General features: G+C 44.3%; 2 protein-coding genes across 3 annotated transcripts; both read left to right on the forward strand.

The window, feature by feature from the left end:
* The first annotated feature begins 177,246 nt into the window (after positions 1-177,246).
* SEMA6C (semaphorin 6C) lies at positions 177,247-466,836 on the forward strand. Of its 2 annotated transcripts, XM_073609595.1 has the most exons (20): positions 177,247-177,510; positions 259,341-259,391; positions 371,411-371,602; positions 373,163-373,277; positions 375,400-375,457; positions 375,939-375,995; positions 388,593-388,694; positions 391,870-391,960; positions 401,611-401,733; positions 403,675-403,763; positions 409,534-409,751; positions 412,782-412,913; positions 412,993-413,148; positions 418,478-418,651; positions 418,760-418,897; positions 425,475-425,552; positions 426,594-426,646; positions 443,590-443,640; positions 451,580-451,729; positions 462,562-466,836. In XM_073609595.1, exons 3-20 carry the CDS (start codon positions 371,494-371,496, stop codon positions 463,803-463,805), a joined length of 3,138 nt encoding a protein of 1,045 aa, XP_073465696.1. In that variant the 5' UTR covers positions 177,247-177,510; positions 259,341-259,391; positions 371,411-371,493; the 3' UTR covers positions 463,806-466,836. The 2 variants fall into 2 exon arrangements, with proteins under 2 accessions (XP_073465696.1, XP_073465697.1); XM_073609596.1 differs by lacking the exon at positions 451,580-451,729 and having other exon boundaries at positions 177,249-177,510.
* A 38,476-nt stretch (positions 466,837-505,312) lies between these two features.
* On the forward strand, positions 505,313-531,884 carry LOC141117026 (cortexin-3-like). The gene is made up of 2 exons (XM_073609598.1): positions 505,313-506,054; positions 530,600-531,884. The coding sequence occupies exon 2, from the start codon at positions 530,630-530,632 to the stop codon at positions 530,873-530,875; it is 246 nt and encodes an 81-aa protein (XP_073465699.1). The 5' UTR covers positions 505,313-506,054; positions 530,600-530,629; the 3' UTR covers positions 530,876-531,884.
* Positions 531,885-544,513: the final 12,629 nt, after the last annotated feature.

Consider the following 544,513-nt stretch of genomic DNA (forward strand, 5'->3'; position numbering starts at 1 on the left):
ATCATAGAGAAAATGGAAAGAGTATGGCATAAATGCAAACCTACCAAGACATGGCCGTCCACCTAAACTGACCGGCCGGGCAAGGAGAACATTCATCAGAGAAGAGCCAAGAGGTCCATGGTAACTCTGGAGGAGCTGCAGAGATCCACAGCTCAGGTGGGAGAATCTGTCCACAGGACAACTATTAGTCGTGTTCTCCACAAATCTGACCTTTATGGAAGAGTGACAAGAAGAAAGACATTGGTGAAAGAAAACCATAAGAAGTCCTGTTTGCAGTTTGTGAGAAGCCATGTGGAGGACACAGCAAACATGTGGAAGAAGGTGCTCTGGTCAGATGAGACCAAAATTGAACTTTTTGGCCTAAGAACAAAACGCTATGTGTGGTGGAAAACTAACACTGCACATCACCCTGAACACACCATCCCCACCGTGAAACATGGTGGTGGCAGCATCATGTGGTGGAGATGCTTTTCTTCAGCAGGGACAGGGAAGCTGGTCAGAGTTGATGGGAAGAAGGAAGGAGACAAATTCAGGGCAATCTTAGAAGAAAACCTGTTAGAGTCTGCAAAAGACTTGAGACTGGGGAGGAGGTTCACCTTCCAGCAGGACAACGACCCTAAACATACAGCCAGAGCTACAATGGAATGGTTTAGATCAAAGCATATTCATGTGTTAGAATGGCCCAGTCACAGTCCAGACCTAAATCACATTGAGAATCTGTGGCAAGACATGAAAATTGCTGTTCACAGACGCTCTCCATCCAATCTGACAGAGCTTGAGATATTCTACAAAGAAGAATGGGCAAAAATGTCCCTCTCTAGATGTGCAAAGCTGGTAGAGACATCCCCAAAAAGACTTGCAGCTGTAATTGCAGATAAAGGCGGTTCTACAAAGTATTGACTCCAGGGGGCGCCATACAAATGTACAGTCAGGTCCATAAATATTGGGACATCGACACAATTCTAATCTTTTTGGCTCTATACATCACCACAATGGATTTGAAATGAAACAAACAAGATGTGCTTTAACTGCAGACTTTCAGATTTCATTTGAGGGGATTTACATCCAAATCAGGTGAACGGTGTAGGAATTACAACAGTTTGTATATGTGCCTCCCACTTTTTAAGGGACCAAAAGTAATGGGACAGATTAACAATCATCCATCAAACTTTCACTTTTTAATACTTGGTTGCAAATCCTTTGCAGTCAATTACAGCCTGAAGTCTAGAACGCATAGACATCACCAGACGCTGGGTTTCATCCCTGGTGATGCTCTGCCAGGCCTCTACTGCAACCGTCTTCAGTTCCTGCTTGTTCTTGGGGCATTTTCCCTTCAATTTTGTCTTCAGCAAGTGAAATGCATGCTCAATCGGATTCAGGTCAGGTGATTGACTTGGCCATTGCATAACATTCCACTTCTTTCCCTTAAAAAACTCTTTGGTTGCTTTCGCACAATGCTTCATTGTCCATCTGCACAGTGAAGCGCTGTCCAATGAGTTCTGAAGCATTTTGCTGAATATGAGCAGATAATATTGCCCGAAACACTGAACACTGAACACAGAATTCATCCTGCTGCTTTTGTCAGCAGTCACATCATCAATAAATACAAGAGAACCAGTTCCATTGGCAGCCATACATGCCCACGCCATGACACTACCACCACCATGCTTCACTGATGAGGTGGTATGCTTTGGATCATGAGCAGTTCCTTTCCTTCTCCATACTCCTCTCTTCCCATCACTCTGGTACAAGTTGATCTTGGTCTCATCTGTCCATAGGATGTTGTTCCAGAACTGTGAAGGCTTTTTTAGATGTTGTTTGGCAAACTCTAATCTGGCCTTCCTGTTTTTGAGGCTCACCAATGGTTTACATCTTGTGGTGAACCCTCTGTATTCACTCTGGTGAAGTCTTCTCTTGATTGTTGACTTTGACACACATACACCTACCTCCTGGAGAGTGTTCTTGATCTGGCCAACTGTTGTGAAGGGTGTTTTCTTCACCAGGGAAAGAATTCTTCGGTCATCCACCATAGTTGTTTTCCCTGGTCTTCTGGTTCTTTTGTTGTTGCTGAGCTCTCCGGTGCGTTCTTTCTTTTTAAGGATGTTCCAAACAGTTGATTTGGCCACACCTAATGTTTTTGCTATCTCTCTGATGGGGTTGTTTTGTTTTTTCAGCCTAATGATGGCTTGCTTTACTAATAGTGACAGCTCTTTGGATCTCATATTGACAGTTGACAGCAACAGATTCCAAATGCAAATAGCACACTTGAAATGAACTCTGGACCTTTTATCTGCTGCTTGTAAATGGGATAATGAGGGAATAACACACACCTGGCCATGGAACAGCTGAGCAGCCAATTGTCCCATTACTTTTGGTCCCTTAAAAAGTGGGAGGCACATATACAAGCTGTTGTAATTCCTACACCGTTCACCTGATTTGGATGTAAATACCTCAAATTAAAGCTGGAAGTCTGCAGTTAAAGCACATCTTATTCATTTCATTTAAAATCCATTGTTGTGGTGTATAGAGACAAAAAGATTAGAATTGTGTCGATGTCCCAATATTTATGGACCTGACTGTACCCCACACTTTTCACATATTTATTTGTAAAAAATGTTGAAAACTATTGATCATTTTCCTTCCACTTCTCAATTATGTACCACTTTGTGATGGTCTATCACATAAAATACCAATAAAATACATTTACGTTTTTGGTTGTAACATGACAAAAGGTGGAAAATTTCGAAGGGGAAGAATAAAAATGTATTATATTGCAGCCTACCAGTCCTTAGATGTGTTGGCTGCATTAGTTTTCTTTTTAAAGCTTTTTTTTTTTACCTTTATTTGCACCTGTTGATCCTGCCAAAGATGCACTTCCTGTCCGAGGGTGACAACACTCACTTGCTGTAGTGCCTATATAGAGCAGCGTTGTCACCCTTGGGCAGGGCTTCTCTTTTAGAATGGCAGCTCACATAGAGGGCAGTGCTACCTCCCGTAAATGTTAACAATTTTTCCGCGTAGGCGCAAGGGTTGTACATTTGAATTTGTGAATTTTTTGATACCCAATTTTCGCGTCAATGCGGCTGTTTTAAGCAGTTTCTGGTGCTTTAAAAGAAAAAGTCTTAAAAGCTGCAGAAGAATTTGCCCAGGCGCGTTCGCCGTATAAAAGGGATCAGCCTCAATGACACGAAAATAGCCGGTTAATAAATTCGAGCGAGTGGGCGGGCACCGAGCGCGGATACATTTCAGGAATGTTTAATGAGAAATCTGTAGGCATCAGCCGTCACACGCGGCGTATGCGGAGACATGATTGTGTAATTAACATGTCACTGGCATGACAAGGGCTGCTGTCTTTGTACATGGAGCCGGGAGGGGGGGGGGCGAGGGATCTGCTTCTGTATGGGCGGAAAGTTTGCGTGATCGCCAACACGGTTTTATAGAGGTCTTTCCAAACTTGGTGAGATGTTCTAAAGTTTATGGAGAAGAGGAAGGTTTGGTGCCGTGCCCGCTACACCGGTGATCCATCATTAAGTTCCCCTTTACTACCTAACACTTTGTTTTTAGTAAATACATTTTTGAGGGTTAGAACGTTCCTTAGAATTAAAAAAAAAGGCAAGGTTATCTGACCTAGGAATAGTGCCCCATCCTTGGTATCAGTGGGAGGAATAGTGCCCCTATCATTGGTATCAGTGGGAGAAATAGTGCCCCATCATTGGTATCAATGGGAGGAATAGTGCACCATCATTGGTATCAGTGGGAGGAATAATGCCCCATCATTGGTATCAGTAGGAGGACAAGTGCCCCATCATTGGTGTCAGTGGGAGGAATAGTGCCCCATCTTTGGTATCAGTGGAAGGAATAGTGCCCCATCATTGGTGTCAGTGGGAGGAATAGTGCCCCATCATTGGTATCAGTGGAAGGAATAGTGCCCCATCATTGGTATCAGTGGGAGAAATAGTGCCCCATCATTGGTTTTAGTGGGAGGAATAGTGCCCCATCATTGGTATCAGTGGAAGGAATAGTGTCCCATCATTGGTATCAGTGGGAGGTATAGTGTCCAATCATTGGTGTCAGTGGGAGGAATAGTGCCCCATCATTGGTATCTGTGGGGGGAATAGTGCCCCATCATTGGTATCAGTGGAAGGAATAGTGCCCTATCATTGGTATCAGTGGGAGGAATAGTGCCCTATCATTGGTATCAGTGGGAGGAATAGTGTCCCATCATTGGTGTCAGTGGGAGGAATAGTGTCCCATCATTGGTATCAGTGGGAGGAATAGTGTCCCATCATTGTTATCAGTGGGAGGAATAGTGTCCCATCATTGGTATCAGTGGGAGGAATAGTGTCCCATCATTGGTATCAGTGGGAGGAATAGTGCCCCATCATTGTTATCAGTGGGAGGAATAGTGTCCCATCATTGGTATCAGTGGGAGGAATAGTGTCCCATCATTGGTATCAGTGGGAGGAATAGTGCCCCATCATTGGTATCAGTGGGAGGAATAGTGCTCCATCATTGGTGTTGTGCTCCAAGGGGTTGGCTATAGGCAACGACATCTGCTCTGTAGGATAGAGACTACTGGGTTAGAGCCTCTGTAAGGTTTTTTATTGTTGACTGTGACACCATTTAAAGATTTCCCCTCATTTGTGAAAAGTGTCACCACCTCAGGAAGTGAGGAAGAAATGGAAAGATGAGATAGAATCAGGCAGGGAATGGAGAAAAAAAGAAGGAAAGGAAAACAAATATTCATCCAGAATATAAATATAAAGGTGGTGATGTGTGGAGTGCGGTCCGTATTCTCCTCTCTCTATACAGAGTGCAGTCATTAGATTGAAGTGTTCCTCTCCACACATGGTGAGCGGTGTACAGAACTCCCACACACACACTACTCACTATGGTTTGTCTGTCTGTGGAAGACACTTATTCTAAAGAGGGAGGGGGGGTGCTGTACACCTATTATTATCTATTACAAGGGGGGACTAAATGACAGGAAGGGGTGCTCTATCACAGGGGGAAGGGGTGCTCTATCACAGGGGAAGGGTTTTTTATTACATGGGGAAGGGGTTCTCTATCACAGGGGTGAGGGGTGCTCTATCACTGGGAGAAGGGGTTCTCTGTCACAGGGGGAAGGGGTGCTCTATCACAGGGGGAAGGGGTGCTCTATCACAGGGGGAAGGGGTGCTCTATCACAGGGGGAAGGGGTGCTCTATCACAGGGAGAAGGGGTTCTCTGTCACAGGGGGAAGGGGTGCTCTATCACTGGGAGAAGGGGTTCTCTGTCACAGGGGGAAGGGGTGCTCTATCACAGGGGGAAGGGGTGCTCTATCACAGGGGGAAGGGGTGCTCTATCACAGGGGGAAGGGGTGCTCTATCACAGGGGAAGGGTTTTTTATTACATGGGGAAGGGGTTCTCTATCACAGGGGTGAGGGGTGCTCTATCACTGGGAGAAGGGGTTCTCTGTCACAGGGGGAAGGGGTGCTCTATCACAGGGGGAAGGGGTGCTCTATCACAGGGGGAAGGGGTGCTCTATCACAGGGGGAAGGGGTGCTCTATCACAGGGAGAAGGGGTTCTCTGTCACAGGGGGAAGGGGTGCTCTATCACTGGGAGAAGGGGTTCTCTGTCACAGGGGGAAGGGGTGCTCTATCACAGGGGGAAGGGGTGCTCTATCACAGGGGGAAGGGGTGCTCTATCACAGGGGGAAGGGGTGCTCTATCATAGGGGAAGGGGTTCTCTATCACAGGGGAAGGGGTTCTCTATCACAGGGGGAAGGGGTGCTCTATCATAGGGGAAGGGGTTCTCTATCACAGGGGAAGGGGTGCTCTATCACAGGGGGGAGGGGTGCTCTATCATAGGGGAAGGGGTTCTCTATCACAGTGGGAAGGGGTGCTCTATCATAGGGGAAGGGGTGCTCTATCACAGGGGGAAGGGGCGCTCTATCACAGGGGGAAGGGGTGCTCTATCATAGGGGAAGGGGTTCTCTATCACAGGGGAAGGGGTTCTCTATCACAGGGGGAAGGGGTGCTCTATCCCAGGGGGAAGGGGTGCTCTATCACAGGGGAAGGGGTGCTCTATCACAGGGGGAAGGGGCGCTCTATCACAGGGGGAAGGGGCGCTCTATCATAGGGGAAGGGGTTCTCTATCACAGGGGAAGGGGTGCTCTATCACAGGGGAAGGGGTGCTCTATCACAGGGGGAAGGGGTGCTCTATCACAGGGGAAGGGGTGCTCTATCAGAGGGGGAAGGGGTGCTCTATCACAGGGGGGAGGGGTGCTCTATCCCAGGGGGAAGGGGTGCTCTATCCCAGGGGGAAGGGGTGCTCTATCACAGGGGGAAGGGGTGCTCTATCATAGGGGAAGGGGTTCTCTATCACAGGGGAAGGGGTTCTCTATCACAGGGGGAAGGGGTGCTCTATCACAGGGGAAGGGGTGCTCTATCACAGGGGGGAGGGGTGCTCTATCACAGAGGGGAGGGGTGCTCTATCACAGGGGGGAGGGGTGCTCTATCACAGGGGGGAGGGGTGCTCTATCCCAGGGGGAAGGGGTGCTCTATCACAGGGGGAAGGGGTGCTCTATCACAGGGGAAGGGGTGCTCTATCACAGGGGGGAGGGGTGCTCTATCACAGGGGAAGGGGTGCTCTATCCCAGGGGGAAGGGGTGCTCTATCACAGGGGGAAGGGGTGCTCTATCATAGGGGAAGGGGTTCTCTATCACAGGGGAAGGGGTGCTCTATCACAGGGGGGAGGGGTGCTCTATCCCAGGGGGAAGGGGTGCTCTATCCCAGGGGGAAGGGGTGCTCTATCATAGGGGAAGGGGTTCTCTATCACAGTGGGAAGGGGTGCTCCAGCAGAGGGGGAGGGGTGCTCTATCCCAGGGGGGAGGGGTGCTCTATCACAGGGGAAGGGGTTCTCTATCACAGTGGGAAGGGGTTCTCTATCTCAGGGGGGAGGGGTGCTCTATCACAGGGGAAGGGGTTCTCTATCACAGTGGGAAGGGGTTCTCTATCACAGGGGGAAAAGGTGCTCTATCACAATGGGAAGGGGTGCTCTATTATAGGGGAAGGGGTTCTCTATCACAGGGTAAAGGTGTAATCTATCACATGGAGAAGGGGTGCTCTATCATGGGGGTGGGGTGGGGTGCTCCCACACAAAGAGGGGTGCTCCAGCACAGGGTAAGGGATTCTCTATCACATCTATCCTAGAGGGAGCGCTCTATCACAGACATGGGATACTCTATCTTGGGGTAAGGGGCGCACCAATACAAAGGGGTGACACACCCCACTAGACTTCACCTATAATATTAATCCTTTCCAAGGTTGCTTGTAAAGGTGATAAAATCTCTTGTGATTGGCTGATGGGGTAAACACCACCACGGCCCCCCTTCCCTATCGCCACTTCTAAAGATTCACATTAATCCAACTGATAAGAAAGTGATCTGTAAGGTGTGACTCCATAGAGGAGACCCAGACAAGAACCGGCACGATCGGATTGAGCAAACATAGGAGAGATCCGAGCGCCATCCACTGCGGCACGCATGCCACCTTCATGGAAAGTTCATCGGTCGTGCATAGACGTGTCCGGGGCTCGGAGGTGTGTACACACAATGCAACACACCTGTACATTCCACACCGGAGAGAAATGTACAGAGAGAAAGAACATTCTAAACAGCAGAAAAATCTAAAACTCACGGAAATTAGTGAAACGTCCATTGTAGTAAAATTAGAGTTTTATTTGGTACTTTTTTTTTTCACTTTGCCATTAAAATTGAGTCACATTTCAGCAAAGTAGAAAACATTAAACTGGATTTCTTAAATAAAAAATAATAATAAATAAACAAATAAATGTCTATATACACACAGTATCTCACCAAAGTGAGTACACCCCTAAGTGAAAATGTCCAAATTGGGCCCAAAGTTTCAATATTTTGTGTGGCCACCATTATTTTCAAGAACAGCCTTAACCCTCTTGGGCATGGAGCTCACCAGATCTTCACAGGTTGTCACTGGAGTCCTCTTCCCCTCCTCCATGATGACATCACAGAGCTGGTGGATGTTAGAGACCTTGTGCTCCTCCACCTTCCATTTGAGGATGTCCCACAGATGTTCAATAGGGTTTAGGTCTGGAGACATGCTTGGCCAGTCCATCACCTTTACCCTCAGCTTCTTTAGCAAGGCAGTGGTCATCTTGGAGGTGTGTTTGGGGTCATTATCATGTTGGAATACTGCCCTGTGGCCCAGTCTCCAAAGGGAGGAGATCATGCTCTGCTTCAGTATGTCACAGTACATGTTGGTATTCATGGTTCCCTCAATGAACTGTAGCTCTCCAGTGCCAGCAGCACTCATGCAGCCCCAGACCATGACACTCCCACCACCATGCTTGACTGTAGGCAAGATACACTTGTCTTTGTACTTCTCACCTGGTTGCCCCCACACACACTTGAACCAAAAAAGTTTATCTTGGTCTCATCAGACAACAGGACATGGTTCCAGTACTCCATGTCCTTAGTCTGCTTGTCTTCAGCAAACTGTTTGCGGTCTTTCATGTGCATCATCTTTAGAAGAGGCTTCCTTCTGGGATGACAGCCATGTAGACCAATTTGATGCAGTGTGCGGCGTATGGTCTGAGCACTGACAGGCTGACCCCCCACCCCTTCAACCTCTGCAGCAATGCTGGCAGCACTCATATGTCTATTTCCCAAAGACAACCTCTGGATATGACCCTGAGCACGTGCACTCAACTTCTTTGGTCGATCATGGTGAGGCCTGTTCTGAGTATAACCTATCCTGTTATACCGCTATATGGTCTTGGCCACCGTGCTGCAGCTCAGTTTCAGAGTCTTGGCAATCTTCTTATAGCCTAGGCCATCTTTATGTAGAGCAGCAATTCTTTTTTTCAGATCCTCAGAGAGTTCTTTGCCATGAGGTGCCATGTTGAACTTCCAGTGACCAGTATGAGAGAGTGAGAGCGATAACACAAAATTTCACACACCTGCTCCCCATTCACACCTGAGATCTTGTAACACTAACAAGTCACATGACACCGGGGAGGCAAAATGGCTAATTGGGCCCAATTTGGACATTTTCACTTAGGGGTGTACTCACTTTTGTTGCCAGCGGTTTAGACATTAATGGCTGTGTGTTGATTTATTTTGAGGGGACAGCAAATTTACACTGTTATACAAGCTGTACACTCACTACTTTACATTGTAGACAAGTGTCATTTCTTCAGTGTTGTCACATGAAAAGATAGAAGAAAATATTTACAAAAATGTGAGGGGTGTACTCACTTTTGTGAGATACTGTATCAGCAGATCAAAGTTCCCATACCCACGCACCCGTGGAATAAAGACTGCACATCCTAGTATAAAACCAAAATGACCACACATTAGTGGATTAAAGACCGCGCATCCTAGTATAAAAGCTGAAGACAACTAATCAGTGGATTAAAGACTGCACATCCCAGTAATAAAACATAAGACCATAAATCAGTGGACTAAAGACCACACAGCCTAGTAGAAAAAAACTAAAGACCACACACCAGTGGACTAAAGACTAAACACCTTAGTATAAAACAAAAAGACCACACATTAGTGGATTAAAGACAGCACACCCTGGATAAAACCTAAAGACCACACATCAGGGGATTAAAGACTGAACTTATAATATTGGTCTTTTTTTTAACTCCATTTGCACCAAAGAAATGTACATGCACTTTCATTGGGCAAATTACAATGGGAAAATTTTTAAATACACCCGTGAGAGAGGGAAAGGTAATTGTAGGAGCCAATTGGCTACTGAGAGAAGGAGTGAGCAGGGTGACACCTTTATTGTCCAATCAGATGGCTGGAGGATTGGGGTGGGGCAGTGACCAAGCTGTACAGCTTAACTGGAATAAATAAAAGGTCACTGGGTGCCATGTGGCTTGAGCACGAAGATTAACGGAAATGCAAACAGTAATTTTCTTTATCACAAAAGTTTTCAATTAATAACTAATGAATTTATATGGAAGTTTAAAGTGTTACTAAACCCAGGACCCTGCATTCACTATATCTGGTCTCCCCAGGACTCTGCATTCACTATATCTGGTCTGCCCAGTACCCTGCATTCACTATATCTGGTCTGCCCAGGACTCTTCGTTCACTATATCTGGTCTCCCCAGGACCCTGCATTCACCATATCTAGTCTCCCCAGGACTCTGAATTCACTATATCTGGTCTCCCCAGGAGCCTGCATTCACTATATCTGCTCTCCCCAAAGACCCTGCATTCACTATATCTGGTCTCCCCAGTACCCTGCATTCACTATATCTGGTCTCCCCAGGACTCTGCATTCACTATATCTGGTCTCCCCAGGAGCCTGCGCTCACTATATCTGGTCTCCCCAGGACTCTGCATTCACTATATCTGGTCTCCCCAGGACTCTGCATTCACTATATCTGGTCTCCCCTGTACCCTTCATTCACTATATCTGGTCTCCCCAGGGGCCTACATTCACTATATATGGTCTCCCCAGTTCCCTGCATTCACTATATCTGGTCTCCCCAGGACCCTGCATTCACTATATCTGGTCTCCCCAGTACCCTGCATTCACTATATCTGGTCTCCCCAGGACTCTGCCTTCACTATATCTGGTCTCCCCAGGACTCTGCCTTCACTATATCTGGTCTCCCCAGGACTCTGCATTCACTATATCTGGTCTCCCCAGGACTCTGCATTCACTATATCTGGTCTCCCCAGGACTCTGCATTCACTATATCTGGTCTCCCCAGGACCCTGCATTCACTATATCTAGTCTCCCCAGGAGCCTGCATTCACTACATCTGCTCTCCCCAGGACCCTGCATTCACTATATCTGGTCTCCCCAGTACCCTGCATTCACTATATCTGGTCTCCCCAGGACCCTGCATTCACTATATCTGGTCTCCCCAGGACTCTGCATTCACTATATCTGGTCTCCCCAGGAGCCTGCACTCACTATATCTGGTCTCCCCAGGACCCTGCATTCACTATATCTGGTCTCCCCAGGACTCTGAATTCACTATATCTGGTCTCCCCAAAGACCCTGCATTCACTATATCTGGTCTCCCCGGTACCCTGCAGGGACTATATCTGGTCTTCCCAGGACCCTGCATTCACTATATCTGGTCTCCCCAGGACTCTGCATTCACTATATCTGGTATCCCCCGGAGCCTGCGCTCACTATATCTGGTCTCCCCAGGACCCTGCATTCACTATATCTGGTCTCCCCAGTACCCTGCATTCACTATATCTGGTCTCCCCAGGAGCCTGCATTCACTATATCTGGTCTCCCCAGGGGCCTGCATTCACAATATCTGGTCTCCCCAGGACTCTACATTCACTATATCTGGTCTCCCCAGGACTCTGCATTCACTATATCTGGTCTCCCCTGCACCCTTCATTCACTATATCTGGTCTCCCCAGGGGCCTGCATTCACAATATCTGGTCTCCCCAGGACTCTACATTCACTATATCTGGTCTCCCCAGGACTCTGCATTCACTATATCTGGTCTCCCCTGTACCCTTCATTCACTATATCTGGTCTCCCCAGGGGCCTGCATTCACTATATCTGGTCTCCCCAGTACCCTGCATTCACTATATCTGGTCTCCCCAGGAGCCTGCATTCACTATATCTGGTCTCCCCAGTACCCTGCATTCACTATATCTGGTCTCCCCAGGAGCCTGCATTCACTATATCTGGTCTCCCCAGGGGCCTGCATTCACAATATCTGGTCTCCCCAGGACTCTACATTCACTATATCTGGTCTCCCCAGGACTCTGCATTCACTATATCTGGTCTCCCCTGTACCCTTCATTCACTATATCTGGTCTCCCCAGGGGCCTGCATTCACTATATCTGGTCTCCCCAGTACCCTGCATTCACTATATCTGGTCTCCCCAGGAGCCTGCATTCACTATATCTGGTCTCCCCTGTACCCTGCATTCACTATATCTGGTCTCCCCAGGAGCCTGCCTTCACTATATCTGGTCTCCCCAGGGGCCTGCATTCACTATAACTGGTCTCACCAGGACTCTGCATTCACTATATCTGGTCACCCCAGGACTCTGCATTCACTATATCTGGTCTCCCAGTACCCTGCATTCACTATATCTGGTCTCCCCAGGGGCCTGCATTCACTATATCTGGTCTCCCCAGTATCCTGCATTCACTATATCTGGTCTCCTCAGGAGCCTGCATTCACTATATCTGGTCTCCCCAAGACTCTGCATTCACTATAACTGGTCTCCCCAGGAGCCTGCATTCACTATATCTGGTCTCCCCAGGACCCTGCATTCACTATATCTGGTCTCCCCAGGACCCTGCATTCACTATATCTGGTCTCCCCAGTACCCTGCATTCACTATATCTGGTCTCCCCAAAAGCCTGCAGTCACTATATCTGGTCTCCCCAGTACCCTGCATTCACTATATCTGCTCTCCCCAGTACCCTGCATTCACTATATCTGGTCCCCCCAGGACCCTGCATTCACTATATCTGGTCTCCCCAGTACCCTGCATTCACTATATCTGGTCTCCCCAGGAGCCTGCATTCACTATATCTGGTCTCCCCAGGACTCTGCATTCACCATATCTGGTCTCCCCAGGACTCTGCATTCACCATATCTGGTCTCCCCAGGACTCTGCATTCACTATATCTGGTCTCCCCAGGACCCTGCATTCACTATACTTAGTCTCCCCAGGAGCCTGCATTCACTATATCTGCTCTCCCCAGGACCCTGCATTCACTATCTCTGGTCTCCCCACTACCCTGCAGTCACTATATCTGGTCTTCCCAGGACCCTGCATTCACTATATCTGGTCTCCCCAGGACTCTACATTCACTATATCTGGTCTCCCCAGGAGCCTGCGCTCACTATATCTGGTCTCCCCAGGACGCTGCATTCACTATATCTGGTCTCCCCAGGACTCTGCATTCACTATATCTGGTCTCCCCAGGACTCTGCATTCACTATATCTGGTCTCCCCAGGACTCTGCATTCACTATATCTGGTCTCCCCAGGACCCTGCATTCACTATATCTAATCTCCCCAGGAGCCTGCATTCACTACATCTGCTCTCCCCAGGACCCTGCATTCACTATATCTGGTCTCCCCAGGAGCCTGCATTCACTACATCTGCTCTCCCCAGGACCCTGCATTCACTATATCTGGTCTCCCCAGTACCCTGCAGTCACTATATCTGGTCTCCCCAGGACCCTGCATTCACTATATCTGGTCTCCCCAGGACTCTGCATTCAATATATCTGGTCTCCCCAGGAGCCTGCACTCACTATATCTGGTCTCCCCAGGACCCTGCATTCACTATATCTGGTCTCCCCAGGACTCTGAATTCACTATATCTGGTCTCCCCAAAGACACTGCATTCACTATATCTGGTCTCCCCGGTACCCTGCAGGGACTATATCTGGTCTTCCCAGGACCCTGCATTCACTATATCTGGTCTCCCCAGGACTCTGCATTCACTATATCTTGTATCCCCCGGAGCCTGCGCTCACTATATCTGGTCTCCCCAGGACCCTGCATTCACTATATCTGGTCTCCTCAGTACCCTGCATTCACTATATCTGGTCTCCCCAGGAGCCTGCATTCACTATATCTGGTCTCCCCAGGGGCCTGCATTCACAATATCTGTTCTCCCCAGGACTCTACATTCACTATATCTGGTCTCCCCAGGACTCTGCATTCACTATATCTGGTCTCCCCTGCACCCTTCATTCACTATATCTGGTCTCCCCAGGGGCCTGCATTCACAATATCTGGTCTCCCCAGGACTCTACATTCACTATATCTGGTCTTCCCAGGACTCTGCATTCACTATATCTGGTCTCCCCTGTACCCTTCATTCACTATATCTGGTCTCCCCAGGGGCCTTTCATTCACTATATCTGGTCTCCCCAGTACCCTGCATTCACTATATCTGGTCTCCCCAGGAGCCTGCATTCACTATATCTGGTCTCCCCAGTACCCTGCATTCACTATATCTGGTCTCCCCAGGAGCCTGCATTCACTATATCTGGTCTAACCAGGACTCTGCCTTCACTATATCTGGTCTCCCCAGGACCCTGCATTCACTATATCTGCTCTCCCCATGACCCTGCATTCACTATATCTGGTCTCCCCAGTACCCTGCAGTCACTATATCTGGTCTCCCCAGGACCCTGCATTCACTATATCTGGTCTCCCCAGGACTCTGCATTCACTATATCTGGTCTCCCCAGGAGCCTGCACTCACTATATCTGGTCTCCCCAGGACCCTGCATTCACTATATCTGGTCTCCCCAGGAGCCTGCATTCACTATATCTGGTCTCCCCAGGGGCCTGCATTCACTATAACTGGTCTCACCAGGACTCTGCATTCACTATATCTGGTCACCCCAGGACTCTGCATTCACTATATCTGGTCTCCCAGTACCCTGCATTCACTATATCTGGTCTCCCCAGGGGCCTGCATTCACTATATCTGGTCTCCCCAGTATCCTGCATTCACTATATCTGTTCTCCTCAGGAGCCTGCATTCACTATATCTGGTCTCCCCAGGACTCTGCATTCACTATAACTGGTCTCCCCAGGAGCCTGCATTCACTATATCTGGTCTCCCCAGGACCCTGCATTCACTATATCTGGTCTCCCCAGGACCCTGCATTCACTATATCTGGTCTCCCCAAAAGCCTGCAGTCACTATATCTGGTCTCCCCAGTACCCTGCATTCACTATATCTGCTCTCCCCAGGACTCTGCATTCACTATATGTGGTCTCCCCAGGAGTCTGCAATCACTATATCTGGTCTCCTCAGGGGCCTGCATTCACTATATCTGGTCTCCCCAGGACTCTGCATTCACTATATCTGGTCTCCCCTGTACCCTTCATTCACTATATCTGGTCTCCCCAGGGGCCTGCATTCACTATATCTGATCTCCCCAGTACCCTGCATTCACTATATCTGGTCCCCCCAGGACCCTGCATTCACTATATCTGGTCTCCCCAGTACCCTGCATTCACTATATCTGGTCTCCCCAGGAGCCTGCATTCACTATATCTGGTCTCCCCAGGACTCTGCATTCACCATATCTGGTCTCCCCAGGACTCTGCATTCACTATATCTGGTCTCCCCAGGACCCTGCATTCACTATATTTAGTTTCCCCAGGGCCTGCATTCACTATATCTGCTCTCCCCAGGACCCTGCATTCACTATCTCTGGTCTCCCCACTACCCTGCAGTCACTATATCTGGTCTCCCCAGGACCCTGCATTCACTATATCTGGTCTCCCCAGGACTCTGCATTCACTATATCTGGTCTCTCCAGGAGCCCGTATTCACTATTTCTGGTCTCCCCAGGGGCCTGCATTCACTATAACTGGTCTCCCCAGGACTCTGCATTCACTATATCTGGTCTCCCTACGACTCTGCATAACTATATCTGGTCTCCCAGTACCCTGCATTTACTATATCTGGTCTCCCCAGGGGCCTCCATTCACTATATCTTGTCTCCCCAGTATCCTGCATTCACTATATCTGGTCTCCTCAGGAGCCTGCATTTACTATATCTGGTCTCCCCAGGACCCTGCATTCACTATATCTGGTCTCCCCAGGACCCTGCATTCACTATATCTGGTCTCCCCAGTACCCTGCATTCACTATATCTGGTCTCCCCAGGAGCCTGCAGTCACTATATCTGGTCTCCCCAGTACCCTGCATTCACTATATCTGCTCTCCCCAGGACTCTGCATTCACTATATCTGGTCTCCCACAGTACACAGAACATGGAAATGCAATTATTTTCGTAGATATAAACTGCTAAATACCTTTTCTCATCAGCAGTATATAGCAGTCTTGTGACTTCTATCAGTGCCTGGTTAAAGCTTGTAAGAGAAGTTTTCATTCTCCCCTGATTCTCCTATCAGGTTGCAGGACCCCTGACCCTCTGTTTGGACAGTGCTGATTGGCCCTGTGCTGAACACATGCACTCTCCCAATAAAAAAATAATAATCTAGCAATACACACCAAACTGAGCATGTGCAGCGTGTCCCCCTACCCTCTGTAGTATCAGCAGATAGATTGGGGACAGTGAAAGAAGAAGAGGAGGATCAGAGAAGTCAGGATCAAACAGCCTATTTACACAAGTCAGAGGACTAACCCCTTAGGTTCCACAGTGAGTAGAACAAGTATGCTTTACGGCATATAAAGACTGATTTTACTGTTGTGGGTTTAGTAACACTTTAAGAAGAATAATGATGGGAAATGGCTGGAATTTCTGGAAGACCTAAAGAAAGACTCCGGAAATAAAATCCGGACAGGAATCAGAGAACTGTGACATTATCCAGAGAATGGAAAAATGAGAAACCGAATGTCATAACCAGATACTGAACAGCCAGCAACTGAATGAACATCTTCATGGAAGGAATTACTGAAAAAGATTCCATACATACAGAATAAGAACAGATACTGAGGATTACACCCGACATACAGGACAAGAGAAGTAGTACTGTGCAGAGTCCATACATACAGAATAAGAACAGATACTGAGACTTACACCCGACATACAGGACAAGAGAAGTAATACTGTGCAGAGTCCATACATACAGAATAAGAACAGATACTGAGAATTACACCCGACATACAGGACAAGAGAAGTAGTACTGTGCAGAGGGTGTGGCTGCTTGTGGAGCAGCTGAAGTCTGTGTGGTGCTGAGCTCCTCTGATGTCTGGTACAAGCCCAGGGTTGGGCTCCCCTGGGCGGGGATCTCTCTCAGGAGAGTCCCAGGCTTTCCGGCCTACACAAGGACTGTCAGGTGAAGCTGTGGTTGGTGGTGAAGCCGGAGGACAGAGTTCTGGGAATGGGAAGCAATCTGCAGAGACTGTAAGTAGACGTGGAAATGTTTGTATGAAAAGTACCCATAATACTGATAAGAGGAAGTCTGGAGATGTTATTCAGCAAAAGAGTTCTCAGTCCAGCCAGTCATTGCAGGACCAGCAAGCCCAGCACAGTGCAGCTCAGTCTGTTCAGAGACATGTTATTATCACTCAGCACAGTCCAAACACTGGAAGTGCAACTCAAAGAACCCCTCAGAGTGGGGCTCATTCAGTCCAACAACTTACTAATACCACCCAGTACAGTCCAAGTTCTGGAAGCGTGATCCAATCCAGCCAGCCATTGCAAGCCCAGCACAGTGCAGCTCAGTCTGCTCAGAGACATGTTATTGCTCAGCACAGTCCAGACTCTGGAAGTGCAACTCAATCCAGCCAGTCATTACAGTCAATGCAAACCCCGCAGAGTGGGGCTCATTCAGTCCAGCAACTTACTAATACCACCCAGTACAGTCCAAGTTCTGGAAGCGTGATCCAATCCAGTCAGCCATTACAACCACAGCAAGCTCAGCAGAGTGCAGCTCATAGAGCTCAGAGTGGAGCAGAGACATCGGTTTCTCCCAGTACTCCTCGCAAATACACCAGAACTTCCTTAGAACAGAAAACCATTAAAGAGAACTTACAACAGTGTGTAATGGTGGGCAGCGGCCAGGGACGTTCATCGCGCTCTAAGCTGCAGCAGAATAAAGAGGAGGGTGGTAATAATTTTCCACAATCTGCCCCAGTGAAACCATCTACACCCAGCAGAGACCCTCAGACCAGCACTGGTAATGGGAAGGTGGATCAGGATTTCAAGCGTCCTGCAGCCGCGAAGCAGAAAGTGTTAAAGTCTGAACCTGCGCTGCACCTGGCTGACAAGATTCCTTTCCTTGTAAAAAGAATGGAGTCCCTGAGAAAAACCAAGACTAGGATCCAGAAGCAGATTGAATGTGTTTATAGACTTAAAGCTGCCAACCCCAAGAAGGAATTTTTATATGACAGCAAACTGAACTCCCTGGGCATTGAACTGGCCGGCGTGTCAAAGGACATTGATACTGTTCTGGAAGAACTGGGACCAGTGGCGGAGGTGTACCACAATCGTGATCGATTTGAGGCGGGATTGAGTGGAAGGATTGAGTCTTCTACAGAGTCAGACTCTGGGGATTCGGTCCAACGCACGCAGCCACCACATGTGTCTCCTGAAGGGAAGACTGTGCAGCCTCTGGAGGACAGTGAGGTTGGAGTAGATCCTCCTGCTGGACTTCCAGCTCTGGAGGGTGGTGGGAACATCAGTATAACCCAGCAGACATTTACAGTACAGGAGACTCAGAGGAGTGACATGGTGGACTCCCAGCACATGGATTGTGAGAACAGTGCTGCTGCCACTAGTACTCCTGGTGGGAGCCATGCTGGGGGGACTGGTGTTCATGGTGGGAGCCATGCTGGGGGGAGCCATGCTGGGGGGACTGGTGTTCATGGTGGGAGCCATGCTGGGGGGACTGGTGTTCATGGTGGGAGCCATGCTGGGGGGAGCCATGCTGGGGGGACTGGTGTTCATGGGGGGAGTAACACTGGGGTAACTAGTAATGATGCTGCTAGTGATGATGTCACTAATATTGATGTGGTGAATAATCCTGATGTTATCCATGCTGGTATATCTGAATGGGGTCCTCAGCAGTCTGAGGGCTCTGAGAATGTAGCGATGGAGGAGTCAGTTCAGAATAACCCTCAGGATTTCCCCCCTTTGGTGGATCCACCACCTGCTCCACAAGGGAATGCTGGTCCATCTGGTCATGTCCCTCCTCGGAATGCCTGGAGCCGTGGGGCCCCTTCTTTTTCCACCAGTAACAGTTCTACTGGTCAGGCCTTTAAGAGAAGGAATGTGGTCAGATTGAAGCATAGGGGTTCCAGAGAGGAGCTCCCTGATAGGAGGTTTGTAGTAAGGGAGTTGCTGTGTCATCAGATGGGGTTTGCTCCTGCAGACATACTGGCAGTCATCAATCTCCCTGACAGACAAGGTTATGATGTCAGCTTTAAGCTCATGTCTGACTTAGACAGGTTCTGGGCCAGTTTCAGTGGTTTGCGGGACAAAGAGGGTTGGAGGAATTTCATCTTTATTCCCATCTCCAAACCTGACACAGCAAATGTTACCATCATGTTCTGGAATGAGTCTGTGCCCCCCCAGGATGTTGTCATCTGGCTTAGAAGACATTGTGAAATGGTTTCTGAGTTGACAAAAACTAAAGACAGTGATGGGATCTGGACGGGTGGTTGGAGGGTTCTTGTTAAGTTGAGGCAAAGTAACAATGTTACCCATCACCTACCAAACTCTTTTTTCATTGGGCGGGAGAGAGGAGTTTGCTTCTATGCAGGTCAGCCCAGGTTATGTTATAAATGTGGTAAATCTGGCCATGTGGCGAATGTTTGTACGATCCTGAAGTGTAATCTTTGTGGGGAGGTTGGCCACATCAGTTCTACCTGTGAGAAGGTTAAGTGCAATCTGTGTGGTGGGCTTGGCCATTTCCATAGGGATTGCCCGGAGGCCTTCCATAATAAGGATGGGGAATCTGCAGACAATGAATTGTTGGCTGCAGCAGAACAACTAGAGGAGGAAGCCTTAATGAATGGGGCTGTATTGACTAGGGAGGAGGTGGTCCCGGAGGTCCAGGAGACTACTCCTGGGCGGACGGACAGTGTTCAGCAGGCTGAGGAGCAGCCGGCCCCACACTCCTCTTCTGTTCCAGTTCCTGTTTCTGAGAAGATCACTGGTCAGAAAAGGAGGAATAGGAAGAAAGATAAATCTACCCGTAAACCCGAAAGTGACTGGACATTAGTGCAGAAGTCAGCTAAAAAAGTGAAAGGGGCACCAGAAGTGGGTATGGCACTTTCCACCAATAGGTATGAAGCCTTATCAGATTCGGATGCTGACTCCTATTCTCTGGGGGCCCAGGAACTGGAGCAGGAATTAAAAAGAGTGGAAAAGGAGTATGTGATTGGTTCAGAGGATGACCCGCCCACTAAAAGGCGTCCGCCCCCTGATCCTGGATCCGCAGAATCTGATATGGAAACTGGTAGTCAGCAGAGTGACTCCGATTCTGACTTATAATGGAATGTTGGAGAAGTATAGATTTATGGAAAGGAGTCTTATTGTCACATTTATTACTATTGATGCCCTTTAACTGCTAAGTTTTTGACCTAAACAACATGTCAGTAATTGTTGTATTTATGTTCTTTTCAGTCAGTTAGTTTGTTATTATGTATCTTGTTTGTTTTTTACAAATAAAAATCTCCATACATACAGAATAAGAACAGATACTGAGAATTACACCCAACATACAGAACAAGAGGAGTAGTACTGTGCAGAGGGTGTGGCTGCTTGTGGAGCAGCTGAAGTCTGTGTGGCGCTGAGCTCCTCTGATTAGTGTGACCACATTTCCAAACTGCCATTCAGGGACCCCCCCTGCACCCGCCCAAAAAAGATGGTTTTTGATACTTTTTTTGCCAATTTTTGGAAATGACAATGGTCCCAAAAATTGTCCGATGTGTCCGCCATAATGTTGCAGGCCTGATAAAAATTGCAGATTGCTGCCATTACTAGTAAAAAAATAAAAATAAATAATAAAAATGCTTTACAGGTGCTACAGCGCTAAAAATAGCGCCTGCATAGCACCTGTAAAGAGCCGCTCCTGTCTCTCCAGTGTGAAAGCTGGAGGGCTTTCACACTGGAGCGGTACAGTTGCAGGACGTTAAAAAAAACTCCTGCAAGCCGCATCTTTGGAGCGGTGAATACACCACTCCGAAACTGCTCCTGCCCATTGATCTGAATGGCCATTGATGCAGAACTGCTGGCAAAGCGCCGCTGCAGACGCGAGGCGGAGCGGCCCAAGCAACCAGTTTGGCACTTATCTCAGGGTGGCTGACAGCTGGCTGTCTCCTAATTTCATTCCGGGACACTGTATTGTCCCGGAATGAAGGTGCCCGGGACACAAATTTGGATTAAGGGACAATCCCGGGCAATCCGGGACACGTGGGCACCTTACCTCTGATGTCTGGTACAAGCCCAGGGTTGGGCTCCCCTGGGCAGGGATCTCTCTCAGGAGAGTCCCAGGCTTTCCGGCCTACACAAGGACTGGTGGGGAAGCTGTGGTTGGTGGTGAAGCGGGAGGACGGAGCTCTGGGAATGGGAAGACACTTGCAGAGACTGTAAGTAGATGTGGAAATGTTTGTATGAAAAGTACCGATAATACTGATAAGAGGAAGTCTGGAGATGTTATTCAGCAAAAGAGTTCTCAGTCCAGCCAGCCATTGCAGGCCCAGCAAGTCCAGCACAGTGCAGCTCAGTCTGTTCAGAGACATGTTATTATCACTCAGCACAGTCCAAACTCTGGAAGTGCAACTCAAAGAAGTGGGGCTCATTCAGTCCAGGAACTTACTAATACCACCCAGTACAGTCCAAGTTCTGGAAGCGTGATCCAAGGCAGTCAGCCATTACAACCACAGCAAGCTCAGCAGAGTGCAGCTCATAGAGCTCAGAGTGGAGCAGAGACATCGGTTTCTCCCAGTACTCCTCGCAAATACACCAGAACTTCCTTAGAACAGAAAACCATTAAAGAGAACTTACAACAGTGTGTAATGGTGGGCAGCGGCCAGAGACGTTCATCGCGCTCTAAGCTGCAGCAGAATAAAGAGGAGGGTGGTAATAATTTTCCACAATCCACCCCAGTGAAACCATCTACACCCAGCAGAGACCCTCAGACCAGCACTGGTAATGGGAAGGTGGATCAGGATTTCAAGCGTCCTGCAGCCGCGAAACAGAAAGTGTTAAAGTCTGAACCTGCGCTGCACCTGGCTGACAAGATTCCTTTCCTTGTAAAAAGAATGGCGTCCCTGAGAAAAGCCAAGACTAGGATCCAGAAGCAGATTGAATGTGTTTTATAGACTTAAAGCTGCCAACCCCAAGAAGGAAATTTTATATGACAGCAAACTGAACTCCCTGGGCATTGAACTGGCCGGTGTGTCAAAGGACATTGATACTGTTCTGGAAGAACTGGGACCAGTGGCAGAGGTGTACCACAATCGTGATCAATTTGAGGTGGGATTGAGTGGAAGGATTGAGTATTCTACAGAGTCAGACTCTGGGGATTCGGTCCAATGCACGCAGCTACCACATGTGTCTCCTGAAGGGAGGACTGTGCAGCCTCTGGAGGACAGTGAGGTTGGAGCAGATCCTTCTGCTGGACTTCCAGCTCTGGAGGGTGGTGGGAACATCAGTATAACCCAGCAGACATTCACAGTACAGGAGACTCAGAGGAGTGACATGGTGGACTCCCAGCACATGGATTGTGAGAACAGTGCTGCTGCCACTAGTACTCCAGGTGGGAGCCATGCTGGGGTGACTGGTGTTCCTGGTGGGAGCCATGCTGGGGTGACTGGTGTTCATGGTGGGAGTAACACTGGGGTAACTAGTAATGATGCTGCTAGTAATGATGATATGAGGTGCAGTGATGATGTCACTAATATTGATGTGGTGAATAATTCTGATGTTATCAATGCTGGTATATCTGAATGGGGTCATCAGCAGTCTGAGGGCTCTGAGAATGAAGCGATGGAGGAGTCAGTTCAGAATAACTCTCAGGACTTTCCCCCCTTTGGTGGATCCACCACCTGCTCCACAAGGGAATGCTGGTCCATCTGGTCATGTCCCTCCTCGGAATGCCTGGAGTCGTGGGGCCCCTTCTTTTTCCACCAGTAACAGTTATACTGGTCAGGCCTTTAAGAGGAGAAATGTGGTCAGATTGAAGCATAGGGGTTTCAGAGAGGAGCTCCCTGATAGGAGGTTTGTAGTAAGGGAGTTGCTGTGTCATCAGATGGGGTTTGCTCCTGCAGACATACTGGCAGTCATCAATCTCCCTGACAGACAAGGTTATGATGTCAGCTTTAAGCTCATGATTGACTTAGACAGGTTCTGGGCCAGCTTCAGTGGTTTGCGGGACAAAGAGGGTTGGAGGAATTTCATCTTTATTCCCATCTCCAAACCTGACACAGCAAATGTTACCATCATGTTCTGGAATGAGTCTGTGCCCCCCCAGGATGTTGTCATCTGGCTTAGAAGACATTGTGAAATGGTTTCTGAGTTGACAAAAACTAAAGACAGTGATGGGATCTGGACTGGTGGTTGGAGGGTTCTTGTTAAGTTGAGGCAAAGTAACAATGTTACCCATTACCTGCCAAACTCCTTTTTTCATTGGGCGGGAGAGAGGAGTTTGCTTCTATGCAGGTCAGCCCAGGTTATGTTATAAATGTGGTAAATCTGGCCATGTGGCGAATGTTTGTACGATCTTGAAGTGTAATCTTTGTGGGGAGGTTGGCCACATCAGTTCTACCTGTGAGAAGGTTAAGTGCAATCTATGTGGTGGGCCTGGCCATTTCCATAGGGATTGCCCGGAGGCCTTCCATAATAAGGATGGGGAATCTGCAGACAATGAATTGGTAGCTGCAGTAGAACAACTAGAGGAGAAAGCCTTAATGAATGGAGCTGTATTGACTAGGGAGGAGGTGGTCCCGGAGGTCCAGGAGACTACTCCCGGGCGGATGGACAGTGTTCGGCAGGCTGAGGAGCAGCCGGCCCCACACTCCTCTTCTGTTCCAGTTCCTGTCTCTGTGAAGATCACTGGTCAGAAGAGGAATAAAAAAAAAGATAAGTCTACCCGTAAACCCGAAAGTGACTGGACATTAGTGCAGAAGCCAGCTAAAAAAGTGAAAGGGGCACCAGAAGTGGGTACAGCAGTTTCCACCAATAGGTATGAAGCGTTATCAGATTCGGATGCTGACTCCTATTCTCTAGAGGCCCAGAAACTGGAGCAGGAACTAAAAAGAGTGGGAAAGGAGTATGTGATTGGCTCAGAGGATGACCCGCCCACTAAGAGGCGTCCACCCCCTGATCCTGGTTCCGCGGAATCTGATATGGAAACTGGTAGTCAGCAGAGTGACTCCAATTCTGACTTATAATGGAATGTTGGAGAAGTATAGATTTATGGAAAGGAGTCTTATTGTCACATGACATTTATTTTCCCTTTTAATGACCTTTAACTGCTAAGTGACCAAAACAACATGTCAGTAATTGTTGTATTTATGTTATTTTCAGTCAGTTAGTTTGTTATTATGTATCTTGTTTGTTTTTTTACAAATAAAAATCTCCATACATACAGAATAATGGGAATGTTGGAGATTCCTGGGCTCTTCCTATAGATGAGGGCACTGTGACTCTTCTCATGTAGTAATTGTCACATTTGCACTCATATTAAATATATCTGATAATATTTAGGTGATATGTCTCCTCGCCGTTGTGGATGACACGGGTGGTCAGTCTCACTAATTGCAGTTGTGAGATACTGTATACAGGAGGGATCATCAGAAATTCTATACATTGCAATCTACTCCCGGGGGAGGGGGTGACTTTCGCTGGGTCAGCCATCATGCATTATTTATGTAGGACGCACAGTGCTCCTCCATGGCAGCCATACACCTGTCCTCTTCATGTCCCCTTCATGGTGGCCTTGGTTTGCTTGCTTTGCAAACAGTAACAGTCCACCCAAAAGTAAAATCTTAATTCCCAACTTTGTTCTTTTTCCACTTTTGTTTATTTCAGCTTCTCCTATGACATTCTTAATTATATAATATTCCCAGCAGGGATGGTGGGAACCCCTCATAATGGGCACAGCGGATGTACAGACCCAGGAACTCAGCACAGGGATGGTGGGAACCTCTCATAATGGGCTCAGCAGGTGTACAGACCCGGGAACTCAGCACAGGGATGGTGGGAACTCCTCATAATGGGAACAGCAGGTTACAGACCTGGGAACTCAGCACAGGGATGGTGGGAACCCCTCATAATGGGCACAGCGGATGTACAGACCCAGGAACTCAGCACAGGGATGGTGGGAACCTCTCATAATGGGCTCAGCAGGTGTACAGACCTGGGAAAACAGTACAGGGATGGTGGGAACTCCTCATAATGGGCTCAGCAGGTGTACAGACCTGGGAACTCAGCACAGGGATGGTGGGAACCCCTCATAATGGGCACAGCAGATGTACAGACCCAGGAACTCAGCACAGGGATGGTGGGAACCCCTCATAATGGGCACAGCGGATGTACAGACCCAGGAACTCAGCACAGGGATGGTGGAAACCTCTGATAATGGGCACAGCAGGTGTACAGACCTGGGAAAACAGTACAGGGATGGTGGGAACTCCTCATAATGGGCACAGCAGATGTACAGACCTGGGAACTCAGCACAGGGATGGTGGGAACCTCTCATAATTGGCATTACTGCATCTCTGTGCTTCTCTATACAATGCAGCTGCAGGCAGATCATGGCTGGTGGCAAGGTGCTCTACATAACGTCCTGCAAAAAATCACCGCACCCGGCCTTAGTACTCTTCTCAAGAGCCCTCAGCCCTGACGCACGCAGTGGGAGGAGCTATGCAAATATCAAAAATGCCTTGATGGGCGGGTGTCATTCTGGAGAAGTGGGTGTTCCTAGGCAGCCTATATTTGAATAGGTATGTCCACATGTGATGCTGAGCCTCCATGATTGAAAGAACTGTAATCCAAAGAACGGTGGGACTAGGGACAGTCAGGCTGGGGATGAAAGAGCTAGATGATGCTGAACATCCTCCAGCCAGACTCAATGTGACTTGCTGCAGCTTCTAATGCACATTGTGAGAAGCTCACAGTGTGCAGTGAAATCTGAGTAAAGCCATTGCAGTCCAGGAGAGGAGCCGGTACAACTGTACAAGAATGGAGGGAAGGTTGGGGGGGGGGGGGTGTAAATCCCCAAAAACTTGAGCTGTTGTCAGAATAAGAATAGAGGGGTAATCTTCCACCACCTAATTGAGGCATCATGTGTTGTAGACGGGAGTTGTTTTCCTGCATTGTAAACTCACGACAAGTGCAAGTCAGCAAATTCCCATTGACTTCAATACAGCAGTGCCGGTGACAGGTTCTCTTTATCTTTGCAGTAGACAGTCATGTATTCTATACTGTACTTGTGCGATCTTCCGTTCCTCCCCTCCTTCCCAATCACTTTCTTTTTTTTTATCGCTGGCAAGATAATAAGGATGCCTGCATGTAATTTCTCCCGCTCGTTTGTGGATTTAGGGAGAAGTCCTATAAATAGAAAGTAATAAACATCTGCGCGCACACTCAGCGCCGCGCCGCGAGCGGGGCCGCCGGCTCCAGATTCTACCAAAATCCCATTTCGCATTGTGTTCCCTCGGTGTTTGTCAGTAACGTGCGCAGTGATGTTTGGATGGCTCTTGTGTTCCGTCTGCTCACGTCTCGTGTTATCGAAAGGGACCGCGGTGCTGGCGGTCTACGGCGCGTGCGCTCAATAGTGGGACAATGAACTGTGAGGACCGTCATGGGCGCAGGGATGAGAAGGTGGAAGCCCAAAGCACATCTGGTCAATCACTATTATTATTATTATACATTTCTAGAACCAACATATACTGCAGTACTGAACCATTCACCAGAAGAGCTTACACTCTAATGTCTTCCCACAGTCACACACTATTATTATACATTTCTATAGCTCTGACATATACTGCAGTGCTGTACAGAGAACACTGAGGAAGTCACATTAGTCTCTGTACCAGAAGAGCTTACACTCTAATGTCCCCACCATAGTCACACACTTTTATTATTATACATTTATATAGCTCTGACATATACCGCAGCGCTGTACAGAGAACTCTAATCCATTCGCCAGAGGAGCTTACACTCTAATGTCCCCACCACAGTCACATGCTATTAATATTATACGTTGATATAGCTCTGACATACAGTATATCGCAGTGCTGTACGGAGAACACCGCCCACCATATCAGTCTCTGCACCAGAGGAGCTTACACTCTAATGTCCCCCCACAGTCTATAATTATTATTATTATTATTATTATAATACATTTATATAGCTCTGACAAATACAATGCTGTAGAGAGAACACTGAGCAGCTCACCAGAAGAGCTTACACTCTAATGTCCTCCCTCCATCACAAGCACTCTTATTTTTATACATTTATATAGCACTAAGATATGCCACAGTGCTGTACACGGCGCCTCTTTGTAGGGTATTGGGGTTGGCGCTGTCCTGTGTAGGTGTCACCCACTGCGTTCTGTTCAATCCATTGTTTGCTGGTAAACAGCCGCCACTTCCCAGCCGGCCCCTCATCCAAGAAATCCTGACACCCCCCCCCCATCCTTCTCATCTCCCGGCCTGGAGAGAAGCTGAGCGAGCTGCACAGTGACACAGCTGTTCAATTACTGCAGCTCTCCCCACAATTCCCTTCAGTGTTTGCTCTCTGCAACAATATATGAATTTACTGCAAAGGGGGCCACATGTCACGCTGGAGAACGAGCCTGTCCGCATTAACCCGTCCTTTGCCAAATCCGCCGCCGATTACACACTAAAAAATGGAGACGTTAAAGCGCAACTCCAGTCAAACTTTTTTTTTTAAAGTTTTGGACAGATTAGGGAAGGGCTGGAACCGCCATTAGATTCTTTTTGGAGTTCCTCTAATTATTAGGGAGATATTCCTTCTCTTCCTGTGTGGTCGCCGAGACAGGAAGTGAAGAAAATTTCTCCAATGGGGGCTCAGATAGTAACAAAAAAATTGCTTAACCACTGGGCCACCCTGGTGTTAGTAATATCAGGCCAAGCTTTGCAGTCCTACCAGAAGCATGGTTTGAACCTACACAGATAGTCATCTTTTGGATCTTGAGTTCAACAAGATGGTAATAGAATGTTCCCCTAAACACTGGGTCATCCTGGTCACATAATACCAACCTTTCCAGTCTTACCAGGAGTATGGTTTGGACTCATAAAGATATTCATCCATTGGATCTTGAGTTGAAGAGTTAGCACCTCCATTGGGTTCTTTTTGGAGATCTGTAGCTATTAGTGTGGTCTCCAAGACAGGAAATGAAGAAAATCTTTCCAATGGAAGCACAGGTAGTAAAAAAAATGTCCCTAAAGTGGTTGTAAACCTTGTTACACCACATGTACCTACAGGTAAGCCTATAATAAGGCTTACCTGTAGGTACCGTAAATATCTCCTAAACCTGCACGGTTATAGGAGATATTTACCATAGACATCATTGGCACATGCAAACTGAAGAAACGGCTCACTTGTGCCATTTCTCCAACATGCATACTAGCTCATTATGCCTTTGTCTTACAGGGTTTTTTTCTTTTGGGTTTACAACCACTTTAAATACACCATACCAACTTTTCCAGTCCTACCAGGAGTTGGTTTTGAACCCAGGAAGATACTCATCCATTAGTTCTTGAGACGAAGAGATCCTCCATTGGGTTCCTATTTGAGTTTCTGTAACTATTAGGGAAATATTCCTTCCCTTCCTGTGTGGTCACTGAGACAGAAAGTGAAGAAAATATATTCAATAGGAGCAAAACCAGTAATAAATGATTGCCTTATCTACTGGACCAGCTTGATCACATCGTGCCTGTTGGAAGAACAACAGCAGATAGCTTTCTATACTGTGAACTATATACTGTATGCATTATACCTATCTATCCAACAGGTGGCACTGTAGTGTGTATCTATGGTATTGCAATCAGAGGAAGTGTTATCTTTCTCAGTGTATGTGTTCTCTAATATTCCTGCTTCCTGTTCATGTTTCTCATGCTGTGTATACATGCATTACAATCCTCCATGAAAGTAAAGCGTATTGCTGTATGCAAGAAGCTTCCAGTGCATTATTTCAATACTCTGACAATAGGTTATCGGCCAAGGCATTGGAGAGGATACCCTAGGCACCCAGCAGGCACCCAGTAGCACCCAGGCACAGGAAAAAGAACTCTGCAACACAGTGAGTACAGTGAGTACTGAATATAAGTTGCTGGAAGATGGCAAGTGGTTCTGATGTGAAGTTTGCAATAGCAAAGGTGAACAATGACAATTACCAGCTGTGGAAGTTTAAACTACAAATTCTTCTTAGCAAGGATGACTTGTGGCAAGTGCTGAATACAGACAGACCCACAAATGAAGAGACAGAGGCCTGGGACAAGAAGGATAGGCAGGCAAAAGCAACTATAAGCTTATTACTGGAAGATGACCAGCTTTTCCACATAAGAACAGAGAAATCGGCCAAAGGTATGTGGACTTCATTCCAGAAACTGCATAAGCATTCAAGTCTCAACGGTAAGCTGTTTCTGCTAAGAAAAAAGATGAGACTAGAAGAAGGCCAGCAAATGTGTGTCCAAGTAAAAGCATTGCTAGAAATCGTAGAACAGCTATGTGCCATCGGAGAGGACATCAAAAAGAACCATATTGTTGCCCTGTTCCTCTGCAGCCTTCCAGAGACATATACTGCTCTTATTAACGCTTTTGAAACCAGACCAGAGCAGGAGCTGATATAGGGTTGCCATCTCATTCCTTTAAACCCGAACACATAATAATTACACAGGTTCTGAGGATAATTTTAATGCAGATAAGGCACCAACTGAGTTAATTACCACCTTAATTGGCCACAGAACCTGTGTAATTAATATGTGTTTGGTTTTAAACCGATGAGGTGGCAACCCTAAGCTGACACTGGAATATGTCAAAGGCAAAAATGATTGATGAATATTACAGAAGGAAAGAAAATATGCACCGTGATGCCAAAGCTCTTAAGATGTACAAAGGCACAAAGCACAACAAAGAAAGTAGAGCCTGCTTTCGCTGTAAAAGGACCGGTCACTTAAAAAAGGACTGTTCTATCTAGAAAGCTGAGCAACTAAAGCTAGAGCTATTCACAAAAGAAAGAGTCAAAGCAGTCACAAAGGAAACTGCAGACACGTCATGAAGTGGCACCTTTAAAGTGACACAAAGCGACGAGCCACGTGGCTTGTGCATAGACTCAGGTGCGACAAGCCACATGACTAGAGATGAGACTTTCTTCAGAAACATTGATTACAGTGCAAAAGACAAAGTTTTCCTAGCAAACGGGAAAAGCATCACTGCAGAAGGTAAAGGGATTCCTGAACTGCATTACACCAAATGCGGCCCTTTGCCTGCCTTTATCCGGCCCTAGGGACACTAATCCTCCCACTGATATGAGACACTATTCTGCCAACTGACCCCAACAATGAAGCACAATATCTCCTACTGACACCAATAATGGGGCTCTATTCCTTCCAATGATAGGGCACTGCTCCTTCCCCAAAAACCAAATGGGGGATGTTTACTTCCACTGATGCCAGGAAAATTTCCGCTACCACTGGTCATAGTCCGATCCCCCAAAAGTCTGAAGGACAATAAATTGTCCCTTTGTTTAGAAAGTTTGGAGACCCCTGACCTATACAGACTCATCACCAGAAACCAGCAAGCCAATATAGTCTCTAATGATCTACACAACAAATGTATTCACTTATGGGGCACAGGCGGCTGGGACACAGAGGTCCAGAAGCTATACAGGACATCATAAAGAGAGGTTTATCAGAAGATTTGACAATAGGGCCTAGCAAAGTGCTCATGAAATGCAAGTGCTGTATTGAAGCAAAAGCCACACGTGCTCCTCTTCCACAGGCATCTCAAACACAGAGATGTATGCCGTCCAATGAAAACTTCCACGTCGCGTGGGAACAGATATCTACTGACTTTCATTGATTATTCCAGGTACACAACCACTTATCTGGTGAAACACAAGAATGAAACATCAGAGAAACTTCATGAGTTTGTTGCCATGTCTAGCAACAAATTCCAACACAAACCAGGAATAATACATACGGACAATGGAGGAAAATACATAAGCAAAGAAGTGGCATCATATCTGAAGAGACAAAGAATGGTACACCAACCACACCATACACTCCTGAACAAACCAGTGTAGCAGAAAGGAAAAGAGTTGTACTCTTTTATAGAAATGGTCAAATGCATGTTGTCGGATGTCAACCTACATCACAAGTACTGGGGAGAAGCAGTCATGACAGCAACCTACCTACAGAACAGACTACCCTCAAGAGCCATTAAAAGTACTGCATTCGAAATGTGGCATGGATCAAAGCCTAGCATAGGGCACATCAGAGTGTTTGGATGTAAAGCATATGCCTATATTCCTAGTGAAAAGCGATCCAAGTTGGAGAACAGAGCCATAGAGGATATTCTAGTAGGCTACAGTGAGCAAACTAAGGGTTACAGAATCCTACACCCAAAGACTGACAAAGTGACAATAAGCCATAGTGTTTATTTCAATGAGAGCCCATCACTGGAAACACCAATCCCTGAAAGCTGTGAAGTGCGTATGCCAAGCAAACCAGAAGAAAAGGTCGACCAAAGCAAACTTGAGAGGATTCAGAACAAGAGGTGGAAATCACAATGCCTAAACCACGTTCCCAACCAGATCCTGCTGAACTGCCTGAAGTCAGAAGATCCACTTGGACTATAAAGGGGATACCACCCCTCAAGCTATCATACACTGTCAAATCACCCAGTGTACTTGAACCAAAATCCTGGGAAGACATAGAAAAACTGCCAAAACCTGAAGCCAATAAATGGAGAAAGGCAGCAGAAGAACAATTAAAGTCACTTCAAGAAAATAAAACCTGGACACTCGCAGAGCTTCCTCCTAACCACAAAACTATAGGAAGTAAGTGGACTTTCAAAGTAAAGGCAGACACAGAAGGGAAAATCCACAAATACAAAGCCAGACTAGTTGCCAAGGGTTACCCCCAGAAATTCAGTGAAGACTATGATGAAACACTTGCTCCCGTTGTAAAACACTCCACCTTCAGACCGCTTCTTAGCGTAGCAACTGGGAAGGCCATGCAAGTTAAAACCCTAGATGTTAAAACTGCTTTCCTATATGGAGACATTAAGGAAGATATCTACATGGAGCAACCACCAGGGTTTTGAGCAAGAAGACAAGCTTGTGTGTAAACTTCAGAAGAGCATGTACGGTCTTAAACAATCTGCAAGGATGTGGAATGAGAAAGTGAACAAAGTGCTTACCATAGAGGGATTCTCAAGAGGTAAAGCAGACCCCTGCCTCTATTCCAGGAATCAAGCAGACAGATGGATATACAACCTTATCTATGTTGATGACATTATAACTTGTTTTGAACAAGAAGGGGATTACAATCAGTTCACAAGCTGAAAGAAAACTTTAAAATCAAAGAGCTAGGGAACATTAGCTACAATCCAGGAATCCAAATAGAGATAGAAGGAGATGGAAGTTATCAACCAATCTCAGAAAATCTCCGAAATCTTGGAACAATTCCATATGCAAGATGCAAAGGAAGTGAAAACTCCTATGGAACCAGGCTATCAAAAGAGCAATGAAGCCGAAAACTTGCTACGCAACAATGACAATCGGTAACCTGCTATATGTTGCCACTGTGACAAGACCAGACATAGCCGCAGCAAGTGGGCATACTATACAGGAAAGTTTCGGCTCCCTGTCAGCGTGACTGGAACGCAGTAAAAAAAAGTGATGCAGATAGCTCCCATAAATCATGTAATAAAAATAAATTTGGTCGACCTCTGCCAACATTACTGCGCCTCTTCATGTCTTTCTATGAGCTTTGTATGCACTTCCCAAACGTGAGTGTTCCATTGTTACTTTTTGAAACTCATGCAATTTTTAAACAATATCACACTATGTGGAATCTTTCTTTGATTTTTGGTTTCAACGTGAGAGCAAAGAATATCCTCTGGCTTTCCCTCCTTCCATTTTGAGCCTCATGTGCCTGTATGCTGTGGATTTGATGTTAACCAACACTATTCAAAGGACCTGCCCAGGAGTTCTTCAGGCACTATGGGGCTCAGGTAAGTATTAGGGGCAGTGTGATGGAGGTCAGGTAAGTATTGGAGGGGGGGGTGCGATGGGGCTCAGGTAAGTATTGGGGGGGGGGTGCGGTGGGGCTCAGGTAAGTATTAGGGGCAGTGTGATGGAGCTCAGGTAAGTATTGGAGGGGGGTGCGATGGGGCTCAGGTAAGTATTGGGGGGGGGGGTGCGGTGGGGCTCAGGTAAGTATTAGGGGCAGTGTGATGGCGCTCAGGTAAGTATTGGAGGGGGGGTGTGATGGGGCTCAGGTAAGTATTAGGGGGGCACGATGGAGCTAGGGTAAGTATTAGGGATGGCGCAATGGGGCTCAGGTAAGTATGGGGGTACATGATGGGTCTCAGGTAAGTATTGGGGGGGGAGAGCGGGATGGGGCTCAGGTAAGTATTGAGGGGAGCGATGAGGCTCAGGTAAATATAAGGGAGCGGGATGGGGCTCAGGTAAGTATTAGGGAGGGCGCGATGGGCCTCAGGTAAGTATTGGGGGGAGCGATGAGGCTCAGGTAAGTATTGGGGGTGGGCGATGGAGCTCAGGTAAGTATTAGGGGCACTGCAGCTCAGGTAAGTATTTGGAGGGTGCGATGGGGCTCAGGTAAGTATTGGGGGCAGTGTGATGGGGCTCAGGTAAGTATTAGGGAGGGAGCAATGGGGCTCAGGTAAGTATGGGGGGGGCACGATGGGGCTCAGGTAAGTATTGTGGGGGAGCGAAGGAGCTCAGGTAAGAATAAGGTAGGGGGCGATGGGGCTCAGGTAAGTATTGGGGGGAGCGGGATGGGGCTCAGGTAAGTTTTAGAGAGGGCACGATGGGGCTCAGGCAAGTATTGGGGGGGAGCGATGGGGCTCAGGTAAGTATTGAGGGCACGATGTGGCTCAGGTAAGTATTGGGGGGGAGCGATGGGGCTCAGGTAAGTATTAGGGGGTGCAATGGGGCTCAGGTAAGTATTGAGGGCACGATGTGGCTCAGGTAAGTATTGGGGGGGAGCGATGGGGCTCAGGTAAGTATTAGGGGGGAGCGATGGGGCTCAGGCAAGTATTAGGGAGGGAGCGGTGGGGCTCAGGTAAGTATTAGGGGGTGCAATGGGGCTCAGGTAAGTATTGGGGGGCGCGATGTGGCTCAGGTAAGTATTGGGGGGGGGAGCGATGGGGCTCAGGCAAGTATTGGGGGGGAGCGGTGGGGCTCAGGTAAGTATTAGGGGGTGTAATGGGGCTCAGGTAAGTATTAGGGGGTGCAATGGGACTCAGGTAAGTATTGGGGGGGAGAGATGGGGCTCAGGTAAGTATTAGGGGGCCACGATGGGGCTCAGGTAAGTATTAGGGAGGGCGCAATGGGGCTCAGGTAAGTATTAGGGGGGGCACGATGGGGCTCAGGTAAGTATTAGGGAGGGTGCGATGGGACTCAGGTAAGTATTAGGGAGGGAGCGATGTGGCTCAGGTAAGTATTATGCCCCCCCCACCCCAGTAGTGGAGTGGGGAGTATTGTACATATGCTGTGTATCACTCTTTTTTTTCTGCCCGAAGCCTTAAACTATACATCCTTTTATTCTAAACTGCATGCAGCTGTTCCATGCTTGCCGGCCATCATCAGTGCAGCACAAACACCATGGCTTCTATGGAGCAGAAAAGAGTTCTATAACATGAGGCTGTGTGTGAGCTGAAAATCAGGTTTGCTAGGCAAACAGTAAAGTGGCTCAGTGGGTAGCACATCTCTCCTGCAACACCAAGGTCCTTGGTTCAAATCCTCCATGGAGTTTGTAGGTTCTCTCTGTGCTAGCAAGGATATGCTGGTAGGTGAATTGGCCCTAGACTGTGCGTTTTGTTCTGAATTTGTTATTTGACAAATGCGTTAATTCGGAATTAACCAAATCAACAAAAACCCATTTAATGAACTTTTCCGAATATTCATAAATTGTAAAAAAAAATCGTAAATTCGAAAAAATTCGTGAATTCGAAAAAAATTGTAAATTAAAAAAAAAAAAACGTAAATTCGAAAAAAAATCGTAAATTCGAAAAAAATCATAAATTCAAAAAAAATACAGAAACTCGGAAATTCGAAAACCCAAAAATTCAAAAATCTGAAATAATGACTAATAATAACTTAACTATTACTAGCTATTAAATTATAGGTATTGGAATTTCCTTTCAAATTTTGCTGTTAGTGAACGTAACGAATACGAATTTATCCGAAGTTACGAATTATCCGAAATAGCGAATGCCTCATCTAAACGAATGGAACGGAACGAATTAATAATAATACATTACAATAATAATAATAAAAACGTTTTATTATGATATAACATTAATTTGTTCCGTTCCATTTGTTTAGATGCGGCATTCGTTATTTCGGATAATTCGTAACTTCGGATAAATTCGTATTTGTTACGTTCACTAACAGCAAAATTTGAAAGGAAATCCCAATACCTATCATTTAATAGTTAGTAATAGTTAAGTTATTATTAGTTAGGTATTATTTCAGATTTTCGAATTTTCGGGTTTTCAAATTTCTTTCGAATTTCTGATTTTTTTTTTCGTATTTCCAGATTTCAGATTTTTTTTCAAATTTAGGAATTGCGATCATAACGAATGACCCGAAAGACGGGAATAAAAAGACAAATGAAACGAAAACAAACAGTGCTCATTTCTAATTGGCCCTAGAATGTAAATATGGACCTTGGATTGTTAGCTCCTTGATAAATGCCTGTAATAAATAATCACTTGGGGCTCATTCACGCTAGGGGGTAGTAAAAGCAAGCGGTCGAGCTGTGATTTTACTGCCCATCTGCTCAGTATTGTACCCAAGTTGCGCCATTATCTCCAGTTTAAGGGACATGGCACATATTTTAGACAATTTTTGGTATCCATAGCGCCATCCTGTGGTGATACCTTGATCTTTGGCGGCAAAAATGATACAGCATGTCTCATTCGGCAGGCGGTACCGCCACCAACTGCAACCCATTTAAATGAATAGGTGCGGAGGGTCAGCATTTTTGAGAGTTAACGCAGGCGGTGAGGAAGTGACATATCGATCCACCGCGGATCGTTTTCCAGAGGGGGCGGCAGTAAAGCCATATGTATGATCGAGCCTTAAGAGCGGTTAATGACTGCTTCGTGGTAAGTAGGTAGTGCGGCTTAATTGTCCACAACTGGAGCACTTTGTCTGACCTTGCTGCTGATTGATCTCTGCTCTTAAAGGGATAATTCACCTTTGTGTTAAAATTTACTGTCCAAGAAGATGTCCCCGGTATTTAAATAAATTAAAAAAAAAAAAAAAAAAATTGGTCACTGAAGAGAAATGAACTTATTCTAAATGATACTCCTGTAGGCCTAGGGTGCCTTGGTAGGAGTTCGGCCAGAAAACGTTCGTTGAGAGAGATCCGCAGCGTCCTGCGCAGAATGTAGGACAGGAGAACTTGGATGCCCGCATCTTAGAAATGTTTTGCAGCCATTTACTCTTCCTCCCCATCACAGATCAACTTTCTTGTCTTCGGTGCTGAAGGACCTTGTCCCGATGCTGCTCATAGGAAGAAGAGAGGAGAGAATGACTGACAAACAAAGAAATGAAAAAGGGGGAAAAAACAAAACAGAAAGGACAAGAATAAGGAAAACGAAAAGAAACAAAACAAAAAAAAAAAGATAACAAAACACAAGAAAAAGAAACAAACAAAAAAAAAAGAAATGCACAAAAAGGAAAAAGAAAACAGAAAAGAAAAGAAACACACACAAAAAAAGAAGAGAACTGAAGGAAGAGAAAGAAAGGAAAGAGACAAAGAAAGAGAGAGAGAAGCAGAAAAACAAAGAAAGAAAGGAGAACAGAAGGAAGAGAAAGGAAAAAGAGAAAAAGGAAGGAAGGAAGGAAGGAAGGAAGGAGAGAAGAACGGAGGGCAGGGAAGTAAATAAGGGAGAGGGTAGAGGAGGTAATAAGGAAGAAGTAGAGAAAATAGGGAGATAAGAAAAGAAGAAAGACAGGAGGAAGATGAAGGAAAGGAGGGGTGGGGGAGGTAAAAAGGAAGGAATGAAGGGAAAGAAATAGGAAAATGAATGAAAGGAAGAATGGAAAGAAGGAAAAATGGAAGGGAAGAGAAGAGAAAAAAGAAAAGAAAATAGAAAAGAAAGACAAAAAAATGAGAAGAAAAATACAAAGAAAAAGAAGAGAGGAAAAGAAAAAGGAACAAAAAAAGAAAAATTTAAAATGTAAAAAAAAAGAAAAAAGGAAAGAACAAAAAAGAAAAAACAGGAGACGCAGATTTCCCCCCAGGGAGGAGACGCAGATTACCCCCCCCCCCCAGGGAGGAGATGCAGATTACCCCCCAGGGAGGAGACGCAGATTACCCCCCAGGGAGGAGACGCACATTACCCCCCAGGGAGGGGAGACAGATTACCCCCCCCAGGGAGGAGACGCAGATTACCCTCCAGGGAGGAGACGCAGTTTACCCCCCAGGGAGGAGACGCAGATTACCCCCCAGGGAGGAGACGCAGATTACCCCCCCAGGGAGGAGACGCAGATTACCCCCCAGAGAGGAGACGCAGATTACCCCCAGGGAGGAGACGCAGATTACCCTCCAGGGAGGAGACGCAGATTACCCCCCAGGGAGGAGACGCAGATTACCCCCCCAGGGAGGAGACGCAGATTACCCCCCAGGGAGGAGACGCAGATTACCCTCCAGGGAGGAGACGCAGATTACCCCCCAGGGAGGGGAGACAGATTACCCCCCCCGGGGAGGAGACGCAGATTACCCTCCAGGGAGGAGACGCAGTTTACCCCCCAGGGAGGAGACGCAGCTTACCCCCCAGGGAGGAGACGCAGCTTACCCCCCAGGGAGGAGACGCAGATTACCCCCCCAGGGAGGAGACGCAGATTACCCCCCAGGGAGGAGACGCAGATTACCCCCAGGGAGGAGACGCAGATTACCCTCCAGGGAGGAGACGCAGATTACCCTTCAGGGAGGAGACGCAGATTACCCCCCAGGGAGGAGACGCAGATTACCCCCCCCAGGGAGGAGATGCAGATTACCCCCCAGGGAGGAGACGCAGATTACCCCCCAGGGAGGAGACGCAGATTACCCCCCAGGGAGGAGACGCAGATAACCCCCCAGGGAGGAAACGCAGATTACCCTCCAGGGAGGAGACGCAGATTACCCCCCAGGGAGGGGAGACAGATTACCCCCCCAGGGAGGAGACGCAGATTACCCTCCAGGGAGGAGACGCAGATTACCCCCCAGGGAGGAGACGCTGATTACCCCCCAGGGAGGAGACGCAGATTACCCCCCCAGGGAGGAGACGCAGATTACCCCCCCAGGGAGGAGACGCAGCTTACCCCCAGGGAGGAGACGCAGATTACCCCCCAGGGAGGAGACGCAGATTACCCCCCCAGGGAGGAGACGCAGATTACCCCCCAGGGAGGAGACGCAGATTACCCCCATGGAGGAGACGCAGATTACCCTCCAGGGAGGAGACGCAGATTACCCTCCAGGGAGGAGACGCAGATTACCCTCCAGGGAGGAGACGCAGATTACCCTCCAGGGAGGAGACGCAGATTACCCCCCAGGGAGGAGATGCAGATTACCCCCCCCAGGGAGGAGACGCAGATTACCCCCCCCAGGGAGGAGATGCAGATTACCCCCCAGGGAGGAGACGCAGATTACCCCCCAGGGAGGAGGCGCAGATTACCTTCCAGGGAGGAGACGCAGATTACCCCCCAGGGAGGAGACGCAGATTACCCTCCAGGGAGGAGACGCAGATTACCCCCCAGGGAGGAGACGCAGATTACCCCCCAGGGAGGAGACGCAGATTACCCCCCCAGGGAGGAGACGCAGATTACCCCCCCAGGGAGGAGACGCAGATTACCCCCCCAGGGAGGAGACGCAGATTACCCCCCCAGGGAGGAGACGCAGATTACCCTCCAGGGAGGGGAGACAGATTATCCCCCCCAAGGAGGAGACGCAGATTACCCTCCAGGGAGGAGATGCAGATTACCCTCCAGGGAGGATATACAGATTACCCCCCAGGGAGGAGACGCAGATTACCCTCCAGGGAGGGGAGACAGATTACCCCCCCAAGGAGGAGACGCAGATTACCCTCCAGGGAGGAGATGCAGATTACACTCCAGGGAGGAGACGCAGATTACCCCCCAGGGAGGAGACGCAGATTACCCCCCAGGGAGGAGACGCAGATTACCCCCCCCAGGGAGGAGATGCAGATTACCCCCCAGGGAGGAGACGCAGATTACCCCCCAGGGAGGAGACGCAGATTACCCCCCAGGGAGGAGACGCAGATAACCCCCCAGGGAGGAAACGCAGATTACCCTCCAGGGAGGAGACGCAGATTACCCCCCAGGGAGGGGAGACAGATTACCCCCCCAGGGAGGAGACGCAGATTACCCTCCAGGGAGGAGACGCAGATTACCCCCCAGGGAGGAGACGCTGATTACCCCCCAGGGAGGAGACGCAGATTACCCCCCCAGGGAGGAGACGCAGATTACCCCCCCAGGGAGGAGACGCAGCTTACCCCCAGGGAGGAGACGCAGATTACCCCCCAGGGAGGAGACGCAGATTACCCCCCCAGGGAGGAGACGCAGATTACCCCCCAGGGAGGAGACGCAGATTACCCCCATGGAGGAGACGCAGATTACCCTCCAGGGAGGAGACGCAGATTACCCTCCAGGGAGGAGACGCAGATTACCCTCCAGGGAGGAGACGCAGATTACCCTCCAGGGAGGAGACGCAGATTACCCCCCAGGGAGGAGATGCAGATTACCCCCCCCAGGGAGGAGACGCAGATTACCCCCCCCAGGGAGGAGATGCAGATTACCCCCCAGGGAGGAGACGCAGATTACCCCCCAGGGAGGAGGCGCAGATTACCTTCCAGGGAGGAGACGCAGATTACCCCCCAGGGAGGAGACGCAGATTACCCTCCAGGGAGGAGACGCAGATTACCCCCCAGGGAGGAGACGCAGATTACCCCCCAGGGAGGAGACGCAGATTACCCCCCCAGGGAGGAGACGCAGATTACCCCCCCAGGGAGGAGACGCAGATTACCCCCCCAGGGAGGAGACGCAGATTACCCCCCCAGGGAGGAGACGCAGATTACCCTCCAGGGAGGGGAGACAGATTATCCCCCCCAAGGAGGAGACGCAGATTACCCTCCAGGGAGGAGATGCAGATTACCCTCCAGGGAGGATATACAGATTACCCCCCAGGGAGGAGACGCAGATTACCCTCCAGGGAGGGGAGACAGATTACCCCCCCAAGGAGGAGACGCAGATTACCCTCCAGGGAGGAGATGCAGATTACACTCCAGGGAGGAGACGCAGATTACCCCCCAGGGAGGAGACGCAGATTACCCCCCAGGGAGGGGAGACAGATTACCCCCATGGAGGAGACGCAGATTATCCCCCAGGGAGGGGAGACAGATTACCCCCCAGGGAGGATATACAGATTACCCCCCAGGGAGGAGACGCAGATTACCCCCCAGGGAGGAGACGCAGATTAACCCCCAAGTAACATAAATAAACATAATTAATGGAACACAGACAAGGACAAGACACAAGCCAACTCTCAGTCTGCCGCGGTATTGCGACGCACGTTGCGCAGTGATTTCGCAATCAAGTATTCTTCTGTGTCGCTTGAGAGCAAAAATGGTGAATGATGGAAGAAAAGACAGAAAATAAATACCCTGAACTTTTCATGTGAGGAGGAAGACGCAGGATGGCGAGCTGAAAGAAGCACCTATTTTACCTTCTCCGATAAACCACGTTATAAATCATCTCGCGGCTGGATTTCCATTTTGAGACTGGAAGGTGGAAAATGACACGTTATACAAATAGCAACTTTACAGGAAGAAGGATTAGGCCGGTCCTCGGAGCCCACACACAGATATAAATACATGCGTCCGCCATGTCTGTGCACACTTAGGTGTCTTATAAAGCGCGCGTATGCATGGACGCACCCACGTCCTAATTTCTGCATACTTAGAACTTTCCTTTAGATGCTACGTAACCATCAAATATAATTTATATCTGGAGAGCGGCAATGTCACTCCTGTATAATATATCTGATATCTGGAGAGCGGTGATATCACTCCTGTATAATATATCTTATATCTGTAGAGCGGTGATGTCACTCCTGTATAATATATCTGACATCTGGAGAGCGGTGATGTCACTCTTGTATAATATATCTTATATCTGGAGAGCGGTGATGTCACTCTTGTATAATATATCTTATATCTGGAGAGCGGTGATGTCACTCTTGTATAATATATCTTATATCTGGAGAGCGGTGATGTCACTCTTGTATAATATATCTTATATCTGGAGAGCGGTGATGTCACTCTTGTATAATATATCTTATATCTGGGGAATTGTGATGTCACTCCTGTAATATATACCCGATATTTGGGGTGGGATCTGCTGTCTAGGCTTTGAAGCACATCTACTTGCCGATCGGTGACGTCTGACAGTAACCATCGGGCGTGGTGGCTCAGAAGTTACATCTGGTAGTATTACTCGGGGGGATTATGGGACAGGAAGCCGGCTTTGTGTTTAGAAAACATCTTTCCCCATCCACAACCTTCATTATAGATATCTCCGGGTTCTAACGATCTTGCGCAATGTTCAAATATTTATCCGCGGATGTTATTAAAACCTCCTTTCCAAAAACCATCTCCTCGTTTACGTTCGGTGACCCTTTCAGCAAACAGTAAACAAACCGTCAAATCCTCCCGCCAGATTAGAACGCCGCCTCGCCTCCTCCCGCCGCCGTGCCGCGTCGCCATCCTTTGCTGATCATTATGCAGGAACTCGCAGCCGAGCGCGCACAGACGTGAGAAATTAAACTTACGGGCCCGCTTTTTTTTTTTTTTTATTTCCCGACGAACATAAATTCAATTCCGGAATAAGCTCCCCGAGATATAAGTGTAAGCAGTAAAAATCCTTTTTTTATTCCACGAGATTAGCGAGGAAATTATTTTCCGCCTGGCGTTATATAAATTGAATTAACTGTCGACCCACAAAGGGAGAGCGCTGGAAAGTATTTATTGGCTCGTAAGACTTCTCGGGTTTTGGCGAAAGTCGTAGAAAGTAATGTTTGTTTTTTTTTCGTGACATGGCGGCTGATTACAAGGCGGAGAGATGGCCGCTGTTTGATTAATAACTAGATACGAGTCGGGTGGTTTTTATATCAGAATCCTGTTTTTCAAATTATTGAAGGAAAAAATTGGCGCTGATAATCTGTGTTGATTTTGTGGCCAGTTACCCGTTTTTGGTTTTCCGAAAATTTTGTCAAAATTTGCTTCTAGTTAAGCCAAGTGGTACGGCACTTTTGTGAGTTGTGAGATCCTTGGTTGTGGCTTGTTGATCCTACTTTGACCATAAAGAAGTGTTAGGGTTATTGCTGAGGTTCAAGTCAAAGTTAGCATTAGGGATAGGGTTAGTGTTAGGAATAGAGTTAGCATTAGAAAAAGGGTTAATGATAAGAATAGGATTAGTATTAGGATAGGGTTAGTGTTAGAAATAGGGTTAGCATTAGGGTTACCATTAGGAATTTGGTTAGTGTTAGGAATAGGGTAGGCATTAGGGGTAGGGTTAGAGTTATCAATAGGGTTACCATTAGAGGTAGGATTATTGTTAGGGCTAGTGTTAGGAATAGGGTTAGCATTAGAAATAGGATTAGTGTTAGGAATAGGGTTAGCAATAGGGATAGGGTTAGTGTTAATAAAAAGGTTAGCATTAGGGATAGGATAACCATTAGGGATATGGTTAGTGTTAGGAATAGGGTTTACATTAGGGATAGGGTTAGTGTTAGGAATGGGGTTAGCATTAGAGAAAGGGTTAGTGTTAGGAATAAGGTTAGCATTAGGGATAGGGTTAGTGTTAGGAATAGGGTTAGTGTTAGTGATAGGGTTAGTGTTAGGAATAGGGTTAGCAATGGCATTAGGGATATGGTTAGTGTTCGGAATATGGTTAGTGTTAGGAATAGGGTTAGCATTAGGGATAGGGTTAGTGTTAGGAATAGGGTTAGCATTAGGGTTAGTGTTAGAAATGTGGTTAGCATTAGGGTAAGGGTTAGTGTTAGGAATAGGGTTAGCAATAGGGTTACCATTAGGAATTTGGTTAGTGTTAGGAATAGGGAAGGCATTAGGGGTAGGTTTAGAGTTAGCAATAGGGTTACCATTAGAGGTAGGGTTATTGTTAGGGTTAGTGTTAGGAATAGGGTTAGCATTGGGGATAGGGTTAGCGTTAGGGATAGGGTTAGCGTTAGGGATAGGGTTGACATTAGGGATAGGGTTAGTGTTAGGGATAGGGTTAGCATTAGGGATAGGGTTAGTTAGGACTAGGGTTAGCATTAGGGATAGGGTTAGTGTTAGGCATAGGGTGAGCATAGGAGATATGGTTAGTGTTAGGAATAAGGTTTACATTAGGGATAGGGTTAGTGTTGGGAATGGGGTTAGCATTAGAGAAAGGGTTAGTGTTAGGAATAAGGTTAGCATTAGGGATAGGGTTAGTGTTAGGAATAGAGTTAGTGATAGGGTTAGCGTTAAGAATAGGGTTAGCAATGACATTAGGGATAGGGTTAGTGTTAGGAATATGGTTAGTGTTAGGAATAGGGTTACCAATTTGGGATAGGGTTAGTGTTAGGAATAGAGTTAGCATTAGAGAAAGGGTTAGTGTTAAGAATAGGATTAGCATTAGGATAGGGTTAGTGTTAGAAATAGGGTTAGCATTAGGGTAAGGGTTAGTTTTAGGAATAGGGTTAGCAATAGGTTTACCATTAGGAATTTGGTTAGTGTTAGGAATAGGGTAGGCATTAGGGGTAGGGTTAGAGTTAGCAATAGGGTTACCATTAGAGGTAGGGTTATTGTTAGGGTTAGTGTTAGGAATAGGGTTAGCAATAGGGATAGGGTTAGTGTTAATAAAAAGGTTAGCATTAGGGATAGGGTTAGTGTTAGTGATAGGGTTAGCATTAGGGATAGGGCTAGTGTTAGGCGTAGGGCTAGTATTAGGGATAGGGCTAGTATTAGGGATAGGGTTAGTGTTAGGAATAGGGTTAGCATTAGGGATAGGGTTAGTATTAGGGATAGGGTTAGTGTTAGGCATAGGGTGAGTATAAGAGATATGGTTAGTGTTAGGAATAAGGTTTACATTAGGGATAGGGTTAGTGTTAGGAATGAGGTTAGCAATAGGGATAGGGTTAGTGTTAGGAATAGAGTTAGTGTTAGCGATAGGGTTAGTGTTAAGAATAGGGTTAGCAATGGCATTAGGAATAGGGTTAGTGTTAGGAATAGGGTTAGCAATTCGGGATAAGGTTAGTGTTAGCAATAGGGTTAGTGTTAAGAACAGGGTTAGCATTAGGGATAGTGTTAGGAATAGTTAGCATTAGGAACAGAGTTGTGTTAGGAATAGGGTTGGCATTAGGGATAGGGTCAGTGCTAGAAACAGGGTTCTCATTAGCCTCATCAAGGAGAAAAGTATGGCCTTTAAAAAATGTAAAGAGAATGGGTCACCATAGGCATTCCATCACTACAAAGAATGCAGTAAGAAATGTAAAATCGCAATCAGGGTGGCTAAAAAGGATTACGAGAGACACATAGTGGAAGAGAGTAAAAATAACCAAACTTTTTTTTTCGATATATTAACAGTAAAAAGACAAAATCGGAACACATAGCACACTTAAAAGATGAGGATGGGAAGATGGTTACAGATGACACAAAGAAGCCAACTGTACTAAATGCCTTCTTCTCCATAGTTTTTACGCTGGAAAAAGAAGGGTTTACTGACAACGACTGAGTTTTGAGATCCTTGGTTGACACAACACATGACATACCCACGTGGCTGGCAGAGGCCGGAGTCAATGAAAGACTTGATAAAGTTAACACAAATAAATCACCAGGACCGGCTTACACCCGAGTGTCCTTTAAAGAACTCAGTCAAGTTATAGCCAGGCCATTATTCCTGATCTTTATAGACAGCATAATGACACGATTAGTACCAGCTGATTGGAGAAAAGCCAGCGTGGTACCAAGATTCAAAAAAGGGCATATTCCTGGGAATTACAGGCCAGTCAGCCTAACATCAATAATGGGTAAATTATTGGAGGGGATAATTAGGGACTATATTCAAAGATTTACTGAGAAGAAGAATATCATTAGTGGTAATCAGCATGGGTTTATGAGAGGACGTTCCTGCCAGACCAATCTGCTAACATTCTACGAGGAAGTAAGCAGCCATCTAGATAGAAGGAGGCCTATGGGTTGCTCAGTTTCCTGCGCTCTGTTCGAGAAGATCAGTTCTTTTGTTAAATGGGTGGTCCAGGATGTATCGGGGTGAATTCCATCATCCATTATTTGGATGATTTCCTTTGCATGGGGTCGCCTTCTTCTAAGGTGTGTGTGATTCTCTTGTCCATGTTGCAGCACATTCCAGGAAGGTTCGGTATTCCATTGGCTTCGGACAAGACAGAGGGCCCGACTACCACGCTAAGTTTCTTAGGAATAGTCCTCGACTCGGACGCCTTGGAGTGTCCATTGCCGGAGGATAAATTGTTGGTACTCAAGACGGAGATCTGTGGGATATTGGGATTACGCAAGGTCCAGCTGCGGAAGCTGCAATCCCTGCTGGGTACGTTCAGAGAGCTTTACCAACGCGTGTCCGAAGTCATGTTTTGAAGCAAGTGTAAACTAGCCCTTAAGGCTATAAGGATGTGGAAGTCTCTCCCACAATTGGTGGTGGCTGCGGGGAGTATGGATATTTTTTTAAAAGACTCTTAGATGTACATTTTAAAGGACACAACATACAGGGATATGGGAAATCATCATAGACACTGATACATGTAGACCTACACAGGATGAACTGGATGGACTATTGTCTTTCTTACCGACTATGTAACTATGTAATTAGGGATAGGGTTAGTGTTAGAAATAGGATTAGCAATTTGGGATAGGGTTAGTTTTAAGAATAGGGTTAGCATTAGGGATAGGGATAGTGTTAGGAATAGTTAGCATTAGGAACAGACTTAGTGTTCGGAATACAGTTAGAATTAGGGATAAGGTTAGTGCTAGGATTAGGGTTAGAATTAAGGATAGGCTTAGTGTTAGGAATAGGGTTAGTGTTAGGGATAGGGTTAGTGTTAGGAGTAAGATTAGCATTAGGGATAGGTATAGCACTACCCCTAAAGGAGATGCTTGCTAGATTGGGTTCTCTTTTCTTCTGCCTCGACTTTAAGAACAACCTCAGCCCCATTGACACACCAGGTTGAGCAATTGGATACTGCACTGTTACTGGGAGCACAGAGTACAGATACCCTGCAACTAAGGTTCAAAATCAAAAAGCATAGTGCCACATTCTTGGTATCTTTGAGAGGAATGGTGATCCATCCTTTGTGTCAATAGGATCAGCAGTGCTCTATCAAGGTCATTGGATGAAAAGGCTTTTGATTATTGATGTCAATAGGATCCATGGTGCCCCATCATTGGTGTCATTGGAAGTAATACTGCTCCATCGTTGGTATCAGTGGGAGGAATATTGTCCTATCACTGATATCAGTCAGAAAAATATTGCCCCATCCTTGGTGTCAATAGGATAGATAGTCCTCCATCAATGTCATTATCATTGTGTTACGTTGGAGGTATAGTGCTTCCAGTTTAGTGCCTCATTGTTGGTGTCAATGGAAGGAGTAGTGCCTCGTTGTTGGTATCAATGAGAGGAACAGTATTTCATCCTTGGTGGCAATATGATCAATAGTGCTTTATCAATGTCATTGAAAGGAAAAGTTCTCCACCATTGGTATCAATAGGATCCATAGTGCCCTATTGTTGGTGTCACTGGACGGAATAACGCTCCATCGTTGGTGTCAGTAGAAGAAAAGGTGCCCAAGTTCTAGTCAAAGGCAAGCTAAGGGCCACATCCAGTATACGGACTGCAGTTTGGGGACCACCGTTCTAGAGGGTCTTTTGCCACTGGCATTGGTTATGCCAAGCCCATTGAGAGCCTGCATGCCTGCTGTTTACAATGTTGGCTATACACTTAGCATTTCGACTGTTAAATCTCAGTTTCAATTTTTCATTATAATGGAATAAGAATAGAATGAATAATCCACTATTTTTTATCGACCGGCAGAAAATGCAATCGCTTTCAAATTGCCGCTTTCGCCAGTTGATCAAATGTATTAATTGCCTTCACTTGCAATCACTTAGCAGTTAGAAGATGGTTTAAAGTGGTTGAGATTGCTTGAAAAGTGCTACTTCAATAAATACATCTGCTGCTTAACATAATGGAACGATGGATAGAACCACGCCATGCCAGTCTGGGCAAAGAGGGGAAGGTGAGTCAGAGATTGGCAATTCTATCACTGGTGAAAGAACCCTTCGTCCACATGGGCCACAAGTCATGGTCATGTGCGGTCACAGAGAAATGCAATCCATGTCCCTTCTTTGGCCAAGGGTTAACTTCAGTGGAACAGAACAGTTCTGGGTGGTGCAGTTAGAGAATCACATGGCACTAAAGACCCCCTACTCTAACCAAGGCTAAATACACTTGCATCATACCTGTGTATCGTTCCCCCAGTACCAGGACAGGGTCATCCAGCACCCAGGGTAAGGATGCAGAATTGCGCCCCCTTCCCCCATTATTATTAATGCCATAGAATAAGTGTACCACCCTGCGTCTATTTTTTGCCCCTTTGTGTCACTGCGCCCAGGGAAACTTCCCGTCCTAGACACCTCTTGTCCTTGTCAGGGCTGGGCTCAGCCCTTCCTTCTCTGAGCTGGCCACTCAGCTGTCGGCTAATTGCCAGTTCCTATCTCTCCACAGTTACTCAGCTGTTGATGATATCCTGCTCGTCAGTCCTGCCTACTTAAGTCGTCCAGTCCAGAGGAGCTCTGCCTTCGCCTTGGTCAACATCACAGAGACTATCTCCTGCGATCCTCTTCAAGTCTTGCTTTGCTAACATCCCTTCTGGCTCCAGATCCTGCTTGCTGTTCCACTACATTGATCCCTGACTTTCTGGCTTGGCTGACTATCCGTTCCGTTTACTGAACTTTGGCTATGTTTTGACTACGTTTGTTCGTTTTACTTTTATTATTAAACAAGTTTGATTTAACTGTACTTCTGTCTCGGCCTGATTTCATGGTTTCTGACAGTCCTGGACCTGCGTTCACCCCCTAAAAGTGCCCACTGATTTGGTCCCAAGGTTCTTTCCCCAATAGGTGCTCTAACAGCCTGACACACAGTCTCAGTCACTCCCCCGCCTCAAAGATCAGTCTAGGGGTATACTTTTTCTTGCTTTATTGAAAGGACTTTAACTTGGATGGGTGCAGGGTAACCGTGGAATACTCCAGCAATGTCAAGTAGTAACTTGAGGACACCCATCTTATTCTTAGGGCTCATTTACACTTGCTTTGACCTTGCCACACATTAAAGCACCTACAGCTTCAACATGCTTTTTTGATGTTTTTGATGCTTCTGTGATGCTTTTGTTTTAAGCTTTAATGAAGCTTGGCAAACGCCCTGTGTGTGTTAATTTTCAATTTGTTTTAAAGGGGCCCAATAGAACCTTGGCTTAGTAGTACCACCAATTAGTAAATCCTCAGCTCATTAGTACCCCTGTTTAGCAGATCCCCAGCTTATTAGTAGCCTCGTTCAGCAGATCCACTGCTCAGCAACACCCCTGATCCCCCATTTATTAGTACCCCCAGCTCTGCTGATCCCCGACTTAGTAACCCCCAGCTCTGCTGATTATCTAGTTTGCTGATCCTCCTCTCTCTCCAGTCCCCGCTCACTTCCTGCTATATTGCTCCCATGCTGCTCACCACGTGTGACATTGCTAGTTTACCTGCTCTGGTCCCCCAGCTCATTAGTATCCCTGTTCAGCAGATCCCCAGCTTATTAGTAGCCTCGTTACTCAGATCCCCTGATCAGTAACACCCCCAGCTCTGCCGATCCCCCACTCAGTAGTAACCCCCAGCTCTGCTGATCCTCTGGTTTGCCGATCCTCCTCTCTCTCCGGTCCCCGCTCACTTCCTGCTATATTGCTCCTATGCTGCTCACCATGTCTGACATTGCTTGTTTTCCCTTCTCAGGTCCCCCAGCTCTGCTCATCCTCTGCCATTCAGTCCTCTTTCTAGTCTCCCAACACCCGCTCACCTTCCGCTATAGCGTTCCCATGTTGCACACCGCGTGTGCCGTCTGTTAGTTGCTCCGCTCCAGTCTGGATCCTGCTCACCTTCTAGCAGTTCCACTCTGCACAACAGATGTGACGTCTGCACCAGACACTCCCAAAATATATACACATGAACCGGAAATGTCTGCTGTTGACATCTTTCTGGTTCGCTTGTTGGTTTACCAGTGCATCCTGGGATATCTCATACCTGGAATACCTCCAAAACAAAATGAAGCTAACATTGAATAATAGCCCCTCAAAAGCTGCAGATGCTGTTAACGAGCGTTGTCATAGACTTCTATGGAGGTGACGGCTGTTGAAGTCTTTCTGGTTCGCTAGTTGGTTTCCCAGTGCATCCTGGGATATCTCATACCTGGAATACCTCCAAAACAAAGTGAAGCTAACATTGAATAATAGCCCCTCAAAAGCTGCAGGTACTGTTAGCGAGCGTTGTCATAGACTTCTATGGAGGTGACGGCTGTTGACGTCTTTCTCGTTCACTTGTTCGTTTCCCAGTACATCCTGGGATATCTCATACCTGGAATACCTCCAAAACAAAGTGAAGCCAACATTGAATAAAAGCCCCTCAAAAGCTGCAGATACTGTTAGCGAGCGTTGTCATAGACTTCTATGGAGGTGACTGCTGTTGACGTCTTTCTGGTTCGCTTGTTGGTTTCCCAGTGCATCCTGGGATATCTCATACCTGGAATACCTCAAAAACAAAGTGAAGCTAACATTAAATAAATGCCCCTCAAAAGCTGCAGGTGCTGTTAGGTGCTGCTTTGTCATAGACTTCTATGGAGGCGTTGGAGTTTCTTTGAAGCACCAAGAAAGCGACATGGGGGATAATATTTGAAAGCCAACACATCGTGTGAACAGGACTGTAAGGTAACCATTTTATTTAGTGACAGGGGCTTTGATTGGCATTCAGAGCGCTTTAAAAAAGTGTGTCCAATGTCACGTTTTGAAGCGAATGTAAATGAGCCCCGAAGAATCTGAGCATAGTCTTTGAAACAGCAAATAATAGGCTGAGCTATACGGGGACGTCGTAAACAATGTCCACTTTCAGTATAGGATGACTTTGATGCCGGAGCACACAGTCACCGGGATCTCACACACCTGTCTGTACTCACTAATATCCTTGGATAATTGGATGCCTCCCTCCTTAATCTTCCAGACACTTCTCCTGACACTTCTCCAGACCAGATCCCCCCCAAAAAAAGAAGTCCCTCAGTCAGCTTCAGCAAAGCTCAAAAATAGCCCCCCCTACCCCCCCAGCTAGCATAGCTGGGACCTCGATGAGCAGTGAAAAGCACAGTTGGACCCCCCAAAAGGGCAATAGATCCCAGATAATAGCTGGGATCTCCTCCTCCTGGACAAGAACTAGACATGTGCAATTAGCTTTGTTACAATTCACAATTCGGACAAAATTTTTCATTATTCCGGGGTTCAGCTGTATTCAAATGACTGAATCACAAGAGTAACGGATTTTAACAAATCCGAAATAAATTATAACGAAAGAATTATCTGAATATGAATTTGAAAATTAATTCAAATTTGAAAATTAATTTGAAATTAAAACATATTGCAATAAATGACTGTTAATTTTCAATTTGTTTTAAAGGGGCCCAATAGAACCTTGGCTTAGTAGTACCACCAATTAGTAAATCCCCAGCTCATTAGTACCCCTGTTTAGCAGATCCCCAGCTTATTAGTAGCCTCGTTCAGCAGATCCACTGCTCAGCAACACCCCTGATCCCCCAATTATTAGTACCCCCAGCTCTGCTGATCCCCCACTTAGTAACCCCCAGCTCTGCTGATCCCCCACTCAGTTGTAACTCCCAGCTCTGCTGATTATCTAGTTTGCTGATCCTCCTCTCTCTCCAGTCCCCGCTCACTTCCTGCTATATTGCTCCCATGCTGCTCACCACGTGTGACATTGCAAGTTTACCTGCTCTGGTCCCCCAGCTCATTAGTATCCCTGTTCAGCAGATCCCCAGCTTATTAGTAGCCTCGTTACTCAGATCCCCTGATCAGTATCACCCCCAGCTCTGCCGATCCCCCACTCAGTAGTAACCCCCAGCTCTGCTGATCCTCTGGTTTGCCGATCCTCCTCTCTCTCCGGTCCCCGCTCACTTCCTGCTATATTGCTCCTATGCTGCTCACCATGTCTGACATTGCTTGTTTTCCCTTCTCAGGTCCCCCAGCTCTGCTCATCCTCTGCCATTCAGTCCTCTTTCTAGTCTCCCAACACCCGCTCACCTTCCGCCATAGCGTTCCCATGTTGCACACCGCATGTGCCGTCTGTTAGTTGCTCCGCTCCAGTCTGGATCCTGCTCACCTTCTAGCAGTTCCACTCTGCACAACAGATGTGACGTCTGCACCAGACACTCCCAAAATATATACACATGAACCGGAAACATATTGCAATAAATAAAGTAAGGTATAAATGTGAAATAAGATAATGATTCCTTGGCTGCTTTATAGAATAGAATAGAATAAAATAGAATAGAACAGAAAAAAAAATAGAATAGAAAATAAAAGAAGAGTATAAAATAGAATGTAAATAGAATAGAACTTAAAGCAGAGTTCCACCCAAAAATGGAACTTCCACTTTTCAGTTCCCCCCCCCCCGGTGTCACATTTGGCACCTTTCAGGGGGGAGGGGCGAGCAGATACCTGTATAATCCAGGTATTTGCTCCTACTTCCGGGCATGGATAGCCACAGTATCCGCGGATATCTACGCCATGTCCAGCGCCTCCTCCAATCCCCCCCCCCCGCTGTCTTCTGGGAGACACACAGTTCCCAGAAGGCAGCAGGGACCTGTGGGATCATGCAGCGTGACTTGTGCATGCGCAGTAGGGAACCAGGCCGTGAAGCCACAAGGCTTCACTTCCTGATTCCCTTACCAAAGATGGCGGCGCCTCCACCCGAGAGCTGAGGGACAGATCGGCTTCGGGGTGCCGACATCGCGGGCGCCCTGGACAGGTAAGTGTGTATATTTTAAAAGTCAGTGGCTGCAGTATTTGTAGCTGCTGACTTAAAAAAAAAATTTGTGGAACCCGCGTTTTAATAAAAAAGAATATAATAGAATAGAAAATAATAGATGAGGAAATAAAAGAATAGAATAGAAAATAAAAAAATAATAGAATAGACTAGAATAGAACAGAATAAAATAGAACGAATATAGTTGTCTTCCAAATCATTTAGAAAATAACGAATATACGAAACAAATATTGAAAATAAGAAATTAAGAAAACAAATCATTCTAACATAATGAATATGATGAAACAAAATTACAAAATTACCGTATTAACTTAACAAACAAATTCGAAACAAAAGAAAATTTTCTGACGTGTGCGTCTCTAACAAGGACCCCTCTGTTCCAGGCCCCAAACTATTTATGCTCCCTTCCAGCCACCATCTGGGCACCCTCCCCTAGGGATTGGCTGGGATTGCATAAATATTCACCTGCTGACTCACCCCAACCTACTACTTTCTAGAACCCCCCAGAAGGAAGGGGGAAGCAGTCAATTGTGCAATCAGTGAGAAATATTCATGAATAATCACAAGCAGCTCAACTGAGTAGAGCTAATAACTACATTTACCTAACCAAGAACATACCTAGGAGGGTGCTACACCTATAGTTTTTTTTTTTTTCCAGGTTCAGACCTGTTAAGCTATAACTACCCAAAGCACATGACATAACATTCAGGCACTGGGCTTTGTTTTCCCTTGTAGAAGATATATACAGAATCTGCAGTTCTTGGGGTAAGCGGCACATTATGGGTTTTCTCTCCTCCCACTGCGAGGATAACGATGGCAATAACAGAACAGCAAATCCAAAAGACCGTGTCGGCTTGTAATACCGTCCACAGTAGGCGATGGGAAAGGGTGGCAGATGAGGTCCAGTGTCCCTCTGTGTCCTTAATACATCTTTTATGTCCGTAGCACCTTCCTTCACCACAATGTAGGAAAAGAGAGGATGGTGCGGGGCAAAATGAAAGCTCCCACCGTGTCTATAATCCACATGAGGCCACTAAATAATGCGAGCAGATGATCTGCTGCTCCTACATCAGTCCGCGGCGTTATAGATCTCTTTAACCTTCTAGCTGCATCTCCAGCTGAGAATTTTTGTTTAACCTGCAGAAATCAAAGCCCCTGCTCTTCCCGCTATCCAATAATGTGTAAAAATTAAAGGGCATCACTGGTCTAGGACACTGGTGACAATTGGGCTTTTGCCAAGTCAGCCCATCAGACAAACAGCAACAACCGGGTTTCAAAAGACCAAATGAACGCACCCCTGTAGGGTTCGTGTACACTTGCTTCAAAATGTAGGATTGGAGACGCTTTTTTAAAGCACTCTCAATGCCAATCTAAGCTCCTCTCACTAAAAAAAAAGGGCCCCTTACAGTCCTGTTCACATGTTGTGTTTGCTTTGCTTTAAAAATGATACCCCATGTTGCTTTCTTGGTGCTTCAAAACATCTCCAAATTCTCCATAGAAGTCTATGATGACAATGCTCGCGTACAGCGCCTAAAACTTTTGAGGGGCTTTTATTCAGAGTTAGCTTTACTTTGTTTTGGAGGTATGAGATATCCCAGGATGCACTGGTAAACCAACAAGAAAGATGTCATCAGCAGTCACTTCCGGGTTCATGTGTATAAATTCTGGAAGTGTCTGGTGCAGACCTCACATCTGGTTTGCAGTGCGGAGCAGCAGCAAGGTGAGCGGGGTCCAGACCGGAGTGGAACAACTAGCAGATGGGATGACATATGTGTTGTGTAACATGGCAATGCTATAGCAATATTGAAGGTCTTGTGGTTCTGGTAGTGCACTCCTGTGCATTCTCACACCAAATTGGGTGCGTTGCGCAGGGTGCATGTCCAGGTCTTTGATACTTTTTTCACCATTTGTGACACTTTCATATTCACCATTGTTGTTTTTATTTTGTTGGGGTACATCTTAATTATATACAGTTGCTAGCGCAGTTCACTTGGTTATTTATCACTAAAGTACAGTACTTTTATTCTGCAGCTGCAACAAAATTCCTTTTTTCTTTTGAGATCACATATTATATATATTTGCGAGCGCTGTATTGTATGATTTTAATGCTATAGCAAAAAGTGAGAGAGGACTGGAGAGAGAGAGGACTGAGTGACAGGGAATTAGCACAGCTGGGGGACTGGAGCAGGAGAAACTAGGAGATGTCACACGTGGTTAGCAGCATGGAAGCGATATAATGGGAGGTGAGCAGGGACCAGAGAGAAAGGAGGATCTGCAAACCAAAGGATCAGCAGAGCTGGGGGTTACTACTGAGTGGGGGATCAGCAGAGCTGAAGGTTACTACTGAGTAGGGGATCAGCAGAGCTGGGGGGACCGGAGCAGGAGAAACTAGGAGATGTCACACGTGGTGACAAGCGTAGAAGCAATATAGTGGGAGGTGAGCAGGGAACAGAGAGAAAGGAGGATCTGCAAACCAGAAGATCAGCAGAGCTTGGGGTTACTCCTGAGTGGGGGATCAGCAGAGCTGGAGGTTACTACTGAATAGGGGATCAGCAGAGCTGGGGGACCGGAGCAGGAGAAACTAGGAGATGTCACACGTGATGACAAGCGTAGAAGCCATATAGTGGGAGGTGAGCAGGGACCAGAGAGAAAGGAGGATCCTCAAACCAGAGCATCAGCAGAGCTGGGGGTTACTACTGAGTGGGGGATTAGCAGAGCTGGGGGTTACTACTATGTGGGGGATTAGCAGAGCTGGGGGAAAAGAGCAGGAGAAGCTAGCAGATGTCACACGTGGTAAGCAGCGTAGAAGTGTTATAGTGGGAGGTGAATGGGGCCTGGAGAGAGAGGAGGATCAGTAAATAAAAGGATCAGCAGAGCTGGGGGTTACTACTGAGTGGGGGATCAGCAGAGCTGGAGGTTACTACTGAGTAGGGGATCAGCAGAGCTGGGGGACCGGAGCAGGAGAAACTAGGAGATGTCACACGTGGTGACAAGCGTAGAAGCGATATAGTGGGAGGTGAGCAGGGACCAGAGAGAAAGGAGGATCCTCAAACCAGAGCTTCAGCAGAGCTGGGGGTTACTACTGAGTGGGGGATTAGCAGAGCTGGGGGTTACTACTGAGTGGGGGATTAGCAGAGCTGGGGGTTACTACTACGTAGGGGATCAGCAGAGCTGGGGGACAGGAGCAGGAGAAACTAGCAGATGTCGTGAGCAGCGTAGAAGTGATATAGTGGGAGGTGAGTGGGGACCGGAGAGAGAGGAGGATCAGTAAACCAAAGGATCAGCAGAGCTGGGGGTTACTACTGAGTGGGGAATCAGCAGAGCTGGGGGTTACTACTGGGTGGAAGATCAGCAGAGCTTGGGGTTACTACTGGGTGGAAGATCAGCAGAACTGGGGGTTACTACTGGGTGGAAGATCAGCAGAGCTGGGGGTTATTAGTGAGCAGGGGATTAGCAGAGCTGGGGTTACTACTGAGTGGGGGATCTGCTGAACCAGAGTACTAATAAGCTGAGGATCTACTGAACAAAGATACTAATGATCTAGGGATCTACTGAGTGGGGGTACTACTGAGCCGGGGTTCTTCTGGGCCCCTTTAAAACAAATAGAAAATCAACACACACAGGGAACTTGCCAAGCTTTATTAAAGCTTCTGAAAAGCATCACTGAAGCATCAGAAACACATAAAAAAAAAACAATACTGAAGCAGGAGGTACAAGTTTAAATGAGCCCTAATATGTGTATTTAGTTATTTGCCTGGAGTTCAACTTATATTTTTCAAAGATAGGAAGTATGATGAGTAGGGCTCAAAGCAAGCAGATATGTCTTCTGGTTGGAAGGTGCCTAGGTTCCATTTCACACAAAGAAAAGCAATAAACTGATGCCTATTTGTGTGTGTGGGCCTGTTTATGGCCATTAAGCTAATTGCTGGTGTCAGTGTCCACTGATTTGTCCCTGGAGATGGACACAGATACATTAGATCAAATGACGCTGGCTCCATCGATTCGGTGTCTTGGATTGTGGGCCTCCGGAGAGCTGAGCAAATAGATGCGTCCATTTTGCATCAGTGGTCGATTCCATCACAGTTTCATTGTGAGATTTGGCAGCTTAAGCAGGGGAAAAAAAACTTACATTTCCTGGAGTCTAGTGACCTTTATATGACCAAAAAAAAGCAACTGCCGCGGCCAGCTACTTCCACCTCATTAACGACGTTCATGAAAGAATTGTGATGACACTTTTCCAACATAGGCAAAAAAAGGGAGGTGCTGGATAAAATGTGGAGTACATGCAGTGGCTTTTGGTTTGAGGTCAGTCATCGTAAATCGTGTATTTACATACCAAAGCATCGCTGTCTTTACATTTATAGAATAGATAGCAGCCATGATGATTTAACACAACAGTTTTTAATCCCCCTGGACAGAAGAACGAGGAACACTTGCTTGCTTGACTTTTGGCCGTGAGGTTGGTCATAGTTCATCGGTCCATACCAAAGCTTCTCTGTCTACACTTTCATAGAACAGATTGAAGCCATGGTTCATAGAATGCATAGCAACCATAATGATTTAACACAACAGTTTCATCCTCCTGGACTACCCTGCAGAATGAGGAACACTCTTTATCTAGGCTGTTGGCCTTGAGGTTGGTCATAGTTTATTGGTCAATACCAAAGCATAGCTTTTATAGAATAGATAGCAGCCATGGTGATTGAACACAAAAGTTTTACCCTCCTGGACAGCCCATAAGAAAGAGGAACACCCGATAAATTGGATATTGACCTTGGGGTTGGTCATACTTTGTTGATCAATGCCAAAGTATAGCTTTTTCCAATTTTTATAAATAGCAGCCATTATGGTAGAACACAACAGTTTTACACTCTTATGCCCTGTACACACGATCGGACTTTCCGACAACAAAACCGTGCATTTTTGTTCAAAGGATGTTGGCTCCAACTTGTCTTGCATACACACGGTCACACAAATGTTGGCCAACAATTACGAACGTAGTGACGTACAAGATGTACGTGATTTCTCCATTACGAACGCTAGTTTTACAAGACCGAGCGCATCAGGCTCATACTTGATTCCAAGCATGCGTGGACTTTTGTCCGACGGACTTGTGTACACACGATCCGACATTCCGACAACAAACATTTGTTGGCGGAAAATTTGAGAACCTGCTAGCCAACATTTGTTGGCGGAAAGTCCAACAACAAATGTCTGATGGAGCATATACACGGTCGGACTTTATGCCAACAAGCTCATATCCAACATTTGTTGTCGGAAAATCCGATCGTGTGTACGCGGCATTAGACTGTCCAGCAGAAAGCGAGACAGTCACAAGCTTGGCTTTTGAAATTGAGTTTGGTCATAGTTCATTTGTCCTTACCAAAGCATCGCTGTCTCCACTTTTATAGAATAGACAGCAGCCATGGAGATTTAACAAAACAGTTTTATCCTCCTAGACTGCCCATAAAAAAAGAGGAACTCCCACTAACTTGGATTTTGGCCTTGGGGTTGGTCATAGTTTATTGGACAATACCAAAGTATAGCTGTCTCCAATTTTATAAAGTAGATAGCAGCCATGATGCTAGAACACAACAGGATCATCCTCCTGGACTACCCAGCAGAAAGAGGAACACTCGCTAGCTTGGCTGTTGGCCTTGAAGTTGGTTGTCGTTTATTGGTCAATACCAAAGTATAGCTGTCTCCAATTTTATAAAGTAAATAGCAGCCATGATGGTATAACACAAACATTTTATCCTCCTGGACTGTCCAGCAGAAAAAGGGACACTGGCATGCTTGGCTTTTGAGGTTGGTCATAATTCATTAGTCCATACCAAAGTGTTGCTGTCTCCACCTTTACATTATAGAGATCTGCCAAGATTCTTTATCCTCCTGCAGGACAGTCAAGTAAATGCACATCACCAGCTTTTCTATAACATGAGACTATGAGAAGGACTGCAATAGTATCAGCCATGATGTTTCAATGCCATCAATCCTACATGGATAGTGATATAGCCATAGAGAATCAGTTCCATGCAACCAATGATAGAGGATTATGGAATCAAGATTCTCATTACTAGAAGTTTGGATCAGATGTATCTTCTAATAGAGACTGATCAGGATATTCTATAGAGTTCATTTTAGAAGGCTTGATTTTTTCGCCCAAGCCTTTGCTACCATATTCTTCCTATATTTACATTGCTATCAACAAAAAAGGATTATGGACTCTTCAGATAATTGTTTGGAGCTCTTTTTTTTATTATTGCATATGGACTTCTCAATACGAGTAGCTGAATTTCTGCTGGGGAGACTCCAGTTTTTGTGTGCTTTGGGTGGCTGAGGTCAAGCCATCAAGTTCTACCACCATCTTTTATTTCGCAAAACTTAGATCTATGTCCAGAACCTCGCATATGTTTTATTCTTGTCCACTCGTATGGATATCAGCCAAGATGGTTTAACAAAACAGTCAAGTCAATACACATCTCCAGCTCTGTGTTTCCTATAACAAGGGATCAGAAGAAGGATTGCAGCTGGTAAAGCCATGATATTTCAGCAACATTATTCTTCTTTAGACAGCAGTATAACCATCTAGTATCAGTTCCATGCTTCCAATAAAAGAGGATTATGGAACCAAGACTCTCATTACTAGATGTTTGAGTGGATACTTCTAATAATAGAGATTGTTCTGTAGAGTAAATTTAGGAAAAGCTTGCCATTTTGCCCCAAGCCTTGATGAAGGGGGATCTCTTGGCCCTAAAACATGTTTGCTTCCATTTTCTTTCTGATGTTACATTGCTTTCAACAATAAAGGACTATGCGCTCTTAGGATGATCTGTTGAAGCTGTTATTTTTTTCACATGGACATGTAGATTTCTCAGTTCAGGTCACCACCATCTGTGGAGGACAGCCGTGATGATACAGCACCATTATCCTTCCATAAATAACAGCATAAGCATTTATTATCAGTTCCATGCTTCCAATAAAAGAGGATTATGGAACCAAGATTTTCATTGCTAAATGTTTGAGATGGATGCTTCTCCTTATAGAGATTGTTGTATAGAGTTAATTTTAAATCTTGCCATTTTGCCCATGCCCTGATGATGGGAGATCTCTTGGACCACCCCTCGTTTGGAGTGGCCACCTTTTTGTGGGGGACATCCTGTTTCTATTTGAGAAACCAAAAGCAAGCCATCACGTTCTTCCCCCATCTTTTAGTTAACAAAAGTAAGATAGAGATTGTTCTATAAAACCCATTTAAGAAACCTTGCCATTTTGCCCAAGCCCCGATGATGGGGAATCTCTTGTCTCCCCAAACGTGTTGGCTACCATATTCTTCCTAATGTGGGAACAAGGGATCATGAGATGGATTGCAACTGTATCAGCCATGATGTTTGTAGACAACAACATAACCATCTAGTGTCAGTTCCATGCTCCCCGTGTAGCGCTGGTAGATTTTTAATCTACCGCTGATAGGTAAATCTTGTGGGTTACTTGTTAGAGGAAGTCAGATTTGCCTCTGTACCAGCTTGGCTGAGTTGCGTGTAGTTCCACACTGTGCCGGTGGGTGTCGTTGTCACCATGGGCTGGTGTTGGAAAGGCAACGTGTTGAAGCATATGAGTGCTCCTCTGTCCCAGAGACAACTCGGTGGAGGTGGTCCTCCGAGCTGCATTCTGGGAGAGGGTATTTATGGGACAGATGCCATGTTTAGGGGTTCGTTTTCAGCCACCTGCTGGCCCTCCTGGCCGACAGGTATGCGTTAAGAGTACTACCTTGTGGTCCTCCGTTCCGGAGGCCCACGTCGCTGCGGCGTGTGGGTGGGCCCAGAAGCCTGTCTGGGGGCCTACCACAGCAGCAGAGGAATGGTCCTGAGCTGTCTATCCTGAGTGAAGAAGCTGGACAACCGAGGAGATGCCAGGGGAGGACCCGTCATGGAAGGATCATGCAGAGTGCTCGTCTGGAGAGGGGCCTGGTGACTCGGTTGGAGGACGTATCCTGAAGTAATCTTACTGCATAGTACTGCCGGGTTGGCTTAAAGGTTCAGGTACTGTGTCTTACATTCATCGCAGACCAATACATCCTGTGGCAGAGGATCGTACGGGTTTTATTCCAAACAAGTCTGTGGCAGAGACTTTTGTTCATGCTGCGTACTGGCTGCTAGGCAAGTGAGAGAGGCCTATCCAGGCGGGCAAAGATTGAATCCCATAAGGGGAGTGCATTCAACTACAAGTGTTCAATTCCAGAGAATGTTCTGGAGAGTGCTGGGGAGGGATATTTGGGCTTCCCTGCAGCTTTCCTTCTGCCTCTTTCCTGCCACTTCCTTTATTACTTGTTCATTAAAGCATTGGAAAATATACTCAAGTGTTTGGTGCCTACATCGTCCAGAGGTAAACTCAACGGGACCCTAGACCCGGTGCCGGTGAAACAGAGGTATCGAGAGTGAAGGTAACAGCCCGCTTTAAACCAGCAGCTCCACCGAGAGTTAGTGCTACACCCGTAATAAAAAAGTTATGGGAAACCAAACCCTAATGCTATCACAAATTTTGGAAGCTTGGCAACTTTACAAAGAGAAGACCTTGATAACGGAGCCTGGTGAATGTCGACCTTGTTGGCCACCGTTGTGTGTTGAGGCTTCATTTTCAATCCTTCTCCAAGTATGACAGAGAAGCTCTGTGAGGAACAAGAAGGCCCAGGAGCCACTGTCTAATATATATCACATAGAAAGTGACAGGCAAGTAACCCCGGGGCGTCAGGGGCCATGGCGGGTTAGTAAAACCACAGCCTGGAGTCTACAGTCTGCTGGGTGCTGACATCTTTACAGCCACATATCCTGATTTATAGGACGATAATGAACATAACGGACGCTGCAACCATTAATAAGCTCCGAAGGTCTGGAGTTTGATCTGCAGAAACGTTCCTGTTGTAAATAAATAATTAGCATTCAGTGTGTCTAGGGGTTCAGATGAAAAGGAAAGCGCAAACAGTACAAATATTAACACTAAGCCTGCCGATGCAAAGTTCGAGACTCATCCACCTGGTTATTTAAAGTGGGCCTATCGTCAGATTTGTTTTTTCATGTTAAGAGCATAGAAGCAAAGTAATGTGTCAGTGTAATCCTTCCAGGTACTAATTATCTCTCATAGAGATCACATTACTCCCCCTTGTAGGTTGGTAGCAGTCTATTTTCTCCACTGCGGGTGGCGCTCATTCATAGGGCCAATGCAGATGGAAGAGGAATGCGAGAAGAGCCGCATTCCTCTATGATCTCCTCAGTCACATTGAGGCAGCATCCGCTTGGATGCTGGCGTCCTAAGTGATTTTGGCAGCCATCTTTGGTCAGGCAGAGTCTATTTAAGACCCTGGCTCCCAGATTTGGCACACATTTCGCATTTGAGTAGTGTAGGGACAGTGCTTAGCTTCAGGGAGAGGTTCCATACAAATAGGAAAAATGAAGGGACACGCCACCCTTCCCGGAAACCTCCCCATTTGGGAACAGAGCGGCCAGGCCACATTCCACCCCTCGAGACAGACGCTGTCGGCACAACTGGGACCTTATGCTAACTGCTCATCACTGTATATTCTGTGAGTCTTCCTGGTTGGGTTTCTTCCCACCAGGCATGTTGTGCATTACTGAACTTCAATTTCAATACAGTTCTGTTTTCTGCAACTGGACTCTGAGTTTTTCCCTTGCTGCACCTACCCACACCCTAACAATGCCTTCATCTGCTTTTCTCCTAAGGAGGGAGCCATGTTTGTTCAGGCATCATCAAGGGCCACCATCCACTTCCTGGATTGAAATGACACAATCGTACATATTCAGATGCCTATACTCTATACTTTATGTGGGCTCTATTTCTGCCTCAAAGCAAATTTAAAAAGCAAATGCATTAGTCACAAATAATAGGAAGAGGAAACATTGGGTCCCATGGATCAGGTACAGAGAAGCCTTAATGTTGTCCATGACATTCCTTGTTTATGACTCGGAGGAAGAGAACTGGATGGAGACTCGTAATTCTGTTACCTCCCAGGAATTTCTCAGCCTGACTACAAAAAGGCCCCATGCAAGATTGCAGCTCCATGTAGGAGGGTGTAAATATGTTTAAGTCATCTCCGCAATCTGCTCCAGAGTTTTTTGCCCAGGTTTTTTTTTTTTTTTTCTTGGAATTGAAAAAAATTGTATTTCTTGAAATCAATAATCGTGCCGGATTTCGGAACAAATATGAGACCTATCAATGGCCAATCTCAAAAGAGTTGCAGTAATCACGGGTTTGCGTGTAAGCCAAATCACATTGTGGCTTCTATATCTTTTGACTGAAACTGTTACTGGAGGGGGAGTGTTGGGATTAAAGGTAAGGGTACTGTTAGGGTTACATGGATGGTCAGTGTTAGGGGTATAGGAAGGGTTAGAGTTACTGGGAGGGTTAGTGTTAGGGTTATAGAGGGGGTTAATGTTAAGGTTACAGGGATGGTTAGTTTTAAGATTACAGGAAAGGTTAGTGTTAGGGTTACAGGAACGTTTTGTGTTAGGGTTATGGGGGGTTTAGGTTTACAGGAAGGGGTAGAGTTACTGGGAGGGTCATTGTTAGGGTTATGGAGAGGGTTAGCATTAGAGGTTACAGGGATGGTTAGGGTTACAGGGAGTGTTAGTGTTAGTGTTACAGGAAGGGTTAATGTTAGGGTTACACGGATGGTTAGTGTTAGGGGTATAGGAAGGGTTAGAGTTACTGGGAGGGTTAGTGTTAGGGTTATAGAGGGGGTTAGGGTTAAGGTTACAAGAATGGTTAGTTTTAAGGTTACAGGAAAGGTTAGTGTTAGGGTTACAGGGATGGTTAGTGTTAGGATTACAGGAAAGGTTTGTTTTAGGGTTATGGGGGGGTTAGTGTTAGGGTTACAGGAAGGGTTAGAGTTACTGGAAGGGTTAGTGTTACTGGAAGGGTTAGTGTTAGGGTTACAGAGAGGGTTAGTGTTAGAGGTTACAGGGATGGTTGGGGTTACAGGAAAGGTTATGTTAAGGTTACAAGTAGGAATAGCGTTAGGGTTACTGGGAGGGTTAGTGTTAGGGTCATGGGGGTGGTTGGTGTTAGAGTTAGAGGGAGGGTTAATTTTAGGGTTAGAGGGAAGGTTAGTGTTAGAGTTTCAGAGAGGGAGGGTTAGAGTTAGGATTACAGGGAGGTTTAGCATTAGGGTTACAGGAAGGATTAGTGTAGGGGTTACAGGAAAAGCTAGTGTTAGGGTTACAGGGAGGGTTAGTGTTGGGGTTACAGGTAGGGTTAGTGTTAGGGTTACAGGAAGGGTTAGTGTTAGGGTTACAGGGAGGGTTAGTGTTGGTGTTATAGGGAGGGTTAATGTTAGGGTTACAAGGAGGGTTAGTGTTGGGGTTACAGGATGGGTTAGTAATGGTTACATTGTGGGTTAGTGTTAGGGTTACAAGTAGGGTTAGTGGTAGGGTTACTGGAGGGGTTAGTGTTACAGGGAGGGTTACTGTTGGGTTTCCAGGTAGGGTTAGTGTTAGGGCTACAGAAAGGGTTAGTGTTGGGGTTACAGGTAGGATTAGTGTTGGGGTTACAGGAGGGGTTAGTGTTGGGTTTACAGAGAGTGTTAGAGTAACGGGTAGTGTTAATATTTAGGTTACATGGAAGGTTAGTGGGAAGCTTACAGGAGAGAGTTAGTGAGACAGGTCACAGGAAAGGTTAGTGTTAGATTTACAGGGAAGGTATTAGGTGTACATGTAGAGTTAATGTAAGGGTAACCTAAAGTTAGGGTATTGCTCTCTAGTCTGCACCTCAAACTTTCACCATTTTCCCAGGACTACAATCCAATGTATAGAAAAAAAAAATATTTGCAGTTTAATGAGGACAACAAACAAGAACAATAAGAACTGAAACCCAGGACACCACTGAGGCCCCAGGATGGAAGCCATTTTGTATGCCTGAGGAGTCTTCACCAGCCGGCTACATTTGGGACCCAGAAACACACGCATGAAAGCTTTCCTTTAAAAATAATCCTCCATCCTTCCCAATAACCTGAGCTCGGCACTTTCCTGCTTTGTGCTGCCATTATTATGTCGCCGTCCTCTCCAATCGTTACTCATTTAGTGATTCTGTTTACGGGTCACGTAAACTCTGAGAAGACAAGTGACACGAGCCGAATGTGGAATAAACCATGCGTCTCCCTCCTGCTCCCCTCCAGGCCTTTTTTGTCGCCATCCTTACAGATTTCCCCGTGACCCCCCTCCAGGATCACAACAATGTATAAATATATATGATTTTGTTTTTCACCGTGGCTGGTGCTAGGCCTCGTTGCCATGGAGATGACGTGAACTCTTTACTTCTTATTAAGTCCTTAGAAAAGGGAAAGAATTCTGTAATGCCAAACTTCCACCAGCGATGTTTGTGAAGATCCAATGATGGGGAAGGTGTTGCGTTTTTATAATGTGAACACCGGCCTTCGATATGTATAATTACATGAACGTGGCTCACATCAGTGAAAGGACCTTTGTTTCTTCCTGTAAAATTTTGATTTTCTACAACAGAGAAGAAAGAACTTATTTATATGTGTCTAGGTCCTTTATTCAAGGTTTAGCTTCAAGGAAGTCCTTCAAAGTCCCCGTTGTTATCCCTTTGTCCAGGTTGAAGTCATTACAGGTATTTTGAACTTTGTACAAAATAGATGCAAACATTGAACAATAGTATTTAATGATGTTCTATCTATGCTACGTCCTTGTTGAACATTAACTTGTTGGACATCACATTCCAAAACCATCATTGGTGTCAGTGAGAGGAATAGTGTCCCATCATTGGAATCAGTGGGACGAATAATGCCTCATAATTGGTAATAGTAGGAGGAATAGTACTCCATCATTGATATCAGTGGGAGGAATAATGCCTCATAATTGGTATTAGTTGGAAGAATAGTGACCCATCATTGGTATCAGTGGGGGGTAATATTACCCCATCATTGATATCAGTGGGGGGTAATATTACCCCATCATTGGTATCAGTGGGAGGAATAGTGCCCCGTCTGTGTCAGTGGGAGGAATAGTGCCCCATCATTGGTATTAGTGGGAGGAATAGTGTCCCATCATTGTTATCAGTGGGAGGAATAGTGTCCCATCAATGGTGTCAGTGGGAGGAATAGTGCCCCATCGTTGGTGTCAGTGGGAGGAATAGTACTCCATTACTGGTATTAGTGGGAGGAATAGTACCCCATCATTGGTATCAGTGGGAGGAATAGTGCCCCATCATTGGTATCAGTGGGAGGAATAGTGTCCTATCATTGGTATCAGAGGGAGGAATAGTGCCCCATCATTGGTATCAGTGGGAGGAATAGTGTCCTATCATTGGTATCAGAGGGAGGAATAGTGCCCCATCATTGGTATCAGTGGGAGGAATAGTGCCCCATCATTGGTATCAGTGGAAGCAATAGTACCCCATCATTGGTATCAGTGGGAGGAATAGTGCCCCATCATTGGTATCAGTGGGAGGAATAGTGCCCCATCATTGGTATCAGTGGAAGCAATAGTACCCCATCATTGGTATCAGTGGGAGGAATAGTGCCCCATCATTGGTATCAGTGGAAGGAATAGTGCCCCATCATTGGTATCAGTGGGAGGAATAGTACCCCATCATTGGTATCAGTGGGAGGAATAGTGCCCCATCATTGGTATCAGTGGAAGCAATAGTACCCCATCATTGGTATCAGTGGGAGGAATAGTGCCCCATCATTGTTATCAGTGGGAGGAATAGTGCCCCATGATTGGTATCAGTGGATAGAATAGTGCCCCATCATTGGTATCAGTGGGAGGAATAGTGCCCCATCATTGGTATCAAAGGGAGGAATAGTGCCCCATCATTGGTATCAGTGGAGGGAATAGTGCCTCATTATGGTATCAGTGGGAGGAATAGTGATTCAAGAGCCGGATAAAGACAAGCAAAGGGCCACCTTTGGCCCCCGGGCCGCAGTTTGGAGACCACTGCCATAGTGAATCAATATCCAGCATCTGATTATCTCGTTTTGCGCACATGTGGGAACAATATACGTAATAGTTTGTCTTGGAGTTACTGGTCCTTTAAATTCATATGAGTTGAGCGGAAACCGAGATGAAGAATTTGGCACTATGTTTACTACGTCTCCACAAAGATCAGCATGTCGGGTCCCGGATGGGGTATCGCCGTTTGGCGTGGGAAACAAATTTTCGGACAAAGCTTGGCCTAAGTTTTCTCAGCTGTAATGTCGTACTACCGTGCTGTTGTAGCCCGCCGGGGCCCAGCCTGGGGCCCATTTCATCATTACAGACAGATCGGTCTTGCACATGTTGCACGATGTTTAGAAAGTTGAAGGAGAAGGGTCAGAGGCACCGTTTCATCTCCAGATCGCTTCTGGGGTGGTTGGACTTGTGTGTGTGGAGAGAGCAGAGGCATCTGGGAAGGAAGAAGGGTTAAGAAAATGCATTAGAAAGGACATAAGAGGCAATCTGCGGCCAAGTTATGAGGCAACTTCCCATGTGTTTGTTTCATTACGCATCGCCTGCCAAGTCTACATCTGACAAAAAACAGATTTATCTTCAGTTCTAAGACGATGCGGCCGAGAGAGACCTGAGAGCAGTTTTCGGGGCCTGAATAAATGCCGAGACCTGTGGCTTCCATTAGACAGTCAGGGCTCTCTACACCAATATGGTACTTATGAGCCGGTGCCTGGGGCAACAGGGCATGGCGGGTAGCAGGACCAAGCCTCAGAATATACAAATTGTCACAACTCTTGGTTTCTCTCTCCTGTTCACATCTGAACACTTGAGGTTCACTTCAACAAGAGAACATTGAGAAGTAGGGCTAGAGGGGAGGGTGGAAGGAGTCACAAGACTCTTTACAGTTCAGGAAAAATGAAACCCTCCCTGTAACTCTAAAATTTACCCTTCCCGTAACCCAACACTAACCTTCCCTGCCACCTAACACTGGCCATCCCTGTAACCCTAACACTAACCATCCCTTCAGCCCCAACACTAACCCTCCATGTAACCCCAACACTAACCCTCCCTATAACCCTTACATTAATCCTACCTGTAACCCTAACCTTCCCTGTACCACTATCTATCCCTGTGACCTTAACACTTACCCTCCCTGTAACCCCAACACTAGCCCTCCCTGTAACCCTAACACTAACCATCCCTTCAGCCCCAACACTAACCATCCCTTCAGCCCCAACATTAACCCTCCCTATAACCCTTACATTAATCCTACCTGTAACCCTAACCTTCCCTGTACCACTATCTATCCCTGTGACCTTAACACTAACCCTCCCTGTAACCCCAACACTAGCCCTCCCTGTAACCCTAAAACTAACCTTCCCTGTAATCTGGAAAGGAGATTTACCCAAGCTCTACCACTATATTTAAAGTCCAAGAGCTGGAGACCAGTGCCCTGACTGGGGCGTTCAACTCCTACAAATGGAGGGAGTTCAGTTGCTATGAAGGAAGGCTGTGTAGCCGAAACATGTTTGCACCTACAGCATTGTTTCTTCATATATGTTGCCAATAAAGGATTCATTTTGAAAGAGCACTCCAAGCTGCCTAACCTTCACTGTAACCCTAACACTACCCTTCCATATAACCCTAATTATTACACTTATTATCCCTGTAAACCCAACACTAAACCTCCCTGTGACCTTAACACTAACTTTCCCTGTAACCCTAACACTAATCCTCCCTACTACCCCAATGCTTACCTTCCCTGTAATCATAACATTAACTCTCCCTGCAATCCCAACTCTAACCCTCCCTGTAACCCCAACACTAACCCTCCCTGTAACCCCAACACTAACCTTCCCTGTAACTCCAACACTAACCTTCCCTGTAACCTCAACACTAACTCTTCCTGTAACTCCAACACTAACCCTCCCTGTAACCCCAACACTAACCCTCCCTGTAACCCCAACTCTAACCCTCCCTGTAACCTCAACATTAATCCTCCCTGTAACCCTAACACTAACCCTCCCTGTAACCTCAACATTAATCCTCCCTGTAACCCTAACATTAATCCTCCCTACTACCCCAATGCTTACCTTCCCTGTAATCATAACATTAACTCTCCCTGCAATCCCAACTCTAACCCTCCCTGTAACCTCAACACTAACCCTCCCTGTAACCCCAACACTAACCTTCCCTGTAACTCCAACACTAACCTTCCCTGTAACTCCAACACTAACCTTCCCTGTAACCTCAACACTAACTCTCCCTGTAACTCCAACACTAACCCTCCCTGTAACCCCAACACTAACCCTCCCTGTAACCCCAACTCTAACCCTCCCTGTAACCTCAACATTAATCCTCCCTGTAACCCTAACACTAACCCTCCTTTTAACCCCAACACTAACCCTCCCTGTAACTCTAACATTAACTCTCCCTGCAATCCCAACTCTAACTCTCCCTGTAACTCCAACACTAATCTTCCCTGTAACCCCAACACTAACCCTAACACTAACCCTCCTTTTAACCCCAACACTAACCCCCCTGTAACCCTAACACTAATCCTTCCTGTAACCCCAACACTAACCATGCCTGTAACCCTAACACTAACCTTCCCTGTAACCACAAAACTAACCCTCCCTGTAACCCCAACACTACCCTTCCATATAACCCTAATTATTACACTTATTATCCCTGTAAACCCAACACTAAACCTCCCTGTGACCTTAACACTAACTTTCTCTGTAACCCTAACATTAAACTTCCCTGTAACCGTAACACTAATCCTCCCTACTACCCCGATGCTAACCTTCCCTGTAACCTCAACACTAACTCTCCCTGTAACTCCAAAACTAATCTTCCCTCTAACTCCAACACTAACCCTCCCTGTAACCCCAACACGAACCCTTACACTAACCCTCCTTTTAACCCCAACTCTAACCCTCCCTGTAACCCTAACATTAACTCTCCCTGCAATCCCAAATCTAACCCTCCCTGTAACCTCAACAGTAACTGTCCCTGTAACTCCAACACTAATCTTCCCTGTAACCCCAACACTAACCCTAACACTAACCCTCCTTTTAACCCCAACACTAACCCTCCCTGTAACCCTAACACTAACCCTTCCTGTAACCCCAACTCCAATCCTCCCTGTAACCCCATCACTAACCATGCCTGTAACCCTAACACTAACCTTCCCTGTAACCACAAAACTAACCCTCCCTGTAACCCCAACACTAACCCTTCCTATAACCCTAACACTAACCTTCCCTGTAACCCTAACACTAATCTTCCCTGTAAACTTAAAACCAACCCTCCCTGTAACCCTAACACTAACCCTCCCTGTGACCTTAACATTAGCCCTCCCTGTGACCCTAACACTCCCAGCAAAAACAACACTAACCCGCCCTGTAACCCTAACACTAACCCTCCTTGCGACCCTAACACTAATCTTCCCTGTAATTCTAACACTAAGGCCGCGTATGCATGAGTGGACTTTTCGGCAACAAAAGTTCGACGGCCATTCCGGACTTTGGTCAGACTTTTGAACGAACGGACTTGCCTACACAGGATCACACCAAGGTCCGACGGATTCGCACGTGATGACGTACACCGGACTAAAATAAGGAAGTTGATAGCCAGTAGCCAATAGCTGCCCTAGCGTGGGTTTTTGTCCGTGGGACTAGCATACAGGCAAACAGATTTTTCGACCGGACTCAAGGCCGTCCGAAAGATTTGAAGCATGTTTCAAATCTAAAGTCAGATTTTCGACTGGAAAAATCCGCTGGAGGTCCCATGAAGCCCACACACGATCGGACTGTCCGCCGGACTCGGTCCATCGGACCAGTCCGGTCAAAAACTCCGGTCGTATGTACGCTGCATAACCCTCCCTGTAACCCCAACACTAACCCTCTCTGTAACACTAACCCTCCCTGTAACTCTAAAATTAATCCTTCCTGTAACCCTAATCGTCCCTGTACCACTATCCATCCCTGTAACCTTAAAACTATCCTTCCCTGTAATCTGGAAAGAAGATTTACCCAAGCTCTGCCGCTATATTTAAAGTCCAGGAGCTGGAGACCAGAGCTCTGACTGGGGCGTTCAACTTTTACAAATGGGGGGAGTTCAGTTGCTACGAGGAAGGCTGTGTAGCCGAAACACGTTCGCACCTACAGAATTGTTTCTTCATATAGGTTGCCAACACTAACCCTCCCTGTAACTCCATTTCTAACTCTCCCTGTAACCTCAACACTAACCCTCCCTGTAACCTCAACACTAACCCTCCCTGTAACCCTAACACTAACCCTCCTTGTAACCTCAACACTAACCCTCCCTGTAACTCCAACTCTAACCCTCCCTGTAACCTCAACACTAACCCTCCCTGTAACTCCAACTCTAACCCTCCCTGTAACCTCAACACTAATCCTCCCTGTAACCTCAACACTAACCCTCCCTGTAACCCCAACTCTAACCCTCCCTGTAACCTCAACACTAACCCTTCCTGTAACCCTAACACTAACCCTCCCTGTAACCCTAACACTAACCCTCCCTGTAACCCCAACACTAACCCTCCCTGTAACCTCAACACTAACCCTCCCTGTAACTCCAACTCTAACCCTCCCTGTAACCTCGACACTAACCCTCCCTGTAACCCTAACACTAACCCTCCCTGTAACCTCAACACTAACCCTCCCTGTAACTCCAACTCTAACCCTCCCTGTAACTCCAACTCTAACCCTCCCTGTAACCTCAACACTAACCCTCCCTGTAACTCCAACTCTAACCCTCCCTGTAACCTCGACACTAACCCTCCCTGTAACCCCAACACTAACCCTCCCTGTAACTCCAACTCTAACCCTCCCTGTAACCCTAACACTAACCCTCCCTGTAACTCCAACTCTAACCCTCCCTGTAATCCCAACACTAACCCTCCCTGTAACCCCAACACTAACCCTCCCTGTAACCCCAACACTAACCCTCCCTGTAACTCCAACTCTAACCCTCCCTGTAACCCCAACACTAACCCTCCCTGTAACCTCAACACTAACCCTCCCTGTAACCCTAACACTAACCCTCCCTGTAACTCCAACTCTAACCCTCCCTGTAACCCTAACACTAACCCTCCCTGTAACTCCAACTCTAACCCTCCCTGTAACCTCAACACTAACCCCCCCCATGACCTTAACATTTACCCCTTAATACTGACTCTCCCTGCAACCCTCCCCTTTAACACTGACACCCAACCTACCAGCAACCCTCACATTAACCCTTTCTGTAACCCTCCTAGTAGCCCTCCTTGTAACCCCAACACTAACCCTCCCTAACACTAACCTTCCCTTAACCACCACACTGGCCATACATTATACAATTTCCTCATTCAATTTCCTTTAGATTTACCTTCCACTTTGTAGTAGAAGGGCCTTCCTGATTGGATACAAATAGAAAGTGTTTAGGTGTGACCTCCAGGGGCGTAACTAGAAATAGCAGGGCCCCATAGCAAAATGTTGTATGGGGCCCCCCTGCAAACAGCCCCCCCCCCCCCCCCCCAACAGCTGCCCTAGTGTCAATGCAGCTTGACCTGTGCCCAATACAGCGTGACCTGTGCCCAATACAGCCTGGTCTGCCTGTGCCCCATACAGCCCCACCTATGCAGAGGAAGAGGCAAGCCACCCGGATCAGCAGAGAGCGGGATTTCCCGCTGTAATAGCTTTCATTTGAATTTCCTGTCTTCCCGGGGCTCATCGTCACATAGCCCCACCTCATGGCCCGACGCCTTTGATGACGTCACATGTCCCGCATTGGATCGGCGTTCTGTCTATCAAAGGCACCGGGCCAAAAGGTGGGGCTATGTGACGTGAGCCCCGGGAACACTGGAAGTTCTAATGAAACCTCTTACATCGGGCAATTCAGCTCTCTGCTGATGCGGACAGCTCACCTCTTCCTTTCCTCTCTCTTCCCCTGGCTGGGAGACTGTGCTGGCAGTGCTCTCATCCTCACTGGGCCCCACTCGGCTGCGGGCCCCATATCGCCCGCATGGGTCACTATGGTGGTAGTTACGCCCCTGGTGACCTCATATTAGATGGTTTTGGTAGATCTAAAGGATAATTGTACAAGAAAATTGTATAATGTGTGGCCAGCCTAACTCTCCCTGTAACAAAGTTATCCTTTTACTTCCAACAACATTCCATGTAAACTCTGTAGACCACGTCCACCATGCCTGCCACCATTAGTGGTCCCTTAGTATGGCACCATGCCTGCCACCATCAGTGGTCCCTTAGTATGGCACAATGCCTGCCGCCATCAATGGTCCCTTAGTATGGCACCATGCCTGCCGCCATCAATGGTCCCTTAGTATGGCACCATGCCTGCCACCATCAGTGGTCCCTTAGTATGGCACAATGCCTGCCGCCATCAATGGTCCCTTAGTATGGCACCATGCCTGCCACCATCAGTGGTCCCTTAGTATGGCACCATGCCTGCCATCATCAGTGGTCCCTTAGTATGGCACAATGCCTGCCGCCATCAATGGTCCCTTAGTATGGCACCATGCCTGCCACCATCAGTGGTCCCTTAGTATGGCACCATGCCTGCCACCATCAGTGGTCCCTTAGTATGGCACCATGCCTGCCACCATCAGTGGTCCCTTAGTATGGCACAATGCCTGCCGCCATCAATGGTCCCTTAGTATGGCACCATGCCTGCCACCATCAGTGGTCCCTTAGTATGGCACCATGCCTGCCATCATCAGTGGTCCCTTAGTATGGCACCATGCCTGCCACCATCAGTGGTCCCTTAGAATGGTTCTCAACCTCAGTCCTCTGATAGGGTTGCCACCTCATCCCTTTAAAACCGAACACCTTCGAATTACACAGGTTCTGAGGCTAATTTAATGCAGATAAGGCACCAAGTGAGTTTAATTACCATCTTAATCAGCCACAGAACCCGTGTAATTAATACGTGTTCGGGTTTAAAGGGATGAGATGGCAACCCAAGTCCTCAAGTACCCCCAACAGGCCATGTTTGCAGGGTTTCCTTTATCTTGCACAGGTGCTTTAAATCCGAGTCAATGGCTTGGTATTTTGGACAACTGTTTTATCTAAGAGAAATTCCCAAAACATGGCCTGCTGAGGGTACTTGAGGACCAAGGTTGAGGACCTCTGCCTTAGATCACACATCTCGCTCATTCTCATGTTTGGTCAACAACCGGCCCCCTTCCTTGACCATGTCTGCATGCCTCATGTATAGACTTAATGACCGGATAACGAGCTGCAGTATCTAATTACACAGCCGCCGTGTGTCTATACATGCGAACTTTTGCAGCACTGCGACTACGACTCATCACGCCGCTTAAAATTCCATCCAGCTGGGGGAAATATTAAATGCCCACTTCAACTCAGATCTCTGATAGACCAAATCAGACATAACAAACCGGCAGCGCTGAAAGCCCCAATCAAAATCTCACATGGTGTCAGACATCTGGAAGCCCCGGCCTGCCGGCGGCACCACAACCAGACACAATATGTGCAGCGAGTGATTGATAAAAGGTCACTAAATCGCATTCGGATAAATGGAGACGTCCTTTGTCTACATGAGATACTGATAAGTGCCTTCAGCTCATGGACCGGCAACGACAGCAGATGCTAAAAACTACGCAGGACTATCAGCCAGAGCACACATAGAGCTGATTCTTCCATGAAAAACACAATTTGGATGTGACGTTCATACATTTGCTGTTCCATATTTGCATTTTACTGCGGTCAATATTCCTTCTGATTGACATGAGATCAATAGCTCCATAGAGCATCCTCTCCATTCACATGCAGAAACAGAAAGTTCAATCACTGTGTGGCATTACTAAATAAGAAATAGATCCTTGAAATAAAATTAAACATGTATCTGCTTCATATCTATAGATACTGATACGGGCCTGCAGGGCCATCCTAATAGCAGCGTGGGCTCCTGGGCAAAAGTAATGCTCTGGGGCCCCTACCAGCCCAATTTACCCATCTACTCTCACAGTACAAACTGTAGGGGGAATTAGGAGGGTACAGGGTCTGGGATGCTGCCCCGGCACACGGCCATCCTGGGACAGCTTAGTAAAAAGTGTGACTGTCCCGGAAAATCCGGGACAGTTGGCTAGTAATAGGTAATGCAAGATTATCATCTGGGACACTGCCCGGGACACGGCCATAGTAAAAAGCTTGACTGTCCCGGCAAATCCGGGACAGTTGGCAAGCAATTATCATGGGGGCCTCCATGCACCTGTGGCCCCTGGGCAAAGTAATGCAAAGTAATGCACAGTGCTGGGATCAGGAGGACACAGTACAGGTTCTGGGACGCTGCCAGGGACACAGCCATAGTAAAAAGCGTGACTCTCCCGGCAAATCCGGGACAGTTGGCAAGCAATTATCATGGGGGCCTCCATGCACCTGTGGCCCCTGGGCAAAGCAATGCACAGTGCTGGGATCAGGAGGACACAGTACAGGTTCTGGGACGCTGCCTGGGACATGGCCATAGTAAAAAGCGTGACTGTCCCGGCAAATCCAGGACAGTTAGCAAGCAATTATCATATAGGCCTCCATGCACCTGTGGCCCCTGGGCAAAGTAATGCAAAGTAATGCACAGTGCTGGGATCAGGAGGACACAGTACAGGTTCTGGGACGCTGCCCGGGACACGGCCATAGTAAAAAGCGTGACTGTCCCAGCAAATCCGGGACGGTTGGCAAGCAATTATCATGGAGGCCTCCATACACCTGGGGCCCCTGGGCAAACTAATGCACTAATGGTCCAATTTACCCACCTACTCTCACAGTACAAACTGTAGGGGGAGTCAGGAGGGCGCAGTACAGGTTCTGGGATGCTGCCTCAGGACACGACCATCCCGGGACAGCTTACTAAAAAGCGTGACTGTCCCGGCAAATCCGGGACAGTTGGCAAGTATGACGTAATGCAAGATTATCATGGGGCCTCCCTGCACCTGGGACCCCTGGGCAGTGCCCATGCATTAACCACTTGCCGACCACAATACGTATATAAATGTTGCAGTTTGGAAGTGGTTTACCGGGGTCATGGCTGATACTATCAGCCATAACCCCGGTATTTTTTTCTTCAGCCCGAAACGTGCATAGACTTACATATGCGTTCACTTTTGAGCGCGAGCTCATGAGCCACTGGAACACTTTCAGAAACGGACGTCGGACTGGACCCGACCAGAAGTGACATCATGACGTCGCTCTGGTCCTCCAAGACCATACAGGCGCACCCAAGAAATTACCTGTCAGTGCGGCCAGGTGGCCACAGAGGCGATAAAAGACTAGAACATCTTTGATCGCCTCTATGGCCTTGGAGGACCAGAGCAACGTCATGACGTGCGTAGACCTACATATGCGTTCGCTTTTGAGCGCGAGCTCATGAGCCAATGGAACACTTTCAGAAGCAGCGGGAGGGGACGTCGGACTGGACCGGACCAGAAGTGACATCATGACGTCGCTCTGGTCCTCCAAGGCCATACAGGCGCGCCTGAAAATTTGGCGCGAGTGCGGCTGGCTGGCCACAGAGACGATAAAAGACTAGAACATCTTTGATCGCCTCTATGGCCTTGGAGGACCAGAGCAATGTCATGACGTGCGTAGACCTACATATGCGTTCGCTTTTGAGCGCGAGCTCATGAGCCAATGGAACACTTCCAGAAGCAGCGAGAGGGGACGTTGGACTGGACCGGACCAGAAGTGACATCATGACGTCGCTCTGGTCCTCCAAGGCCATACAGGCGCGCCTGAAAATGCGGCGCGAGTGCGGCTGGCTGGCCACAGAGACGATAAAATACTAGAACATCTTTGATCGCCTCTATGGCCTTGGAGGACCAGAGCAACGTCATGACGTGTGCGCAATTTTAAAGCTTGACATCTTAGGTATCTATATACTCAGCAGAACATCAACTTTCATAGTGAACAGTCCCCTCAGGCCTGAGAGACTCGCTGGTAGTGGGAGGGTCTGCCTTTGCTGAAATCGCAAGACCAGTCTCAGAGTTAGGCTAGAGTTAGAAGTGCGGCTAAATCCGCTGCTCCTCTGAAAAGCGACCCCATGTTTAGATCGCTTTTTAGAGGCCATTGTCAGGCAGTGAGGAGCTGCTGTGATGCCTTCCCGCTGCCTATTTTTTTGCCTAACACACACTTTTCAATTGCGAGCACGGCATGCGGTTTTCACGGCGTTTGTGGCGCTTCCCCAAAATACTTTTAATGGTCTATTTAATGATAGATCGTTGTTGGGGTTTTCGTACATTTTATTGGCCATTGCTGTGCAAAGAGGGTGTGGTTGAAGGCGGGGCTTGTCAAAAATACATTAAAATCATCGTGAATTAAAAAATATTCGATCCTTGCTTGATATTCCTCCCCTCCCGTTCCTCATAAAAAGACAGTTTCATTTTATTAAAAAAAATATATATAGAGAGACTCTTCGGATTATATTGTATATTCCTATAAAAATCTTTTTTTATTCATTCGGATCCAGACATGCGGCACGCAGTTATTTTACTGATTAAACTGATTTTTCTCTCTGGGTTTCCTCGCAATTCAATTTACTCTTTCCTTATAAAACTACAGGTTCTCTCTATTTGCAGAGAATTTCTAATCACACCGAGTTGCTTGTCCTCACAGAGTACAAACTGTCCTCGGAGACTTCACCGGCCGCGGTGCCGAAGACATTTCAGACTTCTTTGTCCCACATCTGGAATCTCCGAGTTAAAGATGAACTCCACTAATAACAAGTGGTGGATGCTGGACTGGTGGACCTCCTGATGGTCCTTTCAACATCTCAGGGACTCTGTTGGTGAGTTCTCTGAGTTCCCGGGTCTGTATACCTGCTGTGCCCATTATGAGGGGGTTCCCATAATCCTTACACTGATTCCTCCCAATGACACCAATGATGGGGCACTATTCCTCCCACTGATACCAATGATGGGGCACTATTCCTACTACCGATACCAAAGATGGGACACTATACCTCCCACTGATACCAATGATGAGACACTATTCCTACTACCGATACCAATGATGGAACACTATTCCTCCCACTGATACCAATGATGGGGCACTATTCCTCCCACTGATACCAATGATGGGGCACTATTCCTCCCACTGATACCAATGATGGGGCACTATTCCTCCCACTGATACCAATGATGGGGCACTATTCCTCCCACTGATACCAATGATGGGGCACTATTCCTCCCACTGATACCAATGATGGGGCACTATTCCTCCCACTGATACCAATGATGAGACACTATTCCTCCCACTGATACCAATGATGGGACACTATTCCTCCCACTGATACCAATGATGTTGCACTATTCCTACTACCGATACCAATGATGGGACACTATTCCTCCCACTGATACCAATGATGTTGCACTATTCCTACTACCGATACCAATGATGGAACACTATTCCTCCCACTGATACCAAAGATGGGACACTATTCCTCCCACTGATACCAATGATGGGGCACTATTCCTCCCACTGATACCAAAGATGGGACACTATTCCTCCCACTGATACCAATGATAGGGCACTATTCCTTCTACCGATACCAAAGATGGGACACTATACCTCCCACTGATACCAATGATGAGACACTATTCCTACTACTGATACCAATGATGGGGCACTATTCCTCCCACTGATACCAAAGATGGGGCACTATTCCTCAGACTTACACCAATGATGGGGCACTATTCCTCCCACTGATACCAATGATGAGGCACTATTCCTACTACCAATACCAATGACGGGGCACCATTCCTCCCACTGATACCAATGATGGGGCACTATTCCTTCAACTGACACCAATGATGGGGCACTATTCCTCCCATTGATACCAATGATGAGGCACTATTCCTCCCACTGATACCAATGATGGGGCACTATTCCTACCACTGATACCAATGATGGGACACTAATCCTACCACTGATACCAATGATGGGGCACTATTTCTCCCACTGACACAAATGATTGGGGCACTATTCCTTCCACTGACACTAATGATGGGGCACTATTCCTCCCACTGATACCAATGATGGGACACTATTCCTCCCACTGACACCAATAATGGGGCATTATTCCTCCCACTGACACTAATGATGGGGCATGATTCCTCCCACTGACACTAATGATGGGGCACTATTCCTCCCACTGATACCAATGACGGGGCACTATTCCTCCCACTGATACCAATGATGGGGCACTATTCCTCCCACTGATACCAATGATGTTGCACTATTCCTACTACCGATACCAATGATGTGGCACTATTCCTACTACCGATACCAATGATGGGGCACTATTCCTACTACTGATACCAATTATGGGGCACTATTCCTCCCACTGATACCAATGATGGGGCACTATTCCTCAGACTTACACCAATGATGGGGCACTATTCCTTCCACTGATACCAATGATGAGGCACTATTCCTACTACCAATACCAATGACGGGGCACCATTCCTTCCACTGACACCAATGATGGGGCACTATTCCTCCCACTGATACCAATGATGAGGCACTATTCCTCCCACTGATACCAATGATGGGGCACTATTCCTACCACTGATACCAATGATGGGACACTAATCCTACCACTGATACCAATGATGGGGCACTATTTCTCCCACTGACACAAATGATTGGGGCACTATTCCTTCCACTGACACTAATGATGGGGCACTATTCCTCCCACTGATACCAATGATGGGACACTATTCCTCCCACTGACACCAATGATGGGGCATGATTCCTCCCACTGACACTAATGATGGGGCATGATTCCTCCCACTGACACTAATGATGGGGCACTATTCCTCCCACTGATACCAATGATGGGGCACTATTCCTCCCACTGATACCAATGATGGGGCACTATTCCTCCCACTGATACCAATGATGGGGCACTATTCCTCCCACTGACACCAATGATGGGGAATTATTGCTCCCGCTGATATCCATGATGTAATTAGCATATTAATGAGGGAATCAGGGAAGATAACATATAAGCAGATTAAACCTCAGCTCCTCTCCTGAAGAAGGGGCCCCGGCGGAGTACACGTGGAATATGTCAGCCGTGTTTATCTGTGTGCGCTGGGACTGGCTCACAGAGGTGACCGTTAGTGATTTTAGTCGCAGCCCCGGGAGCGTTTTGTAAATCACATTAACTTGCCGGCGTGTGACAATCACCTGGGGAGCGCTCCACCAATCTCTGGCTGGTGTCTTCCCGGCCCGCGACGAAAACAAGCGCTCTCGCTCCATTACCCGTGTACACATATTTGTCCGTCCTAATCTGAGAAAATCCCCCCATCTTCCAGTCATTATGGCCGCCGAGCACCGCGACACCTGTTTTAATTGGAGTGTTTTTCTAAAGCAAACCGCAACAGCTTCGAAAGGTAAATACGCCGCTTTAAGCAGAACTCCGACCCAACTGAAAATCAGGATTTGTTTTTTTTAGAAGAAGCTGTTCAACTAACACACACAACCCAAAAAACACATTAAAGTGGACCTGTCATCACATATTTTTTTTAATAATAAGTGCAGCATGCTCTGTAAGGTGTCGGTGTAACACTTGATGAGATTTATTACCTCCTCACAGAGATCGAAGTACTCCCTCTGGCAAAGGATAGAAAGACGGCACCATCTTTGTTCAGGCATCATCCAGGGTAACTGTCTACCACCTGGACTGGGATGCTGGCTCAGAGATGACACAACCATATAAGATAGCTTTTTAGGGTCTCATCAGAGCGATATGTTGTCTCCACGCCTCCGTTAATATCTAAAAGCCTGCACCAGTACCACAATGGTTGATGGCATGATTTGTTCCACTAGCTGCCTTATTTATTTATTCCTTCCACTGATACCAATGATGAGGCACTATTCCTCCCACTGACACCAACGATGGGGCACTATTCCTCCCACTGATACCAATGATGGGACACTATTCCTCCCACTGATACCAATGATGGGACACTATTCTTCCCACTGATACCAATGATGGAACACTATTCCTTCCACTGATACCAATGATGAGGCACTATTCCTCCCACTGATACCAATGATGAGACACTATTCCTCCCACTGATACCAATAATGGGACACTATTCCTCCCACTGATACCAATGATGGGGCACTATTCCTCCCACTGATACCAATGATGGGACACTATTCTTCCCACTGGTACCAATGATGGAACACTATTCCTTCCACTGATACCAATGATGAGGCACTATTCCTCCCACTGATACCAATGATGAGGCACTATTCCTCCCACTGATACCAATGATGGGACACTATTCTTCCCACTGGTACCAATGATGGAACACTATTCCTTCCACTGATACCAATGATGAGGCACTATTCCTTCCACTGATACCAATGATGAGGCACTATTCCTCCCACTGATACCAATGATGGGACACTATTCTTCCCACTGATACCAATGATGGAACACTATTCCTTCCACTGATACCAATGATGAGGCACTATTCCTCCCACTGATACCACCGATGGGGCACCATTCCTCCCACTGACACCAATGATGGGGCACTATTCCTCCCACTGATACCAATGATGAGGCACTATTCCTGCCACTGACACCAACGATGGGGCACCATTCCTCCCACTGACCCCAATGATGGGACACTATTCCTCCCACTGATACCAATAATGGGACACTATTCTTCCCACTGATACCAATAATGGGACACTATTCTTCCCACTGATACCAATAATGGGACACTATTCTTCCCACTGACACCAATGATGGGGCACTATCCCTCCCACTGATACCAATGATGGGACACTATTCCTCCCACTGATACCAATAATGGGACACTATTCTTCCCACTGATACCAATGATGGGGCACTATTCCTCCCACTGATACCAATGATGGGACACTATTCTTCCCACTGATACCAATGATGGGGCACTATTCCTCCCACTGATACCAATGATGGGACCCTATTCCTTCCACTGATACCAATGATGGGGCACTATTCCTCCCACTGATACCAATGATGGGGCACTATTCCTCCCACTGATACCAATGATGGGGCACTATTCCTCCCACTGACACCAATGATGTGGCACTATTCCTCCCACTGATACCAATGATGGGGCACTATTCTTCCCACTGACCCCAATGATGGGACACTATTCCTCCCACTGATACCAATGATGGGACACTATTCCTCCCACTGATACAATGATGGGGCACTATTCCTCCCACTGACCGCAATGATGGGACCCTATTCCTTCCACTGATACCAATGATGGGGCACTATTCCTCCCACTGATACCAATGATGGGGCACTATTCCTCCCACTGATACCAATGATGGGGCACTAGTCCCACTGATACCAATGATGGGACACTATTCCTTCCACTGATACCAATGATGGGACACTATTCCTCCCACTGATACCAATGATGGGGCACTATTCCTCCCACTGATACCAATGATGGGGCACTAGTCCCACTGATACCAATGATGGGACACTATTCCTCCCACTGATACTAATAATGGGGAACTATTCCTTCCACTGTTCATTCCCAATGATGGGACCCCAGCGCTGCAAGGCAATGTACTATGTCACCTCATGTTCTGTCCTAGTTGTATGTATTTTTTTCTGTTGTTGCATTGAACTGTATCCGGTTACTATTGTTCTGATTTATGCAGACATCTAGAGCCACTACAGCTTGTTTCGTTTTTTTTGATATGATATCTCCCTGTGTCTCCACCTCCTGTTTAGTGCTAGTTCTGTCCCAACGAAACCCTCCCGGCTTCTCCCCTGTCTCTCCTCAGTAAGCGTTAGTTCTTCGTAGAGACAGGGCTTCGGAAAGTCATCGTCTTCTTAAACTTCAAAAGACTAGAAAAAAAAACATCCTCTGTAAAAATGGCTTTTTATTCAGCTTCTGCGTCCCACTGAAGAGTTAAGCTGCCTGTGGATGATGCCAATTCAGCAAGCGGACCATAGATTGGGCCTACGGGGGGTATGTCAATGCATAAAGCGGCATATGATACAGAACATCCTCCAATGAGTGTGTTACTGTGAGGATCACCAGGTGAGAATAAAGGAAAACAAATTAATTAAAGAAAAAAAAAAACTAATGCAGCCACCACATCTAAGGACTGGAAAGCTGCAATATATGACATTTTTTCTTCTTGGGTTTAGGAGGTGTCTCGGAGGAGGTGTGTTCCAGGGAAGCGGGACATCAAACCAACATCTTCCTCTTTCCTCTGAGTCGTGTGTTTCCTCCGTTGGAGAGCGCTCAGGTTAGAGGTTACAGGAACCCGGCAATCCCTTAAGAATCGCCAAAGTGCTTCCTGAGACTGAGGACACCTCCCGCCTTCCATCGCCGTACAATCCTCCCCGCAGGCACCCCCCCGTGATGAGGGAAAATTATTTTCCTTAATCTCCCAAGTGCAGCTCAGCCTCTGCCCGTTTCCATGGCAGAGACTGGCGCAGGGAGCGAATTTCGTCTCTATTCCTCCAGGAAGACAGCAAGCCGCCTTAAAGCCACGCTCAGAACATCGCCAAAAGAACGACTGAAATTTTATCCTGATTTTTACATGCTTGGATCAAAAATGCTCCACTGTGTCTAGACTGTACTACCCTTAAAGGGCCAGTCCACCTAAAACCGCTATGCCGCGTACACGTGATCGGAATTTCCGAACAACAAACGTTCGATGGGAGCGTGTTGTCGGAAATTCGGGCCGTGCGTAGGCTCCATCGGACATTTGCTGTCGGAATTTCCCGACAGCAAATGTTTGAGAGCAGGGGCTTAAATTTTCCGACGACAAGAAATTCCGAGCGTGTGTACACAATTCCGACGCACAAAAGTTCCACGCACGCTCGGAATCAAGCAGAAGAGCCGCACCGGCTATTGAACTTAATTTTTCTCGGCTCGTCGTACGTGTTGCACGTCACCGCGTTCTTGCCGATCGGAATTTCCGACAAGATTTGTGTGACCGTGTGTGCAAGACAAGTTTGAGCCAACATCCGTCGGAAAAAAATCCAGGTTTTTGTTGTTGGAATGTCCGATCGTGTGTACGTGGCATTATAGTGAAAAAGAGAGCAATTGTTTGGGACTTTATATAAGGTCATGACCAATAGGAGTCATGTACCTCCATCCCTATCACCCTCCCCATATTTCTCCAAAACTGTTATATCACCAATTGGTAGATGCTGGAGAGGTAAACCTCCTGACAGTTTCTTTTATCACTTGGGGACTCTAAGGGACTATTAAGCACCATCCCTGTGCTGAGTTTCTTGGTCTGCACATGTTCTGTGCCCATTATGAGGGGTTCCCACCATCCCTGTGCTGAGTTCCCAGGTCTGTACACCTGCTGTGCCCATTATGAGGGGTTCCCACCATCCCCGTGCTGAGTTCCCAGGTCTGTACACCTGCTGTGCCCATTATGAGTGGTGCCCACCATCCCTGTGCTGAGTTCCTAGGTCTGTACACCTGCTGTGCCCATTATAAGGGGTTCCCACCATCCCTGTGCTGAGTTCCCGGGTCTGTACACCTGCTGTGCCCATTATGAGGGGTTCCCACCATCCCTGTGCTGAGTTCCCGGGTCTGTACACCTGCTGTGCCAATTATGAGGGGTTCCCACCATCCCTGTGCTGAGTTCCCTGGTCTGTACACCTGCTGCGAGCATCATGAGGGGTTCCCACCATCCCTGTGCTGAGTTCCCGGGTCTGTACACCTGCTGTGCCAATTATGAGGGGTTCCCACCATCCCTGTGCTGAGTTCCTGGGTCTGTACACCTGCTGCGAGCATCATGAGGGGTTCCCACCATCCCCGTGCTGAGTTCCCAGGTCTGTACACCTGCTGTGCCCATTATGAGTGGTGCCCACCATCCCTGTGCTGAGTTCCTAGGTCTGTACACCTGCTGTGCCCATTATAAGGGGTTCCCACCATCCCTTAATTGAGTTCTGGGGTCTGTACTCCTGCTGTGCCCATTATGAGGGGTTCCCACCATCCCTGTGCTGAGTTCTCAGGTCTATACACCTGCTGTGCCCATAATGAGGGGTTCCCACCATCCCTGTGCTGAGTTTCTGGGTCTGTACACCTGCTGTGCCCATTATAAGGGGTTCCCACCATTCCTGAATTGAGTTCTGGGCTCTGTACACCTGCTGTGCCCATTATGAGGGGTTCCCACCATCCCTGTGCTGAGTTTCTGGGTCTGTACACCTGCTGTGCCCATTATAAGGGGTTCCCACCATTCCTGAATTGAGTTCTGGGCTCTGTACACCTGCTGTGCCCATTATGAGGGGTTCCCACCATCCCTGTGGCGAATTCCCGGGTCTGTACACCTGCTGTGCCCATTATGAGAGGTTCCCACCATCCCTGTGCTGAGTTTCTGGGTCTGTACACCTGCTGTGCCCATTTTAAGGGGTTTCCACCATCCCTGCTGGGAATGTTATATAATTAAGAATGTCATAGGAGGAGCTGAAATAAAGGTGGAAAAGGAACAAAGTTGGGAATTAAGATTTCAATTTTGGGTGGACTGTTACTTTTACTGGTTGCAAAGTAAGCAAACCAAGGCCACCATGAAGAGGACATGAAGAGGACAGGTGTATGGCTGCCGTGGAGGAGCACTGTGCGTCCTACATAAATAATGCATGATGGCTGAGTTCCCAGGTCTGTACACCTTCTGTGCCCATTATAAGGGGTTCCCACCATCCCTGTGCTGAATTCCTGGGTCTGTACACCTGTTGTGCCCATTATAAGGGGTTCCCACCATCCCTGTGCTGAGTTCCCGGGTCTGTACACCTGCTGTGCCCATTATGAGGGGTTCCCACCATCCCTGTGCTGATTTCCCTGGTCTGTACACCTGCTGTGCCCATTATGAGGGGTTCCCACCATCCCTGTGCTGAGTTTCCGGGTCTGTACACCTGCTGTGCCCATTATGAGGGGTTCTCACCATCCCTGTGCTGAGTTCACACATTCCTGGCACACATTCCTATCAAGTCGCAGCATCTTCAAAAAAAAAAAGGTTCCTGCACTACTTTGATGCAACTTAGAGTCCCAAAAAAGGGTATGTCGCATGAAATTCACAAGCAAGTCGCACGACAATGGGGTTGCATTAGAGTGAATCGAGCCTTACAGCAGAGAAAAATCAGATTTCTTACCCTGCCAGACAGGACTGTCCCATGTGGCAGAGCTGTGTAAATCTCAAGACTGGATAGACAGAAGCACAAATCCTTTGGCAGATAAAACAGCTCCCTTATGCGTATTTCATCTGTGTATGTCATTGTTTGCCCGGAGCTCAGCTTTAATTGCATAGAACAAAGCTGGCATCTTTTTTTTTTTAGAAGAGTCAACGAACTGGAACGTACACAGAGGATAAGACAGAGGGGGGGACTGTATTTCATGTCATTATGTACGAAGCTGTAATTTTGTTTTTTTGTTTTTTTTAACTGTACAAATTCTAATTTAACTCAAATGAAATTCAACAGAATGTGTCACAGCAGTTTGAACAACTAACTAAAGGTATCAAGCTGATAAATGGAATTGGCGGACACAAACAAGACAAGTCGGTCAAATTTAAAATGAAAAATATATGGTGAGGAAAAGTATCAAACTAGGTTGCTTAGAAACCATAAGTATCACAGCCCCGCCCTCCTCCATTGTCCCCAAGAGTGTGAAACATGGAAATGTGAGATCCTTTGTTTGTTTAATCCATTCAAATTCCACTACCATTCCCGATGGTTGGGCCCGAGGTATCTTCCAAGGAGGAAGAGGCAAAAGGCATCTTCCAAGGATGAAGAAGTAAAAGGTATCTTCCAAGGAGGAAGCAGTAAAAGGTATCTTCCAGGGAGGAAGAGGTAAGAGGTATCTTCCAAGAAGGAAGCAGTAAGAGGTATCTTCGAAGGAGGTAGAGGTAAGAGGTATCTTCAAAGGAGGAAGAGGTGAGAAGTATCTTCCATGGAGGAAGAGGTAAAAGGTATCTTCCAAAGAGGAAGAGGTAAAAGGTATCTTCCAAGGAGGAAGAGGTAAGGTGTATCATCCAAGGAGGAAGAAGTAAGAGGTATCTTCTAAGGAGGAAGGGGTAAGGGGTATATTCCAAGGAGAAAGAGGTCAGAGGCATCCTCCAAGGAGGAAGAAGTAAGAGGTGTCTTCTAAGGAGGATTAGGTAATGGTATCTTCCATGGAGGAAGAGGTAAGAGCTATCTTCCAAGGAGGAAGAGGTAAGAGCTATCTTCCACAAAGGAAGCAGTAAGAGGAATCATCCAAGGAGGAAGAGGTAAGAGCTATCTTCCACAGAGGAAGCGGTAAGAGGAATCTTCCAAGGAAGAAGAGGTAAGCGGTATCTTCCAAGGAGGAAGGATTGTACTGAACATTATGACCTTGGTTAGCCATTGGTTGACTTTGGTGACCTTGGCTGCCTATTAATGAAGAAACAACAATACTGGCCAGGAATCCAAGTTTTCCAAACCAAGATTCAAGGGTTTCTTTTGAGGTCCCAGTAGAACAAAAAGTTCTATTCTATTTTCAAACAGATTAGGTAAGGGTAAGGGATAGAACCCATCTCATTTTTATTTGTTGGTGTATGAATAGGGAATAGTGCACCAATCCAAAAATGTTTGGCAGATCATTACTACGTTGTTGCATTAAAAAAAAGAGCAACACGTTTCAGGCATTTCAAGAGCTTCATCAGGGCTTGGGAATGCAGGAAAGGCTGAGGTCTGGATGAGTACCATTGGGCTATTTGTATGAAAATTTGTAGTGACTTTATTGAAAGTATTGAATTCATTGGTTGACTTTGGTCAACCAATGGCTGCCTATTCATGAAAAGACTGCCTATTCATGAACAGACAACAATACTGGCCAGGAATCTAAGTTTGCCAAACCAAGATTCAAAGGTTTCTTTTGAGGTCCCAGTAGAACAAAAAGTTCTATTCTAGTTTCGGACAGATTGGGTAAGGGATAGAACCCATCGCATTCTTATTTCTTGGTAGAAGGGAATAGAGCACTAATTCAAAAATATTTGGTAGATCATTGCTATGTTGTAGCATTTAAAAAAAAGAGCAATGCACTTCAGGCATTTCAAGAGCTTCATTAGGGTTTGGGAATGCAGGAAATGCTGAGATAGATGGCTGGATAAGTATTGTTGGGATATTTGTATGAAAAATTGTATTCTGTTGAAAATGTAGCTAGTTGGGAATTTATTGTGCTGTAGGAGTGCAGAACCATATGGAGATGCGTTATAATGCAATGGGGGTTTATGGTCCTAGAGGCTCCTCACCAGCAACTGTGGGGTCTTGCTGGACTCCCAGAGGAGTTTATTAAAATTTTGAATGGATGGGAATGCAACAAGCTGGTGTGGCGCTCTCATCCTTTCAAAACTTTAATAGTTGGGATTGGGAATTATGGAAAACTGATTTAGATCTTGGAGCATCTAAGACACATAGGAAGACTCAAGCTCCTAGACTTCACCTTTCACTAAAAATCTAATATGCAGGACTGTCCCTTTAAGTAAACAGGAAGTCATTGGAATTATCTTCAGTGAGGACACATGAAGAATACTTTTTTTTAAATTGTTAAACTTGGGAATGGGAAAAACCTCTGTCAGGCTCTTAATACCATGTATATCTTGATGTCCCGCATCCTTAATTTCTTGTCCCAGGCACAGCAATTAGGGTGAAATGTCCCCAAAGGGGTCACAGGCAAAATACACAGGTTTTGATCATGCTAAAAGCTAAATAAAAAAAAAAACATCCGGCGTGTTAACACTAATAGAACAGAAAAGATAGAGGAACAAAGACCAACTAACCCTACCCCAGAGGAGCAGAGGCATCTTAGCCACACCCTAGAGGAATGGTTTTGCCTTTATAAGATGAAAGGACATTTTTGGCAAGCCCCGGGCTGATTGTAAACTGATTTACTGGTTGCAAGTTGACAGAAGAGCATTTAAAACTTTTTTTTAATGGTATTATTTAATTGTGTTTTTGTACAATGTCTACTTTTGCAGATCAAAAGGCAATCCCTTTAAGAAACAACCCACCTCTGCGTCCGAGCTGGCTGCCTTGGCAGGTCCTAGCCGGTCTGCCGTCCTCAAATAAAGACATCTGACTTGCCCTATTTTCATTAAACTTGAAATTAGAAGGGAATCAAGCCAGGCAAATAGATTTTCAGTCTCCGCCCCCACAAGCTGTGCCTAAACTGCCTCTAAAGTGGCACATGTTGAGGAGGGGAAGGCCGACTCCCCCCTACAGGCCAGATCTCGACTATTGCCGATAATCTTGGATGAAGACATCTTGTGAGCTATTCATTAAGTGCCAAGTGGAGCTTTGAACGGAACGAGAGAAGATATTAGGATGCCGACAACATGCAAATGAAGCATTTGTTTGAGATATTTTTATTTTGGAGGCTGTCTCTTCGCTGTGCCCCTTATCTCCTTGTCATTCTCTCCTTCTCCTCCCATCTGTCTTCCCCTCTGTTGCTTGTTCGCTTGCCATTGAAAACGATCGTCGGCTTAACCCCTTAGCAGTACAAAATTATCCTTCTTGTCCTGTTGTGCCTGTTTTGCAAAGTTCTCTAATGGGAAATGAGACCTTTGTGAACCGTATAATGCACAACTTAGGAGCGGACTAGGTAATAGGCAATTAGGCAGATTGTATTAAAAGGAAGTTTTTGTCTTCACATGCAATTAGTTTATTAGCTTAAAAACACCCTCCTGTGACATTCAGTGAATGCACTGCTTGTATTTTTTGTTTGCTTCTACAAGAAACTTTATTGTATTGCAATCAGTCAACTAGAACTTAACTGAGCCAGACTGAAGTGAGATGGGCCAAAGTAGTGGACTACAGTAGCTGTGCAAACCAGGCCTTGGCTGAGCCAGTCTGGAGTGACGGTGCAAGGTGGGCCTAGAGCAATGGGTCAACTGTAAAAAAACAGGCCACATCTGAGCCAGGCAGGAGTGGCTATGTAAGGTTGGCCTTAAGAAGTGGACTAGTTGGACAAATCAGGTCTCAACTGAATCAGACTGAAGAGGTCATACATGGTTGGCTTAGCTTACTGGACTAGCCGTGCAAACCAGGCCTCAAATGATTCAGGTTGAAGAGGTCATGCACAGTTGGCCTACAGTACTGAACTAGCCATACAAACCAGGCCTCAATTGAGCCAGGCTGAAGAGTTCACATATGGTTGACCTAGAGCAGTGGAATAGCTATGCAAACCAGTTCTCATATGAGTCAGGCTGATGAGTTCATGCATAGTTGGCTTAACCAGGCCTCAAATTAACCAGGTTGAAGAGGTCATGATTGGCTGGCTTAGAGTACTGGACTAACCATACAAACTTGCCCTGTACTGAGCCATACTAGAGTGGCCATGAAAGGAGGGCCTAGACTATTGGGTTAGATGTACAAATCAAGCCTGTATATAGTCAGACTGCAGTGGCTATGCAAGTATGGCCTATAATATTGGGCTAGCTGTACAAATCAGGCCTGTAGTAGACCATGGTGATCTGTCTATATGAGAACAGTATAGAATGGTGATCTGGCTGCACAAATCCTGACCTGTATTGAGCCAGGCAAAAGTCGTCTTATGAAATGTGTCAACAGTACTGGACCAGGACCAACTTCTCAAATCTGGGCTGTACTGAGCCAGGCTGAGCCATGCAATATGGATCTAGAGTAATGGACTAGTTGTACAAGCCAGGCATGTACTGAGCCAGATCGAAGTAGTCATGTGAGGTGGGCCAAAGTAGAGGATTAGCTGTGCAACCCAGGCCTCAGGTAAGCTAGTCTGGAGTGACTATGCAATGTGGGCCTAGAGTAATGGTTCAGCTGTAAAAAACAGACCACAACTGAGCCAGACAGGAGTGGCTATGTAAGGTTGGTCCTAGAGTAGTGAACTAACTTGACAAATCTGATCTCAGGCTGAAGTCATACATGGTTGGCTTAGAGAACTGGACTAGCCATGCAAACCAGGCCTCAAATGAGCCAGACTGAAGAGGTCATGCATGTTTGGTCTAGAGTACTGAACTAGTCATACAAAGCAGGCCTCAACTAAGCCAGGCTGAAGAGATCATGCATGCATACCTCCCAACATTTCGAGATGGGAATGAGGGACACTTACTAGCAAATGTATGTAGTCATAGGACACGCCTGCTGCCACACCCCCTTAAAGGAGAAATAACCCCAAAAAAGGTTAATTAAATCCATAAGTGCTTTTGTACCACTACTATTCCTTTATATTGGCTTTTAAAATGTACAAATACAGCAATTTAGAATTTGGATGAAAGGTTTAGCACTGGGAAACACTTTTTGAAAGATAAAAAGTGCATTTTATATACAACTATATGGATCAGACCAAAATGAGGGACAAATGAGGAGGAATGAGGGACAGAGGGACATTGCTCCAAATCAGGGACAGTCCCACAAAATCAGGGACAGTTGGGGGGTATGTGCATGGTAAGCTTGGAGCACTGAACTAACCATACAAACTTGTCCTGTACTGAGCCATACTGGAGTGGCCTTGAATACTGGGTTAGCTGTACAAATCAAGTCTGTACAAAGTCAGGCTGCAGTTGCTATGCAAAATGGGCCTACAGTATTGGGATAGATGTATAAACTGGGCTTGTATTGAACCATATTGGAGCAGTCATGCAAGCAGGACCTAGATTACTGATCTAGATGTGCAAGTCAAGCCTGTACTGAGCCAGACTGCAGTGGCTATGTGAAGTCGGCCTATAATATTGGTCTAGCTGAACAAACCAGGCCTGTAGTAGACTACTGTGATGTGTCTATATGAGGATGGTATAGAATGGCGATCTAGCTGTACAAATCCTAACTTGTATTGAGCTAGGCAAAAGTGGTCATATGAAATTGGCTGACAGTTAGAGTTGCCACCTCATCCCTTTAAACCCAAACACATATTAATTACACAGGTTCTCTGGCTGATTAAGGTGATAAACTCACTTAGTGCCTTATCTGCATTAAATTAGCCTCAAACCAAATCTCTTCAAGGCTAAAAACGAGCTATATATACTTTTACTATCACCATATTTTAGGAATTTTGGATTACTTTCCAGTTTATTAAGATTTCCAGCTGGGCCTAAATATCACTGCCAAAATGATTCAACAGAAGAGTAGAGTGGCAGACCAATCTGTAGGCCATCCAAAGCCATTCGAAGAAAATAAACATCCCTTGTATCCTATCTGCCCTGCTTAGACCTCAGGCTATTAATCATCATTATCTTTTGGCATCTTCAGGAATGGTCCATCCTTCAGGTAGCTAAGGCCAGGGCGTTTCAGCCCCCATGCTTCCTCTTTATGAGTTAAGGAATTCTGCCGACTTCCTCCAAGGCCAAGATCTATGTTGACTTTAAACAATGTGTGTGGAGGAGAGAGGAAGGTTGAAGAGTCTGTCTCATCCCTCTCTTATCTGCACTTGTTTTCCAAAGTAGCTATCAGCCAAGGAAACCACTTTCTCTGTGACTTTCAACCCACAAAAAAAGAAACAAGAAGGCCTTGAGGTATTGTGTTCGAAAATGGTATTAACTTCAGGTGTTTGCCAAAATATCCCAAGAGACAGAAAAACGGTAAAATAACACACAAGGGGAAATGAAGGGAGCCTTTAATGTCACTTGAAAGTGTCATCTAAAACTTTCCTCTACCAATAGAACATAGGAGGCTACCACTGAGTACATAATTACAATTCCAGTCCCAAAGAAGAGTCTATACCGACCGGTGTTTTTCAATTTTATTCCCCAAGTACCTCCAACAGGCCATGTTTTAGGAATTTTCTTTAGATAATATGACTGTCATACATACCAAGCCATTATCACTGATTTATAGCACCTGTGCAAGGTGAAGGATATGACATATTGGGAGTCCATGAGGACTTAGGGTGGGAACCACTGGTTGCTACCAAATCATAAATAGATCCATTAGGTTTTAGTATCTTCTTTTCCCATATAAGTCCTTATCCCATTGCAAATTTCCCTTAGATACTATGGCTGTCATACATACCAAACCATAGACATTGATTTATTACACCTGTGCAATGTGAAGGGCATGACCTGTTGGGGGTCTGTGAGAGGACTTTGGTTGGGAACCAGTGGTTTCTACCAGATCATAAACTGATCCAATTGGTTATTGTGTCTTCCAGTCCTAAAGAAGAGTTTATACCAGTACTTAGTTACCCCCTACAGACCATGCTTTTTGCATTTCCCTTAGATAAGATAGCTTTCATACATACCAAGCCATCAACATTGATTTATAGCACCCGTGCAAGGTGATGGACATGACCTGTTGGGGGTCTGTGAGGACTTAGGTTAGGAACCACTGGTTGCTACCAAATCATAAATAGATCCATTTGGTTTTAGTGTCTTCTGGGTCCATTTAAGTCCTTATTCCATTAGGAATTCCCCTTAGATAATATAGCTGTCATACATACCAACCCATCGACAATGATTTATAGCACCTGTGCAAGGTGAAAGATATGACCTGTTGGAGGTCTGTGAGGACTTAGTTTGGGAACTTCTGGTTTCTACCAAATCATAAATAGATCCAATAGGTTTTAATGTCTTCCAGTCCTCAAGAAGAGTTTATACTAGTGCTTTCACAATCTCATTCCTTAAGTACCCCCAATAGGCCATGTTTTGGAAATTTCTCTTGGATCATTCAGTAAAGCTGCCATACATGCCAAACTATCGACATTGATTTATATCACCTGTGCAAGGTGAAGGACATGACTTGTTGGAGGATCTTGAGGACTTAGGTTAGGAACCACCACCAAGTAGATCCATTTGGTTATAGTGTCTTCTGAGTCCATTTTGGTCCTTATCCCATTCTAAGCACTGGTGAAGGGGGAGTTTTGTTGCCCCCTGAAATGCATTGCCTGTTATTGTTTGATTGAATTATGAATAAAAGGCATTTTTTGACTTTTTTTCTTTTTAGTTGGGCACCCACTTTTTTCTTTTCCTTGGGTCACTTTTGGGTACCTATCAAGGGAGGTATGTTTGTTTGAGAGCTGCCTTACCAGAGCCAGGGAGGTTACTTCCAAACTTTCTTAAATTTGACTGGTTGTGTCATGTACCGGTATGAAGAGCTTTATTGGTTAAAAAAATTAGGTTGCACTTACATTAAACGAATGTAATTAAGCATAAAAGAATAAGCCGGCCGGCTCAATGTAGCAGCTCGTTTTCCGGGACTTGAGGTAGAGGCTTTTCTTGAAATTCCACGAATATTCTTTAAAAGAGTTAAGCACTGAGGGTTATATTGGACATCACGTCACTTTATGAACTTTCCTCTCTTTTAAAGTGCCTATGAACACAGACTTATCAGTATTCAATAATCCTAATATTTTTTAATTTTAGGGCAATTTATTTTTGGTTTATTGTTTGTATTGTGTGTATCTCACATGAAAATTGCTGCTATTTATACTCACATTTATACAATCACTCATTGTGTGATTTTTATGATAGCGCTGTATTACCCAAATGTTTCTACTTTGAATTGTCTATCCATCTTAAAAGTTCTGAACTGCTTAAAAGTTCCTTTATTCTTTAGGCAAATTCACATCACTTTAGACTTTATTAGAAAATAAAAAGGAAATGTGACCTAGCAGGACTCTCGATTATAACACACATTCCCATAGGACAGCAAGTGAAAGGGAAAATATTATATTTGAAAACTTTCTTGATTTGTCTAAGAGGAAGATGTGGAAAGGTATTTTTTTTGCATTTGTTCCTGTTTGATATGCAAGATCTCCAGCACTTCTTCAGATGTTGACAGTCCCCTGTTGATCACACCCAGCTTTTTGCTGATCCCCGCCAGCCTTTCGATAGCCAGCATAAGGAACATGCCCAGCTCAGGGGATCAGGGGGACACATTCTATGCTAAACCACTGTCAGGGAGTTCAGTAATGACTTTCCTGGTGCCTTCATGGCAGCATACGTATACACATGGCTGGGGGGAGGAGCAACCAACCATGCGTATGCTGCCATGGATAGGCACCAGGAAAGGAAAATTATGAAAAGGTAAGTATTCAATCTTCCATCTTCCTTGTGCCTTCATGGCAGCATACGCATGGTTGGTTGTTCCACCCCCTGGCTATGCGTATGCTACCATGGATTGGCACCAGGAAAGGAAAATTACGGAAAGGTATTACATTTTTCATTTTTCTGGTGCCTTCATGGCAGCATATGCATGGTTGGTTGCTCCACCCCCGGCCGTGCGTATGCTGCCATGGATAGGCACCAGGAAAGGAAAATTACGGAATGGTAATCATTCAATTTTCTATTTTTCTGGTGCCTTCATGACAGCATATGCATGGTTGGTTGCTCCACCCTCCGGCTATACGTATGCTGCCATGGATAGGCACCAGGAAAGGAAAATTACGGAAAGGTAAGTATTCAATTTTCCATATTCCTGGTGCCTTCATGGCAGCATACGCATAGTTGGTTACTCCACCCCTGACCATGTGTATGTGTATGCTGCCATGGATAGGCACCAGGAAAGGAACATTACGGAAAGGTAAGCATTCCATTTTCCTGGTGCCTTCATGATAGCATACGCATGGTTGGTTGCTCCACCCCGGCCGTGCGTATGCGTATGCTGCCATGGATAAGCACCAGGAAAGGAAAATTACGGAAAGGTAAGTATTCAATTTTCCATTTTATCAGAGAGAAAAAATGAAACGTAATCTGGCAGGATTCCCCAGTACACATTCTCATAGGACAGCAGGGGAAAGGGAAAACGTTCTGTTGCTTGCTTGGTCTACCCATCTCCAAAGTTCTGAGCTGCTTAAAAGTTTCCCCGTATTCTTTCAGCAAATTGCCATCACTTTCGAAATTGTTTAATCCTTTCAGATATATTTATACAGCGGCGGATCGAATCCCATTATCTTTCACAGCTTGCGGTAGGATGTACCTTATCATGTACAAAAGACGGAGTCATGGTGTCTTCAGACCATCGTGTCACCATTAGTTCAAACAGTAGGAGTTGTCACGAAAAAAAAAAAACTCTGCTTCTCGTTTTAAGCGCTCGCTCTCTTCCCTAATTCGCTCTGCAAACAGACTCCAGTCTATTGTAGTTTTTAACGCAACTGTCATCCTCCCGTCCTTCCATAGGTAAAATTCCATTGTGCCGATTATAATTTTCGTGAAGAAATTAAAAAAAAAAAAATCGAATAACTTGCGTGCGTCAAGGGCATCTGTAGCCGCTATTATGACACACAGAAAGGCTGTTTTTTTGCCAAACGTGCTTCGGATGACAATGGATTGGCAAAGATGTGTGGCTTTGAGCAACGCTATCTTATTTAAACGATAATACAAAGACACAGCTGTAGCTTTCACAGACAAGATACAGGAGAAATATGATTCATGGAAAGCTATAGCGCACTTTGTGTGTCTTCAGTCATTATAATTACGTTTACCCAAAAGGAAATGAAAATGTGATTTTTTTTTTTTTTTACTTTTTTTTTTTCTTGGTTGCACGTCTTTCGCTACGTCCCCCTAGTGGCCATATGTATGCTGGACAGTGCAGTCAGCGCCTGCACTGAACCACTTACCAGAGATTGTAGCGGAAGAATATAAATATTTTCTCTTAAATGATTAATATAGAGACTTATTTGTATAGAGATTTACTTGCTTAGTCTGGGGAGAATTGAGGGTGAGATGTCCCCTGACGTCTGACAGTTCCTTCCCTGTCAGCTGCCTGATCTGCTGATGATAATGCAAGCTGTTTTTAAGGCAGGGCAAAAGGGGCAGCTGCCCTGGGCCCTGTCATTGCTGTGGGGCCCAAAGCAGCTGCCTCATACTTGCCAACTATCCTGGTTTAAATTCCCTCGTCCCTTGAAGTTTTAGTCCCGTGCTGTGTCCCAATATCTCAGTGTGAAGTGCTGCTACTAATGATGCCCAGCTCTGCCCTATTGTTGTGTACAGATGACTCACCTGCAGACCCTGTGTTTACATGTAAATTACCGGCATTCATATGCAAATAGCAGTGGCATTCATATGTAAATAGCGGTGGCATTCATATGTAAATAGCGGCGTCCGGCAGCATTGATATGTGTATCATGACCCCCTGAGGTCATATCCACAGTAATCTCTAGCAACCAATCAACAAGCAGAAATCATGTGCTGTAATCTCTATCAACTAATTAGTGAGCCTTAACGTGTGCTGTAACCTCTAGCAACCAGTCAGTGAGCGGTAATGATACACTGTAACCTCTGGCAACCAATCGCAATAGCTGCCTGATCTGATTCAGTAAACTGATTTTGAGTCCAGCCGCTATTTATTGTATGTCTCAGAGCATGTGGAGAGCGAAACTGCAATGGGGGGCCCCAAGAAAAGTTTTGCCCAGGGTGCAATCAATATGAAAGACGGCCCTGCATACAGCTACAATCATATATACAATGCATATATTTCTTCACTTAGGTCCCCCACCGGGGGTTACTACCTCCACCCCTCACTAGGGTTAGCCAACCACACTCACGGCCTAGGATCTGTCTGTGTCGGTTGTTATCGCTCCTGCAAGCGACCACGGAGATGAGACCCTGCGGTGTATTGGCGACTCTCGATGCCGCACTGCCGCTGCGCAGATGCAGATGTAAGTTGGATATACGATCTTGTATAATCCTTTCCATATATTTTTCCCCAATTATTCCCCTTGTTCCCTTATGTTTTTTACCCCTACCTCTCAATTAAAACAATTTTTTGAGACTATTTAGAATCTATGTTCTCTGTTTTTAGATATCTCCCATGGTTTATGCTCCCGATGAGCGGCTATAAGGCCGTGAAACGCGTCGAGCCATCCACTCTTACCATGGATCAACTTAAATTGCCTATGGTTCAACCTATGTGTTTAATTATCCATTATATGAATCATGTTAACCCCGCTTTTTTTCTTCCCCTCCTCTCTTTTACCTTGAGAGAAATCTAGAAAGATCATCTAGGCCATTTAGGCTTCTATTTTACCTTGGCTATGTCTATATAATGTATCTATTGCTTGTTCTATTTACAATACATGAATGTCTACTGGATTGCGGATTATTATGTAACTTATGTTGAAAATGATCAAATGTTTTTAGAGGTTATATGCCCATTATGTTTTATATGAGATTATACAATATAAATAAACATTGTTTCCCAGTCGCTTGACTTCCCTTTGTGCTGCTGTGTGCTTCATATAAAGTCCCACTACTTGCTCTCCTTTTTTTAATCAATGATAGGGATGGAGGCAGTTACCCCTTTGGTTCCTGTCTCATTTAAAGTCCCAAAACCCTTTTGGGACTTTAAATGAAGCCATGGCCTGGTAAGGTCATGTATTTCCATCCCTGTCGAAGTCAAAAATAAGGCGGTTCACCAATTTACTCTATTGCAACCACGTGCTTCATGTAAAGTCCCACTCTCTTGCTCTCCCCCTTATTTTTGCTTTACCTACATGCTGATAACACAAGCTGTCTCCCAGCTATTGAGTGTGATTAACAGCATCCAATAATTAGTTATTTTCTTTCCATCAGCAATTTTTTTGCCCCCTGTATGTCTATCTATGCAGGGGGCCCATTTCTGCAAATTCACCTTGAGCATTGGACAACCTTGTCCCGGCACTGTGAGTAACAAGGTCAATTACGCCATTAAGTACAACTCAACCTATTAAGTACACCCAAACCCATTAAGCACACCCAAACAACCCATTTAGTACACCCCAACCATTAAGTACACCCAAACCCATTAAGTACACCCAAACCCATTAGGTACACCCCAACCATTAGGTATACTCCAATCACTAGGTACACACAAACCATTAAGTACACCCAAACCCATTAAGTAAACCCCAAACATTAAGCACACCAAACAATTAATTATACCCCAACCATTAAGTACACCCAAACCCATTAAGTAAACCCCAAACATTAAGCACACCAAACAATTAATTATACCCCAACCATTAAGTACACCCAAACCCATTAAGTACACCCCAACAATTAAGTACACCCAAAACCATTAAGTACACCCCAACCATTAAGTACACCCAAACCCATTAAGTACACCCCAAAAATTAAGTACAATCCCACCCATTAAGTATACTCCAACCATGAAATATACCCCAACCCATTAAGTACAGCCCAACCATTAAGTACAACCCAACCCATTAAGTACATCCCTACTCAATATATACCCCAACCAACAACCCAACCCATTAGGTACACTCCAACCGTTAAGTACACCACAACCATTAAGTAAACCCAACCCATTAGGTACATCCCAACCATAAAGTACACCCAACTTATTATCCCCCCCCCCCCAAAAAAAAAAAAAAAAGTATAACCAAACCTTTAAGTATACCCCAAGCTTTAGGTACACCACAATCATTAAGTACACCCCAACCCTTCAAGTACACCCGAACCATTAAGTATACCCAAATCTATTAAGTACACCCCAACCATTAGGTACATCCCAACTTATAAGTTACACCCAAACCCATTAAGTACACCCCATAAATTAGGTATAACCCAACCCATTTAGTATACCACAATCAGTAAATACATCCCGACCCATTTAGTAAATTCCAAACATTAAGTACACTCCAAACCATTAAGTATAACCCAACCCAATAAGTATACCCCAACCAACAACCCAACCCATTAAGTAAGCCCAAGCCATTAGACACATCCCAACCGTAAAGTACACCCCAACGCATTAAGTACACCCCAAAAACTAAGTACAACCCAACCCTTAGGTATACCCCAACCATTAAGTACACCCCAATCATTAAGTACACCCCAATCTATTAAGTACACCCCGACCATTAGTTACACCCAACCCATAAGGTACACCCAACCCATTAAGTACACTCCAAACCATTAGGTACACCCCAACCAAATAAGCACGTCCAAACCATTAGGTACACACCATCAATTAAGTAAACCCCAACTGATTAAGTACACTTCAACCATTAAGTACATCCAAACCCATTAAATACACACCAACCATTGAGTACACCCCAACCCATTACGTACACCCCAACCATTAAGTACACCCGAACCGATTAAGTACACGCCAACCATAAAGTACATCCCAACCCATAAGGTACACTTCAACCATTACGTTCACCCCAACCCATTAAGTACACCCCAACAATGAACTACACCCCAGCCCATTAAGTACACCCCAATAAGAGCACGTCACTCGCCAGAGTGCATGTTTAGTGAAGGGTTTTTAGTACATTTAATCACCAATGGTGTGGGCTGGGAGCCCCTTTCCTGGTTCATTTAAATGCTCATCGAGGATCAACCTGCACTGCAATAGACCCTAAGCTCTAATTCAGTAGAGCGGATCTTTACGTTGTAGCTCAACGCTGGCTACTTTGCAGAAACGACATTTATGTGGACTTGCTAAAAATCAAATTCAAAGCTTAGCAGGGTCCTCCTTTAATTCTAACTCCAATTTTCATATGAACGCTAATCCATTTGCAACCGCACATCGCCATCTGTTTATTGTAAAGTCGCCACAAGCGTCTCATCTAACAACAAGTGGTTTTCAGCAGGAAGCGAGGGCATCTGTTTGGAAACAACTGTGCCCTCAACTGCAGCTAGCCGGGCGGCTGCCAGGCGGCAAACCTGTCAGGGGCTCTCAATGGAGACATGACAGCTGTCTATGGGGAGATTATCGCCTCTGGGATGGACAATGTGTCCTTCTCTTTATCTTAGAGCTGCTTCAATCCCATCTCCAAAATACACATATCTACTGCAGCAGAACCTGAAAATGAATCTAAATCCAGAACGTTAAACACATTTTAAAGTTCTGGTGCAGTACAAGGGTTCTAACCTATGGACAAGGCAGGGAAGGGTTAGAACCCCCTATCATGTCTTTATTTTTTAAGAATGATTAGAAATGAGGTGCTGGACGCACATCGTCAGCCTGTAGAAAAAGTCATCTTGATTAATTGGTGCTCACACAAAACAAGTTCACTGCATGCACTTCAGTCCTCCGATCATCTCCCATGCATGCACTTCAGACTTCAGATCAGCCCCAATGCATGCACTTTATACGTCAGATCGGCCCCAATGCATGCACTTCAGACCTCAGATCATTCCCAGAGCATGCACTTTATATGTCAGATCAGCCACAATACATGCACTTCATACCTCAGATCGGCCCTAATGCACGCACTTCAGACCTCAGATCGGCCCCAATGCATGCACTTCAGTCCTCCGATCATCCCCAGAGCATGCTCTTCAGACCTCAGATCAGCCCCAATGCATGCACTTTATACGTCAGATCGGCCCCAATGCATGCACTTCAGACCTCAGATCATTCCCAGAGCATGCACTTTATACGTCAGATCAGCCACAATACATGCACTTCATACCTCAGATCGGCCCTAATGCACGCACTTCAGACCTCAGATCGGCCCCAATGCATGCAATTCAGACCTCAGATCATCCCCAGAGCATGCACTTTATACGTCAGATCAGCCACAATACATGCACTTCATACCTCAGATCGGCCCTAATGCACGCACTTCAGACCTCAGATCGGCCCCAATGCATGCAATTCAGACCTCAGATCATCCCCAGAGCATGCACTTTATACGTCAGATCAGCCACAATACATGCACTTCATACCTCAGATCGGCCCCTAACGCATGCACTTCAGACCTCAGATCAGCCTCAATGCATGCACTCATACATCTGATCAGCCCTTATGCATGATATTGAGACCTGCAATCAGCCACAATGCATGCAATTCAGACCCATAGGTATGTGTCTAAAAACCGCTGGCAACAAAAGTGAGTACACCCCTAAGTGAAAATGTCCAAATTGGGCCCAATGAGCTATTTTCCCTCCCTGGTGTCATGTGACTCGTGACTCGGGTCTCAGGTGTGAATGGGGAGCAGGTGTGTTAAATTTGGTGTTATCACTCTCACTCTCTCATACTGGTGACTGGAAGTTCAACATGGCACCTCATGGCAAAGAACTCTCTGAGGATCTGAAAAAAAAAAAGAATTGCTGCTCTACCTAAAGATGGCCTAGGCCAGTGATGGCGAACCTTGGCACCCCAGATGTTTTGGAACTACATTTCCCATGACGCTCAACTACACTGCAGAGTGCATGAGCATCATGGGAAATGTAGCTCCAAAACATCTGGGGTGCCAAGGGTCGCCATCACTGGCCTAGGCTATAAGAAGATTGCCAAGACCCTGAAACTGAGCTGCAGCACGGTGACCAAGACCATACGGAGCTTGAGATATTTTTTTATAACCTAACCCTGCTTTAAACTTCTCCACAACATTATCCCTGACCTGTCTGGTGTGTTCCTTGGCCTTCATGATGCTGTTTGTTCACTAAGGTTTTCTAACAAACCTCTGAGGATTTCACAGAACAGCTGTGTTTATACTGAGATTAAATGACACACAGGTGGACTCTATTTACTAATTAGGTGACTTCTGAAGGCAATTGGTTCCACTAGATTGTAGTTAGGGGTATCAGAGTAAAGGGGGCTGAATACAAATGCACCCCCCACACTTTTCACATATTTATTTGTAAAAAATGTTGAAAACCATTTATCATTTTCCTTCCACTTCACAATTATGTACCACTTTGTGTTGGTCTATCTATCACATAAAATCCTAATAAAATACATTTATGTTTTTGGTATGAATACTTTTCAAGGCACTGTATATTCTATATATATATTAAAACCTGGATGTGTCAGTAGGACAATGGATGGTGTTAGTCAGTAGAGCAGAGAACTTTGGCAGTAGGTCAGAGGACGGTGTCAATAGAGAAGAGGACGGTGTCAGTCATTTTAACTTTTATTATTTAATTTTTTTATTATTTTTTTTTATTTTTTGGGAGAGGAGAGGAGGGGAAGCCAGAAGAGCTGTGGGGGAAAGGGGGCCCAGGGGAGCACACTTGGGGCTGGGCAGCAGAAAGCGGTGGGAGAGGAGAGGAAGGGAAGCCAGCAGAGCTGTGGGGAAAAAGGGAGACCAGGGGAGCGCACATGGGGCCGGGCAGCAGAAAGCCGTGGAAGAGGAGGGGAAGGGAAGCCAGCAGAGCTGTGGGAAAAAGGGAGACCAGGGGAGCACACATGGGGCTGGGCAGCAGAAAGCCGTGGGAGAGGAGGGGAAACCGGCAGAGCTGTTGGGGGAAAGGGGGACCAGGGGACCACACATGGGGCCAGGCAGCAGAAGTCCGGTGGCAGAGGAGAGGAGGGGAAGCCGGAAGAGCTGTGGGGGGACCAGGGGAGCACGCATGGGGCCAGGCAGCAGAAATCTGGTGGGAGAGGAGAGGAGGGGCAGCAGAAATCCGGTGAGAGAGGAGAGGAGGGGAAACCAGCAGAGCTGTGGGAAAAAGGGAGACTGGGGGAGCACACATGGGGCCAGGCAGCAGAAAGCTGTGGGAGAGGAGGGGAAACCGGCAGAGCTGTGGGGGAAAGGGGGACCAGGGGACCACACATGGGGCCAGGCAGCAGAAGTCCGGTGGCAGAGGAGAGGAGGGGAAGCCTGAAGAGCTGTGGGGGGACCAGGGGAGCACACATGGGGCCAGGCAGCAGAAATCCGGTGGGAGAGGAGAGGAGGGGAAGCCGGAAGAGCTGTGGGGGGACCACACATGGGGCCGGGCAGCAGAAATCCGGTGAGAGAGGAGAGGAGGGGAAACCAGCAGAGCTGTGGGGGGAAGGGGGACCAAGGAAGCACAGATGGGGCTGGGCAGCAGAAAGCCGGTAGGAGAGGAAGAGAAGCTGAAAAGAGCTGTGGGGGAAAGGGGGACCAAGGGAGAAAACATGGGGCCAGGCAGCAGAAAGCCGATGGGAGAGGAGGGAAACCAAAGGAGCGGAGCAGAAGCCTACTTTCAGCTGCTGTGGGGGAAAGGGGGACCAGGGGGGGGGGAAATGGGGCCAGGCAGCAGAAGGCCGTTGGGAGAGGGGAGGAGGGAAAGCCAGTAGAGCTGTGGAGGGAAGGGGGACCAGTGGAGCACACATGGGGCCAGGCAGCAGAAAGCCATTGGGAAAGGAGAGGAGGGGAAGCGAAGCCAGAAGAGCTGTGGGGGGAAGGGGGAGAAGGAGAGCACACATGGGGCCAGGCAGCAGAAAGCTGGTGGGAGAGGAGAGGACGGGAAGCCGAAAAGAGTTGTGGGGGAAAGGGGGACCAGGGGAGAAAACATGGGGTCAGGCAGCAGAAAGCCGACGGGAGAGGAGAGGAGGGAAAGCCAAAGGAGAGGAGCAGAAGCCTACTTTTAGCTGCTGTGGGGGAAAGGGGGACCAGGGGAGCACACATGGGGCCAGGCAGCAGAAAGCCGGTAGGAGAGGGGAGGAGGGAAAGCCAGTAGAGCTGTGGAGGGAAGGGGGACCAGTGGAGCACACATAGGGCCAGACAGCAGAAAGCCGTTGGGAAAGGAGAGGAGGGGATGCCAGAAGAGCTGTGGGGGGAAGGGGGACCAGGGGATAAAACATGGGGCCAGGCAGCAGAAAGCCGGTGGGACAGGAGAGGAGGGAAAGCCAAAGGAGAGGAGCAGAAGCCTACTTTCAGCTGCTATGAGGGAAAGGGGGACCAGGGGACCACACATGGGGCCAGGCAGCAGAAAGCTGGTGGGAGAGGGGAGGAGGGAAAGCCAGCAGAATGTGGAGGGAAGGGTACCAGTGGAGCACACATGGGGCCAGGCAGCATAAAGATGTTGGGAAAGGAGAGGAGGGGAAGCCAGAAGAGCTGCGGGGGGAGGGAGACCAGGGGAGTATACATGGGGCCAGGCGGCAGAAACAAGAGGAACAGGGACAGGAGGGGTGGTGGAGGCAGTATATATTGGTACCAATCCCCTGTATTTTCCTCCTGTGGCAGCTGAATGCTGCCAAGAAGGAGAGGAGCAGAGGCCTACTTTCAGCTGCCGCAGGAGGAAAATAGAGACCGATCCCCCAGATTAGGGTGTGCCTAGGCACTCCTGGCACACGCTGTGCACACGCCTATGTTCAGATCTCAGATCAGCCCCAGTGCATGCACTTCAGATGTCAACTCAACCCCAAGGGATGCTTCTTCCACGCAGCATGCCAACGTCCTCATCCACCGGGTAGTTGGGTGGTTCAGGCTTTGTAAGGCCTAGTAAGGTGTCATTGCACCCAATAGTAAAGTAAAGTATAGATGGATGGATAGTATAGATGGATGGATAGTATGGATAGATGGAAAGAATGGATAGATGGAAGTAAAGATGGATGAGCATGCACGTAACATAAAAAAATTCAGATGATAGGTCCACTTTACTTTTCCAATCCTGTTTCCCGCGGTTCGGCGCTTCTATTAGTTGTGGGAATTTCCCGGGCCATAAAGACATCATTGCTTTGCTGTAGAACATAACGGATCGCCCCTGAACCCCCGGCGTCACGAGCGTTTAAATTTCTTTTACGAGCTCGGTCCCCGCTGCCGTCTGGTTTACGTCACCGCGACACTTCTATAATTGGAACGGGGATGTCAGAGACAAAATGTCAAGCCATCTCTTTTTTTTCTCCCTTTCCTATAACGTGAAATACATTGCAGGCGCTGCGGCAGGGGACTCATTACAGTCAAGATAAACGCAGGCAGCGGCACATAAAACGTGAGGTACGGCCATTACGCCGTGTGTACACAAGGACTTAGGAGGCCTATACTGCGCCTCCGTAATAAACAAGTCGTATCGCCGAGATGGATTGGACCATTTGTCTCTCCGCCCGCCGCGTCTACACGTAAGGTGACCGTTCCTTTTCGAATTCCGGAGATCTCTAGTAAATAGTTATTCCGCCACAACCGCAGAAGGTTTATAAGGAATGGCGATGGAAAATGGTACAGAAAAAAAAAAAAAAAGATTTTTCGAGATGTACTACATGTTTTTTTGGATCCTCTGGGTAGTTTATCTTCAGTTCCTCCGCGCTGAAAATAAAACAGCGTTTTGGGAACCGCCCATTATTTTTGTGCCCAAACCCCTCCTACTTGTTTGAGGCTTGTGAATTTGAAATTTTCAAGAAAAATATTTCAAGAAAAAAAAAAAAATCCCACCGGAAAAAAAAATTCCAAGCAGCAGTTGATGCCACTCATGTATTTCCTTTCCCTTTCATTTCAGCAGCCAATGGCATCAATCCTACTGTAAGCCTAATTAGAAATTTCAGCTACTGTGCAATGGATGATAGTAATTTAAAATAGTGACGGAATATGAGTTCATGGTGTATTTCATTTCATATAGTATATCATGATACATGAAAATATTGATTCAATTACAATTGTAACAAAAATAGCTTCAGTGTAACAATCAGACTATAGCAACCTAAAAGTCAGCAAAGGCAGATAATACATTTCTATAAAAGATAGGTTGACTTTAGAAGGGGAACTAATGATTTTATTTTTAATTGTTTATTTTTTTATATTTACTTATTTGTTTTTATTATTTTATGAAATATTATTTATTTTATTGTTTTAAAAATTACATAAATAAAAGTACATAAATAAACATAATTTATTTAATTATTTGTTTTTATTATTTTATGAAATATTATTTATTTTATTGTTTTAAAAATTACATAAATAAAAATACATAAATAATAAACAACAAATAAATGTCATTTATTTACTTATTTGTTTTTATTATTTTATTAAATATTATTTATTTTATTGTTTTAAAAATTACATAAATAAAAATACATAAATAATAAACAACAAATAAATGTCATTTATTTACTTATTTGTTTTTATTATTTTATTAAATATTATTTATTTTATTGTTTTAAAAATTACATAAATAAAAATACAAAAATAAATAAACAACAAACAAACATAACATATAATATATTACCATATGATAAATATTATACAGTATTATATACTATTTTGCATTATATTTTGTTTATTTATTTTTATGTCATTTTTTATTGTTTATATTTGTTCATTTATTGATTATTTTTTTATTATTTTCAATGATTTTAAATCCACTTTATTTTACTTTTTAGAAGCTATTTTGTATCTGTTTTGTATCTTTCATACATTATATATGTTCTATTGCATTATTTGCTACATATAATCTTTGTATTACAAGTATACATTTATTACATGACAAAGGATTCCCAGGTCATTGGGAACTACCTAAAGAGACAGCACAGCAGTAGCTGACTCCTTTCTGGCTCTGTCTCAGATTTAAACCTTTGATTGGATCGGTACAGATAAGAAGGAACTGGGAAATGTGAAAGGGAGATTAAAGTGGAAGAAAAGGCTAACCAATTTGAGATTTCAATCAGAGACAGTGTGCCTGAAAGGAGTCAACTACTGCTGTGCTGTCTCCTTAGGTGGCGCCCCAGTGATCTGGGAATCAAAAAGTAAAATAAAATCAATTTTGAATCATTGAAGAAAAATCAAAACTAAACAATAAATGAACAGATATAAACAATAAATTAATAAATTATCTATCTATCTGTGGCACAAATGCGCATCCACTATTTCAAAATGACTAAATAAATATGTTTTCTTTATTTAGTAAACATGAAATATTGTATTTGTATTTTTATTACTTATTTGCTATACATAATGTTTGATTCACATTTGTTTGTTTTACATGGTTTTAAATTTATTTAATTTACCCTTTTAAAAGTTTTTTTAACTGTTCTTTATATATATATATGTGTAAAAGAACGTTTAAAAAAACTTTTAAAAAGGTAAATTAAATATATTTAAATTTAATTTACCTTTTTAAAAGTTTTGTAACTGTTCTTTATATAATACAAAATATATAATACAAAATACTAACAATAAGTTACAAAGCCATCCACAACTCTGCCCCCAGCTACATCACTAACCTAGTCTCAAAATACCAACCTAATTGCCCTCTCCGTTCCTCCAAAGACCTCCTGCTCTCTAGCTCCCTCATCACCTCCTCCCATATCCGCCTCCAGGACTTCTCCCGAGCCTTGCCTACCCTCTGGAACTCCCTACCCCAATCTGCCAGACTGTCTCCAAATTTATCCACTTTTAGGCGATCCCTGAAAACTTTCCTCTTCAGAGAAGCCTATCCTGCCTCCATCTAATAACTGCATTATTTTCTCCATTAGCTCATCCCCCACAGCCATTACCCTTTTGTATAACTTGACCCTCCCCCTAACGAGCAGGGCCCTCTGATTCCTCCTGTATTGAATTGTATTGTACTTGTACTGTCTGCCCTCATGTTGTAAAGCGCTGCGTAAACTGTCGGCGCTGTATAAATCCTGAATAATAATAATAATAATATATATACATATATATATATATATATATATATATATATATATATATATATATATATATATATATAAATTAAAACCATGTAAAACAAACAAATGTGAATCAAAGATTATGTATAGCAAATAAGTAATAAAAATACTAATACCAGGGGCGGACTGACAACTCATGGGGGCCCCGGGCAGTAGAAGATTATGGGGCCCCCGGGCAATAGAAGATTATGGGGCCCCCAGGCAATAGAAGATTATGGGCCCCCCCGGGCAATAGGGGAAGATTATGGGGCCCCCGGGCAATAGGGGAAGATTATGGGGCCCCCGGGCAATAGGAGAAGATTATGGGGCCCCCGGGCAATAGAAGATTATGGGGGCCCCAGGCAATAGGAGATTATGGGGGCCCCAGGCAATAGATTATGGGGCCACACAGTATACACACACACATACAGTATACACACACAGACACACAATATACACACACAGAATACACATACACACACTGAAAAGGTACTGGAGAGGCAGGGCAGCTATAATCTTGGGATTTAAAAAAAAAACACAGATTTTTAAATACTGTCCCTGGTTTTATTGAGGCTGGCAACCCTGATGGGGCCCCTTAGAGGCATGGGGCCCTCGAGCAATGCCCGAGTGCCCGAATGGTCAGTCCGTCCCTGACCAATACGATATTTCATGTTTACTGAATAAAAAAAACATATTTATTTAGTAATTTGGAAATAGTGGATGTGCCCAAGAGTATCTAAAGAGTCCCCTCTCTGCCCGGCCCCCTGGGGAAATGATGGGGTCAAGGCCCGGTACAGGAGGACCAGCTCCACCCCCCCATCAGCAGCCCAGGGTACAGAGCAAGACGGGGGGGTGGGAGGAGTTCTGTAGTCCAGCAGGTGGGGTTGACAATGCTACTTGGGATTTCAGTGCCGCAGAGGCAGGGTTGTCACCCCCCCCATAGGAAGTTAGGAATTTACTAGATTTTTGGCTCAACTGATTTTTTTTTTCTTGTCGCATTTTTCAAGGGATACCACCTGGGAAAATGTACGTGCATTCCAGAGACCTACTAAACATACAATACAAAATACGATTTTTAAGATTTGCGAGGCCAGCGTCCAATAAAACGCAACAGCTGCCTCTAAATAAAGCCGAATTCGTTCTCCCAGCCTACTTTCTATTTCTCGCCGGCGATCGCTCATCCGCCCAGATGTGCCAGAAATGAAAACTTCGGAATATTCGGCTTTTTAATTGTCACATTTATTAGGCGCGTCGCGTTTTGAAGTCTTGTTTGAGACGAAGTGCCTTTTCCCGGAGAACATCGCTCCTTTGATAAGTCGGCATTATCTTCCCTTTTCACCGCTACTTCTCCGCTAATAGGCATGTCACTTACTCATCCAATTAGAGCGTAACGACTGGATTGTTGGAGTGTGACAGCCTCGGGATCTTTATTAATAACCGCCAGCGTTTCCAAATTAATTTAGAGACTTAATAACAGTTTAGAGTACTTGAAATTAATTAAGGGTTTCAAATTAAAGAGGGGTTCCGATATTTTTTTCTCACCGTCTCCCCCGCGGACAGCTTGGCGTGGGAAAGCGTCTGAAAGAAGGGCCAATCGGAAACCAGCCATCTTCCCTGAGTGCAAGGTTTGTTATGAGAGGGAGGATCCGATTGGTCGAGTTTATAAACTTCTGTCTACTAACAAGGTTTTCAGATAGAGGATGGGAGAAGCAACACACACACACACAGCCAATAAAATACACGCTGATAGGAGGAGAGAGCAGAGTGACAGAGAGAGAGGAGCTCATCAGTCTGCTGCTTCTCCTTTCACTGTCCAATCACAGGCTGGGGGAGGGACAAGATCCAAAAGTTTTACTGAACTGAAGCAGAAAAAAAAAATCAGGTCCCCTCCCCTGCCAGACTGTGCTGTGTGTACATTTTTGTGCCTGGAGTTCAGCTTTAAACTTCCTCTAGACACAAAGAATGACCTTGTGTGGCCTTTCCTGTGACCTTGAGGGCCCATTAACAGTGATGTACTACACTATAACGTGTGCGTTTTCAGGTGTTGTAGTAAGGCAACCTATTCCTTTCATTCATGCCTGTCCTTCATTCATTCATTTATTCACTTTTTCATTTCCTTCCTTCTTTCATTTGCTTCATTCATTCGTGCTTTCATTTCCTTCAGTTATTCATCCCTTCCTTTATTCGTTAATTCTTTAATTTCCTTCATTCATTCCAGTCTTCCATTTCCTTAACTCATTTTATTTTATTTATTCTTTCATTTCCTTCATTCATTCCCTGATTCATTCATTCTTTTATTTCCTTAATTTATTCCTTTCTTCATTAATTCTTTAATTTCCTTCCTTCATTTCCATCCTTACTTCAGTTATTCATTCATTCGTTTCTTTTATTCTCTTACCTTCATTTCCTTCCTTCCTTCCTAAATTTCCCACCATTCATTCATTCTTTCATTTCCTTCATTCCTACATTTGTTCCTTCATTTATTTATTTATTTCCTTCCATTTTCCTTCCCTTCCTTCCTTCCTTTCAGTCATTTATTCATTTAATTTAATTTCCTTTATTCATTTTTCTATTGCCTTAATTAATTTCTTTATTCATTCATTCCCGTCCTTCCTTAATTTTATTTATTCATTAATTTTTTCCTTTCCTCCAATTATTCATTCACTTCATTCCTTCATTTTTTCATTTCCTTCCTTCCTTCCTTTCCGTTATTAATTCTTTAATTTCTAAGACTTTTGTTTATTCATCCTTTCATTTCATTCCATTCATTCTTTCATTTTCCACTTTAATTGTTTATTCTTTAATTTCCTTCATCCATTCCCTTATTCATTTGTTTTTTAATTACCTTCATTCATTCCTTTTTTGATTCTTTCATTTCCTTCCTCCCTTCCGTTATTCATTCTTTCATTCCTTTATTCTCCTTCCTTCCTTCCTTCATTCTTTAATTTCCATAATTAATTCATTAATTTTTCCGTCATTTTTTTAATTTCATTCCCTTCGTTCATTCTTTCATTTCCTACCTTTCCTACCGTTATGAATTCTTTAATTTCCTTATCTAATTTTTTTTTATTCATCCTTTCATTCAATTTATTCTTTATTTTTCCCTTTAATTATTCATTCTTTAATTTTCTTTTTTTATTCATTTCCTTATTAATTTTTTTATTTTATTTCCTTTCTTCCTTTAATGCTTCCTATCTTCCTTCCTTCCTTCCTTCCTTCCTTCCTTTCCTTCCATTATTAATTATTTAATTTCCTTAACACATTTTTTTTATTCATCCTTTAATTTAATTTATTCTTTAATTTTTCCCTTTAATCATTTATTCTTTCATTTTATTTTTTATTCATTCTTTTTTTATTTCCTTCCTTCCCTTCCTTCCGTTATTAATTCTTTAATTTCCTTAACTCTTTTTTTAATTCATTCTTTCATTTAATTTATTCTTTATTTTTTCCCTTTAATTATTTATTCTTTCATTTTATTTTTTATTCATTCCCTTATTTGTTTTTTTTTTTATCCTTCCTTCCTTTATTCTTTCCTATCTTCCTTCCTTCCTTTCCTTCTGTTATTATTTCTTTAATTTCCTTAACTCGTATTTTTATTCATCTTTTAATTTAATTTATTCTTTATTTTTTTCCTTTAATTATTCATTCTTTAACTTTTTATTTTTTTTAACTTTTTTATTTCTTCTTTAATTTTTTTTTAATTCATTCACGTATTCATTTTTTTTTTTTATTTCCTTCCTTCTTTACTTCCTTCATTCTTGCATTTACTTTGAAGTCTATGGTCCTGAAGTCGCATGAAAGTCTGACCAAAGTCGTACATGGGCTACTTTGAAGTCCCTGTCATTTTTTATTATTCATCCTTACATTTCATTTAATCTTTAATTTTTTCCTTTAATTATTTATTCTTTCATTTTATTTTTTATTCATTTCCTTACTCATTCTTTTTTTTCATTTCCTTCCCTTCCATTATTAATTCTTTAACTTCCTTAACTATTTCTTTTATTCATCCTTTCATTTAATTTATTCTTTAATTTTTCCATTTAATTATTCATTTGTTAATTTTTTATTTTTTATTCATTCTTTAATTAAATTTTTTATTCATTCCCTTATTCATTCTTTTTTTTATTTCCTTCCTTCATTCTTCCATTTCCTTCATTCAATAATTTTTTTTCTTTCCGTCAATTATTAATTTACATTGAAGTCTTTGGCCCTGAAGTCGCATGAAAGTCTGACCAAAGTCGTGCATGAGCTACTTTAAGTATGCATCTTTAAGTCGCATAGATATGAACGATACTCATTGGAAAACATGGGGTGCAACTTGTCATGCGACTTTGATGTCCGAATTGCACTGGTGTGAATGGAGCCATGACTCCATAATCGGCAGTATACCTTCCCAACGCTGTGGCCGTATCACAATCTCCGTCTCGTAAATCTGTTTCACCGCGGTAGACGGTATTTACAGGCGGCACTGACTAAGTCCTTCTGCTATTTTTTGGCCGTCCAAGTATTGTGTGAGCCTGGGAACGATGTGGGTGAGATGGGGGATTAGATATGGTCACCTCTCATCTGCCATTCCTTTCGGTTGAGGTCGGATTCACCGCGAGATCTTAAAGCGGAACTTTTGGCAGATAGAGAAATACCCGGATGAGATTCACAATCTGTATGTGAGGATACTTCTCTATAGGAGGAGGACTGGCAATTTGGTTCAACCGCTGCAGCCGGGACCCTGACCTCACTTTTTTGGCACTGCAGTTAGGCAACACAGCTTGGTCACCGACCCGCCCCCTTCCCTGCTAGCTGCTCATTGGTCAGTGCATCGATGAGTTCATCACTCTGCACTTGTTTTCTGCCACTAAGCTTCCAGTGTTAGGTTGGATATGCGGTAGAGGCTGGCTGGGTGAGAAGGGGCGAATGCCCATGAAAGCGCAACTAAAGGCAAGAATACATGCCTATGCTCCAATGGTTTGATGCCTGTGAGGTCATTCGCTGGTGGGAACATCCTATACCCGGCTTCTTGCCGGTCTTTGGCCATCTTTATTTGCTGGTGCGGGATGACGTCCCTCTTGTGCGGGACGACGTCACTCCTGTGTGGGATGACGTCGCTCCTGTGCGGGATGACATCACTCCTGTGTGGGATGACGTCGCTCCTGTGTGGGATGACGTCACTCCTGTGCAGAATGGCGTCTCTCTTGTGCAGAATGACATCTCTCCTGTGCGGGATGACGTCACTCCTGTGCGGGTTCACGTCTCTCCTGTGCGGGATGACGTCACTCATGTGCGGGATGAAGTCGCTCCTGTGCATGAACGGGGGGTCATTCACTGGTACTGAGCCGGAAAGGTAAATGAAGATGTGCATGCTCAGCTTCGGATACATTCTGCAGAGGGTTGCAAACAGGCAGGTACAGTAAGTTTATACATTTTTTTTTTGCATGTCTCTTCTGCAATAAAGAGCATAAGAGCTTGTTTATTTATTTTTTTAATTTTAGTTGCACTTTAAGGGCTGGTTCACATCAAAGCAGTCCTATGCGTTTTTAACTACTTCAATACCGGGCACTTTCACCCCCTTCCTGCCCAGGCCAATTTTCAGCTTCCAGAGTCATCATTTTTTTGTAACAGATTTATTTAATCACTGCTGGGTTTTTTATTTTTTCCTAAACACCGAAAATTTTGAAAAAAAAACAAACTTTTTTCTTAGTTTCTGTTATAAAATTTTGCAAATAAGTAATTTTTCTCCTTCACTGATGTGCACTGATGAGGGGACACTGATAGGCGGCACTGATGGGCACTGATAGGGGCAGCACTGATGGGCCCTAATATGGGGCAGCACTGATGGGCACTAATATGGGGCACTGATAAGGGGGCACTGATGGGCACTGATAGGCGGCATTGATGGGCACTGATAGGGGGCACTGATGGGCACTGATAGGCAGCACTGATGTGCATTGATAGGGGGCACTGATGGGCACTGATAGGTGGCACTGATGGGCACTGATGAGGCAGGACTGATGGGCACTAATATGGGGCACTGATGAGGCAGCACTGATGGGCACTGATAGGCGGCACTGATGGGCACTGATGGGCACTGATAAGACGGCACTGATGGGCACTGATAAGGTGGCACTGATAGGCAGCATTGATGGGCACTGATAGGGGGCACTGATATGCGGCACTAATGGGCACTGATAGGGGGCACTGATGGGCACTGATAGGTGGCACTGATGAGGCAGCAATAATGGGCACTAATAGGTGGCACTGATGGGCACTGATGAGGCAGCACCGATGGGCACTAATATGGGGCACTGATGAGCACTGATGAGGCAGCACTGATGGGCACTGATAGGGGACACTGATGGGCACTGATCAGGTGGCACTGATGAGGCAGCACTGATGGACAATGATAGGGGGTACTGATGGGCACTGATAGGCGGCACTGATGGGCACTGATGGGGGCACTGATGGGCACTGATAAGGGGCACTGATAGGTGACACTAATGGGCACCCCAGGGAGCACTCAAGGGGCGTGGTATTGGGGGGACGTCCATGGACTCCCTCCCGGAACAAATGAGCCATGCTTTATCCATCTTTCAGCTATGGCATGGTTAGGAAGTGGTTATTCTGCATCAAAAACGCATGGACAGTATTTACCATGGATTCCAATGGCCTTAGTTCACACCAGTACAGTGTGATCCAATGCAGTCAACAAAAGTAGAACATGCTGCATTTTTGTGTATGGAGCACATCTGATATATGGCAAAATGCATCAAAAACGCACAGGAATGCATGTATCCTGAATTGAGATAAATGAAAAAAGAGGGGGAAAAACACACCAGGAAGCACAAATTGAGATAAAGGAAAAAAAAAAACGCACCAAAATGCATCAAATATGCATAAAAAAATTCACCAGAACGCATTAAATGCATAAAAAATGCACATGCAGAAATTGTGGTGTGAAGTGGCTCTGGGTAGGCTTTTATTTCTCAGGAATCATTGCGGCTTCTGTATCTTGTGACCACTGTGATTGGCTCTCACAACAGTCACATGGGATCCTGATAAGAAGCTGCGACCCGGAGCCGTCAGTGACAGCTCGGTCTGCGCACTGGGCGCGCGCTGTCAACACACAACCTCTTGCCGCTGTAGACGACCTAGTGTGGCGGCTAGGTGTTACAGCATACAAGAGGTTAATAATAATAGTATTATCTTACCCTATGAACCGCATGTGAATTGCACTGCATTCCTGTCCAACCCACCTGCAATTTAGTTTGGTGCGATTCGAGCCCATTCAAAACGAATGGGCTCGAATCGCACCAAAGTCGTGCATGCACCAATTTTGGAAACGCACTGGATCACATGGTACTTTTGTGCCATGCAATCCGGGGTGCGGGCAAGCGCACCGCATTTGGGTTATCATTAAGTTTGCACCGACACCCACTGCAGATCGCAAGGGCAGTGCGTATTTGAGCGCGGTGCGGGAAATGCGCACCGATCAAGGGGTTTGTGAACCTAGGCTTTAATTCTTTTCTTCTTCTTGTTCTCAGATCTACAGTGCATGTATCTATCGCATATCGCATATCTTCGCCTTGATTGGCGTAACCTTCGTAACAAACGTATCGTGATTCACCATGATACATCGTATAAAAGGTCAGATGAGATCATTCTCTGCTATGAAAATGTCCCAGAATTCTCGGAGTGATCTCATTGTGTGTAATTCCGATTGTCAGGGTACTAAGCATCCAAGACGGAGAATCATCAAGCAACAGGTGGGGATCAGATCCTCCTCTCCCCCTCTGCGCCATCTTCCCCACCATCACTGCCTCCAAAGACAATAACCGTATTCTTATATCTTTTATGATAGCCCACTCACATGATCTTTAATTCGTTTCAGATAAAGAGGACCATTCCTTTTTTTTTTTTTTTTTTTTTTTGGTTCTATAGTTTCAAAATTTGAAGCGGAACCATGAGATTTCGGCACCAGGACCAGTCAGGTAGGTATCAAGTTTTCAGCATTCTTCTCTTGTTTTCTCGATCTTTTTTTGAAATCGGAAGCCATCAAAGTCAATTAACCCTCCTGGTGGTCCCACCATGAAGGTGCTTGTTTTTTTAAAATCTGGTGACAACCTGGCCCAGTTATGCGCCTGCATTGTCACCCCGTCACACACTCCCCTGGTGGAGATGACGAGTGACACATATTCCGCAATCATGGCCCACCAAACCACCATTGCCACTTTTAGGAAGATGGCCTAGAACAATGATGGGCGATGCTGCTGGAGGGACTCTGCGTAGATGGGAACACGGGGGCTGATGTTTTCTCCTCCGACAGGGAGAGAATATAAACCGGAAGTGAAAGAAGCGGCATCATCACCAGCGTTTGTATTTCTCTAGAAACAAAAGCCTCAGTTACTATTTTATTAACTTAAATGATTTAAATTAAAGTCACTTACTAGTAAGCCATAACTCAGAAAATTTGGGTAACATTTTGGCCTTTTTCTAATTCAATAAACTCAATTTCATAGGGAACCGTGCATTAAAAATAACGCTTTCCACCTGATCTGAGCCTAGTACAGTGGTCTCCAAACTGTGGCCCAGGGGCCGAATGTGGTCCTTTGCTTGCCTTTATCTGGCCCTTGGGGCACTGTTCCTCTCACTGATACCAATGGTGGGACACTATTCCTCTCACTTTCACCAGTGATGGGACACTATTCCTCCCACTGACACCAATGGTGGGACACTATTCCTCCCACTGACGTTAATGGTGAGGCATTATTCCTCCCACTGATACCAATGATGGGGCACTCTTCCTCCCACTGACACCAATGATGGGGCACTATTCCTCCCACTGATACCAATGACGGGGCACTATTCCTCCCACTGATGCTAATGGATGGGCATTATTCCTTTCACTGACACCAATGGTGGGGCACTATTCCTTTCACGGACACCAATGTTGGGGCACTATTTCGCCCATTGATACCAATGTTGGGGCACTATTCATCCCACTGACACCAATGGTGGGGCACTATTCATCCAACTGACACCAACAATGGGGCATTATTTCTCCCACTGACACCAATGATGGAGCAGTATTCTTTCCACTGATGTCAATCAAGGGGTACTAGTGCTACTACTGATACCAATGATGGGACACAATTCTTCCCACTGATACCAATGATGGGGCACTATCCTCCCACTGATACCAATGACGGGGCACTATTCCTCCCACTGACACCAATGGTGGGGCACTATTCCTCTCACTGACAACAATAGTGGGGCACTATCCTCCCACTGATACCAATGATGGGGCACTATTCCTCCCATTGACACCAATGATGGGGCACTATTCCGCCCATTGACACCAATGATGGGACACTATTCCTCCCACTTATATCAATAATGGGGCACTATTTCTCCCACTGACATAAAAGATGGGGCTCTATTCCTCCCACTGACACCAATGGTGGGGCACTATTCTTCTCACTGACACCAACAATAGGAAATTGTTTACACTCACTTATGCTGGGACATTTTCTTCTCCCATTGGCCATGGTCCGCCCCCCTAAAGTCTTAAGTACAGTAAACTGGGCCTTTGTTTTGAAAGTTTGGAGACCCCTGGTCTAGTGGAGGGTGTTGTTTGCAATGTATGTTTCTCTAAGAAATACAGTTTAATTAAAAAAAAAAAAGATTTGTCGGGGGTGGGGCCGCTTTCACTTTCAGTTTGAGTACTTGGGACGAGGATGGATCTGCTGTAGGCTTTAGCCTAGGCACCGGTGGTTGGCATCGAGGCTTGAAGCCTGCCTCAAGTTGTACCTTCTACTGCCGCATCAGGGAGAGAACACAACCGAATATGAGCACACATAGATATCCCTGAGAGGCTGCACTGATATAAGAACTTTATTAAAAACTGCAGATTTAATCGAATCATTAACATGTTAAAGATTAGATAACGTTTTTGTGATCAGGTTTGGAGCAACACTATATTAACAAAAGTATTGGGACGCCTGCCTTTACACGCACATGAACTTTAATGACATCCCAGTCTTAGTCCGTAGGGTTCAATATTGAGTTGGCCCACCCTTTGCAGCTATAACAGGTTCAACTCTTCTGGGAAGGCCGTCCACAAGGTTTAGGAGTGTGTCTATGGAAATGTTTGACTATTCTTCAAGAAGCCCATTTGTGAGGTCAGGCACTGATGATGGACGAGAAGGCCAGGCTTGCAGTGTCCGCTCTAATTCATACCGAAGGTGTTCTATCGGGTTAAGGTCAGGACTCTGGGCAGGCCAGTCAAGTTCCTCCACCCCAAACTCGCTCATCCATGTCTTTATGGACCTTGCTTTGTACACTGGTCCAAATCATTTGGTGGAGGGGGCGATTATGGTGTGGGGTTGTTTTTCAGGGGTTGGGCTTGGCCCCTTAGTTTCAGTGAAGGAACTCTTAAGGCGTCAGCATACCAAGACATTTTGGACAATTTCATGCTCCAAATTTTGTGGGAACAGTTTGGAAATGACCCCTTCCTGTTCCAACATGACTGCACACCAGTGCACAAAGCAAGGTTCATAAAGACATGAATGAGCGAGTTTGGGGTGAAGGAACTTGACTGGCCTGCACAGAGTCATGATCTCAACCTGCTGGAACACCTTTGGGATGAATTCGAGTGGAGACTGCGAGCCAGGCCTTCTCGTCCAACATCAGTGCCTGACCTCACAAATACGCTTCTGGAAGAATGGTCAAACATTCCCATAGACACACTCCTAAACCTTGTGGACAGCCTTCCCAGAAGAGTTGAAGCTGTTATAGCTGCAAAGGGTGGGCCAACTCAATATTGAACCCTACAGACTAAGACCGGGATACCATTAAAGTTCATGTGCGTGTAAAGGCAGGTGTCCTAATACTTTTGGTAATATAGTGTATGTTAAGCAAAGCTCAAGCCGTATCGGGGCTTAGGTGAACAATCAGATGTCACGGTTCACTTTCGAACCATAGCAGGAAAAAATGGAATGTGGGAGCCGAATGGTCACCATGACCAACAAGAACATTTAATGGAAAATACATGACACCACAATATCATCGCCGGGCAGATCATTTAGTCCTTGAAGAGTAGAACTCGCTGCCGATCAAGGACGCCAAAACTTTCCTAAAGGACAAAACAAAGAGTCGGCGTCTCCTTCACGCCCGTCTAGATGCTGACTTTCAGACAAACAAGGACTTCATACACCAAGAATGAAGACGAGCCACACAACTTTGAGGCTCCATTCACACTTGGCAATTTGAAATGGTGGACAGATTTGCGGTAATTCTGCCTGCAATTCCAAATCGCTGCAAAAAGTCCAATGCATGTTTGGGTGGCATTCATTCTTAATGGCACCCCAAACGCGGTGTGATTTTTCAGCAATTGTCGGGCAATGGAGTTGCGTGCAATTGCGGCAAAAACGCGCTTTTAAAAATTGCGTGAAGCTTATTGCCCAAAAATGAGCAGGAGCTTCTTGTAGGGCTCGCTCACGCTAGAATGCAGTGCGGGAAAGCCACGTTCCTGTGCGGCTTCCTGCACCCTATTCCAAACACACTGCCCTTGTGATCTGCTGCGGGGCTCAGTACGAAGTTAACGACACCCAAAATGCAGGTCGCAAATGCAGTGCTTTTGCCCACACCGGATCGCATGGTACAATAGTACCATGTGATGTGGTTGCTGTGCCTTTCAAAAAGTAGTGCATGCTGCACAGAACTGCATGTGAATCGCACAGGAACCACACATGTGCTAGAACCAATTCCCTTGCAATGCTTCCAGCAGGAGAGAACAGGAGGGAAGCCGGAATTCGCTGCGGAGGAAAGGGACACACCCGGGGGCCCGGACAGCAGATGGCAGGGGTGGATGTGCTAGAACCAATCCTTTTGCAATGCTTCCGGCAGGAGAGAAGAGGAGGGAAGCCAGAATTCGCTGTGGAGGAAAGGGACACACGGGGGGGGGGGCCCAGACAGCAGATGGCAGGGGTGCATGTGCTAGAACCAATTCCTTTGCAATGCTGTTGGCAGGAGGGAAGCCAGAATATGCTGCGGAGGAAAGGGGCACACCTGGGGGCCCGGACAGCAGATGGGAGGAGTGCATGTGCTAGAATCAATCCCCTTGCAATGCTGACGTCAGGAGAGGAGGGAAGCTGGCAGTGTTGCGGGGGATAGGGGCACACCTGGGGGCCCGGACAGCAGATGGAAGGGGTGCATGTGCCAGAACCAATCCCCTTGCAATGCTTCCGGTGAGTGGGCGTTCCTAGGCAGGCTGTATTTGCATAGGTAACGCCCTCATGTGATGCTGAGCTTCTGTGATTGAAAGAACTGAAATCCAATAAGTAAAAGGGGCAGGCCAGGGACAGTCAGGTTAGGAAGGAAAATTAAAGGGGCGAGCCAAGGACAGTCAGGCTAGGAAGGAAGGGGCGGACCAAGGACAGTCAGGTTAGAAAGAGGAGGGCCAGGGACAGTCAGGCTAAGATAGAAAATGAAAGGGGCGGGCCAGGGACAGTCAGGCTAGGAAGGAAGGGGCGGGCCAAAGACATTCAGGCTGGAAAGGGGTGGGCTAGGGCTAGTAAGGTTAGGAAGTAGCAGACCAGAGATATTCAGGTTAGGAAGGAAAATTAAAGGGGCGGGCCAGAGACAGTCAGGTTAGGAAGGAAAATTAAAGGGGCGGGCCAAGGACAGTCAGACTAGGAAGGAAGGGGCGGACCAAGGACAGTCAGGCTAGAAAGGGGTGGGCCAGAGACAGTCAGGTTAGGAAGGAAAATTAAAGGGGCGGGCCAGGGACAGTCAGGTTAGGATAGAAAATGAAGAGATACACCGACCCCACCACTACATCGTAGAGAGAAACACAGACCCCATCACTACATCATAGGAGAGGAAAAGACTGAGTAAATGCTTCCTCCTGCCTGAATCAGACTAATGATAACATTGCTTCTTAGGAAAAGCTACTTGACTGGAGCTTCAGGATGACATATAATGTATATATATATCATTACCATAATAATAAAAAAATGTATAATATATTTACATTGTATACAGATTTTATATATAGAGATATATATCTATATAGAGTCCAGGCAGCGTGATATTGTTGCCCCCGTGGGGCGGGTCTCTGACTGCCTGAGCTCAAAAGAAGTGGGTTGAATGATGTTGGCTGTCATTCAACCTTGAAGACTGAGGACATCTAGTGGAAGAAAAAGAGTACTGCATAGCACAGCTCCAGATTAAAGACAGGTGTTGCCGCAAAAGCTGCTTTTTTTTTTTTGCTTGACTTCCCCTTTAAGAGATTTTTTTTAATTGCCCTTTTAAACGGCAGCCACATCTCGGAGTTGTACAAAGCTCCCTCTTCGCCCGCTGACACCGGTATGTGAAAAGTGCGCCTTTTGAGACACAAGGGACAGAATCCTTACACCGGTACATGGAGGGATTACATTACCTGGCAACCTTTTGAGGAGAATCTAATTATTAGTTCCACATAATTTGGTTCCCAGAATTCTAATTAGATTTTTTTTTTTTTTTTTATTATTATCCGTTGGAAAAGAAGAAGACAGAATTAATTTGGGAGGCTAAGCGTACCGCCAGTACACCTTCCCTGCCCGCCGGGCGTCAGCCCCCCTCTGTCTTTCATCATTATGTCAGACGTGGTAGATGTACAGGTTTCTGATTTTAGCTTATATCAAGAAACGTCTACAAGATGAATTAATCTGTCCACCCAGCGAAGAAGACAGAGTACGCCACGGGAGAATGATAGCTGAACCCCGGCCTTCCCTTCAGTCTTGCACACTTTTACCGGCTCCTCTCCTGGACTGAAATGACTTCCTCTGATTTATCCGCACACTGTGAGCTTCTCCCCATGTGCATTAGAAGCTGCAGCAAGTCAGACAGAGCCAGCCTCATTTCCTGGCTGGAGGACATCCAGCATCATCTAGGCCTTCCTCTTCAGCCTGACTGGCCCACCCCTTTCATTTTCCTTCCTAGCCTGACTGTCCTTGGCCCGCCCCTTTCTAGCCTGACTGTCCCTGGCCGCCCTTTTCATTTGCCTTCCTAGTCTGACTGTCCCTGGCCCGCCCCTTTCTAGCCTGACTCTCCCTGGCCCGCCCCTTTCATTTTCCTTCCTACCCTGACTGTCCCTGGCCCGCCCCTTTCTAGCCTGACTGTCTCTGGCACGCCCCTTTAATTTTCCTTCCTAACCTGATTGTCCCTGGCCCACCCCTTACATTTTCTATCCTAGCCTGACTGTCCCTGGCCCGCCCTTTTCCAGCCTGAATGTCTTTGGCCCGCCCCTTCCTTCCTAGCCTGACTGTCCCTATACCCCAAAACTGGGATAGAAAAATATAACAAACCATGGAGGGGGGCACATAAGGTCAGATCTATAAGTCAGAAGGAATCCAAATGGATCCATACCCTACATACTCTTACACCTGAGGGCCTGAATGTCGAATTTGACCTGAATTGTTTTTTGAGTAATTATTCATTTTTAATTATCTCTATGTGTACTGTTGATTTCCTAGTTATCTGCATTGATATACTTTGATATCTCATTTCCGGTACGCATATTGCTAAACCGCCCTCTGCACTACTTGGTGATATTATATACAAATTTGATTGTGTATATATACCTTGGTTTCGCAATTTGATTAGTCTTTTTATTATTTACTATGCCATATACATTCTCTTTGCCACTTACTTTTTCTGGCCTTTTATTCATTATTAACGTCCGGATATTCAGGAGATTTTGTCTATATTTGACCTTAGAGTCATACATATATTTTTTATGTCTATTTTGATTTATTTTTTTATACAAATACAATTAGTATTCGGCCAGTACGATTATGTGGATGGTAGTCACCACCATATGGCCTCCAGACCCCTTTTGTCAGTCTTGTGTTTACAAGACGGGCTAGATATATTCCTTTGTCTGCTTTTTCAAACCAAGAAAATGGCCGCTATGTTATTGGGTACATGGTCTTCAAAAAAAAAAAAAAATGGCTGCCATCCAACTTCCTGTTACCGCATATAAATTATGATTGTTTGAGATCCAATCCGGTTCCCCTGATGAAGTCACGTGACCTAACGCGTAGGGAGTGGCCGGAAATACAGAGCGGACCGGAAGTAACGTAAGAGGCGTCTGGAACGCCGTTGTTGCACTATACATGCACTTTTTAAACTTTTTCGATGTAGGAATCCATTTGTTTTTTATAATTAATCTTTAGTTTTTTTAAACGTTTTACACTATGGGAGGCATTTATTTCATTCCCACATGACATACGGAACTTTGGGCGACCTGATAATCGGGAGTCTGGAAGTGGAAGCCCGCCACCATCATAGGATACCTATAAGGCTGGTTCAACATCACATAGAGGTGAGAGTTCTGTGAGCACTAAACAATTGTGTGAAGTCATGGGAATTTTGTTTGCAAGGAATTATAATTGGAAGGAATGTTTTACCGGCACTTGGAAGAATTTTTTAGACTTTACATTTTTTTGCACTAGATTTTTTTGCACTATTGTTTGTGACAGTTAGCACATCACTGTTGCGCTGATCACCTTATCATTATAATGGAGAGGAGAGGACGGAAGGAATGTGGAAGGAAGGAATGGTAAAGGAAGGATAACACGACGAATAAAGGAAGGAAGAAAGAAAGAGAAAAGGAACAAAGAAAGGAAGGGAGAAGAGAGGGGTGAATGGCAGGAATAGGGAAGGTAGGAAAAGGAGAGGAAGAAGGAATTAAAAACAAAAGGAAAGAAGGAGGAAAGGAAGAAATAGTGAGAAACAGAAAGGAAAGGAAAGAAAAAGGAAGGGTGAAGAGAGGGGTCAACAGCAGAAAAAAGGAAGGACGGATTGGAAGGAAGGGGAAATGAAAAAGAAAGGGATAGAAGAAATAAAAGAAAGCAAAGTAGGCAGAAAGAAAGAAATAGTGAGAGGCAGTAATATGGGAGGAAGAAACCGGGAAGGAAGGAAGAAGAGAGGAAGGAAGGAAGGAAGGAAGGAAGGAAGGAAGGAAGGAAGGAAGGAAGGAAGGAAGGAAGGAAGGAAGGAAGGGGTGAATAGCAAAAATATGGAAGGAATGAAAGAGGAAAGGAAAAAGAAAGGGATGGAAGAAATAAAAGAAAGGGAAGAAGGAAAAAAGAAAAGAATAGTGAGAGGCAGAAATATGCAAGGAATGAAGGCGGAAAGGAAGGAAGGAAGGAAGGAAGGAAGGAAGGAAGGAAGGAAGGAAAGAAGGGAGGAAGGAAGGAAGAAAGCAAAGAAGGGAGGAAGTAAGGAAGGAAGGAAAGGGAGGAGAAAGGGGTGAATAGCAAAAATATGGAAGGAATGAAGGCGAAAGGAAAAATAAAGGGATGGAAGAAATAAAAGAAAGGGAAGAAAGAAAGTAATAGTGAGAGGCAGAAATATGGAAGGAAGGAGGGAAGGAAGGAAGGAAGGAAGGAAGGAAGGAAGGAAGGAAGGAAGGAAGGAAGGAAGGAAGGAAGGAAGGAAGGAAGGAAGGAAGGAAGGAAGGAAGAAAAGAAAAGAAAGGGAGAAAAGAGGGGTGAACAGCAAGAATATGAAAGGAAGGAGAAATTAAAAATAAAAGGGAAGAAGGAAGAAATAAAACAAAGGGAAGAAGGAAGAAATGAGGGATTAGTGAGAGGCAAGAAGGAAGGAAGGAATGAAAGAGGGAAGGAAGGAATGATACACAACAGATTGCAGATTCATTCTTATTCTTGAAGCTCCCTCTCATCTCCCGGTCTGTTGCTCTCCTCATCTCTCTGGCAGGGAAGTTGATCTTTGTCGTTCTGCAATATAAAATGCTGCTCTGACAAGACAACAAATGTCACAGCTTGAAATGAAAGATGAAACTGCTTTGATCATCCTTATTATAAATGATGTTATAGCCAGAACCAATCGGGGCCCAGTCACCGTGCGGTCCTCTTCTGCTCCGCCTGTTCGGCGCTTTACATATTCATTTATCATGTTAGATTACCATGGTGAGTATCTAATGTTTAAACATTCTCAATGTGCAGATAATAACTTTATCTTCTGATGTCATGGACAGAGGATTGTCATCTCTGTTTATCTTTGTCCATCACTCAGCTTCCTTCAACACAAACTCTGACCACAGCAGCTTCTATCCACCTCTGTCCACTGCAACCTCCATCCACCGCAAAATGTATCCTCCTCTCTTCACTGTCTACAACCTCTGTCCTTCTCTCTTCATCACAACCTCTGTCTTCCTCTCTTCACCGCAACCTCTGTCCTCCTCTGTTCACTACAACCCCTGTCCTCCTCCCTTCAACACAACCTCTGTCTGCCTCTCTTCACCACAACATCCAAACTCTGTCCCCCACTTTACTTTACAAGCTCTTCCCACCATAATCATTGTCAGGCTGCATTAACTACATCCCCTGTCCATTTAAATCTCTATCCACCTCTGTCCATCACAACCTGCTTCTGCCAGACCTCTCTCAGCCTTTGTCCATCATACACCCTCTCCAGCTCTCTCTACTACAACTTCTGTTGCTCACAGCTTCTGTCAGCCATTTTCCATTATATTCTCTGTCCATCTCAAGCTCTGTCCACCTTCACCTAGCACAATTTCCACCCACCACAACCCATGCTTATCTCCATCTATATTCATCTCTGTCCACTGCAATCTCCACCCATCACAACCGTTGTTCATCTCAATCTTTGTCCACTTTTGTCCACCACAGTCTCTGACAACCACAACCCATGCCCTCCTTTCACCACTACACCACAACCTATGCCTATTCCAATCTCTATTCATCTTCATCTACTACAATTTTCATCTACAGCAACCTATCCCTATCTCAGTCTATATCCATCTCTGTCCACCACAATCTTTGTCCATCACAACCTTTGTCCATCTTGATCATTATTCACCTCTGTCCACCACAGTCTCTGTCCTCCTTTTACCACTATAATCTCTTTCCACCTCAGTGCATTAAACCCCCACTTTCCACACGATCTACCACAACCTATGCCAATCTCAATCTATATCTACCTTCATCTACTACAGTTTCCACCCCCCACCCCACACAACGTATGCCTATCTCAGTCTATATCCATCTCTGTCTACCACAAGCCATCACAATCTCTGTCAATCTCAATCTTTATCCACCTCTGTCAACCACAGTCGTTGTCAACCACATCCTATGTCCTCCTTTCACCACTATAATCTCTTTCCACCTCTGTCCATTACAACCACCTCTTTTAACATAGATCCACCACAACCTATGCCTATCCCAATCTATATATCCACCTTTATTCACTACAATTTCCATCCACCACAATCTATGCCTATCTCAGTCTATATCCATCTCTGTCCATCACAATCTCCATCCATCTCAATTATTATCCACCTTTGTCCACCACAGTCACATCCCATGTCCTTTTTTAACCTCTATAATCTCTTTCCATCTCAGTCCATTAAACCACCTCTCACCACACCAATTCACCACAACCTATGCTGTCCACCACAATCTCCATCTATCACAACCTTAGTCCATCTCCATCGTTATCCACCTCTGTTCACCACAGTCTCTGTTAACCACATCCTATGTCCTCCTTTCACTTTCACCACTTTCCACTTCTGTCCATTACAACCACTCCTTTCCACCACAACCTATGCCTATCTCAATCTATATCCATCTCTGTCCAACACAATCTCCATATTTCACAACCTTTGTCCATCTCCATCTTTATCCACCTCTATCCACCACAGTATCAGTCAACATGTTCTCCTTTTGCCACTATAATTTCTTTCCACCTCTGTATATTATAACCACCTCTTTCTACATTGATGCACCACAACCTATGCCTATCTCAATCTTTATCCACTTTCACTTTCATCTACTACACTGTCCATTCACCACAACCTATGCCTATGTCAGTCTATATCCATCTCTGTCCACCACAATATTAGTCCATCACAACCTCTGTTCATCTCAATCGTTATCCACCTTTGTCCACCACAGTCTCTGACAACCACATCCCATGTCCTCCTTTCACCGCTATAATCTCTTTCCACCACCTCTATTACAATCACCTCTTTCCACATCGATCCACCACAACCTATGCCTATCTCAATCTATATCTATCTTTGTCCACCACAATCTCTGTTCATGCCAACCTCTGTCCAGCTTGATCATTATCCACCTCTGTCCACCACAGTCTCTGTCAACCACATCATAGGTCTCATATGTCCTCTTTTCACCACCATAATCTCTTTCCACCTCTGTCCATTTCAACAGCCTCTTTCCACAGCCATCCACCACAAACTATGCCTATCTCAATCCATAGCCATCTCTGTCCACCACAATCTGCATCCATCACAACCTCTGTCCATCTCAATCTTTATACACTTCTGTCCACCACAGTCTCTGTCAACCACATCTTATGTCCTCCTTTCACAGCTATAATTTCTTTCCACCTCTGTCCATTATAACCACCTAAAAAATCAAGGATAATAGTGCGCCAACCAGAGGGCAAAGCAGCCAACACCACAATCAGACAAATTGCAAAAAAAGATATAAAAATAAGTGTGGCGCTAAAAGATGTACGTTATTGGGCAAAGCCAGACAGAATAGTATCTGAAAGGCGATATGCGCAACAAAATATATTAATGAGAATAGATCGTGTAGGAACTGTTAGTTGACACTAGCAGAAATAAATAAACAATCTAAGCCAAAAGGTATATAAGTGAGCCATATAGGTGGATCATATATATATCAACTATTAAGTGACACCTGAAGTGAAAAAGAGGCACAACACTGTATGTGAGTATATAGAGAAAGGAATAAAAAGAAATGCAAATCCCAACCTTAGGGAGAAGCAGTTCTATACATATGGACCTAAAATGATGTGAGGATTTAGAACGTCACAAAATTGTGTTACACATAAGTAAGAATAATCGTGTAGTGAAGAAATGGGCTGAAAATGAAATAGACATAAAAATAGTGACATAAAAATGTAAACTGCTAATGAGACTAAAAGTCCATCCAGAACTCATGAATTAATATAAATAATATCTCAAAGTCCACATAATGCAATTTGGAACGATCAACAGCCGCCGGAATTAGTGAAGGAGGACCATTAAATCCAAGATTGGCATCCACAAAATACGGTATCAAACATCTGTATGAAAGGGGTAGGTATAAATACCCTTACTAGAAATGGTGGACTCCCAGCCAACGACTTGGGAGTCGAAAAAGCTTGTAATGGAGCAGGGGGAGTAGCTCCTGGTTCCCAACAGCTGAAGATGATGGAGGAATGGCAACACTCACCGACTCTACCACCCCAATCTCACTGACCAGTAGCATCGGAGATATCAGTGGCGGGTGCTCATTGCAGATCCAGCTTCATGGACGGGATGTCAGTCCTCCTCTGCCGCCAGAGGTGGTAGAGTCGGTGAGTGTTGCCATTCCTCCATCATCTTCAGCTGTTGGGAACCAGGAGCTACTCCCCCTGCTCCATTACAAGCCTGTTCGACTCCCAAGTCGTTGGCTGGGAGTCCACCATTTCTGGTAAGGGTATTTATACCTACCCCTTTCATACAGATGTTTGATACCGTATTTTGTGGATGCCAATCTTGGATTTAATGGTCCTCCTTCACTAATTCCGGCGGCTGTTGATCGTTCCAAATTGCATTATGTGGACTTTGAGATATTATTTATATTAATTCATGAGTTCTGGATGGACTTTTAGTCTCATTAGCAGTTTACATTTTTATGTCACTATTTTTATGTCTATTTCATTTTCAGCCCATTTCTTCACTACACGATTATTCTTACTTATGTGTAACACAATTTTGTGACGTTCTAAATCCTCACATCATTTTAGGTCCATATGTATAGAACTGTTTCTCCCTAAGGTTGGGATTTGCATTTCTTTTTATTCCTTTCTCTATATACTCACATACAGTGTTGTGCCTCTTTTTCACTTCAGGTGTCACTTAATAGTTGATATATATATGATCCACCTATATGGCTCACTTATATACCTTTTGGCTTAGATTGTTTATTTATTTCTGCTAGTGTCAACTAACAGTTCCTACACGATCTATTCTCATTAATATATTTTGTTGCGCATATCGCCTTTCAGATACTATTCTGTCTGGCTTTGCCCAATAACGTACATCTTTTAGCGCCACACTTATTTTTACATTATAACCACCTCTTTCCACATTAATCCACCACAACCAGCCTTTGTCCAACAAAACCTTGGTTTTACATCTGTCCACCGCAACTTTTTTCTCCCTTTTACACATCTAAAGGTTTTTTTTCTGCTTAGTGGCAAAGGGGGAAAATACAATTTATCTATCGGTCTATCTGTTTATCTATCTCTCATCTATCTATAATTTGACTCCATTAACATTACCATTTGTTTTGTTGTTCCGTGAACTTCCTGCCTTACAGAAACCTGCAGAACATCCTAAAAACCTGGTCTGACAGTTTGCAGAGAAAACTGGCTCCCGGGCCTTATAAGGATGTTCCATGTCACAATATTTCTGGATGGATAACAGAACTTAGCCACAAAGACATCTCATTTCTTGGGGCCCGGGGCTGAAGAGACTAGAAAGAGATAGAGAAAGACGATAATGAGGGGGAGCAGAGCTTAGAGTTCCTGTGAATCCTCCATGAGACGGGGAGGTTATAATTAACACATGAACAGGATGATTATTGCAGAAATTTATCCACAGCACAGATGGTGGAAGAGAGAAAGAGAACACACAGAGAACGTGTCACACCAGAGTTGCTATATAAATTGCTTTATACCAGCAAAGACAACTTGTGGTTTGCAGACATTTTGTTAGGTGAACCAATAATGAAGACATTTACCTAATCAAACTCTCTGCACTGCTGGAGGACTTTTCTACTTTCTCTAAATAACTTTCCTCTCCTGACATACTCTGCTTTGCTGGAGGACTCTGCTCCTTCCTCTATAACTCTCCTCTCCTGAAATACTCTGCTCTGCTGGAGTACTCTGCTCCTTCCTCTATAACTCTCCTCTCCTGAAATACTCTGCACTGCTGGAGGACTCTGCTCCTTCCTCTAACTCTCCTCTCCTAAAATACTCTGCTCTGCTGGAGGACTCTGCTCCTTCCTCTAACTCTCCTCTCCTAAAATACTCTGCTCTGCTAGAGGACTCTGCTCCTTCCTCTATAACTCTCCTCTCCTGAAATACTCTGCTTTGCTGGAGGACTCTGCTCCTTCCTCTATAACTCTCCTTTCCTAAAATACTCTGCACTGCTGGAGGACTCTGCTCCTTCCTCTAACTCTCCTCTCCTAAAATACTCTGCACTGTTGGAGGACTCTGCTCCTTCCTCTAACTCTCCTCTCCTAAAATACTCTGCACTGCTGGAGGACTCTGCTCCTTCCTCTAACTCTCCTCTCCTAAAATACTCTGCTCTGCTAGAGGACTCTGCTCCTTCCTCTAACTCTATTCTCCTGAAATACTCTGCTCTGCTAGAGGACTCTATTCCTTCCTCTATAACTCTCCTCTCCTGAAATACTCTGCTTTGCTGGAGGACTCTGCTCCTTCCTCTATAACTCTCCTCTCCTGAAATACTCTGCACTGCTGGAGGACTCTGCTCCTTCCTCTAACTCTCCTCTCCTGAAATACTCTGCTTTGCTGGAGGACTCTGCTCCTTCCTCTATAACTCTCCTCTCCTGAAATACTCTGCACTGCTGGAGGACTCTGCTCCTTCCTCTAACTCTCCTCTCCTGAAATACTCTGCTCTGCTAGAGGACTCTACTCCTTCTTCTATAACTCTCCTCTCCTGAAATACTCTGCACTGCTGGAAGACTCCAGTAGATTTCTACTATTTATATTTACTTATATTTATATACATTTATATTTATATATTTGTAAATTTGTATTTATATATTTGGAACTGCTGGTCGGGGAAAGTTGAAAGAAGTTTTGTAAAGGGAAAAAGTAATAAAAAGCTGTAACATTTTAACATTCATCATGTAGTGGACAGGTGAGGTTGATGTGGCAGATAGCGGGTGAAGTATGGTCCTCCTTACAGAGGGAAACAACCTCTTTATTCTGCAGATAAAACAATGTCTCTTCACTGGAATGAGAGCAGAGTGTTATCTAGGATTCATATAGTATGAGGAAAGGAAGAAAGGAGGGACAAAGGACAGAAGAAAGGAAAAAAAAGTGAAGGGTGGAGGGTGGGAGAATGTAAAGCTGCATAAAAACTTCTTTGCATTGGATACTAAGGTGTCCCTCCACTCCAAAAACACAGAATTTGGTGGATGATGAAGAGCTAAATCCCCTTATAGGGGGAAAATACAGGGAGCCTTCCTAGAGAAAGAAAGAGTTAGAGCAAGAGAAAGAAAGAAAGAAAGAAAGAAAGAAAGAAAGAAAGAAAGAAAGAAAGAAAGAAAGAAAGAAAGAAAGAAAGAAAGAAAGAAAGGGGGGGGGGTGAGAAGAAGAAATACCGAATAAAGGAAAGAAGAAAATGAAAGGTAGAAAGAAAGAAAAAAAAGAAAGAAAAAGAATGAATAGTGAGTAGGAGAGATATTATATTGAATAGAGGAAGAAAGAAAATGAAAGAAAGAAAGAGAGAGAGAAAGAGAGAGAGAAAGAATGGGAGAGAGAGAGAGAGGGGGTAGAGAGAAAAAAATAAAGAGAGAAATAAAGAAACATTTATGCCCCGCACACACGATCGGAATTTCCATCAGAAAAACCTTGGATAGTTTTTCCGACAGAATTCCGCTCAAGCTTGCCTTGCATACACACGGTCACACAAAAGTTCTCTGAACTTTCAACCGTCAAGAACGCGGTGACGTACAACACTATGACGAGCCAAGAAAATGAAGTTCAATGCTTCCGAGCATGCGTCGAATTGTTTCCGAGCATGCGTAGGAATTTTGCACGTCGGAATTGCTACAGATGATCGGAATTGCCGATAGGAACTTTTTCCATCGGAAAAATAGAGAACCTGCTCTCAATCTTTTGCTGGCGGAAATGCCGCCAGCAAAAGTCCGATGGAGCACACACACGGTCGGAATTTCCGACCAAAAGCTCACATCGGACTTTTGCTGGCGGAACTTCCGATCCTGTGTACAGGGCATAAGAAGGAGAAATATTGAATAAAGCAAGAAAAAGAAAGAAATTGAATGGTTGAATAGAAAGAATAAATGCAAGGAAGGAAAAAGAATGAAATTAAAAGAAAGGAAGGAAGGAAGGAAAAATAAATACATTGAACGGTTGAATGGAGGGAAGGAAGGAAGGAAGGAAGGAAGGAAGGAAGGAAGGAGGGAAGGAAAAAGGAAGGAAGGAAGGGAGGAAGGAAGGAAAAGAATGAAAGAAAGAGTGAGAATGAGAAATATTGAATAAAGAAGGAAGGAAGGAAGGAAGGAAGGAAGGAAGGAAGGAAGGAAGGAAGGAAGGAAGGAAGGAAGGAAGGAGAATGAGAAATACTGAATAAAGAGGGAAGGAAGGAAGGAAGGAAGGAAGGAAGGAAGGAAGGAAGGAAGGAAGGAAGGAAGGAAGGAAGGAAGGAAGGAAGGAAGGAAGGAAGGAAGGAAGGAAGGAAGGAAGGAAGGGGAAAAGGCATATGGAATAGAAGAATGGAAGAAAAGGGAGGCACCGAAGGCAGGATGAGGGAGCGGAAAAGAGGGAGGAAGGAAAGAAAGAAGAAGAAGGATATAATAGAAGGAAGAAAGAAAAGTATGAAGGAAATTAGAAGAAAGCAGGGAAAGTGGGATTGTATAAGGTAAAGAAAGATGAAAGAAAAGGAAGGAGGGAAAGGGGGGAAAAAGAAAGAAAGAAAGAAAGAAAGAAAGAAAGAAAGAAAGAAAGAAAGAAAGAAAGAAAGAAAGAAAGAAAGAAAGAAAGAAAGAAAGAAAGAAAGAAAGAAAATGGATGAGAAAGAAGAAGGAAAACATTTATTATGAAAGGGGGGGAATTTGTAAGAAAAGGGGGAAGGAAAAAAGAGAGGAAAGGAGAGAAGGAAGGTGGCGAAAGGATAGAGTGATGAAAGGTCAGAGGGACAAAGGATATACAAAAGGAAGGAAGGAGGGTGAGAGAATGGAAAAGAAAAAGGAAGGAGGAGGATTGAAAGTAAGACCTCTATGAGGGGGGAAAAAAGAAGGACGTAGTGTAGGAGAGGCAGAGGGAAGGAGGGAAGGAAAGGGATAAAGGGAGAAAATGGAATTTTATGAAGGAAACAGATGAGAGAGAGGATATGAAGGGTAAAGAAGGAAGGAAGAAATGATGGAAAGTAGGAATGTATGAGTGGATAAAAAAAGAAAGGTGGAAAGGAAGGACAGCTGGAAGGTAGGAGAAAAGAAAAGGGAGAAATTGGGATCGTGTGAGGTAAAGAAAGTTGAAAGAAAAGGGAAGGGAAGAAAAGAGAGATGAGAAGGGAATTGAAGGGGAGGAGAGGGGAGGGAAGGGAAGGTAAAGGGAGGGGAGGGAAGGGAAGGGAAGGGGAATAGAAGGTAAAGGGAGGGAAAGGAAGAACAGAGAAGAGAAGGGGAATGGAAGGTAAAGGGATGGGAGGGAAGTGAAGGTAAAGGGAGGGGAAGGAAGAGAAGAGAAGGGAAGGGAAGGGAAGGGAAGGGAAGGGAAGGGAAGGGAAGAAAAGAGAAGAGAAGGGGAATGGAAGGTAAAGGGATGGGAGGGAAGGGAAGGTAAAGGGAGGGGAAGGAAGAGAAGAGAAGAGAAGAGAAGAGAAGAGAAGAGAAGAGAAGAGAAGAGAAGAGAAGGGAAGGGAAGAAAAGAGAAGGGGAATGGAGTGTAAAGGGATGGGAGGTAAGGGAAGGTAAAGGGAGGGGAAGGAAGAGAAGAGAAGAGAAGAGAAGAGAAGAGAAGAGAAGAGAAGAGAAGGGAAGGGAAGGGAAGGGGTGGGAAGGCATGGTAAGGGAAGGGAGGGAGGAAAGAAGAAAGAAAAAGATGAGAGAGAGGAAGGAATTAATTCTGAGAGGGTGAAAAATTGAAGAAATGAAAATTTCAAAAAATTTTAGGAAATAAGAAAGAAGGGAAATTAGCAGTTTATGAGGAACATTTGAATGAAGGAGAGAGATGAAGGGAGGAAGGGAGATATATATCTACTGTAAAGAGAGAAAATATTCCCCTCATGGATGCAGTCCCCAGCTGACCAATCCCTGGAAGAGGTTAATTCTGTTTGTCTAGAAATAGAAATTGTTAATGGGGCTTTTGGCCGTTTTATTCCCGCGGCGTTGCGGTAGCGGGACCTGCTGGGCGTCTCTGAACATCCACGGTACTCTAAGTAACTTGACTTAATCCTATTCTTCCGGAGCGTTCACTGCTACAAACAACATCTAAAAATACCTTCTGCTAAGACCTTCCCATCGCAGCGCCACTTACGTGAGCGCAATCCTAAAGACGCGGCGCTGAGGTGTCATTATAATGTCATTGTCATCTCAACACATTTCAGAGCCATGTCCATGAACTCTATGGACGCACAATAAGATCTGCAGTAATTTTCACTGTTTTATTATAATTCAGCAATGTGCCGCATTAAATGGCGCTGAAATAAAAAAAAAAAAAATGGCGGCACAGTACAATGGACGTCACAGGCGATGCTTGGCCCATTTGTGTTTTAATGGTAAATCTTCACATTTGTTTAAACTGTAGATTTGTGCAGTTTTTCCTTCTAAAGGATTTCTGTTTCTGTCCATCCAGTCCTTAGAAATTCCCAGTCCTGCAAGCTAGCATAGCCAGGTTGGGGACCTGGCTTTTCTCCTCTGCAGTTATGCAACACAGCCTGGTCACCTCCCGCTCCCAGCTTGTGATTGGACAGTGAAAGAGCAGCAACAGACTGATGAGCTTAGTAGCCTGCTTTCACGTTTCCAGTATATTTTCATGCAGCACACCTAATTGGCTGCTAATGCTGCCCAACCCTCTCCCAGTCTGAGATTTTACAGTGTCAAGAACTATGAATGGCTGACAAAAAGTTGAATTCAGAAACAGTTTTAGCTAAAAAAATATACATGTAATCAGTTCAATGGATGTACATTTTTTTTAAATCTCTCTGGGGTTCAGCTTTAATGAGCCTGTGACCAAGAACAAGCACGTGGCCAGTGAAGTCAACAAACCCAACCTGCATACTCGTGGGTTAATGACTCATTTAATTGATCCTAATCTCAAATTCTGATTTGCTTACTCACACAGGCAAGCACACTATTACCTGTAAAAAGCTGAACTAAGGCTTAGAAATCACTGATAGTCTCATATTTCAGGCAGAAGGAAATAAAGAACATGTCTGGACAGCACTAGGGATGAGCCCATCCGGCCCCTTGTAAGGCAAGAGCCAAGCATCCTATGTAGAAACAATATTTTTAATGGCAGTTTGCTGTTGTCATTGGTTACTAGTAAAGCGACAGATCCTTGCACCCACCACGTCCCTAGCAACAGCTGACATCACCGGGGAATCCCAACCCTGTAAGCCAAGGGGCAGGGATAGCAGTGACGGCACTGCCCAACTATGGCCACTGTTTGGGTGTCTTTATTTCTAGGTTATATATTTTTTTATGTACCTTACACTTATTCCCCTGACCCCCACAGCTACCAGCCAGGGTTGTGGGTAGAGGCCCTTGTCCACATCAACATGGGAAACTGTGCTTTGCCAGGGTGGTGAGCTTTGCTATATTGAATATCTGCAATGGCGTTCCATTGAGCCCTGCAAAGCAACACAAATACACTATATTGCCAAAAGTATTGGGACGCCTGCCTTTACACGCACATGAACTTTAATGGCATCCCAGTCTTAGTCCGTAGGGTTCAGTATTGAGTTGGCCCACCCTTTGCAGATTTAACAGCTTCAACTCTTCTGGGAAGCATGTCCACAACTTAGGTTTAGGAGTGTGTCTATGGGAATGTTTGACCATTCTTCCAGAAGCGCATTTGTGAGGTCAAGCTGATGTTGGATGAGAAGGCCTGGCTCACACTCTCCACTCTAATTCATCCCAATGGTGTTCTATCGGGTTGAGGTCAGAACTCTGCGCAGGCCAGTCAAGGCCAGACTGGGACAGTCATATTGGAACAGGAAGGGGCCATCCCCAAACTGTTCCCACAAAGTTGGGAACATGAAATTGTCCAAAATGTCTTGGTATGCTGACACCTTAAAGAGGTTGTAAACCTCTGGAAAAAAAAACAAAACAAACCCTGCCAGACAAAGGCATAATGAGCTAGTATGCATTGCATACTAGTTCATTACGAAATACTTACCTCAGAACGATGCCCTGAATCGGCGTTGGCACTCCGAGTACACGGCGTACATCTTTCACCGGAGTCACTTCCGGGTTCGTGGCTCTGGAACTGTGATTGGCCTGTGTTGCGATGACGTCACTCTGGCGCATGCGCGTGGGAGCCACCGGTCACAGCACGAGGCCTGAAGAAACAGCACCAGCGGCCCACTTCTTCAGTGCGCATACGCCAATGACGTCGGCAGCGGCGCATATACTGAATATCTCCTAAACTGTGCAAGTTTAGGAGATATTCAAGGTATCTACAGGTAAGCCTTGTTATAGGCTTACCTGTAGGTAAAAGTGGTGTAACAGAGTTTACAGCCACTTTAAGAGTTCCCTTCACTGGAACTAAGGGGCCAAGCCCAACCACTGAAAAGCAACACCACACATTATCCCTCCAACACCAAATGATTTGGACCAGTGCACAAATCAAGGCCCATAAAGACATGGATGAGCGAGTCTGGGGTGGAGGAACCTGACTGGCCTGCACAGACCACTGACCTCAACCCAATAGAAAACTTTCGAGATGAATTAAAGCAAAGACAGTGAGCCAGGCCTTCCTGACCATCAGTGTCTGACCTCACAAATGTGATTCTGGAAGAACGGTCAAACATTCCCATAGACACCCTCCTAAACCTTGAGGACAGCCTTCCCAGAAGAGTTGAAGCTGTTATAGCTGCAAAGGGTGGGCCAACTCAATATTGAACCCTACGGACTAAGCAGCGCCGTCTTTAATATTGATTGGGCCCTGGGAAAACATTTTCTTGGTCCCCCCTCTATTCTAAGACATACGCAAAATAGCAGGTGGACTCAAAATCAGTTTACTGCAGCAGATCACCAGAGGTTACAGCCTATCCTTACCGCTCACTGGCTGGTTGCTAGAGGTTACAACACATAATTTCTGCTTCCCGATTGGTTGCTAGAGGTTACTGTACATTATTAGAGCTCACTGATTGGTTGCTAGGGGTTACAGCACATCATTACCACTCACTGATTGGTTGCTAGAGATTACAGCAGATCACTACTGTTCACTGATTAGTTGCTACAGGTTAATGCACATTATTACCACTCACTGAGAAGTGGAGCAATCCCAAGTAATTGAGTAAGTAAAGTGGCACATTAATACACATACTGCAGACATGCTACAGGTGACAATCAGAGACTGCGGACATGTTACAGGTGACAATCAGAGACTGTGGACATGCTACAGGTGCCAACCAGAGATTGCGGACATGATTACGGGCTGCATAGGGCGGGCTCAGAGCGTCAGTGGAGCTCCTGGCCTCGCCCCCTCTCTTCTGGCTAGCTCGGGAAAACAGCCTCCTGTGTCCTCTGTGCGCTCTGCAAAGCGTCATCACGGGTAGCGCGGGCTCAATGCTTTGGGCCCCCCGCCAACAAAGATTGGGCCCAGGGCAGGTGCCCCATTTGCCCTGTGTTAAAGATGGCTCTGGGACTAAGACTGGGATGCCATTAAAGTTCATGTGCGTGTAAAGGCAGGCGTCACAATACTTTTGACAATATAGTCTATTTGTGTTGCTTTACAGGGCGCAAGATATTCAATATAGCAAAGCTCACCGCTCTGGCAAAGCACAGTTGCCCATGTTGATGTGGACAAGGGCCTCTACCCACAACCCTGGCCGGTAGCTGTGGGGGTCAGGGGAATAAGTGTAAGGTACATAAAAAAAATATAACCTAGAAATAAAGACACCCAAACAGTGGCCATAGTCGAGCATGTTGACAAGGGCCTCTAACCACAACCCTGGCCGGTAGCTGTGGGGGTCAGGGGAATTAGTGTAGGGTACATAAAAAAAAATATAACCTAGAAATAAAGACACCCAATACTTTTGACAATATAGTGTATGTGCATACTTCAGCCCTTAGAGTGGGTCTGAGCGATGAATTTTAGGGCAGTCGCCATCCTAACTGCTTGAGACGGCTTGAAAAAAGAAAAATGTAGTTGCCCTTTAAATGTTAAAAGACTTAAGAGTGATTTTTAGAACATGTCTCTGTATCTGCTGCAGGTTAATTCCAGAGGATGTAAAATGGTACGACTCCCCCCCACCCTCCCCTTTTATCTCCATCTTTTGTATTTCCAGCCAAACGACTACCTCACGTCGCCGGCTGGCTGCAGATCAAATGCAGGGCAGAAAATGTATGGGCGCATTTTCCTAATTGCATATTTGCATTCTCCGCAGACTGCGGACCCAAATGCGATTCCCTTTTTTTTTTTCTATGCGCTCCATATCGCTTTGTAAAATACGGCTGACTCGATGTGGCCTTGCCGGCATGATTCAACAATTCCCACCGACTCCGCTTTTCTTTAAAGCGCAAACCCCAGATAAACTCTATAGGTCAGCTTTATCCATAGCCAGGATCTTTATTGCACATCCTTATCTGCTTCTATACTATAGATATTAAAGAGGGCCGTCACCCAAAAAGCAAAGTGAATCTCATCCTCTTCCTCCCTCGGCCCTTAATTTATTTGCAGCTTTTTCTTCTTTTTTTTTCTTTTTTTACAAATACCCCCTCCAACTTTAGGCAAGGATGACGTGCAACCACACACTTGGCTGCCCATAGTCTCCTGGAACACGCCACATGCTCCTGGGGGCTGCAGGATCAGTCTCACCCTACTGCCGTGACTTGTACATGCGCGGTGGGGAGCCATCTGTGAGACATCAGGAAATTACAGCTGGCTCCCAATTCCAAGATGGCAGCGTTGCCAACGAAGCCTGTGAAAAAAATCAGCTGCAGGGAAGACAGCACTGGACCCCATGGGCTGGAAAGTGTCTGCTTCCTAAAAGTCAGCAGCTTAACGGAAAAATGTATCAGATACTTAATTTTCCTTTCCTGGCACCAATCTATGGCAGGGCCATCTTAACAGCATCATGGGCCCTTGGGCAAAGTAATGCACTGGGGCCCCTACAAGCCAGTCCCAATTTTCGCACCTACTCTCAAGAATTAAAGTATAATTCCTCACTGTGCCCAACATTGCAGCCTCACTGTGCCCCCATTGCAGCCTTACTGTGCCAACATCGCAGCCTCACTGTGCCAGCATTGCAGCATCACTGTGCCAGCATTGCAGCCTCACTGTGCCAGCATTGCAGCCTCACTGTGCCAACATTGCAGCCTCACAGTGCCCAACATTGCAGCCTCACTGTGCCAGCATTGCAGCCTCACTGTGCCAACATTGCAGCCTCACCGTGCCCAACATTGCAGCCTCACCGTGCCCAACATTGCAGCGTCACTGTCATTGCAGCCTCACCATGCCCAACATTGCAGCCTCACTGTGCCCAACATTGCAGCCTCACTGTGCCCAACATTGCAGCCTCACCATGCCCAACATTGCAGCCTCACTGTCATTGCAGCCTCACCATGCCCAACATTGGAGCCTCACTGTGCCCAACATTGCAGCCTTACTGTGCCCAACATTGCAGCCTCACTGTGCCCAACATTGCAGCCTCACTGTGCCCAACATCGCAGCCTCACTGTGCCCAACATTGCAGCCTCATTGTGCCCATCATCGCAGCCTCACTGTGCCAACATTGCAGCCTCGCCAGGGTGGAGGAAAAGAGAGGGCGGCCCGGCCGGATCATGACTGGAGGAAGAGGAGAGCCGGGGATCACAGAGCGCGAATAGCGCGCTGTTACAGCTTACATGAAATTGCCTCCGCTCTGCTCGCCGTCACACACAGCCCCGCCTCCTCCTAAACCCGCGTCTTTGATAGGCAGAACACATGCCAGCATTGGACCCGCATTCTGTCTATCACAGGCGCGGGGTTAGGAGGAGGCGGGGCTGTGTGTGATGGCAAGCAGAGCAGAGGCAATTTCAATAGCTTCACTCTAGATCCAACCAGCCCTGATGGGGCCCCATGTGCATATGGAGCCCCTGGGCTGTGCCCAGGTGTGCCTGCTCGGTAAGACGGCCCTGATCTATGGCAGCATACTAGCAGAAGTGAAGAAAATCATCCTAGTGGGGGTCACATAGAAATAACAGAAAATTGGATCAAAAACTTACCAAAATGTTCCTTTCCTGGCGCCAATCCATGACAGCATGCTACCAGAAGGAAGTGAAAAAAAAATTCTCTAGTGGGGGGCACAGAGAAATAACGGAAAATTGGATCAAACACTTACCATAATTTTCCTTTCCTGGTGCCAATCCATGCCAGCATACTACCGGAAGCAAGTGAAGAAAAATCGTTCTAGTGGGGTTACAGAGAAATAACGGAAAATTGTATCAAATACTTAAAGAAATTTTCCTGCCCTGGTGCCAATTCATGGCAGCATACTACTGGAAGGAAATGAAGAAAAAATCACCCTAGTGGGGGTCACATAGAAATAACAGAAAACTGGATCAAAAACTTACCAAAATGTTCCTTTTCTGGCGCCAACCAATCAGCTATCAGAAGGAAGTGAAAAAAAATTGCCCTAGTGGGGTCACAGAGAAATAACAGAAAATTGGATCAAACACTTACTGAGATTTTCCTTCCCTGGTGCCAATCCATGCCAACATACTACCGGAAGCAAGTGAAGAAAAATTGTCCTGGTGGGGTCACAGAGAAATAACCGAAAATGAGATCAAACACTTACTGAGATTTTCCTTCCCTGGTGCCAATCCATGCCAGCATACTACCGGAAGTGAAAAAAATTTGCTTTAGTGGGGTCACAGAGAAATAACGGAAAATTGGATAAAATGCTTACTGAAAATTTCCTTTCCTGGTGCCAATTCATGGCAGCATACTACCGGATGAAGAAATATCACCCTCGTGGGGTCACAGAGTAATAATGGAAAATTGGATCAAATACTTACCAAAATGTTCCTTTCCTGGCGCCAACCAATGGCAGCATGCTACAAGGAAGTGAAGAAAAATTGCCCTGGTGGGGTCACAGAGAAATAACAGAGAATTGGATCAAACACGTACCATAATTTTCCTTTTCTGGTGCCAATCCATGCCAGCATACTACTGGAAGCAAGTGAAGAAAAATTGCCCTGGTGGGGTCACAGAGAAATAACAGAAAATGGGATGAAACACTTACTGAGATTTTCCTTCCCTGGTGCCAATCCATGCCAGCATACTACCAGAAGCAAGTGAAGAAAAATCGCTCTAGTGGGATCACAGAGAAAAAAACGAAAATTGGATCAAATATTTACTGAAATTTTCCTTTTCTGGCACGAATCCATGGCACCATACTAGCGGAAGTGAAGAAAATCACCCTAGTGGGGGTCACGTAGAAATAGCGGAAAATTAGATCAAATACTTACCAAAATTTTCCTTTCCTGGTGCCAATTCATGGCAGCATACTACCGGAAGGAAATTAGGAAATATCACCCTCATGGGGTCACAGAGAAGTAATAGAAAATTGGATCAAAAGTTTACCAAAATTTTCCTTTCCTGGTGCCAATCAATGGCAGCATAGTATCGGAGGGAAGGGAAGCAAAGTTGCCCTAGTGGGGTAACAGAGAAATACTTGCAATTGAATCAAATACTTACCAACATTTTCCTTTCCTAGCACTAATCCGTGTCAGCATACTACTGTACCTGAAGCAAGTGAAGAAAAAATGCCCTAGTGGGGTCACAGAGAAATAAGGGAAAATTCAATTAAACACTTACCTAAATTTTCCTTTCCTAGTGCCAATCCAAGGCAGCATACTACCAGAATGAAGTGAAGGAAAATCGCCCTAGTGGGGTCACAGAGGATTAATGGAAGATTGAATCAAATATTTACCAAAATTTTCCTTTCCTGGTGCCAATCCAAGGCAGCATACTACCAGAAGACCAGAAGGAAATGAAGAAGTATCACCCTCGTGGGGTCATAGAGAAAGAATGGAAAATTGGATCAAATACTTACCAAAATGATCATTTCCTGTTGCCAATCAATGGCAGCATACTTGTGATAAAATACTGCCATGGATTGGCACCAGGAAAATGAAAAATTGGATCAAATACTTACTGTAGTTTTCCTTTGTTGACGTCAATCCATGGCAGCATACTGCTGGAAGGAAGTGAAGGAAAATTGCCCTAGTGGGGTCACAGAGAATTAACAGAAAATTGTATCAATTACTTACCTAAATTTTCTTATGTTGGCTCCACTCCATGGCAGATTACTGCCACGTGCTGCCAAAAAATCTTACCCACTATATCTAAAACTAAATTAAATAAAAATTGGCTGAAGTTTGACTTTAAAGGGGACCTGTCAACTCTTCAAAAACAAAAGAATGATTTGAAGGATTTATGGTGCTCCGAAACAGTTTTTCTTCCCTTCCCACTAAGCAGATTTTTCACTATTTTACATACATAAGATGGGCTTAGGCGCGCACGAGGCTTCTTATGTAAATATTCCATTCCCCTCAGTATCAGGCAAGCGTCTCCTCTCTGGATATTTCCCGCGTCCTCCGACTGCGAAAGATCTTTTCTCGCAGCGTCAGACAATCACCCGATGTCCTTGGAAGGTTCTTTGTGAAAGAAGAGACAATAGGAATCGCTCAGAATTCTTGGCAGTCTATAAAAAGCCCCGTTTTTTGCCTCTTGTTCCTTCTCCTGTGAAACCGCCGGCAAGGTATGAGCGATTCTCTATGAATAAACACGCATGGAAACCGAGATCCTTCACATCGCTCTGCCAATTGCTTTCTGAAACCGGTAATGATATTGACCAATAGAAAAACCTCCCTGTGGAGCAATTAACAAGTTTATTGCCTTATTAGTATGACCAAATGCAACCATATTCTTAAAGTGGGTCTACGCATTAGCATACTTGTACTGTATGTACAAGTGCGTAAGGCTTGACTGACGAAACGCGTTGGAACACTTGTTCTGTATTTGTCCATGTAGCCAATAAACTCCTTTATTCATGGATGATACCAAGCTGCTGGCTTGATCTTACTTGGATTTAAATGACTGTGTTATCTCTGAGCTGGAATCTCAAGCCAGAAAGTAGAAGGTGACCCTGGATGATGTTTGAAAAAGATGGTGTTGCCCTTCTGGAGAGAAGAGCAGATAAAGGCATTGTCAGGGGGAGTACTGTGATCTCTGTGAGAGGTAATAAATACTAGACACATTACTGAGCAGGCATGCACTTTCCATGAAAAAAATCTGATGACAGGTCCACTTTAAGCATTGATATTTATTGGGCTCCAACTTCGAACTTCGAAGATTCTAAAGTAAACACATTCCAATATTTACAACCCGGCCGCCATAAATTCACCCGGAGGCGGCGGCGGGATCTGAGTGTACAGGGCGTTAGGTCTCTAATTAATTGAATAATTTGCAGGCGGAGTGGAATTAGCGGTGTCCGCCTGACTTCACGTATTGCTGATCCGTTTTTTAGGGGAAAATAAACAACCTCATTTTCTATGATGCGTCCTCCCGGGGCGGCGTGAATCAAATATCATGCCGGGTGATGTCATTTCACAGAATTGGCCCCCCCGGCTAATGGAAGATGGTGATTGGATGATTTTTTATAGCTCGTAAATACTGATTTTCTTGTTGATTTCTCTCTTTTCCATTAGCCTTTAAAAAAATATAGGGCGTTGTGGGCAGCGAGTCCGACATACATCATTCTTGGCCGGGGAAGGGAAGTAGGCGTGGCTTAAGCTTTTCGCAACGTTTTATGGACCTGATAAGCGGAGAGTATGGGAACTCTACTGAAGGCTTCTTGTATGCAAAATGGACAACTTATGTTGGGAAAACGCTGGTGCCAATTGTATTTCAATCTGGTGCCGCCACAATCATCGCCGAAATTACAGAGACCGAATAATTGGGATGGAAATCAAGTGAACCACCTTCATACGACCCTAAAAAGGAGGGAGGAGCTTAAGACCCCTGACCTATTCAGATCTATGTGTTGAGGAAATACACAATCAAATGCATTATCACATTACATGTCACATGCACATACAAAGCAAAGTTCTCTGTGATTTAATTTATTTCAAATTGATACCAAAGATGGGACACTATTCCTCCACTGATACCAATGATGGGACACTATTCCTCCCACTGATTCCAAGGATGGGGCATTATTCCTCCCCAATGATGGGGCACTATTCCTTCCACTGACACAAATGATGGGGCATTATTCCTCCCACTGACACAAAAAATAGGGCACTATTCCTCCCACTGACACCAATGATGGGGCACTATTCCTCCCACTAATATCAATGATGGGGCACTATTCCTCCCACTGACACCAATGATGGGGCACTATTCCTTCCACTGATACCAATGATGGGGCACTATTCCTTATAGTAAGGTGTTTCCTGAAACAAATGGTCTGTTGAAAGGGTCTCTTTCAAGGGTTGAAAGGGGCTCTCTATTGAAGTGGTTAACAAACTGTGCCCCATATGAAAGATTTGCCTTTACTTCCTGTCCCAGAGACACAACAGGAAGTGAGAGTATATCTCTTCAAAGTGAGGGATCTATTTCTGTTATGGTGACAACTCACAATTTGGGAATTTCTGTCACTGTCCCATCCTATTGATGGGAGCCACCAGGGCAATTTTCTCCATCGGGGGACACAGACACCAGTAAAAACCTGACAGAGCTTCTAACCCTTCCACAAGCCTTTTTTGCATCCATCAACTGACGGGCTCCAGTAAAATGGCTGTTAGAAGACACATGCTTTGTGCAGTTTGAGTCTCACACAAGATGTAGATTTATTAGTCACCTGACTGACATGTTTTCTTCCCGTGACGTTGCACGTGCGCTCGATGAAAAACCAGTTCTACTCCTTTCCTAAAATTCCACTAGGGTTGTAAACATCCAAGGATGAGGTCAGGTCACAGAGTTTTGGGGTGGAGAAGCGTTGATTAACTTAGTATTAACCTTTAGTGTTCTCCATGAGGAACCTTATGTAGACACACTTTAGCACTTTTTTTAGACAAACCTACTAATTATTTTTTGTCACTTTTTGCTTAACTTGGAATGTGAAATATTCAAACTAGCAGGCTCTTGCTGAGATTGTGATTCTTTACTAAGTTCTCTGGTAAATAGTAATACAAACCAAAGGCAGAACCCAACATGAGTCCAGCTAATAAATATATACAGAATAAATAATCTGTTGGAGCTTTAGATGGATCTTTAGATTGTATCTTCACTTTGCTCTTCTTAAGTCTTCTGTTTTTACATCAGTAAGGTCTACATTCTACATCAGAAAATGGAAACTACAGTTGATTAACAAGATGATTATCTGGCACGGGTCAAGTTTATCTCTCAGAAAGCTGAACTGATAGTGACATGTTGGTAAGGTGACAGTTTTATGGGCTGAAATGAGAATTAAGCCTGTCCATTCACAGGGAACCAATTAAATTATAATGTGGAGGAACCTTCTACCTCTGGGATGTCACCGGTTCCTTGTGATTTGGTGGACTGTATGGTCAGTTCCAGTTTTTTGCTTTGAAATTCCCATGGATGATGGGTCAGCTCAAACAATGGCCACCTTCAATGGAGTAAAGCTGGCCTTAGTAAGTATAAGAACCACCTGTGCCTTCATGGACTTAACTAATCTTAAAGAACTTTTGTTTGAGGGTCATGTCAATGACTTGGGCTTCAAGATGTGGTGGTCCATGGGTGGTTTGAGGGATTTTAGGGATTTGGTGGACTGTATGGTCATTTCCAGCTATTTGCTGCCTAATTCCCATGGGTAGTGGGTTGGGCCTGGACTGGGACAAGAAATAGGCCCGGGCATTTTAGACTGAGCAGCCAACTGCTCAGTAGACATTCATGGGGGTGGCTTGTGACAGTCCTCCACACTGTAATGTGCAGGGACACTGTGATATAAAGGGGACTGGACTGTAAAGGGGCACTGCAATGATTACAGTTCCCCTTTACAGTGCAGTCCCCTTCATATTACAGTGTCCCAGTCCTATTGTGGCCATACAATGCTAGTACTGTCTGTCTTCTATTGTGCCCACACTGCCCAGTGACACTGACCTGCTCTCTCTCTGGTGGTGCTGGACAGCATGGCACTCTCTCTCTCTCTGGTGGCGCTGGACAGCGTGGCGCTCTCTTTCTGGTGGTGCGGTACAGCATGGCTGGCTCTTTTGGTGGTGTGGGTACAGCATGGCTCTCTCTCTCTCTGGTGGTGTGGGTACAGCGTGGCTCTCTCTCTGGTGGTGCGGGTACATTGTGGCTCTCTCTGGTGGTGCAGCACAGCGTTGCTCTCTCTCTGATGGTGTGGGTACAGTGTGGCACTCTTTCCGGAGGTGTGGGTACAGCGTGGCTCTCTCTGGTGGTGCATTACAGCGTGGCTCTCTCTCTGGTGGCCTGATCATCAAAATGCCATGGAGCGGGCGGCTCCAGCCCACCGGGCTAATGCCCAGTCTGCCCCGGGCCTGAAGTGGGTCAGCTCACACAATGGCCGCCTTCTATGGAGTAAAGCTGGCCTTAGTATAAAAATTACTTGTGCCTTCCTGGACTTGACTAATCTCATAGAACTTTTTTGATCGAGTACCATGTCAATGTCTCAGGCTTCAATATGTGGTGCTCCATTGGAGGTCTGAAGGGCTTGGTTGACTCCATGGTCACTTTCAGGTTTTTGTTTCTAAATTCTCATTGATGATCGGTCAACTCACACAATGGCCCCCTTCAATGGAGTAAAGCTTGCCTTAGTGAGTATAAAAATCAATTGTCTTGCTTTCATGGAATCTCAAACTATTTTTTGTTGGAGTACCGTGTCAATGTCTTAACTTGTCTTGTGGTGTTCCACAATGGGTCTGAAGGATTTGGTGGATTCTATGGTCATTTCCAGGTTTTTGCTTCGAAATTCTCATGGATAATGGGTCAGTTCATACAATGGCCGTCTTCTATGGAGTAAAGCTGGTCTTAGTATTATGCCCTGTACACACGGTCGGACTTTCTGCCAACATGCTCACATCCAACATTTGTTGTCGGAAAACCCGATCGTGTGTACGGGGCATAAGAGTCACTTGTGCCTTCCCTTCATGGACTTGACTAATCTTAAAGAACTTTTTGTTCGATTACCAGGTCAATGACTCTGGCTTCAAGATGTGGTGATCCACAGCAGGTCTGGGGGATTTGAGGGATTTGGTGGACTCTATGATCATTTCCAGGTTTTTGTTTCCAAATTCTCATGGTTGATGGGTCAGCTCACACAACAGCCACCTTCAATGGACTAAAGCTGGCCTTAGTAATGTTCTGGAAAGTTTATAGATAGGCAACTCCTGTCCTAATATTGATTAGTGGTTCCAAATTAATAATTACTGCAGTAGGGAACATGCACAAAAGACACACTCATTTCCAAATAAATGAAGTTTTTCATACACATGATTATGTAGGTATTACATTAATATTACAATTGTACTTTTATGGTAACAAAGTGCGTCCATAGGCAGGCTAAATTCTAATCAGGACTTGAAAGAATGCCACATGTAATTAAAAAATGATTAGTGCATGAGTGCAGTGCGGAATACATAGAAGACATGGGCAAAGCATACAAAATAGAATACAGTTTCCAACCCAGCATACCCTCAGTCATTGAAAAACAAGGAAGCGGGGTCACTAAGAGCTGTCAGAAGGAGGTAGCCTTCGTCGGGACCAGAGGTTTTTATTTTTGGGTCAGCGGTGGTGGCGGGTGTCGTGATTGACGATGGATCTACATTTTTTGATTTTTTTATAAAAGACCTGTTAAAAACTTGTGTTGTGTATTTATTTACTCTTTAAACTTTTTGGGTGAATGAGTAGGGGTACTGTGTACCCCTACTCATTCACACGGGGAGGGTGGGATCTGAGGCTTCCAGATTCTGATAAGCCTCCTGCCCGCAGCAACCAGGGTTGTGGGGAAGAGGTGCTTGTCCCCATCAACATGGGGACAAGGTGCTTTGGGGGAGAGCTCCACCCTGCCCCAAAGAACCTCCCCATGTTAAGGGCACGTGGCCTGGTATGGTTCAGGAGGGGGGGGCACTCGTTCGTTCCCTCCCTTTCCTGACCTGCCAGGATGCATGCTCGGATAAGGGTCTGGCATGGATTTTGGGGGTTTCCCTTAAAATCCCAAAGGGCCTGGTATGGATCGAATTGGGGGGGACCCTCATACTTTTTAATTGACGGCAATGGGTTTTTTTACATTCAGCTGTCAGGGGGGACCCCCCTGACAGCTCATGACTCATCCGTTGTTAAGGACGCAGCAGCCGGCTTCCCGGCCCAGTCCTTAACAACCAGCTATTCACTGGTTGTTAAGGATGCAAGATGTGGTGGTCCACGGGAGGTCTGAGAGGGGTATGGCCGCAATGGCTCATTAGAGACCCATAGAAAGGCTTGAGGTGTCCACCGGAAAAAAAAATGGGGTGGGGGGGGTGAAAGGTCCATTTTAGTGTAGTATGTGCCTTTTGGATCACACTGATGGGCTTTTTTTTTTTACCTCCTCCAACCTACCAAGAGCCATTGTCTTGATTTTGGTAGAACGATTGTTCTACTTCCAGATTACCTTTGAAAAGTGCATGTGCATAAGAATAGTTCCAGGTTTTTTTAGCTGGGAGTGAATTTAATGGTTGGAAAAGCCAACTTAGGTAGATGCTAATGACTTGACGGGCTCGGATCTTCTAAATCAGCCTTTCCCAACTCTTTTAAACATTGGGGAATTCTTGAAATAACTTACTGGTTCCAGGGAACCCATGAGCAGTTAGTTTTAAAATGACCCTGTGTCCAGCCTATGGGCTTCAAAGTAGTTTTATATTTTATACCAAACAGTAAATTAGCTTTAAAACAAGCTCTCACTGACCTCTACAGCTGTAGGTACTGTGGAGCAATTCATCCTCTAAATTCTCTCAGCAGCTGAAGTCATTCTCTCAGCAGCTCATCTCACCTTGCCTCCCCCTACCAGCAATGACTCAGCAGGTGAGCTGAGCTGCTGAGTCACTGCTGGGAAGGGGACAGAGGAGCTGAGCTGCTGAGTCACTGCTGGGAAGAGGACAGAGGGGCTGAGCTGCTGATTCACTGTTGGGAAGGGGACAGAGGTGCTGAGCTGCTGAGTCACTGCTGGGAAGGGGACAGAGGTGCTGAGCTGCTGAGTCACTGCTGGGAAGAGGACAGAGGAGCTGAGCTGCTGAGTCACTGCTGGGAAGAGGACAGAGGGGCTGAGCTGCTGATTCACTGTTGGGAAGGGGACAGAGGAGCTGAGCTGCTGAGTCACTGTTGGGAAGGGGACAGAGGACCCTAGCTGCTGAGTCACTGCTGGGAAGAGGACAGAGGGGCTGAGCTGCTGATTCACTGTTGGGAAGGGGACAGAGGAGCTGAGCTGCTGAGTCACTGCTGGGAAGAGGACAGAGGGGCTGAGCTGCTGAGTCACTGCTGGGAAGAAGACAGAGGGGCTGAGCTGCTGAGTCACTGTTGGGAAGGGGACAGAGGAGCTGAGCTGCTGAGTCACTGCTGGGAAGAGGACAGAGGGGCTGAGCTGCTGAGTCACTGCTGGGAAGAAGACAGAGGGGCTGAGCTGCTGAGTCACTGTTGGGAAGGGGACAGAGGAGCTGAGCTGCTGAGTCACTGTTGGAAAGGGGACAGAGGAGCTGAGCTGCTGAGTCACTGCTGGGAAGGGGACAGAGGAGCTGAGCTACTGCTGGGAAGAGGACAGAGGAGCTGAGCTGCTGAGTCACTGTTGGGAAGGGGACAGAGGAGCTGAGCTGCTGAGTCACTGTTGGGAAGGGGACAGAGGAGCTGAGCTGCTGAGTCACTGCTGGGAAGGGGACAGAGGTGCTGAGCTGCTGAGTCACTGTTGGGAAGGGGACAGAGGAGCCTAGCTGCTGAGGCACTTCTGGGAAGAGGACAGAGGAGCTGAGCTGCTGAGTCACTGTTGGGAAGGGGACAGAGGAGCTGAGCTGCTGAGTCACTGCTGGGAAGGGGACAGAGGTGCTGAGCTGCTGAGTCACTGCTGGGAAGAGGACAGAGGAGCTGAGCTGCTGAGTCACTGCTGGGAAGAGGACAGAGGGGCTGAGCTGCTGATTCACTGTTGGGAAGGGGACAGAGGGGCTGAGCTGCTGAGTCACTGTTGGGAAGGGGACAGAGGAGCTGAGCTGCTGAGTCACTGCTGGGAAGGGGACAGAGGAGCTGAGCTACTGCTGGGAAGAGGACAGAGGAGCTGAGCTGCTGAGTCACTGTTGGGAAGGGGACAGAGGAGCTGAGCTGCTGAGTCACTGCTGGGAAGGGGACAGAGGTGCTGAGCTGCTGAGTCACTGTTGGGAAGGGGACAGAGGACCCTAGCTGCTGAGGCACTTCTGGGAAGAGGACAGAGGAGCTGAGCTGCTGAGTCACTGTTGGGAAGGGGACAGAGGAGCTGAGCTGCTGAGTCACTGCTGGGAAGAGGACAGAGGAGCTGAGCTGCTGAGTCACTGTTGGGAAGGGGACAGAGGAGCTGAGCTGCTGAGTCACTGCTCGGAAGGGGACAGAGGTGCTGAGCTGCTGAGTCACTGCTCGGAAGGGGACAGAGGTGCTGAGCTGCTGAGTCACTGTTGGGAAGGGGACAGAGGAGCTGAGCTGCTGAGTCACTGCTGGGAAGGGGACAGAGGAGCTGAGCTACTGAGTGACTGCTGGGAGGGGTGCAGAGGAGCTGAGCTGCTGAGTGACTGCTGGGAGGGGTGCAGAGGAGCTGAGCTGCTGAGTCACTGTTGGGAAGGGGACAGAGGAGCTGAGCTGCTGAGTCACTGTTGGGAAGGGGACAGAGGAACCTAGCTGCTGAGGCACTTCTGGGAAGAGGACAGAGGAGCTGAGCTGCTGAGTCACTGTTGGGAAGGGGACAGAGGAGCTGAGCTGCTGAGTCACTGCTGGGAAGGGGACAGAGGTGCTGAGCTGCTGAGTCACTATTGGGAAGGGGACAGAGGAGCTGAGCTGCTGAGTCACTGCTCGGAAGGGGACAGAGGTGCTGAGCTGCTGAGTCACTGCTCGGAAGGGGACAGAGGTGCTGAGCTGCTGAGTCACTGCTGGGAAGGGGACAGAGGAGCTGAGCTGCTGAGTCACTGCTGGGAAGGGGACAGAGGAGCTGAGCTGCTGAGTGACTGCTGGGAAGGGGACAGAGGAGCTGAGCTGCTGAGTGACTGCTGGGAGGGGTGCAGAGGAGCTGAGCTGCTGAGTCGCTGCTTAGAGAGGGAAACAGTGGAGCTGAGCTGCTGAGTTACCTCTGAGAAGGCAAGGAATAGTGAACTGAGTTGTTGCGTTACTGCTGGGAAGCGAAGCAGGGGAGCTGAGTTGCTGAGTCACTGCTGGGAGGGAGAGCAGGGGGAGCTAGACTGCTGAATCACTGCGGAGAAGGGAAGCAGGTGGGGCTGAGCAGTGGAGTCACTGCTGGGAGGGTTTACGGAAGGAGCTGAGCTACTGAGTCACTGCTGAGAGGAGGAGCAGGTGGAGCTGAGCTGTTGAGTCACTGCTGTAAGGGGAAATAGAGGGAGCTGAGCCGGTGAGTCACTGCTAAAGGAGGGGGGAATGGTGAGCTGAGCTTCTGAGTTACTGCTGGAGGGGCAGCAGGGTGAGCTGAGCTGCCGAGTCACTACTGAGAGGGGGAACGGCACTGGTAAAGAAGTGTGAGATAGCAAAAAAAAAACATAATCAACTGTATGTCTGCAGCATTGGTCTGATGCTGTAGCTGTCCCCTGCCGGGTCTAACACTGAGAACTGAGCGACCACATGACCACTAATCACTCAGTTCTCAGTCTACCCTGAGCAGATAGCAGTGACTGTCGGTCACTGGCTCTCTGCTCTGCCCCTCCAGCACTCACTGGAGCGCCGGGGCAGTGAAGAGGGGCACAAGCGGCGGGCTCAGACTCTGAGAGGTCTGGCATCTGGGTGGATCCCGACATTAATTGTCGGGATCCGTGCAGAACCTGGACTGGCTGTGCCACATCAGTTTCAGCTGTCAGCTGATTTTGGGTCACAGGACAGCAGCAATAAATGCACTCCTGTGATCCAGAGAAGAAGTATGGTCATCTCTAGGAGGGGGAGCAGAGCTGCTGAGTCACTGCTGGGAGGGGGAACAGGGGGACCCGAGCTGCTAGAGATAGATATATAGATAGATAGATAGATAGATAGATAGATAGATAGATAGATAGATAGATAGATAGATAGATAGATAGATAGATAGATAGATAGATAGATAGATAGATAGATAGATAGATAGATAGATAGATAGATATTCTCTATGTCATTGGCTTGTGTTCCTATCACCGCAATGCCGATGGCGCAATATAAATCATTCTGACTAATAATATATAAAACGTTACTCATATCCCACAACATTATGTCACATCCGATCGCAGACCTGTCCGCCAGGCACCTCCACCTCCCCCCCTCCGGGGTACCATTTCCCCAAATTCTGATAAGTCGTGTCATAGGAGGAAGATCCGGTATCACGGTTGGGTAGATCAGGGTGTACAAAGCTGACGCCTGTTACGGGAAGCCGTTCTTGCCGTCCTGCGTTCTCGGCGGATGACATCACGCTATAATGAATTAAATTTTTGTGTAATTACAGGTGTGGAGTGCCTCATTAACCTGCCACCTCGGGGTGTCACCTGACAAGGTAAATTGTCAATTCCTACGCCCGGTTCTCCGACAATCCTGAGCGATGAGAGGGAAGTTGGAGGAGTAAGATGGCTGCAGGGCGGCAGTGGCGTCGGCCGAGGCGAACGCCTTCCGATGGCATTCCTGGAATGGACGGGAGCCATCTGGATGCAGGTCAAGTTGACGGGTTTAGCCAAGTTCTCAGCTCTGAGATTGGATTAGTGGCTGCGGATTAGAAGGCTCTGTACTGTGACTGACCTGGATAAAGGCGAGCGCCACACCGCCAGCCGCGCAGAACTTTCCCAGATGGGGGAAAAGACGCACACTTACCTGCTGGGAGGTATATAGACGCGTGTCGTCTACAGGGTTCAAATTACATCACATTTCTGTAGAATTTATAAACTGAAATATGCAAAAGAAGTAAAGCTGAACTGAACTCCGGGTAAACTGCTAAATACGAGTCCAGACACAAAGACGAGAGCTGCCAGAGGGGATGAGATTCTGTTCAGCCAGTCCTGAGATTTACACAGACAGCCGAGCTGGGCCGGTCACCTGACTTTTCTCTACTGCAGTTAGGCAATACAGTCTGGTCACCTCTCCCCCCAGCCTGTGATTGGACAGGGAAGGTGACTGATGAGATCAACCTTCTGCTCTTTCCTCCTGTCAGCATGTTTCCTGTCAGCAAATGTGTCCACATGACACATGATGGGCCCATTGTGTTGCCCCAATGCAGAATATGAAAAAACTATTTCTTTTTTTCTTTTTCTTTCTTTCTTTCTTTCTTTCTTTCTTTCTTTCTTTCTTTCTTTCTTTCTTTCTTTCTTTCTTTCTTTCTTTCTTTCTTTCTTTCTTTCTTTCTCCATTCTCAACCATTCAATTTCTTTTTCCATTCTTTTTTTCTTTCTTTATCCTCCTTCTCACAATTAGTTCCTTTCTTCCTCTCTCTCACCGCTTTCTTTTTTCATCCCTTCCCTACTTTCTTCCCTCTACCTTTTCTTACATTTTTCTTTTCTTCATACAATCCTACTTTCCCCCATCTTTCCTTCCTTCTTTTCTGCATTCCTTTCAATTCAACCATTCAATTTCTTTCTTTTTCCTTTTTTCTTTCTTTCTTTCATTCTTTTATCTTACCATTTTCTTCCTTCTTTCCTTTCTTCCTTCCTTCTGTCCATTCTTTCTTTCTATTCAACCATTACATTTCTTTCTTTCTTCCTATCCATTCAACCATTCAATTTCCTTCCTTCCTTTCAAGTCAACCATTCAATTTCTTTTTTTCTTTTCTTCCTTCTTTCTTTTGTCTGTCTTACCATTTTCTTCCTTCCTTCCTTTTCAACCATTCAATTTCTTTCTTTCTTTCTTTCTTTCTTTCTTTCTTTCTTTCTTTCTTTCTTTCTTTCTTTCTTTCTTTCTTTCTTTCTTTCTTTCTTTCTTTCTTTCTTTCTTTCTTTCTTTCTTTCTTTCTTTCTTTCTTTCTTTCTTTCTTTCTTTCTTTCTTTCTTTCTTTCCTTCCTTCCTTCCTTCCTTCCCTCCTTCCTTTTCAACCATTCAATTTCCTCCTTTCTTCCGCCATTTGTCCCTTCCTTACTTCCCTTCCTCCCTCCCTTCTTGTTTACTCCCTCTTTCTTCCTTACTCCTCACTCTCACAATTAGTTCTTTTTTCATCCCTTCCCTACTTTCTTCCCTCTTCCTAACCTTCTTTTCTTACATCTTTCTTTTCTTCATACAATCCTACTTCCTTCCTTCCTTCCTTCCTTCCTTCCTTCCTTCCTTCCTTCCTTCCTTCCTTCCTTCCGTTTTTTCTTTCTATTCAACCATTCGATTTCTTTCTTTCCATTCAACCATTCACTTTCCTTCCTTCCTTCCTTTTCAACCATTCAATTTCCTCCTTTCTTCCACCATTTGTCCCTTCCTCCCTCCCTTCTTGTTTACTTCCTCTTTCTTCCATATTCCTCACTCCCACGATTAGTTTTTTCATCCCATCCCTACTTTCTTCCCTCTTCCTAACTTCCTTTTCTTACATCTTTCTTTTCTTCATACAATCCTAATTCCCCCGTCTTTCCTTTTTTCCTTCTTTCCTTCCTCCCTTCCTTCCAATTCAACCATTCAATTTCTTTCTTTCTTTCTTTCTTTCTTTCTTTCTTTCTTTCTTTCTTTCTTTCTTTCTTTCTTTCTTTCTTTCTTTCTTTCTTTCTTTCTTTCTTTCTTTCTCTTTCTTTCTTTCTTTCTTTCCCTTCCTTCCTTCCTCTGTCCCTTAGGAATCCCTGTATTCTCCCTGTATAATATGATGTCACGTCTCCTGGCTTGCAGTCAGGTTACATCATGAAGAAGTGATATTTCATCAGAGTTGGGGGCGGCAGGCCGGGATGAATCCAGAGACGTCACTGGGGACGGATTAGCGGAAGTGATTGATAAGCTCGGACATGTTCGAATTAATGTAAAATGAATGGACTTTATGCCAAAACACATATCAGTGGAGGGGGTGATGGGTCTCCTCCAGACACCGCTCCGCGTCACAACCAATCACCATCCCCACGGCCAGAGAGCCGACAAATCCCATCCGAAATATCAAAGTCTACTAAATGAGGTTATCGATAACCTGGGAGAGGAGCTATCTGTACTGCCAGACAGAGCAATCAGTACATACAGGAAAAGAACAGATACCGAGAATTACACCCGGCATACAGGACAAGAGAAGTAGAACTGTGCAGAGTCCATACATACAGAATAAGAACAGATACCGAGAATTACACCCAGCATACAGGACAAGAGAAGTAGTACTGTGCAGAGTCCATACATACAGAATAAGAACAGATACCGAGAATTACACCCGCATACAGGACAAGAGAAGTAGTACTGTGCAGAGTCCATACATACAGAATAAGAACAGATACCGAGAATTACACCCGGCATACAGGACAAGAGAAGTAGTACTGTGCAGAGTCCATACATACAGAATAAGAACAGATACTGAGAATTACACCCGACATACAGGACAAGAGAAGTAGTACTGTGCAGAGCCCATAATACAGAATAAGAACAGATACTGAGAATTACACCCGACATACAGGACAAGAGAAGTAGTACTGTGCAGAGTCCATACATACAGAATAAGAACAGATACCGAGAATTACACCCGGCATACAGGACAAGAGAAGTAGTACTGTGCAGAGCCCATACATACAGAATAAGAACAGATACTGAGAATTACACCCGACATACAGGACAAGAGAAGTAGTACTGTGCAGAGCCCATAATACAGAATAAGAACAGATACCGAGAATTACACCCGACATACAGGACAAGAGAAGTAGTACTGTGCAGAGCCCATAATACAGAATAAGAACAGATACCGAGAATTACACCCGGCATACAGGACAAGAGAAGTAGTACTGTGCAGAGTCCATACATACAGAATAAGAACAGATGCTGAGAATTACACCCGGCATACAGGACAAGAGAAGTAGTACTGTGCAGAGTCCATACATACAGAATAAGAACAGATACCGAGAATTACACCCGGCATACAGGACAAGAGAAGTAGTACTGTGCAGAGTCCATACATACAGAATAAGAACAGATACTGAGAATACTGAGTCCATACATACAGATTAGAACAGGTACTCTTTATAAAAGTGAATTAATTTTAAATTGTCCCAATATAAAGACTCCTTCAGTCACCAGTTGGGCGGGACAATCATTCCTTATTGGCGGGTAATTCTCGCCGTCTACAAGGTGCCTTTTGTGGTGAACAATACCGGCGCTCCATAAAAGCTCTCGGTTCCTCTGTACCCGTCGGGCTGATACTCGGTCGGCTCTGTAGGAGAGACAATACGCTGTATCTGCGTTTCGGTAAAACCCTTTAACCGAATTTCAGTCCATTATCCGGCCGCCGCGCCGTAATTGTGTTAGCGCTTTCATCAACACACGAATGGAGAAGAGAAATAAATAAGAAATCATTATGTTACAGTCAGGAGAATTTGGCCCAATTTTCTCCCATTTTCCCGCAATAGACGTTAAGCGGTTGCAGCGTGACGCGCGTAATCGGCAGGAGAAAAAAATCAATGTATCGCTTAGGTGCTATAAATATAAACTTTCCAGATTTTTTTAAAGTAGAACTCCAGTTATTGAGGACATTGATAGAAGGTTCGCTGCCCCGGAGAGACAGAAGAAATATTCGGGGCTCATTCACATCAGAACCAGTTAGGTGCGTTTTTAAATGCATTGTGAATGCGTGTGCAAGAAAAATGAATGAATTTTAATGAGCCTAGTTTACACCATTGTAGTGTTTTTATGTGCGTTTAAAAAAAAAAAAAGTACAGCATGCCGCATTTTGCGGCACCAGAATGCACCTAAACGCGAGCAAACGAATGCGTGAAAATGCAACGTATAAAGCGCATGGATGTGCGCACACTGAAAACGTATAGCAAATGCATGTAAACGCACTGAAAACGCATGCAGAAACGCATGCAAAAACACACAGTCAATGCAGAGATTGTGGTATAAAGCTCCGTACACACTAGAACGACCTGTCATGCGGCTATGCACGCATAAAGTCACATGACAAGCCGCAGCCCATTGATTTCAATGCCAACCGTTCCAATCTATGCGACTTAAAGTAGCAGCGAACAGTGGCGGCTGGTGGAAAAAAAATTGGGGGCGACCCCCCCCCTAGCCGGTCTGTAGCACTTACCTCATCACCGGCGACTTCCCCCTGCTTGGTGGCATAGGCGGCGGCTTCCCGTTCTCCTGCTCTCCACGGCGACAGCTTCCGGTTCCTCCCTCCTCGGCGGCCAAACGGGAGTCTTCTCTTTTCGGCCAGTTGGAAAATGGGTCTCACACAACCGCTTCTGATTGGCCAGATTAAAGTACAAAGGGTTCCCCTAAATGGACTTTTAAGGCACTTAATTCGTATTGTATAATAAAAGTATATAGCAACGTATACAGAAATGTATAAAAGTACATACATTTTTATTTGTAGAAGTACATTAAAAAACATTTATAACAAGACATTGATTAATCTATACAGTGCATATAAAGCGCCATGAAAAAGTATGTAACAAAACCTTCTCACACCCAACGCGTTTCGGTATATATATATATAGTCCTTCTTCAGGGGTGTAGAGAATTAGGAGGGGTTCATATATGATTGGTTGATAGAGTGGTTTAACAATGTTTCCAGCATCATTTTGCTGGATTTGGGTCGTGCGGATGGTCTTTCCTAACTCTCCTCTAACAAAAGGATCCCCCTTTGCCTCAGTATATTCCTTGGGCCGTACCGCTGCTGTGGAGTGCAGGAGGGACCTCCCCCTCTCCTAAGGATACTAACACTTGTCCTCTTTTGCATATATCACTCTGATGCTCCATCGTTCACCCCAATACAGCCATCCTACCAACTCAAATATTTGGTGCTACTCTAATTGCAAGCTTTTATGTAAATCAACGAAACATTGTTAAACCACTCTATCAACCAATCGTATATGAACCCCCTCCTAATTCTCTGCACCCCTGAAGAAGGACTATATATATATACCGAAACGCGTTGGGTGTGAGGAGGTTTTGTTACATACTTTTTCATGGCGCTTTATATGAGCTGTATAGATTATTCAATGTCTTGTTATAAATGTTTTTTAATGTACTTCTACAAATAAAAATGTATGTACTTTTATACATTTCTGTATACGTTGCTATATACTTTTATTATACAATACGAATTGAGTGCCTTAAAAGTCTATTTAGGGGAACCCTTTGTACTTTTGTCTCGGTTACTGGATGTGGCACTCCCCCCAAACATAGGTTAGCCTTTCGCCCTTCCTTTATCTCTGATTGGCCAGATTGAGCATCAATGTTTCAACAGCGAATATTCATTCACTGTTGTAACACACCTGGGTGGCATGCTCTGCGACCCAAGCCCATCCTATTTCAAAGCCTATTAGAGCCTATGGCTCTAATCAGGTGCTTAAAAAAAACATCCCCAGCCGCTGTAATTCATGCGCCTGGTGACCCAAAAGGGGGCAGACGCATGAACAGGGGTTGCTAGGCATGAATCTATCCATTAACGATATAGGGGGTGGCCTTGAGAGAGGGGGCGCCCCTACTGGACGGGCCGCCACTGGCGGCGACTTTGAAGAGGTTCCTGTGCTACTTTGACGCCACCTTCTTGCAACATGAGTGCCAGTGAGTCGCATGAATGTCACTTTAAAGTGGCACTTCAAAGTTGCACTCAAAATTGCACGACTTTGGAGTCGCACCAGTGTGAGCGGAGCCCTAATGAGGCTCATGGCCAACTTTACACTGACTTCAAAAGCAGGCGTTCCATGTGTTTCTTCACAAGGGCCTTACAGCGCCCAGAGTTGTTCACGTGGCTGTGTTAGCGTTGCGTCACGTTACGCTACGTCCAAACCGACCCGACCCGATGCGTGTCGTCTTGCCATTGATCTCAATGTAAACGCTCCGCCAACGCACCACACGCACGTCACAAACGCCCCTATGGCGTTTACAGCGCATTTGAGGTGCATTTAGAAAGCCTTACTAGCCGAGATGATAATACAAAAGTCCATACAACCAACACAGAGCAATGCGTTTTTTAACATGATGCAAATGCACAGAAAATGCATCAAAAACACACAAAAACGCACCATTAACGCATCTTAATGCATTTGGTGCATCCGTGGGCACTCGAATTTCCTTGCAGGTTAAAATGAGCCCCTAGGTGCCTGTCCACATCTGCGCTTTTTTTTTTTGCGCGCGTTCACGGAACACATGAAAAACACACATCGCCCTTACAGTGGCATTCTTTGTTAATGGCACCCCAAATGTGGCCAGCAGGTGCACTTTTGCGCACATGTGGCAAAATGCGCAAATAAAACGCTTTGTAGAAAAACGCACAAAAAGGTGCTCCTGCTTCTTTGTCGCCTTTGTCGCATGTAGGGTAGCCCATTCACATAAATGCACAATTTACAAAAAATGTGCAATAAAATGCGTGCTTATTCACGCAATGCCTAATTGTGCATGCAGCCTTAAAGGGTTAAGCTCTAGTGAATTTGCCTAGGTTGAGATGATGTCATCCATCTGCTTCAAGCAAGAGGAAGAATTTCCTCAGTCTCCTCTCCCCCTAGTTGTCACAATGATAGCCAGCATCATTCAATTCCCTTCCTCTAAACCCAGGCAATCCCGGACCAGCCCCCAACCTGGGTTTGGACAGTGAAAGAAGAAGCAGCGCATTGATGATCTTTCTGTCGCTCTGCCCTCTCCTCCAATGAACATGCTTCTTGTCAGCACACGCAAACGATTGGCTCATTCAGGGGCGTTGCTGGGTCTACAAAAGATCTGGGGCTAGAGCCTATAGCAGCGTAGTAAAGAAAGTCATACGCGTGGGCGGGCATACACATGTATATACAGTAATATACGTGTGTGTGTGTATATCCCCAGGGAGCCCCCCCTTACATCTGGGTCCCCAGAGAGCCTCCTCCTTACATCAGAGTCCCCAGAGAGCCTCCCCTTGCATCAGGGTCCCCAGAGAGCCCCCCCTTACATCAGGGTCCCCAGAGAGCCCCCCCTTACATCAGGGTCCCCAGAGAGCCCTCCCTTACATCAGGGTCCACAGAGAGCCTCCTCCTTACATCAGAGTCCCCAGAGAGCCTCCCCTTGCATCAGGGTCCCCAGAGAGCTCCCCCCTTACATCAGGGTCCCCATAGTGCCCCCCTTACATCAGGGGCCCCAGAGAGCCCCCCCCCTTATATCAGGGTCCACAAAGAGCCTCCTCCTTACATCAGAGTCCCCAGAGAGCCTCCCGCTTGCATCAGGGTCCCCAGAGAGCCTCCCGCTTGCATCAGGGTCCCCAGAGAGCCTCCCCCTTAAAATCAGGGTCCCCAGAGAGCCTCCCCCTTAAAATCAGGGTCCCCAGAGAGCCTCCCCCTTGCATCAGGGTCCCCAGAGAGCCCCCCACTTACATCAGGGTCCCCAGAGAGCCTCCCCTCCCCTTTGGGGACCCCTGCAGAGACTTGGAGCTATGGGCCCCAGGTTAGGGGCTATAGCCCCAAAAGCCACTCCCTAGCGACGCCACTGAGCTCCTTGCACTTCTGCGTCCTCTCACACTCCAACCCTGCTGTACAGGAACCAGGTGCACTCCTATTTCAAGTCATTTAACAAGTAAAACAGGCGCAATGCAACAATAACTCCATAAAATGTTCCTTAATAGTCCAGAGGGGCAAGAATGGAAATATATATATGGAAATATATATATATATATAAGCAAGTCTGTCAGGGCTGCCACCGAAAAGACCAGAAGCAAGGTCCAAAAAAACTGAAAAGAAACAAGGAAAGGGGCGCCTCTGAATATGTATCAATATAACATTTATTACAAAAAACAATATCCACTCACATGAAAGACTGCAAATCTCCAGAGACGTGCATGAACTTAGATTTGCAGTCTTTCATGTGAGTGGATATTGTTTTTTGTAATAAATGTTATATTGATACATATTCAGAGGTGCCCCTTTTCTTGTTTCTCCTATTTCAAGTCATAATCACCGATTATATACACTAGGACCAGTTGGGGAAGCTACTGCCGTGGTCCATCATCAGTATCTACAGGACAGATGCAGGTAAGAATCTGCTGGCATTTCCTCAGCCTCCTTTCACAGCGATCCCTCGGACTGTACATTGTAACTATGTAGCAAGCCACAAGGAGAGAGGCTTCAACAAGGGGCTGATCTGCGTCAGATAGAGAGAAAAGAGAGAGAAAATCTGGTGAAGTCCCTGTGAGGGGGAGTCCTGTGATCCTTGTGAGAGGTAATAAGTTTTACACTGACTTAGCATGCTGCCTGAAGAGACGCCTCAATGAACTGTAGTATTGTAGAGCAAGTACAAGCAAAAATAATTTTTCCGGGAGGGGTTCTCTACAGTTAAAGTAGAAGCCATGCAATGCTTTACTTCATTGGGTAGCAACCCTGAAATCAATGGTGGAATTATGAAGATTAGATGCTATTTGCAGCTAATAATATCCAGAGTTACCTGGAATAATTTGATTTCTGGAATTGATCCAACTGCTGTGGTGGTGGGGATGTTGGGAAGGATTTTCTTCCCTCTAATGATGTGGAAATGGCCACCATTGCTCCGTTTACAATTTTTTTTTGTGTTTCCTTGAGATAAAAATTGCAACAGTAATGTGAGATTGAACCAGTTGGACGTGTTCCTTTTCTCAACCTTCATAACTATGTAAATATGTAAATGTGGCACTCATTAATATTCATGAGACAGCATTCTGCCCACATTTATGATCTAGACTGGAAGAGCTGCCAATAAACATGAGGTAGGTACCCAGCACTGCTGCTGATGACAAGAACATTCAGTATTTTACATCCGGAATAAGATTTATATGTTCAGGAGCTTTACTGTGTTTTTGTCTATTAGACACTTTGATAAAATTTTGAAGACCTGATGAGGGGGGCTCATCTGGCCCTGAAACGCGTTGGCTTTCTCTTCATGATTCACGTATATAATAAAAACATTTGGACCCTCAAGATGTTTGGCGCTTTTTTTTGGGTACGACAACATGTGGATTTCTCAAATTGGGTGGCCTCCGCTTTGTGGAGAGCTGCCAAACCCAAGCCATTTGATGACTATTGCCCATTTCTGATGGATTGAGTGCCAACCTCGTGTCTATAGGTCGGGGCTAATGGCCTCAGGCAGGGATACCCCTGGTTCTAATAAGTGGAGCAGGCGGTGTCTCTCTACTCCTCTCACCTCCTCTTCCTCCTCTCTCTACCTCAACACAGCCCCTCCTTTTTGTCAGGGCTCAGATTTGGGGCTCCCTGATGGATTGACCTTAGGAGCTTGTGATGGTCTTGGGCTGCTCAACTCTTGAAGGTACCTGGCACAATCCTGGTTCCTCAGACTGGAAATTTGTCGAGTACTTCAAGTGAAGAGTCAAAATGTGTTGGCTGGGGGATTCCTGATGGATATTCATTGGGACCTTGTGAGGGGCTTGGGCTGCTGAACTCCTAGACGTACCTAGCAAGGTGCTGGCTCCTCAGGCTGGAAGTTTGATGAATACCTCAGATGAAAAGTGAAGAGTCAACCAGCGTTGGCTGGGGGCTTCCCAAAAGATATTCTTTAGGACCTTGTGAAGGTCTTGGATTGATGAACTCATTGAGGTATCAAACAGGGTGCTGATTCCTCAGGCTGATGAGCACCACAAGTAAAGGGTAAAAGTCAACCAGCATTGGCTGGTCGCTTTCCAATGGATATTCTTTAGAACCTTATGAGAGTTTTGGGCTGCTGTTCAACTCCTGAAGGTACCTGACAGAATCCTAGTTCCTCAGGCTGGAAATTTAAGAAGTATCTCAAGTGAAAAAAAACAGCACTGGTTGGGGATATTCCCTAGAACCTTGTAAGGGTCTTGGGCTGCTCAACTCATTTTCAAATACATTTCTAAACGCATCACACAAACTTCCAGCCTGCAGAACCAGAACCCTACTGGGTACCTCCACGAATTCAGCAGCCCTGGACCCTCACAAGGTCCCACTCACTATTTATTGGGTAGCTCCCATGCAACACATTTTAACTCTTCACTTGAGCTACTCCTCATATTTACAGCCTGAGGAACCAGCTGCCTGTTGGGTACCTCCATGAGTTCAGCAGTCTAAGACCCCCACAAAGTTTTACTGAATTTTCATTGGGAAGCCCCCTGTCAATGCTGGTTGGCTCTTCACTCTTCACTTGAGGCACTCATCAAACTCAAGGTCCAAATGAATATCCTTCAGGAAGACTCCAGCCAACACATGTTGATGCTTTACTTGAGTTACTCCTCAAATTTCCAGCCTGAGGAACCAGGATTATGCCAGGTACCTTCAGCAGCCCAAGACCCTTACAAGATCCCATCTTCTATCCAGGAGTAGGCCCCTATTCTGAGCTGTGACAAAAAAACTGATCCTGAACTCCATCCAGGGGTGCCCAATTTTTTTTCCTTACAGGTGATAGTGTCCACAATTATCGATAGAATGGAATTTTTCTGATCAAAGGAATTAATTAGACTGGAATTTTGTGGTTAGAAAGGATTAGCCACATTCATCTTTCTGTAGAACTATATCTAAAATGATCAAGGGGTACTCATCAAAATTCCAGCTTGAGGAACCAGCATCCTGATGGGTATCTCCAGGGCTTCTGCAACCCAAGATCTTCACAAGGTCCCAATGGCTATAGATTGGGAAGCCCCCAGCCAACACTGATTGACTCCTCACTAGAGTTACTCTTTCCAGCACCCGACCAGGTACCTCCAGAGGTTGAGCAGACCCGAACCCTCAAAAGGTCCCAACATCTATCCATCAAGGATTCCTCAATCCCAAAGCCTGATTATTGACAGCAACAAATCATAGGCTGCCACACCCCCCACATTTTTTTACTTAGAGATGAGAATGTCCACAATTATGGATGATTTGGGAATCTTTTAATCAAGGGGATTGATCAGACTGAAATTTTCTGGTTAGAAAAGATTGGCCCACAATTGTCCTTCTGCAGAACTATATCTAAAATGATCGGGGAGCCCCCAGCCAACGCTGTATGACGTCACTCTTCACTAGAAGTACTCTTAAAACTTCCAGCTTGAGGAGCTAGCATCCTGAGGGGTACGTCCAGGGGTTCAGCAGCCCAAGATCTTCACAAGGTCCCAAAGAATTTCCATCAGGAACCCCCCACCCAACACATTTTGACACTTCACTTGAGGTACCCCTCAAATTTCCAACCTGAGGAACCAGAATTAATCAGGGTACCTTAGGGAGTTGAGCAGCCCAAGACCCTCACAAGATCCCAACGTCTATCCATCTGGAATCCCCAATTCCCTGAATTCCATCCAGGGCTGCCACACACCCCAATTTTTTTTCCTTATATGTGACGGTGTCCACAATTATGGATGACCTAGGAATATTCTGATCACAGGAATTGATCAGACTGAAATTTTGTCGTTAGAAAGGATTAGCCACAATCATCCTTCTATAGAACTACAGTATATTTAAAATGCCAATGGGCTTATTACACAATGTAACATATTGATATTGCCTAGCAATATCTTTTTTAACGGAGAAGAGGAGTGCAGAGGCTGTTCCGAGGATGAGGACAGATGGAGCCGGGGACAGTTTGATAGACAATGTCCCTCGGAAACAGATTCACCGGCAGCTGCTGCCGACAGACGTCAGCTGTCCCCGGCAGTTGTCGTGGGATACACAGGGCTGCTTTTGTGAGTGGTCGGCCGCGGAGGGGAACCGGTTACGTTGTTTTCCTTTCATTTCACTTATCAAGCCGACAGGAGGAAACCAGTCTCCCTGACACCGTGTGATGCCACCACTCCAGGGTTGTCACAAGAGAAGTGGTACTGTGCAGAGTCCATACATACAGAATAAGAACAGATACCGAGAATTACACCCAACATACAGGACAAGAGAAGTAGTACTGTGCAGAGTCCATACATACAGAATAAGAACAGATACTGAGAATTACACCCAACATACAGGACAAGAGAAGTAGTACTGTGCAGAGTCCATACATACAGAATAAGAACAGATACCGAGAATTACACCCAGCATACAGGACAAGAGAAGTAGTACTGTGCAGAGTCCATACATACAGAATGAGGAGAGATACTGAGAATTACACCCGACATACAGGACAAGAGAAGTAGTACTGTGCAGAGTCCATACATACAGAATAAGAACAGATACCGAGAATTACACCCGACATACAGGACAAGAGAAGTAGTACTGTGCAGAGTCCATACATACAGAATAAGAACAGATACCGAGAATTACACCCGACATACAGGACAAGAGAAGTAGTACTGCGCAGAGTCCATACATACAGAATAAGAACAGATACCGAGAATTACACCCAGCATACAGGACAAGAGAAGTAGTACTGTGCAGAGTCCATACATACAGAATAAGAACAGATACTGAGAATTACACCCGACATACAGGACAAGAGAAGTAGTACTGTGCAGAGTCCATACATACAGAATAAGAACAGATACCGAGAATTACACCCGACATACAGGACAAGAGAAGTAGTACTGTGCAGAGTCCATACATACAGAATAAGAACAGATACCGAGAATTACACCCGACATACAGGACAAGAGAAGTAGTACTGTGCAGAGTCCATACATACAGAATAAGAACAGATACTGAGAATTACACCCGACATACAGGACAAGAGAAGTAGTACTGCGCAGAGTCCATACATACAGAATAAGAACAGATACCGAGAATTACACCCGACATACAGGACAAGAGAAGTAGTACTGTGCAGAGTCCATACATACAGAATAAGAACAGATACCAAGAATTACACACAGCATACAGTCTAACATATTTCAGGAACTGGGAGCTGCGAAGGGGAGGAGTTTCTCTCACAGAAAGAGAACAGAAGAGGACGACCTAAGAAGTATTATGATGTTCATCTCTAGTCCAATGACCAGGCAGATGACACAGGAAGCTGTAGAGCTTCTAATAGTGAACACTGGTGCCATGACCAGAGTGGGCGGATAACAAGGGAGGGCAGAAATACCAGAACTGTGAAATTTTGGCAGGTAACACAGGTCAGCGTCAATCTGATCTTCTCTAAGTTTCGGTGACCCCCATTAGTGTAGGCCCCAGGCAGCTGCCTACATGGCCCGGAATCCTGATACATGAACGCCTATTGGTGAGAACTAAACCTTCACTCCTCCCCCCCCCCGGGGTTCCCTCTGCTGGAACGTAAATTGATCGTTGAATCCTGCCCGGCATCATGCAATGGTCATTACTGCGGACGTGGACTTTAGACGCGGGTTGCGCACCGCTCGGTTTCAATCGTTTTGATGGGATCGGGTTCTCTTTGAAGGCCACAGCTCTGCCGATGACGCAGCTCTTTATTCGTTTGCCTTTGTCATATTAATAGAGCGGGTCACATCTCCACCGAACAGACATGAAACGCTCGGCCTGTCGGGGGAGATGAAGGCTGATGGATAAGCCGGGCTGGTTAAAGGGGAACTCCGCTCAGGGGAAGGAGAACCATTCAAACCTTGATTGACCAAAAGCACAAAAAAATCAAGGTGTTGATGGATATGAGCTTCACCTGCGGGGCACTCGGGGGCTCCAAAGGCTGATGATTAACCCCTTCAATACCGGGCACTTACCCCCCACCTCCTGCTCTGTCACACTTTGAATGACAATTGCGCAGTCATGTGACACTGTACTCTGTACTCTTATGACATTTTTATTATTTTTTTACACAAGTAGAGCTTTCCTTTTGGTGATATTTAATCACCACCGGGGTTTTTTTTTTTGCCAAACAAATGAAAAAAGACCAAAAATGTTGAAAAATAAAAGTTTTCTTAGTTTCCATTATAAAACATTGCAAATAAATAATGTTTCTCCTTCACTGATGGAAAATGATAGGCAGCACTGATAGGAAATGATAGGCAGCACTGATTGGAAATGATAGGCAGCACTGATAGGAAATGATAGATAGCACTGATGATCACTGATAGGAAATGATAGACAGCACTGATGAGCACTGATGGGAAATGATTGGCAGCACTGATAGGAGATGATAGATAGCACTGATGATCACTGATAGGCAGCACTGATGATCACTGATAGGCAGCACTGATAGGAAATGATAGGCAGCACCGATGGACACTGATAGGTAGTACTGATGGATACTGATAAGCAGCACTGATAGGAAATGATAGCCAGCACTGATAGGAAATGATAGCCAGCACTGATAGGAAATGATAGGCAGCACTGATGGGAAATGATAGGCAGCACTGATGGATACTGATAGGCAGCACTGATAGGCACTGATAGGCAGCACTGATGGGAAATGATAGGCAGCACTGATAGGAGATGATAGATAGCACTGATGATCACTGATAGGCAGCACTGATGGGAAATGATTGGCAGCACTGATAGGAGATGATAGATAGCACTGATGATCACTGATAGGCAGCACTGATGGGAAATGATAGGCAGCACTGATAGGAAATGATAGACAGCACTGATGAGCACTGATTGGAAATGATAGGCAGCACTGATGGGCACTGATAGGCAGCACTGATAGGAAATGATAGGCAGCACTGATAGGAAATGATAGGCAGCACTGATAGGAAATGATAGGCAGCACCGATGGGCACTGATAGGCAGTACTGATGGACACTGATAAGCAGCACTGATGGACACTGATAGGCAGCACTGATGGACACTGATAGGCAGCACTGATAGGAAATGATAGCCAGCACTGATAGGAAATGATAGGCAGCACTGATGGACACTGATAGGCAGCACTGATGGGAAATGATAGGCAGCACTGATAGGAAATGATAGGCAGCACTGATGGGAAATGATAGGCAGCACTGATGGGCACTGATTGGAAATGATAGGCAGCACTGATGGGCACTGATAGGCAGCACTGATGATCACTGATAGGCAGCACCGATGGGCACTGATAGGCAGCACTGATGGACACTGATAGGTAGTACTGATGGATACTGATAAGCAGCACTGATGGACACTGATAGGCAGCACTGATAGGAAATGATAGCCAGCACTGATAGGAAATGATAGGCAGCACTGATAGGAAATGATAGCCAGCACTGATAGGAAATGATAGGCAGCACTGATAGGAAATGATAGGCAGCACTGATAGGAAATGATAGGCAGCACTGATGGGAAATGATAGGCAGCACTGATGGGAAATGATAGGCAGCACTGATGGGAAATGATAGGCAGCACTGATGGACACTGATAGACAGCACTGATGGGAAATGATTGGCAGCACTGATAGGAGATGATAGATAGCACTGATGATCACTGATAGGCAGCACTGATGGGAAATGATAGGCAGCACTGATAGGAAATGATAGACAGCACTGATGGACACTGATAGGCAGCACTGATAGGAAATGATAGGCAGCACTGATAGGAAATGATAGGCAGCACTGATGAGCACTGATTGGAAATGATAGGCAGCACTGATGGACACTGATAGGCAGCACTGATAGGAAATGATAGGCAGCACTGATAGGAAATGATAGGCAGCACCGATGGGCACTGATAGGCAGCACTGATGGACACTGATAGGTAGTACTGATAGGAAATGATAGCCAGCACTGATAGGAAATGATAGGCAGCACTGATAGGAAATGATAGGCAGCACTGATAGGAAATGATAGCCAGCACTGATAGGAAATGATAGGCAGCACTGATAGGAAATGATAGCCAGCACTGATAGGAAATGATAGGCAGCACTGATGGGAAATGATAGGCAGCACTGATGGGAAATGATAGGCAGCACTGATAGGAAATGATAGACAGCACTGATGAGCACTGATTGGAAATGATAGGCAGCACTGATGGACACTGATAGGCAGCACTGATAGGAAATGATAGGCAGCACCGATGGGCACTGATAGGCAGTACTGATGGACACTGATAGGCAGCACTGATGGACACTGATAAGCAGCACTGATGGACACTGATAGGCAGCACTGATGGACACTGATAGGCAGCACTGATGGACACTGATAAGCAGCACTGATGGACACTGATAGGCAGCACTGATGGACACTGATAGGCAGCACTGATGGACACTGATAAGCAGCACTGATGGACACTGATAGGCAGCACTGATGGACACTGATAGGCAGCACTGATGGGAAATGATAGGCAGCACTGATGGACACTGATAGGCAGCACTGATGGACACTGATAGGCAGCACTGATGGGCACTGATATGCGGCACTGATAATCAGGGCACTGATATCACTGTAAACGTCTCCTGTCAGAATTGCCAGTTACCGGCTCTCTCCTCTCATTGTGACAGCATGTGAAGAAAGGAAAGCCGATAACCAGCAAGTTTTTTGATTGGACACAGCTGATCGCGTTGTAACGTGTGATTGTCCCTTTACCGCGATCTGTGGTTGAGAAGAGGTTCATCTGTTTTTGTTTTGGTTCTTCCCCTCATCATAAAACCTTTCTATTTTCATTACATACCCCATTATAGACCCAGTGACATAATCACTGGGTCTCTGTGATTCTCTATGCAATGCAGGCAGATCGTGGCTGGTGGGAGGGGTGGCAGGGTGCTGTACATAGCGTCACAGAGAGCTCTCAGCCCCGATACAAGCAGTGGGAGGAGTTATGCAAATATAGAAAACGCCTTGATGGACAGGTGTCACTCTGGAGGAGTGGGCGTTCTTAGGCAGGCAGTATTTGCATGCATATGTGATGCTAAGCCTCCATGATCAAAAATGACTAAAATCCAATGAATGAAAGAGGAGGGCCGGGGACAGTTGGGCTGCGGAGGAAATGGGTGCTCAACCGGCGGCCCTCCAGCTGTTGCAGAACTACAAGTCCCATCATGCCTCTGCCTTTGGGAGTCTTGTTTGTATCTGTCAGCCTTACAATGCATCATGGGATTTGTAATTCTGCAACAGCTGGAGGGCCGCAGGTTGGGCGTCCTCCAGCCAGTCTATGTGACTTGCTGCAGCTTCTAATCAGTGGCGTCTGGTGCTCAAAATTTTTTTTTGGGGGGGGGGGGGCGCAAAAAAATTTGAAAAAAAATCAATTGCAGCCACTGTGCCCATCAAACGCAGCCACTGTGCCATCAATTGCAGCCACTGTGCCCATCAAATGCAGCAACTGTGCCCATCAAACGCTGCCACTGTGCCATTCAAACACTGCCACTGTGCCACCAATTGCAGCCACTGTGCCCATCAAATGCTGCCACTGTGCCATCAATTGCTGCCACTGTGCCATCTTTTGCAGCCACTGTGCCAAATGCTGCCACTGTGCCATATTTTGCAGCCACTGTGCCAAACACAGCTACTGTGCCCATCAAACACTGCCACTGTGCCCTCAAATGCAGCAACTGTGCTATCAAATGCTGCCACTGTGCCATCAATTGCTGCCACTGTGCCAAACGCTGCCACTGTGCCTTCAAACACTGCCAGTGTGCCCATCATATGCTGCCAGTGTGCCCATCAAATGCTGCCAGTGTGCCCTTGAATGCCCCCAGTGTGGCCCCCACCCGCTCGCCGTCTGCCTGGCACTTACCCTGTCTTGGTGGGGCAGCGGGTGATAACGACGAGCGGGGTCCTCCATGCGTCCCCTGCTGTCCTCATCTCCCATCCTCTCCTCCTGATAGGCCTCCAATAACGGCGCCTGTCGTTTCAGCCAATCAGGTGACGGGTAACAGACCCGATCACCTGTTTGGCGGAGAGGCGGTTTAGTGTTAGGAAAGCGGCGGCCTTAGATAGATTCCTGCAATGCATGAATCCATCCGTTGGTCATAGAGGGGGTGGCAGGAGAGAGGGGGCGGCGCCCGTACGCCCTCAATGCACGGGCCGCGACTGCTTCTAATGCACGCGGTGAGAAGCTCACAGTGTGCGGTGAAATCAGAGTAAGCCGTTTCAGTCCAGGAGAGGAGCCACTACAACGGAAAGGGAGGCTGGAGGTCAGAATTAATAAGGAAAATATGCCGCCATCGCTATCCTCCTCCTGAAAATAAGGGCGCAAAGTTGGGCTGGGTTGGGGTTCCCGGTGGTGACGACGGCGGATCAGTGCTGAATTCTGTGTATGGCGGTATGTAGTCTCTGCCAGGGGCTCTCAAGACAGGGTGACAACACAGGAGCACAATTGAGAGACGGTGACAGAGTGTTGTCACCCTATAACAGGAAGTGCCCGAGCAAGGACCTCCATGGCGGGATCGCCAGGGATTTTTTTTTTTTTTTAAATGAAAGCTGCAGATTTAAATTAAAATTGACTTTTAAAGGACATTTTAGTGAATTATGGTTTGAGGCATAAATGGCGCGGTGGCGGGCGGACCACACACACACAGCGAGCGACCACGGCGTCACCTGTTCCACTTACGCGTGTCGTCCTCTTCTCTTTGTTCCCGGGGAACGGTCTCCCTCCTCCCCCCCTCCCCTCTCCTCCCTTCTTTGTGACATGAAGACAGATGACACCAGCAGCTGTGACATGATCTCGTCAGCGCCTTCCAACTCCAATTAGCAGATACAAAGTGCCCGGCTCGTCGTGTGCCTCCCCGATCCGATCGTCTCACCTCCCCGGCAGCCAAGGAGTGGGGGGCGGCTTAACTCCCCTCGACTGACCCCGCCAGGCAGAGGACGGAGCCCGGAGGCCAAGGGTCAGGTTCAGGTGAGTCGGGAGGCGCCAAAGTGGGCATGGTGGCGAAACGTATAAAAATGATGCTCCGACTTACGACGGCCGCAAGCGCCAAATTTACATCTACATGTACACTTCGCGATTTGGAATCGGAGGCGCAAGAGCGGCGCAGTTCCAAATTGCATGGCAATCAGAGCACAACGCGTCGCATGTGTTTGGGTGCCATTATCCTTCAATGGCACCCTAAACGCCGTGCGATTCTGGCGCGACTGTAGTGCGACAGGATCACATGACAATCGCGGCACATCGCGCCTTTAGAAATCGCATGAAACTTCTTTTTGGCGACAAACGCTCATAAGGCAGCCCTTTCAATTCTCACGCAGCATCGCGGCTGGTGTTTTTTTTTTAGGGGGGGCAGCAAACAACCACCCCTCTGTTGTCTCACCCCATCTAGGTGGCGGGCTGCAGACAGCAGCTCCGGTGTCCTCTAGCATGGCGAGCAGCGGCTCCAGTGTGCTCCAGTGTGGCAGGTGGTGAGCACGGGCAATGGCTCCAGTGTCCTCCAGCGTGGTGGGCTGCAGGCAGCCGCTCTGATGTCCTTCAGAGTGGCAGGCAGTGGGCTGTGGCTCCAGCGTGGCGGGCTGCAGGCGGTGGCTCTGGTGTCCTCCAAAGCAGCAGACGGATGGGCTGCAGCCAGCAGCTCCAGTGTGCTCCAGTGTGGTGGGCGGCGGGCTGCGGGCAGTGGCTTCAGTGTGCTCCAGCGTGGCGGGGGGCGAGCGGCGGACTGCGGGCAGTGGCTCAGATGTCCTTCAGCGTGGCAGGCTGCAGCTCAAGTGTGCTCCAGCATGGCAGGCTGCAGGCAGTGGCTCCGGTGTCCTCCAGCATGGCAGGCGGCGGGCATTGGCTCCAGTGTGCTCAAGCATGGTGAGCGGCGGGCTGGGGGCATCAGCTTCAGTGTGCTCTAGCGTGGCGAATGGCGAGCGGCGGGCTGCGGGGAGTGTCTCTGATGTCCTTCAGTGTGGCAGGCAGCAGGCTGCGGCTCAAGTGTGCTCCAGCGTGGCGAGCTGCAGGCAGTGGCTCCGGTGTCCTCCAGCGTGGCGGGCGGCGGGCAGTGGCTCTGATGTCCTTCAGCGTAGCAGGCTGCGGCTCAAGTGTGCTCTAGCATGGCAGGCTGCAGGCAGTGGCTCCGGTGTCCTCCAGCGTGGCGGGCAGCAGCTCTGATGTCCTTCAGCGTGGCAGGCTGCAGCTCAAGTGTGCTCCAGCATGGCAGGCTGCAGGCAGTGGCTCCGGTGTCCTCCAGCATGGCAGGCGGCGGGCATTGGCTCCAGTGTGCTCAAGCGCTGTGAGCGTCGGGCTGCGGGCATCAGCTTCAGTGTGCTCTAGCGTGGTGAATGGCGAGCGGCGGGCTGCGGGGAGTGTCTCTCATGTCCTTCAGTGTGGCAGGCAGCAGGCTGCGGCTCAAGTGTGCTCAAGCGTGGCGAGCTGCAGGCATTGTCTCCGGTGTCCTCCAGCGTGGCAGGCGGCGGGCAGTGGCTCTGATGTCCTTCAGCGTGGCAGGCTGCGGCTCAAGTGTGCTCTAGCATGGCGGGCTGCAGGCAGTGGCTCCGGTGTCCTCCAGGTTGGGGGGCGGCGGGCAGCAGCTCTGATGTCCTTCAGCGTGGCAGGCTGTGGCTCAAGTGTGCTCTAGCATGGCGGGCTGTAGGCAGTGGCTCCGGGGTCCTCCAGCATGGCGGGCGGCAGGCAGCAGCTCTGATGTCCTTCAGCGTGGCAGGCGCGTGGCAGGCTGCGGCTCAAGTGTGCTCTAGCATGGCGGGCTGTAGGCAGTGGCTCCAGGGTCCTCCAGCATGGCGGGTGGCGGGCAGCAGCTCTGATGTCCTTCAGCGTGGCAGGCTGCGGCTCAAGTGTGCTCTAGGTGTCCTCCAGCGTGGCAGGCAGCGGGCTGCGGCTCCAGTGTGCTCCAGCGTGGTGGGCTGCAGGCAGTGGCTTTGGTGTCCTCCAGCGTGGCAGGTGGGCGGACTGCGGGGAGTGGCTCCAGTGTGCTCCAACGTGGCGAGCGGCGGGCTGCAAGCAGTGGCTCCAGTGTCCTATCTTCCAGCGGCTTCCTCCATGGCTTCCGCCTCTCTCCTCCTAGGCGCTAGGCGTCCAATAGGATCACCCGACGTTTTGGCCAATCGGGAAACTGATCTCACAACCTTCTTGATTGGCAGGGAGAAGATTTAGTGTGAAAATAGCGAAAATTCATTCACTATTCTCACACAGCCGGGTGGGAGCTCTGCGCCCCAAGCCCACCCTTTTTTGAAGCCTATAAAAGCTTTTGGCTCTAATCACGTGCTTCAAAAAAACAACCCCCCTGCATTGGAAGCCATAGTCCGGAGCCCTGTATGAGGATCAGGGGGCCAGACGCATGGACAGGGGGGCGGCGCCCGTGCGCCCCCAATGGACGGGCTGCCACTGGCGGGAACACTCACTCGTGTGAACAGGCCCTAAGCGTTCCCGGAACCCGTGAAAAATGCGCAACAGGCTTGCCGGGCCACTTATTTTTAATGGCGCCCTAAGCATGTCCAGCAGACGCGCTTTTTCACAAATATCGAAACGTGTGATGAATGCACCAACGTGTGCAGTAAAGAACCGCGAAGTCAACGCCCAAAAAAGCTAGATGAGCTACTTTGGCGCAGTTGTTCTGCGTGGGGAAGCCTATTGAAATGAATGGACTGCCATACGCGTGTAGAGCAAAAAAAAAATGCGCACAGAATAAGTGCGCAAAAAACGTGCATTCGTGAGACGTGTGCTGCGTCCTTGTTGACGACACCCCAAACGTTTGCAAGTGTATGCGCAGTTTTGCGAGCATCGAAACACGCCGTACCCCCAATGATTTCCAATGGGTACCATTCAGATCTGTGCGACTTCAAGTCACAGCGACCTCAAAGTAGACCCTGCACTACTTTGGTTCCGACTTTGATGCGACTTGAGGTCCATAGACCTCAGTATTACACAGGCATCGCCTCAAGTCGAAGTCGCATCAAAAGTCGCGCGGCTTTCAGGACATAGAGGTATGAAAGGGGCCTTAATAACTGTGTGAAAACGCACAAAAAACGTCATGAGCTACTTTGATGCGTTCTTTCCACGTAGGGCAGCTCATTGAAACGAATGGACTGCACTCTGCGTGTCACACGAAAGCGCGCACAAAAAAAAGAAAAAAGAAAAAAAATTGTGTTTGCGAAACGCGTAAAAAAACCTTTAAGTAAACATGAAATATGAACAAAGCATATCCCTCTATAGTGTGTACTTGTCTCAATCCAGAGCACTGAGTGACATTTCTGTCTGCTGCCTCATTCCTCTGTTATCAGTCACTTCCGACACGTTTTCCTGACACCAAGAGAAAAATGGTGGCAGTGGGAGTGAGCTCCAGCACACAGCCTGTGATTGACAGCCTCAGCTCTGTGTACTGTGTGATAGGGGGGTGTGTCCCTTTCCCTCCAATCAGCTCTCACTGAGCTCTGTAGAGTGTAACTTCATCTCCCAGCCCCCCTGCTTTCTGAAAGCTCAGACAAGCTGTATAAATTCTGCACTTTGGAAACGAAGTCCTGATGCGTTCCAGATGCTTTTCTGCATGCCATTTTTTTTATGCGTTTTTGGTGCGTTTTTGATGCAATCCAGTGCATTCCCCCCTCCCCTTGCCAGTTCACACCTTATGCAGTTCCGTGCGCTTTTTTTCTGCACAAAGTGCATGCACAGTGTTTTCCATGTATTCCAATGGCTCCAGTTCACACAATGCAGTCCGTTTCCGGTCAGTTTCTGCACATGTAAGGACATGTGCGTTCCAGTGCGTTTTTGGTGCGTTTTCCAGCGTTCCAGAACAGTGCAGGAAAAATGCAGCATATTCTACTATAAAACGCATCACAAACGCACCAAAACGCATGAAAACCCCCGAAAACGCATCAAAAACACACCAATGCGCATCAAACCGGCGCCCAAAAACACACATGCAGAAAAGCATCTGGAACGCATCTGGACTGCGTTTCTTTGATGTGAACCAGCCCTAAATAAGGACATGCGTGTTCCAGTGCGTTTCGATGCGTTTCCAGTGCGTGTTTTATGTGTTTTAGTACAGTCCAGTGTTTTATGTGTTTTAGTACAGTCCAGTGCAGGAAAAATGCAGCGTGCTTTTTTTTTTCTGGAATTGGAACGCCCTGGTGTGAACTATGCCATTGAAAACCATATAACCTACTTTCAATGCGTTTTTGATGCAGAAAAAAAAAAACGCACTGGACTACATGTGGTGTGAACTGGCCATAAGGACATGTTTTGTTCCAGTGCGTTTTTTATGCGTTTTACAGCGTTCCAGTACAGTCCAGTGCAGGAAAAATGCAGCATGTTTTTTTTCTGGAACTGGAACACACTGGAACTGAAAGCCCTGGTGTGATCTATGCCATTGAAAACCATATAACCTACTTTCCATGTGTTTTTGATGCAGAAAAAAAAAAAACGCACTGGACTGCATTTGGTGTGAACTGGCCATAAGGACATGTGTGTTTCAGTGCGTTTTTTATGCGTTTTACGCAGTTTGGACTGCATCTGGTGTGAACTGGCCCTTAAGGTTAAAAAAAGAGGGGGGGGAAATGCACTGGGCTGCATCAAAAACGCATCAAAAACGCATTAAAAATGCACCAAGACGCGTCAAAACCACGCCAAAAATGCACATGTGGAAAAGCATCTGGAACGCATCTGGACTGCGTTTCTATGATGTGAACTGGCCCTAAATAAGGACATGCATGTTCCAGTGCGTTTCGGTGCGTTTCCAGTGCGTGTTTGATATGTTTTACATCGTTCTAGTACAGTTCAGTGCAGGAAAAATGTAGCGTGTTCTACTTTTTTTTCTGGAACTGGAAAGCCCTGGAACTGCAAGCACTGATGTGAACTATGCCATTGATACCATATAACCTAATTTCCATGCGTTTTTGATGCAGAAAAAAAAAAACGCACTGGACTGCATTTGGTGTGAACTGGCCCTTAAGGTTAAAAAAAAAGAGGGGGAAAAATGCACTGACTGCATCAAAACGCACCAACAACACATCAAAAACGCATCAAAACCGCACCCAAAAACGCACATGCAGAACAAGCATCTGGAACGCATCCGGATTGCGTTTCTATGGTGTGAACTGGCCCTAAATAAAGGCATGCGTGTTCCGGTGCGTTTCCAGTGCGTGTTTGATGTGTTTTACAGCGTTCCAGTACAGTCCAGTGCAGGAAAAATGCAGCATCCTTTTTTTTCTGGAAATGGAACGCACTGGTGTGAACTATGCCATTGAAAACCATCTAACCTATTTTCCATGCGTTTTTGATGCAGAAAAAAAATGCACTGGACTGCATTTGGTGTGAACTGGCCCGTAAGGTTAAAAAAAAAAGAGGGGGAAAAATGCACTGGACTGCCTCAAAAACGCACCAAAACACATCCAAAACGCATCAAAACCGCGCCCAAAAATGCACATGCAGAAAAGCACCTGGAAGGCATCTGGACTGCGCTTCTATGATGTGAACTGGCCCTAAATAAGGACAAATGCGCGTTCCAGTGCGTTTCGGTGCGTTTCTAGTGCGTGTTTGATGTGATTTTTTACCGCCTTCCAGTACAGTCCAGTGTAGGAAAAACGCAGCATGCTTTTTTTTTTTTTTTTTTTTTTCTGGAATCGGAAAGCCCCGGTGTGAACTACGCCATTGAAAACCCATATAAACCTACTTTCCAATGCGTGTTTTTGACGCGGTTCTGTCAGAAGTGATGAGAAGTGAGGGCTGAACCCTAATCTGATTTCAGGGATGTCCTAATCCCGGATTATCAAGCACCTGATGTCTCCATAAAGAGAACCTGTCACCTGCCCAACGCTACCAACCGGGGGTTGGGGGAAAGGAGTTCCCAGAAAAGAGGGAGCAACACAAGAGAAGTCTTAATAATATAAAATTCCGATGGGGCATTTTTACATAGTTACATAGTAGGTGAGGTCGAAAAAAAGACACAAGTCCATCAAGTCCAACATTTGTTTCTTTTTTTGTATGTTTGGTTTCTACGACGCTTCAAGGAGACCTCCTCTTTTTCGTCGCGGTCCCTATTCGCAGGAGTCCCTCTTTAACCCTTCCGTCTCCAGCGGCCATGGAGCAGAGGGATCTTGGAGCTGATGGATTAGACAGCAGAATTGCGTTGACAGCTCTGGAGGCTGCTGAGATCCAGGCAGGAGAAGAAGGAGGAGCGGGATGGGAGGGGTGGAGGTTGGGTTGTCATTGGTGCTGTGGATTCAGGGAGTGATCCTGGGCTGTCTCTCTGCCTTTACGAGCTCCTGGCATGCAGTAGTTTGTTTTTCCCTGCTTCCAGTTAAGAGACAGAGAGCTTGGTCTGCACACTGTACTACCACTACGGAATTACTCAACTCCAAGGAGCCCAGGAATCTGGGGCAAAGGGCCACCCCCCCAACACTCCCCCCCCCCCCCTTTTTTTTTTGTCCCCTTCGAAACCCCCTTCGTCGGATGAGGAAACTAACCCAACTCATCAGCGCCTTGGAAAAAAAAAATAAGAACAAGGTAAGCTCCATTTCTCTGTTTTTTTTTACCCATCGTGCTGTTTTTGGATTTTGTATGGTGAGAGAAAGCGGCAACTTAGATTGCCAGCTCTATGGTTCAGTGCCGAGGTCTGAGTTTTGTTCTGCCGGACTGGTCTGGCATTGTTTGGAGAAGTTTTTGTGCTGAGCAACAAAGGATAAGAGGCGGCGGGGGGTTTGTTGTTGGCCGAGTATTCATAAAGTCCACTGCGGGTTTACGGACCCCCCGCCGCCTTTCCATTGTGCACCGTCAGCTGTCAGTGACAAGTCTCCGGCTGTGGCGGCGGCAAACCCTGGTAGTGTCATGTTTGTTTGGGACTGCAAGGTAGCTCGTGGAAACGACCGGCTTGGCCCCCCTACGCTACTTGTCATTGACGCTAGAGAATATCTGACCCTTTCAATTCTGGAATTGAAGACTGAGCATCTTGGTGGGGTTGGGTACCTTTTGGCGATACTTGTCATTGACTCTAGAGAATATCAAATCTTTCAATTCTGGAATCGAAACCTGGGCACCTTGGCAGTATTGGCCACTTTGGCGCTACTTGTGATTGACCACAGAGAATATCCCATCTTTCAATTCTGGTATCGAATCCCGGGCACCTTGGTGGGTTGGGCACCTTGGCTTTACTTGTCATTAACTCTAGTGAATTTCTGACCCTTTCAATTCTGGAATTGAAACCTGGGCACCTTGGTGGCGTTGGGCTCCTTGGTGCTACTTGTCATTGACTCTAGAGAATATCTCACCTTTCAATTCTGGAATCAAAACCTGGGCACCTTGGTGGCGTTGGGCTCTTTGGTGCTACTTGTTATTGACCCTAGAGCATACCCGACCCTTTCAATTCAGGTGAGGTTGGGCAGCTGGGCTTTAGTTGTCATTGACTTTAGAGATCATGCAACCCTTCAATTCTGGAATCAAAGTCTGGGCACCTTGGTGGGGTTTAACACCTTGGTGCTACTTGTCATTGACCCTAGAGAATATCTGACCATTTCAATTCCGGAATCAAAGCCTGGGCAGCTTGGTGGGGTTGGCATCTTGGCTTTAGTTGTCATTGACTCTAGCGATCAGTCAACCTTTCAATTCTGGGGTCAAAGCCTGGGCACCTTGGCTTTACTTGTCATTGACTTTAGAGAATATCCAACCTTTCAATTCTGGAATCGAAAACCTGGGCACCTTGGATTTAGTTCTCATTGACTCTTGAGATCATCCAACCTTTTGATTCTGGAATCGAAGCCTGGGAACCTTAGTGAGGTTGGACACCTTGGCGTTACTTGGCCGTAGAGAATATCTGACCCTTTACATTTCCAGAATTGAAGCCTGGGTTACTTTGGAGGGGTTGGCTAGTGACTGATGCTAGAAAATACCCAACCTTTCTACTGTGGAATCACAGCCTGGGCACTGGTTGGCCAACGAGCTCTCCAAAAAAAAAAACATACCAGTTATCACTGCCAGCTAGAGTCGGGATTTAAGCAGTTAAAAAAATTCTAAGCATTACTGTACACATTCCCTTTTGCTAAGTCACCGGAGTTATGGACTACTCAGTTATAATTATGTGTTTATTATTCTTTTTTTTGTTGATGTTGTTTTTGCTTTCTAGGTTAACATATTTTTTTTTTATTATTGTTCTTTGCTTTGTGTTGTCTTGCCCCCTCAGTTATTATTTTTGATTGGTGCTCTTTTGCTTTCTCAGTTAATATTTTTTTTTTTTATTATTATTTTTCTTTGCTTTGTGCCGTCATTGCCTCTCGGTTATTGTTTTTGATTTTTTTTTTTCTTGCTTGCTCAGTTCTTATATTTATTGTTCCTCTTCGGTTTGTGTTGTCTTGCCTGCTCAGTTATTTTTTTATCATTTTTTTTTTTTTTTTTGTTATTGCCTGCTCAGTTATTTTTATCATTTAAAAAAAAATTTTCTTTTGGTTTGCCTTACCCCCGAATCTGCTTAATCGGAGTTATCACTGAGGCAGATTAACCTCTTCCCTACCTTGGCTATAGATAGATTGTTTCTATAAAAATCCCTGGAGATGTGTTGCAAACGGCCAGCGCCGCTTGGCGGTTTGTGTATACGTACCGTGCACGGGGTTTATGATATAGATGATTGTGTGTCGATGCCGAGCCAACGTCGAGCTGCTTATCTGCCACTTTGCACCGAGTAATAACTTACACGGCACAAAGCAGAGTCTCGCAGACTGAGCAACGTCTGTTTTTTTTTTTTGCGCAGGACAAAGAGATCAATTTTTATCATATTAAGGTTGCTTGTTCCTCTGCTTAGCAGTATAAAGGCTCGCCTATGTCTGTGCTTTTCTTCTCTTAGCTCGGTATATTCCCAGTTATTTGCTTGCTGGAGCTGAGTACGGTTTGCACCCAATGTTGGCCATACATAGAAGCATTTAAAGGGACAACTCGGACAGGCCCCAAATTTTGGCAGAGGCACCGTTTGCGTCTGTCATAGCCGGGCAGATGCTTTGAGGATCACGGTGACTGATGGGCTGATGGATTTCTGATGTCATAAGTGTATTCGCGGTTATTCTGGTGATGCGGTGATTGCCAAGACATCGGCATGACACAATAAAAATAATAAAATAATAAAAGTATTCAATACATTAAATAGAACTTAAAGGGTCTTCGAGTGGTCAACCAACACATTGACTCCTTTGCATCCATGACACGTGGCCCTAGTTGGCCGGTCTCTGGGGTAGTCCCAAATTTTTTTAGTTCTCTGGAAATGTTTTTGAATGATCCTTGATTTTCCTACCTGTCCAAATGTCTCTTCCTCTGCTGGCGTTTTTTTATGAAAATATTGGTCGGAATGGTGTCAAAGTGGCGCCATAGGTTGGCACATGAAGCCAAACAGCAAATTTTGAGCAACATAAAATTGACGTAAATTTTTGGTGATTTGCAGTGTTGGATCGTGAAAGCAGATAGATGGGTCAAGCCAGCTCACTGCCAATGGTTTCCGATTGTTTTGAGATTGCTTGTGCCCATCGCCGCCACCCCCCCCTTTAAAGTGGTGCCATTGGTTCGCACACAGGACCAAACAGCAAATTTCGGGTAACATAAAATTTACGTACATTTTTGGTGATTTGCTGTGTTGGATCGTGAAAGCAGCTAGATGGGTCAAGCCAGCTTACTACCAATAGTTCTGATTGTTTTGTGATTGCTTGTTCCCATCCCCCCCCCGTCAAAGTGGCGCCATTGGTTGGCACATAGGACCAAACAACAAATTTCGGGTAACACATAAAATTTACGTAAATTTTTGGTGATTTGCAGTGTTGGATCGCTAAAGCAGATAGATGGGTCAAGCCAGCCAATGGTTCTGATTGTTTTGTGATTTCTTGTTGCTTGTTCCCATCTATCCCCATCATTTTTTGAGATCGAAAGCTGCTTAAAAGCGATTGCGTCAACGTGGACATAAAGTGTACTTTAGGCAAATTCTCATCTTGAGTTATTACCGTAAAATTAGCCTGTATGTCAGGGATATGCAATTAGCGGACCTCCAGCTGTTGCAGAACTACAAGTCCCATGAGGCATAGCAAGACTCTGACAGCCACAAGCATGACACCAAGAGGCAGAGGCATGATGGGACTTGTAGTTTTGCAACAGCTGGAGGTCCGCTAATTGCATATCCCTGCTGTATGTGATGCTCACTCACAGCCGTGTCATATATACATCAATGTATTTCATATACCAGATTGTAGGTGCTCCCTCTAGTGGCTCCCTGTGTGTCAGACAGGGCAGTCAGTACCAGTGCTGAATGATTCCTGTAAGAGTTTTAGGATCATCTCCTTGGAGAGCAGTGAAAGTCTATGGACAGGGCTCTGAAAACGTGGGTGTGCACTAAGGAAGAGGAGCGGAAGCAGAGTCTCTTTATGCAATAAGCATGCATGGCTGACCTCATGTAAATATATAATTATAAGCTATACATAGACTCACGTCTTTTCACAGAATAACACGTGACTACATGCATATGTATGTCTCCAGATCAGCCTTTCTCAACCTTTTTTTCAAGGAACCCTTGAAATAATTTTCAAGTCTCAGGGAACCCCTGGTGAGATTAGTCCATTGGGGGTCATTGGGAAAATATGATGGTAAGTGGGAAGAACAGTGGTGGGACAAGGTTATCCAGCGCCCAGGGCAAAGATGCCAAACCCCTCCCCTTTCCCTTAGGGTGAGGGTCAAGACACCCCAATCCCTGTAATAAACAATTCATTACACCCAGGGAAGCCTTCCCTCCTGCCCACCCCTTGTTCTGGCCCTGAGGAAAAATGCACCCTTTACAAGCTGGCCAGAATAACACCCTTACAGTCATAACGCTGGCTCTGCCAAGAGGCATTGGACCTGGAACTATGAAGGCACCACCAGATGGGAGGTTAGTTAGCCAGAACTCAAGGAACCCCTAGCCAACACTGGAGGAACCCTAGGATTCTACAGAATAATGGTTAGGATTGGCTCCACTGGGTATAAAGAGACACCAGATAAGAGCCAATCATTAGGCCACCAGCATATGGCATGCACATGTATAATAATCATTAAAAAAAAGTAAAGAGGACCTGTCAACGATGGTTCTGCCAAGAGGCATTGGACCTGGAACTATGCAGGTACCACCAGATAGGAGGTTAGTTAGCCAGAACTCAAGGAACCCCTAGCCACCACTGGAGGAAACCCTAGGATTCCACAGAATCCTGGTTAGGATTGGCTCCTCTAGGTATAAAGGGACACCAGATAAGAGCCAATCATTAGGCCGCCAGCATATGGCATGCACATGTATAATAATCATTAAAAAAGTAAAGAGGACCTGTCAACGGTGGCTCTACCAAGAGGCGTTGGACCTGAAACTATGCAGGCACCACCAGATAGGAGGTTAGTTAGCCAGAACTCAAGGAACCCCTATCCACCACTAGAGGAACTGTGGGATTCCACAGAATCCTGGTTAGGATTGGCTCCTCTAGGTATAAAGAGACACCAAATATGAGCCAATCATTAGGCCGCCAACGTATGACATGCACATGTATAATAATAATTAAAAAAAAGTAAAGAGGACCTGTCAACGGTGGCTCTGCCAAGAGGCATTGGACCTGGAACTATGCAGGCACCACTACACAGGAGGTTAGTTAGCCAGAACTCAAGGAACCCCTAGCCAACACTGGAGGAACCCTAGGATTCCACAGAATCCTGGTTAGGATTGGCACCTCTAGATATAAAGAGACACCAGATAAGAGCCAATCATTAGGCCAACAGCGTATGGTGTGCACATGTAAAATAATCATTAAAAAAAGGTAAAGAGGACCTGTCAATGGTTTAAACCAGGGATCCTCAAACTACGGCCCTCCATCTGTTGCAGAACTACACATCCCATGAGGCATTGCAAAACTCTGACATTCAAAGACATGACTAGGCATGATGGGAATTGTAGTTCCTGAACAACTGGAGGGCCGTAGTTTGAAGACCCCTGGTTTAAACCATCCAGGCAAAACTAGGCACCACCACCATGTTTCTTTGGTACTGATTCTGTGCACCCCCTGGAGCCTTCATACTCCGGATTGCATAAATCTGCATTGGGACCCCCCCCCAAGAACACCCCACCAAGCATTGGGGGGCTCAGCTAGTTCCTGAGAGGCTTCTGAACTATACCTAGCATGGGTGTCTTGATGCCAACATTTGGTACCGCTTACAGCTCTGTGGTGCCAGTGTGCCAATGGTGGCGCCATTGCATTTAAAAAATATGTGATTTTTTTATGCTTGTTTCGTATCTGGGCTTGCAATGTGAATTTTAAAGACGTGTTTTGCACTCGCTAGGTTTTTAAAGAAAAACACATTCCTAAATTTATAACGTAATTTCCATCGCCGCCATTTTTGTTTTTCAATACCGTACATTACTGTTCGTGTACTGCATGTGTTGCTGGAAAAAGTGCCTTCAGCGTTGGAAAATGTGGAGATGAGAATGGCTGCATTGAGAAAAAATCGTGCGTAACCTGTCATGTGCCGGGTTTGAAACGCCTAAGGTTAGTTTGGTGGGCGAAAAAAAATTAAAAGAATGAAAGACTTTCAATCTGGTCATTTTCTGCAGAAAAAGTCTGCGTATAGTGTATACTCTATGTAGACTTAGGGTGGTTTCACATTGCCGAGGTGTGACCAAACCACGTTTTTTTTGTACCCGCGCTTTACCATAGACTTCTATTAGATGAGTGCATTTTTTGGTGCGTTTTCTGAAAGTGCAGCATGCGGTTAGGTTCAGATCTTTGCATGCCAGGAACGTGCACAAAGTTGCATGCTTACCCAACACTCTCTCCTTTAACAGATGCATGAAGGCGCCATTCATTTTTAACGGCACCCCCATGCATCTGCAAAACGTGCGTTTTTTGTACACACCAAAACCTCATGGCGCCGCAGCCACCTGTGATTGGATGCAGGGCTTTTTTTTTTAAAAGAGAGGGACTTCTCTCTCATGTTTTTGGTGCGTAGGGAAGCCTGTTGAAATGAATGCGCTGAAAACGCTCAGAACACTGAAAACGCGCAAGGAATGCGTGCTCTCTCAGCTGAACCTGTTAGGTGTGAACCAAGCCTTAGGGTTGTGTGGGTGGGTCTGGCTGGTCAGTTCTAGATCAGAGTGGGCGGAGTTGAGGAGAGCGAGCGGCGCGCTCCCGCTGAGTGTTTTGCGGCAGTGCTGTTGCCGCTGGCATCCCATGCTGCGCCACTGCCACGCTCTTCACATTTATCATCCAGTCGATGTGCAATTCAATCAAAATACTCAAATCTGCAAACACTCAAATTGCGTAACTTCCCTTCTGATCAATCTACTTAATTGACCTAACTTTGATTGGACGCGATCAAACGAGGTCGCTTAGCCAGTGTGGAAAGTTATCAACCATTTTGCATTGATAGGCAGCATCGAGATACTTCATGAACACAAACAAAAACAGCAGAAAGAAGGAGCCTGGGTCATGAACACGATCATATTTCGATCGATCAGATTATTATGAGGCTACATGGTGGAAACAGAAATGCGATCGATAACTTGCTATCGTAAGTTATGGCCATATCTTGACTACGGATCGAAATCAACCGTTCTCTGTTGAGGGAGCGATCAGATTTAAAAATTCTACCGTTCGCCATTGTTTTACTTGGTGACAAACTGAACCCCAAACCATCTGGACATGAAAAACAACCTAGCCTGAGATAAGTCGCTCAACGGTCAGATGATGTGCTCTCGCCGCCGGATTCTATCTGAAAAATAAGTCAGCCTTTGATCCAACACCCTTCCAGAGTCATCATGTGACCTCCTTGCAGTGACAACCTTTTGGCAAACGGCTTCGAAAGTCGAACGCAATATTGAAAAAAAAAAATGGTGGGAGAGGAGTGACCTATCAACAGCAGGATTACGGATGACGTTCATTATTTGTTCTATAAAAAAAAAAACATGGCGGGAAGCGTGAAAACACTCGCTTGCAACAAAATTGCTGAACTGTATATCACACTTTCTAATCTGACTTAATTGGAACCTGCAAAGCCAAAGCTGTAGATTTGGGTTGGCGTGTACCAGGCTTAGTAACGTCTCCAAGAACTGAATCCTAAATTAGATCAAAGGTTTCAATTAAAAAAGCGCCTTTGCTGTGCGCTAACCGAACGCTTAAACCCAATTACTAAAATCTCATGGAAGCTTCAACATCTTTTCATTCTTCTAAAAATTGTTCTCAATCTTCTATGTCTGCAGCTTCCAATAAAACAGTCCCCGGTGATCCTGCCATGTTCAGGCACTTCATGTTATAAGGGGACAACTGTCTCCTAATCTTGCATCTCCGTTGTCACCTTGTCCTATGCACCCCTGGTGGGGATTACAAGTGGCCAAAGCATGGCATGGTTCACCATTGCAAAGGCTGAGACCACCAGAAGGTCATTTTTTTGGTCGAATGAAGATGTCACTGCGCGTCCATGGGCCGTATTCATTTTTCTTTTGGCTGCTCTGTTAAAGTCGCCAGGCAATGCGGAGGAATGACTGTGTCGCCCAGATTTCAGTTTACCCAGCTGTGGCCGGGCACTGATAAAAACTCCAGATCCTCTCAGAGTGCAGGCAGTGAGTCGTATAACAGCTGGCCGCTTTGAAGAAAAACATTGCCTGGCTGAGCCACTTATTTTCCTAGTATTGTTCGAGCTGTCAGAGGCCGGGGGGCCCGTATGGGGGACTCCTGGATAGTGCTGCACTCCTGACAGGCAATCTTTGTAAACTTAAGCCTCAGCTACACAGAGCAAGCTTGAGGGGTTGAACTGAGTTCATATCTTCTAAATGTCCCTCTGCTTTACAACTGTCCTCTTCTCTGGACCCAAATCCTCCATCCTTCAATCCTCCACAACTGAACCTAAATCCTCCATCCTTACATCCTCCACAACTGTTCCTCTTCTGAACCTAAATCCTCTGTCCTTCCATTCTCCACAACTGTACTTCTTCTGAACCTAAATCCTCCATCCTTTCATTCTCCATACCTGTGCCTCTATGCGCCCAAATCCTCCGTAATTATATTCTCCACAACTGTCCCTCTCCAGGACCCAAATCCTCCTTAATTCATTTCTGCACAACTGTCTTCTTCTGGACCCAAATCCTCCGTAATTCATTTCTGCACAACTGTCTTCTTCTGGACCCAAATCATGCATCCCTCTCTCCTCCATAACTGTCCCTCTTCTAGACCGAAATCCTCCGTAATTCCATTCTCAATAACTGTCTTCTTCTCTGGACCCAAATCATCCATCCCACCATTCTCTATAACTGTTCCTCTTCTGCACCCAAATCCTCCATAATTATATTTTCCACAACTGTCTTTCTCCGGGACCCAAATCCCCCGCCTTTCCCTCCTCCACAACTGTCCCTCTCCAGGACCCAAATCCTCTGTAATTCCATTCTCCACAATTGTCTTCTGGACCCAAATCCTGTATCCCCCTCTCCTCCATAACTGTTCCTCTTCTGGATTCAAATGCCTCCATCCCTCTCTCCTTCACAATTGTTCCTCTTCTGAACCTGAATCCTCCGTTCTTCCATTCTCCATAACTGTTCCTCTTCTGCACCCAAATCCTCCATAATTCTATTCTCCACAACTGTCCCTTTTCTGGACCCAAATCCCTTAATCTCTCTCTCCTCCAAAACTGTGCTCTTCTAGACCCAAATCCTCTGACATTCCACTCTCCACAACTGTCCCTTTTCTGGACCCAAATCCTTCCATCCCACTTTCCTCCTCAACTGTCCCTCTTCTAGGCCCAAATCCTCTGAAATTCCATTCTCCACAACTGTCCTCTTCTGGACCCAAATCCTCCAACCCTCTCTCCTCAACAAGTGAAATCAACAACTGTCCTTCTAATTCTCCATCTCAGTTCTTCAAAACTGTACCTTTTCTGGGTCCAAATTCACCATCCCTGTCTCCTCCACAACTGTCCCTCATCTGGGTCCTAATTCTCTATCCCTCCCTCATCCACAACATTCCCCCTTTTGTATACAAATCCTGCATCCCTCTCTGCTCCATAACTGTCAGTCTTTTCTAACCATATCCATAATCCCTTTCTCCTCCCCATCTGTCCCTCTCCTGGACCTGGAGCTTCCATCTCTGTCCTCCACAACTATCCCTCTCTGGGTCCAAATCCCTCAATCCCCCTCTCCTCCTCAACTGTCTCTCTTCTAAACCAAAATCCTAGATCCCTCCATACTCCACTACTATCTCTCTTCTGGATTCAAGTCCACCCCCCCCTGCACAAGTGTCCCTATTCTGGACCCAAATTCCCCCATCACTCTCTCCTCCACAAATTAATTCAAAAACTTTCTTTTGGTCTTAAATCCTTCATCTCTCAGTTCTTCACAACTGTTCCTTTTCTGGGCCCAAATCCTCAATCCCTCGCTCCTCCCCATCTGTCCCTCTCCTGGACACAGATCTTCCATCTCTCAGGTCTCCACAATTATCCCTCTCATGTACCCAAATCCTCCCATCCCTCTTTCCTGCTCAACTGTCCTGGACCCAAATTCACTCCATCCCTCTTTCCTCCACAAATAAAATCCTTCTGCTGGATCTGTCCATCCTCCCCTATTCATCCTCCACATGTGTAGCTCTTCTGGACCTAAATCCCTCCTTTTTCCACTTTTCTGGTCCCAAATCCTCCATCCCTCTCTCCTCCACCATCCCTCTTCTGGGCACAAATCTGTCCATTTCTCTCTCCTCAATTGTCCTTCTGGATCCAAATGAAATTTTCTCAGCTTTCCCTATTCTTTCTGTTTTTCAATCTTTCAAAACTATACCTATTATGTACCCAACACCTGAGTCCCTGTTTCCTCCCGAACTGTCCAAATACATTTATCCAAAACTGATATTCCATTATAGGCAGTTGCTGGCAGTCTCAATTACCTGCTTATATCTCTTATGCCCCGTACACACGGTCGGACTTTGTTCGGACATTCCGACAACAAAATCCTAGGATTTTTTCCGACGGATGTTGGCTCAAACTTGTCTTGCATACACACGGTCACACAAAGTTGTCGGAAAATCCGATCGTTCTAAACGCGGTGACGTAAAACATGTACGTCGGGACTATAAACGGGGCAGTGGCCAATAGCTTTCATCTCTTTATTTATTCTGAGCATGCGTGGCACTTTGTCCGTCGGATTTGTGTACACACGATCGGAATTTCCGACAACGGATTTTGTTGTCGGAAAATTTTATCTCCTGCTCTCCAACTTTGTGTGTCGGAAAATCCGATGGAAAATGTCCGATGGAGCCCACACACGGTCGGAATTTCCGACAACACGCTCCGATCGGACATTTTCCATCAGAAAATCCGACCGTGTGTACGGGGCATTAGAGGCCATGCTTGCTTTTCACTGGATTATGTGAAATCACCTCCTACCTCTATGGTATCTCACTCTTCTTGATGAACTCTTCCTACCGTACAATACATGGAAAATGGAGCAGGGAGAGGGTGGTTCTCTTGAAGTAGCCATGGTGGAGATGAAAACCCTACCAAGAAGCTCTCACTGATATAAGAGGCCTGTTGGTTAACTATTAACTATGTAAGAATTGGTCACAGAGATCAACAGACTGGTAGACTGGCACTGAGAAAGAGTAACAGTACAGTACAGCACAATCACAAGGTGGCATTAGGCCAGAAGCAAAGCCAACATTTATAAGGATCAAAGGGGGCTGCCTCCGCCTTTCCATATTTTCATGGGTAATTCACATACACAAAGTGTTTAAAATATTACCAATCACCGTTTTAAGCAGATGACTATTGCATGCTGTATGGAAGATCACCATTGCATATTGTATGGCTTAAACTGGAAACCCACTTATTAAATGGCTCTTGATTTATTCGTTTTCCATCGGCCATGCTACGTAGCATCTTTGCGCACATTGCAATTCACCGTCTGGTCCCCGGGGACTTCTTTTTATAAGAGAACAGGGGAAAGTCATCCAGTTCTTTGTTAGCCGGCGCTACATCTTCCTCTGGGAAGAAAAGCCAATAATCACATTAAAGCAGGTTAGAGAAGGTTCAGGAGCCATGACGTTGTTTCCCATTCCAATTTCACCGAAAGCGTCATCTGTAAGAAACTCGCATTACGCTGACCCCTATACGGTATTAGAAAAGCCATAAACCTTCCTCTATGGCATCCTTGTGTGTAGGGTCATCAGGTGCATTAAAAAAAAAAATTACAAAGAAAATATTACAAAACTTCATGGAAGCCAGGTGGAATCCATCTTGTCATCTAGTCCTGCTTTGATTGGTTGATGTGGGTCAACACCCTTTGCACTAAGCCCTTTACCCCTTAATGTTCATTGTATAAACCAATGACCCAATTTACCAAACTGCAATAGCACTTAAGGAACCCTAACGTGCACTTTGGCTCTGTTTACACCATGCTGGTGTGACGGAGCACGTGCCATGTGTAGGGCAGTCCATTCATTTCAATGGGCTGCACCACGTGCAAGGGCAACGCGTTTCTGTGCATGTTGAGAATGAGTCCAGGCCAGGATAGCATTTTGGAGCGTCGCATGTAGGGCAGTTCATTATATTCAATGGGTTGCCCCATGTGCAAGGGCAACGCGTTTGTGTGCATGTTGGGAAAACATTCAGGTCAGGAAAGCATTCCCATATGTCACGTGTAGGGCAGTCTATTCATTTCGATGGGCTGCCCCACGCGCAAGGGCAATGCGTTTCTGTGCATGTTAAGAAAGCATTCAGGTTTGGAAAGTATTCCTGAGCATCGCGTGTAGGGCAGTCCATTAAATTCAATGTAAGGGCAACGCGTTTCTGTGCATGTCAGAAAAGAATTCATGTCGGGATTACATACCCAGGTATCACGTATAGGGCAATCCATTATACTCAATGAGCTGCCCTATGTGCAAGGGCAATGTGTTTCTGTGTATGTCGGGAATGAGTCCAGGTCAGGAAAGCATTTCGGAGCGTCAGATGTAGGGCAGTCCATTATATTTACTGGGTTGCCCCAAGTGCAAGAGCAATGTGTTTCTGTGCATATCGGGAAAACATTCAGGGTGGGACTGCATTCCCATTCAGCACATGTAGGGCAGTCCATCATTTTCAATGGGCTGCCCCACATGCAAAGGCAATGCGTTTCTGTGCATGTCAGGAATGTGTCCAGGTCAGGAAAGCATTCCCGGGCGTCGCATGTAGAGTAGTCCATTCATTTTGATGGGGTGCCCTACATGCAAGGACAATGCATTTCTGTGCATGTTAGGAAAGCATTCAGGTCAGGAAAGTATTCCTGAGCATCGTATGTAGGGCAGTCTATTATATTCAACGGGCTGCCCTATGAGCAAGGGCAACGCGTTTCTGTGCATGTCAAGAAAGCATTCAGGTCGGGATTGCATTACCATGCATCACGTGTAGGGCAGTCCATTGCTTTCAACGGTTTACTCCACGTGCAAGGGCAAGGTGTTTCTGTGCATGCCAGGAAAGTGTGCAATTTTGCATGTGTTCCTAGGTGTGAACCTAGCCTTAGAGTGGACCTTTCAAATACAAGTTTGCATGAGAGCATTCCTGACATGTCACAATATGCAATGACAGAATCATTTATTCAGAAATACCGCATTCGGTGACTTTGCTAAGGCTGAGAATATGGCATCATCCAACTGCAGGGAGGAGGAAGCATTTCCCCATTCTCCTTTCCTCCAATGATCACTTATACCATACAGTATAACTTTGTCGCAAAGTCACAAAGTCAGAGTCTGCAGCAGGGTCTGATCTGTGTCCGACGTTTGTGAACACAGCCGGGCACCAGGATATGCATGATTGTGTGAACTCTTAGTCAGCATCTCAGTGCAGGAAGTGGATGATGACCTGGATGTTGTCTGAACAAAGGTGGCTCCATACTTCTGGAGAGAAAAGCAGACAAAGGCAATGCTGGTGGGTACTGTGATCTCTGTGGAGTTGGAGTCCAAAGTTTGGAACACATTTTAAAATTCTCATAGTCCCTCTATCTTCTTTGAGTCCTTGAATGAGAATTTACTTTTTGTGGGAACATGCTCGCAACTTGCAATAGAATTGCAGAGATTCATACTAAAGCGTCAGCTCTTGTGGACAGTTTTTCATCCATTGCTGTAATGCTCCAGTCCTCCCCACTCCTGCTTGGTAGTCACTTAATGATCTGAGAACCCCTGTTTTTTGACATACCGTAAAACAAAAAATCAAAAACACACCCATTGCATCTCCAGAAGACCAGAAAATTACCAGTCGAAACTCAGAAAGCCCGGCTGGTGTGCCGTGAAGTGAATGAATGATACCGTACGTTCCGCACCACTGTGGTCTGTAGCTTCAACGTGATTCACCAGATAGCTGTGCCGAAATCTCCTTCTAAGCTTTTCTTATCAGAGCTTAGCTCCAGAGGAATGGTGATCGGCAGAGCGAGACGCCAGCTCCTTGACCGTGAGTTAGGGCACCTGGAATCGCAGTCGGCTACTTTGGGATCTAGTGTCATCAAACATCAGTCAGACCACTCCATTGGATTAATGGATTATCTTCTATTGTTACATTTTCTGTACCTTAAACTTTGCTGGGATTTATTCATTTTTGCAAGCTTGCTCTTCCATATTTTAATTTTTGTATTATATATATATATCTGTAGATTAACCACCAGGGGGAGCTCTGTATGTCACTGCAATGACTCGGCTTCCTTGCTTTGCAAATACTGAAATATTAGCCATGTGGAGAGTGCATTGTCTTCAGTGAGTCAGATTACTAACAGACCTGCCCCGAGAAAAGGAGCAGTAAAGCAGAATCATTGTGTAGCAAAGCAGGACCTGAGTATGTAATAGGGGAATATAGCTCCTACCCTCTCTCGAAAATACAAAGGACAGTGCTACCAACCAGAGAACTGTTATGACACCCTCAGCCTCACCTGATTTGCACAATCTATGTGGCAGCTGGTCTTCAGCAGAGTTCCTGATGGTGAAGATGGTGGTCCTAGTTTACATTGTGGAAAACTGACATCAGGTCATAGCCCTCAGGATCGATCGCCCCAGTAGAATTGAATGGAGAGGCTGTGGTGTGCAGACTGTTCACAGAGCTGCAGGCATGAGAGTAGTCAGGCCCAAGCACTGGTCAAGGCAGGTGGCAGAATAGACAGGTTCGTGCAGAGGCCAAGGCAGGCAGGAAGCAAGAGAGCAGTCAGGTCAATCCAGTTTGGCAACAAATAGGCAACTAACACACAAGTATTACAGCTCTTTAGCTCTAACGGAGGTTGGTGCCTAAATATCCTTCCTGTCTAGAGGATATGCCCAGTGTATCTACCGAGAACTCTAGAAGTCCTGAAGGTACTAGAGATCCTAGAAATTCTGGTTATCCTGTGAGTACTAGAAATCCTAGGCGTTATGGAAATCCTGGAAGACCTGGCAGGAATCCTGGGAGTACTAGAGATCTTCAGAGTTCTTGAAATCCTTGAAGACCTGGCAGGGATCCTGAAAGTACCTGAGATCCTAGGAATGCTGGAAATCCTGGAAGACTCGACAGGGATCCTGTGAATACAGGAGACCCTAGAAGTTTTGGAAATCCTGGAAGACCTGGCAGGTATTCTGTGAGTACTGGAGATCTTAGAAGTCTTGGAAATCCTGCAAGACCTGGTCGGCAGGGATACTTTTAGTACTGGAGATCTTAGAGGTTCTTGGATATTCTGGCAGATTTGTCATGGATCCTGTGAGCACTAGAGATGCTAGGGGTTGTAGAATTCCTGGAAATTCGTGAAAATCCTAAGAGTTCTGAAGATCCTAAAGTTCTGGATATCCCGGAAAACCCAGCAGGGATCCCATGAGAACTGGAGATCTAAGAGATCTGGAAATCCTTGAAGACCTGGCAGGGATCCTGCAATTACTAAAGAACCTAAATTTCTGGACATCCTGGAAGACTCAACAGGGATTCTTTGAATACTGGAGACCCTGGAAGCTTTGGAAATCCTGGAAGACCTGATAGGGATCCTGCGAGTATTAGAGATCCTAGGAGTTGTGTAAATCCTGAAAGACCTAGCAAAATCCTAAGAGTGCTGAAGATCCTAGCATTCTGGAAATCCTGCAGAACCCAACAGGGATTCCAAGAGTACTGAAGATCCTAGGAGATCTGGAAATTCTAAAAGACCTGGCAGGGATCTGGAGTTTTGGATATTCTGCAAAACCCAGCAGGGATCCTGTGAGTACTAGAGATCCTAGGACTTGTGGAAATCCCAGAAGACCTGGCAGGGATCCTAGGAGTGCTGAGGATTCTAGAGTTCTGCAAATCCTGGAAGACCCGGGAGGGATCCCATGGGTACTGGAGATCCTAGGAGATCTGGAAACTCTGGAAAACCGGACAGGGATCCTGGTAGTACTGTACCAGGAACACAGTGGTCCTTGATCCCCTATGCTCGAATTCAAAGTCGTTCAGGAAAAACCAATAACGGCGACCACTTGATTTTGCTAGCAGGGAACACAGTTGTATTAGATGAATGCTGAGAAAAAAATTAAAAGCATTTAATGAGTAGGTTGTGTCCCCGGAGTCATTTCAAACGCAAAATGTTCACATTTGACCGGAGCCTATTTTTCATTCAAAGTGTGTTCCACCAGCTATGGCACGCCAAGTGTTGTAGAATGAAAATGAGCGGGATTTCAATTTTGTCAGTCGGGATTAAGGGACGGCACAGCATTGATGTCTCAGTTGTTGTGGTTTTTTTTTGTTGTTTTTATTTTTTGCCTTGTACCCGAGCAGAGGCTGCCATGAATTTTAAATGCACGCACGCGGAGCAGGGAAGAGGCAAAATGCACAATTTACATGCATTTGGTAGGATCATCGCGACAGTGAGCTGCTGGTGGTACGGCTTCTGAGCTGGGCCGCTGCCGAACGCCAGGTTCCCCGCTGCCACTTTCCTGCCTTTTGTTTCATATCAAATACAGAGCCGTAAGAAGTGCGACCACGTGCTGCTCTAGCATTGTAATTCTGTAACTCGATCAATAAGGCTTTTTTTCACACTCTGCAGGTGAAATGCACCTGATTCACTGTTATAAACGTATGAGTGTGTCATAGTTTGTCGGGCACAAGTGTACGTGTTTCATTGTTCCGGGCCCCCAAGTGTCATTATTATTGTTCTGGGACGCCCAATTGTCAGTGTGTCATAGCTCTGGACCCCCAAGTGTCAGCGTGTCATTGTTCTGGATCCCCAAGTGTTAGTGTGTCAATATTCTGGACCCCCAAGTGTCAGTGTGTCATTGTTTTGGACCCCCAAGTGTCAATGTGTCATTATTCTTGGCCCCCCAAGTGTCAGTGTGTCATTATTCTTGGCCCCCCAAGTGTCAGTGTGTCATTATTCTGGACCCCCAAGTGTCAGTGTGTCATTATTCTTGACCCTCAAGTGTCAGTGTGTCATTATTCTTGACCCCCAAGTGTCAGTGTGTCATTATTCTTGGCCCCCAAGTGTCAGTGTGTCATTGTTTTGGAACCCCAAGTGTCAGTGTGTCATTATTCTGGACCCCCAAGTGTCAGTGCATCATTATTTTGGATCCCCAAGTGCCAGTGTGTCATTATTCTTGGCCCCCCAAGTGTCAGTGTGTCATTGTTCTGGACCCCAAGTGTCAGTGTGTCATTGTTCAGGACCCCAAGTGTCAGTGTGTCATTATTCTTGGCCCCCCAAGCGTCAGTGTGTCATTGTTCTGGACCCCAAGTGTCAGTGTGTTATTGTTCTGGACCCCCAAGTGTCAGTGCGTCATTATTCTTGGCCCCCCCAAGTGTCAGTGTGTCATTAATCTGGACCCCCAAGTGTCAGTGTGTCATTATTCTTGACCCCCAAGTGTCAGTGTGTCATTATTCTTGGCCCCCAAGTGTCAGTGTGTTATTGTTCTGGGACCCCCAAGTGTCAGTGTGTCATTAATCTGGACCCCCAAGTGTCAGTGTGTCATTATTCTTGGCCCCCAAGTGTCAGTGTGTTATTGTTCTGGGACCCCCAAGTGTCAGTGTGTCATTATTCTGGACCCCCAAGTGTCAGTGTGTCATTGTTTTGGAACTCCAAGTGTCAGAGTGTCATTGTTCTGGACCCCCAAATGTCAGTGTGTCATTGTTCTGGTCCCCAAGTATAGGTGTGTCATTGTTTTGGGTCTCAGATTTTTGGGACCCCCGGGTGTAAGTTTGGCGTTTTTTTGAGACCCTCAAGTTTCAGTGTGTCATTGTTCTGGACTCTGGTGCCCCAATGTATTACTGTTTTAGGACCACCAAGTGTAAGTTTGGTATTCCTCTGGAATGCTCAAATGTCAGTGTGTTGTTATGTAAGACACTGTATATCCAATTGTTTGTGTGTTATTGTTCTTTGACAACCAAGTGTCACTGGGGTATTGTTCTGGGACCCTCAAGTATCAATGTTTCATTGTTCTGGAGCCCAGGAGTATCCCCAAAAACGATGTATCTTTGTTCTGACCCCCCCCCCCCCCAAGTATTCCTAATGCCGCGTATACACGACCGGACTTTACGGCATACTTTGTCCTGCGGACTTTTCTAGGGACTTTACGACGGACTTTCTGAATGAACGGACTTGCCTACACACGATCAACCAAAGTCCGACGGATTCGTACGTGATGATGTACGACCAGATTAAAACAAGGAAGTTCATAGCCAGTAGCCAATAGCTGCCCTAGCAGCGTTTTCTGTCCGTCGGAGCCCACACACGATTGAATTGTCCGACGGACTCCGGTTCGCCGGACCAAGTATGCCGTAAAGTCCGGTCGTGTGTACGCGGCATAAGTCACTTCTGCTCAGCAACCAGAGGTTTTTGCTCTGCTTGGTCATTCAATAACTAAACCTTTGATGGTCAACCTTACAATTTCAAGTTTCTACATTCTACATCCACCAGACACAATATTCATCCATGTCTAGATCCTCCCTCAATCCAAATCTTCACAATCTGACCAAATGACCTTGGGGTGCATGTGGTGATGTGGATAAAATGCTTACTGTAAAGTATAGATCTGATTGAACCTATGTAGTTTGCAAGGACTGTGACATATGTCAGCGCCGCTCAAATTAAAACCTAAATAAAGCTCAAAGTGGCAAATTCATGAAATGTAAACCATTTAATGGATTCTGCAAAGCGCCAGACGATAGCAGGGAACATATGGATGCCAACATACAACGTATGTAAAATGCATTTTATATATAAAACACATTATGGAGGAGTTCATTTCCTAACACATGCAGCGATGCTTGGGATAAGAAAGACCATAAAAGTGTATACATCTCAGCGGCTGCACAATATGCCGACTTTTAAGAGCGGATGAATCATTGTGTTGCAGCTATTGAGCAAGCTGCTTGAAAAGGCCATTCGGCGTTTCCATATTAAACAGGGACGAGCGGATCGACACATTTGCGGAGAGAGGGAAGGCGAGGGAGGGTTCGCAGGAGTGCGCTGATAGGTATGAGTAACCTGCAGAAGATTTGATCAGATTCCTGTTGTTTCCCCGTCTCTGCCACCTTGCTGTACTTTAACCATTATTCTGGCTGGCTGGCGGTGGTTTGCCAGACTATCGCTGCTTTAGGTTTTAAGGTTAACGATAATATCCGTTTCTCGTCAAAGCTTTACTCCTACTTCCCCGTAGATGGCTGCGGCTGGCAGGAAGGAGGAAATGGCGCTCTTGTATTGTACAGCATTACTAAGAATTCCTGCAGGATGTGTAATTACAAGGCTAATCTGATACCGGAACGACCTGGGGAGGCCTCAATTAAAAGGCAGCGCTGGGGCTGTTAGCTGTGGTGCGGCCATTTTGTTCTGAATTTGTTGAATCAATGTTCTAAGGCAGTCTTTCTCAACCAGGGTTCCTCCAGAGGTGGTCAGGGGTTCCTGGAGCAATAAGCATTTCTACCTTTTAGTACAGTAACCACTGACACTAATGGTCTTTTAAGCCATCTGTAAGGTGGGATTCTTCCCACTGACCACAAATGTAAAGGACATTCTTCTCATTGACCACCAATATAAGGAGCATTCTTCCCATTGATCACCAATGTAAGGAGCATTATTCCCACTGACCACCAATGTAAGGAGCATTCTTCCCACTGATCACCAATGTAAGGGGCATTCTTCCCACTTACCACCAATGTAAGGAGCAATTTTCCTACTGGCCACCAATTTAAGGAGCATTCTTCCCATTGACCACCAATGTAAGGAGCATTCTTCTCACTGGCCACCAATTTAAGGAGCATTCTTCCCACTGACCACCAATGTAAGGAACATTCTTCCCACTGACCACCAATGTATGAGCATTATTCTCACTGACCACCAATGTAAGAGGCATTTTTCCCATTGATCACCAATGTAAGGAGCATTCTTCCCACTGACCACCAATGTAAGGAGTATTCTTCCCATTGACCACCAATGTAAGGAGCATTATTCCCACTGACCACCAATGTAAGGAGCATTCTTCTCACTGGCCACCAATGTAAGGGGCATTCTTCCCACTTACCACCAATGTAAGGAGCATTCTTCCCACTTACCACCAATGTAAGGAGCATTCTTCCTACTGGTCACCAATTTAAGGAGCATTATTCCCACTGGCCACCAATATAAGGAGCATTCTTCCCACTGGCCACCAATTTAAGGAGCATTCTTCCCACTGACCACCAATGTAAGGAACATTCTTCCCACTAACCACCAATGTATGAGCATTCTTCTCACTGACCACCAATGTAAGAGGCATTTTTCCCATTGACCACCAATGTAAGGAGCATTCTTCCCACTGACCACCAATGTAAGGAGTATTCTTCCCATTGACCACCAATGTAAGGAGCATTCTTCTCACTTACCACCAATGTAAGGAGCATTCTTTCCATTGACCACCAATGTAAAGAGCATTCATCCCACTGACCACCAATGTAAGAGCATTCTTCCCACTGACCGCCAATGTAGGGAGAGTGACCAGCAATGTAAGGAACATTTTTCTCACTGACCACCAATGTAAGGAGCATTCTTCCCACTGACCACCAATGTAAGGGGCATTCTTCCCACTGACCACCAATGTAAGGGGCATTCTTCTCACTGGCCACCAATGTAAAGAGCTTGTTTCCCAGTGACTGCCAATGCTAGGAGCATTCTCCCCACTGACCACCAAGGTAAGGTGCATTCTTCTCACTTACCACCAATGTAAGGTACATTCTTCCCTCTGACCACCAATATAAGGAGCATTCTTCCTACTGACCACCAATTTAAGGGGCACTCTTCTCACTAGCCATCAATGTAAAGAGCTTGTTTCCTAGTGACCATACTGATGTACTGTGAGCTGTAGGTATAATTAATATCAGGAGTTCCCAGAGACCAGAGAGTTTTCTTTCATGGGTCGCTCCATGTGAAAAAGGTTGGGAAAGGCTGCTTTGAGGTCTTGGCTTGGGGATAGAGGACATACCATAAGTGAAGTGATGGCCTAGTTTTACCCATTCCCAAGGTGACCTCAAGTGTCTCAAAAGATAATCCGCCCAACATGCTTTTACCATCAACTTTTCTTTTCTGATTTACTCAAGAAACACCATAGGGAGATCTTGACTAGTTGGTTGGTACATACAAGCAATAATGATTTTTATCCGGAAAATTGTTACCGTGAGCAATACCTGCACTTTCATTTGTGCTTAATTTCATAAATGAACCCCAATGAAGGCAGAGAGCACATTAAAGTGTACCTGTCATTTCAACATTTTTTGTCCCTTTCATGGTACTTGTAAGAAGGTCTGTGCAGAAGGCCTTTCAGTTCACTACCAATGTGAAAATTGTCATATTGTACGTCAAACCAGCAGTTACATAGCTGAGGTCTGTCTATTCAACAAAAGCCCTAGATCTTATCGAAAGGAGCTATTTTGTGGATGATTGCTCTATGAAGGCCTAGTTCAGGCATGGCTTAGCCAGAAATCTTTGCTCTGAAAGGCATCAGATACAGCAAGCATTTATAAAGATTTTAGCAAGCCTAAAGCAGCTTTCTTAAAGCCGTTAAAGCAACCTTTATATGCAGATATGACGAGAAATGATGGCTGTAGCTTTTAACAGCCTTTTAGCAGGCTCCGGAAGGCTTTCAAACACCTGAATCCAAATAAAAGCTAAACTAAAGGTATAACCAGAAATTATATTGAGCTGTATATTCCACAATCCATAAAGGGTGCTTTAAGGCCTTCAAAAAGTAGCTGAATGCTTTGTAAAATGTTTGCTGAATATAATGTTTTTCAGATGACCATTTACAAGCTAAAGCCTGTGTGAACTCAGCCTTTGATGTTATTTGTGAATAGACATACTAGGGTTTTTCAGATCTTCCTTTTGATGTCTACAGACCCAGGCATGGACCTGAGAAGTGGGGAAACTCAGGACTTCTTGGCTTCTCTCTCTCTCTCAGTCTTAAGGGGCTATTCCACCATAAACCAATATTTCAGTGTTTGGGGGGGGGGGGGGGTTAAACCCCTTCTATCACTTGGGGACCCTATTGGTGAGATCACTGCCCTGGGTCTGCTGTGCCCAGGTGAGATCACTGTCCTGGGTCTGCTGTGGGGTTGCCACCATCCCTGCGCTGTGTTCCTGGGCCTGCACGCACATTATAAAGGGCTCCCACTATCCCAGCTGGATTTCATATATTTTTACATTATAGGGAATGTGACAGGAGACCAGGACACCTAAATCTTCTGGGTAGACAGGTACAAAATTGGGAATTTTGGCCAGGAGATCCCGCTGTTCCAAGACATAAACATTAATTGGAATGCCAATTGTGAGCTAGGTCTTCAAGACCAACATCGGTGCCTGACCTCACAAATGCTCATTCAATTGAATGGGCATAAATTCCCACAGACATACTCCAAAATCGTGTGGAAAGCCTTCCCATATGAGTGGAGGATGTTACAGACCACAAAGGGAGGGGGGGAGGCAACTCCATATCAATGGCCATAGTTTTGGAATGGGTTGTCCAATGGGTTTATGTAGGTCTGATGGTTAGGTGTCATAGTGTATAACATGGTTTGATTAGTTTGGTGTTGGAGGAGCTCAAGTGTCCTACACATTGACCTCAACTCTACTCCACACCTTTGGAATTAATTGGAGCCGCAATTGTGAGCCATGTCTTCTCATTCATCATCAGTACCTGACCTCAGAACTGGTGGCCAGCTCCATAAAGACACGGTTTGATGAGTTTGGCATGGAGGACCTCAAGTGTCCTGCACAGAGTTCTGACCTTACCCCTACTGAGCATCTTTGGGATGAATTGGAATGCTGATTGTGAGCCTGTTCACCTCAACTAACATCAGTACTTGACCTCATAAATGTTTTTTAGGCTGAATGGACACAAGGTCCCACAGACATTTGGTTGTCCATGGAGCTATCAAAAAAGTTTATATGTAGGTGTGATGATCAGGTGTCCACAAACGTTTGGCCATATGGCATATTTCCCACATAGAATCTTGTGTTACCTATGGCAAATGGTGGCCACCATGTGCTACACACAGAAACTTGGTGGTTGACTGGTGAATTGGCAGCCTTCAGTGAAGGCTGCTGGGTGCTCTATATACATGCATGACCATGAATTTGACCTAGAGACAGGAATTTGTCTGTGTATTCAGCATGGTGATTGGGGTGCAAGGGGTAATAGCCAGAGTTGCCCTTGGCTTGATTAAGATTCTCCTTTGCACGTGTTGAAGAAACCCGATTATCTGTGAGTCTGACACCTTAAGGGAGAGGATGGGGGAGGAGGAAAGGTTAGACACGTCTTCTGTCTGATAAGTGGCAGTGCTTCCCTCCAGCATTACACGGAGGCCGCTTTGTGTGACACCGCGCCTGCAGATAAAATACTTTCATCATCTCCCCTGTCATCAGACTGACATCTCTCTCATTTGCTGAAAAGAAGTCATCACAGCAGAACCCTAATGGTATTTTTATCTCGTCTGAAGAGCTTGCAGTAATATTTTTGCAGGAAAACATCTGGGGCTCATTGCAATGGTGCCCAAAGCCAAGGTTCACTGTACAGATATTGACCAATCTGGAACAAACTTTTAGCAACTCAAAGCGAGCAGAGCAATAAAAGCTGGTATTTGATTGGTTGCTCCATATTACTGCAAACAAAAGATCCCACAAAGCTATATACAGTAGGGCTGTGCCCTGTAGTCCCATGATGCTCAATAAACCAGACGTTTGTTTATTTGCAGCTTTTTCCAACTTTGAGGGGATCTTTAGAGTTCATGTTCCGGTTCTTGGTTTAACTGGGAAATGATCTCGTCCTGACAGGGTTAAGTTATAGTTTGATTGGTAATACGCTCAAAACCTCCTTGGCTCAATTTTGGCTTAGACACCAATATGGCTGCCTCTTGCCCAGCATGACTAGCCTGCTTAAACAAGATGGCTGCTTACACTAAACGTCCATGACTATTCCACTTAACAAGATGGCTGTTCGCACTGTTATATTTACTGTATATCCAGTCCACCTTAATAAGATGACTGATCCCACTAAGCGATAATGACTAGTTTACTTTAACAAGATTGCTGTTTCCATCAAATATTTACTAGTCCACTTTTAACAAGATGGCTGCATGTACATGAACATTTATGCCTAGGCCAGTTTAACCAAGGGACTGTTACCAATGATTATTCATGACTAGACCTTAACTAAGATGACTGCTCATACTGAAGGCTAAACACTAGTCCACTTTAACAATGTGACTTTTCATACTGAAGGTTCATGATTAGTCCACTTCAACAAATGACTGCTCCAACTGGGTGGTCATGACTACTCCACTTTAACAAGATGACCGCTCCCTGTAAGCGGACATGACTAGTCCACTTTAACAAAGCAAATGTTCATACTGAAGGTTCATGACTACTCCACTTTATAAGATGACTGCTGATACTGAAGGTTCATCATGACTAGTTCACTCTTAACAGATAACTGCTCCAACTGGGTGGTCAAGACTAGTACACTGAACAAGATGACCGCTCCCACTAAACATTTATTACTAGTCCACTTTAGCAAGGAGAATACTTCCACTGAACGTGTTTGACTAGTCCACTTTCACAAGATGATTGCTCACACTAAAGGTTCATGACTACTCCACTTTACAAGATGACTGCTGATACTGAAGGTTCATGACTAGTACACTTTAACAGATGACTGCTCCAACTGGGTGGTCATGACTGGTCCACTAATCAAGATGACTGCTCCCACTAAACGTTTATGACTAGTCCACTTTAACAAGGTGACTGCTCATACTGAAGGTTCATGACTAGTCTACTTTTAATGACTACTCCACTTTAACAAGATGACTGCGCCTTGTAGTCCACTTTATCAAGGTGAATGCTCATACTAAAGGTTCATGACTACTCCACCTTTACAAGATGACTTCTGATACTTAAGGTTCATGACTTGTTCACTCTTAACAGATGACTGCTCCAACTGGGTGGTCATGACTGGTCCACTGAACAAGATGACTGCTCCCACTAAATGTTTATGACTAGTCCACTTTAACATGGTGACTGCTCATACTGAAGGTTCATGTTTAGTCTACATTAACAATATGACTGCTCCTACTGATCAGTTTTGACTAGTCCACTTTAACAAGATGACTGCTCCCACTGAGTGTTCATGACTACTCCACTTTAACAAGATGACTGCTCCTTGTAAGCGGACATGACTAGTCCACTTTAAGAAGGCGAATGTTCATACTGAAGGTTCTGGGACGACTCCACTTTGCAAGTAGACTGCTGATACTGAAGGTTCATGACTAGTTCACTCCTAACAGATGACTGCTCCAACTGAGTGGCCATGACTAGTCCACTTTAACAAGATGGCAGCTCCCTTTGAACGTTTATAACTAGTCCACTTTTAACAAGGTGACTGCTCACACTGAATGTTCATGACTAGTCTAGTTTAACAAGATGGCTGCTCCCACTAAACAGTTTTGACTAGCCCACTTAACAAAATGACTGCACCCTGTAAGCGGACATGACTAGTCCACTTTAAGAAGGCGAATGTACATACTGAAGGTTCCGGACTAGTCCACTTTACATGATGACTGCTGATACTGAACGTTCATGACTAGTTCACTCCTAACAGATGACTACTCCAACTGAGCAGTCATGACTAGCCCACTTTAATAAGATGGCAGCTGAACGTTTTTGACTAGTCCAATTTAACAAGTTGACTTCACCTTCAGCAATCACAACGTTCTTTACAAAATGACTACTCCCACTGAGTGTTCTTGGCTAGCCATAGGGCATCAGTGTCCACTTTACTTTAATGTAATGGAGGCCATCCCTCATTTGTGACCGGTTTACTTTACTACACCGCAAACCCCTCTCCTCGCTCGTTTATTTACTAAACAACCCACGTCTACCCTGAGAATATTTAGAGGAAATACGCTCAGAAGAGCTCTATATTTGGTCATAAAACTACAGCAACTTGGATACAGAACGGTGATATAAAAAATAATTGATTCTTTTGTTCTAAAAGAGAGAATATCTTGCCCAGCAGAACATGAGCACCCATGGGTACATCAACCACATCCAAGAGCATGTGAAATGTAAAAAAAAAAACTTGTAAAATCATGTACAGTGCTTCCAACTCTGATCATTTATTAATAGGACACTTTATTATTTTCTTTAATTCTAAAAATATAAATTACTGTCTTCTCGCAGGAGACAAAACCTCATTTAATGATAGTGGGTATAACAGATAGATAGATAGATAGATAGATAGATAGATAGATAGATAGATAGATAGATAGATAGATAGATAGATAGATAGACATAATATTATTTCCCATAGAAATACACATGGAAATTTCCATGTATACAGTTTCATAACCCAAAGCAGCCAATAGATAGATAGATAGATTGGTAGGTAGATAGATATAATGTAATTCCCTATAGACATGCACAATGGAAATTTCCATATGTGCAGTGCCTTAACCCAGAGCAGCCAATGAGAACTGTTCTTTGATCACTCTTGCAGTGGGACAGACATCTGTGCTCTCTGTAGGTTCAACCTCTCAGCAGGCAGTTAATGGTAGATGAGTTTTTATGGACCTTATTTTCTAGGCTGCAGGGGGCAGTGATGGGGGCAGTGATGGGGAACTGCAATGGGGGCGGGGGTGGGGGGTAGCAATGGGGGCAGCGATGAGGGCAGTAAGGGGGGACAGCAATGGGGGGTAGCAATGGGGCAGCAATGAGGTCAGTAATGGGGGGGCAGCGATGGGGGGGCTATACATGGGATGGAGGGTCTTCTGAGAAAGCAGTCAGCTTCAGCGAAGACTTTTCCATCTCTCAGCGAGGGGAGGGCCAGTGACTCTTCACATGAAACGCTCCCTGTTTACATTTCCAGAGGCCGAGCATTTTCCCCCCAAGCATGAGAAAATTAGCAGGAAATTCATTTGTGCCTTTTGTGTGGAGAGACGAGGGTCAGTTTGGGGGGCCTTTTATTTGTAACCAGAAGCCAACCCGGCTGGTTTTACATTAGAGTGTGAGCTCCTCTGGTACAGAGAATGATGTGGCTCAGTGTTCTCTGTACAGCACTGTGGGATATGTCAGAGCTTTATAAATGTATAATAATAATAATAGTGTGTGACTGTGGGAGGACATTAGAGTGTACATTTTTTTATTAAAAAAACATACAAACATACAGCTCAATAATAAAACATATTTACACAAAAATAAACAACAACTAAACAAAAACAAGCGCGCTTACATCAGCAAGTAAAGAAAACCGTTTCCTGACAAGATAACATAGAAAGAAACATATTTTAATGACAACAAAAAAGAGACTACAAATCCCGAACCTCAACTTAAACAATCAAGGCTAAGAAACCTTTTGAGATTTAATCGCCATCAGGATTCGATTTTAAACCCCCCCCATTAACCCCTCCCCCCACATCATTCACCCCGACTTCCACGTCATTCGCCTTGCATTCTGCACCAGCCACCCTCATTCCCTTCCCACCTCCCCCCACCATCATCCAATCCATCCCTCACTCCATCCCTCTGTGTCTGCCGACCTCCAGCCGCACTTCTGCCACGCCGAGGAGGAGGGGTTGGCACCACCATACATTCTGGTCCAGCACCCTCCACTGCCTTCACTATACTAGGAGAAACAATAGGTGTGGACACAGACTTGACAACCACACTTTCTGACACTTACTGGGAGACCACAGACTGGGGGGACACTGACACCACAGAGGACCTCACAGACACAGATTCTGACAGGACAGAGACACTAGGATCCCCTGGTACAACCTCCGCCAACCCAGACTCTTCTCTGTCCGGATGGAAGAATTCCTCCACTAGCTCTGGCTTATTGTGCAAAGCCTCGGGGCACCGGCTATAAGGGTGACCAACCTTATCACACAAGTTACATTTAATGATGTTACAGTCCCTTCCCAGATGCCCCAGTTCCTGGCACAAAGAGCACTTCTGTTCTGGACATTTAGAGGAGAAATGTCCCTTGACTCCACATTTATGGCACAGCTTAGGTTGACCATGGTAGAAGACAGTAATCCTATCTCTACCAATAAAGGCAGAGGAGGGCAAATTCTGGACCACATTCCCACACACACTCAACCTCAATGACACTTACCACCCACCCGTCCAGATTCCTCTATCATTCACAATCTTTCAGTTTCACCAAACCTCCTCAACCAGACCCATAAATCCTCGGGGGGGGGGGTATAGACTCATTCCTTGTCACGATAGTCACATTCTTAATCAAGGGCTGATGTGAGACAACTTTGGGGACAAGCCCCTTCCAGTCCTGCGAGCCCTTACATACAACCTCAAACCGCTCCCAAAACAGATCCAGCTATTCTGGACGCACAAATGATAAATCATATTCATAGGAAACCAGCCGGACTGATAAGCGCATAAATATCCCCCGCCTTAAATCCCATGGCTAGGTTCTTATCTACAACCACCCTCTTGATAGGTGGTATACCTCCTCCTTCCCACCTGAGCTGTACCACATTCCTGCATTTAATGGAAGGTGCGTTAGGTGAAGGTTGCACAACTGGATCCCTTCCACTAGCAGCATGACTTTGTCCCGACACAGCCTTAGCATAATTCCTAACTGAACACATTAACTGGCTGCAGAGGAACCTCTGAAAACTGGTTTGGTACATTACCCACCACTTGATCCTCCCTCCTCCCCTCCAGCACAACAGTCCCGCTCACCATAGTCCCGGAAGTACCACAGATACCAGCAGTCCTGTCATCAAGTAAAGTCTTTTGTTTAGAAAAAATGCCTGCTGTTTCAGCGTTCATACGGCCCTCCTGCTCTGCAGTTTCAATGTTCATGCAACATTCCTGCTCTGCACTGTTAGTGTCCATGTGGGACTCCTCGCAGCCAGCTAATCCTGCATTCCCTGCTGATTGCAAGCATCTGTTGGCAGATTCAATCTCAGGAAAGTCCTCCACACATTGAGAGAGATTTTCAGCAAGCACTCCTTTATCATGAGCCTCCTCTGATGAGTTGGTGCCGCTCAAGGGAGATTCCATTTCTGTAATGGCCTGCAGCAATCCGCCATTTCCCTCAACCCCCTCGTGAGATGACCCAGGCTGCTGGGGAGGGGGGCAGATACTGACTCAGACATGACAGATCCTGAGACAGGGGTAGTACTGGGGCCACCATGTGAAGCCCCTCTCCTCATTCTCACAGTTTTTTCTGAACACACCACTGCTGTCCTTTAGAGAGGCGACCAACTTCTCCTGCTTTTTCAATGCCTCCCCCAGAGACTTCAGCTTGGAGACTTCCCTCCTACTGTTTCCAGGCTTACTGCGCAAGGATTTCTTTTTCCTGAGATCTTCTTTCATGACAGCAAGTTTCTGTTCCTCCTTAGAAATGCGGGGAAGTCTGTTCACCACTCTATCCTGGAAGATTGGTAAGGATTCCTCTTGCATAGGGGCAGGCCCAGGATCCATTGCAGCTTGGGCACATGGAGTAGGCCTCAGTGCCTCTAGAGAGCCTCCACCTTCGTCTTCCCCAACATGGTCCATGCTTGCCTGGGAAAAGCCTGCATGAGAGGCCCCAGGCTTGCTGCTTCTCTCAGCTGAGATCACAGCAGAGTGAGCCAACAGCACCCTGCAGAACAGCACCACCTGGTGGAGAAGCTCCTCTGGTGCAGAGACTGATGTGACTGGCTCTGCGTTCTCTATACAGCACTGTGGTATATGTCAGAGCTATATAAATGTATAATAATAGTGTGTGACTGTGGGGGGACATTAGAGTGTAAGCTCCTCTGGTACAGAGACTGATGGGACAGGCTCAGTGTTCTCTGTACAGCACAGCGGTATATGTCAGAGCTATATACTGTATATATATGTATAATAATAAGGTTACTATGTATCACTCCAGCATTTATTTGGCTGCCTTAAAACAGATACACTTTAAAAAACATAAAACTTTGGATTAAACTTCTCCGTTCCCTTGTGCCGCGGTGTTTCCGGCCCGCCGTATGTGTGTTCCTAAGCTGTCATTAGTCTTGTCACTTCGTGATTACTGAACATTTGTGCGTGTCACCCTGTCAGAGCCCGGGGGCCCTGCCATACTGTGCTGTGAATTATACAGTTATGCCATCTGTCACCGACCATTTTGTCACTCACAACCAGGCGCTCACCAGGGCGCTTTTTACCGCAGTGCCGCCTCAGAGAAAAAAACGACGGCATCCGTTGAACAACTGTTCCCAGCGGCCTGCGTGTGGATCGCTGGCGAGGTGATCAAAAACCTGCAGCGCTGGGCTCAGGTCCTGATGATTAAAGTGTATCCAAACCAAAGAAGCAAAATGTAATAGATTGCAGCTTTCTAGTCCTTGGATGCGACGGCTGCCTTAGTTCTCTGTTTTTTTAACCTGTATTTTCACCTGGTGACCCTGCCAGTTACACACTTCCTGTTCTAGGGTGGCAACGCTCACTGTACTGTATCTTATAGGAGCAGCGTTGTCACCCTAGGACAGGACAAAAGAATACCTCCCCTCTCCTCTTCTCCATAACATAGGAGAAGAACAAAGGAAATGGACTAATATTAATACCCGTGTTATTCAATTAATGGGGAAAATAGTTACATTCATTACCCAAAAATCCCTTGCTCCTTCTGCTATCAGATGTAAAATACCTTCTTCTGCAATATTCCACCATTTTCTATTCCCTTCCTCTGTGCTCTAATCTTCTATGGGTGATGGGGCCCTATAGCAAAACCATTGGGGCCCCCTATTTCTCTAATCATCATCTCATAGGCAGTTACTCTAGTAATAGAGTAATAGAATAATAAAATGCTAATAGCTTTGATAGCAATCCTACTGCTACCTTCATAAATCACTGTAAAACCAGACAGCTCCGGGCCCCATAGGGTCTGCTGTAGGGTTTGCTGTAGCTGTAGTCATCATTTAGATCAGGGGTCCCCACATTTATTTAGTACGAGGGCCACGTCCTATTCGTGACATAAATTAATGGGCTGAAAAAAATCCATATTGGCCCCCCCCTTACAATAGACTCCGCTTTATATCAGGGTTCCCATCAGAGTCCCCCTTGCATTAGGGTTCCCACCCTTGTCCTCCTTATATCACATCCTTCATCCCCCCAAAAAATGTCCCCATCAGAGTTTCCCCTTACATCAGGCTCCCCATCAGAGTACCCTCTTACATCAGAGTCTTCCCTTACATAAGGGTCCTCATCATTGCCCCCTTACATCAGGGTACCCATAAGAGTCTCCCCTTACATTAGGGTCCTCATTATTGTCCCCTTTACACCAGAGTCTCGCCTTACATCAAGGTACCCATAAGAGTCTTCCTTTACATTAGGGTCCTCATCATTGTCCCCCTTACTCTAGAGTCTCCCCTTACATCAGGGTACACATAAGAGTCTCCACTAATATCAGGGTCCTCTTTATTGCTCCCCGTACACCAGAGTCCCCCCTTACATCAGGGTACCCATAAGAGTCTCCCCTTACAGTAGGATCCTCATCATTGTCCCCCTTACACTAAAATCTCCCCTTACATCAGGATACCCATAAGAGTCTCCACTTATATCAGGGTCCTCATCATTTCCCCCCTTACACTAGAGTCCCCCCTTACATCAGGATGCCCATAAGAGTCTCCCCTTACAGTAGGGTCCTCATCATTGTCCCCCTTACACTAGAGTCTCCCCTTACATCGGGGTACCCATAAGAGTCTCCCCTTACAGTAGGGTCCTCATCATTGCCCCCCCTTACACTAGAGTCTCCCCTTACACCAGGGTACCCATAAGAGTCTCCACTTATATCAGGGTCCTCTTCATTGCCCCCCTTACACCAGAGTCCCCCCCCCTTACATCAGGGTACCCATGAGAGTGTCCCCTTACAGTAGGGTCCTCATCATTGTCCCCCTTACACCAGAGTCTCCTCTTATATCAGGGTACCCATAAGAGTCCCCCCTTATATTAGGGTCCTCATCATTGCCCCCTTTTATCAGAGTCTCCCCTTACATCAGGGCCCCCATCAGACTCCTCCCTTACATCAGGGTCCTCATAATTGTCCATCTTACACCAAGTCTCCCCTTACATTAGGATACCGGTAAAAGTCTCCCCTTACATTAGGGTCCTCATTATTGTTCCCCTTACACCAGAGTCTCCCCTTGCATCAGGGTACCCAAAAGAGTCTTTCCTTACATTAGGATCCTCACCATTGCCCCCTTACACCAGAGTCTCCGCTTGCATCAGGGTACCCATAAGACTCTTCCCTTACATTAGGGTCCTCATCATTGCCCTCTTATACCAGAGTCCCACATTACATCAGGGTACCCATAAGAGTCCCCACTTACATCAGTGTCCCCATGTACATCTGTGTCATTATCAGATTCCCATTTACATTGTAAGTTAGAAATATGGCTGTAGAAGTACGGCAGGAGCCAGGAGATGGAGTAGGTCTGACCTGAGGAAGCTGGAGAAAGTACAGCAATGATTGTTAAGACGCTGGTGGTCCTAGAAACCAAGGATGGCAGTCTCTGCTGACTTTAGTCTCCAAACTGTGCACATTGAGGATAAACCATTGGCCCTAGCTGAGGGCCACATAACATCTTGTAGTAATCTGAATGTGGCCCACGGGCTGTAGTCTAAAGACCTCATCTTTCGATCATTTGTTTTCTAAGACTGCAGAAGCTCCACCTCCTCTTGTCATCTTCCAGGTCTTAAAATCCAGACAATATTCACCAATATGAGCTTTTTTGGGTTGATTTAACAAGGAACTGCACCACGCATCCAAGAAGGAACGTCGAAACGTTTCTTTATTGGTCTTCAGAAAATGGTTTGGGGGAAATGTTTTATGAGGTTGAGCATTTCCTTTATGACGACATGTCCTTGAAGGCAGTGTTCATTATAAAATATATGATCTATGTGAATATCTCTTCAGATGGACCAAGAAAACTAGAAAGGGCTTTTATTGTAGGGTCATGAGGTCCTTTTTTCATGCAGTTGTTTGGCTAGAGGGGACATTTGAATGAAAGTAGACAGAGTTGGGAAGCTTGTCGTTTGATTTGTAGGACAATTAATCATTTAGTGTAGATGAAGAGAGAGGGGTTGCTGACCTCTGCCAAGACCAGATTCTGAATGACCTCCAGATCTTCTAAGTCTCCATTGTACATTACAGAGATACCTATGGTCCTCCATAGACACGCTGACTGGCCTATCCTTCCCGGGAAATACTCCATCAATACCATTCTGGAACTTTTTTTTTGGCAAATCGCAGATTTGGGATATGTGCAAGCTGTCTGCCTTTGCATAACCATGCACCCTTGGGACATACACATGCATATGCTCACACATTGTTTGCCAAAAAAAATTATTTGGCTATCAAATTGTGCCCATGTAAATGACCGACACAGTATGTGCACATAACATTTTAGACGAGACAAATGAGTTTGCTGTTAAAAATTATTTTCATGGATAAAATGCACCTTTATGTCACCTGTCCTTCTCATGGCACTTATAGCTTGTATAATTAAAGACTGTAGATGCCATCATTGTCAAAATATTGTGTAATGGAGAGGCCAAAAAATTGATTGATTTGTTTGACATCAGCTACATTTAGTGGTTAATGATTGATTGTATATACAGTACTAAGTGAACTTTGGCCCAAGACTTATGCCACATACTCAGGATCGGATTTTCTGACAACAAATGTTGGATGTGAGCTTGTTGGCGTAAAGTCCGATCGTGTGTACGGGGCATAAGTATGTGCTGTTGGACCCTCCAAGTGTCAGTGTGTCATTGTTCTGGGACCCCCAAATATCACTGTGTCATTGTTCTGGGACCCCCAGATTTCATTGTTCTGGGACTCCCAAGTGTCAGTGTGTCATTGTTTTGGGACCCCCAAGTATCAGTGAGTTATTGTTCTGGGACCCCCAAGTGTCAGTGTGTCATTGTTCTGGGACCCCAAGTATCAGTGTGTCATTGTTCTAGGACCCCCAAGTTTCATTGTTCTGGGACCCCCAAGTTTCATTGTTCTGGACCCCCAAGTGGCAGTGTGTCATTGTTCTGGACCCCAAAGTTTCATTGTTTCGGACCCCCCAAGTGTCAGTGTGTCATTGTTCTGGGGTCCCAAGTGTCAGTGTGTCATTGTTCTGGGGTATCAAGTTTCAAGGTGTCATTGTTCTGGGGTTCCAAGTGTCAGTGTGTCATTGTTCTGGGACCCCAGGTTTCATTGTTCTGGACCCCCAAGTGTCAGTATGTCATTGTTCTAACCCCCCCAAGTGTCAGTGTGTCATTACCCCGGGACCCCTAAGTGTCAGTGTCACTGTTCTGGGACCACAAGTATCAGTGTGCCATTGTTCTGGACCCCCAAGTGTCAGTGTGTCATTGTTCTGGACCCCCAAGTTTCATTGTTTCAGACCCCCAAGTGTCAGTGTGTCATTGTTCTGGATCCCTAAGTGTCAATGTGTCATTGTTCTTGGAACCCCAAATATTGGTATGTCATTGTTCTGGGACCCCCAAGTTTCATTTTTCTGGACCCCTAAGTGTCAGTGTGTCATTGTTCTGAGACCCCCAAGTGTCATTGCATCTATTCTGAGACCCCCAAAGAGTTAACGTGTTCTTGGACTTAAAAAGTGTTAGCCTGTCATTGTTCTGGACCCCCAAGTACCAGTGTGTCTTTCTTCTGGCACTTCTAAATGTCAGTGTGTCATTGTTCTGGACCTTCAAGTTTTATTGTTCTGGACCCCCAAGTGTCAATTCTGGGGTCCCAGGTGTCAGTGTGTCATTGCTCTAGACCCCCAAGTGTCAGTGTGTCATTGTTCTGAGACCCCCAAGTGTCATTGCATCTATTCTGAGACCCCCGAAGAGTTAACGTGTTCTTGGACTTAAAAAGTGTTAGCCTGTCATTGTTCTGGACCCCCAAGTACCAGTGTGTCTTTCTTCTGGCACTTCTAAATGTCAGTGTGTCTTTGTTCTGGACCCCCAGGTGTCAGTTTGTCATTGTTCTGACACTTCAAATTGTGCCTCCTGTCTTTACATCAAGGCCCTTTACCAATAAAATCAGATACTTTTACTGTCATTATCCCATCACTCCGTGTATGACTACAGAACAGAGCTCTGTACCCACAGCGACGCCCCGCTGACTCCCGCCGGGCCCATCACACCCTTCATCATACAAAGTGACACCGACACCGCAGGGAAATACACTAGTGGGGACGTCTGAGCTAAATAATATGTCATCTCTTCTCTCTCTATGACAATCGTGTTTTGACAGCAGTTGAAATAACAGACAATTTGAGTGTAGCGTTCTGCGAAGGTGCTCGCCTCCCTCGGCGCAGTGCGGCGAGATCTCTAGAAATTCCCATCAGTTCCCCTGACACGGATAGGACCCAGGATGGAGCTTTTCATTTTGTTAAAATGTTAATGTATGCGAGTTCAAGACACTCTCTGCGAATTTCCAATCTCATTCTACAAACTTCAGACAGGTAGCTGGCAAGATCTCGCAATAGATTTGGAAATGCTGTCTTTATTATAGACGGAGACAGCCTTAAAGGGGATGTCCACGCTTAAACAACATTGACCTACTCTGCCTTGTGAACGCCCTGCTGCAGCTTTTCTTAAGTGTACTGCTTTACATCCTGTGTTTTAATCTATTGATTTCCTTTTTTTTCGAGCTGAGCTTTTTATTCCCCTCACCCCCCCGAGGCATACAATTAATTCTGCGGCTCTCAAAGTGTAAGATTCTGGCATATTCGCGGTGAAGTTTTGAGCCATATCCTGACAGATATAGGCATCTCTGTTGGTGGATAGCAAGACATTATTGAAAAAACACAAAAAGAAAAAGGGATAAAAAGGCATCTCATAAATGCTGTAGTAGATGTTGTACAAGCCAACAGATAAGTGACATGAATGTGGAAAATCAGTTATAACTGAATCTGTGCTAAAACTTTAGGTAGTAAACTGACGCCACAAGCTACCTGCTTGTACCCAGGTGTGTTATTTGTTATCTTCAGCTGTGGTTGTCAGGACCCAGATCCAGAAGCTCTGCTGTGTCTGACAGTATCTCTTCTTGCTGAGCCACCTGAGATGCTGGACAGTATTTTGCCTGATTCCTTAGACAACCTTGCCTTGTGTCTTTTTTTTCTCTTGAACCTTGAACCCTTTGCTCCTCCCATGAACTTCCTATTTAAGCCATGCCTTTGCACTTCCTGTTTGCCAGATCATTGTGCTCTCTCCAGTCAATATCTCTCTCTTGTCACTCCTGCTACTGTCCCTATCTTTGCTACCCCTCCTTACCCACCTTTGGCTTGTTCCTCAACTACGCTTCTGCTTGAGCCCAACCTGCAAACACTTGTTAAAGTGTGTTAAAGTACAGAGACTTCACAGAGTGGCATTTCCTTTGCAAACACTTGTTACCAGCCTTTGACTTGTTCCTTGACTATGCTTCCTTTTGATCCAAAACTGGAACCACTTGTTACTGACCTTTGTTTTTTTTCCTCAACCATGCATCCTCTTGATCCCAACCTGCAACCACTTGTTACAGACCTTTGACTTGTTCCTTGACTATGCTTCCGCTTGATCCCAACTTGAAATCACTTATTACTGACCTTTGGCCTGTTCCTCGACTATGCTTCTGCTTGATCCCAACCTGCAACCACTTGTCACCAACCTCTGGCTTGTTCCTTGACTACACTTCTGCTTGACTCCAACCTGTAACCACTTGTTACCAACCTTGGCTTGTTCCTCGACTATGCTTCTGCTTGATCCCTCCTGCAAACCTTGTGTCACCAACCTTGGCCTGTTCCTCAACTATTCTTCTGCTTCATTCCAACCTGCAACCACTTGTTACCAACCTTTAGTTTGTTCCTAGACTACGCTTCTGCTTGACTCCAACCTGTAACCACTTGTTACCAACCTTGGCTTGTTCCTCGTCTATGCTTCTGCTTGATCCCATCCTGCAACCACTTGTTACCAACCTCTGGCTTGTTCCTTGACTACACTTCTGCTTCACCCCAACCTACAACCATGTGTCACCAACCTTTGGCTTGTGCCTCGACTACACTTCCAATTGATCCCAACCTGCAACCACTTGTTACAGACCTTTGACTTGTTTCTTGACTACGCTTCCGCTGGATCCCGCTTGAAATCACTTGTTACTGACCTTTGGCCTGTTCCTCGACTATGCTTCTGCTTGATCCCAACCTGCAACCACTTGTTACCAACCTCTGGCTTGTTCCTTGACTACATTTCTGCTTCACCCCAACCTGCAACCATGTGTCACCAACCTTGGCCTGTTCCTTGACTACGCTTCTGCTTGACTCCAACCTGTAACCACTTGTTACCAACCTTGGCTTGTTCCTTGACTATGCTTCTGCATGATCCCAACCTGCAACCACTTGTTACCAACCTCTGGCTTGTTTCTTGACTACACTTCTGCTTCACCCCAACCTGCAACCATGTGTCACCAACCTTGGCCTGTTCCCCAACTAGTCTTCTGTTTCACTACAACCTGTAACCACTTGTTACCAACCTTTGGCTTGTTCCTAGACTACACTTCTGCTTGACTCCAAACTGTAACCACTTGTTACCAACCTTGGCTTGTTCCTCGACTATGCTTCTGCTTGTTCCCAACCTGCAACCTTTTGTTACCAACCTTTGGCTTGTTCCTCGACTACACTTTCAATTGATCCCAACCTGCAACCACCTGTTACAGACCTTTGGCTTGTTCCTCGTCTAGGCTTCTACTTGATCCCAACCTGCAACCACTGGTTACTGACCTTTGTCTTGTTTACTGGCTACTCTTCTGCTTGATTCCTACCTGCTATTTCTGCTACTAGACCCCAGCTTGCTCACCTCCTGGTGGGGTGATCCTGAGGATTCTGATGAGACAAAACATATAGGGTGGAGCCAATCGCTCACATCATTGTGCTTTAGTGTTAGCCTGGAATTACCTTTCTTTTGTGTTGGCTTGAATGTTTTTCAATTCACAATCATTCTTTATACATGTAAGTGCAATACTTTTTTTTTAAGAAAGGGTTTTAATAACATCTTATACACTATGTGGGTGTTATTTATCCTCTTTTCCTTTGAGCATCTTGCCGCAGCTGACCAGCGGTATTAACCCAGGATGTCAGTGGGGGGTGACAGCCTTGCAGTGGAAAATAAAATGCACCAATGACACCTACCTATTTCAGCTATGCTTTACATGACTTCTCTTTGACTAGAGGGTCTTGTCCATCTGGTAAGCTTACATGCTACCACATTGGGTGAAGGTTTTGGATCCATTCTGGCGCCCCTTTTTTGGAAAAGGAGTGGGGTTATTTTTGTCACAATTAAGGGAATGTTGCTCTCTCTTCGTTGAGGGGGACTTGGTTACTTTTTAGGAGTTACCCTAACACACTTTTTTTGTTTCACATATTTAGGGACTGATTCACTTTAAAAAAAAAAATTATGTTTCTAATAGGTTGTATATGTAGCGCAACACGTTGAGTTTATATCTTTGTACTTAGGGTGATATCCCTCTTTGTGTTTGCAGCTAATTTTCTTTAGTTTACTTTTCACATTTGTGCAGTTTTTCTTCATATTTTATTGTGTTTGTTTTTGAGATCCCTATTATTTTGTTATTCTTATGGGCAAGGATGTCATTATTTGTGTAACAGAGACAGTGCAGGTGCTTTCTTTTTCTTTTTTCTGTTTCTGTTTTTCACAAAAAAAAATCTTGAATACAAGAATAAGTACAGTATAAAATGTATACAAAATCCCAAGTTATCCAAACAATGTGTGGGTATTCCTACAGTGTACCGTATTGCAAATACATGTCTTTACTATCCATAATAATTGAGCTATCCTCGTCCGTATGAGGTATCCTCAATTCTCGTTTAGAATTTCAGACGTGGTCTAAGGCTAATACTATGTATCTGTTATATACAGTTAGAGTTGGTGCTGCTATGTTTTATATTTCAAGGTCAATCTCCTGCTTATAACTTTTATATATATTGTAGACGCTCTCATTGACCACTATAAGTATGAGTAAGAGGGAGCGGATAGCTGTATAGTGAGGGAACCACATCACTCAGCTCTCTGAGATCACAATATATTCTTCAGAGGTACTCACTGTTCAGGGATTATAGGGAACAAATCGAACGACTCTCATATAACTACGGTAAAGACCAAGAGAGAAAAACAAACAAAAGAAGAAAAAAAAAAAGGAGTAAAAGAGGAAAGGATGAAGGAAAAGTGTGAAAGTAGAGAAGTAGAAAAATGGAAAGTGAACCCGTGCTCTAATTCCCACCATTCAGAGACGGCTCTAATCGGGTAGATATCTAGGATCTCCCATCAAATATTCAACCCATGGGTCCCAAACTTTCTTGAACATCTGCATTATATATTGTAGTATGGCTGTCATGCGTTCATTAAGCATAACCCAGGAAAGTTTATACTTAAGTTGTGCAAATGGCAAGGCTGCCGTTTTCCAGAATTTTACAATAATAATTTTTGCTGATATAAATATAAATGTTATGAGACGTCTCTGGGGTTTTGACCCCGTCTCCACCTTACTGCCCAGCAGTGCCTGTCTCGGGGACTTCAGTAGATTCACTTGAGTGAGGGTGTAGATAAAATTGTACATCCTAATCCAGTAATGTCTTACCTTAGGGCACTGCCACCACACATGGTTCCCCCTCTGTCCGCATCCGCGGAAACACAGTGGGGATGCTGTCGGCACATGTGTTGCCAGCCTGGCTGGAACCATGTACCATCTCAAAAGCACTGTGTAATTAGCCTCTATTATTGAGGTATTTATAAGTGACTTTGAGGCCTCTTGGGCTATAGTATGCCATTCATCCAGTTCAATAGTCTCCTAGAGGTCTGCCTCCCATTTTACCATATAAGCCTGTTTAATAGAGGAATTAGTCAAGACAGTATATATTTCAGATATATGTCCTCCGATTTTATCGAAATTCTGACACAGGTATTCCATTGGAGACATAGTTGCCATATCAGAATTTTGCGACAAAGTGCTTAAGAAATGCATGATCTGTGTACATCGGAAATATTCCAAAGCCGGCATTTGATATTTCTCTGTTAAAACCTTTCTTGTCAGTATACCCTTATGGTCACACAAGTCAGCTATACGGAGGAGTCCTTTGTTGGTCCACCAATCAAATGTCCTGGGGGTGAGACCTGGGGTGAAATTCGCATTTCCAAGTATAGGGGCTAATGGAGTATGCTGGGATTTAAACTTGTAAGATTTCGTTAATCTATCCCAAATATTCAGGGAAGAGGATAGTGCCGGGCACAGAATTGGGGGCCGTTCCTTAGGGAATAACCATAGGATATGCGATAGCGGCCTTTCTCTACATGCATGCATCTCCATCTGCATCCATATAGGGTGGAGCTTGGTAGAGTGAAACCTGGCTAACTGAGCCAGCTGTGCAACGTAATAGTATTTTTGCAAATCTGGAGTACCCAGCCCACCATTCCTCTTGGGGGTGAATAGTGTACGCTTATTCACCCTAGGCCTCTTATCTCCCCAGATAAAAGATACAAGTTTATTCTGGAAGGCCAACAGTTCCGATCGAACAATCGAAACTGGTAGCGTTCGAAACAGGTACAATACTTTTGGAAGAACATTCATCTTTAAGGAATGTAGTCTGCCAAGCCACGACGGTGGGTGAATCAGCCATCTGGCTAGATCCGCTGACAATCGTTGGAATAGTGCAGGTTAATTTTTAGAATAATGTCGGAGTGAGGTTAATGCCCAAATATGGGAGTGTCTTCTTTTTCTTTTTTAAAGACAAACCATATTTCCTGCTAAACTTTGTTAAAAAATCAAGGCTGTTGTTTTTTTTGTTAGTATTACTATCATCTGTTTAATTGTTATTATATTATTGTTGTTTATTTGGTGTTGGGCTCAATTCGACATTTCTTTATTACTGTGATTGACACGTTTCCCTGTGGCGCATGACCCCTTTCTTTTCCTGTTCGGCCCTTTGTTGATTTTACCATTGTGCCATAAAGCATTGTGCTGTATTCCCGGTGCTCCTCTGGACCTTGCAGCCGTATCCTCTCTTTGTTTTATTGCATACACCACGCATTAGACAGGAGGAAGAAGAGGAATTATAGGAGAGCTGGGCACAGAGCTGAGAAGAAATATTTAAAAAAAGGCTCTACCGCTAGACAGAACTGCAAAGATTCTGAGCAAAAAATATATATACACAGTGCAGTATATGACCAAGGTTTTTTGGATACCTGACCATCACACCTACTATATGGCCAAAGGTCTATAGACCTCCTCCAAATCATTGAGTTCAGGTGTTTCTAGTGTACTCAAGTTCTTCCACACCAAACTGGTCAAACAATGTCTTAATGGAGCTGGCCTCCATTTATGAGGTCAGGTACTCTGGACCTTGCAGCCATATCCTCTCTTTGTTTTATTGCATACAACACACATTGGACCGGAGGAGGAAGAAGAATTATATTACAGCTGGGCACAGAGCTGAGAAGAAATTTTAAAAAAAGGCTCTACCGCTAGACAGGACTGCATAGATTCTGAGGAAAAAAATATATACACAGTAAATGACCAAAGTTTTTTGGATACCTGGCCATCACAGCTACTAGATGGCCAAAGGTCTGTGGACCTCCTCCAAAGGTGTGTGGACCTCCTCCAAATCACTGAGTTCAGGTGTTTCTAGTGAAGAGCACTCAAGTTCTTCCACACCAAACTGGTCATACCATGTCTTAGTGGAGCTGGCCTGCATTTATGAGGTCAGGTACTCTGGACCTTGCAGCCATATCCTCTCTTTGTTTTATTGCATACAACACACATGGACAGGAGAAGGAAGAGGAATTATAGGAGAGCTAAACAAAGAGATGAAAAGAAATATTTTTTTAAAAGTTCTACCGCTAGACTGAACTGCATAGACTCTGAGGAAAAAAATATATACACAGTAAATGACCAAAGTTTTTTGGATACCTGACCATCACACCTACTATATGACCAAAAGTCTGTGGACCTTCTCCAAATCATTGAGTTCAGGTGTTTCTAGTAAAGGGCACTCAAGTTCTTCCACACCAAACTGGTCAAACCATGTCTTTATGGAGTCAGCCTCCATTTATGAGGTCAGGTACTGATGTTGGATGAGAAACTTTGACTCCTTTTCATTATTGCTATGCCTTACAAAGACATTGTAGTCAATTTTGCTCTTCTAACCTTTTGGGAACAGTTTGGGGAAGGCCATTTCTGTTCAAGCACGACTGTGCCCTTTTACTCTATAAAGACATGGTTCGATGATTTCAGTGGGGAGGAACTTGAGTTGTGCTGCACAAAGCCCTGGCCTCAACCCAAACATTTTTATGCTAAAAAAGGAAGGTTTTTTTGAGAGCCAAATCTTCTCATCCAACATCAGTAACTGACCTCATAAATGGAGGCCAGCTCTATAAAGACATGGTCTGACCAGTTTGGAGTGGAAGAACTTGAGTGGCCTGCCAAGAGCCCTGACCTCAACCCTACTGAACACCTTTGGGATAAGTTGGAATGTTAATTGTGAGCCAAGTCTTCCCATCCAACATCAGTACCTGACTGCATGAATGGTGGTCAGCTCCATAAAGACATGGTTTGGCCAGTTTGTTGTGAAGGAACTTGAGCACAGAGGCCTGACTTCAACCCTACTGAACAGCTTTGGGATGAATTGGAATATTGGTTTAGAGAGAGGTCTTTTCATTCAGCATCAGCACATTATTTCTCATAAATGGTGATCAGGTCCATAAAGACATGGTTTAACCAGGTTGGTGAGGAAGAACTCAAGTGGCCTGAACAGAGCCCCAACCTCAACCCTACTGAACACCTTTGGAATGAGTTGGAACGTTAGATATGACCCAAGATTTTCTCATCCAACATCAGTACCTGACCTTTACAAAATTATCGTTTGGATGGACAGGCACAAATTTTCACATAAACACCAAAATCCTGTGGAACGCCTTCCCAGTAAAGTGGAGGCCAACTCCATATTAACGCCCTTGGTTTTGGAATGCGATTTACAACAACTTAGTATGGGTGTGATGGTCAGGTGTTCACAAACATTTGTCTATATTGTGTATATCTGTGATACTAAGCAGCGGTTTGGAAGAATAATTTGTAGTTTTAGAGGACCCTGAGATAAAAATCTCAACTAGACAATGTTCAGTGTAGATTTTTATAGAATCAAATCTATTATCAAAGTCCTGAACAGATTATTTGAGACTCCATTAACAAAGCTAACGTAGATCATCAAAGAATAAGATCTTTTCACAGATACATTCTTTGCAGCTGATTAGAGAATCAGCTCTATGAATAAGTAAAGTTATAGGGGAATTGTAAGAGAATCAGATCTATAAATAGACAAAATTCTGTCTATTAACCTATGCAGAGCTTTATTAACAATCAGCTCTATTTCCAGACAAAGGTCTGTGTCGACTTTTAAAGAAAAAGCTCTAATACTAGATCAAGTTCTGAGTAATACATGATAAAATCAGCCCTGTTAACAAAGTTCTGCATACGTTAATAGACAACAAGCTCCATTTATAGACAAAGATCTGTGTAGACCAGTGGTCTCCAAACCTTTATCTGGCCATTGGGGCACTGTTATTCCCACAGATATCAATGATGGGGCACCATTCCTTCCACTGACGCCAGCAATGGGGCACTACTCCTACTTACACCAACAGTAGGGAACTATTGGACACCATGGACACCAACGATGGGGCACTATTCCTCCCACGGACACCAACAGTGGGCACTATTTCTTCCACAGACACCAACAATGGGGAAGTATTCCCCCCACGGACACCAACAATGGAGAAGTATTTCTCCCACGGACACCAACAATGGAGAACTATTCCCCCCCATGGACACCAACAATGGGGCACTATTCCTCCTCCTAGTGACCACAGGCACTATGTAATTTTTTATATTCTTGCTGACCACTAACCACTAAGCCTGGCCATTGCCTATTCCCGCTGGTCATTTTCTGAACACATCCCCCCCCCCCCCCACAGTAAACTGATCCTTTGTTTAGAAAGTTTGGAGACCCCTGGTGTAGACTATTAAAGAAAAAACTCTAATAGATAAAGTTCTGAGTAAATTATTTAAAAATCAGGGGCAACACTGCAAGAAATTTCTTCAAACTGCTCCACCAACATATCAGAGCAAGTCAATAGGACGCATTCCAGTGAAGCATTTTGGGAGTAGATTGTAAATAATAAAACGCTTGATTTTGGTTGTAGTTCTCTGAAAAATGCTGAACTTTCAGACGATATGTTCAGAGTATATTCTGTTTTACTACTGTCAGAGAACACTTCGTATAAGGTGCAACTCAAAATACTCAACTGCATTCATAATTCCATGTAGCAGCAGACAAAGTTCTGCAGTTTTGAAAGACAAAAGGCTCTACACCCATCTAAAGCTTGCTGTAGGCTATTAGAGAAGTGACTGCATTTCCAGTCAAAATTCTTGAAAGAAAGTTGAAGAAAGAGCTCTAAGTCCTTAGTATACTACCTAATTCACTTTTTTTTACAGCTCAAATTTCAAGCAATGCTCTATTTTAAGCTTCAAATTCAAACCAAAAGCCTTAAAACGTTACATCTAGGTAAGAAAATTACTGGAACCATTCTGCTATTGATCGCTTAGGCAGGTTCAGAGAGCTCTACTTACAGATATAGCCCTGTAAATATTCAGAAATATGTTTCTAATACCACAGAGAGAAGTGAATTTAAAAGCAGAAAAGGCTCTATGGTTTACTATGCAAAAAAGGCGGTAAAGTGAGAAAATAAGTGATGAATTTGGAGATCTCTATACCTGACTATATTGAACAGTTGTCTTTTATAATTTGTGTACAGTGTAGTATTTCCGGAAATAACATGAAGTGAAGAGCCCTTTCCAGTTTTAAAATTAACCGGGTCGATGTCCACTTCACAGCTTTGTATGCTCTCCATTAACAGTATCACCGAAGTGGATTTGATTTTCCGGATATAAGTATTGAGCAGCCAATTTGTCACCTAGGGATATAGTCTCATTTTCCGGAGGCCACTCTCATTTTCAATGCCTTAGGAAGATGTGGAACTTCCAAGAAGGTGTGTGAAGCAGAGAGAAAAGAAAGAATAGCCCTCTTTGTTTGGTCATTGGTGTCATCTTGGAAGACAGCAGCTTCTAAAATTATTCTTATTGCACATCTTCAATTAAATTTTGTATGGTCTAGGGGTAGCCCAAGATGTTCAGAGCGGCTTTTTGCACGACTTGTTCTTTTTTGTTTGGCTGTTGGCACCATCTTGAAAGACAGCAACTTTAAAAGTGATCCTTATAGCACATCTTGAAATTTTGGGTCCTTTTCTATCCAGTTGTAAAATGCGTAAATCGGTCATCTTAAATAGTTATGCAGCGGTAATTAGCTTGGTGCCCATTTTCAACGCCTTAGCAAGACGGTGAACTTCTGAGAAGTTGTGTAAACCAGGGGGACAAGAAGGAATAGCCCTCTTTGTTTGGCTGTTGGCGCCATCTTGGAAGACAGATACTTCTAAAATGATTCTTATTGCACAGATCCAAAGAAGCTTTGAGTCCTTTGTTCTCCAATTGTAAAATTTGTAAAATGGTCATCTTACATAGTTAGTTATTCAGCAGTAATTAGCTTGGTGCCTATTGGGTTGATGTCCACTTTCCAGAGAAGATGTGTAGAGCAGAGAGACGTGACGGTATATTCTTCGTTGTTTGGTTGGTGGTGCCAGTGAAAGATAGCAACCTCTAAAATTATTCCTACTGTAGAGAGACAATGCAATTTTGGAGGGTCAAGGAGGATGTACACAAAGATCTGCACTGGGTGGCCCAAGATGCTCAGAGTGATGTGCATGACTTGTTCCTTTATCCCATAGTAATGTAGCTTGACAATGTCTCTGGCTGAACCATCAACACACGTCCAATCAAATTTTGAGACCTTTGCCCTCCATTTGTAAGTTTTTTAAGATGGTCTTACATAGTTTTTAGGTATAATTAGCTAAATGCCATGGACGTTAGTTATCGGAATTTCTAAAGGCCCAACTATCTCAAAGCATTAAGCCTATGACCCTAATTGGGAGATTTTCCCTCACTTCCTCTCCAACGGATGCCCGTACAAGAAATAAATACAAGACAAAAAAGGTATACAGGGGTAGCCTGCATGCCAATTAATGTTCCAGGTGTCTATGAAGATTCTCATAGATCCAGGTCATGATGAATCTAGTTGTAGTCGGTCAAATTCAACTAAACTTGTTCTGTCATGTTGAAGATGTTTGGTAGCTTGGTGCCCATACGTTCAACTTTACAGCTTTGCATGCTCTCCTTTTACTGTAGCTCTAAAGTGGATTTGATTTTCTGGATTTGAGCTTTAAACAGCCAATTTGTCACATAGGGGCATATTCATTTTCCAGTGGCCCTCTCATTTTTAATGCCTTAGCAAGACGTGGAAGTTCTGAGAAGGTGTGTGAAACAGGGAGACAAGAGGGGATAGTCCTCTTTGTTTGGCCGTTTGCGCCATCTTGGAAGACAGCAACTTCTAAAATGATTCTTTTTGCACAACTCCAGTGAAATTTTGAGTCATTTGCTCCCTGGTTGTAAAATGTGTGAAGTGGTCATCTCACATAGCTATTCAGCAGTAATTAGCTTGGTGCCTACTGGGTCCATGTCCACTTTACAGCTTTGAATGCTCTCAACTAACTGTATCTACGAAAGTGGATTTGATTTTCCAGATATGACCATTGAAAAGCTAATTTCTCATATCTTAGGGCAGGATTTCTCAACCCAAGTTCCATGGAACCCTAGGGTTCCTCCAGGTGTTGCTAGGAGTTCCTTGAGCAATGAGCAATTTCTGCCTCTCAGATAAGTTCCCACTGACACCACTGATCTTTTTAGCTATCTGTAAGGGGTAATTCTTCCCAATGACCACAAGTGTAAGGAACATTCTTCCCACTGACCATCACACTAATGTATCATAAGTTGTAGCTATAGTAATTTTTAGTAGGGGTCACCTGAGACTGGAAAGTTATTTCAAGGGTTTCTGTGTGTTGAAAGGGTTGAGAAAGGCTGCCTTAGGGAGACGTGGGACTTCTGGGAAGATGTGTAGAGCAGGGAGACATGAAGGGAAAGTCCCCGTTGTTTGGTTGGTGGTGACAGTGGAAGACAGCAACCTCTAAAATGCTTCCTTTTGTATAAAAACAATGGAATTTTGGATGGCCAAGGGGTAGATGTTCATAAAGATCTGCACTGGGTGACCAAAGATGCTCTGAGTGGTGTACATATCTTGTTCTTAATGTGTCTGGACAATAATGTCTCTGGCTGAAGTGTCCAATTAAATTTTGAGACTTTTTCTCTCCAGTTGTACTTTTTTTTAACTGGTCATCTTATGTAATTTTTTAACTGTAATCAGCTTGATACCATCGCCGTTACTTCTAAAGGCCCAACTAACTCAAAGCATAAAGCCTTTGACCATAATGGGGAGATTTTCCCCCACTTCCTGTCCCATGGGTTCCTGGTGAGTTGGTAAGTTAAATGTTATAGGGTACATCCGCAAACAGAGATACCCCGTGTCAACATGCAAAAGAAGTCGGGTAAACCACATAGCATAAAACTGTGTATAGTATTTATTAATAACATGTACAGCCTACTTACAAATACAGAGGATAAAAGCACTTAAAGAAACAATTAATCCCGGGAGATAATTGAATCATTTCCTGCTTACAAAAAGCGTAAAGACGTCACGAGCGATAGCTCCACCCAGCGCGTTTCGTCCCATCTGATGTCGTCGGGGGTATCTCCGTTTGCGGATGTGACACCTATAAGGATATGGTGGTGACTCACAAGATGTCTATCTCCTATACCAGTGATCATTGAGAATCATGTGCCTTTTTGACACTTTCTTGGTTAAAGAGTCCACTAACTCTTGTAAGAGTTGGCAGTACACCCAAGAGCGTTGTGGCATCCGGAACATCAACTGATTGTGTGGATCAAGATTCCTATTACTGATTCACTTTTCTCTGTGGGATTATATATATATTTTGTTATTTTTTTATCCTATTGTGTATTAACATTATTCATTTCATATATATTGTATGTTTATACAATAACAGCCAGCAAGTTTTGGGGCTCTCTACTCCTTCATCAGGGCTCTGATAGTCTCAGCCCAGAAAAAGACACTCTTGCATACTAACCAGGAACCCTGTTAAATTTGTCTAAGCCAGGGGTCTCCAAACTTTCTAAACAAAGGGCCAGTTTACTGTCCTTCAGACTTTAGGGCGGCCGGACTTTGGTCTTCGGGTACAAAATGTCCCAGCATCAACGTTCCCCATCATTGGTGTCATTGGGAGGACTATTGCCCAATCATCGGTGCCATTGGTAGGAATTGTGCCTTTCATTGGTGTCAGTGGAGACCACTGATTTAGGTGGTAGATCTCTGCAATTTCCACCCTTCTGGCTCACTGAGCTAGGACTGAGCATCATCGCATCTCTTATATTAACCATTAACCAATTATATTAATGTCACAATGTGGCCAGTGGGAATAGACAAAGTCTCAGGCTTGGTGGTCAGCAGGAGTTCAAAAATTAGTGCCTATGGTCAATAGGAGTTGTCCATGGGAGGAATACTGTACTACTGTTGGTGTCCCTGTGAGGAATAGAGTCCCATCATTGGTGTCCGTGGGAGGAATAGTTCTCCATCGTTGTGGTCCATGGGAGGAATAGTGCCCTACTGTTGGTGTCCCTGTGAGGAATAGTGCCCCATCATTGGTGTCTGTGGAAGGAGTAGTGCCCCATCGTTGGTGTCCATGGGAGGAATAGTGCCCTACTGTTGGTGTTACTGTGAGGAATAGTGCCCCATCATTGGTGTCTGTGGAAGGAGTAGTGCCCCATCGTTGGTGTCCATGGGAGGAATAGTGCCCTACTGTTGGTGTTACTGTGAGGAATAGTGCCCCATCATTGGTGTCAATGGAAGGAATAGTGCCCCATCGTTGGTATCCATGGGAGGAACAGTGCCCTACTGTTGGTGTCCGTGTGGGGAATAGTGCCCCATCGTTGGTATGCATTGGGGGAATAGGGTCCCATCACTGGTGTCCATGGGATGAAGAGTGCCCCATCACTGGTGTCCATGAGATGAAGAGTGCCCCATCATTGTTGTCCGTGGGAGGAATAATGCCCCATTGTTGACATCAGTGAAAGGAATGGTGCCTCATTGTTGGTGTCAGTGGGAGAAACAGTGCCTCAAGGGCCAGATAAAGACAAGCAAAGGGCCGTATCCTCCAGGCCACGGGCCACAATTTGGAGACCATTGGTCTAAGCAAAGGGTGATACCAGTTCGGCAAGCAAAACAGCCGCCTCTCTGCTCTTGTTGCCGTCAAGCACTGTCCCCCAACAAAACGAACACGCTGCTTGCGTTTTACAAAATGGCCGCCCTTCGGACAACCGTGACGCTTTAGGCTTGCCGAGTTCTGTTTTAAAGCATAATAGCCTGGGAGGTCTGACTGCTCGAATTGCTGACGACCTCCTTTTTTTTTTTTTTTTTTTCTTTTTTTCGTTCTCACGCAGATGATGCTGCGCAGAGACGGCGTTCTGCTTCATCTCGCCTCAGCTGGCTTTCTACGAAAACACAAATAAGGTCCCAGCAGCGCGGCCAAGTCCCTGATTGCATTGTCTTTCTGACAAAACCATTAGTTAGTTGTAGCGTGGGGCCCAGCCAGCTCTTACCTCATGCTCGCTAAGTGCTTGTTGTAATGATGTGAGTGCAGCCAGCGGGCCCCGAGCGGACCTCCTGTGGCCTCTGCTCGCGAGGAAGGAGGGCTAAGTGCTGCGAGAGCAGAACGTCCTGTGATATTCCTGATGGACTTAAAGGGACATTACGCCGAAAATGCAAAGTCTACACACCGACCTTTTTTTTTTTTTTTTGGCAGCAGCAAATTTAATTCTACTTTTGAGTGTCAGCTCTTGTGCTCCTCTGTTCTCTGAACTCCTGGATTCCGGATCCTGTGGGAACTTCTTTTTTTTTTTTTTCTTTCTGGTTCTAAGTCGGCGTCTGTTCATCATCGGAAAGACTCGCTGACAGCCCGTGCCCAGGGGCGGCCCCCTCCCTCGGGGCCGCCTGGCCTCATTATGGGAATATGGCGAGCCAATTTCTCCCTGGCTGCTGCCCATATGTTCCGCCATCGCCGCCGGACAGCCAGTCCCCGTCACGCATATATACGTCGCACCGGGAGGCCGTCCTATTGGGTGGCTTGTTTTCCATGCCGTGGGGAAATGTGGCCACTCTCAGTGATGACAATGATCTCTCTGTGTACAGCGATGATATATTCCATTCTCATTATTTTTACTCTTATTAATTTCAGGTATTTATATAGCGGCGTCAATTTACGCAGCACTTTACATATACATTGTACATTCACATCAGTCCCTACCCTCAAGGAGCTTACAATCTAAGGTCCCTAACTCACATTCATACATATTACTAGGGGCCAATTTAGACAGGGTCCAATCAACCTACCAGCATGTCTTTAGAGTGCGGGAGGAAACCATTGGCTGGCAGTGGGAGAGCAGCCGAGGGCCAAGACCAGTAGATAGATAGAGATAGATAGATAGATATTACAGTGATTGGTTGATAGATATATAGATAAGATAATAGATATATAGTAATTAAATAGATAGGTAGCTAGATAGATAGACAATGTAATAGATATATATAAAACAAATGGAAGGAAGGAAGGAAGAGAAAAAGAAAGAAAGGAAAGAAAGAAAGAAAGAAAGAAAGAAAGAAAGAAAAGAAAGAAAGAAAGAAAGAAAGAAAGAAAGAAAGAAAGAAAGAAAGAAAGAAAGAAAGAAAGAAAGGAAAGAAAGAAAAAGAAAGTGTGAGAAAGAAAGAAAGAAAGAAAGAAAGGAAAGAAAGAAAGAAAGAAAGAAAGAAAGAAAGAAAGAAAGAAAAGAAAGAAAGAGAGAAAGAAGTGTGAGAAAGAAAGAAAGGAAAGAGGGGAAAAAGAAAGAAAGAAAGAAAGAAGAAGAAAGAAAGAAAGAAAGAAAGAAAGAAAGAAAGAAAGAAAGAAAGAAAGAAAGAAAGAAAGAAGAAAGTGTGAGAAAGAAAGAAAGAAAGAAAGAAAAGAAAGAAAGAAAGAAAGAAAGAAAGAAAGTGAAAGAAAGAAAGAAAGAAAGAAAGAAAGAAAGAGAAGGGGAAAGAAAAAGAAAGAAAGAAAGAAAGAAAGAATGAAAGAAAGAAAGAAAGAAGAAAGAAAGAAAGGAAAGAAAGAAAAGGAGAAAGGAAAGTATGAGAAAGAAAGAAAAGAGAAAGAAAGAAAGAAAGAAGAAGAAAGAGAAAGAAAGAGAGAAAGAAAGAAAGAAAGAAAGAAAGAAAGAAAGAAAGAAAGAAAGAAAGAAAGAAAGAAAGAAAGAAAGAGAGAAAGAAAGTGTGAGAAAGAAAGAAAGGAAAGAGAAAAAGAAAGAAGAAGAAAGAAAGAAAGAAAGAAAGAAAGGAAAGAAAGAAAGAAAGAAAGAAAGAAAAAGAAAGTGTGAGAAAGAAAGAAAGAAAGAAAGAAAGAAAGAAAGAAAGAAAGAAAGAAAGAGAAAGAAAGAAAGAAAGAAAGAAAGAAAGAAAGAAAGAAAGAAAGAAGAAAGAGAGAAAGAAAGTGTGAGAAAGAAAGAAAGAAAGAAAGAGAAAAAGAAAGAAAGAAAGAAAGAAAGAAAGAAAGAAAGAAAGAAAGAAAGAAAGAAAGAAAGAGAGAAAGAAAGAAAGAAAGAAAGAAAGAGAAAAAGAAAGAAAGAAAGAAAGAAAGAAAAGAAAGAAAGAAAGAAAGAAGAAGAAAGAAAAGGGGGGTGAGAGTTGAAGACATTTCCCCCAGGCCTTTCTTTCTTTGTAGATTCCGATTGAACAGATCCGGGTCGGGAACAATGTGGCCATTATTAGTACAATGTTCTGATAATGGTCACTATTCTGCCCTATATACTAATACACTGTCAGTGACCCCAATAGTTGGGGGGGGTCATCCCAAGCTCCTCCCCTTTAGGAATGACTCTGCTGCCCCCCGCGGCCTGTATCACCCCACAAGCCGGCACATTGGCGGCAATTTCTATCGCCTTCCCCCAACAATGGGAAGGAGCGAGCCCAACACTCCCCGAGCGTCCACCCGCAGTGTCAGGATCCGGGTCTGGCTGTCAATTTTTCAGTTAATAAATTGGAATCGATCGATCAGTGAGGCTTTGGCGCAATCCCCACCATCATTAGTCTCCGGCCCGCCGCTCCTGTAACGGTGATATTTACTTTTTTCTCTGGAAACGCGTCTCCCCCCGCGCCCCCCGCCCCCCCCGTGGGCGCATCGATCGCAGAACGCTGACAAATTAGAAATTATTTCTGAGCAAACCGATCAATCAATTTTTTCTTTTTTTCAGAAGCGGCCAAGAAAAGGAAGGAGGAGGGGCGACGGCTAAAATCAAGACGCCTTTCATGGTGGAAGTCGGGGGGGGGTGTTTGAGGGACGGCGGGTGTAATTTCATGTTTTAGTTCATAAAAAAAAAGGATATTCGAGTATTTCTACACGGAGATCGATCAATAATTCTCTATTACAGGATTGTCTGCGTTCAACTGACCGACGCGTTCTGCATACTCCCGGCGGAGCGCCGCTGTGTGCGCTCCGATATCCTTCATAGAGACCGCCAATACCATCCTTCCTCTATTGTCAGCAATGATTGACAAACTGAGGATGAGAAGTAGTACTGTGCAGAGTCCATACATACAGAATAAGAACAGATTACCGAGAATTACACCCGGCATACAAGACAAGAGAAGTAGTACTGTGCAGAGTCCATACATACAGAATAAGAACACATACCGAGAATTACACCCAGCATACAGGACAAGAGAAGTAGTACTGTGCAGAGTCCATACATACAGAATAGGAACAGATACCGAGAATTACACCCGACATACAGGACAAGAGAAGTAGTACCGTGCAGAGTCCATACATACAGAATAAGAACAGATACTGAGAATTACACCCAACATACAGGACAAGAGAAGTAGTACTGTGCAGAGTCCATACATACAGAATAAGAACAGATACTGAGAATTACACCCAACATACAGGACAAGAGAAGTAGTTACTGTGCAGAGTCCATACATACAGAATAAGAACAGATACTGAGAATTACACCCAACATACAGGACAATGAGAAGTAGTACTGTGCAGAGTCCATACATACAGAATAAGAATAGATACCGAGAATTACACCCGGCATACAGGACAAGAGAAGTAGTACCGTGCAGAGTCCATACATACAGAATAAGAACAGATACTGAGAATTACACCCGACATACAGGACAAGAGAAGTAGTACCGTGCAGAGTCCATACATACAGAATAAGAACAGATACTGAGAATTACACCCAACATACAGGACAAGAGAAGTAGTACTGTGCAGAGTCCATACATACAGAATAAGATAGATACCGAGAATTACACCCGGCATACAGGACAAGAGAAGTAGTACCGTGCAGAGTCCATACATACAGAATAAGAACAGATACTGAGAATTACACCCAACATACAGGACAAGAGAAGTAGTACTGTGCAGAGTCCATACATACAGAATAAGAACAGATACTGAGAATTACACCCGACATACAGGACAAGAGAAGTAGTACTGTGCAGAGTCCATACATACAGAATAAGAACAGATACCGAGAATTACACCCGCATACAGGACAAGAGAAGTAGTACTGTGCAGAGTCCATACATACAGAATAGGAACAGATACCGAGAATTACACCCGCATACAGGACAAGAGAAGTAGTACTGTGCAGAGGTCTATACATACAGAATAAGAACAGATACCGAGAATTACACCCGACATACAGGACAAGAGAAGTAGTACTGTGCAGAGTCCATACATACAGAATAAGAACAGATACTGAGAATTACACCCGACATACAGGACAAGAGAAGTAGTACTGTGCAGAGTCCATACATACAGAATAAGAACAGATACCGAGAATTACACCCGCATACAGGACAAGAGAAGTAGAACTGTGCAGAGTCCATGCATACAAAGCAAGAACAGATACCAAGAATTACACCCAGTATACGGATGGATGGTTGTGTGCGTGACTAGTGTGGCTGGGTCTGTATACAGAGGGGTCCATCCTGGGTCTGGTTTGTGTTATTTCTAAGGTTTCATCACTCCATAATCATCTGCAGCACACACACATATGTACCCCATACATTGAGCCTCACACAGCTTTACAATAGAACTCCAAGTACAAGGTAAAATACATTACACATGGCTAAAGCTGTCCAGAAAACACTGATGTCATGCTAAAGTCCAAACTATCAGGTGAAGTGCATCAATGTAATGTGTGGGGTAATACACAGAGATCACAGCATGTGATCAGTCTTAGCATAGTAATAATGAGAAAATACTGGGAAGACGAGGGCACCTGGTATCAGCCTCTTGCAGCCCTTATGCAGCAGGGCTGGAGTGTGGGAGGAAGAAGCAGCACAAGGAACAAATCGTTTGGGGACTAGCAACAAGCATGCCGATAGGAGGAGAGGGCAGAGTGACAGAGAGATGAGCTCATCACTGTGCTGATTCTCCTTTCACCGTCAACTGGTTGGGGGCTCGTCCGGGATGACCTGAGCTTAGAGGAAGTAAGTTGAATGATGCTGGCTATCAGGACTGAGGACACCTAGTGGCAGGAAAGAAGTACTGCAGGGGACATCTTTTGGATAGGAGAATAATGCTGGCACCAGACTGAGGACATCTAGTAGCAGGAAGGAAGTACTGTAGAGGAACTCTCTGGATAGAAGGAGATTATTGCTGGCCACCAAACTGAGGGCATCTAGTGGCAGGAAGGAAGTACTGCAGGGGAAATCTCTGGATGGAAGGAGAATATTGCTGGCCACCAGACTGAGGATGTCTAGTGGCAGGAGAAGAAGTACTGCAGGGGAAATCTCCCGCTAGAAGGTGAATATTGCTGGGCACCAGACTGAGGACATCTAGTGACAGGAAAAGTATTGCAGGGGACATCTTTGGATAGGAGAATAATGCTGGCCACCAGACTGAGGACATCTAGTGGCAGGAAGGAAGTACTGCAGGGGGAAATCTCTGGATGGAAGATGAAAATTGCTGGGCACCAGACTGAGGACATCTAGTAGCAGGAAGGAAGTACTGCAGGGGAAATCTCCGCTAGAAGGTGAATATTGCTGGGCACCAGACTGAGGACATCTAGTGACAGGAAAAAGTATTGCAGGGGGACATCTTTGGATAGGAGAATAATGCTGGCCACCAGACTGAGGGCATCTAGTGGCAGGAAGGAAGTACTGCAGGGGAAATCTCTGGATGGAAGATGAAATTGCTGGGGCACCCAGACTGAGGGCATCTAGTGGCAGGAAGGAAGTACTGTAGGGGAACTCTCTAGATAGAAGGAGAATATTGCTGCCACCAAACTGAGGGCATCTAGTGGCAGAAAAGAAGTACTGCAGGGAAATCTCTGGGTGGAAGGAGAATATTGCTGCTTTTTTATTTGATCTTTAAGTGGGCTTTTCATTATTATCTTGCTTCTGCTTTAAGTAATTTTGCAGTTTTTCTATCTGCATTTCAGGCACTATTGTCCTCTTTAGAACTCTGTTAGCTTCCTCACATTTCCCTGAGAACTCACCTATCAAAGTGCTTACAGGCGCCTTTCAGAAATGACCCGCGGTGCTAGTTGGCAACCAACCTAACATGACTCACCTCCACAGCTGTGTCACTAATTGTTCTCGGTTATATCTAAAGCCAAAACTTTGTGCTGAGTAGAGGACGGATAAACTCCCGGACACTTTGGGGGTGTATTTAAAAAAGTTCATCTATCAAAATTGCATATAAATGAGCTCTGTGTAAATGTGGCAAAATCTAAAGTTATTAGACTATTTCTCTCCAGATTGAATGTTCTTCATTCATACAGAATAGAGTGAGTCAGGATAATACCCCATTATGGCCATTAGATGGAGCTGGTGACCATAGGGAAATAAATACTTATTATCTGTGATTGTCAGCTCCATCTAGTGGCCATAATGCAGTGTTTTCCCCAACTGCTCTATTACACTGCATAATACTCAATTATGGCCACTAGATGGAGCTGATAACCGTAGGAAATAAATGCTCATTTTGCTGTAATAATCAGCTCCATCTAGTGGCCATAAGGTGATATTTTTCCCTAACCGCTCTATTTTTTAATGATTGAGAAATATTCGACCAGTTTTATACAGAATAGAGTAAATAAGGAAAATACCCCATTATGGCCACTAGGTGGAGGTTGGCGACCATTGGAAAAAAGAAACTCGTTTACTGTGATCGTCAGCTCCATCCAGTGGCCATAATGTGGTAATTCCCTAACTGCTCTATTTATAAGGATTGGTAAACATTTAAAATAGAGAGCATACATGGGAAACAGTCAGCCTATATTCATACAAAACAGGGCTAATCAGGAAAATACGCCATTAAGGCCACTATATGGAGCTGTTGACCATAGGGAAATAAATACTTATTTCCTGCGATTGTCATCTCCATCTAGTGGCCATAATGTGGTATTTTCCCCTAACCGTTCTATTTTTAATGAACGACAAACATTTAAAATAGAGAGCGTAAATGGGAAACATTCGACCTGTATTCATACAGAATAGAATAAATTGGGGAAAATACCCCATTATGGCCACTAGATGGAGCTGATGACTATAGGAAATAAATACTTATTTACTGTGATTGTCAGCTCCATTTAGTGGCCATAATGCCGTATTTTCCCCAAACGACTCTGTTTTTTATGGTTAAAAACATTCGACCCAGTGAGTATGAATGAGAAACATTCGGCCTGTATTCATACAGAATGGAGTAAGTCAAGGAAAATATCCCATTATGGCCACTAGATGGAGCTGATGACCATAGGGAAATAAATACCTATTTAATGTGCTTGTCAGCTCCATTTAGTGGCCATAATGCCATATTTTACCAAATGACTCTATTTTTAATGATTAAAAACTTTCAACCCTGTGAGTATGAATGAGAAACATTCAACCTTGTATTCATCCAGAATAAAATCAGGAAAATACCCCATTATGGCCATTAGATGGAGCTGATGACCATAGGAAATAAACACGTATTTACTGTAATTATCGGCTCCATCTAGTGGCCATAATGTGGTATTTCCCCTAATCGTTCAGAAACATTTAAAATAGAGAGTATAAATGGTAAACATTCGACCTGTATTAATACAAAACAGAGCTATTCAGGAAATACCCCATTATGGCCAGTATATGGGGCTGATGACCATAGAGGAAATAAATACTTTTTTACTGTCCTTCTCTTTTCCATTCTCAATTTATGCAATACGGATGCTGGCCACGAGTGTCACACTAATATTTGTACTCTAAAAACATTCGACCCGGTGAGCATGAATGAGAAACATTCGATCTGTATCCACCCAGGATAGAGCAATTCAGGAAAATATCCCATTATGGCCACTAGGTGGGGCTGATGACCATAGGAAATAAACACGTATTTACTGTAATGATCAGCGCCATCTAGTGGCCATAATGTGGAATTTTCCCCTAATCATTCAGAAACATTCAAATAGAGAGTATAAATGGTAAACATTCGACCTGTATTGATACAAAACAGAGCTATTCAGGAAATACCCCGTTATGGCCACTAGATGGGGCTGATGACCATAGGAAATAAATACTCCATTTACTGTCCTCTTTTTCATTCTCAATTTATGCAATACAGATGCTGGCCACGAGTGTCACGCTAATATTTGTACTCTAAAAACATTCGACCCAGTGAGCATGAATGAGAAACATTCGACCTGTATCCATCCAGAATAGAGTAGGTCAGGAAAATATCCCATTATGGCCCCCTAGGTGGAGCTGATGACCATAGGAAATAAACACTTATTTACTGTAATGATCATCTCCATCTCGTGGCCATAATGTGGTATTTTCCTGAACCCCTCTATTTTTAATGAATGAAAAACATTCGACCTAGAGAGAAAACAGCCAAATAACATTTCGATTTTTCTCCCATCAGCACAGAACGAATGTACATGCAGCTCTGCCAGTTTTTATTAATAAATACACCCCTGTGTGTCATCAGTGTCCACCTGGGGAGATCTCACTTAATTTCCTGTTCTGTGTGGGGAAATGCCCTCTTCAAGAGTGGAAGTGTCCCCATAGGAAGATTTCTCCTCACTTCCTGTTCTGGTGACAACTCCAATTTTTTAGTTTGGCCAATAGAGAGGGCGAATCTCCTTACTGGGGGACACAGATGCAATAAAAACTTGACAGGGGTTCCAACCCTTCCTGACTTTATCCGAAATTCTAAAAAGAAAAAAAAGGTTTTGGCTTTAAAGAGCCGTTTGGGTTTCCATAAATTTTTTTCCAATCCGTGGTCGTAAGTTTTAATACTTTCCACCTTTTGGTTTCGGCACGCGTCAAGTTTACCTTTCCCGAGAGCCGCCGTGTGGTAATGATAAGTCAGAGCTTTTATCGGCGGTGTCCAGGAGCCGGGAGCGCGGCGCGGGAAGGTCACCCTGGCGGATCTGGGAAGGGAGGAAGCGCAGAACATAATCATACCCAGCTCACACACAGCCCCCGCAGCGGCCCCATTGTCCCCGCCGAGGCGATGGGTATCGCAGGAGGGGAAGTTCACTCCTGGCTTGCTAATGTGTTTACCGTCTTCGGCTGTGACTCAGGAATAATGAGACAATGCCGCTAATTACACTAAATTGGATGAATGGCTGGAGAAGTGGAGATTTTCCCAAGGGGGGGACATACACATCCTATAACACAACAGCCTTAAAGCGGAACTCCAGCCTTCCCTTCCCTCGTGCACTGTTACTACAGGCTCCCCTCCTGGGCTGAAATCTCAGATTTCGCCGCACACTGTGAGCTTATCACAGTGTGCATTGGAAGAAGCTGGAACAAGTCAGGTAGAGCCCCACCTCATTTCCTGGCTGGAGGACATCTAGCATTTTCCTCCTCCCAGGCTGACTGTCCCTGGCCCTGCCTCTTTCATTTATTGGATTTCACTTATTTCAGTCATGGGGACTCATGTGGACCTTACCTAGGAACGCCCACTCCTCCAGATTGACATCCGCCAGTCGAGGCATGGTCATATTTGCATGACTTCTCCCACTGTGTGTGTGGGTTTCCTCCGGGTACTCCAATTTTCTCCAACACAAAGCAGCCATTCTCAACACGGGTTCCCTCTAGTGGTTTCCAGGGGTTCCTTGAGCTTTGGCTGATTGGACTCCAATTTGAAGGTGCCCACATAGTTCTGGGTCCAACCCACCTTGTCAGCAGCATGACACCAATGATCTTTCTTTGCTATCTTTAATGGTGGCATTCCTGCTCACTGACCACCAATGTAAGGAAAATTCTTCCCACTGACCACCAATGTAAGGGACATTTTTCCCACTGACCACAAATATAAGGAGCATTCTTCCCACTGACCACCAATGTAAGGGGCATTCTTCTCAATGACCACCAATGTAAGGAGCATTCTTTCCACTGACCACCAATGTAAGGAGCATTGTTCCCATTTACCACCAATGTAAGCAACATTCTTCTGATTGATCACCAATGTAAGGAGCATTCTTCTCACTGATCACCAATGTAAGAGGCCTTCTTCTCACTGATCACCAATGTAAGGGACATTCTTCCTACTCACCACCAATGTAAGGAACATTCTTCCCACTGACCACCAATGTAAAGGATATTCTTCCCACTGACCACCAATGTAAGGAACATTCTTCTCACTGATCACCAATGTAAGGAACATTCTTCCCACTGACCACCAATGTAAGGAGCATTCTTCTCACTGATCACCAATGTAAGGAACATTCTTCCCAGTGACCACCAATGTAAGGAGCATTCTTCTCACTGATCACCAATGTAAGGGACATTCTTCCTACTCACCACCAATGTAAGGAAAATTCTTCCCACTGACCACCAATGTAAGGGACATTTTTCCCACTGACCACAAATATAAGGAGCATTCTTCCCACTGACCACCAATGTAAGGGGCATTCTTCTCAATGACCACCAATGTAAGGAACATTCTTCTCAGTGACCACCAATGTAAGGAGCATTCTTCCCACTGACCACCAATGTAATGAGCATTGTTCCCATTTACCACCAATGTAAGCAACATTCTTCTGATTGATCACCAATGTAAGGAGCATTTTCCCCACTGACCTCCAATGTAAGGGACCTTCTTCTCACTGACCACCAATGTAAAGAGCATTCTTCCCACTGACCTCCAATGTAAGAGGCCTTCTTCTCACTGATCACCAATGTAAGGAACATTCTTCCCACTGATCACCAATGTAAGGAACATTCTTCCCACTGACCTCCAATATAAGGGACATTCTTCCCACTGACCACCAATGTAAGGAGCATTCTTCCCACTGACCACCAATGTAAGGAACATTCTTCCCACTGATCACCAATGTAAGGAACATTCTTCCCACTGACCACCAATGTAAGGAACATTCTTCTCACTGACCACCAATGTAAGGAACATTCTTCCCACTGACCACCAATGTAAGGGACATTCTTCTCAATAACCACCAATGTAAGGAACATTCTTTCCACTGACCACCAATGAAAGGAGCATTCTTTTCACTGATCACCAATGCAAGGAGCATTTTACCCACTGACCACCAATGTAAGGGGCATTCTTCTCACTGACCTCCAATGTAAGGGACCTTCTTCTCACTGATCACCAATGTAAGGGACATTCTTCTCACTGATCACCAATGTAAGGAATATTCTTCCCAATAACTACCAATGTAAGGAACATTCTTTTCACTGATCACCAATGCAAGGAGCATTTTACCCACTGACCACCAATGTAAGGGGCATTCCTCCCACTGACCTCCAATGTAAGGGACCTTCTTCTCACTGATCACCAATGTAAGGGACATCCTTCTCACTGATCACCAATGTAAGGGACATCCTTCTCACTGATCACCAATGTAAGGGACATTCTTCCCACTGACCGCCAATGTATGAAGCATTCTTCCTACTAACCCCTGAAGATAATTTTGAGGGTTCTTCTAGGGTCAATAGGTTGAGTAAGGCTGCTCCAAAGACATGCTGGTAAATTAACTGTCTATTGACTAAATTGGCCCCAGAATGTGTGTTTGAGTCTAAAATTCCCAACGGAAGCCTCCTATGGCTGACCACGGTCACACTGTTGAGTGGCTAATATATATATTTCAGGCGTGGAGCCACAGATTAGCAAGGTTCCAAGATTAGAAGTTCACCACAAAGATTGCAACACGGTCATGGTAGTCGGGACTCGGGAAGGAACCCACCGCAAAATGACTTTATTGGCTTAGCCTACAAGATGGCCGCCTAGGTCCTCCCCCCTTCAATAAGACTCCATGTGGCAATCTGACATCGGCCGTCTCTGGGATGGGACAAACCCTGACGCAGATCACCACGTGTCTGGAACATCCTTGGATTTCAGCGCAAAGCAAATATGTTTCTCATCACCGCCATGTGGGGAATGCGATGCTAAGATGCTAATTATTAGCAGATTATTCGCGGCTTTAGCGTCTGCAGATGTTTGGGGCAGAGAAGACTTTTCTAATCCAATGGAGAGATGATGGAGGATTACTCCGAGAGATTACAAAGGGATTCACCGGACGCGGGAGCGGCTGAGCAAACATTGGAGATTTTTCCGGATCCCGATAAAAGATGGTCTCCCGATTATCCAAGATGCATTAATGGGGAGATGTTTAAGGGAACGATCCAAGAATCTGCCTATCTGCCCTCCCGTACTTGTGGCCCTGGCCTCCAAAAAGTTTCCCTCCAGGCGCCAATTTTCTACATCCATCATGTGGACATTTTCCAGAATGCCATAAAATTTGGGAGAAGCGTTTCTGGTTTTCATTGCTTTGTTGCAATTGTTAAAGTTGACCTGGTGTTGGATATTTTTTTTTTTTCATGGTAGATGCGGCATCCTTAGTAATGTGTCATAGTAACGCTTCCAGGTAGAGAGGTCTTCTTCGGCTTTTCTCCCCAGAAGGTCAGCACCATCATTGCTCAACCGTCATTCAGAGTCAGCATCTGCTTCCAGGACTGGGATGCCTTGAGCTGAGATGACACAATTAGGGTTCCTCTGTAGTTTTTGACTCATTTTTACTTACCAGCGTGTCTTTGGAGCAGCCTTACTCAACCTATTGACCCTAGAAGAAGTTTGACACAGATCATCCCCCCCTGCTGTAGCCATTCACCTTCACAATGTACAGTCTGAGGGATCGCTGGGAAGTAAATGCTGGCAGATTCTTACTTTGCGTCTGTTCTTGTAGATACCGAAGATGGGTCACAGCAGTAGCATCGTCAACTGCCGAGTGGGAATCTCTGCCTACTGTACATAATGTGTTCTAGCACAGCAATAAAGGAAAAATGACTGGAAATAGGAGTGCACCTGGTATCAGCCTCTTGAAATACTTGTACAGCAGGGCTAACGTGTGAGAGATGGAAGCAGCACAAGGAACCAATTGGTTCATGTTGATAGGAGAAGAGATCAGTGTGACAATTGGATAAACTCATCACTGCGCTGTTTCTCCTTTCACTGTCCAATCATAGGCTGGGGGCTGGTCCGGGAGGACCTGTGCTTAGAGAAACTAAGTTGAATGTCTTGAGCGATCACTGGGGGGAGAAGAGACTGACCAAATGTTTATTCCAGCCTGCAGCAGACTGACATTTTCTTAGCCTAGGCAAAGTCACTGACTGGGGAGGAATTTATTGAAACTGACTTGTAAAACAACTGAAAAGACCTACTTTAAAATGTAATTACCCACTTGTCAAAAGTGATGGAGAAAATCACTGGCCTGGCACGATTCCCAACTGTTTTGCCCACCTGGGAGTTTTGTGTGTTCCTGCCCATCTTTGTATGTGCCTGTTACGTTCTCCATAACATAACATAAATAAGAGATCCCTCAGGGATGGTGGGAACCCCTCATAATGGACACAACAGGTGTACAGACCCAGGAACTCAGCACAGGGATGGTGGGAATCCCTCATAATGGGCACAGCAGGTGTACAGACCTGGGAACTCAGCACAGGGATGGTGGGAATCCCTCATAATGGGCACAGATGGTGTACAGACCCGGGAACTCAGCACAGGGATGGTGGGAACCCCTCATAATGGGCACAGATGGTGTACAGACCCAGGAACTCAGCGCAGGGATGGTGGGAATCCCTCATAATGGGCACAGATGGTGTACAGACCCGGGAACTCAGCACAGGGATGGTGGGAACCCCTCATAATGGGCACATCAGGTGTACAGACCTGGGAACTCACCACAGGGATGGTGGGAATCCCTCATAATGGGCACAGATGGTGTACAGACCCAGGAACTCAGCGCAGGGATGGTGGGAATCCCTCATAATGGGCACAGATAGTGTACAGACCCGGGAACTCAGCACAGGGATGGTGGGAACCCCTCATAATGGGCACATCAGGTGTTCAGACCTGGGAACTCACCACAGGGATGGTGGGAACCCCTCATAATGGGCACATCAAGTGTACAGACCTGGGAACTCAACACAGGGATGGTGGGAACCCCTCATAATGGGCACATCAAGTGTACAGACCTGGGAACTCAGCAGAGGGATGGTGGGAACCCTTCACAATGGGCACAGTAGGTGTACAGACCAAGAAACACAGGACAGGGATGGTGAGAACCCCTCATAATGAGCATGAACAGCTCCCGGCTTATGTTGCCCCGTGTTTGAAAATGCTTCGGCAGTGGCAAGTAACAGCAGGAGAAGTCAAATCTCTTCCAAGGAAACTTCTTGAGAAGCAGATCATGAGTTCTGCTTTTTGCGAGCCACTGGCCTTGAGGGATTGCCCAAGCCTGGTTTTGGGGGTGGGTTTGCGATTGATTAATTTGGAGAGAATGCCAATGAAGTTTAGGGATCAGAAATGGCTTGCCATTCATGGAAAACTATATGTGAAGGGCAACTTGAAGTTTCTTTCCATGAGTGATCGGGGCTGCCCGAGAGTGGAGTGTGGAGGAGTGGTGGAAACCATGGATCACTTTCTACTTCAATGCCCTTTTAATATAGAGGTGTACAAGAGGGTGGGGAGGACTCTGAGTATACCCTTCCTCCCCCATATGAGTTATGCAGAGTGGGTGTATGGGGCATTCCAGACTCATCGGGCTTATGATTTGGAATCACTTTTTTTACTTATTCTAGTAGTCCGTTATTTCACATGGAGTGCACGGTGTCAGGTATCCTTACGGGGTAAAATCCTCCCTGTCGAAGTGGTGGTGCAGGACATTCTGGGTGAGGTTGGGAAGATTCAGGGTCTTGAGAAAGACAGGTGGAGGCAGGAGGCCTGGATAAGGGCGTGGAGGAATATCAGGACTCTGTAGCTGCTGCCTGTTGATCTCGGGGTGTGCGGCTTTTCTTTGTATTCTTGATTCACTCCCCTAGATTTTCAAGATGAAATATATTTTTGATAAATGGCTACATGCATGATGACGATGTTCCTTAGTCTGGCTCTCCCGTAGGGATTGTGTTGTGCGCAATTTGGTTTGTACCATTTATTATGTTCTTGTTTTGTATAATCATATTCAATTATTTTGTAAATATGTTTTATTTATTTATTATGGTTTTATTGTATATAAGTTGTTGTTTGTAAGATTTTTTCAATAAACAAAATTAACCCCTCATAATGGACACAGCAGGTGTACAGACCCGGGAACTCAGCACAGGGATGGTGGGAACCCCTCATAATGGGCACAGCAGGTGTGAAGACCCGGCAAAAAGCTGACCCTGATGAACATTTGTTTCATTCTTTATCTGGGCCCAGCGATGTCACTATGACACACCTCTGTATAAGCTTTTCATTCTTTTCATTCTTCCTCATTCTTCCTCTGAACTGCCAGATGAAAAAGCGCAGTGGACAACTTCAAAAGCCGCCCGCTTTATAATGGATATAAAAATTAATCTCCCTCGCTAATACAGGTCAGTGGTAAAAAAAAGTAAATAAATAAAAAAACCTGAGTGAATTTCAAGTAAGCTTTCAGTAAATTAAAAGTGAATCACACGTTCGCTTTGAAGGTTACAGATTGGTAGCTATGAAGGAAGACGATGCAGCGCGTCCTCTGCTCGGCTCATTCACGTCACGTAGGAATGGGGCCTCTTAGGATATTGAGCTAATGGGTACGGCGTCTCCATCCTTGCTCTTCCGTGTGAGCAAAAAAAATGAAAAAAAAAAAAATGGGACAGCTAGATCATGGAACGCACATAATGAAGTGGATCCTAACCTCGTTACCCATCAAGCTCTTTGTTTTCCAAAACAGGAGGTCGAGGGGTTAAAACAGCAGTTTTGCGTCCACTGGGGGAACGGACGCTGATTTATGAAGGTACTAACTATCACCATCTGCTGCTGACCTTCTCCTAATGCGTGATTTAATTATGAGAAGACACATGGTAGTGGAAAGGCAGGAATAAGATCCGAGACGCCAGGATGCTACGTCGGCGAAGTCCTTGTCCTTTAAGTTGCTATTTTATTGGCACCTGACATTGACGAGGCATCCATTATTTATTACCAAAATGAAGGGCAACGTAAGCCGGTGACTACGAACCCTTTCCCTGACATTATAGGGCTTCCCGTACTGGTGTGTTTTGCTGGAGAAATTGATGACTTTTTTTTTTCAATAAAATTTAGACTTTGGGCCTAAAAGTGGACCTTGTAGTAACTTCTCAATTAAATTGGAAAAAGTGAGGTACAGGAAGGAGATGGGATGGGTTAAGGGGTACAGGTAAGAGTGGTCGGTAAAGGAAAGCGTCTTGGAGATTTGCCATTGAGCCAGGGTGCGGTACATAGAATAAAGCCGGTCATAGATGGTTCAAATCTTGGCCAGGTCAGCAGGGACCGGCCAAGATTTGAACCATGTATGGGCAGGCTGATTGTACCCAAATTGATCCATCGATTGACTTGGGCACAACCAGCATTATTATTATTACATGCAATTATTTCCAGTGGCTATGGCTGCTAGCAGTAATCACTGTGTTCTCCTAGCAGGGGCAGCTCCCCACCACCCCGCCAGGAGAACACCATAGCTCCCCCATCAGTGTTGATAGAGGGAATTGAGCAATTTTTTTTCCTGAAACCCGCGGTCGCTAGAAAGAAAATTGCATTGTCTATGGCCTGCCTTATAGAAGGAGAACCGAAGGTCAAAATTCACTTGTAAAAATGGGTGACCAAGGGGTCATAGATACTCTTGAATTGAGTCATTGTGTCAGTGAGCTTCACTGTTAAGTTTTCATTTGAGAAGGTCAAGTAAAGTTAGATTTGACTTCATTGAGTAATTTTACATTTTTTTAAATCTATATATCTGCAATTTAGCATTGGAAGATTTGGACTTTCTTGGTTGGTGGGTTGGTTGATTGCTTGGGACTTTCTTGGTGGGTTGATTGATTAATTGGTTGGTTGTTTGGTTGTTTGATGAGTTGGAGAAGCAACCTATACATACCCATATAAGTACCTGAAAATAAATATACAGTTGTATGGCGAGACACCTGACCATCATCTTGTTGGACATTCCACTCCAAAACCATGGACATTAATATTGAGTTGTCCCCCTTTTGTGGCTATTACAATATCCACTCCTCTGGGAAGGCTTTCCACAAGATTTTGGAGTGTGTCTGTGGGAATTTCTGTCCAAAAAAGAACATTTGAATATTTCAGATACTGATGTTGAATGAGAAGACCTGGCTCATAATTAGTGTTCCAACTCATCCCAAAGATATTCAGTAGGGTTGAGGCCAGAGCTCTGTGCAAGCCACACAAGTTCTTCCATGCTAAACTCTTCAAAACCATGTTTTTATGAAGCTGTCCACCATTTGTGAGGTCTGGTACTAATGTTGGATGAGAAGACCTGCCTTGTAATTAAAGTACCAACTCATCCCAAAGGTGTTCAGTATAGTTGATGTCAGGACACTCAGCTTTCTCCCACTCTAAAATCATGGGCATTAATATGAAGTTGGCCCATCGTTGTGGCTATAACAGCCTTCACCTTTCTGGGAATACTTTCCACAAGATTTCAGAGTGTGTCTGTATGAATTGGTGCCCATTTGTAAAGTCTGGTGCTGATGTAGGATGAGAAGATCTGGTTCACAATTGGAGTTCCAATTCATCCTAAAGGTGTTCGGTAGGGTTGAGATCAGGGCTCTGTGCAGGACACTTGAGTTCCTCCACACCAAACTGGCCAAACCATGTCTTTATGGATCTGGCCACTTTCTGTGAGGCCAGGTACTGATGTTGGATGGGAAAACCTGGCTTATAATTGGCATTCCAATTATTTTCTAAATGATTCAATAGAGTTGAAGGACACTGGAATTCCTCCACACCAAACTGGTCAAACCATGTCTTCATGGAGCTGGTCATGTGGAACAGAAAAGGGTCTTCCCCAGACTGTTACCACAAGGTTGGAAGTACTAAACTATCTATAATGTCTTTGCATCTTGTAGCATTAACAGAATCCTTCACTAGAAACATCTTAATTCAATCATTTAAAGGAGGTCCTTATTCATTTGCTCACATAGTGGTTGGTTTTGATAGGTGTCCACAAACTCTTGACCATATAGTGCATGACTTACCTTTATGGCAGTCTTATGGAAATTAATTATTCTATTATTTTTTTCACCCTTTGAAAAAGTAGAGAATAGGCTTAAAGTTTGTGAGAGGTAGAAAATCTGAGAAGGGGAAAGTTTGCCTCTATTAGCGGTAAGATAGAATTCACAAAAACTCCTTTTATTGGGCAATTTGCTATGAATAAACGCCAAGCTATAAAAGAACCCATCACTCCGGCATCTCAGACCTCAACCTCTCTCTACCCTGAGGGTCTTATAATTCGAAGAATTGTAGAATTATAGATCCGTACTTCCATCAATGGCTAATGGGTGGAATGTATTATACAATTCTAGGGTGACATGAGTGATGAGATAATGGCACTTCCAGCCCTGAAGCTTCCATAAATAGGATTATAATGTCATTGGCGTGAGGGGTGGCGGTGGGGGGGCAGCCAAGTTAGGAACCCATCTTGGAAAGAGATGCCGATGGCAGGAAGGAGAATTGTGTTTGGCTAACTGTGGCCGGAAGCCATCTTTTATTCACCATCAATGGAAAATAGTGGTCATCAGACCATAATGATGCTATAATGACCTCTGAAGGTTATAACTCTATCACAGATGGCTTGGAGAATAAAGACAATTACATTATGCATATGGATCTCCATCCATCCATCGCTCTATTAGAGCTAATGTATGTTATATAATAGAGGTCATTTAATCTGTAAAGCCAAAATGATCTCTATGATGAATATATACGTCTTAATCTCTGGATGGTGGAGTCAAATAGTCATGGCCAACTTTAGGTTTAAAGGCCAGTCGTGTGTCTCTCATAGTCTCTCTCTCTCTATCTTTTAAAGTTCATTTAAGATTACAATACAAAATTAAGAGCAGAATTTAGACTTCCTTCCTTCTTCTCCCTTTCCTATCCTCCTTCCTCACGATTTTCTTGTTGTCCCTTCTTTCTTCATTCTATTTTCCCTTTGTTTCATTTTCTCTCCTTACTACTTTCCCTTCTTTCCTCCTTTCCTCCCTCCCTTTGTACCTCTCCCTCTCTTTCTTTCTTTCTTTCTTTCTCTCTCTCTCTCTCTCTCTCTCTCTCTCTCTCTCTCTCTCTCTCTCTCTCTCTCTCTCTCTCTCTCTCTCCTTCCTTCCTTCCTTCCTTCCTTCCTTCCTTCCTTCCTTCCTTCCTTCCTTCCTTCCTTCCTTCCTTCCTTCCTTCCTTCCTTCCTTTCTTTCTTTCTTTTTTTCTTTCTTTCTTTCTTTTTTTCTTTCTTTTTTTCTTTTTTTCTTTTTTTCTTTCTTTCTTTCTTTCTTTCTTTCTTTCTTTCTTTCTTTCTTTCTTTCTTTCTTGCTCTCTTCCTTCCTATTACTTTAGTTCTCCTTCCTTTCTCTTCCTTCATTTCCCATTTCTTTTGTCTTTCTTTCTTTCTCCCTTCTCCCCCTTGCTTCTCACTATTGTTCTCCCCTCCGTCTGCCTCTAGCCAGTGTAAATTGGCGGTGTAATGATCCTGAGACCTGACAACACTCACTTAGCCGGTTTCTGTCTCGGTGGACTGTGAGCTTCCATAAATATCCATTGACTTTACAACAATAAATACTACTATCGGGCCAACCATTTATTTGCCGCTGAAGCCCTGAACACAGGTATTTATGAGTAGTAAAAAAGAGAAAAGAAATAAATGATGGGCCTACGGCTCCCTTCGTTTAGGCACCCACATGGTGGTGAAGAATGTTAAGTGCCCATCTGATGGTCTTACAATTGTTCCTTTGATTGGCGTTAACATATTAAGCCCATCAGACTTGTACATACTTCGGAAAATGTCAACAACCTCTTCTGGTTTCATTCTTGCTTACTCCTCTACTCCATAGTTAGGGCTATTTGCTGAAACCTATTTCAAAAGGTCTGCCCAATTAGAGTTCAGCCGAATTTGGTAAATATTTGCCAAATTGGTCTGTAATGTACAGAAACATTGACAATCGATGCTGTAGTTTTGAGTTGCAATTAAATCTGAAAATAATTGTGGCATCCTAAGTACCTTCCAGTTGAAAATAGTGGAATACACCTAGTTTAGAAAGGGATAGATTATTGCTAAAATGTTCACCCTTGAAAAAAAGCCAGGAAAATCTGAGTCAAAATGAAATATACTGGTAAACCAGCAAAATCACTCAGGCGTAATGGTAATGGCTACCACTTGTCTTTTGAAGCAAAACACATAACCAGGCAGCCTATCAGTGAAAGCAAAGGCTGTGGCATCACCAGGGGGTGCATCATAGGGGGCCCTTCTGTATTCTTAACTGGGATTGGAGAACAGGCATGGTTTTTTTCCTCATTCCCAGACTAAACGATTCTGTGCATGGCCTGGTAAACAGCTGGGTCCTCGTATAATGAGCTGTGTGGAAGGTCAGGAGGAAACCAGACGGGAATACAAAACTCTGGAACAGGAAACCAGGAACAATATCCCATTAGCGTGCAAAGGAAACGCTACTACAATGTTTTTGTTGAGTAGAGAAAGTGTGTGTGAAGGTTTATCTGAAGCTTCATAAATGCAGATAAACAGCTGTATACAGGTCACAAGAGACAAAATGATATTTAATTTTTTGTTTGCCCGTCTAATGTTTTTTGAAAGAAGCTCAGTTACTTATATCCTAAAATATCATCCTATGGTGGATCAATGGTGGTGGCCCTCGTTATTGATGCTCTGACAGTTATCAAGCAACTTAAATAACAATATATGGGGGTCATAGACAGGTGGATTCCTCAAGAACTATGGACAAAGAGAGACACCAACCAAGTTTAGAGGGTCACCCCCTTTTTTTTTTAACGCCTCTCATTTGCTCTCTTTGGATTCTCTTTGTTTCATAGATCCTTTCACCTGATTGACTAGATCAGCTTTTCTCAACCTTTCAACACAGAGGAACCCTTGAAATAGCTTTCTTGTCTCAGGGAACCCCTGCTAAAACTTACTATGGCTACAACTCAAGACACACTAGTGTGATGGTCAGTGGGAAGAATGTTCCTTACACTTGTGGTCATTGGGGAGAATTACCTCCTTTACAGAGAGCTAAAAAGATCAGTGGTGTCAGTGGGAACTTATCTGAGAGGTAGAAATTGTTCATTGCTCAAGGGAACCCTAGCAACCTCTGGAGGAATGCTCGGATTCCATGGAACCCTGGTAGACAAACCCTGGACTAGATGATGTGTCAGTCAAAGCAAAGTGAATGCTTCTGTTCTACATGATATTGACAAAGCAAATTCAAACCAAACAAAGGGGCCACATCTTTCATAAGGTGGTGAGACACTCATCAGTCTTAAAAACCCTGTAGCAACTTATCAGGCTTTCTTAAAGCAGGTTGATTAGCCAAATCCTGCCACTTCCCTTACAGCACAGTTTCAGTGGTGGAGTTATCAAGACCCCGTATGAAACCACCACTTACTGTAGGTTCACTACTCCTTGGCCTTTGGGCCACTTGGAAACCCTTTTTCAAATTCACAAAAAGAGGGCTTTCTGCTTATGGTAGTTCCAGGCCTGCAAACATAGTGGCCAAATGTGACATGGGGGATCCAAGTTGTGGGGCATGTGGCACTACAATGTAATCCTTCTTACCACCTCTAGGCAGGCTGACCTACCCCTACAAAGCTGCCACCCGTTTCTCGACCAGAACTGGTCTGAAAGTTTCTGCTGGGTATAGGTTCACCTAAGTAACATAGAAATAAAAGAGAAATACAACTCGTGCTTGTAAGACTGTTTACTTTATTGGAAAATTTCTTCTTGACATTTTTTTAGCTTTCCTTTAGCAGTTCTTTTTGACCATTTTCTAGCTTTCATGCTCTGGATCCACTTCCCACAAAGAGTAACTTTTTAAATAAGTCCTTTTCACTAAGGCTCTCCAATTCTTTTGGCCGGGGATGCCCCCTCGGGGAAGCCATATGATAGGTCTTTCACATGCTTCCAAAGCTGCCCCTGCTATTTCACTAGGGCAGGCGACTGTTCTCCTCCACTCCCCCATACGCCTTCTACCCTACTTCAACCAGATCCCCTTTACCTACTCTAATGCCGCGTACACACGGTCGGACTTTTCGACCGGACTTGTCCGACGGACGCCGACGGACCAAATCCGGCGGACAATCCGATCGTGCATGGGCTTCACCGGACCTCCAGTCGCAAATCTGACGGACATGCTTCAAATCTTTACGTCGTGACTCCGCCGGACCCAGAAATCCGCTCGTCTGTATGCTAGTCTGACAGACAAAAACCCACGCTAGGGCAGCTATTGGCTACTAGCTATGAACTTCCTTATTTTAGTCCGGTGTACGTCATCACGTATGAATCCGTCCGACTTTTGTGTGATCGTGTGTAGGCAAGTCCGGTCGTTAGAAAGTCTGTTGAAAGTCCGCCAAAAGTCCATCGAAAGTCTGTCGAAAGTCTGTCGGATGGGCTGTCGGACTTTTGTAGCTGAAAAGTCCGACCGTGTGTACGCAGCACAACGCTAAACTATAAGGTCATCTAGTGGCCATTCTAGAAATTGTGCAGCAACCCGAAGGGAACATAATAGACATTTGTTTACCTGCTTACAAGTGGCTGCTAACAGTCTCTTTCATGGTCAGTGGTCTGTAGCAGTATCTAGGAACCTTGATGGCAAGGTCTAACACAGTTTCTTTTAAAGGTATGAGTGATTGCTGTCTCTTACAACAAGTTAGCTTTCTCTAACAGTCTCCCGTAACAAACAGTCTCAAACTATAGCCTATTACATACCTCCCAACTTTTTGAGATGGGAATGAGGGACACCTATCAGCAAAAGTATACAGGCATAGGACACACCCCCTTCCACGCCCCATTAAAGGAGAAGTGTACAAAAAAACAAGATTGGTTTAGCACACAAGTGTTTTTTTTACCACTACTATTCCTTTATATTGGCTTTTGGTATTTACCAATGCAGCAATTTAGAAATCAGATGAAAGGTTTAGCACTGGGAAACACTTTTTGATAGATAAAAAGTGCATTTTATATACATCTATATGGATCAGATCAAAATGAAGGATAAATGAGGAGGAATGAGGGACAGAGGGACATTGCTCCAAATCAGGGACAGTCCCTCGAAATCAGGGACAGTTGGGAGCTATGGCCTATTGTAGTCTGTGAGCAATCTCTTGCAGTCAATTGTAACATTGCAGCAGCCTTTTGTGGTAAAGCAGGGCGTAACAGCCAACAGTTTTACCATGCCCATTATGATTAATTGAAACACGTCAAGCTTATTTAGCACCACCCACTTTTCTTAAACCACACCCACTTACGAATGAAGGGGCAACATGGACCACTTTTCACTCTATAACCCACTTATCCTATCTTGATGTCACTGCTGACTACAAAAGTCTCCATTGCATGCTAAAGAGCTGCCATTTGACTAACAGGGGGCGTGATTCTGATCAAGTGATAGCGGAGCTTAACCTCTACTTAGACAGAAGTCAAGGCCCTATGTACAGCCTAGTTTAGGCCTTCAGGGGGCACCGTAGGTATTGACATGAAGGCCAACACAGGTACTTGTAGGCACCACAAAGTCCCTGAACTTCAGCAATGTTAGCTTATAGACTTAGCTTAGACTAGCAGGGGATGGGATTTTGCATCAAGGTGGGTCATCATCTCAACATGGGAGAGGTCAAGGACACATTTACAGCCTGGGCTAGGCCTCCAGCAGCCACCCTAGGGATTGACATGAAGGCCAACACAGGTACTTGTAGGCACCACAAAGTCCCTGAACTTCAGCAATGTTAGCTTATAGACTTAGCAGCTTAGAGACTAGCAGGGGATGGGATTTTGCATCAAGGTAGGTCATCATCTCAACATGGGAGAAGTCGAGGACCCATTTACAGCCTGGGCTAGGCCTCCAGCGGGCACCCTAGGGATTTACATGAAGGCCAACACAGGTACTTGTAGGCACCACAAATTCCCTGAACTTCAGCAATGTTAGCTTACAGACTTAGCTTAGAGCGTAGCAGGGGATGAGATTTTGCATCAAGGTGGGTCATCATCTCAACATGGGAGAAGTCGAGGATGCATGTACAGCCTTGGCTAGGCCTCCAGGGGGCACCCTAGGGATTGACATGAAGGCCAACACAGGTTGTAGGCACCACAAATTTCCTGAACTTCAGCAATGTCAGCATACAGACTTAGCTTAGTGATTAACAGGGGGTGGTGTTTTGCATAAAGGCGGGACTTAATCTCAACTTTGGCAGAAGTCGAGGTTGCATGCACAGCCTGGGCTGGGCCTTCAGGGGGTACCATAGGGATTGACATGAAGGCCAACACAGGTACCTTGTAGTCACCACAAAGTCCCTGAACTTCAGTACTGCTAGCCTAGAGACATTTTAAGGCAGGCCATGTTTTTTTTCTCTTTCTGCAGTGCTAAGCGAACGTTCATCATCTTGAAATTTGTCTGCTTACAGCTTGAAATCCCATTAATAACCAATTGTTTTTAAAGTGTTATCTGCTGTATGTTTGGAGGCTTTTCTCTGCAAGCTTCTAAATAACATACACATGTAGACCGCCCGTCAGCCTTGTCTCGATATCCCTTGCGCATCAAAGAAGGACGTTTCTGAAAAGAGCTGTCTTTTCTGTCCATCCCACTCCTCCGCTCACAGTCCGGCTCGTAATTGGGAAATTCTCAGTTGTTAATCTTAGGTAAGCAATTTTGTTCGAGTGATTATCGCAGTGGCGCGAGGCGGGAGGCTAGAGGAACTTGACAACGAATTGTCTATAGAGAGAGCTGACCCCTTTTAACATGTAATTGTGGAACTGTTAGAATTTTTTATATATTTTGGCAGCTGATTGCACGCCATCAGGCTTGCAAATACAAAAAAAAAACAAGGAGAGCTCTTGTTTTTTTATGCATTTTAGAAACTCACATCCTCAAACGCACTTCCAAATCGCACGCAACATTGTAACAGGCAGTTTTGTTTTGTTATATATGTTAATATATTCTTGTGAAGAATAAATGTAAGCTCAAATGTTTGAGGGGCTATTCTGGCAATATCACATTTTCATGGTTTTTTTTTTATCTCCAGTTCAGATGTTTTTCATTCATAATAGCATTAATCAGGAAAATAATGCATTATTGCCACTAGATGGAGCCAATGATCATTGGAAACAAATACCTAGGTCTGCTTCATCTAGTGGCTATGATGTGATATAATTCCCATTAGGCGCACAATCTGCATGAAGTCTGTTTGGTTCTCCTTCCCAATCCAAGAGGATATTAGCATGATGATTAGCTTCTCCCCATGATTGGCACCACAGTGTGAAAAAGGTGTTGGCTTTTAAATCCCTGGTTGGTCAGGGACTGTGTAAAGGGTCCAATGCAAGTCATAGGGTCCCACAGCACAATTTTTTTGAGGTCCTTCTCCCACTAGTCCACCCCTTGACCTCTCTTTGAGTCGCCTGGAAGAGTGAACTTTCTACCTGCTTTCTACCTAAACTTCCAGCCATAGCAAATCCTTATTCTCAGATCATTAACATGGGTCATCCTTGGTCTTGTCAAACCCCAACCGGTTCCTCTCCCACCCAATTCCACCCTTTGACCTCTCTATGGGTATGACAATCTAAGAGGATACTAGTATGATGATTAGCTTCTCCCTATAATTGGCATCACGATGTGGAGAAGTGTCAGCTTGTGAGCTCCCTGGTTGGTCAGGGACTGAGTAAATTACCCAGCGTTACTGCAAGACATAGAGTCCCATAGCAAAATTTTCATGAGGTCCTTCTTCCACCACCAGTCCACCTCTTAGTCTCTCTTTCAGTCATCTGGAGGAGTGCACTGTTGGCCAATGACCTTATTTGTGCCTTAATCTATAGCCTTGGCAAACCCTTTATTTCATTATTGTTGGCCTTGTCAGAACCCAACCGGTTCCTCTCCCACCCCATTCCACCATTTGGCCTCTTCCTGAGAATGTATGGCTATAGTAATCTAAGAGGATACTAGTATGATGATTAGCTTTCCCCCATAATTGGAACCACAATGTAGAAGAGGTGTTAGCTTGTAAGCGCCCAGGTTAATTGCAAGAAAAAGGTCCCATAGCAAAATTTTCATGAGGTCCTTCTTCCACCACCAGCCCACCCCTTGGCCTCTTTTTCAGTTGCCTGGTGGTGTGCACTAAAGGCCAGTGACCTTTGTACCTCAACCTCCAGCCTTAGCATATCCTTATTCTTAGACCATTAACATGGGTTATCGTTGGCCTTGTCAGACCCCAGTATGTTGCCCAGGGTAACTGCAAGACATAGAGTCCCATAGCAAAATTTTCATGAGGACCTTCTTCCACCACAAGTCCACCCCTTGGGCTTTGTACCTTAATCTCCAGCCTTGACAAACCCTTTATCTCAGACCATTAACATGGGTTATTATTGGCCTTATCAAACCCCAACCCCTCTACCACTTCATTCCACCCCTTAGCCTCCCTTTGAGTCACCTGGCAGTGTGCACTGATGGCCAGTGACCTCCTTTGCAAACCCTTTATCTCAGATCGTCAACATAAGTTATTGTTGGCCTTGGCAGACCCCAACCAGGCCCAGAGCAGCCACCTGAACTGATAATACTCAGGCCCATGAGCATACCTAAACCAACGTGAAGGCAGTTCATATATGTATTTCTATTGATGTGCATCTAAAGAACTGTAAAGAAAACTCATATCCAATAGAAAGAAAGCTGCAGAGAATTCTCTTCAGCTCCTGTTTTTTAGCTTGCGGCCATATATAAATAACTGAGATTAGAGGTGAGCTGTAGAAAGGAACGTCTTGCTTTTCCAACACTTGTAATACAGTCTTTGAAGTCCCTTCTGACCAGCGAGGTCAGAATATGAAACGGATATGGAGGACCAGGGGGGGTCAGCTGTAGCTGCACTCTAAGTGCCCGGTCCTATATGTAGAACCCCCACGGTCGTGTGATGCCATAGGAGCTGCGAAACCCTAGAAGAGGTGCAGAACACTTGAAAGGTGAAGATGGCTTTCTCCAGAATGGCCTAAGTAAATGGCTGGCAGCAACATGCGGCTCCTTGATCTTTTTTAGCGCGTGTCAGCGGAAGATTATGTGAAACTACAAAGACGCAGGATGCCTATGCACTGAAGTTCAATTTACACACGTAATTAAAGGCGGCTTCAGCTTAACAGCTAAATATGCAGATAAAACACATCTTTAGCAATTGCTAAAGCTGAACTTCAAGCAGATTAATGCAGCTTTGAATTCATTAATACATCATTACATGTATTTTTTTTTTTAATATACAAGCAGTGTACATTTTTGAATTAGACCTGGTATCAGCCTCTTGCAGTCCATGTATAGCAGAACTCAGACTTGGAGGAGGAGAATGTTCCAGAAGCGCATTTGTGAGGTCAAGCACTGATGTGGATGAGAAGGGCTGGCTCGCAGTCTGCGCTTTAATTTATCTCAAGTGTGTTCTATCAGGTTGAGGTCAGGACTCTGTGCAGGCCCAGTCAAGTTCCTCCACCTCAAACTCGCTCATCCATGTCTTTATGGACCTTGCTTTGTGCACTGGTGCGCAGTCATGTAGGAACAGGAAGGGGCCATCCCCAAACGGTTCCCACAAAGTTGGGAGCAGGAAATTGTTCAAAATGTCTTGGTATGCTGACGCCTTAAGAGTTCGCTTCACTGGAACTAAGGGACCAAGCCCAACCCCTGAAAAACAACCCCACACCATAATCCTCCCTCCACCAAATGATTTGGACCAGTGCACAAAGCAAGGTCCATAAAGACATGGATGTGCGAGTTTGGGGTGGAGGAACTTGACTGGCCTGCACAGAGTCCTGACCTCAACCCAATAGAACACCTTTGGGATGAATTAGAGCGGAGACTGCGAGCAACTCGTCTAACATCAGTGCCTGAGCTTACAAATGCTCTTCTGAAAGAATTGTCAAACATTCCCATAGACACACTCCTAAACCTTGTGCACATCCTTCCCAGGAGAGTTAAAGCTGTTATAGCTGCAAAGAGTGGGCTAACTCAATATTGAACCCTATGGACTAATGCCGCGTACACACGGTCGGACTTTTCGACCGGACTTGTCCGAGGGACGCCGACAGACCAAATCCGGCGGACAATCCGATCGTGTGTGGGCTTCAACGGACCTTCAGCGGACTTTACCAGTCGCAAATCTGACGGACTTTAGATTTGGAACATGCTTCAAATCTTTACGTCGTAACTCCGCCGGACCCAGAAATCCGCTCGTCTTCATGCTAGTCCAACGGACAAAAACCCACGCTAGGGCAGCTATTGGCTACTGGCTATCAACTTCCTTATTTTAGTCCGGTGTACGTCATCACGTACGAATCCGTCGGACTTTTGTGTGATCGTGTGTAGGCAAGTCCGGTCGTTAGAAAGTCTGTTGAAAGTCCGCCAAAAGTCAGTCGAAAGTCTGTCGGACGGGCTGTCAGACTTTTGTAGCTGAAAAGTCTGACCGTGTGTACGCGGCATAAGACTGGGATGCCATAAAAGTTCATATAGTGTATGTTTATATAGCCGTTTGTCTGGAGTTAGGCCTTAAAATTCTTGGTATCTTCCCCATCCTGCTATATGACTGTGTAGCTTAAGGTGGGTGACCAAATCATTCAGAAACTATGACAATGGCAATATTATATATCACATTCACCTCTTATTGCAAATGCCTTGGTGTCAGAGGGTTGCAAATAGGTGGTGATACAGCTATGGACACAAGGGACGAGGAGACATTAATGTTGTCCCTCTGTGGGACAGCTGGCAAAGTAACAAGTATGCTCTCTCTCTGCATTGTGTATCAGTGCATAGAGGAGACAGAGTGCAGCACCCTGGATGTTTGCTCTGGGGTGGTTTGGACCCCCCTGCCCTCCCCCCTTATCTATACCCCTGGGTGATAGTGACATTCCATTATGGTCTTCAAATCAGATAGTGTTTCCAAAAACTGCTTTCAAAACTAGGACTTTACCTCTCATGAGGGTAAAGTTTACACCCTTTACCATGCCATCCAAAACGATATAGTTGGTCAACAGTTTGTGGACCTCTGACCATCACATCTACAGTATATGACCAAATGTGTGTAGATCCTCCTCCAAATTAGGTGTCTGCGTTTTCACTGAAGGCCACCGTAAGTGCTACAACATACAAAGACATCTTAGACAATTATTGTGCTCCTTCAACCTTGGGTTGGTGAAGGCCCTTTTCTCTTCCAGCATGATTGTGCTCCTGGGTAGAAAGCCAAATCCTAAAAGACATGGTTTGATGAGTTTGGTGTGGAGACACTTGAAGGACCTGACCTCAACCCTACTGAACACCTTGGGGATGAATTGGAATGTTGATTGCAAGCCAAACAACATACAACATCAGTACCTGCCCTTGTAAATGGTGGCCAGCTCCATAAAGACATGGTTTAATGAGTTTGCTGTGGAGGGACTTGAAGGACCTGCACAGGGTCAACTGGTTTATATAGGTCTGATGGTCAGGTGTCCACAAACCTATGGTTATATAGTGTATAACAGGGTTTGATGAGTTTGGTGTGGAGGACCTCAAGTGTCCTGCTCAGAGTGCTGACCTCAACCCTACTCAACACCTGCGGGATGAATTGGAACAGCAACCGTGAGCCAGGTCTTCTCCTCCAACATCAGTACCTTACCTCATAAATGGTGTCCAGCTCTATAAAGACATGTTATGATGAGTTTGGCATGAAGGACATCAAGTGTCCTGCACAGAGCCCTGATCTCAACCCTACTGTACACCTTTGGGATGAATTGGAACACCAACTGTGAGCCAGGTCTTCTCCATCAATCTTCATCAGTACCCGACCTCAAGAATTGTTCTTTTGTTTAAATGGACAAATCTTGTGAAAAGCCTCCCGAGAAGAGCGGAGGAGGTTATAGAAGAGGCAACTCCATTTCAGTTTCCATGGTTTTAGAATAGGATGTCCAACAATTTCATATGCAGTGGCTGTAAGGGGAAAGGTGTCCACAAACATTTGGCCATATTGTGTATTTTAACATTGTGCTGCTAACTAGTTAATATAATTTAGGCCGGTCAGTTAGTGGTTCTCCTGGAAGGTGGCCTTGGTTGGCAGTGAAAACATCCTACAGAGGCCGAGGCTAATGAACAATTTCATTCTGGCTCAGTATCAGCTTAAATTTTGCCAGCGAAGCCATTCTGATGCAGAATGTCTTATTACAGAAAAATCTAGTAAATATATGTACTATGCTTCGTTTTAATTTTTTCTGCTCGTGTTGCGGGTCCATAAACGAGCCCATTAAACTTGTAACTTTGGCTATTTAACTCCTATAAACCCTCCATCCATATTAAATGAAATTCATCATAGGAAAGAGGATAACTCTTACTAGCTAAGAACCGCGCACCATTATCTTTTAATTTTCATGGAAAGGGCCCAAATTTTCGGAAAATCCTTGATTAAAATTCTTTGTGAGCAAAAAAAAGTAGGCTGACGCAGTTTGGTGCCCAAAACTGTGACACTCTTGGCTTTGACATAATGGAGGCTTCAGGGGATTTTTTTTTTTTTTTTTTGTGCGCAGAATGGCCGTTATGTAAGATAGCAGTCAGTTTAAATGTGGAACTCAGAGATTTCCAATCAAAGGGGACTTGTAATATTTTCTTTGATGACTGCATAATTTATCATACAAGATAAGAGCTATAAAACCACATCGGAGCAGGGCAAGATTGATAAGTATTAATTCTTGATAACATTTTTTTTTTTATCTGTAAATTTTTGATGAAATAATAAAATACGGGAAGTAAGCTCTTACGGTGCACCCCTCTCAAATGAAACCAAACCACCAAAAGATCGAGAGAAAAAAAAAAAAGCTGCACCCAGACTTAAAAGCAAATATAGTATAAAAAGAATTTATGAAGAAAAGCTTTGGGCATTTTCTGTGCAAAAAAAAGATGTTTTGTTAATAAAAAAGTTTATGATACAAATTTATTACAAAAAAATTCCCAGTCAAGAAATAAAAACATAATAAAATAAAAAGAAAATTTGTGGTCACACCATATCCACCCCAAAGGTGGACTGAACATTAAAAAAACAAAACAATTTTGTATATTGTGTAATAACGTATTATTAAAAGTTTTTTTTTTCCCATGGGTAATGCCCAAAGCTTTTCTCCCTATAATCTCTTTATTCCAAAATAATAAAATAGCTTAGTATGTTTACTAAACTATTTTCTGGTACAATAATTTTTTTCTTGAAAAAAAATAATGCACAGGTGCATATTAACAGTTTACCCATGCAGGGGGATCAGGTGAGAGACATAAAATTACATAGAACATCAATGAATGTACCCAAAACCGGTCCAGTATATAGAGCAAGAGCTCAAGGTACGACCCCGTGTCACCGGCCGTAGGTCTTTGAAAATAACTCTAAAGGCCCCCGGCAAATATTAGAAAGGGGTGAGAGAATAGGCAGAAGCCCCTAAGGAAGGAGAGAGAAAGGAAGCGGAGGGGAAAAAAAAAAAAGGGAAAAGGCACGGGTTTGGTAGCTGGGGGCGGGTTGACGGGAAGTGGGAGGGTAATATACCCACATTCTAGGATCTAGGCCCCACCATTAATTAGGAAGTGCCTAGGCTGATCAGGGGGTATTGTGGGGAGGGCATAAGACCACCAAGGGGACCAAATTTTCAAAAATTTGGTGTGGGGTTTACTAAACTATTTTAATATTTTATTTATAAAACTATTTTGATAAAATAAGAATAAATGGTTTTAATATTTTAATTTAAAAAAATTTCGATAAAAATAAATAGAAATAAAAGTTGTAATAATTTAATACTAATTGTATTAATTATTATTATAAAAAAAAATAACAGTAATTAGTATTAGTAATATTTATAGGTAAAGTTCATACAGGGAATATCCGTCTGCCTTTTGGGGGATCAGGAAGGATTTTTTTTTCCCCGCTGGAGCAAATTGGATCATCATTTATTGTTTTTTTTTTTTTGTTTGTCTTTCCCTGGATCAACTGTGGATATCGGATAGTATATATATGGAGGTTTTCTATTTCAGTGTGTTCATTTTCCTTTTTTTTTTCTTTGTTGTTTTAACTGGATGGACTTATGCCTTTTTTTAACCAGATTAAATATGTAACTATTTAAATAAAAAATATATAAATAACAACAAACTATTTTAATATTTTAATTAAAAAAAATATATATTTTATTAAAAAAAAAGAATAAACTAAACTATTCTAATTAAAAATATTATACTCTCTTTTTTTTCAGATCTGAAGTTTTCATCAGACCCCTTATACCTGTCAACTGAACACTACTAAGGTAATATTATTTACATTGTTACTTATATACTTGGAGTAGCTTGAAAGGAAATGATACGTATACTTACTATGATGTCTGTACGGCAATGATACACAGTTTTAAAATAATAGTGTTGTCAAGCTCCACCCCCTAGGAACTTCCAGCTCAAAAGAATTTTATTGAGACATAGATTTAAATTAAATTTTATTGCTTGATGATATCTAGTGCTAGCATGGCTGTAGATGTTTGGAAATTAATATTTCAATTAAAGCGTATGTTAAGCCAATATTTAGTTTTTTACGTTTTCAATATTGTGGGGTAGGACTGTTGAGTTCTTACTACCTGTCCTCACATACTGCCTCCTGGCTTCTGAGTGTGCATAACAATATACAAAAAAATGGGGCCCCCATGGATCTTACCATTCTCCAAGGCTATGATATTGAACAGTTATGAATACATAGGAGCTGGAAGATGGTTTGTTAATTGAGGCAGTTGATGGGGCAACAATTTAAGGTTACAGAAGACCCCCCGACCCTCAAGCTAGGGCATCAGACTCAAGGGGGCTGAGGAAAAATTAAGTCCAAAAAAAAAAAATTAGCCCAAACCTTACTGCTTTTTTTTACGCCACCGCTAAGGGGGCAGGGCATGCCAACATTGTAAACGGTTGGTATGTGGAGTTATTGAAAAAAAAAGCAGTGCGAGAGAAGGTAGCTACAGTACAAAATTGAAATTGTTACATAAATTGTAGCCAGGTTTGTATCCATCAAACACAAACCACCGGCACTAAAGCGGAAGTAACGCTTGATGGCTACTGCGCCTTTAAGAAGCCGCATTTTGGGCTTTTCAATTTCGTTCTGTAAAAAAACCTGTTCGCGGCAGGAATTTTCCTCTGGAAAGAGAAAGACGAATGACTCGGCTTAATGAGAAGTGATGGGTCGGCTCTGCTGACGCTACGGAGGTCACAAACTCGGTGTTTGGGCTCACCGGCTCCACTAATAAAGCACAAAACACAGCTTTTTCCAATAAAACTGGACGTCCGCGGCCTTGATAAATCACGCTCATCTGTATTCATGGCCGCTGCTAAAAAGCTGAACGAATCTCGTGGACGATAGAGGAGGAATACTTAAAGACGGATAATTCAGGGTCTGTGAAATGCCAAAAATTGGAGTTTTTTTTTACAGAATTTCAGGGTCGTTCCCCTTTTTTGTCTGAAGATGTCTTAAAGAGGAGCTTGCTATGTAATCACATTTAAAAATAACTCTGGTAGAAGAGGTACAGGTTTTGTTCACTGGTCTAAACATGATCTGAATCCCCGGTGTAGAGTATAATCTGGAATAACCACATTTTATTATCTGCACTGATAGAAATCACTTCCTGGTTTCTTGTGTCCTCCACTGCCTCTGAGGCCTCCCTAGACCTCATAGAGATACAAATATATAAAAACATCTCATAGAAAAGGTACAAGTTCCAGTAACTGGCCTATACATGATCTGAATCCCCGGTGTAGAGTATAATCTGGAATAACCACATTTTATTACCGTATCTACACTGAGAGAAATCACTTCCTTGTTTCTTGTGTCCTTCACTGTCTCTGAGGCCTCCCGTGACCTCATAGAGATACAAATATATAAAAACATCTCATAGAAGAGGTACAAGTTCCAGTAACTGGCCTATACATGATCTGAATCCCCGGTGTAGAGTATAATCTGGAATAACCACATTTTATTATCTACACTGAGAGAAATCACTTCCATGTTTCTTGTGTCCTTCACTGCCTCTGAGGCCTCCCGTGACCTCATAGAGATACAAATATATAAAAACATCTCATAGAAGAGGTACAAGTTCCAGTAACTGGCCTATACATGATCTGAATCCCCGGTGTAGAGTATAATCTGGAATAACCACATTTTATTATCTACACTGAGAGAAATCACTTCCTTGTTTCTTGTGTCCTTCACTGCCTCTGAGGCCTCCTGAGACCTCATAGAGATACAAATATATAAAAACATCTCATAGAAGAGGTACAAGTTCCAGTAACTGGCCTATACATGATCTGAATCCCCGGTGTAGAGTATAATCTGGAATAACCACATTTTATTATCTACACTGAGAGAAATCACTTCCTTGTTTCTTGTGTCCTTTACTGCCTCTGAGGCCTCCTGAGACCTCATAGAGATACAAATATATAAAAACATCTCATAGAAGAGGCACAAGTTCCAGTAACTGGCCTATACATGATCTGAATCCCCGGTGTAGAGTATAATCTGGAATAACCACATTTTATTATCTACACTGAGAGAAATCACTTCCTTGTTTCATGTGTCCTTCACTGCCTCTGAGGCCTCCCGAGACCTCATAGAGATACAAATATATAAAAACATCTCAAAGAAGAGGTACAAGTTTCAGGAACTGGCCTATACATGATCTGAATCCCCTGTGTAGAGTATATTCTGGAACTACCACATGTCCTTCACTGCCTCTAAGGCAGGGGTAGGCAACCTGGGGCCCTCCAACAGTTGTGGAACAACATTTCCCATGAGGCATTTCAAGGCTGGCAGTTACAATTACTCCCAGAGGCATGATGGGACTTGCAGTTCTGCAACAGCTGGAGGGACCCAGGTTGCCTACCCCTGCTCTAAGACCCTGATATAAACATTTTTATTAAAAAAATCTCATTGAAGAGCTACAAGTTCCAATAACTGGTCTATACATGACCTGAATCCCCTGTTTAGACTATATTCCTGGAATGGCCACATTCTATTACCTGCCCTGATAGAGATCACTTCCTGGTTTCACATGTCTTTCATTGTCTCTGAGGCCTCCTAGATATAAATATATATAAAACTATCTCATAGAAGGAGGTACAAGTTCCAGTAACTGGTCTATACAATCCCCTGTGCAGAGTATATATTCTGTAATGGCCACATATTATTACATGCATTGATAGAGGTTGCTTCCTGATTTCACGTGTCCTTACTGCCTCTGAAGCTTTCCGAGACCTCTTACATAAAAAAAACGTATAAAAAATATCTCATAGAAGAGATACAAGTTCCAGTAACTAATCTATACATGACTGGAATCCCCTGTGTAGAGTATATTCTGGAATGGCCACATTTTATTACCTGCATTGATAGAGGTCACTTCCTGATTTCACGTGTCCTTACTGCCTCTGAGGCTTTCCGAGACCTCCTACCTAAGAAATGTATACAAATCTCTCACAGAAGAGGTACAAGTTCCAGTAACTGGTCTATACATTACCTGAATCCCCTGTGTAGATTATATTCTGAAATGGCCATATTTTACTACTTGCACTGATATAGATCACTTCCTGATTTCACATTCACTGTGTCAGAGGCCTCCTAAGACCTCACAGATACAGTATGTGGCTGGGGAGGATCAGAATAGGAAGTCACCGCTGTTTTTGCATCTTGGCATTGAGTCTTGCTGAGTTGCAGTCAACAACATAGACTGGGCATGACCCAGCTCTTTGCAATAAGACTAATAGCTGGTAATCAGTGGTCAACTGGACTTGTTCTGTAATGTTGAGGATGATTTGTAGCTCTCCTAGCCCCTTGTTCACAAAGGTGGATATAGAAATATCTGATAGAAAAGGTACAAGTTCCACTAACTGGTCTATACATGATCTGAATCCCCTGTGTAGAGTATATTCTGGAATGGTCACATTTTTACCATCCACATCGATGAAGAACACTTTATGGTTTCACGTGTCCTTTACTGCCTCTGATGTCTCCTGAGATGTCCCAGCTTTGTGGCTGAGGAGGAGCAGACCAGGAAGTCTGGGATGCCATTGCATTCGGCATTGAGTTTTGCCATGTTACTGTAGACCGGGAAGGACCAAGTTCTTTGCAGTAGGCTGGTAATCATTAGTCACATTTAACTGAACTTGTTCTATAATGTTAAAAGACATTTTGTAGCTTCCTCAAGACGCTTCTTCAGTCTATATGAGTGTCAGGAATATACCCCAGTATTTATATTCACACAGGTAGCACAGACACCTTATTCTCATCATTATGAAATGTGTCAAGGCAGATTTTGAATTTCCAAGAACATCTAAGGAGGTGTGAAAGTTGAGGAACCATCCTATTCTAGTTATCTAATCTTGTTTACGCAGGTGTTAATCCTTTGACTCGCACATCTGAAGTTGGCCAATTCGCCGGGGTATAGAAAACAGCGTTATAGGTAGAAGAAAGATGGTATTGAAGGCCCCCCTACCCCCCGTTTAGTGATAGTTGTTTCGGTTTGATGTAGATGGCCTTTTTCATGCCTCTTGTGAACCAGTTGTCCTCTCTGTCCGAAATAAGGACCTCACTGTCCTCAAAAGAATGTCCCCTTTCCTTAAGGCGTAGGACGACTGATGAATTCCGACCTGGATAATTTGCCCTCCAATGTTGGCTATTCTGGGGTACTCCCATCCCTCTCTGCCCATTCCTCCTCCTTAGTGTCGGGGGTGTGTCTGATTCCCCTAAAGTTGGGCTAGTAGAAAGACGTAAAGAGCGGCGAAGGAACTACGTTCCCATCTTCCTTAATTGCAATCCACGATTGGGCTTCTGCTAGGACAGGGCTGGGCATTGGGAAGATCAGCAGGTTCGGCTATGGGACTACTGTCACACCATGCTGCGGCACAGCGTCCTGTAGCTCCGATCGGAAACCTGAGGAAGGCAACGATTGGGTTTACATCTACTTTACCATTTTGTGGTAGCTAAAGTGTAATTTTGGGTGATGGGCGTGCTACTTAGACACACGGCATGCAACCAAGTCCACCCATAACAATATCTATCATTTTTGGGAGGACTGACCCTTTTTAATGGTGCTGGTAGAGGGCAGAAAAGAAAGCCTTGACTCTACAGCGGCGTCAGAGATTGGTTGAGGTGTACAGTTACATATAATGTATAATAAATAGGCTGCCATTGTCTCCTGGCCTTCTTCATTTGTCTGTGACCGGGGTCCTCGGAGCAGACCGCAGTCCTCTGAAAGCCGTGGCTGAATATAAGTCCTGAGCGACGAGGACATTGTCTGCTAAGCACACACAATGGCATCCTGATGACAACAGAGCCTTATACTAATACTCCATTATAAAAGGATCATTATTATACACAGTACAAAGGATGAGACGCTAGACGGGTCTACCAGTCTTCACCACAACAACACCCCACCAGTAAAAAAAAAGTCTAGATCGGGGGAATGTACAAATTCTGTGCAGAACATGTCCTACTTGTGTACTGGACCCAGGACCCCGGCTCTGCAATAACTAAGCCACTGAACTGCTTGCTAGAAGAAATGTTGCCAGTATAGTAAAAATCAGTTAGATAAAAAATTATCTAAAAATGAAAAAAAAAAGGGGGGGGGGGGATTTAAAAACTTAAAGAAAAAAAAAAATGATGTAAAACTAAATACAGGTAATATATATATATATATATATATATATATATATATATATATATATATATATATATATATATATACATCATTTTTTTTTCTTTAAGTTTTTAAATCCCCCCCTTTTTTTTTTCATTTTGAACCCTACGGACTAAGACTGGGATACCATTAAAGTTCATGTGCGTGTAAAGGCAGGTGTTCCAATACTTTTGGTAATATTATATATATATAAAATGTTTCGTTTAGTTTTTGTAATATATATATATATATATATATATATTACCAAAAGTATTGGGAAATTCAGCCAGCATAATAAAAATCAGTTAAATTAAACCATAAAAATGATGCAAAAATGAAAAAAAAAGGGGGATTTAAAAACTTAAAAAAAAGGAAAACAAAAAAAGATGTAAAACTAAATATCCGTATATATATATATATATATATATATATATATATATATATATATATATATATATATATATATATATATATATATATATAATCTATATCTCTATAGATATAGATTATATATATATATATATATATATATATATATATATATAGAGAGAGAGAGAGAGAGAGAGAGAGAGAGAGAGAGAGAGAGAGAGAGAGAGAGAGAGAGAGAGAGAGAGAGAGAGAGAGATCTATATATATAATATATCATTTTGGATTTTCCCTCATGTTTGGTAACAATGGTAGCCAAGACTGATAAAACAGGTTAAAATGTGTCTATACCAAAAAACTAAACGAAACATTTTATATATATATATATATATATATATATATATATATATATATATATATATATATATATATATATATATATATATATATAATATTACCAAAAGTATTGGAACACCTGCCTTTACACGCACAAGAACTTTAATGACATCCCAGTCTTAGTCCGTAGGGTTCAATATTGAGTTGGCCCACCCTTTGCACCTATAGCAGCTTCAACTCTTCTGGGAAGGCTGTCCACAAGGTTTAGGAGTGTGTCTATGGGAATGTTTGACCATTCTTCCAGAAGCGCATTTGTGAGGTCAGGCACTGATGTTGGACGAGAAGGCCTGGCTCGCCGTCTCCGCTCTAATTCATCCCAAAGGTGTTCTATCGGGTTGAGGTCAGGACTCTGTGCAGGCCAGTCAAGTTCCTCCATCTCAAACTTGCTCATCCATGTCTTTATGGACCTTGCTTTGTGCACTGGTGAGCAGTCATGTTGGAACAGGAAGGGGCCATCCCCAAACTGTTCCCACAAAGTTGAAATTGTCTAAAATGTCTTGGTATGCTGACGCCTTAAGAGTTCCCTTCCCTGGAACTAAGGGGCCAAGCCCAACCCCTGGAAAGCAACCCCACACCATAATCCCCCCTCCACCAAATGATATGGACCAGTGCACAAAGCAAGGTCCATAAAGACATGGATGAGCGAGTTTGGGGTGGAGGAACTTGACTGTCCTGCACAGAGTCCTGACCTCAACCCGATAGAACACCTTTGGATTGAACTGCGAGCCAGGCCTTCTCATCCAACATCAGTGCCTGACCTCACAATTTCGCTTCTGGAAGAATAGTCAAACATTCCCATAGACACACTCCTAAACCTTGTGGACAGCCTTCCCAGAAGAGTTGAAGCTGTTATAGCTGCAAAGGGTGGGCCAACTCAATATTGAACCCTACGGACTAAGACTGGGATGTCATTAAAGTTCATGTGCGTGTAAAGGAAGGTGTCCCAATACTTTTGGTAATGTAGTGCATATTCAAGTCCTTAGATGTGATGACTGCAGTAGTTTTCCATACCTCCCAACTTTTTGAGATGAGGGAATGAGGGACATCTATCAGCAAAAGTATACAGGCATAGGACACACCCCTTGCCACGCCCCCTTAAAGAAGAATTGTACAAAAAAACAAGATTGGTTAAACCCACAATTGCTTTTTTTTACCACTACTATTCCTTTATATTGGCTTTTGGAATTTACAAATGTAGCAATTCAGAGATCAGATGAAAGGTTTAGCACTGGGAAACACTTTTTGATAGATAAAAAGTGCATTTTAAAAACCTCTATATAGATCAGACCAAAATGAGGGACAAATGAGGAGGAATGAGAGACAGAGGGACATTGCTCCAAATCAGGGACAGTCCCTCCAAATCAGGGACAGTTGGGAGCTATGGTTTTCTTTCGTCAAGGTTTTTTTTTTTTTTTTCTTCTTTATTTTCACCTGGTGATCCTGCCAGTAACACACTTCCTGTCCTAGGCTGACAACACTCCCTGTACTGTATCTATGGAGGAGCAGCGTTGTCACCCTAGGACAGGGCTACAGAACACCTCCCCTGTCTTCTTCTCCATAACATGAGAGGTTCTGTAGTGCTCAGAGATGACCAGGAACAAAGTCACTGACAGGCAGCACAGGAAGTTATCAGCAGATAAGATTTCTGGCAGGATCAACAGATATAACAGAACAATTTTAATAGTTTATTTATTGGTTCAAAAACTCACCGCTTCATCCAAAATGCAGAAAGTTCTGGTTCTGGGTGGCTGCGGCACGTGTTTCCTGCCATGTGACTGTTCTCCGCCTCGGCCCGAGCAGCCGCTGGCTTATCATGACAGTGCCGTCATGGCGGGTCACTGCCGGAGGATTCAATAAAACAAAACCAGGGGGGAGAAGGAGGGGCGTGTCACCTAAAACCTAGAATGAGACTTTATTACTTACACAGTTTGATTTGCAAAGTAAGTTAGGTGCGTGTCATTTATTTATTACCTCTCACAGAGATCACAGGACCCCCCCCCCTGACAATGCGCTCATCTGCTTTTCTTGTCCAGAAGGATGGCGCCATCTTTGATCAGGCATCATCCAGAGGCTTGTGACTTTCTACAAAGTTTTATTGTATAGTCTGAGTTAGAGGGATGGTGGGAACCCCTCATAATGGGCACAGCAGGTGTACAGACCCAGGAACTCAGCACAGGGATGGTGGGAACCCCTCATAATGGGATGCCCTTTTAATATAGAGGTGTACAAAAGGGTTGGGAGGGCTCGGAGTATACCCTTCCTCCCCCATATTAGTTATGCAGAGTGGGTGTATGGGGCATTCCAGACTCTTCGGGATTATGATTTGGAAACACTTTTTTTAGTTAGTCTAGTAGTCTGTTATTTCACGTGGTTATTTCACTCCCCTAGATTTTCAAGATCAAATCTATTTTTGATAAAAGGCTACATGCATGGTGACGGTGATGTTCCTTAGTCTGGCTCTCCCGTAGGGATTGTGTTGTGCGCAATTTGGTTTGTACCATTTATTATGTTCTTGTTTTGTATTATCATATTCAATTATTTTGTAAATATGTTTTATTTATTTATTATGGTTTTATTGCATATAAGTTGTTGTTTGTAAGATTTTTCAATAAACAAAATGAACCCCTCATAATGGGCACAGCGGGTGTACAGACCCAGGAGCTCAGCATAGGGATGGTGGGAACCCCTCATAATGGGCACAGCAGGTGTACAGACCCGGGAACTCAGTACAGGGATGGTGGGAACCCCTCATAATGGGCACAGCAGGTGTACAGACCTGGGAACTCAGCACAGGGATGGTGGGAACCCCTCATAATGGGCACAGCAGGTGTACAGACCCAGGAACTCAGCACAGGGATGGTGGGAACCTCTCTTAATGGGCACAGCAGGGGTGCATGGGTTGAACTTGTCAGTATCCGCCAGATACTGAAATACCAGTTTTGGGTGGGCGGACCCTTTAAGATCTGTACTCGGCCCGGCTCATTAGATTAATCTGGGGGTCACCCTGAAGAAAGGAGAAGTCACGAAGCAGAGTCTGGGACGGGGGAAACCTCGCCCAGTGCGGTATTAGAGCCGGGGTCAGCCGGGAACTTGTCATAGGTGGTGGAGCATGTGATGAATTAATCTGTATAATCCGGCTGGGTCGAGGGATCTGGAAGAGTCCTGAACTCCAGTCTTAGCGGAAGGTGATAAGCGACTTTCCCGGCGCCGTGGCGGATAATCTGAAAGTCGTGGAAGCAGAAGAAAGCCGAACCCCACTAATTTTATGCACACCAACGACAGCAGAGTCAGTCTTAGTGGCCACGCCCCAATAGACGCAAAAAAAAAAAAAAGCCCCCGTTCACACCGGTGCGATTTGTTATGCGATTTCAAAATCGCATGAAAAGCCGCTCCTCATTGCTGGCACCATTGAAATAGCTGCCACTCATGTTATGTTATATATTTTAAAGAGACAGTGCTGCAATTTATTAAAAAAAAAAAAATCTTCCTCTTCCTCTCACTTCCTGTTGCCTCTCCAGAACAGGACATTAAGGAGAATCTAATCAAGGGGACACAGAAACCAAAAATTAAAAAAAAATAAATGATTTTAACTCTTCTATACTCAATCCCCAAAAAATAGGCTTAATTTTGTGATTCACATCGAGATCTGCCATGTCCGCGCTTGATGTCAGTTTGCCGCGCGTACCGCGTGGGAATCAAACAAAATAGCTGTATATGTCTCAGTCCTCATACACTTGGGGGTATTAAAAATACTCCTAAGTACGCTGCTGGCCAACTTAAAAAAATGCTTGTTTTGGCGCGTAATTACGTGCGTTTTTGCGCATTTAGAAGCATATATGTGTAAATTCATTCTACTGGCTAGTAAAAAAAAAAATGAAAAAAATTCTTGAAACCTGGAAAGCTGTTTGAAAATAATATCTTGATGCTAGATAAATAAAATTAAAAAAAAATTGCTGCGCTGCCCCTTTAAAATATATAACATAACTTGTTCATATATAACATATTTTAAAGGGACAGTGCTGCAATAAAAAAATTAAAAAATTCTTCCTCTTCCGTTCACTTCCCGTTGCCTATCCAGGACAGGACATTAAGGGGAATCTCATCAAGGGGACACAGAAACCAAAAATAAAAAAATAAATGATTTTAACTCTTCTATACTCGACCCCCCCCCCCCAAAAAAAAATTGGCTTAATTTTGTTATTCACATCGAGACCTGCCATGTCCGCGTTCGGTGTCGGTTTGCCGCGCACACCGCGTGGAAATCAAAACAAAATAGCTGTATATGTCTCAGTCCTCATTAAAAATACTCCTATGTACGCTGCTGGACAGATTAAAAAATGCTCATTTTGGCGCCTAATTACGTGCGTTTATGTATTTAGATCATATACATGTAAACTCATTCTATTGGCTAGTAAAAAAAAAAAAATCTGTGAAAACAGGGGAGGCTGTTTGAAAATAATCTCTTGATGCTACCGGTAGATAAATAAAAAAAAAAAATGCTGCGCTGTCCCTTTAAAATTTATAACCTAAATTGTTCATATATAATATATTTTAAAGGGACAGTGCTCCAATAAAAAAATAGCCAATAGAATGAGTTTGCACGCATTTATGCACCTTTAAATACGCTTCTCTGGGAACACAAGTTTGGAGCATTTTTCACGCCTGTAGGAGCATATATACATGTAAACTCATTCTATTGGCTAGTAAAAAAAAAATACAAAAATAATAAATCTGTGAAAACAGGGAAGCTGTATGAAAATAATCTCTTGATGCTAGATGTTAAAAAAAAAAAAAAAAAGGAAAAAATAAAATGCTGCGCTGTCCTTTTAAAATATATAACATAAATTGTTCATATATAATATATTTTAAAGGGACAGTGCTGCAATAATTAAAAAAAAAATAGCCAATAGAATGAGTTTGCACGCATTTATGCACCTTTAAATACGGTTCTCTGGGAACGCAAGTTTGGAGCATTTTTCACGCCTATAGATGCATTTACATGCAAACTCATTATATTGGCTAGTAAAAAAAAAAAAAAAATCTGTGAAAACTGGGAAGCTGTTTGAAAATAATCTCTTGATGCTAGCTATAAAAAAAAAGGAAAAAAAAATTCTGCGCTGTCCCTTTAAAATATATAACATAAATTGTTCCTATATAATATATTTTAAAGGGACAGTGCTGCAATAAAAAAAAAATAGCCAATAGAATGAGTTTGCACGCATTTATGCACCTTTAAATACGCTTCTCTGGGAACGCAAGCTTGGAGCATTTTTCACGCCCCTAAAACACTAAGTGCAATTTCGGATTTAAACGCCGGCACAAAGCTACCATGCAGTTGCGTTCAGAGGCGTACAACAAAAACGCTGGGCGCCTCTGAAATTGGCGCTTTTTTTTTTTTTTTTTACGCCCGTGTGCGTGGGGCCTAAGACAGGTCCTCTTTCCCCAGGCAGTCTGCGTTGCTGAGATTAGCCGCCGTCTCGCACTCTCAGTGAGAAAACTCGCTCTGTTCTTTATCAGGAAATAAACGCGGCCGGCTGTCAGGGTGACATTACGGAATCCCTGGCATGGAGGCCCGGAGTGTATGGAAACATGCAGCGCCAAGGAGACAGGCCGCCATCTACGAGGAGCCGATAAAAGGACGCGGCAGACACAACTGTCTAATTCTGTCCTTGTCAGAGACTCACAAGTGCCAGATGGAGAAATAAAACAGAGACATCCCTGATAAGATGCAGATATGACGCCTGGCAGGGCCCGGCCTTTCCCACGGTGCCCGCTGCTATGCCTGGAAGACGGCATCTGAAGCCAAATCCTTTAGTACAGCCTCTGTCAGGTTTTAAATGCTATCTGTGTCCCCAGAACAGATTTATTTTTTCACTTCCTGTTCCTGTGACAACTATCACCTGGACAGGAAGTTGGGTTGCCACTCGGCCAGGCTGGTAACAACTGGGCTTCTTATTACTTGGAAAGAAGTCATAAGGCCAGTATTTTTATTTTTATTTTTTTAGAAAAGGTGACATCCTTAACAGGAAGTAAGAGAAAATCTCCTTTATGGGGACACACAGGGCTGTGCCGCCTATGATGCAAAAAGTAGCGCGGCCTCCTCAGAAATTGGGGGATGGCAGACGCCATACTGGACACTCCGGCCTTAGGGAGTGTTCAGCCCTGTGTATGTTCGCTTGGCCCCTGGGCTGCACAGTGGTTATTATGGTGCAAGCAGCCGCCTACGTCTTAGCAACCAATTATGCTGCAACACCCTGCTGACAGTGTCCTAGCAACCAGTGATTCTGTGTGGACCAGCTGCCTGCATCCTAGCAAAAAATGATGCTGTGTGGCCAAGCCACCTGCTTTCTAGCGACCAATGATGGTGTGTAGCCTAGCTGCCTGCTTCCTGGCAACCAGTAATGGTGTGTGGTCCAGCCTTCTGCGTCCTAGCAACCAATGATGTTGCATGGTCCAGCCACCTGAGTCTTAGCAGCCAATAATGCTGTGTGGCTCAGACACTTCAATCCTAGTGACCAGTGGTGGTGTGTAGCCCAGCCACCTGCTTCCTAGCTACCAATGACAGTGTGTGGCCCAGCCACTTGCGTCCTAGCAACCAATGATGCTGTGTGGTCAAGCCACCTAAGTTTTAGCAGCCAATAAGACTGTGTGGTTTAGCCACCTGAATCCTAGTGACCAGTGGTGGTGTGTAGCCCAACTGCCTGCTTTCTAGCTACCAATCATAGTGTGTGGCCCAGCCACCTGTGTCCTAGCAACCAGTGATGCTGTGTGGCCCAACCACCTGCATCCTAGCAACCAATGATGCTGTGTGGCCCAGCTGCCTGCGTTATAGCAACCAATAAAGGATGAAGGGTGGACCAGCCGCCTGCTTCCTAGCAACCAATGACGGTGTGTGGCCCAGCCACTTGCGTCCTAGCAACCAATGATGCTGTGTGGTCAAGCCACCTGAGTTTAGCAGCCAATAAGACTGTGTGGGTTAGCCACCCGAATCCTAGTGACCAGTGGTGGTATGTAGCGCAACTGCCTGCTTCCTAGCTACCAATTATAGTGTGTGGCCCAGCCACCTGCATCCTAGCAACCAATGATGCTGTGTGGCCCAGCTGCCTGCATCATAACAACCAATAGATAATGAAGGGTGGACCAGCCGTCTGCTTCCTAGCAACCAATGATGGTGTGTGGCCCAGCCATCTGCATCCTAGCAACCAATAAATGATGCTGTGTGGAACAGCCACCTGCATCCTACCAACCAATGATGCTGTGTGGACCAGCCATCTGCTTCCTAGCAACACATAATGGTGTGTGGCACAGCAGCCAGCATCCTAGCAACCAATGACACAGATGCAAGAAAAACAGCCCCCTCAGGTGGCATCGGCCCCCCAGCCAGCCGTGGGGACACAGATGGCAAAAAAATACGGGCAGAGGTTGTAAAGAGACCCTGTCAACAACTTTAAAAATTGCAGGTAAAAGCACAGAAGCCTTTTAAATGCTTTCTTGCGGCATTTTTCTTTCCGTAAATGATTTTTTTTTATTAGGAGGGAGGGAGATTTTCCCTCATTTCCTATTCTGTATGGCACCCCAGAAAAAAGACAGGAAGTAAGGGGAATTTGCCCCATGTTTTATCTGGCATCAATTACCTGAACAGGAAGTGATCGGAAATCTCTATAATGGGACAAAAACACATTTTCACAACTTTATGAATATGTTTTTTATTGCTGCCAGACCCGTCCTGTCCCCTCCCCATTTCTCGCACGGGTGCCACAGGAACAGGAATTGAGGGAAAATCTCCCCAATTGTGACACAGACACATTTTTAGTAGATTAGAGAATGCTTACAAATTTCTGAAAATGTATCTCTTGCAGTCCATGCCGTCTTGGCCCCTTCCTATTCCTAGTAGTCACAGGAAGTGAGGAAAAATCTCTCCTGGGGGGGGGGGGTGTCACAGCACTAAATACCTAATCAAAATTTTAAAATCGTTCTCACTGTGTCCGAAAGTATTTGACTGGAGTCCGTCTTTAAGGGATCGATGGGCAATCACAGCCATAAATGAGGTTTGAAGTGATTCACAGAAAGCCTTGATCGGCGCGGCGGTCGGAGTTGCCTCACGGAGGTGCGCCGCCGGCTTTGTCGGGGTAGGGAACGCGGTGTTCAAGCTGTGAAGGATAAACTGGCAGGCAGGAATAATGAAGCCGAGAAAAGGAATCGGAGGAGAGTTCAATAGAAGCTGCAGTCATGTTTAATGAGGGCTTTTTATAGCCGGGAAGAAGGAGCGGAGGGAGGAGAGGCCAAGCGCACCCGTGTTAAGTGGGTGTCTATGCGGAGAGAGAGTGTTTTCCCTCACCTAGACCCCGGAAGACAGCCAGTAATGCAACCAGACTATGATCTGCCAATAATACCGACATTATCCAGGCAGCTTCATGTTAGGCCGTATACCAGTCTTACGTGAACACCAGCCGGAGGAAGCCTTCAATGAAATGCTGGCGGCCATTTTTCTATCACTGGTGGTGAGCGAGTGAGAAATCAAATATTATAGGCTGGTACTTCTAATGGCATCTTTTTCTTTAAAGAGAACCAGTCATGACTAAGCACTTTGGATCCCAAGGGGGATCAATCTTGACTTTTTATTTTCTCTGTTTTTTTTTTTAGCCCGCAGTGCGGTGCACAAAAGACAAACACAAAATTGGGGATAAAATTGGAGGGGCCTTGGTTAGCCAAACCAGTGAGATGAGGTCCTGCAAAACAGAATGAGACTTGATTGGCCAACTGAGTCCAGAAATATATCAGACAGGGTAGGGAGATGGTGGATGAGAGGGTGGGGTTGGAACTTGGGCCGTGGTTGGAAATTGTGCTTCAGGTGATGCGAGTTGAGGCATCCTGTCGCTGGTGATAACTCGCCAATAGATGACTTATCTTTTCCTATGGGGGCCTTGGCTGAAAAAAAGAAGAAATGGCTGCACATCCAAAGGTTCCAAAAACGTGCCTTTATTGAAAATCACCAGGATACACCAGGACACTAGATATTTAGTCACGTAGACGCGTTTCACACATCCAAACTGTGCTTAATCATTCATGGCCAGACCAGTTGGATGAAGTCCTGAAAAACAGAATGAGACTTGATTGGCCAACTGAGTCCAGAAATATACCAGACAGGAAAAGATAAATGAACGGATAAATGAGTTGGCACCAGTAACAGGATGCCTCAACTGCCATCACCCTAAATCTAGGTTCCAACCAGGGCTTGGACTTCTATCCAAGACCTGTCCTGAAGCTATACCTGTCCTTCACCAGTCCAACATTAAGGTATGTAGAGGCTCTAGGGTTTGATCACTCAATGACAGAGGTGGTGCTTAACACCATTAAAGTCGGGGCTTAATCTTCATACAGGGATGGTTGACCCCTAATTCTTTAAATGGCAACCTTACCTTCTCTTCAACTACTACTTATCCTGCCTGATATAATTTCTGGATGCAGTTGGCCAACCAAGTCCAACTCTGTTTTTCAGGACCTCAGCTCACTGGTCTAGCTAACCAAGGGAGTGATCCCCATAGGAAAAGATGAGTGATCCATTGGTCAGTGACAGAATGTCTTGACTGACGCCACCCGAAGTTCAAGTTCCAACCAGAGCCTGGACGTCAATCTAAGACCTGTCCTGGACCTGTCCGTCACCAGTCTAACACCAGGGTCAGTAGAGGCTCTAGTGTTGGAGTGCTGAATGACATGGGTGGAGATTGACACCAGGAAGGTCAAGGTTTCATTTTTATCGAGGGTTAGGGTTGCCACTTAATCATTTATTTGCTAACCCCACCCCCTCGGCCACCACCGCCCTACCCTGCCTGGTATAATTTTGGAAAATGAATGTGATTAAAGTTTTGGACCTATTTTTGGAGATCCTGGTGCGCTGGTGACATTTCCTTTTCATGATTGCATTCGGTTCCAGCCGATGGTCGTTTCAGTACCCAATTTAATATACAGCCGTTTGTACAGGAACGTGTGCGTTGGGAGTATTGCAATGGTGGTATAATTTTGGGACTCAGTTGGCCAGCCAGGTTGCGCTGTTTTTCCTAGGCTTTTCTTATTTTTTGCAAGGTTTTTATTGCTGTCTGCGCCCCATTAAGGAAGTACGATGATGTCCATTATCATAAAGGGACTCATAAACAGTTTTTGGGTTATGAATATAGTCTAAAGGTTTGCAACCTCACTCTCTGAGTCACTAGGCCAGTTAGCCAAAAATGCCCTCCGGAACAAAAATGTAATTATTATGAAATATTTCCTGGGCAGCTGAGAATGCGTTTGTATGCGTGATGAAGGATGCTACCGGCAGCCATATACAGCAACTCTTGCAAAGCTAAGTGGAGCGTTCCTTTAAGCGCGCCTCAAAGAACGAATCCAAGAATTACGAGGCTTTCAAAGGTACAAGATTCCCAATCGATAGGCTGTTAGGGAGAAAACAAAAAACTCTGTTTTCTGAATCACGGCTTCATCATTATGCAGCTCAGACATACGGCCAGCAGGCTGAAAACGATTAATCATGCCCGTTATTTACTGCTGCGCAGGAGAAAAAAACCTACGCCGGGAAACATTGTTTTTAGCACGGCTCGGCGTGTGATAAATCTAAGGGTGTGTGAAGCTGGTCCCCCTCCCCGGGGGAGATCCTCACCAGCCACCCACCATCTGTGCCCCCCGTGGTCACACACAGCCTCCCGAGCCGTATTATGGCGAGCGTCTGTCTCGTTCTTTTTGATGATATATTGGTATTCTGTATGCGTTCGCTGTTGCCCCGTGGGGGGTGAGGTTTAATATACAGGATGAACAGAACAATACATCTCTTTGACTTGTGGGACATTTAGGCGCATCCAGCGATTTGTTTGCGTTAATAGACGTGATTATTTCTTAAAGGTCGGCTTTGCTTCAGGTTTCAATCAGACAAAGCCACCCTCAAAGCAGGTAGCGGCTGCTGCTGCCCCATTAGCTAACCATTTGGCAAGGGTTCCTGGTGCTCTGATGATCCTTTATCATGCATTAAATCAGACAAAGCCACCCTCAAAGCAGGCAGCAACTGCTTCTGCTGTCTCATTAGCTAACCATTTGGCAAGGGTTCCCAGTGTTTTGATGATCCTTTATCATGCATTAAATCAGACAAAGCCACCCTCAAAGCAGGCAGCAACTGCTTCTGCTGTCTCGTTAGCTAACCATTTGACAAAGGGTTCCCAGTGCTCTGAGAATCCTTTATCGTGCTTTAAATAAGACAAACCCTTTCTCAAAGCAGGAAGCACTGTTGGTGTCTCATTAGCTAACCATTTGGCAAGGGTTCCCAGTGCTCTGATGATCCTTTATCATGCTTTAAATCAGACAAACCCTTTCTCAAAGCAGGCAGCGCTGCTGCTGTCTTATTAGCTAACCATTGCACAAAGGATTCCTGGTGCTCCGAGAATCCTTTGTCATGCACTAAATGTTTATTTTCAAAGCATCAGTTTAAAAATATATAAAATTTAGAAAAATTCACCCAGCTAATTGTTCCTATTAATAGCTGTGACTGTTCCTTTAAGGTCAGCTCAATGTCTGAGCTTTCAATCAGACATTGCCACCCTCAAAGCAGGCAGCGACTGCTGCTTGTATCTCATTAGCTAACCGATGAGACAACTAAACTATATGTCTTATTGACTTGTGGGGGCATTTAGGTGCATCCAGCTAATTGTTTTGTTTAATAGTTGTTGCCACTATTACTTAAAGGTCGCCTCTGCTTGAGGTTTTAATCAGACAAAGCCACCCCCAAAGCAAGTAGCGACTGCTGCTGCTCTCATTAGCTAACCACTTGGCACGACTAGCGCTGCTGCCTCATTAGTTAACTTTCGGCAAGGGTTCCCGGTGCACTGAGGATCCTTTTATCATGCATTAAATCAGACAAAGCCACTCTCAAAGCAGGCAACAACTGCAGTTGCTATCTCATTAGCTAAACATTTAACAAGTAGCGACTGCTGCTGCTCTCATTAGCTAACCACTTGGCAAGTGTTCCCAGTGCTCTGAAAATCCTTTATCAGGCATTAAATAAGACAAAGCAACCCTCAAAGCAGGCAGAGACTGCCGCTGTCGCATTAGCTAACCGTTTGACAAAGGGTTCCTAGTGCTCTGAGAATCCTTTCTCCTGCATTATATAAGACAAAGTCACTCTCAAAGCAGGCAGGGACTGCTTCTGCTGCCTCATTAGCTAACCAATGAGACAATTGAATAATGCGTCTCATTGACTTGTGGAGATTTTAGGTGCATCCAGATAATTGTTTCAGTTAATAGCAGTGACTATTCCTTAAAGGTTGGCTCTGCTTGAGGTTTCAATCAAACAAAGCCACCCTCAAAGCAGGCAACGACTAGCGCTGCTGCCTCATTAGTTAACTTTCGGCAAGGGTTCCCGGTGCTCTGAGGATCCTTTATCATGCATTAAATCAGACAAAGCCACTCTCAAAGCAGGCAGCAACTGCAGCTGCTATCTCATTAGCTAAACATTTAACAGTGGGTTCCCAGTGCTCTGAGAATCCTTTATCGTGCTTTAAATCAGACAAAGCCACTCAAAAAGCAGGCAGCACTGTTGCTGCCTCTTTAGCTAACCATTGCACAAATGATTCTTGGTGCTCTGAGAATCCTTTGTCATGCATTAAATGTTTATTTTCAAAGCATCAGTTCAAAAATATATAACATTTAGAAAAATTCATCCAGCTAATTGTTCCAATTAATAGTTGTTACTGTTTCTTTAAGGTCAGCTTTGTCTGAGCTTTCAGTCAGACATTGCCACCCTCAAAGCAGGCAGCGACTGCTGCTTGTATCTCATTAGCTAACCAATAAGACAATTGAATAATATATCTCATTGACTAGTGGGGCGTTTAGGTGCATCCAGCGATTTGTTTTTGGTTAATAAACATTTACTTTTTTGTTTAAAGGTCAGCTCTGTTTGAGGTTTCAATCAGGCAAAGCCACCCTCAAAGCAGGCTTATTAGCTAACCATTTGGTAAGGGTTCCAAGTGCTCTGAGGATCCTTTATCAGGCATTAAATCAGAGAAAGCCACCCTCAAAGCCGGCAATGACTGATGCTGACCCAATGGGATAAATTAAAGTGGAGACTGCGAGCCAGGCCTTTTCATCCAATATCAGTGCCTGACCTCACAAATGCGCTTCTGGAAGAATGGTCAAACACACTCCTAAACCGTGTGGATAGCCTTCCCAGATGAGTTGAAGCTGTTATAGTGGCAAAGGGTGGGCCAATTTAATTTTGAACCCTACGGACTAAGACTGGGATGCCACTAAATTTCATGTGCGTGTAAAGGCAGGCGTCCCAAAACTTTGGGTATTATAGTGTATATGTATTAATATTAGTACTATTTTTGGATTTAGACTAATTAAAAGCTGATAGGGTTACAAGATGTGCTCATAAATATTGTAGTGAGTTAGGTTTTTAAGAGGTTAAAAACGGGAGCCTGCCCCTTTGATGCCCTAGCCATAAGAAGGTGGTGAAATACCAACCGAGAAGCCGTTACTAAACACCGGCAGCCTTCCAGCTCCGGTTTGCGAGATTTTACTGCACCGCCCACCTGCGTGTGTTGTTCCAAAGAATTGCCTGCGGCAAGATGGCTGCCAACCTGTCTTCTTTCTAGACGAATGCCTATTCGCCCCGCAGCTGCGTACATCATCGCGAGGGAGGCAGACGGTGAACCGCTGCTCCGTGTCATTGAAGAGTGAGAGGAGATATGATTAGAGCTCCGGGGAAATATCACAATATGTAAATTATGGGTGAAAAAAAAAGAAGAAGAAAGATATTAGATGATTATAACGGGGGGGGGATAAATGGGATTGTATTTTTACTGGCGGGCATCTTTGCACTTTTGTGCAGATCAAAGTACCGCCGCCATGAGAACAACACAGAACCTGCCATCAAATTGCTCCCCTTGTCTGGCTGTCAAGTCAATCCTATGTCTTCAAGAGACTGAACCGAAACAAGTAGTGTCTGCGACTCGGAAAGTCTTACATTTTGATACCTGTGCGTTTTATTACCTCCCAACTTTTAGAGGTGGGAATGAGGGACACCTATCAGCAAAAGTATGCAGGCATAGGACACACCCCCTGCCACGCCCCATTTTAAAGGAGAAATGTACAAAGAATAAAAGATTGGTTCAACCCAAAAGTGCTTTTTTTTTTACCACTACTCTTCCTTTATATCGGCTTTTGAAATTTACAGATGTAGCCATTTAGAAATCAGATGAAAGGTTTAGTGCTGGAAAACACTTTTTCATAGATAAAAAGTGCATTTTTTATACATCTATATGGATCAGACCAAAATGAGGGACAATTAGGAAGAATGAGGGACACAGGGACATTGCTCCAAATCAGGGACACTCTTTAACCGATTGCCGACCAGCCGCCGTCATTATACTGTGGCAGGTTGTCACGGCTGCGCGAATCGCCGTAGGTGTATGTCGGACGCTTTAAAGCGGAGTTCTGCCAATTTTTTTTTTTTAAATACTGCAGCTGCTGACTTTTAAAAATAAAGACACTTACCTGTCCAGGGCGCCCGCGATGTCGGCACCCAGAGCCGATCTGTCCCTCGGCTCTCAGGTGGAGGCGCCGCCATCTTCCGTAAGGGAATCAGGAAGTGAAGCCTTGCGGCTTCACAGCCTGGTTCCCTACTGTGCATGCGCGAGTCACGCTGTGCGATCCCACTGGTCCCTGCTGTCTTCTGGGACCCGTGTGTCTCCCAGAAGACAGCAGGGGGGGGGGGGGAGGCGCCAGACATGGTGTAGATATCTGCAGATACTGCGGCTATCTATGGCCGGAAGTGGGAGCAAATACCTGGATTATACAGGTATCTGCTCCCCCCTGAAAGGTGCCAAATGTGACACCGGAGGGGGGGAGGATTCCGAAAAGCGGAAGTTCAATTTTTGGGTGGAACTCCGCTTTAAGAGCTATAGGGGCACGCACGGCGTGGCGCCGGAGCCGATGCGCGTGGCCGGCGACCGCGATGTCCGCCGGCGACCCGCGATCGCTCCTCAGAGAGCCAGAACGGGGATCTGTCAATGTAAACCAGACAGATCCCCATTCTAATGCCCTGTACACACGGTCGGACTTTGTTCGGACATTCCGACAACAAAATCCTAGGATTTTTTCCGACGGATGTTGGCTCAAACTTGTCTTGCATACACACGGTCACACAAAGTTGTCGGAAAATCCGATCGTTTTAAACGCGGTGACGTAAAACATGTACGTCGGGACTATAAACGGGGCAGTGGCCAATAGCTTTCATCTCTTTATTTATTCTGAGCATGCGTGGCACTTTGTCCGTCGGATTTGTGTACACACGATCGGAATTTCCGACAACGGATTTTGTTGTCGGAAAATTTTATCTCCTGCTCTCCAACTTTGTGTGTCGGAAAATCCGATGGAAAATGTCCGATGGAGCCCACACACAGTCGGAATTTCCGACAACACGCTCCGATCGGACATTTTCCATCGGAAAATCCGACCGTGTGTACGGGGCATAACAGGGAAGTAGAGAGAGATCTGCTGTTCCTAGTGATCAGGAACAGCGATCTCTCTCCTCCTCCAGTCAGTCCCCTCCCCCCACAGTTAGAAACACCTCCTAGCGAACACAGTTAACCCCTTGATCGCCCCCTAGTGTTCACCCCTTCCCTGCCAGTGACATTTATACAGTAATTAGTGGCTATTTATAGTTCTGATCGCTGTATAAATGTCAGTGGTTTCAAAAAACTGTCAAAAGTGTCCGATCTGTCCGCCGCAATGTTGCAGTCCCAATAAAAATCGCTGCCATTACTAGTAAAAAAAAATAATAAAAATGCCATAAATCAATAACCTATTTTATAGGCGCTATAACTTTTGCGCAAACCAATCAATATACGCTTATTGCGATTTTTTTTTTTTTTACCAAAAATATGTAGAAGAATACATATCAGCCTAAACTGAGGTAAACTTTTTATCTTTATTTTTTTTTAAATGGGGAAATTTATTATAGCAAAAAGTAAAAGATATTGGGTTTTTTTCAAAACTGTCGCCCTTTTTTGTTTATAGCGCAAAAAATTAAAACCGCAGAGTTGATCAAATACCACCAAAATAAAGCTCTATTTGTGGCAAGAAAAGGACGTCAATTTTGTTTGGGTACAACGTCACACGACCGCGCAATTATCAGTTAAAGCGACACAGTGCCGTATCGCAAAAAAAATGGCCTGGTCAGGAAGGGGGTAAATTCTTCCAGGGCTGAAGTGGTTAACCATTTAAGGACCGGGCCTATTTTCTACACTTGGTGTTTACAAGTTAAAATCAGGTTTTTTTGCTAGAAAATTACTTAGAACCCCCAAACATTCTATATTTTTTTTTTCAGACACCCTAGAGAATAAAATGGCGGCCATTGCAAAACTTTGTGTCACACCGTATGTGAGCAACGGTCTTACAAACGCAATTTTTGGGGGAAAAAATACACTTTTTTAACATTGAAAAATAAGAAAATAGTAAAGTCAGCCCATTTTTTTTTTTTTTAATATTGTGAAAGATAATGTTACGCCGAGTAAATTCATACCCAATTAAAAAATTGTGCCCGCTCGTGGATGGGCGACAAACTTTGACACTTAAAAATCTCCATAGGCGAAGCTTAAAAATTTCTACAGGTTACCAGTTTTAAATGACAGAGGAGGTCTTTTGCTAGAATTATTGCTCTCGCTCTACCGATTGCGGCGATACCTCACATGTGTGCTTTGAACGCCGTTTACATAGGCGGGCGCGACTTATGTATGCATTCGCTTCTGCGCGCAAGCACGGCAGAACGGGGGGGCTTTAAATCATTTATTTTTTATTTTTTTCTTATTTATTTTTATTTTTTATTTTTACATTGTCCCTTTAAAAAAAAAATGCTGTGTCAGTTTTATTCCTATTATAAACATCCCTTGTAATAGAAAAAAGCATGACAGGACCTCTTTAATGTGAGATCTGGGGTCAAAAAGACCTCAGATCTCATATTTACACTTAAATGCAATAAATAAAAAAAAAAAAATTAAAAAAAAAAACTTTTTTTTTTTTTTATAATAAAAAAAAAAAATTTCCCCTTTAAGACCTTTGTGCGGAAGTGACATTTGACGTCGCTTCTGTCATCCAATGGTACGGAGCAGAGTGGAGGGGGCCATCTTTCCTTCACTCGACTTCCAGCCTCAGAGGGGAAAGGAGGGTACAGCTCAGAGCCGCTGCTCGCTCCCTCCTCACTGGCTGTGATTGACAGCAGCAGGAGCCAATGGCTCCTGCTGCTGCATCTCAGCCAATGAGGACGGAGAGCCCAGTCTTTCCCAGAGCCCAGAGTTTTCGCTCAGTCAGTACAGTTGTCGTCCGAAAATACAACAGGTGACATCACTTGCAATTTTTTTTTTTTCTGTCGTACGAGAATTTTCGTGACTTTAGTAACCTATTCAATTTTTAACTTGCGACTATTAACCGAAAAAAGTCGGACGATCTGTCGTGTGAATTTTCGCATCATGTGTACGGGGCCATAAGAAAACAATGTGGTTAATTTGCTTAAACTAGAGAATGAAGAATCTGCTGCAGCTGTGCATAGTAACTGTGACGGAGCCCGGCACTCAAGAGAAGTACGTCCGTCGTATACGCTTCCCTTGCCCGGTAACAGAACGATACCAAATCCCGCAGCCCACCCAGTCACTGGTCGGGACACGGCGTAGGGTGGTGAAAAACATAAAACTGATTATTGAAAACCCAACGAGATCTTATATACCACACAAAATCAGATAAAAGCTTGATCACATTATCGTATGCACAGGAAACCGCATACAGGAATATAATTAAGGAACAACCAACATATACTATATGCTAATCCACTTCTAGCAACTAATAGCTGACAGTGATATAATTAACATGAGCTAATTAACTAGGCACTTAACCGCTTGCCAACCAGCGCGCGACGATACACGTCGGCACAATGGCGCGGCTTCGCAAATGGGTGTACAGGTACGTCCCCTTTAAGACGCGGCATTGTGGGCGCGCATGCTTCCGAGACCCGCGGACTCGATGTCCACCGGGTGCCCGCGATCGTGTCACGGAGCGGCAGAACAGGGCAGTAAACAAGGCATTTCCCCGTTCTGCCTAGTAACATGACAGAGATCACTGCTCCCTGTCATCGGGAGCACTGATCACTGTCATGTCCTAGGTAGCCCACCCCCCCCCCCCCCACAGTTAGAATCACTCCCTGGGACACACTTAACCCCTTGATCGCCCCCTAGTGTTTAACCCCTTCCCTGCCAGTGTCATTTATACAGTAATCGGTGCATTTTTATAGCACTGATCGCTGTATAAATGACAATGGTCCCAAAATAGTGTCAAAAGTGTCCGATATGTCCGCCATAATGTTGCAGTCATGATTAAAATCGCAGATCACCGCCATTACTAATAAAAAAAAAAATTAATAATAAAAATACCATAAATCTATCCCCTATTTTGTAGAAACTATGACTTTTGTGCAAACCAATCAATATACGCTTATTGTGATTTTTTTTTTTAACCAAAAATATGTAGAAGAATACATATCGGCCTAAACTGAGGAAACATTTTTTTTTTATATATTTTTTGAGGATATTTATTATAGCAAAAAGTGAAAATATTGCTTTTTTTTTCAAAATTGTCGCTCTTTTTTTTGTTTATAGCGCAAAAAATAAAAACCGCAGAGGTGATCAAATACCACCAAAAGACCAAAAGAAAGCTCTATTTAATTTATCTATTATTATTTATTTATTTAATTTATTTATTTTTGGGAAAAAAAGGACATCAATTTTGTTTGGGTGCAACGTCGCACAACCGCGCAATTGTCAGTTAAAGCGACGCAGTGCGCGAATCGCAAAAAGTGCTCTGGTCAGGAAGGGGGTAAATCCTTCCGGGGCTGAAGTGGTTAAACCAGCCCAGGCAACCAGACCATTCGACACCTACAACCCTGAATACAAAGTGCACTACAATACACATTATTACAAGTGTAAACACATAGATGAGAAGACAGACAGAAACAATAGGGGATCCAACTAACAATGGGAAGGAAGACACTTAGGAGGCACACTGTGGTTCAGACCCCAGTGGTTTGAGCTGATTACATTAACATCTACAGTCATTGCTGGTTTTGAGGCATAGATGCCCCAATTACAGTGAAACCTTGGATTGCAAGCATAATTCTATCCAGAGACATGCTTGTAATTGAAAGCACTCGTATATCAAAGCAAATTTCCCCATAAGAAATAATGGAAACTCAGATGATTCGTTCCACAACCATTTTATTCCTAAGGCCTTTAGGTTATAGTCCATATAAAAGGATTATAGAAATGTGATAACCATAAAATTTCAATCCACAAATGGAAGCCTCCACAAGGGGATTAGAAGCAAAATCCAGCAGGAGCTCCGGAGTATAAAAGAGAAGAGAGGCGCCTCTAAGTGTAGCAATATGGTTACATTTAATGAAGGTACAACATTTAGCAACTCATATGGTTGATGATTAAAAGAGGCACATCTAAGTATGTAGAAATCCGGGGTAAAGCTGTCCACATAGACCGTCCTCCGCACCGCCGGCTCTCACCGCTGTCAGTCTGCAATCGTGACCGGGAAGACTACCCTGCAGTAGATCTGAAAGCGAGGATTGAGGGATGATGTCGATGGCGGTGCGGAGGATGGTCTATGTGGACAGCTTTACCCCGGGTGCCTGTATACTTGGATGTGCCTGTTTGCACTATATTGCAACACTTAGAGGCGCCTCTCTTCTCTTTTATACTCAGTTGTGACATGACGCCACTTGTATATCAAGTCAAAATTTATGAAAAAAATATTGCTTGTCTTGCAAAACGCTCTCAAACCAAGTTACTCTCAATCCAAGGTTTTCCTGTGTGTATACTGAACCTCCAGTTCCCAGAGTCTGTGTTTTTTGGGGGAGATATGGACTTGAATCCAAAGCAAGACCACTCTAAGGGTCCCCCCATGCAGGCACACCCCTCCCAAGGAGTAGTGTTCCCTTAAAAGCCAGGGCCCGTTGTCAGTAGGCAAGAGGCCGCCCTGCAGTCCCCTCCAAAAGCCTGTCTTGTCTGGGTCTGTCACAGTAGCCAATCAACTTCTAACTTCAGCTTGTTGCATTAGGTTTTGAAAACAAAACCTAGAACCTAATTGGTTTCTACGCAGAGCTACACCAGATTTTGCACTCTACAGTTTTAGTAAATCAACCGCAATGGCTTTTCTGAGCCCAGTCTCTGTGAATAACTAACACTGACTAGCTAGCACTAAACCAACTAGCACTAAACAGGAGGGAAGAACAGGGGAAGATACCAAAATCAAATCAGTAAACATGTTGCAATGGCTTAAAAGCACCACTAGATGGCAGCATACAACAGAAAAATGCAGTTGAATGCAAGGCATGAAAAATACATGAAAGTGTGGCAGAACGTCTCAGGCTGTATGTTTTTAATAATTTTTGTATTAAGCCACAAGGTCAGAGGATGCAGCGGGGCTGATCCATGTTAGACATTTGTCAACACAGCCAAGAACTGCATGGGCACCAGGATTTAAATGTTTAGGTTATTTATTAATCTCAGCCCAGGAAGTGGATGGTGACCCAGGACGATGCCTGAACAAAGATGGCACCGTTCTTCTAGAAAGAAATGCAGTTTAAGGCATTGTCGGAGGCAGTGGCGGCCCCTGCGTTGTGGGTGCACGGGCGCCACCCCCCCCCCCCAACACCGCTGCCACTGTCCTCCCTATTCATGCGCCCAGCCCCTTTCAGGATGCCGAGCTCATGAATTCCTATGGTGGGGATGGGGGGGGGGGGGGGGGGTTTGAAGCACATGATTAGAGCCAGAGGCTCTAATAGGCTTCAAAAAAGGGTGGGCCCGGGGAGCAGACGCTGCGTCCCGATCCTACCAAGTTATGTTCACACTAAATCTTCTCCCCACCAATCAGGAAGCAGGTGTGAGACCTGTTTCCCGATTGGCCAAAACGTCAGGCGATCCTATTGGACACCTGACATGGAGCCAGAGAGGAAGCCCTCCACCCTGGAGCTGCTGCTCGGACCCCGCACACGCTAGACTAGAACCGCTGCCCAGACCCCGCACCTGCTAGCCTGGAGCCATTGCCCGGACCCCACACCTGCTAGCCTGGAGCTGCTGCCCGGACCCCGCACCTGCTAGCCTGGAGCCGCTGCCCGGACCCCGCTAGCCTGGAGCCGCTGCCCGGACCCCACACCTGCTAGCCTGGAGCTGCTGCCCGGACCCCGCACCCGCTAGCCTAGAGCCGGTGCCCAGACACCGCACCCGCTAGCCTGGAGCCACTGCCGGACCCCACACCTGCTAGCCTGGAGCTGCTGCCCGGACCCCGCACCCGCTAGCCTGGAGCCGCTGCCCGGACCCCGCACCCGCTAGCCTGGAGCCGCTGCCCGGACCCCACACCTGCTAGCCTGGATCTGCTGCCCGGACCCCGCACCCGCTAGCCTGGAGCCACTGCCTGGACCCCTGCCCAGACCTTGCACGCGCTAGCCTGGAGCCGCTGCCCGGACCCCGCACCCGCTAGCCTGGAGCCGCTGCCCGGACCCAGCACCCGCTAGCCTGGAGCCGCTGCCCGGACCCCGCCACGCTGCATGACACCCCCCCATCTATCTGGATCTATCTATTCAGGTAAGTGCCGGATCAACCAGCAGACGCATGGGGGGGGGGGGGGGTGTTGTCAGTGGCGTGCTGCCGGGGGGGTGGTTGTTTTTCGCCCCCCCCCTCAGAACGAAAAAATCAGGAGCCTCCACTGGTCAGGAGGAATACTGTGATCTCTGTGAGAGCTAATAAATCCCTGGAAATGTTACATTTATACATTGTTTAGCAAATATGAAGAATTTACCCAAGCCTGGCTAATAAGGAAGTCACTTGCTGATGATGTTAATAGGGTATTAATAGGCAGCGGCAAAGGTGAAGGGTGTGGGAGTCAGGCCTGAAATAGGTGAGCGCCGGCGCGGGTCACACAAACAGGCCCACGCTCTTAGCTAGCCCGGGCGTGGGAGTCATGTTTGTTTGCCTCTGCAACAAAGTGATTCATCCTTCGTTGTTACTCACTTCTCCTAATGAACGGGAAGCTGTACCAGGTATTTCCTACAAATAATCCAGTTAATACTTTAGAGAGCTCCCCGATCCGTGTTTAGAGTCATTTCAGCTTCGGCGATGGCGGACACCTTCCAAGAGGCGCAAGAGGCGTGGCCTGATTTTTTTTTTTTCAATGGCTGCCATGTCTTCAGGTTCCGTAATGGATCAAGTGACTTTTCATTAGATAAAATGGATGGAATTTTCTTTAATAACTAATTAGCATCATTTTTTACTGATATAATCCTCGAGATGAATGGCATTCATTAAGACTGTTCAGCTATTGAAACGGAAATGATGTGACTGCGCTTCATTTTAAATACAGTTAAACCAAAAGGATTCTATTTTTATTCCTTTGATGTTTTTATCTACGTTTTTTTTTTTTTTTTTCTTGTGCATTACTTAAATCATTTGTATCTTTTGTAGGCCTGATGAAAGGGAGTGTTTGGACCCCGAAACATGCTAGGACTTCTGGTTGTTCGTTTTGTCTACTACAGAAGCCATAAAATACTAAATTTTTGTTTAGTGCTCCTGTTTTTGCTGTTTAAACTACTCAATTTGGGTGACCCCGGTACCTGGTGGAGGAGGGAGGGGGCTACTTTGTAGAGTAGCCCCCTCCCTCCTCCACCAGGTACCGGGGTCACCCAAATTGAGTAATTGGGGTCAGCCAAGGACCTCTTTTTTTTCTACTAAGCTGAGGAGCCATATTCAGTGCTTTGCTACTATCTTTCTTTGGACTCTGTTCTTTCTTTCTTTGGTTGTTTCTTTTGTCTTCTACAGAATCACTAAAACATTAAACATTAGTTTGGTGCTCCTTCTCGTTTAGACATTTTAATTTGGGTGACCCCAGTTCCTTGAGGGGCCCTACTATGTAGAGAGTTGCCTAACCCAAAACCACTGGGCCCAGCCAGGGACCTAATGCCGTGTACACACAAGCAGACTTTTCGACCGGACTGGTCCGACAGACCGAGTCCGGCGGACAATTCGACCGTGTGTGGGCTTCATCGGACCTGCAGCGGAAATTTTCGGTTGAAAATCTGACGGACTTTAGATTTGGAACATGTTTCAAATCTTTACGTTGGAACTCCGCCAGACCCAGTTCCTATCGAAAAGTCCGCTCGTCTGCATGCTAGTCCGACAGATGAAACCGATGCTAGGGCAGCTATTGGCTACTGGCTATCAACTACCTTATTTTAGTCCGGTCGTACATCATCATGCACGAATTCGTCGGACTTTGGTGTAATCGTGTGTAGGCAAGTCCGTTTGTTCGGAAAGTCCGTCGGAAGTCTGCCGAAAGTCTGTCGGATAGACCGTCAGACCAGTCCAGTCGAAAAGTCCGCTCGTGTGTACGAGGCATAATAAGCTGAGGAGTCATATTCAGACCGTTACTACCATCTTTTATTTGGACTGTGCCTTATTTCTGCCCCAAAGTGTTTTGTTTCGTTGCCCTTTGGTTGCTTCTTTTGCCTACTACAGGATAAAATACTAAACATTTGTTTGGTGTTTCTTTTGGTTCAACTAGACTTAGATTTCTCAATTTGTGTGACCCCAGTCCCTGGGAGTGATGCCCACTGTGACAGACTCACCCAGGACAGGGGCTTTTGGAGGGGACTGCAGGCTAGCCTTTTGCCTACTGACTATGGGCCTTGGTTTTGAAGGGAACACTACTCTTTTGGAAGTGGGTGCCTATGGGACCATTGGAGTGGTCTGGTTTCTGATTTGGGTTTGTGTCTCCCCAGAACACACAGACTCTGAGAGTCTAGACCCGGGATCCATGTTAAAGGCCCAGATGGCACATTACCAGCTATGACTGCTCAACACTGGGAAACTCATAGCAGATGGTATTCATGCTAATTAACACACCTATTGTCTGCTAGCAAATTACTGTGGGGATGTGATTATACTAATGTGTATTGTACTTTGTGAGCTCAATGCTGGCAAGTCTGACCTGGAATGAGACCTCTGAGTGTCCAGGAGGCTAGTCGTTTAATCAAATGAATGTTTCTAGTATATGTTGGTTTTTGTTTAGCTATGGTAATTATATTCCTGTGTGCAGTTTGTATTGTTAGGGAAATATGATCAGGAGGGGGAAGTCCATAAATGCTCCAGTTTCATACAAGCTATTTGTCGGCTAGTCTTGTATACTATGCAGCTATAATATCTGATACCTATGTTCAGACTGGAGGAAGTGGTATACTGACAGAAGCACTTAAGCGGAGTGTGGGACGATGCCATCACCTGTATCTAGCTTCTTACTGCTATCTGTCTTTGGACATTGTTTCACCCTCAAACGCGTTGGTTCTTTTGTCTAAAATACTAAACATTAGTTTGGTGCTCCCTCTCATTCAAGTACCCTTAGACTTCTTCATTTGGATGACCCTGGTTCCTTGTGGGGTCCTACTATGTAGAGAGCTACCCAACTCAAAGCCACTGGGCTCAGCCAAGGACCTTCTTTTTTCATATAAGCTGAGGAGCCATGTCCAGTGCCATGTTACTATCTTTCTTTGGACAGTGTCTCAGTTCAGCGCCAAAATGTGTTGGTGCCTTTTGGTTGTTCCTTTGTCTACTATGGAATCAATAAAAGACTAAATGTTTATTTGGGGCTCCATCTGGTACAACTACCTTTCGACTTTTCAATGTTGGTGACCCCAGTCCTTGGTAAAGGCCCTACTGTGTAGAGAGTTGCCCAACCCAAAGTCTTTGGGCTTAGTCAAGGACCTCCATTTTTCTACTAAGCTGAGAAAATGTATGCAGCTTCTCACTACTATTTTTCTTTGACCGTGTCTTAGTTTCACTCCAAAAAACGGTGAATGCCTTTTGGTTGTTTCTTTGTCTACTACGAAATCCCTAAAATACTAAACATTTGTTTGGTGCTTCTTCTCGTTCAACTACCTTTAGACTTCTCAATTTGGGTTACCTCAGTTTCTTGGGGGGCTCTACTATGTAGAGAGCTGCCCAACTCAAAGCCACTGGTCTCAGCCCAGGACCTTATTTTTTCTAAGTTGAGGTTCCCTACCGCCTTACTACCATCTTTCTTTGGACCATGTATTAGTTTGGCAGTCACTACAATTGTTGGCTCACAATTCTCCCTCATTGTACCTCTGTAAACTGGCTATATCTGTCCAAGATTTCGGCCTCCATTGAGCTGCCTCCACTGATTTTTAGAAGATTCAGTATACCACATGTACAAGGTGCACTTTAAGGGGTGTCATTCTCCATTGACACGCTTATCAAGAACAATTATATAATGCATTGTGTTTTGGAGAGCACTGAGCCACTGAGCTTACAGTCTAACGGCTCTTTTATTGACAAACCTACTTGGCGTCCCAGGTTCATGAAAAGAAGGATGAAGATGATGAGTCAGCGGTAACAGATTCCATTTAAACCATTAGAACATTTTTGTATTGTGGGAGGAAGCCGGCACAGGCTCGGTAAAGATTTCGGCTTTGGTGGGAAGCGAGCCAGGACCCGAGTTGAGGGCAGCAACCACTTAAGAGCCATTCCTGGCCTCGCTCCCCATGGCTCCCTTTGTTCTCAAGTACAGCGCTCCCGCAGTCCGCAGTTTTCTGTAGCAGCTAATGATGTAGTTGCAGGCTCGTTTCCCGCCGTCTCAGATGGTCCGGCCTCCCCGTACGGAAAAATAATGAGCGCTCCGGTTACATTCGGGGCATTACGCGCTCCACTCATTTCCAAAGTGCGTTCCTCCACCCGGCAAGCCAATTAGGCGGGAGCCTCTGTTCAATGAGCCTTGTCTAAGGAGCTTGTGAGCTTGTTAGATTTCCGACAGACGCTGCGCCGTCAGCCGGCGACCACACAAAGGGCCTGGAGAGGTGCGCTCCCCTCAGATGCCGCTTCCCGTGCCAACCTGGGCGCCCTTCAAAAGGAGCTGCCGGCCTCTCCGCCTCCCGCAGTAACCTCATACGATAAGGTCTTTCCACTACTGTTAGAGGAGAGGCAAGGTTGGCTTTGAAGAAGAATGAGAGGAGGACCGGGCGATTGCTTGAAGCCTGGCACATTGAGAGCAAGATGGAATACAAAGGCCTGCAGTGTGATTGAATTTTAAGAGTTTGTTGTAAAATGAAGAGAGCGGCTAATGTGCAGGTCAGGACATTAGACCTTCATAAATTAGGTGTCCACGAGCAACCTCTCTTGTAGCCCGGGCTTACAAAGAGCAGAATAAGGGAATGCTTCTGATCTTCGTAAAGTGTGCTTGAGGGCTTCCACGTGTCAGTGTGTCACTGTTCTGGACCCCCAAGTGTCAGTGTGTCATTGTTCTGGACCCCCAAGTGTCAGTGTGTCATTGTTCTAGACCCCCAAGTGTCAGTGTGTCAAGGTTCTAGATCCCCAAGTGTCAGTGTGTTATTGTTCTGGACCCCCAAGTGTCAGTGTGTCACTGTTCTAGATCCCCAAGTGTCAGCGTGTAATTGTTCTGGTGCACCCAAGTGTCAGTGTGTCATTGTTCTGGGACCTCCAAGAGTCAGTGTTTCACAATGTTGGCACCCCAAGTGTCAGTGAACCTTTGTTCTCAGACCCCCAAAGGCCAGGGTGTCAATGTGTAGGGACCCCAAATGTCATTGTTCTTGACCTCTAAGTGTCAGTGTTTCATTGTGTTGGGTCATTGTTCTGGAATCCCCAAGTGTTAGAGTGTCATTGTTCTGGCACCCCAAGAGTCAGTATGTTGGGACCCCAGGTGTCAGTGAACCTTTGTTCTCAGGCCCCCAAAGGCCAGGGTGTCAATGTGTTGGGAGCCCAAGCATCATTGTTCTCGACCCCCAAGTGTCAGTGTGTCATTGTTCTGGGGCCCCCAAATGTCAGTGTGTCATTGTTCTGGGGCCCCCAAATGTCAGTGTGTCATTGTTCTTGACCCCCAAGTGTCAGTGTGTCATTGTTCCCTACCCCCAAGTGTCGGTGTGTCATTGTTCTGGGTCCCCCAAGTATCAGTGTGTCATGGCATTGGGACCCCCAAGTGTCAGAGTTTTTTTATTTATCATCTCCACTGCATTGGACACCTGAGAGCTGATCTGGAGTTCTGATTGGGCAATATAAAAATAAATCAATGTTTGGGGACTCTGCGTCTTCTGTTTCCTGGTCCTCCTGAATGACTGATTGGCCCCTGCAGTCAGTAGTGTATTTTAAGCCTCTCTATTTCCCTAACAGCCTGTACGTACACAGAGGACGGCTCTGATTATGGCTCTCCTGGGAGGGGGTAAGCTCATTACATTTACATTACGCGCAGCCCGCGGGTTAAAGTGGATGCTTTTTTAATCGTGCCAATATTTCATCATATTTACGCTCGATTCCACCGAACGTCCTTAATGCTACTCCAGCGAAAAATCTCAGCATGTCTTTAGTTTGCATCTCTTAAAGCGACATAGAAAGGTATTTGAGATTTAATGTTATGTGTATAATACTGTAACAAGGCCTGTGTGAGCCTAATTTCAGCCATTTATTTTACATTTTGGATATAGAGGGAAGGTTTTTATTTCTGTCTGGAACCCCAATAGGGAGACTTTCTCCCACTTCCTATCCTTGTGACACTCACACATAAAATTGAGAAGAGATTGTCCCTGTCCAACTCTTCCTAAATCTATTAGATATGTATTTGTTTTTTATTATGTCCCTATTGGAGAGATTTCCATCACTTCCTGTCCAGAGAGTACTACAGCGCCACACCAAATATATAGAATTCCAAAAAAATTATTGGAGTAAGCCCACATAAACATTAAGCCAACACGTTTTGGGACTACAAGGTTCTCCTTCATCAGAGAAATTGGCTCCTTAGATTGAAAAGACTTGTTTCAATGGTTCATCCCTTGAAGGGTCCTCCTTGTTAAAGAACTGGCTATACCCGACTCATTGTACTCCAGTATGGACTTACCTTACCATGATGTGATCCCCTTCCCACCTCCACCTGACAGAGTGCTCCTTCTGGTCAAACTACTGTAGCTTTAGACTTATCAATTTGGGTGATCACTGGTCCCTGGTTTGGCTCACTTTGTAGAGAGCTGCTCAACCCACAGCCAATGAACTCAGTCAAGAACCTCCTTTTTTTCTAAAAAAGCTGAGGTTCTGTATCCATTGTCCATCCATGTCAATTTCCTGGACCCCCAAGTGTCAGTGTGTCATTGTTCTGGACCCCCAAGTGTCAGTGTGTCATTGTTCTGGGACACCCAAGAGTCAGTGTGTCATTGTTCTAGGACCCCCATGTGTTAGCGTGTCATTGTTCTAGGACCCCTAAGTGTCAGTCTGTCATTGTTCCGGGACCCCCAAGTGTCAGTGTGTCATTGTTCTAGGACCCTCAAATCTCAGTGTGTCATTGTTCCGGAAACCCAAGTGTCAGTGTGTCATTGTTCTAGACCCCCAAGTGTCAGTGTGTCATTCTTCTGGACCCCCAAGTGTCAGTGTGTCATTCTTCTGGGACACTCAAGTGTCAGTGTGTCATTGTTCTAGGACCCTCAAATCTCAGTGTGTCATTCTTCTAGACCTCAAGTGTCAGTGTATCATTGTTCTGAGACCCCCAAGTGTCAGTGTGTCATTGTTCTTGACTCCCAAGTATCAGTGTACCATTGTTCTGGGACCTTCAAGTCTTAGCGTATCATTGTTCTGGGACCCCCAAGTGTTAGTGTATCATTGTGCTGTGACCCCCAAGTGCCAGTGTGTCATTTCCTTTCAAATCTAAACCTCCCAACACTAAAAATGTTCACCTCTATTAAGGATATGGGTCCACTTCCAAGGCTCGGTTTTCTGCTATAACTTCCTTCTGACGTTTCCATTTGTCATCTCCCTCTACTTATCCGGTGATACCTTGTGGAAAATTAAGGTACGTGCACCATGTATGGTCCCTCACACATGAGCGGGGGCTCGGGGCCCACTCAGCTGGGGAGAACAAGGGAAGAAAAAGAAAAGAATTGTACGTCTCCTTTGTTGCTGAGCTCCGAGCCCCTCATCATCTACGACGCTTCTCCATCCTGCTGGGAGAAGGACTTTTATTACATTCCCCAGAGCTCCGCCGCCCTTTTTTTTTCTCCCAGAGAAGTAATTTGATTTTGAGAGCGCGGCCCTCCGGCTGGAGCCGTTGTTTCTTATTTGATTTTGTATTAATTGAAGTTTTTTCCTCCTCCCTCCCCCGGCAAATCGTTATATTAAGACGCCGGACGCAAGTTACAGTTGATCATTTGTGAAAACATTGAAGCGTGGAAATTAAAACTGAGATAATTTTTTTGCAATCAGTATCTATCTATTTATCATTTTATCTATCTATCTATCTATCTATCTATCTATCTATCTATCTATCTATCTATCTATCTATCTGTCTATCTGTCTATCTATCTATCTATCATCTTTTGATTATCTACCTATCTATATATCTATCATCTATCTATACTAAGGCTCACCATACCATAAAATTGTATAATATATGGCCAGCCTGAAAAATGTCATCTATATATCTATTATCTTTTGATTATCTATCTATCTATCTATCTATCTATCTATCTATCTATCTATCTATCTATCTATCTATCTATCTATCTATCTATCTATCTATCTATCTATCTATCTATCTATCTATCTATCTATCTATCATTTATCCAATACTACTAGGATCTATTTACTAACTATCCACGTATTATCTATTAATCCTTTATCCATTCATCAATTATATATTGAACGTTTATCTATCTATCTATCTATCTATCTATCTATCTATCTATCTATCTATCTATCTATCTATCTATCTATCTATCTATCTATCTATCTATCTATCTATCTATCTATCTATCATACATTTTCTGTGCTGATCCCCCTGGAATAGTTGGCCCCCAGGTTATATACCTCCATTGATGGATGAAGAGCCCCCCAGTCACTCAACCTGTCTTTAGCCCCCCCCCCCCCATACCCCCAGTGTGCTCTTTAGTCTAATAAAACACACCAATAAAACTCTATTCCCCATTTGCTGACAGCGGCGTATTCCACACACATGCAGACGTTTCCTTGCTTCACATCACAGCAAAGGGATAAAACTTCTTCTACAAAGAAATGAAATAAAAAAATAAGTCCTTCTCCGGCTTCTCTCCTGGATCTGTAATTTAGGCCGTTTTCCTCCTGCGCTCGGCGGCGTCTCACGTATGATATCAATGTATGGCTATGTTTGCCGCTCGGCACATGACGCTCGGCGGTTGATACAATACCTGTTATTAGTAAGAGGAAACGCGAGCTGGCAGCCTGTCATTTCTCTATGCGATATCTCCGTGCGCTGAATTACAGCGAGCCGTCCTCCTCTAAAGGATGCATATTCCATCGGCGTGCCGCAGACAGCTGGGAGCTGACGCCGCTGGCTGCCTCCATGTTGTCAACTAAATAGGATTGCTTTGAAGAACTCCACTGAACATGGCGTGCCCATTATAAAGAATTCCCACCATGCGTGGTGGATCTTTTTGTAATAGTTTTATATTATGGAGACTGTAGGAGGAGGAGCCGGGAACACACAAAGGTGGGCGGGGACACAAAACACTCCTAGGTGGACAGGAACAGAATTGGGAATAATTACAGGTAAATCTCAATAGTGGAGCATCCAAGACACATAAGAAGCCGAGGGCTGACTCAGCTCACCAGGCTCCACCTATAACTAAAATGTTATTTCTGGGTGGGGGGATGCTTTAAATTTAAATCCTAGAAAAAAACAGGGGTCACTTGTGAAATGAATGGCTCCTACAGCAATTCCTTTCAAATAGTTGCAATCAGTCGCTACACAGATGGAACAAATGTCTCTCTAAGGTAAGGTAGTTAACATCGACACTGTTTTAGAACTACGAGTCCCATAAGGAATTGGAGGACCTTGACAGCAACGGGCATGGCTCCCAGAGGCAGAGGCATGATAGGATTTGTCGTTTCACCCCAGCTCGAGTGTCGAAGTTGCCTAACCCTACGCTAAGGTATAAGCTAAGACACAGGTACAGGCTAATCTATAAAGATCACAATCAATCACGATCACACACAATTGTAGCATTGCGTGGTCAGGAGGGATTAAAGTCTTAATCTGAGCTATGTTTTTTTTTTTCCAATGTTCCCCAGGAGTAGTGATAAGCTTGGGTTCTTCCAAACTAGCAAGATAGCTGTCATTCTTTGGCCAATCAGCTGCAATCCCACAGCTGCACGACACAAATGGGCAGGGGTGCTCATGATGGCATCATTGACCTAATATGGCCATCTGGCCATAATGAGTCCATGACATTGACCTAATATGGCCACATCACCATATTAGGTCCATGAATTTGGCCTAATTTGGCCACATGGCCATATGGTCCATTACGTCAACCTAATGAGTGCCATGTGGTCATATTGGGTCAATGACCTGGACCTTATGTGGCCGCATAGCCATATTAGGTCAATGACCAAGACCTATAATGGCCACATTAGGTCAGTGAGATTGACCTAATATGGGCATATGCCCATATTAGGTCAATGATATCACAAGCATCCTCGCCTGGATGTTAATGACATCACTGATCATTGATCATTGGCAAGGCCAAATTAGGTCTATGACAATGACCTAATATGACCACCTTGTCAAACCAGGTCTCAACCAAACCAGGAAGGCATTCCTTGACCAATCAGCTGCACCTGGGCATTCCTTGCAACCCCGCAGCTGTAAGACACAGATGGGCAGGGATGCCCATGAGGACATCATTGACCTAATATGGCCACCTGGCCATAATGGGTCCATGACATTGACCTAATATGCCCACATCGCCATATTAGGTCCATGAACTTGGCCTACACAGATGGAACAAATGTCTCTTTAAGGCAAGGTAGTTAACATTGACACTTCAACTGTTTTAGAACTACGAGTCCCATAAGGAATTGGAGGACCTTGACAGCAACGGGCATGGCTCCCAGAGGCAAATGGTCCATTACGTCAACCTAATGTGTGCCATGTTGGGTCAATGACCTGGACCTTATGTGGCCACATTAGGTCAGTGAGATTAACCTAATATGGGCATATGCCCATATTAGGTCAATGGTGTCACAAGCATCCTCGCCTGGATGTTAATGACATCACTGATCATTGACAAGGCCAAATTAGGTCCATGACATGGACCTAATATGGCCACTGGGCCATATTAGGTCAATGATATCACAAGCATCCTCGCCCCTTAATTTAAATAATTAAGACTTCTACCCTCAGCTCATTGGCCCAGCACTGACAGCTGACCCCAGAGCTGAACCTAAGCTCATCACTACCCAGAAGGAATATATGAGATGTCCTCAATTTTCCATGTTGCATGATGCAGAGGAAGATTATGAAGATATCATAAGTGTAGGGTGTGATGGACTTCCCACAGTGCCCTGCACCCACAGGGTACTGGTGTAAAGAGCAATGCTGGTGTCATCACGCCCATGTCAATCTTTTTCCACCCACAGCTGGAAAAGTTTCAAAGAGAAGGATGACCATATGTCATGTGACTTGGCTGGAAAAGATAAGTATCAAAAAAGAGGCAAAAAATACATGAGGGCTCCAGATTAGGGAGCTGGCATCAGGTAGGGTCTTAATTACTGCTGCTTGCACCTTGTATAGTTTACACCATTGGGGACCATCTGTCTCTGTGTATAGCTGTCCATTACTGCTTAATCATTGGCGGTTTTAGCACGATTGAGCTATTGTAGACCTCTGACGCTTTGACTGAACCTCTTGTGACCCCTTTATGCCATCACCTGTAACTACACAGTCTGCTATTTTGAAACAGTTGTCGACCCTGTTGCGACCCCTATATGTCATCACCTGTAGCTACACCGTCTGCTGTTCTGAAAAATTTGCCAACCCTCTTGCGACCCCTATATGTCATCACCCGTAACTACACCACCCGCTCTTCTAAAATACTGTAGTTGCTGCCTGTTGAAATAAAACTGGCTTTATGAATCCCGTACAGACCTAATTAACACCCAGATAACGTACAACCTTTTTTTTTTTTTTTTCCTTCCCTTGGTGCACTTGATAAACCCTGAAAGAATCTGTTGCATGTCAACTAAAACCGATGTCTAAAAATTAATCCTGAGATCAATTCATTCAATTCAGCCCCGGCTCCGAAACAAGATGAAAGGTAAAAAAAAAAAATGAAAAGCCGTATTTGAGTGAACAAATGCTGTAACCATTCGGGATTCATCACAGAGAACAGTCCCATTGTCTCTACTTCTTACATCGGAATATCATAAAGAGAAAGGCTTTTTGTTGTTTTTTTTTTTTTTCTATTAGTTATGAGCAGAGAAGCTTTAGCATTCAGAGTTTTAAAGCTGAATTCCGGCCTTCCTATCAGTCTTGCACAATTGTACAGGTTCTCCTCCTGGACTGAAATGGCTTACTCTGATTTCACCGCACACTGTGAACTTCTCACAATGTGCATTCGAAGCTGCAGCAAATCAGATACAGCCCACCTCATTTCCTGGCAGCAGGGTGCCCAACATCATCTAGCGCTTCCCCCCCCCCCCCCAGCCTGACTGTCTCTTTGCTTAAAGTGTATCAATAGCCATTTCATTTTAGCTTGGGATAAAGTAGGAATAGAATTTAAACCCCTCTCATTTGTTTTGCTGTCTCTGTCTTTTTGGAGAGACTTTCCCTTTACTTCCTGTTCTGCAGACACAACAGGAAGTTAATGGAAATCTCTTCAAAGTAGAAGGGAAATCCCCTCTTCGTTGTCATCAGAACAGATGTCCTCAATGGAAGATTTGCCTTTACTTCCAGATCTGGTGGTAATTGTATCATTTTTTGGATTTCCCATTACCGCCTGCACCAGTGACAATAGTAATCATGAAAAATAGAGAGGGCAAATTACATGCAGTGAAAAAATCCTTGATAATTCTTGGGTTAGCGAGGAGGACTGGATATCTCGATGTGTATTTAAAAGGTTCTAAAGTTTAGTATTGGAGTCCTAGAACTTCTGTGGATGGTCCTTAGGGAAGCGTAAGGCTAGAATAAGGAATACGAGCACCACACCATGTATAAAAGTCCAGAATGTCAATTTTAATCAAGATTGCCAAGAAAAAGCCAACAAATCTCAGGGCTTCTTCAGGATTGTCCCCGTTGGAATGGTGTCCCTATCGGAAGAATTCCTTTTACTTCCCGATCCTCTGGCAATTGTAACATCTTTTATAATTCTTGGGGTAATGAGGAGGGATGGATTTTTCAATGTGTTTTTAAAAGGTTCTAAGTTTTGTATTGGAGTCTTAGAACTTTTGTGGATGGTTTTTAGGAAATCATAAAGATAGAATAAGGAATTTACGCAAAACACCATGTATAAAAGTCCAGAATGGAAATTTTATTTAAGATCGCCAAGAAAATGCCAACTTGTTTCGGGGGTTATAAAGGTCCTTCTTCAGGGCTGTCCCTGTTGGAAGATTTCCCCTTACTTCCTGATCTTCTGGCCATTGTAATATTTGTAGATTTCCTGTTATCTTCTGCACTAGTGACAATAGTAATCAGTTAAAATGGAGAGAGGGCAACTTCTAAGGAGGGTTGGATTTCTCAACATGTGTTTGAAAGGTTCTAAAGTTTAGTATTGGAGTCCTAGAACTTCTGTGGATGGTCCTTCGTGAAGAATAAGGATAGAATAAGGAATATGAGCACCACACCATGTAAAAAAGTCCAAAATGGCAATTTTACTCAAGATTGCCAAGAAAAAGCCAATACAATTCAGGGCTTCTTCAGGATTGTCCCCATTGGAATGGTGTCCCTATTGGAAGAGTTGTTTTTACTTCCCAATCCTCTGGCAATTGTAACCTCTTTTATAATTCTTTGGATAATGAGGAGGGCTGTATTTTTCAATGTGTTTTTAAAAGGTTTTGTATTGGAGTCTTAGAACTTGGTTTTTAAGGAAGCATAAAGATAGAATAAGGAATTTAAGCACCACGCCATGTATAAAAGTCCAGAATGGAAATTTTATTTAAGATCGCCAAGAAAAAGCCAACACATTTCAGGGGTTATAGAGGTCCTTCTTCAGGGCTTTGCCTATTAGAAGATTTCCCCTTACTTCGTGATCTTCTGGCAATTGTAACATTCGTAGATTTCCTGTTACCTTCTGCACCTGTGACAATGGTAATCAGGAAAAATAGAGAGAGCGAGTCCCAGGTGGTAATAAAATCCTTGATAATTCTTGGGGTAGTAAGGAGGGTTGGATTTCTCAACGTGTGTATAAATGTTCTAAAGTTTAGTATTAGAGTCCTAGAACTTCTGTGAATGTTCATTAGCATAACTCCACTTTTGTTGAGAAAAAAACATTGCCCCCTGGGTGATCTATGTACACTGCAAGGATTATAACAACCTTTGTTGCAGATGCCTACCTTTTGTTATTCTGAAGAAATCCATGTGTGTTTGTCTGTGCCTTTGTGCTAAGTAGCCATCACATTTCAGGGGTTATGAAGGTCCTTCTTCAGGGCTGTCCCATTGGACGGTTTCCCTTTACTTCCTGATCTGATGGCAACTGTAACATTTTTGGATTTCCCATTACCTTCTGCACCAGTGAAAAATAGGGAAGGTAAGTCACTAAAAATAGTGAGGAGGGCTGTTTTTGTTGATGTATATGTAAAAGGTTGTAAGTTTTAGTATGGAAGTGGATTACATTCCTAGAACTTCTGTGGATGGAATAAGGACTAGAGTCCCAACCCCATGTATAAAAGTCTAGAATGGTCTTATTTTTCAAGATTGCCAAGAAAGAGCCAACACATTTTGGGGGGTTATGAAGTTACTTCTTCAGGGCTGTCACGTTGGAGAATTTCCCCTTACTTCCTGATCTTCTGGCAATTGTAACGTTTTTGGATTTCCCATTACCTTTTGCACCAGTGACATTGCTAATCAGGAAAAATAAGGAAGGTAAGTCACCCTAAAATCCCCAATAATTCTTGGAATAGTGAATAGGGTTGGACTTCTTGTGTTTAAAAGGTTGTAAGTTTTAGTAATGGAGTCGATTGGAGTCCTAGAACATCAGTGGATGGAATAAGGAACAAAAGCCCAATCGCCAAGAAAATGCCAACACATTTGGGGAGTTATGAAGGTCCTTCTTCAGGGCTGCAAAGGTCTAAAAACTGTACCAGACAATAGTATCAAAAGCTTTGGTAATTTAATGTTGATCGTTCTTTTGGGAGCCTTGCTCCTCGTGTAATTTGACACATATTGACTAAGATAGAAAGTGAGGAGAAATCTCCCTATCGGGAACAGCAACAGTCAACGCAATCCACTGTGGCCCACCTAACGATAGTTTAAGGACGAGAGCTTTGAGATTGATGACCTCAATCACTCAGTCACCAAACTCAATATTTTGCCTACGGGGCGGTATTTCCCCTTAGTTCCAAATTTACTTAACCGCCTTCCGGCATCACTCCGGAACTCACCATTAATTCTTTCCTATTGAATCAGCCATAAACAACTTTAGCAAATGCCTACTGGGCTTCGTTGTCATAATCTTGATTTAATTTCCCCCTCCACGGACCAGCAATAAATATTAGGTGTCAGGCGACGGTTCCCGTTATATATGCATCTCATATAATTCCGCCACTGCGCGCCTCTCTATAGCCATACGCCTGCCTGCCTCTATGAAATAGCACGTTAAAGTGCGCAGCATGCAGCTAATTAGTTCTCGCCATCACAAGCACCGTACTCGATATTAATTTACCCTCAAGTACCTGAAAAAAGGTATTTACGGGGACATAAGTGTCAGCCATTTTGGCAAACAACGATGATTTAAAGGGGGGATATTTATACCGCCAGCGCGAAAATATTTTATTTTTCCTGTCGAGCCGAGGACGCGGGGGGTGGAAGCAGGGCTTAATGGACGGCAGCATTTTGACTGAACGGCTGTTACGTTTCAAGCCCCATCTCGGAAAGGCTGCGACGGGGGCGCCATAAATAGCCAATGTTTGATGGATATGCTTGCGTTATTTAATTTAAAATTCTCATTAGGCCCAGAGAGTTGGAAGCCGTGAAGGTTCATCCATCTTGATGCCCCCGCCGCTCGATTACTGGCATGGCCCCCGTAAGGCGAGAAAGAACCAGCCAAGGGGGGAGGGGGGTTAGGGGGAGGGGATGAAAGGGCTCAGCGTTTATATATTCATTTATTACAAGCCTGCAGGCCTCATCATGTCCTAATGGATCGAGGGCCTGATGAAGTCTGCTCGGTTGCCATGGCGATGTGGGGCCTACAGATGTTGGGGTGTGGTCGGCTAATGCCGACTTGGCCACAAAGGCCTCATTCGATGAAATTAATACGCTCAGCCTTTGCGCTTTTTTTTTCCGCTCCCTGCCATCATTTGCATCTGACGAACGCGACCTAGTAAGAGCTTTGGCCAGTCGGGAGCCATTCCTACCGGCCAGCGCATCGAGAAAACGAGAAATGAGGTGCAGACGAGAATCTGCAACACAAGAAAACAGAGATTGATGCATTATTTGCAAAAAGCAATTAGCCAGCAAGCTTCCCGATCCCGCAATTGATTTTCACGCAATTCCACGTGTGGCACATAGGGCAGCCCTTTGAGGAAAATGCGCTGCCCTATGTGCATTTGTCAACCAAAAGAAGCTCCTGCACTTATTTGGGCATCGAGCTTCATTTTTAAAGGCAGGTTGCAGCACGATTCTGTTGGGTGACAATTACGGCAAAATCACAACATGTTTGGATGACGATTTTTGTATTACCTTTACTATGTAACAATGGACAGCAGTTATATAGGACTTGACTAATGAGACAGAGTGGCCCCACACAGGAACAAATATCCAAATTCCTGGGCTCAGACAGGTAGGAATGCGAGAGCACCAGAGCTAAAAGTCCTTTTGCACCTTCTGCTCCGTCCTACAACCTGGGCATAACACAGTAATTGGCTGATACCCCCGAAGGTGGAAGTGCCTTTGAGAAGAGAAAGCAGTTGATCTTATCGTAAAATGAGAGAAAAAAAAAAAAGGTTGGGTCTAATTTACTCTCGCCTGGGAAATCAAAGCCGTATGACACTCACATGGACAATGGCCGCCTCCTTCTATTACAGACCCTCATTGTCCTGACAGCAGCCCGGGCTATTTTAGTACAATGAGCCGCTCCTTCACGCCTAAGCCTGTCACATGAGGCTTGTGCTAAGTTGCCACGGAAACCGTCGTCTCCGTTGAGTTTACAGTCAGCGCAGAATTTTTTTTTCTTTTTTCGAAAGGCCAAAAGCTCGAGAAGAGAGGGAACTTTAGATTATGTTCCTGCGGAGCACAGGACAGCAAAATAATGAAGAAGCTTCAACTATGCAGACGTCATAAACTTTCCTTGGCTTTGGCTGGAGTGGCTTAGAAAAATATTGGTTTGGTGGATGTTTTTTCTTTATTGGTTGAACTAGATGGACTGTGTCAAAAATATTGCAGGGGAATCAGGCACAGGAATTCTTAAAAGTGGAAACCTGAGACAGCGAAATCAGAGTCCATCCTGCATCCCCACCGGGAACCACAATCCTCACTTTCCTCACCTGCTGTCCTCTCAATACATCTGTGGAGCCCTTAACCCTCACCTGAACTGATCCTGCCCCACCAGTTTTCCTCATCTCTTCTTCATTCTAGGCCTCATGCCCCCAACCCTTTTACTTATTACCCATGAACTTGCCATGGTGGTGGACCACAATTTTGGAGACTCAGCAACCTCCCTTTCCTCTCCCTCCACCAGCGCCCCATCAATTTCCTGTAGAGCCCTTTCCTTACCTGTATTCCCAGAAATGCCTCCCGATTTTAAATCGATCGTTATCCCATAGCACACATCTACTTGCAACAAACTGTCCCATCTGGTATTTCTCATGGGCTTTAAACTCATTACCCTTGCCACTGCTTACCCCCTGACTGAGTTTACCATCATCCCTACTATCATCTTCCCTCCCTTTACCCATGGAGACATAAACCTTCCTTTTTCCAGTACTCTTATGATCCATTGTAGACCTCAACACTGGAACTGCTACCTCACCAACCTTCCTTTTACCAGTACTCCCATGATCCATTGTAGACCTCAACACTGGAGCTTCTGCCTCGCCGACCTTCATTTTCCTCCTTTTGCCACTGCCCCTGTCAAATCCATCACCAGCACCCTTCACCCTTTCCTATCTGTGATATCACAGCCCTGGGGCTGTTGCCTTACCAGCAACCCAGCCAACCTATCATTTTCCTTCAGCTCAACCTCAGCCCTCCCCTTTACTTGTACTGCCATGACCCTTTCCCTCCTGTCATGGTGGTAGACCACAACCCTGGAGCTACTGCATTACATCCTTGCCTCCATGTAAGCTTATCTGTACACTCTAATGCAGGGGTCTCAAACTGGTGGCCCTTCAGTTGCTGTGGAACTACAAGTCCCATCATGCCTTTGCCTGAGGGAGTCATGCCTGTAATTGTCAGCCTTGCAAGGCCTCATGGGACTTGTAGTTTAGCAACAGCTGGAGGGCCACCACTTTGAGACCCCTGCTCTAATGCCTGATGGCTCCCATGACCCTTCCCTGTCTCCACCTATCACCTTCTGTCTACTTCATCCATGAAGCCAAAGCCCCTCACCCTGTACTTCCAGTATCCTTTCCAACTTGCCATGGTGGTTGACCACAACCACCATGAAGCTGTTGCCTCACCAACTCCTCTACCATCCAGTAACCAATCTGTACATTGCTATACCCCCATGACCAGGCACATCTGTAATACTGGCAGACCACGACCACACGATGACTGTTATCCACTATAGAGCACCCACACAACAACTACTTGCAACCACCTCTATGGCCAACAGGTATTTTAGACTTCCAATCAGTCTTGGTTTATTTAGGGCAGTTTAGTTGAATTTAGAATTTTTTGTATTTGTGATTATTTTTGCATCAGGCGGGGGGTTGTTTTTGGCACAAGAACATATCCAGGATAGGTAAAAGGAGCTTTCATAACTCTCAGGAGCCATGTAAAGCCCCTTGCACCCTAAAGCCATCGAAAAACACCTTCATTTTAGATTTTCCGTGGACTAATTTTTCCACAATGGAAACATTTTGACATCATTTTTCAATTTTCTATGAAATTTAAGGAAAAAACGTTTTAATTGTGCGTAACCCCTAGTGCCCACTGCCCAATATTCACCTTCACTTCCTTCCTAAAGACAGCAAGAAAATCAGCACCAGGTAGGCTCTGAATTCAACTCATTTTCATAAGGGAACCTTTGAAGTGAACATGTACTCAACAAGTATGAAGCCTGCCATTGCCAACCTCCATAGTTTCCTGGCTGTCATGCTGAACCGATGGCTTCGGTACTTTTTAGATCAGTGACTGCAAACCTCAGACTTTCCTGATCTGCATGCTTGTTCTTGCTCAGTGTCTCTGAACATGCTAAAGCCAAAGAACCAATATGAAAGCCAACCAGAATTTTTTTAGGGGGGGTCAGCCCAGGTCCCCTTTAAGGACCAGCAACACAACGCCAAGCGAGCCAGCCACATCCATTTGACTGCGTCAAGCGCCATGCGGGGTTAATCTCCAGTAATTTCACGCAGAGAATGGCGGGGAGGAAAATGTCATTCATTCCGGCGCAGCACGAAAACGACGTTTTAACAGCCCGCTGACTCGCTTCCCTTAATGACAATGTCACTCCCGAACAGCCTGGATATTCAGGCCTTCGATGTTAATGATATCATTAAGCTTTCTGTTCTGCGCCGTACCTGGCAAGGCAGGGGCATTCATTTCCTATAGATTACCTGCACTGACTTTCGCTCCGCAATCTGACAGGCGGCTGAGACCGGTCGCCACCCCCCCGCCGAGTTCATCTTGCCGCACTTCACCCACATTCTTCACCCAAAGCGCGTCCGCTTTATTAAGCGGTTAGTCCATTATTGCTGTATTGATTCGTAGCGTAGATGGGTGTTGTTTATTTGTTTTGCATAGGCCAGGGAACTGCAGATTAAAAAAAAGAAAAACGTTGATAGCTCGCAGTGCAAAACTGATTTGCTGGTGAATAGAGCTTTTTGTATGGGTACTCAAAAATTCAATACAGATCTAAAGAGCCGCTTCCCATACAATTTGTGGCTTTACTAAAATCTCATGATTAGCCAGGTTAGCAATATGCCAGCTTTAGAATTTTTGAGTAGGCAATACGTTGGCAAAAATCGGCACTGATTCCAGAATTATGACGAAATGCGTTGGAATCATCTGTAAAAGCAAAATTACGCACTGACATGGTAACTACGTAGCTTTGTTAGAAAACAATGGAGTAGAGTTAAGGGTAGTATTAGGAATAACATTAGGTTTAGGGTAAGCATTAGGGATAGCATTAGGCATAATGTTAGGGTTAGGGTAAGCATTGGGGATAGTGTTAGTCATATTGTAGAGATTAGGGTATGCATTTAGGATTATGTTAATCATAATATAGGGATTAGGGTAAGCATATTGTTATGGTTAGGATACCATTGGGGATAGTGTAATGCCACGTACAGACGATCGGAATTTCCGACAACCAAACCGTGGATTTATTTCCGACGGATGTTGGCTCAAACTTGTCTTGCATATACACGGTCGCACAAATGTTGTCGGAAATTCCGATCGCCAAGAACGCAGTGACGTACAACACAAGTTACGATGAGCCGAGAAAAATGAAGTTCAATAGACAGTGTGGCTCTTCTGCTTGATTCAGAGCATGCGTGGAATTTTGTGCGTCGGAATTGTCTACACAGGCTCGGAATTTACGACAACGGATTTTGTTGTCGGAAAATTTGAGATCCAGCGCTCAAACATCTGTTGTCGGAAAATTCCGATGGAGCCTACACACAGTCGGAATTTCTGACAACAAGCTCACATCGAACATTTGTTGTCGGAAATTCCGATCGTGTGTACACGGCATTAGTCATATGGTAAGGGTTAGAGTAAACATTAGGGATAGCGTGAAAATTGTTAGGGCAGCATTAGAGATTGTGTTAGTCATATTGTAGGGGTTAAGATAAGCATTAGGGATAGTGTTATGGATATTGTTGGGGTTAGGGTAGCATTAGGGATAGAGATAGGCATATTGTTAGGGTTGGGGTGGCATTAGGGATAGAGATAGGTATATTGGTAGGGTTGGGGTAGCATTAGGGATAGGGATAGGCATATTGTTATGGTTTGGGTAGCATTAGGGATAGAGATAGGCATATTGGTAGGGTTGGGGTGGCATTAGGGATAGAGATAGGTATATTGGTAGGGTTGGGGTAGCATTAGGGATAGAGATAGGCATATTGTTATGGTTTGGGTAGCATTAGGGATAGAGATAGGCATATTGGTAGGGTTGGGTGGCATTAGGGATAGAGATAGGCATATTGTTAGGGTTAGGGTGGCATTAGGGATAGAGATAGGCATATTTTTAGGGCTGGGGTAGCATAAGGGATAGAGATAGGCTTATTGTTAGGGTTAGGGTGGCATTAGGGATAGAGATAGGCATATTGTTAGGGTTAGGGTAGCATTAGGGATAGAGATAGGCATATTGTTAGGGTTATGGTAGCGTTAGGGATAGAGATAGGCATATTGTTAGGGTTAGGGTAGCATTAGGGATAGAGATAGGCATATTGTTAGGGTTAGGGTAGCATTAGGGATAGAGATAGTCATATTGTAGGGATAGGGGTATTGCTAGAGTTAGGGTGGCATTAGGGATGGAGTGATGGATATTGGTAGGATTAGGGTAAGCATTATTGATACCATTATGGATATTGTTAGGGTTAGAGTAAGCAGTGAGGATGGCACTAGGCATATTATAAATGTTTAGGGTAAGCATTAGGAATAGCGTTATTGATATTCTTAGGGTTAGGGTACTGTTAGCGAAAGGGTTAGTCATATGGTAAGGGTTAGGGTAAACATTAAGGATAACATTATGAATATTGTTAGGGCAGCATTAAAGATGATGTTAGTCATATCGTAGGGGTTAGGATAAGCATTAGGGATAGCGTTATGGATATTGTTAGGGTTAGGATAGCATTAGGGATAGGGTTATGGATATTGTTAGGGTTAGGAATAATAAGCATTAGGGATAGCCCTAGACATATTATTATGGTTAAGGTAAAGTGATTGTAAAGCTTATTATTTTCTAACAAATATTATATACTTACCTGCTCTGTGTAATGGTTTTGCACAGAGTGGCCCGATCCTCCTCCCTTGGGGTCCCCCGCCGGCGCCCAGAGCTCCTCCCTTCCAAGGGCCCCCATAGCAACCCACTTGCTAATGGGGGGGCACTTGTGCAGGTTTGATCCTGAGCTGGGCTGTGTGTGTCTATTCAGACACCCAGCGTGGTTCGGCCCCGCTCTCTGCTCACAGGATTTGGCTGACAGCAGCAGAAGCTAATGGCTCCCAGCCAAGCCTGTGACAGAGGGGAGAAGAGCTGCTGCAGACATGGCTCAAGTAAGTATTTGGGGGGGGGGGGGGGTGTCTAGGGGGAGCTACTATTAAAAGATTTTAATGACTTAATGCAGAGAATGCATTAAAGTAAAAAAAAAAAAGTTAAAAAAACCAAAATACTTTTAGAACCAGAATAGTATTATGGATATTGGATATTGGCTTTGTTTATCAACAAAGCCAATTACCATGTGATTGCTGATACAATGATGACATGGCTTTGTTTGTTCAACAGCAGAAAGCAAATTTCAACCGGGCCATCCACATGGCAATATTTGAGGTGGATTTTGATAACGTTTCAACAAAACCAGTAATTTTGCAGCAAAAAAAAAAGTTCAGCAAAACACTCTGCACCTCTTTAATGACAACTCCTAATTGCAGTAAACCTAAGATATCTAACCTATGAAGGCCACGTTTTATCCATTTGGCTACCAGGCATAGTCTAAGCTGACTTCTGACAATTACAAGAGCAAAGGGTTGAAGATTTTTAGAAATAAATCTTACACGCTTCCAAGAAACAAATATTTGAATGATTTTATGGGATTAGAAAATCACAACTGGTTGCAACATAAATGGGGAAGTAATTTGGAATAATAGCCATTTTTTTTTTTTTTAACTTTGCATTAAGTTTTAAAAAGTTGGAATGTTATTTTAAGTCCTGATCGGTAACAATACTGAAGAGGTAAAGGAATCAGAATTTCTTCCCCAAGAACCATCTTGAACATCACATTGTAATTCACAAATCATAATCCATGAAGCTGCCTCTGTGTTCTACCATAAAACCTTGGTAGGATGAGAATTACAAGCAATGCTGCCTTCCCACACTGTTGTCATAAAATTGGGTTGTCGCAGTGTCGTTTTCTTCTCACCAAGTCTCTATTAACCCTTCAGCCTTCCTAAACATTCAGGAAACGAGTCCATCCCAATGCCATGGACCCAACTTCCCGGTGCCCCTCATGACACCCACAACCGGAAGAGGAGGCTGAGCTCTTGTAGGCCTCTTAACGAGTCTGCAAACAATTACGTGATCCTTTTTGTTCCTGTTGATTAATTGGGTCACTTTAATTACGGCAAGGAAGTTCTCCACCCGAAAGACGGTGTCAAGTCATTAAAACCCAACCTGCTGATGTAGACAAAAAGAGATTGAGGATTTCATAGACTCCGTCAATGAACTTCGGTAGGCAATAAATTCCCTTGGGAATTTTGAAAATGATTGTTTTTTTTTTTAATAAATTGTCCCAAAAAAATAAAACCTAAGACTCATGTCACAAAGAGGACACACAATGTTAGGGATCCTTTTTTAGAAAAAAAATTATTGTTAATTCCTGTTAGTTTCTCGACTATGCTTGATTCCAACCTGCAACCACTAGTTACCGACCTTTGGCTTTTTCCTCGACTATGCTTCAACTTGATCCCAACCTGCCACCATTCATTACTGACCTTTGGCTTGTTCCTCAACTACACTTCTGCTTGATCCCTACCTGCTTTATTTGCTACAGCAGCCAGGCTTCCTCACCTCCTGGTGTGGCAATCCTAAGGACCACGACCTGGTATTAACATGCAGCAATATGAATGAAAAAAGCAGACAATACCAATGGGAGGGCTCAAAGAGGAAGGGATGAACATTTGGGGCTCAAAGTGGTTTTCCTACTGGTTCAATCACTGCCAAATAATTTTATTGCATTCCCTTTTTTTTCAAAATCTGCATCAATCGACCCACTCTTTGGCCTTACTTACATGGGCGATTTTGAACTCTTGCCATTAAAAGATTTAGCCGCTTGTTGGCAGTCTTTTAGAAGGTTCAGTAAAGGTTCGGTGAAAGTTTAATTTTGTTTATCGAAATGATTGTAAGGGAAGGAACGATAGTCATTTATTTTAAGACCATTTTGTGCCACTTGTAGGATTTTCGGCTGATCAGTCATCTGCGCTTAGAAGTTCAGCAATTTGGTTTTAATTGCTCTGCGCGCTAAACAATACATTGTATTGATTTCTTGGAAACAACGTTTCGCTGTAAATGATTTTCAAACAAGTCAGAAAATAATTTCAGTCACTAAGTCATTTCTATCCATGGTCTACCAAAAGCAGCCTTTCTCAAACTTTTTAACACAGAAGAATTTTCAGGCCTCAGGGAAACCCTTAACATGGTGGTCAGTAGGAAGAGTGCTCCTTACATTGGTGGTCAGTAGGAAGGGTGCTCCTTACATTGGTGGTCAGTAGGAAGAATGCTCCTTACATTGGTGGACAGTGGGAAGAATGTTCCTTACATTTGTGGCCAGTGGGAAGAATGTTCCTTACATTGGTGATCAGTGGGAAGAATGCTCCTTACATTGGTGGCCAGTGGGAAGAGTGCTCCTTACATTGGTAGTCAGTGGGAAGAATGTCCCTTACATTTGTGGCCAGTGGGAAGAATGTTCCTTACATTGGTGATCAGTGGGAAGCATGTTCCTTACATTTGTGGCCAGTGAGAAGAATGTTCCTCACATCGGTGGCACGTGGGAGGAATGTTCCTTGCATTGGGGGTTAGTTGAAAGAATGCTCGCTAAATTAGTAGTCACTGAGAAGAACTCTATTCTTTGATGTTCCATGGGAAGAATGCTCCTTACATTGGTAGTCAGTGAGTAGAATGTGCCTTACACTGGTGGTCAGTGGAAAGAATGTTCCTTCCATTGGCTGTAAGTGGGAAGAAAGTTCCTTACATTGGTTGTCAGTGGGTAGAACGTTCCTTAAATTGATTGTCAGTGGGTAAAATGCTACTTTCACTCGTGGTCAGTTGGAAGAATGTTCCTTACATTGATAGTCAATGGGAAGAACGCTCCTTACATTGGTGGCCAATGGGAAGAATGCTCCATACATTGGAGGTTTGTAGGCCGAATGCTTCTTACATTGGTGGTCAGTGGGAAGAATGGTCTTTACATTGGTGGTCAGGAACCCCTTGAAGGAACCTTAAGGGCCCACAGACCCTGGTTGAGAAAGGTTGGCCTAGAGCATTGCATTCAATTTTCTGAACATTTGAAGGCCTTTTTTTCAATTCGCCGAATCTTCTGCTTATGTAGACTATCTATGGCCAGACTTAGTTGACCTTCAGACCCGAATTGTGGTAGGAGCTACAAATAAGGTACAACTGCTAAGCAAAAAAACGTGGCACATTTATGCAAGACCGATATCTCTCTGTGTGTCCTTACCCTGCTCATTCACAAACTAGGGCCAATTTGGTCAGAAGTCAGGCAAATTTTTGTTTTTGGATTGTGGGAGGAAATGGGAGCACCTGGAGGAAATTCACATAAACACAAAGAGAACATACACACTACATGCAGGTGGTCCTAAAGCCGGGACTGCAAGGCAAAACTGCTAATCACCGAGCAACTGTGTTGCCCTGCACCCTGCCAAGTAATACACATTTTTTAGGAATACCTTACACACATCTTGAATAAGGGTGAATACAGTGATGAATGCTTTTGTAAAAATTTATTTCACCATGAAATCACCGAAGAGGAAACTCTCCATTCCACACACTGGTTTGCTGTTCGTGAAATTTGTTTAAAATAGAAAAATAAGATCTACTCTTTTATTTTTTGTTTTGTTATTTAACCCCTTCCCTCTTATATCCAGAGCCTATAAGAAGCAGATTGCAGCCTTAAAAATCACCCAATTTCTGCCTGGGTTATTTCAGGAAAAAATTACACATTATGGCCGCTAGATAAGCAGACAATCTAGTACATGTAGGCCATCTAGAGGCCACAAGGTAGCCTTTTTCTTGAAATACCCCAACCAGAAAAATACCACATGATGGCCACTAGATGGAGCTGACTATTATAGGAAATAAACATCTTAGACAATTTACAGGGATTATTTGTGACATTTTAGAGACATTCACACAGCAAATGTTTTATAAATAGACCCCGTAGTATACCTATCTTGATGCCACACCCTACCAGGATTTTAAAGATCTTCAAATCTCTTGTATTTGAAATCTGAAAAAAAAAACAGCCTTGGATATGCAAAGCAGCAAAGCAGCAAAGCGCGTAGATTTGAGGAAAATAGTCACAAACAAAATGCTGTTATTCATCATTTTCATAAAGTAATTGTCTTATCACAACTTCCAAGAACCTAGTATGATATGCTGTGCCCTTCCTAATGCTCTTTTTTTCCTATCAGTACCACAGCACGCGAGGCAGGAGCAGATTTGAGTCAGGGTGTTGCCCGTAAAGCCAAGCAGGACAGGAAGCTATGGACTGAGATAATGATTCCTGTGGGAGCAAAGGAGTTCCCAATATCTGGACAGACTTAGGAAGGAAGAGCGAGAGCGGAGGGAAGAGGCAGAGAGAGTTATCGGAGGGAAACTGCAAATTGTTTTGAAATAAGTGCAGTTTTGTGAAAGCTTTCATGACTTCACCTGGTGATGGCCAATTGTCTCAGAGTCAGGGCAGAAGATAAAAGCAAGATTTGATGTGTTGTGTTCTGTTAACGTAGCCTTGTCTTTTTATAAAAAAACCATTTGAAAGCTGTGCAAGACCTCTGGGGTATGTTAGTTCTGGTCAACCAGGGCAAAGGAAGACAATGCAATGGTTGTTTAAAGACTAGAGGTGGATAGAGAATACAATCCTAACAGTTACAACAGCACTATTAAAACTATAGGCTATGCGACCAGTGCTGCCCAAACTGTCCAAAAAAAAAAAATACAGAAACCTAACAACACTAGGGATTCAGCTATTGTAGTCCTCAAGGTCTCAAAGGACCGGCTGGAAAGATTAGTTAAAGACCACAAAGAAAGGCCTGAGGTATTCACTGGAAACAAATGGGGAGAGGCAGAAAAGCCCTTATAGTGTAGTAGGTATCTAACTCAAAAAAATTATTAGAGAAAAAAGAAAAAATGACTTACATCTGGTAAGGTTGCGGTGACCCAAGTAGGTAGAGCCATGCAACCTTATATAGGTAAAGAAAAGATCCCGTCTCCAGACTGAGTGAAATAGTTTGCTCTTGATGCCTAAATTGTTCACAAAAAAATTAATACGAGAAACCAAACAACATTTAGGGATTCAAGTGCTGGTGGTTCTCAGAGGTTCAAAGGCTCAGACCAAAAGGCCAGTTAAAGATCCAACAGAAAGACTAGTGGTATCCACCAAAAAAAAGGGGGGGGACTAGATGGGAGAGCCCCTATAGTGTATTAGGTGACTAGAACTAAAGTTATTAACTCAACAAATTATTTTTAGAGAGGAGTGGAGGTTGTATTGACCCAAGCGGGTAGAAGAATGCAAACTTCTGTAGGCGGAGAAAAGACCCCATCTCCACGTGGGGAGAAATTGGTCGCTCTTAATGCCATGGGGGTCCAATTCTCCATCCTCTAAGGGTTCTTTAAAGGCAGGTACTGTACTGGTAGGGTAAGAGGAGGTGTAAAAAAAAAACCTTGGCGATCCATGTGACAGAGGCACCTGGTATAGAGCGTCTAAGAAAGGGTCATCAAGTTTTTTAATTTCTGCCTAAAACCTCTCTAATATATTACAGGCACAAACCACAAATGACTGTATATAGCTGATTTAGGAAACTAGTCTAATGGAATACTAGTCATCCTCCCAGCTGCAGGGTCTGTTGTTAACTGAGTACTTAAGAGGTTACATTTAGAAATCTAAAGAGGTCCTTCTTTAGAAACTGGAGAAAAGACCCGGTCTTATCAAATTCCTTTACATTTCTTTAACCAGAGGGCCAGGGCCATAAGTCTGTTTGATGAGGCCCCATAGCCAAACTGCTAGGCTATATCACCGCTATGGCTATAGTTAGCCCCTTGCACAGAGCATTTGAGCATATGCTTATAACTAAAACTGCAGTTCAAAAAGCACTCCAGCCGACAGAATTGTTCCCTCTCTCCATTAACAAATGATAACAAATGTTTCCTGCTCATATGTCAAAAAAGCAAATCGCATGAGTCACGAGGGGAAAATTAAAACTCTGTCTTAATTAAATCATCCATAAAAGCAGGAACGGCAAGATAGTAACAGCTTTCTCATGGCAGACACTAAGGTCCCTAATGTGTATTTCTTACCACTTTCCTTTATTTTATTCTTAGGTGAAGTAAGGAAGTGCTGGATCCCCTGCCAGGTTTTTATCACTGTCTATGTCCCATTGCAAAGATTCCAATCTCTATTCATCTTGGTGACCGGCATTCAACCCTTCCTCAATCTATCTAAGTTGCGGCTAGATACTGTACACTTTAATGTGAGCCAAATCAAGCTATGACTAAGGACTGAACATGAGCTTCTGCAGGCTTAAGTTCAATTGGTGTAACAACAGCCATAGCAGCCCGTACAGCTGCTTTGGGACCTGGTGTGGAAGAGGGGCCCATTAGGGAAACCGTTGAGGCATTTTTATACCTAGAAAATCTATGTGCATGTGAAGATAGCATTTATAGGAGTTGCCATGCGTTGACACGACATTTCCAATCAAGAAAAGTTGACAATGTCCCAGCCAGCACTGAAACCTTGTATGCCTAACACAGTCTTCCTCAGCCTTCAGTTGGTCATTGGTTTGCCTATTGGGTAGACCTGACATATCCATCACTGTAATATCAAGGTTTGTTGGGGTTCCCATTGACATTGATCCAGTACCCCCTGTGACATTTTCAATCAAGAAAAGAAGACGTCATCCCATCCAGCACTGAAATTAATCTTGTATGCCTAACACAGTCATCCCCAGACTTAATTTGGTTGCTGGGTTGCCTATTGGGTAGACCTAATAGGTAACCTAATGGCCAACAGTGCATACTGACAGCATACTGCTGCTAATTGTGAGGTAGCCTAACATAGTCTTCCTCAGACTTCAGTTGGTTGCTGGATTGCCTATTGGGTAGACCTGACATACCCATCACTGTAATATTAAGGTTTAGAGGGGTTGCCATTGACACCAATCCTGTACCCCCCTGTGACATTTCCAATCAAGAAAAGCAGACGTCACCCCGACCAGCACTGAAATTCACCTTGTATGCCTAACACAGTCTTCTTAAGCCTTCAGTTGGTCGCTGGATTGCCTATTGGGTAGACCTGACTTCTCCATCACTGTAATATTAAGGTTTACAAAGGCTGCCATTGACACTGATTCTGTACCCCCTGTGGCATTTCCAATCAACAAAAGCTGATGTCATTCCAGCCAGCACTGAAATGAACCTTGTATGCCTAACACAGTCTTCTTCAGCCTTCAGTTGGTCGTTGGGTTGCCTATTGGGTAGACCTGACATATCCATCACTGTAATATTAAGGTTTAGAGGGGTTGTCATTGACACTAATCCTATACCCACTGTGATATTTCTAATCAAGAAAAGCTGTAGTCATTCCAGCCGGCACTGAAATGAACCTTGTATGCCTAACACAGTCTTCCTCAGCCTTCAGTTAGTCGTTGGGTTGCCTATTGGGTAGACCTGACATACCCATCACTATAATATTAAGGTTTACAGGGGTTGTTGTTGACACTGATCCTGTACCCACTGTGATATTTCCAATCAAGAAAAGCTGATGTCATCCCAGGCCAGCACTGAAATTAACCTTGTATGCCTAACACGGTCTTCTTTAGCTGGGGCTGGGTTGCCTATTCGGCAGACCTGACATACCTATCACTGTAAGATTAAGGCTTACAGGGGTTGCCGTTGACACTGATGCTGTACCCCCTGTGACATTTCCAATCAAAAAAAGCTGATGTCATCACGGCCAGAACTGAAATTAATCTTGTATGCCTAACACAGTCTTCGCCAAACTTAATTTGGTCGCTGGGTTGCCTATTGGGTAGACCTAATGGCCAGCAGTGCATACTGACAGCATACTGCTGCTGCTAATTGTGAGGTAGCAGCTTAGCGTTGTCACCCTGCAACAGGAAGTTCTGTTCCTGGCAGGATCTTCGTGTAAGAAACTGCAATAGATGGACAGGATGCCGAACATAGAGAAAGTTAGATTTTGGGTTGACATACACTTTACGGTTGGCTACTCCTGGCACCAGTGGTAAGGGTGATGTCAATATATCCTATGCTATCGGTTGCTTTTTCATGGAGGAAATACCATTAGAATGAATACTATATGAAGGTCTGGTTCAAAGATCAGCTGATGAGCACCTTCCACGATCACAAAGTCTACCCAAAAACTTATTACAAAGCCTACCCAAAAACCTACCCTCGTCACCCAGAAAAGTGACAAAGGGTGGCACGCCAAAAAAGCCCGGCGAAGTGTCACAGGTGCCAACCCCCGGCTTGTGAACTTTAACGAGCAAATGATAGAATTAATGCGCAGCTGAGCGTAATTACACAAATTAACTAATTTGTAACAGGTGTACGCGTAGGAAGAAGGCTGCCAGAAATAGATTCAAGTGTTAACGTGCGCACCTGCCCTGCTTCCCACTCGGCAACGGCACAGCCCCCCCCCTCGTCCTCCCGTCCCCCCCTCTACGACGGTAAGCAATATTATTAATGTTCTGATTGGTGACCGAAAAACTCGCATCTCGGGGCAGCTGCTTTGTGCTGACGAAGGCATGCAATTTTTTTTTTTTCCCCGCGAGTTATTGGCAGGATTCAGAGAAAAGCGTTTTTTGTTGTTGTTTTTATTTAAATGCGGTCGCTTAATTAGTGCGCGGATGGAATTAATTAGTTTAATGACTGTATGTTTTTAATGAAGAGGTGCGAATTGGGGTGGGGGAGGGGGATTCAAGTGTAAGTAAACTCTACCTATGAACTTCTCTTATTTGCTCCCTTTTGCTCTGTTAAATATACAAATATCATTGAAATGATTTTGGTAATATTTTGTTCAATAAGTGCAAGAAAAAATTAAAAACGTGTTGATCCTGCCAATGGTGAAAGGGGGTGCAGAGGTGGAAAGGAGTGCAGATGTAGAAGAGGGTGCAATGATGGAAAGATGGAAGGAAGTGCAGAGCTAGATAGGGGTTGCAATGGCGGAAGGAGGTGCAGAGGTAGAAGGGGGTGCAGTGGTAGAAGGGGATGCAGATGTAGAGAGGGTGCAATGGTGACATTGGATACAGAGGTGGGGAATAGTTTGGTGAAAGGAGTTGCAATGATGGGAAGGGGGTGTAATGGTGAAATAGGGGGCAGAGGTAGAAGAAGGGGTGCAGAGCTAGAAGAGGGTGCAATGGTGAAGGGGGGTGCAGAGGTAAAGGGGAGTGCAGATGTAGAAGAGGGTGCAATTATGGAAGGTAGTGCAGAGCTGGAAGGGGTTGCAATGGCGGAAGGGAAGGGGGTGCTAAAGTAGAAGAGGGTGCAGAGGTGAAAGGGGTTGCAATGGTGAAATGAGGTGCAGAGGTAGAAGGGGGTGCAGACGTAAAAGAGGGCGCAATGGTGGAATGGGATACAGAGGTGGGGAAAGGGCTGCAATGGTGGAAAGAGTTGCAATGATGGAAAGGGGATGCAGAGGTAGAAGGGGTTGCAATGGTGAAAGTGGGTGCAGAGATAGAAGGGAGTGCAGATGTAGAAGAGGGTGCAATGATGGAAGGAAGTGCAGAGCTGGAAGGGGTTGCAATGGTGGAAGGGGGTGCAGATGTAAAAGAGGGCGCAATGGTGGAATGGGATACAGAGGTGGGAAAAGGGTTGTGATGGTGGAAGGAGTTGCAATGATGGGAAGGGGGTGCAATGATAAAATGGAGTGCAGAGGTAGAAGAGGGGGAAATGGTGGAAGAAATTGCAATGATGGGAAGGGGGTGCAATGATGAAAGGGGGTGCAGGGGTAGAAGAGGGTGCAGAGGTAGAAGAGGGGGCAGATGTAAAAGATGGTGCAATGGTGGAAGGAAATGCAGAGCTGGAAAGGGGCTGCAATGGCAGAAGTGGGTGTAGAGGTAGAAGAGGGTGCAGTGGTGGAAGAGGGTTCAGAGATGAAAGGGGTCGCAATAGTCAAAGGGGTTGCAGAGGTAGAAGGGGTGCAATGGCAGAAGAGGTTCAGATTTAAAATAGGGTGCAGTGGTGGAAGGGGGTGCAGAGATGAAAGGGGGTGCAGTGGTAGAAGGGGTGCAGATGTAAAAGAGGGTGCAGTGGACAAAGGGATGCAATGGTGGAAGGAGTTTCAATAATGAGAAGGGGGTGCAGAGGTTTAAGAGGGTACGATGGTGGAAAGGAGTGCAGAGGTGGAAGGGGTTGCAATGGTAAAAGGGGGTGCAGAGCTTGATGAGAGTGCAGGGATGGAAGGGGTTGCAATGGTAGAAGGGGGTGCAGAGGTAGAAGAGGGCGTGATGGTGGAAAGGAGTTCAGAGACAGAAGGAGGTGCAATAGTGGAAGGGGATGCAGAGGTGGAAAGAGGGTTACAATGGTGGAAGAAACTGAGGAGGTAGAAGAGGGTCCAGAGGTAGAACAGGGTGCAATGGTGGAAAGAAGTGTGGAGGTGGAATAGTTTCAATAGTGGAAGGAGGTGCAGAGGGAGATGGAGGTAAAATGGTGGAAGGGGGTGAAGAGGTAGAAAAGGGTACAATGCTATATAGGAACACAGAGGTTGCAGAGGTTGAAGAGGGTACAATGGTGGAAAGGAGTGCAGAGGTGGAAGGGGTTACGATAGTAAAAGGGAGTGCAGAGCTTGATGAAAGTGCAGAAATAGAAGGGGTTGCAATTGTGGAAGGGGATGCAATAGTAAAAGGGGGTGCAGTGGCAGAGGGGGGTGCAGAGGTAAAAGAGGGTTCAGAGATGAAAGGGGTTGCAATAGTGAAAGGGGGTGCAGAGGTAGAAGGGTTTGCAATGGTGGAAGGGGGTGCAGATGTAAAAGAGGGTGCACTGGTGGAAGGAAATGCAGAGGTGGAAGGGGTTGCAATGGCAGAAGGAGGTGCAGATGTAAAAGAGGGTTCAGAGGTGAAAGGGGTTGCAGTAGTGAAAGGGGGTGCAGAGGTAGAAGAGGTGAAGATGTAAAATAGGGTGCAATGGTGGAAAAGGGTGCAGAGGTAGAAGGGGTGCAAATGAAAAGATGGTGCAATGGTGGAAGAGGGTGCAGAGGTAGACAAAGGGATGCAATGGTGGAAGGAGTTGCAATAATGAGAAGGGGAGAGGTTGAAGAGGGTATAATGGTGGAAAGGAGAGAGAGGTGGAAGGGGTTGCATTGCAATGGTAAAAGGGGTTGCAGAGCTTGATGAGAGTGCAGAGCTGGAAGTAGTTGCAATGGTGAAAGGGGATGCAGAGGTGGAAAAGGTGTTACAATGGTGGAAGAGGAGGGAGAGAGGTAGAAGAGGGTCCAGAGGTAGAACAGGGTGCAATGGTGGAAGGAAGTGCGGAGGTGGAAGAGGTTTCAATAGTGGAAGGAGGTGCAGAGGTAGAAGAGGGTGAAATCGTGGAAGGGGGTGCAGAGGTAGAAAAGAGTGCAATGGTTGATTGGAACACAGAGGTGAAAGGGGGTGCAGAGGTGGACAAAGGGTTGCAATGGTGGAATACAGTGCAGTGATAGAGAAGGGTACAATGGTGTAAGGGCGTACAATTGTGGAAGGGGTTGTAGTGGTGGAAGGGGATGCAGAGGTGGACAAAGGGTTGCAATGGTGGAAGACGGTGCAGAAGTAGAAGAGGATACAATAGTGGAAGAGGGGGCAGAGGTAGAAGAGAGTAAAATGGTGGAAGAGGGGGCAGAGGTAGAAGAGGGTACAATTGTGGAAGGGGATGCAGAGGTGGACAAAGGGTTGCAATGGTGGAAGAGAATGTAGAGGTAGAAGGGGGTACACTGGTGGAAGTGGTTGCAGAGGTGGACAAAGAGTTGCAATGGTGGAAGAGTGTGCAGAGATAGAGGAAAGCACAATGGTGGAAGCGGGTGCAGAGGTTTACAAAGGGTTGCAATGGTGGAAGAGAGTGCAGCGGTACACGAGGGTACAATGGTGGACCGGGGATACAGAGATGGACAAAGGGTTGCAATGGTGGAAGAGAGTGTAGAGGTAGAAAAGGGTACAATGATGGAAGGGGATGCAGAGGTGGACAAAGGGTTGCAATGGTGGAAGAGAGTGCAGAGGTAGAAGAGGGTACAATGGTGGAAGAGAGTGTAGAGGTAGAAAAGGGTACAATGATGGAAGGGGATGCAGAGGGGGACAAAGGGTTGCAATGGTGGAAGAGAGTGCAGAGGTAGAAGAGGGTACAATGGTGGAAGAGAGTGCAGAGGTAGAAGAGGGTACAATGGTGGAAGGGGGAGCAGAGATGGACATAGGGTTGCAATAGTGGAAGAGAGTGCAGAGGTAGAAGAGGGTACAATGGTGGACCAGGGGTGCAAAGGTGGACAAAGGGTTGCAATGGTGGAAGAGAGTGCAGAGGTAGAAGAGGGTACAATGGTGGACGGGGGTCCAGAGGTAGAAGAGGGTACAATGGTGGAAGGGGGTGCAGAGGTGGACATAGGGTTGCAATAGTGAAAGAGAGTGCAGAGGTAGAAGAGGGTACAATGGTGGAATAGAGTGCAGAGGTAGAAGAGGGTACAATGGTGGAATAGAGTGCAGAGGTAGAAGAGGGTACAATGGTGGAAGAGAGTGCAGAGGTAGAAGAGGGTACAATGGTGGAAGAGAGTGCAGAGGTAGAAGAGGGTACAATGGTGGCCCAGGGGTGCAGAGGTGGACAAAGGGTTGCAGTGGTGGAACAGATTACACCGAAGGAAGAGGGTGCAGAGAGAAAAGCAGTGGCAGAATGGTGGAAAGGAGTTGCAAAGATGAAGGGAGCAGGTGGAGGCAGCGCATATCCCTAGGCAGGTGCTTTGGGTTTCCATAGACTTTGAATGTGCAAGGTGACAACGGGCCTTCCCGCATTGCCTCCACCATATATATATATATATATATATATATATATATATATATATATATATTGATTTTTTTTTAAAGATGATCATTGCCCTTTAATTCCAAAGTGTATCCGACATTTTCCCGCTAAGTATAGAACGATGCGAGCGCTTCCTTTAGGCGTTCTTCTATAACCCACGCAATGTTTTCTCGCCATCCCCGGTGACCTCTCAGTTTGACGTACAATTCTAATAATCTGCTGGTCTGGTTGAAGGTTGCATGCTGCCTCTTGCTTTGATCTTATCAAGCAATAAATATTTTGCGTTCAAGCGCTTCCTCGTAGTTTCGCGTCGGTCTCTCTATGTGTCTTGCCTGTCATACGTCATGCGTGGAACCCAGTGGGGACCAATTGTGGCCTTTTCAAGCGGTCATTGGAGTAATGGTTGAAGGCAGGATGGGAGGGAGACTTTCATTTAATCCCGATGTGGGCATGTCAAGACGAAGGTATATAAGCCTACAAATCGCTCCCATGGTAATATTTGCCACCGGTCAATATATTGATGTTCACCAGCTGGAAATCTTCTCAGAAGCTTCTTTATTCAAAGGCGTTCAGTCTGTTGCTTTGGGATTCGACACGAAAAAAATACAAGGGAATCCTGAGCTGATAGCCGTGAGGAACTGAATATTGTTTAAAAGAACGCGACTTCTTTGTTCAGGCGCCATCCATGGCTCTGAGAGGACACAGTGGTGTACATCATTGGCTGTGTTCACAAATGTCTGAAACAGATCAGCCCCCTGCTGCAGCCTCTCGCCTTATGGCTTGCTACAAAGTTGCAATGTACAGTCTGAATGATCACGGGGGGGGGGGGGGGACTGAGGAAATGCTTCCTCCTATCTGCAACAGACTGATGCCATCATCTCAGCCTAGACAAAGTCTCTGGACTGGAGCTCAGAAGGCAGAGGCAGTTCACATCTACTGAATGAATTTCAATTATTTGCTTCCAGATTATTATTTTTTTGCATGCCCGGAGTTCCCCTTTAAGCCGTTTGTTCCGTGGAGCCATTTTCTTGTTTCTTGACCCATGAAGTACAACACAAGGCAATCCATTAAATCGCAATTCCCGGCACAGCAAGGCGCCAGCGTATAAACAAGACCTTTGCCGTATGAAAAAAAAGGCTGCAGAATCCCCGACACCAAAGATGATGTGAATGTCCAACCCTGACCGCAAAAATAATCTTCCCGGCGCATCAAAGTACCGGTGAATGGAAGCGTTCCTTACCGTACTACCGATTTCCACAAGGCTCGCCAAAAGCTTCAGAGGTGCTGGGTGGGGTTAGCCAGGGCAAAAGGAGACACTGCAGCTATGGATTAGACCATTCCATCACAACTGAACTCTTATCCTTCCGCCCAATACATAAAAACACTGCACCCAGGGCAGCTGCCCCCCCCACCTAACACATAAAGACACTGCACCCAGGGCAGCTGCCCCCCCACCTAACACATAAAGACACTGCACCCAGGGCAACTCTTATCCTTCCGCCCAATACATAAAAACACTGCACCCAGGGCAGCTGCCCCCCCTTCCACCTAACACATAAAGACACTGCACCCAGGGCAACTGCCTCCCCACCTAAAACATAAAGACACTGCACCCAGGGCAACTGCCCCCCCTCCACCTAACACATAAAAACACTGCACCCAGGGCAACTCTTATCCTTCCGCCCAATACATAAAAACACTGCACCCAGGGCAGCTGCCCCCCTTTCCACCTAACACATAAAGACACTGCACCCAGGGCAACTGCCCCCCCCTCCACCTAACACATAAAAACACTGCACCCAGGGCAGCTGCCCCCCCTTCCACCTAACACATAAAGACACTGCACCCAGGGCAACTGCCCCCCCACCTAAAACATAAAGACACTGCACCCAGGGCAACTGCCCCCCCTCCACCTAACACATAAAAACACTGCACCCAGGGCAGCTGCTCCCCCCTTCCACCTAACACATAAAGACACTGCACCCAGGGCAGCCGCCCCCACACCCAACACATAAAGACACTGCACCCAGGGCAGCTGCCCCCCCACACCCAACACATAAAGACACTGCACCCAGGGCAGCTGCCCCCCCCCCCCACACTCAACACATAAATACACTGCACTCAGGGCAGCTCCCCCCACCTAACACATAAAGACACTGCACCCAGGTCAGCTCCCCCCACCTAACACATAAAGACACTGCACCCAGGGCAGCTGCCCCCCCACACCCAACACATAAAGACACTGCACCCAGGGCAGCTGCCCCCCCCCCCCCACACTCAACACATAAATACACTGCACCCAGGGCAGCTCCCCCCCACCTAACACATAAAGATACTGCACCCAGGGCAGCTCCCCCCCACCTAACACATGAAGACACTGCACCCAGGGCAGCTGCCCCCAACACAAAAAGACACTGCACCCAGGGCAGCTGCCCCCCCACACCCAACACATAAAGACACTGCACCCAGGGCAGCTGCCCCCCCATACCTAACACATAAAGACATTGCACCCAGGGCAGCTGCCCCCTCCAACACATAAATACACTGCACCCAGGGCAGCTGCTCCCCAACACACAAAGACTCTGCACTCAGGGCAGTTGCCCCCCCAACACATGAAGACACTGCACCCAGGGCAGCTGCACACTCCCCCCCAACACATGAAGACTCTGCACCCAGGGCAGCTGCCCCCCAACACATAAAGACACTGCACCCAGGGCAGTTGCCCCCCCCACAACACATAAAGACACTGCACCCAGAGCAGCTTCCCCAACACATAAAGATACTGCACCCAAGGCAGTTGCCCCCCCACAACACATAAAGACACTGCACCCGGGGCAGCTGCCCCCCCTCCCTCGTTCCCCCCAGCACATAAAGACACTGTACCCAGGGCAGCTGCCCCTCCCTCCCCCCGCACATAAAGACACTGCACCCAGGACAACGCCCCCCCCAACACATTGAGACACTGCACCCTAGGCAGCTGCCCCCCAACACATATAAACACTTTGCCAAGGGCAACTGCACCAAGGACAACTGCACTCCCCCCCAGCTCATAAAAACACTGCACCCAGGGCAACTGCACCTCCTGCCCCCCCAAAGATTTCCAAAGATTTAACACTTGACTCGGCAACCGGATCAAAATTCTGCCGTCACCGGGTCAATTCCAGTAAGTTCCCAGGCATGCCCAATAGTCAGCCCTTCTAAACCCTTGTAACATTTTGAAGGGACTGCAGCCTCCTCTCACATGATCCTGTAAGGCATTAAGACCCCCTACAGAGGGGGGAGGCAAAAATGCCCACCTGCACCTCCATGCGGCTCAGCAACCGGTGTTCGCAGAGCGCCCAATTACTGGCAGTACGGCAACAACGGCAAAATCCTGGCACGCCAAGCAGCGTTCCCAGCATGCATTCACTTTATTTCCAGTCTTGATTGATGTGCACTTTAAATAAACAACCATTATCCCCCTCCATATGGGAATCTGCGGCCCAACCTCTAAAAATTAGTCAAATGCAGCGCAGGGACCGCTCCCCCCCCCCCCCACAAGCGATCTCCAGAGTCTGACGTGTTTCGCATTTTAAGCGACGTGACCTTTAAACTCGCAGCAGAGATGATGGATCCGGCATGTAGCTGAAGTCCCGGCCATGTTCTGTATGCCGAGCACGCCGCGGTGATTGATCAACACACATCTTAATGTCTAGACTCTCCCAGTATCATCTAGAGAGGTTTATTTTTTTCTTCACTTTCCCTGGCAGTTTCGGTCATCGGGAAGCGATCGGCGGGACCGCGTCCAAATGTTGTACTCACCATAAGCTGCGAGGAAGAAGTGACAAAGATGGAAAAAAGGGGACTTGTCTTAAAGCCTAACTCCAGCCAATACTTTTTTTTTTTAAAGAAGAGGGAAAGATTAGATCTGCTTACATTTTTTTTTTGCTGTCTGTGTCCCCGTTGGAAATTTTCCCTCACTTCCTGTTGCGGCGACAACAGGACAGGAAGTGAGGCTGAGTTTTCCTAAGGAGACAGCAAATAAAAAGCTCATGGAGGTTCAACCCTTCCACACTCAAAAGCAATGAACGCCTTAGACGTGCTGAACAGAAAAAATGTGTTTTGTTTCGTTTCGATTTGTCATTTACATAAATTCGTCCAGTAAAATTCCTTTAATTCATTTAATTTGTTCTCAGAATTAGTTTTGCTTATTGAAGTTCGAATCGATTCAAATTTGCCGAATTCAGAAAATTTTAATCAATTCTAATTCCATTCGATTTCCATTCAAAATCCATTCTCAATCGAATTTATTCTATTTGAAATTCGAATTTTGGAACATAGTTATATTCTTTCTATTCCATTTTATTCTATTGTTTTTTTTCTATTCTATTCTATTCTATTCTATTCTTTGCTATTCTATTCTTTTATTTTCTATTTGATTCCTTTCATTTCTATTATATTCTATTCTTTTCTATTCAAATTTGAATTCATTCTAGTCGCAAATTCAAATTTCGGAAATGGTTTATATTGTTATATTCTGTCTGTTAAATTCTTCTTTCTATTCTATGCTTTTCTATTATTTTATTTTCAATTCTATTCTTTTTCTATTTGTATTCTATTTTATTCTGTTTGTTTCTATTCTATTTGAATTCAAAGTTTTCTATTGGAAATTAGCATTTTGGAAAATGGTTATATTCCTTGTATTTTATTTTATTCTATTGTTTTTTTCTATTTTATTCTATTCTTTTATTTTCTATTCTAGTCTAATCTATTCTTTTCTATTCTATTTGAAATTTCAGAAGAAGGTTATATTTTTTTCAATTCATTCTATTCTATTGTTTTTTTTATATTGTATTGTATTCTTTTTTTTTTTTTAGAATCAAATGTATTCTATTTGAAATTCGAATTTCGGAAAACATGGTTTATATTGTTATATTCTTTCTATTCATTTCTATTGTTTTTTTTCTATTCTATGCTCTTCTATTATTTCATTTTCAATTCTATTCTTTTCTATTTTATTCTGTTCTTTTCTATTCTATTCTATTCAAATTCAAAGTTATTCTATTAAAAATCTGCATTCTGGAAAATGGTTATATGCCTTCTATTTTATTTTATTCTATTGCTTTTTTTTATTATATTCTATTATTTTATTTTCTATTCTATTCTTTTCTATTCTATTCAAAATTCTAATTTCGGAAAAAGGTTATATTTTTTTCAATTTATTCTATTCTATAGTTTTTTTTATATTGTATTCTAGTTAGTTATATTCTTTCTTTTTTATTTTATTTTTTTATTCTATTCTATTCCTTTATTTTCTATTCTACTCTAGTCTATTCTATTATTCCTTTATTCAATCCCTTTATTTTTTTAGTAAATTTTTTTCTATTCTTTTATTTTATATTCTGTTCTGTTTTACTCTATTATATTCTATTCTTTTATATTCTGTTATATTCTTATCTATTCTATTCTTTTATTTTATATACTATTTTATTCTCTTCTGAAATTTGAACTTTAGTTTCGTTATTTCGGATTCGTTTAAATTCGTTACTATTGTAATTCGGAAATTTGGATACATCCAAATTTTTTCCGAATAACGAAAAAACAAAAAAAAAAAAAACGAACCGCACGTGTCTAGAACACATTTATGTCTTTGTAATAATTTATTAAAGCTGAACTAGCCATTAATTCATTGAATCTGCATGTTTTTTTGGAAAAGGGTCGGCGACTTTTTTTTCCCCCCGTTTTACATGACTTTGAAGGAGCCGCACCAAAAATGCAAGTGTTGCAGGTTTTTTTTTATGCGTTTTGTGTGTTTTTTTTTCTCTTTAGCACACTGTCTACAGATGGTTGCTAAGGAGCAGAGGCCAGGAAGCCGGCCGCTGCGTCCCTAACAACTCAGGAAAAAATGGAAAAGGATAAATGGGATTTTTAAGGTGCCAAATTAGAACAAAATTATTTTATAAAAGTAAAAAATTATTTAGACAAAAAAAAAAAAACAGAGCATACAAAAAGTAAATGTTGATAATACAGTACTGATACATGTGCTGACTGATTTCATCCCTACATGTTTCGCCTTGATATTGGCTTCTTCAGGAGATATCATTGATATCAGGTACAGTAAGCACTAAAAATAAACTTTAAGTTTTGTTGAAAAGCAGAACAATCAACAATTGTAACAATCATAATATATGAATAAATACACTGAGTGTATCTCAGTGTATTTATTCATATAAAAAGAAAAAAAAAAAACCACGCTAGACTAATAAAAATGAATAAGTAAATAAAACAACAAAAGGCAGCAGCTCAATGTGGGATACAGACATAAATAAATGGAAAGAACTGCGCCAATATACTGTGATTGTTACAATTGATGATTGTTCTGCTTTTCAACAAAAACTCTGTTTATTTTTAGTGCTTACTGTGCCTGATATCAATTATATCTCCTGAAGAAGCCAATATCAAGGCGAAACATGTAGGGATGAAATCAGTCAGCACATGTATTGCCCCTTACACACGGTCGGACTTTGTTCGGACATTCCAACAACAAAATCCTAGGATTTTTTTCCGACGGATGTTGGCTCAAACTTGTCTTGCATAAACACGGTCACACAAAGTTGTCGGAAAATCCGATCGTTCTGAACGCGGTGACGTAAAACACGTACATCGGGACTATAAACGGGGCAGTGGCCAATAGCTTTCATCTCTTTATTTATTCTGAGCATGCGTGGCACTTTGTCCGTCGGATTTGTGTACACACGATCGAAATTTCCGACAACGGATTTTGTTGTCGGAAAATTTTATAGCCTGCTCTCAAACTTTGTGTGTCGGAAAATCCGATGGAAAATGTGTGATGGAGCCTACACACGGTCAGAATTTCCGACAACAAGGTCCTATCACACATTTTCCGTCGGAAAATCCGACCGTGTGTACGGGGCATTACAGTACTGTATTATCAACATTTACTTTTTGTATGCTCTGTTTTTTTTTTACCTGAATAATTTTGTACTTTTATAAAATAATTTTGTTCTAATTTGGCACCTTATAAATCCAATTTATCCTTTTCCACTTTTTCAATTATTTCTAAGGGATGTGGTGCCATATTCTTTAGATGATAGACAAAATATCTTCTCTCCTAACAACCAAGGAGTCATCAGCTGTCAGCGGGCTTCTAAAGAGAAAATAGACAAAGAAGAGAGGTTCACATCTATGCGGTTGCGCTTTATGGCGTTTTGCGACACATTTTTGCGTTTTTTAAACTCGCTCAAAGACGCTATATGTATGCTTGGGTATGAATGCAGCCTAAACATAAATCAGCGACCAGCGAGCGTTTCCCGCAGTGGAAAGCGCCAGGGGCCACAGAAAACCCAACAAGTCATTCACAAGGCGGCCCGGCCAGCTTGGCGCGACATTGAGGAATAAGGCAATTCCCGCAAACGTGGCGTCTGCAGGAACGTGACCTGATTTTCGTGGATTGCTGTATTCACAGAAAAATAACAATCTTGTGCCGGGAGGAGGGAAAATAATAATAAAAAAAAAAAAGCGAGCTGCCATTTCTGCCTAAATCTCCCCCGGGGGGGGGTGGCGGAGTCGGCGGTATAATTGGCTTCGCCCGGTTCCCCCGGGATACATGCGGAGGAGGCCTCTGTCACTGCGCGGGATGGAGGGGGGAGGATGGAGTTATCGCCCCGAGGCGGCTAGAGCTATTAAGCACTTACAGACGTTAGATAATATACTCTGCCCGCAGCCAGTCTAAATCTCCACAATGGACGCGTTTCGCTGCCCCCGTACGAGCCCGACGCAGTTCGCTTCTATAAAAGAAAGAAAACATTTTTTACAATGATTGCTTTTTTTTTTCGGGAAGTCGTTTTGATTTGCATCTTTATTGTTTTTAGGACTATAAATGTAAAAAAAAAATAGTACATCTCATTCCAGGAAGTAGACCCTGGATGATGCCTGAAAAAAAAAGATGGTGCCATCCGTCTGGAGAGGAAAGCACATGAAGCCGTTGTTGGAGGGGTATTAAATAGCTGGAGGTGTTCCATTGACGCATTAGTAAGCACTTCATTCGAAACATAGATCTGATGGAAGGTCCACTTTAAATCTGACCTCCTGGGGTCCCCATCAGTCTTGCACATTTGCCTGTCAGTTGGACTGAAATAGTTTACTCTGATTTCACCGCACACTGTGAGCTTCTCACAATGTGCATTAGTTCCTGCAGCAATTCAGATAGTCCCCACACTGTGACCCGGGGAGGCAGGTTGCTTTTATTTGGCCCTTGGGGTACTAGTTCATTCACTGACACCAATGATGGGGTACTATTCCTTCCACTGATACCAATAATGGGACACTATTCTTTCCACTGATACTAATGATGGGACACTATTCCTCCCACTGATACCAATGATGGGGCACTATTCCTCCAACTGATACCAATGATGGGGCACTATTCCTCCCACTGATACCAATGATGGAACACTATTCCTCCCACTGACACCAATGATGGGACACTATTCCTCTAACTAATACCAATGATGGGGACACTATTCCTCCCACTGATACCAATGATGGGACACTATTCCTCCCACTGATACCAATGATGGGGCACTATTCCTCCCACTGATATCAATGATGGGACACTATTCCTCCCACTGATACCAATGATGGGACACTATTCCTCCCACTGACACCAATGATGGGACACTATTCCTCCCACTGACACCAATGATGGGACACTATTCCTCTCACTGATACCAATGATAGGACACTATTCCTCCCACTGATACCAATGATGGGACACTATTCCTCCCACTGATACCAATGATGGGACACTATTCCTCTAACTAATACCAATGATGGGGCACTATTCCTCCCACTGATACCAGTGATGGGGACACTATTCCTCCCACTGATACCAATGATGGGACACTATTCCTCCCACTGATACCAATGATGGGGCACTATTCCTCCCACTGATATCAATGATGGGACACTATTCCTCCCACTGATACCAATGATGGGACACTATTCCTCCCACTGACACCAATGATGGGACACTATTCCTCCCACTGACACCAATGATGGGACACTATTCCTCTCACTGATACCAATGATAGGACACTATTCCTCCCACTGATACCAATGATGGGACACTATTCCTCTAACTAATACCAATGATGGGGCACTATTCCTCCCACTGATACCAGTGATGGGGACACTATTCCTCCCACTGATACCAATGATGGGGCACTATTCCTTCTACTGACACTAATGATGGGGTATTGTTTACTCTCACTGATGCAGGAACATTTTGCACTCCCGCTGACCACAGTCCAACCCCCCTAAAGTCTGATGGACAGTAAACTGACCCTTTGTTTCGAAAGTTTGGAGACCAATGATCTAGCCCTTTCCTCCCCTGGCCCGCCCACTTCCTTCATTGGATTTCAGTTCTTCCAATCACGAAGGCTCAGCATCACTTGCAGGCATCCGCGTGTAAATGCCACCCGTGTATTAATGCTCACTCCTCCATACTGACACCCGACCATCAAGTTACTTCAATATTTGCATAACTCCTCCCTCTGCTTGCATGAGGGTTGAGAGCTCTGGAGGGGGGGTAGTGATGATATTTTCAGGAAGCTAGGTGTACAACCCCCTGCCGGACCCTCCCACCAGCCATGATCTGCCTGCACTGCATATAAAAGCACAGAGACCCAGTGATGACATCACCATGTATAAAATAAGCTGTGTGATTATACATGGACATTTATTTTTACAATGTTGATGGGGTGGGGGATGGGAGGAAACAGGGAAGGTAAAATATAAACAGAATAAACTAAAGCTTTGCCATCTTTATTATGTTGAAGAGATTTATTGTTTGCAAGCGTTCCAAAAATTTGAAATGAAAAATATGTATCAAGAAGGTTCTATGTGGAAACTCCAGCCAAACAGTTCAATATTCAGTTGTATTCTGCAAAAAAAAAAAAACATATCTGCCAAAAAAATGGTCCGCTCTTTAGGATACCGTTGAGCACTGCCCACCCTAATCCTGTAAGTCAACCTAAGTACTTCCCCTCCTAAGCGAGATTTTAGTGCAAGCCTGATTTCTGATTTCAGCTGCTGCGTGGCACCTTATTATTAAGAAGCTTTCCAGGATATTGCACCACCCAGTGTGAGACTTCCTGTAATAAAGACCGCTCACTGCTTCTCTGTCTCCTTGTGCAGAGTGACTGGTCTTGTCTCCGCCCCCCTCCTGAAGGCTTTTGTAGCATGTGGAGCCTGCTGGGCCCCTCCCACAGCTCTGCTCTCTCTCCTTGTGCAGGGTGACTGGTCTTGTCTCCGCCCCCTCCTGTAGTGGGTGGAGCCTGCTGGGCCCCTCCCACAGCTCTGCTCTCTCTCCCTGTGTAGGGTGACTGGTCTTATCTCCGCCTCCCTCCTGTACTTTTCTAAAGTGGGTGGAGCTTGCTGGGCCCCTCCCACAGCTCTGCTCTCTCTCCTTGCGCAGGGTGACTGGCCTTGTCTCCACCTCCTGTGGGCTTTTGTAGAGGGTGGAGCCTGCTGGGCCCCTCCCACAGCTCTGCTCTCTCTCCCTGTGTAGGGTGACTGGTCTTATCTCCGCCTCCCTCCTGTAGTTTTCTAAAGTGGGTGGAGCCTGCTGGGCCCCTCCCACAGCTCTGCTCTCTCTCCTTGTGCAGGATGACTGGCCTTGTCTCCACCTCCTGTGGGCTTTTGTAGAGGGTGGAGCCTGCTGGGCCCCTCCCACAGCTCTGCTCTCTCTCCCCTTGTGTAGGGTGATTGGTTTTGTCTCCACCCCTATCTCTAGATTTCTATAGTGGGTGGAGCTTGATAGGCCCCTCCCACAGCTGTGCTCTGAGCACAGGCTATGTACAGCACATGTAGAAAAAATGATCTGCACTCCGGTTGTTGCTCTTAAAATTTCTTCATTATATTGAATAGCCACAGTGAACAAACGCAGATTAAGTCAGTTGACGCGTTTCAGCCTATAAGGCCTTAGTCATAACCACTACCATGTACAAGGTAAAAAGGCGTCTGGTGCACACAAGATGGATTTATACCCTTTGTGGTTATTGAGGAATATATTTAGATGACATTCAAAATCAGCTTTCACAAATGTTCTTTAGGTAATTTCCTCTTCTGAACAAATTTTTGTTTCATTATGGGCAGCAGTTAAAACACCACGTTATGGCCACTAGATGGAGCTGAGGAGCATAGGAAGTACATCACCTTTGTAAAAAGAGATACAATACAATGTAACTATTCTAGGGAATGCTAGAGGGAATTGGCATATAAAAGTAACTGTTGATTGTGACATTTAATAAGAGATACAATGGGGGAGGTTGATTTACTAAAACTGGTGCACTCAGAATCTGGTGCAGCTGTGCATGGTAGCCAATCAGCTTCTAATTCAGCTTGTTCAATTAAGCTTTGACATAAAAACCTGGAAGCTGATTGGCTTCTATGCACAGCTGCACCAGATTTTGCACTCTCCAGTTTTAGTAGTAAAAAGTTTTTTTAAAAAAATGAAAAAAACAAATGTAATTCCCTCTAGCATTCCCTAGAATTGTTACAGTGTATATCTCCTGTGATGATGTATTTTGATATGCTCCTCAGCTCCATCTAGTGGCCATAATGTGGTATTTTACTACCACCTATAACAAAAGACTATTCGTTCAGAAGAGTAAATAGCCTAAGGAACATTTATTTTCACTCACTTTGTATAGAACAAATGTACATTCTGATTGGCTATATGAATGGCTGTGCTGTGTTTTATAGTGTTAAAGTGTTTTATAAAAAAGACCCCAAGGTGTATTTCTTCCAGAAGTTTTCTGTGATAAAGACCAGTCACTGCCGCTCTCTCCTTGTGCAGGGTGACTGGTCTTGTCTCCGCCCCCCTCCTGTCATTTTCTGCAGGCAGCCTGTAGTGGGTGGAGCCTGCTGGGCCCCTCCCATGGCTCTGCTATCTCTCCTTGTACAGGGTGACTGATCTTGTCTCTGCCCCCCCTGTAGTTTACTGTAGTGGGTGGATCCTGCTGGGCCCCTCCCACTGCTCTGCTCTCTCTCCTCGTGCAGGGTGACTGGTCTTGTCCCCGCTCCTCTCCTATAGTTTTCTGTAGTGGGTGGAGCCTGCTGGGCCCCTCTCATGGCTCTGCTGTCTCTCCTTTTGCAGGGTGACTGGTCTTGTCTCCGCCCCCTCCTGTAGTTTTCTTCAGGCAGCCTGTAGTGGGTGGGGCCTGCTGGGCCCCTCCCACAGCTCTGCTCTCTCTCCTTATGCAGGGTGATTGGTCTTGTCTCCGCCCCCCTCCTGTAGTTTTCTGCAGGAAGCCTGTAGTGGGTGGAGTCTCCTGTGCCCCTCCCACGGCTCTGCTCTCTCTCTCCTTGTACAGGGTGACTGGTCTTGTCTCCACCTCCTCATGCAGTGGGTGGAGCTGCTTGGCCACTCCCACAGCCTAATATCTGGGTTCGCAAAGGTATTTGGAGCACACGAAGTAGATTTATACTCTTTGTGGCTATTGAGGAATAGATTTCAATGACATTTTTTTCTTCCCGTAGTTCAGCTTTTAATAGCTTCTGAAGGAATAGACAAGTCAGCTAAGATCTGCTATTGTGTCTTGGACTGGATTCTCACAATTGAATCCAAGAAAGTAAAAATAAACCAGTAATTTTCTTTATAAACACCTCCAGGCAGCTAAGGGACTCTAGAACTAGTCAGGATAAAAATAGCCCTTTTTTTGTACCATGAGATGACAGCAGCCCACAAAGCCATTCCAGTGTTCACGCATTTCGCACAGCAGCAAGGATCATTGTATGAAACGTGTGAGGTTTTGGATGATTTTATCTGCTGTTGTCATCAATTGCTACAATAAAGCAAAGCTGTATAGTTTTCAATGGACCGGTTCCAGATTGGCATCATGGGATTTAAGTTCATTATAGGTTGCCTACCTCTAGAAGATGTTAGGAGGACAAGCCATTCCAATGCACCTGCATTTCGCACAAGGCTCGTTCCCATCTGCCATCAGCAACGAGTCAATGACAATTGTTGGAAATGTGTAAGCCTTTGAATAATTCTATCTGCTGTTGCCATCACTTGCTGCAATAAAGTTGTAAGATTTTACTGGACTGGTTCCAGAGTGCCGTCACTTGCCATTGCTGATTATAGTAACATGGTGGGGATGGGTGGTGGTAACTTCCAGGAGATCCTTAGTTCTCTTGTAATTATAAGGGTAAAAAAAATGTACCCTCCTAAATAGTACTTATTTTTATAACCAGTAATCTTTCTTTACATTGGATTTCCATTATATTAATTTCAGTTGGAGCTGACGTTTTTCTAGGTCACCAAACTACGGCCCCATGGGCCACATCTGGTCCATTACAAGATCTGTACACCTGTCTGAGTAAATTCCCCAGCTGGCTGTTAGTGGATGCGCCAGTCTGTGCATGGAAACCAGTGCATCCACTGCCAACCAGTCAGTTTTGACCCACTGCCAGTGCTTGTCTGCTAGGAATGCCAGCATCCTACAACCAATCAAGTGATTGCCCAGGCCCTCAACAGTTAAAGGAGGAGCAGACTTTCTCTGTCCAGACCTGCTCTGCCTCCCAGCTTCTGTCTTGCTGCTCTGGGTAAAATCTTGTAGCTGGTAAGATGTGGCCAATGGGTTTGGAGACCCCTGGCCTACAGGATATAAGTTCATTATTGTTTGCCTACCTCTAAAATATGTTGATAGGACAAGACTTTGCTCTGTCCTATGCTCTGCTCACCTTTGCTATGTTTCATTGAGTTGGTTCCAGCACCTTACCTAATGTTAATAAAAGTCAACAGGATAACATTTGGGTCTAAACCTGCTCTGCCTCCTGGCTTCTGTTATGCTGCTTTGCACCCTGAAAGATGGGGGGCTTCTGGGCACACAAAGATATATAAAAGGACTTTAAGGGGCACTCCTTGATGTAAGGGAGGACACTGTTGGGTAGGGGAGAGAAGTGAGACCATGAGAAGCCTCTGCTTACCTGAATCCTATGTGCACATTAAGGATGTGCCAATGGCCCTAGCTGTGGCCCAGATAAAGTCTTGTAGGGGGCCAGATGTGGCCCATAGGTTTGGAGACCCCTGGCTTACGGAATATAAGTTTGTTGTAGGTTGCCTACCTCTTGAAGATGTTATAAGAACAAGACTTTGGCTACCTACTTATGGCCCTACATTATGTTTCATTCAAATTGGTTCTAGTCCCTTACCTTTAGAAGATGTCAGTAGGACAAGCCATTCCAATGCTCCCATGTTTCACAGAATGCTTGTTCCCAGCTATATCCAGCAATGACCATTGTTGGAAGTGTGTAAGCTTTTGAATGATTCTATCTGCTATTGTCATCACTTGCTACAATACAGTTGTAGGTTTTGGACTGGTTTCATAATGCCATCACTTGGCTTTGCTGATTATAACGTCACGGTGGAGCCAGGTGGTGGTTCCCTCCAGAGTTCTCTCGCAACTACAAGGATAAAAAATGTATCTTGTAAGGAAAAAATACTGTTGTGCAGGAGGGGGGAGGGAGGCCATAGGCAGCCTCTGTTGACCTAAATCCCCAATCTGTGCATATTTGGAAAAAGCCGATGATCCTAGCAGTGTCCCCGAAAAAAATTCTGTAGCAGGTCAGATGTGGCCAATGGGTTTGGAGACCCCTGACTTACAGGATATAAATTAATTGTAGGCTGCCTACCTCTAGAAGATGTTAGTAGGACAAGACTTTGACTACCTACTTCCATTATGTTTCATCAAGTTGGTTCCAGAACCTTACCTACAGCTACTCAAGTCAACAGGATAACATCTGGGTCACCTACCTCTAGCATTTGCTAACAACCCAAGTTTTACCTTCACATTGACAGAGAAATCTAGTAACCCTTTAACAGCCCAAAGTCTTGAAGTGGGTCAGATGAGGCCCATGGGTTTGGAGACCCCTAGCTTATGGGATATAATTTGTTGTAGGTTGCTTACCTCTAGGAGATGTTAGTAGGACAAGACTTTGGCTACATACTTCCTGTGTGTTTCATCAAGTTAGTTCCAGCACCTTACTTATTGTTAATCAAAGTCAACAGGATAACATTTGGGTCACCTACCTCTATCATTTGCTAACAACCCACGTCTTGCCTTTACAACAACAGAGAAGTCTAGTAACCTTTCGGCAGTCCATTTGCAGTTGCACAACCTCATTACTTTCCACTCGAGCAACTGAAAGGCGCTCCGGATTAGACACAATGGCCGTCCATCTCTTTCCCTGATCAAGGTGACATCCGGACACAAAGAACCATGATGGGATTGTGCTTCTTACCACCGAGACAATAGGACTGTCCAATGCTTCCTATTGTATCTACATGGAAGGCGCAAGGCCACCAACTAAAACCTGACTGACAGCTGAATGTAATCAATAGAAGGACAATCCATTTCATCTCATTTAACCGTCTCGTTTCACCTCCAGAGCAATGACAGCTCTCTACCAATATCATGACTTTTTAAAATAACGTTAATTCCAGAACCGAGCCTTGTTATGCTGAGAGTGGACAGAACAAAAAGTCTTTTTAAGACTGCTCCTTGATATAAGTCAATGTATGAAATGAGCAGCCTTTCATGAACTAGATTTGTTACAGAGATGCTCTGTGAAACTATTCTAGATCTAGGCTTTGTCATAATTACACTGGACAAGGCAATAACCATTTCAAGGACCAGGCTTTGTTATAATAAACCCAGACAGGGCATTAATCAGTGACTGCACTGGGCTTTTGTTATAATTTTATTAAATAAGACAAAACCATTTGCAGAATCAGACTTTGCCATAATTATACTGGACAGTCTGTTTCAAGAACCAGGCATTGTTCTAATGACACTAAACATGGCATTACTAATTTCCAGAAGTGATCTTTGTCGTAATGACCCTGAATATGGCAATATCCAGTTCTGGAATAAGACTTTATTATAATGTAATTACAACTTCTAGAACCATGATTTGTTAAAATGACAATAGACCTGGGCAATAGAAAGATGGAGACCAAGACTTTGGTATGATGAAGTTGAACAGGTCAATAATCAGTTCTAGAACTGCCCTTTTTTTATTTAGATTTTTTCCACAAGGTAATAATGAAGCTTGATAGGCCAATAACTATTTCTAGAACCATGTTTCGTTATAATGACACTAGATTGGGCAGTAGAAAGTTGTAGACCAAGAGTTTGTTATGATGAAGTTTGATGCTCCCTTCTCACTAGTCTGACAGAGACCTTACACGCAGTTCACTACTTCTTTGTAGAACTAAGAACTACACACATTCTCTAGGTCCAGGATTAGGTCAGTACTTACAATGCCACAGGACCATCAGTTGCCTCCTTCTGATATCCACAGGGCACTCTTCAGTGAGAGAGACACAGACTCACAATACTATAGGATCACTGGACACTCTTCCCTCCAGCCTCCACCAAGTATCTTCCAGTGAGCTTTCCTAACTGTAAGGGAGAAATCCCAAGCTTTAGAAAATAGGCTTAGACTATAGCCAGGACCTCAATGACCTCCAAGCAGCATCTCCAGCAGACTGCCCAGAGGGGCAGAGCCCCTCAGACAGGATACTTCACTGTCAGGGATGAACCCAGTCTCCAATAACCCTCTATGCTCCAGGCTATTTATTGGTTCTCCAGCCACCTACTGGTCACATCTCTCCAGGGATTGGCTGGGTCCCCATACATGTTCAGGCTGCTCTCCTATTCTTATTCCTACTGTAATTCTAGAATCCTCTAAAATGCAGGGGGAAGTAATCAGACCAGCAGACTGTGAAACACTGATCAGACCAGAACAATCAACCCCAGCTCCACTGATTACAGAGGATTTAAACTAAATTTGTCTAGCAACTTTCACTAATTGGGAAGGTGCTACAGACAGGACAATAAACATTTGTCAAGCTGGCTTTTAGATTTTGGTATAATATCATAAGGCAAGGTAATAGTGAGGTTCGACAGTCAAGTAATTATTTCTATAGGTGGACTTTGTCCTGATGCCATTAGACCGGTTCTAGAACTGGCCTTTGTTATAATGCCTTTAGAAAGGTCAATAAACAGTAGTCGAGCTGGGTTATGGTATGATATCATTGGATAAGGTGATAATGAATTTTGACAGGCCAATAACCATTTCTATAACTGGCTTTGTTATAACGCCATTCAAAAGGACAGTTGTAGAACTTGGCTTTGTTATGATGTCAGTAGACAGGTTCTAGAAATTGGCATTGCTATAATGCCTTCAGAAAGTACAATAAACAGTTGAAGAACTGGGTATTGGTATAATGTTATTGGACAAGGTAATCATGAGTTCTAGAACTAGGCATTGTTCTATTGCTTTTACAATGGACAATAAACAGTTGTAGAACTAGGTATGGGTATAATGTCATTAGACAAGGTTATTATAAGTTACAGAAATAGGCATTGTTAAAATGATACTGGACAGGGCAAGAAACAGTTCTGGAACTAGACTTTGTTATAATGTCATCAGACAGTAATGTCTTCAACCTTACAGAACAAGCTCAGTTGATGGTGTTTAACTACTACTAAATATACCATATGCTGGATCAATGATAAACTTTACGGACAGTTGTGGAACTCATCTTTGTTGTAATGCAGCCTTTCTCAACCTTTTCAACACAGAGGAACCCTTGAAATAACTTTCCGGTCTTAGGGAACTCTTGCTAAAAATGACTATATCTACAACTCATGATACATTAGTGTGATGTGTAGAAAGAACCTTAAGCTTGTGGTTATTGGGAAGAATTACCCCCTTACAGATAGCTAAAAAGATCAATGGTGTCAGTGGGAAATTATCTGAGAGGCAGAAATTGCCCATTGTTTAAGGGACCCCTAGAAACCTCTGGAGGAACCCTAGGGTTTCATGGAACCCTGGTTGATAAACCCTGTTGTAATGACATTAAACAGGGTAATAGTAAGTTCTAAAATCCAGTTTTATTAGAATGCCCCCTAGACAGAGTTATAATCAGGCTTTGGAATAATGCCACTAGACAGGGCAATAAACAGTTGTAGAACAGTTGACAACAAAAGATGGAATGACATAACTTGAACATGGTGGTTTAACAAAATTCACACCTCCCATTTTGTTCTTGGACAATCAACACCTGCCTGGATGAATTCCATGGTGATTGGATTAAGGTGCCTGTATTACCTGTGTGGATATAAATGACACTCACTCAAATTACAAAACGTCCTTAACATTTCAGAACAAGTCCAGTTGATGGTGCCTAACTACTTCTAGCTAAACCATGACCTTCATGGACAATGGAGAACCTTGCTTTGTTGTAGATGAACAGAGCAATAAACAGTTGTAGAACAGTTGGCACCAAGGGATGGGATGATGTAACTTGAACATGGTGGTTCCGCAAAATTCACACCTGCCATCTTGTTCTTGGACAAACAACATCTGCCTTGGCAAATCCCATGGTGATTGAATTAGGGTGTCTGGACTATCTGTGTGGGTATAAATGCTGTGGAGTATGTTTGTTCCTGACACTCATTAGAACTGCTGAAGTGGTTTGGAGAAGCTACAAAATGTTCTCTACATTACAGAACAAGTCCAGTTGATGGTGCCTAGCTACTACTAGCTAAATCATGACCTTCATGATCTTCATGGACCATGAAGAACCTGGCTCTGTTGTAGATAGACAGAACAATAAACAGTCGTAAAACAAAACCTCTTCAACATTACAGAACAAGTCCAGTTGATGGTGCTTAACTACTACTAGCTATACCATGACCTTCATGGACAATGAGGAACCTGGCTCTGTAGTAGATAGACAGAGCAATAAACAGTCGTAGAACAACTGGCAGCAAAGGATGGAATGGTGTAACTTGAACATGGTGGTTCCACAAAATTCACACCTCCCATCTTGTTCTTGGACAATCAACATCTGCCTGGACAAATTCCACAGTGATTGGATTAAGGTGCCTGGACTACCTGTGGGCATAAATGCTGGGAGTATGTTCCTGACACTCATTAGACCTGTTGATGTGGTTTGGAGAACCAACAAAACCTCTTCAACATTACAGAACAAGACCAGTTGATGGTATCTAACTACTACTGGCTAAATCATGACCTTCACAACCTTCATGGACAATGAAGATCCTGGCTTTGTTGTAGATAGACAGGGCAATAAACAGTTGTAGAACACCTGAAACCAAAAGATGGGATGACGTAACTTGAACACGGTGGTTCCACAAAATTCAAAGCTCCCATCCTGTTCTTGGACAATCAACATCTGTCTTGACAAATTCCATGGTGATTGGATTAAGGTGTCTGTACTACCGGTGTGGATATAAATGCTGGGGGTATGTTCCTGACACTCATTAGAACTGATGACATGGTTTTGGAGAAGATACGCCATGTTTTCAACTTTACCGAACAAGTCCAGTTGATGGTGCCTAACTACTACTAGGTACACCATGACCTTCGTATGAAGAACCTGGTGTGCATAGACAGGGTAATAACCATTTTTAGAATCCAGATATGTTGTAATGTTACTAAACACAGGATATAATATATTTTAGAACTGTGCCTCGTTATAATGTCATTGGACAGGCCAATACCTATTTCGAGAACCTGTCTTTTTTTTTCTCGTCTTGGTGTTGACTCACTGTCCTTCTTGTCACTTTCTGCTCCTATTAGCGAGCACAGGCCTTATGACTAATCTCTCATTCCCTGGGGATTTTTCGGTAAATTGATAGATTAATGTCTTGTGTATTTTGCAGCCCGAGCCTGCCTATACGTCTGATATTTTTTCTTCTTTTTCTTCCAGCCTTGTCAGCAGACATAAATAACCCTTACTTACCCGGAGGGAATTCATTACACATTCTAGCACCATGTAAACCGTTTTGTGCTTGTGTCTGCGCTGTAAGCTACACTTAACAATTTCACTATAAATCACATGGGACGCATGTCGCCCGGAAAAAACAGCGAATCCTGCAAAAAAAAAAAAAATGAACATGGTGATAAAAATGTGATGGTTAAAAGCAAGCCATGTTAGCCCATCGCTGTGGGGGCAAGTTGCGAGCTGGTAAATCAATCTTTATTGGAGACGGGGCCTATCTTAAGGGTCAAAATTGGCCCAATTTTACAATTTTATTTATTTGAAATACGCATAATAATATTGATTGTAAATAGAACTCAAAAAATTCATTTTTTTCTAGGTTATGTTGCCAATTTAAAAAAAAAACAGTCCACTACTTTTTTTTTTTAATTATCATTTTTATTGAATTTTGCTAAAGTTTTCACAATCATTCACATAATATTTAAAGATATAATACAATTGTAAAATCTTATGACTGATAAAAAAAAAAAAACAATAATTACTACTGCTCCTTACTAGGGATGGGCGAACGGTTTGGCCGCAGCATAAGTTCAGGCCGAACTTTAGCTGTTCGGACGTTCGACGAACAGCCGAACAAACGGGTCGTTTGACCGTTTGTTCTCCCCCCCACCCCCGAACCGACCACAATGCATTGCGGCTCTGAACATTGCATTGCAAGCCCTGACTGGCTGAAGCAGTGAAAGCTTCAGCCAATCAGGGCACAGAGCACTGTCAGAGTCATGATTGGACACTGTCATCATGACTTTATCTAATCATGGCTCTTTCCCGCCCCACAGTATAAAAGTATTCTTTCGATGGAACTCATTTTCGGTGTGGAGAAAGATAGCACTGAACAGAGCCCTGTTCTATCAGTTAGTTAGTGTGATATACTGTGCTATTTTGCTTCAATTGTCAGTGTAGAATATTAGTTTAGTATCAGTCTAGCGATAGTGTGAGTGTAGTGAGGAGGACCATCATTTAGCTTTGCATAGTGTGCAAGGGGTAGAGTAGGGGCAGCTCAGATAGTTTCACTGTAGTGTAGTGAGACCGTGTCATTCATACATACATTAGTGTAGAGTAGGGATAGTTTAGATAGCGTCAGTGTAAGGACGGTTGAACATCGTCTATTTGATTGCTTTACTGCCAGTTTAACGCCATATAGTTTTGTGTGCATTACTGCCAGTTTAACGCCATATAGTTCTGTGTGCGTTACTGTCAGTTTAACGCCATATAGTTCTGTGTGCGTTACTGTCAGTTTAACGCCATATAGTTCTGTGTGCGTTACTGTCAGTTTAACGCCATATAGTTCTGTGTGCGTTAGTGTCAGTTTAAAGCCATATAGTTTTGTGTGCGTTACTGCCAGTTTAAAGCCATATAGTTTTGTGTGCGTTACTGCCAGTTTAACACCATATAGTTGGTGCACCTGTCAAACAGGTGCAGAAAAATTACTCTTTGGGTGTAGGCGGCACCTTCCCACCGTAACCCTATAGAGGTACTCTTGATGAAGGCAAAACTGGCAATAACGCATCTAAACTGGCAGTAACGCACAAAACTATATGGTGTTAAACTGGCAGTAACGCACACAGAACCCTATAGAAGTACTCTTGATGAAAGCAAGAATTGTGTGCGTTACTGCCAGTTTAATGCCATATAGTTCTGTGTGCATTACTGCCAGTTTAACGCCATATAGTTCTGTGTGCATTACTGCCAGTTTAACACCATATAGTTTTGTGCGTTACTGCCAGTTTAGATGCGTTATTGCCAGTTTTGCCTTCATCAAGAGTACCTCTATAGGGTTATGGTGGGAAGGCACCACCTACACCCAAAGACTAATTTTTACACAGCCGTTACTTCTATACAAAGTCAAAGTGACACCAGAATGTATCCTAAAAAATATCTAATCTTGTTCCCAGTGCACTACATTGTTGCCTCACCATACACACTGGCTCCCCAGCTGTTGCTGAGCAAAATAAAGGCAGTTTGCAGGGAATTTTTTTTTTTTCGGCTTTATAAATGCAATTATTGCTGCAGCAGATTCTAGACATGGTACAGATCTGCCACTTTACAGGTAGACTAAGGGGACCCCCCAGGCACTATATTGGAAGGAATTTTTAATTTTTAGGCTTTCACTTTAAAAATCAAAAAATCGCTGTTAATTTAAAAATGACAATTTTCACAAACTTTTTTTTTTTTTATTGATACATGTCCCCCAGGGCAGGACCCAGACCCCTATAACCACTGTATGCCCAATAACTTGCATATAAGCCTTCAAAATGGGCACTTTTGATTTTTGACATTCTGGTCCCGTTGACTTTAATGGGGTTTGTTATTCGGGTTCGAACTTCGGAAGTTCTGGTGCAAACCGAACAGGGGTCTGTTCGGCCCATCCCTACTCCTTATAATAATAAAAAAAAATTATCACCACTCCTTTTTTTTTTGACGCTGGAGATCTCACAGATACGGCCCGCCACCCCAAACCAGGCGCTGCTTTTTATTATGACTTAGAAAGGAAGTCGCTTTTCTCAAAGCAGTTTTATTTTCTTATTTTGCTATTTTATTTTCATAAATTTTTTTTATAGCATTGTTTTTACATCGATCTCTCTACGTTTCCCTATTTCTTTTTATTTTTTCTTGCAATTTCCATTTATTTCCTTTTTATATATTATTTTAATCCATATCAATGCAAATCTATCTCTCAGGTGTTAAATGGAATAGCATTGTGCATAGTTTGGCACCCACAGAAGGAAGAAAGGCTACATCTCTGAACTATTATTTTTTTTTCTCCCAACTACAGCTCAGAAACCCTAATTAAAGTTAATGCCTCACTGTTCGCACAACCAACGTGAATAATCCCCCCCATTGTGTATTTCCATTGATCGGCATCTCCAACTAGTGGCCATAATGTGGTATTTTCCTGAAATACCTAAATCAGGAAATTAACTTGTTATGGCCACTAGGTGGAGCTGGCGATCATAGGAAATACACATATTAGACAAATTACGTAGATGGTTCTCGATGACTGTGTGAATGCTGCAGCATTCGGATAGTAGATTTTTTTTTTTAGAAATATGTAATCTGTGAAATATACCATTTGGTTATTTATGTTCGATAAGTGAAAAAAAAAATACCTACCAGAAATCCAGTGCACTATGTATTGTTATCTCAAGTAGTATTTGCAGGGAGTGTGTTAGGACTACAGAATAACTCCAATATACACTATATTGTCAAAAGTATTGGGACGCCTGCCTTTACACGCACATAAACTTTAATGGCATCCCAGTCTTAGTCCGTAGGGTTCCATATTGAGTGTGTCCACTCTTTTCAGCTATAACAGCTTCAACTCTTCTGGGAAGGCTGTCCACAAGGTTTAGGAGTGTGTCTATGGGAATGTTTGATCATTCTTCCAGAAGCGCATTTGTGAGGTCAGGCACAGAGGCTGGCTCGCAGCCTTCACTCTAATTCATCCCAAAGGTGTTTTATCAGGTTGAGGTCAGGACTCTGTGCAGGCCAGTCAAGCTCCTCCACCCCAAACTCGCTCATCCATGTCTTTATGCACCTTGCTTTGTGCACTGGTGCGCAGTCATGTTGAAACAGGAAGGGGCCATCCCAAACTGTTCCCACAACGTTGGGACCATGAAATTGTCCAAAATGTCTTGGTATGCTGACGCCTTAAGAGTTTCCTTCACTGGAACTAAGGGACCAAGCCCAACCCCTGAAAAACAACCCCACACCATAATCCTCTCCCCCCCCCCCCCCAAATGATTTGGACCAGTGTACGAAGCGAGATCCATAAAGACATGAATGAGCGAGTTTGGGGTGGAGGAACTTGACTGGCCTGCACAGAGTCCTGACCTCAACCCGATGGATTAGAGCAGAGACTGTGAGCCAGGCCTTCTCCCCCAACATCAGTGCATAACTTCACAAAACTAGAAGAATGTTCAAACATTCCCATAGACACACTCTTAAACCTTGTGGACGGCCTTCCCAGAAGAGTTGAAATTGTTATAGCGGCAAAGGGTGGGCCAACTCAATATTGAACCCTACGGACTAAGACTGAGATGCCATTAAAGTTCATGTGCGTGTAAAGGCAGGTGTCCCAATACTTTTGACAATATAGTGCATATGGTGATGCGGAGAGAGGGAGGTGTTCTATAGTCCCGTCCTACAGTGATAACGCTGCTTCTCCACAGGTCTAGTACAGCGCATGAGCATTGTTACCCTAGGAAGGATGGTACTGGCAGGAAAGAAAAACCTGAAAAAAGAAAACAAATGCAGCCACCACATCCAAGGACTGGCAAGCCGCAATGTATTCCATTTTTGTTCTTGGGTTTAGATATGCTTTGTTTTCTCATTTCGTGTTTTTTTCTTTTCGCTGCCCCTTGACACGCGTACAGATGGCCACTTACAGATATGCGTTCGTACATGCCAGCTAAGCAGCCGCGGGAGGCAAACCTAACAGAGCGGGGGGATTTCTTGGAATTATACAAGCAGCAGAAATTAAGTTTCTGTCACACAATATGGTTTTATAGTGCTAATACTCCCGCCGTGACATCAATTGGTCATTTAAAACATACCGGTGGTTTGGATGAAAACAGCCTGTAACTGAGGAGGATTTCGCCTTTTTGAATTCAATTAAAACATTTAGGAATCTATTTGAAGGATGATGTTAGGATACTTAGCCCTGCCTCTCCTGTTGACCAAACCTTTTCCCCTGTGAAGGTTAGCCCACTTTGTAGCCGTAGCAGCAGCCGTGACGTTGTTTGGTTGTGGAAGAGTTTTGTCCTAAGGCGTGAATTATAGAGTGAGAGAGCCACGGGTGAGTACAAGTCCAGTAAAGTTTATCAATCTTGGTAAAAAAAGTCAGAAGATCAAACAATCGCGTTTCGGAGTTCTAGACTTTCCTTCATCAGGGTTCAGAAGCTGGCTGATATAGAAGCTTGTACTGTGCGCGCAATTGTAAGGCAACACAAGTTATAATGACTGCGGTGTAATCTCCAAATCCCGCCTCCTTTCAACTGGAGATCAAACGCATCCAGTACCCCCAACACACCTTTTGCAAAAGTGCTAGGTAGGGATGAGTGCTGTAATATTGGAAAAATTGAAATTTCCAATTTTGCCGTCAACACTCAACTCAAGATTGAAACTGTCAATCTTGTTCATTCAGTTGCTAGGTGATTATGGGAAAAAAAAAACTGTTATTCTCCTTTCTTTGTTCAGAGGGTGTGTTTTTTTTTTTTGGGGGGGGGGGGGGTGGAAAAGGAGTCCCTTTAGAGTAATTTAGTTTTTGCATTTATTAATTTTGTAAATGTTTCACCCCAGATTCTCAAAACTTTCATCCAATAATTAAAGTTTTTTTTCATTAATTACATTGAAAAATTATGTGAGTGAAATATATGTGGATCTTGAGAAAAATTCAGATCATTTCAAGTTTTTTACATTGAATACTACATCGCTGTAGTCTAAGGTTTGATTGATGGTTTTCATGCGCTATGTTTGTAACAACACGCTTGCTGATCACAATTTAATTTTGATTGAGCTTCGGAACACACTTTGTTCTGTTTTAGAATCGTTGTTCTTTCTTTTATCTGTAAAAAAATATGGAAAACTTGAAGACCTTTGCTCTTCTCAAGCTTGAAGACCTTTGCTCCCCTCGAATTTGAAGACCTTTGCTCTCCTCAGACTTGAAGACCTTTATTCTTCTCAACCTTGAAGACCTTTGCTCTTCTCAACCTTGAAAACCTTTGTTCTCATCAAACTTGAAGACCTTTCTTCTCCTCAAACTTGAAGACATTTCCTCTTCTCAGACTTGAAGACCTTTCCCTCTCCTCAAACTTAAAGTCCTTTCCTCTTCTCAAATTTGAAGACCTTTGCTTTCTTCCAACTTGAAGACCTTTGTTTTTCTCAAACTTGAAGACCTTTGTTCTTCTCATCTTTGAAGACCTTTGTTCATCTCACAAATGTTCTTAATGAAAAAAAAATCACACATGTACCCTTAGTCCATGTTCACACTGAGGGCGGGTATTAAATCGTGCGAGTTCAGCTGAACTCGTACAATTTAAAACCTGCATTTCTTTGTGCGTTCGAGGGCGATTTGACAGACATCTGTGTTGGTTCATGCACCGATGTCTATTGAAATCGTCTCCGAAGTCACCAAAAATAGTGCAGGAACTACTTTTGGGAATCGGTGCGCCGACACACTGATTCGGGCAGTGCCATTGTCAACAATAGGCTCCGATTTGGCATGCGATTTGACATGTCATATCGGCCCAATGTGAACGTGAGCTCTGGTGTCTATTTATAAAGGATTTCATGCACGGATCACACAGCTTACTCACATTTTTCTAATTGGATTCAATTGGAAAAATGTGAGAATCCTTGGGGAAAGATGTGTGAAAACTTTCATAAATAAAAGTTAATTGGATTTGCAAGATTTTTTTTTCTTCCTTTTTGTATATTTGCTATTTATTTGCATACTGTCACCTTATTTTTTTGTCTACTTTCTTTCATTGTTGTCTACTTTTTTTTCTTTGTGTAAAGTAAAATAACAAGACTAACGAGAGGCCATTTTTAAAAAAAAATAAGTACAGGTCCAAGATTGTTGAAGGAAGCTTCCATAACCCTTGGAAGCCAGTTCAATTCCATTGCACTCCTAAAAGCCAACATAAATGACCTTAATGTGACACAAAACTGGTTTAAAAGAAGATTATGTTTTCCTAACCCAAAGAAGTGTCTTCTATTGCTCTCAGCCTCCTCCAAATTCCTATTTTTACTGTTAGAGGGAGGCTACCTAGTCTCATTGTATGTAGGAACATAGCCACCCTGTCTTGGCTCCACTGTATGTAGAGACATGACCACCTTGTCTTGGTCCTACTGTATGTAGGAATGTAGCCACCTTGTCTTGGTCCCATTGTATGTAGAGATCATAGCTACCTTGTCTTGGTCCTACTGTATGTAGGAATGTAGCCACCTTGTCCTGGTCCCAATGTATGTAGAGATCATAGCTACTTTGTCTTGGTCCTACTGTATGTACAACTGTAGCCAGCTTGTCTTGCTCCCACTGTATGTAGGAAGTTAGGAACATAGCCACCCTGTCTTGGCTCCACTGAATGTAGAGACATAGCCACCTTGTCTTGGTCTCACTCTATGTAGAAACATAGCCGCCCTGTCTTAGTCCCACTGTATGTAGGAACGTAGCCAACTTGTCTAAGTCCATCTGTATGTAGGAATGTAGTCACCTTGTCTTGGTCCATTGTATGTAGAGATCATAGCTACTTTGTCTTGGTCCTACTGTATGTAGGAATGTAGCCAGCTTGTCTTAGTCCCACTGTATGTAGAGACATAGCTACCTTGTCTTGGTCCTATTGTACGTAGAAATGTAAACAGCCTGTTTTGGTCTCTCTCTATGTAGGAGCGTAGCCAACCTACTGTATCTAGGTCCCACTGTATCTAGGAACGTAGTCACCCTGTCTTGGTCCCATTGTATGTAGGAACGTAGTCACCCTGTCTTGGTCTCACTCTATGTAGGAACATAGCCAACTTGTCTAAGTCCATCTGTATGTAGGACGTAGCCACCCTTTCTTGGTCCCATTGTATGTAGGAACATATTCACCCTTTCTTGGTCCCATTGTATGTAGGAATGTAGCCACCCCTTCTTGGTACATCTATTTGTAGGAATGTAGCCACCCTGTCTTACTTGCTCCCAAGATGGACTATGGGATGTGTAGTGTGCATAGAGCAGTGCAGCTGACTACAACTAATGTGCAGTGCTTGTTCCAAACAAATGGAAGTGAGGAGGAAAGGAGAGGTTTATGTACTTACAGAGGATGTTACAAGAAGGCAAAAGAACACAGTAAGAAACATTTTAATGAAAAATAGATTACAGGATCATTAAGTAATTGATATGTATGGATTACTTTTGGAGAATAATGAGATTGTTTAGTGTCAATTTAATGTTACCTCTCCCATTGACACCAATGCATTTAGCCAAAATGACAAAATCTCCCGAATTTCGCAGAAGTTTCAAAGGAAATACAAAATTCTCGATTTCCTGTTGCAAAACACAGGTCCACTTTAAATAAGCCCATATGATGAGCTCAATGTAGCTGTGGCTTGGAGGTCGAACCTGGGGGCTCGAACCTCTCAGAGTGCCGTCAAAGCAGCATGTCTACAGCAAAAGCAGCACGGTCCTGTTGTGTGTGTGTGGGGGGGGGGGGGGAGCGGGAGGCATGAGGAGCAGGGGCGGAGAGGAGTCAGAAGAGAGGGATTAGCAATCTATTTTTATCGAGGGTTTGTTTATGCTCTTCTGTAGTCGCTGCGTTCACTGCGGCACAGTATATAACACCGCCAGGCCCATCTATAAGTCCATTGGATGTCTTTTTTTTTTTTTTTTTTTTTTTTTCAAGGACTTTTAAGGTAAACTCCCATCAGGAAAAAAATCGCCCTGCTTGTCCTGATGACCATCATGACCGCAATGTTTCTTTATTTTATGGGCAAGCATTCATTCCTCGCTCCCCTCGCACAGCCTGCATATCATATGGCTGCTTTACCTTGACAGGCCTGATGTCGTCTTCTGAGCTTGCGATTATTCCACTGTAGCCTGAACTCTTTTTGAACTCTGTATGCAGCCCGATTGTTTGCACTGGTGACCAAAAAAAAAAAAAAAGGAGAATTGTCAGAGCGTTGGCCAAGGGACAAAGCAAAGACTAAGGGTCAGCCCACACTACATGCAGTCCAGTGCGTTTTTTTTTTGTTTTTTTTCTGTATCAAAAACATATGGAAAGTGGATTATATGGTTTCCAATGGCATAGATCACACCAGTGCGGTCAGTTCCAGAAAAAAAAAATGTAGAACATGCCACATTTTTCCTGCATTGGACTGTACTGGAACGCGGTAAAACGCATCAAAAATGCACTGGAATGCATCAAAAATGCACTTGACCCTAGTGAAAAAAAAACTGAAAAAAAGAAGAAAAAAAAAAGCACCTGGAATGCACCTAGAAACGCAACAGAAATGCACAAAAGAATGCACCTGAACGCGTCAAAAAGGCGTTAAAAACTTGCATGCAGAAACATATCCGGAACGGATCTGGAGTGCGTTTTTGTGGTGTGACCCAGCCCAGGAAGCACTTGCCTCTGCTCTGTGCCCCTCCGCCCCCGACCCATCTCCTCTGAACCACTAGTGCTTATTTGGTGAAACCAAAACCAGTAACCACTGCAGCTGCGGTAAAGTCATAATGTCCTCTTAGCTTAACGAGCCCCTGTTACCAACGTATCATTTTTTAATTCGCTGTGAACATGCTAAAAAAATCTGATTACTCCAGGTCTAATTACTGTCTTTGCTGGCCCAGCTCCTCCACCCCTCCCCATCACCACCTTTTTTTTTTTTTTTTTTTTTTAATCCAATGCAATTTTACTTTAGATTATTATCCTTTTTTATCCTTTTTATTATATTTATTATTCTAAAGAATTTATATAGTGCCAGAAGTTTGCACTATAAATAATATATTGTGTGTTTATACTGTATATATATATATATATATATATATATATATATATATTCTATATATATATATATTCTATATAAAAAGACTATTAGAATATTATTAATATTATTATACAGGATTAATATATATATTTGCATTATAAATTATATATAAATATATTGTTGTAAAGCACTGCGTAAACTGTCAGCGCTATATGAATCCTGTATAATATAAATATAAATATATATATATATATATATATATATATATATATATATATATAATATATTTCTATATAAAAAGATTATTAGAATATTATTAATATTATTATTCAGGATTAATATATTTGCATTATAAGTTATAATTGTATATACAATATATTAAACAGTGGTGGACTGACCATTGAGCCACTCGGGCACCGCCCGAGGGCCCTGGGCCACTAGGGGGCCCCATCAGGGTTGCCAGTCTCAGTAAAACCAGGGACACTATGTATAAATCTGTGTTTTTTTTTACATCTGTCTTTGTGTACTGTGTGTACATGTATGTGTATACTGTGTGATTGTATACTGTGTGTGTGTATACTGTGTGGCCCCATAATCTCTGATTGCCTGGGGGCCCCATAATCTCCTATTGCCCGGGGGCCCCATGAGTTATCAGTCCGCCCCTGATATTAAATTAAATTAAATTAAATATATATATATACAATATATTTTATATATTTACAATATAAAGGGAGACAGTACAGTTACAATACAATGCAAGAGGGTTAGTCTGCTGGGTCTTCCAACAACACATCCAAGCTGGGTGGAACACCCAAATATCCTACATGGACAGGAGCAGAGCCAAAAAATTATGTCGGGAGAAGGGGGGGCATGTGTGCAACCCCCTGCCACCTACTGTGTTAGCTTAAGGGGGACGGTTGGGGTGGCAAAACTGCAGCTCAACTGCCTATTCTTACCGCCTCCCAGACTCGTATGTGAATGAGCCCTAATTGCACATTCTTCATTGAAGTGCACCTTTGATAAAAATCTGTATTGACGGGTCTAGCTAGGACTGAACTCCTGAGCATTAAACAGGAGGGGACAACAGAGGGAGATACCAAATCACATAAGTAAACAAGTAGTCCTACCTTTTATGTAGCTGCCAGGAGAGAAGGATAATGCTATAGGCTGTCAGCTCTGAGTCTGCTGGTGGCTTCCAACATCACACCCATGGGGGGCAACCAGCAGTAGTCTTGGGAGTTGTGGATGTCTGCACAAGGGAGGATTATACAGGAAATTGGGTCAGCCGGGGGGGGGGGGGCAAGACTGCAGCTCAATCGCCTATTTTTACCACCTCCCCGTCGCGTATGTGAATGACCCATAATTGTACATTCCTCATTGACGTATACCGTATTTACACGCAAGCCGGCGAAATAATAATTGAGGTTAGTATGCCCTTAAATGGAAGGGCGCGGGGCGCCCACTCGCCTGTCATCCCCGGTGTATTTATAGCCCATCCAACATAAGTAAAAATTAAATTGTCTTTCAATGACCTTCTATCAGATATCTTCTTAATGAAAGAGGAATTAAGGTGGATAATGAGGTTCCAGTTGTTTTATTTTTTTAGCCTGTCAAGGCTCTGTAGTGCGCACGGGGAGATGACTTAAGGTTTTAACCGGCGCGAGTGTAGCAAGAACATCCCGTGCCTTCCGCTCAATTCTCAGCGCCATCATTAGTGTTAAGTGTTGCTTCCAATCCGCTTTCTTTTGTAATGAGCTTTTTAAATGCAAAATCGTGCAATACATTAAAAACGCGTATTTCCCTGGGTCTTTTTTGTTTTTATGAGCAGCAGGAAAACAAGAGTATGTACTGCGTATATAACCGGCATTCGCCTACTGTGACTTCTGGGCCCCAACTAGTCATTACACACAGTGTAGTTTTAATATTTGGAATCATCATCTCAGCTGAAGGGTTCGTTACAGGTGGAATCTGCCTTGCCGAGACGGCTCCTGGCTTCTTATATGTCTTGGATGCTTCAACAGCGAGCCCCCCCCCCCCCCCCCCCCGGCTCTGCTCCTGTCCACCTGAGACTTTTGGTTGTTTCTGCCCAGCTTTGGTTGTTCTGGTTCCTTCGTTTACATTCTCTAAAACATAAAATACATGGAAATCCAGCAGGGATGATGGCAACCCCTTATAATGTGCACAGCAGGTGTACAGACCCAGGAACTTAGCACAGGGATGGTGGGAACCCCTCATAATGGGCGCAGTAGCAGTACAGACCTGAAAACTGAGCACAGGGATGGTGGAAGCCCCTCATAATGGGCACAGCGGATGTGTAGACCTAGGAACTCAGCACAGGGATGGTGGGAACCCCTTTATAATGGGCAGAGCAGCTGTACAGACCCAGGAACTCAGCACAGAGATGGTGGGAACCCCTCATAATGGGCACAGCAGCTGTACAAACCTGGGAACTCAGCACAGAGATGGTGGGAACTCTTCATAATGGGCACAGCAGCTGTACAGACCCAGGAACTCAGCACAGAGATGGTGGGAACCCCTCATAATGGGCACAGCAGCTGTACAAACCTGGGAACTCAGCACAGGGATGGTGGGAACCCTTCATAATGGGCACAGCAGGCGTACAGACCTGGGAACTCAGCACACAAATGGTAGGAAACACTCATAGTGGGCACAGCAGGTGTACAGATCTGGAAACTCAGCACAGGGATGGTGGGAACTCCTCATAATGGGCACAGCAGGTGTACAGACCTGGAAACTCAGCACATGGATAGTGGGAACCCCTCATAATGGCTACAACAGGTATGCAGAGACCAGAACACAGCACAGAGATCTCATGAATATAGTTCCTGGGAGATAGAAGAGGTTGTCAGGTGGTTTTACTCTGCACTCTGCAGGGGATCTATTATTGTCCTCTGTTCAGGTGTGACAGCCGGTGTCCCATATTGGTCCTCTTACGGGTTGAAGAGCCTGACCCTGATGACGTTTGCGGCTCTGCCACCCAGTAGCTCTGTGAATTGGCTCCCATGGCCTTCTGGGATATGTGGCAACATTATCCCAGAGGGCTTCTGGAGCTAAACGTCTTTCTGGTCTAGGCCAGAATGGTGGTGGGGGTCGGGACACCCTTGGACACTCTTTTACTGTTACTGGTTTGTGAAGGTTTTGTAGAAAATTGAGGCAAATTTGCAACTGAAATTCTTTCCTAAATGTTTCCAACACTTTGTAAGGAGGCCCCTATCTCCAAATTCGCATCAGTGACTCGTCCCTTCGTGCCTCTAACGCCCGAGTTATAGAAATGCAGCTCCATGAGATAACTCAAGGTTTAGGCATCATGCCACAACTCGGGCCTAGTAGAGTCTCTGTGGTCAAAATAACACTAAATCCTCAAAAACTTTAATAAGTAGCATAGTTCTGCTCGGATCCCTCAGGATATCCCTTCTGATACCGAAATTCAAAAGAATTATTGAAATCTCCCCACTCTTTTGATGTTGTTTCACAGCCTCCCTATGAAGCCATATTGATCTACCTTTCATGGTTTTCCTCTGGATGAAGCATGTGGGGGATCAGGCCAAACACAAAGGGTTCAGAAGATAAAGAAAAAGGGGGCACCCTTCTCAGCTTTTGTTGGAGGTCACGTTATTCTCATGCCCGTTCATTTAATGATTAATCCGAAATCTTTCCAGCCTCGATGCCTAGATACTCTCTGGACATGGCTTCCCCCTGCTGGCTCGACTCTGACCAATTAGAGGGAAAGACATGTAAGGGCCATCAATATAAGGGCTTAGAAGATACACAGCCAGCCTGAGGGGCTAATTAGCCAGTATCCAATTGTCTCCAACATGGCCTTTAAATTGAAAATGAGTAGGATTTTCATTTGAGGAGACATTACATATCCTGAGCTCTGACGTTGGAAGCTGCACTGCCAAGATGTAAAATAAATTGCAGATATAATTAGGAAACTTGTCTGTTTTTATCCATCTAAAGTGGGAAGGAGGCGAGCCAAGGAACTAGGAGACAGTGACAGTCAGCGAGAAAATGGCTAAGAGGGATATGGAGGATACCGAGCAAGGATCCTCAAGATGGAAAGTGCTTGAAGGGTTCTTTGGATTGTCTGTAGTAAGTAACCAGTCAGAATCTCCAGCTCATTTTTTTGGCAGCTTGGAGGAACACAAATCGCACGTTAGCCTCGAGAACAGGTGTTTTTAAAAAAAAAAAAATCTGTGACAGACAAAGCCCATCAAAGTAAGTTACAGCATCAAAGTTGCTTGATCCACTGCTCATGCACCTAAGTTTGAGAGGACACAACCTGGATCCTAGCTGGCTTAAGTGTTTTGAGGGTAGTACCCTCTTCCTCAGACCCAAAAAACGTTTTGACTCTGAGGAAGCGGGTACTACCCTCGAAACACGTAATCCAGCTAGGATCCAGGTGGCCTTTAAATTGAAAATTAGTAGGATTTTCATTTGGATCCTGAGCTCTGACATAGGAAGCTGCACTGCCATGATGTAAAATAAATTGGAGATATAATTAGAAAACTTGTCTGTTTTTATCTGTCTAAAGTCAAAAGGAGGTGGTGGTACCAGCTTCAAGGGGACAGTGACAGTCAGTGAGAAAATGGCTATGGAGGATACGAAGCATGGATCCTCATGATGGAAAGGGTTCAAAGGGTTCTAGTTAATTTTTTTTGGCAGCTTGGAGAAATACAAATCTTATGCAAGCTTCGAGAACAGGGCATCTTCCAAAATAAATCTGTGATAGACAAAGTCCATCAAAGTAAGTTACAGCATCAAAGTTGCTCAATCCAGTGCGCATTCTCCTAATCTTGAGAGGACACCACCTGGATTCTAGCTGGCTTACATGTTTCGAGGGTAGTACCCTCTTCCTCAGAGTCAAAAAAGGGTTTGCACTAGGCTGGAGTTTCCTCTCTTTCTTTTATTTTTTTTTGTGGTATACTATTGGGGCATCCCCAGTCTTGAGAGGGCAGAAAGGCATGGTGCGCTCATATTGACTGTCAAGAAGTGGATGCATATGAAAAATTGGTGTCAGACCATCACACTCAAAATAAAGTCCAGATGTAGTTTTTTTGTTCAAAAATGGCCTTTTAAATGGCAACACACAAGGGCCCCCCTTCACATAAGGGCCTCTCTGGTGAAGACCAACTGCCAATTAGATTCCATGACTTGTTGAGCCTGCGTTTCTTGTCAAGAGGCAGCATAACAGATTCCTTCCAAATAAATAGGCCAGATATTGGTTTAGTCATCCAAAATTACTTTGTTTTACGTCAGATGAGTTTTCTTTTACTAATAAACCAAAAGACTAAACACTGGCAGACGAAAATGGCTTTGTGAATTGATTGCAGCCTGGACAAATTGGCTTCTTTTTTTTTCTTCTTCAACTGGTAGGCCAAAAAATGGTTACCAGTACTTAAAGAAGTAACTGGGTGGTAAATGGCTGGGATAAATTGGTAGGAGTCAATTGTTTGGACAAAATTTGTTCTACTAACCTACAAAACAATATTCTTAGTTCCATTTTCTCTGCTATCCTCAAAAACTAGACAGGTGGTTTGGAACCAGTTACTGAAGGCAGCACCTACACTCTGTTATATAAAGAAGCCTGGAGTACATTATATCCCTGATCACTCAACAATTACATCTTCAATGCCTTCCCTCGGCGAGCTCTAGGTTGTTTTAGTTGTACATATATCAGAAAAATAAGAATCCGAAAGGGCTCTTCAATAAAAATATTTTAGGCCAAGCTGGAATTGAAGTCGGGAGTCTTCTATTTAACAGCGTCTTCATATATCGCTATTTTCCACAGCAGAAGCTGCACTTATCCTTCACAGTATCTCTTTAGCAGCCTGCAATCATATTTCATACTTAAAGCTCCTTTCGTCGACAGAAACCCTTTAGTATAATCTGAGCAAATTGCCTCCCCGATATTATTTCCCTTTTTTTTCCAGGGTTACTTCGGTGGAAAGAATTAAGTTTAATTCCACCTCTGAATACGTTTTTCGAGCATAAACCCAGCTTAACTGAAATACCATTTTCAACGTTATAATTGTTTCGATTTATAGACTTACTCATGCTTTTGGGTTTCACCACTGCTCTCTGCTCTACCTAAAAAAAAAAATTATTTTATTTATTCCTAAGATAGACTGCCTCTGAATAGCTCATATGGACAGTCCCACCAACCAGCCCGTTCAATGTGGTGACCAAATAACCAGAACTTCCTCATCCTCCTTCTCCTCCCGAGACTTTAACCAACAGCATGCATGCTTATTTAAAAGAGAATGCATATTGGAAGTACGTGTAGTGACACGCCCATGAGGAGCCAGACATTTCAAAAAAGTCAAGGACAGCTATAGACCATATTGGAAGTCATACCTTCACTATGGCGCACGGGCGCCGCCCCCCCCTATCCATGTGTCCGGCCCCTTGCAGGATGCCGGATGCATGGATTCCAATGGGGGGGTGTTTTTTTTTATGCACTTGATTAGAGCCAGAGGCTCTAATAGTCTTCAAAATAGGGTGGGCTCGGAGCGCAGAGAATGCAAACCCGAGCCCACCCAGGTGTGTTACAATAGCGAATTAATGCCACCAGCCGCTCGCCCCCCCCCCCCAAAAAAAAAAAACAGCCACCCCTGATGGTCAGTATGATGCAGTGAGATTGAAAGTTGTGGGTGGAGGATTATGGAAATGCGCTGAGGATGGAGTGTCTGGTATGGACACTCTGACCCACTGCTGCCTCCATAAGTGCCACCATAAGTGCCCTGTATTTAATGTTGTATTAATGATTGAGCTGTGTTAATTTGTGTCTTTTATATCTGCTTAGAGTTTTTTAGGCATAGATTATTGCTTGGCAAAAAAAATAAATACGCACTGCATTTATTTTGAAGCTCCAGTAAACCCAAGAGCCTGCTTGGCTTGCGCTGAGAGTTCAGGCTTACTAAGGGTTGGTTGGGGAGACACTAAGATGGGCTTTATAAGAGAAAAAGAGGTCAAGGTGCAATGGTCTGGCAATGGTGGATCCCAACCCTAAACCTAAGAACCTTTTATTTCTACATGTTATTAGTAGGGTTTACTTTTGCTCTTGTTTTTGTCCCCGCGCAGCTTAATGGCCCAAATTCCTTTCAGATACCAAGACTTTGAGAAATGTACGTCGCTAGTCAGAAAAGTTCCTCAGGAAAAGGGTGACCTGTTGGGAGCAGAGCGTGAGAAAAGTGAACTGTGTTGACTGTACAGCAGCCCGGACCAAGCGTTTCCACTGCCCCTTCTCCTTGACCCCTGAGAGCTAGGCTGTGGGAACCGTCGCCTGTGGGGTTTGGGACGTTCTTAGAACTTCTCATTAAAAACCATTTTCTGGGGACAAATATAAAATGAAATGGTAGAACGGACGCTGGAATGTAAAGATATATTGGCTGAGTCCCAAGTTACTGCACGGAGCATGTTGTAGACGAGAAGCTCAATTGAGAAGCCTTCTCAGAAAAAAAATTGAAAAATCAGATTATGTACGGTCTGGATGAGGAAGGTTGTGGGGTCATGTGACAAATATTAATGATGCACAGATGGTAATGTAGCCGGAATGAAAGCTTCTTATGAAAAGAGAATTACAGTCTACACCGTGTTGTCGTCAAACAGTACAAAATCCACAACATTGTAGACCAGCCTTTCTCAACCTTTTTAACAAGGAGGAACCCTTGAAATAACTTTGTTTACTCAGGGAACCCCTGATAATAATTAAAATATCTACAGCTTACAGGACATAGATATGAACCGTGCGTTGTAGATATAAGAATGAATAAACGGATAAGAAATGTGGCATATTTGACACCAAGTACTGCTCTATACAACAATATTATTTCATTTTTAATAATGAAATTAAACCAATAATAATTAAAATGAATATAAAAAAAAAAGTGAAAACTGTAATTATCAGATTGGTGTTAAGTACAAAAGTGACCTCCTCCTTACATTATTGGTTAGTAGACAAAATTCCCTTACACTAGCGGTCAGTGCAAAAAAATGCTCCTTAAATTAATAGGCATTGGCATGAAGGATGTCCCCTACATTGGTGGGAAATGGGTAGAAGAATGTTCCTTACAGTAATGGTTAGTGGGACGAATGCCCCATACATTGGTCGTCGATGTGAAGAATGCCCCATTTGTTGGTGGTCAGTGGGAAGAATGCCCCTTAAATTGGTGATTAGTAGGAAGAATGCCCCTTATATTGGTGGACAATGAGAAGAATGCCCCTTACATTGGTGATTAGTGGGAAGAATGCCCCTTACATTAGTGATCATTGGGAAGAATGGCCCTTACATTGGTGGCCAGTGGGAAGAATGTTCCTTACATTGGTGGTCAGTAGGAAGAATGCTCCTTACATTGGTGGCCAAGGGAAATAATGTCCCTTACATTGGTGGTCAAGGGGAAAAATGTCCCTTACTTTGGTGGCCAAGGGAAATAATGTCCCTAACATTGGTAATGAGTGGGATGAATGCCCCTTACATTGGTGGTCAATGGGAAGAATGCGCAGTGGAAAAAATACGCCTTAAACGACTTTTGAATTGGCATTAACATGTAAAGCTTGTATGAGATTTTAGTGATTGGGTTTATGTCTACTTTAAGCCTTAAAACTCTCTCAAGCTGCACACTCCCTTATCAGTGGCAAACGTATGCTGCACCAAATCCCTACAGCGACCAGTGCCGATAGCAAATGGTTTAAAGAATTATTGATATGTTTGTTTTTTTAGGGCAGGTCTTTAAAATGACTAACAAGGCTGACCCCATAAAGACTTTGATAAAAAAAAAAAAAAATTCCTAACCATGGCTCAGCCTATGTTGTATACACCAGGTTTTAAAAAAACAAGAAAACTCTCTCGTTAATAGCTGGAAGAAATGGAAGTTTATTGCATCATCCTGTTCGATTTAAAAAAAAAGTTCAGGTCCTTTAGGCATCAGACAACGTCCAGGGGGGATTAATCCATAAACATCTCTTGCTCTTTGCTGGAGAGGACCTTGAGATGGAGTCTGGAATGTCAATGGGGCCCTACAATGACTTTGATAAGGGGTCTCTTTCCTGTGCAGTAGGGCCCCCGCTGACACTGTACATACCACGTTGTTTTTACAACGGTAAGGCTAATAACTTACAGATGTAAACGGCACGTGCATCATCCCTTGCTACTGTTCGAGTACAAACAAAAAAAAGTTGACCCGTTAAAGCACATTCCTTTTTGATGATAGACTTTTTTCCTGTAGCTACAGGTACAGTAGTGGCTGATTATCACCCAACCTCAGCCCCAGCTTAAATACCCATGTTTGATTGCATCAGTGTCGTTCGCATATCATTACCCAGCACCCCGCTCACCAGCAGTTTGTGACGTGACAGGCTATCATTAAGCCTATCAGGTGCTTTTTCCATCAGCTGAAGGTTGCTGCGGCAAGGCAAAGCCTGCACTCCAGTATTAGCTCTCCCTACGTTGCTTGAGCGCAGAAGAGTATAAAATGCCTGTGACAAGCAACGCGGGATAAAGAACCGCGTACGACACCGCTCGCAGGTAATGAAATCCAGCGAGGCAGCCAAGTGGAACATGCCTCAGATTTGTACCGTAATGGAGAACTTGTCTGAGTGAGACGCTCTGTAGGGCTTCCCCGTCAACTTAATTTTAGACTCTGTAGAGGAGGAGGGAGCCAGCGGGGACAATGGCACCCGTTCCTTGCTCATAATGGGCGATCAAATTATTTGTTTAAAGATTATGTCTGGGCAAAATGTAAAAAAAAATATATATTTAGACTGTCTCTGCAATACAAACACATTTCTCCATGTTTTGTCTCCTCAAAAACGCGACAAGTACAGAAAAATACAGTTGATTGAGGATGAGCAAAGCCGGCTTCAGTTTGGTGAACAATTCGAAGCTAGGCCACCTGTATTCTAGCAACGGATGGCACTGGGCAGCCCACACAGTGTCATTGGTTGCTAACATAAAGGTGGGTACCCCATAAGAACCAATGGTCTGTGTACCCACCTACATCTTAGCAACCAATGATGCATGGCCCGGTTTTGGATTGTTCGGACGTTCACCCAAACCAGGCCAGTTCAGCTCATTCTTATTGATGACCTGCCAGAAATCTGTTGAGCTCTTAGTTTCCTGTAGAAACATGACAACACTGCCTGTGCTCTACTGAAATCCCAAACAGTGCTGCCCACTTCTCCACTGCTGGACTACATCACCTAGATCGAGATCACCCCCTTATGTTATGAAGATAAAGAGAGGGCTACAAAAAGAAAAGTTGTTTTGGCTTCAGATACACTTTGAAGAAGACATATTAAAAAAAAATAACAAAGAAAAAATGAAAAGCGCTTACCTAACCATCGAGAGCCCATTGTACCATTAAAACCCACCAAAAACCACCTAAATTTATCTTGCCCACTTGTCCCTTGCTGGACAACATCACCTAGATCTAGATCACCCCTTATGTTATGAAGATAAAGAGAGGGCTACAAAAAGAAAAGTTGTTTTGGCTTTAGATACACTTTGAAGAAGACATTTAAAAAAAAAAAATAACAAAGAAAAAACTAAAAGAGCTTTCCTAACCATCGAGATCCCATTACACCATTAAAACCCACCAAAAACCACCTAAATTTCCCATTGACTCCAATGCATTTTGCCAAAAGATTCCCATTTTTGCCTAAATCTTGGCAAAGCGAAACGTCCATTTCACTTATACCTTGTATTCCTGATCTTCTTCTTCACTTTTATTATCTGTTTATCCAGGGAAAATTTAAAATTGTATCAAATACTTACCGTAATTTTCTTTTCCTGGTGCAACATACAATATATATGGTAGTATACTGCCATGTTGGTGGCAAGAAAAGAGAAAATTGTACTAAATACTTGCCGTAATTTTCCTTTCCTGGCACCTATCCATCTCGGCATACTACCACCTGTATGCTGCCATGTTGGTACCAGGAAAACAGTTTAGATTGCACATAAAGCGTAATGTAATTCGACGGATGCCACTACTACTTCCACACACGCTTCCACCTCCCAATCCCCAAACTGCTTCTATTTACCAATGATTAACCTGCAATCAACAGACTCAAGAAACTCAAGAAAAAAGCTATTATAAGCCAATAATCAAACATTATCCAATTTTTTAGACCAACTTTTGCACTGATGGGCTTTCTGCTTTAAATTCCCTCGAGAGTCAGAGATGTCACCAGATCAAATGTGATTGTCTTCCTGAAGAAATGGGTTTATTAATTGTAAAGGAAGCAGTCAATTTCTCGGTTGATTTGGAAGGAAAACAGGCATATCAGCTGGTGAATTAGTAAATTAAATGGGATGGATTCCATTTATCAGCCCGTTGGAAAGCACATCGGCGTATCGCTTTGTCGGGGAAGGTAAATGAAGTCATTTTGGATATGACGTTCGTCTCAGGAAATTGAAATATAAGGGAAACCAATCAGTTTGGAGTTGGAGTAAAAACGCCACGTTTCTAAGAGAAGTAGTCCACCAAAAGCTGTTACTTTCCTTTCAGTGTTTGTGGAAGTTGACTCTACGTGCTCCAGTGTTTTCCTAAGATACAGAGACTCATCAGAATGTTGGTTAAACAAATCAGCACGTTTCTAAGAGAAATAGTCCACCAAAAGCTGTTACTTTCCTTTCAGTGTTTGTGGAAGTTGACTCCACGTGCTCCAGTGTTTTCCTAAAATAGAGACTCATCAGAATGTTGGTTAATTAAACCAGCAATTTGATTATGTTAGATTGGTCTTTCTCAATCGGGATTCTGTGAAGGGCTACCGGTTCCTTGAGCTTTGGCTGGTTGACCTCCTCTTTGAATGCGCCTGAATAGTTCCAAGGCCAATGCCACTTGGCAAAACCAGCAGCATGACACCAAAGATGTTTTTAGCTGTCTGTAAAGGTGGCATTCTTCCTACTGAGCACCAATATCGGTGGCATTTTTTCTTATTGACTTCCAATGAATTGTTTTCAGAGAGAATTCTTCGAGACCTAAAAAAATTATTTTAGGGGTTCCTCTGGGGGTAAAAAGGTTAAGAAAGGCTGCCTTGGATTATGTCAACCATAAACTGTACTCTTCGTAACACTCAAAAGTATTTTTCTTTTTAACTGTGGGATCTGTTTTATTTCTCTGGACCAATGAGGCTCAGGAGGAACAACTTTTCTTTCGTCTTTCTCCCTCTCGTTACTTTTCTTGATAGGACCAATGTCCTGACAGGGCTGGGCTTGGCTCATTGTTACAATGTATTCTTTATGTATGCCCTTTTGGCTTTCAATTTTTGCCACAATAAATTTAGTGTGATGATGATTATTATTATTACAGGTACTTATATAGTGCTGCCAATTTATACAGAGCTTTACATATATATTATACATTCACATGAGTCCCTGCCCTCAAGAGGCTTACAATCTAAGGTCCCTACCTCACATTCAAAAAAGTAGGGCCAATTTAGTCAGGATCGAATTAACCTACCTGCATGTCTTTGGCGTGTTGGAGGAAACCCACGTAGGCACGAGGAGAACACAAAGACTTCAGACAGGTAGCGTCATGGTTGGCATTTGAACCTGCAACCCTAGTGCTGCTAGGGGGGAGTGCTAACCACTTAGCCACTGTGCTGCCCCACAATGCTCTGCTATATGAGAGCGTACCTGGAGATGAGAAGCGGCAGTTGCCAGAATGAAATGACGACATGGTGGGGTTGATAAGTCTTTATTGTTGCAATGTTTAACGATGTCTGTATAGCTGGAGGGATGTCAAACTCAATTTCATTGCAGGCGGCATTAGCATTATGGTTGCCCTTAAGGGCTGGTTGTATCTGTAAGACTAGATGTCCAGAGCACCCCACTCCCCCTTACATGAGATTTCAAGAGCCGCCCCCACCATCTTTTAAATCACAGGGCACCCTGCTTACCTTGTGCTGTTGCCTGGAAGTAGCTGGGAGCAGAGCTGGGAAGCAGAAAATGCAGAGTCTGGAGGAGGACCAGAGGAGGGCTCAGTCAGTTGCATTGCTGAGACCAAGGGAGGCAGAGACCAGGGGGGTGCTGCGGCTGCATGGAGAAGTGCAGCATCTGGTGGAGGAGTTCTATCCTCCTCTCTGCTGCCGACTACTGACACAATGTGGGGGGGCGGAGACAAGGGGGTGTCGCACCTGAAAGAGAGGTGCGAGGGCCACATGAAATGGCCTGGCGGGCCAGACTCAGCTTACAGGCCTTGTGTTTGACACATGTGCTGCTGTATCGGATGGCCTGCAAGGTTCTATGGACTATGACAACCGTATTTGTAAAGCTGAATCTCTAGTAAAAGGATTATAATATAAACCAACAACCAGTGTGGGGACAGGTTCACCCAGGGCAAAGATGCAGAACTGCACCCCCTATCCTGTTGCATGACATTCTGTAGATGGGTGTACCACCCTGTGTTTTGGGCATCACCTCTATTTACGGTGTCTGCACCCAGGGTGGCTGTCCCTGCTGCCCACCCCCTTGTCCCAGCCCTGCTGACAGCTATCTGGTAGTTGATCTACCTGTTTGGATATTTATTAGATATATTGATTAAATATGATGGATATATACAGTATTGGAAATATCAATCTGATATATATTGGATATATTGATTGGATTCATATTGGATATATACAGTATTGGATATATTGATTGGATGAGTTGATTGGATATATACGGTATTGGAAATATTGATTGGATATATATATTGGATATATTGATTGAATATATACAGTACTGGATATATTGATTGGATCTGTTGATTGGATATATACGGTATTGGATATATCAATTTGATATATATTTGATATATTGATTGAATATACACAGTTTTGGATGTATTGATTGGATATATATTGAATATGTTAATTGGATATATACGGTATTGGTTATATCGATTGGATATATATTGGCTATATCAATTGGTTATATATTTGATTTGTTGATTGGATATACTGATTGGATATATATTGGATATAATGATTGGATATACACAGTATTGGATATATTGATTTGATATATACAGTATTGGATATATTGATTGGATGAGTTGATTGGCTATATGCGGTATTGGAAATATTGATTGGATATATATTGAATATATTGATTGAATATATACAATATTGGATATATTGATTGGATTATATATTGGATATGGTTATTGGATATATACGGTATAAGATATATCAATTTGATATACATTGGATATATTGATTGAATATACACAGTTTTGGATGTATTGATTGGATATATATTGAATGTGTTGATTGGATATATACAGTATTGGAAATATTGATTGGATATATATTGGATATATTGATTGAATATATTATATATATCAAATTTTAATGCATGTGGCCAACCTGACTAGTGTGTGTATATGACTGTGGAAAGGACATTAGATTGCAAACTCCTTCGATGACAAAGACTGATACTAATGGGTCGGTGTTCTGCAGAATAGACATCAGAGATGTAAGAACCAGTAAAAAAAAAAAAAAAAAACAATAATGCATAAATAAGGGTTTTACACATTTTTGCAGTTATTATTAAGGTTCAACTCCATCCAAAGCTACTACTCCCATAAAAAGACAGCAACCATGACCCCATTATTGTGGGTAGGAGTACCTCATCATCGGGGTCCCTAAAAGATCTAGCGTAAGATGCTCCTTGCCTTCAACTGTGTCCAACCGCTATAATACTTTGGGGGGGAATTGGCCCTTTTCTATACTGAGAACCTTTTTGAACACTCAGTCTCCCCGCAGCATGTGCCTCTTCACAGCCTTTAACGGGACACACTGACACGGTGTAATCGGAGCCCTCCGTGCAGCTGTTTGCGCGGAAGGTCAATGGCACGCTCGCGTGTATTTATATACATGGTGTGTAAAAGCGATAAACCGCTCTGCTGTCATAACACACACACAGGGAAGACGTGACTGCTTTCCGAGGTGAGTGGTCTGAAACGCCATGTTTGTTTTGACGGGGGGTGGGAAAGGGGTGGTAACCTACGAGGGGGGGTCATGTGACTACACCGCGCAAACTTGGTGTTTCCAAAAATGGAATTATGGGTTTAGCACATAGAGCTGGCCTCCATGATGTTTTTACAGGTTTATAGTCGTTTACTGTAGTTATGGTAAGGTTGAATAAAGACACAAGTCCATCCAGTTGGGTCATGTGCCTCCATAGCGCACTTAGCGCTGTGACAACTCAGCGGTTTCGCCTCTCCGTTATCGCTGGTCGATATCAGTTCCATAGCCATCCGCAGGAGGCCAGACCCTCGCAAGTAACCCCTTTCTGAATAAGCAGCTGCTTTTTCCGTCAGAGCTCATGTGGCCTAAATAGCCAGCGCCTCGCTGCGCCTATCCAATTAATGACAGCCGCCGAGCTATTTTCCCGAACCGTAAGACGCCACTCTGCCATCTCCTTGCAAATTTCGGAAAGGACAATTTTCTGCCTCAATTTGGGCCTAGGAAATGGCCTCAAATTAGCTTCCCTGGGAGGGGCGGAATCCGCTGTAGATTTCATTTAGTCTGCTTTTACTTCCATCTGGCAGGAGATAATTGGGAGTTATTTTCCACACTCCCGCGCTGACTTATTACTACCAGTGTGTCTCAGGTTCCACGTGCTGAGCCAGTCGCGGCGGGAGGATATCGCAGACCCGGGTCTGGCGGTTTCTCTCCTGGTGACATTCGACGCTTCTAATTCTTCGAGCCGGGGGGCATAAATGGTGCGCTGTTAAAAGTGGCCCAAGACCGGCTTCTTTTTTTTTTTTTTCTCCATAAATACGAGAGAGCTTCTAGAGTGCCAAGCCACTCACACTTCCATTGTGGTATCAGTGCCATCATTACCGCTCAATTGGAGCCCCTAAGTGGCGTTAGGAGGCAAGAAAAAAGGGAATGTACGCCGTGTTATGTAATCTTCTTTTCTGCAGCTAAAGACGCCTTGGGAAAACGCTGATATTAAATATTGAGCTTGCGGTGTATTTATTGGGTTTTCTGCATTAAGTGGATGTCGCTTTCCTAAAATTTGCTGTGGTTGTAGGAGTGAACATTGGTCAGTTTGTGATGTCTCCTAAGATGTGCAGAACATTCTCCTGCAACATGTTACATTGACAGACACATATTCATACATTTTGCAGATTTTTCCATCAGTGACCTCTCATGATCTGCAGAACATTGCTCTATCTTAGCCATCCCCTGACAGATACATATTAATACACTGTGCAGATTATTCCATCGCTGACTTTCTACAGATCTGCGGAACATTGCTCTGTCTTACCCAACCCCTGACAGAGTTAACCTCATCTCTACCACAGCAGGTCTTCCCTATACATCTATACATATATATATATAACTTTTAATCTTTTGAGATATATATATCTTTTATATGTTATATATATATTTTTTTTCATACTGTATATTTACTAAATATTTCATTAATAACCTCCTCAGAACATTGGTCCATCTCATCTAACCCCTGACAGGTACATATTAATATATGCTGCAGATTATTCCATCACTGAGCTCTTTAGAGATCTGCAGATCGTTGCTCTTATACCCATACCCACCCTATGATAAATATAGAATGATATAATCTGCAGATTGTTCCACTTCTAAACCTGTTCAAAGTTCTGTCTCATCTATTTTTTGATATACAGGTATATTGATCAATTGTATTTATTATACCATCATCAAACGATCCAGAGACCTTCTGAACTTCTCAGATACTCATTACTGATGTCTACTAGAGATCTGCAGAAGATTGCTCCATCTTGTGGTGGTGGTCAGTGGGAAGAATGCTCCTTACATTGGGGGTCATTGGGAAGAATGTTCTTTACATTGGTGATCAATAAGAAGAATGTCCCTTACATTGATGGCCAATGGGAAGAATGTTCCTTACATTGGTGGCCAGTGGGAAGAATGTCCCCTACATTGGTGGTCAGGGAGAAGAATGTTCCTTACATTGGTGATCAGTGGGAAGAATGCTCCTTACATTGGTGATCAGTGGGAAGAATGCTCCTTACATTGGTGATCAGTGGGAAGAATGCTCCTTACATTGGTGATCAGTGGGAAAAATGCTCCTTACATTGGTGGTCAGTGGGAAGAATGTTCCTTACATTGGTGGCCAGTGGGAAGAATGTCCCCTACATTGGTGGTCAGGGAGAAGAATGTTCCTTACATTGGTGATCAGTGGGAAGAATGCTCCTTACATTGGTGATCAGTGGGAAGAATGTCCCTTACATTGGTGATCAGTGGGAAGAATGCTCCTTACATTGGTGATCAGTGGGAAAAATGCTCCTTACATTGGTGGTCAGTGGGAAGAATGTTCCTTACATTGGTGGCCAGTGGGAAGAATGTCCCCTACATTGGTGGTCAGGGAGAAGAATGTTCCTTACATTGGTGGAAAGTGGGAACAATGCTCCGTACATTGGTGGCCAATGGGAAGAATGTTCCTTACATTGGTGACAGTGGGAAGAATGTTCCTTACATTGGTAATCAGTGGGAAGAATGCCTCTTACATTGGTGATCAGTAGGAGAATGTCCCTTACATTGGTGGTCAGTGGGAAGAATGTCCCTTACATTGGTGATCAGTGGGAAGAATGCCCCTTACATTGGTGATCAATGGGAAGAGTGCCCCTTACATTGGTGATCAGTGGGAAGAATGCTCCTTACATTGGTGATCAGTGGGCAGGATGCTCCTTATATTAGTGATCAGTGGGAAAATGCTCCTTACATTGGTGGTCAGTGGGAAGAATGTTCCTTACATTGGTGATCAGTGGGAAGAATGTCCCTTACATTGATGGCCAATGGGAAGAATGTTCCTTACATTGGTGATCAGTGGGAAGAATGTTCCTTACATTGGTAATCAGTGGGAAGAATGCTCCTTACATTGGTGGTCAGTGGGAAGAATGTCCCTTACATTGATGGCCAATGGGAAGAATGTTCCTTACATTGGTGGCCAGTGGGAAGAATGCCCCCTACATCGGTGGTCAGGGAGAAGAATGTTCCTTACATTGGTGGAAAGTGGGAACAATGCTCCGTACATTGGTGGCCAATGGGAAGAATGTTCCTTACATTGGTGATCAGTGGGAAGAATGTTCCTTACATTGGTGATCAGTGGGAAGAATGTTCCTTACATTGGTAATCAGTGGGAAGAATGCCCCTTACATTGGTGATCAGTAGGAAGAATGTCCCTTACATTGGTGGTCAGTGGGAAGAATGTCCCTTACATTGGTGATCAGTGGGAAGAATGTCCCTTATATTGGAGGTCAGTGGGAAGAATGTTCCTTTTATTGGTGGTCAAAGGGAAGAATATTCTTTACATTGGTTGCCAGTAGAAAGAATGTGCCCTTAAAGACAGCTAAATACAGTAGATCATTGGTGTCGTGCTGTAGGCTTTGCCAAGTGGCATTGGCCCTGGAACTCAGTTAAACCCCTAGCAACCTCTGGAGGAACCCTAGGTTTCAAAAGGACCCTGCATGCTATACAGGCTTCTGAAGTATCCTCTCCATTCCATGAAACATTTTTCCAAGGAAAAACGTTGACATGGGGGGGCTAGAGGTGCTGCTATAGCTGTCCACACTCCTTCCTTGCCGAAAGGATAGACGTTCAACCTGACTAGCTATGCAACTATATAATAACACTGGCTTGATTTTCTGATGAGCAGACCCTTCAAGTACCGTAAACGGGAAATGAAAATTAGACAACTTAGAAGTATGAATTACAAACAAGAATCTTTCCCTCCCTTTACATCCCATCGACCAGGAAGGTGCGGTCGCTCATTAATTGCAGAACTGTTTTCTCTCCGCTTTGTATCCCTCGCTACAGGCGTTGGAATGACAATGGAAAAGACATGCATAATTAAACGTTCGAAACAACAAGTCGTGTTTCTTTATGTCTGCAAATGGAATAACTGCCAGTTGTCACACTGGAATTCTCCAAGGCGGCTGTTGTTTCCTGTTTGTACTGAATGATCCGCGCGCAAGAGAGAGATGGCCGGCCGACTTAGGCGCTGGAGAGCTTGCAGATAATACGTTTTGGCTGTAATGGTAATAAATATATTTTACATGGAGCAGGCTGTCTGGACGTGATATCAGATTAGATCAACATTCGTATTAATCACGCTGCGCATTTCCAAGCATTGCGGATCAAGAGGTCTATCGCATTAAATGTCTATGGAGACAAAATTATGCCGTGTGAAATTAAAACAGACATGAGTTTTTTCATTGGGAGATAAACGATGTCGCTGTGTAGAGACGCGGCCGGGCCTTGAGGCGCTTGAGGGCTTTCACAAGACTTTATCGTCACCCGAGACGTAAGAGAGCTTTGTAGCTATTGGCGAACCATCTTTATTGGTTTTCCCATTTTTCTTACGCAATTTTAAGTAGATATTATTACAGTCTTGGTAGTTTTTAGATGAGGTTGGTGGTCAGCAGATGGAAAATTATGCCTCTGCTTCTCAGAGATCCAAACAAGTGTTGTCAGACCTCCTTCAGTTCTCCCCTGCTGGACTACAGTGCACTTATGTTATGGAGATGAAGAGAGAGAGCTGTTCTGTTGTCCAGCAGAAGAGATATGGGCTGACAACACTCCTGAGGATTTCATTGCAGCAGATGAAATGTTGTCAACGCCCAACGCCTTAAGTTCCTGACCAAGGAACAGGAAGTCTTGCTAGAGTGACAGGTTTATATTACCTTGCTATGCAGATGTATTGTTGATGATGTTGATCTTATGCAGCTTCCACATAGGTTGGAAGCTGCAATTTAGGGGATATTTGTATTGATAACCAGTGTGGCATTATACCTTCAAACGTCTTCATTAGCCTCTAGCGTAAAAGTGAGATAATGGTGGTTCTCAACCATAGCCTTTCAGTGGTCAGTAGAGAATCTACCAATGCTTTGTAGTCGCCTACGTAGGTAGAGATCCAATGTGTCTCCAAACATAAATTGTAAACTGTTCTTTTTTTTTTTTGTTCTTAAAAAATATTGCGCTACAACTTTCATTCTCTGTGCAATAAAATGTTTAGTTTTTTTTTTTGTATCTCAAAAAAACAGAAGAACACAGTTGGGTCCCAACCATTATGAAGTTGTTCCCGTTGTAATTTAGACCAACTGTGGCACAGGACTGATTTAGCCTCTTTTGTCAACATTCAACATCCTGCTGTAGATGAAAATTACTACCTGTCAGGAGCTTCTCTGTTGATTGAAAATGTAATTTACTATCAATCATTAGTACAGTTGCATTATTCTCATATGTGGCGTTGTCTTCTTATTTTAGAGCCGCCGACAAGACCAGAATGAACATCAGTTGAAGTTCGGATTCCATCCTCAAAATTCTACTGCAACGTGAAGAGCACAAGAATGTCCCACGTGCCTTTTGCTGTGGTTCTTCTCCTCATCAGATGTCTACTGTCCTCTTCACTTGTGTTCCCGAAGGACTTAAGTCCTATCAGAACCATTGATTCGGGAAGTAAGTACCACAGTCTGCCCTTCTTTGACCTTTGAACATTATCCATGTACCCTAGTGTCACATAGGAGGTCCAGGACAAGAAATGGGCAATACAAAATTTGATTGTCTTAAATATGTTTGCTTTAGTTAACCTTCTGGGAGATATCTCATCACTTCCGTCCTTGTGACACCTTGCCACTAGGAAAAGAAGTTAGGGCAAATCTCCACAATGGGGATTCAGAAATCAAAAACCCTGGTAAAAGTTTTAACCTGTCCCGACTCTGTATATATGTAGCACCCTCCTAGTTAGTTTGTTATTAAGGTTAGGTAAGTTTGGTTTTGGCTCCTCTGTAGTCAGGGGAGCAGGTTGATTGCTTTTGTCTGTTTGGGGTTTCACAGGCTGCAGGCTTGATTGCTCCTCCCTGCACTTCAGAACTCTCTGGGCAGTTCTGCGGCATAGAGGCGGAGTAGGCAAATAGGTAGCCTGAATATTTATGTCGTCAATCCCTGGTCAAGAGGGTGGCCAGCAGGGGCCTGAGGTGTGTATAAATAGTCTGGGACCTAGAACAGCAGTGTACTTTACCTGATGGAGAGAGACCCAGCCTGGAGCGGCTGTCTGCCCCCCTGGGCCATCCTGTAGGTACCTGAAGATGGTTCAAAGTGGTCCCATCTCAGGGAGAGCTGGTTGTCGACTGCTAAAGCTAGAAGAATAGTCTAGCGTGACGTCTACTGAGGATCTGACTGTGATGCTCATGGTACATGATCTGGATGATGCTGGAAGGAAGCATCCATGTATACAGGGGCACAGTGAGTAAAGACCTTAGGGAGATCCTAGAGAGACTGTTGCTCTTGGACCTCTTTTGCAAAAGACTGTTGCAGATTTTTTCTGGTCAATGCTGTCTCCACTTGGGATCCCCCTAAAGCTGTATGTCCGCATCCTCTTATGTCCCCTTATTAGAGGCCCACTTTGAAGGAGTTAGATTTACTAGAGAGTGTCCTCAATTAAAGCTGTACTGTTCTGGAGTATCCCAAGGCTCACCCCATTCCCCATCCCAGTTTTTCAACCAATAAACCCCAAAAATAAACTTCTCCCTGATTATTGAGTAGAAAGACTGAGAAACTGCTGTGTGCCTCGCTGCTGTGCATCCAATAGGGAATAGAACCTGGGACAAACAGTGGGACCAGTCAGGGGTCTGTACTACATTAAAAAAAAAAAGTTTTGACTGGAGTTGGACTAAAAGTGTTGCTTTTAATGAAAATTTCTCACGAAAGTTACATCCACCCTACCTGGGTATATTCTCTTGTCTCTAGCAAGTTAATATTCTCCCTTCTTGAGAATTTTGGCTTTCTCTACAAAAGGCCTCCAGAACTGGAAATTAATGATTTTGAAGTTTTTATGATTTTCTCTCTAAATTTCCACATTGACTAAAACACTTCCAGGGCTAGCACTTAACACCTAAATTAAGTTTATACTTCTTTGAAAAATAGATATTGATCTAGTAATATATAAGCCCCATTTACATCTCATGACATCTCATGACAAAACTAAATATATAATGGTATTTCATCTGTCTTTTGAAGGCACCAGATCCTACCCATTGTTTCGAGGACTGACCAGCGATGAAAACGCAGTAAATCTCGGCCTGGACTTCCAGAAGATGATCAGGCTCAACCAAACGTTGTTTGTTGCTGCAAGGTGAGTACTGTGGTAATCAGATTCAACTCCGTCCTTGCAAATTTGCTCAATTTTGGTCAAGAACTATGGAGATGGAATCTCCCCAATATATATTATAAGCCTGCCATGTATTTACTGAATGTATCTGTTTAATAATATCAGCCTTGTCCTGGTGGACCTTCACTATCAACTGTCATTGTGCAGCTGCTGGAGGAGAAATGACAGATGGTGTGGATCATGCAAACGATCAGCTGTTGTCAGTCTGTAAAACAAAAGCTGGTATAACTACCTTTAACTGAAACTAAAGTCAATTGGTCATGTCTTTTGCTAGCATATACCCATATGTTTTTCAAATATTGATCAATTTGTCCAAAAAAAGACATGTTTTAGACAGTCCTCATTGCCTGCAGACACCAGTTAGGAATAAGGCAGTTTTGTAATTAGTGAAACAAAAGACAATTCATCCATCTGATGTACTATATAATCAAAGTATGTGGACCTTGCAACAAGATTAAGTTAAGATGGTTCCAGTGAAGGGTACTGATAATGCTACAACATACAAAGATATTTGAAATAACTATACTCTTCCAACCTTGCGGCAACAGTTTGGGGAAGAGCCTTTCCTGTTCCAGTATGACTACACACCAAGTCAGCTCTATAAAGACATGATTTGATGAGTTAAGTGTGGAGGAACTTGAGTGTCCTGCACAGAGCCCCGACCTCAACCCTACTGAACACCTTTGGAATGAATTGGAACCCCAATTGTGAGCCAGGTCTTCTCATCCAACATTAGTACCTGACCTCATAAATGGTGGCTATCTCCATAAGCACATAGTTTTGTTAAGCTTGGTGTGGAGGACCTTAAGTGGCCTGCACAAAGCCCTTTCCTCAACCCCACTAGACACTCTTTTAGCGTGTCAAATTAGACAAGTCTACTGTTTCAACCTTGAGGCAAAAGTATGGTGAATACCCTTTTCTGTTCTAGCATGACTGAGCCCCTGCACCAGCTCCATAAATTCATGGTTTGACCAGTCTGTTATGAGGGAAGGTAAGTGGCTTGCACAAAGCCCTGACCTCAATCCTACTGAACATCTTTGGGATGAATTGGAACACCAAAGACAAGCCAGGTCTTCTCATACAACATCAGTACCTGATCTCATAAATGATGGCCAACTCCAAAAAGATATGGTATAATGAGTTTGGGGTGGAGGAACTTGAGTGTCCTGCACAGAGCCTTGACCTCAACCCTACTGAACACCCTAGGGATGAACTGAATGGCAAACCAGATCTTCTCATCCAACATCAGTACCTGACCTGACAAATGTTTTTTTGGCTGGCTGGACATAACTTTCCACAGTCTCACTCCAAAATCTTGTTGAAATTCTCCCCAGAAGAGTTTAGGATGTCATAGCCGCAAAGGGGGGCAACTCAATATTAATGGCCATGGTTTTGGAATGGGATGTATAACAAGCTTATATAGCTATGATAGCTGTTCATAAAATGTTGCCCATATAGTGTACTTGAGACACAATGCATTCTAACAAGGGTTGGAGCACAAGTCAGCTGAACTGCCACATTATAAATGTACGATTCCCTACATAAATGGAGTCTGGAGTCAGTTATTTGTGTTACGATGGGTGTACATGACCTTTTCTGAAAGGTGGAGGTCATGCGTGACTCAGACAGGCCCCATGTAAATTTTTACGAAGAACTGTGTATGTAACCATTTATTTTCTGACACGCGAGATCAGTTCTGTGACATCTATAGCCACGGATGATTCATCAACGTCGCGGCAGAGGAGAATGTGCCTAATTACAATGCAGATTTCCTCACCTGTTCCCGCCTGAGGAGATGATAATGGGGATGGCTTGGAAATGCTTTAAATAAATTACAATCTTCTCATGCAGGCCTAAAATAGACCTGTTTTGAGAAAGAAAAAAAAACTTTCTCTGCACAGGACAACCGCAACTAAATTTAGAGAGAACGAGAATGAGCTAGGGAGATGCAGGAAAAGCTAAGAACAAAATGGCGGATATCATAAAAATGGCAATTGTCTTGTTGGGGCCTTTGCAATGTAGCCATTTCCATTTTATTTAAACTTGTCAATCCATTACCTGAACTACTATTGTTTTTGTTTTATAGGGAATATGTGTACGCAATCGATCTGAGGAGGACTAAAGATGCAATCTCAAGCGACAAGGTAAGACTGTGACTTTCCATCAGAAGAGTATTAAGACTCGGTAATTAAATTATAAAACATGCATTGTTCAATGACTACAAGGCTTCATTGATCAAACCAGGAAATGTTTGTTTTATTAAATACCAGTACTCACTAAGTATGTAATAGCTCACAAGACCTACTTTGGTTCCAACCCACTCTCAACTGTTTTCCTGGAACACAATCTCACCTCAGGTCTGCTGTAAAGCAATAAAGTGTATCTCTAGACAAAACATTTTTGTTTGTTGTAGAGAGAGTAGAATGATTAAAATCTCTGTCAGTTTTTTTTTCTTTGTCCCATTAACAAGATTTTCATTCTAGATGCCTGTAGTCTATTATGTGGAAACTGAACCTAGGGTTTGGTTGGTTCCTCTGCTCTACACTGGAACTATTACCTCAGAGTGTATATTTAAGCATCACATTGTGGTTAGTCCTCACATTCACTTCGCCCTATCTTTTTCAGTATATCACATGGAAGACGCAAAATATGGACAACTGTGCCGTGCGAGGAAAACCACTGGTAAGTAACTATTTCTTCGGGTCACTCCCTTGTAAAATCAACATTTCCTTAAAACAAATTAGGGGTCATAACTACTAAGCTGTGCTAATTATACATTTTGTAAATTCTTTATTGGTTAAAGATTGGTCTGGTCAAGTTAGCAGTCTGGGTTGGTCAAATTTTGCAAATGTTGTATTGACCTGATTGGCTACAGGTTGGTCTAGTCCCAACTCCAACAAATGTCCTCAAAGTCTGATTGGCTACTTGTGACCATTGTAAGGTTTGTAGAAAATTTGATGACAGTAAGTTGAAAATACTTGTTGTGGGTAGACCTAATAGGCTCGGGCCTAAGGCGGTGGACTACTGGAGACTGCACCATCAAGCCTATCTGCAAATCTACTTCTACTATTTGTAAACATATAAGTTAGCACTATACAGAAAGAAAGAGGAGTTAAATTATGTTCCCAATGGCACTAGCAAACATGCAGTGTTCTGAAGTTAAAATCAACAGGAAAGAGCATCAAGACTATGCGGTGGATTGTACCTGAACATGGAGGTGTGTACTAAACCTTTCAGCTCATTATATTCTTTTTGGCCTTGAGGTTGACAGGCTTGGTTTTGGTTGTTGAAAACAAATGCAGAGACCTCCTTTCTTGCACTTGAGCTTTTAAAGCCTTAAAGTGATCACATTTTTGGCTAATTCAATGTGCCTTAAATGCTACCATGAAGCATTGTGATGTCATAGCCCTCCTGGTGATGCCATCTTACATTATGTTCCAACATGACCAAATTTTGGTCCTGAAAGTGTATGGCTCTTATCTTTCATGAAAGTGTCTCTTTACCTTCTCAGGATGACTTGTAATATACAACCATCTATACCATTCTTTTGAGGCTGTCCTACAATTCTTCAGCCCCAGGAGCTTCTTCACTGGCATCTATAATTCTGCCAGTTCTGTGTGTCCAACCATTCCATTCTCATAAGGTTATCCTTCAATTGATGGGACCCAGTAGTTTCATAGGTATATACATCAGCCAGTTCTATGTCTCCAACCTTTCCCCTTATCTTCAATTCCTCATCCCCAGTAGTTTCACTGGCATATACGTAAGGCAGTTCTCTGTCTCCAACCTTTCCCATTATCTTGAGGTTCTCATACAGTTCCTCATCCTGGTAGTTTCACTGGTATATACTGTATGTCAGTCAGTTCTCTGTCTCCAACCTTTTTCCCCATCTTGAGATTCTCATACAGTTCCTCAACCCCAGTAGTTTTACTAGAATATAAATATATATAAGAGGTGTCTCCAACTATCTCATTTTTTTGGGGCTTTCCTTCAATTTCTCTGCAGTAGTAGTTATATTGATATGCAAGTTGGCCAATTAGTCAGCCCTACTTTTTTTACAGTATATAAGTTGTCCACTTCTGTGTCAACAACCATCCCACGCCCATGAGGCCCTGCTTCAATCAGTTCTTCAACCCAAGTAGTCACAACAGTATGCATATCTGCCAATTCTGTACTTCCAACCAGCCCATTGTCACGGGGTCAAGCTCAGAGACCAGTAGCTATAGCAGTAGGGAGTCCAATTGACCAGCAGGATAGGTATAGAAGAAGGTCACCCTGCCGGATAACACAGGCTCACCCGAGGTGTGGGGTCTAAGCACTAATCGGTATTCACCAGAGCTCCTGATGGTGGAGATGGGTTTTGCTCCATGTCAGTACCAGGTCGCAATGCTCAGGATCGCTCCACCAGGAGTTGAGAAAGCCGGGGTCCAGTAGCAGATAGGGATCAAACAGATGCATAGTCAGTAAACAAGCCAAAGGTCTGTAACAAGTGGTTGCAGGTAGGGATCTAACAGAAGCGTAGTCAAAGAACAAGCCAAAGGTCGGTAACAAGTGGTTGCAGTTTTGGATCAAGAGGAAGCATAGTCGAGGAACAAGCCAAAGGTAATGAGCAGTAATGAAAATACGGATGGCAGCAGAAGCGACAAAAGCAAGATATTGGCTGGAGAGAGCGCAATAATCTGGCAAACAGGAAGTGCCTAAATAGGAAATTCATGGGAGGAGCAAAACAAGGTTCAAGAGAAACAAGACACAGGGCAAGGGTGTCTAAGAAAAAGGCAGGGAGCTGTCCAGCATCTCAGGTGGCTCAGAAAGAAGAGATCCTGCCAGGCACAGCAGAGGTTACAGTTTCAGATCTGGGTCCTGACACCCATTCTCTTGAGGTTTTTCTAAAATTACTTGTCAATAGTTTCACTGGTATATAAAAGATGGCTAAATAGGTGTCTCCAGTAATCGCAGTGCCTTAAAGCTTCCTTACAGTTCCTCAGTCCCAAAAGTTTGTTTGGTATATAAATATACACTATGTCAACCAGTTTTGTGCTGCCAACCATCACATTCGCTTAAGGCTTACCACAATTCTTCAGCCTAGTGGTTTACTTGGTATAGTTCAATCAACCAATTCTGTGTCACCAGCCATCCCATTCCCTAAAGCAGTGATGCCGAGCCTTGGCACCCCAGATGTGTTGGAACTAAATTTCCCATGATGCTCATGCACTCTGCAGAGTAGTTGAGCATCATGGGAAATGTAGTTCCAAAACATCTGGGGTGCCAAGGTTCATCCTCACTGCCCTAAAGACTGTCCTGCAAGTCTTCAGCCCCAGTAATTTCACAGGCATATGGCATCACCAATCCCCTTATTGCTGTCTCCTCTTTAACTTTCTGCTCATCCATTAAAAACTTTATTTGATATTTCTGTCCCTGGCGTACATTAGGCACGCCCTGACTATTGGAGATTTGATGTTCACGGAAAGACAGGTTCTTTAAAAAACGGATATAGCTTATGGTTGAATGGTTGAAGCGGATCCTCTAGACGACAGACGGGTAAATTAGGAATGTACCTCACACAATAGCTTGTGATGAACAATTTTTTTTTCTTTTATGAGCAGCAGAGATGTGCGTATGTGATCTCAGACACAATTACCACCTCTCCTCCCCCAGTCGTCTCAGCCCTTTTGTTCCCATTCTCCAAATGAAAATTTTCGAAATTAGAGAGAGCTGTGACTGCTGGCCCAGGGAAAATGAAATTAACTCTGGCACTAATTAGAATTCGCCTTTAATTAAGAAGAGCATGCTGTAGGAGTTGAGCGTCAGCTGACCCCCCGCCCCTCTCGCAGGAGGCAGCGGCTGTGATGTTGCACAGCGGAAGATTTCTCTTGCTGAGCTCAGCAAAGGCGGTTTTGTTTCACCTCCCTTCATCAATGTCTCACACTCCAGTGGCTCACACTCAGGCGGGCTGCATCTACAGACGGCTGTCTTGATGAGATTTTTGATCTGAAGCCATGTAGCTCACCTGCTTTCTCCCCGGTGGGGCTACGGAGACAACACTTGCCAAATGAGTCAATGAGAAGCTACAACCAGGTGACCACGGGAATTCGAGGAACTCCATTCATGACCTTACAAAGGGCAGTGCACCATATCTCTGAACAAAAACTCTACAGTCATCTTAAGTGTGGACAAAATAGATTGGAAGATGGATAGATAGATAAATAGATAGAGCTTATTTATAGTAAAATCATTAAAGGGCCAAGTAATCATTATCTACGGGGCCATTTCTGTAGTAATGTATGTATAAATCCATTTGTATCCAATTCTTAACAATTCTACAGTCTAGCTCTTTGGGCACCATGTCTGAAACCCCTGAGAACCTTTACCTATAAAAAATATTCTTGGCCAGATTTTTACGAGGTTGGTCACCAGGTCTTTTTTGATCCCTCTTCAATTGCTGGGGCTTTGGACCAGCTTGTAGATGGCAATAACACATATCAATTTTTACTCACATGCTAGACCAAAGCCAATTAACCTACCAGCACATCTTTGGAGTGTTAAAAGAAACCCATGCAAACACAGGGAGAAACTGCAAGCTCCATGCAAACAGTGACCTCTCCAACATTAGAAACAAGGACCCCATTGCAGCAAGGCATAGGTGTTAACCACCAAGCTACTTGTGGGTAGGTGCAACAGCGGGCAGAAAACACACGGAGTCCATGTGCAGCAACAGGAATATATTGTAACAGAAGTCCAGCAATTAAAACAGACCCAGCAGGAAGGCAACTCACGAGTAGTAACAGCAATTGGGTAGTAGACTGAAGACTCGGAGGTACCGAGAGCATCTGCCATGAGGAGCGGAATGTGGCCTGGCCAGTCAGTACTCAAAGGAAGATTTCCAGAGCTTTGGAGTGGTCCCTGTTCTTTCCCTACTCCTCCGGAACCTTTCCCTGACTCTGTGCACTGTCCCTGTCAGACAGAAGACCTTTCCCTACTCTAGCCACTAGCAAATTGTGGGAGCCTGACCCAAGATGGCCGTCAAAGTCATGTAGCGCACTACTCCCGTAGAAGCTGCTGGGTAGTTCATTCCTATTCGCTAGTGTGGTTCTGTTACCCCCCTTGCTTGAACTCATGACACAGCAGACAGTCTTAAACAAATAAACGTGAAACTTTATTCTTTTCCACTGGTGCATAGCTGGAAAGAATGTGCGATATGTACGAGCTGTATCCTCAGGAAGTATGAGCTGCCTTTATAACCTTGATTCCTGTAATGGTAGTTATAACCTTTTCCCTTGATGAACCGACAGCGCCCCTCTGAAAGACACCTTGGGACTCAGATTTTTAAGAAGTGCTAGGCCTCACCTGCCCATCTTGACTTCCGCAATCCTCCCTGATTGGTTCAGTAAAAGTCCGAGATAGCCCCAATCTACCGCATCCTCTTGATAGTCACTTCCTGCTTCACATGTTCAGAACCATCCCATATGGTAATATCTGATCCATGACTCCTGGAGATTCTTTAAGTGTCTTCAGCCACCTCCTGTCCCCCATGGCATGCTCCTCTCCCCCTGAGGGGAGAGAACCCCAGGCTGCACCAACTTCTACATGATGTCTTCTTCTGCAAATCTTTTCCCATCCACCTCCTTTGGACATGTGACCCACAGTCTATATAGGCTTGATAGCCCCTGCCCACTCAAATTAATGATTGGTTCAGGGTAGCCCATACAAACTATCTGCATCCTGTTTCCAAACACCCTCCCCTCCAGCACCCCTCACTGGAAGAACAGGGCATCACTCTCAACAGAATACAGATGGTCACACCCCCAATTCTACTCTGTCATTTCTCCCAACCAAATCAAACCCAACCAGACTTAAACCAACAGGGTAATGCACTGGAATTTTACCCAACACTAACCTTCACTAACTAGTTAGCACACACCTAAGTAGGTGGGCGCTAACAGTCACATGGGCTGCCAGCATCCAATTGGATAGCTGCCTCCCTGTGACCAAGAAAACCATAGAGGAACTAGGTTCTCCTCGACTTCCTCTGCCATCTGCATTGCCGCTGCCGACAAATACCACCTGCAGTGTTGAAAAAAGACTGCACCTGCCTACACACTGTGTTGCTTATTTGTTGTAAAATTGAATACTCTACTTTTATAGCAATCATAAGGTGGTCCACAAGCTATATATACAATCATTTTATCCAAATGTAATTGCCAAATGCTTTTGGTACCTGTATAGCTAGACTGTGCTGGGCACCCTGTGCCTCTGGATCCTATAGCAGTCACATGGGAAAGAAAGAAAGAGAGAGAGAGGGAAGGAAGGAAGGAAGGAAGGAAGGAAGGAAGGAAGGAAGGAAGGAAGGAAGGAAGGAAGGAAGGAAGGAAGGAAAGAAGGAAGGAAGGAAGGAAGGAAGGAAGGAAGGAAGGAGAGAGAAAGGGGGGGGAGAAGGAGAGAGAGGGAAGGAAGAAAGGACAGAAGGGGAGAGAGCGAGAGAGAAAGAGAGGGGGGGGAGGAAGGAAGGAATGAGAGAGTGAGGGAAGGAAAGAAGGAGAGAGAGAAGGAAGGAAGGAAGGAAGGAAGGAAGGAAGGAAGGAAGGAAGGAAGGAAGGAAGGAAGGAAGGAAGGAAGGAAGGAAGGAAGGAAGGAAGGAGAGAGAGAGAGGGGGGAATGAAGGCAAGAGAGAAAGAGAGAGGGAAGGAAAGCGAGAGAAAGAAGGAGAAAGAGAGAAAGAAGGAAGGAAAGAAAGAAGGGGGAGAGAGGGAAAGGAAAAGCGAGAGAAAGAAGGAGAAAGAGAGAAAGAAGGAAGGTAAGAAAGAAGGAGGGAAGGAGAGAGAAAAGTAAAGAGAGTGAAAGAAGGATGGAAGGAGAGAGAGAAAAGGAGAAAGAGGGAGAGAGAGGGAAGGAAGAAGAGAGGGGGAAGGAAGGAAGGAAAGAGAGAGAGAGAAGGAAGGAAAGAAGGAGAGAGAGGGAAGGAAGGAGAGAGAGAGAGGGAGGAATGAGGGAGAGAGAGAAAGATGGAGAGAAGGAAGGAAGGAAAGAGGGAGAGAGAGAGAAAGAAGGAAGGAAAGAAAGAAGGAAGGAGAGAGAAAGGATGGAAGGAGAGAGAAAAGGAAAGAGAGAGAAAGAAGGATGGAAGGAGAGAGAGAGAGACGGAAGGAAGGAAAGAGAGAGAGAAGGAAAGAAGGAGAGAGAGATAGAAAAAAGGAAGGAAAGAAAGAGAGAGAAAGAAAGAGAAAGGGAGAGAGAAAGAAATAGTATGTAATATTGAGATACAACTTCTCCAATTTCCATACATTATATAATTACAAATGATGTATTTCTGAAATAAATTGATTGACAGAAAGCAAACCAGATTCTAATATACCAATTTCTAGCAGTAAACTTTTTCCGTTGTACAGAGAAAATGAGCTTTCCTCTTTTTTATGCCCGGCAGTTTCTTTTCTCCACATGAAAGTGCCCGCGAGGCCGTTGTCTGGAGGGAACAGCCAGCAGGATTACATAATGACCCAGACATCGCAGTGAGCACTACAGCCACCCCCGCAGCGCACCAGACCCCTTTCAGGTGGCATTTTCACAACAAGAAAGCTTTATTATTCCTTACAGCTCGGCGGGGACTCACTTTTCACAGAACCGTATATCATTACAAAGTTAAAAGTGCAGGGACCCTGCTAAGAGGACAGCCGCCCCGGCACGTAGCCTCGAATACTGCGGCAAATGTCTTCGGAATAGAGTTTGATGCAGGGCCTCCAAGTAGCCATTTTAATCAGGTCAACTTAGCCCCTGTTAGTCTTGAAGGCAGCATAGACTTCATATGAAGAGATCTGAAGAGATCTGATTGCCGTCAGCCATTCATTACACCTTCAGGGATCATTAACACCTATGCATACACATTTTTAACGCATGTTAAAGTGTGCTGCCATGCAAGTTAGTTCAGTTTGCGCTGATTCTGTCTATTTATTTCCTATGGGCCCTTAATGAGGTTCAACGCACCAAAAAAATTAAAAACCCATTCTGGGCCAACACTGCCCAACTTGTATCACATATGGTCACATTTTTGCTTTGAAGGACCTGGAGCCTTGTTTACAGCATTGCACATACATGTGAAGCCACATTGCCAGCTCAAGGTAGCTCTACTAAGTGCTTCCACCAACCCAAATCCAACTTAAGGCATATATATATGGCAATGAATACACTGCTGGCAGGTTAACCTGGAGGTAGCCCAATTCTCTTATATTGCTGTGTCCAGTTGGGGAGTTTCCCCTTACTTCCTGTCCCAGAAACACGACCCTTGGGTATGCATTGAAAGGCCCCAATACAAGGGATCGTATGGCTTAAAAAGTACTGGTATTTTTGATACATTCATTGGTTAAGAGTATCAGATACAGCCACCTTGTTTTGAGGGAAAGCACCTCCCCCTTCTTCAGGGCTTGAGCAGTGAATGTTAGCATGTAGGAAGGTGCAGTCTATTTTCTCCACTGGAGGTGGCACTCAACCGCAGCGGCATTGCAGGGGAAGAGGAAGTCAAGAAGAACATGGTTCTTCTATGGTTTTCTGGGTCACCCAGAAGCTATCCAATTGAATACTGCTGCCCTATGTGACTCTAGCAGCCACCTTGGGTTAGGTAGAGCCTATTTAATGCCATGGCTCCCCGGGGTTGGTGTGCATTTTGCATGTGGACAGTGTAGGGACAAGTCACCGTCTGATAGGGAGATTGATTAGAGGCAGGGAAAGGATAGGGACATGCCATCCTTCTGGAGACCTCATTTGGGCTTGGACCAGCCAGGCCACATTCCGCCCCTCAAGATAGACGCTCTTGGCACAACTAGACCTGCACTGCTACACATTGTTGATAATGCTGTGAGTGTCCCCGGTCGGGCGTCTTTCCACTGGGTTTGTTGTGAATTACTGGACTCATTAATACAAGTTCTGTTCTCTGCAACCGGACTTTGTACCCCGCTGCACCTCCCTACAAGTATAATCAACATGAAATGCCCAAGGGGACCTAAATGATCAGACCAATATAACCTTTCTAAGTGCCATTTGGAGCCGCTAGTCTCTGTCAAGCCTGAATTTACGTCCTCTAGGTGCATTTTATAGTGAGTCTACTAACATCTATCATTAGAACACTGAAGAAGGGGGGGCTCTTTCCCCTGAAATGCATTGGCCGTATCTCATGCTCTTAACTAATAAATGCTTAAAAAGACTTACAGTATAAAGTGATACAATACTAGGTTGTCCTCAATAGGCATCTGAGACTTGATTGTCTTTTGACCAATTTGTTTATCATGATCAGAAAGGTAGCAGCTTAGGACCAGAAAAAGGTCCACAGGCACTATACTTTCATTGCGAATCTGGTTCCTTAAACAAAAGCACACTGCATTGTATATCCATCAGAACCAATTCCCCTTCAAGTATCTGTAAATGAATTAAATCTCTTTAATTTGAGGGGAAGTATCTCCGTGTCCCCGTTGGATGATCTTCCTTCTATTTCTGTTTGGGTGAAAGCTGTAACATTTTGGATTTTCTATCACATTCCGTACCAGTGACAATGGTCAATATATTACGATGCTAAAAAAATCTGTATACATAAATGATGGTGATGGCAATTTCAATGATCATAGTTATGGTCATAACAACTTTCAGTTCTTCTTTCCACAAAAAAGGGCGCTAAGTACCGAAAAGGCTTGGAGAGTCCAAGACTTGACATTACATGGTGTTAAGAAGCCAGGCCATTAATTTTATGTGTTCTTAAGACAGCGTTCCAGACTGCAGCAAGACCCTTCACCCAGAGATCTCCCAACCTATGCCTAGTGGCAGACCTGTCATTTGTACATGTTTTAATCCACAATCAGCTATGTCAGGATTTGATTGGCTCTCATTGATTGTGAGGACTTTTCATTATGTTATCTATTGGATTGTATAAAGTAGATAGGCTTTATCGATTGCTTTTCTCAAGGTGCTCAACAAGGATAAATCAAAATTATCGGTGTGGGACCAGTGTTATATAAATACTGACGGATTATGTTGGCCTCCTTAAACCTCTCTTGAAGGTGAAAGTTTGATGACGGCTTTATGAGAAACTTTGTTTGTGGATCGGGTTTGTGGCCAAACTTGCATTGAACTAAATCAACTGTAAAGCTAAATATCCTAAAATACCTGAATCACAGTAGGCTATGGGCATACAAACTGACTTTTCAAAATGGCTGCCCACTGGGGTTAGTGCTGGCCATACACTTGGCAACCTTGTGGCAGTCTTTTGTTTAAAAAGTAAATACATGTAAGGCAACAGTCCACAACAATTGGCCACACACGCTTTTAATAGTTTCCCGGTTTCTAGAGACCAAATTATGAAAATTGAGGTAAAAATGGTGGGACCAAATTGGGGCAATTTTGGAAACTTTCCATCATCTTTTGTTTTAGAATTAAATAGGTGTGAGTCAACATTCCGTACTAATCTGACACACATGCTTTAGATTGGTTGTTTGTTTCCAGAGATGTATTGGGCTAAAAATGGCGGTCACCAAATTGTGGCAAGTTTGGAAACTTTCCCCAATCCATTGTACAAAAATGATTAGCTTTAAGTCAGCATTCCATATCAATCTGACACTCATGCTTTAGATTGTTTCCTGGTTTCCAGAGACCAAATTATGAAAATTGGGATAAAAATGGTGGGCACCAAATTGTGGCAATTTTGGAAACTTTCCATCATCTTTTGTATAAAAATGAACTATAAGTTAACATTCCACACCAATCTGACACACATGGTTTAGATTGTTTCCTGGTTTCGAGAGATCAATTTTAAAAAATTGGGCTAAAAATTGTGGTCACCAAATTGTCTAATTGGCTATTTTGGAAACTTTCCATCATCTTTTGTATAAAAATGTAATAAATTTATATTATAAGTCAATATCTCATAACAATCTGCTACACATGCTTTAGATCGTTTCCTGGTTTCCAGAGACCAGATTATAAAAATTGGGGTAAAAATGGTGGTCACCAAAATTGTGGCAGTTTTGGAAATTTTCCTTCATCTTTTGTTTAAAATGTAAATACATTTACAATGTACGTCAACATTCCACACCAATCTGACACTCATGCTTTAGATCATTTCCAGGTTTCTAGAGACCAAATTATACAAATTGGGGTTACAAAAATGGTGGTCACCAAATTGAACCAATTTTTGAAACTTTCCATCAAGTTTTACGTAAATATTAAATATGGGAAGGTCAACATTCCACACCAATCTGACACTCATGCGTTAGATTGTTTCCCAGTTTCCAGAGACCAAATTATACAAACTGGGGTAAAAAAAAAAAACGGGGGTAAAATTGGGATAATTAACACTGCGGTAGTTCTGGTCAGTTTAGATGTTTGAAAATTGAAATGATCAAACCAGTGAGTGGCAAACTGGCATAGACTGGTTAGTTTCAAGTGACCAGCTTAAAGTAGACCTGTCTTCGGAGATACAGTAGATGCTAAGTTATGTTTTTAACGCTTCCAGATATTAATACCACTCACAGAGATCACAGTACTCTCCCTGACAATGCAGCCATCTTTAGTTAGGCACCATCTACTTTCGGGGATGAGATGCCGACTCACAGATGACACAATCCTTTAAATCCTGCTGCCTATGTAGTTCTTAGTTCACAAACGTCTGAACCTGCTTGTGACTTTCTACCAAGTTACAATGTGCAGTCTGATCTTTGGAGAATAGGAGACTGAGGAAATGCCTGCAGCAGACTAATGGCATAACATTAGCATAGACACAGTCACTAACTGGAATTCAAGGACTGCTTTTAGGAGTGATTCTGCTGCAGTATATTGTGACTTGTCAGAAAAGCAATCACTGAAAAGAGGCGTTTGAGGAAATTCTTCTTCCTGCCTGCAGCAGACTTATGACTGAGGCTAAAAAGCTCCTTTTTTTAGTTAAAAAAGATTAAGGTTTTTGAAAAAAATAATACTGTTGCTATGTATTAGGAAATGTCCGGAATGCATTTATGCAGATTTGTAACGTTATAGGAATGTCCACAAGTGATGGCACTGGTTCACTGCCTCCCATTAACCATTGTCATATCATTAGTACTGGTTGGTCCCATAAACTGGCTGCCCCTTTGGTATCTCAATGATGCCATTGGCTCAACAGCTCATATATCCCACAATATGGCTTCTTCTACTGCACATAAGTAAGCATGCCCTAACTGGAGATTCAGCTGCCATTAATCCATCACCGTTCCACCGACATCCTATCCATCATCTGACATTTTCTGGTGGAAAAGCTTTCAAGACTTCAAGCGTGATGGAAGAGCCTCCTATGCACAAGCCGCCATCGGCAGGATGCACACCAAGAAAACGCCTTGCCATCTGAAGAAAATGACCCAGCTCAGGGAACAGCTCCTACATTCGTCATCCTCTGGGCCCCCTTCAATATGCCCTCTCGCCAACCGAACATTTATTATCACGCCAATAATATCCCTTTCTCCTCAGATGCACCACCTCAGATAAAAAAAACAGGAGCCAGCTTTTCATGAATAAAGATGGTTTTCCGAGTGTTCGTCGCAGGATTGCAGAGAATCAGGCCCCCGCTGTTTGCTTGTTGTTTTTATAAGCTTTGTCATATCTTCTCATTGATATAATCTGGACACCGACTTTCCTTTTCTGAGTAACGATCTGCATTAAGATAAAAAGGATGTTTTGATTCATGGCTTCCTTTTTTTTTTTTCAAGGTTCCTAGTCCTTTAATGCCTTACCGTTCACAATTTACCGTGGAATTTCTAAAAAAAAGCAAAACAACATTCAGATATGGAATACAATCTGTGATTTTATTCCGGAGCTTTATCCCTTTTTTAATGTTGCCATTTGCTGGTGCGAGGGAAGACGTACATTTAAAAGCATTACCACTGAAATAGTATGTTGCAATTTTTTTTTCTGCTTTTAAAGCTGTTATGTTGCTAAAAGTAGCGTGGTGGCGAGGTTAGAGCTATACTCAAATGTTCTTTTGTACCTCGAAAATTGGTGTGAAAAAAAAAAAAAAGTTATTCAAATTAGTTTGTTGGAGGAAGTGTCCCGTAATATTTACATGTTGGAATCATTTGTCCATTTTTTTCAGCTTTACAAAACAACAATCACCTCAAACGTTCCTCAGTGGGGTCACTGCTTGGTAGGCCACATTGTCCAGCCAAACTGCCACCGCCACATAGCCTCAGATGTCTATAGTCTATTTAGATTTTGAGGAACAAGAGCAACCAACTAGCAAGGGTTGTAAAATTAAGCACATTTTTTTTTTTCTATTCTCAGGACGAATGCTACAATTATATTAAAGTTTTGGTAATCAAGAATGACCAAACTCTCATTGCCTGCGGCACCAATTCCTTCAACCCAACATGCCGAAACTACAAGGTAAGAGGCAATGTACAAGGTTCTTTGTGTGGGGTAAGGGGGTTGGAGATGATGGCCACATGGATATTACAGCTGGTTGATGTCTACCCATTACTGAGTAAGACATCTACTGCCCCGTAGTATAATACTAAAGGAAAATGGTCAATAAAGTCCTTTGTCAGTGTTACAAATTTATTAAAGTTCTGGTAATCAAGAGGGACCAAACTCTCATCACCTGTGATACCAATTCCTTCAATTCAAAGTGCTGTGATTACAAGAAAAGAGGGAACCTGCGAGGTCCTTTTTGTGTGCAATAAGGGGGTTACAGAGAAGTGCAGAGTGTATAAAACAGCTAGTTATGTCTGTCCATTTGTAAGCATACCCTTTGGTAAGTCAAGACATCTACTGCCCCATAGAATAATACTAGAAGAAATTTGTCAACAAAATGCTACAATTGTTAGTGCTACAAATATTTTAAAGTTCTGGTAGTCAAGAATGACCAATGTTTTTTTTGTACAATGTTATTTTGGCTACCTCTTAGAATTGTGTTGGAACTGTATTGCCATGGTCTGTTTGGCTCTTTACCTTGTAAAGATTTATTTTTGGAAATTAATAAAAAACTATTGAAACAGAAAGTTCTGGTAATCAAGAATTACCAAATTTCTCATTGCCTGCAGCGCTAGTCCTTCAACCCCAGATTTGCCAAAACTGCAATGTAGAAGGCAATGTACAAGGTTCATTGTGTTTGATAAGGGGGTTAGAGATATGTGCCAAGTGAAAATTTCAGCTTGGTGGTATCTACCCATTTTTGAGAATACCCTTTGATAAGTAAAGACATCTATTGCCCAAGAGAAAGGGACTTAAGAAAAATGGTCAATAGAGTGCTACAATGGCTACAATTGCTAGACCTACAAATATATTAAAGTCCTGGTAAAAAATAATTGCCAAACTCTCATTACCAGTGGCACCACTTTCTTTAACTCAACTTGTCGAAACAACGAGGTAAGATGCAACATTCAAGGTCCTTTTGTGTGTGATAAGGAAGTTATGCCTCGTACACACGATCAGAAATTCGGCCAGTAAAAGACCGATGAGAGCTTTTCGTCGGAAAATGCGACCGTGTGTATGCTCCATCGGACTTTTGCTGGCCGAATTCCAACCAGCAAAAGATTGAGAGCATGTTCTTAATTTTTCGGTTGGAAAAAGTTCCTATCCAAAAATGCGATCGTCTGTAGCAATTCCGACGCGCAAAATTCTTACGCATGCTCGGAAACAATTCGACGCATGCTCGGAAGCATTAAACTTAATTTTCTCGGCTCGTCGTAGTGTTGTACGTCACCGCGTTCTTGACAGTCGAAAGTTCAGTGAACTTTTGTGTGACCATGTGTATGCAAGGCAACCTCCCGTCGGAAAAGCCATCATATCTTTTTCCGTCGAGAAGTCCGATCGTGTGTACGCGGCATAAGAGATAAGTGCTGAGTTGATATTTCAACTTGGTGGTATCTACCCATTTTTGAACATACCACCAAGCTGAAATATGCACTAGGCACTTATCTCTAACCCCCTTAACAAACGCAAAGAACCTTATAAGTTATAAAGTTCTGGTAATCAAGACTGACCAAATTCTCATTGCCTGTGTCACCAGTTCCTTCAACCCAAATTTACCGAAACTGCAATTTAGGAGTCAGGCAACATACAAGGTCCTTTGTGTTTGATAAGGTGGTTAGAGTTAAGCGCCGAGCGAATATTTCAGCTTGGTGGTATCTACTCATTTTTGAGCATAGCCTTCGATAAGGAAAGACACATATTGCCCAAGAAAATAATATTAAAGGAAAATGGTCAACAGAGTGCTACAATGGCTGCAATTGCTAGTGCTACAATTATAATAAAGTTTTGGTAAACAAAAGAATAGCCAAACTCTCATTGCCAATGGCACCAGTTTCTTTAACCCAACTTGCTGAAATTACAAGGTAGGAGACAACATACAAGGTCCTTTTGTGTGTGAGATGGGGGTTAGAGATAAGTGCCAAGTGGATATTTCAGCTTGATTGTATTTACCCATTTTTGAGTGTAACCTTTGAAAAGTGAAGACATCTATTGCCCTATAGAATAATGCTAGGGTAAAATGGTCAACAGAGTGCTACAGTTATTAAAATTCTGGTAATCAAGAACAACCAAACTCCTTCAACTCCTTCAACCCAATATGCTCATACTACAAGATAAAAGGGCAAATCAGGAGGTCTTTTGCATGTGCGATAAAGGGAGTGGATATTTAAGCTTGTTGCATTTTTTGAGCAACCTTTGGTAATTCAAGACATCTATTACCCAATAGAATAATACTAGATTACAATGGTTATTAAGAAATTGCAAGACCTATACCTTTTCATCCAGAGGAACCCTTGATATACACTTTCTGTTCTCACGGAACCCCTGCCAAAAAATTACCATATCTACAACTCACAATACATTAGTATGATGGTCAGCGGGGAGAATGCTCCCTACACTTGTGGCCATTGGGAGGAATGACCCCCTTACAGATAGCTAAAAAGACCAGTGGTGTCAGTGAGAACTTATATGAAAGGCAGAATTTGCTCCTTGCTCAGGGAACCCCTAGCAACCTCTGGAGGAACCCTAGAGTTCCATGGAACCCTGGTTGGAAAACTCTGCCTCTAGGGATGAGTAGAGAGCTTTCACTTCAAATTTAGAAATTACTGGAATTTTCTTGAAATTACCCTCAATTTTGCAATGTAGACTGTTTAGGTGAATCTTTAAAAGGAACAAAAAAAAATTGACATGGCTTTGCATCAAGCCACTTGTTCGTCATTTTATGGTGATATGCTGATCACATGACTTTGTTGCTAAACAAAGGATTAGGTTAACTGTTAGCATTGCTAACATCATGTTCCAAGCTAACAAGAGGGTCATTTTTTGGTCAAGAACAGGTAAAGATAGAGGAAAGGAGCATCCGTAACCTTCAGGAGTCATGTAAAGCCCATTTAACCTTAAAAATCACCTCCCATGCCGACTCCAATGCATTTCACCAAAATGGTCAATTTCGACCAAATTTTTTTCATTTTTTGCCAAAATTTGTTATGACAAAGGTCACAAAAGTTGGGCTGAGTGAATGGACATCGAGATGTCCCGTGGTTGTTAACTTAACAGTTTTATGCAAAAGAACTCTTGCTTAATATTCCAGATCCAAACCTTGGAGCAGGAAGGCGAAGAGTTTAACGGCCAAGCGCGGTGCCCTTTTGACGCCAAGCAAACCAACGTGGCCCTTTTTGCAGGTAAGCTTCTCCTAATGTCTTCAAAGGGGACCTGTCATGAAATTAAAATTTTCATGGTAAAAGAAGAGCTTTAGACATATTTCTAAAAAATTTACGTCAGCAGCTACAGAAACTGCAGCTTCTGATTTTTAATAAACAGACACTCACCTGTCCCAGGATCCAGCGCTTTGCTCACCCGAGGCGTTCGATCACCCGGCGCAGGCATCCTAACTGTGGGCACTTGGCTGTGACAGCTTGCGGCTTCACAGTTGGCTGTCCACTGAGCATAAACAAGCCATGCTGCACATTGTGAATGGTCCCGCAGTCCTCAGGGACAAGTCACACAATACTCTGGGGAGGGAGAACTTCCACTCAGATCGCCTAGGCGTTCCTTCTCCAGAAGGATGGAGCTATATTTGTTTAGGCATCATACAGAACCATTATTTACTTCCTGAAGTGTGATGCCCAATTCAGAGATAACTCCCCTGCTGCAGCCTTTTACCTTTGTAACTTGCTACAAAGTTAAAATGTACACTGTGAGTGATCACTGGAGAGGAGATGACTGAGGAAATGCTTCCACCTTCCATGCAGCAGACTGATGGCATCATCTTAGCCTTGGCATAGTCACTGGATTGCTGCGGCTTTTAATAATGGTATTGCTGCTGTACATCATGGCTTTTAAAGGTCCACTTTAAACAAAAAGCACTTAATGTGCCGTAACGACCTTCAGTGTGTTTCCCTGAAACGCAAAAATCTACTCATAATTGTCCTTTCCAGCACGCACCGCGCATTTTTATGGACTCGATGAGAGACAAGGGTGAAGAAAACACACACGTCAGGCACGTCCGAGGCTTTCTGGGGCTCACGTGCCCGAAGCACAAAGGACTTTTAAAGCAATAAAGACGCAGCGCGAATTAATGGGGATTAGCCCTGAGGAGGCCAATAATCCTCCATAATCCTCCACTGCGAGGAGAATGGTTAGTGAAATCGTCGAACGTTCTATTTCTTCATGCCAAAGTGGCAAATGCCCGAGATTTAAAGAGTCAGTCCACCCAAAACCGATCTATCAGTGTTTGATAGGTACTGGAGAGTTAAATCATTTGACCCTTTAACTCCGATCCAAGGAATGAGGTTGGTTAGGTCTACATGTTCCTATATAAGAAAAAATGGAAATGCTTAAATTTAGAATCAAGAGTTAATTTATTGAAGAAAGCATTTCAACATGTAACAGATTTAGCAGAATTTCCAGAGTTCTTCTGAGCAAGACTCCAACCTTTATTCACATGAATCCCTGCAACCAGGTAGAAGATAGTATAGGTGCCCATGTATATGTTAATGAGACAAATACAGGGATCATAGTTCATTTTGAGATCAAACAAAATAGCTCCAGTAGCATTGATGACCAGGTTTTGCTTCAGATTTCTGATCGGTTGCCACCAATACAAAAAAAAAAAAAAAAAGTATAATTTGAAAACATTATATAAAATTAGGGAAAAAAAACCCTGTAAACATATCTCAGCGAGAGACTGTTTTCACAGCGGAAGGGGTTAACTCGAGCGAGCGGTGTCATTCCCTCCAGTCTGTCATTACTGTTATTATTATTACCCGCAGTTGTTTCAAGTCGCTTTCATTTTCTTGATTTATTATTTACAAATTGCTAAAATGATTTATTCAAGTATGCAAATGTCCTAATCTGCTAATGAGGCGTTATTGCATTCCATCAAGAGCTAATATTTTCTTTCTGCGTTCGTTTTCGGAAGCGCACGTGACCCATTTGTGGAGGCGTTGGATCACCGAAAGGGGAATTGGAATTATCTTTATGGAGATCACAAACCAGATTAGTTCTTACACAATTAAACTATATATATATACCGTATTTATCGGCGTATAACACGCACAGGTGTATAACACGCACATTCATTTTAAGAGGGAAGTTTCAGGAAAAAAACTTAAATTTTAAATAAGGAACTTTGAAACAAAATAAGGGTCAGTGCCCAGCTGCAGTCTCACCATTGCCTACAATACAGCCTGATCAATGCCCATCTGCAGCCTCACAAGTGCCATCGATGCAACCTCATAATTCCACATCAATGCAGCAGCCTCACCACTGCCATCAATGCAGCAGCCTCACCATTGCCATCAGTGCAGCCTGATCAATGCCCATCTGCAGCCTAGGGGGGCCAGGGAGGGGGGCGGGATGAGCGCAGACAGATTACATACAGTGAGAATCTCATATTATAGACAGAACAGTGGTCCAATGGCGGCCCAGGAGACGGGACTTCCTATTACAGAGGCCGCCAAGTAAACAGGAGATTCTCACTGTATGTAATCTGACAGCGTTCGTCCCGCACCCTCCTTGTCCCCTCCGAGGCAGCTAAAATTGAAGTATTGGCGTATAACACGCACATGCTATTTGCACCTGAGTTTTAGGGTGAAAAAGTGAGTGTTATATGCCAATAAATACAGTGTATATATACAGTATCTCACAAAAGTGAGTACACCCCTCACATTTTTGTAAACATTTTCTTCTATCTTTTCGTGTGACAACACTGAAGAAATGACACTTGTCTACAATGTAAAGTAGTGAGTGTACAGCTTGTATAACAGTGTAAATTTACTGTCCCCTCAAAATAACTCAACATACAGCCATTAATGTCTAAACCGCTGGCAACAAAAGTGAGTACACCGCTAAGTGAAAATGTCCAAATTGGGCCCAAAGTGTCAATATTTTGTGTGGCCACCATTATTTTCCAGCACTGCCTTAACCCTCTTGGACATGGAGTTCACCAGAGCTTCACAGGTTACCACTGGAGTCCTCTTCTACTCCTCCATGATGACATCACAGGGCTGGTGGATATTAGAGACCTTGCGCTCCTCCACCTTCCGTTTGAGGATGCCCCACAAATGCTCAATAGGGTTTAGGTCTGGAGACATGCTTGGCCAGTCCATCACCTTTACCCTCAGCTTCTTTAGCAAGGCAGTGGTCATCTTGGAGGTGTGTTTGGGGTCGTTATCATGTTGGAATACTGCCCTGCGGCCCAGTTTCTGAAGGGAGGGGATCATGCTCTGCTTCAGTATATCACAGTACATGTTGGCATTCATGGTTCCCTCAATGAACTGTAGCTCCCCAATGCCGGCAGCACTCATGCAGCCCCAGACAATGACACCCCCACCACCATGTCTGACTGTAGGCAAGACACACTTGTCTTTGTACTCCTCAGCTGGTTGCCGCCACACACACTTGTCACCATCTGAACCAAATAAGTTTATCTTGGTCTCATCAGACCACAGGACAGGTTCCAGTAATCCATGTCCTTCGTCTGCTTGTCTTCAGCAAACTGTTTGCGGGCTTTCTTGTACATCATCTTTAGAAGAAGCTTCCTTCTGGGACGACAGCCATGCAGACCAATTTGATGCAGTGTGCGGCGTATGGTCTGAGCACTGACAGGCTGACCCCCCACCCCTTCAACCTCTGCAGCAATGCTGGCAGCACTCATACGTCTATTTCCCAAAGACAACCTCTGGATATGATGCTGAGCACGTGCACTCAACTTCTTTGGTCGACCATGACGAGTCCTGTTCTGAGTGGAACCTGTCCTGTTCAACTGCTGTATGGTCTTGGCCACCATGCTACAGCTCAGTTTCAGGGTCTTGGCAATCTTCTTATAGCCTAGGCCATCTTTATGTAGAGCAGCAATTATTTTTTTCAGATCCTCAGAGAGTTCTTTGCTATAACGTGCCATGTTGAACTTCCAGTGACCAGTATGAGAGAGTGAGAGCGATAACACCAAATTTAACACACCTGCTCCCCATTCACACCTGAGACCTTGTAACACTAACGAGTCACATGACACTGGGGGAGGGAAAATGGCTAATTAGGCCCAATTTTGATATTTTCACTTAGGGGTGTACTCACTTTTGTTGCCAGCGTTTAGACATTAATGGTGTCATTTCTTCAGTGTTGTCACATGAAAAGATATCATATAATATTTACAAAAATATGAGGGGTGTACTCACTTTTGTGAGATACTGTATATATATATATATATATATATATATATATATATATATATATATATATATATATATATACACAGGGCTTTTTTTCAGGGGGAACTTGGTGGAACTCAGTTCCACCACCTCTGGCTCAGACCCTTGGGGGGGCTGCTCACCACAATTACTTGTAAACACAGAAGTCAGATTTCTGTGTTTAAAAGTGTAACCCCCCTGAACTCTGCACTTTATATGTAATGCAATCCTTGTATTTAATGCTCCTTTAGGACCCTCCTACTGTTCGTGAAATTTGACTGACCACACCCGCTATTTGATGTGATTTGGAGGGTGTGTGTAGGGGGAGGGGTTTTGGGGGGTCATGGTTGAGTTCCAGCACCTATTGTTTGAGGAAAAAAAGCCCTGTATATATGTATGTATATATATATAATATACTGTATATGTAAAGCGCTGCGTAAATTGATGGCGCTACAGTTGTGCTCATAAGTTTACATACTCTGGCAGAATTTATGATTTATTGGCCATTTTTCAGAGAATATGAATGATAACACAAAACTTTTCTTTCACTCATGGTTAGTGTTTGGCTGAAGCCATTTATTATCAATCAACTGTGTTTACTCTTTCTAAGTCATAATGACAGCAGAAACTACCCAAATGACCCTGATCAAAAGTTTACATACCCCAGTTCTTAATACCGTGTATTGCCCCCTTTAATATCAATGACAGCTTGAAGTCTTTTGTGGTATTTGTGGATGAGGCTCTTTATCTTCTCAGAAGGTAAAGCTGCCCATTCCTCTTGGCAAAAAGCCTCCAGATCCTGTAAATTCTTGGGCTGTCTTGCATGAACTGCACGTTTGAGATCTCCGCAGAGTGGCTCAATGATATTGAGGTCAGGAGACTGAGATGGCCACTCCAGAACCTTCTTTATTCTGCTGTAGCCAATGACAGGTCGACTTGGCCTTGTGTTTTGGATCATTGTCATGTTGGAATGTCCAAGTACGTCCCATGTGCAGCTTCCTGGCTGATGAATGCAAATGTTCCTCCAATATTTTTTGATAACATACTGCATTCATCTTGCTATCAATTTTGACCACATTTCCTGTGCCTTTGTAGCTCACACATCCCCAAAATATCAGCGATCCACCTTCGTGTTTCACAGTAGAAACGGTATACCTTTCATCATAGGCCTTGTTGACTCCTCTCCAAATGTAGCTTTTATGGTTGTGGCTAAAAAGCTCAATTTTGGTCTCATCACTCCAAATGACTTTGTGCCAGAAAGTTTGAGGCTTGTCTCTATTCTGTTTGGCGTATTGTAAGCAGGATACTTTGTGGCATTTGCATAGTAATGGCTTTCTTCTGGCGACTCGACCATGCAGCCCATCTATCTTCAAGTGCCTCCTTATTGTGCATCTTGAAACAGTCACACCACATGTTTTCAGAGAGTCCTGTATTTCATCTGAAGTTATTTGTGGGTTTTTCTTTGCATCCTGAACAATTTTCCTGGCAGTTGTGGCTGAAATTTTAGTTGGTCTACCTGACCGTGGTTTGGTTTCAACAGAACCCCACATTTCTGGATTAGAGTTTGAACACTGCTGATTGGCATGCTCAATTCCTTGGATATCTTTTTACATCCCTTTTCTTGTTTTATACAGTTCAACTACCTTTTCCCGCAGATCCTTTGACAATTCTTTTGCTTTTCCCATGACTCAGAATCCAGAAAAGTCAGTGCAGCACTGGATGAAAGATGCAAGGGTCTGTCAGGAGTCCAGAAACTCATTGACCTTTTATACACACACATTAATTACAAACAAACAGATCACAGGTGAGGATGGTTATCTTTAATAGCCATTCAAACCCCTTTGTGTCAACTTGTGTGCATGTTATCTGTTATCAGGCCAAAATCACCAGGGTATGTAAACTTTTGATCAGGGTCATTTGGGTAGTTTCTGTTGCCATTATGATTTAAAAAGAGTAAACACAGTTGATTGATAATAAATGGCTTCAGCCAAATACTAACCATGAGTGAAAGAAAAGTTTTTGTGTTGTCATTCATATTCTCTGAAAAATGGCCAAGAAATCATAAATTCTGCCAGGGTATGTAAACTTATGAGCACAACTGTATATATGTACCTGTAATAAATAAATATGTATACACGAACAAAATATACAAATTTCATATCTATATCTATATATAGATATAGATATCTATATCTATATCTATATCTATATCTATATCTATAGATATAGATATAGATATAGATATCTATATCTATATCTATATCTATATCTATATCTATATCTATATCTATCTCTATCTCTATCTCTATCTCTATCTCTATCTCTATATATATAGAAAATCAAAAAGGGGGTTCAACAAGGACCCCCTGAGCGGACTTTAGAGGCACAACAAACCTGAGAAAGCATAATCAAAATAACAATCTAATCAATTTTATTAAATAGAAATACATACAATACAAATACATTGACAAAAGATAATAAAAAATCATCTATATAGAAATATACATGGTACAAGCCCTGATGTGTCTACGCGTTTTGTATAGAACTTCTTCAGGACACATTCAGGTTTCAGTTAATACACAAGAGGGTTTCACTTGTAAAGACGCTAAAACAAGTTAAAAAACGGTAGTTCAAATTTGTTCAAATATAGACGTTAAGGTCTTAGCAATAGAGGTGGATGACTATCAACTGTTTCCATTTACAACCAATCTCGGGGTTCAGTTCCAACGAGGAAAAAGCCAATAAATAGCCAATAATAAATAGTAGTACTACAGCAACCATAGGAGGGCATCAAAGAGCCCATAGACCGTATCTGCTCAATGGTCCATGTGGAACCATGCAAATGCACTGGGAGAGCTTAAGGTAGAATTGGATGTAAATCTCTGTATCCTCCTGGGGATTTACATCCAACTTACATCCATCTACCTTAAGCTCTCCCAGTGCATTTGCACGGTTCCACATGGACCATTGAGCAGATACGGTCTATGGGCTCTTTGATGCCCTCCTATGGTTGCTGTAGTACTACTATTTATTATTGGCTATTTATTGGCTTTTTCTTCGTTGGAACTGAACCCCCGAGATTAGTTGTAAATGGAAACAGTTGATGGACATCCACCTCTATTGCTAAGATCTTGACGTGTATATTTGAACAAATTTGAACTACCACTTTTGAACTTGTTAAAGCCTCTTTACAAGTGAAACCCTCTTGTGTATTAACTGAAACCTGAATGTGTTCTGAAGAAGTTCTATACGAAACGCGTAGACACATCGGGGCTTGTATCATGTATATTTCTATATAGATGATTTTTTATTATCTTTTGTCAATGTCTTTGTATTGTATGTATTTATATTCAATAAAATTGATTAGATTGTTATTTTGATTATGCTTTCTCAGGTTTGTTGTGCCTCTAAAGTCCGCTCAGGGGGTCCTTGTTGAACCCCCTTTTTTCTTTTCTATGACATACAATTTATACGGATGTGGCCATAGGAGTGTCCTTTTTTTCTATTTTTTTTATATATATATCTATAGATAGATATCTATCTATAGATATATATATATATATATATATATATATATATATATATATATATATATATATATATATATATATATATATATATATATATATATATATATATATATATATCTATAGATATAGATATCTATCTATAGATAGATATATAGATATCTATCTATAGATATCTATCTATAGATAGATAGATATCTATCTATAGGTAGATATAGATATATCTATCTATATATATATTTATATAAATAAATTATATATATACAAATATATCTATTTTATATTATTATCTATAGATATACTGTATATATACAAAATATACAATTTATATATACTGTATATGAAAAAAATTTATAATTTTTTCCAACATTTTGCCTGCAAGTTTGGCTGTTTTGGGCAGAGGGTCCATGGTTTGAAGCACAATGTGAAGTGGCAGGAAGCAATACTTGTTAGAACTGTTATGTGGCATCAAGAATCCCTTTCGTGGTTCAATTGGTGAAAGCAGAACTTTAAATTTTGGCAAAATGTTGTCTGCAGGCTTGACTGCTTTAGGCAGGGAGTCCATGGTTCAATGCACAAGGTGAAACAGCAGAAAGTAATACTTGATCGAACTCTTGGGTGGCACCGAGAACCTTTTTTAGCAGTTCAACTGGTGGAAGTGGATCACAAAATTTTGTCTGCATGTTTTGGTGTTTTGGGCATGGAGTCCATGCTGCCAGGCACAGTGCGAAGTGGCAAGACGCAATATTTGATCGAACTGTTGGGTGGCGTCAAGAACTCCTTTAGTGGTTCAATTGGTGGAAGCAGATCCCAAATTTGGACGATACTATGCCTGCAAGTTTGGCTGTTTTGGGCAGGGAGTTCAAGCTTCGAGGCACACTTTGAAGGCGCCGGAAGCAATACTTTAATGAACTATTATCGGCGTCAAGAACTCTTTTAGCGATTCAATTAGTCGAGGCAGATCACAAAATTTTGGTAACGTTTTGTCTGCAAGTTTGGCTGTTTTGGGCAAAGAGTCCATGGTTTAAAGCACAATTTGAAGTTGAAGTAAGCAATATTTGATAGAACTGTTATGTGGCATCAAGAACCCCTTTCGTGGTTCAATTGGTTAAAAGCAAAACATACAATTTTGGCAAAATTTTGTCTACAAGTTTGACTGCTTTAGGCAGGGAGTCCATGGTTCGAGCTATAGTGTTAAACAGCAGAAAATAATAGTTGATCAAACTCTTGGGTGGCATCAAGAAACTTCTTTCAACTGGTGGATGCAGATCACAAACTTTTGGCAACATTTTGTCTGCATGTTTGGCTTCTTTGGGCATGAAGTCTATGATGTGAGGCACAGTGTGAAGTGGCAGGACGCAATATTGGATCGAACTATTAGGTGGCATCAAAAACTCATTTAGTGGTTCGTTCAATTGGTGGAAGCAGATCACAGAATTTTGGCAAAATTTTGTCTACAAGTGTGACTGCTGTGGTCGAAGGGTGGAAGTTCTAGACGAGACACCCCTGCCAATAAGCATGGAAGGGAGGAGAGAGTGTAGATCCTCTGTCCGTAGAATACATCTTTAAACATCTATCCATGCATAATTTTGTTTCTCAATTTCCTTGTTTGCAAAAATTTGGCACTCCATCACTATGATCCTGATATGCATCCTCCGCAAAGCCTTGGCAAGCCCCAAAGATTTCACGGGAGGGGGGGGTCGGTAAACGAATAATCTGCAGATTACTAGCGCATAAAGTGAACGCATCTTCCACCGCCGAGTCAAATAATGATATTCTGTGGCGTGCAGGGCTCCGGGGTCGATACTTACAATTTCAGCAAGGCGATAGGAGAGAAAAAAAATTGACTTAAGCCCTTGATTAAAGACAAATCAAGTAGACAAGATCCATTATAACGGGACACGGCAGCATACAGCGCAGTAATAATGCTGCGTGCAGCTATCAGAGGTACCGCTCACGTTTCCAGAGACGCTCACCGGTGCTCCGTGAGACTGCAACTAATTGACTTAGCAATACAACAGCCGGAAGCGTACTACGTCTAGTGTTTAGATTTCATGGCTCGTTGTGCGGTCCCCTCACCCCCTCCCTTTCTTCTCTGTCTTCTTCTCTCTGTAGATGGGAATTTGTATTCAGCCACGGTGGCCGACTTCCAAGCCAGCGACGCCGTCATCTACCGAAGCCTGGGGGAGAAGAGCCCCGTTCTCCGCACCATCAAATACGACTCCAAATGGCTTCGAGGTAAGGTGACTGGGCAAACTTTTTTGTGTAAACAGCATTTTTAATTCGAGGTTAGGAACTTTTTTTTCCTCCTTTAGTCTAAAGTCGTATTGAACTTTCAGTTTAACTAAGTACATTCCAGGTGCACCAAAACAAACAAGGTGTTCAAAGTATTGGTTTGTTTTCTTTAGAAAGCAACCACAGCCTGAATAGGAAAGCCTGTCTCCTGCCGGCATGCTGCAAAAAAAAGGACCCTTTCTCTCTGTAGGGAAGCAGTGGTCTCTCTAAAGAGGTCTGCTACTCTCCCAGCTAAATCCAATCTGGAGATCTCCAATCAGCAGGAAGTATGAGCTTTGTTGATTTTAGAGCTTTTGGTATAACTCAACAGGGGGGGTGTCAGACCGCTGCAGAGAGAAAGAGATGTCACCAGTACATCAAAACGGGTCCAAAGCTTTATTCAGCGATGATATCATTACAGCAAATTGCAAGGTTTCAGAATCATGCAGGACCCCTTGTCACATGCCTGATGAAGGAGTTCCTGCGTGGCTCCGAAGCGTTGTGATTTGCTGTAACAATGTGCAAAATGGGTCACCAGCACACCAAGATTTCCAAAATGGGTCACCAGCACACCAAGATTTCCAAAATGGGTCACCAGCACACCAAGATTTCCAAAATAGGTGACCAGCACACCAAGATTTCCAAAATGGGTCACCAGCACACCAAGATTTCCAAAATGGGTGACCAGCACATGAAAATTTCCAAAATGGGTCACCAGCACATGAAGATTTCCAAAATGGGTCACCAGCACATGAAGATTTCCAAAATGGGTCACCAGCACACCAAGATTTCCAAAATGGGTCACCAGCACACCAAGATTTCCAAAATGGGTCACCAGCACCAGCGATCACATCGTTACAGCAAATCGCAATGTTTGGGAGCCACGTAGGACCCCTTCTTTAGGCATGTCACAAGTGGTCCTGCATGGCTCTGAAACTTTGAAATTTGTTGTAACGATGTCATTGCTGGATAAAGCTTTGGACCCGTTTTGGTGTGCTGGTGACATCTCTCTCGCTCTGACTCTTCACAGTGCCAGTTGGTGGTCCGTTCAGCACCCACTTACATACACAGCCATCTCTACTGGAACGTTTGCGTTGGTAATAGTGCATTGGGACCTCTGCAGCGAGACCCCTGCTTACACACAGAGTACAAATGTCCTTCTCCATGCTGGCACAGGACAGGCTGTTCTACTCAAGACAGTGGCTGCTTTCTAAAGAAAACCAACTGTAATACTTGGAATGGATTTAATGCAAGAAAGGTCAATTGCGGTTTTAACTGATATAAAAGAAAATTGACAATTTTGGTAACTTCTAAACCTAAAAAGCTCAGCAGTTAAAGTGTAACTCCTCTTTTGTTTAGGTAAGAGATCTTTTTATTTCTGGGTTTTAATCCCCTGGAATGTTCCTACAAGGGGCATTTCCCCTTCCATTTTGGTCAATGGGACAGCGAATGGAGAAAAACGTCTCCAAAGGGAACACAGACATAAAAAGTTGCTTTAGTAGGACAGTACGGATTGGGTTCTTGTTGGTCCTTAATGTGTCCTTGTTGGGGAGATTATCCCTCGCTTCCTGTCCCTGAGACAGAAGTTCTAATCCTTCCTAATCCCTATGTTCTCTTAAAAAAATTCAGCTTTAAAAAAACAAAAATAAATCAGTAATGTTTTTGTTGTTTTTGTAAATTGAAATTGCTGTGCATGTGGTTGTGAAAGTTTACATTATACAGAGAGAATTCAATTTTTTACTGCCGCTCTGTAATCATAGGAGCTTCCGTACATTTTACTCTAGTATCTCAAAGCTCCCATGTGTATCAGAAAATACATAATAACGAAGCACTTTCTCTGCCATTAAGGAGATGTTTTCATTCAGTTTTAGTAGTTATTTTTGTTTTGTTTTTTTGCCATTACAGAACCCCATTTTATCCATGCGGTGGAGTATGGAAACTACGTGTATTTCTTCTATCGGGAGATCTCGATGGAATATACCACACTGGGCAAGGTACAGTTCCAATATAATGGCCACCAATGGTCTCTGTATTGCATGCTATCCTCTAGTGGCCCCTGCTTTGTATAGTAGCCACCGGTGTTCCATGAATTGTATGTTAGCCATCAGTGGTTTCTGCTTTGTATGGTAGCCACTGGTGACCTCCCGTATTCCATACTCTCCACCATTGTATAGTAGCCATAGATCACCTCTGCATTGTATAAATAGGCATCAGTGGTCTCTACACTGTATAGTATCCACCAGTGGTCTTTACACTGTATAGTATCCACCAGTGGTCTATACACTGTATAGTATCCACCAGTGGTCTCTACACTGTATAGTATTCACCAGTGCTCTCTACACTGTATAGTATTCACCAGTGGTCTCTACACTGTATAGGATCCACCAGTGGTCTCTACACTGTATAGGATCCACCAGTGGTCTCTACACTGTATAGTATCCACCAGTGGTCTCTACACTGTATAGTATCCGCCAGTGGTCTCTACACCAAATAGCAGTCACCCGTGCTTTCTGAATTGTAGATTAGCCACCAGTGGTCTCTACATTGTATAATAGCCCCTCTGGTGGTTTATGCATTGTATAGTAGCCACCAATGCTCTCTGCCTTGTATAGTAGCCACCAGTGGTCTTTGCCTTGTAGAGTATCCACTGGTGGTCTCTGCATTGTATGGAAGCCAAGCCTTTGCATTGTATAGTAGTCACCAGTAATCCCTGCATTGTATAGTAGCCACCAGTCCAATGTTCTCTGCCTTGTATGGCGACCACTAGTTGTTATTGCACTGTATAGTAGCCAAAAGTGGTCTCTCCATTGTATAGTAGCCACCAGTCCAGTGGTCTCTGCATTGTATGGTAGCTACTAGTTGTCTTTGCACTGTATAGTAGCCACCAGTGGTCTCTTCATTGTATAGTAGCCACCAGTCCAATGGTCTCTGCATTGTATGGTAGCCTCTGTTTGTCTTTGCACTGTATAGTAGCTACCAGTGGTCTCTGCATTGTATAGTAGCCATAAGTCCAGTGGTCTCTGCATTGTATAGTAGCCACCAGTGCTCTCTGCATTGTATAGTAGCCACCAGTGGTCTTTGCATTGTAGAGTATCCACTAGTGATCTCTGCATTGTATGGAAGCCAAGCCTTTGCATTGTATAGTAGCCACCAGTAATCCCTGCATTGTATGGTGACCTTAGTTGTTTTTGCACTGTATAGTAGCCACCAGCGGTCTCTCCATTGTATAGTAGCAACCAGTCCTGTGGTCTCTGCATTGTATGGTAACCACTAGTGGTCTTTGCACTGTATAGTAGCCAACAGTGGTCTCTGCATTGTATAGTAGCCACCAGTCCAGTGGTCTCTGCATTGTATAGTAGCCACTAGTTGTCTTTGCACTGTATAGTAGCCACCAGTGGGCTCTTCATTGTATAGTAGCCAGCATTCCAGTGGTCTCTGCTTTGTATAGTAGCCACCCATGTTCTCTGCATTGTATAGTAGCCACCCATTCTCTCTGCATTGTATGGTCTCTGCATTGTATAGGTAGCCACTAGCGACGTGGTAAAATGATGGGTTGTTGCTCTTAAAATTTCTTCATTTTATTGAATAGCCACAGTGAACAAACGCAGATTAAGTCAGTTGACAGGTTTCAGCCTGTAAGGCCTTAGTCATAACCACAGACTTTTCTGTTTATACTTTCAGCCACCAGTGACCCCTGCATTGTATGGTAGCCAGTAGTGGTCCCTGAATAGTGGTCTCTCCATTGTATAATAGCTACCCATGGTCTCTATTGTACGGTAGCCAGCCACCATTGGCCTCTATTATGTGGTGATCCTCATTTCTTTTTCCTTTTACCAGTACCCAGTGCTCACACAAGTGAGAGTCACATAAGATATTTAATAAATAAATGTAGACATCCCTCCGCTCATTGAGCCGTCGGCCTAGATTTCTGGCAGCTGACCGCACGACCTCAGCAAAGCAGCTGAGGGGAACACGAGCAATGACGCCACACACCGCTGCCCCCCCACCACAACCACCCCCCCACCACCACCACCCATCCTCAGCAATCCGTGCCGAGAATCACTCTCTTATCTCTCCTCCACCTCTGCTCCATCCCCTTAACAGCATTACAAGAAAATTACTACTTTGCCTGTGCTGCCACAGCGCCTGTACGACGCTGATAATTGTCAAAGCATCCCAAAGACGGGCTTATCCAATCATCTCCTGGGCAGCAAAGGGCAGCGCGGCTATCTGTGCCCAGCCAGTTAACGGGAAAATGAGCAGAAGCGGCTGTTCCGGATCTGATAAACCGCCGTCATTATCAGCCAGAGACACGGCCTGCTGGATTAATTGCCCCGCATCCTTTCAAGGGACTTGGGCGGCCCTGCTTTGCATTTAGCAATATATATTACTCCGTGTGATTGGTTTGTCATAGAACTGGCGGCGTCACTCAGCGCAACGGGCAAATTCGATTTCCTGGAACGCTGGCCTTATGAATGCCATTGGCTTGTTTGCTTAGTGCATCGTCCCTAAAGAGTTACGTTTAATGATATGGATGACCTTTTTAAAGGGGAACTACAGGCAGATAGAAAAAAAAAAACGCAGACTAATGCAATCATTAAGACATCATTGAATGTATTTATTTTTAGATGGAAGCAAGTACCTACATTTTGACCAGGTAGCAGACTCTTGTGATCCTGCTGTAGAGAACAGCACAAAGAGGGGGAGGAAGAAACAGCACAAAGTGTCTACTATAACTGCCTTTTTCAGCCTCTTTATCCCAGGGGAACCCTTTAAATAATTTTTAGGTCTCAAAGAAACCTTGCTAATTCACAGGGAGTCATTGAGAAGAATACTTCCTTCATTGGTGATCAGTGAGAAGATTACTCCTTATATTGGGGGTCAGTAGGAAGAACGCCCCTTACACTGGTGGTCAGTGGGAAGAATGCTCCTTACATTGGGGGTCAGTGAGAAGAATGCTCCTTACATTCAGGGTCAGTGGGAAGAAAGCTCCTTATTTTGGGGTCATTTGAAAGAATGCTCCTTACACGTGGTCAATGAGAAGAATGTCCCTTACATTGTTGGTCAGTGAGAAGAATGCTCCTTACATTCAGGGTCAGTGGGAAGAATGTTCCTCACATTGGTGGTCAGTGAGAAGATTGTCCCTTACATTGGGGGTCAGTGGGAAGAACGTCCCTTACATTGGTGATCAGTGGGAAGAATGCCCCTTACATTGGTGATCAGTGAGAAGAATGCTCCTTACATTGGTGGTCAGTGGGAAGAATGTTCCTTATATTGGGGTTCAGTAGGAAAAATGCTTCTTACATTGGGGGGTCAGTGGGAAGAATGTCTACTACATTGGTGGTCAGTAGGAAGAATGCTCCTTACATTGGTGGTCAGTGGGAAGAACATCCCTTACATTGGTGGTCAGTGAGAACAATGCTCCTTACTTTGGTGGTCAGTGGGAAGAATGCCCTCTTACATTGGAGGTCAGTGGGAAGAATGTCCCTTACATTGGTGGTCAGTGGGAGGAACGCCCCTTACATGGGTGGTCAGTGAGAAGAATGCCCCCCTTACATTTTTGGCTAGTGGGAAGAATGTCCCCTGGCTCTGCAAAGTGGCCCTGGACCTGAAAAAATGTAGACATCAGAAAATGGGAGGTCAATCAGCCACAGCTCAAGGAACCTGTAGCAACCTTTGGAAGAAGAGTTGCTAGAGTTCCATGGATCCCTAGATGAGAATGGTTGTACTATAATGTTTTTTAGTTCCTGGCTAATGTCCTATATTAGTTATGCATTTACTCTTTCGTGCAAAAAAGTGAAGTAATTTGTGCCTTAGCCAGCTGCCTGCCTTGCCTCCTCTTAGGCCGTCCTTTGATGTTCAGTAGTAATTCATTCTCAGTTTAAGCTTACCCCCTCCCAATATCGAACGATGTGTCGTAGAGCCAAGAATAGATCACTGAACTTCACGTAAAGGGCCGATGGTCTCACCTTCCCGGGCCAAAAATAACTTCCCCCATTCATCTCCTGGCGTAATGCGGTTCTGTGCAGCATTTCACGGCCTCCACCTCTCCTCTGACCTATAAACATTTTGCTTTTACAATCCATTTAGTTTCAGGTCCTCCTTATTTTTTTTTCAATTTGAGACATTTTTCTTCGGTGTCTGCCTGTCTCTTTGTATTTAGGGCACTCACTGTCCAGCTGATCTGTCTGCATGCTAGAGGAGGTGCTCTGGGCCTGTTACTGGGAAAATATTTTCTCTCTGCAATTCAATCAATGAGGACCGGGTCAGAAAAACTGCACCTGTCTCCTGAACGCAATTTTGTAATATTTTTTCTGCATGTTATATTTCTGATATAAATAAACAAAAGTGTAGCGCTAAATATACCAAACTGGGACACCATATATAAGGTGGACCAAAGGTATATAAATGAATACAAATGGTGAGTATAAGTGCTGTGACACAAAATAAAGATAATGTGGCATTCAAAACCTCATAAAAGTAAACAAAACAATAATGTGTTGTGACTATAACATAAAAAATCCAAACACTGAATCAAGAGGTATAGGCGAACTTCATAAAACATGTGTCCAATCAGATGGTTGTTGTTAATTCCTCAGTGACAAATGATGCGATGGCGCAGGTAGAGAAATGGCTGTTTAGCACATTCAAAACGGGATGGACATTCGCCTAATGGAAAGTTGTAGATAAATACTTCTTACCAGGCAAGGTGGACTCACCTGTTGTACGACAGTGGGTCAATCAGGCTTGTATTGGCCGAGAAATAAATGATCATCGGTAGTACCAAGTCTGATGCAGATGGAGCCTGTGGAGGGATCGCTCTAAATGCAGACGTCTGCTCGATCAGCAGGAATGAATCCCGGTATGGCTCTGGCTCTGGTTTGGATCTCAATAGAGGTGCTGGAAACCAGTGACAAATAAGACGTCATCACATTGGAACCATGATGCAAAAAAAGAAAAAAGGCTCCATATGGTGCAGGTCATAAAAAGAAGAAGATTTTTAATCCAGATAAAAATAAATCTAGATAAAAATGTACAACATGAAGACGCGTTTCGACCTAATGGTCTACAACTGGGGCCTGCATTAGGTCTAAATGCGTAGGGCACACTTCACGTGCTTCCCACATTACGTTTACTACTCTTTTTTTTGTGATCACATTTTATGCAGCCATCTGTAATTGATGATTGTACATTTTTATTAAGATTAAAAATCTTCTCCTTTTTTATGACCTGCGCCATATGGAGCCTTTTTTTTTTTTTTTTTTTTGCATTATAGTTCCAATGTGATAACGTCCTATTTGTCACTGGTTTCCGGCACGTCTATTGAGATCCAACCCCTATCTACCTTGAAGATTTGTTTGGTTGTGCCATACCGGGATTCATTCCTGCTGATTGAGCGGACGTTTGGATTTAGAGCGATCCCTCCACAGGCTCCATCTGCATCAGAGTTGGTACTACCCATGATAATTTGGCTCTCAGCCAAAACAAGCCTGATTGACCCACTGTCCTATGACAGGTGGGTCTACCTTGTCTGGTAAGAGGTATGGCTTTAGGATTCTTCATAGGACTATTTGGAGATGGACTACGAAAAGAAACTCAGCAAGTTAAAGCCAAACCCTAAACTTTACAAAATGCTGTGAGTTGTTAAGTCTGTTTGTCAGGGTCACAGGTTGCTTTATGACTTGATAGTGATCAAACCCTGCTCTGAACATCCAAAAAAATGTACTTGGAGTTACAGTTTTAAGGTGGCTTATTGTTGTCCAGGTGACCTTCTCTCGGGTGGCCAGAGTATGCAAAAACGACATGGGTGGCTCTCCTCGGGTCTTGGAGAAGTACTGGACCTCCTTTCTGAAAGCTCGACTGAACTGCTCTGTCCCAGGAGACTCCTTCTTCTACTTTGACGTCCTCCAGTCCATGAGCGATATCCTCACCATCAACAACCGTCCAGCAGTCATTGGAGTATTCAGCACCCAGGCTAACAGGTAAGGCGATACGAACAACTGAGGGAGAAGCCAATGCTGGCATTTGCCTAGAACACTATCACTATTGTTATCGTAGCCACTGAGGCTATGGATTTCTTCAAGGTTAGCTTAACAAAGTATATTAGAAGGATACTTTTAATTTAAAGCAGCAAAAATGTGAGATGATGTTTCATATTTCTTATAGCATGTGGAAAATTTAAGGGAAAGATAGTATCCGGTATTCAAAAGGAGCAAGCTAGGATAAAATGTTCTTGGTGCCAAATTTTCCAAACCTGGGAATTCCAAAAATGTTTGCTTCTGGTGGATGTCATTGCAAAAATGTATCAACTTTCCATTGGTGTGATACAATTACCATTAGGTTAGGTTAAGATTTAGGATTAGGATTAGGGTCTAGGTCAGCCTTTCTCAACCTTTTTAACACAGAGGAAGCCTTGAAATAGCTTTCCTGTCTCAGGGAACCCTTGTTGAAAGGTACCATATTTACAACTCGTGATATATTAGGGTGATGGGGGATGGAAAGAATACCCCTTACACTTGTGGTCATTGGGAAGAATTACCCCCTTATAGATAGCTAAAAGGATCAATGGTGTCAGCGGGAACTTACCTGAGAGGCAGAAATTGCTCATTGCTCAAAGAACCCCTAACAACCTCTGGAAGAACCCTGGAGTTCCTTGAAACTCTGGTTGAGAAACTCTGGTCCATGTTGATGTCAAGAACTATGGTTAGGAGTTGGGTTGAAGATTATGGTTAGGAGTTGGGTTGAGGTTAAGATACAATAGAGTACCTGACTCCTTTAGTTTAAAGTTTGATTATTTGACTCTTTATAACCAGGACCCAAAAGAGCTGTTCATGTTTGTGCTGAAAAGTACTGGTCAAAATGCAGCATAGTTTAGTTACCGAAGTAAAAGAATGGATTTGTAAGACATCTGTTATACATATGTCAAACACAAGACCCGGAAGCTGAATCCGGCCAGCCAGGCCTTGTCCTTTGACCCTTGCACCCAGTTTTGGAGCTGGAACATGGCAGAACTCCATTCTGCCACCTCCGGCTCTCACCCTCCATTCCCGTTCCCTGCTGTCACGTCTGAAGCCTTCTGTGTTTACAAGGGACAGCTTTGCTCTCACCTTTTGAGGGCAACCATACTGCTCATGCCGCCCTCGATGAAATTGAGTTTGACACCCCTGTGTAGCACAGTTGTTATTATTATTAATATTATTAATATCAATAATAATAATTGTGACAGCTTTTATAGGACCAGCAAACTCCCAATGTCTACGGCCACATTACAGTTCATTAAAGATTTCAAGTATATCACTTCTTAATCTAGATTCATTAACATGCAATCCTGGTTCGTTAATTATTCTAGAGTCTCAAATTGCATTATATGAGAAGCAGCCTTATCAGAACTAAATGCTAATCAGCCGAGCCTTTGCCCTCTCTCCTGCTCGCCTCCTCTTCTACCTGCTATTATCTGTACAACAATATTCCCCAATGTGCCGTGAAATTCCCTTCGAAAAACCAGACAAGTGTAGGGGGAAATTAATGGAAAGGAAACCGCCAATTATTGCCTGACAAAATATGACGGACTCAGGGAAAAAAAACTAATATTACGAGGCATTACTATTAGTGCCTTACGTAAGTCGAGCCAACCCGCAATGGCGAAGCCCAGTAGGGTCGTGAAACAGAAATTGAGTGGCTAAGAGAGTTCGGAGGAAGATTTACGACTGTCTCTGTGCCGGTAGACAAAAACGTAATAAAGAAAGGAGAAAATAAATCACAAATTATAAAAGAAAACCGCAGGTAATGGAAGGTAATATATTACCGCACTATCGGAGAAAGTATGTGCAGAAAGAAAAGACACGCTAGCTGTACAAGGAGCCACAAAAAGCCAGCTTTATCCAAGAGGCTTCTGGGACGAGGGTAAGATGTCCGCTGACAGATGTAGAACCATATGTATCGATGTTTTTACGGCAGGAAAAATGTCTTCTCATTAAATGAAGGGATCCAGTGGGATATGCTTTTTACTGCAAGAACTAAACTATGTACTGCTAGAATATGCACTTGTGTTTCAAAGAAAACAAGACAGGTACATATAAAAAGTATCTGAAAAGGAAACGGCACTATATAGCTAAATGTTTGTGGACACCCGATCATCACATCTAAATAAGCTTAATAGACATCCCATTCCAAAACCATTCCCCCTTTGTTGGTATAACCATCTCCACACTTCTAAGAAGACTTCCCTCAAGATCTTGGAGGGTGTCTGTGGGAATATATGTTCATTCATTCAAAAGAACATTTGCAAGGTCAGGTACTGATGTTGGATGAGAAAACCTGGCTTTTAACTGGCATTCCAACTTATCCTAAAGGTGTTCTGTAGGATTGAGGGCAGGCACTGATGTTAGATAAGAAGACCTGGATCACAATTGATGTTCCAACTCATCCCAAAGATGTTCAGTAAGGTTGAGGGTTAGGGTAAGGGTTAGGGCTCTGTGCAGGCCACTTGAGTTCCTTTACACCATGCTCATCAAACCATCTCCTTATGGAACTGGCTTTCTGCATGGGGACACAGTCATGCTGGAACAGAAACAGGCCTCCCCCAAACTTTTACCACAAGGTTGGACGTGACTCTGAATTCTATATAAACAGAACTCTTCAATGAAAACAGCTGAACTCAATCAATAGGAGGGGGGTCCTCATACTTTGTCCATATAGTGTATTATTAAACACTTTCTTCAATGTGACATTAAAAATTTCTTAGTAAATATCTGTTGTAAATAAAAAAAGAGGATGGGAAAACTGGTTGTATTGATAAATGTCTAATAGGGGTTTCACCTCACCTTGAAGAGTCTTCTATTTACTTCCTGTCGTAACTTAAGAACAGAAAGTGAGGTAAAATCTCTTATAAAACCTTTCCATACCCTATCCAAATTAGAGGGGAAATGTTTTGGCATTAGATCTACTCTAGTAAAACATCTTCTAGGAATTGCAATTTTGACTAAACTAAATTTCCTTCTTGTTCTCACCAGCATCACTGGCTCAGGAGTCTGTGCCTTCTACATGGACGACATCGAGAAGGTCTTCAATGGAAAGTTTAAAGAGCAAAAGACCACTGAGTCGGCTTGGACCCCGATCCCAGAAGACAAGGTTCCTGTGCCCAGGTAAAAGGTTGCTAATGTCATCACATTCAGAGCTGTGAAGGTCCATGCACAAGGCTGAGCCACTCTCTTCCTTCTCCAGGCCTGGTTGTTGTGCAGGGTTTGGCAACGCCGCATCCTATAAGGCCTCCAGTGAGTTCCCAGATGAGACCCTCTCCTTCATCAAATCCTACCCTCTCCTGGACGAGGCTGTGCCTTCTATAACAGAGACACCATGGTTTACTAAGACAACTAGCAGGTAGGTTCAAAAAATGCACGGTTCACCAAAGACTTCTCTAATGTATAGGCAGAAGTTTCAACAATGAGCAAATGGCAGCAATTAAGCGTAGAGTCCTTAGTGTCATTGTCTACATACAATTAGCAATGGGTTTGACAAAGATAAACGATTCCTGGAATACCTGGCCATGATTTTTTTTTCTACGTTTGATTAGTTGCCATAAGCAAAATGCTAATGAGCTCTAAAAATCCGGCCCCTGGGGAGCTTGTTACCATGTTTTACGTTGACAAGCAAAGCAAGATTCTTACAAATGTGTTATGAAATTTGCGTCACTGCCTTGATCTGACAGCCCTATAGGAAATGAATGTTTCATTCGCTTACACTATTCGGTTATTATGTTTTTAAACTGAAACATAATACAGTCAACCTACACAACTGAATCTTGCTTTGAAACAAAGGATCTCCCAGTCTTGCTATGCCTGTTTTTAAAGCCAAAGGGGAAGTAAAAAATAGGACTTTAGCAATTGTAGTAAACAAGTAACTGCCTTTTTAAAATAATTCTGCTCCTTTGATATTGTTCATCATATCAAGCAAGTTTTCAAATGCAAGCTCTCATGTTTTTCCTTTCTCTTGCTGTCTTTCGAAAGCTGTGATAATGCTAATCAAGGATGCTTGAGGTGCAAATTTCCTTTTGGTTCCTAATAAAGTCATTTCTAGATGAAGGCCTGTTCTGAATTGCTACTATCACCACACAGGTGGACCTTTTCTTTAGCCCGGGTTCACACCTATGCGAATTAGAGGTGCGTTTCCGCACCTCTAATTCGCATAGCAGGAGAATGTGACTGGCTCTCTATGGAGCCAGTTCACATATCTCCGGGGCAGCTGCGGTGCGCACTGCACAAAAACGCTGTGCGTCTTTGGCTGCGTTTCAGGGCCGAATTCAGGCATAGAATCGGCCCTGATTCGTCCCTGAAATGGTGAACAGGGACGCACAGCGCTCCTGTGCGATCCGCAGCCCGTTGTGGTGTGAACCCGGGCTTATAGTAAACGGTGGCTTTGTTCATTCAGGTCAAAGCAACAAGTTTGCTTAGGTTCCCTTTCCCTCCTCAGTATACTTACATTTTCTTTGCTCCCAGTGTTCAGCAGTGGGCATCATAGGAAGTGCCCAGTACTTGCTGTGTCAATTTAGACAATTCTACTCTTCCAACCTTGAGACAAAAGTTTGGTGAAGGCCCTCTTGACTGACTGAGTCCCTGTGCACAAAGCCAGCTCCATAAAGACATGGTTTGACCAGTCTGTTGTGACGGAAGGTAGGTGGCCTGCACAGCGCCATGACCTCAACCCTACTGAACATCTTTGGGATGAACTGAAACACTAAAGGCAAGCCAGATCTTTTCATACAACATCAGTACCTGATTTCATAAATGGTGGCTAACACCATGAAGACATGGTTTGATGAGTTTAGTGTGGAGGAACTTAAGTGTTCTGCAGAGAGCACCGACCTGGGGATAAACTGGAAAGCAAGCCAGGTCTTCTCATACAATATCAGTACCTGGCCTTATAAATGGTGGCCAACGCCATAAAAACCTGGTATAATGAGTTTGGTGTGGAGGAACTTGTGTGTCCTGAACACACCCATGACCTCAACACTACAGAACAGCTATGGGATGAATTGGAATGTCAAAGGCAAGCCATGTCTTTTCATACAACATCAGTACCTGCGTAGGGGAGGGGACAGGATGGTAGAGGAGACAGTCACTTGCTCTCTGAGCTAGCTGCTGATTCACACAAGCCTGCAAACCATTTGGAGAGGATTTTAACATTGTATGTTTTCTACAGCCTGGTGCACTGCAAGCACCCATAAAGTGTGAGTACCCTGATGTTTACCTACCCTTGGGGGAGCCTGTAAATCCTGCTACTTAGAGCCCAGAGGTGGTTCAGCTGCTGTTGTGGACCAAACTTAACTGTGCAGTCACACAATTGGAGGTGAGCGCAGTCACACTGGGGGGGGGGGGGGGGGGGGGGCGCAGTCACCTGGGGGGGGGGGGGGGGTTAGCAAGTCACGATTAATATTATTTGGATCATCATCACAGAGTCACTTTATGAGACATTATATATATGTATTTTTTGCTGAAATGAAGAATTTTTGATATTTTGATGTTTACTTCAATATTTTTATATTTCTTTTACTGTGCACTTGCTTGCTTATATTATATATATATATATATATATATATATATATATATATATATATATATATATATAGTTTTTTTTTTCACTGTGGACTTGCGGAAATTAAGGATTTTTGATATTTTGATGTTTGCTTTCATTTTTTTATATTTTTGCACCATTTACATTCTTTGTTTGGGAATTCAAGTTGCTCCAACATTCACTCATGCATTGCCCGTGGCAATTACTGTATTTATCGGCGTATAACACACGCCGGCGTATAACACGCAAGTTTAGGAAGGAAGTTTAAGGGAAAAAACTTTTAGGAGGGAAGTTTAAGGAAAAAAAATTACATTTTAAATGCCCATCAATGCAGCTATATCAGTGTCCATCTGCAGCCTTGCCCAGTGTCCATCTGCAGCCTTGCCCAAAATTTCAGCATGATCGGTTTTTAAATTTTAGCGCCGCCGAGATACACTGAGCTGGATATCCTGTGTATTTGGCTCCTCTCGGCTCATCTCTCAGTCCCGCCCCGTCCCGCCCCTTGGCCCAGCTCCTATGATGGACACAACACGGTTCAATGGCGGGATGTAAAGGTTAGGAGGCGGGACTGGGCGTGACTGCGAGCGGAGCCGAGCAGAGTCGAGCCTGGCCGAGTACACAGTACACTCGGGTTGGTCTATTTCGGCGGCGCTCGCTCCTCTTCCCCTCAGAGACAGCGGGGATCGGCGTATAACACACACCCATGATTTTCCCTTGATTTTAAGGGGAAAAAAGTGCGTGTTATACGCCGATAAATACGGTATATATATTTTTTTTTTAGTGATATATCACATAGCACTGCATTTGTTTATTTTTAATCAGTACCTGACCTCATAGATGGTGGCCAACTCCATAAGGACCTGAAATAATGAGTTTGGTGTGGAGGAACTTGAGTGTCCTGCACAGAGCCCCATCCTAAACCCTACTGAACACCCTTGGGATGAACTGGAAGGCAAGCCAGATCTTCTCACCCAACATCAGAACATGACCTCACAAATGTTCTTTTTGCTGAATGGGCAAAAATGTCCCCAGACACATTCCAAAATTTTGTAAAAAGCCTTTCAAAAGGAGTGGAGACAGTTATAGCTGCCGAGGGAGAGGGGGCAACTCCTTATTTGCCCATGGTTTTCAAGGGGATTTCAAACAGTCTCACATAGGTGTGGCAGTCAGGTGTCCACATTGACCATATAGTATAGTTGTTAACACATTTTACTCAGTATCACAGATCAAAATCTTACGGTATGCGGCCCCATATTTTTAATGTAGAATAGGAAAATACCTTTTTTTTCTTTTTGTTCCTTGTGGTGAGTGCTCGGTTATTGTGTTTACGTTAGAGAAAAAGCAGCAATTAACAACTGAAGTGCAGCAAGCAAGAAGGTATTGGGTATTCTTCTCTGTAGTAAATTACCCCATTCATCATTTGCTGCAGAGAACAAGATGTAGCTCATAACTAATCCTGAACTGTGATTGACAAATAGACTGTTCTGGCTTCTCCAAAGTTCTATGTACAATCTTGCCCTTTGCATGATAGATGAGGTAATTTGTATCCAAAACCCATTCATCAGAGATTCTCTTGTTTCTTAAACCTTGATAAACCTCCATCTGCTTTTTTTTCCTTTTAAAAACCATCCCTGTTCTCCGAACACATACTGTCATTTGTTACCTGTTGTTCCGCCGACTACGCCAGATTTGTCATGCCACGGTTTTCCAAATACACGAGAGGCAGCTCTTATCCTCAGTTGCCATTTAAAGGGAATACAAAGTCTTTTCAATTACTTTTGATACGCCTGTAAAAACATCTGGTCTATATAATATTATCAATGCATGTCAATGTTTTGAAAACCCCTTTATGTCCAGAAGCTTGTGGACACCTGATCATCACACCTACCTTTATGACCAAAAGTATGTTTCCAGTGAAGGGTATTATAAATGCTACAACGTGCCTAGGCACTTTAGACAGTTGTGCATTTGCGGCTTTATGGTGATGCCCTTTTCTGTTTTTTGCATGATTCTGCCCCTACGTACAAAGGCAGATCCTCAAATGAGATGGTTTGACCACTTTGGCATGGAGAAACTTGAGTATCCTGACCTCAACTCTACTGAACACCTTTGGGGTGAATTGGAACCCCAATTGCAAGCCAGGTCTTCTCATCCAACATCAGTACCTGACCTCACAAAATTCTGTTTTTGCATGATTCTGCCCCTACATACAAAGGCAGATCCTCAAATGAGATGGTTTGACCACTATGGCATGGAGAAACTTGAGTGTCCTGACCTCAACTCCACTGAACACCTTTGGAGTGAATTGAAACCAAAATTGCAAGCCAGGTCTTCTCATCCAACATCAGTACCTGACCTCACAAATGGTGGTCAGCTCTATAAAGACTTGGTTTGACCAGTTTGGTGTGGAGAATCTTGCGTGGCCTGCACAGAGCCCTGACCTCAACCCTACTGAATATCCTTGGGATGAAGTGGAACCCCAATTGCAAGCCAGGTCTTCTCATCCAACATCAGTACCTGACATTACAAATGGTGGCCAACTCCATAAAAGACATGGCTTGACCAAAGCGTTGTGGATGATGTTGATTGGCCTGCTCAGAGCCCTGACCTCAACTCAAAATTCCCACATACTCCTAAATGTTGTACAATTCCTTCTCAGAAGGGCAGAGGTTATTATAGCCCCAAAAATTGGGGCCAACTCCATATATTGGCCAGTAATGGAATGGGATGTACAACAAGTTTATGTAGGTGTGATGGTCAGATGTCCACAAAAGTTTGTAAGCATAGTATATCTTATCTCAGCAGTTGTTAAAAAGTATTACAAAAACTGGAAATTATATGCCCGCATTTGGGTAAGAGAATCCCCCTCCCATCCCCACCTTTACTTGGGATCAACTTTGTGGTTGCACAATGCCTACACACGGCCTCTTAATGCCACCTATGGTATTCATTATGCAGGAGGGCTTGTAGGTGCTCTTGTCATGAAGCCATGGTTTGTAACCCAACATTATACATCCACATCTTGTAAAAGAAGAAACTCTACCGTATTACGGTAAGAAATTACCGTAACAGACATCATTTTATTCCCAGAGGCAGATCCTTCGAAATGGTAAAAATCATACATTTTCTCCTTTTCTAGGTACAAATTGACCCAAATTGCTGCTGACACGTCGGCCGGCCCCTATGGAAATTACACGGTCTTGTTCCTTGGCTCAGAGGACGGGAAGGTGTTGAAGGTCTTGACTGGCACTACGGAGAACTCCACCGTAGAGACGGCTCTCTTAGAGGAGATTAATGTTTACAGCCAAGATAGGTGAGCTCATCCCCATGAAACGACAGGGTTCTAAGATATATTTATGCCAGAATAATGTTATCTCACAAATCTGCCACTCGCTAAAAGCCTTGTCGTTGCCTCCCGTAGGTGTGGGGTGAGGGCAGAGGATGGGAAGATATTGGGGCTGCAGGTGGACCGTGAAAACCATGCCTTGTTCGTCGCATTCTCCAGCTGCATCATTCGGGTTCCTCTAAGTCGCTGCGAAACCTATGGAACCTGTAGACGGTAAGTAATGGAGATGGGGAGAGCCTCTTTTCCTGTTTGCTTAATTTAACCATAACAAACGTTTGTATAGATACAGTATATTCTTGCCATAGGAATACTCCAAATACTGTGCCTACAAGGTAAGTAGCATGTTAGGTAGCAAAGCCCACCAGGGCCTAGCCAGTGGGTAGTTAGAAGAAGCAGTTGCCTTGGACACTTCAGAAACAGTCCTCTGGTCCTCAGCATCATCTGTATTGCCAACTTTTTATTGCTATCTGTTGGCTCTTTGGGTGGATTTACCCTCATGTCCTATGCCAGTGACACCAGTAGAAGAAAACAGAGGGAATGGGTGTCAACAGGAGAAGAATGTGCTTGACAGATTTCCTGCCTTATTTGTCCCCATCAGAGAGACATCCCATCATTTCCTATTGTTTTGACACCCTGTCATCAGGACAGGCATTGAGATTAAATTGGACCTTAGATACATATTAAAGTATTACTAAAGGGAATTTTTTAGTTTTGGATAGATTGGAGAGGGATTAGAACCGCTGTCAGGTTTTCATTGCTGTCTGTGTCCCTGTTAACGAGACTCACCCACCCTATTGGCCCTGGTGAACGTTACCAGTGAAAGCGAAAGAAAAACCCAAATTTTGAGCTGTCGCCACAACAGGAGTAATGGGGAAATCTTCCAATGGGGATATAAGTTCTGGTGACAACCAGGGATTCCCTCACTTTGGAAGGATTTCCTCTCACTTCCCATTGTGGCTATAGGACAGGAAGTGAGGGAAATCTCTCCAAAGGGCATACAAATGGTGAAGGGATTAGCACTTTTGGCACAGGTCTTCAAAAAAATGGTAGCTGTCACTGACATGGCTGGTGTACATCTCAGTGCATATAACCACAGCGGCTATGAATGATCTAGAAAATAAATCTTTCCAAAGACCAATGCTGACAGCGCTGAGAGATCTCAGAACACATGACCACCTAAAGTGTAGGTCTGTAAAAATCCTGGTGGTGACACTGCTGATGTGGAGATATACAAAAGATATCCAAGGCTGGAGAGTTTTATTAAGTGGGTGGCTTGTATTCTTATTGATTGATTGATTTTGTTTAGTCAGCCTATCTGTTTATGGAGATCTTAATGAGTACGGGTGGACAGATTTCATCACTGTATCTCATATTCTGGTTATTACTGAGTTTACCAGAATGTCAACCATGAAAGGACCGTATCATGGCTTTGTATGTTTCCTTTCTCTATTATGGTCACGAGTCTTAGGACTTAAAAAAAATATATTTAAAAGAATATTTTCTTTTTACTTTGGGTGAATAGAATATATTGCATATTAATAGTATGTTTTTCCTCCTGGTGAACAAAAAACATTGTTCAGAGAGCTCAGTAGCTTAAGGTGATATTAATACACACAAGAGAGTGAGTTATAGCAGTTACTCCTCCCTGTCTGAGGTATCAATGAGACAAAACCATCTCTGTTGTGCCATCTCTTCAGAATCAATCTATCTATCTATCTATCTATCTATCTATCTATCTATCTATCTATCTATCTATCTATCTATCTATCTATCTATCTTCAACTCTCCCCCCACCCTTTTCTTTCTCCCTCTTTATCACACTCTTTCTACTTTCTTTCTTTCTCTCTTTCTATCATTCTTTCGTTCTCTTTCTTTCGTTCTTTCTTTTTCTCTTTCTTTCTCTTTTTCTTTCTCTCTTCGTTTCTTCCTTTCTTTGTTTCTCGCTCTCTCTCTTTCGTTCTTTTTTTCTCTCTTTTTTTATTTTTCTTTCTTTCTATCTTTCTTCCATTTTTTCTTTCTTTCTCTCTTTCTATTTCTTTCTTTCTTTCTCTCTCTTTCTCTTTCTCTCTCTTTCTCTCTTTCTTTCTTTCTCTTTCTTTCTTTCTTTCTTTCTCTTTCTTTCTTTCTTTCTTTCTTTCTTTCTTTCTTTTTCTCTTTCTTTCTTTCTTTCTTTCTTTCTTTCTTTCTTTCTTTCTTTCTTTCTTTCTTTCTTTCTTTCTTTCTTTCTTTCTTTCTTTCTTTCTTTCTCTCTTTCTTTCTTTCTCTCTTTCTTTCTCTCTCTTTCTCTTTTTTTTCTTCTTTTATCTCCCTTTTCTCTCTTTTTTTTCGTTTTCTTTCTTTCTTTCTTTCTCTTTCTTTCTTTCTTTCTTTCTTTCTTTCTTTCTTTCTTTCTTTCTTTCTTTCTTTCTTTCTTTCTTTCTCTCTTTTCTCCGTTGTTTCCTGTTTTTTTCTCCCTCTACCACTCCTTATCTATCTATCTATCTATCTATCTATCTATCTATCTATCTATCTATCTATCTATTCCTGTCCTTCAACTCTCACCTTTCCTCCCCCCTTTTTCTCTCTCTCTTTCTCACACTCTCTCTGCTTTGTTTCTTTCGCTCTTTCTGACTTTCTCTATCTTTCCTTTCTTTCTTTCTTTCTTTCTTTCTTTCTTTCTTTCTTTCTTTCTTTCTTTCTTTCTTTCTTTCTTTCTTTCTTTCTTTCTTACTTTCTCTATCTTTCCTTCCTTTCTTTCTTTCTCTCTGACTTTCTCTATCTTTCCTTTCTTTCTTTCTTTCTTTCTTTCTTTCTTTCTTTCTTTCTTTCTTTCTTTCTTTCTTTCTTTTCTTTCTTGCATTTTGGGCACATTTAGGAGGGTCAAGCGCTTGGGCTTTTTCCTCATTCAAACGACCAGAGTATTAAATTATTTTGCCCACTGAAATGAAAAAAAAGGCTCAAGACACTTTTAGACACATTTACCCGTGTTTAGGCGCGTCAGGCGGTTTTTCTGCCAAATGCTTCTCTCTTGAACGCACAAGTTATGTTTTTGTGTGTGTGTGTGTGTGTGTGTGTGGACACATCGGCTAACATGGAGGGGCGTTTAGCAGCAGTTAAAAAAAAATGTCACACGCCTGTGAAACTGGCAATTTAAGCTCAAATGTGGCCTAAAATGCATACACCCCCGTTGTGGTTTGGCTCCAGAACTAGAACATATAGTCTTATCTATATCTTTGTCTGAGTATGTACTCCATAGGTGCGTGTCTTTGGCGGAATTAATGTTGTTACTTTATATTCCTTTTAATACCAACAGAAATTATTTTTTCTTAAGATCAAAAACTCATCCGGTCCCCGTTTTTCCCGCATTCCTGCTTTCAGCGGAAGCCTATTAGCCGACAGCCGTCTGTAGAGGAGACGGAGGAGCCGCCAACGACCAGCTCATATCAAAAAAAGACGATCCCTTCTCTTCAGACCACGATCTGTCCATGCGTGACATTGAGAAAACACAATACGCAATAATAACATTTGTCAGAGGGGTTGATGATAAGGAAAAAAAAAGAACGCGGTTGATTAGGTCTTTTTAACAGCATGTATACATTTCCACAATGGCCTGTGATCTATTGTTCCGTGCCAGTTTTCGGTTGAATAAACCCCCTTGTGCTGTAAAGGGAAATATAACCAGCTTGGAAATAATCTCATTAATAAAGTCACATCGTGTGGATCTCCGGAGAACAAAAGCAGCTTCAATTTCACAACGGTTCATGCGTTCGCGGCGCGAAGTGCAACAATACCAGCGTGCCCGTGGCCGCCCCCCTCTCCTTCCACCTCGCCCCAAGCGGGTCATCATACCGGCCTTCCTAACCCTACCACAAAGTCATTGGCATTAAGAGCCATGCAATAACATCTGAAGAGGTCCCAGGGGGTCTGGCGACAGAAAAGAAGGCTTTTTCTTGCCAGGCTTTGTATCAGCGTTGGGCGGGGGGGGGGGGGGGCTAACAGAGACAAAGCGCAAGAGGGGGAGCAAGCTTCTTTTTTTCTTGCTTGTGCCAGTGGCATGCTGGCGAAGGCTGCAGCTCTCTGGTACGCTGCCAAATGAATGCCTACGGGTGCAGCTGTGTACAGAAATGGAAGTAAATCACTGCGATATGAGCGGCTGATCTTAAGGGGTATGAGTGGGGGGAGGGGTACTGGAAACTTACTCTACTCCGTTCCAAGATGCCAGATTGAGACAAATATGAGCATCCCAGGAAATTCGCAAAACGGTGATAAGCAATTGACTTGGAAATGTACTCTGCATTTTTTGGGGTCTATAGCCGCAAACAAAACCTAGATCCTTGAGGTGTATTCGTAAAAAAAAAAAAAAATTCACGCATTGAAAGTGCATGTGCATTCGTTTGTTCTTTTTTAGGCTATTTCTCATGCTGATCGAATGGCTGCCATTGATTTAAAATGCAAAATGCTGCATTTGGCCACTAGATGGCCCTAAGGATCATAGGTAATTCCTGTGATACTTAAAGCCACCTAGTGGCCAAATGTGGTATTTTCCGTTTTAAATCAAGCACAGCAAATTGCCCTAATAGCATGTACTTTCACTGGGCAAATTTCTGTGCAAATGTTTTATCAATACACCCCCTTGTGTTTATTAACGTAAAATAAACCCTAACAAAATGACATTTGGCACCTTTTACTGGTTTATGAAAGATAAAAGAAAACATTCTGCAATTATAGATTTTTTTTTTCTTAGGTGGGGGGGGTCTATGGCAGCAAACAAAGTCTGTACACTTGAGGTGTATTTATTTAAAAAATCCATCTTGTGAAAGTGCACATACATCCCCTCTGTGCGAATGGGGCAAAAAACAAAAAAAGAAAAGAATGTTATTGGGCGTTTTCCTGTGCTGGTCGAATGGTTGTCATTGATTAAAAATGGAATATCCTGCATTTGGCCACTAGATGGCCCTAAGGATCATAGATTATTCCTGTAAAACTTAAAGCCATCTGGTGGCCAATTGTGGTATTTTCCATTTTACCCACTTGCCATCCATCGACATACCGGTATGCCACTTGCTGTCTGCATACACTCCAGTGATGGTTGTATGGCTTCCTGATGGTGACAACACTGGACCATACCTGTGTAATGTGTGTTAAAACTGCCAGGGAGACAGGGACAAAGCGTTGTCACTCTATACCAGAAAGTTCCTGAACAAGAACCTTCATGGCAGGATTATTTTAATGTTAAAATATTGAAAATTGCTGATGACGAAAAGGACTATTATTAAACGCCAAAGGTAGTGTCAGGACCTGGATAACCTGCTGGTGGCACCGTGGTTCCCAGGGCGGAGGGTTGGAATTCCAGTGTTCACCAGCGGGTGTCTCCCAGCAGATCCCAGGAATCAGTTTCCACCTGGAAAATAGCAAGATCAGGATAAATGGAAACAGGATCTGGCAGCAGCAAAACACTGGAGCGAGAGGCATTTAGTATGGAAGGACCTAAATACCCTCCCAGCAGCCAGCATCAGGTAGAAACTGATTACTGAGAGACACCCGCTGGTGGACACTGGACTTACAACTCTCCGCCCAGGGAGCCACAGTGCCACCAGCAGGTGATTAAAGTCTGCATGGCTTCCTGATGGTGACAACACTGGACCATACCTGTGTAATGTGTGTTAAAACTGCCAGGGAGACAGAGCATTGTCACTCTATACCAGAAAGTGCCCGAACAAGAACCTTCATGGCAGGATTATTTTAATGATAAAATATTGAAAATTGTTGATGACGAAAAGGACTATTATTAAACGCCAAAGGTAGTGTCAGGACCTGGATAACCTGCTGGTGTCACTGTGGTTCCCAGGGCGGAGGGTTGGAATTCCAGTGTTCACCAGCGGGTGTCTCCCAGCAGATCCCAGGAATCAGTTTCCACCTGGAAAATAGCAAGATCAGGATAAATGGAAACAGGATCTGGCAGCAGCAAAACACTGGAGCGAGAGGCATTTAGTATGGAAGGACCTAAATACCCTCCCAGCAGCCAGCATCAGGTAGAAACTGATTACTGAGAGACACCCGCTGGTGGACACTGGAATTACAACTCTCCGCCCAGGGAGCCACAGTGCCACCAGCAAGTGATTAAGGTCTGTATGGCTTCCTGATGGTGACAACACTGGACCATACCTGTGTAATGTGTGTTAAAACTGCCAGGGAGACAGGGACAAAGCGTTGTCACTCTATACCAGAAAGTTCCCGAACAAGAACCTTCATGGCAGGATTATTTTAATAATAAAATATTGAAAATTGTTGATGACGAAAAGGACTATTATTAAACGCCAAAGGTAGTGTCAGGACCTGGATAACCTGCTGGTGGCACCGTGGTTCCCAGGGCGGAGGGTTGGAATTCCAGTGTTCACCAGCGGGTGTCTCCCAGCAGATCCCAGGAATCAGTTTCCACCTGGAAAAGAGCAAGTTCAGGATAAATGAAAACAGCATCTGGCAGCAGCAAAACACTGGAGCGAGAGGCATTTAGTATGGAAGGACCTAAATACCCTGCCAGCAGCCAGCATCAGGTAGAAACTGATTACTGAGAGACACCCGCTGGTGGACACTGGAATTACAACCCTCTGCCCAGGAAGCCACAGTACCACCAGCAGGTGAATAAAGTCCTGACAGGTAGGCTGGAAATGATTAGAAGTTGATGCTACATTGTAATCGATATGATGCCAGGATCGATATAGCCAAGGCATACACAAATCTTATAGAATGATCTGAACGGTCATACGAGTTTCCGATATCCAACTTTCACCATCTTTGTTTCATTGCACAGGAGCTGCCTGACCTCCAGAGACCCGTACTGCGTGTGGTTGAAATCGGGGACCTGCGCCAACTTCCGGGGCGACCCAAGGTAACACAGCGCCATAATAAATACATCACTTGCCAGATTATACCGGAGCCTCCCCGGCCTCATTTATCTAACCACGATTTAGCGGTTTAATGAACGGAGTTGCTTTCCCATAAGATCTAATTATGCAATAAGCACCGAAAATGCTGAAATATGAATAATGGTTCAAAAATAATGAAGCTCTATTTCTGTGAAGCAGATGTAGTCTCCAGATTATACTATGGAGGTATTTACTTAAAGTGGAACGCCATTTTTTTTTTGAGTTTATGATAGCATGGAGAAAGGTTTAGACTTTAGACCAACCATTCTCAACCAGGGTTCCTTCAGAGGATACTAGGGGTTTCTTGAGCTGTGGCCAAAGCCCCTTGGCAGAGTCAGTGTCACTTTTTTTCTGACTACAAGGGTGGCATCTTGACCACAACTGCAAGGGGGACCTTTTTCCTACTGATCCACAAGGAACTGGTTTTAGTAGGGGTTCCCCAAGATCTGAATTTTTTTTAAGGGTTCCTCTGGAGTAAAAAAAGGTTGAGAAAGGCTAGTTTAGACCCTCTATCTGCATCAGTTCTTCCTTACTTTCCATCCTGGTGACTAAACAGGATAGAGTGGAAAGGGGGTTAGATCACCTGTCAGGTTTTTATTGCTGCTTGGCATGATTCGCCCTCTATATTTGTCCTGTTTACCAATATCATCGAGAGTAAAAGTGAAAAAGAAAATCCCAAATTTTGGGTTGTCACCAGAACAGGAATAGAGTGGAAGTCTTCCAATGTGGAGAACCAGTTCTGGTGACAACCAGGGATTCCCTCAATTTGGGGGGGATTTCCTCTTACTTCCTGTTTTGGCTATGGGGCAGGAAATTAAAGGAAATCTCTCCAATGGGGACACTGATTCTGGTGACAACCAGGGATTCCCACACTTTAGAGGGAGTTCTCCTCCTTGCTTTCATGATCAGGACCTGGTGAAAGTCTCCCACACCCAATCACTGCTAATTTACTATGCCACCTAAACCACCAATAATCCTTGAATGTCATTTTTTATGGTTTCCAGGGCCGGGGTTGAGCAGGAAGTTGAACAAACAAAACATCGGGGCAACTGTCAAGGTGAGTGAGAAGATTCTTAAAAAAAAAAAATAAAAAACACATTTAGTTGCAAAATTCAAACTAAAAGCCAATATAAAAGACATAAATAATCTGTATTCATTAATATACAGCATAATTGAATGTATTTTTCCTAATGCAAGCAGTGAAAGTACCTTTGACTTGTTATCAGCCCCATGCAATCCCCTGTACAGCGGAGCTCAGACTGGGAGAGGGAGAGGCAGTAATGGGGAGCCAATCGGTTATGCTGCAGTGCTCATATGCTATCAAGGAACACGCAAATAGGAGGAGGAGAGCAGAGAGATGAGCTTGTCAATCTGCTGCTTCTCCTTTCACAAGCTGGGACAAGACCTGTAAGTTTTAACTGCAGCAGAGAAAAATCAGTTCTCCTCTCCTGACGGACAGGGCTGTGCTGAGCAGCAGAGCTCTGTAAATCTCAGGACTGGATGGACAGAAATACAAATCCTTTGGCAAGTTAGGCGGGCTCATTATATGTATTTGCATGGAGTTCAATTCTAATACAGAATGGGGGGGGGTTGCAAAGATTCCACCCACTGGCTCACTACATGCCTTGTATTCAGGTCCTGAACCATATTTTTTTTTAAGGCAGCTAATATAAGTACCTAAATCTTTGTTCATATCTGCTTCCTGCTGCCTGCTGTACAGCATCACTCATGCAAAGGGAGGGAACTGCAGAAGGAGCCAATCGGGCTGTGCTCTGTACATGTCTGCTGACAGGGAACACGCTGACAGGAGGAAAGAGCACAGTGAGTTGGCTCATCAGTGTGCTAGAGTAGATCAAGACTTACTGTAAAAGTAACTGAAGTTATGCAGATTGCAGCTTTTTCTGTAAAATTCTGGATCTGTCCCTCCTATGTCACAAGGCATCTAGTAGGGGAATGATCTCCCTTCAAGGTGAGGCAGGGCCGTCTGCACTGAGAGGTGCTAGAGCTGCACCAGGTAGGAGAGAATAGAGATGTGGGGAAGCTTTAGTGGGGATGTTGGGGTTGCACACTGTGCAACCTTAAACCCTGCACTCTATACACAGCACACTCCTGAAATCTGCACTCTGTACATAGCATACCCCTGAACTCTGCACTCTGTACACAGCACACCCCTGAAATCAGCACTCTATACATATCGTACACCTGAACTCGGCATTCTGTACATATCACACCTCTAAACCCTGTACATAGTACACCTCTCAACTTTGCACTCTGTGTATAACGCACCCCTGGAACTGCACTCTGTACATAGCGCACCCCTGAGCCCTGCACTCTGTACATATCACACTCCTTAACTCTGCACTCTGTAGATAGCGCACCCCTGAACCCTGCACTCTATACATAGTATACCCCTCATCTCTGCACTCTGTGTATAAGGCACCCCTGGAACTGAACTCTGTACGTAGTGCACCCCTGAACCCTGCACTCTGTACATAGCACACTCCTTAACTCTGCACTCTGTAGATAGCGCACCCCTGAGCCCTGCACTCTGTACATAGCACATAGCACACTCCTTAACTCTGCACTCTGTAGATAGCGCACCCCTGAACCCTGCACTCTGTACATAGCACACTCCTTAACTCTGCACTCTGTAGATAGCGCACCCCTGAACCCTGCACTCTGTACATAGCACACTCCTTAACTCTGCACTCTGTAGATAGCGCACCCCTGAGCCCTGCACTCTGTACATAGCACACTCCTTAACTCTGCACTCTGTAGATAGCGCACCCCTGAGCCCTGCACTCTGTACATAGCACACTCCTTAACTCTGCACTCTGTAGATAGCGCACCCCTGAGCCCTGTACTCTGTACATAGCACACTCCTTAACTCTGCACTCTGTAGATAGCGCACCCCTGAGCCCTGCACTCTGTACATAGCACACTCCTTAACTCTGCACTCTGTAGATAGTGCACCCCTGAATCCTGCACTCTGTATATCAGCTTCCTGACCAGCCACTGTAGTTATACTGCAGCAGGTTGGCTCCCCTGCGCGAAACCACGTAGCTGTACATTGGCTCGTGGGGCCCGAGTGCCGATGCCCACGGCCGACGGTCACGATGAGTGATCGTGACCAGGAGGCACAGAACAGGGACGAGAACACACTCTTCCCTGTTCTGTTCTGACAGGAGTGACAGATTGTGTGTTCCTATTGGCTAGGAACCATGATCTGTCACTTCCTGTAGTTAGTCCCTCCCCCTTCAGTTAGAATCATGTAGCAGGGAACACAGTTAACCCCTTCACCACCCCCTAGTGTTAACCCCTTCACCCCTTCACTGCCAGTGACATTTTTACAATAAGCAATGCATTTTTAATCGCACTGATAGTTGTATTAATGCCAATGGTTCCAAAAATGTGTCAAGATTGTCCGATGTGTCCGCCATAATGTCGCAGTCATGATAAAAATCGCATATCACCGCCATTACTAGTAAAAAATAAATAAATAAATAAATATGCTATAACTCTATCCTCTATTTTGTAGCTATAACTTTTGCACAAACCAATCAATATACGCTTATTGCGTTTTTTTTTTTACCAAAAATATGTAGAAGAATACATATCGGCCTAAACTGAGAAAAAAATTGCTTTTTTTAAAAAAAAATGGATATTTATTATAGCAAAAAGTACAAAATATTATGGGTTTTTCTTCAAAATTGTCGCTCTTTTTTTGTTTATAGCGCAAAAAATAAAAACCGCAGAGGCTATCAAATACCACCAAAAGAAAGCTCTATTTGTGGGAAAAAAAGGACGTCAATTTTGTTTGGGTACAATGTTGCAGGACTACGCAATTGTCAGTTAAAGCGAGGCAGTGCCGAATCGCAAAAAAACGCTCTGGTCAGGAAGCGGGTAAATTCTTCCGGGGCTGAAGCGGAAATAGTGCATTCCTGTACCCTGCACTCTGTACATAATGCACTCTTGAACTCTGTACTTTGTACATAGTGCACTGCTGAACCTTGCACTCTGTACATAGCACACCCCTTAACTCTGCACTCTGTAGATAGCGCACCCCTGAGCCCTGCACTCTGTACATAGCACACTCCTTAACTCTGCATTCTGTAGATAGTGCACCCCTGAACCCTGCACTCTGTACATAGCACACTCCTTAACTCTGCATTCTGTAGATAGTGCACCCCTGAACCCTGCACTCTGTATGTAGTGCATTCCTGAACCCTGCACTCTGTACATAATGCACTCTTGAACTCTGCACTTTGTACATAGTGCACTGCTGAACCCTGCACTCTGTATGTAGCATAATTTTAAACTCTGCACTCCTGAACTCTACACTCTGTACATTCCGCACTCCTAAACTCTGCAATCTGTACATAGAGAACCCCAGATACAACCGACCCTTTGAGGGCGACCATACTGCTGATGTGGCCCACAATGACATTGAATTTTACATTCCTGCTCTAAAGGACCAATAAGGAAGCTCCAGAGGAGCAGCCTTGTATATCACTTCAAATCGACTCAACCTAGAACCTTGTTTTTTTGCTTTTTGAGCTGCTATTTGTGAAAGATTTGCTAAAAAAGTAAAAATAAATAAATAAATAAATAATTTCAATGAAGAGGGCTTGTCATTGTCTTCAAAAGCCCCACATGACCCGATAACTTTGATACGAAGGAAGAACCCTTAAAAGATTCCGCCCTTTTCATCATAAAATGCATGTAAAAAGCAATTCATTTGCACCCAGCGGGAAGCCCGTGTAAGCACTTTGATTCATAACATGAAGATCTTTTTGAAGAGTTTTATGTCTGTTGGCTTGCGCCGTTCCCCGGCACTCAAGTCCTCTTCCATTCTCATATTTCATCTAGTTGAAGGGGAAGATTATGGGACAATGTATTAATAAAACACAATCCATACAACCAAAACTTAGCTAGAAGAAGAGGCAACATTATGGGCTGTGACGTTTACAAGACAAATGGACGCGAGCGGGTTTTCTATCCTGCCGGCTGGTTTCGTAAATTTATATCAGTCAATAAAACTGCATTAATTTTTAACATCACCAACAAGCCTCGGTGATGTATAGGCTGGCTTTCAAGTCTTTATCTTTTACTTCATCTTTTCTTAATAGAAGCCATAGTCTGTTGTCACTAAGCATATGGTTTTGAGTTAAATTGTATCTAAAGCCAACTTTTTTAGAGTGGGTAATAATTAGAACCCTTGTTGGGATGTTTATCTTTGAAGAAGGGGATGAATGCCACACCGTAGTGTAAAAGTCCAAAGTCAGTGGCCCCAACTGGACCACTACAATAATACTCAATTGGTCATTTCAAGCCATTGCCTGTCGTCAAAAAATCATTCCTAGACCTATATTGGTCTCATGGCTCTACAAAGTGAGCCTTAAAGATTAGACCCAATTATATTTATATACAGCATAACATACACTGTTGTACACAGATTATTCGGCAATATTAACAGTCTCTCCTTGACTGAACTGTTCATTTACAAACCAACAAAAACTTCAGGTTTTGGCTTACTATAAAGATTCAATCCTGCCCGACGTTGAAGGCTTAATGAGGTTTATGGGTTGGGATCTCTGCAACCAAGAGTTGGCAACAAGTACTTCCTAAGGTTGAACTAGATCAGTGATGGCAAACCTTGGTCTAGATCAGTGATGGCAAACTACATTTCCCATGATGCTCATGCACTCTGCAGTGTAGTTGAGCATCATGGGAAATGTAGTTCCAAAACATCTGGGGTGCCAAGGTTCGCCATCACTGATCTAGATGCACAACATGGGCACAATCTACTGATAGATGATGACTCATTACTTATGGTTTTGATGCAGACATCTATTCAGCTGTGGGCTCCCTTTAGAAAGGATCACTCAAGATTGATCTTGCCCCAATTCGATGTCCCAATGGGGCTCATGGGTTTGGCTCTATATGACCGACCTACGGGATGACCACAAGTGCTTCCTAAGGTTGAAGGTACTCCACCATACACATACTACTCCATTTTGTTAATCTAGATACAGGATATGGGCACAATCAAAGATGAACAGATGACTCCTCAGTCATGGTTTTCTTGTAGACATCTATCCACTTGTGAACTCCTTTTAACAAAGATCACTCAAGAGTGATCTTGCACCAATTCGATGGCCCAATCGGGCTCATGGGTTTGGCTCTATATGGCAATCCTAATGGGTGCCCACAAGTGCTTCCTAAGTTGAAAGTACTCCACGATGCACACAGTACACTATACAGCTGACCTAGATGCAAGATATGGACACAATCAAGATGGACAGGTGACTCCTCACTCATGGTTTTCATGTAGACATCTGTCTACTTGTGGGCTCACCTTAGCAAAGATCACTTAAGAGTAATCTTGCCCCAATTTGAGGACCCAATGGGGCTCATGGGTTTGGTTCTATATTACCACCCTAAGGGATGACCAACGTGCAGTGCAATTGCATACCGATTGGCACATAACTTAGACCGAGTACTTAGGCACTAAAATACAACAACCTCTCTAGAGATACGAGTCCTAGCTTAGTACACAGAAGTATACTAAGAAGTTTGACTACTGCAACTCCCTTCTCATTGGCTTACCTCTACATAGTCTATCACCTCTTCAATCCATCATGAATGCTGCTGCCAGACTCATCCACCTTACTAATCGCTCTGTGTCTGCCACTCCTCTCTGTCAATCCCTCCACTGGCTTCTGCTCGGCCAAAGAACTAACTTCAAAATACTAACGAATACGTACAAACCATCCACAATTTCGCCCCAGCTACATCACTAGCTTCCTCTCTAAATACCAACCTACTCGTTCTCTTCGTTCCTCTCAAGATCTCTTGCTCTCTAGCTCCCTCATCACCTCTTCCCATGCTCGCCTCCAGGACTTTTCCAAAGCCTCTTCAATCTGTCCGCTTATCTCCTACTTTATTAGCTTTTAGACGATCCCTGAAAACCCTTCTCTTCAGAGAAGCCTACCCTACCCACACCTAACAACTGTATTTTCATTTTCTCCATCAGCTCATCCCCCACAGTTATTACCTTTTGTTTCCACTTGACCCTCCCTTCTAGATTGTAAGCTCTAACGAGCAGGGCCCTCTGATCCCTCCTGTATTTATTTGTATTGTAAGTGTACTGTCTGCCCTCTTGTTTTAAAGCTCTGCCCAAACTGTTGGCACTATATAAATCCTGTATAATAATAATAATAATGACCACATATGCCAGACATAGGCACAATCTAAGATGGACAGATACCTCCTCACTCATGGTTTTCACGTAGACATCTGTTCATTGTGGGCTCCCTTTTAACAAAGATCACTCAAGAGTGATCTTAATCCAGTTTGAGGGCCTAGTGGGGGCTCATGGGTTTGGCCATATGCGACCACCCTAAGGGATGAAAACAAGTGCTTCCTAAGGTTGAGAGTACTCCACCATGCAAATACTACTCCATGAGCTAGATGCAAGACATGGGCACAATCAAAGATGGGAACATGACTCCTCACCCATATGTCAACCTGTGGGCTCCTTTTAGCAAGGATCACTCAAGAGTGATCTTGCCCCTATTCGATGGCCTGATGGGGCTCATGGGTCTGACTCCATATGACCACCCTAAGGGATGATCACAAGTGCTTCCTAAGGTTGGAAGTAATCCACAATGCACACACTACTCTATAAGATTGACCTAGACCAGGGGTCTCCAAACATTCTAAGTTTACTGTCCTTTGGGCTTGGGAGGGTGCTGGATTGTGGCCAGTGGGCATAAACAATGCCCCATCATTGTTTTTAATGAGAGGAAGAAGGCCCCATTGTTGGTATTAATGGGAAGAATAGTGTCATTGATGGTGTCAGTGGGAGAAATAGTGTCCCATCATTGGTGTCAGTTGCTAAAATCGTGTCCCAAGGGCCGGATAAAGGCAAGAAAATGGCCACATCCAGCCCCCGGGCCGCAGCTTGGGAGCCACTGACCTAGATGCAAGACACGGGCACAATCAAAGACAGGTGACTCCTCACTCATGATTCTCACATAGACATCTGTCCACCTGTGGGCCCCCTTTAGTGAGGATTACTATTATAGCATTACTATAGCATTAGGATTATAAAACCACTGGCATTTAAAAGTTTCTAATGGTGAATCCATGACCAAAGGTTCCACCAAATGGAGTTGTGTGTGCTTTCCACAAAGATTCTCACTCCATATGGCTAGAGGAAACATTTGGAAAGTGTAACACAGGTCATGTTTGTTGAGATGAAGTCATAACCAAACTACTCTCTTTTTTGTTCTTTCCAAGAAACAGGGATGGTAAAGCATAACAACCCAGGGATATTATCAGCAGGGACACAATCTTAAATTCTAACAACCATGAAAGGCAACTTGTAGTCTGAGTTAGGAGTGTGATACATTGCATAACTGAATGGTCTTATGAAGTTGGATCATGAGTTCTGAACAGTGGAGGATTGTTCTTTGCAGTCTCCTGACAGTCTATGTGATCGTTCAGGCCTCACCGACTACAAAATGTGCAGTCCCACATTCAGAACTTCCTTATTTGCTATGAGAATGTCTGAATATCCCGTGACATAATTGCTATCATGATATTTTAACCTCTAAATTGTAATATTTCATTTTCGTGATTTTTTTTGAGTCAAACAACAATTTTCGGTAAAAAACAAACATAAAAAACATACCTAGTGTGAAAATGAATATGCCTTTCCTGTAACATTCAGTCTGTGTGATATTATGAAGCAGTAAAGAAAGATAAAACCCTATCCTGGAACAATGGTCTTGTGAAATGATCAGTGCCAAGACACTAGTTACAACTTACATGGTCAGCATTGATCCATTGAGGGAGGCTGATCTTTAGGTGAAGATGACCAATCAGGCTCTCTGCTTGGATGGACCCCTGACCTTAGTCCTCCGTGATCCTCTAAAAAATACAAAAGAAAGAGGGCTCACCAGCCTAGAGCATTTTACCTCTAACAATTTATTATTAAAAATGGGTAAATATCTACTTATAAATATAAAAACAGACAAAGCTCATCAAGGTAGTAGTTGTTCGGACGGCTCCATATGCTCTTAAGGTTTGGGGGGGACATCTCCTGGATCCAACTGGCGTTTTGAAGGTAATACCCTCTTCCACAGAGCCAAAAGGTTTTGCCAGTTGGCTCCAGGAGATCCAGGAGATGTCCTCCCAAGCCTTAGGAACCTATGGAGCGATCCAAACAACTTTACTATCTTGATGAGCTTTGTCTGTTTTTGTTAGATATTTACCCATTGCAAGCAAATTAAGTGTTATTGGGATAATGCGCTAGGCTGGTGTGACCTCTCACTTTTTTTCTTTTTATATATTTTGTTGGGACTCTCCCCAGTCCAGAAAGGTCAACAAAGCGTGGTGCGCTTATTTCTATAGCCAAAAATTGGATGTGTAGGAAGATTTTGTGCTAGACCACCATACTCATGCGCCCTTTAGTATCCTTTAGTATCCTTTAGTTGGCTCCATGATTCTGTGCTTTAGCAGATGCCATGTGCCCAGTGATATTAGAGGGATGGATAAATATTATTTCAAGACAAGGAAGAGCTTCTGTATTCTTTTATTTCTCTGCGATAATATCTTTTAGACTGAAGTTCTATTAGTTCACTTTAAGTACTTAAGCTGGGAAACATAGAAAAATAATGAAATGTATTTTTCATTCTGAGTAAGACTTGTCAAGAGGTCCAAATATGTCCATGGGTCTGAAAAGACAGTTGGCTGTGATTTGAAAAAAATTCTTGTCTAAAGGATCTTTTAACAAACAGGCATGCTTGCCTCGAAAAAGCATACATGTTTATAGTGGCAAAGAGTGGTCAAAGTAGGAGACCATCCTGAACGTAAAATTTCCTCTGAGGCAGTACATCAGCTTGGAAAATCCCACCCATTCAGTCAATTCCAGCACCCAAGGACACTTGGTCTTGCATGTTAATTCCTATGGTGACAGAGAGTGTTAAAAAGAGGAGACCATCTTCAACATAAACTTTCCTAGTAGGCAGTACATCAGCTGGGAAAATCCCACCCATTCAGTCAATTTCAACACCCAAGGACACTTGGCCTTGCTTGGTTATTCCTATAATGAGAGAGAGTGGTAAAAAAAAACTATCCTCTGCTTAAATGTTCCTCGGGGGCAGTACATCAGCTGGGAAAATCCCACCCATTCAGTCAATTCCAGCACCCAAGGACACTTGGCCTTGCGGGTTTATTTCTATGGTGGTAGAGAGTGTCAAAAAGAGGCAACCATCCTCAGCATAAACTTTCCTTCAGGGGCAGTACATCAACTGGGAAAACCTCACCCGTTAAGTCAATTCCAGCACCCAAGGACACTTGGGCTTGGTAGGTCAGGGAGTGCCCAAGAACTGATTCCTTGCAGATTCTAACAGTATTTAGACATAGAGAGAACATTTAATTTGGCATCCATGGCAAACAGTTTTCAGATACAAGATATTTTCCAAAAATACAGAAATTAATAGCAAACAGTGGTTCAAATTACTAGATATTAAAGTATTATTCTGTGTGTTTTTCTGTTAAGTTACGTGTGGATCCAACACATTTTCAGGGTTTAATGTATCCAACTGACCAAACTTTCTCTACTTTTCTATGAAATCATAATTTAGCCTTCTTGAGAGAGGAGCACCTTTGACACCCAAAATAATTGCTATTTTGATTGAAAAGATCTATTTCTACGTTTAATAGAGTACGGAATGTTTAGGTTAGGGTAAGGGTATTTTTTAGGCTATGGTTGTCCCATTTAAGGGGCCTCCCTTTACTTCTCCCATAGATACAGATAAAGCCCCATCTAAACAGTTGTCAATGGAAAGGGTGTCATTAGAAGATTTCTCTTCTACGCCTGATCACAATTCAAAATTTTGGGTTTTACCTCACCTTCAGGATTGTCTTCAGGACAAATAGAGAAGATAAGTCTCCCTAAAGGGGAACAGACAGCAACCAAAAAAGGAATGACTAAATTTGATTATTGATGCCTTTCAGGGATAACAATTAAAAATTTGAATGGTGGATACCTACTTATATGAACTTGAAAATCGAATGTACTCCAAAAAGGCTTACACAGCCACCACCACATACAAATATTTAAAATCTACCTTTTAATTATTTTCAAGACAAATATTGCTTAAAAGGTGAAAGTCAAATACCAAAACACAATTACTCTGCATAGGCCTGGCATCTAATATATGTATAATGATGACCATCATTGTAGATCTCTTACATTAAGTCAGAGGAGTCAGTGACTCCCACCTCATTGTGTGTATTAATAATTATTCTTCAACAAAACGGTTAATATTTGGTTAAGAGTAGGGATGAGCCGAACACCCCCCGGTTCGGTTCGCACCAGAACCTGCGAACGGACCGAAAGTTCGCACGAACGTTAGAACCCCATTGACGTCTATGGGACTCGAACGTTCGAAATCAAAAGTGCTCATTTTAAAGGCTAATTTGCATGGTATTGTCCTAAAAAGGTTTTGGGGACCCGGGTCCTAACCCAGGGGACATGTATCAATGCAAAAAAAACTTTTAAAAACGGCCGTTTTTTCGGGAGCAGTGATTTTAATGATGCTTAACGTAAAAAAAAAAAAAAGTGAAATATTCCTTTAAATATCGTACCTGGGGGGTGTCTATAGTATGCCTGTAAAGTGGCTCGTGTTTCCCGTGGTTAGAACAGTCCCTGCACAAAATGTCATTTTTAAAGGAAAAAATCTCATTTAAAACTGCTTGCGGGTTTAATGTAATGTCGGGTCCTGGCAATATGGATGAAAATCAGTGAGACAAACGGCATGGGTACCCCCCAGTCCATTACCAGGCCCTTTGGGTCTTGTATGGATATTAAGGGGAACCCCGCACCCAAATTAAAATAAGGAAAGGCCCTATATACTCTGAACAGCAGTATACAGGCGGTGCAAACAAGACAGGGACTGTAGGTTTGTTGTTAAGTAGAATCTCTTTGTAATTTTGAACGGGTAAATTTTTAAAGCGTTTAGCTCCAGCCAAAAAATCTTTTTTAAGCTTTTTGGAAAACATAGGGAAGGGTTATCACCCCTGTGACATTTGTTTTGCTGTCCTTCCTCCTCTTCAGAAGATTTCACCTCACTTTTTGTCCCAATGAAAAATGTTTTTTGAAAATTTGGGTTTTTTGTGGAACAAGGATTGGAAAGCATCAGTGGAAAGGAGAAATTGTTTTCCCATATTAACTCTTACAGGAGAGAATTTCCCTTCCTAGGGGTAGATTTCATCTCACTTCCTGTTGTCTCCTTCCGTTTGCAAGTAGGAGTCGTTTGTAAGTTAGATGTTTGAAAGTAGGGTCCTGCCCTATATACTCAGCAGAAATTTGGGCCTTAGGTGTTGCTGTGGCCACAACACTGTAAGCCCTCACAGGGCCCTGCTGTGAAATATTAGATCAAGAATTGTAATTACATGCCCCTGTTGAACAGGAGCTGAAAAATTGGGCCTTAGGCACTGGTGCTGGTGCCACAACACTGCAACCCCTCACAGACACTCTAGTTGGAACGCAGGAACGAGCCCTGCTGCAAAGTATTGCATCAAAAATTGTAATTACACACCCCTGTTAGACAGGGGCAGAAAAATTAGGCCTTAGGCACTGGTGCCACAACACTGCAACCCCTCACAGACACTCTAGTTGGAATGCAGGAACGAGCCCTGCTGCAAAGTATTGCATCAAAAATTGTAATTACACGCCCCTGTTAGACAGGGGCAGAAAAATTGGGCCTTAGGCACTGGTGCTGGTGCCACAACACTGCAACCCCTCACAGACACTCTAGTTGGAATGCAGGAACGAGCCCTGCTGCAAAGTATTACATCAAAAATTGTAATTAACACGCCCCTGTTAAACAGGGGCTGAAAAATTGTGCCTTAGGCACTGGTGGTGGCGCCCAGAACCAAAAATGTTCTTACAAGCTATCAGCGTGATGATTGAGGAGGAAGAGGATAATTACTCAGGGATAGTCACTCAGCATCAGCATAGGCAGTCTTTGAAGGGATCTGAGATTTCAAAAAAAATTATTCGGTTACATCAGCATCAGGTGCTTGGTAGCTGGTGGTGATCCAAGACTCATTCATTTTTATGAAGGTCAGCCGATCGACCGAGTCGGTGGACAGACGCACCCTGTGATCGGTTACCACGCCTCCAGCAGCACTGAATGTGCGTTCCGAAAGAACGCTGGATGCAGGACAGGCCAGTAGCTCAATTGCATACTGTGCAAGCTCTGGCCAGTGATCCATCCTCAAGACCCAGTAACCCAGAGGATTTTCGGTGGGAAAGGTGTCCAAGTCTGATCTTGCCCCTAGGTATTCCTGCACCATGTAAAACAGACGCTGGCGATGGTTGCTGGAACCGATCATACCTTGGGGCTGCGGACCAAAAAATTGTCTGAACGCATCGGTCAGACGGCCACCTTCTCCACCGCTCCTTCTTTGACTGACCGAAGCCTCAGCAACACGTTGTCCAGAAACAGGAGTTTGTAACCTCCCAGTCTCTGGGAACGCATTGCACAGACCTTTCTGCAAGGCCTCCCGAAGATGTTTCATCCTCTGCTCCCTCTGCGATGGCAAGATAAGGTCCGCAACCTTACCCTTGTAACGTGGATCAAGGAGGGTTGCCAGCCAGTATTGGTCCTTCTCCTTGATACCACGAATACGAGGATCCTTACGCAGGCTTTGCAGGATCAGGGAGGCCATGCAGCGTAGGTTTGCTGAGGCATTTGGTCCGGAGTCCTCTGGGTCACTAAGGACGACAACGTCCGCAGCCACCTCCTCCCAGCCACGTACAAGTCCATGTGTTTCTTGGGACTGATCCCTTAAAGACTGCTGCTGATGCTGAGTGCCAGGCTCCACCTCCATACTGACACAATCTTCCTCCTCCTCCTCCTCGTCCTCTTCCTGTGTGATCGGCGGGCACGCAGGAACACTGTCTGGATAAAGGGGGCCTTGAGAGCTAAGGAAGTCCTCCTCTTCCTGCCTCTGTTCTGCCTCAAGTGCCCTGTCCATTATTCCACGCAGCGTGTGCTCCAACAGGTGGACAAGGGGGACAGTGTCACTGATGCATGCACTGTCACTGCTCACCATCCTCGTGGCCTCCTCGAATGGTGACAGGACAGTGCATGCATCCCTGATCATGGCCCACTGGCGTGGGGAAAAAAAAACAAGCTCCCCTGACCCTGTCCTGGTGCCATAGTCGCACAGGTACTCATTGATGGCCCTCTGCTGCGTGTGCAGCCGCTGCAGCATGGCCAACGTTGAGTTCCACCTGGTGGGCATGTCACAGATTAGGCGGTTCTTGGGCAGGTTAAACTCCTTTTGGAGGTCCGTCAGCCGAGCACTGGCATTATATGACCGGCGGAAATGCACACAGACTTTCCTGGCCTGCCTCAGGACATCCTGTAAGCCCGGGTACCTGCCCAAGAACCGCTGCACCACCAAGTTAAGGACGTGAGCCAAACAGGGCACATGGGTCATTTGTCCCTGTCGGAGGGCAGAGAGGAGGTTGGTGCCATTGTCGCAAACCACCATTCCTGCCTTAAGTTGGCGTGGCGTCAACCACCTCTGAACCTGCCCCTGCAGAGCTGACAGAACCTCTGCCCCAGTGTGGCTCCTGTCCCCCAAGCACACCAGCTCAAGCACCGCATGGCATCTTTTGGCCTGCGTACTTGCGTAGCCCCTTGAACGACTACGGAGCACCGCTGGTTCCGAGAAAGAGGCCATGGAGGAAGAAGAAGAGGAGGGGGTGGAGGAGAGAGGTGTGTCACAATCAGCATTTTGGAGGCGTGGTGGCGGAACAACCTCCAACACTACTGCACCTTGTCCTGCATCCTTCCCAGCTGCCAGCAGAGTCACCCAATGTGCCGTGAAACTTAGGTAATGTCCCTGTCCATGCCTGCTGGACCATGAGTCAGCGGTAATATGCACCTTACCGCTGACCGCCCTGTCCAGCGAGGCATGGACATTGCCTTCCACATGCCGGTAGAGAGCCGGAATCGCCTTCCGTGAGAAAAAGTGGCGTTTGGGTACCTGCCACTGAGGAACCGCACATTCCACAAACTCACGGAAGGGGGCAGAGTCTACCAACTGAAAAGGCAGCAGTTGAAGTGCTAGCAATTTTGCCAAGCTAGCATTCAACCGCTGGGCATGTGGATGGCTGGGAGCAAACTTCTTTCGGCGGTGCAGCAGCTGGGGCAGGGAAATTTGCCTGGTACAATCTGACGTCGGTGTACCAAAAGCAGATTGCCCACAAGTACTTGGCTGTGACACACCTAATTCTACACCTTCATTCCTCTCACTGCAGGTCTCAGAGAGGACTGGAGGTCTAGTGGGGTTGGAAATCTCAGCTGATGAGGAGCAAGGAGAGATCCTCTTTGTTCTTTGGTGTGGGTCTTTTAGATACGCTTGCCAACGAACTGCATGGCAGGTCAACATATGTCTGGTCAAGCATGTGGTACCCAAGCGGGAGATGTTTTGGCCACGTGAGATACGCTTGAGACATATGTTGCAAATAGCAGCGGTGCGATCTGATGCACTCATCTCAAAAAAGGCCCACACCAAAGAACTTTTTGAATAACGCGCAGAGACTGCAGCGCCCTGCACATGTGGAGCTTTGGGGTGTGATGCAGTCAATGTGCTGCCCTTAGGCTGGCCCCTGGAGGGCATCCTGCCTCGTTGGTGATGTGCCTCCTCCTCCTCCTCCTCTCTCCTATCAGGCACCCACGTTGAGTCAGTGACCTCATCATCCCCTCCCTCCTCATCACTGGAGCAAACCTGGCAGTATGCTGCAGCAGGGGGAGCATGACTGCCAGATTGCTGTCCTTCTTGGGCACCCCCTCTGTCCGTGCTCATGTTACTGCCTTCATCGAGCTCAGTATCATCATCAGAGCCTTCCAAACGCTGGGCATCCTCCTGGAGCATGTACCCAACACTGTGGTCAAACAGTTCGAGGGAATCCTCATGAGGACATGGTGGAGCTAGGGAAGGAGTCACTGATGACATTGAGCTGAGGGAAGAGGCCGCTGCTTTGCCAGACAAAGCACCCTGGGCATGGGTGAGAGAGGATGAGGAGTATGAGGACGGCTTGGTCATCCACTCGACCAAGTCTTCCGCATGTTGCGGCTCAACACGGCCAGCTGCCGAAAAAAAGGCCCAGCGTGTCCCATGGCCACGTGCTGATGAGGATGCACCGTCTCCACGACCAGCACTAGACACAGAGCCTGCTTGCCCTCTCTTATTGGCTTGTGACTGTCTGCCTCTCCTTCTTGGCCTTCCAGACATACTAATGGCCTGTAGCTGCACTAAGCTGGGATAGAACACCAGTAATTTTCTTCAGGTAGCTTTATATACTGCAACCAGACAAGCCTGCCTGTCAGTAGGAAGATAACAGGAACGGATCTAGCTGAACACTGTGAGCAGGACGCACTGCACGAAATGTAAATAGTCTAGAAGATAACAGGAACGGATCTAGCTAAACTGAATACAGTGTATATATATATATGCAACACCTGGGATGCATATATATATACACAATACACTGTAAGTGCAGCTAACTGACTGACTGTTCTGCCTAATCTATCTAACTCAAATCAAATGACACTGTCTGTCTCTCTCTCTCTCTCAATGAACGCCGGAACACACACTACACAGGGCCGCCGTGCAGGCGGCCTTATATAGTGTGGGGCGTGTACTAAATCCCCTGAGCCATAATTGGCCAAAGCCTCCTTGGCTTTGGCCAATTATGGCTCTTTGTTCAGGCGGCGCTGTGATTGGCCAAGCATGCGGGTCATAATGCATGCTTGGCCAATCATCAGCAAGCAATGCACTGCCATGCCGCAGTGAATTATGGGCCGTGACGCGCCACACGAATTTGGCGCGAACGGCCCACATCGTTCGCAATTCGGCGAACGGGCGAACAGCCGATGTTCGAGTCGAACATGGGTTCGACTCGAACACGAAGCTCATCCCTAGTTAAGAGTCCAACCCAAGAATATAAATCCGTATATGCCACAGGCATACCTATATAGACAAATATGTGACATTGCAATAGCATGAGAAATCCAACATATCCTCCTAAGTGCTACTTTCCACAAAGCAATATATGTTAATATAGGCAAGAAAGCATCGTCTTCAATCAATACGGAATAATATTATAGTCCTCCCAGATACGGCTCTCTGGCAAACAGATTGTGTCTGCAATCAATATGAAATGAGTTATATAGTGCCATATAGTGTGAATACCCGATGCAACTGTAGATATGGAAGACATTACATGGTGAGACTGTATTGTTTATCTTATACAGATCACGGAGAGTACTTCTATGCCTATGCAATCTGTTCAGATGGAGAGCTATATTTGTGAGGACTATATTGCTTGTTTCTTATTGATTGCAGGCAGTGCATTCTTGCCTATATCAAACATATATTGCTTTGTGGAACACTTATGATGAGATGTTGGATTGTTCATGTTATTGCAAATACATATATTTGTCAATAGAAGTATGCCTGTGGCATATCCATAAGGACATACAGTTAACCAGCCTCCCTCAACCTTTGTACAGTGCCTTGAAAAAGTATTCATACCCCTTGATATTATCCATGATTAGGCACCCCCGCGACCCTAATGGACCGGCCCCCACAGTCTTAAAAATCTGTGTGTGGTGGCTGTGTAAGCTTTGTTTGAGTATATTCTATTTTCAAACAACACCAACCTGAAAGGGGATCTAACCCCTTAAAAAAAAAATAAAGTTTTGGCTGTAAAATAAATACAAATATTCATGGCAGATGAAAGAAAATCATATTTTATTAGGTCACTCACAGACCCACCTATAACTTGAAATATTTTTTTTTTTTTTGGCAAGCCTTTGTGCAGCATGGATATAACAATATATTGCAGTATGTAACGTATCATATAGTGCCAATGACTATTTTCTCTTTCATATTCACTTGCAGATCTTGTCACTGCATCGGGGAGTCTTGATGGTGATGGAGACTCCGCTTACGGTAAGTTGCCTATATTTTTGCTTACCAAAAAAAAAAATCACCCCTCTCCTTCCCATTCTCTGCTCCCCTAAAGGTCTCTGCTTTATGTCTTCATTTGTGTGCTATCTAGTTGGCTTAAACCCACCTCACTGTAGTTGAGAGAGAAAGAGAGAGCATGCCAACCACCAGATAGGATAACAATCAGCAATCCGTCTAAGCTTGTGTTTGTCCAAATAATGCGAATCCTAGAGCTTCCAATATAGTTTAATTTTACATGAGCCAACGTTGACAAGCAGCCAACAGTGGTATATGTCAATCGTAAGACACCAGGCAGCCAAAAAAATAAAATAAATAAAGGTGTCCAAACAGAATTATTGCTCACAAGAGACCCAAACCTACACCACTGGCTCCCCAGTTTGGTGGAAACCAAAAATGAAGTAATCAGAATTCACCATCTGGCTCATCAGTCTCCATTGAGATCTGCCTCTGGCTTAAAGATTGCTCGTGAGAAAGGGCTCAGGAACCGACATGCTTAATGTCTGCCACACTACTTCAGAGTAACATAGTTACATAGTTGGTCAGGTTGAAAAAAGACACACGTCTATCTAGTTCAACCAATAGGAAAAAAAATAATAAATAGAACAAATAAATTGAAAACCTCCATTTGTTTTTTTCTATTGTTTGAACTGGACTTTTGTCTTTTTTCAACCAGACGAACTATATGTAACTATATACAGAATCCTAAACCCACAGTTGATCTAGAGGAAGGCTAAAAAAAACCTTATAAAGCATGGTCCAACTTTGAAGACCTCTATTGCAGAGTTCTTTACTGTGTGGACCTGCCCATTCATTCCTATGGCCGGTCGGTGTTCATGGTGGCCCCCAGCCATCCGGAGGAGTATCGCTTTAGCCATTTTAGACCACATCCTAAAAGGTTATGCAGCACCGAACAGTCAAGAATGGGGCTGAAGGTCAGGATTTGGGTGGGTGTCTGTCTCTCAGGGGGGGTTGGGAGAACATTTAAAAGGAAAGTTGTCCTTTAAATGTTCCGTCCTTCCCCCTGAGTGGCCCCTACATGCTTAACGTCTGCCCCACTTCACAGTTACATAGTTGGTCAGGTTGAAAAAAGATACAAGTCCATGAAGTTCAACCAACAGAAAAAATAAATAAATATAAATATATATATACATATATATATATATATATATATATATATATATATATATATATATATACACACACACACACACAGTATATAGAAAACCTCCATATACAAAATTCTATACCCACAGTTGATCCAGAGGAAGGCAAAAAAACACCTATGGGGCCTTGTCCAATTTTAAAGAACTCTATGGCCTAAAGTTTGCTAGTAAGGATAAGTTAAGTACCCTACATCTTAATGTCACATAGTTGGTCAGGTTGACCAAAGATAAAAGACCATCTAGACAAAAATAAACAAATAGAATAAATAAATTAAAAACCTCAATATACAGAATCCTAAACCCAGAGTTAATCCAGAGGAAGGCATTTCATTCCTATAGCCGATCTGTGTTCATGGTGGTCACTAGCCATCCAGAAGAGTAAACTATTAGAATCAATAGGCTGAGTGGCGTGTAGGTACACCAACTGGCTCTTCAGCCTCCATCAAGATCTGCCTCTGGCTTAGAGATTGCTAGAAGGAACGAGCTAAGGATCCTACATGCTTAACGTCTGCCCCACTTCAGAGTTACATAGTTGGTCAGATTGAAAAAAGACACAAGTCCATCTAGTTCATCTAATAGCAAATAAATAAATAAATAAAATGAATTTAAAAACTCCATATACAGAATCCTAAACTCACAGTTGATTCGGAGGAAGGCTAAAAAAAACAAACAAATAAAGTATGGTCCAGTTTTGAAGGATTCTATTGCAGAGTTCTTTACTGTGTGGATCTGCCCATGCATTCCTATGGTCGGCCTGTGTTCATGGCGACCCCTAGCCATACGGAGGAGTATGGCTTCAGCCATGGGAATCAATTGGCTAACTGGTATGCATGTGCAGTAGGAGTGGTAGGGACTTAGAAGGTTAGTATTTGGGCATCTGCCTCTCGGGGGGGGGGGGGGGGGGGGGTTGGAGGAACATTTAAAAGACAAGTTCCATCCTCCCACCTGAGTGGCCAACACCTACCTACATGCCCAGAGTTACATAGTTAGAAGAAAGACACAAGTCCATCTAGTTCAACCAATAGAAAAAAAGAAATAAATTGAATAAAACATCCATATACAGAATCCTAAACCCACATTTGATCCAGAGGAAGGCAAAAAAAATCCCTATAAAGCATGGTCCAACTTTGACAAACTCTATTGTGTGGCCCTGCCCATTCATTCCCATGGCCGGTCTGTGTTCATGGCGTCCTCTAACCATCCGAAGAAGTATGGCTTCAGCCATGGGAATCAATAGGCTGAGTGGTGTGCATGTACACCAGTTGGCTCTTCAGCCTCCATCAAGATCTGACTCTGGCTTAGAGATTGCTAGTAAGGTTGAGCTAAAAAACCTACATGCTTAAAGTCTGTCCCACGTATATAATAGAATACATAAATTGACAACCTCCATATTCAGAATCCTAAACCCACAGCTGATCCAGAGGAAGGCAAAAAAAAACAAAAAACAATAAAGCATGGTCCATGGTGGCCCCTAGTCATCAAAAGAAATATGGCTTCAGCCATGGGAATCAAGGGAATCAAGGGGCTGAGTGGTGTGCATGCATGTGTAAGAGCTGGACTTAGAGAGGAGAACTTTTTCCCACAAATCAAACAGTCAAGAAGCGGGGCTGAAGATAAGTGTTTGGATGAGTGTCTGCCACTTGGGGAGGTTGGGAGACCATTTAAAAGACATGTTGTCCCTTGAACCTCCTTCCATTCAAATTTTGGTGCCCCTATGGGGAACAGACAGCAAAAAAAGATTGCAGAGGAGTTCTATCGCTTCCCCACCCTATCTAAAACTAACAAAAAATTTCCCTCTAACACAACGTAGGGAACAAAATTATAAAATTTTAATAATTCGAAATTTCGTTGGGGGTCGCTGGTCAGCGAGACATCCTCTAATGTCTAATGTATTTAACGCTCCGATATGCTTAATAGGAATGCGTTCCAGTCTTTCTGTGTGACATTTTACTTGTCTTAATTAGACTTTAACATTATCAGACCGTTTCCGCTTGTCTGAATAAATTGACACTCTAAAGAAATGAGCGGGTCGTGTCAGATGGAGCAATCGTTCCAAGAAAAAAAAGAAAAAAAACATAATTGGGCCATCACAACTTTATTCCCCGATAAGAAAATCACCAACGCCTCTCCTAACTTGCAGCGATGGATGATGGGATTTTCCAAACTGGGGATGAAGATGGCTTTTAGCAGGCAGCGGAAATAAAACGAAAAAAAAGCCAGTGTAGAGACAGTAGACTGACTGAGCCGCTGAAGAGGATTAGAAGAGATAGTCTATCATTAATTTAACAGCAGGCCCCCATCTTGTGTCTTTAAGGCGACATGATTTAAGCTCGGATTTGTCTCTCCAGAGAAAGGTGTTTGTCAGATAGAAAGATTTAGTGACGTGCGAGGCGTGTGCGCGGATAAAGAAAAGTGTTAGCCGCATCGCAGGAAATTTACCAAACCGGACAGCTCGCCAACGCCTACGACCTAGAAGTGGTTTACACTGCGGAAAATGCCGCTTTCTTATTTTAGAGCACTTGTGAGAAAAAATAAATAAAAACAATGCAGGTGTAGGTGTGAAATAAAAAAAAATTTAAAAATCAATATGTAATAAACTAAACTTTTCACAGAAAACAAATCTTAAGTGTGCTGTCAAAAAAAACATATAAAATGTGTGTGTGTATGTAGATAATGATTAGATAATCATTATAATGTTAACAAGTATATATTGTATAATACATATATTATATATTTTTTAATAATATATATATATATATATATATATATATATATATATATATTTTGTATACATATACTGTATATGTATAGAGTATGTGCATGTATATATATATATATATATATATATATATATATATATATATATTTCCAAATTGACAATAATCTTAGTTATTACAATAACAAATATATATATATATATATATATATATATATATATATATATATACCGTATATATATATATATATATATATATATATATATATATATATATATATATATATATATGAATAAATATATATGAACAATAGATATAAATAAATATATATATATGAATAAATATATATAAATATAGATATAAATATATAAACATATATATATGTGTATATATATAGAGATAGATAGATAGATAGATAGATAGATAGATAGATAGATAGATAGATAGATAGATAGATAGATAGATAGATAGATAGATCTTATTATTTTTATATATAAAACAAAAGCTATTGCGAGAGAGAGAGATAAATGCCAAAATTACAATAATCATATAACATATTATAATATAATTTTCAGAATAAAGAATAAATCATGTTAAAAAGTATATACTGCATAATACAAATATATACTGTATATATATTTTTAATATATTTTTATATTTTAAAAAATCTATCTATCTATCTAATCTATCTATACATACATACATATTTATATATATATATATATATATATATATATATATATATATATATATATATATATATATATATATACATATATATATATATATATATGTGTGTGTGTGTGTGTGTTTATGTGTGAGAGAGAGAGAGAGATAAATGCTCATTGCCAAAATTACAATAATCATAATAATTATATTATAACATATTACAATATACTCATTTATCTAATTATGTATTTTTTTAAATACTACAGAATAAATCATGTTAAAAAGTATATACTGTATAATATATATATATTATATACTGTATATATATTTTTAGTATATTTTTATATTTAAAAAAATCTAACTATCTATACATACATACATATATAGAGAGAGAGATAAACATGCTCAATGCCAAAGTTACAATAATCATAATAATTATAATATAACATATTATTATACAATATACTCATTTATCTAATTATAATAATAATAATGTCACAGTCAGCTAAAATGACATTTACAATTCAGATATCGCCCCTACTTCTTCAGTCTGCTCAATGAGCAATGAATTCAATGTGGTGTGTTGAATCACAAGACTGGCTGAACAGAATCGGAAGCAAAGCAGTTAACATACGTGCATTTTAAAGGAATAATTAGCTGTTGGGCCTGAATTACAGATGAAACACCCTTTGAATGCACATGCCATCACTTAAGGGGTTAGCGACTTATCATCATTTTGAATGCTAATAAAACTAAAAATGATTTAGCCCGATTCTGCCACCTGCTGGCAAAGCAAGCTTACTGCAGGAACATTCTCACCCACACGCCGCCGGCTGGCCTGCCCCTTTGCTTCCATTGCTGACTATGTAAGCATCCACAATGCTAGTAATAATCAGGAATAAATTCATGGAGTGGGAAATGACATGTTGTATAAAACATTTCATCGAACCCAACTTTTTAAATCACAATTTTTTAATACTCTGCTAATTTAATGAGAGGCAATTTAAACAGCGGGTTCTTTTGAAAGCTGAATTATTGGAAAGTCAGGTGATTTATAGCTTTACTCCCGTTTAAGTCGCCACATTTGTCTTACCTTTTGTCATGTACCCCACACAGCAGAGCTCGACCTGGCGAGAGGTGGAGGAAACGTCAGGTGTGCTGCAGCGCCCATGTGCTGACAAGGAAATTTGCAGACAGCAGGAGAGAGATGAGTGAGCAGCGGGATGACTAATTTGTCTGCTGCTGCTCCTTCATTGTCCAATCACAGGCTGAGGCAGCAGGGAAGTGACCAGGATGTATTTCTCAGAAAGGTCTAATCATCCTTCTAGCTATGCTGTCTGGTTGGGTAGATCTCAGAACTGGATCAACAGAATTACAAACTTTTCGGCAGATAGAACATCTCTCATATATCTATTTTAAAAAATGTATTTATAATTTGTCCATAGTTTTTTTTTTTTAAGCAATATAATAAATTAAAGAATAAATTAATACAATTTCTGAAATAGTACAGAGTGTTTATTTAGAGGCTTCTGCGTGATTGCATGTGATATATTAAATGCTTCTCAATATTTAGATGGAATTATAATAATAAAAAATAACAAATTGATCATTTAAAACATTCTTAAAATGTATGATAAAAATAAAGATGACAATAATAATAAAAATAATATATTGATAATAAATAACAATATAATTATATTTAAAAAAAGTATTAATAATAATAATACATTGATAAAAAATCTAAAAAAAAAAGTAATGAAAAAATAAATATGATAATGATGATAATATTAATAAAAATAATAAATTGATAATAAATAAGAAAATAATAATAATAAATGAGATACTAATAATAATACAACAAATATATTAAAGGAGTATGTAAACACAACATTTCATACTCCCGATAATGTGCCTGCTGTACCATGTACTCGTATGAAAAAGTATCCTTTTTTTCTTTGTATTGCTTCAGGTATTTCACACAAAGGGTTCTCCTACCAGTCCCTCTGCTTTCCTAATAAAAACTGACCACGCTAAGCAGAAGAGCACAGCGTGGTCAGTTCTCTAGCTATGTTGGGAACATGGTGGGTCCTCCTCCAATGATCAGACTTGTCCTGACAACCCCCCCGCACCGCACAACAGCCTTTTACTGGGAAGCTCAGTGTACTGCTGCTTCTCCTCCCCCAGCTCTTATGTAGCTGAGAACATAGGAAATGTGATCACTTATATAAAAAAGGGAAAAAAGATATTTATTATGTTTTTTGTTTTTGTTTTTTTTATATCTATACACAAATGTTTTGCCTTTCATTTCTATTTTAAAATGAATGGGTTGTTTTACAAGGTGATTGTTTACGATATATTTTTTTTTTTTTTTGTAGCGAAAAAAGAATATAATAATGATAATAATAGTAATAAATTGATAATAAATAAGAAACTAATAATGTTTAAAAAAGTAATAAAAATAATAAATTAATAAATTTATTTAAAATAATTGAGTTGTTTTACAAGGTGATCGTTTACAAACACTTTAAATAAAATATATATATATTTTTTTTTAAAGTAGTGAAAAAAGAATATACAAATGATAATAATAATAGTAATAAATTGATAATAAATAAGAAATGTATAATAATTAAAAAAGTAATAAAAATAATAAATTAATAAATTGATTTTAAAAAAATACAATTAGAAAATAATTATGATGATAATAATAATAATAATAATGCAAATAATAAACTGATAAATAATAAGAATATAATAATAAATATTATGATAATAATTAAGAAAAATAAGCTAAACTTTGGGTTTGTCCTCATTACTAATGGTGGGACGGGTGTCGACCACAATTTTCCTTTTTTGATTGCGCGGTTAAAAAGATCAGCTGGATTTCTCAATCTTCCATATTTTAATAAGTTATTTAAAAAGCTTGGCCATCGGAAACTATAAATTTTCATTAAGACCCGCGCTTTATTTTAATGGACTCTGTTATAATTTACCATCCTCTATCCTGAGTCCGAAAGCTGCAATCTGATTGGCTGATACAGTTTTTTATAAACATTTTATAGCAAACGGCAGAGTATGGCGCCATGGTTGATACAAAGTGTATTGGACTCTGAAATAGGGAATTAGGATTTAGTCTCCTCTTACGCTGGGTTTATACAGCTCCATCCGCATCTGCTCACAGTGAATGGTGTATTGTAATTATCACACTGAACACGCCCCCCTCCCCTCTTTTCCCTCCCACTTGCTTCACCCCCTCCCCCTCCTCCTCCTCCCCCCCCCCCCCCCCCGATAATCGCACACCATACCGCAATTGTCAATGCTGTTGCCTTTTGCCTATGTTTCATGATGTTTTATTTGTCGCTGGTAATGCAGGGAAAGTCCCGCTCAGTGGTGACATCACCATGTCCAATGTTGCCTCCCTTGGGGATGTGACTCTCCCAGGCGGGCGCGGCTACCCCCCGCCAGGTGTGACATCAGACGGTTACTACCACCTTTCTGCCTGGCACACTCTTAGAACCCAGGGTAAGAGGGGAATTCTTTCTTATGCGGTCCTAGGCTCTCTCCGTAGTTGAATTAACTCGAATTATCTAGACGCTGCAGGTCAGTCCTGTCGCTGGCTAACACCCGCTGGGCCTTGTTTCCCCCCCCCCCTCCATCTTTTCCTTTTTGCCCATCTTTCATGCAAGTTTTAACAGCTTTGTCCATTCTGTGTGCTGATTAGATGTCCCTGGCTGCTGGCGGGCTGGTGGGCCACTGTGCATGGGCCGTGCATGAAAGCGCGCTGAACTCATTAGCTGTGATAATTGTGTTTGTGTTTAGACTTGTCTGCCTAATTCATCTCCTTTTCCTGGAAGACATCACACGAAAGAAGGCGCTAATGAATTATAACGGCACATATGTGAGGGTGGGGTGTGAAAGTCAAGATATTTTTCTATGTTCCCTTGCAGGAATTAAATGAGTTTTCTTCATGAGTGGAGCACTGAGTTGATGAATGGTAGTAGTATGTTGGCCTTTCTAAAGGTCATGAGAACATTGACAAACAGCCCCTTTACATGTTGGCAGCTAAAATATATTATACCAAAGGAGTCAGTCTGTAAGTTTGTTGAGAACAAGTCCAACAAATAATGAGAAAACCACACCAAATTATCAAGTTTAGGTGCTTCTAGTCAAGGGTACTCCTAATACTACAGCATACAAAGACATTTTTAGACAATTGTTCTCTTCCAACCTTGTGGTAACAGTTTGGAGAGGGCCATTTTCTGTTTCACCATAACTGTGCCACTGTGTAGAAAGCCAGCTCCTTAAAAACATGGTTTGACCAGTTTGGTGTGGAGGAACATGAGTGTCCTGCACAGAGCTCTGAACTCAACCCTACTGAACACCTTTGGGATTAATTGGACAGCCGATTCATCTCATTCAACATCAGTATCTGACTACATAAATGGTGGCCAACTACATAAAGTCATGGTTTGATGAGTTTGGTGCGGAGGAACTGGAGTGTCCTCAACAGATCCCTGACCTCAACCCTACTGAACACCTTTGTGATTTATTGGAAAACCGATTATGAGCCAGGTCATATCATCCAACATCATTACCTGACCTCATAAATGGTGGCCAACTACATAAAGACATGGTTTGATGAGTTTGGTGTGGAGGAACTGGAGTGTCCTACACAGACCCCTGACCTCAACCCTACTGGACACCTTTAATAATTAATTGGAAAGCCGATTATGAGCGATCTCATCCAACATCAGTACTTTAACTTATAAATGGTGGCCAGCTCCATAAAGACATGATTTGATGAGTTTGGTGTGGAGGAACTAGTGTGTCCTACACAGATCCCTGACCTCAACCCTACTATACACCTTTGGATGAATTGGAAAGCTGAATACAAGCCAGGTCATCTCATCCAACATCAGTACTTGACCTAATAAATGGTGGCCAGCTCCATAAAGACATGGTTTGATGAGTTTGGTGTGGAGGAACTGGAATGGCCTACACAGATCCCTGACCTCAACCCTACTGAACACCTTTGGGATGAATTGGAAAGCTGATTGCAAGCCAGGTCATCTCATCCAACATCAGTACTTGACCTCATGACCTTGAGTTTAGGTGTTTCTAGAAGGGTGCTCCCAATGCTACTTATCATCCAGGTCATCTCATCCAACATCAGCACTTGACCTCATAAATGGTGGCCAACTACATAAAGACATGGTTGGATGAGTTTGGTGTGAAGGAACTGGAATGTCCTACACAGATCCCTGACCTCAACCCTACTGAACACCTTTGGGATTAATTGGACAGCAGATTCATCTCATTCAACATCAGTAACTAACTACATAAATGGTGGCCAACTACATAAAGTCATGGTTTGATGAGTTTTGTGTGGAGGAACTGTAATGTCCTCAACAGATCCCTGACCTCAACCCTACTAAACACCTTTGAGTTTTATTGGAAAGCCGATTATGAGCCAGGTCATCTCATCCAACACCTGTACCTGGCCTCATACATGGTGGCCAACTACATAAAGACATGGTTTGATGAGTTTGGTGGGGAGATCCCTGACCTCAACCCTACTAAACACCTTTGGGATGAATTTGAAAGCTGATTGCGAGCCAGATCATCTCATCCAGCATCAGTACTTGACCTCATAAATGGTGGCCAGCTCCATAAAGACATGGTTTGATGAGTTTGGTCTGGAGGAACTTAAAATGGAACTTCACTCTCTCAATCAAAATTGACTATTTTTAATCCTTATGCTGCTAGCATTAGTAAATCAATAGGAAAGTATATTATATTTACTTGTTTTAGACTTTCTTTTTTAGATTTCTTCAGTTACTTCCTGGTTTCCATATTTAGGCAAATTATGTCATACATCCCAGGAATCTTCAGGAGGGGAGGAGGGGCTTTCTCAACTAAGTATACCATCCTGCACGCATGCATGCCTTTGCTAAGGACAAATGGATTCCAGGAACTAACTGCTAAATGAATCATCTGCCCTTACTCAACATGGCCACAGCCAGGAATGTTAGGGGGTGTTTTTCAAAGTGATTTCTCAGCAAAAAAAGCTTGGAGACGTAGATAGATTTGGGAGTTTGCTTTGAATATTATAAATTAATTAGATAGTGTTTTTTGTTTGTGGTGCTCAGGTGCAATGTAAGACCGTTCTAAAAATGCTCTATTGGCTGAATGGGCAAAAATTCACACATATATAATTTTATGGAAGGTCTTCCCAGAATATTAAAGGTTTTTACAGCCGTAGAGGATTGGACAACTCCATAATAGTGGCCATGGATTTGGAATAGAATCTCTAAAAAAGCTCATACGCTGTAGATGTCCACAAACATTCAGACAGTTGGCCATATATTGTATATATTTTATCAATGGAAGTCGTTTTGTAAGCTGACTTGATACTGCTAAGAACAAGTCCAACGTTTAATTAGAAATCAAGTGGATTAGTGTTATTCCATTGAACAACTGTTCAGCCACTCTGTACGTCAATGCTATTGATTCTTAGTGGTTCCATAGGCTCCGTTCTCATAAATAGTGAAAGGAAATTTACCGCTTTTAAGTTCCTTCTATCCAAGTGATCCGACCGTTGACTAATTGGCTGCTAGATAACTCTTGTTTCTAAATATTGAACATAGAGGCCTCATTTGCATCTAGCCATTAAATACAAGTACAAAAAAGTTATGAATTTGGACCATAATAGTCAGGGCTGTGTTTACTGTAATGGCACTCATGAGGCACTGCATAGGGTAGCAGGATAAAGGGGGTCAATGCTACGGTTCAAAAATTGAAAGCTGATATTTTTAATTTGTTGCCCCCTTCTGTGGACATGTGTGGGAGAAGCACGGGAAGGCGGCGATTCCCCCCAGGGTAAGCGGATGGGGAGGCGGTGACAGGAGGAGGCAGATGACAAGGATCCGGGGTAGGGCTTGCTGCTCCTCGCTGCTACTCCTCGCTCCGGGGCAGTTGCTTCTCCTCCTACAGGAGCTGCTCCGGGGCAGTTGCTTCTCCTCCTTCCGAACAGGAATTGGGTCCTGAGACCCGATTGGCCAGGAGTCCTGGCCAATCAGGTCTCAGGACTCGCTTCCTGATTGGCCGGGAGGAGAATTAGGAAGACAATAGCGAATATTAATTTGCTATTGTCACGCAACTAGGTGGGCTCCGAGCCCACATTTTTTTGAAGGCAATTAGAGGCAAAAACCCCATTGAAATCCATGCGTCCGGCGCCCTGCATGTACTGTAGATTAGGGACCGGGCGCATAGATTAGGGAGGCGGTGCCCCTGCGCCCCGTATGGAAGGGCCACCACTGGTAAGGAGCATCTTTTCCATTGACCACCGATGTAAGAAGCCTTTTTCTCAATGACCACCAAATTAAGGAGCATCTTTACCACTGACAACCAAGAATCGTTTTTTTCAAAGGTTCCCTGAGGCCTGAAAATTATTTCAAGGGATCCTCTGGGGTAAAAAGGATGAGAAAGGCTTATATAATCTATTCCATTCGATCTGTATTTTTTTTTAACAATTTGAATCATAAAGCCATTTTTGGAGGAGAATCAGGAAGACAATAGCGAATATTAATTCACTATTGACATGCAACCTGGTTGGCTCCGAGCCCACATTTTTTGAAGCCAATTAGAGCCTCGGCTCTAATCATGTGCTACATAAAAATAAAAAACCCATTGAAATCCATGTGTCCGGCGCCCTGCATGTAGATTAGGGGCCGGGCGCATGGATTAGGGAGGCAATGCCCCTGCGCCCCATATGGACGGGCCACCACTGGTAAGGAGCATCTTTCCCATTGACCACCAATGTAAGAAGCAGATTTCCCAATGACCACCGATGTGAGGAGCATCTTTCCCAATGACCACCAATGTAAGGAGCATCTTCCCCAATGACCACCGATGTAAGAAGCATCTTTCCCATTGACCACCAATGTATGGAGCATCTTTTCCAGTGGCCACCAATTGTAAGGAGCATCTTTTCCAGTGGCCACCGATGTAAGGAGCATCTTTCCCACTGACCACCAAGAATCGTTTTTTTTCAAAGGTTCCCTGAGGCCTGAAAATTAGTTCAAGGGTTCCTCTGGGGTAAAAAGCACGAGAAAGGCGTAAATAATCTTTTCCATTCGATCTGTATTTTTTTTTTTGAACAATTTGTATCAAAAAGCCCTTTTTTTACAGCTCTAGTGCAATTTTTCATTATATTAAGAAAAAAAAAATCACCCTACATGCCCACAATTAAGAAGGGATACAGCAGATTCTTTTATAAACGTTAGGGATGATTGCTGTTTCCAGCTAGTCCTCTTCAACCAATCATCCATTTAAAAGAAAAAAAACCCTTCAGCTTCAAAATACAAAAAGAAAAACAATTTTTTGAGTTATAGCCACCCACGGCCCTTCTCCAGCAGCAAAATAAATATAATCAAAGCCTATTTACACCAGCACTAGCGATGCACTCAGCTCTAAACACTCGATTTCCGACACACACAAAAACATCAATCTCCTTCAATATGACAGGCCCGGTGTTTTTAACTTAAAAAATAAAAAATAAAAAAAATTTTTTTTAAAATAATTATCTTGCCTGGTGTATTCACAACGTCACTGCCCAAGCTGGCATTCAGCGGGCTACAATAATTGATTGGAGCCAGGATACAGAGAAAATGCTATTTCCCCAGCACTCTCCAAAGAGGAAATTGTTCAAAGGATGGAGCGCTTTTGAAAAAAAAAAAGAAAGAAAAAGCCTTCGAGCCTTCATTGTAAGTGCGCGTGTGTAATTATAATAGTCTTATATTAGTTTATGTGATTGCTGTACCTGCTGTCCCATCTTTGAAGCGAATAGCTCATTACCTCTCTGCAGCTGAGCACACTCCGGTTTTGATTCGCTCTTGCCTTTCACGGCATTAGCGGCGTACGGCTCTCAAATGAATCTTCGCTGGGTTGAATTAAGTTGTCTGAGGCCCTCAGCTAGGCGGCCTTTAGGGAGAAAGGCCGGTTACATTAGGCTAACATCAGAAACCCCCGCGAGGGACGGATGTCACCGTTTACATTTTAAAAAGGAAAGCTCGCCGAGGTTGAAGTCTCATTTCTTTTCAAATATTCTTCTGTTCTTTTTTTTTTTGGAAATGCTAATTTGTCAGCCAGGATATTCAGAAGCAAAAGTGCCATTGGTGGCCTTTATTAAACAAGACTGGAGAAAAAAAAATGTCACAGCTTCTTAAATAAGTCACCTAGCGGGACACTAAGATGATATGGAGGAGCCGGCTCAATGGCTTATTAGAATGGTTGAGTTAATAAAATTTAAACCTTTTTGAGAAGAGAAATTTTACAAGTTGGGTTTTAATTTAATGCTGCGTGCTCACTACAGGTCAAGTCCACCCAAAACTTTATATCTAAAGTCAAGTCTATTTTTTTTATAGTTTTGGATGGAGTGGGGAAGAGTTGAAATCTCTCTTTGTTTGTTTAAATTTGTTTAAAGTATATCTAAAGTAGGGAATGGCTTGATCCCCTGTTTGTGTCTGGTTGGGGAGATTTTATATTCTCTTGTTGGCCTGGAGATACAATGGAAAGTACGTAAAAATATTTTCAAAATGAGAGGAAATCTCGTTGCTGTCTGTATTCCCGATGAAAAGATTCATTCTTCTCTATTGGTCTTGGTGACCATTTTCTGGTTTAGCTTGAAGGGGAAATCTAAATAGTTACAGTTGTCACCAAAACAAGTGTTTCCTTTTTGCTATGGTGACAACTTTACATTTTTGGATTGTCCCTGTGACTATGGAAGAGGGTGAATCTCTATGGAGGGGATAGACATCAGTAAAAACCCAAAGTGGAAGTTCAGTCATAATCTAACTAAGGCTAAACCTACATCCACCTCCATTCCAAACCTATTCTATCTAATTCTGTAAAGCAGTGGTCTCCAAACTGTGGCTCAGGGGCCCCGGATGAAGTCCTTTGCTTGCCTTTATCTGGCCCTTTGGGCGCTATTCCTCCCACTTAAATTAACAATGGGACAAATTCCTGCCAATGACGCCAACAGTTGGGCAATATTCCACTCACTGACACCAATGATGGGACACTATTCCCCCTAGTGACACCAGTGATGGGACAGTATTCCTCCTATTGACACTAATAATTGGATATTATTTTTCTCATAGACACCAATGAAGGGGGGCATTGTTATCAACACCAGAACATTTTCTACTCCCACTGGCCACAGTCCGGCCCCTCTAAAGTCTGAAGGACGGTAAAATTGGCCCTTTATTTAGAAAGTTTGTTGGCTCCTGCTGTAAAGAAAATATCTGTATACTTACCTATTCTGAAGCCGATGCAGTTCGCTCACATGATCTCTCCAGCAGCAGCTTTTGTGTAGCGGAAGATCGCCGCCAACGACAGCAAATGCCTGGGCAATGACTTCACCCATAGGTTTAATATGGGGCATTGTCGGCCGACCCTTCTCTACATTGAAGCCACCACTGACAGCTGATCATGGGACCGGAGTGGCTTCAGAATAGGTAAGTATGCACATCTTTTCTTTACAGGGTTAGATAGAATAGGCTTAGAATGGGAGTGGGAGTAGGTTTAGCCTTAGTTCAATATTGACTGAACTTTCACTTTGGGTTTTTTTACTGATGTCTATCCCCTCCATAGAGATTCACCCTCTCCCATAGTCACAGGGACAATCCAAAAATGTAAATTTGTCACCATAGCAAAGGAAACACTTGTTTTGGTGTCAACTGTAAATATTTAGATTTCCCCTCAAGCTAAACCAGAAAATGGTCACCAAGATCAATAGAGAGGAATTAATCTTTTCGTCGGGAATACAGACAGCAACGAGATTTCCTCTCACTTTAAAAAATTTTTTTACGTAATTTCTATTGTATCTCTAGGCCAACAAGAGAATGAAAATCTCCCCAACCAGACACAAACAGGGGATCTAACCATTCCCTACTTTAGAAATTTTGGGTTTGTCTCCAGAACAAAGCACCCACTGACTGGGTATGTCTGTGAAGGGCTTTGTAAGGATTTCCATCACTTTGGTGTTACTAGAGTTCAATACTTACTGGATTCTCATTTCCTTCTTGGAGATTCCAGCAAAATGCGCTTGACCTTTATCTTCATCCTAAAGTCTTGAACAGCCTTTCTCAACCCTTTCAACACAGAGGAACTCTTAAAATAACTTCCCAGTCTTAGGGAAGCTCTGCTAAAAATCACTATTAACAACTCATGATACATTAGCGTGGTGGTCAGTGGGAAGAATGCTTCTTACACTTGTGGTCATTGGGAATAATCACCCCTTTACAGATAGCTAAAAAGATCAATGGTGTCATTGGGAACTTATCTGTGAGGCAGAATTGGCTTACTGCGCAAGGAACCCCTAGAAACCTCTGGAGGAACCCTAAGGTTCCATGGAACCCTGGTTGAGAAACCCTGGTCTAGAATATAGTACAGCCTGACAATCCTTACTGTCATCCACCATCTGAAACTAAAATGCTTATTTTGAATGATCTTTAGAGCATATTTTTCTTGCTACTCTATTAGTTAACTAGTCCTATTGTAACTAACTGATTGTGTTGACTTCTAATGAATCAACAAGATGCAATTTATTACATGTTCTCGGACTTGACATTTGCAGCCTTCACAGAATTTCAATGTCTGCAAGGGAACTGGAAAGCCTTGATTTTATGGATGTTGGTTTGGCAGGTTAGACGAACCTATATCATGGTCCAAATGGCTTAACTATTATACAGTATCTCAGAGATAATAATTGACAGTTGTGCTTGTTAAAGCAGGCTTGGTTTGTAACAGGTTCCAAACCAGTCCTTGGGATGCCTGAAAGGCTGAGTGGCAACCACTCAATAACCAGTTTTCAAAGACAGCTTAATATAGACTTGGTGGCCTTTGTTCAGTGGTCACTTGTTAAGTGTTTGGCAAAAAACACCAAGCAGAATTACTCAACATGGCTTCATATTTATGAATTCAGGAGAGGCATTGAATTTTGCTCAAAGTGTTTATCACTCAGTACAACTTCACTTTCATTCTGGCATGCTGGTCTTTGGTGGTAACTAATATCAAGGTAAAAGTTCAGCTGAGCTTAGCTTTCATATCCAGTCATGAAAATCCAAGAGTATGCAATCAGAGGTTCCCTTCCACAACCATATAAGCCAGTGGTCTCCACACTGTGAAGGAAGAGCAAGGTGCACCAAACTAAGTGTGGAAGTTAAGCCATGGGGAAATCTAATAGACAAACAGCCAAATGGGTACACATATAAAAAGAAATAAAAGGCCGTGACGTCAGGACGTTGAGGTGAATCAGGTGACGCGTTTCAAAGCATCTGCTTTTTCCTCAGACAGAAAAAGCAGATGCTTTGAAATGCGTCACCTGATTCGCCCCAACGTCCTGACGTCACATCTGGTCCCGCTCCGAGTACTCTGAGTGCATTCCATGCTGGTTCCATCCACCACGAGGCAGAGACCTGGCCAGCTGTCACATCTATCCTGCCGATGCCGAATCTCCAGTGATTGATCACGGAGCTCCCGCAGTGACACAGGACTTTTACAACTATGCCTTTTATTTCCCATGTTATGTGAGTACCCATTTGGCTGTTTGCCTATTAAATTTCCCTATGGCTTAACTTCTACAGTTAGTTTGCACCTTGCTCTTCTTTTGCTTTCATTTCAGAGAATTGCTTCACTCACAGGGGATCTGCCACATGTGTAGTTTTTTTTAACCTCTAGAACATTAAGAACTTTACATATGGACTTTGTTCTTATGTTTGCTCAGTCTGTATAGTACCATGCTGTTATCATTACATATATATATAACATTCTTCTATGTTTGTTTGGTCTCCACACTGTGGCCTGGGGGCCACATGCGGCCTTTTACTTGTCTATATCAAGCCCTTGAGACAATATTCCCCCCACTGACACCAATGATGGAGCACCATTCCCCCCACTGTTGCCCACAATTGGACACTATTCTTCCCAATGATACCAACAACGGGGCACAATTCCTCCCACTAAAACCAATTGACACTGAGGCTTTTTCTACTCCCACTGGTCACAGCTTGGCCCTCCTAAAACTTGAAGGGCACAAAAATGGCCCTTTGTTTAAAAGGTTTGGAGGCTCCTGATATAAGCCAACTAAGATGATCAAAAAATTCCTTACTTACAGTATATATTAAAACTTCCCACATATTTCAATCTCTTTAATATCATTGCAACAAAGTTTCAAATCAGTCAGTAACTCTTTTTGAAACTACAAGGTCTTGTTCATTTGCTCCTTGGTGGTATTTGATAGCTGTTACTTAGTCACCTTGATTTCCAAAAGAAACCTCCCTGGCACCTGCTAGGCACCATCCTGGTCCAGTTGGGCAGCCATGTTGAAAACTGGAGCTTAACATCCTCACTTGTACTTTTGAGTTGGGAAGGAACCCAAAAAACAGGGTTGGATGGAGAAGGGGCCATGAAGTCCATTATTTGATATCTTCTGGGCCAACAGAAGGCTGTATGGCTATTTTTATACATTATAATTTAAAAGAGGCCTGTGCTGGGAGGATACAAGAGGTTTTCCATTAAACACTACAGAATTTCTGTGAAAAAAAAATACAGTAAGAAAAATGTTCTTCTTTTTAAGGAGTGGCAACTAGTAAACGTAATGGCTGCCTGCACTGTGTGTAGGTGGAAGATATATTTTAAGTAAAGCTGTGCTCCACCATTTCTGTCTCTTCTGTCTCTTCTTAAGTTTGAGCTGCATTCTCCAGAGAATAAAATGAACACTTATTTTCATACTAAATCTCCAAAAGCCGAAATCTTTCTTGGTAAACAACCTTTATATTCTTCCAAGAATTTGGGAACAAATGCATAGGTCTGTTTAAGGAAAATACATTCCTGGCTGATTTTTTTTTTTTTTAAGCCCCTGAGACGAGGAAAACACATAGGATTTACATTTATAAAAGTGCAAAAAAAGACACTGGTGGAGAAAAAGTAGAAAATATGCTTACTCTATTCAGCTTCAACCCCTGGCATCTAGGCAAGGTTGACAAAATAATTATTCAAGCCAGAGATCCTGGGATAGCTGAGGATCCCAAATTTTGCGAGAACATGTTCCGGCAATGTACAGGAGTGTCTTCTTGTAAGGTTTGGGTTCAAACCTTGGCCTGGGTGCACGGTGGAAAGCGGTTGAATTTCAATGCAACATGTGCTTTAAGCAGGAGAAACCAGCCGGTAGAATAGAATGACAAGTCAATGTCATGCTAACTGATGGAAATGTTGTTGTACTGCTAAAACAGATTCAGGATTTGTATATTTTTTAGAACTATTCTGACCCTGCTTTTCTGTTTCCTCTAAAGGTGTGCGGCAGGAGGCTGCAGGCAATGAGGCCACCAAGACAGTCCATTTCACGTTCCTCATCGGGTGTGTCTTCGTAGCCTTTGTGGTAGGATCCATCTTTTCAGGCCTTTTTGTGTCCTGTTACTGTAACCACATGTTTCAGAAAAACAAGCATATTGGGAAGGACCCAGAATCCAATCTACAACGGCCTCTATCATTGAGAAGCCTGGCAAAGATGAATGGACTTTTAGACACCCAGTCAAAGGAAGGAATGGAAGCAACCTCACCAAAGCTCTACACCACCCTACTGCATGGAGACAAAGAGCAGCAAGCAGAAACAACCAAAACTGGATCAAAAGACCATCCTGAACTATCCGGTCTCCCCACTCCAGAATCCACTCCAGAATTGCCAATGAAGAATCTCAAAGCCTTCAAGAACCAATGGGAAAGAAATCAGAATTGTAATAATGCCAAAGAAATCCAAAGCAAAAGTCCGGTTTTCCATTTTCCTGTCTCAAATTCCCAGGTCTTTCAGTTTCCTAGCACAGTTGCCCTTCCGAGCAGCATGCATGGGTATGATCAGCCTCTATCTAGCTATGCAGATGATAAGAAGATACCCAACTCTGAAAGGGCTCTGATCCGTCATTCACAGTGCTATCTCCCCAAAGGGGTTGAAGTGACAACTCTAGATGAACTTCTAAAACATCTTCCAGAAGGTGGTGGCTCACCGAGAAAAATGTCTGGCATGATGGCTATTAGCCCTCAAGCTGTCAGCCCTCATTCACCCATGTCATTCATGAACAGGGTCCAGCCCCAAATTCCTGAAACTGAAAGCGCTCCTTATTACAGCTCCTCAACTCTTCCGAGAGACAGTCTGCCCAGAAGATTGGACATCCCACCAGATGTTAATCCTCAATCCTGTCTGGAGAAACAGTCAAGGCACCCCTCTCAAAGACATTCTCTATCCTCTGGGCACAAACTCATGAACATAGGTCCAGGACCGCTGGTTTCCAGGCAACATAGCCTGGGTCAAGGAACCAGACAACATCCTCCACCACTTCTCACAAGGATGCACTCTACAGGCACCCCAGTGCCAATGGATAGCCACAACATCTATCTCTCCCGCCAGCATAGCTACACAGAGCAAACTCCAATGCAGAGGGGTATGGTGAAAAGGACCTTGTCCTTGAGACCAGAAGTATCATCTGCCCCTGTGTTTCTCCCATCATCCCCCATAAAGGATGCAAACCAGTTTCAGTATTAAGACACATATTTGGCTGCTCTACCAACCAAAGGACACTTAAGACAACTCTAAACTCAGTTGACAAACTGTGAAAAACTATGCTGTGAACTTTGCCTTGGTGTTCTGAAACTTCCTTGATCGCAACAACATAGAACTAATATCTATTGTCACGTCATCTCCAGCAAATATGAGTGTTGCGTAAAAGGAATACAATGTGTTGGGAAACAATGAACAAATCTATGCCACCAACACATTTTTGAACTGCCTTGTTCTATGTTGGAGAACCTGTGGAAAGCATTTTGAAGGCAGGTGACTTAATGTTAACATTAAAGTATTCTACCTAACAGTGAAAGCCTTTACTGGGAGCAGATGTCCTTCACATGATGACATTCAGTGGCCTGCAGTCTACTATGTGCCTAGATACTAAAGAGTAAGCCCCAATTTCTGGTAGATGGGCAGCACTTAGTGAGGCACATAAGTGAAGCATAGATCATGAATCATCCTTAAAAATGGATTACTCCAATAAACTAACCTGTGTCCCTGAGCCTAAACAGACCCTGAATGAAGAACATGAAACTGGCTCTCATGAACTCAATGGCAAATTTGGTTGACATGAATGGATACCTCAAGAGGAATAGATCAAATGTAAATTAATTTATATATACATCTATGTATATATAGAAAAAAATATATATATATATATTTCACAATCTAACTCCATATAAAAGGAGGTTTTTAATTTACCCTACTGTGTAGGGGCAAGAAACTAACTTCTATATTATTAATTCTGAAATGTATGGACTGAAAAAAGATGAAGAAAAAAAAATTTAATGATGGTGCCTGAGCTAATACACCCTTGTGACCCATCCAACCATGTGTAGGTAACAAAGACCGCAGCACCATCATTTTCCCACCGCATCAGTATCGCAGCAAACTGACCCGTACTGGCTGTTCCCTAAATCACTGGTGACTGGCTACAACTCAATATCATTCGAAATGAGGGTGACGTAGAACAGCCAACCTATAAGCACTGTGTGCTTAAAGTGAATGGGGTTGACTCTTTTTCCTTATTTGAACTATGAAAGGTCGGATGGAGGTGGCCAAGATGGAGTCACTCTTGGCCTTGTGGCTTTGTCCCCATTTTAAATCCAATTAGCTCAATGGATAGTCTGTGTACATGTGTGCCTTATTTCAACCTAGTATTATGAACAGTGAGATTGTAGCAACACAAGTCTGTGATTATTTTGTCACTGAGGGGGTTCCTTTTTTTTTTTTTCCGCAATGGTGCTTTTTATCTTGTGGAGCATCCCAGCTTTCCACGCGTGTACACTTTTGAGATTTTGCTCCTTTGAGGTCGTAATGGGCAGATTGAGGACATTGGGTGCCTTGGATTAATTTTTTTTCCCCTTCTTTGCTTTTGCTTGCTTCCCCAGTGCTTTAAAAAATTAAAGACTGACGACCTCCCCAACCCCAAGACACTACCAGCAAACCTATGTGTGAACAAACTACTACATCTTACCAACCAACACTGGTACTCCAAAGTATACATGGCTACACTGTAGGCCTCTTTGCCTTTTCCATTGACTCATATGACACTGCCACCCTTTGCTGTATAATTACGAAAATGGGAATTGTCATAAATATCTAGTCATCGAACTATGGAGTATGTTTGGAGCTAGTAGTAAAGTTTCAAGAGCCATACTAGTGTCCTTTAAAAGCACTTTTAATAAAGTATTTCTTTGATTACTAAGACTTAAATATGTATCAGATGTACACTTTTCGGCCAAAAATTTGTAAACACCCTATCGTCATACCTACTATATGGCAAAAAGTCAAATGATCGGGTTCAGGTGTTTCCAATGAGGGGTATTGTTAGTACTATAGCATACAAAAACATTTTAAACAATTTCTACTTTGTGGCAACAGTTTAGGAAAACCTTTTAGTTTCATCATGGCTGTGCCCTGTGCACAAAGCCGGCTCTATAAAGACATGGTTTGATGAGGTTGTTGTGGAGGAACTTGAGTTGCCATCAGAAAGCCTGGGCCTCAACCTTATCAAAGACTTAAAATGAATTAGAACTCTTATTATGAGGCCACCTCTTCTAGATTAGGATCAATTGATTTGATCAGTTTGGTGTGGAGGATCTTCAGTGGCCTGCTCAGAGCTTGGCCTTGCAAATGTTCTTTTGGCTGAATGGGCACAAATTCCCATAGACACCCTTCAAAATCTTGTAAAAAGCCTTCCCTTAAGAGTGGAGGCTGTTTGTAGCCACAGAGGAGGGAGGAGTGGACCCAACTCCATAATAATGGCCATGGTTTTGGAATGGACATATATAGATGTGAAGGTCAGGTCTGGTGTTCACAAACTTTTAACCACATAGTGTATATTTAATTTGCATATATACTTTGTTTTTGTAAACGCAAAGGGTGATACTATGCTATCATTAATTACAAGGTAAAATGACCTGGACAAAATAGAGGTCTCCCACTGGATATGCTCCAATAGGTGTATTTCCTACGGAGGATGGGTTATACTATCTCTCTGGAAGGATATATCTCCTATCTGATCAGAGAGCACCTTGGACACTGCACCACGCTCCTTACTACGAAAACGCCTCGATCCAAGGCCAAGCTACCAACCTTTACCGTCCAACAATGTACACTTGAAGGCTTACTTGCAACAGATCCACATAAACAAAAAAAAAAATATATATATATAAACATATGAATATATGTGATTTTGTTACCTCTTTGGATTGCAATTTAGTTAGTAGGTAATGGGCACCCAAGACAAATTGTAAGGTTGTGTACCATGCAAAAATTTACACAGGATCCCGAATCACAAAATTGCACCATCATTTTCCCTCATTAAAAGCGCAATCCCCCCCACACCCCAACACCCCCCAACCCACAGGCTGTGCTGCTCACTTGAGTCAATAACCTTTTGTCCCTGTGTAAGGACTGGCATCATCTGCATTTTTTTATAAAGACATTGAATGTACAATTTGTAACAAAAAAAATCAAAAATAAAGATGAAATAAAAAATTTTAAATGGTCTTGTATGGGTCTACGTGTCCGCCTAGAAAGCATGCCTGTGCCTGTTGTATACGGTTGATGTAAATGTATTCATGAAAAGAAGACTTTACCACAAAAAGTACAATTGTATATACAGGAAATGGCATCAAATTCGCCACCAGCAGAAAAATTCAAAAGACTTGACGACTTATGAAGACTTAAATTGGTTGCAAACTTTGGACCACATGTCAAAACCATCTGGAGCTCCAGAAATATAGGTAGATAAAATTGTAGGCAAATCTTGACTTTTCTTGTGGAAGGTGAAACTGACTCCACCTCTCTGGTTGATCAGTCAGGCTGCCTATCCCATTAAGTGCCCCTGGTCAATATGTTGTGGTAACTTTACCGTGCGGTAGTTCCCTTGTTTGAAAATTGTCTGCCAATACATGGCAATGGACCAAAAACTGGATTTGGAATTTTATCCCCTTCCCGCCGACCGTACGCAGATATGCGTACCCGGCTTTCCGGGGTTATACCGGGATGATGCCCGCAGCTGCAGGCATCATCCCGGTACCGTTGTTTACAGCGGGCGATCGGCTACCCGTGTATAACAACCGATGCGGCTAAAAGCCGCTCGATTGTTATACCGGAGGAGCGGGAGGGGACACCCCCCCCTCCCGCCGCTGTTACCGGGCCTCCCGTACGATCGGGAGGCCCGGTGTCCATTCGGCTGCCTTCGGCGGCTGGGGGCGGGCTGGAATGAAGCTGTGAGCGGCTTCGTTCCAGCCTTCTCGTTGTAAACGCGGAAGCGACGTCATGACGTCACTTCCCGTTTACTCGGCTGTCAATGGCGCCGAATTTAAAAAAGTACACAGTATTCAGAATCGCCGTTTTCAGCGATCTGAATACTTTGAAGTGTAAAGGAGTATAAAGAGTACCTGTCACCACCTATTACTGTCACAAGGGATGTTTACATTCCTTGTGACAGCAATAAAAGTAAAAAAAAAAAAAAAAAATTTTTAAACACAATTTATTAAGTAAAAAAAGAAATAAAATAAATAAAAAAAAAAAAATTTTTTTTAAAGTGCCCCTGTCCCCGCGAGCTCGCGCAACAAAGAAAACGCATACGGAAGTCACGCCCGCATATGTAAACGGTGTTCAAACCACAAACCACACGCCGCGATCGTCAGAGCGAGAGCAATAATTCTAGCCCTAGACCTCCTCTGTAGCTCAAACCTGGTAACCGTAAAAATTTTTTAAAGCGTCGCCTATGGAAATTCATAGGTACCGTAGTTTGTCGCCGTTCCACGAGTGCGTGCAATTATAAAGGGTGACATGTTTGGTATCTATTTACTCGGCGTAACACCATCTTTCACATTATACAAAAAAATTGGGGTAACTTTACTGTTTGGATTTTTTAAAATTCATGAAAGTGTCACTTTTCCAAAAATTTGTGTTTAAAACACCGCTGCACAAATACCGTGTGATAAAAAATATTGCAACAATCGCCATTTTATTCTCTAGATTCTCTGCTAAAAAAATATATATAATGTTTGGGAACTCTAAGTAATTTTCTAGCAAAAAATACAGATTTTAACTTGTAAACACCAAATTTCAAAAATAGGCTTAGTCATGAAAGGGTTATTTTAACACTGCATACCACAACGCATGGTATGTGTACTGTGTTGATCTGCAACGCTGGTCTGTTGGCACCTACTAAATAAATGATTCAACAAGGCACCTCATAGAGTGCCATTTTACCACGTCACCGCAATACATAGATGTAAGGCCAACCTCAACATTTAATAAGGAGCCTTGTGAGCGGGTGGACCTAGCTTTACTTTAAAGTTCAATTCCAGGTATGGTAAGTTACATTGGTCCAGCTTGGACCATACTTGTGCCATACCTGAGGGATCCCTCTAGTCTAGAAGCTGGAAATCCGTTTAGTAAGCACTGCAACTACCGTGATCTCCACTAGCTTCTCGGTCATGTGCCCACTGGCTGCCCTGCTGCATAATATGAACACAGGAGGTCACTCATTTAGCACAGGCACTTTTAGGGACCACTTTCCTTTTTTTCAATGAATGCGAAGCAATCTATGATTGGATGAGGTAAAGAGCCAGGGTGGTGACATCGCGATCTCCACCTTGTCCAATCAAAGAACACTTTCCATTCATTGAGAAAATGGAAAGTGTTCACTGAATGGTGCTTGTTGGTGACCCCCTGTGTTCAGTAAGCAGGGGTGCAGCCAACGAGCACTGTAGTGTTGGCTACTACAGTGATTTCCAAATTCCAGGGGCTACTGTGTCAATTTAGTTTTTGGCTGGGCTGTAGTTAGCTCAGACTGATTGTATATTTTTTTTTACCTGTTTTTTTCCCAAAACTTAAGTTGGATTTTGATTCCTCACTGGCGCCAGTAGATGACACTGGTATCACTGGTCATAGTAAGAGATTTCACAAACAAAACTAAGGTATGAATATTTTCTTCATCCAAGCCAGTAGGAGGTTTATGCCACTGGGTGCATGCTGCAGGAGATTATAAATATGTGGGAAAGGCCATGTGCTTGCTCTCTCGCCTCAGGCTGATGCCTGAGGAGGTGCTGCTGGATGGAGCCAATAGCCTGGTATGGGGCCTAATGTGTGCTTAAGTGGTCCTGAAGCGGCCCTGCCTGGTCTGGGGGAAGTTGTGCCAAGGAGGAGGCCCCTTGCTGGAGAGAGCCAGGAAGAAGGTTTGTCTCTCAGAAGGGTCTGGTGACTCACTTGGACGTCGATGGGCTTACAGTGTTGCCAAGTCAGCTTAAAGGTTCTGACACTGTGGACATTGGTCTGGATCTGGAGAGTCTGTAAGTGATCTGCTGCAGTATCTAAAAACCCTAACCCTCACCTCCCTAACTGTTCTGCAATAAACTTTAAAAAGAGAAAAGTGACTAGCGCCCAATATCCTTTCTTGGCCCCCCATTTTAGCCATTGTCTCAGCCCCGGGGTGAAATGCTAGCCCCACCCTGGCAGCTGGAGATGCTATCCTGCCTTTGGGGTGTCAGAGAGGTGCTACACTTGCATAGGTCCGAACTGGACCAGTGTAACTGTGAAAAAATAGCCTTACCTGGAATTCAGCTTTAAATTTCTCATCTTGGAGGGAGGCATCTCCATGACATAGCCAACTTCCTGCATACTGACCCCACTGAGCCCATTTTAATTTTCCTTTCCATAAACAATTTTTATTCAGTTACAATGTGCCTTTGACCCCGCTAGAGAAGTTGACCACTCCAGGAAGAGCTGAAGCTCTTGCACAGCCACAGTTCTTCTCTAGTCCTTTGATGTCATAGCCCCCTCCTCTTCTAGGAGCATCTAATTACTGCCTGTGTTGGTCCAGCCCCTCTCCTCATCCCCTCACCTTATTACACAACCTTTCTAGTAGCTGCCGGGGAGGAGTGAAGGAGAATACTAGTATAGAGCAGGGCAGCTGCTAAAGGGGTAGCTCCGGTGCTCCTGTACCAGGCCAGCAGGGGGGCACAAGCAGCAGGGAAATCAGATGTGGGAGAAGGGTGATCAGTGTAGCAGGAGGGTAAATACAGGAACGGATCCCGTTTGTGCTTCTCCCTGCAGCAGCTGAAAGCTGGCTTTTCCTCCTCTACCTCCTGTCGGCTTTACAGGGGATTGGTTCCAGTAGTTGACACACCCACCCCCTTCCCCCCCATGATCACCCTCTCTGTGCACTATCACCTGTGTGGTACCAATCACTCAATGTGTTCACTGATAACTGAAGCATAGTAAACTGTGTTTACTATGCTTCAGTCTGTGAATGAACAGGAGCCCCTGTACAGAGCACCTTCTGCTCATTCACTGTTCAGTGCAGCTAAGGCTGCAGAGAAATGGATGGTGGGATCTATGTCCTCAGTCCCTTTTTCTATCTCAAAAGTAAGACATCAGGGGTCTGTTTAGAACCCTAATATTTCACCAAAGCCCCCCAGAAGCATTGTGTAAAAATAAGTAGAAAATAATTTAAAAATTGTAATAAATAAAATAAAGATTTAAAATTATAAAAAAAAAAGCTATAAAAATATTAATGATAAAAAACTGAGGGGTTAATTCACACTGGTTCTCCTGCTGATATCACATTCAAGATGGCGGCATTCAGCAGCAGTCTCAGGGATTTTTAGATGTCTACACAAGGGAGACTTTTACAGGTAAATTACATGACTAAAATCAATAAGACGATTGTTGTTGAAATGAATGGTCTATCAACAGGTTCTCTTTGAGTTACCTAACACGGTCCCCGTATCTATACTAAGCTGTGGGAGATGAAGAAAATGCAGAGTTAAAGAAAGGCCAATTATAATGGTAAAAGATTAAAGAAGTGCCCTGAAAAGAGGTTCTATGGTGACGCATAATAGGTCAACTCATTTGGACACCTCAAGAAAAATAATCGACTTGCCCCTTTGATATTATTCCCTGGCCCCTTACTGCTGCTGCCATTCTCCAGAATCTAATTCTGTGTATTTTTCAATCATGGTATCGGAGAAGCAGCATGAATACGAAACAGCCGTTAGAGTGGAGGTGTGAATATATTCATGAGCCGAGCTCTGGAAAGGAAATGAAAAAAGAGATAGGAATGTTACGAGTCACAGAGACCGAGCCGGACAACAAAAAGAAAGCCGTCTCGAGAGGGCATCTAACCATGAGCCGTCATCGTCTGAGAGTCCTTAGCCAGTTAGATATTGCTTTTCTTTTCATTTTATCCAAGGTGATCGGTTAAGGGGTTCCTAGAAACAAAGTGAGAAGTCTTAATGTAGACTTTATGGCTACTCTACAAAATACAGCAATGAATGTGTCTTTTTTAATAAACTCGGGATGGGTGGTGAGGACCTATAAAGTGAACTTGTATCATCCCCACACATATGAAAGTAAAAGAAGCCCAGCAAAATGGACACTGCAAGGTGGCTGCATGTAATATTAATTTTGTCCAAAGCTCTCATGGAAGTACCTAACAACCAAATGCACCCTTCTCGAAGTCCTCAACTTGTATTGACTCGGGTCTCTGGTGTCGGTCCCCTCCACTGGTTTTATCATCTCTGCGATGTATTATGGTAGAACTCAAAGTTGTAGTAAAGTCAAAAATTTTAGAAAGCACATACCAAAGCTTTTGGAAAGAGGGCAAAGTGGTGCACATAAGAAGCTCTTAACATCCCTTTTTCGCTGGGTAGCTGTTCCTAGGACTGGTCTACTGATGGGATCTTTACAACTTTACATACAAAAATTCCCTCCAAAAATTCTAAATCATTGATATCATACCTGTGTATACAATACATCCCTAGGTTCCAGAATAAGCCAGACTTTTCTTCTGTAGTCCCATCCATAGTTCCACAGGAGTGGTTTACTGGTTTCTAGGCCTTCTTGGTTAGCTCTTCATCAGAGACAACCAATATTTGGTTGTATGTAGCCAGGAACAGCTGAAACATTTGATATATTGTGGCTAAGTTGTTTGCAAGCTAGCTTTGAATGCTTGGGTACTGGGTTTGATTCCCTCAAGGACCTCAACTACATAGTAGTAGTAGGTAAAATGGCATCTGACTACACTGGTCATGGTTTAAATCTCTTGGATCAATCCCTAGCAATTCTGAAGCGTATATAACTGGTCAATAAATCCCAAGGGATGGCCACAACAAGTCAACTATCCACAAGGTTACCATGAGTCAACACTAGGTAGTCTCATTGACCAATATTTCTCTCTTACCCAAAGACATGACTTTTCTACCCAAAGATATGATTTTGACAGACAAACAGAATCCCACCCCACAACCAATATTTGGTTATATGTACCCAGGAATAGCTGAAAGATTTGACATCTTGTGGCTATGTTGTTTGCAACATAATCTTGAAGACTTGGGTACTGATTTTGATTCCTTCAAGGACTTCACCTACACCTTCACCTAGTAGTAGTAGGTAAAATGGCATCTGACTACACTGACCATTGTTTCAATCTCCTTGAGAAATACCTAGCAATGCTGAAGCTTCTATACCTGGCCAATAAATCCCAAAGGATGGTCACAATAAGACAACTATTCAAAAGGTCACCATGAGTCTACACTAGGGAGTCTCTCTGACCAATATTTCTTTCCTGCCCAAAGACATGGCTTTAACAAACAGAATTCAGCCCCATGACCAATGTTTGGTTATATTTACCCAGATAGAGCTGAAACATTTGGCATATTGTAGCTAGGTTTTTTTTCGCAAGGTAGTCTTGAAAGCTTGGGTATTGGGTTTGATTCCCTCAAGGACCTCAACTACATAGTAGTAGTAGGTAAAATGGCATCTGACTACACTGGTCATGGCTTCAGTCTCCGAGATCTATCCCTAGCAATGCTAAAGCTTCTATATCTGGCCAATAAATCCTAAGGGATGGTCACAACTATCCAAAAGGTCACTATGAGTCAATACTAGGTAGTCTCATTAATCAATATTTTTCTCTTACCGCTTCAGTCTCCGAAATCTATCCCTAGCAATGCTAAAGCTTCTATAAATCCCAAGGGATGGCCAATAAATTCCAAGGGATGGTCACAACTATCCAAAAGGTCACTATGAGTCAATACTAGGTAGTCTCATTAATCAATATTTTTCTCTTACCCAGAGACATGACACTCCTACCAAAAACATGACTTTGACAGACAAACAGAATTCCACCCCACATACAATATTTGGCTATATGTACCCAGGTATAGCTGAAACATTTCACTTATTGTAACTAAGTTGTTTGCAAGCTAGTCTTGAAGGCTAGGGTACTGGGTTTGATTCCCTCAAGGACCTCAACTACAAAGTAGTAGGTAAAATGGCACCTGATAACTCTGGCCATGATTTCAATCGCCTTGAAAAATCCCCAGCAATTCTGAAGCTTCTATATCTGGCCAATAAATTCCAAGGGATGGTCACAACAACAACTATTCAAAGGGTCACCATGAGTCGACACTAGGTAGTTTCATTGGCCAATATTTCCCTCTTACCAAAAGACATGACTTTGATAGACAAACAGAATCCCACAACCGATACTTGCTTACATGTACCCAGGAAGAGCTGAAACATCTGACATATTATGGCTAAGTTTAATCTTGAAAGCTTGGATACAGGGTTTGATTCCCTCAAAGACCTCAACTACAAATTAGTAGGTAAGATGGCATCTTACTACACTGGTCATGGGTTCAATCTTCTGTATCAATCCCTAGTAATGCTGAGGCTTCTATATCCGGCCAATAAATCCCAAAAGATAGTCACAACAAGTCAACTATCCAAAAGATCACCAACACTAGGTAGTCTCATTGACCAATAATTCTCTTTTACCTAGAGACATGACTCTCCTACCCAAAGACCTGACTTTGATAAACAACTGAATTCCATCCCACATACAATATTTGGTTATATGTACCCAGGTATAGCAGAAAGATTTGACATATTGTGGCTATGTTGTTTGCAAGATCATCTTGAAGGCTTGGTTACTGGGTTTGATTCCTTCAAGGACCTCAACTACACAGTAGTAGTAGGTAAAATGGCATCTGACTACACAGGCCATGGTTTTAATCTCCTTGAGAAATCACTAGTAATGCTGAAGCTTCTATATCTGGCCAATAAATACCTAAAGATAGTCACAATAAGTCAACTATTCAAAAGGTCACTATGAGTCAACACTAGGTAGTCTCTCTGACCAATATTTCTCTCGTACTAAAAGACATGACTTTAACAGCCAAGCAGAATCCCACCCCATGACCAATATTTGGTGATATTTATTATTATTATTATTATTATATTATTATACAGGATTTATATAGCGCCGACAGTTTACGCAGCGCTTTACAACATTAGGGCAGACAATACAAGTACAATACAATTCAATACAGGAGGAATCAGAGGGCCCTGCTCGTTAGAGCTTACAATCTAGGAGGGAGGGTCACGTTATACAAAAGGGTAATAGCTGTGGGGGATGAGCTAATGGAGAAAATAGTGCAGTTATTAGATGGAGGCAGGATAGGCTTCTCTGAAGAGGAAAGTTTTCAGGGATCGCCTAAAAGTGGATAAATTTGGAGACAGTCTGACAGATTGGGGTAGGGAATTCCAGAGGATGGGTGAGGCTCGGGAGAAGTCCCGGAGGCGGATATGGGAGGAGGTGATGAGGGAGCTAGAGAGCAGGAGGTCTTGGGAGGAACGGAGATGGCGATTAGGTTGGTATTTTGAGACTAGGTTAGTGATGTAGCTGGGGGCAGAGTTGTGGATGGCTTTGTAACTTATTGTTAGTATTTTGAATTTAATTCGTTGGGCGAGTGGCAGCCAATGGAGGGATTGGCAGAGAGGGGTAGCAGACACTGAGCGGTTTGTAAGGTGGATAAGTCTGGCAGCAGCATTCATGATGGACTGCAGGGGGGATAGTCTGTTTAAAGGTAAGCCAATGAGGAGTGAGTTGCAGTAGTCAAGGCGAGAGATAACCAGGGAGTGAATCAGGAGCTTTGTGGTTTCATTAGTTAGAAAGGGACGTAGTTTAGAGATGTTGCGGAGGTTGAGGCGGCAAGCTTTGGAAAGTGATTGGATGTGGGGCTGAAAGGAGAGTTCAGAATCCAGTATAACACCTAGCACCCTGACATGTGGGGACGGGTGGATGGTTGTGCCATTGCTCTTGACAGAGAAGTCAAGGGGAGAGGCACGTGGGGGAGGATATGTACCCAAGTAGAGCTGAAACGTTTGGCATATTGTGGCTAGGTTTATTTGCAAGCTAGTCTTGAAAGCTTGGGTACTGGGTTTGATTCGCTTAAGGACCTCAATGACATAGTAGTAGTAGTAGGTAAAATGGCATCTGACTACACTGGTCATGGCTTCAGTCTCTGAGATCCATCCCTAGCAATGCTGAAGCTTCTATATCTAGCCAATAAATCCCAAGGGATGGTCACAACAAGTCAACTATCCAAAAGGTCACTATGAGTCAACACTAGGTAGTCTCATTGATCAATATTTCTCTTTTACCCAGAGACATGACAGTCCTACCAAAAACATGACTTGACAGATAAACAGAATTTCACCCCACAACCAAAATTTGGCTATATGTACCCAGGTATAGCTGAAACATTTGACATATTGTTGCTAAGTTGTTTGCAAGTGTAGCACCCTCTAGGTAGGTAGGTGCTAGACATAGTATTTTGGAGCATAGGTAAATTTAGGCAGGCGTGACTGGCAGCCAGGCCTGTTTGTTTTGATTTGGTCTGGGCTGGGAGTGGCTCAGGGTAGCAGCTGGTGACTCACAAGCAACATCACTGAAACCTCCCTCTTCTTTCCAGAAAGTTCTGAAAAGAGAGAAGGAGAGGAGAGGTGGAGCTGCCTGGGGTGTTTTAGGGAGCCCTGACCAATCCCTAACCTGGATTGGCAGGGGACAGGCCTCCTTAAATACTCAGGATCAGCCCAGCTGGGGAGGAGTTGTTGGGTGAAAGAGCTGAAGTGAGAGAGTGTGGAGGTTGTCGGGGCCTTTGAGGGAGCTACCCAGTCTGGGGGGGGGTGTCTTTGGGCCTGGGCTCGGGTGCAGTCGGGACCACTTCCAAGAACACATGGAGAGGTCCTGGACCGGAGGCACAAGAGAGAGCAAGGAGAGGACAGCGGGAGAGAGCACTGCTAAGAGATTCCAGGGAGGACAACTGGTTGCAGCCAGGAGGGCTAGTGAGTGAGGCACAGTTGGGAGGACTGGGGAGGCACGCCTGAGAGGACTGGGAGGTAGCAGTGTGAGATGGGTGCAGAACCATAAGTGTGGACTATGGTGGAAGGAGCAGTGGAAAGAGGCAGCTGCAGCCAGGAGGGCTGGCAGGGCCTGAAGATGGGTCACTGAAATAGGAAGCCGAATGTAGGACAGTATAACAGCCGTGGTTCCAATCTTTTTTGAGAAATACCTAGCAATGGAGTTTCTATATTTGCCAAATAAACCCCAAGGGATGTTCACAACTGGTAAGCTATCTAAAAGGTCACCATGAGTCAACATTAGGTAGTCTCCCTAGTATTTATCTCCTGCTCAGAAAAATTACTTTGATAGACAAATAGAATCCCACCCCACAACCAACATTTGGTCATATGTACCCAGGAACAGCTGAAACATTTGTGGCTGAGTTGTTTGCAAGCTAGTCCTTAAGGTTTGGATACTGGGTTTGATTCCCTCAAGTAATCAACTGCATAGTAGTAGAAGGTTACATTTACATCACACTATAGTGGCCGTGGCTTCAATCTCCTGGAGAAATCACTAGCAGTGCTTCTATATCTGGCCAAGAAATCCTAAAGGATGGTCTCAACAGGTCAGCTATCCAAAAGGTCAACATTGGAGTCAACACTAGGTAGTCTCTCTGACCAGTATTTCTCTCCTACCCAGAGACATGACTTTGATAGATAAACAGAATCCAACCCCTTTAATTTTGAATATAGCAGCCCAAAATCAGAAGAAGAAATCGAGCCTCGTTTAATACCACGTCTTTTTGTTTTCTGCAGCAGTTAATCATATTTTTCTCTTTATTATCCACCGTGCATTGGGAAAATGGCAGTTAGAAAGTGGTTGTTCCCGGCAAATTAGTTCCTTCAGACATTTTATATATTTAAGCTTTATGTGTGTTCGGAAGCTACACATTTTTATCTCTAAATGCAATCATGTAAAGTATTTTCTCCAATCTTGTCTGAAAGAGATACCGAGCATTGGGATCCTTTCAGCAAGGCGAAATATGTATACAACCTGAACCGGCATGAATAAGCTTTTGTGTACAGCGATTTTAAAGAGCTTTGTGTGATGTTTTGCAGCTGGTGTGAAAAGCCAAGGAAGCAAATGAGGGAATGTTCTTAATGTTGGCTGCTTTTTGTCTGGTGTGGAGATAATTCGAACGAAAGCACTTTTTCTGGGCGTCCCGTAGAAGGAACATAATAGAGATTTTATTCAATTCTGAAAAGCTATTTATTGTGATGATCACCTGCCATGTGGTCCAGAGGGGTCCTGGGAACATTGATGATGATGTGACCAGTAAAGTACATATCTTCATATGCAAAGGAAGTCAGAATCCCCACCTGGACCATCAGAAGCTCCTGCAAAATCAGGATTTGTAGGTCTGAAATTTCAGTGTGTCTTAAACAAGAAAATAAAAAACATTTATTGTGAAGATCACCTGCCATGTAGTCCAGAGGGGCCTTGGTACATTGATGATGATGTGACCGGTAAAATATATATCTTCATATGCAAGGGGAGGCAGAATCCCCACCTGGAACAATAGAAGCTTTTGCTTAATCAGGATTTGTAGGTCTGAATTTTCAATGTGTCTTAAACAAGAACTGTCTGGGCTGCCTATAGCAACCAATCTGTATCTCGCCTTACTTGGCCATGTAAAGGAGAATGCAAATGTGGGACGTGTATGGAATTTGTAGCTTTCCCCATGATTTTACGTAAATGCTAACGTTTCCTTCCGAAACCCAAAGACTTCTACCTAAAACTTTTTGTTCTTTTGTAGCACCCTCCTAGAGTAGTGTAGGATGTTAGGTAAATGTAGCTTGCTCCTCTGTAATCAGTGGTGCAGTGGGTGATTGTTTAGGCCTGCTCAGTGTCTCACAGGCTACTACTCTGATTGCTTCCCACTGTATTCTGGAGGATTCTAAAATGATAGTGGAAGGAAGAACAGCATGAACAGCTGGAACATTTCTGGGGCTCCAGCAAATCCGTGGGGAGGTGTGTCCAGTAGGTGGTTGGAGAGCCCATAAATAGTTGGATGCTTGAGGCAAGGGGAGAGACCTCCTAGGTCCAGTCCTGCTGGAGGAGGACCCCCCCCCCCCCGGCTCTGCCCCTGGGGCAAGAGTGCTAGAGGTGCCACTAGAAAGACATTGAGGTCCCGGCTAAGCTTTGGAGTCAGTTTGGGTCTGGTGGAGCTCACTGGAGAAAACCAGGAGGAAGTTGGGGGAAAATTGTCCAGCTGTTCTATGGTGGTGGGAACCTGCATCTTCCTCAGAAGAGGCTGGCAGATATTGGAAGGAGGCAATCATTGTGGCTGTGTGAGTGAATAAATGCAAGAAAGTCAGTGACTATGTGTAGCTTTTGGTCCCTGGGAGAAGTCATAGTCACCATCAGCATAGAGAATCTATTTTTGTACAAGTTCACCAAGATAGTTAAGGCGTCCTTAAAGTGTTCAGTTCATCAGTTTTGTGGTATCCCATGCTCCCCCCTCACCCCATCCAAGTTCATTGTTCTAATAAAACCCTAAAAAGACACCTAGGCTGTTCCTTTGAACCAGTGGAAGAATGGAGGGTGGGGGAGCTACATTTTCAATGCATAGAGAGGAGAAATAGTAAGATATTGGTTAACGTAGGCAATGCAGGCCATCTAATAAGGTTCTTCCTATAGAAACCTTCATAAATGAGGTCCCAAAACTACTTCTTTTCTGATGTTCCCTGGATAAGGTCCATCATGGGAATTCAGCTGTTTTCCTACTTCTTAGCATGCTAAAAAAGTAGTAGACTCTAAACTAAGTCCGAAAATGGCAAATGGATTTTCCAGTGATGCCCCGGACATTTGCTGAGGGACAGAAGACGTAATAATGGTTGACTTCACGCTTTACAGTTGACAGGAGCAAACTCTAAGCTAATGTTATGGAAGAGACAGAGTAACTTTGCTTAGTAACTTGAGCTGGGTTGGTATCAGAGGCCTTACTACATCAGCTTAGGAGAATATGACAGAAACGAGAGTGGAACAGGTGTGCCAGACGACCATGAAGCATAAACAAGGAGGGGAGAAGATTGGCAGAAGGTCTAATCCCTCCAGCATGTGTGTGGCTGATGTCATTGGCTTTGGATGCCACATATCTTGAAAGGACATTAACTCCATGCTTGTAATTTGAAGCTGTCTTGGAGAGGTGGGGGGATAACAATATACCTGTCTAATCCGCTGCAAGCAAATGGGCCTGGGTTCCTATTAGCTGACAAACAAATTGGTAGCTTGTTATTTTAAAAGGTCACATCACCCAAATGAAGAAGAGAAGAAGAAGAGGAAAAGAAGAGCAGAGGAAAGAAAGAGAAAAGGAAAGGAAAAGAGAGCTAGAGGAAAAGAGAGGGGAGGGAGAGAAGAGGAGAGGAGAGAACAAAAGAGATGGAGCAGAGCTAAGAGGAGAGGAGAGACAAAAGAGAACAACATAGTGGAAAAGAGAAGACAAAGAAGACAAGATAAGAGGGAGAGGGGGTGGAAAGGCAAGGTAAAGGGTGAGAAGAGTGAGAGGAAGGGAAGAACAGAAGAAAAGGAGTAGAGAGGAGAGAATAATAAAAGAGAGGGAGAGGAGATCAAAAGAGAGGGGAGGGAAAAAAAGACAAGAGAAGAGGGAGAGTGGATGGAAAGGTAAGGAAAAGAGTGAGGAGAGGGAGAGGGAGGGAAGAATAGAGGAAAGGAATATAGAGGAGAGAATAATATAAGAGAGGGAGAGGAGATCAAAAGAGATGATAGGGGAGGGGGGAAAAGACAAGAGAAGAGGGAGAGGGGATGGAAAGGCAAGGAAAAGAGTGAGGGGAGGGAGAGGAAGGGAAGAACAGAAGAAAAGGAGTAGAGAGGAGAGAATAATAAAAGAGAGGGAGAGGAGATTAAAAGAGAGGGGAGGGGAAAAAAGACAAGAGAAGAGGGAGAGTGGATGGAAAGGTAAGGAAAAGAGTGAGGGGAGGGAAGAATAGAGGAAAGGAATATAGAGGAGAGAATCATAAAAGAGAGGGAGAAGAGAACAGGGGAGAGGAGATTCGAGAGGAAGGGGAAAGAAAGTGGACCAAGAGGAGACAAAAGGGGAAGGTGAGGCGATAAGAGAAAAGCAACTGAAAGGAGAGAAGAGGGAGATGCAAGGAAAAGAGGGTCAATGAGAGAAAAGGAAGAGGAGAAGGAGAGAGGAAGAAGAAAAAGAGAAGTGAGAAGAGGGACATGAAGAGTGAGGAGGGGAGTGGCAAACACAGGAGAGGAAAAGAGGAGAAGGCAAGGGAAAGGAGGAAAAGGATGCAAATAGAAGAGAGGGAAGAGGAGAGGGAGAGTCGTAGAAGAGAGTGGGAGAGAAAGGGAGAGGAGAAGAAGAAAGATAAAGAGAAGAGCTAGGAAGAAAGAAAGAAGAGGAAATGGAGAGGTGGAGTTGGGAGAAAAGCATGTGAAGGGAAGAGGAGAGGCAAAGAGAGGCAAAAAGTAGAGGGAGAGGAGGAGAAGAGAGTGAGAGAGGAGAAGAAAGGGTGAGAGAAGCTGAGAGGAGAGAGAGAGAGGAAGGGAAGGGAAGAGGAGAAGGAGAGTCAGAGAAGAGAGTGGGAGAGGAAAGGGAGAGGAGAAGAAGAAAGAGAGAGAAGAGCTAGGAAGAAAGAAAGAGGAGGAAATGGAAAGGTGGAGTTGGGAGGGAGAAAAGCAGGTGAAGTTAAGAGGAGAGGAAAAGAGAGGCAAAAATTAGAGGGAGAGGAGGAGAAGAGAGTGAGAGAGGAGAAGAAAGGCTGAGAGAAGCTGAGAGGAGAGAGAGAGAGGAAGGGAAGGGAAGAGGAGAGGGAGAGTCGGAGAAGAGAGTGGGAGAGGAAAGGGAGAGGAGAAGAGGAAAGAGAGAGAAGAGCTAGGAAGAAAGAAAGAAGAGGAAATGGAAAGGTGGAGTTGGGAGAAAAGCAGGTGAAGTTAAGAGGAGAGGAAAAGAGAGGCAAAAATTAGAGGGAGAGGAGGAGAAGAGAGTGAGAGAGGAGAACAAAGGGGGAGAGAAGATGAGAGGAGAGAGAGAGGAGGGAAGGGAAAAGGAGAGAAGGAAAAAGAAAGGAGGAGTTGGGAGGAAAGGAGGAAGAGGGAATGGAAGAGGTGGGGAGGGGGAATGGAGGAGAGGGGAGTGGGAAAAAAGAAGAGGAAAGTTAGAGGAGGAGAAGAAGAGAGGAGCTGTGCGGAGAGAGAAAGAATGGAAAGGAAAAGGAGCGGAAGTGAAGAGGAGAGAAAGGGGAGAGAAGGAGCTGGTAGGAAAGGGAGAGGAGGAAAGAGTAGAGGAATTCAAATAGGGGAGGAAGAGGAGAAGAAAGGAGAGGAATGGAATTACAAAGAGATATGAAAGTAGAATGTGAAAAACATGGGGAGGTGGAGAGAAGAAGGAGGAAGAGGGCAGGAGACAGAAAAAAAAAGAGAGCAGAGGAAAGGAGAGGAGAGAGCAGTAGAGCTCAGTTGGAGAGAAGCAGGAGAGATAGGGTGGGATGGAGGGAAGAGATAATGATATCGAGAAGGAGAGAGACAAATGAGAGGTGGAAAAAAGAGCGCAAGAGACAGAGAAATAGATCTGGTAGCTGCACATTGATCAGAGTACAAATTACAGGAGGCATTACAAGCTGCCTCCTCAGTGTGATTTATCCACGGGGATTAATAAATATTAAATACCTCTTTGCGGTTCGACCTGATTTACAGGCATGACGGCTAAGTATTCTCCATACATCATTTATTATACCTAATGCCGCTGTCCAATTTCCTTCATGCTTAGAACAGCTTGTATCATTTGCACAGAACAGGCTGTCCTTAATCAGACAAGGTCTACGTAGCGCCCCCTGCTCCAACCTACCGCAGCTGTTCCTTCCTCTGCCGCTTTGTACATAACCGAAGCGCACTGCTTGGCTTTACAAAGCCGCACCAGTTATGGCGGCGCTCGTATGTAAACAACGGTGTGATTATAAGACGTGGCACCGGTAATCAGAATCCTGGTAGGCCAATAATAAATAGAATAGGCAGCATGCTACAGGGGGTAACAAGCCTCAAAATGTGATCGGTAATGGCTACCATGACAGGTTCTCTTGTAATAATGCTGGGATTGTAAAGTGTAAACCAAAGATCATCACTTTATGAAGATACCTTTACCTTTGGGCTATTACAGATACTGTACCTTGAAGGTTGAGTGCTACGGTTAAAGGGCCCCACCACTGGCATACTGCATTTTTACTGGAAATGGTAGGGGAACCTATCATTTACCAGAAGCTTCTACTACATCAGACCAACCCATCCGTTCACTGATGTTTGGGACACTTTGTGAAGATACCTTTACCTTTCTGCTACTACAGCTTTGAAGGTTGAGTGCTACGGTTAAAGGGCCCCCATACGCTGGCTTTGAGATGTGCCGCTGTCATTGAACCATCATATTTTCTATTGTCAGTGCCGTTAACCATCACCTTTCTTCAGGGCTTATTGCTCTTTTTAATAAGTTCCATTTATCATCATTGGTGCATGTTGTCAGGTCTTGATATGGAGGAGTCGTCAATGGAAATGGCAGGAGAACCCATCATTTACCAGCAGCTTCTATGGTGGTAGCACAGATAGATAGATAGATAGATAGATAGATAGATAGATAGATAGATAGATAGATAGATAGATAGATAGATAGATAGATAGATAGATAGATAGTCTTTTCATGTGACAACACTGAAGAAATGACACTTGTCTACAATGTAAAGTAGTGAGTGTACAGCTTGTATAACAGTGTAAATTTGCTGTCCCCTCAAAATAAACCAACACACAGCCATTAATGCAGTAGTGTATTTAGGTTTTGTGCTGCCCTAGGCCTGACTAAATGCATGTACCCTCTAATTTAAATATGACACACCCCTTCCTGTCAAGGCTACACCCCTTACTGTTTAAGACCCGCCCTTAAATTTTCGAGTGGGGACACTAGTTCTGAGGGCCTGGGGGGGTGGGCAATGGATCCTCCTAATTTGCATAGATTTCCTCTCACTTCCTGTTTGGCTATGGGGCAGGAAGTGAAGGGAAGTCTCCAAAATGGGACAGGGATGGTAAAAAATAAACTGACAGGGGTTATAACCCTCCCTTACTCTATTCAAAATGAAAAAAAATAGTGTTGCCTATAGTTCTACTTTAGGCACAAATTTCTGATAATTTTATGGAGAGGACTAAGAAGATATAACCATGCCAATGGTGCAGCAGAAAACATATAGCACAGTGAGGAAGGTTTGTGGTCCAGGATGAGAGGACAGTCAAAATTATAATCGGTGCCCCCCCCCCCCCCACACACAGTTGCGAAATGCCAGCTGCTCGCATACCGGAATCAGTGAGGCCGTTTTTTGGGGGCACTAGACTAATTTGCCTCTCAGCCCAGTCCACCCCATAAGACTGGTGCTACAGTGTAGCGCAAGTCGGCGGGGACTCTTTCCGTGCTGCCCCCCTGCAAAGTGCTGCCCTAGGCCTGGGCCTTGTTGGCCTAGGCCAGGATACAGCGTTGCATTAATGTCTAAACTGCTGGCAACAAAAGTGAGTACACCCCTAAGTGAAAACGTCCAAATTGGGCCCAAAGTGCCAATATTTTGTGTGGCCACCATTATTTTCCAGCACTGCCTTAACCCTCTTGGGCGTGGAGTTCACAGGTTGCCACTGGAGTCCTCTTCTACTCCTCCATGACGACATCACAGACCTGGTGGATGTTAGAGACTTGGCGCTCCTTCACCTTCCGTTTGAGGATGCTCCACAGATGCTCAATAGGGTTTAGGTCTTGCTTGGCCAGTCAGTGGTCCTTTTGGAGGTGTGTTTGGGGTCTTTATCATGTTGGAATACTTCCCTGCGGCCCAGTCTCTGAAGGGAGGGGATCATGCTCTGCTTCAGTATGTCACAGTACATGTTGGCATTCATGGTTCCCTCAATGATCTGTAGTTACCCAGTGCCGGCAGCACTCAGCCCCAGACCATGACACTCCCACCACCATGCTTAACTGTAGACAAGACACACTTGTCTTTGTTCTCCTCACCTGGTTGCCCCCACACACGCCTGACACCATCTGAACCAAATAAATTTATCTTGGTCTCATCAGACCACAGGACATGGTTCCAGTAATCCATGTCCTTAGTCTGCTTGTCTTCAGCAAATTGTTTGCGGGCTTTCTTGTGCATCATCTTTAGAAGAGGCTTCCTTCTGGGATGACAGCCATGCAGACCAATTTGATGCAGTGTGCGGCGTATGGTCTGAGCACTGACAGGCTGACCCCCCACCCCTTCAACCTCTGCAGCAATGCTGGCAGCACTCATACGTCTATTTCCCAAAGACAACCCCTGAGCATGTGCACTCAACCTCTATGGTCGACCACAACGAGGCCTGTTCTGAGTCAAACCTGTCCTGTTTAACTGCTGTATGGTCTTGGCCACTGTGCTGCAGCTCAGGTTCAGGGTCTTGGCAATCTTCTTATAGCCTAGGCCATCTTTATGTAGAGCATCGATTCTTTTTTTTTTCAGATCCTCAGAGTTCTTTGCCATGAGGTGCCATGTTGAACTTCCAGTGACCAGTATGAGAGAGTGAGAGCGATAACACCAAATTTAACACACCTGCTCCCCATTCACACCTGAGACCTTATAACACTAACAAGTCACATGACACCGGGGAGGGAAAATGGCTAATTGGGCCCAATTTGGACATTTTCACTTAGAGGTGTACTCACTTTTGTTGCCAGCGGTTTGGACATTAATGGCTGTGTGTTGAGTTATTTTGAAGGGACAGTAAATTTACACTGTTATACAAGCTGTACACTCACTACTTTACATTGTAGACAAGTGTCATTTCTTCAGTGTTGTCACATGAAAAGATAGAAGAAAATATTTACAAAAAATGTGAGGGGTGTACTCACTTTTGAGCAATACTGTAGAAAACGTTTCTTGGAAGAAAGGTTAGCAATGACCACAAGAGAGGTTGGAGAACACATAGAGTTTCCAAGATTTATAAGGTGATGGCAGTGTGGCTACACAGATGGATTGCCTTAGATAGAGAATTATATAGCACTGCGGTGCCACGATTGATGTCTTGGTGCTACTACATCAGACCAACCCATCCTTTCACTGATATCTCGGTGAAGCTACATTTACCTTTCTGCTATTACAGACACCTTACCTTGAAGGTTGAGTGCTACAGTTAAAGGGCCAGATTGCCGGCAGACTGCATATTTACCTACTGACCCATATTTAGCTAGGGTCTGTAGGACTTTAGTTGGGCCCTCATAGATAGCTGCATACCTCTTATACCATATTGAGGATATGTGTTGCATTGATTGTTGTTAATTGCTTCTTTCAGCGTCATTCTTCACCTGTCCAACGCGTTTCAGCCAAGGCCTTTCACTAGCGGTAAAAGGGAACAAACACCAATCCTATTTCTGTCCTAGGGTGACGCATTTTCCCTATACCATGTCTATGGAGGAGCAACACTGTCCCTTGAAGTGCTACAGTAAAAGGGCCTCACCACCGGCAGACCGCATTTTTACCCACTGGCCGGAGTTTAGCTAGGGTCCATTTTTACCCACTGGCCGGTGTTTAGCTAGGGTCCATTTTTACCCACTGGCCGGCGTTTAGCTAGGGTCCATTTTTACCCACTGGCCGGCGTTTAGCTAGGGTCCATTTTTACCCACTGGCCGGTGTTTAGCTAGGGTCCATTTTTACCCACTGGCCATTTTTACCCACTGGCCGGTGTTAAGCTAGGGTGTTTAGCTGACCATATTTAGGCCCATATAGATAGTTGAATCCCTCCTCTACCATATCGGGGATATTTGTTGCATTCATTGTTGTTAATCGCTACTTGCAGCGTTGTTCTTTCACCTGCCCAACGCGTTTCAGCCAAGGCCTTTCACTAGCGGTAAAGGGAAAAAACACCAATCCTATTCCTGTCCTAGGGTGATGTATTTTCCCTATACCATGTCTACGGAGGAGCAACATTGTCCCTTGAAGTGCTACAGTAAAAGGGCCTCACCACCGGCAGACCGCATTTTTACCCACTGGCCGGCGTTTAGCTAGGGTTCATTTTTACCCACTGGCCGGCGTTTAGCTAGGGTCCATTTTTACCCACTGGCTGGCGTTTACCCACTGGCCAGTGTTTAGCTAGGGTCCATTTTTACCCACTGGCCATTTTTACCCACTGGCCGGTGTTAAGCTAGGGTGTTTAGCTGACCGTATTTAGGCCCATATAGATAGTTGAATCCCTCCTCTACCATATCGGGGATATTTGTTGCATTCATTGTTGTTAATTGCTACTTGCAGTGTCGTTCTTCCACCTCCCAGTGCGTTTTAGCCAAGTCCTTTCACTGGCGGTAAAGGGAACAAACACCAATCCTATTCACCTTGCTGTGATATTGAGTTGTACCGCTGTCATTGAACAAATGCATTTGCTATTGTCAATCCCGCTAACCATCTTCTTTCTTCAGGGCTTATTGCTCTTTTTATATAGCCCATTTATCGTCATTGGTGCGCGTTGTCAGGTCTAGGTATGGAGGGGTCAATGGAAATGGTAGGAGAACCCATCATTTACCAGCAGCTTCTTACGCGGGTATTATTACATCCATCTTCCTATCTATCTATCTATCTATCTATCTATCTATCTATCTATCTATCTATCTATCTATCTATGTAGAGATAGATATGTTCCCTGGAAGAAAGGTTATCAATAAACATCAGGGAAGTTGGTGGACACAAAGCGTTTCTTACAAGATTTATAAGGCGAAGGCGGTGTGGCTAAGTAGACGGATTGCCTAATGATAGAGGAATAAATGGCACCGCAGTGCCGTGATTGATGTCTCGGCACTACTACATCAGATCTCTAAAATCATTACCGTCTTGTGAGGTTTTGTCAAACGTCAGAGTGAGGACGGTGGAAAAAAAAAATAACACAGAGGGCCTCCGGGAATAAACACATCCCAACACAATAAGTGTGATACGGCCTCTGACAGCGGAGGGCTCCTACAAGACGATGAATGTAGTCAGGTTTTGGATGGGGTTATCACACAGGGTAAAAGGTGACATTGGTCCTTAAAGGGCCAGTCCACCCAAAAATGTCTAAGATCCAACAATCTGATTTAGTTGCCATAATTCCTGACTCTGTTTCTTCTGCTTGGGAGCTTTTAGGTTTCTCCCTACCTTTGTGTGTCCTTGTTACCTTTTTCAGTATATAAAATAAATAAAGAATCCTACAGGGATGATGGGAACCTCTCATAATGGGCACAGCAGGTGTACAGACCCAGGAAGTCAGCACAGGGATGGTGGGAACTTCTCATAATGGGCACAGCAGGTGTACAGACCCGGGAACTCAACACAGGGATGGTGGGAACTTCTCATAATGAGCACAGCAGGTGTACAGACCTGGGAGCTCAGCACAGGGATGGTGGGAACCCCTCATAATGGGCACAGCAGAAGTACAGACCCGGGAACTCAGCTCAGGGATGGTGGGAACCCCTCATAATGGGCACAGCAGAAGTACAGACTCGGGAACTCAGCTCAGGGATGGTGGGAACCCCTCATAATGGACACAGCAGGTGAACAGACCCGGGAACTCATCACATCGATGGTGGGAACCCCTCATAATGGGCACAGCAGGTGTACAGACCCAGGAAGTCAGCACAGGGATGGTGGGAACCCCTCATAATGGGCACAGCAGGTGTACAGACCCAGGAACTCAGCACAGGGATGGTGGGAACTTCTCATAATGGGCACAGCAGGTGTACAGACCCGGGAACTCAACACAGGGATGGTGGGAACTTCTCATAATGGGCCCAGCAGGTGTACAGACCTGGGAGCTCAGCACCGGGATGGTGGGAACCCCTCATAATGGGCACAGCAGGTGAACAGACTCAGGAACTCAGCACAGGGATGGTGGGAACCCCTCATAATGGGCACAGCAGGTGTACAGACCCGGGAACTCAGCACAGGGATGGTGGGAACCCCTCATAATGGGCACAGCAGGTGTACAGACCCAGGAACTCAGCACAGGGATCTCAACAAAAAATAAAAGACTGTCAAGTGATTTAAGTCTTAAGCATCCTCTAAACACTGAAATATTAGTTCCCAGTGGACTGATTTTTCCTCATTGCAAGCCTATCAGTCAGGTCTATCTGTCATGAAAATACATTAGCGTAAATATGGAGCAGCAAAATTGCACGTGAACGCAAACGATCAAAAATAAAAGGTAAAAAACAACTCAGTAAAAAAAAAAAAAAAAAAAAAGCTCTAGAATATCCTTTGGTTCCCCTTTAAGCAAGAAAAAGCAACAAGCAAAAAGGTCTGGAAATGTTGATGTTAACTACAGTCAGAACCGCCAGTTTTTTCTCGGAAATCATCCGTAAAAATCGCTGGACTGAACGAACGGACGCTGATGGAATTAAAGTCAGCACTTATAGAGGGAGCTGCCAGCCTCCATCATGTCTGATTGAAGGCACTTGATAAATTTGGTTGTCTGTATTTTTGGAGTTTGAGCATCAGCCAAAGGGAAGGGGTGTGGGGTGGGGGGGTTGCATTTTTTTTTTTTTTTTTTTGCAGAGCGATCAGGCAGCAATCTTTAAATAACCTTCTGCGTGTCGTCTGCAGATAAAGTATATTTAACCGATAGCTGTAACCGGAGAACTGCAGCAATCTTATTAGTGTGGATCTGCTCCAGAAAAGCCAAGGCAACTTCATCCCTCTCCTGTGAAGGAGTCTAATTGCCTTCTTGGGTATGATGCTGCATTTAGACCATAGCCATGTCTGGGCTCACAGTGACATCTTGTGGAGAAAAATAAGATGACAGCTGCAATGGTAACACATTGAGTCGATGTTGCAAAAATTAAAGTAGATGTAATCCCAATCGCTAACATCCCATGGCATTGTTCATTTCATTGCAATCTTTACGAATTGACAGCTTTTATTTAAAAAAAAAAAGTACCTGGAGATCCTACCATGAAGGTCCAGGTTTTAGTTATGGGGTGACAACATGTCTTCATGCATTGTCAACCTGTTACATACACCTCTGGGGAACACAACAAGACTACAGTGCCGGTGACACTGGATCCTTGTTCAGCCACTTCCTGTTATAGGGTGACAACGCTCCGTTTCTGTCACCGAATTGGGCTCCTGTGTTGTCACCATGTCACACAGGCTTCTGTTGGAGACTGCAAGTGGGCAACTCTACATGCATTACACAGGCATGGTCCTCCACCACCTGGTGTCATCGCTGGGGTGCATGTAGATGAGAAGTGACTGAAAGGGTCTGCAGGAGATCAGTAAGCACTGCGATGTAACGAAGGATGGAAGCAAGTAAGAAATATGTATTTAATGGGGAAAAAAAATGATTGGTTATCATACACAATGCTTTAGCACAATAAATGTCGCCCAGTTAGGGTGTAGATCTGCTTCAGAGAGCTATGAGCACCTCCAATGGGAGCATTGCTTCTACTATCCAGAATTTGTTGCAAGGCACATAAAAAACTGAACTCCAGATAGATATCAAAGACACAAAGTAATCCTTTTTTGTAGTCATTAATTCATCATTAAATGTATTTTTTAAATACAAGAAGTACCTGAGTCTAGTCCGGTATTAGCCTCTTGCAGTCCATGTACAGCAGGGCTGGTGTGTGGAGGAAGCATGCTGATAGGAGGAAATAGCAAAGGGAAAAAGAGATTAACTTATCACTGCGCTGGTTTTTCTTTCACTGTCCAGTCACGGGTTGGGGGCTGGTCCGGGATAACCTATGCTCAGAGGTAGTGGGTGGAATCAGGGTCCCTGTCAGAGTCCCCCTTACATCAGGGTCCTTATCAGAGTCCCCCTTACATCAGGGCCCCCATCACTGTCTCTCTTAAATTGGGGTACCCATCAGAGGCCCTCCTTATATCAGGGTCCCTATCAGAGTCCCCCTTACATCAGGGTCCCCATCAGAATCCCCCTTACATCGAGTTCCCTATCAGGGTCCCCTTTACATCTGGGCCCCCATCAGAGTCCCCCTTACATCAGGGTCCCCATCAGTTTCCACACCAGGTTCCTCATCAGAGCCCCCCCTTACATCAGGTTCCTAATCAGAGTCCCTCTTACATCTGAGTACCTATCAGAGTCCCCCTTACATCTGGGTCCCAATCAGAGTCCCCCTTACATCAGGGTCCCCATCAGAATCCCCATTACATCGAATTACCTATCAGGGTCCCCTTTACATCTGGGTCCCCATCAGAGTCCCCCTTACATCAGGGTCCCCATCAGAGTCCCCCTTACTTTGAGGTCCCTATCAGAGTCCCCCTTACATCAGGATCCTCATCAGTTTCCACATCAGGTTCCCCATCAGAGCCCCCCCCTTACATCAGATTTCTAGTCAGAGTCCTCCTTACATCTGAGTCCCTATCAGAGTCCCCCTTACATCTGGTTCCCAATCAGCGTCCCCCTTACATCAGGGTCCCCATCAGAATCCCCCTTACATCGAACTCCCTATCAGGGTCCCCTTTACATCTGGGTCCCCATCAGAGTCCCCCTTACATCAGGGCCCCCATCAGAGTCCCCCTTACTTTGAGGTCCCTATCAGAGTCCCCCTTATACCAGGGACCCCATCAAAGTCCCCCTTACATCAGGGTCCCTGTCAGATTCCCCCTTAAATCAGGGTTCGTCAGAGCCCTCTCTACATCAAGGCCCCTATCAGAGTCCTCCTTGAATCCGGGTCCCTATGAAAGTCCCCCTTACATCAGGGTTCCTATCAGAGTCCCCTTACATTGGGGTTCCCATCAAAGTCTCCCTTACATCAGAGTCCCCATTAGAGTCCCCCTTACATCAGGGTCCCCATCAAAGGCATGCATTGAATTTTGCTGCCCTTGGGTTAAGCAAAGGAGCACAGGCTTCCTACCAGGAGACGTTTTGGGCACATCTCCCATAGGCTTGTCGTTTTCTCAGCCGCTCCCTCTGATCTATTGGTTTCTTTCCGTGTACCTTTGAAACCCCACTGAACCAGTATGAGGAGGGTTAAGCACTGCTTCAGTTGGTGGCTTTGCGGTGATGCATTCAAATACAACCTGTCCAGGAGCTCCCCCTCCTCCAGACTGACATCCACCAATCAAGACATTTTGATATTGGCATAACTCCACCCAAAACCCAGCCCACTACTTCCCACACTCCCACCAGCCATGATCTGCCTGCCTTGCCCAGAAAAAAACAGAGATGCAGTGATGGCAAGGTGTGTAATGAAAAGGGAAAGGTTTTATTAAAAAAACTTCATTAGCATGTTGATGATGGGGGAGGGGGAAGAACCAGGGAAAGCAAAATCTAAGCAGATTAAACCTTGGCTCTAAATAAATTGGATGTCTAGAATGCGGAGCCGTCTTGGAACATACAGAAGGCGCAGAGAGGGAATTAAACAGAATAATCACAAGCAAGCACAGGGAACACAAAACTAATTTTCGGCCGAGGGCCTTACATTAACGACGACGGGGAGCAGGGAATAAATCAGGCGGTGGCAGCGATATTAACCGACAAGTGGGAGGAATACATTTCACAAGTAGAAGAGGGCAGATGAAGGATGTGGCTGAAGAAGAGCTCCTCCGGTTCTGGGAAAGTTAAAGCAGAACTCCTAACAAAGCAAGTTTTAGAGTGTGGAAGGGTTAGAACCCCTGGCGTGGTTTCATTGGTGCCAGTGTCCCCATAGCACATGCCATCTGGGTGCCCCCAAGACCAAGGTGCTATAATGACACATCCTGGTATCAGTTAGTACTGGTTTGCCCCCCTCGAGCACAGTCCAATTGGCCTATTATTATAGAGTTAGGCTCAATGGACCAATGAGAAGGTTCAGGAGACCAAGAGGCTTAATGGGCCAATAGGAAGGTTCAGGAGGCCGAAAAGCTTGACTGGCCAATAGGAAGGTTCAGCAGACCGAGAGGCTTAACGGGTCAATAAGAAGGTTCAGAAGACCGAGAGGCTTAACCAGCCAATAGAAAAGTTTAGGAGACCGAGAGGCTTAACCAGTCAATAGGAAGGTTAAGGAGATCCAGAGGCTTAACTGGTCAATGGGAAGGTTAAGGAGACAGGGAAGAGCTTAATTTCTTCTCCTCTACACTAGAGAAATGGACCTTTCATTGCAAGTGTAATAGGCACATGTCGTAGGGACTTTGGATCTGCCATGGGTATGAATTTGGAGTATATTCACTGTAGGGCATAGGGGCTGCCATATTTATGATGTCCTGTAAATGTTATATTCAATGTTGAGCAGTACAGCCATCATTTTGAAGGTTTCGGATTCATCAAATATACATCAACTCTGAGTGTATGCCTCTTCAGATCAGTATGTAGGACTTGCAATAGGCTCCATCTCATTGTTATCTCCTGGGAAAAGGGGGCACTGAGTTGCCCGGTGGTTTCAGAAATAAAGCCCCCAATGCCAGTTCTGAAATGGGCTCCTCCACCAACTTGTAAGCATCCAATGCACAAGCACCCTCCTCCAAAGAAGCACATGGGACCCATTAAGAGACATCCCTTTGGGCACAGCTAAGGGAGCATAGCTAAGAAGTCTTCAGAGACTCTGGCTATTGCCTGCAAAGTCCCTTGACGCAGATGGCAGACCAGAGTATTTATGTATTGCCCTCACAAATGCCTGTATTACCTACAAATTGCCATGATTACCCATTTTTTGCCCGCGCATAAGCTCAACTGCCCATTTTCGGCTCACATATTGCCACGATTGTCCCCTGATTGCCCACCTATAACCTCAATTGCCCATTTTCTGCCCACTAATTGCCATGACTGTCCCTTGGCTACCCACATATCACCTTCATTTCCCATTTTCTGCCCACATACTTCCATGGTTGTCCCTTGGTTGCCCACGTATCACCTCAATTGCCCATTGGCTGACCATGTTTTTCCATGATTGTCCCTTGGTTGACCATATATTGCTTCAGTTGCCCATTGGCTGACCACATATTGCTATGACTACCCCTTGGTTGCCCACATATCACCTTGATTTCCCAATTGCTGCCCACATATTGCATGTTTGCCCCCTGGTTGCCCACTTATCACCTCAGTTGCCCATTGGCTGACCACACATTGCCATGATTGTCCCTTGGTCACCCACATATCACCTTAATTGACAATTTTCTGCCCACATATTACCATGTTTGCCCCTTGGTTAAACACATATCACCTCAATTGCCCTTTGGTTGACCATGTATTGCCATGATTGCCCCTTGATTGCTCACTTATCAACTCAGTTGCCCATTTTGACTGTGTATTGCGATATTTGTCCCTTGGTTGTCCATGTATAGCCTCAGTTGCCCATTGCTGACCACACATTGCCATGATTGTCACTTGGTTGCTCACGTATCACCTCAATTGCTCATTTGCTGTCCACATATTGCCATGTCTGCCCCTTAGGTACCCACATATCACCTCAATTGGCCATTTGCTACCCACATATTTCCATGTTTACTCCTTGGTTGATCACCTCAATTGCCCATTGGTTGACCATGTATTTCCATGATTGTCCCTTGGTTGTCCATGAGTAGCCTCAGTTTCCCATTGCTGAACACACATTACCATAATTGTCCCTTGGTTGCCCAGGTATCACCTTAAATTCCCATTTGCTGCCCACATATTGCCATGATTGTTCCTTAGTTGCCCATGTTTTGGCTCGATTGCCTATTGGCTGACCACACTTTTTCCATGTTTGTTCCTTGGTTGCCCATGTATCACCTCAGTTTTCCATTTGCTGCCCACATATTGCCATAATTGCCCCTTGGTTGCCCATGTATCACCTCGATTACCCATTGGCTGACCACACATTTGCCATGTTTGTCCCTTGGTTGCCCAAGAATCGTCACAACTGTGCTCAAGTATTGCCACCATGGTTCACTTGTTACTCATACATATTCACTATTTCTCACATATTGCCATGATGGACAGTGCTTTGCCCACAATTCTTTTTACTGCTAGCGTGCTGCCCACATTTATTCCCTACATTCTGCCACACGTGCCAGTGTGTTGCCCATAATTTGGCCCATTCACCCTTATATTATTCTACTTTGGCACCAAGTTAGCGCTGTTTGTTAAAAAAAAAACAGCCTTTATACATAAAACGGAAATAAACTCCACTATACTTACCATCTTCTCCAGCACTCCCTCACCGATGCTTCGTCTGGTCTCCTTCTGGGTTCTACAAATCATGCCTCTAAAGTCACACCATTACAAGATGGATAAGAATAAAAAAATTTTTACTGAATGAGAAGGAGTTGCTGTTTTTGAAGTGTAGACTGATGTAGCACCCTGATGTTTAGGCAGGGTTGTTCCTAAATGTACCTGCCAGGTGTATTTGCCCTGGCAAATTGTGAGGAATCAATTGAGTTCGCCCTAAGTCTGGAATTGCTGCACTTCTCTCCTCAGGCGCTAGGTGGCCGGGTACCTCGTGAGATTAGATAAGACAAAGGGCAAAGCAAGGACAGATTAGGAGTATATGGGGGTATCTCAGCCAATGGGCAGGGCTTTTCTTAAATCCCTTGGCCTGCTGGGAGAACCTATATATTTGGGTGGAGTCAGGTGATCATTGTTCTGTGCCACCTGGACGGCTGTCTGGGTGGACGTGTGTTGTGCTGCCCCGGGCTGCTAGGTCAGAGTTTGGGGCTATCCCGGTAACATCTGGCTGCTAGGCTGTCTGAGGGCCTATCCAGAAGCAAGAGAGTAGCATAGGGTTGGGACTGCGGCTTGCAGTCCAACCAGAAGTGGCGGTTCTGTCGGCCGGAGAACCTGTCGTGTGGGGAAGCTGTCGCCACTAAGGGGCCTACCACCTTGTTACCAGGGACCACCGTGAATAGCTGAAGCAAGTACTGGAGCAGTATTCTCACCAATCGGGGACGGTGAACAATAGGGAAACTTCAGCAGGTGCCAAGCCAGGGACCCAACCAGTGGGGTGACGCTTGAGGAGCATCTGGAGTGCCAAGCCAGGGACCCAGCAGGGAAGCAGGATTGACGCTTGAGGAAGATGCTAAAGTAAGAAAATTGGAGGAGCTCGCGGGATTCAGTGGCAGTGAATCAGCAGGTCTAGCAGAGGCGTTGCTATGTGGCAAAAACCAGGGGCTTCAGCCCGAAGTCCAAAAACCGGGGGGGGGGGGGGTTGGCGCGGCTTTTCTTTTAGCTGGGTGGTGGGGATGTATGACTTACCAGTGCCCATCAATGCTGACAACAGTAAACACACCTGCCTGACCTACATACACTGACCTGCCTGACCGACATACATTGACCTACATACAATGACCTACATACACTGACCTACATTCACTGACCACTGACCTACATACACTGACCTACATACACTGACCTACATACACTGACCATTGACCTACCTACACTGACCTACATACACTGACCACTGACCTACATACACTGACCACTGACCTACATACACTGACCACTGACCTTCCTGACCTACATACACTGACCACTGACCTACATACACTGACCACTGACCTACATACACTGACCACTGACCTGCCTGACCTACATACACTGACCACTGACCTACATACACTGACCACTGACCTACATACACTGACCACTGACCTACATACACTGACCTACATACGCTGACCACTGACCTACATACACTGACCACTGACCTGCCTGACCTACATACACTGACCACTGACCTACATACACTGACCTACATACACTGACCTACATACACTGACCACTGACCTACATACACTGACCACTGACCTACATACACTGACCTACATACACTGACCACTGACCTACATACACTGACCACTGACCTACATACACTGACTGCTAACCTACCTGACCTACATACACTGACCTACCTGACCTACATACACTGACCTAGATACAATGACCTATATACACTGACCTACATACACTGACCACTGACCTACATACACTGACCACTGACCTACATACACTGGCCTACATACACTGACCTACATACATTGACTGCTAACCTGCCTGACCTACATACACTGACCTACCTGACCTACATACACTGACCACTGACCTACATACACTGACCTACATACACTGACCACTGACCTACATACACTGACCACTGACCTACATACACTGACCTACATACACTGACCATTGACCTACATACACTGACCTACATACACTGACCACTGACCTACATACACTGACATTGACTGCTAACCTCCCTGACCTACATACACTGACCTACCTGACCTACATACACTGACCACTGACCTACATACACTGACCTACATACACTGACCACTGACCTACATACACTGACCACTGACCTACATACACTGACCTACATACACTGACCATTGACCTACATACACTGACCTACATACACTGACCACTGACCTACATACACTGACCACTGACCTACATACACGGACCTACATACGCTGACCACTGACCTACATACACTGACCACTGACCTGCCTGACCTACATACACTGACCACTGACCTGCCTGACCTACATACACTGACCACTGACCTACATACACTGACCACTGACCTACATACACTGACCACTGACCTGCCTGACCTACATACACTGACCACTGACCTACATACACTGACCACTGACCTACATACACTGACCACTGACCTACATACACTGACCTACATACGCTGACCACTGACCTACATACACTGACCACTGACCTGCCTGACCTACATACACTGACCACTGACCTACATACACTGACCTACATACACTGACCACTGACCTACATACACTGACCTACATACACTGACCACTGACCTACATACACTGACCAACATACACTGACTGCTAACCTACCTGACCTACATACACTGACCTACCTGACCTACATACACTGACCTACATACAATGACCTATATACACTGACCTACATACACTGACCACTGACCTACATACACTGACCACTGACCTACATACACTGACCTACATACATTGACTGCTAACCTGCCTGACCTACATACACTGACCGCTGACCTGCCTGACCTACATACACTGACCACTGACCTACATACACACACTGTGTGTCTGACCTACCTCAGCTCAGCCGTGATGTGCGGTCACAGCAGGCAGTCAGTCACTTGTCACCGTCAGAGAGGAGCCGAGGAGGAGAGGAGAGCCACCCACCCGAGAGGGGATGTAGCGTTCCCGCCTTCTGGAGCCAGCAGGCTAAAATGGATGTCACGTCACACGTCCCGCTCCAGAAGGCGGGAGCTGCGGCACTCGGCCACTTTCGGCTGCACTCGGCCGCTTTGGCACTCTGGGACTTGGCTGCTTTCGGCTGCACTCGGCCACTTTCAGCCAATATGGCACTCGGGGACTAACTCGGCTACTTTCGGCCGCACTCGGCTGCTATGGCACTCGGGGACTCAGCTACTTTCGGCCGCACTCGGCCACTTTCGGCCGCACCCGCAATCAGATCGGTCCCGGCGCCCGGAGCTCGGGGCTAACAATGGTATGCAGCATTCCATAGACTCGGGGCTTTTCGGGGTCATGTTCAGGGCTTCAGCCCCCCCAGCCACCCCCTCCCTACGCCCCTGTAGTGAGAGAGACTGGGAGCTAAAGGAGTTCATTATAACTTGTGTTAGGAAGTGTTCGAAGACTGTTGCCATAGGAGACAGCATTCCTACACATGCAGGTGTGGTGTCTTGCTGGATGCCTTTCCCTGCATGGCTGTCTACCTGTAGAAGTCTCGGAGTCTGCCAATTAACATTGCAACTACCTAAGGGTGTCCTGGCCCTAACCCTCTCTCCCACAGTTATGTTCAAGAGAAAAAAAAATCTCTTTGCATTTAAGAAGTGTCTGGCGCCCATGAATCTATCTTGCATTACACCCACTATGCCTTGCAACCCACTCTATACAGAAGGATGTCCGCTGTCCCTGGCTCTGGAGGTTCTCATTGGACTGAAGGAGGCATGGGACCTTGCTACACTTAGAATATTTTTGTAGCTTTGGGTAGAGTGTGAAAGGGTTAGAACCCCCCAGGTGAAGTCACCCTATTTGTCCTTGGGGGGGCGCTGTCATCAGATTGAAAGAAGAAAATGTGAAAATTTTTACAGTTGTCACTGAAACAGGAGGTGAGGATAAATCTTCCAATGGGGGTTACCTGTATTCCAGTGACAACTGTCTAAAACGATTCCCCCTGGTATATCGATAGCAGTGATGGTGTACCTTGTCACCCCTGATGTTTTGGAACTACATTTCCCATGATGCTCCACTACACTGCAGAGTGCATTAGCATCAAGAGGAAATGTAGTTCCACAACATCTGGGATGCCAAGGTTCGCCATCACTGGTCTATAGGATAGGGAACAAAGGGAAATTTCCTCATTTGGAACACAAACAGTAGTAAAAAAAAAGAAAAAAAACTCTATCCATAACTAAAAAAAAACAAAGTTTTTGCTTTGGATACACTTTAGGTATGGAACATAATAAATGCAATAAATAATATAACAAAACAATAAATAAAAAGAATAGAATTATGGATACGTGTTCCATAGGAAACAATGCTAAATGGACTGTACTGCAAATCTGCAAAATGCAAAAAGCACTAAAAATGCATAGGTGTGAATCCAGCCTTAAAAGAGCCCAGCCCTCCTTTAAATTCAACTTATAACCACAAGATGGCAGCGCAACCCCCGACTCCACCTTGTCGCAGACACATCTGGAAAGACACGTGGCGGCGTCCTTACGAGCGATACCGGGGTGATGTATCATACAACGCCTACACCCGCCGCGCTCATAGGACGCAGCCAATGGAGAGATGGACCAATCGTTTCATTCTGTCTCCCCCATAGCCATTGGAATTTTCCTGGACAATGAGCATGTTCAAAGGCTTCACCCGGGAGAAAATACTCAACGCCTCGCCATCTCAGCTGCTTGACGCCATCAATTTTTTTTTTCTGTTGTCATTTTTCTTCCTCCTGAAACTAATTATCTCCCCATCCATAATAAGGATGAAAAAAAAAAGAGAAAACATGAAGCGTCTGGCCAATAAATAATGCCTGTCATGTTGAAACGAGGGATGAAGGAAAGGAAAAACAACTGTCCTTATTTTTCTTTAAATCCATTTTATTTATTATTTATTTATGTATTTATTTAAATTACTTTTTTTCTACATTTATTTATTATTCATTTGCAGTAGTTTATTTATTATTTATTTATTTGATTGATTTTGATATTTAGCACCTATTCACACCGGTGTGACATGTAATTTACCAAATTGCCCCTAAAGTCGCATCCAATGTATTTCTATGGCACTGTTTCAATCGGTGCGATTTTGAAGGAGCGCGATTTTAAAAAAAAGTTCCTTCACTATTTCTTTTCGCGATTTCGTGTGTGACTTGCATTGTACATCTGCGCATGAGATCGCACAGATGTCGGCAAGCAGCAGATGAAGTCGCACTGAAGTGGTGCAGTTTCAAAAGCCACATTCAGCGTGAATGGGGGCTTAATGTATTTATGTGTTATTAATTTAGTTACTTTATTTATTTATTTTACATATTTAGTTTACTAATGTATTATTTATTTAGTTAAGTTATTTATTTTTTATTTTAATTTGTTTATCTATTATTCATTTAGTTAATTTATTTATTATTTTGTTTTAATTTTTTATGTATTATTAATTTAGATATTATTTGATGTATTTATTTTATATTTAATTTACTTATGTATTATTCATTTCATTAAATTATTTATTATTTATTTACATTATTTATGTGTTATTCAATTTTATTATTATTTATTTATTTAATTACTTGTTTGTTTATTTATTTTATATTTTACTTGTTTGTGTATTTATTATTTATTTTGTTATTTATTTAATTTATGTATGTATTTGTTTATTTTATTAAATCATGTATGTAGTAAATACATGTATTTCGTTTATTCATTTATTTTTAGAACCTATGCCGGGTTTTTTTCCTGTGTTGTGGGCGCCGTTACAGCAGTACCAGACAGGAAGTGAGGGAAAATGTTCGACATCAAAGTCGGGGAAGGCTAGAACTTCCTTCACCTTTTAATCCTTGACCAGAGAAAGAAAAAAAAAAACAGAGGCTGTTGCATAAAATAGACCAGTGTTGGTGAACCTTGGCACCCCAGATGTTTTGGAACTACATTTCCCATGATTCTCATGCACTCTGCAGTGTAGTTGAGCATCATGGGAAATGTAGTTTCAAAACATCTGGCGTGTCACATACTATGGCGTGTCACATATTATGGCCCGAGAAATGCTTTACCTTCAATGGAATGCAAAATATGATACAACAAATGTTGAGAAGTCTACCCCAAACCAGAGGGCTAAAGCCTTATCAATATTAGTCGGACAAATAGGTCAAAGATGCTGTTTGTTGTTGTCTATCAACGCGTTTCGGGGTTTTAATTAAGCTCCTTCATTGGGGCTTTAGATCAGAATTTTTAGTGTTAACTGAAAGGTGCTGTCATTGGTAACAAGTTAAGCTGGCCATAGATTGTGCAAATTTTTGGCCGATTCCTTATGAACCATCTGAAATTCAACTGGTGGGTGATCTTGTTGCCACCCTCCGACAAATTAAAGAAGCCAGACTGAATTGCATAGAGAAGCACAGAGACCCAGTGATCACATCACTGGTTGCTAAAATAAGATATGTAATAAAAACAAAGTTTTTATGTAAGCATAAGTAGAATGTTGGTGATAAGGGGGGGGAAGGAATCAGGGAAGTCGTCATGATCAGCTGGGCAGAATGGAAGAGAAGTGCGAAGAGCTAAAGCTACACATTGCAATCTGCATAGATATCAGAGAAAGAGGAGGAGTGAGATACATTGTTTCAGATGCAGAGGGGATCTACAAATAGAGGTTTACACAGAGAAGAAAATGATACAAAGTTTCCAGTGAAGGGTCTTCTTGTTAATACAAAGACATTTTTTGAGAAATGTGCCCATAAACCCTGATGGTTTGGGGAAGATGGTTTGGAGAAGGTGGTTTGGATGGTTTGGGGAAGGTGGTTTGGAGAAGGAGGTTTGGGGAAGATGGTTTGGAGTAGGTGGTTTGGATGGTTTGGGGAAGGAGGTTTCAGGTGCAGAGGGGATCTACAGACAGACGTTTACACAAAAGAAAATGACACAGAGTTTCCAGTGAAGAGTCTTCTTGTTAATGCAAAGACGTTTTAGAGAAATGTGCCCATAAACCCTAATGGTTTGGAGAAGGTGGTTTGGGGAAGATGGTTTGGGGAAGGAGGTTTGGATGGTTTGGGGAAGGAGGTTTCAGATGCAGAGGGGATCTACAGACAGAGGTTTACACAGAGAAGAAAATGATACAAAGTTTCCAGTGAAGGGTCTCCTTGTTAATACAAAGACATTTTAGAGAAATGTGCCCATAAACCCTGATGGCTTGGGGAAGGTGGTTTGGAGAAGGAGGTTTGGGGAAGATGGTTTGGGATGGTGGTATGGGGAAGGTGATTTGGAGAAGGGGGTTTGGGGAAGATGGTTTGGGGAAGGTGGTTTGGGGAAGGTGATTTGGATGGTTTGGGGAAGGTGGTTTCAGGTGCAGAGGGGATCTACAGACAGAGGTTTACACAGAGAAGAAAATGATACAAAGTTTACAGTGAAGGGTCTCCTTGTTAATACAAAGACATTTTAGAGAAATGTGCCCATAAACCCTGATGGTTTGTGGAAGGTGGTTTGGGGAAGGTGATTTGGAGAAGGAGGTTTGGGGAAGATGGTTTGGAGAAGGTGTTTTGGAGAAGGTGGTTTGGGGAAGATGGTTTGGGAAAGGTGGATTGTGGTTTGGGGAAGGTGGTTTGGATGGTGGAAGGAGGTTTGGATGGTTTGGGGAAGGAGGTTTGGATGGTTTGGGGAAGGTGGTTTGGGGAAGGAGGTTTCAGATGCAGAGGGGATCTGCAGACAGAGGTTTACACAGAGAAGAAAGTGATACAAAGTTTCCAGTGAAGGGTCTTCTTGTTAATACAAAGACATTTTTTGAGAAATGTGCCCATAAACCCTGATGGCTTGGGGAAGATGGTTTGGAGAAGGTGGTTTGGATGGTTTGGGGAAGGAGGTTTCAGGTGCAGAGGGGATCTACAGACAGACGTTTACACAGAAGAAAATGACACAGAGTTTCCAGTGAAGGGTCTTCTTGTTAATGCAAAGACGTTTTAGAGAAATGTGCCCATAAACCCTAATGGTTTGGAGAAGGTGGTTTGGGGAAGATGGTTTGGGGAAGGAGGTTTGGATGGTTTGGGGAAGGAGGTTTCAGATGCAGAGGGGATCTACAGACAGAGGTTTACACAGAGAAGAAAATGATACAAAGTTTCCAGTGAAGGGTCTCCTTGTTAATACAAAGACATTTTAGAGAAATGTGCCCATAAACCCTGATGGCTTGGGGAAGGTGGTTTGGAGAAGGAGGTTTGGGGAAGATGGTTTGGGATGGTGGTATGGGGAAGGTGATTTGGAGAAGGGGGTTTGGGGAAGATGGTTTGGGGAAGGTGGTTTGGGGAAGGTGATTTGGATGGTTTGGGGAAGGTGGTTTCAGGTGCAGAGGGGATCTACAGACAGACGTTTACACAGAGAAGAAAATGACACATAGTTTCCAGTGAAGGGTCTTCTTGTTAATGCAAAGACGTTTTAGAGAAATGTGCCCATAAACCCTGATGGTTTGTGGAAGGTGGTTTGGGGAAGGTGATTTGGAGAAGGAGGTTTGGGGAAGATGGTTTGGAGAAGGTGTTTTGGAGAAGGTGGTTTGGGGAAGATGGTTTGGGAAAGGTGGATTGTGGTTTGGGGAAGGTGGTTTGGATGGTGGAAGGAGGTTTGGATGGTTTGGGGAAGGAGGTTTGGATGGTTTGGGGAAGGTGGTTTGGGGAAGGAGGTTTCAGATGCAGATGGGATCTGCAGACAGAGGTTTACACAGAGAAGAAAGTGATACAAAGTTTCCAGTGAAGGGTCTTCTTGTTAATACAAAGACATTTTTTGAGAAATGTGCCCATAAACCCTGATGGCTTGGGGAAGATGGTTTGGAGAAGGTGGTTTGGATGGTTTGGGGAAGGAGGTTTCAGGTGCAGAGGGGATCTACAGACAGACGTTTACACAGAAGAAAATGACACAGAGTTTCCAGTGAAGGGTCTTCTTGTTAATGCAAAGACGTTTTAGAGAAATGTGCCCATAAACCCTGATGGTTTGGGGAAGGTGGTTTGGGGTAGATGGTTTGGGGAAGCTGGTTTGTGGTTTGGGGAAGGAGGTTTGGATGGTTTGGGGAAGGTGGTTTGGATGGTTTGGGGAAGGAGGTTTCAGATGCAGAGGGGATCTACAGACAGAGGTTTACACAGAGAAGAAAATGATACAAAGTTTCCAGCGAAGGGTCTCCTTGTTAATACAAAGACATTTTAGAGAAATGTGCCCATAAACCCTGATGGCTTGGGGAAGGTGGTTTGGAGAAGGAGGTTTGGGGAAGATGGTTTGGGAAGTTGGTTTGGATGGTTTGGGGAAGGAGGTTTCAGGTGCAGAGGGGATCTATAGACAGACGTTTACACAGAAGAAAATGACACAGAGTTTCCAGTGAAGGGTCTTCTTGTTAATGCAAAGACGTTTTAGAGAAATGTGCCCATAAACCCTGATGGCTTGGGGAAGGTGGTTTGGAGAAGGAGGTTTGGGGAAGATGGTTTGGGATGGTGGTATGGGGAAGGTGATTTGGAGAAGGGGGTTTGGGGAAGATGGTTTGGGGAAGGTGGTTTGGGGAAGGTGATTTGGATGGTTTGGGGAAGGTGGTTTCAGGTGCAGAGGGGATCTACAGACAGACGTTTACACAGAGAAGAAAATGACACATAGTTTCCAGTGAAGGGTCTTCTTGTTAATGCAAAGACGTTTTAGAGAAATGTGCCCATAAACCCTGATGGTTTGTGGAAGGTGGTTTGGGGAAGATGGTTTGGAGGAGGTGGTTTGAAGAAGGTGGCTTGGGGAAGATGGTTTGGGAAAGGTGGATTGTGGTTTGGGGAAGGTGGTTTGGATGGTTTGGGGAAGGAGGTTTGGATGGTTTGGGGAAGGTGGTTTGGATGGTTTGGGGAAAGTGGTTTGGGGAAGGAGGTTTCAGATGCAGATGGGATCTACAGACAGAGGTTTACACAGAGAAGAAAATGATACAAATTTTCCAGTGAAGGGTCTTCTTGTTAATGAAAAGACATTTTGAAAAATGTGCCCATAAACCCTCATGGTTTGGGGATGGTGGTTTGGGGAAGATGGTTTGGGGAATCTGGTTTGTGGTTTGGGGAAGGTGGTTTGGATGGTTTGGGGAAGGTGGTTTGGATGGTTTGGGGAAGGAGGTTTGGATGGTTTGGGGAAGGTGGTTTGGATGGTTTAGGGAAGGAGGTTTGGATGGTTTGGGGAAGATGGTTTGGGGAAGGAAGTTTCAGATGCAGAGGGGATCTACAGACAGAGGTTTACGCAGAGAGGAAAATGTTACAAAGTTTCCAGTGAAGGGTCTTCTTGTTAATACAAAGACATTTTAGAGAAATGTGCCCATAAACCCTAATGGTTTGGGGAAGGTGGTTTGGGAAGGTGGATTGAGGAAGATGGTTATGGGAAGATGGTTTGAGAAAGGTGGTTTGGGGAAGGAGGTTTGGGGAAGGTGGGTTGGAGAAGGTGGTTAGGAAGGAGGAAGAAGAATAGAGGAGAGGGAGAAGTATAGTAGAGAATGGGAAGGGTACAGCAGAGAAAAAAGAGTGGGAGAAGTATAGAGAAGTATAGAGATGGGGATTGGGGAAGTATAGAGGAGAGGGGGAAATATAGAGGAGAGAAAAGAATAGAGGAGAGGGAGAAGTATAGAGGAGAGAGAAGAATAGAGGAGAGGGAGAAGAATAGAGGAGAGGGAGGAGAAGTATGGAGGAGAGGGAGAAGAATAGAGGAGAGGTAGAAGATTAGAGGAAGGGGAGAAGTGGAGGAGAGTGGGAAGAATAGAGGAGATTGAGGAGAATTATAGAGGAGAGTGGGATTTAGAGAGGAGATGGGGAGTATAGAGGAGAGGGGGAGTATAGAGGAGAGGGAGAAGTATAGAGGAGAGTGGAATTTAGAGAGGAGAGGGAGAAGAATAGAGGAGAGGGAGAAGGAGGGAAGTGTAGAGGAGAGGAAGACGAATAGAGGAGAGGTAGAAGTATACCTCTCCTCTCCTCTCCTCTCCTCCCCTCCCCTCCTCTCCTCTCCACCAGTTGCTGCTCACCCCTCCCCTCCCCCTCTTTGCAGTAAGCGGAGTGTTCTCCTCATCCCCCGGTGTCCCGGTACACCGGATCATCCTCATCCCCGGCCTCCTGGGGGGGGACCCGCTCTCACATTCATCATTATCCTTCCAGCAGCCAATCAGAGGCGGAGGCGGGCTCCCCGTGCTCTCCCGGAGATGCTCATCCCCGGGGTTGCCATAGGTACGGTTGTCGTTAGCAACCGGGGAGCCCCATCCGCCTAGGCAGAGGAGAATGCGGGGCTTGGCGGAGACGGCGGCGGAGAGGAGGCGGAGGAGAAGCCGGGAGAGGCAACAGTGATCTGGGAGGACGGGAACCGGGATGTCGGAGTTCTTCATCAACAGGTAGAGCCCATCACCCCAAAATCTGCATGGAGGAGGGGAGAGCCCGTCACCCCAATATCTGCATGGAGGAGGGGAGAGCCCGTCACCCCAATATCTGCATGGAGGAGGGGAGAGCCCGTCACCCCAATGTCTGCATGGAGGAGGGGAGAGCCCATCACCCCAATATCTGCATGGAGGAAGGGAGAGCCTATCACCCCAATATCTGCATGGAGGAAGGGAGAGCCCATCACCCCAATGTCTGCATGGAGAAGGGGAGAGACCATCACCCCAATGTCTGCATGGAGGAGGGGAGAGACCATCACCCCAATGTCTGCATGGAGGAGCTATGGAGCATGCCATGGCAGGGAGCAGGATTCCAGGCAGAGGCAGGGGCAGGGGGCACCCAGCATGGCAGAGATGATGGGGGACCCAATACTGAGACTGGAAGAGGCATGGGAGGATGGGGACCCTAAAACTGGTTTAGGGTGGGAAGAGGCTGGGATAAGTGGTATCCTAATACTAGTGCAGGGTGGGGGGGGGGGCTGGGGTGAGAAGTACCCTAATATTAGTACAGGGTGGAGGAGAGGCTAGGATAAGTAGTACCCCAATACTAGTAAAGAGTGGAGGAGAGACTGGTATGAGTGGTACCTCAATACTAGTGCAGGGTGGGGAGAGGCTGGTATGAGAACTACCCTAATAATTGTACATGGTAGGGGGGAGGCTGGGAAGAGTGGTACCCAAATACTAGTACAGGGTAGAGAAGAGGCTAGGATGAGTGGTACCCCAATACTAGTAAAGAGTGGAGGAGAGGTTGGGATAATGGTACCTCAATACTACTATAGGGTGGGGAGAGGCTGGTATGAGTGGTACCCTAATACTAGTACAGGGTGGGGAGAGGCTGGGATGAGTAGTACCCTGATACTAGTACAGGGTAGGGAGAGGCTGGCATGAGTGGTACCCTAATGCTAGCACAGGGTGGAGAAGAGGCTAGAATGAGTGGTACCCCAATACTAGTATATGGTGGGGAGAGGCTGGGGTGAATGGTACCCTAATATTAGTACAGGGTGGATAAGAGGCTAGGATGAGTGGTACTCCAATACTAGTAAAGAGTGGAGGAGAGGCTGGGATGAGTGGTACGTCAATACTAGTATATGGTGGGGAGAGGCTGGGATGAATGGTACCCTAATACTAGTACAGGGTGGGGAGGGGCTGGGATGAATGGTACCCTAATACTAGTACAGGGTGGGGAGGGGCTGGGATGAATGGTACCCAAATACTAGTACAGGGTGGGGAGGGGCTGGGATGAGTAGTACTCTGATACCAGTACAGGGTGGAAAAGAGACTAGGATAAGTGGTACCCCAATACTAGTAAAGAGTGGAGGAGAGGTTTGAATGAGTGGTACCTCAACACTAGTATATGGTGGGAAGAGGCTGACATGAAGGGTACCCTAATACTAGTACAGGGTAGGGAGAGGCTGGCATGAGTGATACCTTAATACTAGTAGAGGGTCAGGGGAGGCTGGGATGAGTCATACGCTAAGATTGGTACAGGATAGAGGAGAGCCAAGGATTAGTGGTCCTCAATACTGGTACAGGGTGGAGGAGAGGCTAGGATGAGTGGTACCCTAACTAATACCGGTCTAAGGTAGAGGAGAGAAAACAGTCCATGTTAACCCCTTCAGAAGCAGAGGGCAGCAAATTGTGCACTGTGAGACTATCAGCTTTGGCTACAGTCAAGCTACAAGTCAACCAAGAAGAACCTTCTTCCTTATATATCAGATAGTAGTAATAGTAGTCTGTCCTATAATGTGTCTTCAGTCTATGAACCATGTCCCCAATCTCCAACACCTTCTCTATAATTTACAGTCTCTGACCATCTCCTGTAGTATGTCGGCAGTCTCTGACCATCTCCATTCTCCTGTAGTATGTCAGCAGTCTCTGACCATCTCCTGTAGTATGTCAACAGTCTCTGACTATCTCCTGTAGTAGGTCTGCAGTCTCTGACCATCTCCTGTAGTACGTCTGAAGTCTCTGATCATCTCCTGCAGTACAGCAGTCTCTTTGAATAAATATTTTTACTGCATTTACTCTTGTTACTTAGTGGCTAAACTGTGCTTACCTCATCTAAAGTCCCAAGGAGACTTCTTGTATATATTTGCTATTGTTAGGGATGGAGGTGTGTCATTGGTGACACCAGACCTTTTCTTTTTGTTACATCAGCAGTCTGACCATTTCCTGTAGTACGTCAGCAGTCTCTGACCATCTCCTGTAGTACGTCAGTAGTCTCTGACCATCTCCTGTAGTATGTCAGCAGTCTCTGACCATCTCCTGTAGTATGTCAGCAGTCTCTGACCATCTTCTGTAGTATGGCTGCAGTCTCTGACCATCTCCTGTACTATGTCTGCAGTCTCTGATCATCTCCTGTACTATGTCAGCAGTCTCTAGCCATCTCCTGTAATATGTCTGCAGTCTCTGACCATCTCCTTCAGTATGTCAGCAGTCTCTGACCATCTCCTGTAGTATGTCTGCAGTCTCTGACCATCTCCTGTAGTATGTCAGCAGTCTCTGACCATCTCCTGTAGTATGTCAGCAGTCTCTGACCATCTCCTGTACTGTGTCGGCAGTCTCTGACCATCTTCTGTCGTATGTCTGCAGTCTCTGACCATCTCCTGTAGTATGTCCGCAGTCTCTGACCATCTCTTTCAGCATGTTCATAGTCTTTAATAAACTCCTGCTGCATGCCTTCCATCTCTGACAGCCTTTTGCAGCATTACATTCCCTGTATACAATGTATTTTGTGTGACCCTATGGTGATGTCAGGGGCCACAACTGAGGCCCCCCATGCATCAAGAAAGATGACCACCACTGCTGTAGACCCTTCCAGAATATTTCGAGGCAAGTGCTGTTGAAGCAATCAGCTTGCATATATTGCCCTTGTTTTTCACTGAAATAGGCTGGCTCCCAGGTGCCCCCTCCTCATTGGGAGAATGGACGTTTGTACAACAACCATTCATAGTAAAGGCAGTTTGATGGAATGGTTATGCATGCAAGCAGAGCTACCTTTATTTATGATGATGACCCACAAGTCCCAGTTATGGCTCTAAGAGTCCAATTGGTGCTACACCCAGGGTATGCTCTTACTTGTGTATAGCGTTAGTCCTTCATCAGGACTTTAACAATAGCATAGTATCTAAAGGACTCAATTAAAAATTTGTAGGTATCAATCAGAACCAGGAGGGTGAACACTGAGTGAGTGACTGTATTGAACGTCAGCACAGTCTTTTCCACGCAACTGGCTGTATGGAAAACTAAATAAATCACCCTTCAGCCCATCTATGTTAAAAATGTATAAATACCTAAATGCTCATAGGAGATACCAAGACCTGCACACCCTTACTGAAACTGGCAATTCTATTTGGATATGATCCCTATGTGATCCCCTGCCAACCCCTAATCTAAACATCTAAAAAAACATTAACATCATTTTTTGCATTATTGATGCAATGTAAAGTACAACAAGGTGGGGTCTGAGCTAGGATATGATCCCTATGTGATCCCCTGCCAACCCCTTCCCCAGTTCTGGGAATGCCCATGAGTATATGGTGGCAAGTCCAGGCATTTTGATCTGAATTGGGCACCTCCTTTGAACTCCTGAAGAAGTTGACTGTGGGCCCGCCGAAACGCGTAGAGTTTTTAGTCATTAAGTGGCTTCCACCATGTCTTTTTTTTATGTTTTGGATATTTTGTACTCACATCTAAAAAAAACATTAACATAGTTTTTGGCATTATTGATGCAATGTAAAGTACAACAAGGTGGGGTCTGAGCTAGGAGGTGTTTTTTGTACGTGTAAGGCCAATTTAAAGTTTTAATAAGTTTTTTAAGTTTTAATATGTGCATTATAAAATCAAGCACCCTTACTGGAGATTAACTTGAGTAGAAACTTCTAAACCAGACCTGGGTAAATTGTGGCCCCAGGTCCACATCTGGTCCTTTGCCTGTCCCTATCTGGCTCTCGAAGCCTCCAGCATGCCTCTCTGAGCTGAAGCTGAGGGAGCTGACAGGTTCCAAGAGGCATGCTGACAGATGTCCATGTGGAGAGCAGCAAGAACTGGAAGGAGAGAGTCCGGAGAGCTGATCGGTACAGCGGGGAGGCTCAGTTCTGGTGGGAGAACTTTGCTAACTGGACGTCCCAATGTTCTCCAACCACTATGCTACCTGGCCAAGTTCCTCCTGTGTTGGCACCTGCATGCTGCACCAGTTCTGGAGAATCCTCACTGTACCGATCTCAGGCTCTGTAAAACCACAGCTCAGCCACCCATTTTTACTATCCTCCAACCACCCATCTGAAAGAGACCTATTTCATGAGCAGTTGTGCCTACTACGCCTTGAGCAGTTTTCTAACGTACTTAGCCCCAGATCACACTCAGGGCATTTTTCTCAGAGAGTAGGTGCAGAAACTCCCCACTTCTGAATCTCCCCTTCTCTCCACCTCCTACCCACCCCCAAGCACCATCCCTTGGTTCCACCCTCTACCCACCCCCAAGCACCATCCCTTTGTTCCACCCCCTACCCACCTCCCAGTACCGCCCCTTCTACAGAATACAGAACCAAGTATCATTCTGTGGTGCTAACTAATTTGTATGGAACTTGTTAATTATAACAAGAAAAGCAGCAAAATCTGTCCCCTGCAGCCAGCAACACTAGACCTCCAAGCAACAATAGATCCCCTACACAACAATCCCCACCCCCTCCACAACAAAATACCACCCCAGCAACAATATACTTCAGCAGCAACAAAAGATCTCCCAGCATCAATAGACCCTCCAACATCCACATACCCCCCAGCAACAATAGATCCTCCACCAGCAACAATATATCTCTCTCTTAACAGTAGATCCCTCCCAACAACGACTCCCCAGGAATCTAAAACCCCTCTCAGCAACCATAGATCCTCCATCTGCAACAATAGACCTCTCCAGCAGCAACATAGCTTTCTCTCAACAGTATATCCCTTTCCAGCAACAACTGACTCCCCAAAAATATAAGACCATTCCCAGCAACAGTAGAACCCACACAAATTAATCCCCCCCCCCCCCCCCCCGCAACAGTTTACTACACCAGTAACAATAGATCCACCCAGCAACAATAGACCCCCAGCAGCAACAAAAGATCTTCTAGCAGCCAGCATCAATAGACCCTCCGGCAGCCAGCAACAATATACCTCTCTCTCTCTAACACTAGATCCCTCACAGCAACAACTGTCTCTCCAGGCATATAAGACCCCTCCCAGCAACAATAGACCTCCCCAGCAACAATAGACCTCTCTCTCAACAGTAGATCTCTCACAGCAAAATCTGACCTCCTAGGAATATAAGACCCCTCCCAGCAACAATAGGCCTCCCAACAAAAATAGATCCCCACCAGTGACCCCCGGCCATCATCATCAATAGACCCTCCAGCACACCCCAGCACCCCTTGCCATTACATACAATCAGTTCTGAAGGTGCCGGAAATGTGGTCCCCCACGCTCCCCCTGAAAAATAGCCCTGTTCACACTAGTGCCACTTCTAATGCGATTTGAGTTGTGCAGAATCGCATGACTAGGGAAACGACATTGTTTTCCATGGTGTCCGTCTTAATCAATGCGACTCAGCACACGCGATTTTGTTTCCTGCACTACTTTAGTGCAACTTCAGTGCAATTTCAGCCTCATAGACTTCTATGTTAATTCACAGAATTCGCAACAGCATTAGATAAGAAGTGATTCCTATGTAACTTTGATGAGGTCAGATTTTAACCTTCACCTCTCCTCCCAGGTCATCGTTGCTGCCTACAATATTTCGTCCCAAGCCCATTCTATTCACACTCGAGCGTATTCCCACTCGCATTTTTTTTTTTGCACGTGAATCCGCGGCACGCATAGGGAAGCCCAATTACACAAAGACAAAAATGGGCAACTAAAAAAATGTGTGACCCACTGTGACCACGACCACTCCATGACCAACCCCCCTCACATCAGATGTGTTATTTACATTTTATTTTTTGCTAAAAAATTACTTAGAACCCCCAAACATAGTACATTTTTTTTCTAATACCCTAGAGAATAAAATGGCGGTCATTGCAATACTTTCTGTCACACCATATTTGCGCAGCGGTCTTACGAGCGCACTTTTTTTGTAAAAAAATACACTTTTTTGATTTAAAAAAAATAAAACAACAGTAAAGTTAGCCCAATTTTTTTTTATATTGTGAAAGATAATGTTACGCCAAGTAAATTGATACCCAACATGTCAGGCTTCAAAATTGCGCCCGCTCATGGAATGGCGACAAACTTTTACACTTAAAAATCTCCATAGGCGATGTTTAAAAAATTCTACAGGTTGCATGTTTTAAGTTACAGAGGAGGTCTAGGGCTAGAATTATTGCTCTCGCTCTACCGATCTCGGCGATACCTCACATGTGTGGTTTGAACACCGTTTTCATATGCAGGCGCTACTCACGTATGCGTTCGCTTCTGCACGCGAGCTCGGCGGGACAGGACGCGTTTAAAAAAAAATTATTTTTCTTATTTATTTTACCTTTTATTTTTTATTTTTACACTGTTTTTTTAAAAAAAAAATGTGTCACTTTTCTTCCTATTACAAGGAATGTAAAAAAAAAAAAAAATTGTTATTTAAAAAAAAAATGTAAAAAAAAATGGCCCTTTAAGAGCTATGGGCGGAAGTGACATATTGACGTCGCTTCCGCCCTGCATGGAGACGGGTGGGGGCCATCTTCCCCTCACTCATCTCTATACCCAGCAAGGGTGAAGATCCGATCGCCTCCGTCGCTCCTGACGGCTCCGATAAGCGGTGGAGGGCACCGGAGCGTGGCGGGAGGGGGGCCCCTCTCCCGCCGCCCAAAAAAGTGATCTTGCAGCAAATCTGCCGCAGAGACCACTCTTATCGGAAAGCGGACCGCCGGCCGAAGAAGAGCTAGCTGCTGCCATAACAATGATATTCCTCTTAAACGTAAGGATGTAAATCGGCGTGTGGCAGAAGTGGTTAAGCATGTAAAATGCGCAAAGAAACGCAAACGGGAATGCGCTCAGTTTTTGGGCAGCAAAGAAGACCTGGGAGGAGAAGTAAGGTTAAAAAAAAATACATTGATCTCATCAAAGTCTCATAGGAATTGCTTCTAATTTAATGCAGATGCGACTTCTGTGAGTGAAGATGGAAAGTCGCATGAAAGTTGCAAGCAAGTCACGCTGGAAGTAGCATGAAAGTCGCATCACATTAGTGTGAACCAAGCCTTACAGGTCTTTCCAGGTCCAAAATTAGTCCCAGTTTCTCATGTGGCCCCTGGAGAAAAAACAAATTTGCCCAACCCTGTGCTGAGCATTACAAGAATAATAATATATCACTTTGATTACACACATTGAAACATTGTAACAAAAGTATTGCAACACAAAAACAAACATATATGTCAAACAAAACACATTTGTAAAACCAGCTAAAACAGCCTTTCTCAACCTTTTAACCCTGGAGGAACCACCAAAAATAATTTTCAGGTCTCGAGGAACCCTTACCAAAACCAATTTATCAGGGGTCAATAGGAACAATGCCCCTAATACTGCTGGCCAATAGGAAGAATGTTCCCCTTAAAGTGGTGCTCAGAATGCCACCCTTAAAGACAGCTAAACAGACATTTGGTGTCATGCTGCTGGCTTTGCTAAGTGATGCTGAACCTCAAACCCTGTAGGCACCATCAAAAAGGTGGTTCATCAGCCACAGCTCAAGTAACCCCTAGCAACCTCTGGAGGAACCCCAGGGTTCCACAGAACCCTGGTTGAGAACAGCTGATCTAAAACATTTAACCCCAAAGACCAGGCATGTGTAATTGTCCACCACAGGTACAACCATCAGTAGAGATCCTGATAATATACTCCAGATGGAATAGACGCATGTAATCGAAATAATGCGATCCACGTAACAAAGTGCAATCTAAGATAACATTTTGAGCAAGAACAGAACAAGACCAGCCCTTTTTTTTTACTATAGATCTCCTGTAATAAACTTACGACGTTATGATTTACTTATCTTCGAAACCTTAAAAATCCCTTGAATTGCGTTGAACGACGTCTGGGATGCTGGTACCTTTGGACATGTATCGATCTCCATATATTTTTTTAATGTATTTGGTGTCTTCTATGAAGCACACAATGAGTGGTCAGAGTATTGGCAGGTTGATCTATATCAGCTGACCGTACATTAAATCGCCACCGCCGTGACTGATGTAAGGTCAGCCGGTGTCGCTGTATATCAAGGATCGACAAGCTCGCGGAGTGGTTCAGAGCGCTAGATCAAACCCGCGGACGGGTATTGAGCCCCCTGAGTGACGACCTGGAAAGAGATTGGTAATCGAAGGTCACGATTGTGTTAAACCAGCAAAAGTGATCTCGTATTGATGGCCAAAAGAAAAGAGGGGAGGGGGGGGGGGGGGTTGTCTTCACCGGAGGGTGAAAAGTACGGCCGTACTATACAGATGTGCTGAACATTTCTAGGTATTGTTTTCTACCAAGATGGGAATACTATCTGAAATAACCTCCTACCTTCCCCATAGTCCAGAGGTCTCCAAACCTTTCCATATGAAGGCCACATAGTATCTTCTACAAATATTTCCAGGCCGAAAAATTAGTTTTCTAAATAAATGAGTACCCTTTACATTAGAGTCCCCATCAGCATCCCCCCTTACATTAGGGACCCTATCAGTGTCCCCCCCTTACATTAGGGTCCCCATCAGTGTCCCCCCTTACATTAGGGTCCCCATCAGCGTCCCCCCTTACCTTAGGGTCCCAAACAGCGTCCTCCCTTACCTTAGGGTCCCCATCAGCGTCCCCCCTTACCTTAGGGTCCCCATCAGCATCCCCCCTTACATTAGGGTCCTTAATAGAGTCCCCTCTTTATCAGGATCCCCTTCAGGGTCCCTATCAGAGTCCCACCTACATCAATATCGTCAGCATAAACCCTCCTTACATCAGGGTCCTCTTCAGAGCCCTCCTTTGCATCAAGAAACTGACCAGAGTCCCCCCCCTTCCATCAGTGTCTCTATCATAGTCCCCCCTTACATTAGAATCACCCTTACATCAGTGTCCCCATCAGAGCCCCCCCTTACATCAGAATCCCCCTCACATCAGTGTCCCCCCCTTACATCAGGTGCCTCATTTGTGCTAGAGACTGCGCCAGACTGACTAGGTCAGTCACAGGTTGTGGGTGGATGGTTGTGAGGGTGCTAGTTGGAAGGTGTTCCTTCAGCAGGTTGTGCCCAGAACTTGAAAATGGTGATGGATCCTCTTGGGGTTTGGGCTGCTGCCTTTTTGGGTACAGCCTTATGGTCGTTTCCACATATAGATTTGGAAAAGTACGAAGGAAAGAGCGCCCGGTGTCCAAAGGAATGCAAACTTGAAGGTAGGTTAAACGGTGTCTATTGGAAGTATTGGTAAGTACATCAAGGCAACGCGTTTCAAGGAAAAGGTCACCGTTACTTCTCAACTTATGATGTCTTAGTGTATCATTATAATATACAGTGGTACCTTGGATTATGAGCATAATCATTCCAGAAGAATGCATGTTATCCAAAGCACTCGTATATCAAAGCGAGTTTCCCCATAGGAGTCAATGGAAACTCAGATAATTCGTTCCCCGGTGACTGCTATTGTATGCAGTACCGCATGTGGCCAGAGGTGGGGGGCGCCAGAGACACTTGGAAACACTCAGAGACGCTCAGAAACACTTGGAGACCGCTCAGAGACGCTCGGATGCACTCAGCGAGGCTGGGAGACACTCGGGAACGGAGTGTTTCTGAGTGTCTTCGACTGTCACCAGCGCCCCCGCACCTCTGGCCAAATGCAGTACTGCACACCCCAGAGGCTTGAATCCTGCTCGTCTTGTGAGACAACGCTTGCAAACCAAGTCAGGATTTTTTAAGAAATAATAGCTCGTATTGCGAAGCGATCGTAAACTGCTTTACTCGCAATCCGAGCGGTTACTGTACAGTATACATTTTGGATATTATCTTTTTTGCACTTTTGCTCCTACACCCCGATTATATATACTTGTTTTCTGTGCATTTTTTCATGCTTGCTTGATAGACCTGAAGAAGGTGGAGTCCTTTCCTCCGAAACGCGTTGGTTTGATGCACTTACCAATATTTTCAATAAACATCTTTTAACCTACCTTCAAGTATTCATTCCTTTGGACACCAGGCGCTCCTTCCGTCCTACTTCTCCCCTTACATCAGGGTCCTCATCAGAGTCCCCCTTTACACCTTTACACCCAGGTCTCCATCAGAACCCCGCTTACTTTAGGGTCCCCATCAGAGTCCCCCCTTACATCTGAATCCCCATCAGAGGCCCCCCTTACACCCAGGTCTCCATCAGAGCCCCACTTACTTTAGGGTCCCCATCAGACTCCCCCCTTACATCTGATTCAGAGGCCCCCCTTACACCAGAGTCTCCTTTAGAGTCCCCCCTTACACGCATGTCCCTATCAGAGTCAGATGGGGGTGACCATAGGCAGCCTATGCTGACCTGAATCCTCAGTCTGTGCACATTGAGCATATGATCCGGCTAACCATATCCATGGACCAGATAAAATCTTGTAGACCTGGCCCACGGGCCATACTTTTAAGACCCCTGCCATGGAGGGGAGTCCTTTGCACAGATTTGTCTTTGCTTTCTGTAGTAGAGACACAAAAGGAAATGAACTAAAATGTCTTTAAAGCGAGGGGAAATACCGTCTTTGGCAACTGTCCTAAGAACAGGTGTCTCCATTTAACATAATGTAGGTGTATATACACTATATTACCAAAAGTATTGGGACGCCTGCCTTTACACGCACAGGAACTTTAATGGCCTCCCAGTCTTAGTTCATAGGGTTCAATATTGACTTGGCCCACCCTTTGCAGCTATAACAGCTTCAACTCTTCTGGGAAGGCTGTCCACAAGGTTCAGGAGTGTGTCTATGGGAATGTTTGACCATTCTTCCAGAAGCGCGTTTGTAAGGTCAGGCACTGATGTTGACGAGAAGGCCTGGCTCGCAGTCTCTGCTCTAATTCATCCCAAAGGTGTTCTATCGGGTTGAGGTCAGGACTCTGTGCAGGCCAGTCAAGTTCCTCCACCCCAAAATCGCTCATCCATGTCTTTATGGACCTTGCTGGTCCAAATAATTTAGTGGAGGGGGGATTATGGTGTGAGGTTGTTTTTCAGGGGTTGGGCTTGTCCCCTTAGTTCCAGTGAAGGAACTCTTAAGGCGTCAGCATTCCAAGACATTTTGGACAATTTCATGCTCCCAACTTTGTGGGAACAGTTTGGGGATGGCCCCTTCCTGCTCCAACATGACTGCACATCCTCTTATATACCCACAGCTGTCGCCGGGACTCTTTAGAACGGATTCAGGTGGCTGTATTTCATCCACCATAAGTGTCTTTAGTTATTCCTATAAAATTTCGATTTATTGCGGGAACGTCGCTGGCGGCACTCAGCTCCCAACAATCTGTCTTAGGCAAATATTGCTTTTTATCGCTATAGTAGGAACGTGCCGCTGTAAAATACCAGCTGCCGGCAAATAGTAAAAGCAGTCGATAAACTGCAGTGCTACAAAACATTGGTGCACTCAGCTGACCTTTAATGCACGGTTACACGACCTCCTGCAGCCAGATTCAGCAGGGCTGTTACAGTGCTTCTGATCAGGACTGCAGCCTCTTGTTACATGACAGTGTGCTCTACCATCTCCCTCTGAGGCTTGCAACTTTCCCCTTCTGAGTCACCCCTTCTCTCTGCCCCCTACCCACCCCCAAGCACTGTCTATTGGTTACAATCCCTACCCGTCTCCCAGTACCACCCCTTTTAGAGAATACAGAACCAAGTATCATTCTGTGGTGCTAAGTCATTTGTATGGAACTTGTTAATTATAACAAGAAAAGCAGCAAAATAGGTCTCCTGCAGCCAGCAACAATAGATCCCCCACACAACAATGACCCACCCCAGCAACATTAGATCCACCCAGCAAAAATAAACTCCCAGCAGCAACAGACCTCCCAGCAACAATAGATCCCCATGCAACAAAGCCTCCCCTCCCCAGCAACTAAATATCATATGACGATGCTGTGTCCTGGGCTGGGCTGTGTCCTGATGATGCTGTGTTCCGGGCTGTGTCCTGATAAAGCTGTGTCCTGGGCTGTGTCCTGATGATGCTGTGTCCCAGGCTGTGTCCTGACGAAGCTGTGCCCCGGACTGTGTCCTGATGAAGCTGTGTCCCGGGTTGTGTCCTGATGAAGCTGTGTCCCGGGCTGTGTCCTGATGATGCTGTGTCCCAGGCTGTGTCCTGACAAAGCTGTGTCCTGGGCTGTGTCCTGATAAAGCTGTGTCCCGGCTGTGTCCTGATGATGCTGTGTCCCAGGCTGTGTCCTGACGAAGCTGTGCCCCGGGCTGTGTCCTCATGAAGCTGTGTCCCGGGCTGTGTTCTGATGATGCTGTGTCCTGATGATGCTGTGTCCTGGGCTGTGTCCTGATGATGCTGTGTCCCGGGCTGTGTCCTGATGATGCTGTGTCCCAGGCTGTGTCCTGATGAAGCTGTGTCCCAGGCTGTGTCCTGACGAAGCTGTGCCCCGGGCTGTGTCCTCATGAAGCTGTGTACCGGGCTGTGTTCTGATGATGCTGTGTCCTGATGATGCTGTGTCCTGGGCTGTGTCCTGATGATGCTGTGTCCCGGGCTGTGTCCTGATGATGCTGTGTCCCAGGCTGTGTCCTGATGAAGCTGTGTCCCGGGCTGTGTCCTGATGAAGCTGTGTACCGGGCTGTGTCCCGATGAAGCTGTGTCTCGGGCTGTGTTCTGATGAAGCTGTGTCCCGGGCTGTGTCCTGATGATGCTGTGTCCCAGGCTGTGTCCTGATGAAGCTGTGTCCCGGGCTGTGTCCTGATGATGCTGTGTCCCAGGCTGTGTCCTAATGATGCTGTGTCCTGATGAAGCTGTGTCCCGGGCTGTGTCCTGATGATGCTGTGTCCCGGCCTGTGTCCTGATGAAGCTGTGTCCCAGGCTGTGTCCTGATGATGCTGTGTCCTGATGAAGCTGTGTCCCGGGCTGTGTCCTGGGATCACAGCATCACCCTTATTTGAATTACTGAGCAGGCGCAGGTAACGCTGGTTACCCCGCTCATTACCCATACATATCATGCCCCCGGTACACTGTCAACCCCACCCATGGTCCAAACCTCACACACCCTTCTTCCATTGGTACCGCCCAGATCACACCCACTGTGTTCCAGGCAGCCCTCCCTAAAGGACCACCCCGAATGTGGGTGTGATCTGGGCAGGGACACCCAGAAAGGGTGTGATAGGTGTGGATCGTGGGCTGTTACATCACATCAGGCTTTTGTATTACAAGAGACTGTCGTGTTAGAAACAGATACTATGTTACGACTCATTATTAGAGACTGCTGCCATATTACAGAAGTGAGAGACCTTCGTAGTTTCAGATAGGACGTGGGTAACAACGAACGTACGACTCCCATTGATTTCAACAGGGTTCAGTTTCTGAATCCAAACTTCGGTTACATTCGCCGAACGTTCACCAAATCAACCCGGGTACATCATCCCTACTGGGAACCCAAGTTCCCATAAAGTTGTCGGGAAACATAAAAAGCCAGCAAGTTCTTTAATTCTCCAGCACGAAAATGATGGTTTTAGGTGGAGCGCCCCTTTAACTAAATTGACCATAGCCTAATTTGTATATTTGTGTTGGGGAAAAAAAGCAAACACCAATTGATCATTTTCGAAACTATGAACCTTGTTTACACCCGTTTTACCGCCGCCGCCTCCGATTCCTCCACTTAGCAGATGCTGCGAGAAAACTTGGACGCGGTTGTGGAAACATTAGAGGATAATTAATGTGTATTTACTGCTCGCCGGCCAAAGCCGGCGTAATCACAGACATTTGCAGCAGCGCGGATCCGCAGTCATGACAAACACCCAGAATTACCGGTCAAAGATGACGCCGTATATAAACAATGATGACAGCGCCGGCTTCTGCAAACTAAAGTGGAGATCCCGCTAAGCACTAACTGTATGTATGAGACACATCATGCTATTGGAATCTGCCATTGCATCCCTTTCTGTAGATCACAATCTGGTGCCCAGGACCCGATAAAGAAAAATAGTTATTATATTAGCATATAAGCACTTAATAATTAAGTGCTTATATGCAAATGTTAGGATTCTTTATACACTATATTACCTAAAGTTTTGGGACACCTGCCTTTACACACACATAAACTTTAATGACATCCCAGTCTTAGTCCGTAGGGTTCAATATTGAGTTGGCCCACACTTTGCAGCTATAACAGCTTCAACTCTTCTGGGAAGGCCGTCCACAAGGTTTAGGAGTGTGTCTATGGGTCCGGAGGCTCTAATTGGCTTCAAAAAGGGTTGGCTTCGCTGTTGTCTTTCTGCTTTTCCTCCTGGCCAATCAGGACAGGAAGCGGGTCCTGAGACTGGATTGGCTGGGAGGAGAATGAACCGGATTGGCTGGGAGGGGAAGCCGTCAAAGCCGCCTGGGACCTGGATGGGGTAAGTGCGGGGGGCTAGCGGGCAGGGCTGGCGGTGGTGGGTTTGTTTGCCGCCCCCCACAAAAATGGCGCAGTTATCATTATCTCTTACGGAATAAATAAAAATATTAAGTGCTTATATGCTAATGTTAGGATTCTTTATATAACAGGTTCTCTTGCTAGGATGTCCTTCACTTTGCAGGAAGATATTATTACGTCAATTTCCTTGGAATGTGCTGTTGTGCAGTTGTGAGAGAGACTGGCCTCCTGACATTGTACAGCGCTCTCGGTCAAACTGATAAGGCTTTCCATAATAACAGAAATTAATGTTCCATATTAGCAGAAATGAAAGTGATTGTAAAGGCTGAAGGTTTTGTTTTACCTTGCATAAAGGTAAAAAAAACCTTCTGTGTGCAGCAGCCCCCTTAATAGTTACCTGAGCCCCCTCTTGATCCAGCAATGTGCACGAGAGCAGCGGCTCTCCCGGGTCTCTCCCTCCTCATTGGCAGCAGGAGCCATCGGCACCCGCTGCTGTCAATCACAGCCAATGAGGAGGGAGCCAGGGGCCAGGCTGAGCCATGCTACAGAGGTGGCTCGGGAGTGAGCACGAGCGAGTGCCCCCACAGCAAGTGGCTTGCTATGGGGGCACTCAGCGAGGGGCCAGGAGCCTCAGTGGGGGAACCAAGAAGAAGAGGATCAGGGCTGCTCTGTGCAAAACTATTACACAGAGCAGGTAAGTATGACATGTTTTTTATTTAACAATTGAAAAAGAACAAGAGCCTTTAACTGCACTTTAACGTTCCATAATAACAGAAATTAATGCTTCTTGTTATTCTTGTAAATGTAATGAGGGGCTTGGGAAAATTCTTAATGAGTTAACTCCTTCACACCCAGCCTCGGGGTCCCTTTATGCACCGGGGTGGGGCAGGAAGGACTGGCTGATTACATGACCACTGTGATTGGCTGTTACAGAGGTCATATGATCGAGAGCCGGTGGGGTATAGAATGGGGGCTATACCCTTCACTGTGCTGGAAGTGCACCCTGAACGCGCTCTCAGCAGAGAAAGTTCTACCGCCCATGGACTTACATGTGCAGCATGTGGGCGTTAAAGCCCACCCTTTTGGTTGCCACTCATATGTGGAATGTGGGCAGCAAGAGTTTGGCATGAAAGGTGTTTTAAGGGAGGTCCTGCATGCTTCCCACCAGCGTAATGCACATATTCAACAGCACAGTGGATAGCCCTTAACGCGCTCTTTGCACAATGACTGAGCTATCACTGACAGCTCCCGGGCACCGCTTACAATTGGGAGCCAGAGGGAGGGGCTCCCAATCACATGACTCCTGCATCAGCCAATCGCAGTGGTCACATGGTCAGGGATTCCCCCACCCGTCTTTGAGGAACCCCTGAAAGAATTATCAATTGCTGGCACCAAGGGGTTCAAAAAAATCATGGGGCCCCATACAACCCCCCCCCCCCCAAAAAAAAATCAACTGTTATTTTTGCTAAAATTCCATGGCCGCAATGATATGCATTGCAGCCATGCCAGAAAATATACCCTCCTCAAATAAGACCCATTTGAGTGAATAGCGCTGCTCTGCAAGCACCCTGCAACTGTGTGCCAGATCAACAAAGAGGAAGCGCTCTGAGGCTTCCTGTTCCTTCACAAACTGAAGCATAGTAAGCACCGTCTACTATGCTTCAGCGATGAATGGACACAGAAGCGATTGGTACTGGTCGCTCAGTGTGTTCATTCAGAAAAGGAAGAATATGACATATTTAACAGCCCCCCCCCCCCCCCCCACTCCATCCTGAAATGATCCCCCTGTGTGCCCTCTGCAGCTGCCAGAAGGAAAGGGAGGGAAGCCGGCAGTGCTGTTGGGGGGGGCATAGGTGTACACACAGGGTGTGCCAGGTGTGCCTGGGCACACCCTAATCGCCCTATGCAATGCAGATTCCCCCTGCTTGTCCCCCATGGCAGCTGAGGCTACAGAGAAGGGGACTGGGAAATCTCTGTCCTCAGTCCCTTTCTCTGCTATGTCACCAATGCCCTCTCAATGGGGCTCCTAACACATTGTAAAAAATAATAATAATAATATTTTTTGTTTTTATTATTCTATTTTGTTATTTTTTACAATTTATTTTTTTAAATAATTTTTATTATATTTTTTTTTTTTGAAAAAAATATTTTACAAAATTGTAAAAAATAACAAAATAAAATAATAAAAACAAAAAAACGACACCAACACCATCCACTGCTTACTGCGCATGTGTGTTTGAACTTTGGGGTGCACACCCTAATGCAATAGGCTGCGCACACCTATAGGGGGGGGCACACATGGGGGTCCAACAGCAGGTGGAAGGGAGCACAGATAGTAGAACCGATCCCTCTGAATCCCAGCACAAGAGTCACAAGGCAGTACAGCTGGCCCTCCTACTTGTCAGTTGCCGGAGCCCCCCTTTTAAACTAATGGGGCCTTGGCACAGTACAGGAGGGCCGGCTGCACTGCCTTATCAGCGGTCCTGCCATTAGGGCTCATGCACACGGGTGCCAAAAAAACGCCCCATTCAGATCTGTATTTTTTTTAAACATCTGAACGCATCTCTAACGCAGCCAAGGTGTCCACACAAAACCACAACATAGAGCAACCAACACATTTCAGGGACTCAAAGGTTAATGTATCAGTGAATCAGCAATCTGATTTGTTCATACACTGCTGACCCTAGGTATATCCCATTTATAAAACAGTAAACAATTCATGAATTTGTTTACTAAAGGCAACATAGAACAACCAATGCATTTTGGGGGTTCAAAGATCCCCCCCCTTCGTCAGGGCTTAAGCAGGATGGATACATATGTGAACTGAAAGGTGGTACAATCAGGGCCCGGAGAAGAGGTGGGCAGGGGGGGCGACTGCCCCGGGAGCAATGGTTTATTGAAGGGATGGGGGCGCCTTTGCCAGTTGCTTCTCTTACAATGCTGACAGGAGTAGTGACAGCGACATCACTGCTAACCCTAACAAAAGGGGGGGGGCAGTTTGGCATATTTGCCCTAAGCGCCTTGTCCCGTCACCTCAGGAATTAATAGTTTGCAGTATCAAAATTTTTAGGGTATCAGCGAATGTTGGATGTTCTGTGTTGAATTTTGTGAACAAATATTCAAATCTTTTGGACTCTCAGATCTTCCATTGGGCGCTCCCCAAAGTGGATACAATGTTACATATTTATAGATAGAAATTTCAGCAGCTCCCTGTTTTACATATTCTGTATATTCTAAAACAAAGGCTTTTTAATTGGGACAGATGCACTTTAAAATATGGCAGCACTTTCTGCTTGTTAAGGAAATAGTGAAGGCCAGAGCAATGCCCCGATTAATCCTAATTAAAACCAAGGCACGTCGCATTGTTTGCCGATGAAAAGCATTGAATTCAGGGCTTTCCTAAGGGACGAGAGGTATAGCCTTGAAATAAGAAAATCCTGACGAGGCCGAGACACAATTACTGGACAAGGTCAGCCGATCCATCCCCATAATGTGCAGTCACAGCTTAAAGAGAACCGGTGATCAGGATAATGTAATGACGGCAGTGGCGCCACCCCCCTCAAAATATTGTGGGGGTACAAGTTGGAGATGGAGAGCCAAGAAAACATCCATATGGGCGGACTTTGGAAATTGCTGAAAGGTAATTACTGCAGACCAGAAAAGGGTCTTCAACATCTTGGTCAGCTGGTAGTATACCACACAGAATCAGGCTTACTATTCAAACCAGTCCTTCGCACTGTGCGGGGCGCCGGACTAATGGGTGTCTATTAGGTCTGTCAATTTTTCAAAAAGCATGTGATTTGAGGCTGAGGCTCTGATTGGCTTGTTTCAGGTTGTCCTCGGGGCACCGAGCTCTACGCCCCCGAACCCTCCTATTTTGATTTTAGTGAATCAATATTCGTTGTTGCATCACTTCCGGTTTCCGGCTTCTCCTCCTGTGGAATGAGGCGTCCTCTGGTGAGTGCGGACCTGGTGGAGTTTGCGCCCCACCCAAATTTTTTTTAGCACCAGCCGCCACTGTATGATGGTAACATCCCAACCTAAATACTTGGACACGCTGAGTGCAACTCCAAGTTTAATGGTTGCCTAGAAGATCTGAAGAAGGTTCAGAGTCTAACTCTACACACACCTTTTATTTTAAAATAATAGATAAACCCCAGCAAAAATAGACCCCCAGCAGCAACAACAGATCTCCCAGCACCCAGCATCAAAAGACCCTCCAGCAGCCAGCAACAATAGACCTCTTTCTCAACAGCAGATCCTTCCCAGTAACAACTAAGTCCCCAGTAATATAATACCCCTCACAGCAACAATAGATCCTCCACGGCTACAATAGACCTCCCCAGCAACAATAGACCCCCCACCAGGTATAATAGACCTCCCCAGCAACAATAGACCCCCCACCAGGTATAATAGACCTCCCCAGCAACAATAGACCCCCCACCAGGGACAATAGATCCCCCCAGCGGCCATCATCAATAAACCCTCCAGCACACCCCAGCACCACTTGTCATTACATACATTCTGTGCTCGAGGTGCCAGGACTGCATTCACCCTAAAAAAAAGCCCTGCCCACATATGCCACAATAGTATATATACTGACCTAATACACCACTATTAGTGTTTTATTGCTTAAAGGATAAAGAATAGAAGCGCCACTACAATATAAAAGTCCAAAACAGTGTTGTATTCATTGAAAACAGACAGCAGTAACATTGTCAGTAATTCTTCAAGTAGTGAGGAGCGTAGATTATTCAGTATGTATTAAAAGGGATATTGCAGTCAACTGGCAGCTGTATTCATCCTAGGACTTCTGTATGCGGTCTTTAGGAAAAGTAGACATAGAATAAGGAAGAAAAGTGCCACTTTACATAGAAAAGTCTAGGATGATATTTTATTTAAAGTCGCCAAAGAAAAAGCAATGCATTTCAGGGGTTTGTAACAATCCTCCTTCTTTGGGGCTGAGAAGGATCAAAGATCTGTAATCTGGACCAAGCAGTAATGGAAGAGAAGAACAGATAGTTCCACCAAGAGCATATGCACAGTGACTAAGTGGTTAGCACTTCCACCTAACAGCACTAGGGTTGTTAGTTTAAATCCTAAACGCACCACTACCTGTCTGGAGTTTGTATGTTCTCCCTGTGCTTGCGTGGGTTTCCTCTGGGTACTACGGTTTCCTCCTACACTCCGAAGACATACTGGTAGGTTAATTGACTCCTGTCTAAACTGGCCCTAATATGTATATGTATGAATGTGAGTTAGGGACCTTAGATTGTAAGTTCCTTAAGGGCAGGGAGTGATGTGAATGTACACTATACATTATATTACCAAAAGTATTGGGACACCTGCCTTTACAAGCACATAAACTCTAATGGCATCCCAGTATTAGTCCGTAGGGTTCAATATTGAGTTGGCCCACCCTTTGCAGCCATAACAGCTTCAACTCTTCTGGAAAGGCTGTCCACAAGGTTTAGGAGTGTGTCTATGGGAATGTTTAACCATTCTTCCAGAAGTGCATTTGTGAGGTCAGGCACTGATGTGAACAAAAAGGCCTGGCTCGCAGTATGCGCACTAATTCATCCCGAAGGTGTTCTATCGTGTTGAGGTCAGGACTTTGTGCAGGACAGTTAAGTTCCTCCACCCCAAACTCGCTCATTCATGTATTTATGGACCTTGCTTTGTGCACTGGTGCGAAGTCATGTTGGAACAGGAAGGGGTCATCCCCAAACTGTTCCCACAAATTTGGGAGCATGAAATTGTCCAAAATGTCTTGGTATGCTGACGCCTAAAGAGTTCCCTTCACTGGAACTAAGGAGCCAAGGCCAACCCCTGAAAAACACCCCCACACCATAATCCCCCCTCCACCAAATGATTTGGACCAGTGCACAAAGCAAGGTCCATAAAGACATGGATGAGCGAGTTTGGGGTGGGGGAACTTGACTGGCCTGCACAGAGTCCTGATCTCAATCCGATAGAACACCTTTGAGATGAATTAGAGCAGAGACTGCGAGCCAGACCTTCTCATCCAAGATCCATGCCTGACCGCACAAATAGGAATGGTCAAACGTTCCCATAGACACATTCATGAACCTTGTGGACAGCCTGAAGAGTTGAAGCTGTTATAGCGGCAAAGGGTGGGCCAACTCAATATTGAACCCTACAGACTAAGACTGGGATGCCATTAAAGTTCATATGTGTGTAAAGGCAGGTGTCCCAATACTTTTGGTAATATAGTGTCCATGTAAAGCTCTATGTAAATTGATGGCACTTTAGAAGTACCTATAGTAATAATAATGGCACACTTTTGGAAGTGTTGCCAAAGCATGACATAAAGCTCTTGATGGAACTATTGGCATCTTAATTTTTGCACTTCTTTAATACTGATTCCAGATTTCATGCCAGTGAGGGGGTTAATTTTAGGTTAGTAGGGGCAGGATGGTTGAACTCTTCCCACACTGCTCTTAGGGCTCATTTACACTTGTAGTTGGCAAGGTGGTAAAAACAAGCAGTTGAGCAGAATTTTGGCCCCCAACTGCCCCCTCTTAAGCTGCAAAGGCATCTGGACATGATGCTTCATGGCAGAAACTATCTCTCCTTTCATATTCAGTGGGCAGTACGCGACCGATTCAAGTGAATTGTACTGCACCACAACCGCTCTGCAACCATATGCAATGCACACAGTTGTGGCACAGTGGGTCAGCACTTTGAAGGTTAAAACAGACAGTAAAAAAAGGGACACTGCCTTCTCACTTCTCGCTGCCTGTCAAACACCTTTGAAAAATGATCCACTGAGGATTACTTTTCAGAGGAGCAGCTAGCTTTACTCCTCTGGTGACTACCTACCCTGTATGTCCTGTTCTCTATTTTATTATATTCAGTTTTGTTTTTATCACATTTTATTTTAATGTTTTTGTACTTCTGTGCTCTTATAGCATGCTTGTGATCTCTTCTCAATTAGTCTCATCTCTATTGTATCGTGTTGATGGTCTCTTGTAATCTCCTGCAGTTGTTTGGGACTGGGGGTCTCTAGAAGTATCTTTTAGCAGGTTGGTGGTGTCTAGTAGTCTTCCGAAAAATGCTGATGGTCTCTAGTAGTCTATCATTTAATGTTAGTGTTCTCTAGTTGTTTCTCCCGTTCTGTTGGTGGTATCTAGTGATCTTTAGAAGAATGTTGGTGATTTCTTGCAGCATGCCGGTGGTCTCTAGCAGTCTTTTACTTAATGTCAATGTTCTCTAGTAGTCTCTTGAATTGTGTTGGTGGTCTCTTGTAATCTTCTGCAGTTGTTTGGGACTGGGGGTCTCTAGAAGTATCTTTTAGCAGGTTGGTGGTGTCTAGTAGTCTTCCGAAAAATGCTGATGGTCTCTAGTAGTCTATCATTTAATGTTAGTGCTCTCTAGTTGTTTCTCCCGTTGTGTTGGTGGTATCTAGTGATCTTTAGAAGAATGTTGGTGATTTCTTGCAGCATGCCGGTGGTCTCTAGCAGTTTTTTACTTAATGTCAATGTTCTCTAGTAGTCTCTTGAATTGTGTTTGTTGTCTCTTGTAATCTTCTGCAGTTGTTTGGGACTGGGGGTCTCTAGAAGTATCTTAGCAGGTTGGTGGTGTCTGGTAGTCTTCCGAAAAATGCTGATGGTCTCTAGTAGACTATCATTTAATGTTGTTTCTCCCATTGTGTTGGTGGTATCTAGTGATCTTTAGAAGAATGTTGGTGATTTCTTGCAGCATGCCGGTGGTCTCTAGCAGTCTTTTACTTAATGTCAATGTTCTCTAGTAGTCTCTTGAATCGTGTTGGTGGTCTCTTGTAATCTCCTGCAGTTGTTTGGGACTGGGGGTCTCTAGAAGTATCTTTTAGCAGGTTGGTGGTGTCTAGTAGCCTTACGAAAAATGCTGATGGTCTCTAGTAGTCTATCATTTAATGTTAGTGCTCTCTAGTTGTTTCTCCATTGTGTTGGGTGGTATCTAGTAGTCTTTAGAAAAATGTTGGTGATTTCTTGCAGCACGCCGGTGGTCTCTAGCAGTCTTTTACTTAATGTCAATGTTCTCTGGTAGTCTCTTGAATCGTGTTGGTGGTCTCTTGTAATCTCCTGCAATATGTCAGTAGTCTCTTTTGAACCGTTGGTGGTGTCCGTTAGTCTTTAGAAGAATGTTGGTGGTCCATAGCAAAGTCTAGCAGTATTTTTTTTTTGTTTTTAATACTAATGTTCTCCAATAGTCTCTTGCATCCTGTTGGTGGTCTCTTGTAATCTCCTACAGTATGTTGGTGGTATCTAGTAGTCTCTTGCATCATGTCAGTGGTGTCTAGTAGTCTTTAGAATAATGTTGATGGTCTTTAGGAGCCTTTTATTTATTGTTAGTATTCTCTAGTAGTCTTTTTGAATCATGTTGGTAATCTGCTGTGGTAAATCAATAGTCTCTTGCAACATGTTGATGGGGTCTAGTGGTCTTTAGCAGAATGTTGGTGTTTTCCAGAAGTATCTTGTAGCTTTTTAGAAGACTTTCTGTGTATTGGGTCATTTAAAAGAGACATGCCTATCCTTTGCCATGCTTATAATGAATATACCTCATTCCATTTGCCTCACACAATTGTTCAGTATGGCTGCTTATCTCAATGTGTGGATGATTTACCAGGTTGTAAAGGTTGTAAGGACAAGGGGTGGGCAGGAGGGACAGTTGCCCTTAGCACAGCAGAGCAGGAGGACAGGGAATGGACACAGGGCAATAAAGACATTCTAAGGCATGCATTAACAATAGGGGAGGGGGCTCATTTCTGCATCCTTGCCTTGGGCACTAGACGAACCACTGTCGCGTACACACGATCGGACATTCCGACAACAAAACCATGGATTTATTTCCGACGGATGTTGGCTCAAACTTGTCTTGCATACACACGGTCACACAAATGTTGTCGGAGATTCCGAACGTCAAGAACGCGGTGACGTACAACACGTACGACGAGCCGAGAAAAATGAAGTTCAATAGCCAGTGCAGCTCTTCTGCTTGAGTCTGAGCATGCGTGGAATTTTGTGCGTTGGAATTGTGTACACACGCTCGGAATTTCCAACAATGGATTTTGTTGTCGGAAAATTTGAGATCCAGCTCTCAAATTTTTGTTGTTGGAAATTCTGACAGCAAATGTCTGATGGAGCCTACGCATGGTCGGAATTTCCGACAACAAGCTCACATCGAACATTTGTTGTTGGAAATTCCGACCGTGTGTACGTGGCATTACACTTATATAATTATACAGTTTTTTTATTTGCTTATTTTATTGGGGTTTTTTCTGCTTAATATTGTATTGTCAATCTTGGGGGGATTTGCCAAGCTTCATAGCATGGCCACAATTTACCACATTCGCCCTATAATTATAATCCACACTCTGCTGAGCCATTTTTGATGATGAGAACTGAAAATTTCAATACGGTGAAATGGAAAAAAAATAAGTGGCAAAACTTTGGTTTCACCAAAACAGGCCAATAATTGTCTCACTTGTGTTGAAGGCAACATTAAGGATTCTTCTGTATGTGTGCTGTGCGAGGCACCTCAAGTAAAGAGTTGTACACAGGAAAATGTGGTTTCAAATTCTAGTTGGTGCTTTGAGATAATATTACAACCATCTGTTTGGGGGGATTTAAGCAAATTTTGGCTGATTTTTTCGTCTGGATGCAAATTTTCCTTTGGGTGACTCTTCCTTCCTCGTGGCGCACATACAGAAGGCACCAATCTAGGGTATCAACACTTTGGCCCAGACCTTGAGGAGTTGAGCAGTCCAGAACCTTCATGAGGTCCATCAACCATCAGTGAATACATAACTAGATCCCTGACCTTCTTATCAAAATAAGTTACCTCCACCACTGCCATGGTCAGAAAAATAAAAATTGTACATTAGGGATCCTAACACCATTTCCATAAAGTAAGACCTATTTTCTCTTGTTGTTTCTCTCCACAGGTTGTGAGTCGGAGGACAATCGGTGCCAAAATGCTTCTAACAATGACCGGGGAACTTTTGAGCACGACCATGTCGACTTCAGGCTCCGCTCTTCCCGTCAGCTCCCTGACCTTAGAGCAAAAGGCTGCCTTCGTCCTGGTGTTCCTGCTCTTCATCTTCTTGGGCCTTCTCATCATCCGATGCTTTAGGATCCTTCTTGATCCCTACCGCAGCATGCCCTCTTCAACATGGACTGACTACATGGAGAAGGACACCTTCGATTACCGCTGGGCCTGACTTTGGGATCTCATCCCAAATTATGGGATTCAAAACTATGATCCCAACTTTCACTGGTGGCCTTCGGGAAAAATCACCTTTGGGGGGGGGGAACGGGGAACGGTGGGATGGGCAGTCGAGTTGCTATTTTGTATCCTTAAAGCCTATTTGTGTGTGATGTTTACATCGACTGCGAAGCTTTGTAATCGATGCTATGCTCCAGTCAAAGTGAAAAAAAAGTGAAACCAATTCTGCCAATACAAAATCAAAAGAAAAAAAAAGAAACAAAGCCTCAACAATCGCACTTTTGGTGCCAACCTACACCAGGGCTTTGTGGACTGAGCCCTTTGCTGTAACTTGTCGTTCTCTGTTGTGTGTAGTGTGTGTCTTATCGATATTGTAGGTGTGTGTTGAGATATCAAAAACGAAGGGACAGTTCAATTTTTTTGTCAGCACGAGGAAATTTGTCCTTCGATTTAACTGGTACTACTACCGAATCCAAAAAAAAAAAAAATACCTCAGTCTTAAATTTTTAGATCGATGTGATGTCAAAAAAGGAGACAAACTACAGCGTTTCAAAATGTTTTCCCGTGGGACGGGAAACTGTCGAAAAATTGCCAGTTGGCCAAAAAGTTGCCTTGATCAAAAAATGTTACCTTTTTACATCCGTGAGAGGAGGGAAAAGCTTTTGCCAGATTACCCTAGGACCTAAAACTTTGCTGAAAAAGACCCGCAGCCGATTCTGAAGTCTTTTTACCGATGTTTTAAGCGCCGTTAACGTTTCAAGTCGTCGTTTCGATGTGGGTAGTTGCGAGCACACGAGTGAATTGTATCGCTTAACCAAAACTTCATCGCTTCATTGCTGTCATGATCAAGGGGGGAAAGAAAAAAAAAAAAAGCAGCAACAAAAAAAGGGACCAGACGCCATTTTTAATTCTTGGCCTACACATTCCAAGGAAGGCGTCCATGGTGGCTCCGCCATAGGGGCCGGCAAGGGCGTCGTTAATTAAAAAAAAAAAAAAAGCACAAATTGTAGATTAAAGCACGTCTCCCTTTTTGGGGGGAGGCCATATTTAAGCCCCAGAAGGCATGGTGTTTTAATTTTTGCCAGGCAGGGGCCAGGGTGTCGGCAGACATCCCCGCCATCTGCAGTAAAGGCTAAAGAGTAGGGCGAAGAGGACCAATTTGTCACTGCCAGCAATGATCCACGATTAACTGCCTGCCTGCCCTGTGCCAAAGACACAGGTGCGTCTCAACAACGGAAAAAAAAAAAAAAAGATGAGATCTCTGGTCTCCATGGAAACTGAGGAGCACATTTTAGAAAGTTTTTTTTTTTTTTTTTTTCGTTAAAATGTATGAGCCAGACTTGTGGGAAGATGCGATGTGCAAGCAACGTATGCAGTCAAAAGGCACGGAGTATTTCAGCAAGGAAGACCATCACTTGTTGATACCAGTGCCCGAAAACTGTCTGCTTAGTAGCTAATGTGTTTCAGCCATTTCTGTGTGCAAAACCGAAGAAATAAAAGTGAAGTTTTTGAACCGTAAAGCGTTTTTTTGTGTGGTTTCTACAGCAGGCAAAGATCATGGGGAGAATGTCCAAATGGTATGCAGATAGGTGTCTGGGCCAGGATTCCAACTGAGGGCCCTAATTCTGCAAGGCATAAGTGATGACCAATAAGCCACTGTGTTGCCCGCATTCTCCATCAAACACAATAAATGTAGCAGGGATGGTGGGAACCCCCCATAATGGGCACAGCAGGTGTACAGACCCGGGAACTCAGCACAGGAATGGTGGAAACCCTTCATACCGGGCACAGCAGGTGTACAGACCCGGGAACTCAGCTCAGGGATGGTGGAAACCCCTCATAATGGGCACAGCAGGTGTACAAACCTGGGAACTCAGTACAGGGATGGTGGAAACCACCATCGGGGCACAGCGGGTGTCCTTACTGGGATTCCAACTGAGGACCCCAGTGTTGCAAGGCATAATTACTAACCAATAAGCCACCGTGTTGCCTGCATTCTCCATCATATAAAATAAATGCAGCAAGGATGGTGGGAACTCCCTTTATTGGGCACAGCAGGTGTACAGACCTGGGAACTCAGCTCAGGGATGTTGGGAACCCCTCATAATGGGTATAGCAGGTGTACAGACCTGGGAACTCAGCACAGGGATGGTGCAAACCCTCATAATGGGTACAGCAGGTGTGCAGACCTGGCAACTCTGGGCAGGGATGGTAGGAACCCCTCATAATGGGCACAGCAGGTTTACAGACCCGGGAACTCAGCACAGGGTTGGTGGGAACCCTCATAATGGGTACAGCAGGTGTACAGACCTGGGAACTCAACACAGGGATGGTGGGAATCCCTCATAATGGGTACAGCAGGTGTACAGACCTGGGAACTCCAAGCAGGGATGGTAGGAATCCCTCATAATGGGCACAGCAGGTGTACAGACCTAGGAACTTAGCACAAGGATGGTGGGGACCCCTCATAATGGGCACAGCAGGTTTACAGACTGGGGAACTCAGCATAGGGTTGGTGGGAATCCCTCATAATGGGCATAGAAGGTGTACAGACCTGGGAACTCAGCACAGGGATGGTGGGAACTCCTCATAATGGGCAAAGCAGGTGTACAGACCCAGGCACTTAGTACAGGAATGGCGAGAACCCCTCATAATATACACAGCAGGTGTCCTGGCCGAGATTCCAACTGAGGACCCCAGTGTTGCAAGGCATAAGCGCTAATCAATAAGCCACTATGTTGCCCACAAAGAGGGTGGGGCAGTGGTACAGAGCTTACAGGATTGTGCTGGAGGGGGGGAGGGGCAGTGGCACAGAGTCCACAAGATTTTGCTAAAAAAGGGTGGGGGCAATGGAACAAAGCCCACAGCATTGTGCTAAAGGGGGTGAGGCAGTGGCACAGAGGCTGCAGGATTGTGCTAAAGTAGAGGGTGGAGTAGTGGCACAGAGCTTACAGGATGATGTTGGCACCACAGTATGCTGCCATAAAATACAGCAAGGTTGGGTAGTGACATGTGCGTTGCATTACACATCTTTTTGCAGGAGATGCCCTTTAATTATGGTGGCAGTTCACAAATTATCACGTGATTTCATCAGTTGCCCTCTTTCTATACTCCTTAGAGGCACTTTAAAAAAAAATATAGCAGTATGGCAACAGTGTGTCCATTACCTTGTGTAAAACATGACCGCAGACAGCAACCGAGCTGCAATTTGCATTTTGGTTTCTATGGTAACAGGTAACCAGGTGATTCGCATCTTAGACACAACAACGCTGCAGCAACTCCTCATAGACCACAGCCCCGAGCCATGGACCAACCCATGTACAACAAACACATCCAGGCTAAACGTTGCATCCAGCTGGCTGAAGACATCAGAAAGTGGTGGAACGCACGGGCAACGCTCAGCTGACAATTTTTTTCATAATCATTTTTTTTTTTTAACAGGAAATAGTCTTTTTGTTAAGAAGGCGTGCTTAGATTGCCGAAGCGTGCACGTTTATGTTTTCGGAGGAGGGAGGACAGGGGGACACGCCTAGTGGTGGCTTGTATCAGGGAAAATGATGTAGATGATGTCATCCCTATATACTGTAAGTCTAATGAGCATTCGTCATTAAAACAGAACACACAATTCAATTAATAGAGACGTCTTCAGGGCTGTAAAACAACGCAAAGGCCAAAGAAGTCTAGAGACCGGGAGCAAGCAATCAGGATCTCATTAGATTAACTTAGGCTGGGTTCAAATGCTATGATAACGCACACAGGTTACGTGGTGAGAACCTCTCATAATGGGTACAGCAGGTGTACAGACCCAGGAACTCAGCACAGGGATGTTGGGAACCCCTCATAATGGGCACAGCAGGTGTACAGATCTGGGAACTCAGCACAGGGATGGTGGGAACCCCTCATAATGGGCACAGCAGCTGTACAGACCTGGGAACTCAGCACAGGGATGGTGGGAACCCCTCATAATGGGCACAGCAGGTGTACAGATACAGGAACTTGGCACAGGGATGGTGGGAACCCCTCATAATGGGCACAGCAGGTGTACAGATCTGGGAACTCAGCACAGGGATGGTGGGAACCCCTCATAATGGGCACAGCAGGTGTACAGATCTGGGAACTCAGCACAGGGATGGTGGGAACCCCTCATAATGGGCACAGCAGGTGTACAGACATGGGAACTCAGCACAGGGATGGTGGCAACCCCTCATAATGGGCACAGCAGGTTTACAGACCTTTGTACAGATTTGAGAATGCTTCGGCAGTGGCAAGTAACAGCAGAAGAAGTCAGATCTCTTCCAACTTCTTAAGAAGCGGATCATGAGCTCTGCTTTTTGCGAGCCACTGGCCTTGAGGGATTGCCCAAGCCTGGTTTTGGGGGTGGGTTTGCGATTGATTAATTTGGAGAGAATCCCAATGAAGTTTAGGGATCAGGCTTGGCTTGCCTTTCATGGAAAACTATATGTGAAGGGCAACTTGAAGCTTCTTTCCATGAGTGATCGGGGCTGCCCGAGAGTGGAGTGTGGAGGAGTGGTGGAGTCCATGGATCACTTTCTACTTCAATGTCCTTTTAATATAGAGGTGTACAAGAGGGTGGGAAGGGCTCTGAGTATACCCTTCCTCCCCCCCATGAGTTATGCAGAGTGGGTGTATGGGGCATTCCAGACTCGTCGGGATTATGATTTGGAAACACTTTTTTTAGTTAGTCTAGTAGTCCATTATTTCACTTGGAATGCATGGTGTCAGGTATCCTTATGGAGTAAAATCCTCCCTGTGGAAGTGGTGGTGCAGGACATTCTGAGTGAGGTTGGGAAGATTCAGGTTCTTGAGAAAGGCAGGTGGCAGCAGGAGGCCTGGATAAGGGTGTGGAGGAATATCAGGACTCTGTAGCTGCTGCCTGTTGATCTCGGGGTGCGCGGCTTTTCTTTGTATTCTTGATTCACTCCCCTAGATTTTCAAGATCAAATCTATTTTTGATAAAAGGCTACATGCATGGTGACGGTGATGTTCCTTAGTCTGGCTCTCCCGTAGGGATTGTGTTGTGCGCAATTTGGTTTGTACCATTTATTATGTTCTTGTTTTGTATAATCATATTCAATTATTTTGTAAATATGTTTTATTTATTTATTATGGTTTTATTGTATATTAGTTGTTGTTTGTAAGATTTTTCAATAAACAAAATTAACCCCTCATAATGGGCACAGCAGGTGTACAGACCCGGGAACTCAGCTCAGGGATGGTAGGAACCCCTCATAATGGGCATAGCAGATGTACAGACCCGGGAACTCAGCTCAGGGATGGTGGGAACCCCTCATAATGGGCACGGCAGGTGTACAGACCCGGAAACTCAGCACAGGGATGGTGGGAGCCCCTCATAATGGGCACGGCAGGTTTGCAGACAGGCATATTACTGGGTACATTAATGTGTGTTGCATTAACAACAAATAGGCTGCCAATGCTACACAAGGTATAAACTGGCTAACAGCAATATAAACTGTTCAAATATGACCCTTGGTGAATTATAGGAGGTCTTTAATGTTACTAGAAAAATAAAACCGTATAAGCAATGTTCTTTATTTTTTAATTCATCGCTCAGTTTCTCTAAAGACAGTTCGGAATATAAATGATCCAATTTCAGAATGAGAGTGAGATGTGGATAGATTAGATCACATTAAAAGCTAAACTCCTGGCAGCAATAAAAGACACAAAGAATGCAGCTCTGTAATCATTAATACGTCACTAAATATATATTTTTTAAAGCAGTGTAAGTACCTGAATTGTACTTGGTATTAGACGCTTGCAGTCCATACAGCAGAACTCTGACTGGGGAAGGGAAAAGCAGTACAAGGAGCCAATTATCTGTGATGAGAAGCATGCTGATAGCAGGAGAGAACAGAATGAGGATCTGTGCTGTGTCTAGTTTTCTTTCACTATCCTGGGCTCAGAGGAAGTGGGTTGATCGAAGGATGCTGGCCATCACATTGAGCACATCTAGTGGCCAAAATGAAGTACTGCAGGGCATATCTTTGGATGAAAGCGGAATATTGAGGCACAAGCTGGCTTTGCAATTTATTTTTTGATGTGTTATTACATTTTTTCCCCTTATTTCTAGCTGGAGTTATGCTTTAATAGAAAAGAGATAGCATGAGAGTAATAAGGACAAAGACAGACAGGTGACCTTATCACTAGGACCCCCTAGAGGACATAGGGCATAGCATGAAATACAATATCCCAATGATGCCTAGGAACCACCCTAACACAATACCTATTGGTCTTTAATTCCTCCTGAGAAAGAGCAGCATACTTCCTGAGCCTAAGCACTCCTGTTCTCTATGTGATTTAGAGTGAGATTTGGTGAGGTCACTACTTTGCTGCTTATTGTTCTCTTGGGGAAGCTGTACTTGAGGACCTACAGTGCAAGGATCTTCCCCTAATCTTTCTTCCATTTTGTGGTTCTGTGCTTCCTCCATCCCTCCTTGCCGGAGGGGAAGCTGTACTTGAGGACCTGCAGTGCAAGGATCTCAATGCTTCTTCCATTTTGTGGATCTGTGCTTCCTCCACCACTACTTGCTGTAGGGGAGGCTTTACCTGAGGACCTGCAGTACAAGGATCTCCATGCTGCTTCTTCCACCCCTTCTTACTGTAGGGGAAGCTGTATCTGAGGACCTGCGGTGCAAGAATCTCCATGTTGCTTTTTCCATTTTGTGGATTTGTGCTGCCTCCACCACTCCTTGCTGTAGGGGAAGCTGTAGCTGAGGACCTGCAGTGCAAGGATCTGCCTACTTCTTTCACTTTGTGGATCTGTGCTCCCTCTACCCCTTCCTTGCTGGAGGGGAAGCTGTACCTGAGGCCCTGCAGTGCAAGGATGTCCCTGCTGCTTCGTCCATTGTGTGGCTCTGTGCTTCCACCAGCCCTCTTTGCTGGAGGGGAAGCTGTACTTGAGGACCTGCAGTGCAAAGATCTTCCCGCTTCTTCTTCCATTATTGTGCGCCTCCAGTGCTCCCTCCATCCCTTCTTGCTGGAGGGGAAGCTGTACTTGAGAACCTGCAGCGCAAGGATCTCCCTGCTTCTTCCATTTTGTGGAACTGTACTTCCTTTACCCCTCATGCTGTTTTATACCCAATAAGTCATCAGATCACCATCAGGGGCCAGCTCTAAAGTAACTCTGCCTCTACGCCAAGATGGCCCCATCCCACACAGAATCACAGTGCGGAACACGGCATTGGAATGAGGACAGATCTGCAGAAAGGAGCCACCAAGGTCATTCTGGTGACCAGTCCTTGTCCTCTGCTTGACTTTTGTTGGGCACACCCTCCACAGTTCTGGTTCTCTTTAATATGCAGCCAAGGACAAACCTATTATATCTAATTAATCCCTTTATAACTGCCCAATACATATAGGCAGCGAGAAAAAAAGCTGGGCTATAATGCCCACATGCGTCACTGGACGGTCGATGTTTATGTGCTGAGAGCGTGCTCACTGCATGCTCCCAGCCCAGACTAAAGATTGGTAGTTAAGGGGACTGGCTTCCGATCATGGGACCATGCACAGTGGTCACATAATCGCTTTTCCTTCCCGGCTCCTGGCTGTTCGAAACTATTTAAAGAGACACCAAACAGGTAGGAAGGGGTTAAAGTCCAATTTCAGGCTAAAAGTATTTTTTCCCACCCCCTTAACCTATCCAACTAGGCATTGTCCCACCTTACCTTGTGAAGCCAGATATACACCCCTCTCCAGGCCCCTGCCACCATCAGCTCCTGGTGCAATAGCCCAAGAATGGAGCCCAAGTTCACCAATACCCTAGAGCCTCCATGAGATGATGCTGTTCTCTTCTGGATCCTGAGAGAACCCCATCACTGGACAGCCAGTAGGCAGGCAGTGACTTGGACACTTGAAGGACACAAAAACGAAGTAAACCGAAGAGAACACTGAGTGGCGGCGGCACATGCCCGCGGTTCATGGAAAATATAAAGTATGCATTTAGTTCAAGGTTTTTTTTTTTTTTTTTTCTTCTGTCTAGCATTCTGAAGGGAGCGTGGTCGGGGAAAGGAGAGAAAGGACTAAAGCCCCATTCCAGACAATAAGTATTTTACACCACCCTCTAATCCATCCAATTAGGCGTTCACCTCCCTTATCTTGCGAAGCCAGATATACTTAACTAAGTCCCCTTTCCAGGCCCCTGCCCCTGCCACTGCCGGTTCCGGGTGCAGAAGACTGAGAATGGAGCTCAAGATCACCAATACCCTATACCACCCCCCGGAGAGGATGCTATCCTTTTGTTCTTTTCTGGATCCTGAGAGAACCCCGTCCAAAAGGAAGGCACTGACTTTGACACTCAAAGGATCCAAGGAGGAAGACCTGGGGTGGTGGCGTCATATGACTGTGGGTTATGGCAAGTAAAAATGGGCATTTAGTTCAGGATTTTTTATTTATTTTTTTTTCTAGCAGTTAATACAGCTTTAAACATTGAAGGATCAGGCAAGTCTTCCTGAAATGAACTTCCTGTCCATTCGTTACGTGAAAATACCTTCTCCTCACAAAAACCATTTGGACCACTAAACTTTCACGATAGACGAGTCAATGGTAACTTATTGCACAAAGGAAACCAACTCACAGTGACCAAAACTAAACCAGGTAATGTAAAGATGGCTTCAGCTCTCCATCCGTAGGAGAGGTCCCTCAGATGCATTTCACAACCCCCCCCCGTGGGCTAGAGACCTCAGAAATTAAGCTCACTAGGGGGGGGGCAAACCATATCTGAGGAACCTCTCTTGCAGGTGAAGAGCAGATCTGAGGCAATTTCACATGTACAATACCCCCTTACCTTGTGACGTCAGATACATTCACCTAAGGTCCCCCTCCAGGCCCCTCTGCCATTGCCAAAATTAACTAGAAAAATCTTGCGAGCCACAGAAGGGTTAATGCCTCTAAGGTAAGTTCCTGGTGAAAGTCAGCTGCAAACACTAATCACGTTTCATACCCGTGTAAATAGTACTAAAAAATAAATAAATGTGTCTGCGCTAAATGAACAAAATTAAATGCAAATATCAAAGTATATAACATAACAATATGTGCTCACAAAAATAAATACCAAAAGTGCAATGTGCATAAATATATAAAAATCCAAGTGTTAACGCAGGATTGAAAGAGCAATCACACCTTCAATAAGGTGATAAATAAAAGTTCATAAACAATGAATATAAAGTGCACAAAAAAAGTGTCCATAATCAGTGATATCCATCAAGCTCATCCAAAAAGTGCACAACAATATAGCATGCTTCAGTGTTCTTCAGTGACCCCCACAAGCATATGCGCTCACCTTAGAGCGTGTGACACAGTACTCAAACCATGTCAAATCACGCTTTGAAGCCACTCCTGGGCTCTATGAGATATACTGGTGTGGAACTCCATCTTTCTCAAATAACGTCCCGATTCTATAATTTCTCTGTGTGTCCAGCGATCTCCCATCTGCATTGGCTGATGGAAATGAAATCTCTTGCACAGTCGCTGGCAACAAAATCTGTATGGAGCTACATCGATGGAACCTTCTCCTTGTAGGCTGAAGTCTGTCCCACGCTGCAGGCTGTGTTTAGCCTTGCTTCTCCTGCCTGCTCTAGTTGCCAGCACCTTCTGTTGTAAAGTCAAATAAGGCACACTGGGGAAGGGCTCTGCCATTGCCGGTTCAGTGTGCATTAGACTGAGAATAGAGCCCAAGATCACCAATATCCTACCCACCCTGAGATGCTGCCATCCTCTTCTGGAACACAAAGAGAACCCTGCCACTGGGCATCCAATAGGAAGGGACAAAGAATGACCCAAGGAGTAATTAAAGCGAAGAGCAGACTCACGGTGGCGGTGTCACATGACCGCAGGTTATGGAAAGTAAAAAAAATATATTTTCACCCAAGTTCTTTCTCCAGGCGCCTGCCACCACCAGTTCCCGATGCAGTGGACCATGAATGGAGCTCAAGATCACCAATACCCTACTGTCCCCTAAAATTATGCCGCCCTTTTCTATATCCTGAGAGAACCTCACCACTGGACATCCAATAGGAAGGCACTGACTTGAACTGGAAGAAGGACCCAAGGAGGAAGCAAAAAAAAAAAAAAAAAAAAAAAAAAAAAAGGGGAAGGAAAGAAGGACACGGGGTAGAGTTCAAAATATAAATCATTTATTAAAATATAAAAAATCTTTACAAATTAGTAGAAAAAAAAAAAAGTATAACATACATATTGATCATATCACATTTATAAACCAAAAAAAAAAAAAAGCCAAGCATTCTCCACCAAAGGAAAAAAAAAAATATTACAAAAATATTTCGGATAAAAATTAAACTTACTGTACATAAAGCTTTAAAAAAGGTAACACTTTACAAGAGGGGTGAACATATAAATATGGTCTGTTTTTTCGCTGTATGCAGAAAAAAAAAAAGGTCTTCTTTAAGCCTATATACAGAAGCGAGGGGGAGGGGGAAACTTCTCACTGAACCAGGGGAGCCCCATTTTTGAAGGAGCCAGAAAAGTCACTCACACTAACGAGACAAAAAAAACTTTGTAGCAATTTTTTTTTTTTCTTTAGCGCCCTTCAGTCTTGCACCGTTGTAGCGGCTTCTTCTCCTGGACTGAATTTGCTTACTCTGCTTTAACTGCACACTGTGAGCTTCTCACCATGTGCACTAGAAGCTGCAGCAACTCAGAGCCTCGCCTTATTTCCTGGGTGGAGGATGTCCGGCATCACCTAAGACCTCTTCCCACTGACTGTGCCCCGCCTCCTTCATTTATTGGATTTCACTTCCTTCAATCATGGGAGGCTCAGCATCACACGTGGGCATTACCTATGCCAGTGATGGCAAACCTTGGCACCCCAGATGTTTCGGAACTACATTTCCCACGATGCTCATGCACTCTGCAGTGTAGTTGAGCATCATGGGAAATGTAGTTCCAAAACATCTGGGGTGCCAAGGTTCGCCATCACTGAGTCCTATGCCAATACAGTCTGCCTATAGGAACACCAACCCATCAAGGCATTTTGATATTTGCATCAGAGCTGAGGGCTCTTGAGAGGAGTACTGAGGTAGGGTGCTGGGAAGCTCTGTACAGCACCCTGCTGGCCCCCTCCCACCAGCCATGATATGCCTGCACTGCATAAAGAAGCACAGAGACCCGGTGATGATACCATCATCTAAAAAGGCTATGTAATGAAAACAGAAAAGGCTTTATTTACAAATGAGGAAAGGCGAAAATATAATTTAGACAAACAACTGGTCTACCAGTGCCGTTTATAAAAGGCAACTGGTAGCAAGGGCTTTTAAAACAACCTCTGCCCCACCTGCAGATCCAGGACAGGTATGACAGGTGTCAGCGAGTAGGGCGGGGGATCAGCGAATGACAATTTGTTGATCTTCACTCCAGCGAATGAACACTGAAGTGACAATGATCACTTCCAGGTTCAGAGCCATCACTTCCCAGCTGCTGTGGACGGGAACAAAGCCGATCAAGAACCATCTATGCTTGATAAGCTTCACTGGGGTGGAGAAGCGAAACTAAAGGGGTTGATCTACTAAAACTGGAAAGTGCAAAATCTGGTGAAGCTCTGTATAGAAACCAATCGGCTTCCAGGTTTTATTGTCAAAGCTTAATTGAACAAGCTGAAGTTAGAAGCCGATTGGCTGACTATGCACAGCTGCACCAGATTTTGCACTCTCCAGATTTAGTAAATCAACCCCTAAAGCCTCGCACACACGATCGGATTTTCGTCTTGGAAAAAAGTGTGATGACAGACCATTTAGTACGGTTAGTATCAGACAATCGCTGGCCAACTTTCCGCCGACAAATGTTGGATGGCAGGCTAGTAAATTTTCGGCAGACAACGGTCTGTTGTCAGATTTTCCTATCGTGAGTACACAAGTCCAAACACGCATTCTCGGAATCAATGCTCATCAAACACGACATTAGCAGAAGGTGCCCAAAGGGTTCCTCGTAGTACGTCACTACGTTTGTGTTTGTTGGCCGACAATTATGTGCCGTTTATATGCAAGACAATTTCCTGGCACACGCCCTTCGAACACCAAAGTCATGCTTTGTCTGCCGAAAATCCGATCATGTGTACGAGGCTTAGGTACCTATTGTTTCCTTAAAGAAGACTTGTCGTGCCCATTAAATGAGGCTTAGACCACCTGTGAAGGTTTAACTGCTGTCTGTGCCCCCTTTGGCACCCTCTCTATTTGTCCTGTTTGCTGTTATCACCACAAAAAATTAAAAAAATTAAAAAAAGGAACGAAAACCTCAAATTTTGGATCAGGAAGAGAAGTGAAATCTTCTAATGGGGACACAAGTTCTGGTGGCAACCAGGAATTCCCTAATTTTGGAGGAATTTTTGGAATACCTGTGTCACTCTTTCTGTTCAATAGCCACAACAGGAAGAAAAATCTCCCCAACTGGAACACAGATAACAAAAAAACAGCTGAGAGGGCTTAGGACTCTCCTATAATCTTTCCAAAAATGAAAAATTTTGCCATTAAAAAAAAAAAGTTTTAAAATTCCTCACATGTAATCCATGTGTTGGTGCTCCTGCTATGAAAGTGACAATAAGGTCACACATATTGGGTACCTCTAGGACTAAGCCTTGTGGGACGAAACGCGTCAGTACGTGGTCTGGATTAGCCCAGTCTGAGGCCGCTTTTCTCATCTGGTGCATGGGCTGCAGGAATGCGGTGTCTTTGCATCTAGCATTATACATTGGGCTTGGATGAGCCCCACAGATGGCAGCATCCGGATTTAGTGGACCACTGGAGTAGAACCATCAGCGCTTGGAGAGGCACTCTAAGTAATTTAATGGGGGAGGGGGTCACATAATGGGGGTCCCCACAAATGTCTAAGTGAGACCAATAATTCTAGGACCTGCATGCACAGTGAACGCTAAAATTTACAGGCTTTTAAAGAATCATCTTTTTTGGGGACCAAAGTTTTTCCGCCATCTCACAGGCATGCAGAATTTTAAGACTTTAGTATATTTTTACTGAATGTTTTGTATCTTTTTACCCAATGTAACCACTTCCTTAAGGCAGGGTTCACATATGTGCGAATTGGATGCAGTTTTCACCACATCCATTTCGCAAGACATGCGAGTAAGGCCGGTTATCAATGGGACGGCCGCCTGGCGGTTTCCAAAAGGGTCCTGTGCGTTTTTGGGTCAGTTTCAGGTGCGAATTCAGGCAAAAATTTGGACCTGAATCACACCTGAACTGGTGAACAGAAATGCACCAGACCCCAGGCTGGAAACAACGGCCGCACATATGTGAACCCCGGCCTAGATTTTACTGGTCAACATTGTGTATGTACGCTCTAAACTTTAGTGTATTTTTTTATTGAAGATACGGCATAAAAACAGCAACTGCCACCATTTTATTCTCCAGGGTCTCTGCTTTTAGAAAATATTTAATATTTGGGGGTTGTTAACTAATCTTTAGGCCTAAAATTCACATTTTATCCCGTTCCGAATGCTTAGAGCTAGAATGCCCACATGCATCGTTGGGTGAGCAATACCCAAACCCATGGTTCTGCTCCAGACTTGCTCCCTTCAGCCTACACAGAGGACCCAGGTGCTGGCTACCCCACAGACCATCTCCATTCTCAA

Source organism: Aquarana catesbeiana, linkage group LG13 (genome assembly GCF_042186555.1).
Source record: "Aquarana catesbeiana isolate 2022-GZ linkage group LG13, ASM4218655v1, whole genome shotgun sequence".
NCBI lineage: Eukaryota > Metazoa > Chordata > Amphibia > Anura > Ranidae > Aquarana > Aquarana catesbeiana.

Excerpts from the sequence above, each read along its gene's own strand:
- SEMA6C (XM_073609595.1), top strand. The coding sequence starts at position 371,494 with ATGTCCCACGTGCCTTTTGCTGTGGTTCTTCTCCTCATCAGATGTCTA. Across the intron at positions 418,652-418,759 it reads AATGTTTACAGCCAAGATAG|GTGTGGGGTGAGGGCAGAGG; the intron begins GTGAGCTCATCC and ends TGCCTCCCGTAG. Across the intron at positions 426,647-443,589 it reads ACATCGGGGCAACTGTCAAG|ATCTTGTCACTGCATCGGGG; the intron begins GTGAGTGAGAAG and ends ATTCACTTGCAG.
- LOC141117026 (XM_073609598.1), top strand. The coding sequence starts at position 530,630 with ATGCTTCTAACAATGACCGGGGAACTTTTGAGCACGACCATGTCGACT.